The sequence below is a fragment of the Corythoichthys intestinalis genome, chromosome 17, assembly GCF_030265065.1.
Source record: "Corythoichthys intestinalis isolate RoL2023-P3 chromosome 17, ASM3026506v1, whole genome shotgun sequence".
Taxonomy (NCBI): domain Eukaryota; kingdom Metazoa; phylum Chordata; class Actinopteri; order Syngnathiformes; family Syngnathidae; genus Corythoichthys; species Corythoichthys intestinalis.
The window spans coordinates 7797964-8351293 of record NC_080411.1 but is presented as its reverse complement, the minus strand read 5'-3'; the positions used below and the strand labels follow the sequence as shown (position 1 = coordinate 8351293).

At 38.5% G+C, this 553330-nt stretch overlaps 13 protein-coding genes across 24 annotated transcripts; 4 read left to right on the top strand and 9 right to left on the bottom strand.

Annotated features, from left to right (window-relative positions):
- Nucleotides 1-53925: 53925 nt before the first annotated feature.
- gnaz (guanine nucleotide binding protein (G protein), alpha z polypeptide) lies at nt 53926-160356 on the top strand. The gene is made up of 3 exons (XM_057818249.1): nt 53926-54187; nt 115713-116948; nt 154178-160356. Exons 2-3 carry the CDS (start codon nt 116226-116228, stop codon nt 154520-154522), a joined length of 1068 nt encoding a protein of 355 aa, XP_057674232.1. The 5' UTR covers nt 53926-54187; nt 115713-116225; the 3' UTR covers nt 154523-160356.
- A 20195-nt stretch (nt 160357-180551) lies between these two features.
- slc5a1 (solute carrier family 5 member 1) lies at nt 180552-202023 on the top strand. 2 transcript variants are annotated; one of them, XM_057819358.1, is made up of 15 exons: nt 180552-180696; nt 183577-183648; nt 183761-183865; nt 183968-184027; nt 184118-184222; nt 186448-186553; nt 188918-188998; nt 189078-189286; nt 193815-193950; nt 194015-194122; nt 194190-194340; nt 194416-194584; nt 197267-197482; nt 197551-197650; nt 201058-202021. In XM_057819358.1, exons 1-15 carry the CDS (start codon nt 180559-180561, stop codon nt 201270-201272), a joined length of 1971 nt encoding a protein of 656 aa, XP_057675341.1. In that variant the 5' UTR covers nt 180552-180558; the 3' UTR covers nt 201273-202021. The 2 variants fall into 2 exon arrangements, with proteins under 2 accessions (XP_057675341.1, XP_057675340.1); XM_057819357.1 differs by having other exon boundaries at nt 194190-194584; nt 201058-202023.
- A 145-nt stretch (nt 202024-202168) lies between these two features.
- Nucleotides 202169-209132, bottom strand: dpm2 (dolichyl-phosphate mannosyltransferase subunit 2, regulatory). The gene is made up of 4 exons (XM_057819359.1): nt 209075-209132; nt 206694-206783; nt 206459-206561; nt 202169-204988 (listed from the first exon to the last, which is right to left on the bottom strand). Exons 1-4 carry the CDS (start codon nt 209075-209077, stop codon nt 204933-204935), a joined length of 252 nt encoding a protein of 83 aa, XP_057675342.1. The 5' UTR covers nt 209078-209132; the 3' UTR covers nt 202169-204932.
- Nucleotides 209133-209764: 632 nt separating this feature from the next.
- On the bottom strand, nt 209765-246673 carry LOC130905952 (early estrogen-induced gene 1 protein-like). The gene is made up of 12 exons (XM_057819772.1): nt 246527-246673; nt 245985-246251; nt 233354-233474; nt 231629-231658; nt 230130-230246; nt 230013-230059; nt 229785-229945; nt 228539-228640; nt 224252-224456; nt 223825-223946; nt 218051-218120; nt 209765-217987 (listed from the first exon to the last, which is right to left on the bottom strand). Exons 2-12 carry the CDS (start codon nt 246128-246130, stop codon nt 217942-217944), a joined length of 1167 nt encoding a protein of 388 aa, XP_057675755.1. The 5' UTR covers nt 246131-246251; nt 246527-246673; the 3' UTR covers nt 209765-217941.
- Nucleotides 246674-248533: 1860 nt separating this feature from the next.
- naif1 (nuclear apoptosis inducing factor 1) lies at nt 248534-261291 on the bottom strand. The gene is made up of 3 exons (XM_057818144.1): nt 260367-261291; nt 257696-257746; nt 248534-253377 (listed from the first exon to the last, which is right to left on the bottom strand). Exons 1-3 carry the CDS (start codon nt 260812-260814, stop codon nt 252827-252829), a joined length of 1050 nt encoding a protein of 349 aa, XP_057674127.1. The 5' UTR covers nt 260815-261291; the 3' UTR covers nt 248534-252826.
- A 2293-nt stretch (nt 261292-263584) lies between these two features.
- On the bottom strand, nt 263585-269025 carry pomk (protein O-mannose kinase). Of its 4 annotated transcripts, none has more exons than XM_057819201.1 (4): nt 268904-269018; nt 266694-266862; nt 265291-265566; nt 263585-265208 (listed from the first exon to the last, which is right to left on the bottom strand). In XM_057819201.1, the coding sequence occupies exons 3-4, from the start codon at nt 265558-265560 to the stop codon at nt 264417-264419; spliced, it is 1062 nt and encodes a 353-aa protein (XP_057675184.1). In that variant the 5' UTR covers nt 265561-265566; nt 266694-266862; nt 268904-269018; the 3' UTR covers nt 263585-264416. The 4 variants fall into 4 exon arrangements, with proteins under 4 accessions (XP_057675184.1, XP_057675185.1, XP_057675186.1 ...); XM_057819202.1 differs by having other exon boundaries at nt 265291-265561; XM_057819203.1 differs by lacking the exon at nt 266694-266862 and having other exon boundaries at nt 265291-265561; nt 268904-269004.
- Nucleotides 269026-269282: 257 nt separating this feature from the next.
- pam (peptidylglycine alpha-amidating monooxygenase) lies at nt 269283-317452 on the top strand. Of its 3 annotated transcripts, none has more exons than XM_057818535.1 (27): nt 269283-269358; nt 281225-281325; nt 281402-281513; nt 281708-281831; nt 282885-282942; nt 284826-284913; nt 286860-286951; nt 287068-287151; nt 288150-288198; nt 288597-288664; nt 291200-291280; nt 291443-291519; nt 294112-294215; nt 294390-294583; nt 296207-296266; nt 300311-300589; nt 302045-302174; nt 302905-303021; nt 303291-303363; nt 304145-304355; nt 305947-306150; nt 308580-308704; nt 310152-310248; nt 310357-310407; nt 310664-310900; nt 313039-313098; nt 315821-317452. In XM_057818535.1, the coding sequence occupies exons 3-27, from the start codon at nt 281422-281424 to the stop codon at nt 316000-316002; spliced, it is 2937 nt and encodes a 978-aa protein (XP_057674518.1). In that variant the 5' UTR covers nt 269283-269358; nt 281225-281325; nt 281402-281421; the 3' UTR covers nt 316003-317452. The 3 variants fall into 3 exon arrangements, with proteins under 3 accessions (XP_057674518.1, XP_057674520.1, XP_057674519.1); XM_057818536.1 differs by lacking the exon at nt 269283-269358 and adding an exon at nt 269981-270101; XM_057818537.1 differs by lacking the exon at nt 300311-300589 and having other exon boundaries at nt 269284-269358.
- A 3649-nt stretch (nt 317453-321101) lies between these two features.
- pdzph1 (PDZ and pleckstrin homology domains 1) lies at nt 321102-350871 on the top strand. Of its 4 annotated transcripts, XM_057818532.1 has the most exons (14): nt 321102-321240; nt 321545-321627; nt 323782-325590; nt 331832-331993; nt 332555-332716; nt 336703-336804; nt 336890-337000; nt 338293-338471; nt 338541-338698; nt 338780-338822; nt 340280-340466; nt 344870-345005; nt 347621-347724; nt 347923-350871. In XM_057818532.1, the coding sequence occupies exons 2-13, from the start codon at nt 321567-321569 to the stop codon at nt 347718-347720; spliced, it is 3210 nt and encodes a 1069-aa protein (XP_057674515.1). In that variant the 5' UTR covers nt 321102-321240; nt 321545-321566; the 3' UTR covers nt 347721-347724; nt 347923-350871. The 4 variants fall into 4 exon arrangements, with proteins under 4 accessions (XP_057674515.1, XP_057674514.1, XP_057674516.1 ...); XM_057818531.1 differs by having other exon boundaries at nt 347621-350871; XM_057818533.1 differs by having other exon boundaries at nt 321185-321240; nt 323786-325590; nt 347621-350871.
- A 1776-nt stretch (nt 350872-352647) lies between these two features.
- macir (macrophage immunometabolism regulator) lies at nt 352648-368212 on the bottom strand. The gene is made up of 2 exons (XM_057819535.1): nt 367982-368212; nt 352648-360171 (listed from the first exon to the last, which is right to left on the bottom strand). The coding sequence occupies exon 2, from the start codon at nt 360156-360158 to the stop codon at nt 359517-359519; it is 642 nt and encodes a 213-aa protein (XP_057675518.1). The 5' UTR covers nt 360159-360171; nt 367982-368212; the 3' UTR covers nt 352648-359516.
- A 10346-nt stretch (nt 368213-378558) lies between these two features.
- On the bottom strand, nt 378559-433839 carry nrg1 (neuregulin 1). Of its 3 annotated transcripts, XM_057818203.1 has the most exons (9): nt 431927-433839; nt 430973-431851; nt 405062-405200; nt 393668-393726; nt 384119-384221; nt 383705-383831; nt 383497-383618; nt 380887-381087; nt 380220-380366 (listed from the first exon to the last, which is right to left on the bottom strand). In XM_057818203.1, the coding sequence occupies exons 2-8, from the start codon at nt 431622-431624 to the stop codon at nt 380895-380897; spliced, it is 1395 nt and encodes a 464-aa protein (XP_057674186.1). In that variant the 5' UTR covers nt 431625-431851; nt 431927-433839; the 3' UTR covers nt 380220-380366; nt 380887-380894. The 3 variants fall into 3 exon arrangements, with proteins under 3 accessions (XP_057674185.1, XP_057674184.1, XP_057674186.1); XM_057818202.1 differs by lacking the exon at nt 380887-381087 and having other exon boundaries at nt 378559-380366; nt 384119-384218; XM_057818201.1 differs by lacking the exon at nt 380887-381087 and having other exon boundaries at nt 378560-380366.
- Nucleotides 433840-439905: 6066 nt separating this feature from the next.
- On the bottom strand, nt 439906-474505 carry slc38a9 (solute carrier family 38 member 9). Its single transcript, XM_057818204.1, has 15 exons — nt 474254-474505; nt 468679-468822; nt 465599-465728; nt 461599-461717; nt 461443-461506; nt 461269-461362; nt 459149-459319; nt 458002-458064; nt 452590-452799; nt 452362-452469; nt 448441-448547; nt 448085-448198; nt 443854-444002; nt 442866-442955; nt 439906-440765 (listed from the first exon to the last, which is right to left on the bottom strand). The coding sequence occupies exons 2-15, from the start codon at nt 468774-468776 to the stop codon at nt 440600-440602; spliced, it is 1683 nt and encodes a 560-aa protein (XP_057674187.1). The 5' UTR covers nt 468777-468822; nt 474254-474505; the 3' UTR covers nt 439906-440599.
- Nucleotides 474506-490602: 16097 nt separating this feature from the next.
- Nucleotides 490603-500839, bottom strand: purg (purine-rich element binding protein G). Its single transcript, XM_057818205.1, has one exon. The coding sequence runs from the start codon at nt 500534-500536 to the stop codon at nt 499514-499516; it is 1023 nt and encodes a 340-aa protein (XP_057674188.1). The 5' UTR covers nt 500537-500839; the 3' UTR covers nt 490603-499513.
- An 8761-nt stretch (nt 500840-509600) lies between these two features.
- On the bottom strand, nt 509601-547503 carry il6st (interleukin 6 cytokine family signal transduce). Its single transcript, XM_057818879.1, has 16 exons — nt 547336-547503; nt 546976-547054; nt 540806-541108; nt 537853-538000; nt 533145-533302; nt 529099-529253; nt 528819-528984; nt 528572-528654; nt 523598-523847; nt 522038-522208; nt 521725-521826; nt 519033-519176; nt 516892-517032; nt 516487-516583; nt 514343-514424; nt 509601-510936 (listed from the first exon to the last, which is right to left on the bottom strand). The coding sequence occupies exons 2-16, from the start codon at nt 547040-547042 to the stop codon at nt 510343-510345; spliced, it is 2661 nt and encodes an 886-aa protein (XP_057674862.1). The 5' UTR covers nt 547043-547054; nt 547336-547503; the 3' UTR covers nt 509601-510342.
- Nucleotides 547504-553330: the final 5827 nt, after the last annotated feature.

Sequence of the window (553330 nt, the reverse complement as noted above, 5' to 3'; positions counted from 1 at the left end):
ACCATCTATAAAATATGCCATATTTTTCTGGAAATTATTGTTGGAATGGAAAGATAAGACACAAGACGGATATATACATTCAACATACAGTACATAAGTACTGTATTTACTAATTATAACAATAAATCAATAAGATGGCATTAACATTAACATTCTGTTAAAGCGATCCATGGATAGAAAGACTTGTAGTTCTTAAAAGATAAATGTTAGTACAAGTTATAGAAAATTTATATTAAAACCCCTCTTAATGTTTTCGTTTTAATAAAATTTGTAAAATTTTCAATAAAAAAATAAAGTAGTAGCTCGCCATTGTTGATGTCAATAATTACACAATGCTCATTGTGCTTAAACCCATAAATTCAGTCGCACCAAAGCGCCAGCAGAGGGAGACAAAAACACAAGTTACAAGTGCACATGACACTGTGCTGTCATTTGAATCTTTTTGAACGGGGCATGTGCGTTAATTGCGTCAAATATTTTAATGTGATTAATTTAAAAAATTTAACGCGATAATTTTGACAGCCCTAATATATAGGAAAGTCAATGTCATGCAATGACACTTTTCGGCCACCAGGAGGGGCCTGGCCCCCCCATTAAAATCCGCTTATGGTCCGACCATGCACTTCGATGCCTCACACCACCTGTCTCAGCAATCGATTAGTTTTCCTCCAAACAAAAGTAGTTTTACAAACTAACATAAAATTGTCACTTTTTAAAACAGTGTTTAATATCCCTTGCCAACCCTCTTATTTAAGCTGGGTTTTTGGCCCAGGAAATGCAATGTCAGGTTCCTGCTGCAACTGTAAAATATCAAATGACTTTTAAAGCATTTGGCGGAATATTATCTGTTAAAATTGCCTGAAACACTTCTGAATTTACAGTATTCTGTTGCTCGTTTCAGCAGTCACATAATAAATACAAGGATTCCAGTTCTATTTGGCACAAAAACCTGACTTTAACAAGAGAAACGGATGTTTTTTTTCAGCCCAGTTCCAATCTTGCATTAGTGTTGAAACATTATTCTATGCAACACATAGGCAGAGTTTGACTTATGTGGCGGGGGGGACATGTTGATGACGCGAAAACGCAGTGTCAGATAGACAGTGTATCACAAAAGTGGGTACACCCCTCGCATTTCTGCAGATATTGAAAGTATATTTTTTCATGGGACAACACGGACAAAATGACATTTTGACACAATGAAAAGTAGGAAAAGTAGTCTGTGTGCAGCTTATGTAATAGAGTTAATTTATTTTCCTCTAAAAATAACTCAAAATATAGCAATTAATATCTAAACCCCTGGAAACAAAACACCCCTTAGAAACTACGTACATCCCTAAATGTCCAAATTGAGTACTGCTTGTCATTTTCCCTCCAAAATGTCATGTGACTCATCACAGGAGTGCTGTCAGCATTGCTGCAGAGATTGAAGAGGTGGGGGGTCAGCCTGTTAGTGCTCTGACCATACGCCACACTCTACATCAAATTGGTGTGCATGGCTGTCACCCCAGGAGGAAGCCTCTTCTGAAGACGGTACACAAAAAAAGCCCGAAAACAGTTTGCTGAAGACATGTCAACAAAGCACATGAATTACTGGAACCATGTCCAATGGTCTGATGAGACGGGCGGGCTTTCTTGTGTACCGTCTTCAGAAGAGGCTTCCTCCTGGGGTGACACCAATTTCATGTAGAGTGCAGCGTATGGTCCGAGCACTAACAGGCTGACCCCCCCACCTCTTCAAATCTCTGCTGCAATGCTGACAGCACTCCTGTAAAGAGTCACATGACATTTTGGAGGGAAAATGACAAGCAGTACTCAATTTGGACATTTAGGGATGTACGTAGTTTCTAAGGGGTGTACTCACTTTTGTGGCCAGGGATTTAGATATTAATGGCTATATTTTGAGTTATTTGAAGGGGAAAATAAATTAACTCTATTATATAAGCTGCACACAGACTACTTTTCATTGCTTCAAAGTGTCATTTTGTCAGTGTTGTCCTATGAAAAGATATACTTAAATATCTGCAGAAATGCGAGGGGTGTACTCACTTTTGTGATACACTGTATGCTCGGTTAGTAGTTTAGCCCATAGTAGCTTAGCTCGTAAATACAGGCATCCCAGCTGTGTGCGTACGGGCGCAATTTTTGCTTTCAAACGAATCCTCACCATGGTCAGTTTGAAAATGGCGGCAAGCAAAACAGGAGATGGTATTTTTGACTGAATAATCCAGGCAGGAATATTTATAAAGATAAATTGAAACTGAGCATTTTTTTGTTTCCCACTATTTTTACAGGAATTCTAAATCAGGCTGCTTAGGACAGATATGCTTTTGGCCAAGATTGGTGTCCATTGAGTATGGTACGCCCATTGGTGGTTCTGTTGTACAATTAGTGTCTTTAGTGGGGGAAACTGAAACTCCACTCACCATTTTGGCGGTGCTCTCCGGCGTTTCATGGTCCACATCTTCAATCTTTGGTTCTCGCTCAGTAGTTGTTGTCGCTTTTGGAAGATTAGGTTTTAAAAAGTTATGTCATTATCCATCTAACCTCTTCTGTCCTCAGGTAGTTTTGGTTAAGTAAAGCAAATGACTGTCTCTAAGGTGCTAGTGACATGATCTGTTCGAAAAATTATTTTGACCCATTATAAAAATATTTTTTGTTCATTTCATTCATTGTTGTTGTTTATTTTATTGCTTTATAACATTTATAGACAACATTTTACCAGCAAAGTCTTAATTTTAAATTCATATATACACTGTATTGGAAAGTCATTTACATGCAATTATATATTTTAGCCACCGGGGTGGGGGGGTGAAGCCCCTCCGCATCCTCCCTTTATCTCTGCGTATGATGCAACAGTGTTGTTTTTCCCAGTCCTTTAAATTTTCATCTTAGTCTTTTGGACCAAAACACTTATTAGACTTAGTCATATTTTAGTCATTTCCAAATGTGTTTGTCTTCGTCTAGTTTTACTTTTATCTCGTTTTAGTCGACAATTACTCAAAAGGTTTTTGTTTGTAAACTTGAAAAGTTTTGGGCCATGAATAAATAAATAAAAGGTTTCCAATAATTTCGAATGAACATTGACAGATGAGCACATAATTGTAGAGTGTACAAGGACAACACCATCTTTATGATGATAATACACACTCAGCAGGAAAACAGCACATTATTTTGAATTAATTAAGCTCACCTGGACGCTACGAACTGTAGGTTAAAAATTTTCCAAGAGTTAAAGATGACACTCACCATGCTAAATGCTAATGCAAACGCTAAGCTAACACTACAAGTTACATTTAGTGTGTGATCATCACTCAGCACAGACCTTTAAAGGCCAAAGCAACATGGCATATGTAGCCAAGATAAGAAAAACTTAGCAAGCAGCACCTGACTTGTGTTTCACAAAAGGAGCCTGGAGAGGAGGACACACGCATACTCACTGGCAGGGCAGCATGTCACATGAGTGACACGACCAAACACTGCAACGATGCGTGCTAACTAGACATACAATGAGAAAATGTCACACATTGTGAACTTATGACGGAACAATGGCGAATTGTCATTCTCGTCTCGTCAGACGAAAACTGACATATCTCGTTATTTTTTTAGGCTCCAAGAAACGTTTTTTAGCTCGTCACGTCATCATCATGAAAAAATTGTTCGTTGACGAAATATTTCCGTTATCGTCATCGTTGACAAAAACTAAACTGCTATGCAAATATCATTTGCTGTTTAACTTGCTGTATTAACAGATCTTTAAACGGTTTGTGGATTATTTTATTCTGTTATGTGAGCATTGTTTGGGTCAGTTTTATGTTGGTAAATGCAAATGCCTTTGAATCGAATAGTTTGTTCTTGCTATACAAGTTTTAATTGATCCTTTTTGGGTTTATAGCATAATTACCCTAGATTGCAAAACGCTGATGTCACTACAAATCGTAGATATTAGCTTGTAACATGACATGCATGGACCTGTAACATGCGTTATCAGATTTATGCCAATTCGCCATTGTTTCTTTTTAGGCAAGGCAAATTTATTTATATAGCACAATTCAACACGAGGCAATTCAAAGTGCTTTACATCACATGAAGATCATAAAAATCACATTTAAATCAATACAACGTAAAAACCAAGACCAAAGATCGCACTTAATCACAGAATAAAAATAAATAAATACAAATAAAACAAAAATAAAAAATAAAACAAAAACTACTACTCCTAATAATAATTGAAATCAGCAATGGAGATAAGCACAAGAGGAATAGAAAGCAGGTAGATTGAAATATATAGACAGTTATGGATATGCAGTGCTAAACAAAAGCGTTTTTAGCCCTGATTTAAAAGAGCTAACAGTTTGAGCATACTGCAGAGGTTCGGCTAATTTGTTCCAGAGGTGAGGAGCATAGGAACTAAATGCTGCCTCACCCTGCTTGGTTCTTGTTCTTGGAACATGCAGAAGACCGGTTCCAGACGACCTTAGGGGTCTAGATGTCTCATAGGAATCTAACAAGTCAAGCATGTATTTTGGTCCAAGGTCATTAAGTGTTTTGTAGACGAGCAGTAGTATTTTATAGTCTATCCTTTGACTCACTGGAAGCCAGTGTAGCGATTTCAAAACCGGTGTAATGTGGTCCAGCTTCCTTGTATTTGTGAGGACTCTGGCTGCAGCATTCTGTACTAGCTGCAGCTTCCTGACTGATTTTTTATCAAGACCTGTAAATATACCGTTGCAATAGTCCAATCTGCTGAAAATGAATGCATGCATAAGTTTTTTCATGTCTTGTTGTGTCAGAAGCCCCTTAATTCTGGTTATATTTTTTAGGTGGTAATAAGCGGATTTAGTGCTGGACTTTAGATGGCTATCAAATTTTAGGTCTGAGTCAATAATTACGCCGAGGTTTCTGACTTGATTTGTAGCTGTAAGTGACATTGTGCTAAGTTGGCTGCTTATCTTTGACCGTTCCTTTTTTGGCCCAAAAATGATCACCTCTGTGTTCTCCACATTTAACTGGAGAAAATTCTGGCACATCCATTCATTGATTTGATGAATGCATTTACTCAGGGAGACTAAGGGACTATAATCATGTGGGGACACAGAAATGTACAGTTGTGTGTCATCTGCATAGGCATGATAGGAGATGTCATACTGTTCCATTATCTGAGCTAACGGAAGCATATACTGTAGATGTTAAATAAGAGTGGTCCAAGAATTGACCCTTGAGGGACTCCACACGTGAATTTGGTTCGTTCTGACTGATAGTTTCCGATTGACACAAAGAAATCCCTATCATGTAAATAGGATGTGAACCACTGAAGAATAGTGTCAGTAAGCCCTACACACTGTTCCAATCTGCTGAGTAGTATGTTGTGATCAACCGTGTCAAATGCGGCGCTGAGATCCAATAGTAGCAGAACAGATGATTTGCCTGCATCGGTATTCGAACGTATATCATTTAGGACTTTGATAAGCACGGTCTCGGTGCTGTGTTGTGGCCGAAATCCAGACTGAAATGAGTTAAAAAGATTGTTTTGCATCATAAAAGTCTGGATCTGTTCGAACACAACCCTTTCGATAATTTTCCCCACGAATGTCAGATTTGATATTGGCCTGTAATTACTAATGGTTGAGGCATCCAGATTAGGTTTTTTTAGGAGCGGTTTTATTACTGCAGTTTTCAAAGTCTGAGGAAACTCTCCTGTTTGGAGAGAAGTATTTATAATCTGAAGTATGTCCGGGGCTATGCAATGAAAAACAGTTTTGAAAAAGTTTGAAGGAAGGATGTCAAGGCAGCATGTTGTGGGCTTTAATTTTGACACAATTTCTGTTAAAGTGGCATAGTCCAAGAGGCTAAACTGTCTAAGATTGACGTGGGGGACATTTTGGGAGGCATTTAGTGTAACATTTGTTAATCTGGAGTTGCACACAGTCTGTCTAATCTTTAGTACTTTGTGTGTAAAGAATGCTGCGAAATTATTACAGGACACCTCAGATGCCAATTCCTGAGGTATTGATGCTTGTGGGTTTGTCGGTTTGTCCACAACAGAAAATAGTGTGCGGGTATTGTTGGTGTTTCTACTAATGATCTCTGAAAAATATGACTGTCTAGCATTTTTCAGTTCCTGGTTGTATTTGCGAAGACTCTCTTTGTAGATATCATAAAAGACTAGGAGTTTGTTTTTTCGCCATCTGCGTTCTGCTCGTCTACAAACTTGCTTTTGTTTTATAGCTAGTATGGCATTTCTCCAGGGTGACCTCTTCTTTCTTGACAAAGTTTTTGTCTTAATCGGGGCAATAGTGTCAATTACGGTCATCACACTATAACTGAAACTATTTACAAGTTCTTCCACTGGAGCTATTGTAGGGGTAAATGGTGAGGCATAGGCCTGTGTGAATAACGCACTAGTGTTATCACTTATGTAACGCTTCCTAATCACCTCTGTTTCCCTTTTCAGAGGATGGACAGGGGTGGTCATTTTAAACATAATGCAGTAGTGATCAGACAGAGCAACATCATTCACTGTGACCTCAGAGATGTTAAGACCTTTGGATATTATTAAGTCCAGTATGTGCCCTCTGTTATGTGTTGGAACTCTGACATGCTGAGATAAACCGAATGTATCCAAAATATTTAAAAGCTCTCTAGCACATCCTTCTTCAGGATTATCAACGTGAATGTTAAAGTCACCCACTAAAACAACACAATCAAAGTCCATGCAGACAGAAGACAGTATTTTGCAAGCAACTGGTTGTCAATAGCATTCACAGACCTAAACTGCATGCTTTTGGCTATCCCATTAAACCCAGCAGTAGTTGACACATTCCACCCATAGACCTACAGAGCGCAAACTTTCAAATATCTCAAGTACCACACAAGTACCCCATAGGCCTATGGGTACTTCACGAGCATGAACATATAAAAAGTTAACCCTCCACACACTTCAACTGTTCACATGATCAGTGCAATTCTCATTTTATAAGATTTCAGTAATAAAACTAAATGGGATTGTGGATTGGGCACATGTCTGTGACTCATTACCTTGCTTTACTTGTTGGCATCTGGTGTTGTACGCAGGAGATTACTACTAGTTTACCGTGATTAACACACATAGAGTTTAATTCTAGCGATAAGGAGGTAGGAACAGATACATTTATACCTCCTTCTAATCCTTTTCAATCATGTAAATGATCACGTATGTGGGAAATTTATTAGGTACTGTATGTTTAGTTAATACTATTTTTAAACACAGTACATTGTTGTTTCGTATTTTGCTTGTACGTTTTGTACAATTCCATCGATTCCTAAATTACTATTTTACTTTTCTATGTATTGTACATGTTTATTTTTTTGTTTGACATGTCTGATTGAAAATCTACTTTCATGGGAGCTTTCTAAACAAAAGTTCCCTATTAGGGATTAGCTGAGGCAAATTGAGACATCTCTCCTGTGGGTGGAGATTGCATTGGGGTTTAGAGGGAGGTCAGTGGGATTCCCTCTATAACCGAAGAGTGCAGGGATTACACAAGTCTGCAGAGCTGCTTTTCTTGCAGATTATGCTCAATCTGTCCTCAGAAACGGAGCCACGTCCATTTAGCAGACACTCAAATTGAAATGGAGAAACACTGACCAAATTAAGAAGTATGGCTTGATTAGTAGTGGTTAATTAGATTATCTGGGAAAAGAATTTTAAAGATGTGAAAATACACTACTGCATTGAGTTACTACTCAGTTTTTGTACTATAGCCATACATTTTTAATTTGACTCTTTAATGTGTTCACTTCAAGGGCGTAGGTTTGCATAAGGATGGTAGGGACATAACACTACCAACTTTTCAGGGTGCTGAAATTGTCCCCACCAACTTTTAAGCAACTTTATTTGCATTATAGAAAGAGTTCCGTTATATAGGTCATTTAGATGGTCTTCCCATATGCTTTAATATATAGAATAGACCCTAGCATTATTAAGTGAATTATTTTTATTATCGTCAGACTTACATTTATCTCTTTTCGCTTGCTGAATGTGCCGGTCCATTTTTTCCGCTCAAATGCACTTTTGATTGTGGTAGGGCATGCTCGGGTTGGGGGTCCTGGTGCCGGGATTGGCGATACGGCGGCGTAGGGTTGGTCGCCAACGGGCTTACACTCATAAGAGATTCCCACGATTACTGGGTTCTAGATCACAGAACTGATTTGTGTACACTCTACCCCTTTCAATCACTTGGCTTATAGGCTTATAGACACCCCCACCCCCATTCCCCTCTTTCACTGGCCAATAGGCCCCCACATGGTGTAAACCGGAAATACATCTCGCTGACGATAGCATCAGCATATTAGTGACTAGTCTAGTTGTTCAATGTATTTCTTGTTTTGTTGGTGTATGTGTTTCTTTTCTTTCTTCTTTTGTATTTCTTTTCTTCTGTACCCCCATAATCCCTTCCTGTTCGCTGTTTTGTCATAATAAAAAGGTATTTTGAATGATCACAATGGGAGTATGTCAGACTCTCAATGTGAAACATTAAAACTGTTCAGACTATCCGGGCACTTAGACTTCCATTCTCTGTGTCAAACAGCTGAACAGGACAGGTTTTACAAAAAAACAAAAAAAACCAAAACAAAACAAAAAAAACAAATGCACTTTTGATTGGCTGATGACTTGAAGCAAACCCTCCCGCCACGAAGACACACACACACAAACTCACACCTTGACAAATTTATGTCAACAACATGCCGCCTCCTTCAGAGAGGAGAGATATTCGACGTATTTTTCGGCCAGCAGCAGCCACTGTAAGGCTACGTTCACACTACAGGTCTTAATGCACGAATCTGATTTTTTTCGTGTTTTTCCGACTTGAGTCAGGCATTAACTGGACGGTCTGAACGTGACAAGTCGCATAGAACTGAACCATTTCAAATCCGATCTGGGTCACTTTCGTATGTGGTTCAAATCCGATCTGGCCCACATTTTTCCAGACTGTCGCGGCGGTCTGTACTGTCAAGTCTCTCAAATCGGAATTCATGCAGCAATTACGTCATCAAAAAGCGAGAGAGACGCCACGGTAGCGGTGCAGCTGTGCGTTATTAGCGCCTAGCTTGCCTTGAACACGGCTTTTTAGGAAGAGTCGGACTTGACAACAGTCATAAAAATAATAAAAATGGGTTGAGGATAAGCCTGAGAATGATCGGTTTTCTGTCTGCTCCATATAAGCAATATTTCAACATTGCTTACACGGCCGAGAGTAGGGGCAAACTGCGCGTATGTGTGTGTGACATGCACGGACAGTGCGTGCATGCAATCAATCCATATACTTTGAATATAAGCCTAAACTGGGATTATTTATGTCTGTTATTTGTGTCCTCTTTTTAAAAAGCAAAATATGATATCCCTCGAATGACGGATGACAGCCAGCATGTGTGGTCATTTGTTTTGATGCTTCTGCGCATGCGGGTTGTCTTGCTCAGCGCTTGTCCGACTGCGAATTAGTGCGCATGCGTAATACTTGAATGGTCTCAATGGACAAAGGCAGTCTGAACGGGCACGCCAAAAAAAAAAAAGATATGACAAAAAATCGGATTCGTGCATTAAGACCTGTAGTATGAACGTAGCCTTAGTCATGTAAAAAGACGTCAATGTTGTTGAAGTGGGGGAAACACCACTAATTTTGCTACTGAAAGTCCGACCTGCATCAGAGTTAGCATAACATTAAACTTGGTAACCTGCAAAACTACTGCAGTCAGGCCAGCCTCCACAAGGAACAGCGAAGTCAAGCAAGCTTTATTCGGATCATTGTTTGCATTATGTGCATTATGATTACCAATGTTGAGACCAAACCTACGCCCTAGGTTCACTTTATAACAGGGGTTCTTTTAACCTGGGGGAGCATACCGCAGGATGTGTGTAATTACCTCATTGTTAGAAATGAAATACATTAACAGTTGGAGACCAAAGAAATCAAATCAGTTCTCAAAAATAAAAAAATTAAAAATGGCATGAAAACTTGACTTTAACAAGAGAAACGGATGTCATTATCAGATTTAGAGATGCAGAATTGTTATACTGTAATTTTCGGACAATAAGCCGCTACTTTTTTCCTTCATTTTGAGTCCTTCAGTTTATAGTCCAGTGCAGCTTACCATATTGGCCCGAATATAAGACGGTGTTTTTCGCATTGAAATAAGACTGAAAAAGTGGGAGTCGTCTTATATTCGGGGTCTAGACATTATACCCATTCACCACGCTAGATGGCGCCAGATATCATTGAAGTGATGTTCTGCCATGACAGATCTCAGCTACTCTCGTTTAACCAGTTTGCATGATTTTATTGCAATGTTTTTCCTTATTCAGATTTGTTTCAAGACTACAGTTACAGTTAGACCTCACTCTGATGGTTAATGCAGTTATTGCAATTTTGTTTTATCACAATAGATTGGTTTATTTACATTTCAAAAACCAGAAGCCATTCATTTACGAATGTTATTGCACTTTAGTTTACATATTGAAATGTTCAGATATTAAGATTTGAATGAGGCAAAATAACATGCTTTTTCTCTCAAATATATTGTTATAATCATTTGTTTCAGATGTACTGTAATTATTTTCTGTATAAAAAGGAATTTTGTGTTCAAAAAGTCTTTTTTTCAAACTTGAGTCTTGAAAAAGAGCGGTTCGTCTTACATTTAGGGCCGTCTTATATTCGGGCTAATACCGTTTTTTTTAATATTTATGAGTGAATAGGTAACACTTCATTTGACAGCGGCGTCATAAGACTGCCATATGACCGCCATAATTATGAAATGACACTATCATGGGCATTAATGTGAATGCATAGGATGTGATTAAATGTCTTCCAACTCCATTTATGTCCAGCTCGAATCTTTTATATCCATTCAAAAGTGAGAGAATTTGCCAGATTACACAAAATGATATATGTCATAAGCATTTATTAATGCTCATGGCAGTGTCATGTCATAATTATGATGTTCTTATGACAGTCTTATGGCACCACTGTCAAATAAAGTGTTACAAAATACCATAACTAGCAATTAATGAAACAAATGGAACAGTAACTGAAGAAATAATTAGCTCAAAACATGAATTTTGATTGTTATTTACATTTGTAGGGCTGCAATGCATGCTAAGAGGCATGTTGGACGACAACAGTGTTGACAGCAGGTGGCAGCAGAGGTCGACTGTCTCCCTCAAGGGAGCAGTGATGGCCTAAAGAAGCTTCTTGAAGCAATGAAGCTTTGCCACCAATTGGTTCAAAGCTCCATGGGGGTTCACGTGGTCGTTTGACAGTCTTATGATGCCGCTGTAAAATAAAGCGTTACCGGTTTATATCTTTTGGTGTAAATATCCCATAATACAGTGAGGACGGCTGCGGCTTATAGTCCATTGCGGCTTTTCTATGAACAAATTTGTGTCAAATTTGGTGGGTGGCGGCTTATAGTCAGGCATGCCTTATAATATGAAAATTATGGTACTTCACTGACCATGGTCTCAATTAGTGCTGTAACGATTAATCGATTAACTCGAGTATTCGATTAGAAAAAAATATTCGAATTAAATTTTGTTGCCTCCAGTATTCGTTTAATTAAAGTGGCGTTGTAATGGTTTATTTTGAAAGTGTTTGCATTTAGTTTTATTGATTAGGGTGGATACACTGCCCTCTGGTCAGCCTCTTTTCACATGGCTGGCTCCCTGTTAAGACCAACGTACACTTTTCTTTTTTGCTTGAGCCAATGTTTTTTAATGCATTCATAATTTAGTTTATAGGTATATTTAGCCTTTTTTTGTGGGAATATATGTCAACCATTTGTTTAGAGCATTGTAAAAAAAAAAAAAAACGCAAAAAAGCATTTTATAGCATTTAAGCTGGTGGAGTTTTCTATGTAAGTTAGCCATTTGTTCTTTTGTTTTACATAGATCCTCATTTTTAAAAATAAATTTATACCGTTTGAGGTTCAGCTCAGGTATTTTAATTTTTCATGTTCCTTATCCAATTACTCGATTATTCGAACTAACTAGTCCATCGATTAATCAACTACTAAAGTATTCGATAGCTGTAGCCCTAGTCTCAATCTAAAATAATCATAAAATGTATACATTGTGCAGTATCCAGTCATTACAACTACACCTATTAGAGACCATATTGTATTTATTGACTCATATTAACTGAAAGTACATCATCCAAAAGGTTGGGAGCTATTACTTGACCTGATCTTTTTCTGTATTCTCTCCTTCCAATTATTGCAGGAGTTGCTGCCACTAAACCCTGCCAGAGGCAAGAAATCACTGTGTTCCCTGCAGCTGATGATGATCATGTGTCACTGTTCCACCATCTAAAGATGTTGATGGCTTGCAAGATTGTATGCCAGCCCAGAAAGTGAAAACAACTTGGCTCCGGCCTACAGTAACTTTATGTGAGCTGTCATCATTACCTGTTTATGGTGCATGCTTTTACTGCAGACAATCCTTTCTATATAGACCCTACCCACGCGATGTCACAACTCCTTCCTCCTGACTGGTGCCGCCCAATTGTCCGTCAACACATCATGTTTCCCTGTTACGGCTACGTACATTCCTCCAATTTACGACGTGTTTTTCTGCTCGTTAACATTAATAATCAAAACGGTGAAGGCGTGTGTGGCGGTCGGTTGCAATAACAGAGAAGATAGACGGAGAAGACGGAGAGACTTGAAGTTCTACCGGATTCCGAGAGACCCGGAGAGAAGAGAGAGAGATGGGCTGCTGCAATTCGACGAGAAAACTGGGCTCCAAACGATTACCACAGATTATGTAGTAGTCATTTTCTATCTGGTAAGATGCATTTAATATATATTTAGAGGGTTTTGGGCTGACAACCACAATTAAGATCATTGCTAGGCTAATCGCCGACAACATACACGTATGTATGTAGTGAGAGTGCTATCGCTAAACCATATAAACATTAAAAGTCCTAACTCCATTGACAAACGACATGAAATACATTAGACTTGACAGTGGATGTTAGCAATAACAAAAGATTTTGAATTGAAAATTTCGTAACTCACCTTTCCAAGCAAAAGATAGATTCCTGCCGAATTTTCGTGGACGAGGACCTGTTTCACCCAACCAGCAACGAAGTATTTATAAGCCTCCAAGCTCTTAAGTTTTTCAAACTTTCGTGAGAATAGGCTGATTTTGTGTGGACAAGATAGTTGTACAGTTCAGGGTAGCTAGCAGATGTCAGGCAAATACGGCGGAGACAGCGGGTCGAAAAACATCGATTTAGGCATCAAATATGGATCTGGCGAATGGATAAACTGAAGCTTTTCCACATAACGCCTTTTATGCAACGCATCAAGTGAGTTTACGGCATCCGAAAGCACCGGGTCTTCCATGAAATGCATTATAAATTGCTCGATCAATTGAGAACATTGATAATACAGACACAAAATGACGGACAAGTGGGCGGAACCATACAGCGAGCACGTGATTTTGTGACGTCGGTGGGTAGGGTCTATAGATATTTAGACCTAGTTGTGGCCTGATTCTACAGTACTTATAATGTATTGGACTTGGTCGAAAAGACAGAAAAGAACGGAATTGCACCTCTACTGGCTTTATCGGTTAAAGGGTTGAAAATCAACAGGAAAAATACGCCAATACATTAAAAAAAATGAATCAGTCAGTGCAGAACAGTGATTTGATTAACTGACATTCAAGACTGTCCAGAAGCGTGATTGTGAGCGTGAATGCTTGTTTGTCTAAGTGCCTTGGGCTGATATTGACTGCCAACCATTCCAGGGTGTAAAGCTGTAACAAGTTCTGGGTCACGTACAAACCTCACGAGGACAAGCGCAATAGAATTTAGATACTGTGCTTATGTCACGCTCAAGACTACTAAGTGGTACCAGGCTGTGTGTTTATGTCTGACCACAAGATGTCAGCCTTTACTTATCAGCAGAGACAGAAAACGGTACAACGATGCCTAAATTTCATACAACTATACATTTTAACATTACAGCATCACATTTTGTTCTACAGTCATTGCAACAGTTTTCACTACACTTAATTTTAGACTTTACACTACTCACGAAAATTAGAATGGCCTCCATAGTTTCAAATAAACTGTTAGGATTACCACAGGTTGACCCTAAAAAGTGTAATTTTCATAATTTACTATTGGAAAGGATGCCCTTACATCTGACAGTATTCCTTTTATAGAATTATTATGATGTTTTAATCGATGCAGGTAATTGGAAAAAAAGAAATTGGGAGCAAATAATTGATGCAAGCAAAGCACCACTCTGATTATTGTGCATAGTGCAAAACAAGACCTTCTTAGAATGGATCTATTTTGGTTTTTAACACATTCACTCCCAGCCATTTTCACCGGTGCAACCCTCTTCGCTCCGGCCGTTTTACTGGATTTATGACTGGTTTTGCAAGGCCCACAGAAAATTCTGTTATATTACTAAATAAACATGGAACCCACCAAAAGAAAGATTAGACTCTGTTCTTTCAGCAGGAAAAAAAAGTTAGTGCATATCTTTTTCCATTCTTTAGAAATCAGAATTACAAAAGCTTAGTTTGAGCAATTTTCCAATTTCTGATGAAAAAACAGAAATTGAGCTTTTCGTTTAAGCATACATTTCAAACATAACTTTGAGTTTAACACAGCTATTTTTTGCCTTAGTTACATCCAAAACATCTGAATAATATTTTTCTTTTACAAAATAAGATAAACAACAAGACAAATAGACAAACTGGTTCTGTCTGACAATGAATGACCTGAAAAGAATTACAATGGCATCTGACTGCCACTGTTACCATTTTTGTTATATATATATATAGGGGTTGTCAAACGATTAAAATTTTTAATCGAGTTAATTACAGCTTAAAATTTAATTAATCGTAAATAATCGCGATTAATCGCACTTCAAACTATCTATAAAATATGCCATATTTTTCTGTAAATTATTGTTGGAATGGAAAGATAAGACACAAGGCGGATATATACCATACATACAACCTACTGTACATAAGCACTGTATTTGTTTATTGTAACAATAAATCCACAAATGGCATTATTAACATTCTTTCTGTTAAAGTGATCCACGGATAGAAAGACTTGTAGTTCTTAAAAGACAAATGTTATAGTTACAAGTTATAGTAATTTTATATTAAAACCTCTCTTCATGTTTTCATTTTAATAAAATCTGTAAAATTTTCAATTAAAAGTAGAGTTAATATAATAATAATAAGAATAAAAATAACAAGAATAGTGACCAAAGTCTGAGTAAGTTTTACGTGTATTTTGCATAGCTATTTTGATATGGAATGCCAGTTCATTTTGCATTGTTGTTTAACTGTGAGAATAGGGCCTCATTACTATAGACTGAAGTGCTTTTCTTTTTGTGAACATTATTTTTTTTGAGAGATATGAATATTATTTTTGTTGTGCTTTCACTAAACGATGCTTATGTTTGTTGTGAAGGAGTTGCTGAAGCTTATGCCAATAAACAGCGCGGTGCAAAGAACGCCTGTGTCCACTCGCCTTGATAAAATATATATCTCTGTACATATCTTACCCAAAATACAACAAGAGACACATAATTGCCACTAAAAGAAAGAAAACTTACCAAAATATGTGTGGAGCACAAATAGCAATTTGCATTGCATTGTGCATACAGCATAAACATCTCACAACTACTAATTCTCCCACGTTTAGAAGAAATAACATTAGTATGGAACGGCGATGCCCCCAAGCGGCCGGTGGCATTCTCTTCACTCTTAATGTCCATAAACGGCCTCATTGTAATCTGTTTGAGGCAATGTGCGAGCTGTTCATTGAGTACATGCGTTAATTGCGTCAAATATTTTAACGTGATTAATTTAAAAAATAATTAACGCCCGTTAACGCGATAATTTTGACAGCCCTAATATATATATTATTGCGTTAACGGGCGTTAATTAATTTTTTAAATTAATCACGTTAAAATATTTGACGCAATTAACGCACATGTCCCGCTCAGAAAGTATTCTGCCTTTTGGTAAGTTTAACAGCAAGGCTTTTTGTGCTGCCCAACAGTGAACTCTTGTGGTCGCTTTGCGACGTGGTTTATTGTTTTCAGTCCAGTTGCACGACGTCTCGGGCTGATAATGTTGTGCTCACATGATCCTTGGACAAGATTTGTCCGTAAGTATGGTTGTTGTAAAGATTGTACATATTATGGTAGTAAGCGAAATGTTATATTTTTTGTATGAGACGCTTCTTGTTTATGTTTAGTGAACCTGTATAGCGTGCTAAGCTAACGTTGTTGCTAACGCAATGCTTGTGTACTTTTTTTTTGTAGTTTCACTATTGTCTAAAGAGGACAGTGGTTTGAGGCCATTTTATTAATAAATCAGATGAAAAAGGAATAAGTCTGATTGTTAAGGCGTCGTTCATTAGCTGTCTAGCTTTGGAAAACGTAGACGCTTCGGAGTGAGAACAGCATAGACAGATTTAAATGACAGTAGAGTGAAATGCCCACAACAGTCCTTATGTTGAATTTATATATCCATCTTGTGTCTTATCTTTCCATTCCAACATTTTACAGAATATATATATAATTTACAGAAAAATATGGCATATTTTATAGCTGGTTTGAATTGCGATTAATTGCGATTAATTACGATTAATTAATTTTTAAGCTGTAATTAACTCGATTAAAAATTTTAATCGTTTGACAGCCCTAATATATATATATATATATATATATATATATATATATATATATATATATATATATATATAAAACAACTTTAGTGAGGGGGAAGTGTAAATAAATTATAGGATTAAGACGTGCTATCAATGAAAAAATTAAAAGTGTTCGTTGGCTGTCACTGAGTAGCATTTGCGATCGCTACACAAAGCTAACTAAATTACCCCCAAGAACAGTAAGAGACGTAGGACAACCAGAGGATATATAAGAAAGACAGGGCTGATGGTAAAGGATAGCTTGTTGAAACAGGAGAATGTCATTGTCAGTCGCGTCGATAAAAAAGCAAAAGCTATGCTTAGGTCGGCTCGTTTTTTTTGTCTTTTTCAGCCTTCGACACTAAAGCCATCTCTTTAACTGAACATTTTTATGTTCTTCCACATCTTTGCCAGTCAATTTGGCACCAGGCACATCATTTTCGGAGAGAATTTGTAGGTTTAGGTCTGTAAACATCTTCTTCGTACACGATTTCCAGTCATTTCCTATTAGGGACAAACGGTGGCTTGTCCCTACTTAGCAACAGTAGCTAATGTCATGAATACTAATGAGCGGAAGTGACGTGTTGCTTGCGGTACGCCATTGCAATCATTTTCCGGGAGAAATTGAGCTTTATCTGACAGAATTGCAGGGGTGCCAATACTTTTGGCCAGCAATGTATATGACACACACACAAGTATACAATACCCAGAACATGCACGGTTATAGCGAGAAATGGTCACACTAGCTGTCATTCAGGCATTAACACTGACCAATTGAAACAAAGTTTCTTCCTAAACTGTCCAAATTAATCATTACTTCATCAAAAAAACAAAACAACAGACAATGTGGTTGGAGTTCAATGCATTCTAGGGAACGTGGTCATGTTCTGTCACACTTTAGCCAAAATTGGGACATTTCGAAATTGTCAATAACCGTTCCACAAAACTAGCCTAAAGGCAATACTGAGTCATTTTTCTGCAGATGTTTTTTTCTTTTTAAGATCAGCAAAATAAGTCTCAATTTTTGTTGAATCATATAGGCTCTGTAGATCACGAGTGAGGAATCTTATCTGCTGTCATGAGGGATTCATTTGCTAAGGGGCAAAATGAATCCAGTCAGCTTCCAAACACAGTAAATGAAATTGTTGGCTCAATGCTTTGGGGGCTTAAAGAACAGTTTTTGGAGTTTATTTGTTTCACAGATCGTAATCTTTCCAGAAATAAACAGTTTTAGAATGTAATTCGTCTCCTTGGACAGCAGAGAGAGAATGCATTTCCTGACTAGAAAGCCGAAAACATCATTTGACGCCACTTCTATTAGAATGTTATTCCATGGTTTAGCATGTGACCAATGTGTGCTCGAGAAGTCATGCACACCTCGAGGAGTTGCTTACATATCTTTGTAAAATTGTTTGTGATCATGTGCATGTGATGCGATTCCAGGTATTTCAACACACAAACTTAACTTCGATATTTTCCAAATTCAGGTCACAGGGACGCGATCTCAAAGAAGTCGGCCACTTATCTTTATAAGGGAAGAATGGACCTGGTTTCCCATATCAGTGGCTGTACGTCCTTGTTCTGACGGGGCCTCAAATGCGTCATTTCTCAGACTGATTTAAAGCACCTGATTACATTTGTGAAGTGATTAAATGGACAGGCTGAATACACTGTCACCATTGTTGTAGCTCCACTGAGCTCCAAACTTTCAGATCATGTGGCTTTGAGAAGAGGGAATCATTTCATACACTATTTTATGTGAATTAACCACTAGAGCTAGTGGTTAAATTAGAATAGCTTTGACATGTGTATCCACGATAAGGCCACATTTTGAGCATTTTCCCTTTCCTATCTTTCGATTAATATCAGCAAAGGTCTGATTGTACAATGTTTCAAAAAGATTGTCCTGTGGTGTGGGGTCCCAAGAGAGATTTCCCTCCCCCTAGTAAACTCAGAAAATAAACAGATCTTTGAGCTGGTTTCTTTCGGCTGCAGTGCAACTAGAGATGCACCAACTCCACCAAGTAAGAAGAAGGACACCAGGAGCTCAGATCTTACGATACGATACGCTACCTGAGGGAGTCTCTGCTAGGCCTTCTTCAGAAATAATGACGAGTTTGCCTGTACCAGGCTGGGAAGACTGAATCTGCAATAGGTAAAACACTTGGTGTAAAGAAATCAACTGTGGGAGCAGTTATTTGAAAATGGAAGACATACAAGACCACTGATAATCTCCCTCGATCTGGGGCTCCATGCAAAATCTCACCCCGTGGCGTCAAAATGATAACAAGAACGGTGAGCAAAAATCCCAGAACCACACAAGGGGACCTAGTGAATGAACTACAGAGAGCTGGGACCACAGTAACAAAGGCTACTATCAGTAACACAATGCGCCGCCAGGGACTCAAATCCTGCACTGCCATACATGTCCCCCTGCTGAAGCCATTACACGTCCAGGCCCGTCTGGGGTTCGCTAAAGAGCATGTGGATGATCCAGAAGAGGACTGGGAGAATGTGTTATGGTCAGATGAAACCAAAATAGAACTTTTTGGTAGAAACACTGGTTCTCGTGTTTGGAGGAGAAAGAATACAGAATTGCTTCCGAAGAACACCATACCCACTGTGAAGCATGGGGGTGGAAACATCATGCTTTGGGGCTGTTTTTCTGCAAAGGGACAAGGACGACTGATCTGTTTAAAGGAAAGAATGAACGGGGCCATGTATCGAGATATTTTGTGTGAAAATCTCCTTCCATCAGCAAGGGCATTGAAGATGAGACGTGGCTGGGTCTTTCAGCATGACAATGATCCTAAACACACAGCCAGGGCAACATAGGAGTGGCTTCGTAAGAAGCATTTCAAGGTCCTGGAGTGGCCTAGCCAGTCTCCAGATCTCAACCCCATAGAAAATCTGTGGAGGGAGTTGAAAGTCCGTGTTGCCCAACGACAGCCCCAAAACATCACTGCTCTAGAGGAGATCTGCAAGGAGGAATGGCTCAAAATACCAGCAACAGTGTGTGAAAAGCTTGTGAAAAGTTACAGAAAATGTTTGGCCTCCGTTATTGCCAACAAAGGGTACATAACAAAGTATTGAGATGAACTTTTAGTATTGGCCAAATTCCACCATGATTTGCCAATAAATTCTTTAAAAATCAAACAATGTGATTTTTTTTTTCCTTTCCACATTCTGTCTCTCATGGTTGAGGTTTACCCATGTTGACAATTACAAGCCTCTCTAATATTTTCAAGTGGGAGAACTTGCACTTAACTAAATACTTATTTGCCCCACTGTTTGTAGGTACCCATGAACCTGAAATCTGACAGCATCTCCACCCTGTCCCTGTTTATGATTGGATGAGTGTTCGGTTGACACATCTATAAATCACCAATCAGCTCCTTTAACACCAGACTGACAGTCCCTCCACCTTCACCCTGTAAGCTGTTTCGTCTCCTCAAGAGATGAGACCAAGCACTTTGAAGCACGCCGCTTGCTGGCTCCCACACTAGTAATGTGACTGCCAGTCTCTGTGCGGCATCAACAGTCGGACAGACCACCTCTGCTACAGTCTTATGTGTCGCCTGCACCTCAACATTGTTGTTCAATGTTGATTAGCTAAAGATCCACAACTCGTTCCCTTGACGCTGAACTTTGAATGCTCATTGACGACGTAGGGTCTATGCCGTGGCTACTCCGTCACCGCAACGCAGAAGCATAAATTAGGCTTCAGTCAGAAAGGCCACCAGCAGATGTTATGGGTCAGACCTAGTTTCAAGCCGAACTAAAGTCCAAGAAGAGCAGCCTTAAGGCTGATTGATGCTTCTGCGTTTCAATGACAGAATACCTACGCCGTTAACGCAGTCCCAATTTAACCTTACGCCTTTGTCTGACATGCACCTCCAAAAAATCCTGACTGCGTGTCACCTCAACACGTCGATACGTGAACGTCAAAGAACCGTGGTTGGTCCGCTCAGAACGTCGTTTCCGTTTCAGCACAACAACACCATCGTTTTCAAACAATCGCAAGTGTTCTGTAAGGTTGAGCATCGTTTGAATCTTACAGAACACTTGCGAAAGTTTTAACACTAGAAGTCTCGGGGGTTATTTGGCTATAAAGAAATACCAGAAAGGTGTCAAATGACTCCGATACAAAGCTGACTACTTGGCTTTGTCAAACAATGGACCACTCAAACCAGCAATCAAGCAGCCTAGGTGTGAAGGGGGGGTTTCACTCTGGATAGCTGCAATTAGCATGTTGAATATTTTCAAAGTTGTATCAGGCATACACCGGAAGGCAACAGAGACAGGTGGACTTCTTGGTGGGTCTTGCAAAGGAATTGGCTCACTGTCATGTGGGTGCAAAGAAGGCGCAGAAGGAAAAATTGCTGGGAAAAGGGTGAAGTGTCATAAGTCACTATATGAAAAATGTTTTGTTTTTTATTACACCATCCCTTGTACTGTGGGTAAACTGCAGCTTTTGGAATATGAAAAAAGGTTGTCCACCCGATTGCCTGCCTGAGCGGTTCACCGTCAGACAAAGCCAATGCAGCCCTGTCCTGCAAACACTCAAGATGCTAATTGGAGCAATCCAACCCTGTGGTTTTGGGAGTGTGAATGGGAATGACTAATTAGGACCTTAATGCTCACAAAAGATATGCTGATTAGGGTCAGATGACCCTTCTCTGGTTACAAAAGAAATTTGTATCAACTGATCCACCCTTGGTAGTTCTAGTGTTACCTTTGCTATGAATTTCTCACAGCGCTATTTTTAACTTCTACATAAATGTCAGTATTTGAACTTAGGGTTAGGGTTAGGGTAATTTAATATGATGAAGTTTCTTTCCACAGGAGTGCACTTTCACAAATATGTTTATATTTCAAAAGCTCATGGAGAAAACATTTACACATATTCTTTGGCCTATGTTTTAGAGTGTCTTATGCTGCAGGCATTTATTGTACTGCATTGTTTGTTTTAGGTGGTATTTCTACAAGTTACTTAGTTGCAGATGTCAGACAGAGAGTTCTGTCCCTTGAACTTAAGTCTACTACTTTTTAAGTTTTATTTCTTTCTTCTAAACTGATATACTGTTCATCCGTCTCTACAGTTTTTCTTTGGTTTTGCTATGTGTGCTTTGCTTCCCCTAGTGGTGACTTACTGGAAGCAGCAGGCAAAATATCATTACTTTAGTTGGAAAAGAATCCTTGAGGTGTACAGACGCGACACACCTCCTCTGTACTACACATGGTTGGGATCCCTTGATAAAACAAAATCTGTAAGTTTGCACGTTTTAACAGAAGGTCTGACATCATTTCGGTGTTTTTATTCTGTTATTTTGCTGTCATTTATGTGAAGCGAAGCAACATGTATTTTGTGCTAAGCTAAATTAGCCACTTCACATGATTTGCTCATAACGTAGCTAGCCTTCACGGGGCTGCTTTGTGGTGTTCGGCAGCTATTCTTTCTGGTCGGCGGTCCGGGCATCGAAACTTAGAATTGTAATTTAAAAAATTGAATGGTTCCGGGAGAAACTGATATGTAACGCATATGTTTGCACTACTCTAACACACCTATTGTAAAATAAATAGCACACCATTGGTTAATGAAAAGAAACAGAATAGATACACAACGCCATCTTATCACAGAAGCCCAATGTGTGCGTCGCGAGCAAGATTGACGCACCAACTCTCGCAATCAGTTCTCCCGGCCACTCCAAGGACAAAGAGCAGGGCGCTCTGTCCGAAAACAAGTAGCATCTCGCCTAGCCAGGATAACAAGTTGATAGCGGGCGCTTGGGACGTCGAGACCGGCGTCGGTCGCTGTGGCAACCACGTGCCAGCCACGAAGGATGACACACGAACCTAACATCCCAAAACCGGCCACAGAGGGATGATCCCATGACAACACCCAGCCACACCTTCGGTCCGGCCCACTCCACCGCAGCTTTAAAAAAGACTGGACATTGAGATAACAAACGGTCGCTGCTCGGAAACATTTCTATGTAGCCTTGTTTTGGATCCAGCAGGGTCCCTCCGTCCTCTGTTTTGCCTTGTTTTTTGACCACTGTCAACGGATAAATTGTCAACCTGTTTTCGGTGAGCCTTCTTAAGTTGGAACATGGAGTCAGTACAAAGGGTTAACACTAGGATTTTTCCAATCATGTTTTTTTGCTCCCGATTGCTTTTGTTTGCTCCCGATTCAATTCCAATCATTCCCGATAATTTTTCCCGATCATATACATTTTGTCAATGCATTAAGAAAAAAATGTATAAAATCGGACGAATATACAGTGCCTTGCAAAAGTATTCGGCCCCCTTGAACCTTGCAAACTTTCGCCACATTTCAGGCTTCAAACATAAAGATATAAAATTTTAATTTTTTTGTCAAGAATCAACAACATGTGGGACACAATCGTGAAGTGGAACAAAATTTATTGGATAATTTAAACTTTTTTAACAAATAAAAAACTGAAAAGTGGGGCGTGCAATATTATTTGGCCCCCTTGCGTTAATACTTTGTAGCGCCACCTTTTGCTCCAATTACAGCTGCAAGTCGCTTGGGGTATGTTTCTATCAGTTTTGCACATCGAGAGACTGACATTCTTGCCCATTCTTCCTTGCAAAACAGCTCGAGCTCAGTGAGGTTGGATGGAGAGTGTTTGTGAACAGCAGTCTTCAGCTCTTTCCACAGATTCTCGATTGGATTCAGGTCTGGACTTTGACTTGGCCATTCTAACACCTGGATACGTTTATTTTTGAACCATTCCATTGTAGATTTGGCGCGGTAATGCGTGAGTGGGTCATGCAGTGCAAGCATTAATTGCGTTAAATATTTTAACGTGATACATTTTTTAAAAAATTAATTACCGCCGTTATCGGGATAAATTTGATAACCCTACCTTAAGCCTAAACTAAAGACTCTGGATGAGTGTAACATATCATGTCTGTAACATTAAATACAATTACAAAACAATTTAATTAATATATATATATATATATATATATATATATATATATATATATATTTTAAAAAAGGCATGGCCGATATTTTTTTGCCGATTCCGATACTTTGAAAATGACGTGATCGGACCCGATCGAGGGGAACGCGAGGAATGGCATACCACACGCAGGCAGGGGCGGACTGGTAATCTGTGGGTTCTGGAGGATCACAGAACGGCCGGTGCCCTGGACGGCTGGCGGCCGCATTCATTATGCATCACTGTTTTTATCCCCCCTATCCTCTGATTATCTACAGTTCGCATCCAATCCGACAGGTGGCAGCAATGCGCCTGGCTTTTCACCGCCAATCTGATAGACTAGGAACGACGAAAGCACAGAGTAGCCTTCATTGGTTCCTTCCTTGTGGAAGGAAAATAGCGACGAGTGTTAATGCACAATATGGATGGTGGTGGCAAAAAAACTGAAAAGAGCAGGGTGGCGCGGAGAAGGTTAGAGAGAAAAAATTAAAGAAACTGGAGAGTGAAGCATTAAAATGTCATAAATCGACAAATATTTTCGCAAGCAGCAGTCTGGCTGCAACGGCCACGTCGGGTAACAACAGCTCAGCTCCCGGCGATGGTGAGAGGGAGCTGCAGCCGCTCTGACGAGAAAAGAAGAGGGAGGGGGCAACGATAAATTGTTGGAAGTTCCCCAGACAAGCGCAGGGCAAGTAAATTGGGATGAAGAGGGTTACTTGCTCTGTAAACTGGCAATTGTTATCCATCAGGTAGCTACATTTTAAATCAAATAAATGACAATTAAAGGGTTAGTGCCAGCTAGTCGATGTACCCGTTTGCAATCGTGTCAAGTTACAGTATGCTAGTCCTACTATCCCTCTCCTAAGAAAACATATTTTAGCCGTAAAAGAATGTATGCACACGCAGCATAGCAATATTAATTCAGAAGAAATATAACAAAATATTAATAAAATGAATGGTTTTACTTTAAAGTTTAGGTAGTTAAATTGATGTTATATACATTATTAATCATTTATATATCGTTTTGTTTTCTGGTTAATACTTTCCAATGAAGTTTATGTATACAGGATTTGTCTTGAAATGTGTATTGTATTTTCATTGAAATTTATTATTTGTATGGCAAGATTAATTATGGCAGGGGTCTCCAAACCGGTCCTCAAGGGCCGCTGTGGGGCCTGGTTTTTGTTTTAACCGATCGAGTACCGACAGTTTAACCAATGAAGTTTCTGCTAAAACAAGCAGCACCTGACTGCAATCAACTGATTACACTTGTAAGACACCAGATTGGTGCAGACGTTTTGTCTTGTTTTGTTGGAATGAAATCCTGCGCCCGCCGCAGCCCTATGTGGAATAGTTTGGAGACCACTGAATTATGGCATAAACAATGAAGTCATTTTATAGACAGAGATCTATAGAGATATATTATAATTAATTGGATACGTAAAACTTGCTTTGAAAAATAAATTCTTTCATTTGTTTATTCAGGTTGATCATAGAGCTAGTACAGAAAATGAATCCAACTCCAGTTCAGCCTTGCAGTACTTTGAGCGCCCGTAGTCAGACAGTCACAGTCTAGACACATTTTCTTCATTTTTCTCTCAAAGTGCACGAAATTGGTGCATTTTACAATAAAATGTAAAAAAAAAAAAAAAATTCTCCCGGGAGGGGCATGTTCCCGGACCCCCCCTATGGGGTCTGTGTTTCCCTTCGTATAGCGATTCTTATGGGCTGGGCTGAGTCAAAGTCCAGGGCTGCTTTTTAGTCCCAGTCCGCCCCTGCACGCAGGCTATTTTTAGACCGTGATGTCGCATCGTAAAGCGAAAGTAAAGCCGAAGTGGGACATTATAGACCCGCCCTCGCATAGACCCAACGTAAAAAGTGCTACTTTTCTTTGGTAATCTTTCAAAAACGAACATGCCGATCACGCATTGCTTTTTTGGAACTTGTAGAAACGACTCTCGACATTACGACACATGAAGGATGTTTTCTTCATACGTTTCCGGAAACCAAAAACTCGGGAGGAAAAAATGTGAAGACCTTCAGAGGACAAAGAGGTAAGCCATTTTTATATTTTTAACTTATTTTTTTTAGCGGAACGTTGTGCCGTACTGCTTCTGTCTGACAATGAATGACCTGAAAAGAATTACAATGGTATCTGACTGCCACTGTTACCGTTTCTGTTATATTTATATTAAAAAAACAACTTTAGTAAGGGGGAAGTGTAAATAAATTATAGGATTAAGATGTGTTATCAAGTAAAAAAATTAAAAGTGTTCGTTGGCTGTCACTGAGTAGCATTTGCGATCGCTACACAAAGCTAACTAAATTACCCCCAAGAACGGTAAGAGACGCAGGACAACCAGAGGATATATAAGAAAGACAGGGCTGATGGTAAAGGATAGCTTGTTGAAACAGGAGAATGTCATTGTCAGTCGCATCGATAAAAAAGCTAAAGCTATGCTTAGGTCAGCTCGTTTTTTTCGTCTTTTTCAGCCTTCGACACTAAAGCCATCTCTTTAACTGAACATTTTTATCTTCTTCCACATCTTTGCCAGTCAATTTGGCACCAGGCACATCATTTTTGGAGAGAAGTGGTAGGTTTAGCTCTGTAAACATCTCCTTCGTACACAATTTCCATTCATTTCCTATTAGGGACAAACCGTGGCTTGTCCCTACTTAGCAACAGTAGCTAATGTCATGAATATTAATGAGCGGATGTGACGTGTTGCTTGCGGTACGCCATTTTGGATCATCCCGGTTGACTCACGGAGCGGTGTCAGCGGAGCACTGTTTCTGTGCGGCTTGGCCGGGAGGCTGAATTCCTTCAATTATTCTTTAAAAATCATTATTCGTTTTAAAAAATATATATATATTAGAGGTGTGCAAAATTTCTGATTCTTAGATTATTCGCGATTCGGCCGTGGAAGATTCGAGAACGATTCACAAACATCCAAATTCCGATTATTGAAATATGTGAAGTAAAGCGGAAGTACACAACACTCAGCGCGCCTCGCGGTCTTCGGGACGGAACGGAGCGAGAGTAGCTAATCATCATGCTTCCCATTACCCGGCCCCTCGGGTAATGCCAATGCTCAACTCACGGCTCTAGTTTAACTCATGCAACGAGATAAAAAAACACAACAACATACCTGACTGCTGCCGAAAAGCTGCGACAAAGTACATCCATATAATGTTACGGTGGATATCATTTATATAGGACTAGATGCATTATAGATTTGGTAGTGTTAGCAGCACATCTACAAAAAGGTAGATGCGGGCGTTATAAACGGCCGCCATCTTAAAGCAGTACACTTCCCTGCAAGGCTGTTGTAGCGAACCTTCCAAGCAAACCTAATTAACTTTTTATCTAAAATACTCCTAAATCGGTAAAATATTGACTTGAATCTATCTTTAAAATAGTTTTGAAAACTTTCACATGTTGAAAGTAGACTAAAGGGAAATTATGGAATAACGGGAGCAATTTTAACAAATTTAACGGTTGATTCACAACATTAAATTAACTGAATGTAGTTTAAAGCTGCTGATACAGAATGGGGACTGGAGTTTTTTTTATTTAATGTTATTTTTGTATGTTTGTTTACTGCTATATGTTAACTTGATACTGAAATAGTAGTGTGGTTTAGCCTGAGAGTATTTTTGAACAATTTTGGAACTAATGTACAAAACATTAAAAAAAAATTTTTAAAAGAGAGAAAAAAAAGGAGGGGGGGTGCATCAATAATCGTTTTGTAATCGAATCGGAGCCTCTGAATCGTAATCGAATCGTTAGGTGCCCATAGATTCCCAGCTCTAATATATATTGTTTGATTATTTTTCTATCCAGACGGAGGAGGCACACTTTAAATATATTAAAGTGATATAGGCGTCTTTGAGTGAACTCCGAGTAAAATTCAAGTATCTCGATGCCGGGCCGAGTGTCCTATTTTTTGGAAATCAAAATATAGTCACCCTACCTTACATAGTTGCCTTGCTGTTCTTTATGAGCCAGCGTGGTGTGAAGAATGGTAGTGATGGCATCTTTCATAGAACAACTGGCTCAGAAAGCAACCTGCTCGGAGTGGAACGCGGGTGTCTGAAATGACGTGATATGATTCCGTAAGTGTTTAAGAGCACTTCATTTTGATGAAGTGGAGTGCCACTGGACGGTAGTCATTTAGGACGTTGATGGACTTCTTTTACTATACTACTATGAAATTGTTTATGTTCAAATATCGTTCCTCAGTTCTGACTTCACACAAACCAATAATTGGGCCTGATTTAAACAGATTCTCCCTTCTGATCAAAGTCAGCAAAGGCACAATTGTTACTCGTCTTCGTCTGGTATCCCACATCAGAGGCTATGCGCCCTTGTTCTGACAAAGGCCTCACTAGATGCTTCGTTTCTCAGGCTGATTTAAATCACCTGATTACATTTATGAAATGAATAAATGGGCAGGCAGACTACACTGTCACTATTGTTGCAGCTCTAACTGAGTTTCAAACCTTCAGCTCATGTGGCTTTGAGAAGAGGAAATTATTTCATGCTTATGGCTTCTGAGAATTACCTAATACAGCTACTGATGAAATTATAATTCAATAGCTATTCATTTATTCATTCACGGTAACTAAATTCTATTTAAAAGATTTGGCTAATAACGTCTCTTAGTTTTTACTTCACAAACCAATAATTTGGCCTCATGAAAGCCAATTATGTCTTCTAATGTAAGTCAACAATAGCCCGGTCGTTCGATTTCTCCCCCCAAAAATAATGCGAGACTAGTGTAGTAGTCGTGTGCTGGAGTGTTGAATGATTTTTCCACTTTGACCTATTTGGGAAGAGGTCATGCTGACAATCATAAATGTGAAATTCAATATTTACGAGAGAAAATCGGGAATCCATATTTCTTTCTCTTATCCAGGGTCGGGTTAGGGCCACCGACAGGAAAAAAAAAAGAACAGGACAAACCCCTGGTGACACCAACTCGCTCGCTTTTCACTGGTAAGAGCATCGTCATGACAGCCGCCATGTTTGCCTCTGGGCATTTGTGAAGCCCATTGGCACCGTTAGGCTTATTTTCGGGGGGCTTCAACCAATAATCATATAACCTGTCATGATTGAATTAAATATGATCATAAATCTTTCAGTTTCCCCTCAAGTCATACAGTAAGGTAGAGAGCCCTTCCAGTACGTTGATATCCAATCCATTCCACTCACTCATATAGAGCCGTGTTTTTCAACCAGTGTGCCGCGGCACACTAGTGTGCCGTGAGAGATCGTAAGGTGTGCTGTGAGAAATTATCCAATGTCGCGTTTTTTATTTAACGTTGTCGGACGGAGTTGCAGTAAGAAGTAAGAAGTAGAAACAAAGTTCTCGGTTGTGTGCAGATGAGCAAGGTATTGCTCGTGTCACCTTCAAGAACTTCTCAGATTTCTAACCATCAGCCACCTTACTGTCCGCGACAATGTATACCCCAGCACTACTGTAATTCATTTGATTAAACTCGTCAAGTGTTGATACATGTACACAAAAGTGTCCTTTCCATTGTATCCATATGTGAGAACAAGAGCTGGGAATCTTTGGGCACCTAACAATTCGATTACGATTCAGAGGCTCCAGTTCGATTATAAAATGATTATTGATGCACCCCCCCTCCTTTTTTTTTTTTTTTGTAATGTTTTGTACATTAGCTCCAAAATTGTTCAAAAATCCTCTCAGGCTAAACCAAACTACTATTTCAGTATCAAGTTAACATATAACAGTAAACAAATATACAAAAATAACAGTAGATAAAAAAACTCCAGTCCCCATTCTGTATCAGCAGCTTTAAACTACATTCAATTAATGTTGTAAATCAACTGTTACAGTTGTTAAAATTGCTCCCGTTATTCCATTATTTCTCTTCTGTCTACTTTTGTCAAAGTTTTAAAACGATTTCATCATTTAAAGATAGATTCAAGACAAGATTCTGCCGATTTAGGAGTATTTTAGATAAAAAGTTAATTAGGTTCGCAACAACAGAGCCTTCTAGAGAGGTCTACTGCTTTAAGATGGTGGCTGTTTACTTACGGCGGAAAGTCTGTCATTTCTCATCTCTGTTCAATAATACATGTTCTAACACCGACGTCGTCTGTCATTTTGCATCTAGTTCTACATATACATGATATCTACTGTAGCCGTATCTGTGTAGCAACTAGCAACTGGGCGTTGTTTGTAGCGACTGTCAGCCGCAGTCAGGTATGATTGTTTTTTTATCTAGCGGCATGAGTTGAACATATTTACTCTCGGTCCGTTCCTCATTGCGTCCCAAAGACCGCGCTGACTGTGTTTTACTTCCGCTTTACCTGGTATAATTCAATAATCGGAATTTGGATATTTGTGAATCGTTCTCGAATCTTCCACGGCCGAATCGCGAATAATCTAAGAATCGGAAATTTCGCACGCCTGTGTTTTATTCAGTGTTGTTAATAACGGCGTTAGAATACAACGGTGTTACTAACGGCGTTATTTTTTTCAGTAGTGAGTAATCTAATTAATTACTTTTCTCATCTTGGCAATGCCGTTACCGTTACTGAGGATGGAAAGGCGTGCATTACTATGCGTTGCTATATTGGTTGAATGACGCGATAAAAGTCTGAGGGAGACGGACTCACCGAGACGACAGAGCAGAGCAGGAGTGGGGAGGAGGCAAAAAAGTTGTGACGCCGAGCAAACGCGATGCTAAGTGGCTCCAATAATACCTGACTGTAGCCGATAGCCTGCAAACTACGCCGACATAATATGGTATATGGTAATATGGAAGATATGGTAGAAATGGTAGATATCACATATACAGTGAGGCAAATAAGTATTTAGTCAACCACTAATTGTGCAAGTTCTCCCACTTGAAAATATTAGAGAGGCCTGTAATTGTCAACATGGGTAAACCTCAACCATGAGAGATAGAATGTGGGAAAAAAATAAACAGAAAATCAAATTTTTAAAGAAATTATTTGCAAATCATGGTGGAAAATAAGTATTTGGTCAATACCAAAAGTTCCTCTCAATACTTTGTTATGTACTAGGGTTGTTCAGATCATGTTTTTTTGCTCCCGATCCGATCCCGATCGTTTTAGTTTGAGTATCTGCCGATCCCGATATTTCCCGATCCGATTTTTTTTTTTTTGCTCCTGATTCAATTCCAATCATTCCCGATAATTTTTCCCGACCATATACATTTTGGCAATGCATTAAGAAAAAAAATGAAAAAAACTCGGACAAATATATACATTCAACATACAGTACATAAGTACTGTATTTGTTTATTATGAAAATAAATCCTCAAGATGGCATTTGCATTATTAACATTCTTTCTGTGAGAGGGATCCATGGATAGAAAGACTTGTGACTTTGTATATTGTGACTAAATATTGCCATCTGGTGTATTTGTTGAGCTTTCAGTAAATGATACTGTAGCCATGCCCGACTTCATGATGGGAAGTGGAACCATGACTGTGCGTAGTCTTACCAATTGATATATCTTCTCTGCGTTGGGAAATAACACAAGGTGTTAAGAAAAAGATCATTTGCTGCCTTGCTTCCCCACATTGCTTCCCATGATATTTCTAATTGTAGGGAGAGGGATTGTAAGGCTTTAGCCAATTAAAAAGAGGCTCCAAAGGCTGCCAAAATTCACTCTACTCATTTAACGCTGCCTTTTATCTCTCGATATAGGTAAAACGGCGCCATTACAGATTGAGCGCGACAATGCGAGAGTGGGTCGTGCAGCGCATGCATTAATTGCGTTAAATATTTTAACGTGATATATTTTTTAGAAAATTAATTACCACCGTTATCGGGATAAATTTGATAACCCTACCTTAAGCCTAAACTAAAGACTCTGGATGAGTGTAACATATTATGTATGTAACGTTAAATACAATTAGAAAACAATTATTAAAAATATATATATTAAAAAAAGGCATGGCCGATAATTTTTTGCCGATTCCGATACTTTGAAAATGACTTGATCGGATCCCGATCGATCGGGACATCTCTATTATGTACCCTTTGTTGGCAATAACGGAGGGCAAACGTTTTCTGTAACTCTTCACAAGCTTTTCACACACTATTGCTGGTATTTTGGCCCATTCCTCATTGCAGATCCCCTCTAGAGCAGTGATGTTTTGGGGCTGTCGTTGGGCAACACGGACAGAACGGGGACTTGAGTATTTTATTTACTGTTTTGAACTGTTAACTTGATAGTGAAATAGTAGTTTATTTAGGCCTGAGAGAATTTTTCTACAATTTTTGGAACTAATGTACGAAACATTAAAAGCAGCTTGGGGGGGGGGGGGGGGGGGTCATCAATAATCAATTTATAAACGAATCGTAGCCTCTGAATCGTAATCGAATCGTTAGGTGCCAAAAACCCATTCCATCACACTAGGGGAATTTTCTCAAATTTGACTCCTATCTTGCAGCTAAATACTAGACAGTAACTGCTGTTAAATCATGGACACATGGCACCCGCGGGTTATTAAAAGTATTAAAAAAAGCATTAAATTTATTTTTCCATTATTAAAGGTATTAAAAGTATTAAATTAGCTGTTGTAAGTCTGGAATTTTTTCACTGTGGTCTTAATTTTCAAGAACATCTCAGTGCAACCTAAATTACATCCGTGACGAAGTTTTTTTTTTTTTTTTTAAATCCATAATGAAGATGACCCGTAGAATTTTTACGATGCACTGCACTACAAATCGAAATGCAAATCGTGCGTGCCAAACCACCACAACTGGCAAAACGGAGAATCCACCCACCTCTGCATCGGGAATGCGTCCGTTTGTCGGTGGAACGAAAATCCTGCAGGCAGAAGTATTGTGGATGCTGAACACCAAAACAGACCACCATTCACATACTTCAAATGAGTCCATTGGTGATCTGTTACGGATATTACGTCATTTTTGGTCGGCATCGGCTGTCACAATGTTGGTCATATTGCGTTTTGTTCCAGAGGGAGCGTTCCCGATGTCGTGTCTTTTGTAACGAATTTTCAGTTGGCAGAAAAAAAAAAACCAGCACATTTTCTTATGTTGAAATAGTCTACATATTTTTATGATCATTATAAATGCATTCACACAATGAAATAACGCTGGAAAGGTTTGTTAAACATAATGTTGGTCAAATCGTGTTTTTTTCCGGAGGGAGTCTTCCCGACTTCGTAACTGCAGTCAATTTAAGCTCATCAGGACTTTAAGATAGAGGTAAAATCGGGCCTAAAAAATCCAGCCCGACCTGAACTGGTCCGCGGATATTAAAGCCCGACCCGCGTTTTGTGTGATAACATTTGTGACGATGTCTGCATAAAAGCCTGTCGTTTGTAACGAATTCTCTGTTGGCAGAAAAAACCCCCCGCACATTTTCTCAATGTTTAAATAGACTACATATTTTTATGATCATTATAAATTTATTTACACAACGAAATAACGCTATAAAAGTTTGTTAAATATAAATAAACAGATGCGGTTTTGCAGACTGGCAGAGGGGAAGATTAAAAAGTGCATATAGGCACGCTCTGGCTCTGCAATGACCATACAGCACCTTCTTTTTTTATCCAAATTATTTATTTTATAACGAGTTTTCCTTAGCTTATCATTCATACATCGTTAATATATAGTTATTTCAAAAAGTTAGCGAGAAAGAACCCTGGCCCGGCCCGACGTAATAATTGACATTTTAATTTTGGTCATCTTTTCAGTTTAATTTAGCTGTTTCCAGCTTGCTATGTTTATAATTGCGACGTTTGTTCGCCACTTTTCCTCTTACTGCGAAGAGGGAGGAAGTTACATCGGCCGCCGCTATGATATTTAAGTCATCAGCCATCTGCTGTGACCCGGGAATTTGACGCCTGCTTTCAAGCACACTGCTTCCCATGTCAGTCGACACGGGAAATTGTTTTCACACACAATTGCTGCACGTTTAAGTCCCGCGATATTCCCGTTGTTTTGGAGTATGTGATAGGAGCTCAAGTTACATCCAGATACTTTAGGGGTCAGTTTATGGGTCATGCGAAGGCAGTGGACCTGCTTAAACATTTCGGTTCGCCTTTCGAATGAATGTGAATTTCGCCGTTTTAACTCAAGAGTTAGCCATGTTCACTGGGGTCTTGGCAGGTGCACTAGCGGCTAGCCTGTTACAGAAGATGGCTGGTCTGAGTCCTGTCCTCCTCCTCTTTTTGTCCATAATTATTGTGTGCGTGTGTGTGTTTAAAAAAATTCTGACAGACTTTATAACAATACCGTATTTTTCGGACTACAAGTCGCTCCTGAGTATAAGTCGATCCAGCCATAAAATGCCCAACGAAGAGAAAAAAATACATATACAAGTCGCACCGGAGTATAAGTCGAATTTTTGGGGGAAATTTACTTGATAAAATCCAACACATAGAACAGACATGTCATCTTGAAAGGCGATTTAATATAAAAATACGAACAACATGCTAAATAAATGTACAGTGTACAGTGCATGAACAACGAAATGTGAATATACTGTCCTACGCTACGGCTCGGTCCTGGCTATACAGCGAACTCCCAAAAGACAATGCTGGACGTCCGTATAATTTGCTGAATCAATTTGGTCCTCGATAGAAAACAGGTTCGCATCAACGTAAATAAATGATAATTAGGTACTATTAGTAATAAGTAACAGGTTAGCATGCATTCGCTATCATTAGTACATCGTTCAAACAACCACACAACTGGCTGTAAGTGTCCGATCGCGGGTGGAAAACACACAACAACAACAGAAAAGATGATACACGCAGGCGTTGCCTCTGTAGAGATGATTTAAAAGCATAAACAATGAAAGTAGGTTCGCAGCCGTCTATTCTCTCTCGCTAACTCGCCCACTCACTCACTCAGAGCTACGTAGCTGTCCGTCTTCTTCTGGCGTGTGAGCACTCTTCTTCACGTAAACAAGTGCGAGTGCGCCCTCACGTGAGCGTGAAAGCGCCACAAACTAAATGCATCCATTTCAAGATAAAAAAAAGTCAATAATACAATTGAACATACACTGCCAAAGGCAGAACGCGAACGTGGCCATAGCTATAAAGAGTTATTCGAGAACTATAGATCCTACCCACGTGCCGCCCAATTGTCCTTCAACACATCATGTTTCCCTGTTACGGCTACGTACATTCCTCCTATTTACGACGTGTTTTTCTGCTCGTTAACATTAATAATCAAAATGGTGAAGGCGTGTGTGGCGGTCGGTTGCAATAACAGAGAAGATAGACGGAGAAGACGGAGAGACTTGAAGTTCTACCGGATTCCGAGAGACCCGGAGAGAAGAGAGCGAGATGGGCTGCTGCAATTCGACGAGAAAACTGGGCTCCAAACGATCACCACAGATTATGTAGTAGTCATTTTATATCTGGTAAGATGCATTTAATATATATTTAGAGGGTTTTGGGCTGACAACCACAATTAAGATCATTGCTAGGCTAATCGCCAACAACATACACGTATGTATGTAGTGAGAGTGCTATCGCTAAACCATATAAACATTAAAAGCCTTAACTCCATTGACAAACGACATGAAATACATTAGACTTGACAGTGGATGTTAGCAATAACAAAAGATTTTGAATTGAAAATTTCGTAACTCACCTTTCCAAGCACAAGATAGATTCCTGCCGAATTTTTGTGGACGAGGACCTGTTTCACCCAACCAGCAACGAAGTACTTATAAGCCTCCAAGCTCTTAAAGTTTTTCAAACTTTCGTGAGAATAGGCTGATTTTGTGTGGACAAGATAGTTGTACAGTTCAGGGTAGCTAGCAGATATCAGGCAAATACGGCGGAGACAGCGGGTCGAAAAACATCGATTTAGGCATCAAATATGGATCTGGCGAATGGATAAACTGAAGCTTTTCCACATAACGCCTTTTATGCAACGCATCAAGTGAGTTTACGGCATCCGAAAGCACCGGGTCTTCCATGAAATGCATTATAAATTGCTCGATCAATTGGGACCATTGATAATACAGACAAAAATGACGGACAAGTGGGCGGAACCATACAGCGAGCACGTGATTTTGTGACGTCGGTGGGTAGGGTCTATAGCATAAGAACATGCTAACAACTTTACAAAACCATCAGTGTCACTGCAAAACACCAAAATAACATGTGAAATTATACTATAATTAGGGCTGCCAAACGATTAAAATTTTTAATCGAGTTAATTACAGCTTAAAAATTAATTAATCGTAATTAATCGCAATTCAAACCATCTATAAAATATGCCATATTTTTCTGTAAATTATATATATATTCTGTAAAATAAATTGTTGGAATGGAAAGATAAGACACAAGATGGATATATACAGTCAACATACGGTACATAAGGACTGTAGTGGGCATTTCACTCTACTGTCATTTAAATCGGTCTATGCTGTCCTCACTCCGAAGCGTCTACTTTTTCCAAAGCTAGACAGCTAGTGAACGACGCCTTAATAATCAGACTTCTTCCTTTTTCATCTGATTTATTAATAAAATGGCCTCAAACCATTGTCCTCTTTGGACCGTAGTGAAACAACAAAAAAAAAGTACACAGCATTGCATTAGCAACAACGTTAGCTTAGCACGCTATACAGGTTCACTAAACATAAACAAAAAGCATCTCATACAAAAAATATAACATTTCGCTTACTAACATAATATGTACATTCTTTACAACAACCATACTTACGGACAAATCTTGTCCAAGGATCATATAAGCACAACATTATCAGCCCGAGACGTCGTGCAGCCATAATGAAGAAAAGAAGAAAATAATAAACCATGTCGCAAAGTGACCACAAGAGTTCGCTGTTGGACAGCGCAAAAAGCCTTGCTGTAAAACTTACCAAAAGGCAGAATACTTTCTGAGCGGGTCATGTGCGTTAATTGCGTCAAATATTTTAACGTGATTAATTTAAAAAATTAATTACTGCGCGTTAACGCGATAATTTTGACAGCCCTTATTATAATCAGTGTTGTTAATAACGGCGTTACAATATAACGGCGTTACTAACGGCGTTATTTTTTTTCAGTAATGAGTAATCTAATTAATTACTTTTCTCATCTTGGCAACGCCGTTACCGTTACTGAGGCGGGAAAGGCGTGCGTTACTATGCGTTACTAAGTTGGTTGAATAAAAAAAAGTCTGAGAGAAACGGACTCACGGGGACGAGAGCAGAGCAGGAGTGGGGAAGACGCCGTTGCAACCGCGATGCTAGGTGGCTCCAATAATACCTGACTGCAGCCATAGCCGACAAACTACACCCACATGACACGGTAGATATCATATTATAGAATTAGATGCAAATGGCAGACACTGCTGCATTGCCAACATGTTTTAAGGACTACATGCGTTTGTAAACAGCCGCCATCTTAAAGCAGTAGACCTCTCAGGAAGGCCCTGATGTAGAGATCCTTCCTAGCGAACCTAAGTAATTTTTTTTAATCTAAAATGCTCCTAAATCGGCAAAATCTTAACTTAAATCTATCTTTAAATGATGAAACCATTTTAAAACTTACACATGTTTAAAGTAGACAGAAGGGAACTAATGCAATAACGGGAGAAATTTTAACAACTTTAACGATTGATTCACAACTTTAAATGACTTCCACACATAGCAAAGGTTACTAGCTAGTTATCGCAATACCCTTGTGTCTAGTTAAGTGGAGGGTAAAGAATTGGGCTAGGGCCAATTGTGCCCCAAACCCTTTAAGCTTCACATTGTGTGACCTGTGTTTTTTTGTTTTTTTTTTTGTTTTGTTTTTTTGAGGAAAAAAAAAATATCACTAGTTACTTTGCCAAGTAACTAATTACTCTTACATTCAGGTAACTGAGTTACTAACGCAATTACTTTTTGGGAGAAGTAATTTCTAACTGTAATTAATTACTTTTTTAAAGTAAAATTAACAACACTGCATGGCACTAAATGCGTTAGTAGACAGCCGCCATCTTAAAGCAGTAGACTTTTTAGGACGGCTCTGTTGTAGAGAACCTTCCTAGCGAACCTAAGTAACTTTTTATCTAAAATACTTCTAAATCGGCAAAATCTTGACTTGAATCTATCTTTAAATGATGAAACAGTTTTAAAACTTTCATATGTCGAAAATAGAGAGAAGGGAACAAATGCAATAATGGGAGCAATTTTAACAACTTTTAACAGTTGATTCAGGGTAAAGGGTAAATTAGGGTAAAGAATTGGGCTCGGGCCAATTGTACCAAAAACCTTCACAAAAAACTTCACATAGTGTGGCCAATGTTTTTTTTTTTTTTTTTTTTTTTTTTGAGGGGAAAAAAAAAAAAGTAATTATCACCAATTACTTTGCCAAGTAACTAATTACTCTTACATTCAGGTAATTGAGTTACTAACGCAATTACTTTTTGGGAGAAGTAATTTGTAACTATAATTAATTACTTTTTTTCAGTAAGATTAACAACACTGATTATAATGTGTTAATAATTCCACATATAAGTCGCTCCTGAGTATAAGTCGCACCCCCAGCCAAAATATGAAAAAAACCACGACTTATAGTCCGAAAAATATGGTACTTTAAATGTGTTTTAATTGTATCTTCAATATATGTGCATTGTTTTGTCAAACACACTTAGTAATTGAGGTTAAATTTAATGTTCAGTGCTTTATTTATTTAATATGATTCAGTATGATCTAAATAATGGGTGCAAGAAAAGTATTAATTTTCAGTTGAAATGGCATTAAAAAAGGTCTTAAAAGTCTTGAATTTAGATTTATTAATTCTGGGGGGACCCTGGGACAAAATGCTCACGAGATTGGGAGTAACTTTTTAGAGGGGTTAGCTGTGGGAACCCCCTTGGACCTATGCTGTTTCAGGGGCTCCACACCTCTTTTGAGGACCCCCCGCCCCCTACCCATGGCCTCCCGGGCTCTGTGGGATCCGAGCGTGCAGACACTGTTAGCACGCCTGATATGAGGGCCTGATCAAAGCTGGCTCATTCTGCCTGAACGATTTCCACAGGATTAAGGATTAGGGAGACAGGAAGCTGGGAGAGGCACACAGACAATCCCAGACCGACTAAAAAATGATGGTGATGGAGAGTGAAAATATTGGCAGAGATAAAGTGGGGTCATGAGACACTGGCGGAGAATATCTTGTGAAAAAAACCCAAGACTAAAGGCATCCGAGTCGAAGGATGCGCAACTGATCGCCAGCATAATGCCAATACAATGTTATAATATCATATTATTAATGGAACATTGTAATTAATTAGAAACGGGTGAGTGGATAGTCAAAATCCTGTTAAGGAGGCCTTACAGCTCATATGCTTTAAAGCCCTGCCATGGAGAGAGGACATTAAATAATGAAGTCTTGATATTAGTTGACATCTACCAGGCAAGAAGCGATCAAACTGAACTGGGTGGAGAGAAAGGGAATGTGATGTGAGCAGGAAAGGAGATAATTACTCCAGTCAACAAGATTAGCAGGGAAAATTCTTAGTTTATGGCCACCAAATAAGGAACCATTTGGAAAAGAACACGAGAGATAGTAATAACCAATAGCCTTTGATTACCAAAACCCAATCAAATTGTTTTTAAAAGCCACAGCCAAATCATTTTCCAACTGGTCAAATTTTTTCTCTATTTCGGAGTTAGTGTGTGATCAAGGAACAAATCTTGCGTCTCAAGGCACGACTGAATGCTTAAAGAGCATACGACAGGAGAAAAAAAGTCTTAAATAGAATTATTATGTGAATTAGAATCATATTTTGAGACGATTCGACTATATACAACAATTTAGCAAAGCGCAGATGACGAGAAATTAGTCTTTTAATCTACCGGTTAGCCACGTCTACCATTATAGGGCTCAAGCGTCCCCAACAGGTGGATGACGTCAGCGGGAGACTGGGCTCATCGGTTTAACTATACAGCCCACTGAGGGGGAATTATTCAGAACGAGGAAAACGCGACGAAGAGAGCCACAAAATGTCATTCTTTCAGTCTCTCTACTCCAATATTTTTACAGGATATTCTTTTTATCCAAGTATTTTTCCCCAATAGCTAAATAAATGTCTGGAGAAGGACCAGTCAGCCTGTCGAGGGGGAACTATTCACGACGAGGAAAACGCGATGAAGAGATCTGCAAAATGTAATTGTTTCTGTCTCTTTACTTCAATATTTTTACTTTTTATCCAAGTATTTTCCCCAACTGCTAAATAAATGGCATGGTCATGACAAATAACAGTCTTGTGCTAAATGGAATATGAAATCATAAAAATGCACTTATTCAGGACGACATGGCAAAATTATTCCATAATGGTCAAAACTGTCGACTTCACCTTTACTGTTGCACCTCCCGAACGATATTTTGTGACACCTAAATCGAACATATGTCATTTCCCTTCCCCGGCTTCGGAGAATGTAAACAAACCAAGAGGGGTGACAGCTAGCCGACATGCTAACACGAACCGAGTGATGTTTCAAAGTCTTCGACGCACAAAATCACACATAACTAGCCCGGATTATTTGACATGACGACTGGGTTGTCGATTGTCTTCGCGGATCGGCAAACCGCCCAGCGGAAAGCAATTTACAGCTCGTTCCCCGGAGGATGGCGGATGCAGTTGTTGTGCAGCTAATGTGCACGAGGAGAGCTTTTTACATGCCTATCAATGATCAAACGTAAGTACCGTAATTTCTGGACTATAAGACGCACCTGACTATAAGCCGCCAGCCACCAAATTTGACATGAAAACGGCATTTGTTCATAGATAAGCCACACTGGACTATAAGTCGCAGTTGTCCTCATTGTATTATGGGATATTTACACCAAAAGATATTAACTTGTAACACTTCATTTGACAATGGCACCATAAGACTGTCATGAGACCAAATGAACCACCATTAAGCTTTGAACCAATTGGCTGCAAAGCCTTCTTGTCACTAAAAGCTTCATTGGCCATCACTGCTTCCTTGGGGTAGACAGTCAACCTCTGCTGCCACCTGCCTTCAACACTGTTGTCATACAACATTCCTCCTAGCATGCATGGCAGCGCTACAGATGTAAATAACAGTCATGTTCTGTGCTAATAATTTCTTCAGTTACTGTTCCAGTTGTTTCATTAATTGCTAGTTATGGTATTTGGTAACATTTTCTTGGATAGTGGTGCCATAATACTGTCATAAGACAGTCATAATTATTACATGACACTGTCATAAGCATTAATGAATGCTTATAATAGATGTCGGTTAGTGTCATCCAGCAAATTATCTCACTTTTGAATGGACGTAAAAGATCTGAGCTGGACATAAATGGATTTAGTGACATAATATGCCACATGACACATATTGACATCTGTTATAAGCATTCAGTAATGCCCATGATAGTGTCATGTCATAATTATGACGTTCTTATGACAGTCTTATGATGGCGCTGTTAAATAAAGTCTTACCTATTAACCCAAATAAATCAACAAATAAGCCGCACTGGACTATAAGCCGCAGGACTCAAAATGAGGGAAAAAAGTAGCGGCTTATAGTCCGAAAATTAGGGTAGCCCTTTATTTAAAGAAAGTTTGTAGTGTTGACTTTGTAATCGCTGTATTCGTATTTGACATAATACAAAACAAGATGTTAACTCACTTCCTCGTAAGTCCAATGGTCCGACAGTAGTAGGGCTTGTTTTGGCCAATATCCACGGTGAATGGGAACCTTTTGAAACTCCAAAAAGGCGCACACGCCTCTCCCTCATACAGCAAGATTTTTCTGCAGCCGTTTGGCTGGCGTGATGCGAAAAATAAACGTATTAATCCGAAAAATCAGCTGAATCCTTAGTCCTCATACACAACAGTACGGCTTCATAGTAAAGAGGACCCCTTCACCCGTACACATCACAGCGCCCTCCTCCTCAATGCAAGACCGAAGCCGGAAGTCACTCATTTTCATGGCGCGGGATTCAAAAAACTAAATATAGCGATCGCTTCCACACACATCCAAGCGGTCCATATCATTAAGGACCATGAAATACCGCATGTTTTATGAAATAAACATGCTTTTTCGTGTCACATGCACTTTAAACAATGACTGAAATGTTATGGGCTTCCTCCCTTGTCCACCATCAACAACTCTTGGTGCCTAGGAAGGGCAAAGAGCATCACATAAGACTATACACACCCCAGCTTCCATCTCTTCAACCTGTTGCCCTCTGACAAGTGCTACACGGCTATACAAGCCAAAACAAACTGACTAATTCACTGGAAGATTCATCTGAAAAATCCACCTTTTGCCTCAAAACAGTGAAGTTTGGTGGTTTCTGAAACCAATTGAATAATTAAAAGTTAGGTTATTAGCAGTTGTTTATACAATATGGATAAGCGACAAGACTTTTGTCAGGGACTGTACGTAAAATTCGTAGCTGATTACAGCTACAGTGGGGCAAATAAGTATTTGGTCAACCGCTATCTGTGCAAGTTCTCCCACTTGAAAATATTAGAGAGGCCTGTAATTGTCAACATGGGTAAACCTCAACCATGAGAGACAGAATGCAGGAAAAAAATCCCAGAAAATTACATTTTTGGATTTTTAAAGAATTTATTTGCAAATCATGGTGGAAAATAAGTATTTGGTCAATACCAAAAGTTCATCCAATACTTTGTTATGTACTCTTTGTTGGCAATAACGGAGGCCAAACGTTTTCTGTAACTCTTAACAAGCTTTTCACACACTGCTGCTGCTATTTTGGACCATTGCTCCATGCAGATCTCCTCTAGAGCAGTGATGTTTTGTGGCTGTCGTTGGGCAACACGGACTTTCAACTCCCTCCACAGATTTTCTATGGGGTTAAGATCTGGAGACTGGCAAGGCCATTCCAGGACCTTGAAATGCTTCTTATGAGGCCACTCCTTTGTTGCCTTGGCTGTGTGTTTGGGATGATTGTCATGCTGACCCAGCCACGTCTCATCTTCAATGCCCTTGCTGATGGAAGGAGATTTTCACTCAAAATCTCTCGATACATGGCCCCATTCATTCTTTCCTTTACACAGATCAGTCATCTTGGTCCATTTGCAGAAAAACAGCCCCAAAGCATGATGTTTCCACCCCCATGCTTCACAGTGGGTATGGTGTTCTTCGGATGCAATTCAGTATTCTTTCTTCTCCAAACACGAGAACCTGTGTTTCTACCAAAAAATTCTATTTTGGTTTTATCTGACCATAACACATTCCCCCAGTCCTCTTCTGGATCATCCAAATGCTCTCTAGCGAACCGCAGACTGGCCTGGGCGTGTACTTTCTTCAGCAGGGGGACACGTCTGGCAGTGCAGGATTTGAGTTCCTGGCAGCGCTTTGTGTTACTGATATTAGCCTTTGTCACTGTGGTCCCAGCTCTCTGTAGGTCATTCACTAGGTCCGCCCGTGTGGTTCTGAATTTTTGCTCACCGTTCTTGTTATCATTTTGACACCACGGGCCTGCCTCTCGGCGCAAATTCATTCAAACTTGGCCTTCCATCCAAGACGGCCGTCCACCGCTCACTTTCGCCGAAAAGTCCGATCACAAATACTGTAATGCCCCGGATGGGGGAAGAAGGAGAGGAGTCAGTATTGGCTTACCCACTTCACAATAATAAAGAAAAACGATAACAAAATTACAGCAAGCTGCTGCGACATGCTATCTCGCCCGTTCTTTTTTTTCTTCTTTTCTTTAATTAACATGATAAACGGACAATCTCGCCCGTTCTCCCATTCTTCCTACCCGCTTCCCCCTACGTCACAGCTCCCTTAAGGGGGCCACGCTTAGTTACGGACATTACAATACACAATGAATAGGTTGCCGCTTAACCCTTCACCCTGGGCTGCCACGAGTTTGAATCGGTCTTAAAATAAAATAAAAAAAAACATCTCCATTGCAAGGGGTGGCGGCTTTTATTGTGGTGTGGCGCCGCACCACAATCTGTTATATGTAGGGGAAACCCTGCAGTAATACTGAAACACTACGCAGGTGGAGCATTCGAGTATACTTTTAAACTTTACTTTTTAGTCAACCACTAATTGTGCAAGTTCTCCCACTTGAAAATATTAGAGAGGCCTGTAATTGTCAACATGGGTAAACCTCAACCATGAGAGACAGAATGTGGAGAAAAAAAAAAAAACAGAAAATCACATTGTTTGATTTTTAAAGAATTTATTTGCAAATCATGGTGGAAAATAAGTATTTGGTCTATACCAAAAGTTCATCTCAATACTTTGTTATGTACCCTTTGTTGGCAATAACGGAGGCCAAACGTTTTCTGTAACTATTCACAAGCTTTTCACACACTGCTGCTGGTATTTTGGCCCATTCCTCCACGCAGATCTCCTCTAGAGCAGTGATGTTTTGGGGCTGTCGTTGGGCAACACGGACTTTCAACTCCCTCCTCACCCCGTGGCGTCAAAATGATAACAAGAACAGGGAGCAAAAATCCCAGAACCACACGGGGGGGCCTCGTGAATGACCTACAGAGAGCTGGGACCACAGTAACAAAGGCTACTATCAGTAACACAATACGCCGCCAGGGACTCAAATCCTGCACTGCCAGATGTGTCCCCCTGCTGAAGAAAGTACATGTCCAGGCCCGTCTGCGGTTCGCTAGAGAGCATTCGGATGATCCAGAGGAGGACTGGGAGAATGTGTTATGGTTAGATGAAACCAAAATAAAACTTTTTGGTAGAAACACAGGTTCTCTTGTTTGGAGGAAAAAGAATACTGAATTTCACCATACCCACTGTGAAGCATGGGGGTGGAAACATCATGCTTTGGGGCTGTTTTTCTGCAAAGGGACCAGGACAAATGATCTGTGTAAAGGAAAGAATGAATGGGTCCATGTATCGAGAGATTTTGAGTGAAAATCTCCTTCCATCAGCAAGGGCATTGAAGATGAGACATGGCTGGGCCTTTCAGCATGACAATAATCCCAAACACACAGCCAGGGCAACAAAGGAGTGGCTTAGTAAGAAGCATTTCAAGGCCCTGGAGTGGCCTAGCCAGTCTCCAGGTCTCAACCCCATAGAAAATCTGCGGAGGGAGTTGAAAGTCCGTGTTGCCCAACGACAGCCCCAAAACATCACTGGTCTAGAGGAGATTTGCATGGAGGACTGGGCCAAAATACCAGCAACAGTGTGTGAAAAGCTTGTGAAGAGTTACCGAAAACGTTTGGCCTCCGTTATTACCAACAAAGGGTACATAACAAAGTATTGAGATGAACTTTTAGTATTGACCAAATACTTATTTTCCACCAGGATTTGCAAATATATTCTTTAAAAATCGAACAATGGGATTTTCTGTTTTTTTTTTTTTCCACATTCTGTCTCTCATGGTTGAGGTTTAACCATGTTGACAATTAAAGGCCTCTCTAATATTTTCAAGTGGGAAAACTTGCACAATTAGTGGTTGACTAAATACTTATTTGCCCCACTGTATATATAATGTGCATAATATGTACAATTCTGGCCAGTTGGCTCCAACATGGATTTAAAGTGCGCCTGACAGTTTAGGGAGAGGCAAAGTTGTTCATCCTCACCAGATGTGCTCTTGCGTTGCTGATTAATTATGCTACAGCTCGCAACACTGGGCTTGGTGTCCAGGAAATTATATTACACCACACACCCTCAGCAAAGCCAACTCTGGGGTTTTCCCCTCTTCCTCCTCTCCCTTCTTCTGGACACAGAGAGTTTATGTCAGTGGCATTGTTTGACCTATTCTTAAGCCCCCCTAAATAATTTGGTTTAGTTGAATTAAAAAAAAAAAAAAAAATTGCTGACATATTCAAGATGAAATTGCCAGAATATTAGTTTGAATCAATAATCATATAATCTATTATTATTAACTTAACCCTTTAAGGTCTGGGCCTATTTTGTCTGATTTTGCATGCCTTTGAAGTTGCCTTTATATTTCAAAGAAAGAATTGTTTACGATGGCCTGGTTTGGTCCCTTTTTTTGTGACACCTTGAACTTCATGTCCAAACTGTTGTCTCCTTCACTGACCAATTATAAATCATCATTTTGGGCCCAAAAAGACCAAAAATTCCAAAATCGTTTTGTCAAAATTTTTAATATTGATGTCCAATTGACAACCAAACATGCGTAACGAACCATTTTGAAACTTTATAATATTTATTCAACATGTTAGGATGAACATTCAACCCAAAAAAATTAGAATAAATAGTCTTATATTTGACAATTCAACATAAACAACAGGTATAGCCATAGGCGTTTTTTGCCTTTATACATGCTCTAGTCAAAACAGGTTATATACAGCAGACCAAACAGTGAAGAACAGTGAAAAAATATATACCATCTAACACAAAAAGTGTTTGGAGGCCATCTCTTTATGAGTTTAGGTATTGCGGCCCATCACCTGATGAAAACTATGTACACACAATCAAGCTTCTTGAACACACATTTATATACACAAATTGAGAAGACTGATTGTGGGAAAAAAAAAAAACATAACATTGGGAAAAAAAGTATTTTCAAAAATATTTACAATAAACAAGTTTTTTTTTTTTTTTGCCACTCCGAAAAGCAGTTTCGTCCTGGAATTAGACACAGGGCTACATCCCACAGCCCACACTTCCATGGGGTGTCGGTCCTCTTTCCACCCTTTGCCCACTGCTGGCATTTCCTCCCGCCTTGAGTTGCTTTACTTCTCTCTTCTGCCCCGTCACAGATGGTGACTGGCACATGTTTTGTGCATTGCTGCTTTGGCTTAGTTGAGGCCTCGAATAGAATACCATAGCTGAATATGTGCTACATCCCTAATATTCATATAGAAAGAAGAACACCACAAATTATAAATTCCTGCCTGGGATACACACCGTGCACGTACGACTTTGATCTGATATGCACATTTTATTATTATATACACAAACACATACTTATATTGCATCAAAATTAACTTTGTCTTGCAATATCAAAAGAAACTTTCAAAAGAAATGTTTTCAGCATAAAAAAAAAAGTGAGTTGGCTTAACTCTGCTCGTCGATGGCGTCACCCACGTGTTCAAATCCGTCACTATCTTCACTCACGGACTCTTCCGAAGAAGACGATGATGACGAATTTGGACCATCCTCTTCCTCAAGTTGATCAAAAAGCACAATTGCTTGCGCAAAATTTAGTTTTCCGTTCATTCTCAAAGTCGCACAAAGTCGCTCGCTCGAATCAAACGGCCGTCGCTCGCCACCGCGCTGCTTCAGAACACTCCTCCCTCTCGTTCGGTGCAACCTCGCACGGCCGTTATATTTATAAAAAAAAAAACACATTTTGTGCTTCCACTGTGACTTCGAAAGGGTTCGTTTGATTTGCGTTTTTTTCATGGAGCTTCCGTTTTGAAAAAGGACAAGAAATGATGGAAATATAGACATAAACAAATGATCCATGCAGCGTTTTAATGTTTTTTTGAGAGGACAATAAAACTATAAAACTTAAATGACAATATCTCACGTTTTAGTTGGTCGATTGACTTCAAATAATAACGAGAGTAAACCGCAACTTCCGCACTTTAAAACGAGACCAACCCACGGCATGTGGGTGACGTAATTAAAACTTGAGGGCGCTTCAAAGACGACGTGCGCTGAGGACGCGCCGGCGCGTCCTTCGACTCTCAAGGGTATAACGCCCACATCACTGAAAATCCAGTCAGCGTTTTCCCTGTGACCAGTTCGCAGTTAGCACCGGCATTGTGTGTGTACCTCTGCCGCACACAGACTTGAGCAGAGCGTGAATTGATGGATGAAAATGGACATAATGTCTTTTCATGAAAGTGAGTACCATATTTTTCGGACTACAAGTCGCACCTGAGTATAAGTCGCATTTTGGGGGGAAGTTTACTTGATAAAATCCAACACATAGAACAGATATGTCATCTTGAAAGGCAATTTAATATAAAAATACAATAGAGAACAACATGCTGAATAAATGTACAGTGTACAGTGCATGCACAACAAAATGCGAATATACTGTCCTCACCAGGACGCTACTGCTCGGTCCTGGCTATCTAGTAAACTCCCAAATGACGATGCTGGACGTCCGTATAGTTTGCTGAATCAATTTGGTCCTCGGTACCAAACAGGTTCGCATCAACGTAAATAAAAGATTATTAGGTGCTCTTACAGCAATGACATAAATGGTTAGCATGCGTTCGCTAGCATTAGCACATCGTTCAAACAACCACACAACTGGCTCTAAGTGTCCGATCGCGGGTGGAAAACACACAACAACAACAGAAAAGATGATACACACAGGCGTTGCCTCTGTAGAAATATTTTAAAAGCATAAATAATGAACGTAGGTTCACTCGCCCACTCACTCACAGCTACGTAGCTGTCCGTCTTCTTCTGGCGTGTGAGCGCTCTTCTTAAAGTAAAACAAGTGCGAGTGTGCCCCCACGTGGGCATGAAAGCGCCACAAACTAAAAGCATGCATTTCATTATAAAAAAGTAAATAATACAATAGAACACACATTGCCAAAGGCAGAACGCGAACGTGGCCATAGCTAGTAAGAGTTATTCAGATAACTATAGCATATAGAACATGCTAACAAGTTTACCAAACCATCAGTGTCACTCCAAAACACCAAAATAACATGTGAAATGATATCATAATGTGTTAATGATTTCACACATAAGTCGCTCCTAAGTATAAGTCGCACCCCCAGCCAAAATGTGAAAAAAAAAAAAAAACGCGACTTATAGTCTGAAAAATACGGTATTCATCACTGCTGGTAATAACAGTTAGTTAGCACCAGCCCCTAGCTAACAACTGAGCGCCCCATGTAATTAATAAACCAAATGCTAGTGTTCGACAAATAAAAACCTGGCTTACACACTAAAGATAATCTCTGCGCACGTTTTACCTTTGTTTTGCAGTCAAAAGTTACAGCCCAGCTATAAAATAACGCTGCTAATTAGCTGCTGCTAGCTAGTTAGTCTGAAATGGATCGTGAAGGTCCTAATAGAGTTAAGTGTGCACTCTCTTTAATAGCTATCTTTGAGGTGACTTCCTTCTGGAGCATCAGCTGTGTTTCTCAGCTGAGCACATTCACGTATGATTATCATCAGTGGAAAGTCATAAGAATACACTAATAGTAATCACTCCACCACCTTTATTGACCTGTAGGAGTGCCAGGGTAGAGACCTCTACTGGAAGGTTAGTAGGAGAGTAATGATTAGAAATTAGAGAAAGCTAAGAAGATGAATTAAACACTGCTGGCCAAAAGTATTGGCACCCTTGCAATTCTATCAGATAATGTTCAATTTCTCACAGAAAATGATTGCAATTACAAATGCTTCGGTAGTAATATCTTTATTTATTTTGCTTGCAATGAAAAAACACAAAAGAGAATGAAAAGAAAAAACTAAATCATTATCATTTTAACCCTTTAACACCGAACGTGTCGGCAGCGACGCGTTTACGCATATCGTCTTTGAAGCTTGGTCACGCTGTAATTACGTCACCCACGTGCCGCTGGTTGGTCTCATTTGAAAGTGCGGAAGTTGATGTCCACACCAGTTTTTATTTGATGTCAATCGACCAAGAAAAACGTGAGATAATGTCATTTGAGTTTTATAGTTTTATTGCACTCATAAATATGCATTAAAACGCTGCATGGACCATGTATCTATCTCCATATTTCCATCATTTCTTGTCCTTTTTCAAAACCGAAAGCAGCACAAAAGACTACATATCCCAAGAGCTGTTCTGTTGTCAAGAAGGACGAACCAAATGTGAGCCGAGCGAGGCGCCAACTAAAGAAAGGGAGGCATGCGAAGCAAGCAACGGCCGGTTGGTTTGAGCGAGCGACTTTGAAACGTGCAGAATGAATCTAAAACTACATTTAGCGCAAGCTAATGCATTATTTCATCAACTCAAGGAAGAAGATGAGCCGTATTTGTCGTTGTTTTCTTTGGATGAGTCGGCGTCTCGGCGAGTAGAAGTGACAGCAGCGCGCAAACGGCGAAAGAGTAGACGTTGTGTGTGACGCAGCTCCGTGACCTGTTCAAGAAGCTTTATTCAGTGCGCAAAAAAAAAAAAAAAAAAAAACTTTTAACGGGTCGCATGCCTGAAAAATTTGAATTTAACTGAACTAATTGTCAATATTTTTTAAAATACTTTTTTTCAATGTTATATATATTTTTTCTTCACTATAATCTTTTCAATTTTTATGTAGATGTGTGTTCGAGTAGCTTGATTGTATGTACGTATATACTTTTGATAAGGTGATGGGTACAATACCTAACTTCACAAAGAGATATCCTCCAAACTCTTTTTGTGTTGGAAGATTTTTTATAATTTTTTTTCTCACTATTTTGCACTGACCATAGTATACTGTATGTAAAGGCCAAAAACGCCTATGACCATACTTGCTGTATGTGTTGAATTGTCAAACATAAAACTATTGAATCTTATTTTTTTCGATTGAATGTTTATCCTAATAAGTTGAATAAATATTATCAAGCTTCAAAACGGTTGGTCGAGCATGTTTGGTTGTCAATGGGACATCAACATTACAAAATTTGAAAAAAGATTTTGGGATTTTTTTTTTGTCTTTTTGGGTCCAAAATCTGGATTATAATTGGTCAGTGAAGAAAACAACAGTTTGGACATGAAGTTCAAGGTGTCCTGAAAAAAGGAACCCAACTCGGCCATTGTATACAATTTTTTCTTTGAAATATAAAGGCAACATCAAATGCATGCAAATTCGGCCAAAATAGGCTTAGGTGTTAAAGGGTTAAACAAAACTCCAAAAATGGGCCGGACAAAAGTATTGGCACCGTCAGCCTAATACTTGGTATCACAACCTTTAGACAAAATAATTGCGGACAACCGCTCCTGGTTTCCATCACTGAGTTTCTTAAAATGCTCTTCTGGAATTTTGGACCATTCTTCTTTGGCCAACTGCTCCAGGTCTATGAGATTTGAAAGGTGCCTTCTCCAAACTGCCATTTTTAGATCTCTCCACAGGTGTTCTATGGGTTTCAGGTCTGGAATCATTGCTGGCCACTTTGGAAGTCTCCATTGCTTTCTCTCAAACCATTTTCTAGTGCTTTTTTTTTTTTTTTTTTTTACCCTTCTCACCTTTTTAACCCTGACCCATGAAAAGGGCCCCTGGATATGTTCGCCTTAGGCCCAAAAATTGCCAAGTCCGCCACTGCTTGTACGCTAAGTTCACTTACATCTAGTGCAGTACTTCTCAAATAGTGGGGGGCGCAGAGCGATGCCAGGGGGGGCGCATTTGACCTCGGGGAACATGCTTTTTTTTGTTTTTTTGCCGTACTGGAATAAAGTGTACTTGCACATCCACTCAGTAGGTGGCAGTGGCGCTCTAATTTTCAGAGTGCGTGCAGTATTTTTGAACTAAGGAAGAGCACTCAGCACACACAGAAAACAGATATGAAGAGCAGTGTGCCACCGCCGTTTTCCGACCGGACTCACTCACGCAGCGAACTACTGTCTTGTCCGGTTGTCACGTCGCCGCCCGAGAAGTGCCATTTTCGGCTAGGGATCGTCACGACGAACGCCCTCACCTACAATTCTACCTCGGCCGCCAAGAATGCGCTTTTTTTTCGTGCCGTTTGCCTTTTAGCTTTGACTTTTAATACAGTGAGTGATGAGGAAAGACCACTGTTTACTGTGTCTAAAAATAATTATAGCGGACAGCCAGAAGCCAAATCAATTAAGACGCCACTTAAAGACATTAGACCCCTATCTCATTGATAAGCCGCTTGATTGTTTTTCAGTGAAAACGTGCCGAATATTGCCAACAATCGCCCTGCTTTGTCAGTGCTATATCAGTAAACCAGTGAGCATTGTTAGCATGCTCATTGCAAAATAACTCCACACCATTGCAAAGGAGGTAAATACTGTGAGCAGCAAAAATAAAAACTGTCCTGTCCAAGGACACTCTTTTTTTTCTTTTATTCAGTTTTGTTTTTTGGCATATTGTCCTCATGAGTGAATGTTTCTAATCAATTTAAATTTGTTATTATTTACTGATCTTATTACATTTTATTTTTCTGTATCAAATGGTCAAAAATGTACCTTGTGTGTATTTTTTTACGGTTTGGATGTGACTTTTTTTTAAATTCAGGCAAATTGATGCACGTTAGGGATGGGCGGATCGATACCAAAATATCGATATTTTGATCCAGCGCGTTGAGTTTTAGGTATCGATCCCCAAGCAATAGTATCGATATTTGGAATTAATATATTATATTTTCTATTTTTTGGGTATATTTTTGTGCACACTTTTTGTACTACTTTTCCCTCAGGCTCACACAAATTGGGAATTATTATTTTCCTGTTATTATTTTCCTGTCCAAACTCAAAAATACAAAATACATATTTTATCTTTTTCCACAAAAAAAAAAAAAAAAAAAAATCAGGTATAGGGACTTTAATAAAAGTGTTAAGTGAATGGTTTGTTAAATATTTAGAGATTTACACTATCCTGCTGCAGACTTCAAGATTCTCAAGGAAACTTACTGACCTAATGCTTTACTTGACCTTATTATTATTTCTTATTCATTTATTATTATTTCTTGTTAATTTATGTTTAATATCTATTTTGTTTAATATTTTATTTATTTTTCTGTGAAATATATTTTTCCATATTGTTTTGTTTCAAACAATTAAATGCTTGATTTCTTATGTTTTGTTGCTATTTATTTTTATTTTGATAAAGGTCTGTTTCAATTATTTCAAAATCTGTTTGAAAATTGTGTTCGTAGAATAAAATTCAAAAACGGCAAGTGAGTATTGTTTATTGGATTTGTTTTTAATGATCAACCACTAGAGGGCGGTAACATGCTACTATTAATTTGTTCATTAATTAGATCAAAAATATTTAACTTGGGTAGATCAAAATTTGATCAAATACAACGTGTAGCAGGGAAATGTTCTGTGCATATGAATTTAAGGGTCATGGTTAAAGAGTGAGACTGACTAATCAGATTTTTTTGATAATGGATTGGTTTGTGAGTTTGTAGGGAAACTGCTTTGCTAGTTATTAAAAGCAGCAGTTTTTTCATTGCAATGCATATTTGACACAAAGAGACTTATAATAGTTTTTGAGTGCTTGCTGTAGTTGTACATTAGATATCATCAGAATGGCTGAGAACTCTGCAGGGTTGTGTATATATATAATATATATATAAAATATGAACTTCCGGTATCGATATCGGATTGGGATCGCAATATTTGGCCTTGGTATTACTTGGTATCGGATCGAATCCAAAATCACTGGTATCGCCCATCCCTAATGCACGTCAAGTCTTCTCTGTTACAAAGAAAACAATGTTAATAAAGTTATACTTTTTTATAAGTTGATCTATGTTACTTTTTTTCTTTATTAGAAAAAAAAAAGGACACAATGTTATTTATAATAGTAATTTTATAGACAAATGATACTATTTACAGTGGCGGCAGAGAGTTTGGGGGGGGGGGGCGCGAAACATTTACGTCTTCCTTGGGGGGGCGTGACAGAAAATAATTGAGAAGCACTGATCTAGTGTAACTCCTGGGGACTAAGCCCCCCTTGTTCTTAAAACCTAGCGACGCCCCTGGTTTATGTAACTTCCAAATTGAAAATTTACAACACACATTTACAACATATGTGAATCTTTGGCAGAACAAAACATTCTTTGCTTCCAGGAGGTTAAACAAGATGTGGAGCAAGCCCATTAAAAAAAAAAAAAAAAAAAGGGGAGCGAACAACCCATTCACACCCAGTGAAACGCTGTCTCATTTGCTCGGGTTCCTGTCAGTTCCCGCTCTTAACCAATGACAATAAACGAAGCGGCCCCACTGTCACGGAGACAGCTGGCGTGGAAACTGCACAATTACACCATCGTCCAAACCTCTCTCTCACTCTCTTGCTAGCATTTTTTTTCTTTGTAATCAATGAAATAGCAAGCAATATAGGCTTAAATGTAAAGGGACACACAGAGTAGCACCTCCATTGAAACCAGGAGGGCTTAGACTCCTTAATGGATGATACATTTTTCATCACAAAGGCATGAAATAAAGATATCCTGGCTGCTCCATTTTCTCTCCTTTTTTCATTCTCTCTCTACAACTCATGATTTAATCCTGACCGTTTCCCCTTCTCTCTCTCTCTCTCTCTATCCCTGCTGCTGCTGACTCCTCCCTCCATTTCTGTACTGCACTCCCTCTCTCCGTCTCTGACACACAAACACACACAAACACACATATACACGCCCTCCACCCCCATCGCTGCAGTGTCTCAACTGCCTTGGAGCAAATGAGAGAGGATACAGAAAAGGCACAGAAAAGATAGAGACGGACAGTGTGTGTGTGAGACAGTAATTGGGAATATGAGGAAGACGTGAAATTGAAGAAGTGTGATTAAAAGGGTGGACTGTTCAGAGGCGTTCTCTGCGTGCCAGGGCTCATCTGCAGTATCCTTTGTAAATGGATGCTGCCTTGTGAACACGGTAAGGCTGACTAACTACTTTACAGATTGCCGCTTTTCATTTCATTCAGTTTTGGAACAAAATGCGGGACACCTGTGTGTGTTTTGGGTGTGTTTTCCCACACAAAACAGGCAAGGTGATGTTCAGAGATGGCACCAGGGTAGCCAGCTTGTCCGGCCCCCTCCTCCACCCTGCTAGCTGTGTTCCATTGGACAGTGTTATCATATCCTTGCTATTTGACTCATCCCCTGTGAGCATCCTCCATCCTTAAGGATGCTTTCGCTTCATGCTAGTGCTTAAATCTAGCGGTTAGCTTATCTAGGGCAAGGGTGTGTGTCTGTCTGTCTGGGCTTGGAAATATGGGGAGAGTAGAAGAAGCACATGATCAGGTGTTGGCTTCAGTTGATGGGGATGTGCAACCGTCAAATTTCCTCTTGAGTGTTGCTTTCCAGATTGTAGGAACATCGGGGGATCGGCGCCGTCTGCCGCTTTACGCCTGCGTTAAATCATCGTTAATCATAGTTGAGTTGTTTTATGGAATGTGACGGCAAGGCGGGAAACGCGAGACAAAATGAAGATGATTTTTTGACCTTCTCTGTGTTAACAGGCTTTAAGGTCGGAATACAAGTATGTATTTTTTTATGCTTGTATGCTTGTGATCCATGCACGAGGGAGGGAGGGCGGGAACCATTGCAGTGGAGGGGCCTGGGGTGGTGGCAGCGGCGGTGGTGGGTTAACAGTAAGGAGGCAGATGGGGCAAAGGGGCGGAGGTTGTGAGGCTGCAGAGAAAGAAGAAGGCAAAAGATTTCGGAAGATATGCATGTTAGAAAAACATTAAATCGGACAAAATGACTACTTCCTGTGAAACGGGATGCAAGCAGGCCTCAAACATCATGAAATTAAGGCAGAAACGATGGATAAATCTCTCAAAATGGATCAGAATAATTATATTGCTTGAAATAATATTGCGTGATTAGGGCTCGTCTGCAAATGATTCGATATTGATCAGTCGATGACCATAACGGAGATACAGTGGTATGAAAAAGTATCTGAACCTTTTGGAATTTCTCACATTTCTGCATAAATCACCATCAAATGTGATCTGATCTTTGTCAAAACCACACAGATGAAAAAAACTGTCTGCTTGAGCTAAAACCACCCGAACATTTATAGGTTTTCATTAGAGATGACCCGATCGATCGGGATGTCCGATCACGTCATTTTCAAAGTTTCGGAATCGGCAAAAAAAAAAAATCGGGCATGCCTTTTTTTAATATATATTTTTTTATTAAATCGTTTTCTAATTGTGTTTAACGTTACAAACATAATATGTTACACTCATCCAGAGTCTTAAGTTTAGGCTTAAAGTGCCTGTGACACGAAAAAGCATGTTTATTTCATAATACACGCGGTATTTTATGCTCCTGAATGATATGGACCGCTTGGATGTGTGTGGAAGCGATCGCTATATTTATTTAGTTTTTTGAATCCCGCGCCAGGAAAATGAGTGACTTCCGGCTTCGGTCTCGCATTGAGGAGGAGGGCGCTGTGACATGTACGGTAGAAGACGTCCTCTTCACGCTACAGTGTACTGTTGTGTATGAGGACGAAGGATTCAGCTGATTTTGCGGATTAATACGTTTATTTTTCGCATCACGCCAGCCAAACGGCTGCAGAAAAATCATTCTGTATGAGGGAGAGGCGTATGCGCCTTTTTGGAGTTTCAAAAGGTTCCCATTCACCGTGGATATTTACTGTGGGACCATTGGACTGACGAGGAAGTGAGTAAACATCTTGTTTTGTATTATGTCAAATATGAATACAGCGATTGCAAAGTAAACACTACAAACTTCCTTTAAATGAAGGACTACTTACGTTTGATCATTGATAGGCATGTAAAAAGCTCTCCTAATGCATTAGCAGCAGCACTGTTAGCTGCACAACAACTCCAGCCACCCTCCTCCGGGGAACGAACTGTAAATTGCTCTCTGCCGGGCGGTTTGCCGATCCGCTAAGACATTCGACAACCGGGTCGTCATATCAAATAATCCAGGATAGCTATGTGTGATTTTCCGCTTTGAAGACTTTGAAACATCACTCGGTTCGGGTTAGCATGTCGGCTAGCTGTCACGCCTTCTGGTTTGTTTACATTCTCCGAAGCCGGGGAAGGGAAATGACATATGTCCGATTTAGGTGTCATAAAATATCGTTCGGGAGGTGCGACAGTAAAGGTGAAGTCGACAGTTTTGACCATTATAGAGTAATTTTGCCATGTCGTCCTGAATAAATGCATTTTTATTATTTCATATTCCATTCAGCACAAGACTGTTATTTGTCATGACCATGCCATTTATTTAGCAATTGGGAAAAATACTTGGATAAAAAGAGTATCCTGTAAAAATATTGAAGTAAAGAGACAGAAACAATGACATTTTGCCGCTCTCTTCGTCTCGTTTTCCTCGTTGTGAATAGTTCCCCCTCAACGGGCTGACTGGTCCTTCTCAAGCCATTTATATAGCTATTGGGGAAAAATACTTGGGTAAAAAGAATATCCTGTAAAAATATTGGAGTAGAGAGACTGAAGCAATGACATTTTGCGGCTTTCTTCGTCGCGTTTTCCTCGTTCTGAATAATTTCCCCTCAATGGGCTGAATAGTAAAATCGATGAGCCAAGTCTACCCCTGACGTCATCCACCTGTTGGGGACGCTAAAGCCCTATAAAGGTAGGCGTGGCTAACCGGCAGATTAAAAGACTAATTTCTCGTCATCTGTGCTTTGCTAAATTGTTGTATATAGTCGAATCGTCTCAAAATATGATTCTAATTCACATAATAATGCCATTTAAGACTTTTTTTCTCGTGTCATATGCTCTTTAAGGTAGGGTTATCAAATTTTTTTTTTCTTAACACCTTATATTAACGCAGAGAAGATATGTCAATTGGTAGCACTACGCACAGTCATGGTGCCACTTCCCATCATGCATTTGGGCATGGCTACAGTATCATTTACTGAAAGCTCAACAAATACCCTATATGGCAATATTTAGTCACAATCTACAAAGTCACAAGTCTTTCTATCTGTGGATCCCTCTCACAGAAAGAATGTTAATAATGAAATGCCATCTTGAGGACTTATTGTCATAATAAACAAATACAGTACCTATGTACTGTATGTTGAATGTACTGTATATATTCGTCCGAGTTTTATTCATTTTTTTCTTAATGCATTGCCAAAATGTATATGATCGTGAAAAATTATTATAAAAATTGAATCGGGAGCAAAAAAAAACAATCGGATCAGGAAATATCGGGATCGGCAGATATTCAAATTAAAACGATCGGATCGGATCGGGAGCAAAAAAACATGATCGGAACAACCCTAGTTTTCATATTTTAATGAGGATAGTATGCAAACAATGACAGAAGGGGGAAAAATAAGTAAATGAACCATCACATTTACCGTATTAGCCCGAATATAAGATTGCCCTGATTATAAGACTCTCTTTTTCAAGACAAGTTTGAAAAAAGACTTTTTGAACACTAAACTGTTTTTTTATACAAAAAATAATTACAGTACATCTAAAAAATGATTATAACTAGGGCTGTCAAACGATTAAAATTTTTAATCGAGTTAATTACAGCTTAAAAATTAATCGTAATTAATCGCAATTCAAACCATCTATAAAATATGCCATATTTTTCTGCAAATTATTGTTGGAATGGAAAGATAAGACACAAGATGGATATATACATTCAACATACGGTACATAAGTACTGTATTTGTTTATTATAACAATAAATCAACAAGATGGCATTAACATTATTAACATTCTGTTAAAGCGATCCATGGATAGAAAGACTTGTAGTTATTAAAAGATAAATGTTAGTACAAGTTATAGAAATTTTACATTAAAAACACTCTTAATGTTTTCGTTTTAATAAAATTTGTAAAAAATTTCAATCAAAAAAGAAACTAGTAGCCCGCCATTGTTGATGTCAATCATTACACAATGCTCATGGGTGCTTAAGCCCATAAAATCAGTCGCACCCAAGCACCAGCAGAGGGCGACAAAACTCAAAAAACACAAGTAACAAGTTGGCATTGCACTGTGCTGTCATTTTAATCTGCTTGAGCGGGGAATATGTGTTAATTGCGTCAAATATTTTAACGTGATTAATTGAAAAAAATAATTACTGCCCGTTAACGCAATAATTTTGACAGCCCTGATTATAACAATATATTTGAGAGGAAAAAAAGCATATTATTTTGCCTCATTCAAATCTTAACATCTGAACATTTAAATATGTAAACTAAAGTGCAATCACATTTGTAAATGAATGGCTTCTGGTTTTTGACATTTACATAAACCAATCTATTGTGATAAAACAACAAAATTGCAATAACTGCATTAACCATCAAAGTGAAGTCTAACTGTAACTGTAGTATTGAAACAAATCTGAATAAGGAAAAACATTGCAATAAAATAATGCAAACTGGTTCAACTTGAGAGTAGCTGAGATCTGTCATGACAGAACATCGCTTCGATGATATCTGGCGCCATCTAGCGTCGTGAATGGGTATAACGTCTAGACCGCGAATAGAAGACGACCCCCACTTTTTCAGTCTTATTTCAATGCAAAAAACACCATCTTATATTCGGGCCAATACGATATATATGTATACAATTGGGGCTTGTCTGCAAAGGATTTGAATATTGGTCAGTCTCAGTTTAAGCAGTGTTGTTTTTGTCAACGATGACGATAACGAAGATACAGTGGTACGAAAAAGTATCGGAACCTTTTGGATTTTTTCACATTTCTGCATAAATCACCATCAAATGTGAGCTGATCTTTGTCAAAATCACACAGATGAAAAAAACTGTCTGCTTGAACTAAAAACACCCAAATATTTATAGGTTTTCATATTTTAATGAGGATAGTATGCAAACAATGACAGAAGGGGGAAAAATAAGTAAGTGAACCATCACATTTAACTCATTCACTCCCAGCCATTTTCACCAGTCCAACCCCTTCGCTCCTGGCCGCGTGGATTTTGACTGATTTTGCAAGGCCCACAGAAAATTCTGTTCTAACGCTATAAAAACATGGAACCCACCAAAAGAAAGATTAGACTCTCTTCTTTAAGCAGGGGAAAAAAAGTTATCTTTTTCCATTCTTTAGAAATCAGCATTAGAAAATAGCTTAGTTTGAGCAATTTTCCAATTTCTGATGAAAAAAACAGAGAAATTGAGCTTTTTGTAAAAGCATACATTTCAAACATTATTTGGACTTTAACACAGATATTTTTTTGCTTTTGTGACATCCCAAACATCTGAATAATGTTTTCCTTCAACAAAATAACATAAAAAAACAAGACAAATACAGCTTTTGATCGCAAAGTAACAATTTCTTACTTCTTTCTAAACTATTGAACTGAGAGATGACGCTGTTGTGGCTGCGACAGCCAGGGTAAACTTTTCCTTTATTCCCTGTCTCATCACGATGGATTTTTTGAGTCTTTCTTTTGTTGTGACCACGTGGCATGTTGTGTTCCTGGGGAGAGCTGGTTTGGCCGTGCGCGGGACAATGGAGGGTAGCGGGGGACATGAGCGGCCGAGCACAGCGGCGCGGGCTCTGATCGGCGAGCAGCAAGGACTCAACGGCATCGTCCGCTGCACTGGTGGTCCAAGTCGTTCTGCTCGGTCGTCCAGCGCCTGGCATCCCAGGCGTCCTCCTGGTTGTTCTGCTCGGTCGTCCGCCGCCTGGCATCCTGGACGTCCTTCTGGTCGTCGCACTTGGTCGTTCGTCGCCTGGCGTCCTGGTCGTCCATTCGGTCGTCTTCCGCCAGCGCCCCGGCCATGCGGCCCGGCCGTTCGTTCCGTTGAATCGGGTTGTGGGTCTTACCAAATGAGCAACTGCCCTTCAGTGGCCAGTTTTATTGCTTGAAAATGGATTTTCAGCATTGTGCTTTAGAGCTAAGTTGCATCAGAACCGAGAGATGTGTCTTGTGAAAAAAAACAAAACGTAAAAGACATATAAATACGTCTTTGGGACACTGAAACAATTAAGAATAGAATGTATTTATAGGTTTTTGGGAGCAAATGAGTTATTATTTTGTGACTTTTAGACTTTTAGAGATGGGCTGATCGATCGGGTCCGATCACATCATTTTCAAAGTATCGGAATCGGCAAAAAAATATCGGACATGCCTTTTTTTTAATATATATATATTTTTTAATTAAATCGTTTTCTAATTGTATTTAACGTTACGGACAAAATGTATTACACTCATCCAGGGTCTTTAGTTTTGGCTTAAAGTAGGGCTATCAAAGTTATCTCGTTAACGGCGGTAATTAATTTTTAAAAAATTAATCACGTTAAAATATTTAACGCAATTAACGCATGCGCTGCACGACCCACTCACGCATTGTCGTGTTCAATCTATAATAGCGCCGTTTTACCTATACAGTGGTACCTCGACATACGATCGCTTCGACACACAATCTTTTTGACATCCGACGTAAAATTTGACTCACCATTTGTTTCTACATCCGACGACATGCTCGAAATACGACGACATGACAGCACTGCAAACGAACGCACGGTGGATTTTCTTGTGTGAGAAATCAACACAGTTTTCAAAAAAAGTTGATACAGTTGGAGAAACAAGGAAAAAAGTGATGCTTACCTTTGAAATGAAGATGCAAGTTATAGAAAAATATGAGCTTGGGGTGCGCGTCCCTGAACTGGCTCAACAATACAGCTCCATGGTCCTCTTCCGACCACCGTTCGCCACTATTTATAAGTTAAGGTGACAATTATTATTGTGGTAACATTGCCAAGGAAATCGCCAGCTTCGTCACGTTTTTATCATTTATTTAAGAACTTATCCAACACAAAACGCCCATTGTCTTAAGCAGTTGACTGCTCTCAAGAAAACGAAAGTATTATCTCTACCGCACCGACCTATCTCACTGAGACGTCAGCTTCGCGGTGCGTTCAGGGACAGTAAAAAGTGTCCGCCATATTAGAATCCGATTCGTTACATTATTTACAGGAATAATTATTAATTATTCTTCTTTTTATTATATTATTCTGAATTATTTATTTATAACTTATTTGTTTTTCTATGTTTAATTGCCATTTGTAACAGTGCCAGCAGTATTTATTAAGAATTTAGTGTATGTTTTTAGGCTTTGGAACGAATTAATGGAATTATAATGTATTCCTATGGGAAAATCCTGCTCGACATACGACCATTTCGACTTACAAACAAGGTCCTGGAACGAATTAAATTCGTATGTAGAGGTACCACTGTATATAAAGCTTAAAGACAGCGTAAAATGAGTAGAGTGAATTTTAGCAGCCTTTGGAGCTTTTTTTTAATTGGCTCAAGCCTTACAATCCCTCTCTCAACAATTAGAAATATCGTGGGAAGCAATGTGGGGAAGAGAGGTAGTAGTTGATCTTTTTCTTAACACCCTATGTTATTTCCCAACGCAGAGAAGATATATCAATTGGTGCCACTACGCACAGTCATGGTTGCACTTCCCATCATGCATTTGGGCAGAACTGTTAAATGGCTACAGTATCATTTACTGAAAGCTCAACAAATACACTAGATGGCAATATTTAGTCACAATATACAAAGTCACATTTATCCTTTAAGAATTACAAGTCTTTCTATCCATGGATCCCTCTCACAGAAAGAATGTCAATAACGTAAATGCCATCTTGAGGATTTATTGTCATAATAAACAAATACAGTACTTATGTACTGTATGTTGAATGTATATATTCGTCCGAGTTTTATTCGTTTTTTTTCTTAATGCATTGCCAAAATGTATATGATCAGGAAAAATTATCGGGAATGATTGGAATTGAATCGGGAGCAAAAAAAAAAAAAAGCAATCGGATCGGGAAATATCGGGATGGGCAGATACTCAAACTAAAACGATCGGGATCAAAAAAACATGATCGGAACAACACTAGTTTTGATCCTTTCCCAGGTTTACACAAATTAACAATTCTTGATCGCAGGTCTTCAGACAGCCCTGTTGACCGAGCAATGATGCACATCAGACAATGCTTCTCATCAAGACAATTCTTACCAGGTGTGTGTTTTATAGTGGGCAGGGCAGCTTTAAACCACTTATCAGTGATTGGGCACACACCTTAGATTGTTTCGTAAAAATTGGTGTCTATTGCTCTTTACGTCTCCTTAGGCAGATGATTCACTTACTTATTTTTTCCCCCTTATGTCATTGGTTGCATACTATCCTCATGAAAATATGAAAGCCTAAAAATGTTTGGGTGGTTTTAGTTGAAGCAGACACTGTTTTTTTCATCTGTGTGATTTTGACAAAAAAACATCACATTTGATGGTGATTTCATGCAGAAATGTGAGAAATTCCAAAACGTTCTTATACTTTTTTATACCACTGTATTTCGGTAAAAAACACTTTTTTTCATGACAATGACGAGATGATAACGAGCTAAAACGTGTTTTGGAAGACTGAAACTTTGAGATGAATGCCAGTTTTCGTCTGATGAGACGAGAACGAGACAAAAATTCGCCATAGATTCTGTCCCAGGTTCACAATATGTGACATTTTATGTGTAGTTAGCCTGCATAGTAGCAGTGTCTGGTTGTGTCACTCATGTGACGTGCTGTGCCCACCCCAACTCACATGTGTCCTCTCCAGGTTTGCTTGTTTTGAAACATATGGTAAAATGGTTATTTTGTCTGTTCTGAGTGATCATCAAACACTAAACGTACCCCGGCACGTTAGCAAAGTATTCACGTTGGCTAACGGCCAGCATCCTCTTAAACTCTCAGATACCTTTTTTTTTAAATTTTCATTTTTTTAACATATAGTTGGTAGCGTCCAGGTGGGTATAATTAATTGAAAATAATTTACAGTCCCTGAAAAAATTCTTGTCGCTTATCCATTTTGTTGAAACAATTGCTAATAACCTGACTTTTAATTATTCAATTGGTTTCAGAAATGGCTCATATGAAAGCTAAGACCCTCCCAAATGATGTTGAATGTACAAAAATATATTTGTTTCACTGAAAAAAGATTTATCATTTAATGAAGACATAAAGGTCAAATTTTGGCAGGACAAAAGTTTTGTCGCCTCCAGAAAGTAGAGTGAAAATTGAACAAAAGATGTGCTTCAAATACAAAAATATGTTACATAACATAAGCGAATTAAGTAGTGGTGCTGTGAGATCCAGATGTAATATTTTGTATGACTTCCATTGGCTTCGGCAAGGATTCATACAATTTATTGATGAAGTCATCAGGAACATCAAAGAAAGCAGTCTTGCATGCCTCCCAGAGTTCATCAACATTATTGGGTTTCGTCTTCCATGCTTCCTCTTTCATCCTGTTCATGTCTGGTGACTAGGCTGGCCAGTCCTGGAGGATCTTGATCTTCTTTGCCTTGAGGAACTTTGAGGTAGAGATTGAAGTATGCGATGGAGCACCATCATGCTGCAGAATTTGTCCCTTTTTATGGTTAGGAATGTAAGAGGCAGCTAATATTTGTAGATATTTCAGACTATTTATTTTGCCCTCCACTCTGCAGATCTCTCGCACACCCCCATAATGGATGTAACCTCAGACCATGATTTTGGTAATGATGTAACCACCAAACTTCATTGTTTTCTGAGTGAATCTCGGATCCATGCGGGCTCCAGTAGGTCTCCTGCAATATTTGTGGCAACTGTGGTGTAATTCAATAGAAGATTCATCTGAAAAATCCACCTTTTGCCACTTTTCTAGCGTCCATCCTTTTGACAGGCTGTGGGCCTTGGCAAATGCCACACGGTTTTTTAATTGTCTGCACTCTGAGAGATAAACAGTCTGAAATATCAACGAATCGTTGCTGCTTCTTAGATTCCTAACCATAAAAAGGGACAAATTATGCCGCAGGATGGTGCTGCATCGCATACTTGAATCTCTACTTCAAAGTTCCTCAAGGCAAAGAAGATCAAGATCCTCCAGGACTGGCCAGGACTCACCAGACATGAACATCATTAAACATGTCTGGGGTAGAATGAAAGAGGAAGCATGGAAGACGAAACCCAAGAATGTTGATGAACTCTGGGAGGCATGCAAGACTGCTTTCTTTATTGTTCTTGATGACTTCATCAATAAATTGTATGAATCCTTGCCGAAGCCCATGGAGGTCATCCAAAAATATTAAATTTGAATCTCACAGCACCACTACTTAATTCACTTATGTTATGTAACATATTTTTGATTTGAAGTACATTTTTTGTTCAATTTTCACACTACTTTCTGTATGCGACAACGCTTTTGTCTTGCCAATATTTGACCTTTATGTCTTCATTAACTGATAAATCTTTTTTCAGTGAAACAAATATATTTTTGTACATTCAACATCATTTCGGAGGGTCTTAGCTTTCATATGAGCCATTTCTGAAACCAATCGAATAATTAAAAGTCAGGTTATTACCAATTGTTTCTACAAAATGGATAGGCGACGAGACTTTTGTCAGGGACTGTACTGTTTTCCTGCTAAGTGTGTATTCTCTCCAAATTGGCTTTGTCCTTGTAGATAGACAATGCAATATGTTCTCGTCTGTTAACATTCATTCGAAATAGTTGGAAACCTTTATTTGTTTATTCATTTATTTTTGGAGTAAAATTTTTAAATGCTACAAATGAAAACATTTTGGGTAAACATCGAATAAAACTACACGAAATTAGTCTTGAATTTTTGTAATCAAAAACAAGACCAAGACCAACGCATTTTGAGATGACTAAAATATGACGAAGACTAAGCATTATCGTCCAAAAGACTAAGACGAAAATTGAAATGGCTGCCAAAAACAACACTGAGTCTAAGACTGGGCTTCAATGGGAGGCTGTTTTTTGGGTTTTTTTTCCCTGTCAAATTTTGCTGCTCAAATCTGTTAACCAAAATGTATAATTCAGCATTTGATGAGGTGCATGATGACTTAAAAAAAACACTGGGAAATATTACCCTGTGCGCCTGGCTAAATTACCACCTTTTTGCCTCGCCTCGTCACTGCTAAGAACCCAATAGGAAGTGAAGTGCATTGTGACAAAAGCTCGTATAATCCTTGCAAGCTGCATGAACATTTGGGTGGCTTTTCCACATTAAACGGCTTACTTTGACAAGTATAATATCTGATGGGCAGTGTTGTTAATCTTACTTTAAAAAAGGCAATTAATTACAGTTACAAATTACTTCTCCCAAAAAGTAATTCTGTTAGTAGCTCAGTTACCTGAATGTAAGAGTAATTAGTTACTTGGCAAAGTAACTAGTGATAATTTTCATTAAAAAAACAAAAAAAAAAACAACAACAAAAAACAAACAGGTCACACAACGTGAAGTTTAAAGGTTTTTGGGGACAATTGGGCCTAGCCCAATTCTTTACCCTCTACTTAAATAGACACAGTGGTATTGCGATAACTAGATAGTAACCTTTGCTATGTGTGGAAGTCATTTAATGTTGTGAATCAACTGTTAAAGTTGTTAAAATTGCTCCCGTTATTGCATTAGTTCCCTTCTGTCTACTTTCAACATGTGTAAGTTTTAAAACTGTTTCATCTAGAGATGTCCCGATCGATCGGGTCCGATCACGTCATTTTCAAAGTATCGGAATCGGCAAAAAAATATCGGCCATGCCTTTTTTTAATATACTATATATTTTTTTTAATTAAATCGTTTTCTAATTGTATTTAACCTTACAGACATAATATGTTACACTCACCCAGAGTCTTTAGTTTAGGCTTAAGGTAGGGTTTTCAAATTTTTCCCGATAACGGCAGTAATTAATTTTTTAAAAAATGTATCACGTTAAAATATTTAACACAATTATTGCATGCGCTGCACGACCCAATCACGCATTGTCGCGCTCAATCTGTAATGGCGCCATTTTATCTATATAGAGAGATAAAAGGCAGTGTAAAATGAGTAGAGTGAAATTTGGCAGCCTTTGGAGCCTTTTTTTAATTGGCTAAGGCCTTACAATCCCTCTCTCTACGATTAGAAATATACGATTAGGAAGCAGTGTGGGGAAGCAAGGTAGCACTTCATCTTTTTCTTAACACCTTATGTTATTTCCCAACGTAGAGAAGATATATGAATTGGTAGCACTACGCACAGTCATGGTTCCACTTCCCATCATGCATTTGGCCATGGCTACAGTATCATTTACTGAAAGCTCAACAAATACACTAGATGGTAATATTTAGTCACAATATACAAAGTCACAAGTCTTTCTATCCGTGGATCCCTCTCACAGAATGTTAATAATGTAAATGCCATCTTGAGGATTTATTGTCATGATAAACAAATACAGTACTTATGTACTGTATGTTGAATGTATATATTCGTCCGAGTTTTATTCATATTTTTCTCAATGCATTGCCAAAATGTGTATGATTGGGAAAAATTATCGGGAATGATTGGAATTTAATCAGGAGCAAAAAAAAAGCAATCGGATCGGGAAATATCGGGATCGGTGGATACTCAAACTAAAACGATCGGATCGGGAGCAAAAAAACATGATCGGAACAACCCTAGTTTCATCATTTAAAGATAGATTTAAGTCAAGATTTTGCCGATTCAGGAGCATTTTAGATAAAAAAGTTACTTAGGTCCGCTATGAAGGTTGTCTACAACAGAGCCTCCCTGAGAGGTCTACTGCTTTAAGATGGCGGCTGTTTACTAACGCATGTAGTCCTTAAAACATGTTGCCAATGCAGCCGTGTCCGTCATTTGCATCTAGTCCTATAATATGTGATATCTACCGTATCATGTGGGCGTAGTTTGTAGGCTATCAGCTACAGTCAGGTATTATTGGAGCCACCTAGCATCGCGTTTGCAATGGCGTCTTCCCCATTCCTGCTCTGCTCTCTCATCTCCATGAGCCCGTCCCTCTCAGACTTTTCTTGCGTCATTCAACCAACATAGTGACGTATAGTAACGCACGCCTTTCCCGCCTCAGTAACGGTAACGGCGTTGCCAAGATGAGAAAAGTAATTAATTAGATTACTCACTACTGAAAAAAAAATAACGCCGTTAGCAACGCCGTTATTAACAACACTGCTGATAGGGTGGTGTAAGATTGATGGTCCAAAATGATGAGTAGTATCATAGCGTTGTGAAAAGTGAGAAGTGGAAGAAGTGGAAGTCATTCAACTCAAAGCAATTTTCCCAAATAGTGGCTTACCAGAAAAATAAAAAATCTAGCGATTCACATGAAAGCTTCTACTTATACCAGTTTTAAAATTGCTTCTCTTTATTCTGTCTGTCATTTTTCTTTTTTCATTTGGAATACAATGACCAGTGTTCCAAATGTCAACGTACACGCAAAAAGACTTATTTTTCTCTTATTCTGAACACAATCAAGACTATAAATCAACCTCACCTGAGTAATGTTTGAACAAATGATAAAACATGTCAAGTTGTAGGTTAAAAGAATGATTCTAAACTGTTTTGCCAAGTTGATTATGTAATACTTCTATTATACAAACATAAATGAAACATAAGGCATGCTTCCCAACTGTGCCAATGGCAAATGTTCGCTTTTGTTGAGACAGTACGTGCCAGTCAAATGAGTGGTATGCATATAAAACGAAAGCAACTGTGACAAAAACCTATGCCGAGTTGACCTCCTTCCACCTCTTTTGTTACTTGCTACATTCAAGTCCAGCGGATGACATAATAGTTGGGGACAGCACAGACAGGCTTGTTTCAAAAGGGACAACAAAAACTGTGGAGGTAAAAACCCATCAGTTCGCGACACCAGAACCAAGTCAGAACAAGTCATATGTACTAACAGTATGGGTGTGCCATCTTAGGAACCCATCGATTCAATTCGATTAGGATTCAGGGTGCTACGATTCAATTATTGAACGATGATCACGGTATTGACGATGATCACGGTTATCACGATTATCACGATTATCGATACAGCGTACATTACTAACTAATAAAGTAGCCAAACAAATACTGGCGCACGATAGTTATTGGTCCGATAATTATCAGTCCAACAATAGGAATAATGACGTCATCCCAATAAATCCTCTAACATAATTAATAGGACCGATAATACAGTATGAACTGTGCTCGCTGGCTGGGAAATCAGTTGACCATTTGCGGGGCATTGCTGCCACCTGCCGGTCAGAATAATTCGCTGCATCTATAATTTGGCCCACAAAGTCATTCACTTTACACCAGGGGTCTCCAACCCAGTCCTCCAGGCCCACTGTGGGTCCTGGTTTTTGTTCCAGCCGATCCAGCAGAGACAGTTGAACCAATGAGGCTTCTGCTAAAACAAGCCACACCTGACTGCAATCAACTGATTGCACTTGTAAAACACCAGATTGGGGAAAAAGTGTTGTCACCTTGTATGGTAGGAATGAAATCCTGCACCCACAGTGGGCCTTTGTGGAATAGGTTGGGGACCCCTGCTTTACACAATGCTGTGTCTAGCGTTAGCATTGACAATCGTGACTCATTGACTCAAATTATATTTATTTGAAAAAAATTAATATTGGAACTTTTTTTGAGTCAAGACTGTCCTTGTCTTTGTTTTGTTCATTATGATAATGTTCATGTCATTATGAAAATTCTGGTGAGATCAAAGACAAATCTATGTTGAATCCACCATTATTATTTTTCTAAACCTCCAGGGTGTTCAAAAACTCGGGTGAATATACATAAAAAAATGATATATTTATTATCGGTTATCGATATCAGCTTTGAGCAGCAGGAAGTTATCGATATCGGTATCAGTTTCAAAAAATGGATATCGTGCACCCCCACAAACAAATTTATTTAAAATATTCTAATGATTCAACAAGAACGATAGAAACATGCCCATACAACAAAAAGAGTAAAAGAGTAAAAATCAGGAAAGATTTTTTTTTTTGCCCAGCAGAAAAAATGCGGGTCTGAAGGGGTATTGGTACTGAATTAGGTATTAGTTACTGATAGATTGCAAATGACGCAAAAATATGTCGCCGCATTTTACAAGACTCCTCATTCTGTCACCAAATGTTTTATATCTATGACATTTACTGTATTTTTGGCTTAACTACTGTATTAGTCAATTGAGGTCATGTTGCTGCTGTAGAAACGGGCCTCCATTGTAAACTGAGGAGCACATGAACTGTGACAACTTAAAGCGTAGAATTGACAAACTATCTATATCAATGGTTCTTAACCTTGCTAATGGTACCTAAACCAGTGCTTAATTTGTAAATCATAAGGTGCCGGAACACAAAGTACATATGACAGCGCAGAGATGATGAGATGGGCACAGGTCCCTGAACATATGCAAAAAATGGTGCTGAAAACAACACGCAAATGCCCATTCCATGCTGTTGGACATACAAGCCTCAATTTCAGATAATATCCATGGTATAAATTTTATGACAATTTATAATTATTTAGGCTATACAGCACGGGCAATTGCCAACATAACCACAGCTGTCTCAACTTGTAAAACATAAATAAAACTACAATAAATAACACAAACCCATTTTTTTGCGAGTTTTACCCCCCCCCCGTCTTCAATGGCCCCAAAGTTCTCACCGCCTTACAAATTGTGCAGGCCAAACCTCAATTTCTGATAAGGGTACTGGCCTGTTGCTCTGGCTGTTGGTGTTCCACTTGGCTGACTGCTGGCGCTGTAGCTCCAGGTGGCGCTGAACCTGACCAGCTTCTGCCACAGTAGCAGCCTCCTGCCCCGGCTTGGCTGGCTGTCCGTGAACCTGGCTAGCTGCTGCAGCATTTAGGGTGCGTCCCCTCTTCCCATCCCTGAAGGCAGGTTGATGGAGTCGCGAGTGACCCGGAGGACCACTCTGGATCCCTGGGGGGTGACGATGGCCCCTTTGCTGGGCTGCGGGAGGAGGGATGGGCTGCGCTGGCTAAACCTCCCTCCCTCCCGGGCCATGCTGGGTGGGGGCTGTGGCCCTGGGGTGGCGCTCGCGTGGCATTTCCGCTCGTCTCTATGCCTGTCGAATGTTTGATGGGGCTGGCGCACGGCTGGATGTGATTGGGCGCGTTCGGGTGGGGGGCCTCGGTGCCGGGATTTGTGATGGGCAGAGTAGGGTCGGTTGCCAACGGCCTTACACTCACAAGAGATTCACACGATTACTGGTTTCTAGATCACAGAGCTGATTTGTGTACACTCCACCTCTCCCAATCCCTTATCTTATAGACCCACCCCTTCTTTCCCTGGTCAACAGGCCCCCCTCATGGCGTCAACCGGAAATACATCTAGCTGATGATAGCACCAACATATTCATAATGAAGGCGTTCAATGTATTTCTTGTTGTTGTGTTTCTTTTCTTTCTTTTTTTTTTTTTTTTTTTTAAACCTGTCCTGTTCAGCTGTTTGACACAGAGAATGGAAGTCTAAGTGCCCAGATTCTGAACAGTTTTAATGTTTCACATTGAGAGTCTGACATACTCCCATTGTGATCATTCAAAATACCTTTTTATTATGACAAAGCAGCGAACAGGAAGGTATTATGGGGGGACAGAAGAAAAGAAATGCAAGAGAAGAAGGAAAAAACACATACACAAACAACAACTAGAAATACATTGAACATCTAAACTAGTTACTAATATGCTGGTGCTATCGTCAGCGAGATGTATTTCCGATTTACACCATGTGGGGGCCTATTGGCCAGTGAAAGAGGAGAATGGGGGTGGGGGTGTCTATAAGCCTATAAGCTAAGTGATTGAAAGGGGTAGAGTGTACACAAATCAGTTCTGTGATCTAGAACCCAGTAATCGTGTGAATCTCTTATGAGTAAGCCCGTTGGCGACCAACCCTACGCCGCCGCATCGCCAATCCCGGCACCGGGACCCCCGACCCGAGAATGCCCTACCACATCCAGCAGCACGCAGGCCCCACCGGGCGCGCGACAGCCACGCAGACGGGCGGAGAAGCCGCGCGGGCGCCAACCCAGGGCCACAGCCCCCACCCAGCCAGCCCGGGGAGGGAGGGAGGGAGGGCGGGCGCGGGGGCGGGGGGCCATGCGCAGCCCATCCCTCCTCCCGCAGCCCAGCAAAGGAGCCATCATCCCCCCCCCCGGGACCCAGGGTGGTTCCCCGGGCCACCCGCGCACCCATCAACCGGCCTTCAGGGATGGCAGGAGGGGACGCACCACCAACCCCACGCCTACACCCACCCCCGCCCGCCCACCCGGGCCACGAGCCACAGCCACAGCCCCCCAACCGGCACGGCACGCCACGGGACCCCCAGCGGCCCACCAAGCCCCAGGCAAGGCAGGGTCCCCCGCCGGTGCAGGCGACACCCCGCTGATACACCGGCGCCCAGTCAGCGACCCGCGACGGAGCGCAGGGCGGATGCCCAGCCAGAGAAGAGAGGGGAAGGCGGAGGCAGGAGAACGCCCAGGAACTGCCACGGGGCGATGCAAGATCGGAGACCCGACCCCCCAACCTACTCCCGCGGCCGGCAGCCGAGGCAGAGGGGAGGCCACACCCCAGGAGCCACGCCATATAAAAAAGTGTGGGACCCACCTACCACCCTATTACTGTGGCTGCCAGGTTCCCGACTGGCAGCCATCACCCAGCACCGTGATGGGGGTGTGAGGGGAGGGTAGTGCAATGTATGCATTAAAATAGGAGAGCTTGGCTTGGGGCAGTGGGACCGCAGCATGGAGCTTCTGCCCAGCCGCCCGTCCCACCGCCCTTTGCCAGAGCTCTCCTGTGGAGTATGATGTGTGGTGCATTTAAAAAAGGTGCAGAGATGGTGGGGCCTGTGGTGAGGAGGCAGCCGTGAGGTACCCCCACCCCCAACAGGTCCCAACCATCCCACAACCTTGGTGTGTGGTGCATTAAAAATAGGGGGGAGCCGGGCCGGGACTGTAAAGCCCCGTCCCAACTCTCCCCGGAGAAATGTATGAGCATGTAAGTGCCAAGGTGAAAAATATTTACAGTGCCGAAGTGAGAAGTGCGTGAGTTAAGAGGCAGGCTCCCGCGGGCGTGGCCCCGTCCACCAGAACCACCGGCCGCAGGGCAGAAGAGGCGTCAGGGCCCCGATCAATCTCCGCCCCAGACCACCCACGGCGCCTCCGCGACCGCCCCCCCCCCCCACCCACCGAGCACCCACCCCGCACTCCGAGCAGGCGCCACACCAAGCGCCGGCGACCAGGGGACGTCCACCCCACCGGCAAGGGACAGCAAGCCTCACCCAAGGCCCCGCGGGCCCCAAGAGGCCCCGCCAACGACCCCGCCGGCCGGGGGGCAGCAGCGGCCGCCGCGGCCCAGGGAGGCGGACAGGGCCGGAAGCAGACCAAGGGGACGGAAGCGCGCCCCCCACAACCCACCCCCGGGCCAGGAGGGGCGCGCGGCATGACACCAGAGGGCACCTCCCCGGCACCCGGTACAGGGAGACGCGGCTCCGGCCGGGCGGACCTGGGAGGGAACCATGGCTGCCGCATGCACCCCCCGGCCCCCACCCCGGGGAAGGGCCGCGGCCCCGGACCGGCACCCGCGCGGCCCCCCCACCCGCCCACGACACCAGCGCGCGCCCGACGGGACCCCCGCACAGCCAGACGCAACCAGACAAGCCCCGGCCGAAAATCCCGGGGGCCAAGACCGGCGACGGGACGGCCCAGGGCAGGACGCCAACAAACTCCACCTGTAAAGCTGACAGAAGAAGAGGTTTATCAAACACCATTAGATGTATGCCAAGGACCGGTGAAGTGTATTATTTACGCATAGTTCCTTAATTGTTCCAAGTCTGATAAGTAATATATAGTAAAGTAATATTATAGTAATATATATTTCTTTTCTTTCTTTTCTGGTGTTTCTTTTCTTTTCCTCTGTTCCCCCATAACCCCTTCCTGTTCGCTGCTTTGTCTTAGGAAAAAAAAATTATGATAATAATTAGAGCTGAAACGAATACTCAAGCAACTCGAGTTTAAAAACTGATCCGAGTAATTTTATTCACCTCGAGTAATCGTTTAATTTTGACAGCTCTAAGCATCACGTTTTGCTCAGACTACTTCTAATGCGGGACAACGCGCTGATGTCACGTGCATAAAGGAAGAAGCAATAAAAAAAAAATATATATATATATATAATAATAATAATAATGTAATGTTTTATGTTGGAAGTGTATGGATTAGGGTGGATACACTGCTCTCTGGTCTGCCTCTTTTCACATGGCTGAATCCACCTGCTCCCTGTTAAGACCAACATAAGCTAAGTTTTTGTTTGAGCTAATGTTTTTTTCATTCATTTTTCATTCATAATTTTGTTTATGGGTATATTTAGCCGTTTTTTTATGTGGGGAATATGTTTCTGAACCATTTGTTAAGAGCATTGTAAAAAAAAAAACAAAAAAAAAACTGGCATTTTATAGCATTTAAGCTAGCTGACTTTTTCTTTGTAAGTAAGCCAATTGTTCTTTTGTTGTACATAGATCCTCATTTAAAAAAAAAAAAATCTATACCGTTTGAGGCTCAGCTTAGGTATTTTAATTTTACATGTTCCTTATCCGATTACTCGATTATTCGAACTAACTAGTCCATCGATTAATCGACTACTATAATATTCGATAGCTGCAGCCCTAGTTTAATCTCTGTAGGCCTCCATTTAGTGCGGAAAATTAATTCAAAACTAAAACCAGCATAGAAAATGCCCAATTTCACTTTTCACCCAAACAACCGGGCCATACTGCTAGTTAATTCCAAATAAAAAATGATATTACTTCAAAGCACTCAAAGCAATCTCAAGATCACCAATGACATAACCGATGCATTACTATCACAGTACATGTGCCGCAACTTTTTCAGCTATTCTCACACACATTAGTTCAAACAGGACAATGTTCCCATTCAGCTGGTTCAGCATTGGTGTTTATTTTGGGTTTTTTATCCTGGCCAGGTACTAGGACAACGCGTGTTTGGGAGCCAACTCTCTTGTGCAGGCTCTGACGTACAGAGATCTAATAAATAACGTAAGTGGGGAGAGGGGGCTGGGAGACTGAGAGTTGGTGTTCTCCTTTGGTGTTGCATAAAACAACATTAGTTCGGCCCACCTCTTTCTTTCCCCATTGACCTTCCACTCTTTCGTTATCTACTGTACGCTAGTCGACCCATACAGCGGTCGTGTGTTTCCCGGCTGAAGGCCAACAAGTGAACGGTTTTACTTGCAGCACTCAAAAACCGGGACGAACAGAGCAACTTTGTGTTTCATTGCACACACATAACAGTGGTCATATGACAACAAGGAGGCAGTGGAGAGGAAGAAGAGGGAGCGGGGAGGGGTTAGCTTGATCAGGGAGTGCTATGATGACCTTCAACCCGCGAGTGAGAGATGGTGCTGTGGAATGAAAGCAATCAGAGGCAGGGGTGGGTTAGGACCAATGTCCCCTCTAAGCTGCGCGCGTGCGCAATCACGCACTGCTTGCACATACTCAGCGCACAAGAAAATCTATGCAGCGCACAAAATTCAACAGAAACGTATTGTGGCGTCACGACTAGGGTTGTTCGATCATGTTTTTTTGCTCCCGATCCGATCCCGATCGTTTTAGTTTGAGTATCTGCCGATCCCGATATTTCCCGATCCGATTGCTTTTTTTTGCTCCCGATTCAATTCCAATCATTCCCGATAATTTTTCCCGATCATATACATTTTGGCAATGCATTAAGAAAAAATGAATAAAACTCGGACAAATATATACATTCAACATACAGTACATAAGTACTGTATTTGTTTATTATGACAATAAATCCTCAAGCTGGCAATTTACATTATTAACATTCTTTCTGTGAGAGGGATCCACGGATAGAAAGACTTGTGACTTTGTATATTGTGACTAAATATTGCCATCTAGTGTATTTGTTGAGCTTTCAGTAATGATTCTGAAGGCCACGCCCAAATGCATGATGGGAAGTGGAACCATGACTGTGCGTAGTGCTACCAATTAATATACGTTCTCTGCGTTGGGAAATACCATAAGGTGTTAAGAAAAAGATCAATTGCTACCATGCTTCCCCACATTGCTTCCAATGATATTTCTAATCGTAGGGAGAGGGATTGTAAGGCTTTAGCCAATTAAAATAAGGCTCCAAAGGCTGCCAAAATTCACTCTACTCATTTTACGCTGCCTTTTAGCTCTCTATATAGGCAAAACGGCGCCATTACAGATGGAGCGCGACAATGCGTGAGTGGGTCGTGCAGCGCATGCATTAATTGCGTTAAATATTTTAACGTGATACATTTATAAAAAAAAAAAACTACCACCGTTATTGGGATAAATTTGATTACCCTACCTTAAGCCTAAAGACTCTGGATAAGTATAACATATTATGTCTGTATTGTTAAATACAATTAGAAAACGATTTAATTAAAAAATATATATATATATTAAAAAAAGGCATGTCCGATATTTTTTTGCCGATTCCGATACTTTGAAAATGACGTGATCGGACCCGATCGATCGGCTCTCTAGTCACGACAACTACTGTTGGCGCCGCAGTGATGTGTCAGCGCGACACTCCTATGGGTGCGTTTGACAAGGCAACGCGATGCTCCTATTGGTGCGTTCGATACGGCAGTTGTGAAGTGCATGGCCTGGGTGGGTTCAGAGAAAAATAAAGCGTGAAAAACCCTAACCAGCCACTTAGACCAGCTCCTCCGGCGGGATCCCAAGGTGTTCCCAGGCCAACCTAGAGACATAGTCTCTCCAGCGTGGGGGCTGCCCGCCGGCGTCCAGGAGGCATCCAAACCAGATGCCCGAGCCACCTCAGCTGGCTCCTCTCAACGCAGAGGAGTACTGGCTCGACACCGAGTCCCTCCCGGATGACCGAGCTTCTCTCCCTATCTTTAAGGGAGACCCCGGACACCCTAATTTCGTCCGCTTGTATGTGGGATCTTGTTCTTTCGGTCACGACCACCAGCTCATGACCATAGGTGAGGGTAGGAAAGTACATCCACTGGTAAATCGAGAGCTTTGACTTTCGGCTCAGCACTACGGACCGGTGCAGAGTCCGCATTACTGCAGACGCTGCACCGATCCGCCTGTCGATCTCCCGCTCCCTCGTACCCTCACTCGTGAACAAGATACCCGAACTCCACTTGGGGCAGGATCTCATCCCTGACCTGGAGAGGGCATGCCACCCTTTTCCGACTGAGGACCATGGTCTCCTATTTGAGGAGCTGATCTTCATCCCAACCACTTCACACTCGGCTGCGAACCGCTCCAGTGTGAGTGTGAGGTCACGGCTTGATGAAGCCAACAGCACCACATCATCTGCAAAAATCAGAGATGCAATGCTGAGGTCACCAAACCGGACCCCCTCAAAGCTTCGGCTGCGCCTACAAATTCTGTCCCCTCTCTCTTGGATAATACAGTGCCTTGCAAAAGTATTCGGCCCCCTTTAACCTTGCAACCTTTCGCTACATTTCAGGCTTCAAACATAAAGATACAAAATTTTAATTTTTTGTCAAGAATCAACAACAAGCGGGACACAATCGTGAAGTGGAAAATTTATTGGATAATTTAAACTTTTTAAACAAATAAAAAACTGAAAAGTGGGGCGTGCAATATTATTCGGCCCCCTTGCTTTAATACTTTGTAGCGCCACCTTTTGCTCCAATTACAGCTGCAAGTCGCTAGGGGTATGTTTCTATCAGTTTTGCACATCGAGAGGCTGACATTCTTGCCCATTCTTCCTTGGAAAACAGCTCGAGCTCAGTGAGGTTGGATGGAGAGTGTTTGTGAACAGCCGTCTTCAGCTCTTTCCACAGATTCTCGATTGGATTCAGGTCTGGACTTTGACTTGGCCATTCTAACACCTGGATACGTTTATTTTTTAACCATTCCATTGTAGATTTGGCTTTGTTTTGGATCATTGTCCTGTTGGAAGATAAATCTCCGTCCCAGTCTCAGGTCTTGTGCAGATACCAACAAGTTTTCTTCCAGAATGTTCCTGTATTTGGCTGCATCCATCTTCCCGTCAATTTTAACCATCTTCCCTGTCCCTGCTGAAGAAAAGCAGGCCCAAACCATGATGCTGCCACCACCATGTTTGACAGTGGGGATGGTGTGTTCAGGGTGATGAGCAGTGTTGTTTTTACGCCAAACATATCGTTTTGCATTGTGGCCAAAAAGTTCAATTTTGGTTTCATCTGACCAGAGCACCTTCTTCCACATGTTTGGTGTGTCTCCCAGGTGGCTTGTGGCAAACTTTAAACGAGACTTTTTATGGATATCTTTGAGAAATGGCTTTCTTCTTGCCACTCTTCCATAAAGGCCAAATTTGTGCAGTGTACGACTGATTGTTGTCCTATGGACAGACTCTCCCACCTCAGCTGTAGATCTCTGCAGTTCATCCAGAGTGATCATGGGCCTCTTGGCTGCATCTCTGATCAGTTTTCTCCTTGTTTGAGAAGAAAGTTTGGAAGGACGGCCGGGTCTTGGTAGATTTGCAGTGGTCTGATGCTCCTTCCATTTCAATATGATGGCTTGCACAGTGCTCCTTGAGATGTTTAAAGCTTGGGAAATCTTTTTGTATCCAAATCCGGCTTTAAACTTCTCCACAACAGTATCTCGGACCTGCCTGGTGTGTTCCTTGGTTTTCATAATGCTCTCTGCACTTTAAACAGAACCCTGAGACTATCACAGAGCAGGTGCATTTATACGGAGACTTGATTACACACAGGTGGATTCTATTTATCATCATCGGTCATTTAGGACAACATTGGATCATTCAGAGATCCTCACTGAACTTCTGGAGTGAATTTGCTGCGCTGAAAGTAAAGGGGCCGAATAATATTGCACGCCCCACTTTTCAGTTTTTTATTTGTTAAAAAAGTTTAAATCATCCAATAAATGTTGTTCCACTTCACGATTGTGACCCACTTGTTGTTGATTCTTGACAAAAAAAATTAAATTTCATATCTTTATGTTTGAAGCCTGAAATGTGGCGAAAATTTGCAAGATTCAAGGGGGCTGAATACTTTTGCAAGGCACTGTCCATTCACTACATGGTGTAGGCTGGGCAAAGAAACTCTTAAGGATTTATATCTGGATTCAACTTTTGCTTCATTTCAATAGCTATTTGGAAAGTATTCATTGCTCAATGGCCAATTTTTTAGATAGAGAACACCCTGAAGGCGGTCTGGGAGTCGAGTTTGGGAATGAGTATATCTGAGGAGGTCTGGAGAGAAGTCTTACATAGGACACACAGATCTTCAATTTGTGCAAAACACAGTTTTACTCAGTGCAGGATTCTACATAGGGCCGATTATACTAAAGCTTGGCTGGCCAAATTATTTGACACAGTCTCATCCACTTGCGATCGATGTAAGCAGGCTCCAGCCGATTATGTTCACATGTTCTGGTCATGCACTTCATTAACTTCATATTGGTCTGACATCTTTTCGGTTCTATCCAAAGTCACTGAGCTAGATATTGTTGCAAATCCCTTGACTGCCTTGTTTGGTGTAGCTCCATCCGTACGTTCTCTATCACCTCTGAAAAGGGACCTCATTGCCTTTTCCACCTTTTTGGCCAGGAGGTTAATCCTCTTGCCATGGAAATCTTCAGTACCGCCTACGCAAGGCTATTGGATCAAAGAGATGCTGTACTTTCTCAAATTGGAGAAAATTAGACTGACACTCGGTGGATCTTCTGGGTCCTTTGAGAACATTTGGAACCCGTTTTTGTTATGTGTCAGGAGCACAGATTATCATCTTGATGTAGATTTTTGAAATATGCCTGAAAACCCTCATAATAGATGTGTATACTTTTGTTATGTAGCCTTTGTACTTTTCCCCTTCAATGGGGAAAGATAACAACAATACATGTTTTTGGAGATTTGTGCTGGGGGTCTTGGGGAATGGGGGTGTGTTTTTTTTTTTTTTTTTTTTTGGGGGGGGGGTTATTATTTATTTATTTATTTATTTTTTCCGGTTGGTTGTTCTGTTTGTTGTTTGTTATATAAAATAAAAATTACGGGGGATTTGATGAATTGATCATGGGCAAAAAAAAAAAAAAAAAAAAAAAAGAAATTCTGTCCATAAAAATTATGAACCGAATCTGTGACAAAGAGCAGCATTGGCACAGTCCAACCCTCACTGGTAACGAATTCGACTTACTGCCGACAATGCGGACCAAATTCTGACACCGGTCGTACAGGGACCGAACAGCCCTTACCAAGGGGCTCAGTACTCTGTACTCCCAGAGCACCCCCAACAGGACTCCCCAAGGCACACGGTCGAACGCCTTCTCTCGATCCACAAAACACATGTAGACAGGTTGGGTGAACTCCCATGCACCCTCGAGGAGCAAGTGTTACAGTATTAATTAATATCTATTATTAGAACTGATATAATCTAGTTAGTTAGACCAACAAAATTGTTTTCTCTACCATTTTGCAATGTAACTCAATAAGCAACAGGTGTCTAGCCAATGAGACAATACAGTTCACTTCACTTAGGCTAGATTTATACCGCAGATCTCAATGCACAATTCCCATTTTTGTCATATCTGTTGTTTTTGGCATGCCCGTTCAAACTGTCTTTGTCCATTAAGTCAGTTCAAGTACCACACTATCATGGGCATTACTGAATGCTTATAACTAGGGTTGTTCCGATCATGTTTTTTTGCTCCCGATCCGATCCCGATCGTTTTAGTTTGAGTATCTGCCGATCCCGATATTTCCCGAACCGATTGCTTTTTTTTGCTCCCGACTCAATTCCAATCATTCCCGATAATTTTTCCCGATCATATACATTTTGGCAATGCATTAAGAAAAAAATGAATAAAACTCGGACGAATATATACATTCAACATACAGTACATACAGTAAGTACTGTATTTGTTTATTGTGACAATAAATCCTCAAGATGGCATTTACATTATTAACATTCTTTCTGTGAGAGGGATCCACGGATAGAAAGACTTGTAATTCTTAAAGGATAAATGTGACTTTGTATATTGTGACTAAATATTGCCATCTTGTGTATTTGTTGAGCTTTCAGTAAATGATACTGCAGCCATTTAACTTCTGCCCAAATGCATGATGGGAAGTGCAACCATGACTGTGAATAGTGGCACCAATTGATATATCTTAACATAGGGTGTTAAAAAAATGATCAACTACTACCTTTCTTCCCCACATTGCCTTCCACGTTGTTTTTAATTGCTAAGAGGGGTATTGTAAGGCTTTAGCCACATAAAAAATGGCTCCAAAGGCTGTCAAAATTTTCTCTACTCTTTATACGCTGTCTTTTAGCGCTATCTATAGGTAAAACGGCGTCTTTGTAGATTGAACGCGACAATGCGTGAGTGGGTCATGCAGCGCATGCGTTTAATGCGTTATTTACTTAACGTGATTAATTTTAAAAAATCAATTACCGCCGTTAATGCAATAAATTTGACAGCCGTACTTTAAGCCAAAACTACTCTGGATGAGTGTAAGACATTATGTCTGTAATGTTAAATACAATTAGCAAACGATTCAATTAAAAAATGTTTAAAATAAGGCATGTCCGATATTTTTTTGCTGATTCCGATACTTTGTAAATGACGTGATCGGACCAGATCGATCGGGATGCCGATCGATCGGGACATCTCTACTTATAACATATGGCATTAAGTGTCATCCAGTAAAATGTCACTAACTCCATTTATGTTCAGCATGGATCATCCATGAAAAAGTGAGATAATTTGCAAGATAAAACTATATGACATCTGTTATAAGCATTCATTAATGATCATAACAGTGTCATGTCAAATATTGTCTAATGACAGTCTTATGGCACCACTGTCAAATAAAATGTTAACAAATACCATAACTAGCAATTAATGAAACAACTGGAACAGTAACTGAAGAAATAATTAGCACAGAATATGGAAATTGATTGTTATTTACATCTGTAGTGCTGCAATGCATGCTAGGAGGCATGTTGGATGACAACAGAGGTGGCAGCAGAGGTTGACTGTCTCCCCCAAGGGAGCAGTGATGGCCAAATAAGCTTCTTGAAGCAATGAGCTTTGAACCAATTGGCTGCAACGCTTCCTGGTGGTTCATTTGGTCTCATGACAGTCGTGTCGTTTTTGTGTCAAATTTAGTGTGTGGTGGCTTATAGTCAGGTGCGCCTTAATAGTCCGCAAATTACAGTACTCCTATTGTGGTTGTTCATTATGTTTTATTTATTAACTCACCCATGCCCCAACTGGACCTTTCCCAGGCCAAAACAGGACTTTTCCTAAGGTTACAGCAGGACTCTCACATATTAACAGTACACATCAAATGAACGAGATTTTCTTCTTTTTCGTTTTAAGTGGGCGGAATCAATTATATTAAAAGTAAACGAATGAAAATTGCTGCTATAATCGCATTCTTTTGATAAGCCACGGAACTTGCTATGATCCAAGGTCTTGAACAGGCTTGACACTAGTGTTTGGCCACAGCGTACACATCTGATGTTGCTCACAGTGGTACTCAGTGAACTTGTGTGTCTGCTCAGACATATGAAAAATTAGCGGGAACATTGGTTAGGATGGCACCATTATGGGCCAAATGATAATCAAGATTAGTGCTGCAACGATTAATTGATTAACTCAAGTATTCGATTAGAAAAAAAAGATTCGAATTAAATTTTGCTGCTTCGAGTATTCGTTTAATTAAAGTGGCGTTGTAATGGTTTGTCTTTGAAAGTGTTTGCATTTAGTTTTATTGATTTGGGTGGATACACTGCCCTCTAGTCTGCCTCATTTTACATAGCCAGTCCAGCTGCTCCCTGTTAAGACCAACATAAGCTAGGGTTTTGTTTGAGCTAATGTTTTTTTAATGCATTTGTAATATATTTAGCCAATTTTTGTGGAAATTTGTGTCCAAACCATTTGTTAAGAGCATTGTTTAAAAAAAAAAAAAAAGTTAGCATTTTATAGCATTTAAGCTAGCAGACCTTTACTATGTAAGTTAGCCAATTGTTCTTTTGTTGTACATAGATCCTTATTCATTTATTTTTCTATACTTTTTTTCTATAATTTTTTTATGTTTATCCGATTACTCGATTATTCGAACTAACTAGTTCATCGATTAATCGACTACTAGAATAATCGATAGCTGCAGCCCGAATCAAGATTATTTATAATCAATACTGAAATCACAATTATTTCTCGGTATCCTTTTTTAATGATCGGTTTTCAGTGCGATACTTTTCAATACAAAAAAATTACCTAACAATTTAAAAATCAACTTCAGGTCAACTGAATGAATATTGTATTATCTTGCTTAAATAGACAAGAATTAAAAATCCAGACTAGTGCTGCAACCATTAATCGATTAACTCGAGTATTCGATTAGAAAAAAAATATTCAAATTAAATTTTTTTGCCTCGAATATTTATTTAATGAAAGAGGCGTTGTAAAGGTTTATTTTGAAAGTGTTTGCATTTAGTTTTATTGATTAGGGTGGATACACTGCCCTCTGGTCTGCCTCTTTTCACATGGCTGAATCCAACTGCTCCCTGATAAGACCAACGTAAGTTAAGTTTTTGTTTGAGCTAATGTTTTTAAATGCATTCATAATTTAGTTTATAGATATATTTAGCCATTTTTTGTGGGAATATATGTCTGAACCATTTGTTTAGAGCAGCGGTCTCAAACCGACTCCACAAAGGGCCGCAGTGGGTCCTGGTTTTTGTTCCAACAGATCCAGCACAAACAGTTCAACCAATGAGGTTTCTACTAACATAAGCAGCACCTGATTGCAATCAACTGATTACACTTGTAAGAAACCAGATTGGTGAAAAGGTATTTGTCTCGTTTGGTTGGAATGAAATCCAGTACCCCCTGCGGCCCTTTGAGGACCGGTTTGAGACCACTGGTTTAGAGCATTGTAAAAACACGCAAAAAAGCATTTTATAGCATTTAAGCTAGTGGACTTTTTCTATGTAAGTTAGCCAATTGTTCTTCTGTTTTACAAAGATCCTCATTTTTCTTAAAATAAATTTATACCGTTTGAGGCTCAGCTCAGGTATTTAAATTTTTCTTGTTCCTTATCCGATTACTCGATTATTCGAACTAACTAGTCCATCGATTAATCGACTACTAAAATATTCGATAGCTGCAGCCCTAATCCAGACAATAAATGTTAATCCCTTTCAAGGCAAACCCAACCCTTTTCCACCAGACAGACAATTACTTGGAAAAATGTAAAAACAAACAATTTAACAAAGCATTACACATGTCCCAAAACGTTTACTCACTGTTAATCTCTCCATAATCTAGAGAATTTGCTATTCCATCAGATTTCATGTGGAAGGCAGTCTACCCCTTGGACAGGTCGCCAGTCAATCAAACAGACAGACAACTATTCACACTTGCACTCATACTGCCACTGAGTGGAAACTAAACCCACGCTGCACAGGAGTCAGGCGAATGAACTACTATCAGTGACTCACCACTCTTTATAGTACAACATCAAAACAATAAAACGCTCAGTATTAACTTTAATGACAAAGACATAATGCATAAATATACCGTAATTTCTGGACTATGAGGCGCACCTGACTATAAGCCGCCAGCCACCAAATTCGACATGAAAACGGCATTTGTTCATAGATAAGCCGCACTGGACTATAAGCCGCAGTTGTCCTAATTGTATCATGGGATATTTACACCAAAAGATATTAACTGGTAATACTTCATTTGACAATGGCATCATAAGACTGTCATGAGACCAAATGAACCACCATTAAGCTTTGAACCAATTGGCTGCAAAGCCTTATTGTCACTAAAAGCTTCATTTGGCCATCCCACCTTCCTTGGGGTAGACAGTCAACCACTGCTGCCACCTGCTCTCAACACTGTTGTCATCCAACATTCCTCCTAGCATGCATTGCGGCGCTACAGTTGTAAATAACAGTCATGTTCTGTGCTAATTATTTCTTCAGTTACTGTTCTAGTTGTTTCATTAATTGCTAGTTATGGTATTTGGTAACATTTTCTTGGAGAGTGGTGCCATAACACTGTCATAAGACAGTCATAATTATTACATGACGCTGTTATAAGCATTAAAGAATGCTTATAATAGATGTCGGTTAGTGTCATCCAGCAAATTATCTCACTTTTGAATGGACGTAAAAGATCTGAGCTGGACATAAATGGATTTAGTGACATAATATGCCACATGACACATATTGACATCTGTCATAAGCATTCATTAATGCCCATGATAGTGTCATGTCATAATTATGATGTTCTTATGACAGTCTTATGGTGCCGCTGCTAAATAAAGTGTTACCTATAACCCAAATAAATCAACAAATAAGCCACACTGGACTATAAGCCGCAGGATTCAAAATGAGGGAAAAAAGTAGCGGCTTATAGTCTGAAAATTAGGGTAAGCATGGATGCAACCAATGCATTTAATTGATTGTATGGTCAATTCAATTACAATATGTCATATCAAACTAACATGAAAATATGTTAACCACTGTTAAATGTAAATGTGAACTTCCATCATTTAGCCTATAAGTGTTACCAAAAAAAAAAAAAAAAAAAAAAAAACTGGAATTGATTATCAATTTGCTTGCATTTGTCTCTGCTTTAACAGAAGAGTGACAGAAGAATTTGAGTTAGGTTGTACCATTACAACAAAACTGTTGGATTCACGGGTGCCAAAATGGGGCAGAAAGTGGAAGAAAAGGCAAAATATTGGTTTGAATTATTTTATGAAGCTGTTAACTGAGGTGAAATCATAATTGACTGAATAGAATCTGAATATATGCCATATTGTAGCCTGCAGATGTGCTGGAGTGTCTTGTAATTTCGTACAATTAAAATTAAAGATGTCCCGATCGATCGGCATTCCGATCGGGTCTGATCAAGTCATTTTCAAAATATCGGAATCGGTCAAAAAATATCGGACATGCCTTTTTTTAATATATGTATATTTTTTAATTAAATCGTTTTCTAATTGTATTTCACGTTACAGACACAATGTCTTACACTCATCCAGAGTCTTTAGTTTTGGCTTAAAGTGGGACTGTCAAATTTATCGCGTTAACGGCGGTAATAACATTAAAATCTTGAACGCAATTAACGCATGCGCTGCACGACCCACTCACGCATTGTCGCGTTCAATCTATAAAGGCGCCGTTTTACCTATATATAGAGCTAAAAGCCAGTGTAAAATGAGTAGAGTGAATTTAGGCGGTCTTTGGAGCCTTTATTTAATTGGCTAAAGCCTTAAAATCCCCCTCTCAACAATTAAAAATGTCGTGGGAAGCAATGTGGGGAAGAAAGGTAGTAGTTGATCTTTTTCTTAACACCATATGTTATTTCTCAACGCAGAGAAGATATATGAATTGGTGTCACTACGTACAGTCATGGTTGCACTTCCCATCATGCATTTGGGCAGAACAGTCAAATGGCTACAGTATCATTTACTGAAAGCTCAACAAATACACTAGATGGCAATATTTAGTCACAATATACAAAGTCACATTTATCCTTTAAGAATTACAAGTCTTTCTATTCGTGGATCCCTCTCACAGAAAGAATGTTAATAATGTAAATGCCATCTTGAGGATTTATTGTCATAATAAACAAATACAGTACTTATGTACTGTATGCTGAATGTATATATTCGTCCGAGTTTTATTCATTTTTTTCTTAATGTATTGCCAAAATGTATATGATCGGGAAAAATTATCGGTAATGATTGGAATTGAATCGGGAGCAAAAAAAAGCAATCGGATCAGGAAATATTGGGATCGGCAGATACTCAAACTAAAACGATCGGGATCGGATCGGGAGCAAAAAAAAAAAAAAATATTGGAACAACCCTAATTAAAATACAGTGGTATGAAAAACTACCTGAACCTATTGGAATATCTCACACTTCTGCATATAATCACTATCAAATGTGATCTGATCTTTGTCAAAATCACATAGATGAAAAAACAGTGCCTGCTTCAACTAAAACCACCCAAACATTTATAGGTTTTCATATTTGAATGAGGATAGTATGCAAACCATGACAGAAGGGGGAAAATACGTAAGTTAACCATAGCATTTAACATGTTGTGCCTCCCCCTTTGGCAGCAATAACTTCAACCAGACGCTTCCTGTAGTTGCAAATCAGTCTGACACATCGATCAGGACTAATCTTATCCCATTCTTCTCAACCAAACTGCTGTAGTTCAGTCAGATTTCTGGGATGTCTGGCATGAATCACTGTCTTTAGGTCATGCCACAGCATCTTAATGGGGTTCAAGTCTGGACTTCGCCTTGGCTACTATTTTGTTTTTCTGAAACCATTCCAAAGTTGATTTACTTCTGTGTTTTGGATCATTGTCTTGTTGCTGCATCCATCCTATTTTTAGCTTCAACTGTCTGACAGATGGCCTGCAAAACATCCTGATAAACTTTTTAATTCATTCTTCCATTAATGATTGCAAGTCGTCCAGGTCCTGAGGCAGCAAAACAGCAGCAAATCATGATGCTTCCTCCACCACGCTTCACAGTGGGGATGATGTGTTGATGTTTCATTTTTCCTCCACACATGACGTTGTGTGTTACTCCCAAACAATCCAAATTTGGTTTCATCAGTACACAAAATATCATACCAAAACTTCTGTGGAGTGTCCAAGTGCCTTTTTTAACAAGCAACAATGTTTTTTTCTTCCCCCGTGGAGTCCTCCTATGAACACCATTGTTGGCCATTATTTTACATATAGTTGATGTGTGCACAGAGACTGTGCCGGTGATTTCTGTAAGTCTATAGCAGACACTCTAGGGTTCTTTTTGACCTCTCTGAGTATTCTCGTATACTCTTGGCGTCATCTTTGGTGGACAGCCACTCCTTGGGAGAGAAGCAACAGTGCTAAACTCTCTCCATTTGTAGGCAACTTCTCTGGCTGTCGATTAATGAACATCCAGACTTTTAGAAATGGTTTTGTATCCTTTCCCAGCTTTATACAAATCAACAATCCTTGATCGCAGGACTTCAGACAGCTCTTTTGAGCGAGCCATGATGAACATCAGACAATTCTTACCAGGTGTGTGTTTTATAGTGGGCAGGGCAGCTTTAAACCACTCATCAGTGATTAGGCACACATCTGACTTAATTTTTTTGGTAAAAATTGGTTTCAATTGGTCTTTAAGTCTCCTTAAGCAGAGGATTCACTTACTTATTTTTCCTCTTCTGTCATTGTTTGAATACTATTCTGATTTTTTTTTTCACCCGTGTGATTTTGACAAAGATCAGATCACATTTGATGGTGTTTTAATGCAGAAATGTAAGAAATTCCAAAAGGTTCAAATACTTTTTGATACCACTGTAAGGAAATCACAGGGTTTTCAGTTGACTACATTACTCTGCATATGTTGTCTTGAAGTTAGGAACAGACAGAGCCCAGCTGAATGAAAGAGGTGACAGCCTGCGCGCACATTTGTTGCTTGTGAAGCATCCAGAGGCGACGGCTGTACAGTATATAACCCCTTTTCGATTGTTTACTGTTTATGTTCAACTGTGGTCGAATACTTGGGGTGAGTTTACGCGATTGTTTTTGATGATGTCCAAACGCTAAGTGATACATGCTAGTCGTTTGTTATTGCTGTATCAGCAGCTACTTATTAATGCAAATGCTGTTATTTATATTTAATGTGCCTTGCAAAAGTATTCGGCCCCCTTGAACCTTGCAACCTTTCGCCACATTTCAGGCTTCAAACATAAAGATATACAATTTTAATTTTTTGTCATGAATCAACAACAAGTGGGACACAATCGTGAAGTGGAACAAAATTTATTGGATAATTTAAACTTTTTTAACAAATAAAAAACTGAAAGGTGGGGCGTGCAATATTATTCGGCCCCCTTGCGTTAATACTTTGTAGCGCCACCTTTTTCTCCAATTACAGCTGCAAGTCGCTTGGGGTATGTTTCTATCAGTTTTGCACAACGAGAGACTGACATTCTTGCCCATTCTTCCTTGCAAAACAGCTCGAGCTCAGTGAGGTTGGATGGAGAGTGTTTGTGAACAGCAGTCTTCAGCTCTTTCCACAGATTCTTGATTAGATTCAGGTCTGGACTTTGACTTGGCCATTCTAACACCTGGATACGTTTATTTTTGAACCATTCCATTGTAGATTTGGCTTTATGTTTTGGATCATTGTCCTGTTGGAAGATAAATCTCCGTCTCAGTCTCAGGTCTTGTGCAGATACCAACAGGTTTTCTTCCAGAATGTTCCTGTATTTGGCTGCATCCATCTTCCTGTCAATTTTAACCATCTTCCCTGTCCCTGCTGAAGAAAAGCAGGCCCAAACCATGATGCTGCCACCACCATGTTTGACAGTGGGGATGGTGTGTTCAGGGTGATGAGCTGTGTTGCTTTTACGCCAAACATATCGTTTTGCATTGTGGCCAAAAAGTTCAATTTTGGTTTCATCTGACCAGAGCACCTTCTTCCACATGTTTGGTGTGTCTTCCAAGTGGCTTGTGGCAAACTTTAAACGAGACTTTTTATGGATATCTTTGAGAAATGGCTTTCTTCTTGCCACTCTTCCATAAAGGCCAGATTTGTGCAGTGTACGACTGATTGTTGTCCTATGGACAGACTCTCCCACCTCAGCTGTAGATCTCTGCAGTTCATCCAGAGTGATCATGGGCCTCTTGGCTGCATCTCTGATCAGTTTTCTCCTTGTTTGAGAAGAAAGTTTGGAAGGACGGCCGGGTCTTGGTAGATTTGCAGTGGTCTGATGCTCCTTCCATTTCAATATGATGGCTTGCACAGTGCTCCTTGAGATGTTTGAAGCTTGGGAAATCTTTTTGTATCCAAATCCGGCTTTAAACTTCTCCACAACAGTATCTCGGACCTGCCTGGTGTGTTCCTTGGTTTTCATAATGCTCTCTGCACTTTAAACAGAACCCTGAGACTATCACAGAGCAGGTGCATTTATACGGAGACTTGATTACACACAGGTGGATTCTATTTATCATCATCGGTCATTTAGGACAACATTAGATCATTCAGAGATCCTCACTGAACTTCTGGAGTGAGTTTGCTGCACTGAAAGTAAAGGGGCCGAATAATATTACACGCCCCACTTTTCAGTTTTTCATTTGTTAAAAAAGTTTAAATTATCCAATAAATGTTGTTCCCCTTCACGATTGTGTCCCACTTGTTGTTGATTCTTGACAAAAAAATTCAATTTCATATCTTTATGTTTGAAGCCTGAAATGTGGCGAAAGGTTGCAAGACTCAAGGGGGCCGAATACTTTTGCAAGGCACTGTATATAATGCTGTTATTGAAGATGAGACTGATTTAATTCCATTTTATTTTGGTTACATTCTGCAAGTGTTGATGTCATGAGCAGCTGAATCAAGTGAGCAAACCACACGGATGTCTGACATCGTTATTCCGGAGCTTAGCTCACTGTCTAGCTAGCATTTAGCTCCAACGTCCTGGCGAGGACAGTACAATGATGTATAATACATGGTCTTAGATAGGTTTTGGATAGTTTTTTTTTTTTTTTTTTGGAGGTACTTAAAGGGTTAATTCCGATTTACGCGGATACCAGGTTACATCGCCAGCGCTGGACTCGTTTGTGAACCGGGGACTACCTGTACACTATACTGCATATGTATTTGAGTTCCATCCAAAAAGCAGACGTTTTAATGCACTTGCGGGTGACAACCTTGTGCCCTTCTTATCCTTGTACATCTGACTTAGCTTGTGCACAAACATGCCATTGTCAACACTGGCTAGCCTTGTGACTCAGTGTGACCCGTGTGATTGACGAAAGGGGGAACTGAGCCACTGAGCATCAACAACATTAAAACAAGGCATTATCACGGAACGAGAGCTCGCCCAGCCACCGCCATCTCGCCTCCGCCTTCAGAACTGCCCACTGTTTTAGGAGAGGAACAGAGAGAACAGTGCTTCATTGTTTCCCAGAATGAATGAGTTGCATCCTCACGTGTGTGCACACATATACAGGAATCAGTCTCTGAAGTCTGCCAAGCATAATGGACACAACATCATATACACACGCACGTAATTTCTTCCAAAATCAAGCGTTGTGTCAGTATTTCTAACTTTGCTAATTTGGACCTGGTATGCCAACACCCAACAACGTAATGCCTTTTTTACAATTGCAGTTCTGATCTTCCATTTAGCAGTAAGCGCAACACGTCTACGGCACAACAAACGACAACCATACATAAATATTGTTTAAATGAATATAAGGCTGCAGCTATCGATTATTGAAGTAACTGATTAATCTATCAATTAGTTATTACTGATTAGGAACATTTAATGCGTTGCAGAATCAGTTTTTTAGGAGATGTAAAACAAAGACTTGCTAAATTGCACTTTCAAAAGAACGTTATATACGAATACAAAATAGAAATCCCCGAGTGTTTTTTCCAATTATTCAGAATTGAATTTCATTTTACAAGAGCAATAAATACATTTAAAAATGAATTAAAATACCTGAGCGTAGCCTCAAACAATTAAAAAAAAAAATACTAATGGGGATTTAAGTACAACAAAAACAATTGGCTAACTTGCATAGCAAAGGTCCGCTAGCTTAAATGCTATGAAATGCTTTTTGTTTTTACAATGCGTACAAATCGTTTAAACTAGGGTTGTTCCGATCATGTTTTTTTGCTCCCGATCCAATCCCGATCATTTTAGTTTGAGTATCTGCCGATCACGATATTTCCCGATCCGATTGCTTTTTTTTTTTTTTTTGCTCCCGATTCAATTCAATCATTCCCGATAATTTTTCCCGATCATATACATTTTGGCAATGCGTTAAGACAAAAAAATGAATAAAACTCGGACGATTATATACATTCAACAATCAACATACAGTACATAAGTACTGTATTTGTTTATTATGACAATAAATCCTCAAGATGGCATTTGCATTATTAACATTCTTTCTGTGAGAGGGATCCACGGATAGAAAGACTTGTAATTCTTAAAGGAGAAATGTGACTTTGTATATCGTGACTACATATTGCCATCTAGTGTATTTGTTGAGCTTTCAGTAAATGATACTGTAGCCATTTAACTGTTTTGCCCAAATGCATGATGGGAAGTGCAACCATGACTGTGCGGAGTGGCACCAAGTGATATATCTTCTCTGCGTTGGGAAATAACTTAGTGGGTAAAGAAAAAGATCAACTACTACCTTCTTCCCCACTTTGCTTTCCCACGACATTTGTAATTGTTGATAGAGGGATTTTAAGGCTTTAGCCAATTAAAAAAGAGCTCCAAAGACTGCCAAAATTCACTCTACTCATTTTACGCTGCCTTTTAGCTCTATATATAGGTACATCGGCGCAATTATAGGGGCAGTTTACATGGCGACTCTGCGACACAAAGACGCAAAGACTGAGTTGCGGACACGCCTTGCGTGCATATGGTGCCGGCGAAGACGGAAGGCGAAAACGAAAAATTCTGAATTCTGCCTCCAAAGTGAAAGAATCCGATTGCGGGGGGTTGAGGGGGGCTTCCTCGGCATGCATATCAAAGGCTCCTGCCGCGCGAGACCGCGCTGTTAAGGTCAGCACTCGTACATGTCACATTGGGCGTGCGCAGCGCTGCTACTAAACAATAAAAACAGCAAATATGGCGGAATGTCAGCTTTAATTTACTGTTTTAATAATATTTTTAAATTAAATATGTTGAACGTTTCAATTTTTGTGCCTTTTTGAACAAAAGGAAAATGACATCGCTTCGAATGGGCGGGCATATTTTTTGCCGGGCTGAGTGGGGTCAAAGTGCATCATTCTCTGTCGCCCGGTAAATCTGCACTGCCCCCTAGGGCTTGGCATGAATACTACATCATTTTCATACTGAATTTCGACATTGTTCAAATGGAGACGCAAATGCAAATTTGAATTTGAATTTGTTCGTATTCTCAGAGAGTCACCATGTAAAATGCCCCATAGATTGAACGCGACAATGCGTGAGTGGGTCGTGCAGCGCATGCGTTAATTAATTAACATGATTAATTAAAAAAAATAAATAAATAAAAATTACCGCCGTTAACACAATAAATTTGATAGCCCTACTTTAAGCCAAAACTACTCTGGATGAGTGTAAGACATTTTGTCTGTAACGTTAAATACAATTAGAAAACGATTTAAATAAAAAATATATATATTAAAAAAAGGCATGTCCGATATTGTTTTGCCGATTCCGATACTTTGAACATGACGTGATCGGACCCGATCGATCGGGACATCTTTAGTTTAAACCCATATTCCCACAAAAAACAGCTAAATATACAGTACCTTTAAACTAAATTAAATGCATAAAAAAACTAGGGCTGTCAAAATTATCGCGTTAACGGGCGGTAATTAATTTTTTAAATGAATCATGTTAAAATATTTGACGCAATTAACGCACATGCCCCGCTCAGATTAAAATGACAGCAGTGTAATGTCCGCTTGTTACTTGTTTTTTGTTGTTTGGCGCCCTCTGCTGGCGCTTGGGTCCAAATGATTTTATGGGTTCGGGGATTGAACATGGTGTAATGACATCAACAATGGCGAGCTACTAGTTTTTTTTTTGATTGTAGTAACATTTATCTTTTAAGAACTAAATCTGTAGCGCTGCAATGCACGCAAGGAGGCATGTTGGATGACAACAGTGTTGACAGCAGGTGGCAGTAGAGGTTGACGGTCTCCCCAAGAGAACAGTGATGGCCAAATGAAGCTTCTTGAAGCAATGAGGTTTTGGAGCCATTTGGTTCAAAGCTTCATTCGGGTTCATTTAGTTTGATTACGGTCTTATGATGCCGCTGTCAAATAGAGTGTTACAGTTTGATATCTTTTGGTGTAAATATCCCATAATACAGTCAGGACAGCTGCGGCTTATTGTCCAGTGGGGCTTATCTATGAACAAATGTCGTTTTCATGTCAAATTTGGTGGGTGGCGGCTTACAGTCAGGTGCGCCTTATAGTGCGAAAATTACGGTAAATGTTCAGATATTAAGATTTGAATGAGGCAAAATAGCATGCTTTTACTCTCAAATATATTGTTATAATAATTAGTTTCGGATGTGCTGTAATTATTTTCTGTATAAAAATTAATTTGGTGTTCAAAAAGTCTTTTTTCAAACTTGAGTCTGGAAAAAGAAGGGGTCGTCTTATAATCAGGGCCGTCTTATATTCGGGCCAATACGATAATACAAAACACGATGTTTACTCACTTCCTCATAAGTCCAATTGTCCAACAGTTGTCCGACTTGTTTTGGCCAATCACGGGGTGAACGGGAACTTTTTAAAACCCAAAAAAGGCTCACACGCCTCTTTCTGGTGCAGCAACAAAACCCTGCAGCACATTTGGCTGGCGTGATGGGAAAAATACACAAATTATTCCGCAAAATCAGCTGAATCCGCAGCGCATCTGCATGCTATAAAGCAATGCTGTATTGTGAGATGCTGACCCGGGTGACGTCACATTCGCATTCGTCCTCAACCCGAGACTGGAGCCGGAAGTCACTCATTTTCATGACGTAGGATTTTAAAAAATCGAATAAACTAAAACGGTCGCTTCCACACACATATCCAACCGCGTGAAATATAAAATAAACATGCTTTTTGCAATCATAGGCACTTTTTAAAATCAAAAAGGCGCATTATTAGTCATGTGAGAGTAGTTTTGGAATTGGATCTCTTTAAATAGAAAATGCTTTACCATCAGTTAGTGCAGTAATGTTTATAAATAATAGCCTACTTCAATTGAAAAATAGTGTCACGTTCTCTGCAAAAGTCAAGGGCAACGCTACGCTAGAGTGTCACTCAATAGAGCTCAGATCTACACCAAGGATGAATAAATGCCATGGGAGTGTGATTTTTGTGTTTGTTTTTGAGATATAGCTACTATACTTCTTGGCTTTTAGAAAGAAAGGTATTTCCATCTTTGCCATATACAGATTCTAACCACAATCTAATGGAATCCTTGGAGTCATATTGTAGAAATCACAGCTATAATTCTTGTTTAATCCTTCTGATTTCGTCCTATTTACCGTAAATATCAAAATGAATGAAAAAGGTTCAAACGAGTGCAGATCTTTCAATAACAAACCACAATTAGGCCGAGGGATCGCTGTCTTTCTTGAAAAATTTAGGGCAGTATCAGTACAAAAACTTTTTTTGTGTGTGTGTGATGAATTCTAAGTAGCAATGGAAATCAATTTCCAAGAATTTCACTATCACAGTTTGTTTCCCCAAGGAATAAGACTTGCATTTTGAACAGAGAGCTAAAATCAACTGAAATTAGACCCTTAGACTAAATCAAAGCAATTTGATTTGCAATGATTGTCAAGCATGAATGATATTGTGTTGATTAAAGCTTTTAAACTAAATTAAGATCATAATCCGCTTAACAAATTCATACGCCTTTGCTTTTTCATAGCAGATTTTTGTAGTTAAACCTCGGACTGACTTAAAGGCTCTACCAAGCCACAACTGTTCTCTTTTACTAAAATATGTTATTAGAAACACATACTGTACCATAATTTTTCCACCACAAAGTAGATAAACGGCACTAGACTATAAGCCGCAGCTGTCCTCACTGTATTATGGGATATTAACATCAAAAGATATTAACCGGTAACACTTTATTTGACAGTATTTGACTGTTATAAGACCAAATGAACCACCATGAAGCTTTGAACCAAGTGGCTGCAAAGCTTCTTGAAGCTTCATTTGGGAGAAAGTGAACCCCTGCTACCACCTGCTATCAACACGGTTGTTGTCCAACATGCCTCTTAGCATGCATCGCAGCGCTACAGATGTAAATAACAATCAAAATTCATGTTCTGTGCTAATTAAATCTTCAGTTACTGTTCCAGTTGTTTCATTAATTGCTAGTTATGGTATTTGGTAAAACTTTATACGACAGTGGGGCCATAAGACTGTCATCATTATGACATGACACTGTCATGAGCGTTAATGAATGCTTATAAGAGATGTCATTTAGTGTTATCTGGCAAATTACGTCACTTTTGAATGAATGTAAAACATCTAAGCTGGACATAGTAAATGGAGTTAGTGACATAACTGACACTTAATGACATCTGTCATAAGCATTCAGTAATGCCCATGATAGTGTCATGTCATAGTAATGACGGTCATGTGACAGTCTTGTGACGCCGCTGTCAAATAAAGTGTTACCTATTAACCCAAATGAATCAACAAATAAGGCGCACTGGACTATAAGCCGCAGGATTCAAAATGAAGGAAAAAAGTAGTGGCTTATAGTCTGAAAAGAGAGATGTGGGATGAGTTCCCAACATCGTACCTGCATCCAATTCCAGCTTATTAGCAGTGTCTTTAAACCAATCCTAAGCGTCTTGCCAAGATATTGACTTGCTGCTATTTGACAGTTTGTATATCCCTTTGTTTTTAGTTGCATCATTGCCTTGTTTTTTTCGTTTGTCTGCCTCGCATCGCAGTTTTCACTCAGGTTTTTTTTAGTTTTATTGATCCCGACCTACTGTCACTGACCCATTTTGACCCATTGGCTATTGCCTACCATCTTTCTCGCATCCAATTGGCTAAGAGGGACCTCTATGTTTATAAGTGTATTCCTGCGTCCTCATAATTCGCCATGAGGTGTTCCAAGTTCCAACAGCTTTACGTGAGTGCAATAATTTTTTTGTATGTATGTATTTGTTAGACGTTTTTTTATGCTTTATAAAAGATTTATGTCTGAATTTTGGCACCCTTGGATTAGGGCATTAACATGGAAAACGTGTCACTACTTACGGAATTTTCAGTTTACGAAACTAATTCCAGACCAGAGGTTGCACTAGACATTTTCGTTGTCTGTCATTTTGACTGACAGGGTCATAAAAATCCGGTCGTAATCTATTTTTACCCGTCACTTAAATTTTTAAAATGATAATGATGACATATTCAATAGTATTTAGTTTTCATTCATTTTTAATTAATATTGTAACGCTAGCTTGGCGCGAAAAATTAGACACGGAAGTCGTGGTATTTTTCTCCCTCTGTTTACTCTGCTTACCGCCAACAACACCAACAAAACAACAACTCCACCCCCAAAGAAAAAGAGGCAACTATATAAACCCCAATCACCAACGTCACACAATGATCTTAATTGTGGTTGTCAGCCCAAAATCTTCTAAATATATATTAAATGCATCTTACCAGATATAAAATGACTACTACATAGTCTGTGGTGATTGTTTGGTGCCCAGATTTCTTGTCGAATTACAGCAATCCATCTCGCTCTCCACTTCGGGTCTCTCAGAATACGGTAGAACTTCAAGTCTCTCCGTCTATCTTCTCTGTTACTGCAACCAACCGCCACACACGCCTTCACCATTTTGATTATTAATGTTAACGAGCAGAAAAACACGCCGTAATAGGAGGCATGTACGTAGCGGTAATGTGTAAACACGACGAGCTGACACACAATATGGCGGCTCCAGTCAGGGGGGCGGAGTTGTGACGTCATGTGATTGGGGTCTATACACAGGCGGCAATCTAGTCCACCATTTGGATGACGCGCTGGCACACCGGGTGCACCAGTTTTTTCCGTCAGCGTTTTAAAAAACCGGTCAACGACGGAAAATATTCGGTTAACGCGACCCCTGTTCCAGACCCAATTAATTTCGTAAGTCGAGGTACCACTGTAGCCTACATATATTTTTTAAAATCCCAAGCCGGTGTGTTCTAAAGCAATGAATTTCAAGGTAAATTCACATAAATGGCACTGAAATAGTTAAGTTACATAAACAGTTGGGAGACCTGCAGAAAAATCACATTGTCTGACCTACAGTGCATCTGCTCTAATTGTGATGTAGAGTGGGACCAACACGCAGCTCTGACTCATCAAAACGAAGCAGGCTTTCTAGGTTGAGAGTACTTTGTTTTGTTCCTCGGAGGTACGCACAACAAAACATATATTTTGATCATTAGCTGCAAAATATAGCCCTTTTTTTTAAGGGCATTGCATGATGGCTACAACCTGACAAGGTCTTTGCTACAAACTGGGATGCCACTAATCAATCATTCTCCAGCTAGAACCATTAAATTGACTGTTTGCTTTTTGTCCTAGATCGCAGAAAGCATTTACTGCAGAGCAGCAGTTCTCTAAGGTGCAAACAGCTCATCACTCAATCTTGTTCCGAGTCTGCAAGTTTAGATTTTCTTTTAAAGCTTTCGCTATATGCGCAATTTGACACAAATGACAGAGATTTATTGTCAAGTCACATCAATGCCAGTTTTTCTCCTTGGTCCATTTGTTCTTGGCAAGTATTTTTGCAAGAAAAGGAGAAGGTTATAACATCACTGGTGTATTAAGAGACATCAGGCTTTTTAGGCTAGTGTTCAAATAGATTTTCAACCGATTTTGAAGGATACGGCGCTCCTAAAGGGACATTGACAGAAAAAAAAATAATTTAAGCAATCTGGTGCGCACCAGATTGCTTCTAGTGCTCACCAGAAACTATCTGGTAAACATTTGCATAATATACTGTAGCATTTAAGCTGGCTGACTTTTGGTATGCAAGTTAGCCAATTGTTGTAAACATTAGCATTATATAGCAGTCAAGCTAGCGGACTTTTGCTATGCAAGTTAGACAGTTGTTATAAACATTAGCGTTATATAGGATTTAAGCTAACGGACTTTTGCTAGGCAAGTTAGCCAATTGTTGTAAACACTAGCATTATATAACATTTAAGCCTGCGGATTTTGCTATGCAAGTTAGCTAGTTGTTGTAAACATTAGCATTATATAAGATTTAACCTAGCGGATTTGCTATACAAGTTAGCCTATTGTTGTAAACATTAGCATAATATAAGATGTAAGCTAGCGGATTTGCTATGCAAGTTAGCCAATTGTTGTAAATATTAGCATCATATAGCATTTTAGCTTGCGGACTTTTGCTATGCAAATTAGCCAATTGTTGTGAACATTAGCATTATATAGCATTTAAGCTAGCGGACTTTTGCGATGCAAGTTAGCTAATTGTTGTAAACAATAGCATTATATAGCATTTAAGCTAGCGGGTTTTTGCTAGGCAAGTTAGCTAATGTTTATAAACATTAGCATTATATAACATCTAAGGTTGTGGATTTTGCTAGGGAATTTAGCCAATTATTGTAAACATTACCATTATATAGCATTTGAGCTAACGGACTTTTGCTATTGAAGTTCGCCAATTGTTGTAAACATTAGCATTATATAACATTTAAGCTAGTGGACTTTTGCTATGCAAGTTAGCCAATTGTTGTACACATTAGCATTATATAACATTTACGCTAGTGGACTTTTGCTATGCAATTTAGCCAAATGTTGTAAACATTAGCATTATACAGCATTTAAGCTGGCGGACTTTTGCTATGCAAGTTAGCCAATTGTTTTAAACATTAGCATTATATAACATTGAAGATAGCTGATTTTGCTATATAAGTTGCCAATTGCAACAATGCAAAACTGGCTGAATTGCACACCAAAAGTCTGCTAGTTTAAATGCTATATAATGCTTATGTTTACCAGATAGTTTCTAGTGTACTACATCGTTTTCAAGCTGAATTGTGACATCGTTCGAATGGAGACAGAACCAAGATGGAGCCATGTAAATGCAAACATGAACTGTATCGTATTATCAAAGCGTCATCATGTAAACAGCTCCTAAAACTGGGAATGAAACTGATTTGTATCTGCGATACTACAGTGTTTTCTGATCTGGGCCTTCAGTATACAAGAATCTTTTGTAGTAAACTGAAGAAAAAAAAAATGTTTCTGACGTGTAATGCTAACTTCCTTTTTTTTTTTTTTTTTTAACAATGCTTTTAACTAATCATTGAAACTCATATTCCGACAAAAAACTGCTAAATATACCTCTATACTTAATTACGAATGCATAAACAATCATATTAGCTGAAACAAAAACTTACAACCTTCTGTTGGTCTTAACAGGGAGGAGCTGGATCCAGCTATGTAAAATTAATTATATCATATATGCTTCCACTAGAGGGCAGTGTATCCACTCAAATCAATAAAACTAACAGACAAACACGTCCAAAACAAACCCTTACAATGACACACTAATTAAACGAATCCTCAAAGCAGCAAAATTTGATTCGAAACTTTTTTTCTAACCGAATTACTAGAGTTAATCGATTAATCGCAATAAAATTGTCACACCACTATTTGGGATGAGCACCGTTATTATTAAAGCAGGAAAAAAAGAATTTTTAAGGATGGCGGAATACCGATACCAAGTATTGTAGAGTATTGTTCACTACCTGCCTTATCAAGGTATCAAATCTGCTTGTAAGATGCCAATAGCAGCAACTGATACTTGAGGGCAAAAAAAATAAAATTAAACAAAACTATGAATGAATGTTTAGTGTTGTTGTTACATCAGTTTTGGGACTATCGGCACAATGTAAAGACTTTTTCTAAACAAATATTGGAATAGAGGACTTAATTTATTTTACTCTGCAATGAAAGTGAATATTTCATTTTTAACTGACAATCTTTTGCTTGTGCCCTTAAAATTTTTTTGCCAAAGGCTCATGTGCCCTTAGTAATATAAATTAGTCTCCATCCCTGAAATAAGAGCAAATTTTGACTAAAAACATTTGTTATCAGCATTGTCGTGAGCCTAGTCTTCCAAGTTTCCATGCCTCAAAAACCCGAAAAACGTAAGCACGACGTGTACTTCTTCGTGCACACTTGCGTTGATCTAAAGTGTGTGTTAACTCTATTAAAATAAATGGCCAGCTGCCTCGATACAACACCTGCAATTAGATTAGATTAGGCCAAACCAGTGGTTCTTAACCTTGCTAAAGGTACCGAACCCCATGAGCTTCACATGTGTATTAACTGAACCATTTGGAATTTGAAAGCTCTTTTTTTTTTTTTTTTTTTTTCAAATTCAAAATCAATATATCTGAGCTAACAAGCTAAACTCAAGTGAATTTCCTTTCAAATTTCTTCTCATTTAGACAGCATGTTTTTAAACAGGCCAAAATGTACGATTTTATCTTTATGCCTGCAGCATTATCAGACCAGTAAACCAAGACTGACCCAATGTGCATATCATAGAATTTTTACTTTCAAATTTGGAGGAATATTCTGTGTTTTATATTGTCCAACATTACACCTGCTTGGTTGCATTAACCTTGACCGTGCAGTTTCTGTCATGTTTACATCTCAAATTATATCAAATTTAATGAAAAAGCCTGCTCAAAAGGATTACCAAATTGGTACACAAAGTCAATATGTTAAAAAAAAGAATAAACATGAATCTTCTCACAAATCCAATCACAACAACTAATAATTTTGCCCTTTGATTGACTTTTCACATTGGAAAATGAAATTAAACTCGACTCATTCACACTGTTTCTATTTTTGTTTTCATGTCAAAATTCTCATTCTATCGCACCTTTGCTTCGCATATTTTTTTCATGGCGTAAAATGTGGTGCAAATGTTGTTGTTTTCTATGTAAATGCAGTACACGTTACTCTTAGGCAGGGGTGAAAGTGGGCGGGAACGGTCAGGAACGCAGTTCCGTTATAAGATTCAGGGCCGGAACGCTGTTTCGATACACGGTGCTTTGATTCCGAAAATATGACGGCAACTGTCAAAACGCTATGTAAAAACAAAAAAATACAAAGCTGCCACACATGCATTTCATCTCCAAGAAGAAAAAATTCTACCCACATCAGATTTACTTACACAAGTGTTAACAACAAGCATAATAAAGTGCTTATGTAGGGTAATCCGTTTCCACCGATATTTATTATTTATTTTATTCCACGGACGGCATGGAGGTTTCCACAGCTGCTGCAGTTATCTAATTCTGACGATGACGAGTCACATTTGTTCATTTATGTTAGACTACTTATTCATTTCCTTATGATTAAAAAAGTCAATGTTTGCGTGATCTTCAAAATATATTCCATTTCACTCTGCATAATATAAGTCATTTTTACTTATTTTTCTGAATGTATGTTACTTATATCTTTATTATTAAAAAACACAACGAAAAGTAAATGTTTACATTATCTTTAATGTTAATATACATCATATGTTCTTACGTAGTTAAAATTTAGATTTGGCATTTAGTTTGTGAGGAAATGAGGGAAAATAAAAATTAGGAGATGGAGGTTGGGGTTATAGCTGTTTTTGGTAACTTTTATTTTGCAAATCATTGATAGAAATAATTTCAATGAAAATCAGTTTTTGTATGTGTTATAGAGATACCTGACCAAACCAGTTTTCTTTGCATTTCAGTAGTTTTGACCCCCCCCCCCCCAAAAAAAAATAAAAAAAATAAGAATAACATTTCTGGCTCCGTGGCGACCTTCATGTCGGGGAGTTCCGGCAAGAAATTCTAACCACTTTCACCCCTACTCTTAGGTCTGTTGTACTTCCGCATACCAAGTGAAAGTCAACCTTCCACTGAGCAAACCAGTTTCTCTTCCTATCAGAGAGAAGAGGCAGTTGAAAGAATTGGAATAAAGCCTGTAAATTAGGGACTAAGCAGTCCAAAAATAGGGCCTTGTATGTCTTAACCTTCACTGAACTCCTTACAGTGAATCACTAGGGTTCGATCGAACCCAGGTTAAGATCCACTGGTCTAAACTCTTTTACAAATGCTCAATACAGTTTGTTATAGACGAGTAAAAAACAGCATTTTTTTACCAGTACATTAAGATAGTAGCTTTGTTTGAAAGAGCAATAAAATGTAACAAAACAATAGTAAATTCCTACTGGCTAATGCAGATAATTTACTGTAATGTGTTTGCGCCATTTGATTGAAAATGCAAAGTTAAGATGGTATTTAATGGTTGTTCTCGTTTGTCAGCCACTGATTAGAGGCTTTGCTTTGCCCGCCAGCCAAGCATAAAGAACAGCAACATTCAATAGTAAGCCGTCAGAAGGAAATCAAGTTGATTTATAGGAATGAAAAATGCTGAAATGATGCTGTCCGTTTGTTGTTGACTGTGTACTCAGCTGCAGGTAACGGTGTGTTTAAACTGTCAACAGTGTCGGACACAGACGTTGAAAATCATATCCCTTTGAAGGAGGCACTAATGCCTGTGGATCTCTCGACCGTAGCAATGGCCACAAAGCCCTGAATGTCACCTTGACTTGTGCAGTCTGTTGTGGGGTGTGGTGTCTTTAGCAGAGAATTATTTGATATGAACAGTAAAGTATCACCAGTGCGCCCAAGCATTAGCATGCTAGGCATCAGAACAATCCAGGTTTCCGGCAGCCATTATGGACTTAACGGTAGTGACAAAATACACTGAAAAATCACATGACAGTTACATTGTCATCCCACGTGACATTACATTTAGTCCTCACCAATATGAGGGGAAAAAGGTTTTCAATGAACAAAGCAAAAAAAAACAGTGGGCTTGGATAGAAACAAGGAAGAAGGTGAATCTCTAAAATGAATCATATGACAACTGTCATACTTGCTTTGTCCTGTTACTTGCAGAGTTGTTTTCGTCAATTAAGACGATAACGAAAAATGTCATCATGACGATGATGTGTCAACGCGCTAAAAATTGTAATTAACAGTTACAAATTACTTCTCCCAAAAAGTAATTGCGTTAGTGACTCATTTACCTGAATTTAAGAGTAATTAGTTACTTGGCAAAGTAACTAGTGATAATTTTCATGTTTTTTTTTTTTCTCAAAAAAAAAATAAATAAATAAATAAAAAAAGGTCACACAATGTGAAGTTTAAAGGGTTTTTGGGACAATTGGCCTTAGCCCAATTCTTTACCCTCCACTTAACTAGACACAAGGGTCTTGCGATAACTAGATAGTAACCTTTGCTAAGTGTGGAAGTCATTTAAAGTTGCGAATCAACCGTTAAAGTTGTTAAAATTGCTCCCGCTATTGCATTAGTTCCCTTCTGTCTAGTGTTGTATCGGTCGCGAACGATTCGTTCTTTTTGAACGAATTGTTTGGGTGAACGAGACCGAACTAATCACCATCTGCACTGATTCGTTCTATGAAGTTGGTGGCGCTTGTTCGCTGCGTGGGAGGGCGTTGAGCAAGCGGCAGCGTCTTCTGACATCGCACACGACCAATCAGACGCCAGCCTCATCGCGGGCAGGGGAGGGAGCGGAAACAGAATCATGGCGTATGTCACTCATTTCCACGTGTGGCCAATAAGCAGCCAGCGTGCAGGCAGGGGGGAAAGACTGAGTTTTGTCACTTCCCGTTCAGTGATTCGGTCCTCCGGTTCCTGACCTAGCTTGCTGCTAACTTGACTTTCCAGTAATGACTATGCGGTGAACGAGTCATAAAATGAAAGGAAACGACTTTGTCACATATTTGTTAACGTGGAGCCTATCAAATGCTGCTCAAAAAGACAAAAACACCACACAAATCTAGCGAGCATGGTTTAGTGTTCTACTTTTCTCAACAGACTCGGGACTGTGCCTATGACGATATACTATCAAATTTACAGTAATTTAAAACACGCGTAGCTACGAGGCAAGCAAAACCTGAGCTGCGGTCGCGTGACGGCAGTGAAGCGGGCAGAGAACTGTCACTATATGGAGGCTTCATGGCAGCGATATGTACCTCATGTGCACAGAAAAAAAATAATATTTAGTATGATCACCATAATACTGATTTGCAATGAAACTGTATATACATGTCAATTTTTTCCGTTTTTTTTTTTTTTTTTTTTTCCGTGTCAGAGGGTGTCGGTTGGTTTGACAAATTATGTCAATCCGTCCATCATGTGCTACTCAAGCGCCCCAAAAACACAGCGCGTGGACACGGGAGATGTCGCAATATGTCTACATTTTTCTTAACAGACTAATGAGAGTAGAAAGGCGAAATCATAAAGCAAACAATTATTTCTCGTCAGCATTTGACGATCTGAGATGCGGGGACGACAGGGGAGCTGACCGGATTATTTTATTTATTAATACCAGTGCAAAAATTCAAAACGATCATCTTAATAATAAAAAACAAAAATACAACAGAGCGAGAGGTTAATATGATGTGTTGGCCGTTCCATAATTAGAAATTAAACTTTCGATTTATTTTTATTTTCGTGACAGCAGGCATGCCGCGTTGGCTGTTAGCAGCAGCATTGTATATGTGAGCAAGATCATGCTAAAGAAAGTCCGTGCGCCCCCGACCCCAAACCCCGACTTCCCCCTCAAAAGGAAAATGTTTAACCGTGTCCTAATTCGAAATGCAAGCACGAGCCATGACTTTGAGCCCATAGAACTAGGACAGACGACGCGGAAGTTCTCCCTCGCTTTTGCAGCAGCGGGAGGGAGACGAGGCTGTCAGTGTAAGCAGAATGATATCGCCTGTCACTCATTTCTGAAACTACGACGAGTGGTCAATGTGCAAGAGAGGGAGGGACCAAGCAATGTCACTTCCCGTTCAGTTATACTGCGAAGCGGTCTTTGGTGATTCGTTCGGCAACGTCACTTCCCGTTCACTAACCGAACGATTCATTTGGGTGGGGAGGGAGATGAGGGGGGCGAACGATTCGTTGAACGATTCGTTTGAACGAATCGTTTTACTGAACGAACCGGAATGGATTCGTTTACTCAAGTGAACGACAGATCCCGTCACTACTTCTGTCTACTTTCAACATGTGTAAGTTTTAAAACTGCTTCATCATTTAAAGATAGATTTAAGTCAAGATTTTGCCGATTTAGGACCATTTTAGATAAAAAAAAAAAAGTAGGTTCGCTAGGAAGGATCTCTACAACAGAGCCTTCCTGAGAGGTCTACTGCTTTAAGATCGCGGCTGTTTACTAACGCATGTAGTCCTTAAAACGTGTTGCAAATGCAGCCGTGTCTATCTTTAGCATCTAGTTCTATAATATGTGATATCTACTGTATCATGTAGGCGTAGTTTGTAGGCTACTTTCAGTTATGATTGGAGCCACCTAGCATCGCGTTTGCAACGGCGTCTTCCCCACTCCTGCTCTGCTCTCTCGTGAGTCCGTCTCTCTGACTTTTTTATTTAACCAACTTAGTAACGCATAGTAACGCACGCCTTTCCCGCCTCAGTAACGGTAACGGCGTTGCCAAGCTGAGAAAAGTAATTAATTAGATTACTCACTACTGAAAAAAATAACGCCATTATATTGTAACGCCGTTATTAACAACACTGCTTGGAAGACTAGAACATGACGAGACCAATGAGTCTGGCTAGACGAAAAAGAGACGAAAATGTGACGTGGTTTCTGTCAGTGCTTAATTTGTAAATCATAAGGTGCCGGAACGCAAAGTGCATATGACCGCACAGGGATGATGAGATGGGCACAGGTCCCAGAACATACGCAGAAAATGGTGCTGAAAACAACACGCAAACGCCCACTTGCCATGCTGTGGGACTTACAAGCCTCAATTTCATATAATATCCATGGTATAAATGTTATGACAACAATTTACAATTATTTAGGCTATAGTCTGCACAGCACGGGCAATTGCCCACATAACCACAGGTGGGACTTACAGAACATAGTCAGCAATTACTTTCTCAACAGGTCGAACTTGTAAAACATTAAAAAAAAATAATAATAATAAAATGAAAGATTACAATAAATAACACAAACCCATTCTTTTGTGAGTTTTGTTCTGTAAATGAATTTATGCATATTATTATTTTATTTTATACAGTAATGTCCGTAACTATGCACAGCCCCTTTAAGAGACGCTGGGACTGGAGAGCTGTGAGTTAGTAGGAAGCGAGGGGGACACGGGCGAGAAGCAAAAGTTAGCGGTCGAATGTGGTGGCAGTCCGCTGTTATTTTGTTTATTGTTTTCTTATTGTTGCCACAATAAAGTGGAGAAAGCCATCAACGACTCCTCTCCTTCTTTCCCCTCATTCGGGGCTATTACAATACATTTTTTAAAAATGTTTCTTTATTATTATTATTTTCTATACACGAGAGGTGCCGGATCTACCCAAATAAGTCCTGGAAAAGAGGGAGGCCAAAATCGAGAGGTGCTGGATCTTGTTCCGGCAGGATCCGGCACAAATTAACCCCTGGTTTTTGTCATACATTCGCCATGTGAAGTGGCGCGGGAAGTGGGGTGCTGAGGTGTTGGGGAAGAGAAGAAAAGTGTTTTGGGAGATTCATTTTTTGTTGGGGGGCGGGGGAATAAATAAATAAATATATAAAAACAGATATAAACAATAGTGTATTTAACATTGATAAAATTTTATTTAATATTTTAAATCAAAGGCAATATTTAAAAAAAAAAAAAAAATCACATTTTTTTTTTTGGGGGGGGGGGAATTATATGCAAAGCAAATGTCCGTCTAAGGTGCTCGAAAAATAATTTTGACCCATTATAAAAATATATTTTTTGTTCATTTCATTCATTTATGTTGCACTTTTATTGCTTTACAACTTTTATATATATAGGAAAGTGAATTACATGCAATGACACTTTTCGGCCACCAGGAGGGCCTGGCCCTGCCTTAACTCCTTATGCTTATGCCCTAAATGGGCTGAATTCTTTAAATCAGATGAAATCGTGACCCTGCCATCCTCTAGCTGGGGACGCTAGAGCGCTATAATGATAGGCAGGGGCCAAACGGCAAATTAAAAGACTAATTTCTCGTCATTTGCATTTTGCAAAATTGTTGTATTATAGTCAAATCATCTCAAAATATGATTGTAATTCACATAATAATGCTATTTTAAAAAATGTTATGCTTTGGCACTTTAAGTGAATTATTGTTTTACTCATGTCATCTGTTTATGACTTCACAATAGAATGAGGGAGCACATCAAAGATGCCAGTTCCGCGCATTTGCACGATTTTAATCTTATTGCAAGTGTTGAACTGAAGCTACTGACCATTTGGTTTAACAGAATTAAGGCGCAATGTCAATTGCTGCTGTATACTGTACATTAGTGGGAACATGCACTTCTTTGGTATGTTATTCTTCGGGTGGGCATACTTAAGTTATCGAAGTGGCATTTTGAAATTTTAATGAGAATCGGGATGTTGGTCCTGGTTCCAGTCGATTCTCAAGATTCGATACCCAGACCAAGTTATGTCACGTGTTTTTAGCCCTGTTCATCATTTTCCCATTTTAAAATTCCCCATTGTCCCCTTCAGGAAAAGCTAGTTGGCTGTGTTTATACCAAACAGGCTTTTGTGTCACCTTGTGGTGGCTGCAGAACACAGAAGGCAAGAGCGGTCGAGTGGCAAAAGTGCATTGATCACCTCACTAATGATTTGCTCATTCAACACATACATTAATCATTTCTCCCCAGCAGCTTCTGCAGTCTCATTTAAGAAGCCGACTTTCTCTCAATTGGCCTCAGGAAGTTTGAATAAAGTGAATAATAGCATGTTATTGGTGTTGTCATCTACCTTAGGCATGACAAATTCCCTCTGTTCTACATAGGATGATTTCAGGATTATGGTAGCTAGTAAAAGAAGGACAGCAATAGATGTCGATAAGCCTGTTGCAATATGCAATAGGTCATTTTATCGCACAAAGCCAAAAAAGTGCACCAGAGTGGCCAAAACATTGCCCTATTTCAATGAAACAAAGGAGGGTACACTGTCGTGTCCTGTCTTTTCAATGCCAAGCTTACATACCAGGCTGCACATGGGCTGTGAATGAACACCTAAAGTGCTGTCACCCAGTTGTAATTTTGGAAGACGACAGGAGACAACAAGTTGGCAGATCGTAAGTCCATCTAACTAACTAACGACATGTTTTATTGAAGTTGCTAAGTCTGTCGCGATAAGCAATGAGTCCATTTATTGCACGGTAAATAGAAATGAGGGCGGTAATTTTCCCGCCTGCGATTTATCGCCGCGTGCGTACGTGCGTACATACATTTGTACATGCGTGTTGATGGCATATGACACTCCAGTTCGTTTCACAGATGTTTACTGGTCATCAACACGCTGTAGAATTAACGTTCATACATAAAAATAGATAAAGAAAAAGATGATTTAATAAATTACAATAAGAAAAAACAATGCTGTTCCAATTAGTGCTGCCACAATTTATCGATCAACGAGTAATTGAATTAGAAAAAAGCTTCGAATCAAATTATGCTGCTTCGACGATTCGTTTAATTTGAGTTATGTTGTAATGGTTTGTTTTGAAAGTGTTGCATTTAGTTTTATTGATTTGGGTGGATACACTACCCTCTAGTGGCAACAAGGAATATGCCATAACTCGTCTAACATGGCTTGATCCAGCTGCTCCCTGTTAAGACCAACATGAGCAAAACTTTTGTTTGAGCTAATATGATCATTTATGCATTCGGAATTAAGCATAGAAGTATATTGCGCGTTTTGTTTTGTTTTTTTGTGGTAATATGTGTTTGGTCGATTTGCTAAGAGCTTTGTAAGAAAAAAAAAAAAACGTTAGCATTTTATAGCATTTAAGCTAGCGGACCTTTGCTATGCAAGTTAGCCAGTTGTTCTCTTGTTGTACTTAGATCCTCATTTATATATTTTTTAAATACCGTTTGAAGCTAACCTCAGGTATTTTGATTTGTTCTAAATTCATTTATTGCTCTTGTGAAATGAAAGCGTAATCCTGCCTAGTTTGATGTAACACTCAGGAATTTTATTTTGTGTTCGCATTTAATGCTTTTTTGAAAGTGCAATCGTAGGAAGCCAAAATAAATGTTGTTATAGAAATAAACACTTGTTCCTTTGTTTTACACCTCCTAAAATTTATTCTGCAATTCTATAAATGTTCGTAATCCAATTATTCGAACTAACTAAACTATAGATTAATTGATTACCTAAATAATCGATAGCTACAGCCCTAGTTCCAATACTGCGAATTTGATGGTCAATTCCGCTGATGAGATTGGCTATTTCAGGCAAAAGTCCCGTCAGTAACCCCTTTTAAAAACATCCTGTCAGGTGGAGTTTAGCGAGTAGCAAGAAGTGAGCTCGCGGCTATTAAACAGCTGCCTTTTGGCTGATTAAGACATGTGAGCACTCTTCTGTGTGCCTGATCTGTGCTCCCAGTGCAAGGGTTTCTTGTCAAACTAATCACAAACGCAATAGGGATAACTCTGCCATCGTGAGGATGTTGCGGAGCCATGTTTGACGGGGCCGTACAACCCTTGAGACAAAGGAAGTACATTTATCTAAAAGTCACACACTTCAGTCATCTGCATTTCATGCAAACACCTCGATTCAATATTACCTTTGAATTACATCATTTACAATACAGGTAATCCCCGGGTTACGAGTGAGTTCCATTCCTACGCTACGTAACCCGAATTTCCACGTAAACCGGGATTAACCCTTAAAAATTCAAGATAACTACCCAAAAGTATTGTATATTATTTAATGGCGGAGGATTCACTGCCCTCTGGTGGCAGCGTTGTGTCTGGCTGGACTGTAGGTTTTGGCCCACCTAAGGCTGTAAGTTGTTTCAGCTAATATTAGGGCTGCCAAATGATTAAAAATTTTAATCGGGTTAATTACAGCTTAAAAATTAATTAATCGTAATTAATTACAATTCAAACCATCTATAAAATATGCCATATTTTTCTGTAAATTATTGTTGGAATGGAAAGCTAAGACACAAGACGGATATATACATTCAACATACGGTACATAAATACTGTATTTGTTTATTATAACAATAAATCAACAAGATGGCATTAACATTAGTAACATTCTGTTAAAACGATCCATGGATAGAAAGACTTGTAGTTCTTAAAAGATAAATGTTAGTACAAGTTATAAGTAATTTTATATTAAAACCCCTCTTAATGTTTTTAATAAAATTTGCAACATTTTCAATCAAAAAATAAACTAGTAGCGCCATTGTTGATGTCAATAATTACACAATGCTCATTCATGTTGCTGAAACCCATAAAATCAGTCACACCCAAGTGCCAGCAGAGGGCGGCAAAACACCAAAAAACACAAGTAACAAGTGGAAATGACACTTTGCTGTCATTCTAATCTGTTTGAGCGGGGCATGTGCGTTAAATGCGTCAAACATTTTAACATGATTATTTCTAAAAATTAATTAACGCTCGTTAACGCGATAATTTTGACAGCCCTAGTAGGCCTGAATGATATTGGAAAAAACTATTGTTGCGATTTTTGGTGGGTTTGCGATACATTGCAATATTATATGGCGATATTAAAAAAAATGTATATATATTTTTTTAAAGACATTTTCACTAGATGACTTGAATAGCTGTTTGGAAAGACATTGGATGACTCACCATCACCACAGTGTACAGTGATTCCTCGTTTTTTGCGGTTAATGGGGACCAGAACCCGCCGCGATGAGTGAAAAACCGCGAAGTAGCGCACCCCCCCCCCCCATTAAAAAAATAAAATTTTTTTGTTTGTGTGTTTTTTGTGCTCAATGTATTTATTCAGATTTAGCATTGGAAAGAGATACATATAAGACATGTTTTTTTCTCACTTTTCCCCCCAAAGTTATTTAAAAAATGTATATAAATAAATGGTTTTCAAGCACTTCAAATGTCATAATTATGATCAGTTTTAAACATAACTGTCCAACCAAATCATATTTGAACAAGAATAAAGTACTGTAGTAGATAAATGCTTGGCTTTATTAAATGCCTCTGTTTATCTACCTTAGCTGTGACTGTTGGAGTGACATGTAGAAATTTCAAACTCCTCATGATCACTTCTGGCATTTATATGTCTCCAACGTCTTCACACACACACACACACACACACACACACATTCATTCCAGCGCAGCTTCCTTGCAGAAACTGTTTAACAAGTTAAACGATGATTGACAGATTGCTGCCTGGCTTCTTTGGCCAGATCAAAGCTATCGTTAACTTTAATAAGCAAGTGCCGCAGTGACAGAGGAACAAAGGGCTGGGAGAGGGAGGGTGTGAGGCTGTGCGCAGAGCAGAAAGCAAGGCATATGTGGATTAAAAAAAATAAAAACTATCACACGTGCTTGCGATGGGACTATCGCGCACATTGCGATGGCGATGTTTAAACGATATATCGCCCAGGCTTAAGCCCTAGCTAATATATATTTTATGTAGGCATTTGTAATTAAGTTTAAAGCTAGTTTGTGGAGTTATATGTGAGCGATTTGCTCTGAGAATTGTAAATACGTTAGCATTTAAGCTAGCAGACTTTTGTTAGGCAAGTTAAGCTGATTTATTTTATTAAATGTACATATTGATCAGACTAGATGGATGTTTGAACAACAATTGTTTTGTGTCAAGTGTTTAGTTGTTAAAATGTGTGTCATTTTGAACATAAGTGTACATATGTGTGTTACAGCTTTACACATTGTTAAAAGTGAAGGAAGTAAAAAGCTTCAAAAAGCACAATTGCTTTGTTTGTTGTCTGTAATAAAGCTTCACGTTTAGTGAGGACAGAACCCGGGGGTTACCTGTACAAGCGGATGCCACCGTGTCCAAGATGTGGTAAAATAATATCAGTAATGATGTATGCTAGCATTGTAACGTTAAATTGACACAAATCCAACTTTTAATGAGACTACAATGGACATCAGCATTTTCTTTTAAATTGGTTGCAGTGTTGGCACTGTCTTCCCTCGCAATTATCTAGTGTGGTGTAACATCAAAAGGTGCAGAAATGCAGTTGCAGCAAATAAAAAAAGACCTAATGCATAGCTCTAATGGCATCTCGAAATCTCCGCATTAACCGGCTTGGCAGACGGTGTCATTTAGTGAGGACAGTTCGGGGCTTGAAGCCATGAAACAATGCACCCTGTTTGTGTGGTGCTGCTTTGTTGTGGTTTTGTTCTGCTCTGTTTGTCCTGTCGCTCTTTTGAAGAATGGACCTCTCTTTCCAAGCGCAGAGATATAGCGTTCCCTCTCTCTTTTTTAATCTGATAGGTCAGCAAAAGTTGAAATTTGCCAGAAGAAGTACACTCAAATATGAGTTCACATTTGACAATATGTGCTTTTTCACCAGGGGCCATCCATGCACCAAAAAGCCAGAACTACAGTGGGGCAAATAAGTATTAAGTCAACCATTAATTGTGCAAGTTCTCCCACTTGGAAATATTAGAGACGCTTATAATTGTCAACATGGGTAAACCTCAACCATGAGAGACAGAATGTGGAAAAAAAAACAGAAAATCACATTGTTTGATTTTTAAAGAATATATTTGCAAATCATGGTGGAAAATAAGTATTTGGTCAATACCAAAATACTTTGTTATGTACCCTTTGTTGGCAATAACGGAGGCCATACGTTTTCTGTAACTCTTCACAAGCTTTTCACACACTGTTGCTGGTATTTAGGCCCATTCCTCCATGGAGATCTCCTCTAGAGCAGTGATGTTTTGGGGCTGTCGTTGGGCAACGCGGACTTTCAACTCCCTCCACAGATTTTCTATGTGGTTGAGATCTGGAGACTGGCTAGGCCACTCCAGGACCTTGAAATGCTTCTTACGAAGCCACCCCTTTGTTGCCCTGGCTGTGTGTTTGGGATCATTGTCATGCTGAACGTCTCATCTTCAATGCCCTTGCTGATGGAAGATTTTCCCTCAAAATCTCTCGATACATGGCCCCATTCATTCTTTTCTTTACGCAGATCAGTCGTGCTGGTCCCTTTGCAGAAAAACAGCCCCAAAGCATGATGTTTCCACCCCCATGCTTCACAGTGGGTAAGGTGTTCTTTGGATGCATTTCAGCATTCTTTCTCCTCCAAACACGAGAACCTGTGTTTCTACCAAGAGTTCTATTTTGGTTTCATCTGACCATAACACATTCTCCCAGTCCACTTCTGGATCATCCAAATGCTCTCTAGTGAACCGCAGACGGGCCTGGACGTGTACTTTCTTCAGCAGGGGGACACGTCTGGCAATGCGGGATTTGAGTCCTTGGCAGCGCATTGTGTTACTGATAGTAGCCTTTGTCACTGTGGTCCCAGCTCTCTGTAGGTCATTCACTAGGTTCCCCCAGTGTGGTTTTGGGATTTTTGCTCGCCGTTCTTGTTATCATTTTGACGCCACGGGGATGAGATCTTGCATGGAGACCCAGATCAAGGGACATTATCAGTGGTGTTGTATGTCTTCCATTTTCTAATAATGTCTCCCACAGTTGATTTCTTTACACCAAGCGTTTTACCTATTGCAGAGTCAGTCTTCCCAGCCTGGTGCAGGTCTACAATTTTGTCACTGGTGTCTTTCAACAGCTCTTTGGGCTTGGTTGATAGTGAATTTGGAGTGTGACAGACCGAGGTTGTGGACAGGTGTCTTTCATACTGATAATGAGTTAAAACAGGTGCCATTAATACAGGTAACAAGTGGAGCCTCGTTAGACCTCGTTAGAAGTTAGACGTCTTTGACAGCTAGAAATCTTGCTGGTTTGTAGGTGACCAAATACTTATTTTCCACTCTAATTGGGAAATAGATTCTTTAAAAATCAAACAATGTGATTTTCAGTTTTTTTCCCCCACATTCTGTCTCTCATGGTAGAGGTTTACCCATGTTGATAATTACAGGCCTCTCTAATATTTTCAAGTGGGAGAACTTGCACAATTGGTGGTTGACTAAATACTTATTTGCCCCACTGTATAGCAACAAAAGCATACATTAGGGTTCATTTAACTTCATTATACTTTTTAACAAATAAAATTATTTCTTCTGAACAACTCATACAAGTCCTGAAGAACAGAAAATAAAACCAGATTCCCATTAAAATCGAAGTACTTTTCCATAATTGCAGAGGAACCTGGCGGATAATATCGCAGATGTCTTCAAACAGAACGGCTTTCATTGTGGCATAAAAACACAGGAGACATCTGCTGGCTTAAGCCTGTTTCTTTCCCTTGAGAAAGTAAATACTAGAAAGTGAATATCTAGAGGCAGTGAGGTGTTGCTGTGCAAAAAGCTAAATATGCTGTTTTAACAGAACTTAACCACCACTTTGAGGACAACACTCAAGTACCATATTGGCCCGAATATAAGACGGTGCTTTTTGCATTGAAATATGACTGAAAAAGCGGGGGTCGTCTTTTGTTCGCGGTCTAGACATTATACCATTTACGACGCTAGATGGCACCAGATATCATTGAAGCGATGTTCCATAATGACAGATCTCAGCTACTCTCAAGTTTAACCAGTTTGCATTATTCTATTGCAATGTTTTTCCTTATTGAGATTTGTTTCAAGACTAAAGTTACAGTTAGACTTCATTTTGATGGTTAACGGAGTTATTGCAATTTTGTTGTTTTATCACAATAGATTAGTTTATTTACATTTCAAAAACCAGAAGCCATTCATTTACGAATGTGACTGCACTTTAGTTTACATATTTATTCAATGCCCTTGCTGATGGAAGGAGATTTTCACTCAAAATCTCTCGATACATGGCCCCATTCATTCTTTCCTTTACACAGATCAGTCGTCCTGGTCCCTTTGCAGAAAAACAGCCCCAAAGCATGATGTTTCCACCTCCATGCTTCACAGTGGGTATGGTGCAATTCAGTATTCTTTTTCCTCCAAACACGAGAACCTGTGTTTCTACCAAAATTTTTTATTGTGTTTTCATCTGACCATAACACATTCTCCCAGTCATCTTCTGGACCATCCAAATGCTCTCTAGCGAACCCCAGATGGGCCTGAACGTGTACTTTCTTCCGCAGGGGGACACGTCTGGCAGTGCAGGATTTGAGTCCCTGGCGGCGCATTGTGTTATGAGAGTAGCCTGTGTTACTGTGGTCCCAGCGCTCTGTAGGTCATTCACTAAGTCCCCCCGTGTGGTTCTGGGATTTTTGATCACCGTTTTTGTTATCATTTTGACGCCACGGGGTTTGGAGGGAGTTAAAAGTCAGTGTTGCCCAACGACAGCCCCAAAACATCACTGCTCTAGAGGAGATCTGCATGGAGGAATGGGCCAAAATACAAGCAACTGTGTGTGAAAAGCTTGTGAAGAGTAACAGAAAGCATCTGGCCTCCGTTATTGCCAACAAAGGGTACATAACAAAGTATTGAGATGAACTTTTGGTATTGACCAAATACTTATTTTCCACCATGATTTGCAAATAAATTCTTTAAAAATCAAACAATGTGATTTTCGTTTTTTTTTCCACATTGTGTCTCTCATGGTTGAGATTTAGCCATGTTGACAATTCCAGGCCTCTCTAATATTTTCAAGTAGGAGAACTTGCACAATTAGTGGTTGACAAAATATTTATTTGCCCCACTGTACGGTAAAAAACATGACACACATTGTGCACTTATAACGGAAACTATGGCGAATTGTCATCTCGTTCTCGTCTTATCAGATGACAACTAACATGCATCTTGTTACTGTATGTTTTCGTCTCCAAAGACACATTTTAGCTCCTCCTCCTCGTCACGTCAAAGACATTTTGTTGACGAAATATCTTCGTTATCGTTAACATTAACGAAAACAACACTGACTGGAACTGTATGCTTTCACACAGCGAAACAATCTTGTGATTAGATAGATTAGCTTGTGTAGTCTGTTAATTTATGTCTGTTCTGTTTTTTTGTTTACCAGATTCTTTGGAAGAGTTAGAGAAGTAAATCTCAATCTGGATTGGATGATTGCAGTGGCCTGACAAGGAGACGGAACACAGGAGCCATGTGGGAATGTAATGAGAGAATTTCCCCAATCGCACCTATCAAGCCTAAACACTTCCTTTACTGACACAAGTTGAACGTTGTCTGCCGTCCTCTAGAGTTTTTCCTTAAGGGTGCTATGATTTCTGCCTCCTTTAGTTTGAGCAGGCAGTCAAAACTCAGTGCCAAGTACTGTGTGGGCATCCCACAAGTCTGGGTTTTGCCCACACAGGACTCACAGACTGCCCTAGAGCAAAAAGAATGAAACACACCTGATTTACTCATTTCTGCGGAGGCTTTCCTGACTCTTGGTTGTTGTGACGTCACAACTGCCTTTTCTCTCAACGATCCTCAACCTCCTCCAAAGATTTCATCACCTCTTCTTTGTAATTTGTTCAACCCCCCAAGCGGCAGTACGAGTTCCTTTGCGCTCAGTACGTGGTGGAGGACCATGGGATGCCGTCAGAGCTCGGAGGAGAAGGAGGCGGCTCGGCGCTCGCGGCGAATCGACCGCCACTTGCGTTCGGAGAGTCAGCGGCAGAGGCGGGAAATCAAGTTATTGCTTCTGGGCACCAGCAACTCTGGCAAGAGTACTATCGTCAAGCAGATGAAGATCATCCACAGCGGCGGCTTTAACCTTGAGGCCTGTAAGGAGTACAAGCCCCTTATCCTTTACAACGCCATCGACTCACTCACACGCATCATCCGTGCCCTGACCACCCTTAAGATTGACTTTCACAATGCTGATCGCGCCTATGACGCCGTACAGCTCTTTGCCCTAACGGGGCCTGCAGAAAGCAAGGGAGAGATCACTCCAGAGTTGCTAGGGGTCATGAAACGCCTCTGGGCAGACTCCGGGGTCCAGGAGTGCTTTCAGAGATCCAATGAGTACCACTTAGAGGACAACACTGCTTACTACCTAAACGACCTGGACCGCATTTCTGCACCCGAGTACATCCCTACAGTGGAGGACATCCTGCGATCCCGTGACATGACCACAGGCATTGTAGAGAACAAGTTCACCTTCAAGGAGCTCACCTTCAAGATGGTAGATGTAGGTGGACAGCGGTCAGAGAGAAAGAAGTGGATCCATTGTTTCGAGGGAGTGACGGCAATCATTTTCTGTGTTGAACTGAGCGGCTATGACCTCAAACTCTACGAGGACAACCAGACGGTAAGAATGACATCAATTGTAAAGCTCTCCACGCACACAATCATTGAAAATAATTACAAATTATAGGACGGTCATTTTATCTACAAATCCAAATTTCTTAGCCAGATTAATGAAATCATATGTAACATGGAGACATAGATCTTTACGGAGCCCCTAAAGGGACATTGACAGAAATAAAATAAATGTAAGCAATCTGGTGCGCACCAGAAACTATCGAATAAACATTAGCATTATATGGCATTTAAGCTACTGGATTTTTGCTGTGCAAGTTTACCAATTGTTGTAAACATTAGCATTATATAGCTTTTAAGCTACCGGACTTTTGCTATGCAAGTTAGCCAATTAATGTAAACATTAGCAGCATTTAAGCTAGCAGACTTTTGCTATGTAAGTTAGCCAATTGTTTTAAACATTAACATTAAATAGCATATAAGCTAACTGAAAAGTCCGCCAACCTAAATACTATATAATGCTAATGTTTACCAGATAGTTTCTGGTGCGCACCAGATTGCTTAAATGTATTTTATTCCTGTCGATGTCCCTTTAGGGGCTCCGTAGATTATAATGCACATTTAATGGCGTACAACAAGCAACACGTTTCTTTTGCTCATTAATATTCATGACGTTAGCAATTGTGGCTAAGCGGGTCAACCTCCCGTTTTTCCCTAATAGTAAATGCATGGAAATAGTGTACGGACGAGATGTTTACCGAGCTAAACCTACCAATTCTGTCTGAAAATGATGTCCCTGGTGCTAAATTCACTGGTGGAAGAACACACAAATGTTCATTTAAAGAGATGGCTTGAGTGTCGAGGGTTGAAAAAGAAGGGAAAAAGAGCAGACCTGATCCAGAGTTAGCTTTTTTATCGATACCTTTTTCTTGTGTGCATTGCCTTACGCCACTGACAATGACATTCTCCTGTTTCAACAATCAATCCTTTACCACCATATGCCCTGTCTTTCTTATATATTATATCCTCTGGTTGTCCTACCTCTCTGACCGTTCTTGGGGGTAATTTACATTGCTATTTTTGTGTAGTGATCGCAAATGCTACTCAGTGACAGCCAACGAACACTATAATTTATTTACACTTGCCCCTTACTAAAGTTGTTTTTTTACAACAAAAAAAGGTAACGGCAGTGGCAGTCAGATACCATTTTAATTATTTTTAGGTCATTCATTGGAAGAGAGAAGCAGCACGGCAAAACACCACGCTAAAAAATAAGTAAAAATATCAAAATGGCTTACCTCTTTGTCCTCTGAGGGACCATGCCCCCCAACAAAATGTTTACTGCATATGAAATGTGAATGGCTTCACCTTGCTGGCGTTAAACTGGTCTTTTGGACGTCCGCGCAAGTTGAACCATTCTTCACATTTTTTCCTCCGAGTTTTTGGTTTCGGGAAACGTATAAAGAAAACATCCTTCCTATTTCGTAATGTCGCAGAAGTGTTTGTTCGGCATGTTCTTTTTGAAAGATTACCGGAGAAAACAAGCAGAAACAACATGGTTTGTATGCGAGGGCGTGTCTATAATGTCCCACTTCCGCATTACGATGGCGACGTCACAGTCTAAAAATAGTATTCGTGCGGTACGCTATTGTCATAAACATTAGTATTATATAGCATTTAAGCTGTTGTTGAAAACATTAGCATTATATAGCATTTAAGCTAGTGGACTTTTGCGATGTAAATTAGCCAATTGTTGTAAACATTAGCATTATATAGCATTTAAGCTAGTGGATGTTTTCTATGTAAGTTAGCTAATTGTTGTAAACATTAAGATTAAGTAGCATTTAAGATAGCAGACTTTTGCTATGTAATTTAGCAAACTGCTGTAAACATTAGCATTATATGGGATTGAAGCTAGCAGACATTTGCTATGCAAGTTAGAAAATTGTTTCATTGTTGCAATTGGCTAACTTACATAGCAAAACATCCTCTAGCTTCAATGCCATATAATTTAATTGACAAATTTATTTTTTGCTAATGTTTACAAGATTGTTGCTAGCATTATATAGCATTTAAGCTAGCGGACTTTTGCAATCCAAGTTAGCCAATTGTTGAAAACATTAGCATTATATAGCATTTACACGAGCGGACTTTTACGATGTAAATTAGCCAATTGTTGTAAACATTAGCATTATATATCATTTAAGGTAGCAGATGTTTGCTATGTAAATTAGCTAATTGTTGTAAACATTAGCATTAAATAGCATTTAAGCTACAGACTTTTGCTATGTAATTTAGCCAGTTGTTGCAAACATTAGCATTAAATGGCATTCAAGCTAGCGGACGTTTGGTATGCAAGTTAGAAAATTGTTGCATTGTTGTAATTGGCTAACTTACATAGCATACCTGTTAAGTTGTAGAAATTGCAAATAGGGAGATTTCTGTTTGCCAACCCTGATGACGCGCGGGCGCGCGACAATCGCTAAGACAAAATGCAACCATTTTTTTTCAAGTTCATTTTAGTCACAACACTTGTGTAAAAATTAACTACACTGTCAAAGAACCTCTTTTTGGTGGCATCAGAGATAGTCTTCAACTTGCTCCATGTATTGTCTGGCATTATGTGATACTGCTATGTTGCCTGTGTCATGCCAGTTCTCCTTGTTCCTGTAATCAACATCTAGGATATCCTCAGCTTTCCTGATCACATCCATTTGCACAAATTTGGACATCAGCTTCCCCAGCAGCCTCTTCATCTCATCAACCATCACTCCAATTAGGGTTTCGTGAGACTAAATCAGCAAGATTAAAAACATTAATTACATCATTTAGAAAATTAATCATATTTGTTTTTAAAAGTATCTTTGTCATGGCAGTTTTTTAATTGAATTGTAACCTAGAATTAAAACTTCATATTTTTTGTTTCAGCACAGTAATAATGATATAATGTAATAAAGTGTATAGTATACACTTTAGCTTTAGCATAATAGCGAATCTAAATGATTAAACTTCAAGTAAGTAACGATACGCTTTCTCACTTAAATTCATATATTGTGGGGGTAGGACCGCAGTGGTTTAATATTCCATGATGTTTGATCCACGAAAACACAGAGTAAAGCAGCGACTTCTTCCTCGTCATCGTTCTCCCATCATTAGCTCTAATGCTATTAGCATTAGGCTAGTAAGCTATCGCTGGCAGGTAAGACTTACGGCAATTACGTTGACGAACGTCGTTTTTCCCGAATACTGGAGGCTGACCAGGGTCAGCTCCATCTCTTCCTTCCAAAATAAAGACTTGAACCAGTCTAAAAGCCGGTTTATTAGTGCCAGCATCTTGGGAAGTCGGTGGTGCTCCGCCTCTTCCCTCCCTGTCAGATGTATGGGTTGGGCTTTTCCAGCTCTGAAGGGGAGGGAGGGCAGGGAAGTCGGAGACGGCCAGGCTATTCGTTGTTGGTCACTTTCCGAATCGGGCCGAATGGTATCGTTACAAAACGGTGACAAACAAAAACGTTTAAAAAAAAAAAAATTGACATTTTTGGAAAATCGGGAGATTTGGCTTTCTAATCGTGAGGCGTGAGCATTGGGATCAAAATCGGGAGTCTCCCGACCAAATCGTGAAACTTAACAGGTCTGACATAGCAAACATCTGCTAGCTTATATGCCATATAATACTAATGTTTACCAGATTGTTTCTGGCATTATGTAGCATTTAGACCAGCTTTTGCTATGCAAGTTAGTTAATTGTCATAAACAGTATTATATAGCATTCAAGCTAGCGGACTTTTGCAATGCAAGTTAGCCAATTGTTGAAAACATGAGCATTATATAGCATTTAGGCAAGCGGACTTTTGCTATGCAAGTTACTCAATTTTCGTAAACACAAGCATTATAGAGCATTTAAGCTAGCTGACATTTACTTTTTAAATTAGCCAATTGTTGCAAACATTAGCATTAGTGATGCACGATAATGCATTTTTCAGCCGATACCGATAACCGATAATTTCCTCCTTGTTCCAACCGATAACCGATAATGTCAAGCCGATAATTCTATTAAAAGATTTATGTAAAATTTTAAAGTATATACAAAATAAAATATTACTGTGCAAAAATATAATTTATTGCTCTTTTTTTCAACATAAAATATGAACAAGTATTCAATTCCAACATCTAAATAATGACAGATTGTCTGACATTGTGTAATGGTAAACTTTTGGCAACAATTACTTACAGAGTAAATACCTAAGATGCACAAAAATTCCTTTAAAAGTAAGCCATTCCTAACATACATAGCATTGATACAGTGCAAAACACACCTCCTTAAAACTGTTTTAAGTGTAAATCTATGTGAAATAAGTGAAATTATCTTCCAGCGCTTCAAGTGTATTTCTCTCAGATTTCTTAGAAAAAAAATAGCTAGCTGAAAATAATCTTAACAGCCTTATTTTAAGCAATACATTATTATACTTAATCCTTAAAAAAAAAAAAAAAAAAAAAAAACTTGGAAGAAAAGATTTTGTATAATTGTGGCTACAGAATATTATTATTATTTCATTACAACAGGAATGTGCATATTTAAATTGATAAGTGTTAATAAGTGCCAATAGGTTTTGATTATCTACTGTGACTGTAATTGAGCAGACAAATAAATTAATTTGAAAAGTGATTGCTAATGTTATATGCTTTGTTGCACACTGTGAAAATGATTAACTCAAGAGAGCGAGATGTCATGTACCCATTCTGCAGTGCTTTGTTCACTTTTGCGGCAGTCACGACATTTGCTTTACAGCAGCTAAACTGGTACACGGCAGTACGATTTGGATGGAGTTGGAGCTCACATCTCCGTGCGTGTTGTTTTGTGCCTGAGTTTTGCTAAGCCGAAAATAAAGGCAGCGTTACAAAGTCATCTGACCGCTCATCATTTTACATACTGAATGCATTATTGACTGGCTGACTTTTCTCCATGTTTAAATTATCATCTAACCACTGTGATTGGCATGTTTTTCATGAAGAATGGTGGTCGTATAAACTGCATTATTTCTTTTATCCAGGGCTTTGGCTCTCGGGTCATTTCGGTAAAAAAAAAAAATCGTGTCTCGTCTCGGCGGCTACGTTCGTACCGGATAATCTGCCCGCACTGGCCGGTTCGCTGCGGCATATTCGGGGCCTGGCTCTGCTCGCACGCCGTGGGGAACGCTCGAGAAACCGGGGTGTTCGCCGGAGGTCCTGAAGCCGGGGAACAGGGCTCTGCCCGCCACGCCAATGGCGCGGCGGCGGCCTGCCGGACCGGCCAGAGCGGCGGGCTCCGTCGGAAGACGGCTACTTGCAGACTATCGGTCTCCAGTCGTGCCGGTGTTTAGCCTTAAGATGAGAGTTTACTACCCGCTTTGGGCTGCTTTCCCAAACAACCCGACTCTGTAATGTCACAAGCCCCGTAGTTTAGCTTGTGTTTACAATAGCTTTAGCATTCCCGCTAGCAACAGTCTCGTATTCGTTCCAAAAATCTTTGTGATGCAGTTTTAAATGGATGCTGGGTTAGTGGTTTTGAATGAGGACGCTTTCTTTCGGCCTCGTGGAAATTCTGCGGTACATGTTTCGCAGATGGCGAGAGCGTCGTTTTTTTAGTAACAGCCGCCATAATATTCAACTATTTCTTGGCGTGTAACTCCGCCTCCTCAACCCCTCCTCCCTCAGGGGCTTCAGAGAGGGGAGGGGTTGAGGAGGCGGCGTGCTGAATTCTTCGGTTGCGCACATTTGGAGGCTAAATCAAGTATATAATTATCGGATTGCATTATCGGTTGAAGTTTTTTATTATCTGGATTATCTGTGTGACGTCATAATTGCCATTATCGGCCGATAATTATCGGCGACCGATATTATCGTGTATCTTTAATTAGCATTATATATCATTTAAGGTAGCGGACGTTTGCTATGTAAATTAGCTAATTGTTGTAAACATTAGCATTAAATAGCATTTAAGCTAGCAGACCTTTGCTATGTAATTTAGCCAATTGTTGTAAACATTAGCTTTATATGGCATTTAAGCTAGCGGACGTTTGCTATGAAAGTTAGCCAATTGTTGCACTGTTGCAATTGGCTAACTTTGTTGCAATCGGCTAAATTACATTGCAAACATCCGCTAGCTTGTTGCAATTGGCTAACTTACGTAGCAAACATCCGCTAGCTTAAATGCAATATAATTTAATTGACAAATTTATTTTTTGATATGTGTTAACATTAAAGGGTCCACTATACAGCGCCATCAAGCTTGTCCATTTTTCACCAACAAGATTACTTTATGTATGTTTATCGCAGGGATTACTCCAGCTCCATAAAATGATATCAAAGTTTGTAAGATTATAGAGGCCCTTTAAGAATGTGGTGTGCTGCTCGTGTTAGCTGGCAAGAGCAAGACTCCTTGTACAAACCTCTCTAGAAGGATAAAATTATGGAACCATATCTCCTTGACTTGATGCTATAATAGAGATAACCACCCAAGTTTAACTTTTTATCATGGTAAATGCATCCCTTGTGATGTAATGGAGCAAAAAGAAGAAAGCTATTTGAAATGTCAGACTGAAGAGAGATGTCTCATTCTCAAGGTTTTGGAATTTGAACGATTTCCTACCCATCGAATATCTTACCTTTTCAAGCTGTTTTAATATGCTGTGTCCCTAATGTTTATTTAACTGCCTATTGAAAGGCAGACAATGGTTTATCCCTAAAGGGTCAGCTTTTTTTTTTTTTTTTTTTAAATTATTATTCAACAACCAAGTTTTCTTTCATAAAAAGCACCAGTGTGGCTGCACCCAAATGTCGTTTAAGTAACACACCAACAAAGGGAAAGGTCTGTGTTTTCTTGTGGTAACTAAACACATCAGGCAAAGTTTAAACTTTGATGTGTTGGAACATCGAATCAGTTTTTTTCAGGTTAAAAATAGAGTGAGAAGAAAAATCCAGTATGGTGTTAATTGAGTTCACACAACCACGTGTGAAGCTTTACCTGTGAGACTTTGCGAATTAGAAAGCCTCCTGTACTGTAGCTCCTTGGGAGTTCATGTGCCAGAAAAAAACATGTATAGAACAACGAAACATTAGCTAACTATGGTTAACAATAGAGCTGCAGCTATCGAATATTTTGGTAATCGAGTATTCGCATGAAAATTCTATCGATTAATCGATTAATCGGATAAAAAATATATTTTTATAGGTAAAGAGCAATTACAAATATACATGTGAAAACAAGACATTTCATCTAATATTGAACCATTTCCAGTCAATCTATGTCTTTATTTTTGGTGTACATTGTTGAAAACAGCCAACAATTGCATCTCAGATGTGACTAGAAAAAAAATCACTGCTTTCACTCAAAAAACTTCTAGATCCTATAAAAATGCAATCTTATTTCTTACCTAAAAATGTCATTACACTTGACACACATCACTTAAAAGTTGAGTGTTTTTCCCAAGTGTTTCAATTGAATTTCCATTTGTGTCGAGCTATTTTTAAGTTCTAGTTAAGTTTTAAATTAGGTTAAGTTAAGTCTAAACTGTAAGTCCTGATAGGATTTTGAGTTTTTGCAATGTTCAAAATAAATGTATGATACCTGCTAAGCCTGAACGATATATCGTTTAAACATCACCATGTGTGCGTGCGCGATAGTCCCATCGCAAGCACGTGCGATAGTCTTTTTTTTTTTTTTTTTTTTAAATCCATATACGCCTTGCTTTCTACTCTGTGCACAGCCTCACACCCTCATCGTTTAACTTGTTAAACAGTTTCTGCAAGGAAGCCGCGCTGGAATAAATGTATGTGTGTGTGTGGAGACGGTGGAGACATATAAATGCCAGAAGTGATCATGAGGAGTTTGAAATTTCTACAGGTCACTCCAACTGTTACAGCTAAGGTAGATAAACAAAAGCTCTTAATAAAGCCAAGCATTTATCTACTACAGTACTTTATTCTTGTTAAAAAATGATTTGGTTGGACAGTTATGTTTAAAACTGATCATAATTTTGACATATGAAGTGCTTAAAAACCATTTTATATACATTTTTAAAATCACTTTGGCGGGAAAAGTGAGAAAAAACTTGTCTTATATGTATCTCTTTCCAGTGCTAAATCTGAATAAATACATTGAGCACAAAAAAAAAAAAATTGGGGGGGTGCGGTACTTCACGGTTTTTCACTTATCGCGGCGGGTTCTGTTCCCCATTAACCGCGAAAAACTAGGGATCATTGTACACTGGTGATGGTGAGTCATCCAAAGTCTTTCCAAACAGCTATTCAAGTCATCAACTCAAAATTTCTTTAAAAAAATATATATTACTTTTTTTTTTTTTAATATCGCAATATAATGTCGCAATATATCGCAAACCCCCCAAAAATCGCAACAATAGTTTTTTTCCAAAATCGTTCAGGCCTAATACCTGCTGTATTGGAGCAAATTAGGGACCAGTGCTACTTGGTGTTTTATCCAGCAATGACTACTGAGCTAAAATTGACAGTTAGCTTTATTATGTTTTTATTTTTACACCCTCATCACTCTACAGTGCCATATTTTTACAGAATAAATCAAGCCTGTATATAAGACACGTTAGCCACACATCGACAGTAGTCATAATTACCGTATTGGCCCAAATATAAGACGGCCCTGATTATAAAACTACCCCCTCTTTTTCCAAGACTCAAGTTTGGAAAAAGACTTTTTGAACACCAAATTAATTTTCATGCAGAAAATAATTACAGTACATCTGAAACAAATGATTATAAAAATATATGAGAGAAAAAGCATGTTATTTTGCCTCATTCAAATCTTAATATCTGCACATTTAAATATGTAAACTAAAGTGCAATCACATTCGTAAATGAATGGCTTCTGGTTTTTGACATTTACATAAACCAATCTATTGTGATAAAACAACAAAATTGCAATAACTGCATGAACCATCAAAGTGAAGTCTAACTGTAATTGTAGTCTTGAAACAAATCTGAATAAGAAAAAACATTGCAATAAAATAATGCAAACTGGTTAAACGAGAGTAGCTGAGATCTGTCATGACAGAACGTCGCTGCAATGATATCTGGCGCCATCTAGCGTTGTGAATGGGTATAATGTCTAGACCGCGAATATAAGACGACCCCCACTTTTTCAGTCTTATTTCAATGCAAAAAACACCGTCTTATATTTAGGCCAATACGGTAATAAAAACCTAGCCCTCCGCAGGGCTAACGTTACATGAGCAAGGGACAGTAATGTTAATGCAGTGCTTCTCAATTATTTTCTGTTACGCCCCCCCAAGGAAGACGTAAATGTTTCGCGCCCCCCCCCCAACTCTCTGCCGCCACTGTAAATAGTATCATTCGTCTATATTACTATTATAAGTACGCCTCAGCCTAACATTGTGTCCTTTTTTTTCTATTAAAGAAAAAAAGTAACATAGATCAACTTATAATAAAGTATAACTTTTTTAACATTGTGTTGCTTGTAACAGAAAAGACTTAACGCGCATCAATTTGCCTGAAGTTAAAAAAAAAAAAAAAGTCACATCCAAACTGTAAAAATACACTCAAGGTACATTTTTGACCATTTGATACTAAAAAATAAAATGTAATAAAATCAGTAAATAATAACAAATTCAAATTGATTAGAAACATTTACTCTTCAGGACAACGTGCCAAAAAATTTGACCGAAAAACAAAACTGAATAGAAGGGGGGGAAAAAGTCTTTGGACAGAAGGAAAGTTTTTATTTTCGCTGATTCACCACAGTGCTCACTGGTTTACTGATATAACACTGACAAAGCGGGACGATTGTGACAATTGGCAATATTCGGCACATTTTCGCTGAAAAACAATCAAGCGGCTTATCAATGAGATTGAGGTCGAATGTCTTTAAGTGGCGTCTTAACTGATTTGGCTTCTCCGCTATAATCATTTTTAGACTCAGTAAACAGTGGTCTTTCCTCATTTCCCACTATATTAAAAGTCAAAGGCAAACGGCCCGAAAAAAGCGCATTCTCGGCGGCCGAGGTAGAACCGTAGGTGAGGGCGGTGGTCGTGACGATCCCAAGCCGAAAACGGCACTTCTCGGCCGGACACGTGAGAACCGAAGAAGACAGTGGGTCGCTGCGTGAGTCCAGCTCTGCATGAGTCTCTTCCGTGTGCTCTTGCTTACTTCAAAAATACTGCACGCACTTTGAAAATGAGAGCGCCACTGCCACCCACGGAGTGGATGTGCAAGTACACTTTATTCTAGTACGGCAAAAAAAATAAATAAATAAATAAATAAAAGCATGTTCCCCGAGGTCACTCGCGCCCCCCCCTGGCATCGCTCTGCGCCCCCCCTGGGGGGGCGCGCCCCACCATTTGAGAAGTACTGTGTTAATGTTAATTATAATTATATTAATAATAGCGCTGAGAAGTCTACTGCTTTAAGATGGCGGCTATTTACTAACGCCGACGAGTCTGTCATTTCGCATATATGAGACGCATCATACACTACCTGCTACAATTGTAGCATCATGCGGGCATATTTTTTAGCAATGTTGGCGTAGTTTGAAGCGGCTTCCTCTTCACACATGACATCTGCGCGTTGTCCCGCATTAAAAGTAGTCCTGGCAAAATGTGATGCTGAGAGCTGGCAAAATCAAACGATTCCTCGAGACACATAAACCTACTCGGATCAGTTTTTACTCGAGTTACTCGAGTATTCGTTTCAGCTCTAGTTAACAAAACAATACTCAGTGGAAGAAAATTGAGCAATGACGGAAATGATTCAAGTGTATTGATATGACAATAGAGATGTGACCGAAAATTCGGCCGAAAATAGCTAAAATTGCTTTTTTTAGTGTTCAGTTACAAGGACAAAAGTTTGCCACCAAGGAGTGTGAAGAACCTTAGTCCTCTTGTTATGACGCCATCAAAACAGGGTGAGCTAACACGACTGGCTAATAGCCAACATGTCCGCAATTTGGAAGTATTTTGAGGTATCAAAGAAATATAAAAAATAATAAATTAGCACGACCACTTTTTTCCTGCAACTTCCACACCCCTTCTGCCAGTCACCGTTTAATGCGCCGGGAGCAACTTTGTTTGGCTTCGTCGCTGCTAGAACTCGGCCCGCTCACATGGCTCTCAATTGATTCCACTTGGTGCAGAAGAAAATGCCGAGTCTTATTTTAAGAAGTCGGAGGGACTGTAATAGCCCCGAAAATAGCTTTACTGGTTTCGGCAAAAACGGAATCATTTTTTGTTGTTGTGAACCAGAGGTTGCACTAGACATTTTCGTTGTCTGTCATTTTGACTGACAGGGTCATAAAAATCCGGTCATAATCTATTTTTACCCGTCACTTAAATTTTTAAAATGATAATGATGACATATTCAATAGTATTTAGTTTTCATTCATTTTTCATTAATATTGTAACGCTTGCTTGGCGGCAAAAAATTAGACACGGAAGTCGTGGTATTTTTCTCCTTCTTTTTTACTCTTCTTACTGCCAACAACACCAACAAAACAACAACTCCGCCCCCAAAGAAAAAGAGGCAACTATATAGACCCCAATTACCAACGTCACACAATGATCTTAATTGTGGTTGTCAGCCCAAAATCTTCTCTATATATATCAAATGCATCTTACCAGATATAAAATGACTACTACATAGTCTGTGGTGATCGTTTGGTGCCCAGATTTCTTGTCAAATTACAGCAGTCCATCTCGCGCTCTGCTTCGGGTCTCTCAGAATACGGTAGAACTTCAAGTCTCTCCGTCTATCTTCTCTGTTACTGCAACCAACCGCCACACACGCCTTCACCATTTTGATTATTAATGTTAACGAGCAGAAAAACACGCCGTAATAGGAGGCATGTACGTAGCGGTAATATGTAAACATGACGAGCTGACACACAATATGGCGGCTCCAGTCAGGGGGGCGGAGTTGTGACGTCATGTGATTGGGGTCTATACGCAGGCGACAATCTAGTCCACCAATTGGATGACACGCTGGCACACCGGGTGCACCAATAAGAAGCTCGCGTTCATGTGTCAATCACGGTGCCGCCGCCAGACCCCGGTGACGCTACAATATTCTGACAGAATAGCCAACGACGTCATGCATTAAGAGAGACAATAGCTAATTAATATGCTCACTCGCCACCCTGTGGTCTGGGGTGTGAATTGCAACCTGTCAAAATGATGGACGGACCAGTTTTTTCTGTCACCGTTTTAAAAAACCGGTCAACGACGGAAAATATTCGGGTAACGCGACCCCTGTTGTGAACTCCAGTTCCACACAAACGTACATCGAGATCTCATTTAGCTTAGCAATTGGAGGCGTGTGACCCATTTTTCGAGTGTCCTAAATTTGCCGTGAGTTGCAATTTCTCATGGGGTGCAAAATCTGACAGAACACCTGGAACGAACCCTCCCATGGGGGATCAGAATCAGCACCTTTTAAACTAAATGTCTCAGGCCTCCGGAGTTGTAGAAACAATGCCGAGGCATAGGGAATTAATCGGAAAATAATGAAATAATTTTTTTTTTTAATTTAAAAATGAATTATATGCAAGTGTGTTTTACAGCCTTTTGGTTTTGCGGCCAAATGCTTCCAATATTCAGGTTTCAGCCAAGAATTTTGCTCTCAGTACATCGCTACGTCCCACCAGTCGACCTCAATATTTGGTTTGTTCTAGTTTTAGTGTAACAAAACTGGATTAAGCCTAAGAAGGTAACAAAAACTGTTCATGTACATTCCATTTGACAATTTCAAACAGAATGGCAAATATTTAGCTGCACCAATTGTACTTTTTTTTTTTTAACTCTCTGCCAAGATAACAGAGGCATCTACAACTTATAGTAAGACGTCACGAGAATGAAGCTGCATGATGTTTTCCTCATCAGTTCAAATTGTATTTTTTTTTTTAATTGTTGCTCTCAGTTAACAGCTTTTATAACTTCATGCAGCTTCTCAATTTTAATATGAGGACTCCTACTGTTTAATGTGTGTCGGTAATGAGTTTCTGCCACCAGAACCAGATAGAATGATTTTTAGACTGCCTAGAAGGAGGGCTACAGACCCGACTTTTAATTTTTTGTCTTTGGGCTGATTAATTAATAGCGGACTTATTGTTGCCTATACGTTCCGGATTAGCCAGTAGAGGGCAAGATAGGAAAATCCTGAGTTTTGTACGGCGATATTGACTGGAGGTGCAACAATCGATTAATTGACAACTATTTTTAAGCCAATTAATTGTTTAGGACCATCTTCACGTTAAACTTGTTTAAATTCTTGAAATTATAACATGTATGACAGAAAACACTCAGGTGACTTGTAAGTTCCGCTCTGAGACCCCTGATTTGGCCAAATTTCAAAATTATCCGATATGCATGTGTGATACATCATTGGAAAGCTTAAAACCTCAATTTTCTAGGGAAGAAAAATTTTGAACAGGAGGGCATTAAAAAATTGTACTTTTTTTTTTTTTTTTAAACAGCAAAACCCTAACTAGGGGTGAGAGCACGCTAGAGCATATATAAAGACGCCATGATTTTAACGAGATATTATTGCGTACTTACCTCGTTTCGATCCAAAATCTCCATGTAGAATGTATCACCGAGTGTCAAGACACAGCTGTGAATGGCCACAGCTGGATTTTTGGGGGGATTTTATGGGTGAAACATGGTAATATAACAAGGGTCACGATGCAGAAATCGCTGACATCAAGTAGTAGTCGAGATTTTGATTTTCATATATTTACCCTTTTAAACTTTTTTTTTTCAATTTTTCTTTGTTTGGATTAATTATTTATCATCTAAAATATTGGGGAAAATGCGACAGTAACGAAAAAAATACAATTAAGCGATAGTTAAGAGGTAGATATCCGTGACCGATTTGCAGACACTATTTTTTAAAATTGTGACGTAATTTGTTTATAAGGTTAAAATATGCGAGTGAATATTTTTAAGTCGTTTTGCTTTTTTTGAATAAATATTAGACATTAATTAACGATTCTAAGCTAAATTGACATATAAATTTCAAATAATAAATATGATTACTTACCTTCTTTTTATGGCAAGGTTGAAACAAAGGCGGTTGCGCAACATCCGTAAACGGGGGATTCCAGGGTAAAACGGACAAATTAAAAAATAGTTTGGGGGCTTATTGCGCCATGAATCTGCTATGGCAGCATATACAGTAGACATATTGTTCCATCAAACACAACAATTGTTTTGGCTTAAAATACAGCAGTTTATTTTAAAGAGGGGTGCAAGAGCAGAAACTGCTTTTTCAGCCTTGTCTGTGTTTTCCGCCATTAATAACTTAACAGTTGTAAATATTAACAAAAATATAATGAAGAAATCTAATAAGTCAAAGTAGCACATGAAAAAAAATCTTTTACTTCGGAAAACAATAATTCACATTTTTGCCAATTTTCAGACATCTTACTAGCTACTACTAACTAGCTTCTTAATGAGGCAACGACTATCAAAATCATTAATAAATTAGTTGCCAACAAATTTGATGATCGATTTTTGCCGGCAGCTATGAGCAGTCCCGTTTGGGTCCTTGTTTGTGTGTAATCTGAGGCTGCGTGCCAGTGATTAGAGCGAGAGAGAGTTCACTACTACACTCAGGTTGGGTTGCAGAATAAATATTACGAAATGTCGAGAGTTTGTCTTTTTAGTTGTTAGATCCTCTGTGCCTCCGTCAGAGGTGAGTAAATGAAGCCAACTGCATTGTTTGCATTCTTTTCTGATGAGATGTTACTACTTATCACAGAGCGCTAAGCTAGTTAGCAATATGATAAGTTTCCCAAGCGTCCGTTTGTATTGTTTTTGGAGAAGCATTCACAGAGCGCTAAGCTAGTTAGCAATATGATAAGTTTCCCAAGCGTCCGTTTGTATTGTTTTTGGAGAAGCATATTGGCGCTTAAGTTATTGTTAGATAGTAAACTTAAAAGTAAATTTCTTTTCAAAAAACCAACCACACACATAACCCCATTCATAAAACACCTTAGATTCTCAACATAAACTGCTATTCAAACTGTAAATTGTCATACAAGAGTGTGCTTTGAAATTGGATTCTGTCTTCATTTTTACTTACACCATGATTAAAACAACTTGATGTTAAACTGTGAATAACATTGATCCGATTAATCGCTTAATTAATTGGCAGATTAATCGATTATGAAAATAATCGTTAGTTGCAGCCTAATATTGATTGAATATATAATATTGAAAATACTTCCTCTTGTTTAACTCAGCTCAATTATATATTTATTAGGGCTGTCAAAATTATCGCGTTAACGGGCGTTAATTTTTTAAATTAATCACGTTAAAATATTTGACGCAATTAACGCAGATGTCCCGCTCAGACAGATTTAAATGACAGTACAGTGAAACGCTCCCTTGTTGTTATGGAGTTTTGCCGCCCTCTGCTGGCGCTTTGGTGAATGACCATCTCGCATATTGCCTCAAACAGATTACAATGAGGCCGTTTATGGACATTAAAGTGCTTGTGACACGAAAAAGCATGTTTATTTCATAATACACGCGGTATTTTATGCTCCTGAATGATATGGACCGCTTGGATGTGTGTGGAAGCGATCGCTATATTTATTTAGTTTTTTGAATCCCGCGCCAGGAAAATGAGTGACTTCCGGCTTCGGTCTCGCATTGAGGAGGAGGGCGCTGTGACGTGTACGGTAGAAGACGTCCTCTTCACGCTACAGTGTACTGTTGTGTATGAGGACGAAGGATTCAGCTGATTTTGCGGATTAATACTTTTATTTTTTGCATCACGCCAGCCAAACGGCTGCAGAAAAATCATTCTGTATGCGGGAGAGGCGTATGCGCCTTTTTGGAGTTTCAAAAGGTTCCCATTTACCGTGGATATTTACTGTGGGACCATTGGACTTATAAGGAAGTGAGTAAACATCTTGTTTTGTATTATGTCAAATACGAATACAGTGATTACAAAGTAAACACTATAAAATTCCTTTAAATAAAGGACTACTTACGTTTGATCATTGATAGGCATGTAAAAAGCTATCCTCACGCTTATTAGCAGTTAGCTGTTAGCACGTTAGCTACACAACAATTCCAGCCACCCTCCTCCAGGGAACGAACTGTAAATTGCTCTCCGCCGGGCGGTTTGCCGATCCGCAAAGAAACTCGACAACCGGGTCGTCATGTCAAATAATCCAGGCTAGTTATGTGTGATTTTCCACTTCGAAGACTTTGAAACATCCCTCGGTTCGGGTTAGCATGTCGGCTAGCTGTCACTCCTTCTGGTCTGTTTACATTCTCCGAAGCCGGGGAAGGGAAATGACATATGTCCGATTTAGGTGTCATAAAATATCGTTCGGCAGGTGTGACAGTAAAGGTAAAGTCAACTGTTTTGACCATTATGGAGTAATTTTGCCATGTCGTCTTGAATAAATGGATTTTTATTATTTTATATTCCATTTAGCACAAGTTATTTGTCATGACCATGCCATTTATTTAGCAATTGGGGAAAGTACTTGGGTAAAAAGAATATCCTGTAAAAATATTGAAGTAAAGAGACAGAAACAATGACATTTTGCCGCTCTCTTCGTCGCGTTTTCCTCATTGTGAATAGTTCCCCCTCGACGGGCTGACTGGTCCTTCTCAAGCCATTTATATAGCTATTGGGGAAAAATACTTGGATAAAAAGAATATCCTGTAAAAATATTGAAGTAAAGAGACAGAAACAATGACATTTTGCCGCTCTTTTCGTCGCGTTTTCCTCATTGTGAATAGTTCCCCCTCGACGGGCTGACTGATCCTTCTCAAGCCATTTATATAGCTATTGGGGAAAATACTTGGATAAAAAGAATATCCTGTAAAAATATTGGGAGTAGAGAGACTGAAACAATGACATTTTGCAGCTCTCTTCGTCTCGTTTTCCTCGTTCTGAACAATTCTCCCTCAATGGGCTGAATAGTAAAACCGATGAGCCTAGTCTACCGCTGACGTCATCCACCTGTTGGGGACGCTAAAGCCCTATAATTGTAGGCGTGGCTAACCGGCAGATTAAAAGACTAATTTCTCGTCATCTGCGCTTTGCTAAATTGTTGTATATGGTCGAATCGTCTCAAAATATGATTCTAATTCACATAATAATGCCATTTAAGACTTTTTTTCTGGTGTCGTATGCTCTTTAAGAGTGAAGAGAATGCCACCGGCCGCTTGGGGGCAGCGCCGTTCCATACTCATGTTATTTCTTCTAAACGTGGGAGAATTAGTAGTTGTGAGACGTTTATGCTGTATTCACAATGCAATGCAGATTGCAATTTGTGCTCCACACATATTTCGGTAAGTTTTCTTTCTTTCAGTGGCAATTATGTGTCTCTTGTTGTATTTTTGGGTAAGATATGTGCAGATATATTTCTTATAAAGACGAGTGGATACAGGCGTTCTTTGGACCGCGCCGTTTATTGGCAACTCCTTCACAACAAACATACAGCCACTGTAAGTATCGTTTAGTGAAAGCACAACAAAAATAATCCTATCTCTCCAAAAAAAAATAACGTTCACAAAAAGAAAAGCACTTCAGTCTATAGTAATGAGGCCCTATTCTGACACACAGTTAAACAACAATGCAAAATAACCTGGCATTCCATATCAAAATAGCTATGCAAAATACACGTAAAACTTAGACTTTGGTCACTCTATTATTATTATTATATTAACTCTACTTTTGATTGAAAATTTTACAAATTTTATTACAACGAAAATATGAAGAGGGGTTTTAATATAAAATTACTATAAGTTGTAACTATAACATTTATCGTTTAAGAACTACAAGTCTTTCTATCCATGGATCACTTTAACAGAAAGAATGATAATGCCATTTGTGGATTTATTGTTACAATAAACAAATACAGTGCTTATGTACAGTATGTTGTATGTATATATCCATCGTGTGTCTTTCCATTCCAACCATAATTTACAGAAAAATATGGCATATTTTAGAGATGGTTTGAATTGCGATTAATTGCGATTAATTAAGATTAATTAATTTTTAAGCTTTAATTAACTCGATTAAAAATTTTTATTGTTTGACAGCCCTAATATTTATATTTTGAATCAAATGTTTTTATTTTTTTGATCTGTAAAAATGATGCAATCCATGAGTTGTTTATTTTTTTTTTTATATGAATTGCTCTCTTATTTTGTACATGGATCTTTAAAACACATTTTACATAAGGCAACAACATAAAGACTGTTGTTGACTGATACAAATGATTTAAGCTGCGTTTTGCCTGTTTGCCCTAATTTTTACTTAAAATTAGAGATGTCCCGATCGATCAGGATGTCCGATCACGTCATTTTCAAAGTATCGGAATCGGCCCCAAAAATATCGGACGTGCCTTTTTTTTTTTTTTTTTAATATATATATATATTTTTTAATTAAATCGTTTTCTAATTGTATTTAACGTTACAGACATAATATGTTACGCTCATCCAGAGTCTTTAGTTTAGGCTTAAGGTAGGGTTATCAAATTTATCCCATTAACGGCTGTAATTAATTTTTAAAAAAACTTATCAAGTTAAAATATTTACCGCAATTAACGCATGCGCTGCACAACCCACTCACACATTGTTGCGTTCAATCTGTAATGGCGCTGTTTTACCTATATATAGAGCTAAAAGGCCGCGTTAAATGAGTAGAGTGAATTTTGGCAGCCTTTGGGGCCTTTTTTTAAATTGGCTAAAGCCTTACAATCCCCCTCCCTACAATTAGAAATATCGTGGGAGGCAATGTGGGGAAGAAAGGTAGTAGTTAATCTTTTTCTTAACACCCTATGTTATTTCCCAACGCAGAGAAGATATACCAATTGGTACCACTACACACAGTCATGGTTGCACTTCCCATCATGCATTTGGGCAGTTAAATGGCTACAGTATCATTTACTGAAAGCTCAACAAATACACTAGATGGCAATATTTAGTCACAATATACAAAGTCACATTTATCCTTTAAGAATTACAAGTCTTTCTATCCGTGGATCCCTCTCACAGAAAGAATGTTAATAATGTAAATGCCATCTTGAGAATTTATTGTCATAATAAACAAATACAGTAGTTATGTACTGTATGTTGAATGTATATATTCGTCTGAGTTTTATTCATTTTTTTCTTAATGCATTGCCAAAATGTATATGATCGGAAAAAATAATCGGGAATTATTTGAATTGAATCGGGAGCAGAAAAAAAAAAAGCAATCGGATCGGGAAATATCGGGATCGGCAGATACTCAAACTAAAACGATTGGGATCGGATCGGGAGCAAAAAAACATGATCGGAACAACCTTACTTATAATATTTCGTTCCTTGAAATAAATCATTTTTTATCATCAAAACATTACTTCAGTTTCCATGCACCAGATCATGCAAGACTGAAAACACATCATAATTACTGTACAACATTTACCCGTCAACCCATTCCCAGTTGCATTTTCCCTGTCCCATCCTTGTCCTCGTAATGAATCGGTTTCCGTGGTTACTGTTGCCTAGCAACAAGCCAGTCAAATGCTCCTAATCCTGAAATGTTGACAGTGAGCTGTGACTAGGGAAAGGAGGATGAGAAGGAAAGGGGAGAGGAGCACAAGGGAGGGGGCAGTCCAACAAACAGCACCACTGGAGAGAATGCATAAAGATGGACAAGGTGTGTCCGTAATGTCCCAGGACTAAAATCACAAACGATATTATTTAAAAATCTTAACTACAAATTTGATCCTTTGAAATAATCCCTCAGGGTTCTAAAACCTTTTTGTACTGCATCTAGCAATGATCAGCGCACCGTTGACAAAACTGTTTAATGTGACCTGTATGACTGCAAACGTGCGCCAATTGGAAAATGCTAAACTTGGGAGTGGCATTGCTGTGAGAATGTAGAAAATGGAGGAAAAACTACAAATGCAGTGTTCCTAGCTCTTAGACATGAAATTACATGTGGGGAAGTGGTAAATAAAACAGAAAATTAAACAGATCAGGTTGGTTGAAATTACTACAAAGTTAATTGTAATTAACAATTATTTTTGATTGATTAATTGGCCAATTATTTAAACGATTAATCGATTAATCAGGTGAATGTCGCCTTTTTCTCTCATGTTGAATTCTGCGTCTTCTAGTCCAGTGTGGCTAATTTGTTGATTTATTTGGGTTAATAGGTAACACTTTATTTGACATTGGTGTCATAAGACCGTCATAATTATTACATGACACTACCATGTGCATTATTGAATGATTATGACAGAGGTCATTAAGTGTCATCCGGCAAAATATGTCACTAACTCCATTTACGTCTAGCTCAGAACTTTTACATCCATTCAAAAGTGAGATAATTTGGCGGATGACACAAAATGACATCTGTAATAAGCATTCATTAATCATGGAAGTGTCATGTCATAACTAAGATGGTCTTATGACAGCCTGTGGCACCACTGTCAAATAGTGTTATCAAATCCCATAACTAGCAATTAATGAAACAACAAGAACAGTAACTGAAGAAATAATTAACACAGGACATGAATTTTGTTATTAACATCTGTAGCGCTGCAATGCATGCTAGGAGGCATGTTGGTAAACAGCAGGTGGCAGAAGACGTTGACTGTCTCCTCCAAGGGAGCAGTGATGGCCAAATTAAATAATAAAGCAATGAAGCTTTGCAGCCAATTGGTTCTAAGCTTGGTGTTCCACTTAACGTAATTTTCGGACTATAAGCCGCTACTTTTTTCCCTCATTTTGAATCCTGCGGTTATAGTCTAGTGCGGCTTATTTTTTTAATTTATTTGAATTAATAGGTAACACTTTATTTGACAGCAGCGTCATAAGACTGCCTTAAGACCGTCATAGTTATGACATGACATTATCATGGGTATTAATGTATGCTTATGACAGATGCCATTAAGTGTCATCCGGCAAATTATGTCAATAACTCCATTTATATCCAACTCAGATCTTTTACATCAATTCAAAAGCATTCATTAATGCTCATGGCAGTGTCATGTCATAATTAAGATGGTATTATGACAGTCTTATGGCACCACTGTCAAATAAACTGTTACCAAATACAAAAACTAGCAGTTAATAAAACAATTGGAACAGTAACCGAAGAAATAATTCGCATAGAAAATGAATTTTGGTTGTCATTTTCATCTGTAGCGCTGCAATGCATGCTAGGACGCATGTTGGACGAGAGCAGGTGGCAGCAGAGGTTGACTGTCTCCTCCTAAGGAGCAGTGATGGCCAAATGAAGCTTTTTGAAGCAATGAAGCTTTGAAGCCAATTGGTTTTCAGCTTGGAGGTGGTTCATTTACCGTAATTTTCGGCCTATAAGCTGCTACTTTTTTCCCTCATTTTGAATCCTGCGGTTATAGTCTAGTGCGGCTTATTTTTTTTTTAATTTATTTGTGTTAATAGGTAACACTTTATTTGACAGAAGCGTCATAAGACTGCCATAAGACCGTCATAATTATGACATGACATTATCATGGGCATTAATGAATGCTTATGACTGATGTCATTAAGTGTCATTCGGCCATTTATGTCCAGCTCGTAACTTTTTTTCTGGCGGATGACACAAAATGGCATCTGCCATAAGCATTCATAAATGCTCATGGCAGTGTCATGTCATAATTAAGATGGTCTTATGACAGTCATATGGCACTACTGCCAAATAAAGTGTTACCAAATACAAAAAACGTTACCTAATAAAACAATTGGACCAGTTACTGAAGAAATAATTAGCACAGAACACGAATTTTGATTGTAATTTTCATCTGTAGCGCTGCAATGCATGCTTGGAGGCATGTTGGACAACAGCAAGTGGCAGCAGAGGTTGACTGTCTCCTCCAAGGGAGCAGTGATGGCCAAATGAAAATTTGCAGCCAATTGGTTCTAAGCTTCATGGTGGTACATTTTAGTCTTATGACATCTTATGATGCCGCTGACAAATAAAGTGTTATCTGTTAATATCTTTTGGTGTAAATATCCCATAATACAGTGAGGACAGCTGCGGCTTACAGTCCAGTGCGGCGCATATATAAACAAATCCTGTTTATGTGTCAAATTTGGCAGGTGGTGGCTTATAGTCCAAAAATTACGGTACCTTCACAGTTTAACTTGAATCATGTTGCAAGTAACAATGAAGACAAAATCCAATTTCAAACCACACTCTCTTGTATGTCAATTTACTGTTTGAATGGGAGTTTGTGTTGAGACTCTAAGCTGTTATATGAATGGGTTTATATGTATGGTTCCTCCAACAACACAAAAGACAATCTAACTCTCGACATTTCGTAATATTATTGATTCAGCAACTCAAAATGAGTGTGCACATAGCCTCACATTACGCACAAACATGGACCCAACTGGGACTGCTCATAGCTGCCGGCAAAAATCGATCATCAAATTCATTGGCAACTAATTTATTAATCGATTTCAATCGATTAGTTGTTGCAGCTTCATTAAGAAGCTAGCTTAGATCGTAAGATGTCTAAAAATCGGCAAAAATGTGAATTGTTCTTCAAAGTAAAAGATTTTTTTTCATGTGCTACTTTAACAAAAACATAATGAAGAAATCTGATATTTACAATTGAGAAGTTATGTATTAGGGCTGTAGCTATTGATTATTTTAGTAGTCGATTAATCGATGAACCAGTAGTTTGAATAATCAAGGATAAGGAACATAAAAAAATGAAAATACTTGAGCTGACCCTCAAATGTTATACAAAAAAAACTAATAAATGAGGATCTAAGTACAACGAAAGAACAATTAGCTAACATACAAAGCAGAAGTCTGCTAGCTTAAATGCTATAAAATGCTAACTTTTTTTCTTTACAATGCTCTTAACAAATGGTTCATATTCCCACAAAAAATGGCTAAATATACCCATAAACAAAATTACGAATTCATTAAAAAAACATTAGCTCAGACAAAAACTGAGCTTATGCTGGTCTTAGCAGGGAGCAGCTGGATTCAGGCAGGTGAAATGAGTTATGTCATATTTACTGCTGCCACTAGAGGATGAAATGAGTTATGTCATATTTACTGTAGCCACTAGAGGACAGTGTATTCAATAAATCCAAACACTTTCAAAACAAACCATTACAATGTCACTTTAATCAAACGAATACTCAAATTTAATCTTTTTTCTAATATAATTACTCGAGTTAATCGATTAATTGTTGCAGCACTATATATATAATGTTATAATTTCAAGAATTTACACAAGTTTAAGGTGATGAAGGTCCTAAACGATTATCAAAATAGTTAATTTGCTAATCGATTATTTGTCGATTAATTGTTGCACTTCTACAAACGTGTAATTTTTGCATTTTTAATAATAATTAGGGCTGTCAAACGATTAAAATTTTTAATTGAGTTAATCCCAGTTTAAAAATGAATTATTCGTAATTATTCGTAATTCAAACTATTTAGAAAATATGCCATATTTTTCTGTAAATTATTGTTGAAATGGAAAGATAAGACACAAGCCTCTTAATGTTTTAGTTTTAATAAAATTTGTTAAATTTTCAATAAAAAAAATAAACTAGTAGATCGCCATTGTTGATGTCAATAATTACACAATGCATATGGTGCTGAAACCCATAAAATCAGTCGCACCCAAGCGCCAGCAGAGGACGACAAAACACCAAAAAACAAGTAACAAGTGCACATGACACTGTGCTGTCATTTTAATCTGTTTGAGCGGGGCATGTGCGTTAAATGCGTCAAATATTTTAACGTGATTAATTGAAAAAAATTAATTGTCGCCCGTTAACGCGATAATTTTGTATCAATCTAACAAAACACGTCAGTTGTATCATGTCTCCCCTCATTATATGCAAATATGGCTTTCTCCTTTACAGTTTTTAAGATGATCATCATCACCGCATCTTCTTAGTATAGTATTATATTATATACTAGTAGTATTATTAGTATTACTGTTAGTATTATGAAGTCATTCACATAGATGCCTGTGCCTGTGATGAAAACACAAAACAGGTAAAGGTTTGCTGCCATGCCATAGTGAAGTAAACTGATTTTACTTGAGATATTTTTTTTCTTCTTCTCAGGGTTATACTTGTTTTGTTAGTCAGGTTGCTATTGAACTACACAGCATTACAGAACAGATATTGTTCTGGTGCATACTGAAAACCTCCCAAGAAATATTCTGATCTTACAACAAACGAGTTATATTTAGCACTCAGTGATTTGAGGTGGAATAGTGGATTATAACGCTACATGAAAATAAGAATGCACAAGCAGCTGTGCCATTTGTTTTTCATTCGCTACACAGCAGCAGAAGTGGAGCTGCCCACATTCACCAAGCCATTAGTAATTAACAACCAGGAAAAGGGGAGTGAACAAAGGACTATTTCTCAGCTACACAAACAAATCAGGTTTATTATACTATTATTATCCAAATCTGTGCGTTCAAGGCTTCCTATTGTCCCAAAATGGGGGCATTTTGCCCCTAAAGCTTCGCTGTATGAAATATATGTTTAAGCTCAATGATTTATTACCCCTGACTGCCTAATGTACACAAATACGTTAATATTCAGTGGTATATAAAAGTATCCAAACCTTTTGGAATTTCTCACATTTCTGCATAAAATCACCATCAAATGTGATCTGATCTTTGTCAAAAGCACACGGATGGAAAAACAGTTTCGAATTTAACTAAAACCACCCAAACATTCATAGGTTTTCATATTTTAATGACGATAGTATGCAAAGTAGGGATGTCCCGATCCAGGTTTTTGCACTTCCGATCCGATACCGATACCGGCTGATACCAATACCGGCCTATCTGAGCATGTGTTAAAGTTATTTAGCCTCCTTACTTTGTTGTCAGACTCATGTTGAAAAGGGTTTTAGTACTCTTGATAACAACTAGACAGCTTAATTAGGCGAGTTTGAATAACACACTACGGTTGGTAACAAGAAACTGACCTGTTTATTTAGTGACAAACACAAAACATAAATAACAAACAGAAATGGCATAGTCAGTCAGTAAAATGTGCAAATAATATTGTAAACTGTCTTAAAAAAGCAAAACACACAAACAACCTCAGTGGAAAATCCCACAAACCCCCCAAGCTATTCGATGATTTTAATGTTTCATGCATTAGTTACAATAATTGTATAAAAAGCCTCTCAGGTTTAAATAAACGACTATTTCAGTATCAAGTTAACATTTTAAAACAGTAAATAAAATACTCAAGTCCCCATTCTGTATCAGCAGCTTTAAACTATATTCAATTCATTTAATTTTGCGAATCAACTGTTAGTGTTGTTAAAATTGCTCCGTTATTCCATAATTTTCCTTCTGTCTACTTTCGACATGTGAACGTTTTAAAACTGTTTTGAAGACAGATTCAAGTCAAGATTTTGCCGATTTAGGAGTATTTTAGATAAAAAGTAAGTAAGTTCGCTTGGAAGGTTCACAAAAGCCTACTAGGGAAGTCTCCTGCTTTAAGATGGCGGCTGTTTACTAACGCATCTAGTTTTCCATACTTCAATGTCGCTAACGCCGTCGAGTCTGTCATTTTGCATCTAGTTCTATATACAGTGCCTTGCAAAAGTATTCGGCCCCCTTGAACCTATCAACCTTTCGCCACATTTCAGGCTTCAAACATAAAGATATAAAATTTTAATTTTTTGTCAAGAATCAACAACAAGTGGGACACAATCGTGAAGTGGAACAAAATTTATTGGATAATTTAAACTTTTTTAACAAATAAAAAACTGAAAAGTGGGGCGTGCAATATTATTCGGCCCCCTTGCGTTAATACTTTGTAGCGCCACCTTTTGCTCCAATTACAGCTGCAAGTCGCTTGGGGTATGTTTCTATCAGTTTTGCACATCGAGAGACTGACATTCTTGCCCATTCTTCCTTGCAAAACAGCTCGAGCTCAGTGAGGTTGGATGGAGAGTGTTTGTGAACAGCAGTCTTCAGCTCTTTCCACAGATTCTCGAATGGATTCAGGTCTGGACTTTGACTTGGCCATTCTAACACCTGGATACGTTTATTTTTGAACCATTCCATTGTAGATTTGGCTTTATGTTTTGGATCATTGTCCTGTTGGAAGATAAATCTCCGTCCCAGTCTCAGGTCTTGTGCAGATACCAACAGGTTTTCTTCCAGAATGTTCCTGTATTTGGCTGCATCTATCTTCCCGTCAATTTTAACCATCTTCCCTGTCCCTGCTGAATAAAAGCAGGCCCAAACCATGATGCTGCCACCACCATGTTTGACAGTGGGGATGGTGTGTTCAGGGTAATGAGCTGTGTTGCTTTTACACCAAACATATCGTTTTGCATTGTGGCCAAAAAGTTCAATTTTGGTTTCATCTGACCAGAGCACCTTCTTCCACATGTTTGGTGTGTCTCCCAGGTGGCTTGTGGCAAACTTTAAACAAGACTTTTTATGGATATCTTTGAGAAATGGCTTTCTTCTTGCCACTCTTCCATAAAGGCCAGATTTGTGCAATGTACGACTGATTGTTGTCCTATGGACAGACTCTCCCACTTCAGCTGTAGATCTCTGCAGTTCATCCAGAGTGATCATGGGCCTCTTGGCTGCATCTTTGATCAGTTTTCTCCTTGTTTGAGAAGAAAGTTTGGAAGGACGGCCGGGTCTTGGTAGATTTGCAGTGGTCTGATGCTCCTTCCATTTCAATATGATGGCTTGCACGGTGCTCCTTGAGATGTTTAAAGCTTGGGAAATCTTTTTGTATCCAAATCCGGCTTTAAACTTCTCCACAACAGTATCTTGGACCTGCCTGGTGTGTTCCTTGGTTTTCATAATGCTCTCTGCACTTTAAAGAACCCTGAGACTATCACAGAGCAGGTGCATTTATACGGAGGCTTGATTACACACAGGTGGATTCTGTTTATCATCATCGGTCATTTAGGACAACATTGGATCATTCAGAGATCCTCACTGAACTTCTGGAGTGAGTTTGCTGCACTGAAAGTAAAGGGGCCGAATAATATTGCACGCCCCACTTTTCAGTTTTTTATTTGTTAAAAAAGTTGAAATTATCCAATAAATGTTGTTCCACTTCACGATTGTGTCCCACTTGTTGTTGATTCTTGACAAAAAAATTAAATTTCATATCTTTATGTTTGAAGCCTGAAATGTGGCGAAAGGTTGCAAGATTCAAGGGGGCCGAATACTTTTGCAAGGCACTGTACATATGATATCTATTATCTGCAGTAAAACGATGTTGACGTAGTTTGTAGCGGCTGTCAGCAGCAGTCAGGTATTCTTGTGTTTTTTTACCCAGCGGCATGAGTTGAGCTAAAGCCGTGAGTCGAGCATTGGTATTACCCAGGTCCATGACAAGCATGATGTTTACTCTCGGGACGCAATGCGGTCCATTTCTCATTGCGTCCCGAAGACCGCGCTGTGTATTAGTTCCGCTTTACTTGACATATTTCAATAATCGGAATTTGGATGTTTGTGAATCGTTCTCAAATCTACCACGGCAGAATCGCTCAAGGATGTAAGGACGGCTGGGCATGTTGTACCGTGGTTCTAAGTGTTGGATGGTGCGTCTTTACTCACGAGAGATAATGGCTCGTCATCCAGAATGAATTCTTCGGCAATGACCCTTGTTATTCCCTGGGCTTTGGGACTGTCGAGTGCCAGTTTGTCACGCATAGCAAAAGTTTCTGCCAGTGTTAGTTGCGTAGAACCTTTCTTTTTTGTCTTCGGTTTTCTTAACATACTTTTTATATTGTTTGTGGTGGTATTTCGCTAAATGCTTGATTAGGTTGGTTGTATTAAAACTTCTTACAGCTTTACCACCACGCTTGACTTTATTGTGGCATATGTTGCGCTCTGCCTCTTCATCTTTGTCGTCCTTTAAAGTGAAATAATCCCACACAGCTGACATTTTTACCGATAAAGTCTGTCGGTAAATTGGGAGACGGTAATGTAGTGTGTTGAAGGTGTGCCGTAAAATGCGGACCGGATTTTAGGGAAACCGAAGCAAAAACTGGAATGGATTATGTAAATCAGTGCGCTAGAAAACCCGGACTGGATTTTCAAAAAAACTGGATCGGAGGTCTGGATCGGAATTTTTCCGTGTCGGCCGATCCGATACCGATGTACATTTTTTTGCCCATATCGGCGTCCGATCCGATCCAAATATCGGATCGGGACATCTCAAATGCAAACAATGACTGAAGGATGACAAATAAGTAAGTAAACCAACACATTTAATATTTTGTGGTCCTCCCTTTGGCAGCAAGAACTTCAACCAGACGCTTGCTGTAGCTGCAGGTCCGTCTGACACATCGGTCAACACTAATCTTGGCCCATTCTTCTCCACAAAACTGCTGTAGTTCAGTTAGATTCCTTGGATGTCTGGCATGAATCGCTGTCTTTAGGTCATGCCACAGCATCTCAATAGGGTTCAAGTCTGGACTTTGACTTCTTTTGTTCTTTTGAAAACATTCTGAAGTTGATTTACTTCTGTGTTTTGAATCATTGTCTTGTTACAGTGTCCATCCTCTTTTCTTGAACTGTCTAACAGACAGCCTCAGGTTTTCCTGCAAAACATCCTGATAAACTTTTGAATTTATTCTTCCATTAATGATTGCAAGTTGTCCAAGCCCTTAGGCAACAAACAGCCCCAAATCATGATGCTCCCTCCACCATGCTTCACGGTGGAGATGAAGTTTTGATGTTGGTGAGCTGTTCCATTTTTCCTCCACACATGACATTGGGTGTTACTCCCAAAAAATTAAACTTTGGTTTCATCAGTCCAACAATATTTTGCCAAAACTTTTGTGGAGTGTCCAAGTGCCTTTTGCAAACATTAAATGAGCAACAATGACATATCATCACAAATGTTATGAAAATATTTTTATAAAGAGTGAAAAGTTACCTAGTGTTGCTTTAACTGATAAGTTAAGACACTCATTAATGTCAATAGACGTCCAATAGGTGTTTTCAATATTCAATTATAATGCAAGAGTGATTTGCAGTTCACATGACATGAGAAAAACACAAGGCACCACTCTATTGTAACAACCCCCAATGGAGTAATATGTTATTTACCTTGCTGAAATCAATGGGGCAAGAGTTAGCTGAGGCCAACTAAAAGGAATTCAATTGTTCAATACTTGTGTCGACGCTTGTCGAGTTACTTAAGAGTTATTTACTATGGGCTATTTCATTTGTTTGTCAAACATTAAGATATGTCTTACTTAAAATATAAGTGTACTTGTGTGGGCACTTAGACCTACAGTGTAAAATACAGCCTAAAATACCATGCTTAAAACTCTTTAATGCCTGCAATATGAAGCAATTGTCAGAGAATCACAAAATTTGAAAAATAAGGTCTTAATGAAACCTTTTTTTCAAATTTGTAAAAAGAAAAGTCAAAATGAATTTGTGTAATAAGCGCTCTAATATTTACCACCCTTGCTAAATCCTGTTTAATTTTCTCATGGAACCTGCAGATGCGTGTGTTGACTTGCATCCATCTTTTTTTTTTCAAAAAGAAATGTCAAAATTCTGAATTAAGTGTCAAAATCATGAAATTTTAGGTTGTATCAAATGTGATACATTTGGCAATATAGGGTTAAACCTTACAAAATGGGGACAAGGAAGATTTCTTTTTTTGTTTTGCTATGCTCATAGAGAACTTAGCCAGATATTTGGACAGACGCGGCTTCCCTACTCCTCTTAACAAATTAATAAAGGCTCAGAAAACGCGCATACCGTAATTTTCTGACTACTTTTTTCCCCCTCATTTTGAATCATGTGGCTAATTGTCCAGTGCGGCTTATTTGTTGATTTATTTGGGTCAATAGGTACACTTTATTTGACAGCGGCGTCATTAGACAGCCATAAGACTGTCATAACTGTGACATGACATTATCATGGGTACTAATGAATGCTTATGACAGATGTAATTAAGTATCATCCGGCAAATTATGTCACTAACTCCATTTATGTCCATCTTAGAACTTTTACATCAATTCAAAAATTAGATAATTTGCCGGATAACACAAACTGACATCTGTCATAATCATTCATTAATGCTCATGGGAGTGTCATAAATGTCATAATTATGATTGTCCTATGATAGTTTTATAGCGCCACTGTTAAACGAAGTGTTACCAAATACCAGAGCTAGCAATTAATAAAACTGGAGGAGTAACTGAAGAAATAATAGAACATGAATTTTGATTGTTATTTACATCATTACCGCTGCAATGCATGCGAGGAGGCATGTTGGACGACAACAGTGTTGACAGCAGGTGGCAGCTGAGGTTGACTGTCTCCCCCGAGGGAGGAGTGATGGCCAAATGAAGCTTCTTGAAGCAATGAAGCTTTGCAGTCAATCTACTGCAAAGCTTCATGGTAGTTCATTTGGTCTTATGACCGTCTTATGATGCCGCTGTCAAATAAAGTGTTTCCGGTTAATATCTTTTGTAAATATCCCTTAATACAGTGAGGACAGTTGAGGGTTATAGTCCAGCGGGCTTATTTATGAACAACTGCCGTTTTTGTATTAAATTTGGTGGGTGGCGGCTTATAGTCAGGTGCGCCTTATAGTCCGAAAATTACGGTATACAATCACAACTATGCCTTAGCATTGCCGTATTTTTTGGAATATAAATCGCAGATTTTTTTTCCATAGTTTGACCAAAGGTGTGATTTATAATCTGGAGCGATTTATGTTTGAAATTCTATGCAAATTATTATACCATTTTACAGTGTCGCATAAGTAACCTATTCAATATGCTGCATTCTTACATCCTGCACACATTCCACTTTTCTACTTTCAAGAAATAAATTAACACAAATTAATGGATTTTTTTCTTTGTTGATATGGCAGTGAAATAGGTATTAAGTTTTTTTTTTTTAAACGGTCTTAATTAGGTCTTTAAAAGTCAAATTTAACTTGAGAAAACTTGTAGGAACGCTGTACTAGCACTGTACTAGTTAAAGGTAACATTTTTTGTGGCTTTGGAGCCAGATTTACTCAAAAAGAATTGATATCATTGTAAGAGGTTGCATTCATGCCTAATAAATGTTATGCGTTTATTAGTTTAAAATGGCGAACTGAACAGAGGACAGCGGAAAGACAAGAGGCTTCCAGGGTTCGTGTGGTTATCTCTTGTTTGAACACACTGCAAGGTGGATGGTAGCTTTCATACAGCATGTTCAACTATCTATATTGTGTCATGATGAAGGTCCAGTCTAGATCCAGGGTTCCCCCTACAAATAAAAGATGGTGGTGCACCGCCACACCAAATTAAAACCCGCCACGCCTTGCAGATGAGATGTTTTTTTTTTTTTTTTTTAAAGCCGTTTAAGGCCTAGAGTGAAGGGTGCAACCTATTCATTGTGTATTGTAATGTCCGTAACTAAGCACGGCCCCCTTTAGACAATCGGACTGGGGAGCTGTGACATAGGGGAAAGAGAGTAGGAAGAATTGGAGAACGGGCGAGATAGCGGCTGCATGTTGCGGCAGCCCGCTGTTATTTTGTTATTGTTTTTCTTTATTATTGTTGCTACAATAAAGTGGATAAGCCAATATCGACTTCCCACCCCCATCCGGGGCATTAGAGTATTTTGGATTGGACCTTTCGGCGAAGGTGAGCGGTGGAGGCCAACATGGACGAAACGGCAAGTTCGAATGAATTTGCGCCGAGAGGCGGGGCCCAAAATAGAGCCTTGTTCTATTTTCCAAGCACCGCCGCACTAACGTCAACAACGCATCCAATTGCAGAGGTGCAGGCGTACTTAAATCTGTGCTATCAGGCTGTTTCGGTGGACAGAGATACACAATCACGGGTGACGAAACCTTGATAAATGCGCTTTTTTTTCTTAAAGTTTTGCGAGCTCTGGGACATTCAAAAAATGACTCTCATAACTCTCCTTGCTAGCTAAGCTAAATGGTACCTCTATGTGCGTTTGTGTGAAAATGTAATTCACGGACAACAACAAAAACGGTAAAGCTGACTTTTAGGGATCCCTGTTTTTGTAGTTTTGTGTGAACTTTTTTTTTTTAGGGTTCATGTGAATTGGGAAGGTTAGGGTTAGGTGCATGTGATTGGTTGACAGTTAAGGACCACTGAAAGTAAGCTTTACCAAAAAAACTATTCACCTTCTCACCGAAACTAGTAAAACTCTTTACACGTCTATTAGAATTTCCCCATAGTTATTGGAATGGGTCTGTTAACAGAGGACTATTATTATTATTATTAGGGTTGTTCCGATCATGTTTTTTTTTGCTCCTGATCCGATCCCGATCGTTTTAGTTTGAGTATCTGCCGATCCCGATATTTCTCGATCCGATTGCTTTTTTTTTGCTCCCGATTCAATTCCAATCATTCCCGATAATTTTTCCCGATCATATACATTTTGGCAATGCATTAAGAAAAAAATGAATAAAACTCGGACGAATATATACATTCAACATACAGTACATAAGTACTGTATTTGTTTATTATGACAATAAATCCTCAAGATGGCATTTACATTATTAACATTCTTTCTGTGAGAGGGATCCATGGATAGAAAGACTTGTGACTTTGTATATTGTGACTAAATATTGCCATCTAGTGTATTTGTTGAGCTTTCAGTAAATGATACTGAAGGCGATGCCCAAATGCATGATGGGAAGTGGAACCATGACAAGTGGACCCATGACTGTGCGTATTGCTACCAATCTTCTCTGCGATGGGATATAACAGAAGGTGTTAAGAAAAAGATCAATTGCTACCTTGCTTCCCCACATTGCTTCCCATGATATTTCTAATCGTACGGAGAGTGATTGTAAGGCTTTAGCCAATTAAAATAAGGCTCCAAAGGCTGCCAAAATACACTCTACTCATTTTACGCTGCCTTATAGCTCTCTATATAGGCAAAACGGCGCCATTACAGATGGAGCGCGACAATGCGTGAGTGGGTCGTGCAGCGCATGCATTAATTGCGTTAAATATTTGAACGTGATACACTTTTTAAAAAATTAATTAACGTCGTTATTGGGATAAATTTGATAACCCTACCTTAAGCCTAAACTAAAGACTCTGGATAAGTGTAACATATTATGTCTGTAACGTTAAACACAATTAGAAAACGATTTAATTAAAAAATATACAGTATATATATTAAAAAACGGCATTGCCGATATTTTTTTGCCGATTCCGATACTTTGAAAATGACGTGATCGGACCCGATCAGTCGGCATCACCATCATCTCTAATTATTATGGTAATGTCGTACGTATTAGGGCCAAATAAAAGGAAAAAGAGGGACTATGAGATGTAAGTCGTACTATTGCTACAAGAAAAAAAGTCGTATTATTACGTATGGGTAATGTAGCTGTAATCAGCTACACATTTTATGTACATGTACTGTAGCTGAAAGCTACGACATTAGCCTGGCTAATGAAATATTTCAAATAGATCTTTATTATGGTTCTTCTAGGGAAAAATGTGAAAAGAAACTCTCATTTGTCGTAATATGACGCAATTTTGCCGTGGCACGACATGGTGAGGCTGTCCGAGCCCACCACCATAGCTTCAAAAAATCCTAGGGGGAAACCCTGAGATCCCTTGGGTAATGTACTGTATAGGTAAGAATAAAAGGGGAGCTTTTGTTCAAATTGCATAACAGTTAGGATAATGTAAGTGGAAGGGATTATATATGGCTAAACAGCAACCATGTTAAACTTTGGATGATCATGAGCGGAACATTTCCAGGTTTAATCAGTTGTTTTGGAAGACATCAGTCTAGGAGAGGGGAATGCTAAAAATATATATAAACCAGTGTCTGCATTTCATTCTTTATCATGAATGACATTTTCTATTTAATTAATTCTAAAGATGCAGCTTTATAAATATATAATCCTTTAAACCCAGCTGCTGTATAAGCTCATTTTTAGGTTACATGCAACTTTGGACTGTCATAATGGTCGCCTTTTAATCATTGTCTAAAAATACTGAACTCACAACACATCTTATGTTACACCTGTGGATTGAAATCCTCACTTTACTCCTTTCCCTCGGGTTCAGCCAACATCTTTTTTTTTCCAAGATGTGTGGATCTTGTGATTTGCACAGAACATTGTGTTATTTCTGTAACCTTTTTAACAACAGCCTTCCATCTGACAAGGTTGCAGTCACAAGCTACTGGCCCATCGCCACATGCCAGAAGCCACCATGGGAGGCTCAACGCCCTATTTTTTTTGTCTTTTCTACTATATGTCGAATATCACATGACAAAAAAAATGTATGAAAACACACATTATACGTAGATTCTTATCGCTTGTGCACCACGATCAAGATAATTTGCTAGCATGTGATTTCAAGTAAGGAGACTAACAATAGTTGTCTTTTAACCTTCAGCGTCTAAAAATTACTTTATAACTGCAGGTCATCAGATGCTTTTCGACAGTATATATCATATTTTTATTATATACAGTGGGGCAAATAAGTATTTAGTCAACCACTAATTGTGCAAGTTCACCCACTGGAAAATATAGAGAGGCCTGTAATTGTCAATATGGGTAAACCTCAACCATGAGAGACAGAATGTGTAAAAAAAAAAAAAAAAAAAAAAAAAAACAGAAAATCACATTGTTTGATTTTTAAAGAATTTATTTGCAAATCATGGTGGAAAATAAGTATTTGGTCAATACCAAAAGTTCATCTCAATACTTTTTTATGTACCCTTTGTTGGCAAAAACGGAGGCCAAACGTAACTCTTCACAAGCTTTTCACACACTGTTGCTGGTATTTTGGCCCAATTCCTCCATGCAGATCTCCTCTAGAGCAGTGATGTTTTGGGGCTGTCGTTAGGCAACACGGACTTTCAACTCCCTCCACAGATTTTCTATGGGGTTGAGATCTGGAGAATGTCTAGGCCACTCTAGGACCTTGAAATGCTTCTTAGGAAGCCACTCCTTTGTTGCCCTGGCTGTGTGTTTGGGATCATTGTCATGCTGAAAGACCCAGCTTAGTCTCATCTTCAATGCCCTTGCTGACGGAAAGAGATTTTCACTCAAAATCTCTCGATACATGGCCCCATTCATTCTTTCCTTTACACAGATTAGTCGTCCTAGTCCCTTTGCAGAAAAACAGCCCCAAAGTATGATGTTTCCACCCCCATGCTTCACAGTGGGTATGGTGTTCTTCGGATGCAATTCAGTATTCTTTCTCCTCCAAACACGAGAACCTGTGTTTCTAACAAAAAGTTCTATTTTGGTTTCATCTGATCATAAAACATTCTCCCAGTCCTCTTCTGGATCATCCAAATGCACTATAGCGAGCCACAGATGTGCCTGGACGTGTACTTTCTTCAACAAGGAGACATGTCTGGCAGTGCAGGATTTGAGTCCCTGGTGGCGCATTGTGTTACTGATAGTAGCCTTTGTTACTGTTGTCCCAGCTCTCTGTAGGTCATTCACTAGGTCCCCCCGTGTGGTTCTGGGATTTTTGCTCACCGTTCTTTTTATCATTTTGACGCCACGGTGTGAGATCTTGCATGGAGCCCCAGATTGAGGGAGATTATCAGTGGTCCTGTATGTCTTCCATTTTCTAATAACTGCTCCCACAGTTGATTTCTTTACACCAAGCGTTTTACCTATTGCAGATTCAGTCTTCCCAGCCTGGTGTAGGTCTACAATTTTGTCTCTGGTGTCCTTCGACAGCTCTTTGGTCTTGGCCATAGTGGAGTTTGGAGTGTGATATATACCGATAATGAGTTAAAACAGGTGCCATTGATACTAGGGCTGTCAAAATTATCGCGTTAACGGGCGGTAATTAATTTGTTTAATTAATCACGTTAAAATATTTGACGCAATTAACGCACATGCCTCGCTCAAACAGATTAAAATGACAGCACAGGGCAATTCCAACTTGTTACTTGTGTTTTATGGAGTTTTGTCGCCCTCTGCTGGCGCTTGGGTGCGACTGATTTTATGGGCTTAAGCACCCATGAGCATTGTGTAATTGACATCAACAATGGCGGGCTACTAGTTTATGTTTTGATTGAAAATTTTACAAATTTTATTAAAACGAAAACATGAAGAGGGGTTTTAATATAAAATTTCTATAACTTGTACTAACATTTATTTTTTAAGAACTACAAGTCTTTCTATCCATGGATCGCTTTAGCAGAATGTTAACGTCAATGCCATCTTGTTGATTTATTGTTATAATAAACAAATACAGTACTTATGTACCGTATGTTGAATGTATAAATCCATTTTGTGTCTTATCTTTCCATTCCAACAATAAATTACAGAAAAATATGGCATATTTTATAGATGGTTTGAATTGCGATTAATTACAATTAATTAATTTTTAAGCTGTAATTAACTCGATTAAAATTTTTAATCGTTTGACAGCCTTAATTAATGCAGGTAACGAGTGGAGCCTCGTTAGAAGAAGTTAGACTTCTTTGACAGCCAGAAATCTTGCTTGTTTGTAGGTGACCAAATACTTATTTATCCACTCTAATTTGGAAATAAATTCTTTAAAAATCAAAGAATGTGAGTTTTTTTTTTTCCCCCACATTCTGTCACTCATGGTTGAGGTTTACCCATGTTGACAATGACAGGCCTCTCTAAACTTTTCAAGTAGGAGAACTTGCACCATTGGTGGTTGACTAAATACTTATTTGCCCCACTGTATATTAGCTCAAACAAAAATAAACTTTATGTTTGTCTTAACAGGGAGCAGCTGGATAAGCCATGTTAGACGACATATGGCATATTCAGTGTTGCCACCAGAGGGCAGTATATCCACCCAAATCAATAAAACTAAATGCAACACTTTCAAAACAAACCATTACAACGTCATTCTAATTAAATGAATACTGGAAGCATCAAAATTTGATTTGAAACTTTTTTTCTAATCGAATTAATCGATTAATCGTTGCAGCTCTAGATTTTTCCATGTCTTGTTTGGAGAGAAGCTTCTTAATTCTGGCTACGTGTTTGAAGTGGTAATGCGCAAACTTATTGGAAAAACTATGGAGGGCTGTCAAAGTTCAAGTCCGAGTCAATAATTACACCAAGACGTCTGGCTTGATTTGTCACCGTCAATGACATAAAGCCAAGGTTCCATTCTATAAGTCAAGTAGATTTCTATGACCGTGACCTAACATGGTTTCCGTTGTCTGAGTTGGGTAGAACCAAGTCTGAATATGCGTGGTTGCGTGTGAAATGTGTCTAATTCTCTCATTCATTTTCCTTTAATCTACGCAGAGCCGAATGGCTGAGAGCTTGCGCCTCTTCGACTCGATCTGCAACAACAACTGGTTCACCAACACCTCGCTCATCCTCTTCCTCAACAAGAAGGACCTGTTGGCTGAGAAGATCAAACGCATTCCTCTGACAGTGTGCTTCCCCGACTACAAGGGCCAAAACACCTACGAGGAAGCGGCCGTGTACGTGCAGCGGCAGTTCGAGGACCTCAACCGCAACAAGGAAACCAAGGAGATTTACTCGCACTTCACCTGTGCTACCGACACCAGCAACATCCAGTTTGTGTTCGACGCTGTCACGGACGTGATCATCCAGAACAATCTCAAGTACATTGGGTTGTGCTAGGACAAGATGTGCGATTGGTGTGTAATCTAATGGATAAAATGCAAAAATGACATCAATTGCGTATGAAATAAACTGGGACGGTGAGGATTTAAATGCTTTAGTTGGTCAAAGATGGGTATTTACAGTGGTATGAAAAAGTATCTGTACCTTCTGGAATTTGTCACATTTCTGCATAAAATCGCCATCAATTGTGAGCTGATCTTTGTCAAAATCACACAGATGAAAAAAGTGTCTGGTTTAACTAAAACCACCTACACATTTATAGATTTTCATATTTTAATGTGGATAGTAGGCAAACAGTGACAGAAGGGGGGAAAAATAAGTAAGTGAACCATCACATTTAGTGTTTTGTTGCAGCAATAACTTCAACCAGACGCTTCCTGTAGCTGCAGCTCAATCTGCCAGATCGATCGGGAATAATCTTGGCCCATTCTTCTCTACAAAACTGCTATAGTTCAGTCAGATTTCCAAGATGTCTGGCATGAATCGCTGTCTTTAGGTCATGCCACAGCATCTCAATGGGGTTCAAGTCTGGACTTTGACTTGGCCACTCCAGAACGTGTATTTTGTTACTCTGAAACCATTCTGAAGTTGATTTACTTCTGTGTTGGATCATTGTCTTGTTGCAGCATTCATCCTCTTTTTAGATTCAACTGTCTGACAGACGGGCTCAGGTTTTCCTGCAAAACATCCTGATAAACTTTTGAAATCATTCTTCCATTAATGATTGCAAGTTGTCCAGGCCCTGAGGCAGGAAAACAGCCCCAAATCATGATGCTCCCTCCACCATGCTTCAGGTGGGGATGAGGTGTTGATGTTGGTGAGCTGTTCCATTTTTCCTCAACACATGACATTGTGTGTTACTCCCAAACAATTCACCTTTGGTTTCATCAGTCCACAAAATATTTTGCCAAATCTTCTTTGGAGTGTCCAAGTGCCTTTTTGCGAACATTCAATGAGCAACAATGTTGTTTTTTTTAGATAGCAGTGGCTTCTTCCGTGGAGCCCTCCCATGAACACCATTCTTGGACATAGATTTACATACAGTCGATGTGTGCACCTAGATCTTGGACTGTGCCAGTGATTCCTGTAAGTCTTTAGCAGACACTCTAGGGTTCTTTTGAACCACTCTGAGTATTCTGCGCTGAACTCTTGGGGTCATCTTTGGTGGACGGCCACTCCTTGGTAGAGACGCAACAGTGCCAAACTCTCTCCATTAGTACACAACTTCTCTGACTGTCAATTGATGAACATCCAGACTTTTAGAGATGGTTTTGTATTCTTTTACAGCTTTATACATATCAACAGTCTTCGATCGCAGGTCTTCAGACAGCTCTTTCGACCGAGCCATAATGCACATCAGGCAATGCTTCTCATCAAGACAATTCTCAATATGTGTGTTTTTTATAGTGGGCAGGGCAGCTTTAAACTAGGGTTGGGAATTTCTGGCATGAAGCCGATTCAATATGTATCTAGATACACAGGTTACAATTCGATTAAAAAAAAAAAAAAAAAAAAAAAAAAAAGATACATTTTTAAGGCCGATACAATTCGGCACAGTTTAAGAACGATACAGTTTGATACAGTGTGAAAAACATTTGTTGTGTTTGTTCTTACAGTATTTTAAACATTAAAAAAAAGACCACATTTCTAATAGCAAAATTAAACAACAGAATTTCATACCAATGTTTGTTTTTTTTTTTAATGAAAAAAATAAAAATAAATAAGGCTTACTAAATCACTATCATTTTGTTGGATGGAATTGATTATAAAATAAAACTCCAGTGACAGACAACAATAAAGTGCAGTAATTCAATTACTGCATTTCCTGGGGTTTTGAACACAAGAGGTAAGTAATTTAAGTGCAAATTTTCGTAAACATTTTACAAACTAAATAGTTATATGCAGCAGCTCTAGAAAAAAAAAAAAAGAATTAAACCTGCTCGTGTTATCATCATTAAAAAAAAAAAAAAAATTATGCTTTGCCACTGGTATGATTGGGGGAATAAAAACATGACATTTTATACAGACAGGTCAATAATAATGACTTTAACCTTATACACAGCAAAGTCATTCACCTATGCCTGTGCTTCCACATTTTTTTATTCCTCATCACTGTCCATATCTTCCTTGAAGGGTAGATTTTTCTTGAAGAAGATCAACTGATCCACATGTTCATGTTTAAATAGACTGTGTTTCGTGGAAACAATATCTCCAGCTGGTCGTGCTGCCCTTTCCACCATTGTAGTGGGTTATTTTTCAGGCTTAAAAACTCACGATCTCTGTACCACTTCACACGAGCTCTGTCCCATACAGATCTGGCTGCCTTCTTCACTCCAAAGTCCGACTTTTGTTTTCCTGGTGCGTTGAAGATCAATCGCTGTATGTCGCTGGCGTTGGTGCTCAAACTGTCCACTGTTTTAGCATGTTGCTTCGTTGCCACTACTAGTTTAGCTTTGGGCTGTGAAGAAAACGCTACAGAGCGTGCATTACAGTGGTTTCGTTAACTCTCCCGTTGTTATGACACTCCCGTGACGATCGGGTAACGACGACGACTACTAGCTGTTCTGCCGAAATGCATGATGGGAAGTTGAGGCAACCACGACTGTGAGTGGTGTTTGTCCATATTATATCAAGTGTGTGTTCACACTCTCAGTGCGCTGTGCGGAGTATCACGCAGCACAGCATGTGAAGTAAAACTAAATTATTATCATATTTAGCAATGCATTGTAGTAAGGGTGTAATAGTACATGTATTTGTATTGAACCGTTTCGGTACATGGTGCTCGGTTCGGAACGGAGGCGTACCGAACGAGTTTCTGACGTAATGTATTAGGCATAAAAACACCGAGAGGAGTCGGATAGCTCTTTATGGATACTTTTATTGACCAAAACAAAAAACGTGGGGGACGCAGCCACTCAACTCAGCGCTACCCGCGCACATTTCCAACTCACCGATCTCGCTCCATCTCTCTCGCTCGCTCGCCCACTTTCTTCCTCTTTGCTCAATCTGACAACGCCGGTCACATTGAAATAACAGCGGCCCCCTTGGGGGTGCCAGTTACAACCGCTTGTATCGGAGCGCCCGCCATTTTAAACATTATCCGCATGTAAAATTTTTTTAACCCGTCATTACCCGTCGACGGTATGTTTTGCCCGTCGATGCATTTACGTCATCGATGACGTCGACAATGTCGACTAGTCAGGACAGCTCTAATGATATTAGACATGTGCTGGTTACCGGTTTCACGGTTTACCGTGGTGTGAAAACGTTGCGGTTTCAAAACCACTAAAATTTTCCGTCATACCTTAGTAAGGTATTCGCTATTTTTCATGTGCCAAAATGCAGCCGAAGTGGCTTGGCGCGGCAGCGCTCACCCCTTCCCGTTTGTTGCCGTGTGTCAGTGAAGCTATTCTGCTAAACAGCCAGCAAACCCAAAAACAAACACAAGGCATACTTTTCTTCAATTTATTGAGCTCTCAAATCGTGGTGAAATATACAAAATGAATACATTTAAAACGTTGTATTTTTCCACGTGTGAGTAGGTTCAACAGGATAGCAGGAGCAGTGTAGCACCATGAAAAAGTTCGCTAAAAACAAAACACACATTTTCCTATCCAATTCAATATACAAACGAACTAAAACTTACAAAGACGAATGTTAGCCTAGGCTTAGCTGGGAGAGCAGCTTCGTCGAGGTTTTAAGTCTCACAGCCGCTGAGTGAGAAACAAGCTTGAATGAAGGGGGACTAAAAAAAACAAAAGATCGCTAATTGCGAAAAGAGGTCTCACTCCTAATGTTTTTTTGTTTTTTTTAGATGAAACCTTTCCTCAACAATATTTACATTTTAACTAACTTATATAACTAACTTATACATTTTTAACTAACTTATTAACTTATGAATTCTTTATGCTTTTTCACACAAAGGCATGACATCATGTAGACTAGAGTTGACACAGTGGCTGAAAATGGCGAAACTTCACTTGAGCTCCTCCCCCTCAAAAGTCATCCAGTATATATATCTTTAAAATTTTATTTAGAAGTGTTTTTACTTTTTTAAAAACAATTATTTATATATTTTTTGTTTATTTATTTCCACATTATATTCATGTTCCAATTTGCAAATATGTTCTGGGGAAAAAAATCCTGTTCAGTGGAAAGTTCAGTTTTTTGTTTTGTTTTGTTTTTTAAACCCATACATCTCAAAATTTTGGAGCTATAATTGCAATACCGTGATACCGTGAAACCGCGGTATTTTTGCTCACGGTTATCGTACCGTCAAAATCTCATACCGGCACATGCCTAAATGCTATCCTGATTAAAATATGAAAATTTATAAATGTTTTGGTGGTTTTAGTTAAAGCAGACGCTGTTTTTACATCTGTGTGATTTTGACAAAGATCAGATCACATTTGACGGTGATTTTATGCAGAAATGCGAGAAATTCGTAAAGGTTCAGAAATTTTTTAAAATCATTGTATACCCGATGTGTTTGCACTGAATACGAGTATGCAGACAAATTTTAAACCACAAACGCGCATACTGTACCTTTACGTTCGCTCACACAACATTACGTTTCAAGCACTTGACGTGGCAACACTGGACATGTGAGACAGTTTTCCCTGCCTGCCAAACACAAAACTAAGTACTTGCCGTGAGGCTTTTTAATGATTTTTTTTCTTTTGTTTTGTTTGCCTGGGGACATTTCATGCTGCTTTACAGGAAACTTTTGGGGCAAAATTAAATGTTTTCTTTGGAGATTATTTCAATTCTGACAATGGTAAACAATGAGAGTGTTTCTTGGTGGTGGGGGATGTTAGAAGGCCTGATGTCAAAAGGTTTTTACCTAAAAGAGGAAACTGCCACAGTTGAACTAAAAATATTTTCTACGCACTATTTCTGTTCTTCACCTAACTCTATCAAGGCTTTTCTGTTCCTCTTATATTTTGCATTTTGTGGATGGAAAAAAAATATATGTATTGCAAACCTGCCCTTTATAGCAGGCCACTGACTTCTAAAACCCGGAGTGTTATGTTCAATAGCGTCAAAAGTGTTCAAGATGATAATTCTACTTTCCAGCAAAGATGACAAACAGTGCCAAGATTAGTTTGTAAATAAAACACACAGCATCGATGACTATTATTTTTGTTTTGTTTGTACGGGGAAGAAAATATCTTAAAAACATGCATGATTTTGTTACTTTGGGATACTAATCTATTTTCCTTGGATTTCTTTCCCCCTCTTTTCTTTGGTTTAATAATATATTCCCAAAAACATATATTGAAGTCAAACACTGTGTAAGATTGTACAGCTATCAAGAGAGGAATTTATCGAAGAGTTCTATCAATATAATTACAGTGATGATGACGTAATGATGGTTTGAAAAAAAAGTAATAAAAAAAGAAGAAAAAAAATGATATTGATTGATAAGTCACTAGTGAAAATGAAAGGCGGAAAGGACAATGAAAAATGTGAAAAAAAGATGACGCAAACTTTAATCTTCCTTGCATTCTCTGAGTGGCAATTGTCCAACAGTTGGTATGATGTGTAAATATACTGTATGGTACACGCTTTGTCAAAACAAATAATAGTGGTTGAGTTGGGAGACTGCAAGAGAGACAGAGAGAACGCAAAAGAAAGAGATGGAGAAGGAGAAAAGGGGGAAATTCCATTTTTTGCTCCTCCTCTGACTCTTTCTTTTCACTTATGATGTGCAAACAACTTAGCTAAGGGCTTCACGTTTGACTTTACCGGATGTCCACTTTAAGAAAAAAAGTAAATTAACATTAAAATGAAAAAGGACAACTATGAATAAAACAACTTATGCAAATTTTCATGGTGTTGTAAATGTGTTTTTTGACCGTGGCTTTCTCAGAATGATTTGTCTTGTCCATTAGGAACTAGGAACCATAGACATTAAGGGTGTATCGGTACCAGGGGTCGCGTTAACCGAATATTTTCCGTCGTTGACCGTTTTTTTACAACGGTGACGGAAAAAACTGAAGTCCATCTGTCATTTTGACAGGTTGCAATTCACACCCCAGACCACAGGGTGGCGAGTGAGCATATTAATTAGCTATTGTCTCTCTTGATGCATGACGTCGTTGGCCTTACTCGGAAAAATGTCAAGGCAACTGAGTGTCCGAAGTTTCTTCAAAAAGCCCCAAAACGACGGTGTTGATAAAAGAGGTGAAAAAAGAGGGACTGATGCAGTGAAGGATGACAACGAATCAAGTGAATCGCCGGTTCACTCCTCACTGTGGCGAGCAGTTGAAAACGCCGCCAATTACCAAGGAGGGCAGAATTGGTAACACGGTGAAAGCGGCATAAAGCCAAAAAAGCGGACCAGACTAGCCAGAGCATGAAATTATTTCAAGGAAAATATGGAGGGTGCCACCACTGTGTGTACTCTTTTTGCTAAGCTGAGCTCGCATACCACGGTAGCACGTCGGCTATGAACGAACACTTGACGCGCTGTCACCCAGGTGTATTTCGCAAGACAACAGGAAACAACAAGCTAGCGGATTGTAAGTCCATACAACTTTCTAACGATTTTTTTAAAAAATTGGAAGTTGCCTTTATGTGCGTCGTATCAACGTACATTTTTATTTAATAATGATAATAAATTAAAATATATATATATAGATATATATAATGGAATTATATAATATTTTATTATAATTAAATGTATTAGGATCATGAAAGGTCCCACTTGGGGGGGAAAATACATATATATATATATATATATATATATATACATATACATATACAGTGGGGAGAACAAGTATTTGATACGCTGCCAATGGGTTTTCCCATTGACTGTGTATCAAATACTTGTTCTCCCCACTGTATATCCTGTATATACATAATATAATAAAAATTTATATGGAAACACAGTACTGGCCTGCTTACTTGAATCCATGACTGCACTAATGTTAGTTACTTTATATTATAAAGTATTAATGTATTATTGTGTATATACTAGGGCTGTCAAACAATTAAAATTTTTAATCGAGTTAATTACAGCTTAAAAATTAATTAATCGTAATTAATCGCAATTCAAACCATCTATAAAATATGCCATATTTTTCTGTAAATTATATATATATTCTGTAAAATAAATTTTTGGAATGGAAAGGTAAGACACAAGATGGATATATCCATTCAACATACGGTACATAAGGACTGTAGTGGGCATTTCACTCTACTGTTATTTAAATCTGTCTATGCTGTCCTCACTCCGAAGCGTCTGCTTTTTCCAAAGCTAGACAGCTAGTGAACGACGCCTTAATAATCAGACTTCTCCCTTTTTCATCTGATTTATTAATAAAATAGCCTCAAACCATTGTCCTCTTTAGACCGTCGTAAAACTACAACAAAAAAAAGTACACAAGCATTGCATTAGCAACAACGTTAGCTTAGCACGCTATACAGGTTCACTAAACATAAACAAAAAGCGTCTCATACAAAAAATAGATCATTTCGCTTACTGACATAATATGTACATTCTTTACAACAACCATACTTGCTGACAAATCTTGTCCAAGGATCATATAAGCACAACATTACAACGTAGGCGTCAGCCCAAGACGTCGTGCAGCCATATTGAACTGGCAAGAAAAAAAATAAACCATGTCGCAAAGCGACCACAAGAGTTCGCTGTTAGACAGCACAAAAAGCCTGCTGTAAAACTTACCAAAAGGCAGAATACTGTCTGAGCGGGACATGTGCGTTAATTGCGTTAAATATTTTAACGTGATTAATTTAAAAAAATAATTACCGCGCGTTAACGCGATAATTTTGACAGCCCTAGTATATACATATAGTGACTGGATCAAGATATAGTCATTTTAAAAAATTAAGTGACGGGTAAAAATAGATTATGACCGGATGTTTATGACCCTGTCAGTCAAAGTGACGGACAACGAAAAAGTCTAGCGCAACCTCTGATCGGTACATGTATTTGTATTGAACCGTTTCGGTACGGGGTGCTCGGTTCGGAATGGAGGCATTTCCTTACTTTTCGAGGCTGTGAGTCGATCAGGTTACAGTTTCCTTGTATAGATTATATTTACTCAGTCTTCTCTACTATGAGGACCAACACGGTAGGACAGTATGACCCAGAAACGTCAACGGCGCGACGACGTGGCCACCGCGAGAATACAGTGAAACGCGGGCGTTAAAGTCAATCAGCCAATGCCAGTGTTGTCACAGATTACTTGAAAAAGTAATTTAATTACTGATTACTGATTACGCCTCAAAAAAGTAATCTAGTTATTTTACTGATTACTTCATTATCAAAGTAACTAAGTTACTTTAAAAGTAATCTATCAGTTACTTTTTACCCATTTTTTTCCATTTGCCACCTCAACATAAGAATGACAACAGAAAAATTACATCACATGTAATTGACTTTCCGATGATTGAATTTAAAGGGGAATATCAGAATTTCGCGCTAGCTTAGCCACTCCGGAGCCCTGAAACTAACAAATATCTGACAAACTGCTTGGAATTTGTTGAAATCAACTCCACCGACCAATTAAACCCCGCTAACTCTAAAATTAAGCCTACTGTCAAAACTTCTGAATTTCGGGTTATGGTTAACAGCATATCAGTGCCAGTGTAAAGCAATGCAAACTGGCTGCACAAAATTGCAAATGTGGTGGCGGGCGCAGATGCGCGTGCACAACCCTGAGGTACGCCATGCACAACCCGTAAGTACTCCTCTCAACACACACGCGGTCAATTTGGCGACAAAACGTGGCGGCAACTAAGCACTTTACACTCAATCGGACTTACAAAACATCCCCTCACGATGTAAATGTGCAACACGCATATGATGTAAACAAAGCTTGCCAACTTGGAGCGATGACTGCCCGTCGTTGCTCGGGCAAAGCTACGAAACGGCCGCGGAAGTAGGGGGTCCAACCTTTTGCTGATACGCTCCAGAAGGAAGGAAAAATACTCACCTTCATTCATGGATATCCACAGATCAACATTCCCTCGCAACGTCTCAACACTCGGCGCGAATGTCCACCCACGTCAGTCCCACAACACATGACGCGAGACCAAAACAGGAAATAGCTAAGAGGTTGTCATGGAAACACATACCGGGAACCTTTTATTTTAGCATTTTCTATTCAAAATGCTCTTCGTACATGACTACAATATTCTTCAGTCTACATACGGCATGAGGCAATGAAAAAATAGTAACGCAGAGACACTAAGGAAACTAACTTTAATCAGATTACTGGTGTAGAAAAATGAACGCGTTAGATTACTCGTTACTGAAAAAAGTAATCAGATTACAGTAACGCGTTACTAACTAACGCGTTACTGACCGCGCTGGCCAATGCACAGCAGTCGCAGTGCGGCCGCGTGTTAGACGCGTCCCAGAAGCGGCTCAACGCGACGCATGCGAAAAGAACGGCAGAGTTTATTATTTGACGCGAGACGCGGCCCTCCTGCGTCAATACTAGTAGCTAGATAGTTGTGGGGATGTCCTTTTTTTTCTCTGCCTGTACAGCTTTGGGCGCGAGGGGGGCGTCCCGTTTTTCTTATTTCTGAAAGGTGGCAACCCTATGGCCGCTAGCCTCATTCGCTAACATAGTAGCATTGTACTTCGTCAATATACGTAAAATAAACGCTAATTGCACGGTTTCCTTGCTTTTAACCAAGAATCGAGACTGTTTTACGTCCATATCTATGAAGAATTCAGGGATTTAAGTATTTATGGACAATAATTTTTACCAGAACAGCTACTTTTACGCCAGGCAGCCGCTAGCCTCATTCGCTAACATAGTAACACTGTACTTCGTCAATATACGTAATTTAAACACAAACTGTACGGTTTCTTTTCTTTTAACCAAGAATCGAGACTGTTTTACATCCATATCTATGAAGAATTCGGGGATTTAAGCATTTATTTACAAAAATTTTCACCAGAAGAGCTCCTTTTACGCCAGACAGCCGCTAGCCTCATTCACTAACATAGTAGCACTGCATTGTACTTCTACAATATACGTAAAATAAACGCTAATTGCACGGTTTCTTTGCTTTTAACCACGAATCGAGACTGTTTTACGCCCATATCTATGAAGAATTCGGGGATTTAAGCATTTATTCACAAGAATTTTCACCAGAAGAGCGCCAGACAGCCGCTAGCCTCATTCGCTAACATAGTAGCACTGCATTGTACTTCGACAATATACGTAAAATAAATGCTAACTGTACGGTATTTTTGCTTGTAACCAAGACTCGAGACTGTTTTACGTCAATATCTATGAAAATTTTCGGGGATTTAAGTATTTATTGACAAGAATTTTTACCAGAAAACCTCCTTTTACGCCAGGCGGCCGCTAGCCTCATTCGCTAACATAGTAGCATTGTACTTTGTCAATATATGTAAAATAAATGCTAACTGCACGGTTTCTTTGCTTTTAACCAAGAATCGAGACTGTTTTAGTCCATATCTATGAAGAATTCGGGGATTAAAGCATTTATTCACAAGAATTTTCGCCAGAAAAGCTCCTTTAACGCCAGACGGCACTAGCCTCATTCGCTAACATAGTAGCATTGTACTTCGACAACATACGTAAAATAAATGCTTACTGCACGGTTTCTTTGCTCTTAACCAAGAATCGAGACTGTTTTACGTCCATATCTATGAAGAATTCGGGGATTTAAGCATTTATTCACATGAATTTTCAACAGAAAACCTCCTTTTACGCCAGACATCCGCTAGCCTCATTTGCTAACATAGTAGCATTGTACTTCGACAATATACGTAAAATAAACGCTAACTGCATGGTTTCTTTGCTTTTAACCAAGAATTGAGACTGTTCTACGTCCATATCTATGAATAATTTGGGGATTTAAGCATTTATTCACCTTTAATTACCATAATGCAAACAATAATCCAAATGAAGGAAGGCTAGCTTGACTTCATTGTTCCTTGTGAAGGCTGGAGTGACCGCAGTAGTTTTGCAAGTTAGCAATTTCACACAGTTTAATGTTATGCTAACTCAAATGCAGGTCGGACTTTCAGCAGCAAAATTAGTTGTGTGTTCCCCACCTCTACAACATTGACATCTTTTTACATTACTTACAGTGGCTGCTGCTCGTCGAATAATAAAACTTCTAATATTCCCCTTCCTCGGAAGAGCGGGCATGTTGTCGACATGAATCTCTCGGGGCTGTGTGAGTGTGTGTATCTGTTGTTAACTGAGCGCCCCAAACACAAAACAGAATTAGACATTCTTTTACAAACTGTTTTCCACAACGCTGGGATATTAAGCGCTTTGATAAAAATAAATAAATCCACAGATGATTGGGCAGTTCCGCTCAACAAGTCTTGTGCATGTCATGTGCAGACTGTCAGTGTAAATCAAAAGAAAAAAAGCTACAGAATAGAAAACAGCAGCGGAGCGAAATCGAATGGCTTCATTGAAAATGATCAGAAACAAAAACAACCATTGGGACAGAGTTTGTTTTCCAGATGGCGTTTTTGTCACAAGGACATGTTGATGCACGGCCGCAGGGAAATTTAACTGGTCAAATGATAAGAATCTGTTCATGTGGAGTCACTTTTCTTAAGAAGGCTGCAGACTAGGGTTGTTCCGATCATGTTTTTTTGCTCCCGATCTGATCCCGATCGTTTTAGTTTGAGTATCTGCCGATCCCGATATTTCCCGATCCAATTTTTTGCTCCCGATTCAATTCCAATCATTCCCAATAATTTTTCCCGATCATATATATTTTAGCAATGCATTAAGAAAAAAATGAATAAAACTCGGACGAATGTATACATTCAACATACAGTACATAAGTACTGTATTTGTTTATTATGAGAATAAATCCTCAAGATGGCATTTACATTATTAACATTCTTTCTGTGAGAGGGCTCCACGGATAGAAAGACTTGTAATTCTTAAAGGATAAATGTGACTTTGTATATTGTGACTAAATATTGCCATCTAGTGTATTTGTTGAGCTTTCAGTAAATTGCATTGGGAAATAACATAGGGTGTTAAGAAAAAGATCAATTACTACCTTTCTTCCCCACATTGCTTCCCACGATATTTCTAATCGTAGGGAGAGGGATTGTAAGGCTTTAGCCAATTTTTAAAAAAAAGACTCAAAAGGCTGCCAAAATTCACTCTACTCATTTTACACTGCCTTTTAGCTCTATATATAGGTAAAACAGCGCCATTACAGATTGAACGCGACAATGCGTGAGTGGGTCGTGCAGAGCATGCGTTAATTGCGTTAAATATTTTAACGTGATAAATTATTAATTAAATAATAATTAAAAAATATATATATATTAAAAAAAGGCATGGCTGATATTTTTTTGCCGATTCCGATACTTTGAAAATGACGTGATCGGGACATCTCTACTGCAGACTTTTCGTCAATCTTGACAATATTGCTCACTTTTTTTGCCCACTGTAAAGATTAATTTGATACAGCGCTACAAAAATCATATGATATGGGCCCTCTTGAGGGGACAGGCAGGGAAAATTGGACTTATTTGCGGCTTACGCGACCCAGATTCTCAGTTTCAATATAGAGACATTTAATAATACGTAAGGAGAGACTAAAGCTCCATTTGTACTCTTACAAATAATTCATTGATATCCATTCTTGGAAATTCAAGAAATTCCTTGCCAAAACCCTAGTCAACATTTCCAACCTCTTGGAATCCCTTTGGGGCTTTCTAAATAGTAAAAATATGTATCTATGCCAGCAACCTCTTTTGACTTTTTAATGATGCTGCTGAGCACTGATATGAGCAATACAATATTATTTGTATCCAAAGCAAGCCTTGTTAAGCCAGGTCTCGCGTATCTCATAATTTCGCTCGTCCTTATCTTACCTCTCTGCTTCACCCAGCTGACGCATTCTCATTTTGCCCTTTGCGCCCCCTCAGTAGCTTCCATATCTCTACCCACCTCCTCCTTGGGTAGACTGCCTGGTGAGTAAAAAATAAATAAATAAATAAATAATCAGCCTAAATGTGCTTATAAAAGACCTATGACAGCATTGAACTGATCCTCTAGGTTACTTTGTTTACAACCTCCATCCTCTTGATCCATTTGCCATGAGACTAATGTCCACAATGACCCATCCTAAATGAAGTAGGCTTAACTTCTGCCCTTTTGTACAACTTCTCTCCCAGAACATCACTGCTGCTCTGTTCTCCGTCTAAATATAATCAACAAGCCTCACATCTGTTCATGAACCATCTGTTAGAATTCACTTCTCCTTGGAGGTAAAACAAAATACTTTAGCACATAGAAAATCAATGAATCTTGTCGCAAATTTGCCACATTCAATGCACGTTGTAATATTTTGTCAGAGAGTCTGATGGTCGAGTCCTTCCCAATCCACATTTGTAATATTCTAATTCAAATCTTTGAATCACCAATTTTGTGATAACCCTAAGTGGAGCTGTCCCGACTAGTCGACGTCATCGATGACATAAATGCGTCGACGGGCAAAACATACCGTCGACGGGTAATGACGGGTTAAAAAAAAAAAATTACATGCGGATAAAGTTTAGAATGGCACCCTCAATGTTACTGGCACCCTCAAGGGGGCTGCTGTTATTTCAATGTGAGCGGCGTTGTCAGATTGAGCAAAGAGGACGAAAGTGAGGAAGCGAGATCGGCGAGTTGGAAAAGTGCGCGGGTAGCGCCGAGTTGAGTGGCTGCATCCCCCACGTTTTTGTTTTGGTCAATAAAAGTATCCATAAAGAGCCATCCGACGCCTCTGGGTGTTTTTATGCACGCCGCCGCCTTCCTGAGGAGGAAATCGGACGAACCCGGACGAACCGACGACAACGAGGCACGTGAATCGCCGGTTCACTCCTTACTACGGCGAGGAGTTGAAAACACCGCCAATTACCAAAAAGGGCAGAATTGGTAACACGTGAAAGCGGCATAAAGCCAAAAAAGCGGACCAGAATAGCCAGAGTCTGGAATTATTTCAAGGAAAATATGGAGGGTGCCACTTTGTGTACTCTTTGCTAAGCTGAGCTTGCATACCACAGTAGCACGTCGGCTATGAAGGAACACTTGAAGCGCCGTCACCCAAGTGTAATTTTCGAACACGACAAGAAACAACAAGCTAGCGGATTGTAAGTCCACACAATTTTCTAACTATTTTTTTTAATGAAAGTTGCCTTTATGTGCTTCGTATCAATGTGCATTTTTATTTAATCCAATAATTAATATGTAATAATTATACAATTTTTTAAAAAATTATTATTAAATTTATTAGGATCATGAAAGCTCCCACTTGGGGAAAATATATACATATATCCTGTATATACATAATATAATAAAAGGCCTGCTTACTGGAATCCATGACTGCACTAATGTTAGTTACTTAATATTATACAGCATTAATGTGTATATACATATAGTAGTATACTATAAACTGAATACTATATATTTAATTTTTGTTACTGTGAGTATGTGTGCCTTTCATTCAAAACAATTTTGGTAATATTTCAGTGTGCCCTCTACTTTATTTTCAGGTTAAAACACAAACAAAAGTTGAACAGTTTTTTCCATCCCCCCAAAACGCGGAATGCACACCAGAAAAAGCCTCTGAACTCACACAAAGTATTATGAAAATGGTTGTCTGGGACATTGCAATTCATTTACCATTTAGAACAATATAGACAATGACATACCACAAAAAGAGTAAGAATTGTTTTGACTCTTGTTAAAGAGGTGAAGTCACAGTGGTTCCGTTTACATTTTTTTTGCACTAGTTAATGCTAGCAGCATTTGACCTTATTGTTTGTGATTTATTATTGGTATTTATGTTATTTATTTATACGTTAATGAAGAATTTAGGTGTACCAAAATTTTTTTTGTGAATTAATAAGCTTCAACAAAAATTTCATTATTAAAGTAGTAAAAAAAAAAATATTTGATTAGTCAACTAATCGTAAGAATAGTCGGCTGATTAATCAGGAGGAAATTAGTTGTTTGGGACAGCTCTAACCCTAGCCCGATTTGGGTCATGTGGGAGCAAAAAATTCAATTTGTGTCACTTCAAAGATACGAATAGAAGTAATATATCCACTACACGAAGAAGATTCAGTGATACCTCGCTACTTCACGCTTCAAACTTAACGCCCTCAGTCCATCGCGGATATATACAGATGGCCAAATAAGTATTTAGTCAATCACCAATTGTGAAGTTCTCCTACTTGAAAAGATTAGAGAGGCCTGTAATTGTCAAAATGAGTAAACCTCAACCATGAGAGACAGAATGTAAGAAAAAAAAAACAGAAAATCATATTGTTTGATTTTTAAAGAATTTATTTCCAAATTAGAGTGGAAAATAAGTATTTGGTCACCTACAAACAAGCAAGATTTCTGGCTGTCAAAGAGGTCTAACTTCTTCTAACGAGGCACCACTCGTTACCTGTATTAACGGCACCTGTTTTAACTCATTATCGGTATAAAAGACACCTGTCCACAACGTCAATCAGTCACACTCCAAACTCCACTATGGCCAAGACCAAAGAGCTGTCGAAGGACATCAGAGACAAAATTGTAGACCTGCACCAGGCTGGGAAGACTGAATCTGCAATAAGTAAAACGCTTGGTGTATAGAAATCAACTGTGTAATCAATTATTAGAAAATGGAAGACATACAAGACCACTGATAATCTCCCTCAATCTGGGGCTCCATGCAAGATCTCACCCCGTGGCATCAAAATGATAACAAGAACGGTGAGCAAAAATCCGAGAACCACACGGGGGGACCTAGTGAATGACCTACAGAGAGCTGGGACCACAGTAACAAAGGCTACTATCCCTAACACAGTGCGCCGCCAGGGACTCAAATCCTGCACTGCCAGACGTGTCCCCCTGCTGAAGCCAATACACGTCCAGGCCCGTCTGCGGTTCGCTAAAGAGCATTTGGATGATCCAGAAGAGGACTGAGATAATGTGTTATGGTCAGATGAAACCAAATTAGAACTTTTTGGTAGAAACACAGGTTCTCGTGTTTGGAGGAGAAAGAATACTGAATTGCATCTGAAGAACACCATACCCACTGTGAAGCATAGGGTGGAAACATCATGCTTTGGGGCTGTTTTTCTGCAAAGGGAAAGGACGACTGATCTTTGTAAAGTAAAGAATGAATGGGGACATGTATCGAGAGATTTTGTGAGAAAATCTCCTTCCATCAGCAAGGGCATTGAAGATGAGACGTGGCTGGGTCTTTCAGCATGACAATGATCCCAAACCCACAGCCAGGGAAACAAAGGAATGGCTTCGTAAGAAGCATTTCAAGGTCCTGAAGTGGCCTAGCCAGTCTCCAGATCTCAACCCCATAGAAAATCTGTGGAGGGAGTTGAAAGTCCGTGTTGCCCAACGACAGCCCCAAAGCATCACTGCTCTAGAGGAGATCTGGATGGAGGAATGGGCCAAAATACCAGCAACAGTGTGTGAAAAGCTTGTGAAGAGTTACAGAAAACGTTTGGCCCCCGTTATTGCCAACAAAGGGTACATGACAAAGTATTGAGATTAGGGCTGCAGCTATCGAATATTTTAGTAATCGAGTAATCGACTGAAAATTCTATCGATTAATCGAGTAATCGGCTAAAACAAATATATTTTTAGGTGAAGAGCAATTATAAATATACATGAGAAAACAAGACATTTCATCTAATCTTGAACCATTTTCAGTCAATCAATGTCTTTATTTTCGATGTATATTGTAGCTAGAATAAAAAAAAAAAAAGACTAATTCACTGCTTTCACTCAAAAAACTTTTAGATCTTATTTAAAAAAAAAATATATATATATATATATATTACCTAAAAATGCCGTTACGCTTGATAACACACATCACTTAAAAGTTAGGATTTTTTCCCACGTGTTTCAATTGAATTTCTCTTTGTGTCAAGCCATTTTTAAGTTCTAGTTAAGTTTTAAGTTAGTCTAAACTGTAAGTCCTGATAGGATTTTGAGTTTTTGCAGTGTTCAAAATAAATGTATGATACAGGCTGTACTGGAGCACATTAGGGACCAGTGCTACTTGGTGTTTTATCCAGCAATGACTACAGAGCTAAAATTGATAGTTAGCATGATTAAGTTTTTATTTGACACCCTCATCACTCCACAACGCTATGTTATGTTAAAGCCTGTATGTAAGACACGTTAGCCACGCAACGACAGTGGTCATAATTAATTGAAACCTAGTCCTCCGCAGGGCTAACTTTACGTGAGCTAGTAGTGACAGTAACGTTAATCTTATTTATTAGCGCTTAGCGCTCTTTATTAGCGCTTAGCGCTGTACTGCTTTAAGATGGCGGCTGTTTAATAACGCTGCCCAGACGCGGGCGAGTCTGTCATTGCGCATCTAGTTCAACATACATGTGATCTTTAGGAGACGCATCAGACGCTAGCTGTTACCAACGTAGCATCGTGCGGGCTAGTATTTGGCAACGTCGGCGTCGTTTGTGGCGGCTGTCAGCTGCAGTAAGTTTTTTTTTTTCCCTTCTTCCTCTCCGCACGTGACAGCGCGTTGTCCCGCATTAAAAGTAGTCCGAGCAAAACGTGATGCTTAGAGCTGTCAAAATAAACGATTACTCGAGGTGAATAAAATTACTCGGATCAGTTTTGAAACTCGAGTTACTCGAGTTGCTCGAGTACTCGTTTCAGCTCTAATTGAGATTAACTTTTGGTATGGACCAAATACTTATTTTCCACCGTGATTTTCAAATAAATTCTTTAAAAATCAAACAATGTGATTTTCTGGGGGGGTTTTTCACATTCTGTCTCTCATGGTTGAGGTTTACCCATGTTGACAATTACAGGCCTCTCTAATATTTTCAAGTGGGAGAACTTGCACAATTAGTGGTTGACTAAATACATATAAGTATTTTTGCCCCACTGTGTATTTATTTTTTTAATTAATAAATAAATACAGTATTTTATGAAGCTGTCCCAATCTGATCATGTAGTCTCACTCTCCGTCCTGCTGCTTTTCTTGGTCAGGCAGTGCACTGGAGTTGCTTGTTTAAGTTAATGATGACAGACAAGTGTTAAGGTTTGATCTTGCCTGTGACGGCCCTGGCCGTTGTTGTTAATTGTTGTTTTAAGGCTGAGTTATGCTTCTGGAGCAGACCTACGGCATCAAGGCAGACCTGATTTACAACCCTCCACCATAGCCTGTGACCTGGGAATTTAACGCCTGCTTTCACACATACCACTTCCCATTATACCAAGATGTGACTCGGTAAATATCCACGTCATCGCCGTGTCAGTCAATCCGGGAAATTGCTGTCACACCTAAGGGTTACCTGTTTAAATCCAGGGATTTTCACGGTGTTTAGGTATGTGTGAAAGGGTCTTAAGTGTAATCAGCTATGACTACTATTCATGTTTGGAAAGCTCCTCCCAACACTATTTGATTGACAGACCATTTGGTAAAAGCAAAGGCGAAAGCAAAAACAATGACAACCGAAATAGAAAAGTCAGAGAAAAAAATTGCCATTGTTTGTCCCGTTAGTGTTTTTCAATGGAAAAAAAGTAAAAGTCTATAACAAAAATTGTCATTGTTGTTTTCCGTTTGTCATTTTCAATGACAAAAAGTAAAAGTCAATGACAAAATATATTTTTAAAATGTTTCGTATTTATTCATTTATTTTTTCTTTATATTTAATTATTCATTTATTTTTCCTGTCATTCCATAGTAGGCCACTGCAGCTTTCTAAATCTCTCTCTGATAAATATTTCAGAGCAGAAATTGAAAGTCTACAGCCACGCTTTCTTAAATACGAGTGACCAGAATACCAATCCATCGTCCAGACGTCATGGCTGAATTTTGAGTTGTTCTTCATTTTGTGTGCAACTACTCTGAGAGTAAATACTAATTCACATACCTATGGAAGACAGCTACACACCCTCCATAATCCTAGAACCGCCAGTTAAATAAATAAATGTTGCTAGATGTGTCTCTGTTTTAATGTTCTTACCTTTCTTGGGAAGTCTAAAACACAACACCTTCGCTAAATTAAGCTAACAAGCATTCGTTGTTATTTTGGCTTCCGGGCTGACACTTTGCCCCCCACCTGGGGTCGCTAAAAACAAACAACCTAGAGGAATTTATCCATCTACTAATTATTCAAAATTACATTGAAGTGTGATTCTCTTAGTGTCTGTCGCCATCTACTGGTTGGGTTTAGTAACAATAGGACCGTCCTGTGAATATGTGACTCAAACAGCTTTGCGGCGATCTATGTATGGCGGACCAGGAGTGCAAAAATTCAATAAATAAATACACAATTAAATAAATAATTAAAAGTGTCATTAAAATGCTTCTATTTCAATATTTATTTATTTATTTCAATTTTTATTTATTTTATTTCAATTTACATTCATTTATTTTAATTTTATTTCAATTTATATTTATTTATTTCATTCTTGCACTCTTGATCCTCCGTGAATGAAATAAAGAAAAAGTGAAATAAATAAATGTTGAAATAAATAAATAAATTATGAAATAAATAGATAAAAATTGAAATAAATAAATAAAAGTTTAAATAAATAAAAATCGAAATAAATAAAGTTTAAATAAATGAATAAAAAATAAAATAAATAAATAAAAATCGAAATACATTTTGAAATAAATAAATATAAATTGAAATAAATATAAATGGAAATAAATCAATAAAAATTGAAATGAATAAAAATTGAAATAAATTAAATATTAATTGAAATAAATAAAAAGTAAAATAAATGAATACAAACTGAAATAATTAAATAAAAATTGAAATAAATATTGAAATAAATAAATAAATATTGAAAATAAATATTGAAATAGAAGCATTTTAATGACACTTTTAATTATTTATTTAATTGTGTATTTATTTATTGAATTTTTGCACATTGTAACCTACTATTAAAAAATAAATAATGGCTACTTGAAACGTGTAAGTATCACTTTTGCAAGTTAACCTGCCTTACAAATTAATCTGTCTGCACCCAGTTCTGTTTAAAATGTAACGTCTAATGTGATTATATGTTTTGTCCGCTAGGTTGTAGCATGCACCCTCACAACTCACTTTATGTGAACAGTTACGGTAGTTTGAGGGGAGAGGTTTACACTTAAGCAGATATTGTCCAGTTTTAAGGTTTGTGTTGTTGGTTACTTGAATAATGCAGGTAAGCCAATGCAAGAAAAGATGTTTAAAATCTGTTTGTGTACAGGGTTCCCCTCATATCTGGCACATACAGTGAGGAAAATAAGTATTTGAACACCCTGCGATTTTACAAGTTCTCCCACTTAGAAATGATGGGTGAGTTTGAAATTTTCATGATAGGTGCTTGTCCAATGTGAGGGACAATCTAAAGAGAAAAAAAAATCCAGAAATTACAGCGTACGATTTTTAAAAACAATTTATTTGTATTATACTGATGCAAATAAGTATTTGAACACTGTCTATTAGCTAGAACTGTGAGCCTCAAAGACTTGTTAGTCAATTTTAAAAGTCCAACGAATAAGTGGAGCAGAGGTGGACTCTCTGAGTTTGACTTTTTGACCTGTTTGAGGCAGTTAGCTGCAAAAACACCTGTCCACCCCATACAATCAGGAAGACTCCAATCGTAACATGACTGCCAATCTCCCTCGGACTGGTGCTCCATGCAAGATCTACCTCATAGGGTCTCAATTATCCTAAGAATCAGCCAAGAACTACATAGGAAGAGCTGGTCAATGACCTGAAAGGAGCTGGAACCACCAAGGTTACTGTTGGTAATACACAGAGGTGGGTAGAGTAGCCAAAAATTTTACTTAAGTAAGATTAGCGTTACTTCAAAATAATATTACTCTAGTAAAAGTAAAAGTAGTTGTCCAAAATATTTACTTAAGTACAAGTACACAAGTATTTGGTGAAAAGAATGAGTCACATTGTGAGTAACTGCTTATATGTTTTTTTTTAGGGCTGTCAAACGATTAAAATTTTTGATCGAGTTATTTACAGCTTAAAAATTAATTAATCGAAATTAATCGCAATTCAAACCATCTATAAAATATGCCATATTTTTCTGTAAATTATTGTTGGAATGGAAAGATAAGACACAAGACGGATATATACATTCAACATACGGTACATGAGTACTGTATTTGTTTATTATAACAATAAATCAACAAGATGGCATTAACATTATTAACATTCTGTTAAAGTGATCCATGGATAGAAAGACTTGTAGTTCTCAAGATAAATGTTAGTACAAGTTATAGAAATTTTATATTAAAACCTGTCTTAATGTTTTCGTTTTAATAAAATTTGTAAAATTTTCAATCAAAAAATAAACTAGTAGACTGCCATTGTTGATGCCAATATGCTCAAGGGTGCTGAAGCCCATAAAATCAGTCGCACCCAAGCGCCAGAAGAGGGCGACAAAACTCCCAAAAACACAAGTAACAAGTTGGCATTGCACTGTGCTGTCATTTTAATCTGTTTGAGCGGTGCATGTGCGTTAATTGCGTCAAATATTTTAACGTGATTAATTTAAAAAATTAATTACCGCCCGATAATTTTGACAGCCCTAGTTTTTTGTTTTTTTTTAGCAATGGTGTTTTTTTTTCTGAGCACAAAGTTGTCTATATTCTATATAAACTTGTTATAATGACGCTGTACAATAACCCATTGCAATACCACATTAAGCCAAAGAAATACAAATAAAAAATAAAAAAAAAGAATTCCGACAAGAGAGAAAAATTTGGGGAAAAAATGAAGCATTATTCGTTAAAATTTGCGATTTCGAGTCATGTTAAGGGCAGCGCTTTATACCAAATACTTCATTTTTTACGGTGCTTTAAAGACACCACATGATTGAACAGGCTGGCGTGAAGATGGAACGCCAAGCTTGCATCTGATTGGTATAATGGAGTCATGTGATTATTGTTGCGACGTCTCATTGGTGAAATCAGTAGAGCTACCCCGGTAATACACCGGGCACGTCTCTACTCTTGGGATAGTTGGCAAAAAAAAAAAAAAAAAAAAATCTAATATGTAGAGTGAGAGGAAAAATGTAACGACTTTTGTGTAGCCTAAAGTAGCGGAGTAAGAATAGCGTTTTTTCTCCACATATCTGCTCAAGTAAAAGTAAAAAGTATAGTTTCGTAAAACTACTCTTAGAGGTACAGTTTTTACAAAAATAACTAAAGTAAATGTAACGGAGTACATGTAGCATGTACAAAGTTTGCGTCTTCGACTTCCGTTTTCGCCGTCACCATGTAAAGGCAAGGCCATCCCGCAACACATCGCTGCGTCTTTGTTCCGCAGCGTCACCATGTAAACGGCACATCAGAGTAACATTGGTGTTTTTACATTCTGTATTTGGTTAAGATTAGGGCTGTCAAAATTATCGCGTTAACGGGTGGTAATTAATTGTTTTAATTAATCACGTTAAAATATTTGACGTAGTTAACGCACATGCCCCGCTCAAATTAAAATGACAGAAGTGTAATGTCCGCTTGTTACTTGTTTTTTGTTATTTGGCGCCCTCTGCTGGCGCTTGGGTCCAAATGATTTTATGGGTTTGGGGCGTGAGCTTGGTGTAATGACATCAACAATGGCGAGCTACTAGTTTATTTTTTGATTGCACATTTTACAAATTTTAATAAAACGAAAACATTAAGAGGGGTTTTAATATAAATTTTCTATAACTTGTACTAATATTTATCTTTTAAGAACTACATGTTTTTCTATCCATGGATCGCTTTAAGAGAATGTTAATCATGTTAATGCCATCTTGTGGATTTATTGTTATAATAAACAAATACAGTACTTATGTACCGTATGTTGAATGTATATATCCATCTTATCTTTTCATTCCAACAATAATTTACAGAAGAATATGGCATATTTTATACATGGTTTGAATTGCGATTAATTACGATTAATTAATTTTTAAGCTGTAATTAACTCGATTAAAAAATTTTAATCGTTTGACAGCCCTAGCCTAAATGCTTAAGTTATTAACTGCAATTGTATTTTTTTTTTTTTCTAGAAAAACAGATTTATTCTGTGTAACCACAGGTTAATTTGTGCCGGATCCTGCAGGGACAAGATCCAGCACCTCTTGATTTTGGCCTCCCTGTGTTCCGGTACTTATTTGGGCTGATCCGGCACCTCTCGTGTATAGATAATAATATATAAACATTTTTTAAAACTGTATAAAATAAAATAACATTCAAAAATCCAGAATTCCAGATGAAAAGCTGGACCAACAAATCACGCCACTGCCATAAAAAAAAAAATTTTTTAATAAAAAACTGGAAATTTGCGGCATCTGGGGAGGAAGCAGCCAGGATCAAATGGTATTTCAACATGCCAAAAAGACAGTTGCATTCAGTGTGTTTTTTGAAAAAGAAGGAGTATGGTTCAAAACGAGTCAGAAAAGCAACAACCGGCGATGAGGGCAGATGCAGCGATCATGCTAACGGGCAGGACCGTGTGCAGCAGGAGGCTAGCGCCAGGCTCACGGACGGCCAGCCAAACCGGGGCAGGAGGCTGCTACTGTGGCAGCAGCTGGTCAGGTTCAGCGCCACCCAGAGTAGAAGTCGGCTACAGCGCCAGCAGTCAGCCAGGTGGACTACCAACAGTCGGAGCAACAGGCCAGTACCCTTATGGGAAATTTGGGTTTGTGCTGTACAATTTGTAAGGCGGTGGGAACTTTGGGCCAGAGAAGATAGGGGGATGAAACTTGCAAAAGAATGGGTTTGTGTTATTTATTGTAACCTCAGATTTTTTAGACCTGTTGAGAAAACTAATTGCTGACTGTGTACTGCAGGGGTCCCCATACTACGGCCCGCCTCCACATTTGGTCCGGCCCCCTGAACAATTTTTTTTTTTTTCTCAATAGTGTTATTTATTTCCTGGCTTTTTTCTGTGAAGAAACCAGAGAGGGTTATTTGGTTATTATCTATTTAATTAATAGTGTTATTATTATATTATATTATACTATATTATATTATATATTGTATTATTTTAGGGCTGTCAAATGATTAAAATTTTTAATCGAGTTAATTACAGCTTAAAAATAATTAATCGTAATTAATCGCAATTCAAACCATCTATAAAATATGCCATATTTTTCCGTAAATTATTGTACGAATGGAAAAATAAGACACAAGATAGATATATACATTCAACATACGGTACATAAGTACTGTATTTGTTTATTATAACAATAAATCAACAAGATGGCATTAACATTGTTAACATTCTGTTAAAGCGATACATGGATAAAAAGACTTGTAGTTCTTAAAAGATAAATGTTAGTACAGGTTATAGAAATTTTATATTAAAACCCCTCTTAATGTTTTCGTTTTAATAAAATTTGTAAGATTTTCAATCAAAAAAAAAAAACTAGTAGCCTGCCATTGTTGATGTCAATAATTAGACAATGCTCATGGGTGCTGAAGCCCATAAAATCAGTCACACCCAAGCGCCAGCAGAGGGCGACAAAACTCCAAAAAACACAAGTAAGAAGTTGGCATTGCACTGTGCTGTCATTTTAATCAGTTTGAGCGAGGCATGTGCGTTAATTGCGTCAAATATTGTAATGTGATTAAAAAAAAAAAAAAAATTACCGCCCGTTAACGCGATAATTTTGACAGCCCTAATTATTATTATTAATTTTTATTTTATTTACTTTTGTTCCGTGAAGAATACAGAAAGGGTTATTGATTGTGGCTTTCTGAAAAACAATAGATTTTTACATTTAGGCACTCCTGCAATCGTCACACTTTTTCTTATACAAACTGACCCGGCCCCTCATCAGAGAAGAGAAAAGTTATGTGGCCCTCACTGGAAAAAGTTTGGGGACCCCTGGTGTACTGTAAGTCCCACCTGCGCTTATGTGGGCAATTGCCCGTGCTGTGCAGAGTTTAGCCTAAATAATTGTAAATTGTTGTCATGACATTTATACCATGGATATTATCTGAAATTGAGGCTTGTAAGTCCCACAGCATGACAAGTGGGCTTATGCATGTTGTTTTCAGCATCAGCATCTGCGTATGTTCCCGACCTCTGCCCGTCTCATCATCCCTGCGCTGCCATATTTACTTTACGTTCCAGGACCTTACGATTTACAAATTAAGCACAGGATACGACGTCTTGCTGTGTGCACATTTCTGATCTGTTCAGCTAAATATGCAAACCAAAGATTGACTTACGTTAAGGGGATGACAATGTTGGACAATTTAATATGTTTTAAAAGTGAAAGTTTCACTAAAATCGGGAAGTTTTGAGGTTAGGTTAGGATGGATTCGGTCTATAAATAATAAGCATCACCAGTGGGTATGATATATTTTACTCTTCGTTTACAAAGTAGCAAACCTCCCATCCTTGTTTGTGGACGACTGAGCCTTTTCAAGCCTCTTTTATACCCAGTCATGACCCACGCCTGTTTCTAGTTAACCTGTTAACTTGTGGAATGTACCAAACAGTTGGACGCTGAAATTTTATTAATCATTGTATTCTTGTTTTATTTACGTTTTGCACAATGCCTCAACTTCATTGTAAGTATACAATGAATTAGTGCTCATTTATGTAAGGCATGATTTTAATTGTGCAGCAATGTAAATTTGTAAAAATAGTAGCCAAGTGCATGTTTGAAATATACTTAATAACTGATTTGCTCGTGTTTGTCCACCAGCATTTATCTTTAGGTGTTTTCTCTTACAGGAACTCTCAGCATGTATTTCCTTGTGTGTTGATGATTAACAACATGTTTGTTTTCCGTAAACATGCCGACACATAATCAATACCTCTACTTATAACTAAAGAAAATGATTTTAATAGGTTAAGGGTTATTCAAAACTAAAAAAAAGGGAAAAAAAGATTGTTTTGGTCCAACTACGTTCCCCTTCCGCTAGCCCCTTCAAATGTTCTCACGGTTGACCCCGCCCCTTTCGGCACAGACTAAAGGTGAATAGGTGATCGCAGGTGTTTCATTCATCGACTTTCATGCGTGCTGGACACTTCAACGATGCCTCGAGACTATTTTGGATTTTCCTATGTGAAAAGAGATGCCATGAATAACACGAGCAGTATAGCAATCAACAATCCAGCGGATATATCTGTCATTGTGATTTATTTTTTGGTGGTATTGGCTGTCGGACTATGGGTGAGTTAGTCAACTATAGGGAACCTTTTGCTATATGTTGGAGTATTTCAAGGTATATTCTGTTTGCATTTAGTTAGACCTGAGACCTCAACTCACAATCTTCCCAAACTGAGATTTAAATCTCCAATGATGACACATTTATGTACTTATGCACAGGTTTTGGTTTTAATTTTTTTTTTAAATCAGTTTTTAATGCTGTGAAGAGAGTAGATGCGGTGTGACAACAAGATGCTGTATACGCAAGTTCCTGAAAGTTTTGTTACTCTTCTATCAATGTACAAAAACCCACATAGGGCGCGAAAACAACTTTAAATAATTAAATGAAGTTAATTTTGAATTTCGTTTCAACAAAATTATTTATGTTAATGTTAATCCCATCTTGTTGATTTTTTGTTATAATAAACAAATACAATACTTATGTACAGTATGTTGAATGTATATATCCGTCCATCTTGTGTCTTATCTTTCCATTCCAACAATAATTTACAGAAAAATATGGCATATTTTATAGATGGTTTGAATTGCGATTAATTACGATTAATTAATTTTCAAGCTGTAATTAACTCGATTAAAAATTTTAATCGTTTGACTGCCCTACTTTTTTTTTTTACTTGTACTTGAGTGCATTTTTTGGATGACTACTTTTACTTTAGTAATATTATTTTGTAGTACCGTAACGTACTCTACCCACCTCTGCGTTAGCATAGCATTAGGATAATGCTAACGCCGAGCATCCTTTTAAACTCTAAGACATTTTTACATACAGTTTAGTGTTTAGGTGGGTATAATTCATTGGAAATATTGTACTGTTTTCCTTAGTGTGTACATTCATCACCAAGTTGGCGTTGTCCTTGTAGATGCTACAATATGTGCTCGTCTGTCAATGTTCATTCGAAATGGTTGGAAACCTTTATTTATTTTTGGAGTAAAACTTTTTAATTTTACACACGAAAACATTTTGAGTAAAAACAAGACGAAATTAGTCTGAGTTCGACAAAAATGAGACAAAGACAAACAAATTTTGAAATGAATAATATATAACTCTGACTAAAGGGTATTATACAGTGGGGAGAACAAGTATTTGATACACTGCCGATTTAGCTGGTTTTCCCACTTGCAGTCCATGTAGAGGTCTGTAATTTGTATCATAAGTTCTCTTCAACTGTGAGGGACGGAATCTAATACAAAAATCCAGAAAATCACATTGTATAATTTTTAAATAATAAATTTGTATTTAACTGCATGAAATAAATATTTGATACATTACCAACTAGTAAATATTTTAAGTATATTTAAGTATTAATATTTTAAGAACCCCTCCTGTTCTCCACTCATTACCAGAAGTAACTGTACCTGTTTGAACTTGTTACCTGTATAAAAGACACCTGTTCACATGCTCAAACAAACAAACTCCAACCTCTCCACAATGGCCAAGACCAAAGAGCTCTGTAAGGACATCAGGGATAAAATAATAGACCTGCACAAGGCTGGGATGGGCTACAGGAAAATAAACAAACAGCTTGGTGAGAAGGTAACAACTGTTGGAGCGATTATTAGAAAATGGAAGAAGTTCAAGTTGACGGTCAATCTGCCTCGTTCGGAGGCTCCATGCAAGATCTCACCTCGTGGGGCATCACTGATCATGAGGAAGGTGAGGGATCAGCCCAGAACTACACGGCAGGACCTGGTCAATGACCTGAAGAGAGCTGGAACCACAGTCCCGAAGAAAACCATCGGAAACACATTACACCGTCATGGATTAAAATCCTACAGCGCACGCAAGGTCCCGCTGTTGAAGCCAGTGCATGTCCAGACACGTCTGAAGTTTGCCACTGACCATCTGGATGATCCAGGGGAGCAATGGGAGAAGGTCATGTGGTCGGATGAGACCAAAATGGAACTTTTTGGTCTAAACTCGGCTCGTCGTGTTTGGAGGAAAAAGAAGGATGAGTACAACCTCAAGAGCACCATCCCAACCGTGAAAACATTTTTTTGGGGCTGCTTCTCTGCCATGGGTACAGGACGACTGCACCGTATTGAGGGGAGGATGGATGGGGCTATGTAACGCCAGATCTTGGCTGACAACCTCCTTCCTTCAGTGAAGATGGGTCGTGGCTGGGTCTTCCAGCATGACACAGCCAAGGCAACTAAAAAGTGGCTCCGTAAGAAGCATCTTGAGGTCCTGGAGTGGCCTAGCCAGTCAGCAGATCTGAACCCGGTAGAAAATCTACGGAGGGAGCTGAAAGTCCGTGTTACCCGGCAGTAGCCCCGAAACCTGAAGGCTCTGGAGAAGATCTGCATGGAGGAGTGGGCCAAAATCCCTGCTGCAGTGTGTGCAAACCTTGTCAAGGACTACAGGAAACGTTTGGTATCTGTAATAGGAAACAAAGGTTTCTGTACGAAATATTAAGTTCGATTTTTGTGATGTATCAAATACTTATTTCATGCAATTAAATGCAAATTTATTATTTAAAAATCATACGGGATTTTCTGTTTTTTTGTATTCGATTCCGTCCCTCATAGTTGAAGAGAACTTATGATACAAATTACAGACCTCTACATGCTTTGCAAGTGGGAAAACCAGCAAAATCGGCAGTGTATGAAATACTTGTTCTCCCCACTGTAATTGTAAGACAAAGACAAAAAATTAAATGGGCTGCCAAAAACAAGACTACTGGTTCAGTGCTCATTTTGGGTCCCTTTGTAATAGTCAGATATTTAGTTATTTCCAATATTTTGATTTTCAGGACCGTTACAAGGAGTGATCATGTGATCATTTTATTACCAGAACAATAGGAAATGAACTATTACATAGCGTATATGCACATTTGACAAAGTTGACTTGGTACTTGATGCTCAAATCCTTTGCCTTATATGCAGGCTATGGTTCGCACCAACCGCGCCACTGTCGGTGGCTTCTTCCTCGCAGGCAGAAGTATGGTTTGGTGGCCGGTAAGACACTTAATTTTACATTTCTTGCAATGACATTGACAATATTATTTGCAACAGGAATGTGAAATGCTTTCTAATAAATAAAAAAAAGTAATAATCATGCCTTTCAAAGATTGGAGCATCTCTTTTCGCCAGTAACATTGGAAGTGGGCACTTTGTGGGAATTGCCGGGACTGCTGCTGCTACTGGAATAGCCACTGGTGGATTTGAATGGAATGTGAGTAAATAAATATTCTAAAAACTTATGTATGTAAAAATGACATGTCAATTTCAAGATTTTACTGGACAGTATTAAACATGTGGTTTATGTAATCTTCAGGCCCTGATTGTTGTGGTCCTCCTGGGTTGGCTATTTGTTCCTATCTACATTAAAGCTGGGGTAAACAGGTCAACTTGCTCTTCAGGAAAATGAGACAACATATGTGGAGAGTATGCCATATAAAATAAAACAACATTTGGATGTGTTTAGGTGGTCACCATGCCTGAGTACCTTAAGAAGAGGTTTGGAGGTCAACGCATTCGTATCTACCTCTCCGTGCTGTCCCTCTTCCTGTATATTTTCACCAAGATCTCAGTAAGTAAGCTAGTGCATAGTTTTCCAATTTCAATCATTAATATCATCAAACCAATTATCAGAAAAGATAACTCACATAAACATAAAATGCTACAAAGCTCCTCGACATCGACAGAAAGTAAATTTAAGCATTCTGATCCACACCAGATTGTTTCTCATGCTCACCAGAATATATCTGGTAAACATTAGCATAATATAGCATTTAAACTAGTGGACTTTTGCTATGCAAATTAGCCAAATGTTGTAAACATTAGCATTATATAGTAGGGTGACCAAACGTCTTTTACCCGGACAAGTCCACTTTTCACTTCCTCTCCGTGGTGTCTGGCCGGGTTTTATAAATTCATGAAAACGTCCGGTTTTTATGATTTTTCACAGGACCAATTTAAAAAGAATCCCTCTGGCCGCTGGGGGGTCAGCGCCTGCCTGCGTTGACGTGGCTCTTACTAGTAGGGGGAGAAGGAGTAGTTCTTCTTGCTTTATTTTTTTTTTTTTTTGGCAGTCTACCCCTTGTATCATGGGGCATTACTGCCATCTACTGGGTTGACGGTTTGGCAAGAGATCAGGCAGTTACAGACTACAATAAGGAATAGTTCTAAAAGACGTTTATGCTGTTGTAATCGTCATGTTTCTCCATTATATTGATGCCAATGTACTTGGATTTCATTGACGCCTATGTAAGTCGATGCCATTGACAGCCATGGATGTCCAAAATTTTTCCCATTCATTTTCAATGGGGAAGAACAAAGTTTCCCCAAATCAACAGAAAATGACCAGCTATCAATAGGATGTGTCCCCCAAACTTCCCCACTTCCATTGACACTTATAGAGGGTGCTGCCATTGACGGCCATGGACGTCCAAATTTTCCATTCATTTCCAATGGCATTTGCTCTGTTTAATGCCATTGACTGGCATGTTTGTCCATTCTATTGATGCCAATGTACTTGGAGGCCATTGACAGCCATGGACGTCCAATTTTTTTCCCCATTCATTTTCAATGGCAAAAAAAAAAAAACAATGTCCCCAAATCAACAGGAAATGACAAGATATCAATAGGAAGTGTCCCCCAAACTTCCCCGATTCCATTGAAGCTTATGGAGGGTGCTGCCATTGACGGCCATGGATGTCCAAAATTTCCATTAATTTCTAATGGCATTTATTTTGTTTAATGCCATTGACGGGCATGTTTGTCCATTCTATTGATAGACCTGGGCAGGGATAAGATATGTATCTCAACACATGAAAGACCCAGGTGTAATTTCTCCAGAAATTGCATTTTCTAGTTTATAAAAATGTTTAGTTGGCACATAGCCTACTGTGTGTGTGTATTGACTGGACTACATTTGCATGGGTCTGCATTATATAGATATTTTTTTTATCATTATTTATTTCGTTTTTTGTTTTTGTGTGTGTTTTTATTGTTTGATTTTTTTTTTTTTTTTGGGGGGGGGGGAATAAAGCCTGTTGAGTAAAGAAAATATTCCCATATAGTATATAATATATACTATATGGCAATATATACTGGACTGTCTCAGAAAATTAGAATACACAATATTCTAATTTTTTGATACAGTCCTGTGTATATATACACAGGACTGTCTCAAAAAATTAGAATATTGTGTATTCTAATTTTCTGAGACAGTCCAGTATGTTTTTATAAAACTGAATTTTTTTTTTTTATCCAGACGAAGGAGGCACACTTAAATATATTAAAGTGATATAGGCATCTTTGAGTAAACTTCAAGTAAAATTCAAGTACCTCGAGGCTGGGTCGAGTGTCTTCTTTTTTGGAAATCAAAATATGGTCACCCTATTATCTAGCATTTAAGCTAGCGGACTTTTGCTATGCAAGTTAGACAGTTGTTGTAAACATTTGCATTATATAGCATTTAAGCTAGCGGACTTTTGCTGTGCAAGTTAGCCATTTGCTACAATGCAACAATTGACTGACTCGCATTGTAAAAGTCTGCTAGCTCAAATGCTATATAATGCTAATGTTTGACAGATAGCTTTTGGTGCGCACGAGAAACAATCTGATGCGCATGACAAGCAATCTGGTGCACACCAGATTGTTTAAATGTATTTTATTTATGTCGATGTCCCTTTAGGGGCTCCGTAAAATGCTCATGGTACGGACTAATAAAAATAATCTGTGGTATAGCTGCTGCAGTATCTGTTTAATATGATCTGCTGTGACATACAGTATTATCTTTTTTCAACTTAGGCAGACTTGTTCTCCGGCGCCATTTTTATCAACCTGGCCCTCGGCCTGAACATCTACCTGGCTGTTGTGGCCTTGCTTGTGGTAACGGCCTTGTACACCGTTACAGGTCAGTCCCCATTGAGATGAATTCATTTTCAGTCATAAAATAGGCATCACGACTACTCCCGGGTAAAGTCTTCCCACAAACCTTTACAATCAACTTGTCATTGGTATGTTGCTGTTGCATCATGGCAATAAAAAGTGATAAGTGCACACTACTTCTGTAACAACAACTACTGAACAGGGGAAGTGGTCACGGTCCTAATTGGACCTACAGTCCCTAACAAAAGTCTCGTCGCCTATCCATTTTGTAGAAACAATTGCTACTGACCTGACTTTTAATTATTCAATTGGTTTCAGAAATGGCTCATATGAAAGCTAAGACCCTCCCAAATGATGTTGAATGTACAAAAATATATTTGTTTCACTGAAAAAAGATTTATCATTTAATGAAGACACAAAGGTCAAATTTTGGCAAGACAAAAGTTTTGTCGCCTACAGAAAGTAGTGTGAAAATTGAACAAAAAATGTACTTCAAATACAAAAATATGTTACATAGGATAAATGAATTAAGTAGTGCTGTAAGATCCAAATTTAATATTTTGTATGACTTCCATGGGCTTCGGCAAGGATTCATACAATTTATTGATGAAGTCATCAGGAGCATCAAAGAAAGCAGTCTTGCATGCCTCCCAGAGTTCATCAACATTCTTGGGTTTCGTCTTCCATTCTTCCTCTTTCGTCCTACCCCAGACATGCTCAATAATAATCATGTCTGGTGACTGGGCCGGCCAGTCCTGGAGGATCTTGATCTTCTTTGCCTTGAGGAACTTTGAGGTAGAGATTAAGTGTGCGATGGAGCACCATCCTGCTGCAGAATTTGTCCCTTTTCATGGTTAGGAATTTAAGAGGCAGCTAAGATTTGACAATTAAAAAAACGTGTGGCATTTACCAAGGCCCATTGCCTGTCACAAGGACGGACGCTGGAAAAGTGGCAAAAGGTGGATTTTTTAGATGAATCTTCCATTGAATTACACCACAGTCCCCACAAATATTGCAGGAGACCTACTGGAGCCCGCATGGATCCGAAATTCACTCAGAAAACAGTGAAGTCTGGTGGTTACATCATTACCAAAATCATGGTCTGGGGTTACATCCAGTATGGGGGGTGTGTGAGAGATCTGCAGGGTGGAAGGAAACATAAATAGTCTGAAATATCAACAAATCTTAGCTGCCTCTTACATTCCTAACAATAAAAAGTCTGCAGCAAGATGGTGCTCCATCGCATACCTCAATCTCTACCTCAAAGATCCTCAAGGCAAAGAAGATCAAGATCCTCCAGGACTGGCCAGGCCAGTCACCAGACATGAACATCATTGACCATGTCTGAGGTAGGATGAAAGAGGAAGCATGGATGACGAAAACCCAAAAAATGTTGATGAACTCTGGGAGGCATGCAAGACTGCTTTCTTTGATATTCCTGATGACTTCATCAATAAATTGTATGAATCCTTGCCAAAGCCCTGGGAAGTCATACAAAATATTAAATTTGGATCTCACAGCACCACTACTTAGTTCGCTAATCTTATGTAACATATTTTTGTATTTGAAGTACATTTTTTGTTCGATTTTCATACTACTTTCTGTAGGCGACTAAACTTCTGTCTTGGCAAAATTGGACCTTTATGTCTTCATTAAATGATCAATCTTTTTTCAATGAAACAAATATATTTTTGTACATTCCACATCATTTGCGAGGGTCTTAGCTTTCATATGAGCCATTTCTGAAACCAATCCAATAATTAAAAGTCAGGTTATTAGCAATTGTTTCTACAGAATGGATAAGCGACAAGACTTTTGTCAGGGACTGTAGTGAAGGTGGATTCCAATACTATTTTAACTACGTCCCTAGCAGCTATTCACACGGTTTGCTCAAAATGAAAAGTTTTCCCTCCATTTTTCTTCAACTTGAAATCTAGGTTCTCATCTATCTCAGTAGTTGTGAGTGTGGAAACATGGCAGATCCTGGCCAATGGAGGCTTACTAAGTTGAAGCCAGATGCTTACTAGGAATGCCAGTTAATTCAACTTGCGCAAGAATAAATAACAACTCGAGTTTCTTTCATGGACATTTGGTCAACTACACTGGCAGGGCTCCCACTCAACAATTTCTTGATTCGGGTTAAGTAATTCTGAACCAACGTTGCGCACGTTGTAGCTTATATTTAGTCAATGACATGTATCCACAACGGTTAACATCTGATCACTTATTTTTTGACATTTTAGGGGAAGCTGGGCTTCCATTGCAGTCTTAAGTATTCACCTCTGCCACTCATTAATGCTGTAAACAGGGTGGCGTTCAACTTTAGGTGTAGTTTAAAATATATATCACTGGGTCAAACGGTATAAAGCAGTTTTATCACGTCCTTCAGGTGGCTTGGCGGCAGTGATATACACAGACACCTTACAAACCATCATTATGATCGTCGGATCATTCATTCTCATGGGCTTTGGTAAAACTTTTTTTCTTATATTCATCAATTTTGTTTATTTGTGCTTGAAACGACCGATATGTAAGAATTTGCTTTGCAGCCTTCAATGAAGTTGGCGGCTATGAAAACTTCCAAGAACGCTACATGAACGCCATTCCCTCCATTACGGGGAACATCAGCAAGAGTTGCTATGAGCCTCGGCAGGACTCCTTCCACATTTTTAGGGACGCCATTACAGGAGACCTGCCATGGCCTGGCTTAGTGTTTGGGCTTACTATTCAAGCCTTGTGGTATTGGTGCACTGATCAGGTCAGTAAAATAGAAAGTGGCGCGACTAACGAATACAAACTAACCCTAACCCTTTATCCAGAGGTGGGTAGTAAGGTGTTCCATTTCCTTTGTTACTTGAGTAAGTTATTGAGAAAAATGTTACTTTAAGAGTAGCTCTACCACACCATATTTTTTTACTTGAGTAGACTTTTGAAGACCTAGGCCTTAGTTTGTAATATGTACAGTCATGTGAAAAAATTAGGACACCCCATTAAATATCAAGTTCTTTATTAAGAAACAGATCAATGTCTGATCTTGTTTTTATGTCTAGAAAAGAAAGTGATTTAATTCCGGGAAAACAAAAAAAATTAACATTGTTTTACTCATTAAACCAAATATATCAACAAAAATGCATATTCAAACTGAGGAAAAAGTTAGGTGAAAGTGCATGCCTTTACAGTCAGAAAGAGACTACACAAAATAACATTTATGGGAGGTGTGAAAGGAGGAAACCTTTGCTCTCCCAGAAGAACATGAACACCAGACTGAAGTTTTTCAGAGTGAATGTAGACAAAGACCAGGACTTCTGGAATAATGTTCTTTGGACAGATTAACCTAAAATTGAATTATTTGGACACCAGAAAAGAGGACATGTTTGGCGTAAACCCAATACAGCATACCAGGAAAAGAACCTCATACCAACTGTGAAGCATAGTGTCATGGTTTTGGGGATGCTTTGCTTCAGCATGGGCTGGCCGGCTCACCATGTGGGATTATCTGTGAAAAATTTTAAGCTGAAGCGAAACTGGACCCTGCAACATGAAAATGACCATACCAGTAAGTCCACCAAGGGCTGGCTGAAAAGAAATGGAGAGTCCTGTCATGGCTGAGTCAAAGCCCAGATCTTAATCCCATTAAGATGCTGTGGGGTGACTTGAAACAGGCTGTGCATGCGAGAAATCCCTCAAACATCCCACTGTTGAAAGTATTCTGTATTAATGAGTGGAGCAAACTTTCTTCAGACCAATGTCAAATACTGATAGATGGCTACAAAAAGCGTCTCACTGAAGTTATTTCAGCCAAAGGGGGTAATAGGTTAGCTAAAAGGTGGTAGGGTGTCCTAACTTTTTCCTCAGTTAGAATATGCATTTTTGTTGATATATTTGGTTTCATGATTAAAACAATGTTAATTTTTGTTGTTTACCTGCAATTAAATCACCTTCTTTTCTAATGATAAAGAAAAACAAGATTAGACATCTATATGTTAACATTTCTTAATAAAGAACTCAATACTTAATGGGGTATCCTATTTTTTTCACATGACTGTGTATGTTACTGTCTGGTACTAAAGCAATGCATCTCAAATATTTTCTGTTACGTCCCCCCATAGACTTCATTACCTATTGACATGACACGGGAAACAGGCAAAAAAAAAACAAAAAAAACCAGGCACCTACCTTAGCCATATATGATTCTCCATGAGCAGCAGCATCAAAAACTTCAAAGTCGTTCCCTTATAAAATCCCGATAATTTATCATATAAGAATAACACAACTTAAAATGGCTATAAAATTCTCAGATTTTACACTAGATGCACAAAAATCACCAAATGCAGAGATAATCACCTATATTTTCAGGATAAATAGCAATAATTAACAAATAATACAAGTTTTTTACCAAAATTGCTTTTTTTTTTCAACAGCTAATAAATCACTCAATTTAACATTAGAAACTTAATACTTGAGGAAAACATGCAGAATCAATTATAAATAACAGCAAACAAACTGTGCAGTTAGCATTTATTTTACATATATATCGAAGTACAATGCTACTCTGTTAGCGAATGAGGCTAGCAGCCGCCTGACGTAAACAGAGCTTTTTTGGCGAAGATTCTTGTGAATAAATGCATAAATCCCTGAATTCTTTATAGATATGAACGTAAAAGAGTCTCGATTCTTGGTTAAAAGCAAAAAAAATAAATAAAAATAAAACGTGCTGGTAGCATTTATTTTGCGTAAATATTGCGAACTATGAGGCTAATCAGAAAATTAGCTGCCTAAATGTGTAAACAAAGAACAAAATTCCTGCGAATAAATGCTTCAATCACTGAATTCTTTGTAGATATGGACATAAAACGGTCTCAATTCTTGATTAAAAGAGCAAAAAAAACATCTATTTTACGTTTACTGTATATGTTGAATGTCCAATGCCGTAGCGGTTCCCATTCTCCCATTGATTTTTTTCACAATGTTTCAAAATGCATGCATGATACGTAAAATATAAAATTTACCTCAAAAATCCAAGCTTGAATCTAGCTTTGACATGAGCGTGTGCAGTCTTCGCCTGACTATACTAAATGAAGCTCGGCCCCCTCATACAGTGCCTTGCAAAAGTATTCCGCCCCCTTGAATCTTGCAACCTTTCGCCACATTTCAGGCTTCAAACATAAAGTTAGTAAATTTAAATTTTTTTGTCAAGAATCAACAACAAGTGGGACACAATTGTGAAGTGGAACAACATTTATTGGATAACTTAAACTTTTTTAACAAATAAAAAACTGAAAAGTGGGGTGTGCAATATTATACCCTTTACTTTCAGTGCAGCAAACTCACTCCAGAAGTTCAGTGAGGATCTCTGAATGATCCAATGCTGTCCTAAATGACCGATGATGATAAATAGAATCCACCTGTGTGTAATCAAGTCTCCGTATAAATGCACCTGCTCTGTGATAGTCTCAGGGTTCTGTTTAAAGTGCAGAGAGCATTATGAAAACCAAGGAACACACCAGGCAGGTCCGATATACTGTTGTGGAGAAGTTTAAAGCCGGATTTGGATACAAAAAGATTTCCTAAGCTTTAAACATCTCAAGGAGCACTGTGCAAGCCATCATATTGAAATGGAAGAAGCATCAGACCACTGCAAATCTACCAAGACCCGGCCATCCTTCCAAACTTTCTTCCCCATCAAGGAGAAAACTGATCAGAGATGCAGCCAAGAGGCCCATGATCACTCTGGATGAACTGCAGAGATCCACAGCTGAGGTGGAAGAGTCTGTCCATAGGACAACAATCAGTCGTACACTGCACAAATCTGGCCTTTATGGAAGAGTGGCAAGAAGAAAGCCATTTCTCAAAGATATCCATAAAAAGTCTCGTTTAAAGTTTGCCACAAGCCACCTGGGAGACACACCAAACATGTGGAAGAAGGTGCTCTGGTCAGACGAAACCAAAATTGAACTTTTTGGCCACAATGCAAAACGATATGTTTGGCGTAAAAGCAACACAGCTCATCACCCTGAACACACCATCCCCACTGTCAAACATGGTGGTGGCAGCATCATGGTTTGGGCCTGCTTTTCTTCAGCAGGGACAGGGAAGATGGTTAAAATTGACGGGAAGATGGATGCAGCCATATACAGGAACATTCTGGAAGAAAACCTGTTGGTATCTGCACAAGAAATGAGACTGGGACGGAGATTTATCTTCCAACAGGACAATGATCCAAAACATAAAGCCAAATCTACAATGGAATGGTTCAAAAATAAACGTATCCAGGTGTTGGAATGGCCAAGTCAAAGTCCAGACCTGAATCCAATCGAGAATCTGTGGAAAGAGCTGAAGACTGCTGTTCACAAACACTCTCCATCCAACCTCACTGAGCTCGAGCTGTTTTGCAAGGAAGAACGGGCAAGAATGTCAGTCTCTCGATGTGCAAAACTGATAGAAACATACCCCAAGCGACTTGCAGCTGTAATTGGAGCAAAAGGTGGCGCTACAAAGTATTAACGCAAGGGGGCCGATTAATATTGCACGCCCCACTTTTCAATTTTTTATTTGTTAAAAAAGTTTAAATTATCCAATAAATTTTGTTCCACTTCACGATTGTGTCCCACTTGTTGTTGATTCTTGACAAAAAATTGAAATTTATAAATATCTTTATGTTAGAAGCCTGAAATGTGGCAAAAGGTTGCAAGGCACTGTATAAGGCGTGACGAAAGAATGACGAAGTGTCACGTCAATAGGTAATGAAGTCTATGGTCCCCACAGGAAAACGTACATGTTTCGCGTAAATATTTTTTGCCACAAAACCAGACGTTACAAACACTTTGTCATATTTCCTCGTTTTAGCTCTTCATATCTCCAGTGCTCTTTGCTTTGTGCTCGTTTGGTTCAAAAATACTGCGCACACTCTGAAAATGAGAGTGCCACTGAGTGCATGTTCAATTACACTTTATTTTAGTACGGCAAAAAAAGTATATTCCCGGAGGTTGCATGCAGCATCCCCCCACAATTTGAGAAATAATGGGCTAGAATGAAAAGTATCACCAAAATGCAAAGCATCAGCATTTCAAAATATAAAAAAGGTAATTTTTCAAGTAATTAAATAGTACAGTACTGCAAGTCATGCTTCAAATCATGAACCACGTTGCAGTTTTTCTCATGTAGTGCGTCGGTATACGTTGCTAAACCACTTGTGAGTTTGGAATTTTTTGTGAATGGGAGGCCTGAGAAGTAGAGTTGTGAACACAGTTGTATTTTCTCCTTCACTGTCCTAACAATATGTATAGGTGATCGTGCAGCGTTGCCTGTCAGGAAAGAATTTATCCCACGTTAAAGGTGGCTGCATTTTATGCGGCTACCTAAAGCTGGTGCCCATGTTCATCATTGTTTTCCCTGGAATGATCAGCAGGATCCTGTACACTGGTATGTGAGCCTGATATTTCAAAACGACTTGGGCTAAAATGGCTAAAGCTGCTGTTCATTGCAGACGTTGTGGCGTGCGTCGACCCGAATGAATGTATAAAACACTGTGGGACCAGCGTGGGCTGCACAAACATTGCTTATCCCAAACTAGTGGTGAATCTGATGCCCGACGGTTAGTTGAGAAGGATCATGACTCGATGTTATCTTCCCTCTTTTTATTAATTCTGTTGCATTCTCAGGTCTACGTGGCCTCATGCTGTCGGTCATGCTAGCCTCGCTTATGAGTTCCCTAACCTCCATCTTCAACAGCGCCAGCACTCTGTTCACCATGGACATCTACACCAAGATTCGTCCTTCCGCTTCTGAGAAGGAGCTCATGATCATTGGCAGGTTAAAAAAATTGTTTGACGTGAACCAATTGTTTTGGCTCAGCTTCAACTGCCACTGTGCTTGCATTTATTGCAGGGCATTTATCTTGGTACTTATTGGTGTAAGCATAGCGTGGATTCCAGTGGTCCAGTCGGCTCAGAGCGGTCAGCTTTTTGACTACATCCAGGCCATCACTGGCTATCTCACGCCACCTGTCGCTGCCGTTTTCATACTGGGCATCTTCTGCAAGCGAGTCAATGAGTCTGTGAGTTCCGGTTGTGTGGTAGTGCATGTCATTTTACCAGAAGTTTAGAAAAACAGTGAGCTGAACTCTGCTCCATTTATCTTCCTGTGCAAAGGTCTTGTCTTTTGTTACAGCTTCTTGTCTAATGTGTGTAATGAGACGGCTTTGAATATTTTTGTTCTCTCAATGAGCTGGAACAGCGGGTCTAAAAACTTTTCCATGTAGTACATATTACCAAAATATTTAGCACTCCAAGTACTGGCAAAATGTCCAACATTAAGATAACGTAGCACAGAAGTCTCCAACAAGGAAGAGGTTTTATTTCAGAAATTTTATTGTCAGCTGTTGTAACATTAAGCAGATTAAAAATTAACATGGAGCTTGAATACAGGGCGGCTATTACAGTGCATATAAAAGTTAATTGTCCTTAATCAGTCTTTAATCAAAGTTCTTAAAGATTAAATGTAACTATATTGTATTTAGAGTAAATACTAGGGATGTCCCGATCCGATCACATTCTCGTACAGCGCCACAGCCTCTCATCCTCCCTCCTGCTAAGCAGTGTGCCTGTTAGGTTTTGTGTTGGTTCCCTCCTAGTGTGTACCTGTGATTGCCCATTGATTTCACCTGTTGTACCTGCTCCGAGTGTATACTCCAACCTGCATCCTCCTGTGTCATCCAGCTGTTCCTCGTTGTCTCGTTACCCCTTCTCTGCGTGTGTGTATATAAGCTCCCATTTTCTTTTCACTCCTTGCTGCGTCATTGTCAATGTCGATTCCAAGTCTTGTCCAAGCCCTTGTGTACCAGTCCCTCCAATTAAGTAAGTTTTGGGTTGAACATTGCCTTTTTGATCCCCAGTCCTTTTGGTTGTACTTTGTGCTTTTGTTAGTTACTATTACAATGTTTTTTGAGCTCTCTGCCACCTGCCTTGCATTTTTGTTTCCCTGCATTTGGGTCCCCACCAACTGCCTGCCCGCGTTTTCCTGACAGTGCCCAACTGTCCAGCTTGCATTGGTACTTAAAGTTAACGATGATTGACAGGTTTGTAGCTTTTATGTAACCCAGTGCTTCTCAATTATTTTCTGTTATGCCACCCTCAGGAAGACGTAAATGTTTCGCGCCCCCTCAAACTCTCTGCCGCCACTGTAAATAGTATCATTTGTCTATAAAATTACTATTAGGCCAAATATCGTGTCCTTTTTTCTATTAAAGAAAAAAAGTAACATAGATCAACTTACAATAAAGTGCGCCTTTATTAACATTTTGTTTGTAACAGAAAAGACTTAAAGCGCATTAATTTGCCTAAATTAAAAAAAAAAAAAAAAAGAAAAACATCACATCTAAAATGTAAAAGTACTCCGACACACATTTTTATACATTTTTGACCATTTAATCCTGAAAAATAAAATGTAATCAATAAATGATAATAAATTCAAATTAATAGCAACATTAATTCATGAGGACAATATGTCCAAAAAATTGACAAAAAAAAAACAACAAAACTGAATGGAAAAAAAACGACTGTCATTGGACGGAGGGTCAGTTTTTATTTTTGCTGCTCACAGTATCAGCTCCTTTGTAATGTTTGTAATGGCGTGGGGTTATTTTTGCACTGCGCATGCAAACAGTGTTCACTGGTTTACTGATGTAACACTGACAAAGCATGCCATTTTTGGCAATATTTGGCACGTTTTCGCTGAAAATCAAGTGCCTTATCAATGAGATTTGGGTCTAATGTCTTTTAAGTAGGGCTGCCAAAATTATCGCGTTAACGGGCAGTAATTAATTTTTTAAATTAATCACGTTAAAATATTTGACGCAATTTACGCACATGCCCCGCTCAGACAGATTTAAGTGAGAGTACAGTGAACTGCCCACTTGTTAATTGTGTTTTATGGAGTTTTGCTGCCCTCGGCTGGCGCTTGGGTGCGACTGATATTATAGGCTTCAGCACCCATGAGCATTCTGTAAGTAATTATTGACATCAACAATGGCGGGCTACTAGTTAATTTTTTTATTGAAAATTTTACAAATTTTATTAAAACGAAAACATTGAGGGGTTTTAATATAAAATATCTATAACTTGTACTAACATTTCTCTTTTAAGAACTACAAGTCTTTCTATCCATGGATCGCTTTAACAGAATGTTAATAATGTTAATGTCATCTGGTTGATTTATTGTTATAATAAACAAATACAGTCCTTATGTACCGCATGTTGAATGTATATATCCAACAATAATTTACAGAATATGGCATATTTTATAGATGGTTTGAATTGCGATTAATTGCAATTTTAAGCTGTAATTAACTTGATTAAAAATTTTAATTGTTTGACAGCCCTAGTAAAAATTCATTTCAATTGTCTCCTTAGGCAGAGGGTTCACTTATTTTTGTTCCCCCTTCTGTCATGTTTTGCAAGCTGTCCTCATTAAAATACGAAAACCTATAAATGTTTGGATGGTTTTAGTTAAAGCAGACATTGCATTTTCATCTGTGTGATTTTGACAAAGATCAGATCACATTTGATGATGAATTTATGTTGAAATGTAAGAAATTCCATAAGGTGCCGATACTTTTCCATACCACTAGACATGGAAGCCAAACAAATTGGGGATAATATTCATGATTCGTGTATTCTTCCTGTGGTTTCGTGACTTTCCTCTAGGTACTGTAGGTTAAAGAACTTCTTTTATTCAACAGGGTGCCTTTTACGGTCTCACCATCGGGCTCGTAATCGGCCTAACCAGGATGATCGCAGAGTTTGTTTACGGCACAGGTAGCTGTGTGGAGCCCAGTGACTGTCCCACCATCATATGTGGAGTTCACTATCTCTACTTCGCCATCATCCTCTTTGTGCTCTCCTGCATCATTATTCTCGGCGTGTCCCTTGTGACCAAACCCATTCCAGACAAACACGTATGCAGTATTATAATTAATGCTAAATATGAGCACCACAATCATTCAACGTTCTGTTTTGTTTTCAGTTGTATCGACTGTGTTGGAGCCTGAGGAACTCTACTGAAGAGAGAGTCGATCTGGAGAAAGAAGACTGGGTGGAAAATGTCAACAACATGGAAATAGAGGGTAATTCTCAAACGATCTAAAAAAAATTCTGCATTTGACGATACAGGAAGACCCCGGGTTACGAACGAGTTCCCTTCCTATGCTGGCGAATTTCCGCGTTAATTGGAATTTACCCTTTAAGTACCCCTAAATACCACCTAAACCTCAAAATAACTATCCCAATTGTACATCAATATTTAAGGGAACCACGGATAGAACGACTTGTAGTAGTTAAAAGATAAAATTTTTCGTATGAGTTAAAATAATTTGATATTTAAATTAGGGCTGTCAAAATGATCGCGTTAACGCGCGGTAATTAATTTTTTAAATTAACGCACATGTCCCGCTCAGACAGTATTCTGCCTTTTGGTAAATTTTACAGCAAGGCCTTTTGTGCTAACAGTGAACTCTTGTGGTCGCTCTGCGACATGGTTTATTTTTTCTTGCCAGTTCAATATGGCTGCACGACGTCTCGGGCTGACGCCTACGTTGTAATGTTGTGCTTATATGATCCTTGGACAAGATTTGTTCGTAAGTATGGTTGTTGTAAAGAATGTACATATTATGTTAGTAAGCGAAATGTTATATTTTTTGTATGAGACACTTTTTGTTTATGTTTTGTGAACCTGTATAGCGTGCTAAGCTAACATTATTGCTAATGCAATGCTTGTGTACTTTTTTTTTTGTAGTTTTACGACGGTCTAAAGAGGACAATGGTTTGAGGCCATTTTATTAATAAATCAGATGAAAAAGAAAGAAGTCTGATTATTATGTCGTCGTTCACTAGCTGTCTAGCTTTGGAAAAAGTGAGGACAGCATAGACAGATTTAAATGACAGTAGAGTGAAATGCCCACTACAGTCCTTATGTACCGTATGTTGAATGTATATATCCATCTTGTGTCTTATCTTTCCATTCCAACAATTTATTTTACAGAATATATACAATTTACAGAAAAATATGGCATATTTTATAAATTGTTTGAATTGCGATTAATTAATTTTTAAGCTGTAATTAACTCGATTAAAATTTTTAATCGTTTGACAGCCCTAATTTAAATCCCTCGATGTTTTCGGTTTTATACAATTTGTAAAATTAGTAGGTCACCATTTTTGTTGACGTTGCAGTGCGGTGGCGTCACGGGACTACGCTGCCGGGCTTCTAGATTATGACTAGTGACATAAACATGTCATCTGTTCAGCCCTTTGAATTTGAACCCGAGAGGAACATTAATGAGCAGGACAGCACTGTTGATTAGGGCTGCAGCTATCAAATATTTTAGTAATCGACTGAAAATTCTATCGATTAAACGAGTAATCGGATAAAACAAATATATTTTTAGGTAAAGAGCAATTATAAATATGAGAAAACAAGACATTTCATCTAATCTTGAACCATTTTCAGTCAATCAATGTCTTTATTTTCGATATATATTGTTGAAAACAGCCAACAATTGCATCTCAGCTGTAACTAGAAAAAAAAAAAAAAAAAAAAAGACTAATTCACTGCTTTCACTCAAAAAACCTTTAGATCTTATTAAAAAAATAAATATATATATATAAGGGCTGTCAAACGATTAAAAATTTTAATCACGTTAATTACAGTTTAAAAATTAATCGTAATTAATCGCAATTAATCGCAATTCAAACCATCTATGAAATATGATGCCATATTTTTCTGTAAATTATTGTTGGAATGGAAAGATAAGACACATGATGGATATATACATTCAAAATACAGTACATAAGGACTATTTGTTTATTATAACAATAAATCATCAAGATGGCATTAACATGATGAACATTCTGTTAAAGCAATCCATGGATAGAAAGACTTGCAGTTCTTAAAAGATAAATGTTAGTACAAGTTATAGAAATTCTATATTAAAACTCCTCTTAATGTTTTCGTTTTAATAAAATTTGTAAAATTTTAAATCAAAAAATAAACTAGTAGCCCACCACTGTTGATGTCAATAATTACTTACACAATGCTCATGGGTGCTGAAGCCTATAAAATCATCCGCACCCAAGCGCCAGCAGAGGGCGGCAAAACTCCATAAAACACAATTAACAAGTGGGCATTTCACTTTACTGTCATTTAAATCTGAGCGGGACATGTGCGTTAATTGCGTCAAATATTTTAACGTGATTAATTTTAAAAATTAATTACCGCCCGTTAACGCGATAATTTTGACAGCCCTAATATATATACATATATATATATTCATACATAACTAAAAATGCCGTTACGCTTGATAACACACATCACTTAAAAGTTAGGAAGTTTTTCTCCACGTGTTTCAATTGAATTTCTATTTGTGTCGAGCCATTTTTAAGTTCTAGTTAAGTTTTAAGTTAGTCTAAACTGTAAGTCCTGATAGGATTTCAAGTTTTTGCAGTGTTCAAAATAAATGTATGATAAAGGCTGTATTGGAGCACATTAGGAACCAGTGCTACTTGGTGTTTCATCCAGTAATGACTACTGACCTAAAATTGATAGTTAGCATTATTGAGTTTTTATTTTACACCCTCATCACTCCACAACGCTATTGTATGTTAAAGCCTGTATGTAAGACACGTTAGCCACGCATCGACAGTGGTCATCATTAATTGAAACCTAGCCCTCCGCAGGGCTAACCTTACGTCAGCTAGTGACAGTAACGTTAATCTTATTTATTTTATTTATCTTTATTAGTACTTAGCGCTCTACTGCTTTAAGATGGCGGCTGTTTACTAACGCTGCCCAGACGCCGCCAAGTCTGTCATTTTGCATCTAGTTCAACATACATGTGATCTCTATGAGACTCATCAGACGCTACCTGCTATCAACGTAGATTCGTGCGGGCTAGTATTTAGCAACGTCGGCGTCGTTTGTAGCGGCTGTCGGCTGATGCAAGTTTTTTTTTTCTTTTTTGCTTCTTCCTCTACGCACGTGACATCAGCGCGTTGTCCCGCATTAAAAGTAGTCCGAGCAAAACGTGATGCTTAGGGCTGTCAAAATAAACGATTACTCGAGGTGAATAAAATTACTCGGATCAGTTTTTAAACTCGAGTTACTTGAGTTGCTCGAGTATTCGTTTCAGCTCTACTGTCGAAATTTCACAAAACTAGCAGCAAAAGTAAAATGAACAGGAAAGACTGGATGAAACAAGGTGAAAGTAGGACAAAACCGGTGTTCGGCCAAAATGTGCTACACCGGCGAAACGTCTTTCAAGAGTCAAATTTGACACCCAAAGTGCTACCGTGTGCTTTCAGCTTGTTTTGTTTACGTGCACAAAACCCTAAACCCCAGCAGATTTCTGTAGTAGAAGTATAAGCAGTTCCCAAATGTACATACATGCTTGAAAAAAATAAAAGAAAACCATTTACAAACATCCAATCTTACAACCGATCAATACTTTTGATTTTTTTTTATTGTTATATTTTTTAGAACCAGAGGAGGAACCAGGTTTTTGCAAGAAGACACTGGAGTGTTTCTGTGGCCTGGAGCAAAAAAAAGCTCCAAAGCTGAGCAAAGAGGAGGAGGCGGAGCTGCAGAAGAAGCTCACGGACACAACCGAAGTGCCGCTCTGGAGGAATGTTGTCAATATCAATGCTATCCTCCTCCTTTGTGTAGCAGTCTTCTTTCATGGGTTTTACGGCTAAATGCAGGATTTACTGCATATACAGTATGTTTGTGAGTATACATACTGTGTACATCAATGTCTGTACAGTTTATGGACTGTATATGTTTATACTGTATGCACATATGTATGCATATACTGTATATACATACACAAGTACATACACAAATTTAATATTCCATATATAGGGCATAATACAGTATATTGTACAAATAGATCCACCACTGCTTCAAATGTGCATTTAGTAATATTTAAAATGTATTTAATTTTCAAATAATTTTGGAAAAGTATCAAATAAACATCAGACACCATAAAGAGAGATCATTTAAAAGGTTATTCTATTTATTTAAAAAAAAAAAAACATGACTGATGTAATAAACGTGATATTTAAATGAAATTACAGTTCCAGCACCATATGTAGCTCTGGTGCTGATTTGGTTCACTTTCATCTTTTCATCAAAATTCATTTTTATCAGAAAGTTTGATTAAATAAATTAAAATGTATGAACATATCCTACACTGTCTTTTATGGATTCAGTGTCAATTTATCATTTGACACGAGGGAAAAAATCGTGCACGAGCCGATATCTTTGTATATTTGTGCTACCTCAGTTCTCCACCTTGTATTATGGAGGCTCAAAGTCAGCATTAATTTCCGCGTTAATGTATTTTCAAAAATCATAATTTGTATTTAGAGCTTGCAAAAACAATCCTACAGATTTCACGCATGACATTTCAGCATTTCACCATAAAGGTTTATCCTGAGATGTCACAGATGATGTACAGTGGTATGAAAAAGTGTCTGAACCTTTTGGAATTTTTCACATTTCCGCATAAAATCACCATCAAATGTGAGCTGATCTTTTTCAAAATCATACAGATAAAAAAAACTGTCGGCTTTAACTAAAACCACCCAAACATTTATAGGTTTTCATATTTTAATGAGGATAGTATGCAAACAATGACTGAAGGGGGACAAATAAGTAAGTGAACCATCACATTTAATATTTTGTGGCCCACCCTTTGGCAGCAATAACTTCAACCAGACACTTTTTGTAGCTGCAGATCAGTCTGGCACATTGATCAGGAATAATCTTGGCCCATTCATCTCTATAAAACTGCTGTAGTTCAGTCAGATTCCTGGGAAGTCTGGCATTAATCACTGTCTTTAGGTCATGCCACAACATTTCAATGGGGTTCAAGTCTGGACTTTGACTTGGCCACTCCAGAACGTGTATTTTTTTCTTTTGAAACCATTCTAAAGTTGATTTACTTCTGTGTTTTGGATCATTGTCTTGTTACAGCATACATCCTCTTTTTAGCTTTAACTGTTCGAGAGACTGCCTCAGGTTTTCCTGCAAAAAACCCTGATAAACTTTTGAATTCATTCTTCCATTAATGATTGCAAGTTGTCCAAGCCCTGAAGTAGCAAAACAGCCCCAAATCATGATGCTCCCTCCACCATGCTTCATGCTGGGGACGAGGTGTTGATGTTGCTGAGCTGTTCCATTTTTACTCCACTCATGACGTTGTGTGTTACTCCTAAATAATTCAACTTTGGTTTCATCAGTCCACAAAATATTTTGCCAAAACTTCTGTGGAGTCTCCAAGTGCCTTTTTGCGAACATTAAATGAGCAGCAATGGGTTTTTTTTAGACAACATTGGCTTCCTCCGTAACATCCTCCCATGAACACCATTCTTGGCCATAGTTTTACATATAGTTGATGTGTGCACTGAGATATTGCACTGTGCCAGTGATTTCCGTAAGTCTTTAGCAGACACTCTGGGGTTCTTTTTTACGTCTCTGAGAACTCTGCGCTGAACTCTTGGCCTCGTCTTTGGTGGACGGCCACTCCTTGGGAGAGAAGCAACAGTGCCAAACTCTCTCCTTTTGTAGACAACTTCTCTGACTGTCAATTGATGACCATCCAGACTTTTAGAGATGGTTTTGTATCCTTTCCCAGCTTTATACAAATCAATAATCCTTGATCTCATGATGCACATCAGACAATGTTTCTCATCAAGACAATTCTTACCAGGTGTGTGTTTTATAGTGGGCAGGGCAGCTTTAAACCACTTATCAGTGATTGGGCACACACCTGACTTAAATTATTTAGTAAAGATTGGTTTCAATTGCTCTTTAAGTCTCCTTAGGCAGAGGGTTCACTTACTTATTTTTCCCACTTCTGACATTGAATATGCTATCCTCACTAAAATATGAAAACCTATAAATGTTTGGGTGATTTTAGTTAAAGCAGACAGTTTTTACATCTGTGTGAGTTTGACAAAGATCAGATCACATTTGGTGGTGATTTTATGCAGAAATGTGAGAAGATCCAAAAGGTTCAGATACTTTTTCATACCACTGTGTATGTGTATTGTGAATTTCTTTTTCTTGACTCCATTGTCCTGTTCCAATGCATTATCTCAACATTTGTGGCTGAATGTGATTAATGAGTGAACCCAAAATAATCTAATTTTCATAACATCTTTTAGGTTCCCTGATTTCTCGGTTACCATAATTTTCGGACTATAAGCCGCTACTTTTTTCCTTTATTTTGAATCCTGCGGCTTATAGTCCAGTGCGGCTTATTTGTTAATTTATTTTGGTCAATAGGCAACACATGCCTCTAAGTATGCATCGCAGCGTTACAGATGTAAATAACAATCATAACTCATGTTCTGTGCTAATTATTTATTCAGTTACAGTTCTAGTAGTTTCATTAATTCCTTGTTATGGTATTTTGTAACACTTTATTTGACAATCGCGTCATAAGACTATCATAAGACGGTCATATTTATGACATGACACTATCATGGGCATTACTGAATGCTTATGACAGATGTCATTAAGTGTCATCCGGCAAATTATGTTACTAAATCCAATTTATGTCCAGTTTGGATCTTTTACATCCATTCAAAAGTGAGATAATTTGCCTGATAACACTAAATGGCATCTGTTATAAGCATTCATTAAAGCTCATGACATGTCATGTCATGTCATAGTTATGATTGTATAATAACAGTCTTGTGGCGCCACTGTCAAATAAAGGGTTACCAAATACCATGACTAGCAATTAATGAAACAACTGGAACAGTAACCAAATGAATAATTAGCACAGAACATGAATTTTGGATTTATTTACATCTGTAGCGCTGCAATTCATGCTAGGAGGCATGTTGGACAACAACAGTGTTGACAGCAGGTGGCAGAAGAGGTTGACTGTCTCCCCCAAGGGAGCAGTGATGGCCAAATGAAGCTTCTTGAAGCAATAAAGCTTTGCAGCCAATTGGTTTAAAGCTTCATGTTGGTCCATTTGGTCTTATGACAGTCATATGATGCTGCTGTCAAATAAAGCGTTACCGGTTAATATCTTTTGGCGTGACTGTCCCATAATACAGTGAGGACAGGTGCGGTTTATAGTCCAGTGCGGCTTATCTATGAACAAATGCCGTTTTCGTGTCGCATTTGGTGGGTGGCGGCTTATAGTCAGGTGCGCCTTATAGTGCGAAAATTACTGTAATTACTACGTTGCACACAACCAATTATCAGTCCCCACACAGTACAGTAGTTTTTACGTACGTCATACTGTAATAATCCAATGAGCACTCTCATCCAGACTTTACACTGAACGGTCACGTATCAGTGTCACCGACGACGACAAAAGTCCCATTTTGAGATTAGTTAACCTTTTTGGGATTCTTATTCTTCCAAAGGACTACAGCAGTGAAGGCTCCTGTGGAGAGAGATGAAGCTTTCATTTAAAAATGAAACAAGATAATCAAATCTATTCAGTGTGTTTTCATGTGAAAAAGGAACTGAAGCATTTTGTGATATCCACGAATTAGTTTAGACATTTGATCAGGGGTGACAGTGGGCCAGAACGGTCAGGAACGCAGTTCCAGTATAAGATTCAGGGCAGGAACGCAGTTCCGGTATAAGATTTAGGGCCGGAATGCTGTTCCGGTACACGGTGCATTTCATCTCCAAGAAGAAAACAATCTACCAACATCAGATTTACATGCACAAGTGTTAATAACAAGCATAATAAAGTGCTTGTGTAGCGTAATCCGTTTCCACCGATATTTATTATTTATTTTATTCCACGGACGGCATGGAGGTTTCCCTAGCTGCTGCAGTTATCAGAGTTTGACGATGATGAGTCACGTCAATGTGCGAATGCACACAGAAAGGCAAAATGCCTGGACTCATTTATCCGTTCATTTGGCTGATATCCTGACATGTGATCAGCAGAGATAGTTAGCTAGCTAGCGTATGTTTTCTGGAACCGCAACAACAACAAAAAAAGTTATTTGAATTGATGCGACAAAAAAAGGGCGATGCAACAGAAAATGGATCAAATCTTTAAGAGCATGGAAAGAGTTGAGGAGGCTTATTTATTATATTTAGCTTTATTTGCTCTGATGAGGAGGTTCAGAACATCTTAGCCGTCAATGTGCACTTTGGACTTATATTTGTTTATTTATGTTAGGCTACTTATTCATTCATTCATTTAAGTTTTCTTCTTCCCACTCCTTTTCAGGCATGTAGTTGATGTTGCTATGTTACTTAGTTTTGCTTATCTTTTTGTTATATGTTTATATGAGCTGTATATACTTGTTTTGACAAAGAAAATCATGGCCTGAAATAAACAAATGAATGAATGAAATGAATTTATGATTTAAAAAAGTCAATGTTTGCGCGATCTTCAAAATATATTCCATTTCACTCTGCATAATATAAGTCAATTGTATTTTTCTGAATGTATGTTACTTATATCTTTATTATTTAAAAAAAAAAAAAGCAAAAGTAAATGTTGACATTAACTTCCATTTTAATATAAATCATGTGTTCTTAGGTAGTTAAAATTTTGATTTGGCATTTAGTATATGAGGAAATGGGGGAAAATAAAAATTAGGAGATGGAGGTTGGGGTTATTGCTGTTTTTGTTAATTTTTATTTTGCAAATCATTGAAAAAATACAATTTTGAATGAAAATCAGTTTTTGTATGTGTTATAGAAATAACTATGCCAAAACAATTTTCTTTGCATTACAGTAGTTTTAGGAGGTCCCCCCCAAAAAAAGAAAATTAAAAAAAAAATAAATAAATAAACAAAATTTCTGGCTCTGTGGCAACCTCCACGTCGGGGAGTTCCTGCAAGAAATTCTAGCCACTTTCACCCCTGCATTTGATGCAAGACTTACCTACGCAAAGGAGCAGTACTACTGCAGCAATGCCAGGAAGAATTACTGAGTATTCTCGTGGAAGAAAATACTTGTGTAATACATGATCACTGTCCATGAAAGGCTAGAAATTGGCAAGAAAATACAAACATAGTAAGTGTAAAGACAAGGCTTGTAAATACCAGTTCTGCTTAATTTGCAATAAATCAAACTACATGCATCTTTCACAAAAGTAGACTTAAGAATACAACCCTACCAGAACAATGACCCAAATAGAATAGTACGTAAACAGCAAAAGACTGAAGACAATAAGGCTCATGCCTGCTGCTTGATCCACTCCAGTAGCCTGCAAACATTGGAGCACAATAAAAAGCAGGTATTAAGACAAAAAGAAAAGGTCAACTGGTGTACATTCACCTAACAAAATGTGTTTGAAGGAGTGATTTGTTTTCTGTCTCTACTAGGGCTGTCAAAATTATCGCATTAACGGGCGTTAATTAATCTTTTAAATTAATCACGTTAAAATATTTGACGCAATTAACGCATTCACTGAATTACCCGCTCGCACATTGCCTCAAACAGATTACAATGAGGCCGTTTATGGACATTAAGAGTGAAGAGAACGCCACCGGCCACTTGGGGGCAGCGCCGTTCCATACTCATGTTATTTCTTCTAAACGTGGGAGAATTAGTAGTTGTGAGATGTTTATGCTGTATGCACAATGCAATGCAAATTGCTATTTGTGCTCCACACATACTGTATTTTCTTTCTTTTAGTGGCAATTATGTCTTTCGTTGTATTTTGGGTAAGATATGTACAGAGATATATATTTTATAAAGGCGAGTGGACACAGGCGTTCTTTGGACCGCGCCGTTTATTGGCATAAGCTTCAGCAACTCCTTCACAACAAACATAAGCATCGTTTAGTGAAAGCACAACAAAAATAATATTCATATCTCTCAAAAAAAATAATGTTCACAAAAAGAAAAGCACTTCAGTCTGTAGTAATGAGGCCCTATTCTCACACAGTTAAACAACAATGCAAAATGAACTGGCATTCCATATCAAAATAGCTATGCAAAATACACGTAAAACGGACTCAGACTTTGGTCACTCTATTCTTATTATTGTTATTTTTATTCTTATTATTATTATATTAACTCTACTTTTGATTGAAAATTTTACAAATTTTATTAAAACGAAAACATGAAGAGGGTTTTTAATTCAGGGTGTCAAACGATTAAAATTTTTAATCGAGTTAACTACAGCTTAAAAATTAATTAATCATAATTAATCGCAATTCAAACCGTCTATAAAATATGCCATATTTTTCTGTAAATTATTGTTGGAATGGAAAGATAAGACACAAGATGGATATATACATTCGACATACGGTACATAAGTACTGTATTTGTTTATTATAACAATAAATCAACAAGATGCCATTACCATTATGAACATTCTGTTAAAGCAATCCATGGATAGAAAGACTTGTAGTTCTCAAAAGATAAATGTTAGTACAAGTTATAGAAATTTTATAATAAAACCTCTCTTAATGTTTTCGTTTTAATAAAATTTGTAAAATTTTCAATCAAAAAATAAACTAGTAGCCCACCATTGTTGATGTCAATAATTACTTACACAATGCTCATGGGTGCTGAAGCCTATAAAATCACTCGCACCCAAGCGCTAGCATAGGGGGATAAAACTCCGAAAAACACAACAAGTACACATTTCACTTTGCTGTCATTTTAATCTGTTTGAGCGGGGCATTTGTGCGTTAATTGCGTCAAATATTTTAACGTGATTAATTTTAAAAAATAATTACCGCCCGTTAACGCGATAATTTTGACAGCCCTATTTTTAATATACAATTACAATAACTTGTAACTATAACATTCATCTTTTAAGAACTACAAGTCTTTCTATCCGTGGATCACTTTAACAGAAAGAATGTTAATAATGCCATTTGTGGATTTATTGTTACAATAAACAAATACAGTACTTATGTACAGTATGTTATCTGCCTTGTGTCTTATCTTTCCATTCCAACAATAATTTACAGAAAAATATGGCATATTTTAGCGATGGTTTGAATTGCGATTAATTAATTTTTAAGCTGTGATTAACTCGATTAAAATTTTTAATCGTTTGACAGCCCTAGTATCTACTGTTCAAGTATCCTTTGACTGCCAGATGACCATTTCAAGGTTCAGTCTGCCTTCAACCAGATATCAGTTGAAATAAGATCCAATAAACTGTGACTCTGAATAATGCTCTCCAGTACTAGCTAAAAACTACTTAGCTTTCCAAGTACCACAGTCCTCCACCAGCAATGAAAATCAGTAACAGTAGTATGCCTATGTCGGACTCAAAAAGAAGACAGGTTGTATTTACAAAAATAAGGTTTTAAAAAGTTTTAATCATTCAATTGGTTTCAGAAATGGCTCATATGAAAGCTAAGACCCTGCCAAATGATGTTGAATGTACAAAAATATATTTGTTTAACTGAAAAAAGATTTATCATTTAATGAAGACAAAAAAAGAAAAAAGTCAATGTTTGATCATGTGAGAGTTAGTGTATCATTCCCCCGCACAATGTATACCCCCGTTAAATGTAATTTTTATTCTCTTACCATATTCAAATCAAGTACTTGCTGACCAGTTGCTGACGCTTCCTAGTTGTCTTCTTCTTCGTAAAACCGGACGTACTTACCTTCTGCCGCCCCCTCCTGGTTAAAACGCAAAACGTCTACAACCTACTGTTGGCAGACGCTGCTAATTTGCAGTACTGTAAATGAAAATAAATATAGGCTTCTATGAAGTATGGAGTTAGATTTGTGTCTAAATGATTTGTACTTGTATTTACACATTCGTATTCGTATCTAACTCCATAGGCTTCATATTATATATAAACATTCATGGATTTGGAATCTCTGAAGGCACACTAATTCTCTAAGATCTCTACAGATTAACTATTTGTTTTTTCCCATGTCGTTTTTAAATGTTTCAGTAGATTTTGCTCAACTTGCTCTTCTTTTACTATGATCTGAATGGCAGTTTTTGACAACATCGTTTGACCCATAAAACGCCCAATTCATTTCTTGGTCCAATTAGAATCAATATTTTGACAGTCCTTTTCGTCTGATGTCATAAATTTCACAGCACCAGACCAAGACAACAATAAATCAAGAGCACCTCACCATTGTGAAGTGTCAGATCATGTGATGATCTCGCAGGAAAGCTGGCATAAAAAAAACAGTTGTCATAACCTTGCGTCACTCTAATCCAAAAGCTGAATAGCCATATGCAATTTATTGAAGTTTGATTTCCCAAGCAAACAATGTTTGTGTACATGTGTTTTAAAAAAAGACAAGATAATTCAATTGAATTTTATTCAGATACAAATATTTTTGGTCAGAGAGGAAAACAAAGCAACATACCGTATTCTGTAACCAAGGTTCTTATTTAATTTTCATTTTAACCCCTCAAAAAGAAAATCATTAGTGAAAATGTACATGTAATATTAGAGGAGACACACAGTCAAATATGTACAGAAGAAAAAATACTCGTTAAAAGAAATTCCTCCGACAATGAGCCATCTCCCTCATATATATATATCGATACTTTTATTTCACTTTAGATCTCATTTTACAGGGTCTTTCAGCTCAAATACATTAACCAGCCTGCTGGTCTGAATTTATTTAGGGTTAAAAGTGACCTTATGTTCAAAGATATGACTTATATTTGGGTTAAACAGCAGTTCTGAGGGGTTAAAGAAAGAGTCGTGATGTCCACTCTCTCACCATCTCAATATACAGAGGCAAAAAATCTGAATACTGACTATTATTGACCGATTATAATAGTACAATTAAATTGTAGCTAAAAGTACAAAAATTTATTTGAGGTGTTTTTCTCGCTTCAATTTCTTCACCATATATTGAACAGCAAGGGTGTAGGTTTGGCCTTAACATTGGTAGGGACAACATAACAGAATAAAACGCATGTACACTTTTTGCTGGGGACGGGACATTAATAAAACCAAACAGATAATTGAATGGGGGTCGAGGTTGCAAGTCCCTTGCTGTGCTATCCAAGAATGGGTCCACTTCTGGGGACACTGGAGAACCATGAGAATCAAACAAAAGTATTGCAATATAAAAGTGATTTTGGGAAAAAAATGAATAAAAAAAAAATCAGATATCCTAGGACCGATCTACATCTGAGGCATACTTCCAGCAGGGGCGAGAACTAAAAGTGGTATTTGCCATGTGGCAAAATGGATTTTGCCATGTGGCATTTTTTTTGCCATGTGGCATTTTTTTGCCTTGTGGCAAAATGGATTTTGCCATGTGGCATTTTTTTTGCCATGTGGCAAAATGGATTTTGCCATGTGGCATTTTTTTGCCATTTGGCAAAATTGATTTTGCCATGCGGCATTTTTTGCCATGTGGCATTTTTTTTGCCACGTGGCAAAATGGATTTTACCATGTGGCATTTTTTGCCATGCGGCAAAATGGATTTTGCCATGTGGCATTTTTTTGCCATGTGCCAAAATGGATTTTGCCAAGTTGAATTTTTTTTTTTTTTGCCAATGTGGCATTTTTTTGCTATGTGCCAAAATGGATTTTGCCAAGTGGCATTTTTTTGCCATGTGGCAAAATGGATTTTGCTATGTGGAATTTTTTGCCATGTGGAAAAATTGATCTTACCATGTGGCATTTTTTGCCATGTGGAAAAATTGATTTTGCCATGTGGTATTTTTATTTTTTTGCCATGTGGCATTTTTTTTGCCGTATGGCGAAATTGATATTGCCATGTGGCAAAATGGATTTTGCCATGTGGCATTTTTTTGCCGTATGGCAAAATTGATATTGCCATGTGGCAAAATGGATTTTGCCATGTGGCAAAATGGATTTTGCCATTTTTTTGCCATGTGGCAAAATGGATTTTGCCATGTGGCATTTTTTTGCCATGTGGAAAAGTTGATTTTGCCATGTGGCATTTTTTTTGCCATGTGGCAAAATGGATTTTGCCACATGGCAAATACCACTTTTGGTGCTCGCTGTCTCTCTATACTGAACTATTCCAAGACAGTGGTTCTTAACCTGGGTTGTGGGTTATTTAGACCAGGTTTTGGTCTGGTTTGCTCCCAATTTACAGGCTTAATCCATTTCTTTTAACTGTTAGTCCTCGATCAGATTGGAGCAGAAACTGGTTTGCTCAGTGGAAGGTCGACTCGCACTTGGCATACGGGAATAGAACAGACCAATGGACAGCGTGATCTCAAATTTTGACCTGTTCATAAAACATGCTTTTTAAATAAGAATTTTGCTAAATAATTAGCTTGCTGGCTTAGCTATATCGGTTTTGAATTTGAAAAAAATTGCTTTATTATCTAATTCCCAAGGGTTTGGTGAATCCACATGTGAAACACTTGGGGTTCGGTACCTTTTGCAAGGCTATGAACCACTGCCCCAAGATTTGAACCAAAGCACTCTCATGAAATTCTGATGTGTGATTTCAATTCACAGATTTTTTTCCCCATGTCAGTCCATGTTGTTGTCAGTGTTCTCCTGAAGTGGACCCATTCTTGGATAGCTCCCCGCTGTTTTTAAATAAAAGGACTTGCACTCTGAAGCCACCACTCTGCATTACCGTAATGCACATAATGCAAACAATGATCTAAATGAAGGACGGCTGGCTTGAATTTGCTGTTCCTTGTTTAGGCTGGCCTGACCGCTGTAGTTTTGTAGGTTAGCAAGTTCACACAGTTTATTGCTATGCCAACTCTAATTCAGGTCGGACTTCAGTAGCAAAATTTGTGATGTTTCCCCCACCTCCACAACATTGACGTCTTTTTACAAGACTTACAGTGGTTGCTGCAGGCCGAAAAAACTAATATCCCTCCTCTTCAAAGGAGGCGGAATGTTGTCGACATGAATCTGTTGGGGCTCTGTGAGTGTGCCTTGTGGGGCATGCGGTCAAGTTATCAGCCAATCAAACGTGCGTTTGAGGGGAAAAAATAGACCGACACATTATGCAAGTGAAAAGGGATAAATGTAAATCTGAACATAATGAAAATAATTCAACAGGTAGGGTCTATTCTATCCTTACAACATATAGGAAGACAATCTAAATGACCTATACCACTGAACTCATGATATAATGCAAATAAGGTTGCTTAAAAGTTGGTGGGGACAATTTGAGCATCCTGAAAAGCTGGTAGTGTTATGTTCCTTCCTTCTCTATGCAAACCTACGCCCTTGTTGAACATGAATCATTTCAGGCTCTCTTGAATTTGTATAGTATTTTCCGGTTATCATCTGGAGCAAGGCAAAGAGTCCCACGGACAGAGTTGAATAAGCATGGCCTGCATGCATGTGATTTATTACACAGCCGCACAAATGTGTCCAGTGGCGTAACGGTCCATTGTTTACACTGACAGTCTCCGTACATTGAAAGCTTTGTAGTGTCAGCTTTGGGACGCCTCTCACTGCAGCTTCGTACACAATGTGACAAGAGCAGAGTTCACACAAACAGTTCAACATAGTATGGATTTTCTCATTATATAACAAACTAGTAAAGCCCCCACAGTAGTTGCATGAATCAGTCAGAGCAAAGTGACGAAAGCACAACAAAAATTCAAGTTAGTCTGTTCCGTCGAAAAATAGGAGTGGTTTAAAAAAACAAAAATGATGCACAACGTTGATGCTTTATTCCTATGAGCCCTTTTTGAGTGGTCTATGCTAGCCTTGATACCTTTTTATTTGCCACAATTAACAACATTCAACAAGTTACGAAAGGCAAACAATGCAATGGAATTGATGTTTAGCATTAACAAAGAGCAACTAAGCATTTTCAGCTTTGGACCATTTCTATATTTGTCAGTCAATAGAAAAAATGTGACCCGTGTCCGCTCCTCATTTGAATTCTCACTTTAGAGTGCAGCGCTAATATTCCCTCATTGATTGAACATTTCTTTCAAACATGCAGTACAATAGGAAAAAAAAAAAGTGTAAATGTTTTCGCATACTGAAACACCATTTAAAACCTGTCCAAAAATGAATAAAAAGAAATAAAACCTCCAGATAAACATAAATCAACAGTATCAGTATCAATCAATCAGTAACATTTACCAGTTTCACGTTGCAACAATAATCACATGACTTCATTATACCAATCAGATGTAACAATACAGTCACATGACCACACACAAGCTTGAAGTCGGAAGTCCTACACTGAAAAAAATAACTGGTGGATTTACTTGATAAAATCATTGTAACAATTTGCGAAGACTTCTATAAAGTACATTTTACCAGTAAAATTTACTTAATAAAAGTAAGTGCAAATTATTATTAAATTTTATCAAGTAAAGTCACCAGTTGTTTTTTTCTGTGTATAATCACTCCAGCCTGTCCAATCACACGGTGTCTTTAAATCGTCAGAAAATATAACTTTTTAATTGATTAAATGAATTTAAATGTAATAATTAAATTGATTAGGGATTTTTAACGTACAGCAGAATATAGAGTAATAAAACTTGACCAAACATAAAAGGTTTCACCTAGGGCTGTCAAAATTATCGCGTTAACGGGCGTTAATTAATTTTTTAAATTAATCACGTTAAAATATTTGACGCAATTAACGCAGATGCCCCGCTCAGACAGATTTAAATGACAGTACAGTGAAACGTTCACTTGTTGTGTTTTATGGAGTTTTGCCGCCCTCTGCTGGCGCTTTGGTGCGACTGATTTTATAGGCCCATGAGCATTGTGTAAGTCAGTGCTTCTCAATTATTTTCTGTTACGCCCCCCCTAGGAAGACGTAAATGTTTCGCGCCCCCCAAGCTCTGCCGTCACTGTAAATAGTATCATTTGTCTATAATATTACTATTATAAGTACGCCTCTGCCTCACATTGTATCCTTTTTTTTTCTATTAGGGAAAATAACAGATCAACTTATAAAGTATAACTTTATTAACATTGTTTTGTTTGTAACAGAAAAGACAACGCGCATCAATTTGCCTGAATTAAAAAAAAAAAAAAAGTCACATCCAAACTGTAAAAATACACTCAAGGTACATTTTTGACCATTTGATACTGAAAAATAAAATCAGTAAATAATAACAAATTTAAATTGATTAGAAACATTAACTCATGAGGACAATATGCCCAAAAAATTGACCGAAAAAACAAAACTGAATAGAAGAAAAAAAAGAAAAAAAAAGTGTAATTGGACAGAAGAACAGTTTTTACCATTTATTTTCGCTGCTCCCAGTGTCACTTCTAGTTTGCAATGATGTGGGCTTATATTGCACCGAGCATGCTAACAGTGCTCACTGGTTTACTGATATAACACTGACAAAGCGGGACGATTGTTGGCAATATTCGGCACGTTTTCGCTGAAAAACAACCAAGCGGCTTATCAATGAGATTGGGGTCTAATGTCTTGGCGTGGCGTCTTACTTGATTTGGCTTCCGGCTGTCCGCTATAATCATTTTTAGACACAGTAAACAGTGGTCTTTCCTCGTCTACCACTGTATTAAATGTCAAAGCCAAAAGGCAAACGGCCCGAAAAAAGCGCATTCTCGGCGGCCGAGGGAGAACCGTAGGTGAGGGCGGTCGTGCCGAAAATGGCACTTCTCGGGTGGTCACGTGAGAACCGGAGAAGACAGTGGGTCGCTGCGTGAGTCCGGCCGGAAAACGGCTTTCGAAAACGGCGCAGAGCTCTCCAGCTCTTCATGAGTCTCTTCCGTGTGCTCTTGCTTACTTCAAAAATACTGTGCGCCCCTGGGGGGGCGCGCCCCACTATTTGAGAAGTACTGGTGTAAGTAATTATTGACATCAACAATGGCGGGCTACTAGTTTATTTTTTGATTGAAATTTTTACAAATTTTATCAAAACGAAAACATTAAGAGGGGTTTTAATATAAAATTTCTATAACTTGTACTAACATTTTTCTTTTAAGAACTACAAGTCTTTCTATCCATGGATCGCTTTAACAGAATGTTAATAATGTTAATGCCATCTTGTTGATTTATTGTTATAATAAACAAATACAGTCCTTATGTACCGAATGTTGAATGTATATATCCATCTTGTGTCTTATCTTTCCATTCCAACAATAATTTACAGAAAAATATGGCGTATTTTATAGATGGTTTGAATTGCGATTGATTATGATTAATTAATTTTTAAGCTGTAATTAACTCGATTAAAAATTGTAATCGTTTGACAGCCCTAGTTTCACCACATAAGGACCACAAATCTATAACCTGAGAAGGAGTGGCGATTACTGTTAAAGTACAATGCTGGAGATAAAAAAAAAAAAAAAAAAAGATAAAAACAATTTTTTTAACTTTTAAAGTTTGTCAATATCAATTGTGAGTCTGTGAAGTCATTTGTCATCAATCATTTAGTGCTTTTGTTTTTGGTTTTCATTTAAAGAAAATACATTTTATATTACCAATTTAACTCACAATTTTTCCCATGACTCTGTATGAAGGGCATTTAAGACATTATAAGTCCAAAAGTCCAACTGGATGATCAGGTGGACTACAAGAAGGCATGTAGATTAAAAAAAAAAAAAATTGCGATTAGTTTATATGTATTCAGATACAGTACAGTGTTACATATGGCCTGCCATATGAGTTTTTGAAAAAAACATTTGTCATTTAAAATGAAATGTGCACATTTTTTACGAGGTTTCAAGTAATCCTCTTAATTGTGTGCAAAAGTGTGTCCGCATGGATCGCATACTAAAATAAAGAACAGAAAAAAATCAAGCTCATCTGTTTTTTTTCTTAGACTAAATAAGATATGATCAGAATGAAAATTACTGATTCACTCGAAGTCATAGAAACATAACATATGATCATAAAGTTCACTATAGCCTTTAAATCTATATATCTGATACGACTTGATTGGCACAAACAGTGTTAAATGTAATAGAATACACTTAATGCTACGGATGTTTTGCAACATTCAACAGGGCTCACCAGGCTGACATGCTCATTCACTGCCATTAACAGCAATGGATGTCAAATCCTTTTGAACTGTGATGCCTGGTACTCAATGATCATGTTTCAGTCACATTGACGTTTGATAGACATCCACTCCATTTTGACGGGGGGCGGGGGGCAGTAAATTATAACTGATACCCCTCCCATGCAATGGAAGCCAGTGATTTAATTCATGAAATAAGATTCACGCCGTTACAGCTTTTCTAAGGTTGCTGATTTGTTTCCTTAGTTTCACGGTTGCAAATAGTAATATGCAAAGTTATTGCGTGTTCAATGTAAAAACAGTTCATTTAACTGATCTGGCATTTTAACATGTCTTTAAAGCAACACTAGGTAATTTTTCAACCTTTATAAAATACTGTCATATATTTGTGACGATACGTTGACTGACAATTAGTTGAATGACTCCTCTTATATATCTTAAGGGGGTCTGCATCACTTTCACAGGCACTAATTAACTTTGAGGAGGGTGCCACACAAAAAAAACCTACAAATGGGCTGACTCCTTTACGGCATAGGTCACTTCCCCCTTTCCCTATTCATTATAAAGAAGGAAGTCGATGAGAAAGCCTTTGCGCGAATTCTGCCAAGATGGCAGAGCAAGAAAAGAGACAAAAAGTTTAGTCCGAGGAGGAGAAAAAAAAGGCTACCAGGATAAAAGGATAATCAAAAGTAAACATTGGCCTAGCTTCCAAAAGCTGGTGAGACCCCCCTCTCCCCAACCGAACTCGTTAGCGCTAACGAGTCAAGTGGGTGGAAGGGTTAGCCGCACTGAGCAACACGTTTGCTAACCGTCATATACTATTGTTTAGTCACGACTGGATTCATTACCTTATTACCATTCATCCTTCACACAGCCACTAGAAAAAGAAAAAATGTCATTTGATCCAACAGCAGGTGACCGGGAGATCATGATTTTACGACACTGTGCGCTAGTCCTCATGGGAAACGCAGTCTTCCTTAAGGCAAAACACTACCGCTTCTGTCCACCGGCGTCGCTAAAATCGACCAAAACTGAAAAGTTACCTAGTGGTGCTTTAAGCTACACTAGTTTTGACATTTTATTTAAACTGCTTGTCTGTGTTACGAACGTGTTAACCACTACGTCAATACGTGAATATTGTGACATATTTATTATTAATGCAGATATTATCTTGTCTAAGTTTGCATCCATTGTTTGCTTGCCGGATGCCCGTCTTCATGCAGTCCACCCATTAAAAAAAACAAAACAACAACAACCTGTATGGAACCTACCCTGGCTGGGTATTGGAACATTGAACCCACAGTGTCTACACCAGAAGCAGCACCAGCATTACCTGTACCTCTACATCACCAGTACCTATGTAATAGTAGTCTTACATTAAATTGGTGTGTACTGAAAGAAAATTCGCACATACTTGTACACTCATTCACATACATTCAGATGCCTAAGAATCCTAAGGCAGTTCATTCTGCAGCAGACGGGATGATGCATGGTTCAATGTGTCTCAATGACCACAGCTTCAAAAACACCAGGGGTTACTCTGTAAGGACAAACAGTTGGTGAGAAAGAGAAAATTAGGTAGAATAAAAATACTACCGTGTACCTGTTGGCGAGCTGTGCCCCACTAAGGGTAGTGGTCCCATCTTTGCTGACAAACAACTGCAAATTGCTGTCTGAAGGAAAGAGAAAAAGAAATTTTAGAGGTTTTTGTTTTTTTAGGATTGCCCTGTATTCGTACAATCTCTAGCCATCTGAAACTGATTAATTCAATTTAAGAAATTAATATACACTGCTGGCCAAAAGTATTGGCACCCCTGCAATTCTGTCAGATAATGCTCAATTTCTCCCAGAAAATGATTGCAATTACAAATGCTTTGGTAGTAATATCTTCATTTATTTTGCTTGCAATGAAAAAACACAAAAGAGAATGAAAAAAAAAATGAAATAATTATCATTTTACACAAAACTCAAAAAATGGGCCTGACAAAAGTATTGGCACCCTTTGAAAAATCATGTGATGCTTCTCTAATTTGTGTAATTAATAACACCTGTTACTTACCTTTGCCACATAACAGGTGGTGGCAATAACTAAATTACACTTGCAGCCAGTTAAAATGGATTAAAGTTGACTACTCCTTGTGTGTGCCACATTGAGCATTGAGAAAAGAAAGAAGACCAAAGAACAATCTCAGGACTTGAAAAGCAAAATTGTGAGGAAGCATGGGCAATCTCAAGGCAACAAGTCCATCTCCAAAGACCTGAATGTTCCTGTGTCTACCGTGCGCAGTATCATCATTAAGTGTAAAGCCCATGGCACTGTGGCTATCCTCCCTAGATGTGGATGGAAAAGAAAAAATGACGGGAGATTTCAACGAAAGACTGTGCAAATGGTGGATAAGGAACCTCAACTAATATCCAAAAGTTCAAGCGCTCCTGCAGCCCGGGGGTACAACAGTGTCAACCTGCACTATCCGTCAGCGTCTGAATGAAAACGGAGTCTATGGTAGGATACCCAGGGAGACCCCACTTCTGATCCAGAGACATAAAAAAGCCAGATTGGAATTTGCCAAAACTAACCTGAGAAAGCCAAAAACGTTTTGGAAGAATGTTCTCTGGTCTGATGAGACAAAAGTAGACTTTTTTGGAAAATGAATCAACATAGAGTTTACAGGGGGGGGGGGAACTTAAGTCCCCACAGGTCAAACATGGTGGATGTTCCCCGATATTTTGGGGTTGCTTTGCTACCTATGGCACTGGACTGCTTGACCGTGTGCATGGCATTATGAAGTTTGAAGAGTACCAACAAATTTTGCATCATAATGTAGGGCCCAGTGGGAGAAAGCTGGGTCATGGGTCTTCCAGTAGGACAATGACCCAAAACACACTTCAAAAAGCACTAGAAAATGGTTTGAGAGAAAGCACTGGATACTTCTAAAGTGGCCAGCAATGAGTCCAGACCCAAAGAACACCTGTGAAGAGATCTGAAAATGGCAGTTTGGAGAAGGCACCCTTCAAACCTTAGAGACCTGTAGCAGTTAGCCAAAGAAGAATGGTCTAAAATTCCAACAGAGCATTGTAAGAAACTCATTGATGGATTACGGAAGTGGTTGTTTGCAGTTATTTTGTCTAAAGGTTGTGCTACCAAGTATGAGGCTGAGGGTGCCAACACTTTTGTCCGGCCCATTTTTGGAGTTTTGTGTAAAATGATGATTATTTCTTTTTTTTTTTTTTCATTCTCTTTTGTGTTTTTTCATTGCAAGCCAAATAAATGAAGATATTACTACCAAAGCATTTGTAATTGCAATCATTTTCAGAGAGACATTGAACATTATCTGACAGAATTGCAGGGGTGCCAATACTTTTGGCCAGCAGCGTAAATAAAAAATTATACAGTGCCTTGCAAAAGTATTCGGCCCCCTTGAATCTTGCAACCTTTCACCACATTTCAGGCTTCAAACATAAAGATATGAAATTGAATTTTTTTGTCAAGAATCAACAACAAGTGGGACACAATCGTGAAATGGAACAACATTTATTGGATAATTTAAACTTTTTTAACAAATAAAAAACTGAAAAGTGGGGCGTGCAATATTATTCGGCCCCTTTACTTTCAGTGCAGCAAACTCACTCCAGAAGTTCAGTGAGGATCTCTGAATGATCCAATGTTGTCCTAAATGACCGATGATGATAAACAGAATCCAAATGTGTGTAATCAAGTCTCCGTATAAATGCACCTGCTCTGTGATAGTCTCAGGGTTCTGTTTAAAGTGCAGAGAGCATTATGAAAACCAAGGAACACACCAGGCAGGTCCGAGATACTGTTATGGAGAAGTTTAAAGCCGGATTTGGATACAAAAAGATTTTCCAAGCTTTAAACATCTCAAGGAGCACTGTGCAAGCCATCATATTGAAATGGAAGGAGCATCAGACCACTGCAAATCTACCAAGACCTGGCCGTCCTTCCAAACTTTCTTCTCAAACAAGGAGAAAACTGATCAGAGATGCAGCCAAGAGGCCCATGATCACTCTAGATGAACTGCAGAGATCTACAGCTGAGGTGGGAGAGTCTGTCCATAGGACAACAATCAGTCGGACACTGCACAAATCTGGCCTTTATGGAAGAGTGGCAAGAAGAAAGCCATTTCTCAAAGATATCCATAAAAAGTCTCGTTTAAAGTTTGCCACAAGCCACCTGGGAGACACACCAAACATGTGGAAGAAGGTGCTCTGGTCAGACGAAACCAAAATTGAACTTTTTGGCCACAATGCAAAACGATATGTTTGGCGTAAAAGCAACACAGCTCATCACCCTGAACACACCATCCCCACTGTCAAACATGGTGGTGGCAGCATCATGGTTTGGCCCTGCTTTTCTTCAGCAGGGACAGGGAAGATGGTTAAAATTGACGGGGAGATGGATGCAGCCAAATACAGGAACATTCTGGAAGAAAACCTGTTGGTATCTGCACAAGACCTGAGACTGGGACGGAGATTTATCTTCCAACAGCACAATGATCCAAAACAAAAAGCCAAATCTACAATGGAATGGTTCAAAAATAAACGTATCTAGGTGTTAGAATGGCCAAGTCAAAGTCCAGACCTGAATCCAATCGAGAATCTGTGGAAAGAGCTGAAGACTGCTGTTCACAAACACTCTCCATCCAACCTCACTGAGCTCGAGCTGTTTTGCAAGGAAGAATGGGCAAGAATGTCAGTCTCTCGATGTGCAAAACTGATAGAAACATACCCGAAGCGACTTGCAGCTGTAATTGGAGCAAAAGGTGGCGCTACAAAGTATTAACGCAAGGGGGCCAAATAATATTGCACGCCCCACTTTTCAGTTTTTTATTTGTTAAAAAAGTTGAAATTATCCAATAAATTTTGTTCCACTTCACGATTGTGTCCCACTTGTTGTTGATTCTTGACAAAAAATTAAAATTTTATATCTTTATGTTTGAAGCCTGAAATGTGGCGAAAGGTTGCAAGGTTCAAGGGGGCCGAATACTTTTGCAAGGCACTGTAAAGGATACACATTATACAAGGAACGAACAAAACTATCAATATTATGTAGCCTTAATTTAAAGTGCCTGTGACACAAGAAAGGCTGTTTAGTTCATATTACAAGCGGTATTTTACGCTCCTGAATGAAATGGACCACTTCGATGTGTGCTGAAGCGATCGATATATATGTATGTATATATATATATATATATATATATATATATATATTAGGGCTGTCAAACGATTAAAATTTTTAATCGAGTTAATTACAGCTTTAAAATTAATTAATCGCAATTAATCGCAATTAATCGCAATTCAAACCCTCTATAAAATATGCCATATTTTTCTATAAATTATATATATATTCTGTAAAATAAATTGTTGGAATGGAAAGATAAGACACAAGAGGGATATATACTGTGGGGAGAACAAGTATTTGATACACTGCCAATGGGTTTTCCCATTCAACATACGGTACATAAGGACCATGTAGTGGGCATTTCACTCTACTGTCATTTAAATCTGTCTATGCTGTCCTCACTCCGAAGCGTCTACTTTTTCCAAAGCTAGACAGCTAGTGAACGACGCCTTAATAATCAGACTTCTTCCTTTTTCATCTGATTTATTAATAAAATAGCCTCAAACCCTCTTTAGTCCTCTTTAGACCGTCATAAAACTACAAAAATAAAAGTACACAAGCATTGCATTAGCAACAATGTTAGCTTAGCACGCTATACAGGTTCACTAAACATAAACAAAATGCGTCTCATACAAAAAATAGAACATTTCGCTTACTAACATAATATGTACATTCTTTACAACAATGATACTTACGGACAAATCTTGTCCAAGGATCATATAAGCGCAACATTACAACGTAGGCGTCAGCCCGAGACGTCGTGCAACCATATTGAACTGGCAAGAAAAAAATAAACCATGTCGCAAAGCGACCACAAGAGTTCGCTGTTAGACAGCAAAAAAAGCCTTGCTGTAAACTTACCAAAAGGCAGAATACTGTCTGAGCGGGACATGTGCGTTAATTGCGTCAAATATTTTAACGTGATTAATTAAAAAAATTAATTACTGCGCGTTAACGCGATAATTTTGACAGCCCTAATATACATATATACATATATATATATATATATATATATATATATATATATATATATATTTTTTTTTTTTTTTTTTTTTTTTAATCCCGCGCTACGAAAATGAGACACTTCCGGCCACGGTCTCGCATTGAGGAAGAAGGCGGATGTGATGTTAACGGGTGACATCATTTTCACTCTACAGCCACACTATTGTTGCAAAAGGATTGCAGATGCAGCCGATTTTGAGGCTTAATTCATTTATTTTGCGCATCACACCAGCCCAATGTGCTACCGGCTTTTGTTGCTACACCAGGGAGAGTAGTGTGAGCCTTTCTGGGTTTCCAAAACATCCTGTTCACTGCAAAGAATGAGCAAAACAAGTAAGGAACCATTGGACGGACGAAGGAGTGAGTAAGCTACGTGTTTTATATTATATCAAATACTGGGATAATGGCACACGTTTTATTAGGGAGGTGGCCGGCATTTTGTGGGTGACAATGCTCCCTGTCCACCGAGAAAGCTGGAGTGGCCGCCCCGCTCGGCCGACGACCGGCGGCTTGTCGCACACAATGGTCGCCGGCTTATGTAGACGGAAGCATGAATGCAATCATCTCTGCCGCCGTGTGTGACATGAGTCGGGGTAGTTTTGTGCAATTTTTTGTGTTCGAAAAGCGAGGAAGAGACTTGGAACAGCCACTCGGTTCGAGTTAGCATGTAGCCTAGCTCTACGTCTCCGAGTCCCTGCAGGGAAATGACAAGAACCGGACTAACTCCGGTGGCATAAAATAACCGTTCGGGAGATTTAAGAAGTCGGCAGTTTTGACCATTATGAGGTAATTTAGCCCTGTTGTACTGAATGAATGCATTTTTAATATTTCATATTCCATTTAGCACAAGACTGTTATTAGTCATGACCATACAATTTATTTAGCAATTAGGGAAACATACTTAGATACAAAGAATATCCTGTAAAAATATCGGAGTAGAGACAATGATGACATTTTGCAGTCTGCTCTCAGTCGCCTTTTCCTCGTTCTGAAACCTTTTCCGCTTTTGGGCTCAATTCTAAATCTGCTGAAATCGCTACTCCGCTGACCTCATCACCCATATGGTGGCGCCAGAGCGCTATAATGACAGGAGGAGCTAAACGGCAGATTTAAAGATTCATTTATCGTCATCTGCACTTTGCCAAATTGTTGTATATAGTTGAATGGTCTCAAAATATGATTTTAATTCCAATAATAATGCTATTTAAGATTGTTTTATGGTGTTACATGCAAACCTTCATTGTTGCTGCTGTCTGAAAAATTCTGACTTTGAACAATCTTTTCCACGATGTCATCAGCATCAAAGCGGGTATCGTCCACACAGCTATGTTGCCTCTCCAGGAGGCCATTCATCCTTCTGTGAAACACATACAGTTTTTTTATATATCTGAAGACAACAGAATTAACATAAAACCACCTGATCTATGTCAAAAAGTTCACAATGTGATTGCGGCTTTAGAACTGTAATTTATATCCCTGAACATGTTTATACTTGAGCTTCAATTTAAAACACACTGAATATATTCTCCACAGACTTGGAAAAATCTTGAGGAATTTCAAGAATGTAAGTTTACACATGGGAGTTACTGGGAGTCAAAGCCTCGATTGGTACCACTGCAGAATCCGGTGTGTTTATTAAAGGAAAAAAGTATGTGTGGTTACCTGGACGATCTACTGGACATGATGGCAGCTACGGAAGGTGGCGGAGGTCTCTCTGGTTTGGTAGGAGTTCCTTGCTGATGCAGCTGTGTCGGGGTGGAGGGATGTGGGTGAGCAAACCCGCATGAAGTGCCGCTGCTGGACGAAGTGTTTCGATGGTGACTGAGATCAGTCAGGCTGGAGGAGCGAGAGTGTCCTGTGCTGTAACCTACAGGTGGAGACGAGTTTTGACTGTTAACAAACGTGCAACTAGTTAGGTAACATTCATGATGCATTGACAAAACCATTACTTTTCAGGAAAGCAACAAAAAAATATGTTTGTTGTAGGGCTGTCCCAAACGACTAATTTTCTCCCGATTAGTCAGCCGACTATTTTTACGATTAGTTGACTAATCTAATGATTAAAAATTTTTTTTTTTTTTTTTTTTTACTAATTTAGCAATGAAATTTTTGTTGACGCTTATCTTTTCACAAAAACATTTTGGAACACTTCAATTATTTATTAAAGTACAAATAAGCACGTAAATAACAATAATAAATCACAAATAAACAATGAGCTCAAATCCTGAAAGAATTAACTAGTGCAAAAGCATGGAATGTAAACAGATTCAGAACACTGACTTCGCCTTTCCAACATGATTCAAAACAATTCTTAAAAAAACACCTAGCATTAATATTATAGTATAGTACTATATATAATAGTATTATAATAATGATTCATTGCCAATCAGGTTTTTCATAAATGGTGTCATTTTAAAGGTATTCTTAGTTTAGAATCTGAATTCTGAAGTATGTGGGAGTAACTCCAGAAATCGTTTATATGACGACATAGTCGATTCATCGATGACGTAAATCCTTCGACGAGCACAACATCCCGTCGACGGTTAATGAAGGGTTAAAAAATATATGCGTGGAAAGCTCAGAATGTCGGACGCTCTGTATGCAAGCGGGGAAAGCGGCACAAAGCCAAAAAAGGGCACAAAAGCTTGGCGCATGCTTATACATGCACTAACAAATGTTTACAAACGTCACAGAAACATAAAAACAGCAAACGTGATTACAGTTAGTAGCAAGTGTTAAGTGTAGTGTTGCACCGATACCATTTTTTGGGCCCGATACCGATACAGATACCTGGCTGTGCAGTATCGGCCGATACCGATACCACTCTGTTTGCAAAAAATATATATACATATTATATATATACATATATGAACGTATAAGGGATGCAACGATACAGTTAAGTCACGGTTCGGTACGATTTTCGATACAATTCAATACATTTAATGCTCTGAAACAGAAAATACAGCTGTTATTATTAATTTTTTTTTAAATGTTTTTTTTTTTTTATATTTGCTAACAAGCAAAAATAACAGTGCCATCATATAAACAAGCATTTAGAGCATAATATTTATGTGCTTACTTCTTACTGATCTGAAGAAATTTTGTATAAAAATGCTGCGAACAATCTTTACTGTTTGTAAAGTGGGGCACACTGTTGATTGCTGCAGCTGTCTTAGCAACTATATTTACCATATAAGCAAAACATCCGAGTCCATCTGTAACATGTACTGAATTAACAGTATTTGCAGCATTATCTATAGTCACTGGTATGGATTGATTTGGCCTGCTTAACTTCCATTCAGTCATGGCGGTTTCTAATTCATCAATGTAGTATAGACCCTACTCACCAACGTCACAGAATGACGTGTCGCTGTATCCGGCCGCCATATTGTCCGTCTTTGTTTATCCGTATTCTCAATGGTTTCAATTTGTCGAGCAATTTATAGTGCAATTAATGGAACCCCGGTACTTTCAGACGCTGTAAACTCATTGGATGCGTTGCATAATAGGCGTTATGTGAAAAAGCTTCAGTCTATCCATTCGCCAGATCCATATTTGATGCCTAAATTGATATTTTTCGACCCGCTGTCTTCGCCCTCTCTGCCTGACATCTGCTACCCTGATATCTACAACTATCTTTTCCACAGAAACTCGGCCTATTCTCACGAAACTTTGAAAAACATTAAGAGCAGCACTCTAAGCAACATTACCCTGTGTGATTTCTAAAATGGCGACAATCAAAAAAAAAAAAAAAAAAAAGTTGACTGTGATGGCCGACGCTTCAAGGATAGGTGGATATTGGACTATTTCTTCAATAAAACACGCAACAACTGTGTCTGCCTCATTTGCAAAGAGACAGTCGCTGTTTTCAAAGAGTTCGATGTGACATGATAATTATTACCGAACAAGACACGCTGACATGTACGACAACATTACAGGGAAGATACGCAGCGAGAAATTATAGCAACTTGAAGCTAGTTTAATTTCACAGCAGCAGTATTTCGCAAGAGCCCGAGTGTCGAAAGAGAACGCCACAAAGACGAGACTGTTGAAATTCTGAATGAAAAAAAATAATGAAGCAAATAAGACACACAGAAGGGCTTGCTAACATTTGTTTAAATATATTGTTGTACGTAAATCAGCCAAGGTAGCCCCCCTGCATTTTTACCACACCAAATCTGGCCCCCTTTGCAAAAGGTTTGGACACACCTGTTTAACTGATGATCCGTAGACGAGGCCAGTTTCTTTCACTTGGTACCAGCTAAATATTATTCAAAATGTAATGATGGTGGAAGAAATAAGCATCTTGAATTTGAAACTGTGTGTTGTCGGCGATTAGCCTCGCAATGATCTTAATTCTGGTTGTCAGCCCAAAACCCTCTAAATATCTATTAAATGCCTACCAGATATAAAATGACTACCACATAATCCGTGGTAATCGTTTGGAGCCCAGTTTTCTTGTCGAATTGCAGCAGTCCATCTCGCTGTCCTCTCCGGGTCTCTCGGAATACGGTAGAATTTCAAGTCTCAACGTCTATCTTCTCTGTTATTGCAACCAACCGCCACACACGCCTTCACTATTTTGATTATTAATGTTAACGAGCAGAAAAACACGCCATAATAGGAGGAATTTACGTAGCGGTAATGCGTCAACACGACGAGTAGACGGACAATATGGCGCGGAGGCGTGGTTGTGACGTCGTGTGAGTAGTAGTCTATATGGATTACTCGTCGCTTTGGCGTCACGCAGCTAATGGCATGGGATCCAATGTAGCACATCTAGGTTGCTATTTGATGATATCTAGTGTGTGCGCGCGAGAGTTGGCATGGGATCTAACATAGGACATCTAGGTTGCTAACTTGCTATTTGATGATATCTAGTGTGCGTGCTTGAGTGTTTTCTGGCCACAGAAGTCACTTCTGCTCATTACTGCATAACACCAGCATATGACAATCGACTTTCATAAACAGGACGAGTCTGAAGGGCGGCGCTCTTAATTTGCCACTCATTGTTCATCATGAAACCATGAGTTTGCTTAGTCTCCCACGGTCTTAACCTTTCTGATCCCATCGTCGCTACAACAGCAGGCACTAGCTCACGCATACTAATCGTTTGCAAATGCTATGTTAGATGAGGAGTGTAACATCGTGGATATGCGTTGTAGTGAACAACCTTAATATTGAAGATGAAGGTGTATATTTCGTTTGGTATTTTCGAGACAAAGACATAAAGATGTCATGCATCGGGATTTGGGAAGTTAGCTCATGTGGGGAGGACAGTTTATTTGCGTTCAAGTGATGCCAGTAGATGGTATCGGCGCCCTAAATGTTGGTACTCGTCGATACCGATACCACCAATTCGGGCCGGATCGGCGCCCCCTGCCGATACTAGTATCGGTATCGGTGCAACTTTAGTTAAGTGCATTCGAAAAGTAGATTCGAAATGTGTTTTTGCCAAGCGGAGAGTAGTTGGAGGCTCGGAGAAACAGTGCCGCTGCTGCATCAGGGTTATGGTGCACATGCGCGTGTTGGCCCAGAGTGTTCGACCCAAATACTCTCTTTTCAAGGGAAGAAAAAAGGGCTTTTTGGGGAAGCCTCAGTTAAAATGTTAGAGTCCTGTGTACTATTCAGGCATTGGTGGAGCATGCATGGAGTACAAAAGTATTTTAAATTATAACAAAAAAATTCCAAACAGTACCATTTAACTCTCATTCCCTTCAAAATTAACATTGACAGCAGACCAAGCAGCCCCGAGAACATCTCCCAAAACAGTTTGAAACTCCACTTGCTCAAAAATGACTTACAAACTTGCATTATCAAGAGGAGAGGAAACCAAAAGAAACACTGTTTTAAATCCCTCTGGTAAAGCGCGTTTGAAGAGGTTTTATCAGAGCATCACTAGTCTTTACAAAAGGAAGTAATGATCAGAGAATAAGGAAGTCGTCTGACCTGATATCTTGCTATGTTGGCTGGCAAAACTGGAGTTGCGGAAATGACCAGCGTGAAAGACATCATCTTGGTTGGTGACATTACTCCCCTCATCAGGCAGCCCTGCAGCCCAGATATATAGAGAAAAAAACAAGTCAGACAAACTATTGCAAGAATACGTAAAGATGGTGCAGCTAACTTGTAGCGACAAGTTTCATTTTTACTTTATATACGGAGGAAAACACAGTGCTCTTGCGCTCCTCTTTAAAAGAAACTGCTGTATTTTAAGCCAAAACAACTGTTGTGTTTGATAGAACAATATCTCTATATGCTGCAATAGCAGATTCATCACGCATTAAGCCCCCAAACTATTTTTAATTTGTCCGTCTTACCCTGAAAACCCCCGTTTACAGACGTCGCGCAACCGCTTTTGTTTCAACCCAGCTATAAAATGAAGGTAATTAATGATATTTATTTTTCAAAATGTCTGTCATTTTTAGTTTAAAATCATTAATTGATGTCTAGTATTTTGTTTAAAAAAAAAAAAAAAAAAAGAATTATTCAATCGCATATTTTAAACTTTTAAACGAATGACATCACAATGACAAAAAATGGTGTCTGTTAAAACGTCCCGGATATCTACTGTACCTCATAACTATCGCTTAATTATATATTTTTTTCTTACTGTCGCATTTTCCCCGAAATTTTAGATGATAATCGATCCAAACAAAGACAAATTGGGGGGAAAAAAATGTTAAAAACGGGAAATGTATGAAAAAGAAACTCTCGATCACTCCTTGACGTCTGCGATTTCTGCATCGCGACCCTTGTTATATTACCATGTTTCACCCATGAAATTCCCAAAAAATCCAGCTGTGGCCATTCACAGCTGTGTCTTGACACTCAGTGATACATGCTACATGGAGTTTTTGGATCGAAACAAGGTTAGTACGCGATAATAATTTGTTAAAGTCATGGCGTCTGTAATTCTGCTCTCGCGTGCTCTCGCCTCCAGATAGGGTTTTGCTGTTTAAAAAAAATAATAAATTTTTTTTTCTTAAATGCCCTTCTGTTCAAACTTTTTCTTCCCTTAGAAAATTGAGATTTTAAGCTTTACAATGATTTATCACACATGCATATCGGACAATTTTCAAAGTTGGCCAAATTGGGGGTCTCACAGCAGAGCTTCAAATCACCTGAGTGTTTTCTGACATACGTAAGATTTTAAGCAAAACTTAATCATTCAGAACATAAGCAAAGCGGTTACCTAAACTACGTACTGATGTCTGTCTAGGTTTAAAAGCACGTGGTCTCTCCATAATTGTGCTGAGTGGTTGTACTTTATCATCAGTGCTATCCCCCTTACAGTCCAGCTGCAAGGTGGGATCCTCATCTCCATCGGAGACAGATTTGGCTGTGCTGGGAGGCCTGTGAAAAAATCCCAAAGTAACCAGAGGGTATACTAGTATATTTTTGACAGGAAAAAAAGACATACATTTTAAAGCATGGATCACCGGAGAGAAGCGCCATCCCAATCGTCACCTATTAAAAAGCAAAAAAGACTTGTGTGACTTCAGAGAATCTGCTTAGCGCTCAAGAGTATCCGCTTCACCTTGAGAATTGAGTTGTCCTGGCGAGTATTTTTTGTGTCATAGCCCTCCAGGATGCAGCAGCGGACTTTGGAACTGCTACCTGCAAACTCTGCAATATTCAGATCAGCAAAACCTAGCTGGACATAGTAACACAACAGATACGAGGAAAGAAAATAACTTTTAAGGTGAAAAATTGAACATACAACAAGAATAAAATCATGTTTTAAATCTTCATTTTGTAGGGTGTTTCCATTTATTTTTCTGATTTTAAACTGTATACTGTATTTTATTAGTAATATGTTCGCAGACATCTGTCTCAATCTGAGTACTGCATAATATGGGTACAGTATATGCAATATTTACACAGTTATATTGTAGCATTTTTGCACTGTTACATCAATGTCTGTGCAAACTCTCATTTCGGCTATCACATATTCTAGACTATTCTGGCCATGTCGATACTAGAGGAGTTCCAAAAAAATCGATTATTACATGCATCGCGATTCGACATGTGACGTTTCGATTACGATTCATAAAGGTTCAAAAACGATGATTTCCCCTCATAACTTTATGACAGCCGCTCGTAGCGGAACGATATTCAAGACACGTTGGCCACCCGTACACCTTTAACGGACGCACGCACAACGTTATGATGGATGCTGCCTGTAAGTGAGTGAGAGATTTAATCCTTTTCAAAAGACTGGAAAATAAATTTGTGTATGAGACAGGCAGGCAGAAGCGCGCGTCTGCGCGCACGTTATTTTTTAGCGCGAGAGGGGAAGAGAGATAGTTCGTTGCACATGCCAAAATACATTTTGCCACATGGTAAAAAAAAAAAAAAATGCCACATACTGTACAAAAAAATGCCACATGGCAAAATCAATTTTGCCACACACCAAAAAAATGCCCCATACCAAAATCCATTTTGCCACATACCAAAAAAATACCACATGGCTAAAATAAACGCCATATGCCAAAATCTATTTTGCCACATGGCAAAAAAATGCCACATGCCAAAATACATTTTGCCACATGGTAAAAAAAAAAGCCACATACGGTACAAAAAAAAATGCCACATGGCAAAATCAATTTTGCCACACATCCCAAAAAAATTCCACATACCAAAATACATTTTGCCACATGGCAAAAAAAAATGCCACATGGCAAAATCAATTTTCCCACATACTAAAAAAATGCCATATGACTAAAAGAAATGTCACGTGCCAAAATACATTTTGCCACATACCAAAAAAAATGTCACATGGCAAAATCAATTTTGCCACATACCAAAAAAAATTCCACATGGCTAAAAAAATGCCATATGCCAAAATCTATTTTGCCACATGGCAAAAAAATGCCACATGCCAAAATCCATTTTGCCACATACCAAAAAAAAAAAAAAAAAATGTGTGTGTGTTTTTTTCCCATTCTGCACAGGTGTAATGAAAATTGAGCAATCAATAAATTTTCTGGTTCTTACTTCTGTACTTTTGTACTATATGTGAGGAAATTCACTTACCTTTGAATAGGCTTTTCCTCCTTTAAGCTCCTGCAAAGATAAATCCAAATGAATAAACAGATTACAGCTGAAACGATTACTCGAATAATTCGAGTAAAACTCGATTTTAAAAATTGATCGAGGAATTTTCAAAGTCTCAATGCACAATCCTCATCACTTTAGGATCCGTATTCATAGACGAGTATTTAAAGGGATCCTCTATTTTTAAGACAAGTAATTCTTAAAAGATAAAAGTTAGTATGAGTTATAATAATTTGATATTAAAACCCCTCTTAATGTGTGTGTTTTAATAAAGTTTGTAAAATTATTTTAAGTGATAGGTCGCTATTCTTGTTACGTCGCAGTGCGTGATGTCACCGGTCCCGTTGCCGAAATTCCAGCATGTCACTCGTTAGCTTTCCCAACATGTCGTCAGTTCTACCCTTCCTATTTGAACCAGATCTGAAAAGTGAAGAGCAGGACAGCACTGTCGGTCGTTCACAAGACGAGCTTCAGGGAAAAATGTGTGCAGCAAATACCTGGTAAGACAAAAGTTGGGCAAAACTGGTGATGCGAGAGAGTCCTGTTGGGAAGTCCGGTTGGGAGCGAGAGTGTATGCTGTCCGGTTTTATTAGCAGATATTCAAGGTAAGCATATTGCGTTTTTAAACTTATCCCAATATAATTATGTAGATTGTTAGCATCCAGAGCTGTCGTGTGCTTTACAAACAGTACAGGCCAAAGAGCACACCTTGTGTAATCCATGTCTTGTACATTGTAACGCGTGGTAGCTAGGATACGTATATAAAAGTACCAAAAAGGGGAGAAGCTTCCACTTATGCACATTTATTCACAAAAAATAATATTTCCACCTTGACTACTCTTCACTCGGGAGCTCAGCAGTAAGCAAACACGCGTTCCCTGACGAACTCCAACACTGTTGTAAGGTCCACGTCAGAGTCACTGTCGTCACTGTAGCGTGCCATAGTGCTTTAATTATTTAGTATGATTTGGGGAAAACTCCCACGAGGAATACTCAACATTAAAGATAGCAATAGTAATCAAAATCCGCGTTTTTTACTCACTCGAAGATCCAGGAATTAGACCGATCCCATGGCAATGTCACAGCCGCGATCAGGCCGTCGATTCCACAAAATAGACTGATCTGAAAAGCCGCTGTGGGACCGACGAATGAAAAAAACGGACAGATCCGAAACCAATACTGCAGACGCGGTGGGACCGTCGGATCCAGAAAATAGACGGATCCCTTACTTGACTGAGGATCCAGGAAAAATGTTCGGGCGCCAGTTGTAACGCGTGGTGAGTAGGATACGTGCATACAGGGACCAAAAAGGGGGGAGAAGCTTCCCCTTATGCACATTTATTCACTAAAAATAATAATTCCACCTTGACCACTCACTTCACTCCCCTTGTTTCCATTTGACTGGAAATTGCATCCAAAAGCAGCACATCGTGGTAATTTTACTTCGCGAGTTTAGGCAGCAATAAGCAAGTGTTGAACACGCTACACATTTGGAAAGATCCCAATGACGTCATCACTGCGAGCCTGCAAACCATGGCATCAAAATATGGACTAAATATTATAAAATATTGCCATTGATTTAAGATTTTATGTGTTTCTAACAACATATTTTAGTACAAGAGAACAATTGTGGTTTATTAGAGACTACATGTATTTAAGTTAGAGGATCACTTTAAGAGATGTCTTCTAGGAGTTATAGTATACCTTGCGTACAGAGACCCTACAGATGCAGGGTTCCAACATGCCAGTGACTGGATTCGCACTCATTTTACACACAAAGGAGAACTTCTTCCCCCATCGAACACAGTTCTGTTGCACCTCCTCCCTGTAGGAATGCATGTAGAGACAGAAAGATCAATTGCGTAATACTTTTACAAAAACATTTACTGCATTTAAAGTAAAATCAGGATTATATCATTAAGATGGAAGCTACAGAAGGTATATAGTATGGCTCTTTAATTTTTCTCTCCACTACAGTCGCAGCCAAATAACAAGGAGAACTCACTCTCATCTTTTTTGGAATTTGGGAGTTAGCGGTGCAAAACCAGGCCTCTTGGGGATGTGTGCCTCCCTCCTCAGGCTGAAAACTGACTTTCCAAAACTTAACTAATAAATGAATAGCAGAGGAAGAGCTCACCCAATGCTCAAAACCACAGTATGGTTACCACTAATCTAATGCTAAGGAGGTCAGGTTTGCAAATGACAAAACATGCACGTATGTATAAATACATAGGTCATCAGCATGCTGCCTTTTCACAGCTTTGTGGTGAACTGCGATGTTATCTCTCCCTGTATAGCTCATGTTGGATGAGATATGACATATTTGACAGTGGCATCATAGGACTGTCAAAAGACCAAATGAACCCCATGAAGCGTTCAACCAATTGGCTGCAAAACTTCATTGCTTCAAGAAGCTTCATTTGGTGGACACAGTCAACCCCTGCTGCCACCTGCTGTCATCACTGTTGTCCTCCAACATGCCTCTGAGCATGCATTGCAGCGCTACAGATGTAAATTATAATCAAAATTCATGTTCTGTGCTAATTATTTCTTCAGTTACTGTTGTAGTTGTTTCATTAATTGCTAATTATGGTATTTGGTAACACTATTTTGACAATGGCACCATAAGACTGTCATAAGACTATCATAACTATGACATGACATTAAGGGTGGGCCATCTTAGGCACCCCACGATTCGATTCGATTAGGAAATTGTTGGAAACCTTTATTTTGGGACTAACTAATTTGAATGATACAGACTAATACATTTTAAGTAGGGTTGTTCCGATCATGTTTTTTTGCTCCCGATCCGATCCCGATCGTTTTAGTTTGAGTATCTGCCGATCCCGATATTTCCCGATCCGATTGCTTTTTTTTGCTCCCGATTCAATTCCAATCATTCTTGATAATTTTTCCCGATCATATACATTTTGGCAATGCATTAAGAAAAAAATGAATAAAACTCGGACGAATATATACATTCAACATACAGTACATAAGTACTGTATTTGTTTATTATGACAATATATCCTCAAGATGGCATTTACATTATTAACATTCTTTCTGTGAGAGGGATCCACGGATAGAAAGATTTGTGACTTTGTATATTGTGACTAAATATTGCCATCTAGTGTATTTGTTGAGCTTTCAGTAAATGATACTGTGGCCATCCCAAATGCATGATGGGAAGTGGAACCATGACTGTGCGTCGTGCTACCAATTGATATATCTTCTCTGCGTTAAGAAAATAATTTAGGGTGTTAAGACAGAGATCAATTGCCACCTTGCTTCCCCACATTGCTTCCCACGATATTTCTATTCATAGGGAGAGGGATTGCAAAGCTTTAGCCAATTGAAAAAAGGCTCCAAAGGCAGCCAAAATTCACTCTACTCATATTGCGCTGCCTTTTATCTCTCTATATAGGTAAAACGGCGTCATTACAGATTGAGCGCGATAATGAGTGAGAGGATCGTGCAGCGTCTGACACATTTTATAATTAAATAATTGCTGCCGTCATTGAGTTGTTTTTTGATAACCCTACCTTAAGCCTAAACTAAAGACTCTGGATGAGTGTAACATATTATGTCTGTAACGTTGAATACAATTAGAAAACGATTTAATTAAAAAATATATATATATTAAAAAAAACGATGTCCGATATTTTTTTGCCGATTCCGATACTTTGAACATGACGTGATCGGACATCTCTAATTTTAAGTAACTGTCGACGATAGCTAGACGAAAGTTGTATGATATTTCGTCAACTAAAACTAGACAAAGACAAAAACATTTTGAAATGAGTAAAATAAGACTAAGACTAATAAGTATTATCGTCCAAAAGACTGAGACTAAATTTAAAAGGGCTGCCAAAAACAACACTGGTATAGGGTATCTAATGCAAGGGCGTAGGTTACTTTGGTAGGGATATAACAGCATAAACTGCCAGTAGACTTTTTGCTGGGGATGACACATTAATCACACCAAACAGATTGGGTAAATGGGGGTCAGGGCTACATTTCTTACGAATGCGAACCTAATTATTTGATAGGCTAAACGATCCATGCAAAATAGATCTGTATCGACTTAAACTAAGTTTCACATGTATTGGTGCACGTGATACACTGTTCTATTCAAACCTTTGTTTTCAAAAACTATATTAAAGAAACGGTTGAAAACTTCCAGAATAAATGTCCGGATTTAATTAGCAAATTCATATTTGAATATTTGAACATAAATCAGATTACTTTAATACACAATAAATACAAACTTGATAATAATCTCTTAACTATCCAGGAATGCAAAAAATAAACATTTACCTTAACACCACTCAACATTGTTGGGAAATTAATATAACATACATATATTGTATAAAATAAATATAATTAAAAAAACCTCATAGTCAGGGAATAACAACAATATATAAAAACTTCCTTCAGGTAAAACACTACTGCTTTTGTCCAGCACAGCCAAACTCAACAAAAATGAAAGCTCCTTTGGGCTACTTTAAAACCACATAAATAAAATAAAAATTCGGGAGAAAGGGATAAACTTCGGTTCACTATATTTCTCGCAGTTTAATTAACGTTAACAGTAGAAAAAACATACCGGTAGACACTTCTCTCTAAGCAGCTTCCTACTCAAGTTTTGCAGTTTAGCAAATTCACTAGAGCTGAAACGAATACTCGAGCAACTCGAGTAACTCGAGTTTAAAAAGTGATCCGAGTAATTTTATTCACCTCTAGTAATCGTTTCATTTTGCCAGCTCTAAGCATCACGTTTTGCCTGGACTACTTTTATTGCTGGACAACGCGCTGACGTCACGTGCGTAGCGGAAGAAGCAATAAAAAAAAAATAACTTACCGCAGCCGACAGCCGCTACAAACTACGCCGACGTTGCTAAAAACTACGCCCGCATGATGCTAGTTTGGTAGCAGGTAGTGTCCGATATATCTCATAGATATCGCATGCATTTAAGACTAGATGCGAAAAGACAGACTCGGCCGTGTCCTGGCAGCGTTAGTAAATAGCTGCCATCTTTAAGCAGTAGACTTCTCATCGCTAATAAATATAACTTTACTGTCACTCGCTAACGTAACATTAGCCCTTCGGAGGGTTGGGTTTCAATTGATTATGACCACTGTCGATGCGTGGCTAACGTGTCTTACATACAGGATTCATATTTAATCTGTAAAAACACAGCGCTGTAGAGTGATGAGAGTGTAAAATTAAAACACAATAAAGCCAACTGTCAGTTTTAGCTCAGTAGTCATTACTGAATAAATGTGCTCCAAACAGCATTTATTTTGAACACTGCAAAAACTCAAAATCCTACCAGTACTTAGAGTTTAGACTTACTTAAAACTTAACTGAAACTTAAAAATAGCTTGACACAAATGGAAATTAAATTGAAACACGTGGAAAAAACATGTAGCTTTCAAGTGATGTGTGTTATCAAGCGTAATTACATTTTTAAGTAAGTTATATGTTTTTTTTAATAAGATCTAGAAGTTTTTTGAGTGAAAGCAGTGAATTTTTTTTCTAGTCACATCTTAGCTGCAATTGTTGGCTGTTTTCAACAATGTACATCGAAAATAAAGACATTGATTGGCTGAAAATGGTTCAATATTGGATTAAATGTCTTTTTTTCTCATGTATATTTATTATTGCTCTTTACCTAAAAAAAATGTTTTACCCGATTACTTGATTAATCGATAGAATTTTCAGTCGATTACTCGATTACTAAAATATTCGATAGCTGCAGCGCTAAAATTCACACAGTTTAATATTACGCTAACGCTGATACAGGTCGGACTTTTAGTAGCAAAATTTGTGGTGTGTTCCCCATCTCCACAACATTGACGTCTTTTTACATTACTTAACAGTGGCTGCAGCTGCTGCAGGCCAGAAAAAAAAAATTCTAATATCCCTCCTCTTCGAAGGGGGCGGAGAAGGTGGCATGGTCCTGTGAGTGCATGTGTGTTTTGTCAAGTCATTAGCCAATCAAACTTTCATTTCAGGGGAAAAAAATGGACTGGCACATTCAGCAGTGAAAAGGGGTAAATCTCAGTCTAAACATAATGAAAATAATTCACTTAATAATGGTAGGGTTAATAATGCAAATAAGGTTGCTTAAAAGTTGGTTGGGACAATTTGAGCATTTAAAAAAAAAATTGAGTGGGATGTTCTTTGAACCAAAAATGAAGACGCTACGTATAATAAAATGGTCGTAATTGATTGAGCGAGTAGCATTATTGAATAATAGACAATCTAGCAAAATGATAGAGGTTATCTCCCAACAGATTGGCTTTGTCAACAAATAGGTTGCAAATGTGTGGTTAGTCTACACAAAGCAAACACTGTGTAAAATCAGGTGATATTTTGCGGAACGCCCTAACCTCCAAACATCAACATCAACTTTGCCCTTAGCTCCCTCAAAGATCTTTAAATTTCATCAATATTTTCCTTTATTATTGTAGGGTATTATTATTTTGAGAGTGAAAATTTCATGTACAAAAAAATGCAGCTAGAACAGAGGTTATGGATAAAGTAGGGGGAAAAAAGGTATTTTTTGACTGTGACTCAACATGAGCAATGTACTCTAAATGGTGAACTACCTGTTTCCATTTAATTCGAATTCTAATAATACTCTAAGCTACAAGGAACCATTATATTATTATACTGCTAAAAGCAATACCTAAATTCTGGTAGATTATCCAAGATAAAAATCTTGAAATGTGTCTGCTGAAATATGAATATTATGTCAAAACTTATAATAGATTAGCTTCATGCTAATTTGTGTGAAGTCTCGTATGTCTTGTGTTCTTTCAAAGTATTCACCATTGCTCAAGAGAAACAAAAACATTAATTTAAACTCTTTTTAACAGTTTTTTGGCTTCCTCTGTAAAAATCACACTCAGGTGGACTTTCCCTGTTTTCTGTTTAGTGGGTGCTCAAAGTTAAAGAGACAGGGAATGGTCGGACAGGTTCTGCCACTTTTTTTTTTTCCTTTTACCAGCCATCGTTTCACAATCACACCATTGTACAGCAGGTAGCTACAAGCAAATCTCTATATTACGTAACTGGTGTAACACAGCCACAAAGACCGGTAACTACTACTTCATTTGATGTAACTACAAAGGATTAAACAATCAGTAACAAATGCATTGAAACAAAAACCGAGGGCAACACACAAATATAAACAAATAACATACCAAAGAGCTACCGAGCAACTAAACAGCAAAAAATAAAAAATAAGTGGTATTAAAAAAGATACAGTGGTACCTTTACATACGAAGATAATTAGTTCCAGGACCTTGTTTGTACAGTTGTGGTCAAAAGTTTACATACACTTGTGAAGAACATAATGTCATGGCTCTCTTGAGTTTCCAGTTATTTCTACAACTCTGATTTTTCTCTGATAGAGTGATTGGAACCGATACTTCTTTGTCATAAAAAACATTCATGAAGTTTGGTTCTTTTATGACTTTATTATGGGTGAACAGAAAAAAGTGATCAAATCTGGTGGGTCAAAAATATACATACATCAGCGCTAATATTTGGTAACATGTCCCTTGGCCATTTTCACTTCAATTAGTCGCTTTTGGTAGCCATCCACAAGCTTCTGGCAAGCTTCTGGTTGAATCTTTGACCACTCCTCTTGACAGAATTGGTGCAGTTGAGTTAAATTTGATGGCTTTCTGACATGGACTTGTTTCTTCAGCATTGTCCACAAGTTCTCAATGGGGTTTAAGTCAGGACTTTGGGAAGGCCATTTGAAAACCTTAATTCTAGCCTGATTTAGCCATTCCATTACCACTTTTGATGTGTGTTTGGGGTCATTGTCCTGTTGGAACACCCAACTGCGCCCAAGACCCAATCTTCGGGCTGATGACGTGAGGTTATCTTGAAGAATTTGAAGGTAATCCTCCTTCTTCATTATCCCATTTACTCTCTGTAAAGCACCAGTTCCATTGGCAGCAAAACAGCCCCACAGCATAATACTACCACCACCGTGCTTGACGGTAGGCACGGTGTACTTGGGGTTAAAGGCCTCACCTTTTCTCCTCCAAACATATTGCTGGGCATTGTGGCCAAACAGCTCGATTTTTGTTTCGTCTGACCACAGAACTTTCCTCCAGAAGGTCTTATCTTTCTCCATGTGATCAGCAGCAAACTTCAGTCGAGCCTTAAGGTGCCGCTTTTGGAGCAAGGGCTTCCTTCTTGCACGGCAGCCTCTCAGTCCATGGAGATGGAAAACACGCTTGACTGTGGACACTGACACCTGTGTTCCAGCAGCTTCTAATTCTTGGCAGATCTGCTTTTCGGTTATTCTCGGTTGAATCTTCACCCTCCTGACCAATTTTCTCTCAGCAGCAGGCGATAGCTTGCGTTTTCTTCCTGATCGTGGCAGTGACAAAACAGTACCATGCACTTTATACTTACAAACAATTGTTTGCACTGTTGCTCTTGGGACCTGCAGCTGCTTTGAAATGGCTTCAAGGGACTTTCCTGACTTGTTCAAGTCAATTATTCACTTTTTCAGATCCATGTATGTATATATTTGACCCAGCAGATTTGATCACTTTTTCTGTTATCCCATAATAAAGTCATAAAAGAACAAAACTTCATGAATGTTTTTTGTGACAAAAAAGTATCTGTTCCAATCACTCTATCGGAGAAAAATCAGAGTTGTAGAAATAACTGGAAACTCAAGAGAGCCATGACATTATGTTCTTCACAAGTGTATGTAAACTTTTGACCACAACTGTAAGTCGAAATGGTCGTATGTCGAGCAAGATTTTCCCATAAGAATATATTATAATTCCATTAATTTGTTCTGCAGCCCGAAAACCTACACTAAATCCTTAATAAATTCTGTAATTTTCGGACTATGAGCCGCAACTTTTTCCCCCTTTTGAATCCTGCCGCATATAGTCCAGTGCGGCTTATTTGTTGATTTATTTAGATTAATAGTCAACACTTTATTTGACATGAAAATTAATGCTTAAGACAGATGTCACTAAGTGTCATCCGGCAAATTATGTCACTGACTCCATTTATGTCACCGCAGTTTGTTATTTTTCCCACAAGACGGACACACGGCGGATTTTCTTGTGGGAGAAATCAACATGGGTTCCAAGAAGGTTCGTGCAGGTGGTGAAAAAAAGTAAAAAGGTGAATCTTACCATTGAAATGAAGATGGAAATGATAGAAAAATATGAGCGTGGTGTGCTCGTCCCTGAACTGGCTTGACGGCCGTATACACTCAAAAAAATGGGGTGTTGAACTGACATAAAAAAATTATGGAAGGAATTTGCACCTGATAATATTGCTTTCCTTCAGCATTTAGCAATTGTGTCCTTTTAACATAAAGCACACATGTCTCGCCAACATTAGGCACTTATGTTGCGCGAACATAACGCACTCTTGTTGAGCCAACATAAGGCACTCATGTTCACCCCAAAATACATGTTGAACCTACATTAAAGAAATACATAATTTGCACCTGATTAAATTGCTTTCCTTCAGTATTAAGCAATTGTGTTCTTTTAACATAAAGCACACATGTTGAACCAACATAAGGAACAACTAGGGCTGTCAAATTTATCGCGTTAACGGGCAGTAATTAAATTTTTTAATTAATCATGTTAAAATATTTAACGCATCCACGGAGCGACCCACTCATGCATTGCCGCAGACAGACTACAATGGCGCCGTTTTACGCATATATAGAGTTAAGAGGCTGTGACAAGTGAGTGAAGTGGATGCAGGCATTCATTTGGACCATGCCCTTACTTATCTAAAGCTTTGAAATGTCTTCCACAACAATACTAACTATTGAGGTGAGCAACGTGGGGAAGACTAACAGGAACTGATCTTTTTCTTAACACCCCACATTGTACTCAACACAGAGACAATATAGTATTTGCAGCCGCTAAACACAGTCATGGTTACCCACTTCCCATCATGCAGAACAGTTTTGTCACTACATTATCTTTTACTGAAAGTTCAATAAATACACTACATGGCAATATTTAGTCACAATATATAAACTCACATTTATCCTTGAAGAATCTATCCATGGATCCCTTTCACAGAAAGAATGTTAATAATATTAATGCCATCTTGTGGCTTTGTTGTTATAATAAACAAATACAGTACTTATGTACAGTATGTTGAATGTATATATCCGTCTTGTCTTATCTTTCCATTCCAACAATAATTTACAGAAAAATATGGCATATTTTAGAGATGGTTTGAATTGCGATTAATTACGATGAATTAATTTCTAAGCTGGGATTAACTTGATTATAAATTTTAATCGTTTGACAGCCCTAATTTTAACGTAAATGGCCATCAATGGCATCAACGGAATCCAGTACATCGGCATCAACAGTAGCGACATTCATGATAGTCAATGGCATGGACGTACATAGCTTTTAGTGGTATTGACTTACTTATGCGCCAGTTCAATGTCAATGGACTGTAATGGTAAGTGGTCAAAAATCACAACTACTTATGTTTTCCTGTCATTGAAAATGAAGGGAAAATGTTTGCCATTAAAAATGAATGGAATTCCGGTCATTTTGATATTTAAACGGTGCCGGTCGGTCAAACGGTTTGGAGTCTCCAGTGCGCCGAAAAAATGTGGATAATAAGATTATGAAAGAAAGAAAGAAAAATAAAGTTGAGGAATTTTACTAGCTGGGCCTGTGCCTTGCAAAGCCCCATCTAATAAAAAAAAAAAAAAAAAAAAAAAAACACTTTTCGCAAACAAAATAATAATTAAATGGTGACGGTTATTGGGCCTGCCGGCTCTACCAATGAGGTGCCACTTATTTTTTCCAGGGAGTTGGCAACCCTACTTTTAAATCTCGCGACAAATGACGAGACTATTGCAATTGGTTGAAAAGGCACGTTAACATTATGTTGCATCAACATGATCTAATCTAGCTACTCATTCACTGTTCATGTTTATGTAGAGACTGCATGATTCAATCATGCTAACCTTGGAAACATGATGGTTTTTTACTGAAAATGCACACTGTCTTTTAGTAAACTTTACAACCTGCCTGATTCATTTTTTTGAGTTTAGAATGTCTACGATCTCGATGTTCCTCCTCTGACCTCTGTTCGCCAGTCTTTCTAAGTTAATGTGACAATTATTATTGTGGTAACATCGCCAAAAAATCCTCAGCTTTGTCAGTTTTTAATCATTTACTTCAGAACTTGTGCAACACAACATACCTACTGTCCTCCGCAGCTGACCAAAGTGAAAATGTCCTCTCTCACTTTATGAAGTCAGCCATGTGGTGCGTTCAGGTACACGACGCAAAACACATCCACCACATTAGAACCCGATTCTTTACATTATTACAAGTGATATCGTTATTATTACTATTATTGTATTAGTATTCCGATTTTTATTCATAATTTATTTGTTTTGCCCTGCGTATTTGCTATTTGAAATACTGTAATTTCCCGAATATAACGCGCACTTTTTTCCCCCCACAAAATCAACTTGTAAAATCATGGTGCGCATTATAAACGGGTACATGGATGGAGACAGAAATATATATATATTATTTATATATTAGGGCTGTCAAAATTATCGCGTTAACGGGCGGTAATTAATTTTTTAAATTAATCACGTTAAAATATTTGACGCAATTAACGTACATGCCCCGCTCAGATTAAAATGACAGCAGTGTAATGTCCGCTTGTTACTTGTTTTTTGTTGTTTGGCGCCCTCTGCTGGCACTTGGGTCCAAATGATTTTAATCGAGTAATCGACTGAAAATTCTATCGATTAATCGAGAAATCGGATAAAACAAATATATTTTTGGGTGAAGAGCAATTATAAATATACATGAGAAAACAAGACATTTCATCTAATCTTGAACCATTTTCAGTCAATCAATGTCTTTATTTTCGATGTATATTGTTGAAAACAGCCAACAGTTCCATCTCAGATGTAACTAAAATAAAAATAAAAAAAGACTAATTCACTGCTTTCACTCAAAAAAACCTTTAGATCTTATTTAAAAAAAAATATATATATATATATATATATATATATATATATATATATACACCTAAAAATGCCGTTACGCTTGATAACACACATCACTTAAAAGTTAGGATTTTTTTCCCACGTGTTTCCATTACATTTCTATTTGTGACAAGCCATTTTTAAGTTCTAGTTAAGTTTTAAGTTAGTCTAAACTGTAAGTCCTGATAGGATGTTGAGTTTTTGCAGTGTTCAAAATAAATGTATGATACAGGCTGTATTGGAGCACATTGGGGACCAGTGCTACTTGGTGTTTTTATCCAGCAATGACTACTGAGCTAAAATTGATAGTTAGCATTATTGAGTTTTTATTTTACACCCTCATCACTCCACATCGCTATGTTATGTTAAAGCCTGTATGTAAGACACGTTAGCCAAGCATCAACAGTGGTCATAATTAATAGAAACCTAGCCCTCCGCAGGGCTAACGTTACGTTGATCTTATTTATTAGCGCTTAGCGCTCTTTATTAGCGCTTAGCGCTCTACTGCTTTAAGATGGCGGCTGTTTACTAACGCTGCCCAGACGCGGCCGAGTCTGTCATTTCACATCTAGTTCAACATACATGTGATCTCTATGAGACTCATCAGACACTACCTGCTACCAACTAGCATCGTGCGGGCTAGTATTTAGCAATGTCGGCGTTGTTTGTAGCGGTTGTCGGCTGCAGTAAGGTTTTTTTCTCTTCTTCTTCTTCCTCTACGTACGTGACATCAGCGCGTCCCGTATTAAAATTAGTCCGAGCAAAACGTGATGCATAGAGCTGTCAAAATAAACGATTACTCGAGGTGAATAAAACCACTCGGATCAGTTTTTAAACTCGAGTTACTCAAGTTGCTTGAGTATTCGTTTCAGCTCTAGAAGTAGCTAATATTTTTTGTTTTATTTTGTTGTTTTTAAGGTGAGGAAGTTTTTAAACTCGAGTTACTCAAGTTGCTCGAGTATTCGTTTCAGCTCTAGAAGTAGCTAATATTTTTTGTTTTATTTTGTTGTTTTTAAGGTGAGGAAGACTGTGACTGAGCAAGTCTGACATCTTAAATGCTGAAGCTGATAGTGGAAGTGCTCAAACCAAGCAACAAAGGTCATATACGAAGAAAAGACCCACCAATTTTATCATTGCCCCACTCCAAGCTCAACTGCTGACACCTACTTTTTTTTTTTTTTAAGATTTAAAACTTTAAAGAAATTAAGGGCGCCATTCATCATGATCTCTCCAAGCGATATCAGTGGTTGTGGTTTGTTTCCTCTATATGTGCAGGTGCACAATTTGCAGTAGATTTATATTTTACAGCAATGTAGCACAGAAAAGGTGTCACTGTTTAATAAATGACTTAAACACTATTTTTTCTATTTTGAAATCTTTTTTTCCTGTTTCAACAGTTGTATCGTAGAATGTAATGTCATGTATCCAATTTCTGAACAATATATCGATAATCGCTGTATCGTGGTATCGTGAGATAATCGTTATCGTGAGCCTTGTATCGCGAATCGTATCGTATCGTGAGGTGCCCTGAGGTTCCCACTCCTAGTAAATATGTCAGCATTTATTTTTTATTTTTTTAAAAATAAAACAACACCAAATTATTTAAGGGGGCTTAAGAATATTTTAGGTGGGCTTAAGCTGAAGCCCCCCTAAAATAGGCCTAACTACGCCACTGGTCTACTCCATGTCATTTGCAGTATTCTTGGAGAAACTTTGGAAATGAGTATATTTGCTTTTATTTAACTTCTCTCTGTCTTTTGTTTATTGTGTAACAGTTCTTGTTGTCATGGGGAACACGGTAGTTCCACTGAAAAGTCTCCCAGTTTGTGCTTGGCAGTTGCCACCCAATGGACACCGTACAGTATTTTCAAGAGGAGTACTAATACAATACAAAACAGAGATCAGTTTTAACTTTTCATCTCAATGTTAGAACATGCAAGTTGAAAGTTCTCTAAATTAGATGGAATTAGATTTCATGAAGCCAAAGATGTGCAATTGTTGGAAACTCCCATTGCAGTTTTGCCCAGAGCTGATACAAACATGCTGCAACAGAATGGCTCAAAGCCCAGGGTGGAGTCAAGGCAACTTTACTAGGATGAAATATCTATGTGTACTAAAGGTTAACTGCAGCACAAGCAAAAACAGCTGCAGAAAATGGGAGAAATGAAAATACCAACGCTATAGAGGTGCGTAAAACACACACCTGATAAGGCCAAAGTCAACTTTGGTATTACTTGGTGCGTTTGGGTCACAATAAATTGTCTGTAAAGGTGTTTTAATACCTGGATGACAGAACGGCGAAGTCTCCACCATCAATCAACCGGATCTTACAGAATAGCACTCCGTTGACAAAAGGCACCGCCGTAAGCTCCTCTAATGTAAAATGCACTTGAAACTTAAACTTCTTCTTTTTCATCAAAAAAGACATCGTTCGCAGGTACTGGAGTGCACTCCTGCCATCAAAAAAAAACCGGGAAAGGAGAGATAAACGTTTCACAGCGGAGGCTGGAACGTCTTTGCCTTCGGGTTATTCATCTCGGTAGTCCGACCTGGAAATCAAAATACACTTGTAATATAATATAAACATAGACAGGCGTATTAAATCGCAGCTACAATGCACCGTGATAGCTTTGCTATGCCCAAAACAACCACAACAAAACGTTTATTTGAGGCGCAACAAGTGACTTCACTGTTGTCAGCTGTTTTACGTTTAGTTTTACAGAAGAGGCGTAAAAACGATGGTTTCGGACTGTCTCGAAAACAGCTGCCACGCAAACACAAACTCGCTGGAACAAAAAAAAAAAAAAAGTCGATTAAACCTCACCGTTCCGGTGGGCTGCTGCTTCTCAGGTGGTACTGGCAGGTGGGCACCGCTAAATATCTGCCGGCTGCATGTGATAGTTTCTCGGTACCAATGTCACAACGCCTGCTGCCCTCCACCGAGGAATCCAACATTTACCGGCGGCCAGGGAGGCTCGTGAATGTAGCACAGGGATTTTAGGGACTGTCCATAAAGTCAAAGTACAGCTACGCACGCGTAAGTAGTTCGAGGAAATGCTACGAAAATTTGAGAGATCAGGGGTATAAAATTTTAATCTACGGTGATCCCTCGTTTTTCGCGGTTAATATTTGTGTGTGTGTGTTCAATGTACGTATTCAGATTTAGTTTTGGAAAGCTAGATATAAGACATGTTTTCTCACTTTTCCCCCCCAAAGTATAATTATAAAAAACTGCATGCAATGTATATGATGGCGGAAAACACTCAGGTGACTTGAAATTCCGCTCTGAGATGCCCAATTTGGCCAAATTTCAAAATTGTCCCATATGCATTTGTGATACATCATTGGAAAGCTTAAAATCTCAATTTTGGGTGAAGAAAAGTTTTGAAGAGGAGGGCATTTAAAAAAAAAAAAAAAAAGTTTAACCCCTAAACCTTAACTCGAGGTGAGAGTATGACCGAGCATAATTAAAGACACCATGATTTTAACGAGATATTATTGCGTACTTACTTTGTTTCGATCCAAAAACTCCATGTAGCATGTGTCAAGACACAGCTGTGAATGGCCACTGCCGGATTTTTGGGGGATTTTATGGGTGAAACACGGTAATATAACAAGGGTCGCATTGCACAAATCGCAGTTACCCTTTTAAACGTTTTTTAAAATATTAATATTCAATATTCAGGTGGCCAAAAATATCAGTCGACCTAAGCATTTTAAATTACATCAGATGATAACGGCATCGGTTTATTGTTATCGGCCTTGAGTCAGTATGCATGATACCTGATTCGTCAATATAGAAGTATGCCGTCTCTTGTTCACAAGCTGACCACATGTATTCAATCAAATTGTACATATTGGACTTTAAATATCCCCAAACTAAGATGCTTGGGATTTGTTATGTGAGAAGAGCATTTGCATTCCTGGTGCAAATATTCAATGAATAAATGATTAAAAAATAATGAATTATAAATTCATTTCGTATAACTACTGCGTTGCCAGAAAGAAATGCTCACTAAGAAAGGCAGAAAAGAAATAAAATACCAAAATCTGTGCAGAAGCCGGGCAAAATGCATCTAAGGAATTGTCATTGCTGTATTTGTAATGATTTGGTCGCCCTCTAGTGGCTTTTTTGGCTAACTACTATAATTGTGATTTAATTGTGAATGATTCCTTTTCCTTAATTATGGACATTTGCGCTAATTTCAAATTATATTATTTTTATGAGACATTTATTTTCTATAACTTCAGTTGAAGTTGTTCTCTTATTTTTCATAGAATGTTTATTTTATTTGGGAAAGCTTGAAGTCGTTAAATAAATCATTATTAAAGCATCCACTGGGGGATCTAATACAATTAGCAATTACAGTGCACGACTGCATATATCGGTAAGAGTTTGATATGGAAGTTTTGGAGTGGAAAATATCGGGATATTGGTTCAAAAGTCATTATCGGACAACTCTAAAATAATAAGTTATTCTGACATTGTGCAACCCTTAAAATGTAGCGTAGGAGTCACTTTCGTACCGCCCTAAAAAAAAAAAAAAAAAGAATTCTGGAGCTGAGACAGAAACTGCACTGATGTTTTGTATATGTACATACAAGGGGAGGGATATCAAAATATCACAAAAGCACGATACCATGGTATTAGGTGCCTCGATATCATCGTGGTCATGACTTGGCATACAATAACGCACTTGCTCATAATTGTTCCAACCTCTGTTGGAGAAAAGCAATCCTTCACAGTCACAGAAACAGCTTATGGGTGTGTGTGGGGGGTCAGGGAAAAAAATGACAGTGCATCTAAAATTCGGTTCAACAAATCCTTTTTAAAAACAGGACAAAACTATTACAAAAGGTATTTTTAATATCACAGTATTGTGATATTGGAACAACCTTAGTGTGTATATATCAGGGGTCGCATCAACCGAATATTTTCCGTCGTTGATCAATTTTTTAAAACGGTGACGGAAAAAACTGAAGTCCATCTGTCATTTTGACAGGTTGCAATTCACACCCAAGACCACAGGGTGGCGAGTGAGCATATTAGTTAGCTATTGTCTCTCTTGATGCATGACGTCGTTGGCCTTACTCAGAAAAATGTCAAGGCAACTGAGTGTCCGAAGTTTCTTCAAAAAGCCCCAAAACGACAATGGTGTTGATAAAAGAGGTGAAAAAAGGACTGCACAAGCGGGCACGCAATTGAAGTCCATGCGCACCAGGAGGAAGGTGTGAGACTGCGTTCAGGCCACAGCAGGTGAACTGTTAATTTCATTGTTCCATATGTAGCCTACCTACTGGGGCCACAGTCAGCTGTTTTTGTCACTGCGGAGAAAAAGTTACATATTCATCTGCTTGATTTGAGATGGCACGGTGTTGATTCTCTGTTAAGCTTGTTCGGACAGAATATTAATTTAAAATGAATGAAAACTAAATACTATTGAATATGTTGAAGCGGTATTCAATGTTAAGAGTCTTGTTAACCCGAATTGCTGTGTACAGCCGCTGTAGCTCTGCTGCGCTCGGCCAAATGGACACACAAGTACGAAAGGTGAATTATGCTAAACAAAGGGTCACCACAATGTCATTATTATCATCATTTTAAAAATTTAAGTGACGGGTAAAAATAGATTATGACCGGATTTTTATGACCCTGTCATTCAAAATGACAGACAACGAAAAAGTCTAGCGCAACCTCTGGTATATATGTGTGTAAATATTGTACACATTGTATAATACTGAAAAACACAACCAGTCCGGGGTTCACTCCACCTCTCTCCAACACACGTGGAATACACGTTGCAGAAGAGCGCTAGATGATCGGAGAACGAAAAGGCTAGTGGTGTAGAAATTAGTGGATTTAATAGTCATTCTCTTTCTAAAAAGCAATAGGTGATTCATTTTCAGTGATTTATGACATGTAACTCACTTAGTATAAAATTCTAAGATATTTTCAGATTTGATTTCGCCTAGTTTACTTAAAAATTGCAAAACAAAACAAAAGTAAGAAACTTACCATTTACTTCATACATTCTAATTAGCAGCGATGAATTGCCGTAATTTTCGGACTATAAGGCGCACTTGACTATAAGCCGCCACCCACCAAATTTGACACGAAAACGCCATTTGTTCATAGATAAGCCGCACTGGACTACAAGTCGCAGCTGTCCTCACTGTATTATGGGATATTTACACCAAAGATATTAACCCGTGTTCTGCCAAAATGTCCTACATCGGCGAAACATGCTACATGAGGCGAATTTGACCCTCAAAGTACTACCGTGCCATCTCAACTTGTTTTGTTTAGATGCATACAGGCAGAACGTACTAAAAAAATGCCTTAAGAAAATACTTATAGTTATATCTAATAGGGACGGTTTAAATACACTACGTGACTAATGTGGTCAACTGCTTTAAAGCCACCGCTAAAAAACACAATGGTTAAAAGTATGAGAGGGTAATACATTCAAAAACTATTTTTAAGGCAATGAAAAGGTAATAAAAACCTCAATAAAAACAAAAATATTGAGTACTCGCCAGTTGAAACCGATATGCGCATGCGTGCGGATGCTTTGTGTAGACGTTTCGCCGCATAGGAAGGATTTGCCTAACACCGGTAACACCTTATTTGACAGCGGCATCATAAGACTGTCATAACACCAAATGAACCACAATGAAACATTGCTTAAGAAGCTTCATTTGGCCATTAATGCGCCCTTGGGGGAGACATTTCACCTCTGCTGCCACCTGCTGTCAACACGGTTGTCATCCAACATGCCTCCTAGCATGCATTGCTGCGCTACAGATGTAAATAACAATAAAAAATTCATGTTCTATGCGAATTATTTCTTCAGTTACTGTTCCAGTTGTTTAATTCAGTGCAAGTTATGGTATTTGGTAACACTCTATTTGACAGCGGCATCATAAAACTGTCATAAGACCATCATAATTATGAACTGACACTGCCATGAGGATTAATGAATGCTTATGACACATGTCATTTTGTGACATCTGGTAAATTGTCTCACATTTGAATGGATGTAAAAGATCCAAGCTGGACATATATGGAGTTAGTGACATAATTTGCCGGATGGTACTTAAGTCATTCACTCCCAGCCATTTTCACCGGAGCAAGGCCCTTCGCTCCCGGCCATTTTACTGGATTTTTACTGATTTTGCAAGGCCCACAGAAAATTCTGATCTATTGCTATATAAACATGGAACCCACCAAAAGAAAGATTAGACTCTCTTCTTTCAGCAGAAAAAAAGTTCATCTTTTCCCATTCTTTAGAAATCAGCATTAGAAAATAGCTTAGTTTGAGCAATTTTCTAACTTCTGATGAAAAGACTGAGAAATTGAGCTTTATGTTAAAGCATACATTTCAAACATAACTTTGACTTATACACAGCTATTTTTTGCTTTAGTTACATCCCAAACATCTGAATAATGTTTTCCTTTTACAAAATAAGATAAACAACAGGACAAATTGAGCTTTTGATAGCAAAGTAACAATTTATTTACACATAACTAACTGAAAGATGACGCTGTTCTGGCCGCGACAGCCGGTTAAACTTTTCCCTCATCGCCGTCTGTCTCATAAAGATGAATTTTTTTGAGTATCTGCGGGCTCTGCTCGCGAGCAGCACGGACTCAAAGGCATCGTCTGCCGCACTAGTGGTCCCGGTCGTTCTGCTCGGCCGTCCAGCGCCTGGCATCCCGGGCGTCCTACCAGTTCTGCTCGGTCGTCCACTGCCTGGCATCCATTCGGTCGTCTTCCGCCGGCGCCCGGCCGTGCGGCTTGGCCGTTCGTTGCCTTTGAATCGGGTTGCGGGTCTTACCAATTGCGCTACTGCCCCCCAGTTTATTGCTTTAAAATGGATTTTCAGCTTTGTACTTTGGAGCTAAATTGAATCAGAACCCATAGATGTCTTTTTTGAAAAAAAAAAAAAAAAACGTATAAATTAGGGCTGTCAAAATTATCGCGTTAACGAGCGTTAAATTTTTTAATTAATCACGTTAAAATATTTGACGCAATTAACGCAGATGCCCCGCTCAGACAGATTTAAATGACGGTACAGTGAAATGCTCACTTGCTAATTGTGTTTTATGGAGTTTTGCCGCTCTCTGCTGGCGCTTGGGTGCGACTGATTTTATAGGTTTCAGCACCCATGAGCATTGTGTAAGTAATTATTGACATCAACAATGGCGGGCTACTAGTTTATTTTTTGATTGAAAATTTTACAAATTTTATTAAAACAAAAACATTAAGAGGGGTTTTAATATAAAATTTCTATAACTTGTACTAACATTTTTCTTTTAAGAAATAATAATGTTAATGCCATTTTGTTGATTGTTATAAAAAAAACAAATACAGTCCTTATGTACCGTATGTTGAATGTATATATCCATCTTGTGTCTTATCTTTCCATTCCAACAATAATTTACAGAAAAATATGGCATATTTTATAGATGGTTTGAAGTGCGATTAATTAATTTTTAAGCTGTAATTAACTTGTGGAATAACACGTTGGTGCTCAACCATGCAAATGCTTCCATGTTGCGGATAACTACTTTTGTTTAGGAATAATTCATTTAAAAATTTTAATCATTTGCCAGCCCTAGTATAAATATGTCTTTGGGACACTGAAACAATAAAAAATAGAACGTATTTATACGTTTTTGGGAGCAAATGAGTTAATGATGAATTCATTAATGCCCATGATAGTGTCATAATTATGATGGTCTTATGACGTTGCTGTCAAATAAAGTGTTACATACAGTACTAACCCAAATAAATCAACAAATAAGCAGCACTGCACTATAAGCCCCAAGATTCAAAACGAGGGAAAAAAATAGCGGCTTATAGTCCAAAAATGACGGTAATATGAACTAATATCTTGATATCTAAACAACTCTCTTGTTCCATGATTGCTTAGGGATGACTTGTGGTATTCTGCATAAAAACGTCAGCCCAAAGTTAAGGTCAACTACTATTAATGCAAAGCTCAAAAAATGTAGACGAGTTTTCTAAGGCAACTTATGAAATGTTTTTCAAGGATTTATTAAAGTCCCTGCACTGATTCCTCAGGAGAATATGCAGTGGAGGCAATTAAGTTCAAGAGTCTAATGTGTCTCCTCCGTGTGCTGGGGAGCAGGTGGTGGTGTTGTTGTCCTGCTCTGTTCCTCAATTAACGCCCCATCGGTTGTCACTCCCGCTGTTGCGTTGTTTAATTTTGTCACCTCAGTCCCACTCTGCAGGAATTTGCGCAAGTCTTTCAAAGCCGGCCTGAGCATCTGCACCAGTGCAAGCAGTGCAGCCTGAGTACCTTCCAAGGCCTGGGCTTGTCGCTCCTGCGCGAACGCCTGAGCCTCCTGTGAGTGACGCATCAACTGCAGCAACTGATTCTGACCCTCAAGGTGCTGGGCAATCTGTCGGATGTGGACATTTGTGAGTCTTTGCTCCTGTAGAAGTCGAGCAGAGTTGAGGGCGATGCGGCTCTTCAGCTCCTGAGGTTTAGCGTGGCCTTGAGGCGGAGGCGGGGAGGAAGCCGAAGAGGATGCCAACACCTCCACTGGAGCCTCAACGGTTGCCACCACAGCAGGGGCTGAATCGGTTACAGTTGTGCAGTACTCTACTACACCGCCGTCCTCTAAAGCATGATAAGCAGTTTCAGCTGGAAAAAAGAACAGAAAAGCTACTTCGAAGCAAAATAAATGATAGCCATGTTTAAAGTGCCTAGCATTTTTATTTCATATTTCACGCGCTGTTTTATGCTCCTGAATGAAGTGGACCGCTTGTATTAGTGTGGAAGCGATCAATATATTTATTAGAGATGTCCCGATCGATCGGGATGATAGATCGGGTCCGATCACGTCATTTTCAAAGTATCGGAATCGGCAAAAAAAATATCGGACATCCCTTTTATATATATATATATATATATATATATATATAATTAAATCGTTTTCTAATTGTATTTAACGTTACAAACAAATTGTCCTACACTCATCCAGAGTCTTTAATTTTGGCTTAAAGTGGGGCTGTCAAATTTATCGCGTCAATGGCAGTAATAACATTATAATATTTAACACAACCAGCACATGCGCTGCACTACCCACTCACGCATTGACGCGCTCAATCTATAATGGCACCGTATTACGTATACAAAGAACTAAAAGGCAACGTAAACTGAGTAGAGAGAATTTTGGCAAACTTTGAAGCCTTTTTTAAATTGGCTAAAGCCTTACAATCCCTCTCTCTATGATCAGAAATATTGTGGGAAGCAATGTAGGGAAGAAAGGTAGTAGTTGATCTTTTTCTTAACACTCTATTTTATTTCCCAACGCTGAGAAGATATATCAATTGGTACCATTACGCACAGTCATGGTTGCACTTCCCATCATGCATTTGGGCAGAAGTTAAATGGCTGAATTATCATTTACTGAAAGCTCATAAAAATCCACTAGATGGCAATATTTAGTCACAATATACAAAGTCACATTTGTCCTTTAAGAATTACAAGTCTTTCTATCCGTGGATCCCTCTCACAGAAAGAATGTTAATAATGTAAATGACATCTTGAGGATTTATTGTCATAATAAACAAATACAGTGCTTATGTACTGTATGTTGAATGTATATATTCGTCCGAGTTTTATTCTTTTTTTTTTTTTTTTAAATGTTAAAATATTTAACGCAATTAATGCATGCGCTGCATGACCCACTCACGCATTGTCGCATTCAAACTGTAATGGCGCCGTTTTTTACCTATATAGAGAGCTAAAAGGCAGCGTAACATGAGTAGAGTGAATTTTGGCAGATTTTGGAGCCTTTTTTTAATTGGCTAAAGCCTTACAATCCCTCTCTGTACGATTAGAAATATCGTGGGAAGCAATGTGGGGAAGAAAGGTAGTAATTGATCTTTTTCTTAACACTCTATGTTATTTCCCAACGCAGAGAAGATATATCAATTGGTAGCATTAAGCACAGTCATGGTTTCACTTCCCATCATACACTTGGGCATGGCTACAGTATCATTTACTGAAAGCTCAACAAATACACTACATGGCATTATTTAGTCACAATATACAAAGTCACATTTGTCCTTTAAGAATTACAAGTCTTTTTATCCGTGGATCCCTCTCACAGAAAGAATATTAATAATGTAAATGACTTTTATTATTGTCACAATAAACGAATACAGTACTTTTGTACTGTATGTTGAATGTATATATTCGTCTGAGTTTTATTCATTTTTTTCCAAAAGCATTGCCAAAATGTATATGATTGGGAAAAATTATCAGGAATGATTGGAATTGAATCGGGAGCAAAAAAAAAAATCAATCGGATCGGGAAATATCAGGATTGGCAGATACTCAAATTAAAACGATCGGGATCGGATCGGGAGCAAAAAAACATGATCGGAACAACCCTAATATTTATTTAATTTTTTTAATCCCGCGCCATGAAAATAAGTGACTTCCTGGATTGACGAAGAATGCGAATGTGACATCAGCGGGTTTATCATCTTCAGCATACAGCCAATACTACAGTATGCAGAACGACTGCGGATTCAGCTGATTTGACAGATTATTTCGTTTATTTTTCGCATCACGCCGGCCCAATGTCCTGCAGGCTTTCGTTGCTGCACCAGGGAGAGGCGAGTAAGCCTTTTTGGGTTTCAAAACGTTCCCATTCACTAGAGCTGGGAATCTTTGGGCACCTAACGATTCGATTACGATTCAGAGGTTCCGATTCGATTATAAAACGATTATTGATGCACCCCCTCCTTTTAAAAAAAAAAATTTTTTTTTTTTTTATTTTATGTTTTGTACATTAGTTCCAAAATTGTTCAAAAATCCTCTCAGGCTAAACCAAACTACTATTTCAGTATCAAGTTAACATGAAACAGTAAACAAATATACAAAAATAACAGGAAATAAAAAACTCCAGTCCCCATTCTGTATCAGCAGCTTTAAACTACATTCAATTAATTTGATGTTGTGAATCAACTGTTACAGTTGTTAAAATTGCTCCAGTTATTCCATAATTTCCCTTCTGTCTACTTTTGTCAAAGTTTTAACACTATTTCATCATTTAAAGATAGAGTTAAGACAAGATTCTGCCGATTTAAGAGTATTTTAGATAAAAGTTAATTAGGTTCACTACAACCTAACAGCACAACTACAACAGCCTTCTAGAGAGGTCTACTGCTTTAAGATGGCGGCTGTTTACTTACGCCGGAAAGTCTGTCATTTCGTATCTCTGTTCAACAATACATGTTCTAACACCGACGCCGTCTGTCATTTTGCATCTAGTTCTACATATATATGATATCTACTGTAGCCCTATGTTTGTAGCAACTAACAACTGGGCGTTGTTTGTAGCGGCTGTCAGCCGCAGTCAGGTATGATTGTTTTTTTATCTAGTGGCATGAGTTGAACATGATATTTACTCTCGGTCCGTTCCTCATTGCGTCCCAAAGACCGCGCTGACTGTGTTTTACTTCCGCTTTACCTGGTATAATTCAATAATCGGTATTTGGATATTTGTGAAGCGTTCTCGAATCTTCCACGGACGAATCGCGAATAATCTAAGAATCGGAAATTTCGCACGCCTCTACCATTCACCGTGCGGAGAATGGCCAAAACAAGTCCGACAACTGTGGGACCATTGGACCGACGAGGAAATGAGTAAACTACGTGTTTTGTATTATGTCAAATACTGGGATCATCGCACATGTTTTAATAAGGAGGTGGCTTGCAGTTTGTGGGTGACAATACTCCCTGTCCACCGAGAAGGCCACACGGCCAACGGCTGCCCCTCTCTCCCTGTCCCGCGGTCAATTTTAGGACACACTGCAACGATTAATCGATTAACTCGGGTAATTCGATAAGAAAAAAAGATTTGAATCAAATTTTGCTGCTTCGAGTATTCGTTTAATTTAAGTGGGGTTGTAATTGTTTGTTTTGAAAGTGTTTGCATTTGGTTTTATTGATTTGGGTGGATACACTGCCCTCTCGTGGCAACAGTGAATATGACATAACTCATTTCACAGGGCTAAATCCAGCTGCATCCTGTTAAGACCAACATAAGCTAAGTTTTTGTTTGAGCTAATTTTTTATGCATTCGTAATTTAGTTAATAAGTATATTTAGGTGTTTCTTTGGGGGGGGGGGATGTGTTAGCATTGTACAAAACAAAAAATAAAACATTTTATAGCGTTTAAGCTAGGGGACTTATGCTATTTAAGTTAGCCAATTGTTCTTTTCTGTACTTAGATCCTCATTTATTGATTTTTTTCATACTGTTTGAGGTTCAGATCAGGCATTTAAATTTTTTATATACTTTATCCGAGTACTCAATCATTCCAACAAACCAGTTCATCGAGTAATTGACTTAAAACAATAATAATAATAATAAAAACAATAACTAAAATAATCGATAGCTGCAGCCCTAATACATTGCATTAATAAATAATCGCCTATATAGCCTATTCATTTCAGGCTAGTTTTTTGATCGAGGATTGACAATTAAGAAACACCCTATTTAGTAAAAGTTAACATTGGCAGTAAAGATAGGACCACTTGGTCCCATAGAAAGCCATTGACCATTAGCTTGTTAGTCTGTTGTTTTCTACAAAATATTGATCAATCTTAATAGCTTGGGAACAAACTTGTCCAATGTGCTAATACTTTAAGACTATGTGTTTTGTGGTGCTCAAAACCACACTGTTTGAGACCAAAACCTGACAGACACTGGAGCTCATCAGGACCAGGCAGACAAAACCAGGACTTTTCAGAGTTAAGGTAGACTCTAGAACAAGAACCTAACCAAAATAATGTATCCCACAGAAAAGGCAATCCCGATGTAAAATTATCATTTTATGTGTCAAATTTTATGGGTAAAATGGCCCTTTTGGCCGTCTGGGGTCAATTTCAGGACACATATGAAACGATATACTGTACACATGCAGAGGTAAAGACAAACTCACCATTCAGTGTCTTTGCTTCATCACACACTGTTGCAGAACCTGCTGGAAGAGCTAAAATACAAAGAGACAGAGAGTAAACAAATCAAGCCAACAATGTCATGAAAGCTGTGGATCGTTAAAAAAAATACTAAAAATGTAAAGCAATCAATAATTACTAGGAAAACATGATAGTACAATGCTGTGTTGCTGCAAGGTTCCTAAGCATTTTGGGAGTCCAAACAACAATTTTGCTAAGTACTTCTGAAATCATCTCTTGGACATTAACACTCGTCAGCCTATAAAGACACTCAGATAGCCATTTACCGTACGAGAGAACACTCTCCATCAGTGTTGGCATTGGTCAACGTATACCACATACACACCATCGAACGTGACCAACTTAAGATTCCACCCGCATGTTATTTACATTTTCAGCAATTTCCACTGCTTTCTTGGTCAGTCTTTATTATTTCACTTCATTCATTTGCACATCCCAGTCAAAATTAATTAGACAGCAAGCGGTTACGTACAAAGTTACTCATTACTTGAGTATTCTTTTCACCAAATACTTTTTTTTAATTGTACTTGAGTACATTTTTTGTACGACTACTTTTACTTGAGTAACATTTAGGGCTGTCAAAATTATCGCGTTAACGGGCGGTAATTAATTTTTTAAATTAATCACGTTAAAATATTTGACGCAATTAACGCACATGCCCCGCTCAGATTAAAATGACAGCAGTATAATGTACGCTTGTTACTTGTTTTTTGTTGTTTGGCGCCCTCTGCTGGCGCTTGGGTCCAAATGATTTTATGGGTTTGGGGAGTGAGCATGGTGTAATGACATCAACAATGGCGAGCTAGTAGTTTATTTTTTGATTGAAAATTTTACAAATTTTAATAGAATGAAAACATTAAAAGGGGTTTTAATATAAAATTTCTATAACTTGTACTAACATTTATCTTTTAAGAACTACAAGTTTTTCTATCCATGAATCGCTTTAAGAGAATGTTAATAATGTTAATGCCATCTTGTTGATTTGTTATAATAAACAAATACAGTACTTATGTACCGTATGTTGAATGTATATATCCGTCTTCTGTCTTATCTTTTCATTCCAACAATAATTTACAGAAAAATATGGCATATTTTATAGATGGTTTGAATTGCGATTCATTACGATTAATTAATTTTTAAGCTGTAATCAACTTAGTGCTGCAAGGATTAATCGATTAACTCGAGTATTCGATTAGAAAAAAATATTCAAATTAAATTTACCTGCTTCGAGTATTCGATTAATTAAAGTGGCGTTGTAATGGTTTGTTTTGAAAGTGTTTGCATTTAGTTTTATTTATTTGGGTGGATACACTGCCCTCTAGTCTGCCTCATTTCACGTGACTGAATCCAGCTGATCCTTGTTAAGACCAGCATGAGCTAAGTTTTTGTTTGAGCCAATGTTTTTTTTTTTTTTTAATGCATTCGTAAAGTAGTCTATAGGTGAATTTAGCCGTTTGTTTTGGGAATATCTGTTAAGAGCCTTTAAAAAAAAAAAAGTTAGCGTTTTATAGCATTGAAGCTAGCGGCCTTTTCCTATGTAAGTTAGCCAAATGTTCTCTTGCTGTACATAGATCTTAATTTTTTTGTTTTTTTTTATACCGTTTGAGGCTTAGCTCAGGTATCTTAATTTTTTATGTTTCTTATTTGATTACTCGATTATTCGAACTAACTAGTTCATCGATTAATTAACTACTAAAATAAACGATAGCTGCAGCCCTAGATGTGTTTATGCGCAGTGACATTTTTAGGTAAAAAGTAAGATTTTTTTTGTAAGATGTAGAAGTTTTTTGAGTGAAAGTGTTGTTGTACATCAAAAATAGACATTGATTGTCTGAAAATGGTTCAATAATAGGTGAAATGTCTTGTATTCTCATGTATATTTATAATTGGTCTTTACCTTAAAAAAATGTTTTATCCGATTACTCGATTATTCGATTAAATTTTCAGTCGAATACTCGATTACTAAAATATGCGATAGCTGCAGCCCTAAATCAACTTTATTAAAATTTTTAATCGTTTGACAGCCCTAGTAACATTATTTTGAAGTAACTCTACTCTTACTTGAGTAAAATTTTTGGATACTCTCCCAAACTCTGGCAGTGACCACTGTCCCCGAAAGGGTTAAGGCTTGAAGTAACATGAATCTTGACCGCCCTCTACTGGATGAACGCTAGCAAGTCTCACCGTCAGATGACATTCCATTTCATTCACTTCATTTAACTGAAAATACCATTACTGTAAATGTGATATTTATTGCTGTTTACTTCACGGTTTGCTTTTTGAACTGCTATTAAAGTTACAGATTTGCAACAGAGATCCGGCTAGTCATTAAAAACTTTGACCAGTGGGGAATAGAAATATATTTTGTAACATTTAAAAAATGTTCAAAGCATTTTCAAATACACGCCCAAGTAAAGCATTAAAATGAACTTTTGATATATTTCTTTGTAAAACCAATATTTTACCACATTATTTTCGACGTGCTGTATAATAAAGTCTACGTCACGTGACAAAAGTTTGTTGAGCGCATCTCTGATCCATACATTTTGACAGTTGTATGAAGAACCCACCAAATACCTAGTTTTAATAGAGTGCAGGATATGAATTTGTGTAAGTAAACGTATTTCAACTTACTCTCCGCGAGTGTGACGGTGGTAGTGGCGTTCGCCGTGACGGGCAAAGTGATCTCAGCATCAGAGTCTCCTGCAGGTAAACTGATGATGGTGGCTTCCCCCAGGAGGTTACAGATCCTTTGCTGCATGGCTGTGAGAAGGACGGGAACGGTGGTGCAGTCAGCGGACGTCCCCTCTATCGCGGCCCGCGCCTGGGCCACTTTCCTTCGGACCTCTGTCTTCATATCGGACCACTTCTTCTTAACCTCGGGCAACTCTCTAGGGCAGGTTGTGACAGCGTTCACCTTTTTTAGGATCTCCAACCATGCGTTGTTCTTTGCCATGTGGGTGACTCCAGCATTGAAGTGGTTAACGAGCGTGTGCTTTTGTTTCTCTATTTCTTCCACAATAATTTCAACCTCTCGCTCCGAGAAATTCATTTTTCTCTTTTTCGCCACCGATACCATCATTGCGCCAAGTCCAATTTTGGAGAAGTAGTCTTACGTACTGTACGCAAAAATAGTACTCAATTGATATGCGCAACGTAATGGCTTCCAGAATCGGCTTCTTCTTCCTACTAACGAGCGTACGTTAGCTAGGTTAGGAATCCCGCCCCTTCATGTTGTCATTGGTTAGGCTGCTTGTAATCGTTTGGATTGGCTCACTCTCATTGGCTACGTAAAATGTCATTTATTTTACGAGCCTAACAAACTATGCAGTTCAAAGCTAAAAGAAAAAAACATAAACATATATTTTATAGTCCAACGCAAGCAGTCCATATTACGTATTCTTTCTGAGTCAGTGCCCCCACACTAACAAAAAATACAGTATAGCCCACATAGTTGAACATAAATGAGTTATTAAAAGATGCGTTTGGGTTAGAATCTGATTGGTACGTTTATGTATTTATTTTATTTTTTACCAAGGTACCGCAATTCTTCCAACCCAGCAAAACTGCGAAAATACGTCCCGTTAAAAAAAAAAGAAAAATCTAATTGTTTAGCTCATTCAATTAAAAAAATCTCATAAACCAAAATTTCCACATTAATAATAGGATGCATTTGACATTAATCACTTCGTCTAGACTCAAGTGCTAATTCTTACCATTACAACTTGAACAACACCAATCTATTATGTCTCACATTTTCAACAGTTCAACATTCCCATTGAGGTATTCAACAACTCCAAAAAATGACACGTTATTTGTATTTGAACTTAAAAATGTTAAACCAATCCATAACCAATTCAAGGAGTACCCTGCCTACTGCCCATACTAGAGATAGGCTCCGGCACCCTGCAACCCTCGTGAGGATAAGTGGCATGGAAGATAAATAAATAAAAGCTCATTCATTTTGGGAAAAGGTTTCAAATTTCCAACAATTTCACATTTTGTAACCTGCCCAGCAGGCCCATTCAAAATTTCTGTGGGAAGTTCGTAGTACCGTAATTTCTGCACTATAAGGCGCACTTGCCCATAAGCCGCCACCCACCAAATTTGACACGATAACGACATTTGTTCATGGATAAACCGCACTGGACTATAAGCCGCAGCTGTCCTCACTGTATTATGGGATATTTACACCAAAATATATTAACCGGTAACACTTTATTTGACAGCGGCATCATACGACTGTCATAAGACCAAATGAACCACCATGAAGCTTTGAACCAATTGCCTGCAAGGCTTCAAGAAGCTTCATTTAGCCATCACTTCTCCCATGGCGGATACAGTCAACCTCTACTGCCACCTGCTGCCAGCACTGTTGTCGTCCAACATGCCTCCTAGCCTGCATTGCAGCGCTACAGATGTAAATATCAATCAAAATACATTGTTACGTTCGGTGCTAATTGTTTCTTCAGTTACTGTTCCGGTTGTTTCATTCATTGCTAGTAATGGTATTTGGTAACACTTTATTTGACAGTGGCGCCATAAGACCATCACAATTATGACATGACACTGTCATGTGCATTAATCAATGCTTGTGACAGATATCATTTTGTGTCATCCAGCAAATTATCTCACTTTTGAATGAATGTAAAAGATACGAGCTGGACATATATGAAGTCAACCTCTGCTGCCACCCGCTGTCAACACTGTTGTTGTCCATCATGCTTCCTAGCATGCATCGCAGCACTACAGATGTAAATAACTATCAAAATTCATGTTCTGTGCTAATTATTTCTTCAGTTGTTGTTCAAGTTGTTTTACTAATTGCTAGTTATGATATTTGGTAACAGTTTCTTTGACAGCGGCACCATAAGACTTTCATTAAACAATCATAATTATGACATGACACTGTCATGAGCATTAATGAATGCTTATAACAGACATGAGTAGCATTCAGTAATGCCCATGATAGTGTCCTGTCATAATGATGAAGGTATTATGATGCTGCTGTCAAATAAAGTGTTACCTATTAACTAGGGTTGTGCATCGTTTGAAATTGAACGATTCCAGTTCCAATTACGATTCCACATTTTGATTCCTGTTCCGAACGATTCTCGATTACGATTCTTTTAAGAGGCAGGGTAAAAAAAAAAGGCAATGTAAAAAAAAAAATTGCATGGTTTATATTAGGGATGTCAAAATTATCGCGTTAACGGGCGGGAATTAATTTAATTAATCACGTTAAAATATTTGACACAATTAACGCACATGCCCCGCTCAAAAAGATTAAAATGACAGCACAGTGCAATGTCCACTTGTTACTTGTGTTTTTTTGGAGCTTTGTCACCCTCTGCTGGTGTTTGGGTGCAACTGATTTTATAGGCTTTGGCACCCATGAGCATTGTGTAATTATTGACATCAACAATGGCGGCCTACTAGTTTATTTTTTGATTGAAAATTTTACAAATTTTATTAATACGAAAACATTAAGAGGGATTTTAATATAAAATTTCTATAACTTGTACTAACATTTATCTTTTAAGAACTACAAGTCTTTCTATCCATGGATCGCTTTAACAAAATGTTAATAATGTTAATGCCATCGGGTTGATTTATTGTTATAATAAACAAATACAGTACTTATGTACCATATGTTGAATGTATATATCCATTTTGTGTCTTATCTTTCCATTCCAACAATAATTTACAGAAAAATATGGCATATTTTACAGATGGTTTGAATTGCGATTAGTTACGATTAATTAATTTTTAAGCTGAAATTATCTCGATTAAAAATTTTAATCGTTTGTCAGCCCTAGCTTATATTAATGTCTTAACTTCTCGATGACTTTTTTAAATTATATGAACTTCCACATGGCTAATTTTAACCTGTATATAAATATTAGTCTTTGAACTTAAAAATTCAAACGATTCCGGGAGCATCAGAGTGATAAAACCGGTTCCCATCGATGCTCGATGCCCATCCCTACTATTAACCCAAATAAATCAATAAATAAGCTGCACTGAACTATAAGCCGCAGGATGAAGGAAAAAAGTAGCGGCTTATAGTCCGAAAATTACGGTATATATATTTTGGATTTGTTTGTATATTTTTACACTAATTGACTATAAATCTGACTAAATAATTACAACAAGGATTTGGATACGACAAACAAGCATGTTAAACACTATACGCATTGCTAATTGTAAATAAAAAAGTAAACAAGCAAATACCTTTATGATACGATCAACAGAATACATTTTGCATTTTAGAGTTGGCATAATAAGATAAGGATAATTAAATAAGGTGCATTTATTGTAGTCCACATCTTAGAAAATTTGTTCCATAGCCATAATGTCATCGAATAACTTTCACTGCATTTATTCAACACAGATTAGAAAACACATCCTTTCAAATTTAATTACATGTTTGACATAACAATTTCATGCTCGGTGGTTTCTGGCCGCCCAGAAATTTCAATGGTTCACACCTTTTTGAAGAGTGAATATGCTGTTCTTACCTTCCTATATGAATTGCAAAACTGGTTGCCATTTTACCTTGAGGCGCTGATGTCTGCTGCTGCTGAATGTTACTAAAATGTAACAATTAATTTAACTCAGTTGCATTTAAAACTAAGCAATCAGTGAAGTAACAAACTTACTTTTAAAATAATCAATACTTTTTCAAGTAACTTTGGCAACACTGCTGTACTTTTCAAATGAGCGAGTGTTGTCTCGTGCCATATTGCTGTAAAGCGCCTTGTAAATCATCAAAACATCCAAGGCTGAAGGGCGGAGTTTTGGGTCTTCTGCTTTACACTCCTTATGAATCTGAAAGAGATGGAAGTGAATCAAATCTCCTCCAGCTACTTTTCCTATCAGGAACTGAACTACATCTGGGATCTTCCAGATATCCGTCTTTTCATCATATTCATGCATTAGTTCATTTGAAAAAGGCTTCCCTTTATTATTGAACGGCCACAGCTGCTCAGGTGCAACAAAGTCCCCACTGAGCTCCCTGGGACCACATTTTACCAATAAGCCCCTGGATATATCCACCTCAGGTAGTGCATCTAGGTCATTCACCACCAAGTGAAAGTCATTTGTGAGCAAAAACTGGGAAAGTGTTTTCTCCAATGTGTTGGAATCGCACATAACCCTCCGTCCAGCTGGACTATTGTGGAGGTAATGGAGGACAGAGACGTAGTCTATCGCCAACATCAGCCTTGTCTGCCAAGTGTCTTTATGTTTTTGCTGCTCCCGTGCCAGTGCTGCATTCAAATTTAATAGTGACCCCAGTGGATGATACTCAGTGACCATGGTATGGTTTTCAAGGCAAAATCCCACCAACTGTACCACCAGAGGGCCTTGCAGTGCCTTTAACATGGACAATCCGTGGAGAAAATCCTCAGCGTAATCCATAGTAGACAATTGGGACACAGCCACTTTTTGGCCCTTCCATTCTGCCAAGTAAACCTAATAAGCAAAAAGGCTGTTTAAAAGATTGTATGATTCCTCTAGCAGAGATGTGAGACCATAAAAAAGCAAACTACTCTACCTTCTTTACTCCACCGTGGCCGATTAGCCTCAGCTTGCGAACATCTGATTTGATCAGGGAACAATTAAGCCAGGGAGTGCAGTTCCTCATTGTTGGCATTTTAAAATATTGAGTCACACAGCTATCGTGGGTAGGGACTGCTTGTCCGTCTGACTGATACACAGAATCCAAATAAAGATAGATCAAGATGTTGCTCAGGAGTAAAGCTGCAAGGCAGATCGCCACCAATGAAGTCCTCTGGTAGATTGAAAGGCTGCCTTGATGACCCATACTGTACTGCAACCAACAAGGAAACAAATCAATGCAACATAAAAGAGCCAACGAAAACTTAAGTAAACCTGATAAATGGGGTCCTTCATTTGATGGGTAGGCCTGCTATAGACCCTACTCACCAACGTCACAGAATGACGTGTCGCTGTATCCGGCCGCCATATCGTCCATCATTGTTAATCCGTATTCTCAAAGGTTTCAATTTAAACCCCGGCGCTTTCAGACGCTGTAATCTCAATGAATGCGTTGCATAAAAGGCGTTATGTGGAAAAGCTTCAGTCTATCCATTCGCCAGATCCATATTTGATGCCTAAATCGATATTTTTCGACCCGCTGTCTTCGCCTGACATCTGCTACCCTGATATCTACAACTATCTTGTCCACACAAAATCAGCCTATTCTCACGAAACTTTGAAAAACTTTAAGGGCAGCACTCTAAGCAACATTACCCCGTGTGACCCTTTACTTCCAATTTTCTAAAATGGCGACAATCCAAAAAAAAAAAAACAAGTTGACTGCAACGGCCGACGCTTCAAGGATAGGTGGATAATGGACTATTTCTTCAATCAAACACGCAACAACTGTTTCTGCCTCATTTGCAAAGAGAAAGTCGCTGTTTTCAAAGAGTTCAATGTGACGCGATAATGATATTACCGAACAAGACACGCTGACATGTACGACAACATTACAGGGAAGATACGCAGCGAGAAATTATACCAACTTGAAGCTAGTTTAATTTCACAGCAGCAGTATTTCGCAAGAGCCCGAGTGTCGAAAGAGAACGCCACAAAGACGAGATTGTTGAAATTATGGATTAAAAAAATTATAAAGCAAATGTGACGCAGATAAGGGCTTGCTAAAATTTGTTTAAATATATTGTTCTATGTAAATCAGCCAAGGTAGCCCCCCGCATTTTTACCACACCAAATCTGGCCCCCTTTGCAAAAGGTTTGGACACACCTGTTTAACTTATTTCACTTGGTACCAGCTAAATATTATTCAAAAAATAATGATGGTGGAAGAAATAAGCATCTTGAATTTGAAACTGAATGTTGTCGGCGATTAGCCTCGCAGTGATCTTAATTGTGGTTGTCAGCCCCAAACCCTCTAAATATATATTAAATGCATCTTACCAGATATAAAATGACTACTACATAATCTGTGGTAATCGTTTGGAGCCCAGTTTTCTCGTCGAATTGCAGCAGTCCATCTCGCTCTCCTCTCCGGGTCTCTCGGAATACGGTAGAACTTCAAGTCTCTCCGTCTATCTTCTCTGTTACTGCAACCAACCGCCACACACGCCTGCAACCAACCGCCACACACGCCTTCACCATTTTGATTATTAATGTTAACGAGCAGAAAAACATGCCATAATAGGAGGAATTTACGTAGCGGTAATGCGTCAACACGACGAGTTGACGGACAATATGGCGCGGAGGCGTGGTTGTGACGTCATGTGAGTAGGGTCTATTGCTTTCATGATGATGTCATAAGAACTCTATACAATACATACAGTGGGGCAAATAAGTATTTAGTCAACCACTAATTGTGTAAGTTCTCCCACTTGAATATATTAGAGAGGCCTGTAATTCTCAACATGGGTAAACCTCAAACATGAGAGACAGAATGTGGAAAAAAAACATAATCCCATTGTTTGATTTTTAAATTTATTTGCAAATCATGGTGGAAAATAAGAATTTGATCAATACCAAAAGTTCATCTCAATACTTTGTTACGTACCCTTTGTTGGTTACATTACCACAACAATAATAGTCCTTCGGTTAACGGACTCATTTCAAGGAGTAGGGAGAAATTCTAATCGCCGTGTAAAGAGTTTTACTAGTTTCGGCATACCAATTATATTGCTGTCTATTGCCAGCCATAGCTAGACAAAACAAAAAGAGCAGAAGTCCTTGTACTGTAGCTAACACAGAGGGACATCGAGGTAAAATTTAACTTTGCAAGGAGAGAAATAAGAGTCATTTTTCGAGTGTCCCAGAGCTCGCGAAACTTAGAAAGAAAGCACATTTATAAAGGTTTCGTCAGCTGTGATTGCGCATACCCATCTGCCGAAACAGCCTGATAGCACAGATATAAGTACACCTGCCTCTCTGCTATTGATGCATTATGTTATGCTGTTATGCACTGTTGACGCTAGCGCGGCGGCACTCTGAAAATAGATGCCCTGCCTCTCGGCACAAATTCATTCAAACATGCCGTTCCGTCCAAGACGACCGTCCACCGCTCAATTTCGCCGAAAAGTCCAATCATAAAAACTGTAATCCCGGATGGAGGGAAGAAGGAGAGGAGTTGGTATTGAGTTACCCATTTTATTGTGACAACAATAATAAAGAAAAACAATAATAAAATAACAGAGGGCTGCCGCGAGATGCGACCACTATCGCTTGCTCTCTCGCCCGTTACCCCATTCTCCTACTCGCTTCTCTTTACGTCACAGCTCCCGAGTCCGATCGTCTCTTCAGGGGGCCGCGAATAGTTACGGACACTACAATACACACTGATTAGGTTGCCGCTGAACCCTTAATAACTAGGCTGCCACCAAATTGAAACATCCATAAAAACTTTTTTTTTTTTAAAAGACATCTCTTTTGCAAGGCGTGGTGGCTTTTATTTTGATTGCACCACAATCTTTTGTATGTAGGGGAAACCCTTTATTGGAGGTATTGCCTCCTCGGCAGCCACCCTCCGCAAACATGTTTTACATGTCAGTCCAAACCGCGGCTGTCTGTAACTTTTCTGTAGCCAAAGTATTCCCATATCAGCAATTTGGTTTTCTTAAATAGGGTAAAAATGTTAAGGAGTTTCACCTCCTCCAGCCATCATGTAACACAGCTGATTTATTGACACTGAGCAACAACCGGTGGGGGAGAGTTGAGACTTGCAGCTGCAAGCCAGGGATTTCTCCATGCATTTTTGGGACATAAAAAATAGCTAATACCTTAGGGACGGTATGATGCAAAATTTTGGCGGTTGTGAAACCTTGACGTTTTCATACCACGGTATACCTTTAAACCGGTAATCGGCACATGTCTAGTATGTACAACAAAATACGTACATATCAAGTGTCCCCCTTATTACTACATTGTACTATTCACGTTCTAAAGAAGTGCAAAATTTCCAAGTTCTAGAATTCTCCTTTTACTTAACAAAAAAGACGAAAACAGTAATTCACAAACACGTTCACATATACAATACAGCAACAGAACTTAAGTTCTGTATCCTACGAAAGAACCCAAAGATCTGACTTTAGCCTGCCTTCTTGAAAAACACGAAAGCATCATTTTAAATGTGTAAACTACACACAATGTGTAAACCTACTTACCTAAAACCCAACTGAGTCACATTAACCTTTTCACAAGTTGAAAAGGTTTAGGACACGTTCATCATAACGCCATAACTGCAACGTAGGTAAAGATTTCTCGCATTTGACTAGCTACATAAAACCGGAACAAACATCAACTTCCTGTAAAATCTTCACAGTAAAATAATACGGTTTGAGCGTTGTGGTTGGTTTTTATGAATGAAATCTAGACAACTATTTGTCACAGCAAAATCGACTAAATTCGTTTGAAATAATGTCCTATTTCTTTGATCGAATAAGTAAGGGCCAAAAGTTACATACAGTCCTGATGAATTTGAAGCCGTTTTGATATGCTTTATTTTGGAAAAAATTGAAATCGGGGCGGATCTGTGTCGGTAACTGACAAGATAATTCCATTAGCATGACTGAAGTTACCGTCATAATACATTCGATACAAGCACATATACAGCGTGCAGGTAATCACCTTTTCGTGTTTATTCAATACAAGTAAAACAGTATATTTACTGGCTAACCTGTGGTATACAGCCTGCAAAGGATGTATTATTTTATCAAATTAATTAGCTGCTATGGCATTTTTACCTATCAAAAGCTATTTTTCTAAATGCGTTTACTTGTTAACATCTGCACGTCATAATGACGTGATACAGTACACGATAGAGCCTGTCGGTTTATACGATAACTCAAGAGATGTTGAGTGTTTATTAGTGGCTATATTTCACTAGTTTAAAATGGCTATTTTGTAGCTTTGAGTAGCTTCCTGTTTATTTGAGGCGTGACATCAAACAAGGTCTTTAGAAATTGCGCTCGGAATTAATACCTCGCCAATGTCGAATATGTCAAATTTAAAGCAAACAAAGCGCTTTCAACCTAATCCTAACTTCATCCAATTTAGCTTGTTTATTTTGTAACGGTTCCAGTTTCAGCTAGTTTAGCTTGCTTGGGCTTTGCATTGTGTTTCTTTTGAGATGCAGGCGTGATACTTGAACGTTGTGTTACAGGTAGGATTGTGGCTGTCATTGTATTTAGTCGGAGACTACGTGCTGTATTCCATGATCAGACTCAGCCCTGTTTCCATAGTTTCATCTCCTCCCTTTGGATGTGATGTCAGGACGTCACTGTGCGGTTCAGTCGCCTCCTCCCCCTGTTACTTCCACCTGACTGTTGTTATGGATGAGTCACACAGTAGTGAGTCACACTGGTGTGTATATTACCGATTATTGCTGTAATCGCAATCATTTAGTTTTGATAACTGTCGCATATAGTCAGGGCTGTCAACAGATTTGCAGGGGCCCGGGGACAAGAGACCATTATAGGGCCCCCCCACCCCTGCCATCGACTTGTCACGACAACATACGCAATACTTTAACTAGGGTTGTTCCGATCATGTTTTTTTGCTCCCAATCCGATCGTTTTAGTTTGAGTATCTGCCGATCCCAGTATTTCCCGATCCGATTGCTTTTTTTTGCTCCCGATTCAATTCCAATCATTCCCGATCATTTTTCCCGATCATATACATTTTGGCAATACATTAAGAAAAAAATTAATAAAACTCTGACGAATACCATACTTTTCGCACTATAAGGCGCACCTGACTATAAGCCGCCACCCATCGGATTTGGCACGAAAACCGCATTTGTTCATAGATAAACTGCACTGGACTATAAGCCGCAGCTGTCCACACTATATTATGGGAAATTTACACCAAAAGATATTAACCGGTAACACTTTATTTGACATCATACGACTGTCATAAGACCAAATGAACCACCATGAAGCTTTGCTTGCCTGGCTCTGCCAGACTATTCTCCCTGTATTTTTCAAACACTGAGAGAAATAGTCTGGGAACCATCCCATTAACGGCCTTTCGAGCAGCTCCAAAATCAATCGACAAATCAGATTCGTTTATTTGCGTGACGTGTTCTTCACGAGCAACGTCACTCTTGCGCGTCGAAAGTCGTCTCTTCAACAACACAGATGGTGAACGGGAGAGCCGAGAATATGTTCCGAATCAGTTTTAAATTACCTAAAACACATCGACACGAGTCATTGACAACAGTCTGTCTCGCGCTAGCCATGTCGAATAAACTCCGCTCTCTCTTCGTATGTTTACTTCCACGCGCAAGTCCCTCGTCCTGCCCTCGCCATTTTACTAACGTCACGTCTGCCCGTCGCTGATTGGTCCACTCCGCTGTCTGTTTGCTGTGGCTTGCTCCGCCCTGGAAATTGTATCCGCGTGAATGGTGGCCAGACTCAATAGCTGGAACAGCGGTGAGTCTAGTGTACCAGGCAAAAGCTTTGCAGCCAATTGGTTCAAAGCTTCATTACTTCAAGAAGCTTCATTTATCCATCACTGCTCCGTTGAGGGAGACAGTCAACCTTTGCTGCCACCTGCTGTCAACACTGTTTTCATCCAACATGCCTCTTAGCATGCATTGCGGCGCTACAGATGTAAATAAAATAAAAAATCATGTTCTGTGCTAATTATTTCTTCAGTTACTGTTCTAGTTGTCTCATTAATTGCTAGTTATGGAAATTGGTAACACTTTATTTGAAAGTGGGGTCATAAGACTGTCATTAAATAATCATAATTAACACATGACATTGTCATGAGCATTAATTAATGCTTATAACAGATGTCATCTTGTGCCATCCGGCAAATTGTCTCACTTTTTAATGGATGTAAACGATCCGAGCTGGACGTAAATGGAGATAATGATATAATTTTCTGGATGACACTTCATTCAGTAATGCCTATGATCATGTCATGTCATAATTATGACGATCTTATGAGTGTTGTGAAGCTGCTTTCAAAGTGTTATCTATTAACCCAAATAAATCAACAAATAAGCCGCGCTGGACCACGGGATTCAAAATGAGAGAAAAAAGTAGCGGCTTTAGTCCGGAAATTACGGTATATACATTCAACATACAGTACATAAGTACTGTATTTGTTTATTATGACAATAAATCCTCAAGACGGCATTTACATTATTAACATTCTTTCTGTGAGAGGGATCCACGGATAGAAAGACTTTAATTCTTAAGGGATAAATGTGACTTTGTATATTGTGACTAAATACTGCCATCTAGTGTATTTGTTGAGCTTTCAGTAAATGATACTGCTGCCATTTAACGTCTGACCAAATGCATGATGGGAAGTGCAACCATAACCGTGCGTCGTGGTACCAATTGATATATCTTCTCTGCGTTGGGAAATAACATAGGGTCTTAAGAAAAAGATCAACTACTACCTTTCTTCCCCACATTGCTTGCCATGATATTTCTAATGGTTGAGAGAGGGATTGTAAGGCTTTAACCAATTAAAAAAAGGCTTTAAAGGCAAAATTCTCTCTACTCAGTTTACGTAGCCTTTTAATTCTATGAATACGTAAGATTGGGCCATTATAGATTCAACGTGAAAATGCGTGAGTGGGTAGTGCAGCGCATGCGTTCATTGCGTTAGATATTTAAATGTTATTACCGCCGTTAACGCGATAAATTTGATAGCCCTACTTTAAGCCAAAACTACAGACTCTGGATGAGTGTAAGCGATTTTGTCTGTAACGTTACATACAATTAGAAAACGATTTAATTAAAAAAAAAATATATATATATATATATATATATATATATATATATATATATATATATATATATATATTAAAAAGAGGCATGTCCGATATTTTTTTTGCTGATTCCGATACTTTGAAAATGACTAACCCTAACCCTCAAACCCTTTGCAAGCAATGACGGTGTACATTTTCAAATTATTAAATATTTAAATTTAACAGACCGTAATGTAATGTGACACAATATAAACAAACAGTTTCCATCTTTTGTCCCATGTAGGCAACAATACAATTCAACTGAGAGTGCTATGCCCGCCTGCTAAGCAACAAAACATTATAACTAAACATCCTGTGCCAGCCCCCTCCTTATCCCTGGTGTTATCAAGCCCTGAAACAGTGATGCGCCTAGATTTTTTTTACAGCAAAGTCATTTATGTATGAAATCCAGTTTTTGTGCAAGCTTACGCTCACTAGAGAGCATGGTGTTACCGGCATCCCCAAGGAGCCGCTGTTCCCTACAATATGGCCAATATTTACCAATTTGGCACAGACAAAGAGGTGGGCGAGCGTAAGGAAGTGAGATAGGAGTTGTTGACAGTTGTTGCGCATTATATTTACTCAGTCTTCTCTACTATAATGAGGACCAACACGGTAGGACAGTATAACCCAGAAACGTCAACAGCGCGACAACGTGGCTGCCGCGAGAATGCAGTGAAACGCGGGCGTTAAAGTCAATCAGCCAATGCACACCAGTCGCAGTCCGGCCGCGTTTTAGACGCGTCCCAGAAGCGGCTCAACACGATGCACGCGAAAAGAACGGCAGAGTTTATTATTTGACGCGAGACGCGACCCTCCTGCGTCAATACTACTACCGGTAGGTAGGATTGGGCGGACCGGAAATCATTCCTGTAAAAATACGGTGGATCCGGTCGATTTTCAAACTAATATGCAATCGTAACCCACTTTTTGAGTCCATCAGATCTCTTGAGTGATAGAGTGTGTAATAAACAAGTAGCACATTTATATTTTGCATTTTGTTTTCTTACTGTACTGAAAATGAACCGAACCATGACCTCAAAACCGAGGTACATACCGAACCGAGATTTTTGTGTACCGTTACACCTCTAATTTTAATAGCTTGGAACAAACCTATTGACCTTCACAGCTGTTAGTGTTTGTGAAATGTCCTTTGAAGAAAATTACAGAGACTGTGAGTGTGCACTTCATTTCTGTCTATACACATGCAGAGTTTATAAACTCATGCATTTGTATACTCGTGGCTTTGAAAAATAACTCGTTGGACAATCTTTTTGACCCTCGGGCCATGAAGGGTTTAAAACTTTAGCCGAGAACAGTAGAGAAACTCACATTCAGTTTCAGTGGACCAGTGTTGTTGATCTCCCTTTTTGCAAGTGAGTCAAAAAGTCAGTTGTACGTTGAGTTTTGGCAATTCTCAGGATAGATCTGAAAAGTTGGTCAGTTAATTTGGAACTGTGACACGCTTTGTTTATGTTCATGGCACGGAATGTCTGTTCTTTTTAGATACATTCCAATCGCACCCTTTGTGTTGCTGTTTCAAGAGTTTTGTGAAGAGATGGTTTCAAAAACACAACTAACAGCTGAATTCTCTGTGCAGATCGTTAAGTGATTTGCATGATTTCTGTTTACAGAATCCATCATCACAAAATTGGTCTGAATGTGGTAAAATCCTGGTTTTGAAATGCTTTGGGTTTTTTTTCTCTAAATATAATTAAGCCATTTATCCGTCCAAGTCAGGCAGACTACGGCAGGAAGCGGGCAGTTGCTTGCATAATAAGGTGAAAATGAGATGTTAAATACTGTAGTTCCCATTTCAGAGCCACTTGTTTGCAGAGAAGGTTGACGTGCAAAGGTGATTGCAATCAATTGGTAAACAGAATTTAGAACAACCTTCAAACAGGGTGCACACTCATTTCTGCCACTATTATGCATGGAAAAAGTAAGGGGAAAATATTAATTCCACAATAGGTCCCCTTTTTGAATATGTTTTTTAAATTTTTTTATGTAATTTGTAGAAGCTTGTCTGGCCAGATTAAAAAGACCCTCTGAGCCTTATGTTGGCCTTTGGCTGTAGTTAGGTGTCTGGGTTAGATGATGCAATGTGTTTGCTAGTACTGTGTTGTGCTTTATACACATTATCCCAAACCAGAACTCACCATGAGAAGATTATGAAATTCAAAACTAAGACAAGCCAAGACTGAGATGAGACCAAGACCATAAAAGTCTATAAGTATACTGTATCCTGTATATAATTAGATCTACATATTTTTAACTTTTACAATTCAAAATATGATCGATGTCTGCCATCTTTTAGTGCAAAGTAGTAGTTACATGAGGCACCGTATTTGTCGCTCTCTCTTGTGTAAAAGCAATGTTGCACCAGTACCATTTTTTGGCTCCAATACCGATACCTGCTGTGCCGTATCGTCTGATACCTATACCATACCCATACAACTTTGTTTGAAATGTATATATTGAACCCAGTAGAACTTTTTATTGCATACCTGGTATGGGTGGCGATTGTTAAATAAACCTTTTGCTCTCAAAGGTCAAAATAGTGCTAAATTCGTGATATTAAAACATGGATAATACTAGCCCAACAGTAAGAAAGTAAAAATACAATGAATGAATAATGAATAAACTTTTTTAAACCCTGAGTTTTGGCTCTCAAATGCCAAACGGTGCAACTTTAATGACATTATAAGTAATAATAATTGACCACAGTATCCTGTCTATTAGCCTCCCTCTCTGGACACCAGCAGTAACACACACTTAGCCGCTTAGCTTAGCTTACTTTGCTTACATCTACAGCACATTTGAATAGGCTCATTACAAATTGGGTATTAAAAGTTGAGTTCCATATTGAACCAATACGGAATATATTTAAATAGTTACATGTCCATGCATTTTAGGAGTTTTTGGGGATGTCCCTTTTTTTCCGTCTCTTGTACGGCTTTGGGCACGAAAGGGGGTGTCACTTTACTGCAGCATTTCTTTCAGCAAAAGGCAGTAAAAGTAAAGTAGACAAAGTCAGCTGACCAAGGTTTGTTGCTCTGGTCCAGCAACCCTGCTCTTGGTAGCAGTTTCTGCTGTTCGTTCACGTTTCGTCTTTAAATATTTCAAAGTATTGAAACTGGCCGATTTAACTCCACCTCTCGAAACTTTCAGGCGTCGAGTCTTGCATGCAGCCATCGTACTCGACGGAGATTGTTATTATGTTTTCCTCTCGTAGTTTGTTTTTCCTACATATGAAAAAGCTGCCCTGGCATTGGTTAAGAGCGGCTCTTGGCCTGGTCTTATTGGTCTGGAGCAGGCCAATAGCGATAGCTGCTTGGCATTCAAAGTGATCACGTGTCATCACACAACACAGAGACAGAGTGTAGTGAGCGTCAGGAGAAAAAAGGCTGCAGTCAAGTGTTATAACTACAGGCGTGCAAAATTTCCGATTCATAGATTATTCGCGATTTGGCCGTGGAAGATTCAAGAACGATTCATAAACATTCGAATTCCGATTATTGAATTATACCGGGTAAAGCGGAAATAAAACACAGTCAGCGCTGTCTTTGGGACGCCGCGGTTTTCGGGACGCAATGAGGAACGGACCAAGAGTAAATACCTTGTTCAACTCATGCCGCTAGATAAAAACAAAAAACAAAAAAACAATCATACCTGGCGGCAGCTGACAGCCGCTACAAACAGCGACCGGTTGCTAGTTGCTACAAACATACGGCAACATATGGCTATGGTAGATATCACATATTGTAGAACTAGATGTGAAATGACAGTAACGACAGTGTTGGAACATATACAAAGAACTAGATGCAAAATGACAGACTTGCCGCCATCTTAAAGCAGTATACTTCTCGAGAAGGCTCTGTTGTAGCGAACCTAATTACTTTTTATCTAAAATATCCCTAAATTGGCAAAATCTTGACTTGAATCGATCTTCAAATGATGAGGACTTGAGTATTTTATTTACTGTTTTTAACTGTTAACTTGATACTAAAATAGTTTGGTTTAGCCTGAGAGGATTTTTGAACAATTTTGGAACTAGTGTACAAAACATTAAAAGTGTGGTGGGGTGCATCAATAATCGATTTGTAATCGAATCGGAGCCTCTGAATCGTAATTGTAATCGAATGGTTAGATGTTCTAAGATTCCCAGCTCTAGTTATAACAATTGACCGGTAAATGGTATCTGCGCCCTCTTTGTTGGAGCTTGCCGATACCACCATTTATGGCCGGATCGGCCCCCCTGCCAATACTGGTATCAGTGCATCTTTCGTTAAAAGTCAGCAATGTTGCCTGTTGCAACTTTGCTGCCTAAAGGGTTAAGACCGGTCAGTTAGGTGGTGAAAGTTACAAGACAAGTTATCAAATTTTAGATTGGTTTCTTCCTTTTATAGCTAACATTCAAAGATTAACATGTGACTCATGGAACAATGAACACAAAATACAGAATATATGAATGCTTACTTTTAATCTTGTCATGTCCACTAGCCCCCTTTCTACCAACAAGCCCAACTCGTGAAGTTCCTGTTAGTGAAAGGTTCCTGTGGGCTATGTGGTTGACTTCTTCACTGCACTTCAAATATGATTGATGACCTACACTATGTATGAGAGTGTTAATGTGTAGCACATTACTGTCACTTGATGGCTCATAAACAGCAAACGGTAAATAGTGTGTTCATCTTTTCCTAGTTGCTAAAGTGAACATGCAAACTGTGCAAAGACAGTCTTTGAGTCAGGGAGTTACTGTTAAGGAAAACATTGAGAACCATTAAAAAAAGGTTCTTCATCTTTGGAGAACATCTGCACACATGTTATTGATGAGGCTGGTATGCACTTTATTTCTTTTTGAAGAGCTGCATGGTTGATATTTTAAATTCTCTACAATAAATATTAACATCATAACCAACTATGATAATGTGTTTTTCTAAATGAATGCACAAAATATGTATTCACTGTTCGGTATTGTTTAAAAGGCAACTGAGCAGCAGATGATATGCCGGAAAGTAAAAAGAAGCTGCGTTGAGCCTATTTAAAAATGTACAATCGCCCTGGAAATGGATACAGTTAGTTTTTGTGCATATCTAAATGCAGTCTGCCCTGTCTTGCACATCACTCATACACGGCAGTGTCTACTCTAGGCTTGTTTCCCAACAGTTGAAGTGCAGTCATTAAATTATTTACACTGCTAGTTAATAGCTTAAAGGGGAAGTTCAGAATTTTTGACATAAGGCTTATTAATCTTCCAGTTACTTGGGTTTAATGAATCGGTGGAGTTGATTTTAACAAATTACGTGCAGTTTGTTAGTTATTTGTTAGTTTCAGTGGCTAAGCTAGCGTGAGTCAATGGTGCCTGCTTAGCACACCAATAAAAAAAACAACATATACACACATGAGAATCACCGATGACCCGTGCAATCAATTTTGTTGGCTATGTTTTCAGGATAAAGTTATTAACACTTACCATTGCATGTCAATAACTGTGGTATGAACAGCAACATTTGTAATCCAGCAGGTCTGCAGGGGACAGGCTGTTTAGGCAAGCAGGGCAGAGTGATATAACATCGTTTTTTTTCACCGCAGATTTTTATTTTTTTGTGGGAATGAAAGGAACTTCCCAGCGTACTGAGCACGAGTGGCTGAAGCACTCCTCTCTATTGTGGTCACATTACGCACCTAAAAAAAAAAGTCACGCAGAATGAAATTAATTACGCAGTTTGGTGTGACGTCATTTTGGTCGCATGGGTATTTCGAACAATGATCTGCATTTTGAATTTATTTGACTATGATAAATCTGTTAATATTGTTTTTTATCGGCATGCTAAGCAGGCACCATTGACTCGCACTAGCTTAGCCACTCCGGAACCCTGAAACTAATAAATAACTGACAAACTGCACGGAGTTTGTTGAAATGAACACAACCGACTAATTTAGCCCCCGCTAACTGGAAGATTAAATCTAACGTCAAAAATTCTGAACTTCTGATTTAAGTAGAAACGGAACTAAGCTCAGTACATTACAGAAGTATACTGAGTCATTTGTGTGAAGTCGATCTGTAGTTACTGTAAATGTAGCAGGATTGAGCAGGTTAACTATACCTACCAGATTTATAAATATTTGACCAATCTATTACTGTAGTTTATGTGCACGTACTAATAGGTGTTCGCACACCTCTGTTATTTATAGACAAACCCATTTGAGTTACATAAATAATTTTAGAAAATACAAAATGGGGAAAAAAATTAAGCTTATGAATTACCCAATGGCTGTGGCTTTTGCCCTTCTAATTTTTGTTCAACTGAATAATTCATAATAATAAAAATTGAACTTTTTAATGATTATTTTCAAGTTTCAAGGAGAGTAAACAAGTTGAGACTAGACAGGTGCCGATTACCGGTTTCAAGGTATACTGTGGTATGAAAACGTAATTGTTTCAAAACCGCAAAAATTTTCCGTCATACCGTCCCTACTGTATTAGCTATTTTTTCATGTCCCAAAAATACAGGGAGAATTCCCTCACTTGCAGCTGCAAAGCTCAACCCTCCCCCACTTGTTGTTGCTCAGTGTCAGTGGGTCAGCTGTGCTACACGATGGCTGGAGGAGGTGAAACTCCTGAATTTTTTCCCCCATGAAAGAAATGAATGAAATCGCTAGAATGGGAATAATTCGGCTACATAAAAGTCACAGACGGCCACGGCTTAGAGGTGGAGGGCCAATTGACATGTAAAACATGTTTGCGGAGGATGGCTGCCGAGGAGGCAATACCTCCAATATGATTTCGCATTTATACAAAATTCAAGGTTAGTAAACACTGTCATGAACGTTTCGCACCAGCTACGAGAGTTAACATCAGTGTATTTCGTGTGTCTAGCTGTGATAAAATGTGTTTTTTTTCTCTCTGGCAACTGTGTTGAGAAAGAGTGTGTGTGTGTGTGTGTGTGTGTGTGTGTGTGTGTGTGTGTGTGCGTGTGTGTGTGTGTGTGTGCGTGTGTGTGTGTGTGTGTGTAGGTGTGTGTGTGTGTGTGTGTGTGTGTATTGTAAACATTATACGAGTCATACACATGTGTTTTTTATGGAAAATGATTCAACTTCTTTTGTTCTGACGGTAGTAATGTTGAGCTGTGGCTGTGGGTTTAAACCAGTGCTTCTCAATTATTTTCTGTTACGCCCCCTCTAGGAAGATGTAAACGTTCTTCGTCCCCCCCCCCCACCCCCCCCCAACTCTCTGCTGCCACTGTAAATATACTGTAGTATCATCTGTCTATATAATTCTTATTATAAGTACACTCTGCCTAACATTGTGTCCTTTTTAATATTAAAGAAGAAAAAAAGGTTAAAAAACACATCCATACTGTAAAAATAGACTCAAGATACATTTTTTGACCATTTGACACTGAAAAAAAAATCAAATCAATTAATAATCATGAATTCAAACTGACTAGCAACATTAACTTAAGAGGACTGTATGCCAAACTATTAGACTGAAAAAACAAAAAATAATAGAACAAAAACAACAGCGTTATTGGACGGAGAGACAGTTTTTATTTTTGCTGCGGGCAGTATCAGCTCCTTTGCTTGGGTGTTTGGTTATTTTGCATTGAGCAAATTGGTATGCCTCCTTATGTGATGTTGACAGTGCTCGCTGGTTTACTGAAGTAACACTGACAAAGCGGGGCGATTGTTGGCAATATTTGGCAGGTTTTCGCTGGGAAAAAATGAATTCCTGCTGTCCGCTGCGAACATTTTTAGACAAAGTAAACAGACTGGTCTTTCCTCGTCTCTCACTGCACTAAAAGTCAAAGCCAAATGCTGCATACGCTTCATCATATTTCTTTGTCTTAGCTTTTCATATCTCCAGTGCTCTTTGCTGTGTGCTCTTGTTTGGTTAAAAAATGCTGCGTTTCTGCTGAAAATGGGAGCGCCACTGCCACCCACTCAGTGGATGTGCAATTACAGTTTATTGTACTACGGCGAAAAAGTATGTTCCCCAAGGTCACATGCACCACCCCCAGCACCCTGGGGGGGCCCGCCCCACTATTTGAGAAGTACTGGTTTAAATTCACTTAAAGGACTGCATGTATTTTTTGAATATTTCAGTTATTTTTTGTTATTTTTTAAATTTTAACATATTACATATGTTTCAATTTGCTCATATGTTTTGATAAATGTTTTTTTGTTTGTTGTTTTTAACTCCGATATCTCAGAGTAACCGATTTTACAGCTGTAATTGCAATCATGTGATATTTTAGCTTAAGGTTATCATACCGTCAGAATCTCATACCGGCACATGCCGGTACAGGTAAAAAGTATTTTGGCCCACTCAAACTGCTCCAGTCGCCCATCTTTCTGGCATTGGTCAGCACAACACTCTATAATTTCTTGAGATATCATTGTATGCCGCACACATTTAAGATAACTTGAGCCAGATGCAACAAATGAGTCCCAGAACATAAATAACCTCCTTTAATGTTTCAAAGTAGGGGACCGTGTACATCTCTGTGATCACTGTGGATTTAACAGAGGTGTAACAAGACATTTGAGCACCTGTGTAGACCATGAAAGTGCCTTGTAAATGTATAAATAAAAATGCATACGTAGGCAGTAGGGATGGGTTTGGTCCCGCTTGATGTCAAGTTCATCGACCAACCCGCGTAACTACGAAATGGAAAACATGTAGACTAATCGTATGCATCGTCTTTCGTAGTTGGTGGAGCACCAACCAACAGCTAATCATGCCTACAGAGTGAGGGCCTGCTTCTTCCGGTTTACTTCCCTCATCTTCTGGCTTCAAGCAAAACTAGCAAGGTAGTCGTGACGGAATCTCCTGGAGTTTCACATTTTCCAAAGGTCATGCTTGACAGGTGCGCTTTCAATTTTACAGGTGCTAAGACCACAACCACAATGGCCCGTCATGGCTTATGTATGATGCTGCTTGCATTCATTTGTAGAAGTTCTGGCCAGGAAGCCTTGAATCCTCTTTTCAGGTCCAAACGGTAGGAAAACAGCCTGTTTTTTGTTTGTTGAAATGGCCTTTGTTTTAATAGGCCTGTTAAATTTAATATTTTGAAATAGGGAGAAACATGCTATGAAACTTCATCCAGTTAAAATGTGAATGCACTCAAAGCTGTCAGTCTGTTCTTGATGTCCATTTCTATTGTATAACTAATTGGAAAATGTTTCATATCAGGATTCAAGAAAGTGTTGGATCAGATTCCAGTGATTGTTTGTCAAGTGCAACTAGGCCACAGATCTCACCAAACTCCCCCAACTTCTCCATGGATCTTCGGATGCCTGGTGTGATCCCTTCTGATGTAAGGCTGCTGTATTGGAAAAACCCAAATGTATAGTACAAACAATAACCTTAAAGGGTACCACGGATAGAAAGACATGCAATTCTTAAAAGATAAATGTTGGTATGAGTTATAATTAGGGCTGTCAAACGATTAAAATTTTAATCGAGTTAATCACAGCTTTAAAATTAATTAATCGTAATTAATCGCATTTCAAACCATCTCTAAAATATGCCATATTTTTCTGTAAGTTATTGTTGGAATCGAAAGATAAGACACAAACGGACATAAACATTCAACATACTGTACAGAAATACTGTATTTGTTTATTATAACAATAAATCCACAAGATGGCATTAACATTATTAACATTCTTTCTGTTAAAGGGATCGACGGATAGAAAGACTTGTAGTTCTTAAAAGATAAATTTGAGTACAAGTTGTAGTAATTTTATATTAAGAAAAAGAACGTCTGCTCCCCCCAAATGCATGATTGGAAGTTGGGCAACCATGACTGTCAGTAGTGGCTGCAAATGGTATACAATGTGTTCTGTGTTGTGTTCAATTAAGCGTGTTAAGAAAAAGATTGTCTCTTGCTCCGCCCATATGCATGTCAGGAAGTTGGGCAACCATGACTGTTAGTGGTGGCTGCCAAAGCTTAAGCCAATAAAAGGCGCGGTCCAATGAACGCCTGTGTCCACTCGCATTTCTCTGCCTTTTCGCTCTCAATGTGCGAAACGCCGTCATTGTAAACTGTTTGAGACAACGCATGAACGGGTCATTCGGGCATGCGTTAATTGCGTAAAATATTTTAACATGATTAATTTAAAAAATTAATTACCGCCCATGAACACGATAAATTTGACAGCCCTAGTTATAATAGTTTGATATTAAAACTAGAGATGTCCCGCCGATATGGGCAAAAAAAATGCGCATCGGTATCGGATCGGAAAACGGAAAAATTCCGATCCAGACTTCCGATCCAGTTTTTTTTTTAAAAAATCCGGTCCGGGTCTGATGATGTTTGTAATAACTGCATATCTAAAATCTTTTTTTTTTATCTTTCATGCTTTAGTCTGACACATACCTGTGCATGGCATTTCCTGTGCCAACTAGACATACCTTATATGTAGGTGAGTATTATAGTTATCAATTTTTTCCCTTCCCAATATAACATTTTGCAATGTTTTGCATCTATGAGCTTATTTATGTTATGTTAAAAATGTACAGCGATCCCTCGCTACTTCGCGTTTCAAACTTGGCGCCCTTAGTCCATCGTGGATTTTTTTTCAATTGAAATAAATAAATAAATGCACTATTTTATAGAGCTGTTTCGATCCGATCACGTAGTCTCCCACTCTCGCTCCTGCCGCTTTTCGTGGCAGTGCACTGGAGTTGCTTATTAAAGTTAACGATGATTGACAGACGTTAATCTTGCCAGAGACGCTTGGAAGCCGAAACTTCATAGCGCCGCATGCGTCAATTATCATTTAACTTGTTAACTCATTCACTCCCAGCCATTTTCACCAGAGCAAGGCCCTTCGCTCCTGGGCGTTTTTCTGGATCTTGACTGATTTTGCAAGGCCCACAGAAAATTCTGTTCTATTGCTATATAAACAATGGAACCCACCATAAGAAAGATTAGACTCTGTTCTTTCAGCAGAAAAAAAAGTTAAGTTCATATCTTTTTCCGTTCTTTAGAAATCAGCATTAGAAAATAGCTTAGTTTGAGCAATGTTCCAATGTCTGATAAAAAAAAACGGAGAAAATGAGCCTTTTGTAAACGCATACATTTCAAACATAACTTTGAATTTAACCCACAGCTATTTATTGCATTAGTTACATCCCAAACATCTGAATAATGTTTTCCTTTTACACAATATCTTAATGAACAAGAAAAATAGAGCTTTTGATAGCAAAGTAACAATTTGTTTACACATGACTACTGAGAGATGACGCCTGTTGTCGCCGAGATGACGCCGTTGTCGCCGCGTCTGCCGTGTAAACCTTTCCCTCATCGTTGTCTGTCTAAAGATGGATTATTTTTGAATCTTTGCGGGGTCTGCTCGGCGAGCTCGCTGCACGGTGGTCTCAGTCGATTTGCTCCGTCGTCCAGCGCCTGGCATTCCAGGCGTCCTCTCGGTTGTTTTGTTCGGTCGTCCGCCGCCTGGCATACTGTGGTAGCGCTCCGACCGTGCTGCCCGGCCTTTCATTGCTGTTGAATCGGGTTGCGAGTCTTTACAAAATGCGCTACTGCCCTCCACTGCCCAGTTTTATTGCTTTAAAATGGGTTTGGAGCCTTGTTTTTTGTTTCTCAGAGGGATCGCAAGCTATAGATTCTTCTTGTAAAAAAAAAAAAAAAAAAAACCCGCAAAAGACGTATAAATACGTTTTTGGGACAATGAAGCATTTAAAAATAGAACATATTTATACTTTTCTGGGAGCAAATGAGTTATACAGTTGCTGTGGCAACTCATTGTGTGTAAGTGAGCAGCTTGAGCGGATTTGAGTGGACAAATGAAGCATTTGATAAAGACAAGTATTTTTCTACTTTATTCTTGTTCAGAAAGTAATTTGGTGGGACAGTAACATGTTTAAAACTTATCATAATTTTTACATTTGAAGTGCTTAAAAAACACTTATTAATATATATGCAGTATATATATATATATATATATAAGTATTTGTTTTTATTATACTCTGGGGAAAATTAGTGAAAAAACATGTCTTTTTTGTATCTCTTTCCAATGCTAAATCTGAATAAATACATTGAACCCACAAAAAAAAATGGGTGGGCGCACTTCGTGGTTTTTCACTTATCGCAGTGGGTTCTGGTCCCCATTAACTGCGAAGAAAAATGAGGGATCACTGTATATGTACAAATTAACACAACAATACATGGTTGATGTGAAAATCATTTAATAACGATGTGGTCTAATTTTAGTGCCAGGCTATTTGAATGTAATTATTTCCTCAGATTAAATAGATTTTTTTTCTTAATACTTTTGCCTTTCAGTGGACTTTATACCTCGGGCTAGTATGAACACAGTCCATCACATGCTGCTGTTTGGTTGCAGAACCCCTGTCTCCACTGATGACTACTGGTAAACTCGAATTTATTTATTCATTTTTTAAGTGTTTATTGTATATTTGTTATTTTTATGCTTTAAAGCTTTTTTTTGGTCATTATTAAGAATTCCAGAGCATTTTACTTCAACTACTTCAGGGTGGTTTAGGACCAAGAACATTATTAGAATATGAAAAAACGCAAGTAGCTTGAAATTTAAAATATATAGGCAGTTATAAATATGCTGTGGTAAATAATCTGGTGTTTTGCCCTGATTTAAAGAAGCTAAGAGTTTTAGCACACTTCAGACCTTCAGGTAACTTGTTCCAGAGGTGAGGAGCATAGTAACTAAATGCTGCCTCACCCTGCTTGGTTCTTGTTCTTGGAACATACAGCAGACCGGCTCCAGACGACCTTAGGGGTCTAGATTAGTGGTTCTTAACCTTGCTGAAGGTACCGAACCCCACAAGGTTCACAGGTGCATTCACCGAACCCTTCGGAATTTTTGCAAATTCAAAACCTATTAAGCTAACATCTAAGTGAATTCCTGTTCAAATTTCTTCCGGATTTGGAATTTACTACAAATGATTTTGCCTTTTTCTGTTGATTTTCACGTTGGTAAATTAAATTAAACACATTTCATTTCACTCTTCCTTTTTTTTTGTTTTCATGTCTACATTCTCATTTTATTGTCGCATCCTTGCATATTATTGCATACTATTTTCATGGCGAAAAGAACACTTTTTTGTTTTGTTTTAATTATCTACGCCGTTCATGCTGTCTGTTGGTCTGTTATACTTCCTCATACCAAGTGCCAGTCAACCTTCCACTGAGCAAACCGATTTCTCCTCCCATTAGCGGGCTAGCATTTGAAAAAAATTGAATAAAGACCATAAATTGAGGGCAAACCAGTCCAAAACCTGGTCTAAAACGCCACATTGCCTAGTTTTACTCAGCGTACAAAATAGGGCTCTGCATTTCTTAACCTTCATCGAACCCCTGGGGCTTACTCACCAAACCCCTGGGGTTCGATCGAGCCCCAGTTAAGAACCAATGGTCTAGATGCTTCATAGGGGTAAAAAAAATCAAGAATGTATTTTGGTCCAAAGCCATTAAGTGTTTTGTAGACAAGCAGTAGTATTTCATAATCTATAGACTCACTGGTAGCCAGTGTAACGATTCCATAACCAGTGTATTATGGTCCAGTTTCCTTGTATTTGTAAGGACTCTGGCAGCAGCATTCTGTACTAGCTGCAGTTTCCTGACTGATTTTTTAATTAAGACCTGTTAATATACCGTTGCAATAGTCCATTCGACTGAAAATGAGAGCATGGATACATTTTTCCATGTTTTGTTTAGACAGAAGCCCCTTAATTCTGGCTATTTTTTAGGTGGTAATGGGCAGATTTAGTGACAAACTTGAGATGGCTGTCAAATTTTAAGTCTGAGTCAATAATTACGCCAAGATTTCTGACTTGATTTGTAGCTGTAAGTGGCATTGTGCCAAGGTGCTGATCTTTGACCTTTCCTTTTTAGGCCCAAAAATGATCACCTCTGTCTTCCCCACAGAGGAGATCATAAATGATAGTCGTAAAAATATATTAGTTGTACGAAAATGTGTCCTTCAATTGCCAGAACTTGCAAACTAGCTTTTTTGTCTTTTTTTCGTCTTTTTTTTCTTCTTCTAAAAACATTCCATAACTATGCTCTGTACTGTTTTTTTTTTTTTCATTTAGTAATTCATTTGGACTGTAACAAAAACAAAAGAGCATATTTTCAATAATATTCAGCTATTTTAGAATACTGTATATATTTGCTTTTGCCACTTTGGAAATATTTCAAGGATTATTCAATGTTTTTTCCATCTATCATAAAATCATTTCACATACCATAAGTGTGGCAGACTGTTGTTCGAGACTTCTATTGGTTTTGTGCACTCTGCATCTTTAAATAACTGACAGACTGTGACATCTTTAACTCCAGGGACTGTGGCAGTGGACGGGGTACTTGTGAGGATAAATCATCCATTTTGTATGCTTGGGGACGAAATGCACCGCATAAGAAACTACCAAAAGGTACATTTTTAAAGGCATGTTGCTAGGTTACCACTTGACACTGAATTTGATAGCGCTTTAGCTGGTGTTGTCTTCATATTTTCCTGTATTTTGATTTTGTCTCTTTTCCTCATTAGATGTCGGTTTTAAAGTTGGACAGAATTCAGGAGTGTCTTACTTTGTGCTACAGATTCATTATGGAGATGCTAGTGCTTTCCAGGGTAAGTCCTTGAACATGAATGACAAAATCATTTGTGATGACTTTCAGTTAGTTGGAATTGTATTCTGCTCCCATTGTTTGAGCAATGCTTTAAAGCTAGTGTACTTTTAAGTATTGTTAAATCACATGAGCCACATATTTTTTTTCAAAGACATAATAATGTAACACGTTAAGCAACACTAGGTAACTTTTCAACCTTTATAAAATATTTTCATAACATTTGTTATGATATGTTGACTGACAACTAGTTGAATGACACCTCTTTTATATCTTAAGGAGGTCTGTATCGCTGTCACTGGCACTAATTAACTTTAAGGAGGGTGGCAGGAACCCTGCTACACAAAAAAACTACAATTGTGCTGACTGCTTTTCGGCATACATCACTTCCGTCTTTCCCCATTCATTGTAAAGACAAGTCAATGCGAATGCTTTCGCACAAATTCTACAAAGAAGGCAGAACAACAAAAGAGACAAAAAGATTTGTCTGAGGAGGAAAAAAGGGAGGCTACCAGGATGTACAGAATAAACATTCGGGTGTGGGTGGGGGTCTCACACCAAGTTGTTAACCATCATATGCTATTTTTTAACCACAACTGGATTCATTACCTTATCACTATTCATCCTTCACACCGCTGCTGGAAACAGAAATGTCATTTAATCCATCTGCAGGCGACTGGGAGATTGATTTTTGATTGATTGATGATTTTACAACACTGTGCGCGTGCCCGCTGGTCCTCATGGGAAACGCAGTCTTCCCTGAGTCAAAACACTACCGCTTTTGTCCACCGACGTCGCTAAAATCAACCAAAACTGAGAAGTAGCCAAGTGTTGCTTTAAGGATTGTAAAATTGTATTCTTGTTTTTACAACATATATCTTTCCACACTAAGAAAAAACATTTTTATTAATGCTATCTTGATATATTTTTCTCACTCGAATATTTTTAAGACATTGTTGTGTTGTAATTACTTAAAACAATTGTTTTCCTCTTGTTTTACAGATCATCACAAAGATTGCTCAGGGGTCACTCTTGAAATGACATCCACCCCGTGCGTATTTGATTTTTTCCCAAAAAGAGTATCATGAACTCTATTGTTAAGATTCAATAATAACAGTTTGCTGAAGACTGCTCAGACTGCTGTTTCCTTAGAATCTCAATACACTGTAATTCCCATTGGAACTGTCAATTCGTATGTCCTGTTGAGTGAAAACAGTTGGTATTGATCTCACGAAATATAAGAAGAAAAAGATCAGCAATTTAGCTTTTATTTCTACATATATGCTTCTGAATCCATACAACATTTCAAGAAACGCTGCTTTAAGCTTTTTTGTACTTAAAGTATACCAGATTGGTGCATTAGAAATTCAAGCAATTAAATAAAATACTTGTTTTACCACAACAGCCAAACTTACGCGACTGCTTTAACCAATATATTTTAATTTGCAGGCAGCCATTTACTGCTGGTATATACTTGCTAGGTTCTGTGGGCACTGTTATACACCCAGGAAATATAGGTAGGCAATTTTTTTTTTTACACTATACTGTATATACATTAAAGATGCACGATAATATTGGTTACTGATAATTATCGGCCGATAATGGCAATTATGACGTCACACCGATAATCCAGATGACAAAAAAAATTAAACCGGTAATGCAATACGATAATTACAGTGCCTTGCAAAAGTATTCGGCCCCCTTGAATCTTGCAACCTTTCGCCACATTTCAGGCTTCAAACATAAAGATATGAAATTTAATTTTTTTGTCAAGAATCAACAACAAGTGGGACACAATCGTGAAGTGGAACAACATTTATTGGATAATTTAAACTTTTTTAACAAATAAAAAACTGAAAAGTGGGGCGTGCAATATTATTCGGCCCCTTTACTTTCAGTGCAACAAACTCACTCCAGAAGTTCAGTGAGGATCTCTGAATGATCCAATGATGTCCTAAATGACGGATGATGATAAATAGAATCCACCGGTGTGTAATCAAGTCTCCATATAAATGCACCTGCTCTGTGATAGTCTCAGGGTTCTGTTTAAAGTGCAGAGAGCATTATGAAAACCAAGGAACACACCAGGCAGGTCCGAGATACTGTTGTGGAGAAGTTTAAAGCCGGATTTGGATACAAAAAGATTTACCAAGCTTTAAACATCTCAAGGAGCACTGTGCAAGCCATCATATTGAAATGGAAGGAGCATCAGACCACTGCAAATCTACCAAGACCCGGCCGTCCTTCCAAACTTTCTTCTCAAACAAGGAGAAAACTGATCAGAGATGCAGCCAAGAGGCCCATGATCACTCTGGATGAACTGCAGAGATCTACAGCTGAGGTGGGAGAGTCTATCCATAGGACAACAATCAGTCGTACACTGCACAAATCTGGCCTTTATGGAAGAGTGGCAAGAAGAAAGCCATTTCTCAAAGATATCCATAAAAAGTCTCGTTTGAAGTTTGCCACAAGCCACCTGGGAGACACACCAAACATGTGGAAGAAGGTGCTCTGGTCAGATGAAACCAAAATTGAACTTTTTGGCCACAATGCAAAACGATATGTTTGGCGTAAAAGCAACACAGCTCATCACCCTGAACACACTATCCCCACTGTCAAACATGGTGGTGGCAGCATCATGGTTTGGGCCTGCTTTTCTTCAGCAGGGACAGGGAAGATGGTTAAAATTGACGGGAAGATGGATGCAGCCAAATACAGGAACATTCTGGAAGAAAACCTGTTGGTATCTGCGCAAGACCTGAGACTGGGACGGAGATTTATCTTCCAACAGGACAATGATCCAAAACATAAAGCCAAATCTATTAAAATAAATAAATATTTTAAATAAAAGATAAAGTATTAACGCAAGGGGGCCGAATAATATTGCACGCCCCACTTTTCAGTTTTTTATTTGTTAAAAAAGTTTAAATTATCCAATAAATTTTGTTCCACTTCACGATTGTGTCGCACTTGTTGTTGATTCTTGACAAAAAATTAAAATTTTATATCTTTATGTTTGAAGCCTGAAATGTGGCGAAAGGTTGCATGGTTCAAGGGGGCCGAATACTTTTGCAACGCACTGTTAGTACTGTATTTGTTTATTATGACAATAAATCCTCAAGATGGCATTTACATTATTAACATTCTTTCTGTGAGACGGATCCACGGATAGAAAGACTTGTGACTTTGTATATTGTGACTAAATATTGCCATCTAGTGTATTTGTTGAGCTTTCATTAAATGATACTGTAGCCATGGCCAAATGCATGATGGGAAGTGGAACCATGACTGTGCATAGTGCTATCAATTGACATATCTTCTCTGCATTGGGAAATAACTTAAGGTGTTAAGATAAATATAAGTGCTACCTTGCTTCCTCACATTGCTTCCCATGATATTTCTAATCATAGAGAGTAGGATTGTAAGGCTTTAGCCAATTAAAAAAAGGCTCCAAAGGCTAACAAATTTCACTCTACTCATTTTACGCTGCCTTTTATCTCTCTACATAGGCAAAACGGCGTTATTACAGATTGAGCACGACGATGCGTGAGTGGGTCGTGCAGCACATGCATTAAATGCGTTAAATATTTTAACGTGATACGTTTTTTAAAAAATTAATTACTGCCGTTATTGGGATAAATTTGGTAACCCTACCTTAAGCCTAAACTAAAGACTCTGGGTGAGTGTAACATATTAAGTCTGTAACGTTAAATACAATTACAAAACGATTTAATTAAAATATATATATATCGATCGGGACATCTCTAGTTCCATGATTTCCACCATGATTTGCAAATAAATTCTTTGAAAATCAAAGAATGTGATTTTCTGTTTTTTTTTTTCTCCACATTCTATCTCTCACGGTTGAGGTTTACCCATGTTGACAATTACAGGCCTCTCTAATATTTTCAAATGGGAGAACTTGCACAATTAGTCGTTGACCAAATACTTATTTGCCCCACTGTATGTATATTTAGACAAATGAGAAAAGTTAATATGAGCTCAGTATTCTGTTGGACTTGTTGTCACTCATTGTCTGTCTATCTTTTTAGTTACAAATGCAGACGTCGCCTGTGACTACACCTCACATACAATCCACCCATTTGCCTTTAGGACCCACACACATCGTTTGGGTAAGTAATGCCAAAATATTTTAGAATTATTTGTATTTTTGAAGCAACAAGAGAGGGGGCAGAGTCAGGGCAATGACTTATGACCTGTCAAAATTATTTTCTTTTACTTTAAGTTAAATTGTCCACTAACACCTTACCATTTATTAAACATTTTTCCAATAGGAAAAGTGGTCAGTGGCTACAGGATCCGAAATGGAGAGTGGACCCTCATTGGGAGACAGTCTCCTCAACTACCACAGGTTTGAAAAAACAATATGAAAATGCAATACGTTTCTATTTGTTGCTTCACAGTATGTTTGCATGTACAGTTCTGTGTGAAGTCTTGTCAAGATAAGATTTTTTTTTGCAGTTTCCCACTTTAAAATAATCAAAAAAATGAAAGAACAGAGATAATCCAAGCAGAAATAAAATGTGGGTTTCAATTGATTTCATAATAAATTTGAATTCAGAATAAATTAGCATCTAACTCAGGGGTGGGCAAACTATTCCACAAAGGGCCGCAGTGGGTGCGGGTTTTTGTTGCAACCCATTAAGAGGACACCTTTTCACCAATCTGAAGTGCAATCAGTCGATTGCTGGCAGGTGCTTCTCATTTCTGCTGAAACCTCATTGGATAAACTATTTAAAGTCTCTGTGCTGGGTCAGTTGGAACAAAGACCAGGACCCACTGCGGCCCTCGAGGACCGGTTTGCCCACCCCTGATCTAACTGCTTGATTAAATGATGCAATAATTGGTTGAATTTTATTTAAAAATATTCTATAGTTGCAACTTAAGCAATTCTAGAATCAATAATGAAATGATTTAAAAGTTTATGAGGGACATTTTTACACTGACCATGAAGCCCAAACTCTAATAATGATTTTATGTGACATAGAGGAGTTCCAAAAAATCGATTATTACATGCATCGCGATTCGACACATGACGATTCGATTACGATTCATAAAGGTTCAAAAACGATTATTTTCCCTCATAAATTTATGACAGTAGCAGACCGAAATTCAAGACACGTCTGCCGCCCGGGCACCGTTAATGGGCGCACGCACGTTATGATGGATGCTGCTGGTTACTTAGGCTACGTTCATACTACAGGTCTTAATGCACGAATACGATTTTTTCGTGTTTTTCCGACTCGAGTGAGGCATTAACTTGACGGTCTGAACGTGACAAGTCGCATAGAACGGGACCATTTCAAATCCGATCTGGGTCACTTTCGTGTGTGGTCTAAATCCGATCTGGGCTACATTTTTCCAGACTGTCGCGGCGGTCTGTACTGTCCAGTCCCGCAAATCGGATTTAATGCAGCAATTACGTCATCAAATAGCGAGAGAGTCGTTACCGTAGCGATGCACCTGTGCGTTATTAGCGCCTAGCTTGCAGTGAACACGGCTTTTGAGGAAGAGCTGAGCTTGACAACAGTCATAAAAAATAAAAATGGGTTGAGGATAAGCCTGAGAATGCTCAGTTTTCTCTGTTCCAAGTGAGCAATGTTTCAACATTGCCTCCACGGCCGAGAGTCGGGACAAACTGCCCGTATGTGTGTGTGAGACGTGCACGGACAGTGCGTCCATGCTATCGATCCATATAAACTTTGAATATTTGCCTAAACGGGGATTATTTATGTCTGTTATTTGTGTCCACCTTTTGAAAAGCAAAATATGATATCCCTGGAATGACGGATGACGTCTGTCATTTGTTTTGATGGTTCTGCGCATGCGGGTCTTCTTGCTTAGCGGGTGTCGGACTGCGAATTAGTGCGCATGCGTAATACTTGAACGGTCTCAATGGATAAAGGCAGTCTGAACGGGCACGCCAAAAAAACGGATATGACAAAAAATCGGATTCGTGCATTAAGACCTGTAGTATGAACGTAGCCTTAGAGAGAGATTTACTCCTTTTTAAAAGACTGGATAATAAATTTGTGTATGAAACATGCAGGAACAGAAGCGCAACCCTGCGCAAGTTATTTTTTAGAGCAAGAGGGGAAGAGAGATAGTTTGTTGCTGCTTGTCTTTCAGATGTGCAATAGTAGTTTTAAGGCATTTCAATTAAAAAATGTCCTGAGTGTGTTGCTAAGACCCGTGTCTATCTATAAGAGGTGAGTACATGAACCCTCCTGTACTTTTTAGCCTTTATTGTAGTTTTTTTTTTTTAGATGTTAATAGTTGGCGCCGAGTGCTAAGCTAATTGGCTAATTTTCTCACATTTATTTCATATGCAAAACGTGTAAAACCATGATTAATTACAGCGGTAACACTACAAACATGTGAAATAGTACAGAAATCTGTGAAAACAAAGTATATTGGTTAAAAGAAGTCTTATTTCTAAAGACACTTTATTTCCAGAAAATGTGGAATTCATTCCAGCTGTGTAAATTTTATTGTATTGTTGAGATTAACATGTACTCCCTTTAAAATGGGTAATGTTTTTGCACTTTGTTGTAAAAAAAATAAATAAAAAAGCAGCTTAAGGGCAGCTTTTTGTTGCATGGGCATGTTTCCATCGTTCCTGTCGAATCATTAGGATATTTTAAATAAATAATCGACATAAATTTGTTTGGCTACCGTATTAATTAGTAATATACGATGGATCGACAATCGCAATAATCGTGATAATAGCAATAACCACGGTCATCGTCACAACCGTGATCATCGTTCAGTGATCGATTCGTAGCACCCTGAATCGTAATCGAATCGAATCGTGGGGTGCCTAAGATGGCACAGTCCTAATGTGACATGAGGCTGGCCAATGAGGAAATGGGCCTCATGAAAAAGGCGATAGATTACGCGTCATGTGACCTCTACAGTATGACTGTAAGCCGTCCTTCCCTAGGCGTTCTATCCTGCAAACCATGACGTGGATGTGCAGTATGGTGATACGCTTGCAGCCAGATGTATGTTTACTGGTGAAGGCAGAACCACAGAAACATATATTGGGTAAGTTACTGTACATTTTAAATCGCAATCCACTGATTGCTAACGGAGGTGACGAGACAAAACTATCGTTTTTGCATTTCAAATGTTTAAAAAATATAATAAAATAGAATAAATCATCACAAACAGTGTCTTTAGAGTACATGCTTTTTTCTTACTATCTTTCTTTTATTGCAGGGGTTCTTCTAATGATGAAATGTGTAATTTTTACATGATGTACTACATGGACAGCAAACATGCCATCCCTTTTATGACCTGCATGAAGCATGGCTCAACCAGATTGTTTCAACATATTCCAGCTGAAGCCAATATTCCCATTGCTGTCAGTCCAGAAAACATGAACTCAATGATGCATATGGGGCATTCAACAGGTACATTTTTTGATTGTTATAATGTGCAAATATTTAGTAAACTGTACAGCTTTAATGGTAAATGGTGTTATACTTATATAGCGCTTTTCCGCCTTTCAAGGCGCTCAAAGCGCTTTACACTATCTCGCCATCCACCTACTGGTGAAGCAGCACCAGGAGCAACGTGGGGTTCAGTATCTTGCTCAAAAGTATTAGATGGGGATGCCATCACAAACTGTATGGTGCTGAATCTAGGTTATGTCTTCAATTCGAAAGATGATATTTTCAGGTCCACATCATAGACTTCACTACCAGTTGACGGGACACCGGGCTCGGGGCCGATCCGTAAGGGTCCCATTTTCAACAAGTTAAAATTCAAATATTTTCAAAACCAAAGCCACTAACGACCTAAAACCAAAACAAACACCTCCCTTTGGCATATATGAGTCTCAATGAGCAGAGACATAAAAAAATATATATAAAGTCGTTCCCTAATAAAATTCAGGTTTTTATTTATTTTTTATTTTTTTATTTTTACAAAATCCAACATGGCGGCCGTCACAAAGCAAAGTGCTTTTTAAGTAGAAAATACATGCAAAAAAATGCTTGATTCATGGAATTTCTATAGATGGGAACGTAAAACAGTCTAGATTCTTGGTTAAAAGCAAAAAAACTGGCAGTTATTGTTCATTTTACGTGACTATTTCAAGCCAAAGTTACAGTATTGTTTAATCCAACATGGCGGCCGTCATGAAATAAAGAGTTTTTATGTTGAAAATTCTTGCAAATAATTGGTTAAATCTCGGAATTTCTATAGATATGAACATAAAACAGTCTAGATTATTGGTTAAAAGCAATAAAATGGGCAGTTATCATTCATTTTATGTAAATATTTCAAGCTAAAGTTAGGCTTTTTAACTTTTATCATTTCATTTCATTGTATTCCCAACGTTTCAAAGTGCGACGAGAGGCGTGTTGGGTTGTGAGAGACAGCCTATCAAAGCAACTCCGAATGATGTTGCTTTCAGGAAGTGTGGGTACTTTGATGGAATAGGACTCCACATTCTGTCTACTTTATTTTCTTGATACCTGTAGATAAAGTAATTCTAAGGAAGGGGGAGGACTTTTCTAAGGTATTCTAGACAAGTCTTGGTTTTGATGAATAAAAATTGGAAAATATGCCAGTTTGTTGTCTAGAATGACCTACAAAAGTTAAACATTCAGTTTCAACTTTTTTCCAATCATTACTTTTTTTAATACATTACATTGTGCCTTGATTTAGCACCATATGTTGTTGTAGTTTCGAAAGGTACATCAACTAATACATGAGCAAAGGCTGGAAATACACCAGTGCTGTTCATGTGAGTCATTTTTTGGGGGGCAAACATTTCATATGAACTTTTTACATGCCATAAATAGGTGATGTAGTACAATTTTGAGAGGGGCTTGGGGGTCAATGTCTTTATTTTAGAAAAAAAGACTGTGACAAAAATATAAATCCAACAAGCACCATGAATGCAAAAACCTTTTTAAGGCATTGCATTCACCCATCTTTTCCATAAATTTCTTGACCGTAATAAAATCGAATTAGCTACAATTACACTTACAACTAGATTACAATTAAACAACTCTTACTTCTCTAAGGTCTCCAGGATAGCACATCAGACGCAGATACAACTGGTGAAGAGCAAGCTTTCGATCAGGGTAAGCAAACAACCCAAAATCCCTTCTACATAAAAACAATGAAATACAAATGTTCAAACTGATGAACATCAATGTTTTTGCAAATAATCTTAGTTAGAATTTGATGTCTGCAATACATTGTAGAAAATAATGCATTCGGTTAATTAGAGTGACGTTGTAATTGTTTCTTTCAAAGTGTTTGTATTTACTTTTATTGATTTGGGTGGATGTACTGCCCTCTAGTGGCAAAGGTGAATGTGTCCAGGTGCTCCCTGCTAAGACCAACATAAGGTTGTAAGTTTTTGTTGACGCTAATATAATTGTTGATGCATTCGTAATTTAGTTTAGAGATATATTTGGCAGGTTTTTTGTGGGGATATGTGTTTGAACGATTTGTTAAGAGCATTCAAAATAAAACGTTAGCATTTTATATAGGGCTGTCAAATTTAACGCGTTAACGGGCGGTAATTAATTTTTTCAATTAATCACGTTAAAATGTTTAACGCATTTAACGCGTGCGCGGAATGACCGCTCATGCATTGCCTCAAACATTACAATGACGCACTTGAGAGCTAAGAGGCAGAGAAATGTGTCTTGTTTTGTGCTTTTTCATAACAAATGTATACCACACGCGACATGCTGGCACTTTGTTTCTTTATTAGCACATTCAGCTTCAACATTAACACACCTTACGGCTCTCGGCAGGCCGTAACTCTAACTCACTCCTGCATCATGTGAGTAAACAACATGTTGGCGCCGCGTGCACTTTAAAGTGCCTCGGATAATTCTATATCAGAATATTACAAAAGGCGAGTGGACACAGGCGTTCATTGGACCGCGCCGTTTATTGGCATAAGCTTCGGCAACTCCTTCACAACAAACATAAGTACCATTTAGTGAAAGCACAACAAAAGTAATATCTCTCAAAAAATATATGTTCACAAAAAGAAAAACGCTTCAATCTGTATTAATGAGGCCCCTATTCTCACACAGTTAAACAACAGTGCAAAGTGAACTGGCATTCCCAGTCAAAATAGCTATGCAACATACACATAAAACTTACTCAAGACTTTGGTCAAACTTTATTCAAACATTTCGTTTAGTTCAACAAATACATTGGATGGCAGTATTTATTCGCAATATACAAACTATCAGAGGTCAAGTACGTTGTGAAGCCACCACTCAAATGACGTGAATTACAATGGCTGGACCAATAAACAGGAAACTACAGCGTCAGTCGAGGGACAAAACGCACTGTTTGGCTTGATTCCTAATCTAATTTAAAACTCGCCATTGACACCTTGTGGTGTATTGAGTGTATCTAGTTTATTTTTTGATAGAAAATTTTACAAATTTTATCAAAACGAAAACATTGAGGGGTTTTATTATAAAATTAGTATAACTTGTACTAACATTTATCGTTTAAGAACTACAAGTCTTACGTTGTGGATCCCTTTAACAGAAAGACTGTTCATAATGTTAATGCCATCTTGTGGATTTATTGTTATAATAAACAAATACAGTACTTATGTACAGTATGTTGAATGTATATATCCGTCTTATGTCTTATCATTCCATTCCAACAATAATTTACGGAAAAATATGGCATATTTTAGAGATGGTTTGAATTGCGATTCATTACGATGAATTAATTTTTAAGCTGTGATGAACTCGATTAAAAATTTTAATCGTTTGAGAGCCCTAATTTTATAGCATTTAAGCTAGCGGACTTTTGCTGTTAAGAAGTGCTAACTTAGCAAGTTGTTTCTCCTAAAATTTATCCTGCAATGCATTAAATGTTCCTAATCCGATTACTCGATCATTCAAACTAAATTATTGATGGATTAACCTATTACTTAATGAATCGATAGCTGCAGCCCTAAATGAAACATTCAGCACGAAATGATTGGTGTTCAAACGTCCATCTAGTCTGATTAATATCTAAATTTAGTAGATTAATTTCCCTCACAAAAGTCCGCTATCTTAAATACTATGAATGCTAACGTATTTGACAATTCTCATAGCAAATCGCTCACACGTAGCTCCACAAACTGTAGCGCTAAACTTAATTATAAAGGCATACACAAACATATATTAGCTGAAGCAACTTACAGCCTTATGAGCTGAAGCAACTTACAGCCTTATGTGGGCCAAACCAGAGCGCAGCAATCCTTTATCCCAGACATGTCCAAAGTCCGGCCCGGGGGCCAAATGCGGCCCGTAGTCGAATTTCATCCGGCCCCCAGCCCAGTCATAAAATCAATAACGTCTGGCCAGCACACAGACTTAATAAATTGGTCAGCAGTACTGCAACCAGCATATGAAGTAGCTTACACACAAAATGCTGCTCCTCATTTACCCACTAAAAGGCAGCAGCACTTTAGCCCTCTATCGCCATATGTATCACATTTAATACACCTAAATTTTCATGATTTTGAGACTAATTTAGAATTTTGACATTTCTTTTTGGAAAAAAAAAAAGATGGATGCAAGTCAACACATGCATCTGCAGGTTCCATGAGAAAAAAAACATGATTTAGCATGGGTTATAGATATTAGAGTACTTATTACACATATTCATTTTGACTTTTCTTTTCACGAATTGGAAAAAAAGGTTTCATTAGGACCTTATTTTTTAAATTTTGGGATTCTCTGATAATTGCTTCACGTTGCAGGTATTTAAGGGGTAAGCAACATTACTCCGTGTGACCCATTACTTCCATTTTATAAAATGGCGACAATCAACAAAAAAAAGAAAGCTGACTGTGACGGCTGACGTTTCAAGGATAGGTGGAAATTGGACTATTTCTTCACTAAAATACGCAAGAACTGTGTCTGCCTCATTTGCAGAGACAGTCGCTGTTTTTAAAGATTTCAATGTGAGGCGATATTACCAAACAAGACACGCTGACATGTACGAGAAGATTATAGGGAAGATACGCAGCGAGAAATTGAAGCTATTTGAAGCTAGTTTAATTTCACAGCAGTAGTATTTCGCAAGAGCCCGAGAGTCGAAAGAGAATGCCGCAAAGGCTAGTTGCGAGATTGTTGAAATTATTCATTAAAAAAATTAATGAAGCAGATGTAACACACTGAATGGCTTGCTAAATTTTGCTTAAATACATTGTTCTACGTAAAGGACGTCAGCCAAGGTTGGCCCCCCACATTTTTAACTCGCCAAATCTGGCCCCCTTTGCAAAAAGTTTGGACACCCCTGCTTTATCCATTTGAGACGTCTGCGTGTTCCTGTATGGAAGCAATATTGAACGACAGTCCAGCCAGACCCACTGCTGCCACCAGAGGGCAGTGTATCCTCCACCATTAAACAAATACAATACTTTTGGACTTTTTGCATAGTTATTTATTTTGTTTTATTTTTTATTTTTAAATGCTGAAATTTGAAGGGGTGAAAAATTGTAGTTTATGCCCCTTTTTTGTCAAATTCGCTTGTTTCAGCTAGGATTGAGCTTTTTTTTTTTTTTTTTCATTTGAAAACTGTTTCTTGTTTAAGCCCCGTAAATCTTTTCTAATTTCCTAAATTCCTACCAATGTACCGTAAATTTAAAAAAATGTATAAAATCCTGCCATGAAGTCTGAATATCGTAATCTACCTGTGATTAAGTACTTTTAATTTTGCCAACAAAACATCGGCTTTCTGTTATTAGCTGGCAAGTTCAGTGTGTACCCAGCCTCTTGCCCACAGTTAGCTGGGATAGGCTGTATCACCCCTGCAAATCTTGTGAAGATAATAACGTATGGTAAATGAGTTATTCAGTCAAAATAGGGTTTTGATTCTCAATTCCACTCATTGAAATTATTCAGTTTGAATAATAAATACTAATTGTGCGAAATCCTTTCCCTAACTTCAGTGAAACTATGAAAGCTTTAGTTCCAAAAGCAGCTGACTGACAACTCTAGCATTATACTCCGTTACATAATTAGCGAAAAGCAGCTGACTGACAACTCTAGCATTATACTCCGTTACATAATTAGCGAAAAAGCTTCCGCTTTTCTTATCCTTTTATATTTCCTTCCTTTCTTTTTCCTCTTTCTCTGTTTGTGCAGGTGATCTCTATTCTCTAATGTCCAAGCTTCTAGGTCATAACAAGGATGTAGTACACATTCAAAAGTACAACAGCCCCATTAAGACACAGAGGGCCCAACCTGAGTTAGTGGCTCAGATTCATAGCTTAATACAAAAGAAAAATCTGGGCCCTCCTAGTGCTTCACTAGCCTTCCAAACCAGCAGACACCCTGTTCTGATGAGGGACAGAGTCCACAAATTCCATCAGCTTGAGACTGTGCCTAAAATGACAAAAAGCAAGCTACTGTCTCAAAGACAAGGTGGGTGTATGGGTGAAGGAAGTTAAATCATCAGCCATCCCTTCTGTGGTATTCCAATCATTTTGCCCTTTAAGTGATGTGTATTCTTTCAATACTCAACCTCCTTCATACACTGTCTAGCGGTTTTATTTTGCTTTTATTTTATTTTATTTTATTTTACTTTTTGGGTACATTTTATTGTATGTTATTTATTTATGTATGAAGTTAATTAATTGTGCAATGCACTGAAAGGGAGTTGCTATTTTTAATTTCATTGTGTGGACCTCCTAAAGGGACATCGACAGAAATAAAATACATTTAAGCAATCTGGTGCACACTAGATTGCTAATGCTAATGTTTAGAGAAATAGAAATAAAATTAAACAATCTGGTGCACACTAGATTGCTTAAATTAGTTTTATTTCTGTAAACATTAGCATTATATAGCATTTAAGCTAGCGGAATTTTGCTATGTAAGTTAGCCAGTTGTTGTAAACATTAGCATTTTAAGCTACCAGACTTTTGATACCATCTCATAGCAAAAGTCCACCAACTTAAATACTATATAATGCCGAGACAGAGATAAAATAAACGTAAGCAATCTGGTGTGCACCAGATAACCATTTACAATAATGCAACAAAAAGTCCGCTAGCTTAAATGCTATATAATACTACCAGATTAGATTTCTGGTCCGCACGAGAAACAATCTAGTGCGTGCCAGATTGCTTAAATTTATTTTATTTCTGTTGATGTCCCTTTAGGGGCTCCGTATCATTGTATAATGACAAATTATTCTATTCTATTGTATTCTATTCAAGTTGACCATCTCATATTTGCGTCATCAAACATCAAAATTCTTATCTCAGCAATTCATTATCTTTCTCATTTCCTCTGCTATTTCCTTCCAATTTCATTTTTCACTCCCCTGCCTGTATCATCAATAGAATGTAATGGTTATGTGTGTTCATGGCGGCTGTGGCACGGTTGGTAGCTCGAGTTGTCCTGGGACCGAAGGGTCAGCGGTTGAATTCCCGACTATGACTGCCCATTGTCGAAGTGCCCTTGGGCAAGGCACTGAACCCTTAATGGGTTGGCAGCACCTTGCATGGCAGCAACACAGTGTGTAAATGTGTGCGTGAAAGGGTAAATGTAAAGTACTCTGGGCATTGTAACAATGTAGATAAATGCGCTATATTAGTACTCTCCATTTGCCATGTACCTTAGCTCATATTTTTGGCTGGTATTCTAGGATTTTAAACATTTTCTTTTTTTTTTTTTTTTTTTAAATATGATTACGATATCTTAGAAGCATGTTTTTAAGGTACCCATGATAGGCAAGGTGACAAACGTTATGAAGTTTGAATTCTGATCAATTTATAGCACGCGAGTGACTTTAAGTCAATTGTGCCACACGTATTTTTCATTTTAACTAACGTCTGTAATTTTCTCTCCAATGATTGGTAACTATTTGTTTAGATATCCATCTGGAGCAAGACACAATATGGCCACAGAATTCTCTCCAGCTGGGTCAGGTGTCAGGACTTGCCATTGACTCAGATTCTAATCTGGTCATTTTCCACCGAGGTGACCACCGCTGGGGCTCAGAGTAAGTTAATGTGAATTGATAATTTTTAAAAAATGCTGTATATATCTTTTACATAACTATTAGGATGTTTAGTATTATGAATGAAACTTAAAATCCTGCTTTGATACTGACATTGCGTGATATATTCTGCTGAGAAATTCAGTTTACAAGTGCTTTTAGATTTAGGAGTAGCAGAAAATTTATCCCAAAATCGCCTTTGGTGGATTTTAAATTTTCTCCTTTTCATCAAACAATATGACAGAAAAAGGAAACATAGCATGATACATGTATTAAGTTTGTCGGAATTAATCACTACAGGGTTTCCCCTAGGATTTTTTTTAAGTCAGACAGCCCCACATGTTGTGGCGTGACAAAATTGCTTCAAATAATGACTAATGAGAATTTTTAAAAACATTTTTTCCCAAGAAAAACCATAACAAAGATCTATTTGAAGTATAATGAAATATTTCAAAACATAACGGTCTACATTTATGATAGAGTATTAGGGCCAAATAAAAGATAAATAAATAAATGAAAGGATTACAAGATTAAAGTCGTACTATTTCTACAAGACGAAAAAAAGTATTAAAACAAAAAAAAAAAAACTCATTTGCAAGGCTTTTATTTTGGTGTTTGCGGTGCGCCACAATCTTTCATTTGTAGGGGAAACCCTGAAGTAGATGTGCAATACCTCTCAGTTTTCTTGACGTATGGAGGTCTTTGTGACTGACATTTCCCCCCAAATTTTCAGTTCTTTTGACAGCCAAGCTACATATAAGCAGAGATTCCTTGGTCCAATTCAACAGTCTACTATATTGGTTGTTAACCCAGACAATGGCAATATCCTTAAGGCTTCTGGAAGAAATATGTAAGTAACCTTACGTGCCCAAAACATTTTATAATTCACCTTGCTGCTTTTGTCACCAGTTATGTCATCTAAAAAAAAAATCACAAGGAAACCAATTTAATTGTCAGTCTGTTCCATAAATATTGAAACATTGAGACAATTCTCTTTTCAGTATTGGTTCCTGTATGATTTGGTGGCTGAGACAAACTTTAAGCATGACTTTTCCTTATCTGGACGATGTTAAGACTTTCGAAAGGTCAAGTTCTTTTTTTTTTTTCCAAATCTTCCAGGTTTTATTTACCTCATGGAATAACAACTGACAAAGACAATAACTACTGGGTAACTGATGTGGCTCTTCATCAGGTATTTATTTTTTTAAACTTGTACCTACATTTTTTTATTGACCACCAGTAAATGCTACTTTTTAGATGCTAATATACTTTTTTTAGCAGTGTTATTTTAGGCAACAATTATGATAATGAACATATTTTGTTGTAGAACAATTTTTTTCATGACGATGAAGAGCTAAAAATGTTTAACACAAGAAGTACCAGAGAATTCTGGTACTCCTTATTGTCCGATTATTTATTTACATTTATTTATGGAGTTTTGCACTTTTCACACATTTTTTTTAACTCACTTCTCCTACACTACACACAAAAACAGAAAAAAATGGCCCAAATGTGTACATTGTTTTGAAATATAGCGTTTTAGAACTGCAATTTGAGTGTAAAGCAGGAATTATGTCTATAATTTAGAAGGACTGAATCAGGGGCATGGAGCATGAATTTTGATCATTGTGTCTGAAGTTAGTGGAAGAAAATGTGTGAAAACTTTGAGGAAAAACAGTAACAGGCTGAATTTGTGTCGTGTTAAGGGGAGAATATTAGGAGTACTTGTCTTGGGAAAGGCCGAGTCGGCCTCTGCTGGTTTTTCTAGTGTTAAAAGCTTTACATCTTTTACTTTACAAGCGTTTTCTGTCCAACTCTTTCATATATGTTATGTAAATTGTGTTTTGTATGAAATGTATACTTTAGTCTGATGATGAAATGTCAGCATCATATTTTTCAGTATTTTTTCAACTATACTAACTATTTTAAAATGTATGAATTCAATTTAAATTTCTCCCACTCTATACTCTCAGGTTTTAAAAGTAAGCAGTGACGGTGACGACAGAATCCTATTGTCTCTGGGAGAGGCTTTCACACCAGGAAGTGACTTTAACCATTTTTGTCAGCCCACTGACGTGGCAGTCGACTATGAAACTGAGAATATTTTCGTGTCTGATGGCTACTGTAATGCCAGGATACTGAAATTCTCCGCTGATGGCAGATATCTTTCTCAGTGGGGAGCTGGTAAGAACATCGTCACAGTATCAATACCCAAACAGCAAAAGTTGACGTGAAGGAGCTTAAAATTTAAAATGTTGTTCCATTCAGATCGTAGGTGTTAAATTTGAGGCCCCGGGGTAAAAAATTTTTTGTGTGGCCTGTAAAAGTCAGTCATGTGCCTGACTTTATATTTCTTGCTGAAATTAAATTTCTGTAGTCTTCTAATTTCTCTAGTCTAGAGGACTACAGAAATCACTGAATATTATTTTCCCCTTAAAAAATATGTAATTATATATTAGGGCTGTCAAATGATTAAAATTTTTAATCAAGTTAATCACAGCTTAAAAATTAATTAATCGTAATTAATCGCAATTCAAACCATCTCTAAAATATGCCAGATTTTTCTGTAAATTATTGTTGGAATGGAAAGATAAGACACAAGACAGACATAAACATTCAACATACTGTTCATAAGTACTGTATTTGTTTATTATAACAATAAATCCACAAGATGGCATTAACATTATTAATATTTTTATGTGTATTTTGCATAGCAATTTGATTGGGAATGCCAGTTCTCTTTGCATTGAGTGCTTTTCTTTTTGTGAACGTTAGTTGTTTGAGGGTTAGGGATATTATTTTTGTTGTGCTTTCACTAAATGATACTGTAGTGACTTAACTGTTCGACCCAAATGCATGATGGGAAGTTGGGCAACCATGACTGCCAGTGGTGGCTGCAAATGGTACACAGTTTGTTCTGTGTTGTGTTCGATTAGGCATGTTAAGAAAAAGAACGTTTCCTGCTCCACCCAAATGCATGATGGATAGTTGGGCAACCATGACTCTCAATGGTGGCTGCAAATGGTATACAGTGTGTTCTGCATTGTGTTCATTTAGGCATGTTAAGAAAAAGATGGCTCCTGCGCCACCCAAATGCATGATGGGAAGTTGGGCAACCATGACTGTCAGTGGCTGCAAATGGTATACAATATGGTATACAATATGTTCTGCGTTGTGTTCAATTAAGCGTGTTAAGAAAAACATCGTCTCTTTCCCCGCCCAAATGTATGATGGGAAATTGGGCAACCATGACTGTTAATAGTGGCTGCCAAAGCTATAGCCAATAAAAGGCACGGTCCAATGAACACCTGTGTCCACTCGCATTTCTCTGCCTTTCGCTCTCAATGTGCTAAAACGGCGTCATTGTAAACTGTTTGAGGCAAAGTATGAATGAGTCATTCCGTCCACGCGTTAATTGTGTCAAATAATTTAACGTGATTAATTTAAAAAATTTATTACCGCCCGTTAACGCTATAAATTTGACAGCCCTAATATATATATATTGAGGGATCAGAAGTATTTGCACCTGTTGTGATTTTGCAAGTTGACCCACTTTGAAATTAGTTAGGGTTTTGATATTTCAATCATAGATGCATTTCCACTCATAGAGACGTAATCTAAAAAAATCCGGAACTCACATTGTATGATTTTTCAATAATTTATTTGTAATTTATTGGGGTTTGACTGCATGTAAAGCGCCTTTTCGATTGTGAATTGCAGATAGACGAAAGAAACTGACAAAAGAAACTGATGTGATAACAATTCTGTTATCTAGGCTCATCTGACCGGAGAAGGCGTATACCATTCCGGATCCCACACAGCCTTGCATTTGTGCCTGGGAGAAATGAAGTATGTGTGGCTGACAGGGAGAATGGACGCATCCAGTGCTTCATAGCTCAAACTGGGGAGTTTGTTAAGGAAATCAAGAAAGAGGAGTTTGGAGAAAGTGTCTATGCCATCACCTTCAGTCCAACTGGAGGTGAGTTTGTGGAACTGGCCTGAGAACAGTGTTGTTTTTGGCAGCCCTCTTAATTTTTGTCCTACTCTTTTGGTCCTAAGTACTTCATAGTCTTAGTCATATTTTAGTCATTTCAAAATGTTCTCGTCTAGGTTTAGTCGACGAAATCTCATACAAATTTCGTCCAGTTTTAGTAGACAGTTTTTTAAAAACAAGGGTGTAGGTTTGCATAGGGACAGTAGGGATATAACACTACCAACTTTTCAGGATGCTCAAATTGTCCCCACCAAATTTTGTAAGGATAGAATTAACCTACCATTATCACGTGAATTACAGTACTTTCATTATGTTCAGATTTACATTGGCCCCTTTTCATTTGCTGAATGTGCCAGTCCAATTTTTCCCCACGAAAGCACGTTTGATTGGCTGATGACTTGACCCCCCACCCCCCCCCCAACCCCCAAACACACACACACGCGCATTCACAGCACTGACAGAAATACAACAAGTCGACAACATGCCGCCTCCTCCGCCCCCTTCAGAGAGGAGGAATAGTAGTTGTTTTTTTTCGGCCAGCAACAGCCACAGCAGGTTTTTTAAAAAGGTGGAGGTGGGGAACACACGACTAATTTAGCATAACATTAAACTATGTAAATTTGCTAAACGGCAAAACTCGAATAGGAAGGTTTATTTAGAGAGAAGTGTCCTCCGGTATGTGTTTTCTACTGTTACGTTAATTAAACTGTGAGAAATCTAGTGAACCGAAGTGTACCCTCTTCTCCCTATTTTCCTTTTTACTTTATTTATGTGGTCTTAAAGAAACCCAGAGGAGCTTTCTTTTTTTTGTTGAGGTATAAATCAATACAGATTTATTTTGCATTGATCATTTAGCCTATCAATTAATTAGGTTCATATTTGTGAGAAATGTAACTCTGACCCCTGTTCACCCAATCTGTTTGGTCTTATTAATGTCCCGTCCCAGCAAAAATCGTACATGCAAGTTATGCTATTATATCGTCCCTACCAATGCTGAGACCAAACCTACGCCCTTGCTCAAAAATGTTTTTGTCTGTAAAATTCAAAAGTTTTTGTCCAAAAATGAATAAAGGTTTCCAACAATTTTGAATTAACATAGACAGATGAGCACATATTGTAGCGTCTACAACGACAACTTTGTGATGACAATACACACTCAGCTGGAAAAGCAGTACATTATTTTTAATTGAACCTACATAGAAGCCAAGAACTGTATATAGAAAAAAACAGTTGTCCAACATCCTCTAACATGTAAAATCCTTTAGACTTACTGAACACAAAAGCCAAGTGGCTCTGCCTTAGAATGGCCAGTGTTTTAAAAGGATGCTCGCCGTTCTAAAGCTAATGGTAATGCAAATGCTACGCTAATGCTAGGAGTTATATTTAGTGTCTGATGATCACTCAGCACAGTCCTTTAAAGGTTAAAGCAAGATTGCATATTCTCTCTTGCCAAGAGAAAAGTTGTCAGCGTTTTAGAGGACGCTCGCCACGCTAAAGTTGACGCTAATGCAAACGTGTTAGATTTGATGCTAGGTTTATATACACCTAATATCCGGCTCGAAGGACCAAGAAAATGTTAGATTTGAAGCTAGGTTTATGAACACCTAGCTTGGCTAAAAAGAACACGCAGGAAGTCGATGTAGCTTTTGTGGAGGTTGGTAGCTGCTTTCCCTGCTGCTGTGACAGCAACCTTATTTTTTCAGGGGCAAACAATAGGATGCGAGGACTCAGGAAAGAGACTACATGGGGGCCACATGGCCCAGATCAAAGGAAAGGATAACTAGACAGAGGTTATCCTATCTGGTACCTAACTATACGGAAAGCATAAATGTTAACTGTATGTACAACAATTCCAACAAAACGCGAATGCTATGCTAACGCAGCGAGTTACATTTATTGTGGTATGATCACTCAACACAGACCTTTAGAGCAACATTGCATTTTTTCTCTTGCCAAGATAATAAAACAAATCTTCCCGTTTTTGGATGGAGTCCAGCTCAGCCTGAGATACATCCTAAACTCTGATGAGGCAGGAGAGGTGCAGCACATCTCAACACAACCTAAATACTGCTACGATTCAAGCTGACATACTCCACGAACAATATGAAATGTCACGCATTGTGAACATATGACAGAAACGATGTTGCGCTTTCGTCTCGTTGTTGTCTCGTCAGAGGAAAACTGACATTCATTTCCCAAGCCACATTTTTGGCTCGTCATCGTCACATAACCATAATGAAAAAGTTGTTCGTCAACAAAATATTTTTGGGGTTAGGGTTAGGTTAGGTTAACAACACTGCCTGAGAGCTTCGCTTTCTATGCCAATGGGTTTATAGACATTGTGGTAGTACTTTGTCCAAAAAAGTGCTACCTGGGTGTAATTTTAGCTTTATATTTAATGGGTTTGTTTGCAGGTGAAGATGGTGTCATCTTTGCAGTAAATGGGAAATCTGCATCTGGGACCTCCCCTCCTCCAATTGGCTTTGCAATAGATTATGCAACCAAGGACATTTTGGATACATTTAGCCCAAAGAAAAAGGTAAATGAAACTTAATATTCGAATGCATAGTGTATGAATTGTTGTATTTTGAACTACTAAAAATTATAATGGCGATGTCAAATTCACCTTGTTTTTATGAATTTAACATTGCGCCATCATTGTCCAAATTCACACTGATCATTAAAATTCACAATATCGCAACGTCATTAAATTGAAATCTCAAATAACAAAGGCTACGATTTGTGGGGAAATTCTAATTAGAAACATGAAAAGTTAAATAATAAAGACAAATATTTAGAGATGATTTAAATAACGTGTCAAGTGAGTCTAATCTAATACAACTCAAGTCAGCGAAATGCAAATCTAGCATTAAAATATTCATTTCGTTATTACATTTGGATGAAATTTAGTTACACTGTGTAGTTATTACTTTTTTGGGGGGGGGCTAACCTCTTCTGGGGAAAAAAAAACAGAACAGAAAAATTATTATTGCTAACTTTTAATGTTAACTAGGGCTGCAGCTTTCAATTATTTTAGTAGTCAATTAATCAAATTAGTTTGTTCGAATAATCGAGTAATCGACCTGAGCCAAGCCTCAAACGGTAATAAATAAATAAATAAATAAATGAGGATCTAAGTACAACAAAAGAACAATTGGTTAATTTGCATAGCAAAAGTCCGCTAGCTTAAATGCTATAAAATGCTCACTTTTTTTTTTTTTTTTTACCAATGCTCTTAACAAATACTTCAAACACATGTTCCCACAAAAAACAGCTTAATATAACTATTAACTAAATTCCGAATGCATTAAAAAACATTAACTCAAACAAAACTTGGCTTATGTTGGGCTTAACAGGGAGCAGTTGGATTCAGACATGTAAAAAAAGGTATGTCATATTCACTGTTGCCACTAGAGGGCAGTGTATCCACCCACATCAATAAAACTAAATGCAAACACTTTCAAAACAAACCATTACAATCCCACTTTAATTAAACGAATACTCAAAGAGGCAAAGTTTAATTCTTATCTTGTTTCTAATCAAATTACTCGAGTAAATCGATTAATCGTTGCAGCTCTACTGGTAATATTTAAGTTGTTTTTTTAACTACATTTTTGCGTCACAGTTTACGTCAATCAATGTGTTTAATGCGATGTGAGTAAAATACAACATAGGAATTGTATGAAAATGATCAAAAGGATTGTTAGGAACCTCCATTTTTTCCCAAAAGAGTTCACCTTCATTCGATATTTATTTGATCCAGCCTTTTTTAATTATTATTATGATTAAGAAAAGCATAATTAACCTCACACTGCCATCTATTGACTCAGATGTACAATGCAACTCAAAACATTGACTCAAAGTATACAGAATCTTGGACTGAACTAAACAAAAATCTTTGCAATAGCATTAACAACACTCCTGGTGTTGATGTAGCGTAAATGTACTGTGTTTTACTTTCAAACTATATGTACATACATTTTCAGGAGTTTGAAATGCCTCACGACATTGCTGTAACCCAAAATGGTAGCATCTTTGTGGGGGATGCAACTACCAATACAGTCTTCAAGTTTACTGCTGAGAGTAAGCTCCTCATCTTCTACTACTTTTCCCCTCTGTTTCTTAAGGTGTTAAATTCTTTACACAGTTTACATACTTAGCATTTTTTATAACTTTTGTTATCTATTTCAGAAGCACATCGTTCAGTAAAGAAAGCTGGCATTGAAGTTCAAGAACTTGAAGGTAAGTTTCCAAACGGAATTGAAATATCTAATTGTAGTTCTCTTCTTGAAAAAATTCCAGATTTTGTCACAGTTTTGTTATTTTCTGGTAGTAGAGCAACAAAAAGTACTGCATAATTTTGTAAATTCTAAAGAATGTGATCCTAAATAAAATAAGTGGTATACTCACATCCCTTTATTAGTGAGAGAAATACCCACAGCGGTTAGAATTACTTTAAAAATTATATTTTAAAAAATGTCAATTTCTCTCCGTGCAGAAATTGAGACAATTATCCATACCAAGGTGACACCTCAGCACAACATGTCAAGGACGTCAGCAGTTCAACAGAAGCCGTATTTGTCTCAACACCTGAAGCCACAAGAAAAAGAGAAGAAGATTTTAACCAAGCCAAACAAAGGGCAAGGTCTTCAACCAGTGGTTATCACTGTGCTTTTGCTCATCCCCCTTCTGCTGGTAACCTCTATTGGAGTCTTCATCTGCTGGAGAAAAAACAGTATGTATGACAGGAACTACAGTGCCTTGCAAAAGTATTCGGCCCCCTTGAACCTTGCAACCTTTCGCCACATTTCAGGCTTCAAACATAAAGATATAAAATTTTAATTTTTTGTCAAGAATCAACAACAAGTGTGACACAATCGTGAAGTGGAACAAAATTTATTGGATAATTTAAACTTTTTTAACAAATAAAAAACTGAAAACTGGGGCGTGCAGTATTATTCAGCCCCCTTGCGTTAATACTTTGTAGCGCCACCTTTTGCTCCAATTACAGCTGCAAGTCGCTTGGGGTATGTTTCTATCAGTTTTGCACATCGAGAGACTGACATTCTTGCCCATTCTTCCTTGCAAAACAGCTCGAGCTCAGTGAGGTTGGATGGAGAGTATTTGTGAACAGCAGTCTTCAGCTCTTTCCACAGATTCTCGATTGGATTCAGGTCTGGACTTTGACTTGGCCATTCTAACACCTGGATACCTTTATTTTTGAACCATTCCATTGTAGATTTGGCTTTATGTTTTGGATCATTGTCCTGTTGGAAGATACATCTCCGTCCCAGTCTCAGGTCTTGTGCAGATACCAACAGGTTTTCTTCCAGAATGTTCCTGTATTTGGCTGCATCCATCTTTCCGTCAATTTTAACCATCTTCCCTGTCCCTGCTGAAGAAAAGCAGGCCCAAACCATTATGCTGCCACCACCATGTTTGACAGTTGGGATGGTGTGTTCAGGGTGATGAGCTGTGTTGCTTTTACGCCAAACATATCGTTTTGCATTGTGGCCAAAAAGTTCAATTTTGGTTTCATCTGACCAGAGCATCTTCTTCCACATGTTTGGTGTGTCTCCCAGGTGGCTTGTGGAAAACTTTAAACGAGACTTTTTATGGATATCTTTGAGAAATGGCTTTCTTCTTGCCACTCTTCCATAAAGGCCAGATTTGTGCAGTGTACGGCTGATTGTTGTCCTATGGACAGACTCTCCCACCTCAACTGTAGATCTCTGCAGTTCATCCAGAGTGATCATGGGCCTCTTGGCTGCATCTCTGATCAGTTTTCTCCTTGTTTGAGAAGAAACTTTGGAAGGACGGCCGGGTCTTGGTAGATTTGCAGTGGTCTGATGCTCCTTCCATTTCAATATGATGGCTTGCACAGTGCTCCTTGAGATGTTTAAAGCTTGGGAAATCTTTTTGTATCCAAATCCGGCTTTAAACTTCTCCACAACAGTATCTTGGACCTGCCTGGTGTGTTCCTTGGTTTTCATAATGCTCTCTGCACTTTAAACAGAACCCTGAGACTATCACAGAGCAGGTGCATTTATACGGAGACTTGATTACACACAGGTAGATTCTATTTATCATCACCGGTCATTTAGGACAACATTGGATCATTCAGAGATCCTCACTGAACTTCTGGAGTGAGTTTGCTGCACTGAAAGTAAAGGAGCCGAATAATATTGCACGCCCCACTTTTCATTTTTTTATTCGTTAAAAAAGTTTAAATTATCCAATATATGTTGTTCCACTTCACGATTGTGTCCCACTTGTTGTTGATTCTTGAGAAAAAAATTAAATTTCATATCTTTATGTTTGAAGCCTGAAATGTGGCGAAAGGTTGCAAGATTCAAGGGGGCCGAATACTTTTGCAAGGCACTGTATATTAGGCCACTTCACATTGTTTTATTTGTTTATTTATTTAACAGGGACAGTGCACATTGATTAACATTTATTAGACACATCCAAAAGATGTAAATATGCCAGATTGTAGCTAAAATTAACAGTCATGTGAAAAAATTAGGACCAAGGACTGGCTGAAAAGGAAGACATGGAGAGTCCTGGAATGGCTGAGTCAAAGTTAATTAAAAAATTAATTGAAAAAAAATATTCACGATAGACTGAGGGCACATTATATGCTAAAATAGTTTGAGCAACCATATTTTATATGAGGTAATTTATACTGACTGTGTTGTCTGTCCCTTTAAAGAAAAATAGAAACCATAAAGATAGTAAAAACATAACCTGGATTTTTACTTGTATAGACAGTCACTCAAATTACACTTGTGCAGGATTCGTGCATCTGGCTCATGCGGTGGACACCTAAACTGTTTCTGAGCTTGTTTAACTCTAAGTTTTATCTGTCTCTAGACCAGTATGAGGTGAAGTCTGAGACCAGTGCTGTTGGAGGGATTTTGGGAAAAATCAGAGGTAGGTCAATTCTAATTGAATATTTTTTTTGCCCCGCAGCCCCTAACTCAATCCACTCCCAGAAAGAATTTTGGGGAAAAAAATGGGGATTAAAACATCTTATTGGATCACATTTGATTATTATGTAATCATCCTAGCACCGTAATTTTTCGGACTTTAAGCAGCTACTGTTTTCCGTCATTTTGAATCCTGCGGCTTATTTGTTGATTTATTTGGGTTAATAGGCAACACTATTTGACAGTGGCGTCATAACACTGCCAGAAAACTGACTGAAAATGATTGCTTATGACAGATGTCATTAAGTGTCATGCGGCAAATTATGTAACTAACTCCATTTATGTCCAGCTCGGATCTTTTACATCCTTTCAATATTGAGACAAATTGCCGGATGACACAAAATGACATCTGTCATAAACATTTATTAATGCTAATGGCAGTGTCATGTCATAGTTATGATGGTCTTATTACAGTCTTATGGAGCCACTGTCAATTAAAGAGTTACTAAGTACCATAACTAGCAATTAATGAAACAACTGGAACAGTAACAGAAAAAATAATTAGCACAGAACATGAATTTTGATTGTTGTTTACATCTGTAGCCCTGCAATGCATGTTTGGAGGCATGTGGGACGACAACAGCGTTGACAGCAGGTACCGGCAGAGGTTAACTGTCTCCCCCAAGGGAGCAATGATGGCCAAATGAAGCCTCTTGAAGCAATGATGGTGGTTCATTTGGTCTTATGACAGTCTTATGACGCCACTATCAAATAAAGTGTTACTAAATACCAGAACTAGCAATTAATGAAACAACTGGAGCAGTAACTGAAGAAATAATTTGCACGGAACATGAATTTTGATATTTACATCTGTAGTGCTGCAATGCATGCTAGGAGGCATGTTGGACGACAATAGTGTTGACAGCAAATGATAGCAGAAGTTGACTGTCTCCCCCAAAGGAGCAGTGATGCCAAAAGAAGCTTCTTGAAGCAATGAAGCTTTTCAGCCAATTGGTTCAAAGCTTCATGGTGGTTTATTTGGTCTTATGACAGTCTTATAATGCCACTGTCAAATAGTGTTATTAAATACCATACATAGCAATTAATAAAACAACTGGACAGTAACTGAAGAAATAATTCGCACAGAGCATGAATTTTGATTGTTATTTACATCTGTAGTGCTGCAATGCATGCTAGGAAGCATGTTGGACGACAACAGTGTTGACAGCAGGTGCCGGCAGAGGTTGACTGTCTCCCGCAAGGGAGTAGTGATGGCCAAATGAAGCTTCTTGAAGCAATGAAGCTTTTCAGCCAATTGGTTCAAAGCTTCGTGGAGTTTCATTTGGTCTTATGACAGTCTTATGATGCCACTGTCAAATAGTGTCACTAAATACCATAAATAGCAATTTATGAAACAACTGGAACAGTAACTAAAGAAATAATTAGCACAGAAGATGAATTTTGATTGTTATTTACATCTGTAGCGCTGCAGTGCATGCTCGGAGGCATGTTTGATGCAGTAGTGTTGACAACAGGTACCGGCAGAGGTTAACTGTCTCCCCCAAGGGAGCAATGATGGCCAAATGAAGCCTCTTGAAGCAATGATGGTGGTTCATTTGGTCTTATGACAGTCTTATGATGCCACTGTCAAATAAAGTGTTACTAAATACCAGAACTAGCAATTAATGAAACAACTGGAGCAGTAACTGAAGAAAATATTTGCACGGAAATATGAATTTTGATATTTTCATCTGTAGTGCTGCAATGCATGCTAGGAGGCATGTTGGACAACAATAGTGTTGACAGCAAATGGCAGCAGAAGTTGACTGTCTCCCCCAAAGGAGCAGTGATGCCAAAAGAAGCTTCTTGAAGCAATGAAGCTTTTCAGCCAATTGGTTCAAAGCTTCATGGTGGTTTATTTGGTCTTATGACAGTCTTATAATGCCACTGTTAAATAGTGTTATTAAATACCATAAATAGCAATTAATAAAACAACTGGACAGTAACTGAAGAAATAATTCGCACAGAGCATGAATTTTGATTGTTATTTACATCTGTAGTGCTGCAATGCATGCTAGGAAGCATGTTGGACGACAACAGTGTTGACAGCAGGTGCCGGCAGAGGTTGACTGTCTCCCGCAAGGGAGTAGTGATGGCCAAATGAAGCTTCTAGAAGCAATGAAGCTTTTCAGCCAATTGGTTCAAAGCTTCGTGGAGTTTCATTTGGTCTTATGACAGTCTTATGATGCCACTGTCAAATAGTGTCACTAAATACCATAAATAGCAATTTATGAAACAACTGGAACAGTGACTGAAGAAATAATTAGCACAGAACATGAATTTTGATTGTTATTTACATCTGTAGCGCTGCAGTGCATGCTCGGAGGCATGTTTGATGCAGTAGTGTTGACAGCAGGTGGCAGCAGAGGTTGACTGTCTCCCCCAAGGGAGCAGTGATGGCCAAATGAAGCTTCGTGAAGCTTCTTGATGGTGGTTCATTTGGTCTTATGACAGTCTTATGATGCCACTGTCAAATAAAGTGTTATCGGTTAATATGTGTTGTAAATATCCCATAATACAGTGACGACATCTGCGGCTTATAGTCCAGTGCGGCTTATATATGCACAAATGCAGTTTTCGTGTCAAATTTGGTGGGTGGCGTCAGGTGAGCCTAATAGTCTGAAAATTACGCAAACATTATTTTTTGGGGTCTTTTTCCTGATCAGGTAAAGCAGTCGGCAGTCTGAATCTTGGAAACTTCTTCGCCTCTCATAAGGGTTACAGCCGTCAGGGCTTTGACCAGCTGAGCACTGAAGGCAGCGACCAAGAAAGGAACGATGAGGAGAGCAGCGAGTCTGAAAATGAAGAGTACTCCGCTCGCCCCCCGCCGCCTCCGTCCTCCTCTTAAGAGTCCACCATAAACCTTCCGCTTACATTGCCAGGGTATATGTCAGTCATCATCGTGAAAATGTTGTGTTAGGCGACTTATTGTTTATATATTGAAGTATGGTCTGTACATAAATTTTGCTTTCTTTAATTAAATCCATATATTTAATCTTAATTTAATATGCCAATGTTTAGCCTTGGATTGTCAACATGAGCTAAAATTCAGCCAAATCGTTTCCTAGTGTTGTGACATTTGAACTCTCGAGCGCTTTTGTTGGTTTAAAGTGACCATTTTTTTCCCTGGAAGCTTTTCACGATGAATCATTTGATATTTTATGGCAGAATTGCAACCAGCATAAGCATTTCACAATGTAGGTATGATCAGTTTGGTTCAAATAAAACCACATACAGAGGCTTCTTGGTTATTTTTTTTATTAATCTTATTGGCTGCTATGATTTTGAGAGAAGTCAATCCATTTGAATTAAGAAAGGCTCGCAGAGATCATTAACTGCCAGCCTCCCAGTTCAAATGGATTTGATGTCTCTTGCTGTCAGGGGCAGCGAATGAGGTAATATACCAATTAACATCAGTTTAGGATATGGAGGTTAACGTGAATGCATGCTACTTTGTGCTGGTTGTCGTGCAAAAAAGCAAACTACTGTTAATGCCTGTATCTTGGCTATTTTTGCCCCGTTTTTTGTTGTGGTTGTTGTTGCTGATTCGAGTGATCTTAATTTAACCCTCAACAATTTGGGATATTAAGCCTAAGATGTTTTAATGAGATTTGGACCATGATACAATGGTATGAAAAAGTATCTCAACCTTTTGGAATTTTTCACATTTCTGCATAAAACACCATCAAATGGTATCTGATCTTTGTCAAAATAGCACAGATGAAAAAGCAGTGTCTGCTTTAACTAAAACCACCCAAACATATATAGGTTTTCATATTTTAATTATGATAGTAGGCAAACAATGACAAAAGGCGGAAAAAATAAGTAAGCGAACCATCACATTTAATATTTTGTGCCCCTACTTTGGCAGTAATAACTTCAACCAGACACTTCCTGTTGTTGCAGATCAGTCTGCCAGATTGATCAGGACTAATCTTGGCCCATTCTTCTCAACAAAACTGCTGTAATTCAGTCAAATTCCTGGGATGTCTGACATGAATTGATGTCTTTAGGTCATGCCACAGCATCTCAAAGGGGTTCAAGTCTGGACTTTGATTTGGCCACTCCAGAACGTGGATTTTGTTCTTCTGAAACCATTCTGAATTTGATTTACGTCTGTGTTTTGGATCATTGTCTTGTTGCAGCATTCGTCCTCTTTTTAGTTCCATCTGTCTGACAGACGGCCTCAGGTTTTCCTGCAAAACATCCCGATAAACTTTTGAATTCATTCTTCAATTATTGATTGCATGTTGTCCAGGCCCTGAGGTAGCGAAACAGCCCCAAATCATTAACCCTCCCTTCTTCTGAAACCATTCATAGGTTGATTTACTTGTCTGTTTTGATCATTGTCTTGTTGCAGTATCCATCCTCATTTTAGCATCAACTGTCTGACAGACGGCCTCAGGTTTTACTGTAAAACATCCTGATAAACTTTTGAAATAATTCTTCCATTAATGATTGCAAGTTGTCCAGGCCCTGAGGTAGCAAAACAGCCCAAATTCATAATAGCCCCTCCACCATGCTTCACGGTGGGGATGAGGTCTTGATGTTGGTGAGCTGTTCCATTTTTCCTCCACACATAACATTGTGTGTTACTCCCAAACAATTCAACTTTGGTTTCATCAGTCCACAAAATATTTTGCCAAAACTTCACTGGAGTCTCCAAGTGCCCTTTTGCGAACATTAAACGAGGCATTCTACCATGAACAGCATTCTTGGCTATAGTTTTACATATAGTTGATGTGTGCACAGAGATATTGGACTGTGCCAGTGATTTCTGTAAATCTTTAGCAGACACTGTAGGGTTCTTTTTTTTACCTCTCTGAGTATTCTGCGCTGAACTTTTGGCATCATCTTTGGTGGACGGCCACTCCTTGGGAGAGAAGCAACAGTGCTAAACTCTCTCCATTTGTTGACAACTTCTCTGACTGTCGATTGATGAACATCCAGACTTTTCGAGATGGTTTTCTATCCTTTCACAGTTTTATACAAATCAACAATCCTTGATCGCAGGTCTTCAGACAGCTTTTTTGACCAAGCCATGATGCACATCAGACAATGCTTCTCACCAAGACAATTCTTAACAGGTGTGTGTTTTATAGTGGGCAGGGCAGCTTTAAACCACTCATCAGGGATTGGGCACACACCTGACTTAAATTGTTAGGTAAAAATTGGTTTCAAATGCTGTTTGTCTCCTTAGGCAGAGGGTTCACTTACTTATTTCTCCCCCTTCTGTCATTGTTTGCATGCTATCCTCATTAAAACATGAAAACCTGTAAATGTTTGGGTGGTTTTAGTGACAGTTTTTTCATCTGTGTGATTTTGACAGAGGAGCAGATCACATTTGATGGTGATTTTATGCAGAAATGGGAGAAATTCCAAGAGGTTCAGATACTTTTTCATACCACTGTATGTGTTAGGATTCTGTGGTAAAAGCATTTGTAATTCAGCGTAGGATTGGTATGACACAAAAAGTGAATTCTTCCATGCATAAATATGTTCAGTCTATTGAAATTCCACTTGTTGTATTTCTATTCATTTTCAGTCCACTTTTTGACTCCGTCACATTGCTAGTGCAATTTTGTGCCTTTTCATATTTTGCCTTTTGTCATCATTTGCCATTACAAAATGCACCAAACTGCTGCTAACATAGCTTGTACTCTTTGACAATTTTTTTATTCCTTCACCCGCAGTAGAAAAGTTACATAATTATTAATACATTGTTTTGGGGGAATGTAAATGGTCCAGACTGCTGAACAAACAAAGGGTGGGCATTAAGACCAGTTATTCCACTTTTTTAATTTTCCATCCATCTTTCTTTGACCATAAAATATGTGTGTTTATCTGCTTCATTTGCCATTTGAATGAATAATGTATTAAAAGCATGCCATAGAAATACTGTAGAATGTTGCTATGTGAACTGATATTTATTGTGACACTGGTTTTGCTGCAAAGGTACTATTTTAGTAACAATGTTATTTGTGTAATAAAGTGTTTGCAAAGCAACCTGCAGGTATTTGGATGACTATTTTTTTCTCTGTACAAGCCTTTATCTGCTTATTTCATTTCCAGAGGTAGGGAGAGTAGCCAAAAATTTGACTCAAGTAAGAGTAGCGTTACTTCTAAATAATATTACAAAAGTAAAATTACCCATCCAAAATTTTATTTAAGTTCAAGAAAAAAATTGTTGAAAAGAATACTCATGTCATGAGTAACATTGTGAGTAACTGCTTACAATGTCAGTTTTTTTCTTAGCACAACTTTGTCTATATAATACAGTATAATAATAACAGTTCATAATCTACAGTCGCTGACAAAGGTCTTGTCGCTTATCCATTTTGTAAAAAGTTGCTAATAATGACTTTTAATTATTCAATTGGTTTCAGAAATGGCTCATATGAAAGCTAAGACCCTCCCAAATGATGTTGAATGTGCAAAAATATATTTGTTTCACTGAAAAAAGATGTATCATTTAATGAAGACATAAAGGTCCATTTTTGGCAAGACAAAAGTTTTGTCTCTACAGAAAGTAGTGTGAAAATTGAACAAAAAAATTTACTTCAAATTAGGGCTGTCTAAATTATCGCGTTAACGGGCGGTAATTTTTTAAATTAATCACGTTATAATATTTGACGCAATTAACGCACAAATACCCCGCTTAAACAGATTAAAATGACAGTACAGTGAAATGTGTACTTGTTGTGTTTTTCGGGGTTTTGTCGCCCTCTGCTGGCACTTGGGTGCAACGGATTTTATAGGCTTCAGCACCCATGAGCACTGTGTACGTAATTATTGACATCAACAATGGCGGGCTACTTGTTTATTTTTTGTTTGAAAATTTTACAAATTTTATTAAAACGAAAACGAGGGGTTTTAATATAAAATTTCTATAACTTGTACTAACATTTATCTTTTAAGAACTACAAGTCTTTCTATCCATGGATCGCTTTAACAGAATGTTAATGGTGATGCCATCTTGTTGATTTATTGTTATAATAAAGAAATAGAGTACTTATGTACCGTATGTTGAATGTATATATCCATCTTGTGTCTTATCTTTCCATTCCAACAATAATTTACAGAAAAATATGGCATATTTTATAGATGGTTTGAATTGCGATTAGTTAATTTTTAAGCTGTCATTAACTCGATTAAAATTTTTAATCGTTTGACATCCCTACTTCAAATACAAAAATATGTTACATAACATAAGCGAATTAAGTAGCGGTGCTGTGAGATTCAAATTTAATATTTTGTATGACTTCCTTGGGCTTGAAGGACTGCATCCATGCGGTTCGGCAAAGATTCACACAATTTATTGACGAAGTCATCAGGAACATCAAAGAAAGCAGTCTTGCATGCCTCCCAGAGTTCATCAACGTTCTTGGGTTTCGTCTTCCATGCTTCCTCTTTCATCCTGTTCATGTCTGGTGACTGGGCTGGCAAGTCCTGGAGGATCTTGATCTTCTTTGCCAGGAGGAACTTTGAGGTAGAGATTGAAGTATGCGATGGAGCACCATCCTGCTGCAGAATTTGTCCCTTTTTATGGTTAGGAATGTAAGAGGCAGGAAGATTTGTTGGTATTTCAGACTACTGTATTTATGTTGCCTTCCACCCTGCAGATCTCTCGCACACCCCCATAATAGATGTAACCCCAGACCATGATTTTGCCACCACCAAACTTCACTGTTTTGTGGTATAAGGTCGATTTTCCAGATGAATCTTCCCTTGAATTACACCACAGTCACCGCAAATATTGCAGAAGACCTTCTGGAGCACGCATGGATCCGAGATTCACTCAGAAAACATGATTGGCCTCCATAAAACACTGATAATTTCCTTTAAATCGTCTTGAGTCCGCATTGGTGAGCGGTAAACGAAGGGCATTGAATTAATGTGTTTGGCATTGGCAACGCTTGTCGCGAGAGCTGTGAAGATTAGATGTAATAAGCTGCTTTAAGTTTGAGAATAGCAACAATAAGAAGTGGAACAGTCTGCAAACACACAGACAATGTTGACAGAGAGCGGAGGAGCTGCATTTCCTCACATCATACATGATATTTTTATCAATATCTAGCATTTGAAGGTAAGCCAACTGATCTTTTTATTTTATTTTGTAAATTTTTTGTGAAGCATTATTTAATTATTTGTGTAAGTACGGTAATAGGACCAGAAACTTTCCTGGGATGCTCGACTAAAAGATGCAAATTGATGTTGATTTACATAGTGTCAAGATTATTTTGTTTCTGTTCACATGAAATGGCACTACACTTTGGTAAAAACAAACAAAAAGCGTACTTTATTGCCATTTGTTGTTAAAGCAGGCATATTCTGATTTGAAACAAGTCCTTATCTTTTACAATAACAGTGTCATTCAATCTATTTTATAGATTGAGACTACCAGATTTAAGAATGAGCAAGAGGGGAAGAAGGCGATATAGCAGGAGAAGGACAAGCTCCAGCAGCAGTAAACGTGAGTAATGTGGTTAATCCTATGTTTAGCCATCACGTTTTTCCACACCTGCAAACACTTTGTCAACATTTAAGTGCCTGAGCTATATGACTAGATTCAAGTAAGGTAGGGTATTCCGATTTTATGAGGCATTTAAACTAGGGTTGTTCTGATCATGTTTTTTTGCTCCCGATCCGATCCCGATCGTTTTAGTTTGAGTATCTGCCGATCCCGATATTTCCGATCCGATTGCTTTTTTTTTGCTCCTGATTCAATTCCAATCATTCCTGATCATTTTTCCCGATCATATACATTTTGGCAATGCATTAAGAAAAAAATGAATAAAACTCGGACGAATATATACATTCAACATACAGTACATAAGTACTGTATTTGTTTAATATGACAATAAATCCTCAAGATGGCATTTACATTATTAAAATTCTTTCTGTGAGAGGGATCCACGGATAGAAAGACTTGTGACTTTGTATATTGTGACTAAATATTGCCATCTAGTGTATTTGTTGAGCTTTCAGTAAATGATACTGTAGCCATGCCCAAATGCATGATGGGAAGTGGAACCACGACTGTGCGTAGTGCTATCAATTGATATATCTTCTCTGCGTTGGGAAGTAATACAAGGTGTTAAGAAAAAGATCATTTGCTACCTTGCTTCACCACATTGCTTCCCATGATATTTCTAATCGTAGGGAGAGGGATTGTAAGTCTTTAGCCAATTAAACAAAGGCTCCAAAGGCTGCCAAAATTCACTCTACTCATTTTGCACTGACTTTTATCATCTCTATATAGATAAAACGGCGCCATTACAGATTGAGCGCGACAATGCGTGGGTGGGTCATGCAGCGCATGCATTAATTGCGTTAAATATTTTAACCTGATACATTTTATTAAAAATTAATTACCGCCGTTATCGGGATAAATTTGATAACCCTACCTTAAGCCTAAACTAAAGACTCTGGATGAGTGTAACATATTATGTTTGTAACGTTAAATACAATTAGAAAACGATTTAATTAAAAAATATATATATATATTAAGAAAAGGCATGGCCGATATTTTTTTGCCGATTCCGATACTTTGAAAATGACGTGATCGGACCCGATCGATCGGGATGCCGATTGGGATGCCGATCGATCGGGACATCTCTAATTTAAACCCATTTGCTGATGGTGATAGCCAGTCAAGCAGCATGTCACATGAGTGACACGACCAAACACTGCTAAAATGCATTCTAACTACACATACAATAAGAAACCACCACACATTGAGAACATATGACGGAAAATATGGCGAATTTTCATCTCGTTCTTGTCTCATCAGACGATAACTGGCATCCATTTCGTTATGTTTCAGTCTCCCAAAACACGTTTGTAGCTTGTCATCGTGATGTCATCGTCATGAAAAAATTGTTGCCGAAATATTTTCGTTATCCTCATTGTTGAAGAAAACAACACTGCTTTTTTTGTCTCAGTGGTAGAGTAGTTGTCCCCCAACCCAGAGGTTGTGGGTTCAATTCTCCGCCCTGATGAACTCGTCTAAGTGTCCTTGAGCAAGACACTGAACCCCACGTTGCTTCTGGTGCTGCGTCACCAGTAGGTGGATGGCGAGATAGTGTAAAGCGCTTTGAGCGCCTTGAAAGGTGGAAAAGCGCTATATAAGTATAACACCATTTACCATGGCTACAGTATCATTTACTGAAAGCTCAACAAATACACTAGATGGCAATATTTAGTCACAATATACAAAGTCACTAGTCTTTCTATCCGTGGATCCCTCTCACAGAAAGAATGTTAATAATGTAAATGTCATCTTGAGGATTTATTGTCATAATAAACAAATACAGTACTTATGTACTGTATGTTGAATGTATATATTCGTCCGAGTTTTATTCATTTTTTTCTTAATGCATTGCCAAAATGTATATGATCGGGAAAATTATCGGGAATGATTGGAATAGAATCGGGAGCAAAAAAAAGCAATCGGATCAAGAAATATCGGGATCGGCAGATACTCAAACTAAAACAATCGGGATCTCGGGATCTGATCGGGAGCAAAAAAACATGATCGGAACAACCCTAGTTCCAATTCTTATTAAACCTTTCAAAATGAATGTTAAATTTTAAAAAAATAATGTGCATGTTGTTTTTCTTTCAGAAAGTGTTTCCAGCATACCATACATTTCGTACAAGCGTGAGAAGAATAACAGCGAGGGTTATAAACGTGATCTCCTTGAAAAGAGTGACAGAGAATGTCTTGAAAAGGAAAAAGTTCCATCTGGATCTGATGACGATGAAAAATGCGACAACGCACCACCAAGGGAGAAAAGACTGAAACAAGATGATCATATGAGTTTGTTTCAAAACCAACCTTCTTATACCACAACAGCAGAACAGACAGATGAAATGGTGAAGATAGTGACGTCTGTGTCTGTTGCTAACATAAAAGATTCCCCCCTGAAGATCACATTTCAGCATTCACATGAACCTCTATCTGAAAATCATCATTATTCATCTGTACCAGTAACAAATATCGTAAATATCAACGGTATTGACCAAGGAATTAATCTTGAAATTAAAGAAATCGCTCAACAAACCCGTTCTGGCGTCAACACCACTGTTGTTTTTATAAATGAAAAGAAAAATGACGCTGAGAGGTTTGGTAAGACCGACGAGAAACAGCGGTGCAGTCCACATAACGAGCGACACAAAAGCAGAAGTCCAAGCACATCAGATTATACCCTCAGCACGAGTGAAGACTCAACAAAAAAGAACTCCATATGTGCAACAAACAGTCAAAACTATAATCGACTGATGAACAGCAAGACTCGAAGAAAGAAGAGACTTTTTTGCAAAGGTTCCAGTAGTGATCAGTTCTGGGACGTTCCACCTCCTCAAGAGTTTGCTGACAGCACTTTAGAGGGCCTAGTTTCAGGCCTGGTTTCAGACCTGGCTTCCTGCAGCATCAGTTCCTTGGGCATTGCTGATACACAACCAAGAGGATTCGAACAAGTACCTATGAACTTCGAGAAAGAATCTGGGAACACGTGTTATGATAGAGTTGAGATCTCCCCTTCGTTTGATTATTTATCAGACAACTCGGCATCTATGACATCTTCCTCCTTCATCAACAGATCTAGTTTGACCAAAGATTTCATTATACGCCAGAAAAGAAAATCCAGGCACAACAGCATTGCCGCTGTCGAACACAGAGAATGCTTGTTTCCACAGAGACGGCGCCAGACATTTCCTCTCATGTCAACGACTCCAAAAATGATGCAAGAAGATCTTCTTTCTTACAGCGAGTCCTTTTCCTCAGGAACCATCTCCCCTACGGCCCAAATGAAAAGTTGGAGGATCCCAAATCTGCACACAAGACAATCCCTCTTCACGCCGTTCTGCATGACCAGCAGTGACGATAGTCCTGAAAATGTATCTGCAGTCAGTGGACTGCAAAGCAACTGTGATGATCCTATTGAGGTGACAGATAGTGGATTCGACCAAGAACTGGGAGAACTGGAATTCCACAATCCAAACGCATCTGTAGCACTAACCATTAAAGTGATTCCTCCATCCTGCAGTGGTTCAGAAGAATACATGGGACAAAGCCAACTAGCATTATCATGCGAGAAATGTGAAAATGAAAATACTTTAGTCAAGGCAACAAGTGGTTGTCTGACAGATCCCAGATATGACAATAGGTCAACAGAGAGACCCTGCAAATCCACTTTGCAGCATGTCGACGTCCCTACTCTATTAAGCATCAATGAAAGCATTACGCCTAAAGTATTTGATCAACATGCCAATCTTTCACTGCCTCTGAAAATTGAGAAGACAAGAAATCAAGTGGACGAAGGGGCATACTGTCTAAAAGATGGTGTTAAAACGTTGGCACCATGTTCTTTAAAACCAGAAATGAATGCCCAAGAACATATTGAGAAACTAGATCAACAGCTTATGACCAGATGTAAGTTACAGTAAAGCCATAGACTTCACTATCAGTTGACGGGACCAATCCGTAGCGGGCCTATTTTCAAAAACTAGGGCTGTCAAACGATTAAAAATTTTAATCGAGTTAATCACAGCTTAAAAATTAATTAATCGCAATTCAAACCATTTATAAAATGTGGCATATTTTTCTGTAAATTATTGTTGGAATGGAAAGATAAGAAACAAGACAGATATATACAGTGCCCTCCATAATTATTGGCACCCCTGAAAATGATGTGTTTTTTAGCTTCTAATAATTTTTTTTAAATTCAAATAATATGGGACCTTAATGGGAAAAAAGAGAAAAATCCAACCTTCAATACAAGTGCATTCATTCAGTGGGGAAAAAATCCCACATAAAGAAAAAAATATTTGACATCAAATAATATGTGTCACAATTATTAGCATCCCTGGTGTTAATACTTTGTTCAACCCCCTTTTGCCAACAAAACAAGGTCTGGGGAATGAGATGGCCATGGGAGGAGCTTGATTTTGTGTCTGGTGAACCATTTCTGTGAAGATATGGCCATATATTTAGGGTCATTGTCTTGCTGAAAAACCCAGTGACGACCCATCTTCAGCTTTCGGGCAGAGGGCAACAGATTTTGATTTAAAATGTCCTGGTATTTCAAAGCATGCATGATGCCATGCACCCTAACAAGGTTCCCAGGGCCTTTGGAAGCGAAACAGCCTCAAAGCATCACTGACCCACCTCCATACTTCACAGTGGGTATGAGGTGCTGTCTACACGCCAACAAGCTGTTTGGGAGGCATGCACGGAGAAAACCTTTCCTCACTCACAATCATAAACGCAAACGTCTGGAGTTCGCCAAGCGGTATTGGGGCTTCAACTGGGACCGTGTGCTTTGGTGAGATGAGACAAAGATTGAGTTTTTTGGAACCAAACACTCTAAGTGGGTCTGACGTGCCACGAAAGATGTGCATGCTGAAAAGCACCTCATACCCACTGTGAAGTATGGGGGTGGGTCAGTGATGCTGTGGGGCTGTTTCGCTTCCAAAGGCCCTGGGAACCTTGTTAGGGTGCATGGCATCATGAATGCTTTGAAATACCAGGACATTTTAAATGAAAATCTGTTGCCCTCTGCCCGAAAGCTGAAGATGGGTCGTCACTGGGTCTTTCAGCAAGACAATGACCCTAAACATATAGCCAAATCTACACAGAAATGGTTCACCAGACATAAAATCAAGCTCCTCCCATGGCCATCTCAGTCCCCAGACCTTGTTTTGTTGGCAAAAGGGGGTTGTACAAAGTATTAACACTAGGGGTGCTAATAATTGTGACACACATTATTTGATGTCAAATAATTCTTTCTTTATGTGGGATTTTTTCCCCACTGAATGAATGCACTTGTATTGAAGGTTGGATTTTTCTCTTTTTTTCCATTAAGGTCCCATATTATTTGAATTTTAAAAAATATATATTAGAAGCTAAAAAACACATCTTAACCAGGGGTGCTAATAATTATGGAGGGCACTGTATACATTCAACATACTATACATAAGTACTGTATTTGTTTATTATAACAATAAATAAACATGATGGCATTAACATTATTAACATTTTGTTAAAGAGATCCATGGATAGAAAGACTTGTAGTTCTTAAAAGATAAATGTTAGTACAACTTCCATAAATTTTATATTAAAACCCCTCTTAATGTTTTTTTTAAATAAAATTTGCAAAATTTTCAAACAAAAAATAAACTAGTAGCACGCCATTGTTGATGTCAATAATTACACAATGCTCATGGTGCTGAAACCCATAAAATCAGTCGCACCCAAGCGCCAGCAGAGGGCGACAAAACACCAAAAAAATACAAGTAAGAAATGGACATGACACTGTGCTGTCATTTTAATCTGTTTGAGCGGAGCATGTGCGTTAAATGCGTCAAATATTTTAACGTGATTAATTCCAAAAATGTATTACCGCCCGTTAACGCGATAATTTTGACAGCCCTATTAAAAACATAAAATTCAAATATTTTCAAAAGTAAAGCCGCTAGCGACCGAAAACCAAAACAAGCACCACCCTTGAGCATATATGAGTCTCCATGAGCAGCGACACAAGAAAAAAAATTCAGTCATAGTCCTAATAAAATCCCGATTAATTTTTTTTCTATACAAGTATGACAAAACTTAAAATGGCTATAACATTCTCAAATTTTACGCTAGATCCACACATATCACCAAATGCACAGATAATCACCTATAGTTTCAGGATCAATAGCAATATTTAACATATCATATAAGTTTTTGCCCATAATAGCAACTAATTTTTAAAAATTTAGTGCAAGTTTTTAACAGCTAATAAATCACTCAATTTTCACATAAGAAACTTAATGCTTGAAGAAAGCATGCAAAATCATCTTAATTTTACTCAACAAAAGCTAAATTTGCATTTTATATATACAATCACAACCTAATTCAGGTTGAATTCCGCTATTTTGTAGAGATACAAAATCCAACATGGCGGCCGTCACAAAGCAAAGAGCTTTTTAAGTTAAAAATTTCGATAAATAAATGCTTAAATCGCGAAATTTCTATCGATATGAACGTAAAACAGTCGAAATTCTTGGTCAAAAGAGAAAAAACGGGCAGTTATCGTTCATTTCAAGATTTGTTACGGTATTGTGTAATCCAACATGGCGGCCGTCATGAAACAAAGCTTTAAAGTTGAAAATTCTTGTAAATAAATGCTTAAATCGCGGAATTTCTACAGATATGCACATAAAACAGTCGAGAGTATTGGTTAAAAGCAAAAAACGGGCAGTTATAATTTATTTTACGTGAATATTTTGAGCAAAAGTTAGGGCATTGTGTAATCAAACATGGCGGCCGTCATGAAACAAAGAGCTTTTTAAGTTGCAAATTCTTGTAGTAAATGCTTAAATCACAGAATTCTACAGATACGAACGTAAAACAGTCTAGATTATTGATTACAAGCAAAAAACGGGCAGGTATCGTTCATGTTACGTAAATATTTCAAGCAAATGTTACGGTATTGTGTAATCCAACATGGCGGCCGTCACAAAACAAAGCGCTTTTTAAGTTGAAAATTCTTGTAAATAAACGCTTAAATCGCGAAATTTCTACAGATATGAACAGGGGCGGACTGGGACTAAAAAGCAGCCCTGGACTTTGACTCAGCCCAGCCCACAAGAATCGCTTTACGAAGGGAAACAGACCCCCTAGGGGTGTCTGGGGGCATACCGCCCAACCCCCCAACCCCGGGGAGAATTTTTTTTTATTTTTATTTTTTTACATTTTATTGTAAAATGCATCAATTTCTTGCACTTTAAGAGAAAATGAAGAAAATATGTCTAGACTGTCACTGTCTGGGTGGCACGGTGGCTTAGTGGTTAGCACATCTGCCTCACAGTTCTGAGATCAAGGGTTCAATCCCGGGCTTCGGCCTTCCTGTGTGGAGTTTGCATGTTCTCCCCGTGCCTGCGTGGGTTTCCTCCGGGAACTCTGGTTTCCTCCCACATCCCAAAAACATGCACGGTAGGCTGATTGAACACTCTAAATTGTCCGTAGGTATGAGTGTGTGCGTGAATGGTTGTATGTCTCCTTGTGCCCTGTGATTGGCTGGCAACCAGTTCAGGGTGTCCCCTGCCTACTGCCCGTAGTTGGCTGGGATAGGCTCCAGCACCTCCGTGACCCTCGTGAGGAAAAGCGGCATGGAAAATGAATGAATGAATGTCACTGTCTGACTTGGGGCGCTCAAAGTACTGCAAGGCTGAACTGGAGTTGGGTTCATTTTCTGTACTAGCTCTATGATAGACCTAAATAAACAAATGAAAGAATGTATTTTTCAAAGCAAGTTTTAAGTATTCGGGCAAATTCCACATTCTGAAACTGTCAATGATTATGATGATGATGACAATGACAATAAATTCATTCATTCATGTATCCGATTGATTATAATATATCTCTATATATCTCTGTCTATAAAACAATTTCATTGTTTATGCCATAATTCAGTGGTCTCCAAAGTATTCCACATAGGGCCGCAGCGGGCACAGGATTTCATTCCAACAAAACAAGACAACACCTATGCACCAATCTGGTGTCTTACAAGTGTAATCAGTTGATTGCAGTCAGGTGCTGCTTGTTTTAGCAGAAACTTCATTGGTTAAACTGTCGGTACTCGATCGGTTGAAAGAAAAACCAGGCCCCACAGTGGCCCTTGAGGACCGGTTTGGAGACCCCTGCCATAATTAATCTTGCCATACAAATAATAAATTTCAATGAAAATACAATAAACATTTCAAGACAAATCCTGTATACATAACCTTCATTGGAAAGTATTAACCAGAAAACAAAACGATATATAAATGATTAAAAATATATATCAATTTAACTACCTAAACTGTAAAGTAAAACCATTCATTTTATTAATATTTTGTTATATTTCTTCTGAATTAATATTGCTGCTGCGTGTGCATACGTTGTTTTACAGCTAAAATATTTTTTCTTAGGAGAGTGATAGTAGGACTAGAATATTGTAACTTGACACGATTGCCAACGGGTACATCGACTAGCTGGCACTAACCCTTTAATTGTCATTTATTTCATTTAAAATGTACCTACCTGGTGGATAACAATTGCCAGTATACCGAACAAGTGACCCTCTTCATCCATTTTTACTTGCTCTGCGCTTGTCTGGGGAACTTCCCTCTCGAACTTCCACCAGCTTATCATTACCCCCTCCCTCTTTTTTTCTCTCTCCCTGAACCGGCTGCGCGTCAGAGCGGCTGCCGCTCCCCCTCTCACGCCGGGAGTGGGCTGCTGTTACCCGACGTGGCCGTTGCAGCCAGACTGCTGCTTGCGAAAATATTTGTCAACTTATGACATTTTGATGCTTCGCTCTCCAGTTTCTTTAATTTTTTTCTTCCTAACCTTCTTCGCGCCACCCTTCTCTTTTCTTTTTTTTGCCACCACCATCCATATTGTGCATTAACGCTCGTCGCCATTTTGCTTCCACAAGGAACCAATGAAGGCAACTTTGTGCTTCTTTCGTTCTTCTATCAGACTGGCGATGAACAGCCAGGCGCATTGCTGCCACCTGTTGGATTGGATGCGAACTGTAGATAATCAGAGGCAAGGGGGGACAAAAACAGTGATGTATAATGAATGGCGGCCGCCGGCCGTCCAGGGCACCGGCCGTTCTGTGATCCTCCAGAACCCACAGATTACCAGTCCGCCCCTGGATATGAACGTAAAACAGTCTAGATTCTTTGTTCAAAGCAAAAAACGGGCAGTTATCATTCATGTATCGTAAATATTTCATGCAAAAGTTACGGTATTGTGTAATCCAAGATGGCGGCCGTCGCAAAACAAAGAGCTTTTAAAGTTGAAAATTCTTGTAGTAAATGCTTAAATCACAGAATTCTACAGATAGAACGTAAAACCAGTCTAGATTCTTGATTAAAAGCAAAAAGCAGCCAGGTATCGTTCATTTTATGTAAATATTTCAAGCAAAAGTTACGGTACTGTGTAATCCAACATGGCGGCCGTCACAAAACAAAGCGCTTTTTAAGTTGAAAATTCTTGTAAATAAATGGTTAAATCGCGGAATTTCTACAGATAAGAACGTAAAACAGTCTAGATTCTTTTTTAAAAGCAAAAAAAGGGCAGTTATCATTCATTTATCGTAAATATTTCATGCAAAAGTTACGGTATTGTGTAATCCAAGATGGCGGCCGTCGCAAAACAAAGAGCTTTTTAAGTTGAAAATTCTTGTAAATAAATGCTTAAATCGCGGAATTTCTATAGTTATGAAAATAAAACACTCTAGATTCTTGGTTAAAAGCAAAAAAAAAACAGGCAGCTATCCATCATTTTACGTAAATATTTCAAGCTAAAGTTAGGCTAATTTTTTCGATTCATTCCATTGTATTCACAACGTTTCTAAAGTGCATGCATGGTGCGAAAAATATAATAATTGCCTTGAATCCTCGACCGAATCACTCTTGAGACACTCGTCCCTGCTTGTATGCCGTAAAACATTCGTCCTATTTCCACTTAAATCCGGCGTTAGAACACAGCGTGTTTGAGTTTATCACAGTCCCCTACGGAAAAGGCGTGTCTTGTCAACTGATGGTGGAGTCTACGATAATTCATAGTGTAATGATTAATTCAAGGACTGAATAGTATTTGTTCACATATTACTTGTGATTGCTTTAATTCCATCCAGCTTCACTGGAAGCCAAGGACCATCTGAAACTTTTTAGCCTCAAAGATGGAGACAGCAGCACGAATGACTCCTGGGCCAGGAGGCGAAAACTCTTCAAGGACAGCAAACAACGGAGCTCTGCTGGAGGAAGCTCATTTACCAGTGACATCACAGAGGAGTCAGGTAGATTTTTTAAAAATAAATTGTGATTGTATATAGAAAATGAAAATTTTGCTTCTGTTGAGTAAACGTAAGATCATTCTGCATGCTTTCTGATGTGAAAATTGATGTTTGATGATTGAGAATTTAATAGCCATTTTAAGTTTTGTTATGCTTATAAAAAAATAATCAGGATGTTATTAGGGAATGAATTTTTTGATGCCGCTGCTCATGGAGACTCATATATCCCTAAGGGAGGTGCCTGTTTTGGTTTTAGGTCACTTACAGCTTTACTTTTGAAATGTAGCAGCCCCGCGCCCCGTTTCCCATCAACTGATAGTAAAGTCTAAGCCCCAGAATAAATCATTAGCCAACTCGCTTGTCCAAAACAGCAGGATTAGAAACAATATTACCCAGTCTAAAAAACTGCATGTTGTTAGATAATTACTCTGCAATCTTGTAACCTCAGAACAAAAACTGAGCAATAGGAGAGTCTATTGTATCAGAATCATTGTGTCAATGCGATACATTAATGTAAAACTGTATCACTTGGGTTTTATACTTTTTTGATGCGTTCTTTTTTAGTATCAGAAGACCCTCCCTCGATGGACCTGACCATTCGAGACAATGAAAACAGAGGATTTTATGCAGAAACTTTCCACTCTGTTGCATGGCTATATCAAGGAGAGAAAGAAGTACCCGGTTCCAGTCCATCCAGTCTCAAGGCAAGATCTCGAGTTGCTTCAAGTAAGCTGAATTTAGAACCTATTTGCAGTATACATAATTCATAATCATCTAGCCATCCTCTACACTGATTCTGCTTAATAGCATTGGTACTGTATAAGTAAATATGGTAACAAATCATGGAGGGATCAGAAATTTTCATCGTTTGGTGCGTGTCCACTGTGAGAAAGATCATCTAAAAAGAAAAATGCAGAAATCACAATGTATGATTTTTTAAACTGTTTGTGTGATACAGCTGCAAATAAAGATTTGAACACCTGAGAAAACAAATGTTAATATTTGGTACAGTAGCCTTTGTTTGCAATTACAGAAGTCAAACTTTCCTGTAGTTTTTCACCAGGTTTCCACTCACTGCTCTTGATCTTGACCAACCCATCAGTCAGGTTTCTGGGCTGTCGCTGAGAAACACGGCGTTTGAGCTCCCTCCAGAGGTTTTCTATTGGGTTTGGGTCTGGAGACTGGCTATGCCATGCTACAACCTTGTTATTCTTCTTACGGAGCCACTCCTTGGTTTTCCCGGCTGTGTACTTCGGGTCATTGTTATATTGGAAGACCCAGGCACTACCCATGTTTTCCGAAATTTCCAGGTTCGCGGTGAATCAGTAACAGGCACACTTTTGCTCAATAGACGATGTTTAATGATTAGAAAATGCAGAATAAATGAGATTTATTGATTACAATCCCACAAGAGTAAGCAGATATCAAAAACAAGCAAACAAATGGTAACGTGATGCTAGATTTCAGTTTGTCAATCTCAGAATCCCCGCGTTACGTTACAGCACAACTAGTTGTCCCTTAGAAATGAAAATCCCTTACCGTGACAAGTGAGTGGGAAGCCAGCAAACTCCAGTAAAGCGGCAAAGGGACAAAGCCAGGCGATCCGTACGTGACCCGCCGGCGGACCTCACGGGTCGCCCGGAAATGTCCGGTTTTGTAAGGACGCACCCCTTGGAGGCGGAGAGGTCAACTTCCGCCCCCGAGCGGCGCGGCCCCGTCCAATCAAAAACATTTAAGCTACTTTTGGTTCAGCCCCCTTGAAAAAGGGCTTTTCACATGGGACAAATGAGCTGTGCTGCAACAGATGCCAACAAATGGTAAATATTATGGGTGCAAAACAAGTTATCTCTATGGGACCCAGGCGTGTAGTAAAACAATACTATGGTGCAAATAAGTTATCTCGTGAGATTCTCAAGCACATCTCCTAACTATGGGAACACGGTGAAAAACAATAGAAGTTGTTACAATCTATGTCACAGAAGCAATCATACATCACAAAAGCATAATGTAATATTTTCCCGCATCAACCCATCTTCAATGCTCTGACTGAAGGAAGGAGGTTGTTCCCCAAAATCTCACAATACAGGGCCCCAGTCATCCTCTCTTTAATACAGCGCACTCGTCCTGTCCCATGTGCAGAAAAACACCCCCATAGCATGATTCTACTACCCGCATGCTTCACAGTAGGGATGGTGTTCTTGGGATAGTACTTATCATTCTTTTTCCTCCGAACACTATGAGTGGAATATGACCAAAAAGTTCTACTTTACTCTCATCTGATCACAAAACTTGCTCCCATGACTCCTCTGCATCATCCAAATGGTCATAGGCAAACATAAGATGGGCCTTGACATGTGCTGGTTTAAACAGGGGAATCTTCCGTGCCATGCATGATTTCAAACCATGACGTCTTAGTGTATTACTAAAAGTAACCTTGGAAACGGTGGTCCCAGCTCTTTTCAGGTCATTGACCAACTCCTGTTGTGTAGTTCTGGGCTCATTCCTTACCTTTCTTAGGATCATTGAGACCCCACGAGGTGATATCTTACACTCCGATTGAGATTGACCGTCATACAGTGCCTTGCAAAAGTATTCGGCCCCCTTGAATCTTGCAACCTTTCGCCACATTTCAGGCTTCAAACATAAAGATATGAAATTTAATTTTTTTCTCAAGAATCAACAACAAGTGGGAAACAATCGTGAAGTGGAACAACATTTATTGGATAATTTAAACTTTTTTAACAAATAAAAAACTGAAAAGTGGGGCCGGCAATATTATTCGGCCCCTTTACTTTCAGTGCAGCAAACTCACTCCAGAAGTTCAGTGAGGATCTCTGAATGATGCAATGTTGTCCTAAATGACCGATGATGATAAATAGAATCCACCTGTGTGTAATCAAGTCTCCGTATAAATGCACCTGCTCTGTGATAGTCTCAGGGTTCTGTTTAAAGTGCAGAGAGCATTATGAAAACCAAGGAACACACCAGGCAGGTCCGAGATACTGTTGTGGAGAAGTTTAAAGCCGGATTTGGATACAAAAAGATTTCCCAAGCTTTAAACATCTCAAGGAGCACTGTGCAAGCCATCATATTGAAATGGAAGGAGCATCAGACCACTGCAAATCTACCAAGACCCGGCCGTCCTTCCAAACTTTCTTCTCAAACAAGGAGAAAACTGATCAGAGATGCAGCCAAGAGGCCCATGATCACTCTGGATGAACTGCAGAGATCTACAGCTGAGGTGGGAGAGTCTGTCCATAGGACAACAATCAGTCGTACACTGCACAAATCTGGCCTTTATGGAAGAGTGGCAAGAAGAAAGCCATTTCTCAAAGATATCCATAAAAAGTCTCGTTTAAAGTTTGCCACAAGCCACCTGGGAGACACACCAAACATGTGGAAGAAGGTGCTCTGGTCAGATGAAACCAAAATGGAACTTTTTGGCCACAATGCAAAACGATATGTTTGGCGTAAAAGCAACACAGCTCATCACCCTGAACACACCATCCCCACTGTCAAACATGGTGGTGGCAGCATCGTGGTTTGGGCCTGCTTTTCTTCAGCAGGGACAGGGAAGATGGTTAAAATTGACGGGAAGATGGATGCAGCCAAATACAGGAACATTCTGGAAGAAAACCTGTTGGTATCTGCACAAGGCCTGAGACTGGGACGGAGATTTATCTTCCAACAGGACAATGATCCAAAACATAAAGCCAAATCTACAATGGAATGGTTCAAAAATAAACGTATCCAGGTGTTAGAATGGCCAAGTCAAAGTCCAGACCTGAATCCAATCGAGAATCTGTGGAAAGAGCTGAAGACTGCTGTTCACAAACACTCTCCATCCAACCTCACTGAGCTCGAGCTGTTTTGCAAGGAAGAATGGGCAAGAATGTCAGTCTCTCGATGTGCAAAACTGATAGAAACATACCCCAAGCGACTTGCAGCTGTAATTGGAGCAAAAGGTGGCGCTACAAAGTATTAACGCAAGGGGGCCAAATAATATTGCACGCCCCACTTTTCAGTTTTTTTTATTTGTTAAAAAAGTTTAAATTATCCAATAAATGTTGTTCCACTTCACGATTGTGTCCCACTTGTTGTTGATTCTTGACAAAAAATTAAAATTTTATATCTTTATGTTTGAAGCCTGAAATGTGGCGAAAGGTTGCAAGGTTCAAGGGGGCTGAATACTTTTGCAAGGCACTGTATTTAGCTTCTTAGATTGCTCCAACAGTGGACCTTTTTTCACCAAGCTGCTTGGCAATTGCTTCATAGCCCTTTCCAGCCTTGCGGAGATGAACAATTTTGTCACTGGTGTCTTTGGACACCAGTGACAGTTATAAGTTTGAGTCTTACTGATTGTATGTGGTGGACATGTGTCTTAATGCTGCTACCGACCTCAAACAACTGCATCTGATTCAAGATAATACATGGAGCAGAGGTGGACCTTTAATAGGCAGACTAACAGGTCTTTCAGGGTCAGAATTCTTGCTGATAGACAGTTGTTCAAATACTTATTTGCAGCTGTATCACACAAATTAATTTGTTAAAAAATCATGCATTGTGATTTCTGTTTTTTTTTTAGATAATCTCTCTCACGGTGGACATGCACCTACGATGACAATTTCAGAACTTGCAAAATAGCAGGGTGTTCAAATACTTATTTTCTCCAGTGTATGTACCACCGTTATGCAATCAATGTGCTTTTTCAGTTCGCGAGAGAACCGTCGAGATCAACAAAGGCTTAGGGGAGTATCCTTGGGGCTTTCGAATACAGTATTCGAAACCCATTGTGGTAACAGAAGTTGACACAAGTAAGAAAATCAAACATTCAAAGAGCCTGATCTCAGTGTCCTATACTTTAAAGAGAGATGCTAAATTGTGTTTGCATGGTTTCAGACGGCGCAGCAGAAGAAGCAGGTTTAATAGTTGGCGACTATGTCCTGGCTGTCAATGGAACTGATGTCACTAGTATTTCTCACTCTGAGGCAGCTGACTTAGCTCGACAAGGTACGTTAGTTTCATTCTGACATGATTTACTTTGCAACTGCACTGAGTTTATACGGATCTAAGGATTAATGAGAAACAATTTATTATTATTGGATCTTTAGCTCTCTTCTTTATAAGTACCGGAATTCATAGTTCGCAATATTTACGTAAAATGAATGCTAACTGCATGTTTTTTTTTTTTTGCTTTTAACCAAGAATCGAGACTGTTTTACATCCATATCTATATAGAATTCAGGGATTTAAGCATTTATTCACAAGAATTTTCAACGGAAAAAGCTCTATGTGATGAAAGATTAGCAGCACATTCGACATATTTACGTAAAATAAATGCTAACTGTCCAGTTCTTTGCTCTTTCAACAAAGAATCGAGACTGTTTTACGTCCATATTTATAAAGAATTCAGGGATTTAAGCATTTATTCACAAGAATTTTCAACGTAAAAAGCTCTTAGTGATGCTAAGGCGGAGCTATAGTGGTTAAAGACTAGCAGCACATTCGACATATTTACGTAAAGTAAATGCTAAATGCCCGTTTTTTTTTTTTTTTTGCTTTTAACCAAGAATCAAGACTGCTTTACGTCCATATCTATAAAGAATCCACGGATTTACGCATTTAGTCACAGGAATTTTCAACGTAAAAAGCTCTTTGTGATGCTAAGGCGGAGCTATAGTGGCTTAAAGACTAGCAGCACATTCGACATATTTACGTAAAATAAATGCTAACAGTCCAGTTCTTTGCTCTTTTAACAAAGAATCGAGACTGTTTTACGTCTATATCTGTAAAGAATTCAGGGATTTAAGCATTTATTCACAAGAATTTTCAACGGAAAAAGCTCTATGTGATGCTAAGGCGGTGTTACAGTGGCTTAAAGATTAGCAGCACATTCGACATATTTACGTAAAATAAATGCTAACAGCCCGGTTCTTTGCTCTTATAACAAAGAATCTAGACTGTTTTACATCCATATCTATAAAGAATTCACGGATTTACGCATTTAGTCCCAAGAATTTTCAACTTAAAAAGCTCTTTGTCCGGGTTTCCATTCTGTCAGATTTGACGGCAATAGGCGCCTCGTGTATATCATTATGAAGTCTATGGGTAGGGTCAATTCTATCAGTACAACATATGGGAAGCCAATCTAAATTACCTGTATAACTGAACTTCTTATATCATGCATTAAGGTTGCTTAAAGGTTGGTGGGGACAATTTAAGCATCCTAAAAAGTTGGTAGTGTTATGTCCCTACCGTCCCTATGCACCCCTACGCCCTTGCTTACAGTATTGTTATTGTAGGTCCTGAAGAGCTAACATTGACCGTTGGCTCAGACATTGGCCGTGGTCCCAATATCCCTAGACCAGCATGTCGCGGTTATCTTCACAAACGTACCCAGTCTGGTCTCATTAAAGGTTGGAGGAAGAGGTGGTTTGTACTCACACATGATGCCTGGCTTTACTATTACAGACACAAACGGGTGAGCTGTCAATCATTACTTCATTCCAGTAAACAAGGTTAATTGACTTTGGTTCTTGTCATATTACAGGATGAAGGCAAATGTCAGGCTTTAGCAGCTTTAAAAATGGAAGGGGCCGAGGTGGGAACAGACCTGTCCCTTGGAAAACCATTTGTGTTAAAATGCCATCCTCTCTCTGCGAATAGGGTGTACTACCTCTGTGCAACTTCCGGTCAGGAGATGAAAAGGTAGATAATGATGAATCATCAACAGCATTGCATTGTGTCGTATTGTGAACTATTAATAATCAACGTTGGTTACGGATTTAGGTGGTTGGAAGCGATGGAGAGAGCTATTCATCCTATCATACAGGTAAGAGTCTGAAATCTGCTCAATGGAAAAACCCTGTCAGAAATCTTTTATTTCAGTAAAAGGCGTTTTTAATTATAATATTATGATCTTTAATTTCCTCAAATTTGAAGTTCAAGTTTGAAATAATGATTACTTTGTCAATTGGAATTGGATTTTAAATATCTAGGTAGTTTTAGGAAGCTTCTGAAAAGCACAAATAGGATGAGCAAAGAGCTAACCGATTTGGTACTTGGTGCTAATATTGCCATCATTTTTTTTTTTTTTCCCCCCGACTATAAACCGCTACTTTTTTCCCCTCCTTTTGAATCCTGCGGTTTATAGTCCAGTGTGGCTCATTTGTTGATTTATTTGGGTTAATAGGTAACACTTATTTGACAGGTGCGTCATAAGACTGCTGTAAGACCGTCATAATTATGAAATGACATTATCATGTGTCACGAAGGGGATGAAGGACTTTATTGATGTTGACAGGCAAAGGAAACAATCAAGTCAAGCGGTAATGGACGGTTGACATGCTAGCGTATGCTGGAACGCTGATGACCTGACACTGAATGCTATTTGTTTGTGCCTTATATACTGTTCTCAGTTGTTCTTTGTGACATATTAAGGCGCGCACAGTTCTTATGATGGAAACCTTTGTGATGCATGAGTGTGATGCAATATGGTGGCACATGACAGAACAGACTTTGTGATGGAAGCCTGATGCAATATCAGGCAATATGCTAGCACATGAGCGCGCGTGCCATCATGGGCATCAATGAATGCCTATGATGGTTCTCATTTAGTGTCATTCAGAAAATTATGTCACTAACTCCATTTATGTCCAGCTCGGATCTTTTACATCCATTCAAAAGTGAGATCATTTGCCGGATGACACAAAATGACATCTGTCATAAGCATTCATTAATGCTCATGGCAGTGTCATGTCATAATTATGATGATGTTTTATGGTGCCACTGTCAGATAAAGTGTTCCCAAATACCAGAATCAGCAATTAATGAAACAACTAGACCAGTAACTGAAGAAATAATTAGCACAGAACATGAATTATGATTGTAATTTACATCTGTAGCGCTGCAATGCATGCAAGGAGGCATGTTGGATGAAAACAGTGTTGACAGCAGGTGGCAGCAGAGGTTGACTGTCTCCCCCAAGGGAGCAATGGTGGCTAAATTAAGCTTCTTGAAGCAATGCAGCCAAATGGTTCAAAGCTTCATGATAGCTCATTTGGTCTCATGACAGTCTTATGATGCTGCAGTAAAATAAAGAGTTACCAGTTAATATCTTTTTGTGTAAATATCCCATAATACAGCGAGCACAGCTGCGGTTTATATTCCAGTGCGGCTTATCAATGAACACATGCTGTTTTCATGTCAAATTTGGTGGGTGGCAGTTTATAGTCAGGTGCGCCTTATACTCCGAAAATTACAGTAATCTGTTCAACTCTGGTTTTTCAGCACCACGTGTGGGAGGATGTCACCAGACACAACTCCAGTCTCCCTCCACTGGCTGTAAAAAACCCAGAATGCCTTGGGTTGCTTCATAAAATGGAAAAGAGCAAGGACTCGTGGGTGCAATACTATTCCATTTTGAAGGATGGCTGCCTCTACTTATACAGTGGAATCCGTGCAACGCATGCATATGGTATAGAAAAAGAAAAGTGTATTTACAGTCATGATAAAAAATTAGGACACCCTACGGAAGCCAGTGTGTTTTCTAACATATTTGGTCATACGGATATTTAACATTAATTTTAACAATCTTGACAGATTCAAGTTATAAAACTAAACGAAACTGAAAAAAGATTTTTTTAAAAACTTTCTGTAAAATGTAATGTCAAATAAATGCAATTTCTGTTGAGGAATAAATTAGGACACCCCCACATTCAATCCCACTTAAAACGGCTAAATTCACACACAGGTGTGCACATAATTAGAACATCATTACCCAGTGTTTTGAAGGAGGCTTGCCTTTTTTAAACCTCACAGTTAGTTTGGTGTGCCCCTGACTGTTGAAGTGAGAGAAAACACCATGGTGAGATCAAAGGAGCTGTCTGAGGCCTTCAGAAAGAAGATTGTAGATGCTTATGAGTCTGGTAAGGGATTTCAAAAGATCTCAAAAGAAAAGAAAATCAGCCATTCCACTGTCCGGAAAAAAAGTCTAGAAGTGGAGGACATTCAAAACAACTGCCAACATGCCCAGGTCTGGCCGTCAGAGCAAGTTCACTCCAAGAGCAGAATGCAAGATGCTAAAAGGAGTCTTCGAAAACCCTAAAATGTCACCGAGGGACCTACAGCAGGCTCTTGCTACTGTTGGTGTGAAAGTGCATGCCTCTACAATCAGAAAGACACTTCACAAGTTTAACCTTCATGGGAGGTGTAGAAGGAGGAAACCTTTGCTCTCCAAGAAGAACATGAACGCCAGACTGAGGTTTGCCAGAGTGAATGTAGACAAAGACCAGGACTTCTGGAATAATGTTCCATAGACTTCATAACCTAGCTTTTTACGTTGAAATTCTTGTGAATAAATACTTAAATCCCTGTATTTTTTATAGATATGGACGTAAAACAGTCTCGATTCTTAGTTAAATACAAAAAAAAAAAAAACAAAAAGGTAGTAATTATGTTTAGGGATGTCCCGATCCAGGTTTTTGCACTTCCGATCCAATACCGATATTGTTTTGCACTTCCGATCCGATACCGATACTGGCCGATACCGACCTATCTGAGCATGTGTTAAAGTTTAAAGTTATTTAGCCTCTTTATTTAGTTGTCAGACTCATGTTGAAAAAGGTTTAGTACTCTTGATAACAACTAGACAGCTGAATTAGGTGAGTTTGAATAACACACATTGGTTGGTAACAAGAAACTGACCTGTTTATTCAGTGACAAACACAAAACATTATAAATAACAAACAGAAATGGCATAGTCAGTCAGTAAAACGTACAAATAATATTGTAAACTGTCTTAAAAAAGAAGAACACACCAACAACGTCAATGGAAAATCCCACAAATCTCCCAAGCTATTAGATGCTTTTAATGTTTCGTGCATTAGTTACAAAAATTGTATAAAAAGCCTCTCAGGTTTAAATAAACGACTATTTCAGTATCAAGTTAACATTTTAAAACAGTAAATAAAATACTCAAGTCCCCATTCTGTATCAGCAGCTTTAAACTACATTCAATTCATTTAATTTTGCGAATCAACTGTTAAAGTTGTTAAAATTGCTCCCGTTATTCCATAATTTCCCTTCTGTCTACTTTGGACATGTGAAAGTTTTAAAACTGTTTTGAGGATAGATTCAAGTCAAGATTTTGCCGATTTAGGAGTATTTTAGATAAAAAGTTAATTAGGTTAGCTTGGAATGTTCACAACAGCCTACTAGGGAAGTTTTCTGCTTTAAGATGGCGGCTGTTTACTAACGCATCTGGTTTTCAATACTTCAATGTTGCTAACGCAGTCGAGTCTGTCGTGTACAATCTGGTTTTATATACATATGATATCTATTATCTCCAGTAAAACGACGTTGACGTAGTTTGTAGCGGGTGTCAGCAGCAGTCAGGTATTCTTGTGTTTTTTATCCAGCGGCATGAGTTGAGCTAAAGCCGTGAGTTGAGCATTGGCATTACCCGGGTCTATGACAAGCGGTCCCGAAAGTACCGCATTGCACCGAAAGTACCGAAAGTAAATGAGAAACAGACCGCACTGCGTCCTGAAGACCGCGCTGTGTATTAGTTCCGCTTTACTTGACATATTTCAATAACCGGAATTTGGATGTTTGTGAATCGTTCTCGAATCTTCCACGGCCGAATCGCTAAGGATGTAATGACGGCTGGGCATGTTGTACCGTGGCTCTAATTGTTGGATGGTGCGTCTTTACTCACGTGAGATAATGGCTCGTCATCCAGAATGAATTCTTCGGCAATGACTCTTGTTATTCCCTGGGCTTTGGGACTGTCGAGTGCCAGTTTGTCACGCATAGCAAAAGTTTCTGCCAGTGTTAGTTGCGTAGGACCTTTCTTTTTGTCTTCGGGTTTCTTAACATACTCCTCATATTGTTTGTGGTGGTATTTCGCTAAATGCTTGATTAGGTTGGTTGTATAAAAACTTCTTACAGCTTTACCACTACGCTTGACTTTATTGTGGCATATGTTGCTCTCTGCCTCTTCGTCTTTGTCGTCCTTTAAGGTGAAATGATCCCACAAAGCTGACATTTTTACCGATAAAGTCTCTCGGTAAATTGGGAGACGGTAATGTAAATGTAGTGTGTTGAAGGTGTGCCGTAAAATGCGGACCGGATTTTAGGGAAAACGAAGCAAAAACTAGAATGGATTATGTAAATAGGTGCGCTGGAAAACCCGGACCGGACTTTAAAAAAAAACAAAAAACTGGATCGGAAGTGTGGATTGGAATTTTTCCCGTGTTCCGATCCGATACCGATGCGCATTTTTTTGCCCATATCGGCGTCTGATCCGATCCAAATATCAGATCGGGACATCTCTAATTATGTTACGTAAATATGGCAAATGTGCGGCTCGTCTTTAAGTTCATTGTGGCGCCGCCTTACCACATCTCCACAGCAAAGCGTGTTTTACGTTGAATTTCTTGTGAATAAATGCTTAAATCCCTTAATTCTTTATAGATATGGATGTAAAACAGTCTCGATTCTTGGTTAAAAGCAAAAAAAAAAAAAAAACTGACAGTTTGAATTTACTTATATCTGTTGAAGAATTATGCTAGTCTGTTAGCTCTTTGTTATAAGGGGATGCCACAATGGCTTTTTCCATTCAAATTTCTTGTGAATAAATGCTTAAATCACTGAATTCTTTATAGATATTGACGTAAAACTGTCTCGATTCTTTGTGAAAAGAGCAAAAAACCGGGCAGTTACGCATCTATCTTAAGTATACTGGATATGCTAACGCCAATGCCACAGCGCTTCCCATTCTCCCATTGATTTTTTTCACAACATTTCAATGCATGGTACGAAAAATATAATAATTACCTTGAATCCTAAAACAAATCACTCCTGGGACAATCCTTCCTGTTTGTATGCGGTATAGCAAGTTTGCCAGAGTGAATGTAGACAAAGACCAGGACTTCTAGAATAATTTCTTTGGACAGATGAATCTAAAATTGAAATATTTGGATACCAGAACAGAGGACATGTTTGGCGTAAACCCAATACAGCATTTCAGGAAAAGAACCTCATACCAACTGTGAAGCATGAAGGTGGAAGTGTCATGGTTTGGGTATGCTTTGCTTCAGCAACACCTGGCCAGCTCAACATCATAGAATCCACCATGAATTCTATCATGTATCAGAGGGTGCTTGAGGAACATGTGAGATCATCTGTGAAAAATTAAAGCTGAAGCGAAACTGGACCCTGCAACAGGACAATGACCCAAAACATACCAGTAAATCCACCAAATGGAGATTCCTGGAATGGCCGAGTCAAAGCCCAGATCATAATCCCACTGAGATGCAGTGGGGTGACTTGAAACGGGCTGTACATGGAAGAAAGCCCTCAAACATCTCACAGTTGAAAGTATTCTGCGTTGAGGAGCGGAGCAAACCTTCTTCAGACTGATGCCAAAGACTGGTAGATAGCTACAAAAAGCGTCTCACTGAAGTTATTTCAGCCAAAGGGGGTAACACTAACTATTAGGTGGTAAGGTGTCCTTTTTCCTCAGTTAGAATATACATTTTTGTCGATATATTTGGTTTAATGAGTAAAACAATGTTAATTTTTGTTGTTTACTTGCAATTTGATGCAAGAAAAACAAGATCAGACATTGATATGTGAACATTTCTTAGGAACTGCATATTTAATGGGGTGTACTAATTTATTCACATGACTGTGTGTGATCTGGTAGTATGTATTTTTATTTTGTGCACATCTAAATTACAAAGAGATATAAAGGTATTGTGTACTGACATGCTGAAGATCAGCTTGCGTGCTGTGGTTTATGGTATTCAATGAGCGAGGGCTATTTCTAAACTTCTCTTGTTATGAATTCATCATGTCACAATTTTTTGTTCTTAGGAGGGATCTACCTTCAGGGTTATATGGTGCGGGAGCAGCATTTTGGAAGCAAGAAATCCACCATTGAGCTGAAACCTCCATCTGATGAGTTTAAGACTTTCTACTTCTGTGCAGAGAATCCAAATGAGAATAAACGGTGAGGAACCTTGCATTCATATGAAAAAAAAAACCCCAAAAAAACCTTACTTTTTTCTTCTTTTTTATAATTCATGCAGCAGTCCAGGCATTTATACTTTTTAAAATCAATGCATTCTGTTTGTCTTCTCAGTTACTTACAATGAATAACAAGAACTATCATAATAAATTGCTTTGAAAAGAGCTTTGATCATAATTGACAATACTGGTCCTTCTCAAACAATTAGCATATTGTGATAAAGTTCATTATTTTCTGTAATGTACTGATAAACCTGATGTGATAAAATATGTACAACATGTTGTTTGATTTTTCCTCATACATTTATGTCTGATGAAACCGTTGCAGTGATCTTTGTGTGCGGCAAATGTTGCCACCGTGTACACCTTAGGAATGTACCCTTTAAAGAGACTTATAAGAAAAGCATTTTTAGTCACGACTCACACCAGCTGTGATACACATAACACTTTTTCCACACACATAGCCACAACAAAATGTTCCCACAACAAATAGATGCTAGAATGTCAGGGACAATGACAAAGCCATAACCTTACAACCGCAATGGAGCTGCTTGACTGGACGCTGAGTTATTGTAAACCCAATCTGACCCCACCCCTTTGGCTCTCGCCCACCGCTGCCCCGCCCGCCGGGTGTGGGCCCGACGCTCCAGCGCCATCCATTTTCAGGGCTAGTTGATTCGGCAGGTGAGTTGTTACACACTCCTTGGCGGGTTCCGACTTCCATGGCCACCGTCCTGCTGTCTATATCGACCAACACCTTTTCTGGGGTCCGGAGGGCTCCCGCCAGCCGGCAGCGAGGCGGACGGCTCCTCCGGCCCAGCGGGTTCGAGGGTGACGGCGGGCGAATGTGCGCGTGAGTGTGCGCAGTGGCGGCGGCAGCAGCTTCTCCCCGGCAGGCAAGGGAGGGCGGCGGGCTCCGTCGGAAGACGACTGAGTCGGACGGGGCGTCTCGGTCTCTCTCTGTGAGGAGGACGTGTGTGCACTTGAGCGCGCGTGCGGTCTGGCGGGCCGGGTGCTCCCGTGGGCCCGGCCGGCTGGGCAGTAGTATCCGGCGCCAAGCGCGCCCTGCTCTGGGGACAGGGGCAGGGGGGGAATTTGACTGGGGCGGTAAACCTGTCAAACGGTAACGCAGGTGTCCTAAGGCAATTTAATATGGCTTGGAGGCAATCAGCCTGTGGCACTGCTGAGGTGTTATGGAGGCCCAGGATGCTTCGGTAGCGGCCTTAAGCTCATCCAAAGTGTTGGGTCTGGTGTCTCTCAACTTCCTCTTCACAATATCCTACAGATTCTCTATTGGGTTCGGGTCAGGAGAGTTGGCAGGCCAATTGAGCACAGTCATACCATGGTCAGTAAACCATTTACCAGTGGTTTTGGCACTGTGAGCAGGTTCCAGGTTGTGCTGAAAAATGAAATTTTCATCTCCATAAAGCTTTTCAGCAGATGGAAGCATAAATTCATTCATTCATTCATTTTCCATGCCGCTTTTTCCTCACGAGGGTCGCGGAGGTTTCGGAGCCTATCTCAGCTAACTACGGGCAGTAGGCAGGGGACACCCTGAACTGGTTGCCAGCCAATCGCAGGGCACAAGGAGACATACAACCGTTCAAGCACACACTCATACCTACGGACAATTTAGAGCGTTCAATCAGCCTACCGCGCATGTTTTTGGGATGTGGGAGGAAAGCGGAGTTCCCGGAGGAAACCCACGCGGCACGGTGGCTGAGTGGTTAGCACGTCCGCCTCACAGTTCTGAGATCAAGGGTTCAATCCCGGGCTTCGGCCCTCCTGTGTGGAGTTTGCAGAGCATTGCAGCTGACATGACATCACTACTTGACACTGGACTTCAGGCATTCTGGCATTTCCTTCTCCCCAGTCTTCATCCAAACTCTGGCACCTTGATTTCCGAATGACATGCAAAATTTGCTGTCATCTGAAAAAAGTACTTTGGACCACTGAGCAACAGTCCAGTGCTGCTTCTCTGTAGCCCAGATCAGGTGCTTCTGCCGATGTTTCAGGTTCAAAAGTGGCTTGACCTGGGGAATGCGGCACCTATAGCCCATTTCCAGCACACGCCTGTGCACGGTGGCTCTGGATGTTTCAACTCCAGACTCAGTCCACTGTTTCTGCAGGTCCCCCAAGGTCTGGAATTGGCGCTTCTCCAGGGCATTGCGGTTTTGAGTAATGAACCAGGCAGGGAGTTTTTAAAAGCCTCAGGAATCTTTCGCAGGGGTTTTGAGTTAATTCATTGATTCAGATGATTAGGTTAGTAGCTTCTTTAGAGTACCTTTTCATGATATGCTAATTTTTTGAGATGGGATTTTTGGTTTTTCTTGACTTTTTTTTGCCAAAATCATCAATATTAAAACAATAAAAGGCTTGAACTACTTCAGTTGAGTGTAATGAATCTAAAATCTCTAAAAGTTTAATGTTTATCAGTACATTACAGAAAATAATGAACTTTATCACAATATGCTAATTTTTTGAGAAGGACCAGTATATTCTGGTGTTTAACGTAAAGTGTCTCAATGTTTGTATTACTGATGTAAAATGAAGTTTTAAAAGAAGCTTAAAAATGTCGTTTTTGTCATTCTTTAATAGATGGATTGTTGCTTTTAAAGCATCAATTAAAAAGTGGCTGCCTTTACGTCAAGCCCTTCAGGACTACATGTGTCAACCACCAGAGGCAACCAGAATGTAGAACAGTGAGTTTCAAGCAAGTACTGTACTACAATAGCAAGAAAATAAACTGCAACAATAAAGCTACAATTTTAAACTCTTAAATTTTTGTGGATTTGTATAATCAGGTTGGATTTTTTTTTTGTTTTTTTTTTTTTACTCCATATATTGTTATGTCCACACAATATGTATTTTTATTCATTTTCCGCACTGCTTAACCATAGACCTCGCTCTCAGTTGACAAGACTGCTCCTATATGCGCCAAGGCTTCCGGTAGAAGAGATGCAGAAATGTGAGAAACTCCAAAAAGTCAAGATACTTTTTCTTACCATTGAAGTTGAAAATAAATACTTCATACTTTTAACACATAGGTGCCAAATAATCAACAAGCGCAATAACCATATGTAAATAAATAGCTACAAAATAGACTGCTGCTATATAATAGTTTGGTACAGGCTCCCAGACTTTTGCATACAGTGGGGCAAATAAGTATTTAGTCAACCACCAATTGTGCAAGTTCTCCTACTTGAAAAGACTAGAGAGGCCTGTAATTGCCAACATGGGTAAACCTTTACCATGAGAGACAGAATGTGGGGGAAAAAAAACAACAGGAAATCACATTGTTTGGTTTTTAAAGAATTTATTTCCAAATTAGAGTGGAAAATAAGTATTTGGTCACCTAAAAACAAGCAAGATTTCTGGCTGTCAAAGAGGTCTAACGAGCCTCCACTCGTTACCTGTATTAATGGCACCTGTTTTAACTAATTATCGGTATAAAAGACACGTGTCCACAATCTCAGTCAGTCACACTCCAAACTCCACTATGGCAAAGAGCACTCGAAGGACACCAGAGACATAATTGTAGGCCTGCACCAGGCTGGGAAGACTGAATCTGCAATAAGTAAAACGCTTGGTGTAAAGAAATCAACTGTGGGAGCAATTATTAGAAAATGGAAGACATACAAGACCACTGATAAGGTCCCTCGATCTGGGGCTCCATGCAAGATCTCACCCCGTGGCGTCAAAAGGATAACAAGTACGTTGAGCAAAAATCCCAGGACCACACGGGGGGACCTAGTGAATGACCTACAGAGAGCTGGGACCACAGTAACAAAGGCTACTATCAGTAACACAATGTGCCGCCAGGGACTCAAATCCTGCACTGCCAGACGTCCCCCCCTGCTGAAGCCAGTACCCGTCCAGGCCCATCTGCGGTTCGCTAGAGAGCATTTGGATGATACAGAAGAGGACTGGGAGACAGAAGAGGACTGGGAGAATGTGTTATGGTCAGATGAAACCAAAATAACTTTTTGGTAAAAACACAGGCTCTCGTGTTTGGAGGAGAAAGAATACTGAATTGCATCCGAAGAACACCATACCCACTGTGAAGCATGGGGGTGGAAACATCATGCTTTGGGGCTGGTTTTCTGCAAAGGGACCAGGACGACTGATCTATGTAAAGGAAAGAATGAATGATCTCAACCCCATAGAAAATCTGTGGAGGGAGTTCAAAGTCCGTGTTGCCCAATGACAGCCCCAAAACATCACTGCTCTAGAGGAGATCTGCATGGAGGAATGGGCCAAAATACCAGCAACAGTGTGTGAAAAGCTTGTGAAGAGTTACAGAAAACGTTTGGCCTCCGTTATTGCCGACAAAGGGTACATAATAAAGATGCCAATCGATTGGGTCCGATCACGTCATTTTCAAATTATCGGAATCGGCAAAAAAATATCGGACATGCCTTTTTTAAATATATATATTTTTTAATTAAATTGTTTTCCAATTGTACTAAAGTTAAAGACAAAATGTCTTACACTCATCCAGTCTTTAGTTTTGGTTTAAAGTAGGGTTGTCAAATTTATCGCGTTAATGGCGGTAATTAATTTTTTTAATCACGTTAAAGTATTTAACGCAATCAACGAATGCGCTGCAAGACCCACTCACGCAATGTCGCGTTCAATCTATAATGGCGCCGTTTTACCTCTTTATAAAGCTAAAAGGCAGCGTAAAATGAGTAGAGTGAATTTTGGCAGCCTTTAGAGCCTTTTTTTAATTGGCTTAAGCCTTACAACCCCTCTCTCAACAATTAGAAATATCGTGGCAAGCAATGTGGGGAAGAAAGGTAGTAGTTGATCTTTTTCTAAACACCCTATGTTATTTCCCAACGCAGAGAAGATATATCAATTGGTGCCGCTTTGCATAGTCATGGTTGCACTTCCCATCATGCATTTGGGCAGAACAGTTAAATGGCTACAGTATCATTTACTGAAAGCTCAGCAAATACACTACATGGCAATATTTAGTCACAATTTACAAAGTCACATTTATCCTTTAAGAATTACAAGTCTTTCTATTCGTGCATCCCTCTCACAGAAAGAATGTTAATAATGTAAATGCCATCTTGAGGATTTATTGTCATAATAAACAAATACAGTACTTATGTACTGTATGTTGAGTGTATATATTCGTCCGAGTTTTATTCATTTTTTTCTTAATGCATTGCCAAAATGTATATGATTGGGAAAAATTATCGTGAATGATTGGAATTGAATCGGGAGCAAAAAAAAAAAAAGCAATCGGATCGGGAAATATCGGGATAGGCAGATACTCAAACTAAATTGATCAGATAGGGAGCAAAAAAACATGATCGGAACAACCCTAGTACATAACAAAGTATTGAGATGAACTTTTGGTGTTGACCAAATACTTATTTTTCACCATGATTTGCAAATAAATCCTTTAAAAATCAAACTGTGATTTTCTGTTTTTTTTCCCCACATTCTGTCTCTCATGGTTGAGGTTTACCCATGTTGACATTACAGGCCTCTCTAATATTTTCAAGTGGGAGAACTTGCACAATTAGTAGTTGACTAAATACTTATTTGCTCCAGTGTAATTGTGTGTCCTCTTTATTTCCTGGAATGTATCTTCATGCAACAGTTTTTTTGTTTTTTTTAAAAATACAAGTCAAAACAGTTGCCTATGAATGTTGCCGAGATTTGGCTGTCGTGATACTGTACTGTACTGTCTTCTCATCTTTTTATTCAGCATGTTTTATGTCATGACAGACAAATTATACAATAAAAATTTTCATGTGATATCACTTTTTTGGCCAGAAGGATTGTCTCTGTTTTTCTAATTATTCAAAGCGATTTTCGTGTGTTGGTGTGTGTTTTGGCCAGGGTTCATTAATAACTATAGGCTATTTGTTTGGAGAGTTGTGTGTGTGTGTGAACCAGGGGTCGCGTTAACCGGATATTTTCCGTCGTTGACCGGTTTTTTAAAACGGTGACGGAAAAAACTGAAGTCCGTCCGTCATTTTGACAGGTTGCAATTCACACCCCAGACCACAGGGTGGCGAGTTAGCATATTAATTAGCTATTGTCTCTCTTAATGCATGACGTCGTTGGCTCTTCTGTCAGAATATTGTAGCGTCACCGGGGTCTGGCGGCGGCACTGTGATTGACACATCAACGCGAGGTTCTTATTGGTGCACCCGGTGTGCCAGCGCGTCATCCAATTGGTGGACAAGATTGCCGCCTGTGTATAGACCCCCAATTACATGACGTCACAACTCCGCCCCCCTGACTGTAGCCGCCATATTGTGTGTCAGCTCGTCATGTTTACACATTACCGCTACGTACATGCCTCCTATTACGGCGTGTTTTTCTGCTCGTTAATATTAATAATCAAAATGGTGAAGGCGTGTGTTCTACCGTATTCTGAGAGACCCGAAGATGAGAGCGAGATGGACTGCTGTAATTCGACAAGAAATCTGGGCACCAAACGATCACCACAGACTATGTAGTAGTCATTTTATATCTGGTAAGATGCATTTAATATACCGTATTGGCCCGAATATAAGACGATGTTTTTTGCACTGAAATAAGATTGAAAAAGAGGAGGTCGTCTTATAACTGCGGTCTAAAAAAAAAAAAAAAAAAAAAAAAAAAAAAACTGCGGCCTAGACATATACCCATTCACGACGCTTGATGGCGCCAGTCATCAATGAATCGAATGCTGAACGCGACTCGGGCGGCCAAAGGGAACCCCTGACACGAAGAAGAAAGTGGTAAGAAGGAAAAGAGAAGAAAATACCGGTAATAGAAGAGATAACCGAAAATGGAGAAACTTCGCGACAATTTGGAGAAAAGTGGGTCGAAGATTGGCCAGGTTAACCGGTGTTTGGCCATTCCTTACTACGCGGCGAAACGTCCTACACAATGCTCAGGGCGCTTGCATATGCATTCACACGCATGCGCACATCGGTTGGAAGCGGCGAGTACTCACTATTTTTGTTTTTATTTAGTTATTTAGAACCTTTTCACAGCCTCAAAGATACTTTTTGCATGTATTACCCTCTCATACTTTTAACCATTGTGTTTTTTTTGTGTTAGCTTTGAAGCAGTTGACCACATTAGTCACGTAGCGTATTTAAATCGTCCTTATTTGACATAACTACATTTAAGTATTTTCTGCAGGCATTTCTTTAGTACGTTATTCCTGTATGCATCTAAACAAAACAAATTTAGAGCGCACGGTAGTAATTTAGGTGTCAAATTCGACTAATGTAGGACGTTTCGCCGATGTAGGACATTTTGGCAGAACACCGGCAGCTGAGGAGAAGTTATGACGCAAACTTCAAGTTGATGGTGATAAATGAGGCGGTGTCTTCAAACAACTGCAAAGCGGCTGTGAAATATGGTGTCACAGAGTGTAATGTACGGAGATGGAGAGCTCAAAAAGATCGCCTAAAAAATGCTCAGTCAGAGAAAAGCTTTCCGTGGTCGTTTCTGTATAAAAATTAATTTGGTGTTCAAAAAGTCTTTTTTCAAACTTAAGTCTTGAAAAAGAGGGGGTCGTCTTATAATCGGGGTCGTCTTATATTTGGGCCAATACGGTATATTTAGAAGATTTTGGGCTGACAACCACAATTGAGATCATTGTGTGACGTTGGTGATTGGGGTCTATATAGTTGCCTCTTTTTCTTTGGGAGTGGAGTTGTTTTGTTGGTGTTGTTGGCGGTAAGCAGAGTAAAAAGAGGGAGAAAAATACAACTTCCGTGTCTAATTTTTCGCCGCCAAGCAAGCGTTACAATATTAATTAAAAATGAATGAAAACTAAATACTATTGAATATGTCATCATTATCATTTTAAAAATTGAAGTGACGGGTAAAAATAGACAATGACCGGATTTTTATGACCCTGTCAGTCAAAATGACAGACAACGAAAATGTCTAGCGCAACCTCTGGTGTGAACAGACACCTCAGGTGAATAGTTGATTTGTAGGGTTTTACAACAAGTTAATAAATAAGTGATCTAATAAATAATTTAAATAAGTTTTCAGTTGTTACCGTTAGGTCAAAACACATGAGTACAAGCTTCCCTGCCATCTTAGATTGTAGTAAGCTTTAATAAGTACTGTAACAGTCATTGGTTAACATCAAGTGGACAGTACATGTGTGACAGTGGTAGAAACAAAGGTTTGTGTGTAAAGGTGAGCTTATATACAACGACATAACAGTTAGGTTTGTACACCCTTTGAATGTGTTAACAAATATCCATGACTTGTAAATAAAGGACTACTGTATGGTCTATTGCATATCATATCCCACACTGAGATATTTTATGTGACGAAATAATTGGCTGTTTGATTTGAAATTAACACAACAAAATACAGTGGTATGAAAAAGTATTTGAACATTTTGGAATGTCTCGCATTTCTGCATAAAATCACCATCAAATGGGATCTGATCATTGTCAAAATCACACAGATGAATAAACAGTGTCTGCTTGAACTAAAACCACCCAAACATTTATAGCTTTTCATATTTTTAATGAGGATAGTATGCAAACAATGACAGAAGGGGGAAAAATAAAGTCAGTGAACCATCACATTTAAAATTTTGTGGCCCGCCCCTTTGGCAGCATTAACAACCAGATGCTTCCTGTAGCTGCAGATCAGTCTGAACATCGATCAGGATTAATTTTGGCCCATTCTTCTCTACAAGACTGCTGTAGTTCAGTCAGATTCCTGGGATGCTTGGCATGAATCGCTGTCTTGAGGTCATGCCACAGCATCTCAATGGGTTTCAAGTCTGGACTTTGATTTGGCCACTCCAGAACATGTATTTTGTTCTTCTGAAACCATTCTGAAGTTGATTTACTTCTGTATTTGGATCATTGTCTTGTTGCAGCATCCATCCTCTTTTTAGCTTTAACTGTCTGACGGATGGCCTCAGGTTTTCCTGCAAAACATCCTAATAAACTTTTGAATTCATTCTTCCTTTGATATTTGCAAGTTGTCCAGGCCCCAAGAAAGCAAAACAGCCCCAAATCATGATGCTCCCTCCACCATGCTTCACGTATTACTCCCAAACAATTCAACTTTGGTTTCATCAGTCCACAAAATATTTTGCCAAAACCTCTGTGGAGTGCTCAAGTTCCTTTTTGCAAATATTAAGCAAGACAGAAGTGGCTTCCTCTGTGGAGTCCTCCAGTGAACATTATTCTTGGCCAATGTTTTACATATAGTTGATGTGTGCACAGAGATAATATAATGAATGGACTGTGCCAGTGTTTCCTGTAAGTCTTTAGCAGACACACTAGAGTTCTTTTCTTACCTTTCTGAGTGTTCTGTGCTGAACTCTTGGCGTCATCTTTGGTGGACAGCCACTCCTTGGGACAGAAGCAACACTGCCAAACTCTCCCCATTTTTAGACAAATTCTCTGACTCTCGATTTGTTGAACATCCAGACTTTGAGAGATGATTTTGTGTCCTTTCCCAGCTTTATACAAATCAACAATCCTCGATCGCAGGTCTTCTGACAGCTCTTTTGACCGAGCCATAAAACACATCAGACAATGCTTCTCATCAAGACAATTCTTACCAGGTGTGAGTTTTATAGTGGGCAGGGCAGCTTTAAACCACACATCAGTGATTGGGCACACACCTGACGTAAATTGTTTGGTAAACATTGGTTTCAATTGCTCTTTAAGTCTCCTTAGGCAGAGGGTTAACTTACTTATTTTCCCCCCTTATTTTATTGTTTGCTTGCTTTCCTCATTAAAATATGAAAACCTATAAATGTTTGGGTGGTTTTAGTTAAAGCATCGTTTTTTTCATTTGTGTTATTTTGACAAAGATCAGATCACATTTGATGGTGATTTTATGCAGAAATGTGAGAAATTCCAAAAGGTTCAATTACTTTTTCATACTACTGTATGCTGAAAACAAATGATCAAAAGGTGTACAAATATTTCTCTAGGACAGTACATGTCCCCATGGCTCACTAATATTAAATAAAGCAGCATAGTGTGTTGGTGCTAACAGACTGCAGTGTGATCAGGGATTGAAAACATATTTTCTGAAAGTTGTAAACACAGACACACTCAAAAACAAATTGTTTACCGTTTTGGGCCAAAGTTTTCTGTTTATTACTTGTATATTAGAATATCGTAGAATGTTTTCGGAACCATGTATCGACACACCGTGAGAAAATCATTATCGTTCTACAGTCCCTGACAAAAGTCTTGTCTCTTATCCATTTTGCAGAAACAATTGCTAATAACCTGACTTTTAATTAGGACCCGAGCACCAACATGGTGCGAAGGCCCTATTGTTCTGCAAAGGATTATTATTATTCTTTCTTCATGGCAAATGAAAATGGCCCATTTGGAGGTCTTAACATGCTCAAAAACTTACCAAAATTTGTACAAACATGCGAGTCGCGAAAATTTCAATAATTTGGCAATGTTGTGAAAAAATGTCAAAAAATGGCTCAGTGGCGCCCCCTGGAATTTTTAAAAAAAGGTTTTTTCAACGTAGAGCGATGAAATTTCGAGAGGGGATACCTTGGGCCAAAATGCTTCAAAAAGTCTCTTGCACCCATATTCCAAACCCAACAGAAAATCGGGTATTTAGGATTGAATATTGAAAGACATGCCATTTTTGTCGAAAACCAGGGTGCACGTTTGAGACCATTGCGCCGAGGCAGTTAGTTGGATCCTCCTAAAAATTGGTGAGACTCTTCATGAGACATATGAGATGTTAAGTTATCAAAATGGTGAGTTTTCATTCACGGGCCTGACCTGGGCAGAGTACCAAAGTCGGGCTTATTTGGGGATTAGGGTTAGGGTTTAGGGCTTCTTCAGGGCAAATGAAAATGGCCAATTTGAAGTTCTGAACATGCTTGAAAACTCACTAAAATTTGCACATATCAAAATGGTGAGTTTTTATTCACGGGCTGACCTGTGCGGGCCGTTTTTTTGTGTTAGGGTTAGGGTTTAGGGTTCACACTCCGCTACTTCTTTTGCACCTTCATCTTAGCATCTTTTGCACACCCCCATACTGGATGTAACCCCAGACCATGAGTTTGTTGCCACCAAACTTCACTGTTTTGTGGCAAAAGGTGGATTTTTCAAAAGAATCTTCCATTGAATTGCACGACAGTCGCCGCAAATATTGCAAGAGACCTACTAAAGCCCGTATGGATCCGAGATTCACTAAGAAAACAGTGAAGTTTGGTGGTGGCAAAATCATGGTCTGGGGTTACATCCAGTATGGGGGTGTGCGAAAGATCTGCAGGGTGGAAGGCAACATAAATAGTCTGAAATATCAACAAATCTTAGCTGCCTCTTACATTCCTAACCATAAAAAGGGACAAATTCTGCAGCAGGATGGTGCTCCATCACATACTTCAATCTCTACCTCAAAGTTCCTCAAGGCAAAGAATAGAGGTGTGCGAAATTTCCGATTCTTAAGTTATTCGCGATTCGGCCGTGGAAGATTCGAGAACGATTCACAAACATCCAAATTCCGATTATTGAATTATACCAGGTAAAGCGGAAGTAAAACACACTCAGCGCGCCGCGCGGTCTTCGGGACGCAATGAGGAACGGAGCGAGAGTAGCTAAACATCATGCTTGTCATTACCCAGCCCCTCGGGTAATGCCAATGCTCAACTCACGGCTCTAGCTCAACTCATGCCGCGAGATAAAAAAACAACATACCTGACTGCTGCCGACAGCTCCACATAACGGTACGGTAGATATCATACTTATATAGGACTAGATGCAAAATAGACTCAGTGGCGTTAGCAGCACATGTAGAGAAAGCTATTTCCGGGCGTTATTAAACGGCCGCCATCTTAAAGCAGTAGACTTCCCTGCAAGGCTGTTGTAGCGAACCTTCCAAGCGAACCTAATTAACTTTTTATCTAAAATACTCCTAAATCGGTAAAATATTGACTTGAATCTATCTTTAAGATAGTTTTAAAACTCCCACAATTCGAAAGTAGACAAAAGGGAAATTATGGAATAACGGGAGCAATTTTAACAACTTTAACGGTTGATTCACAACATTAAATTAATTGAATGTAGTTTAAAGCTGCGGATACAGAATGGGGATTTGAGTATATTATTTATTGTTTTTAACTGTTAACTTGATACTGAAATAGTCGTTTATTTAAGCCTGCCAGGCTTTTTTTTTTTTTTTTTTTTTTTTTTTTTTTAAAACAGTTTTTGGAACTAATGTACAAAACATTAAAAGCAGCTAATAGCGGGGGGAGGTGGGTGTCATCAATAATCGATTTATAATCGAATCGTAGCCTATGAAATCGTAATCAAATCGTTAGGTGCCCACAGATTCCCACCTCTAGCAAAGAAGATCAAGATCCCCCAGGACTGGCCAGCCCAGTCACCAGACATGAACAGGATGAAAGAGGAAGCATGGAAGACGAAACCCAAGGATGTTGATGAACTCGGGAGGCATGCAAGGCTGCTTTCTTTGATGTTCCTGATGACTTCATCAATAAATTGTATGAATCCTTGCCGAACCGCACGGATGCAGTCCTTCAAGCCCATGGAAGTCATACAAAATATTAAATTTGGATCTCACACCACCACTACTTAATTCGCTTATGTTATGTAACATATTTTTGTATTTGAGTACATTTTTTGTTCAATTTTCACACTACTTTCTGTAGGCGACAAAACTTTTGTCTTGCCAAAATTGGACTTTTATGTCTTCATTGAATGATCAATCTTTTTTCAGTGAAAACAATATATTTTTGTACATTTAACATCATTTGGGAGGGTCTTAACTTTCATATGAGCCATTTCTGAAACCAACTGAATAATTAAAAGTCAGGTTATTAGTAGAGATGTTGCCGATCGATCGGGTCCGATCACGTCATTTTCAAACTATCGGAATCGGCAAAAAAATATCGGACATGCCTTTTTTTAATATATATATTTTTTAATTAAATCGTTTTCTAATTGTATTTAACGTTACAGACATAATATGTTACACTCATCCAGAGTCTTTAGTTTAGGCTTAAGATAGGGTTATCAAATTTATCCCGTTAACAGCGGTAATTAATTTAAAAAAAAAATTATCGCGTTAAAATATTGAACGCAATTAACGCATGCGCTGCACGACCCACTCACGCTTTGTCGCTTTCAATCTGTAATGGCGCCATTTTACCTATATATAGAACTAAAAGGCAGCATAAAATGAGGAGAGTGAATTTTGACAGCCTTTGGAGCCTTTTTTTAATTGGCTAAAGCCTTACAATCCCTCTCCCTACAATTAGAAATATCGTGGGAAGCAATGCGGGGAAGAAAGGTAGTAATTGATGTTTTCTTAACACCCTATTTATTTCCAACGCAGAGAAGATATATCAATTGGTACCACTACGCACAGTCATGGTTGCACTTCCCATCATGCATTTCGGCAGAACAGTTAAATGGCTACAGTATCATTTACTGAAAGCTCAACAAAAACACTAGATGGCAATATTTAGTCACAATATACAAAGTCACATTTATTCTTTAAGAATTACAAGTCTTTCTATCCGTGGATCCCTCTCACAGAAAGAATGTTAATAATGTAAATGCCATCTTGAGGATTTGTTGTCATGATAAACAAATACAGTATTTATGTACTGTATGTTGAATGTATATATTCGTCCGAGTTTTATTAATTTTTTTTTCTTAATGCATTGCCAAAATGTATATGATTGGGAAAAATTATCGGGAATGATTGGAATTAAATCGGGAGCAAAAAAAACAAAAAAACAAAATCGCAATTGGATCGGGAAATATCGGGATCGGCAGATACTCAAAACTAAAACGATCGGATCAAGAGCAAAAAAACATGATCGGAACAACCCTAGTTATTAGCAATTGTTTCTACAAAACGGATAAGCGGCAAGACTTTTTTTAGGGACTGTTTTGCAACTCGTATTGAATCATATCGTGAGGTAAGTACTCAGATGTTCCCACCCATAGGCTGAATGAAAGTACTTTTCCCAAAGCGTATCATCAGGGAAGTGATTTTAATAACACAAATATTAAAAGATACTATTAAATAAACAATGAATCTCAAATAGAATACAAGTACGTGATCGTGTTAATTTGACAGTTGTATCCAGAGTCACACTCAAAGGAACATCACATCTTTTAAAGATCACATTAGGCAGTTAAACCAGCATGATTGTAATTTAAAGCCGATACAATGTGATATGTGCATGTTTCGGCTATAATAAATAAAGTCGGGAAATCGGTTATTGCTAAGATATCGTTCACATTTTGACCTCCACAATCTCAATACAGTGTGAGTACTAAAAAGGGTTCTCTTCAATGTTATGTGTTCAGTGCAGGGCTTAATCCCAGGTAATAACAGAGCTCGATTATCAGGCCGTCTTGTGAAAGAACCGCTTCTAATCTGAGTGCGCCAAAACCAAGCTGGAAATAGCACCCAAATCCCACCCACTGCTGTGAAAGACGCCCAAAATATGTCTTCTTCTGAGCTTTTAAGTTTTGTTTCTACTAAATACGCGCTCTCCACGCAGGGTGAGATGCTGCAGTTGGTATTGTAACACCTCCGTGTCTGATGAATCCTTGATAGCGATTTTGTCGAGGTTAAGGTAGTCCAAAGACTTGGACTGGGTCCTCTTGCCTTTAAGACGACACAAGGGGAGCGGCGCATGCACGCCCCTGCCGTGTTCCCCTGAAGACATTGACCTGAGGAAGGTGTCGCTCGAGCTGGGCATGCGCCGCCTTCTCCGACCGTTAGCAGCAGGAATGTCGTAAGGCTGGTAGTAGCGATTTTTGGCTTTAAAGATTCTCGAAGACCGGTGGATGCCCAGGTCTAAGGATTTGGAGGCACCGGTCTGAACGGGGCTGGGCACAGCCTCTGAGAGAGCGCTCTTCTCCGGGGAGTTTTCCGACCATTTGTGGGCCAATTTGAGCAACTCCTCGCCAGTTGTGAAGCCCACTAGATAGTTTGAGTCCATGTGGAGGATTTGGTATCCTGCTACAGTACCTCTGATGGGGGAGCAAGGCGTGCTGGCGCAACGAGGTCGTTCCGCCTCCGCTTTCAACGTAGCTTTGATCTCAGCTGCAGGTAGAATGGAAACGTGAGCCCTCGACACTCCACTGAGATCCACTTCCATCTTTACAGGCGTACTGGTGGACAAAATGGAGACAAATATGTTAACTAGGGCTGTCAAAATTATCGCATTAACGGGCGGTAATTAATTTTTTAAATTAATCACGTTAAAATATTTGATGCAATTAACGCATGCACTGAATGACCCGCTCGCACATTGCCTCAAACAGATTACAATGAAGCCGTTTATGGACATTAAGAGTCAAGAGAATGCCACCGGCCGCTTGGGGGCAGCGCCGTTCCATACTAGACATGTGCCGGTTACCGGTTTCACGGTTTACCGTGGTGCGAAAACGTCGCGGTTTCAAAACCACTGAAATTTTCCGTCATACCTTAGTACGGTATTCGCTATTTTTCATGTGCCAAAATGCAGCCGAAGTGGCTTCGTGCGGCAGCGCTCACCCTTCCCGTTTGTTGCCGTGAGTCCCAGTGACGCTATTCTGCTAAACAGCCAGCAAACCCCAAAAACAAACCCTCCAAACACAAGGCGTACTTTTCTTCAATTTATTGAGCTCTCAAATCATGGTGAAATATACAAATGAATACATTTAAAACGTTGTACAATTGTATTTTTCCACGTGTGATTAGGTTCAACAGGATAGTAGTAGCACCATTAAAAAGTTCGCCAAAAACAAAACACATTTTCCTTTCAAATTCAATATACAAACTAACTAAAACTTACAAAGACGAATGTTAGCCTAGGCTAAGCTGGGAGAGCAGCTTCGTTGAGATTTTATGTCTCACAGCCACTGAGTGAGAAACAAGCTTGAGTGGAAGAAGGGGGAAAGAAAAAGGATCGCGTCAAAGATCGCTAATTGAGAAAAGAGGTCTCACTCCTCACTTTTTTTTTTTTTTTTAGATGAAACCTTTCCTCAACAATATTTACATTTTAACTAATTCATAAAACTAACTTATACATTTTTAATCAACTTATTAACTTATGAATTCTTTGTTCTTTTTAACACAAAGGCATGGCATCATGTAGACTAGAGTTGACACAGTGGCTGAAAATGGCAAAACTTCACTTGAGCTTCCCCCCCTCAAAAAAAGTCATACAGTATATATTTTTAATTTTATTTAGAAGTGTTTTCACTTTTTTATAGCAATTATTTTGTTCTTACTCTAATATTGAGCAACTTGAGCTGTGGCTGTGGGTATAGTCTAGGTTCTATTTATTTTAATTTTATATAAAATATTTGTTATTTTTTGTTAATTTATATATTTTCACATTATATTCATGTTCCAATTTGCAAATATGTTTTGAAAAAAAATCCTGTTCAATGGAAAAAAAAAAAACATTAAATTTTTTTTCTTTTTTTAAAAACCCATACATCTCAAAATTTTGGACCTATAATTGCAATACCATGATACCGTGAAACCGCGGTATTTTTGCTCACGGTTATCGTACCGTCAAAATCTCATACTGGCACATGCCTATTCCATACTAATGTTATTTCTTCTAAACGTGGGAGAATTAGTCTTTGTGAGACGTTTATGCTGTATGCACAATGCAATGCAAATTGCTATTTGTGCTCCACACATATTTCGGTAAGTTTTCTTTCTTTTAGTGGCAATTATGTGTCTCTTGTTGTATTTTGGGTAAGATACGTACAGAGATATATATTTTATAAAGGCGAGTGGACACAGGCGTTCTTTGGACCGCGCCGTTTATTGGCATAAGCTTCGGCAACTCCTTCACAACAAACATAAATATTGTATAGTGAAAGCACAACAAAAATGATATTCCTATCTCTCAAAAAAAAAATAATGTTCACAAATAGAAAAGCACTTCAGTCTATAGTAATGAGGCCCTATTCTCACAAAGTTAAACAACAATGCAAAATGAACTGGCATTCCATATCAAAATAGCTATGCAAAATACACGTTAAACTTACTCAGACTTTGGTCACTCTATTCTAATTATTATTATTATATTAACTCTAATTTTGATTGAAAATTTTACAAATTTTATTAAAACTAAAACATGAAGAGGGGTTTTAATATAAAATTACTATAACTTGGAACTATAACATTTATCTTTTAATAACTACAAGTCTTTCTATCCGTGGATCACTTTAACAGAAAGAATGTTAATAATGCCATTTGTGGATTTATTTTTACAATAAACAGATACAGTACTTATGTACAGTATGTTGTATGCATATATCCGTCTTGTGTCTTATCTTTCCATTCCAACAATAATTTACAGAAACATATGGCATATTTTAGAGATGGTTTGAAATGCGATTAATTACGATTAATTAATTTTTAAGCTTTGATTAACTCGGTTAAAAATTTTAATCGTTTGACAGCCCTAATGTTAACTTGAAATATTCAGTAAATTACGCTAGAGGTACTGTATATTAACTTAAACTTAATATTGTTCTGTATAAGGCAGGTGATGTACTTTTCTGAAAAAGGTCTCAAGAAACATGAGGTTACTTTTCAGTTTTGGTCAATTTTAGCAATGCTGATGGACAAAAGTGGGAGTGTTTTTACCTTAACCCCTTCAGACCTAAGCATGCTGCTGAAAGACATGACTCATTCGCATCTCTAAACCAATTAATAAACTGAATTTATTTGCTATTTCCACTTCTGTCAGATGATTGGATATAACTTTACTCATTGAAATCAAATCATGAGGTTTGGCACGCCCTCTTTCCTATTTTTTGCCTCTTTGAAAACGGCAGACAAAACGCAACTTCAAAAAGCATAACGTTAAGTGCTTGTTTCTCATTAAAAACAAATTAACAATAAAAATAACCAATAAAAAGCATGAAATATCCCCTGCCAAATAATTGCACTGTGTTCTGGTGTTTGAACAGAGTAAAAATCAGCACAGATTATTATTTTTTTTTTTTGCCTTGCAGAAAAAATGCCGGTCCGGAGGGGTTAAGGAGAATGTATTTCCCATGTGGACCAGCACCCACCCGCACAGTGTCGTAAAATGATGATTATCCCAGTCGCCTGCAGATGGATTGAATGACATTTCTGTTGCTAATGTTTTTTCTTGACTATCCTGGTAAAAGAGTTGCCATTCAACTATATACTATACTGTACTAGAGCTGAAACGATTACTCGAGCAACTCGAGTAACTCGAGTTTAAAAACTGATCCGAGTAATTTTATTCACCTCGAGGAATCGTTTAATTTTGCCAGCTCTTAGCATCACGTTTTGCCCGGACTACTTTTAAGGCGGGACAACACGCTGACGTCACGTGCGTAGAGGAAGAAGCAATAAAAAAATACCTTACTGCAGCCGACAGCCGTTACAAACTGTGCCGACGTTGCTAAAAACTACGCCTGCATGTTGTTACGGTGGTAGCAGCCTAGCAGGTAGCGTCTGATGCGTGTCATAGATATCACATGTACATAGAACTAGATGCGAAATGACCGACTCTGCGGCGTTAATAAAACAGCCGCCATCTTAAAGCAGTACACTTCTCGGCGCTCATAAATAAGATTAATGTTACTTTCACTAGCTCACGTAACATCATCCCTGCGGAGGGCTAGGTTTCTATTCATTATGACCACTGTCGATGTGTGGCTAACTCTTACATACAGGCTTTATTTAATTTGTGAAAACAGCGCTGTAGAGTGATGAGGGTGTAAAATAAAAACATAATAATGCTAACTGTCAATTTTAGCTCAGTAGTCATTGCTGGATAAAACACCAAGTAGCACTGGTGCCTAATGTGATCCAATACAGAACAGCATTTATTTTGAACACTGCAAAAACTCAAAATCCTATCAAGACTTACAGTTTAGACTAACTTAAAACTTAACTAGAATTTATAGCTTGACACAAGTGGAAATTCAATTGAAACACGTAGGAAAAACACCTAACTTTTAAGTCATGTGTGTTATCAAGCGTAATGACATTTTTAGGTAAGAAATATATATATATATATATATTTTTTTTTTTTATAAGATCTAAAAGTTTTTGGAGTGAAAGCAGTGAATTAGTCTTTTTTTTGGTCACATTTGAGATGCAATTGTTGGCTGTTTTCAACAATGTACATTGAAAATAAAGACATTGATTGACTGAAAATGGTTCAATATTACATGAAATGTCTTGTTTTCTCATCTATATGTACAATTGCTCTTTACCTAAAAAAAAAAGAAATGTTTTATCCGATTACTCGATTAATCGATAGAATTTTCAGTCGATTACTCGATTACTAATATACTGTATTCGATAGCTGCAGCCCTATACTGTACTATACTATACTTTATAGGGGCGTAACGGTACACAAAAATCTCGGTTCGGTACGTACCTCGGTTTTGAGGTCACGGTTCGGTTTGCTTTCAGTACAGTAAGAAAACAAAATTCAAAATATAAATGTGCTAGTTGTTTATTACACACTTTTGTGCTTTCAACAATAGGAAGATTAGCCTATACAAAGCTAGAATTCTGCTCAAAAAGTAGCGGGTATTTAAAGATAATCCAACAACAATTTGCCTTTCAGACCCCGCGTATTGGTTAACTTTCTTTCTGAAAGAAAGAAGAAAAAAGCAATTTGCCTTTCAGACCCCGCATATTGGTCAGCTTTCTTTCTGAAAGAAAGAAGAAAAAAGAAGTTCTGTGCTAAAGAGAAAAGCAATCCCAATGACAAAGATGTTAACATGTATTTTACAAATGAAATGCCTCAATGAATCTTTTTTTTTTCTTATGAACGGTTTTCAAAAGCTTAATTGGTGGATTTTCTCAAGTTAAAGCGCCACACAGAAATTAATAAATCTAATTGTGTAAGAAGGATCTGTGTCTTATTATAATTATTTAATTACAGGTGTTTTAGCTCATTTCAATTTATTTTATTTCAATGGGCTATTATGTGTTTATTTTACAAATGTGATGTAGTATTCACTTATATTGTATATTTTATGTTGTATAACTTTAGTTCCTATGTGAATATTAGTTCCTACTTGTTTTGTTGTGGTAGGAGGGTTTTGTATTGGACACAGGGCCGTGTTGGTTATTATTAAGTGTATCAAATTATGTACCGTTTTATAGATTGAATGCGATATGGAATTTCCTAAATTGTGTATTTAGTTAACAGGCATTCAGTTGACTAGATATTCCCAAACACATTGTTGTGACACACCTTAAACAATGTAGCTTTGATTTAACTATCTACGCCACTGATGTATAGTGACCAGTGTTGTTAATAACGGCGTTACAATATAACGGCGTTACTAACGGCGTTATTTTTTTCAGTAGTGGGTAATCTAATTAATTACTTTTCTCATCTTGGCAACGCGGAAAGGCATGCGTTACTATGCGTTACTATATTGGTCGAAAAGTCTGAGGGAGACGGACTCACCGAGACGACAGAGCAGAGCAGGAGTGGGGAGGAGGCAATAAAGTTGTGACGCCGAGCAAACGCGATGCTAGGTAGCTCCAATAATACATGTTGTAGCCGATAGCCTCCAAACTACGCCCGCATGTTATGGTAGATATGGTAGACATGGTAGATATCACATGTACTGTATATAGATATACAGTGCTGCTCAAAAGTTTGTGAACCCCCTCAACATTTTGGAATTTTCTATTATTTCAACCTGATTTCCTAATCAATCAATTCAGTAGTTTTTTTTTGTTTTTTTAACAGTTGTGTTGTCGAGACTAAATTAAAAAGAGTTTTCATCAACTGATGTAGGTGCAAAATTGAACTGTTTGGTCACAACCAAAACCGCCATGTCTGGCGAAAAGTCAACACTGCATACCACCAAAAGAACCTTCTCCCAACAGTGAAGCATGGAGGTGGGAATGTCAAGATCTGGGCTTGCTTTTCATCCTCAGGACCTGGACAACTCCACATAGTCCAGGGAATCATGAATTCTGAGGAATATTGTCAAATCCTAGAACATAACCTGACGCCATCTGTTTTGAAGTTAAAGCTTGGCAGAAGGTGGATCATGCAACATGATAATGATCCAAAGCATTCCAGCAATACAACCAAGGAATGGCTGAAAAAGAAGAAGATTCGTGTTCTGGACTGGCCCAGTCAAAGTCCTGACCTAAATCCCATTGAAATGCTGTGGCGGGACCTGAAGCGAGCAGTTCATGCCAGACGCCCATCAAACCTCTCTCAACTGACTGCGTTCTGCAAGGAAGAATGGGCAAAAATCCCCCAAAGTAGATGTGAGAGGCTGATTAGTCACTACAGAAACCGTTTGGTTGAGGTAATCTCTGCAAAAGGAGGCGCAATATCCTATTAACTGAAGGGGTTCACATACTTTTGCACACATGATATCTGAGTTTTTCTTAAATCAACCACTTTTGTTAAATAAAGAATGACAATATAACTATTTCTTTTGTTTCAGTCCATTATTTGGAATGTCAGTATTGTGGATTTGGGTATAACTTAACATTTAATAAGGTTATTTTAGTTTTTTTTTACAAAAAATCTGACCATCGCTGTGGGGTTCACAAACTTTCGAGCAGCACTGTAACTAGATGCAAAACGACAGACATGGCACTAAATGCGTTAGTAGACAGCCGCCATCTTAAAGCAGTACACTTTTTAGGACGGCTCTGTTGTAGAGAACCTTCCTAGCGAACCTAAGTAACTTTTTATCTAAAATAATTCTAAATCGGCAAAATCTTGACTTGAATCTATCTTTAAATGATGAAACAGTTTTAAAACGTTCATATGTCGAAAGTAGAGAGAAGGGAACTAATGCAATAATGGGAGCAATTTTAACAACTTTTAACAGTTGATTCAGGGTAAAAGGTAAATTAGGGTAAAGAATTGGGCTCGGGCCAATTGTACCAAAAACCTTCACAAAAAACTTCACATAGTGTGGCCAATGTTTTTTATTTTTATTTTATTTTATTTGTTTATTTATTTTTTATTTATTTTTTTTTTGAGGAAGAAAAAAAAAAAGTAATTATCACCAATTACTTTGCCAAGTAACTAATTACTCTTACATTCAGGTAATTGAGTTACTAACGCAATTACTTTTTGGGAGAAGTAATTTGTAACAATAATTAATTACTTTTTTTCAGTAAGATTAACAACACTGATAGTGACCGCCAAAAAAATGCTCTTTCACAAGATTTGTGGTTCTTAAGCGTTTTATACCAATTACCACCTGAAAAAAATGATCCCCATCACGTACACCACACGAGACCAACATATAAAATTCAATTTCTACGATAAATTGTGATGGAATTATTTTATGTCCCTAGCTGAAACAGCACCTTACAACATTCAGGCTAATCTGAAGGAAATGTCAACATAAACAGAAAATATGATATGTAGAAGCAGTAGGGACCCGTCGAGCTCAAAGCATTGTTGCATTGTCGTGGCTACATTTCGAAAAGCAGGCTAGGCAAGAGGATGGCTGCGATCTGCAGAGGCACGCCATGGCGCGGCTGCGTCAGAAATTGGACAGGGGCGAAACAGTGACAATAAAAGACTGAACAGGTGGCACGATTTGACTAATAACCACCTTGTAAACGGTAAAGCAACAGCGCGCCATTAAATCCAAATGCAAAGCTATTCAAAGCTACCTTTACTACGTGATGTCAAAACAAATATTAGGCCTAAAATACACAGACCACTGGTTAACGACAGGTCGGTTCGCCCCCCGTTACCAATGGCTACAAAATATCAAAAACACAACAAACGTGATGCGTGCTTAGATTTGTAAATGGCATTATGTAATACAGTAAAGCATCAAATGAAAGCAAGAGTCGCATTCAGACGCGATAGAACTCTATTTAAATAGATTCATGTAAGGATCGTATCCGTCGTAATCCACAGTGCGATACGAGGATAAAACGAGACGTGATAATAATTCATGAAAATAAAGGAGAAACCTGTTTGGCAGTAGCAAGTTGAATGCAGCCTCAGCCTCTCCCTCCCTGGCCTTCGCTCCCGCAGTCACCCGCAACAAAAGAAGCACTTCCTGTTTGGATTCATCACAACAAAGCTCCAAACGTGATCAAGTGGATTCTGGGAGTCCTGCGTTTCCGCTAATATTGTGCGACAAGATTAGGGCTGTCCTTAACGATTATTTTGCATTAGTCTGCAGACTTTTTAAAAGGGTACCACTAGTGGCGGACTTGGCAATTTTGGGGCCTAAGGCGAACATATCCAACGGCCCTCTTCATGGGTCCGGGGTTAAAAAGGTGAGAAGGGTGTGGAGGAAATATGTTTTGGTACACTAGGGCTGTCCTGAACGACAAATTTTCTCCTGATTAGTCAGCCGACTAATTTTACGAGTAATCAACAAATCTAATTTTTTTTTTTTTTTTACTAATTTAGCAATGAAAAGAAAAGAGTGAATTTTGGAAGCCTTTGGAGCCTTTATTTAATTGGCTAAAGCCTTACAATCCCTCTCCCTACAATTAGAGCTATCGTGGGAAGCAATGTGGGGAAGCATGGTAGCAATTGATCTTTTTCTTAACACCTTATGTTATGGTAAATGGTAAATGGTGTTATACTTATATAGACCCTACCCACGTGACGTCACAACTCCGCTCTCCTGAATTAGGCTCGAGCGTATGACGTGGCACTCGCGAGGTTTCCGCCGCTATCGCCATTGTGGAAGCGAGAAACATAAACTGAGGCATTTCAACACAGGTCGCTCTTTAAAAATGGTTGGAAATTATTGTGCGGTAAAGAATTGCAACAACTGATCGAATAGAAAGGAGAATGTACAGCTCGACGGAACACCATTGAGTTTCTTCCGGATCCCTACATGGAGAAAAGGCGAGGGAAAGCTCATATCTGAACTTAACAAACGTCGAAGAATGGCATGGGTGGCCTCGATCAGAAGGAAGGGCATAACGTTTGATTCTCCAGTTACACACTGAGTTTGCTCTATGCACTTCCACTCCGGTAAGTTAATTTCGTTTGTTTACGCAAATTTCAGTAACTTTACGCCCTAAGTCGGCCTGTTGTTAGCTATTGCTACAGCTAAACAACTAGCATGCATACATGTGCATTGTCTTCATAAGACATAATTCATGTCGTTACTAAATGAAAAAGCTGTAATATTTTGACGTGAGAGAGTGGCAAAGAATTTGTACACAGGCTACATTTTATGCAGCAAAAGATTTGTACATCCGTGGTCACAGACTAATGTAAACACACATTGCCTACCTTTGCTAGAAAGATGGTGTTGCCGTTTGCTATGGTCATAAAGTGAAGATCCTGCACCCATCCGCAGCAAAACTGTTCGTAGCTTTGTAGCGATTTGTAGTTTCCGAATTGCTGATGAGTGTAGTAACATATACCAAACACTAAATACAGCATGATGTCCATTTCGCGTAGTGGTGGAAGCTTGTCGACATCTTTATTCCATTTGTGTTCGGCTTGCTCGTGAGGGTCAACATTGTTCACATCCTTAAAATTGCTCACATATCTGTCCTTCGCCGTGGTAACAAGTTTGTCTCTGTTTCGAACTGGCAAGTTTTCCCTACATTTTTCCATCTTTGGCACTCGTAGTTGAATTGTATTTGCCGTTAAGTTTAAATGTCCCGTGATGCAGACGTGCTTCCACAATGGCAAATCTCGCACGATCCCGTGCTGCTGTGACGTAAACGCTCGAGCCTAATGGTACCGACCAATTGTCCGTCAAAACATAGTGTTAACCTGTTACGGCTACGTACATTCCTCCTATTTACGGCGTGTTTTTCTGCTCCTTAACATTAATAATCAAAATGGTGAAGGCGTGTGTGGCTGTTGGTTGCACTAACAGAGAAGATGGAAGGAGAGACTTGAAGTTTTACCGTATTCCCAGGGATCCAAAGAGGAGAGCGAAATGGACGGCTGCAATTCGACGTGAAAACTGGGCACCAAAAAATCACCACAGACTATGTAGTAGTCATTTTATATGCATTTAAGATATACTTAGAGGGTTTTGGGCTGACAAATAACCACAATTAAGATCATTGCTAGGCTAATCGCCGACAACATACACGTATGTATGTAGTGAGACTGCTATCGCTAAACCATTTAAACATTAAAAGCCTTAACTCCATTGACAAACGACATGAAATACATTAGACTTGACAGTGGATGTTAGCAATAACAAAAGATTTTGAATTGAAAATTTCGTAACTCACCTTTCCAAGCACAAGATAGATTCCTGCCGAATTTTCGTGGACGAGGACCTGTTTCACCCAACCAGCAACGAAGTATTTATAAGCCTCCAAGCTCTTGAAGTTTTTCAAATTTTCGTGAGAATAGGCTGATTTTGTGTGGACAAGATCATTGTAAATATCAGCGTAGCAGATGTCAGGCAGACAGGGCGAAGACAGTGGGTCGAAAAACATCGATTTGGGCATCAAATATGGATCTGGCGACTGTATAGAACGAAGCTTTTCCACATAACGCCTTTTATGCAACACATCCAGTGAGTTTACGGCATCAGAAAGCACCGGGTCTTCCATGAAATGCATTTCAAATTCCTCGATCAATTGAAACCAATGCTAATACAGAGACAAAATGACGGACAAGTGGGTGGAACCATACAGCGAGCACGTGGTTTTGTGACGTCGGTGGGTAGGGTCTATAGCGCTTTTCCACCTTTCAAGGCGCTCAAAGCGCTTTACACTATCTCACTATTCACCTACTGGTGACGCAGCACCAGGAGCAACATGGGGTTCAGTATCTTGCTCAAGGATACTTAGGCAAGTTCATCAGGGCGAAGAATCGAACCCACAACCTCCGGGTTGGGGGACAACTACTCTACCACTGAGCCACGCCACCCCACTATTTCCCAACGCAGAGAAGATATATCAATTGGTAGCACTACGCACAGTCATAGTTCCACTTCCCATCATGCATTTGGGCATGGCTACAGTATCATTTACTGAAAGCGCAACAAATCCACTAGATGGCAATATTTAGTCACAATATACAAAGTCACAAGTCTTTCTATCCGTGGATCCCTCTCACAGAAAGAATGTTAATAATGTAAATGCCATCTTGAGGATTTATTGTCATAATAAACAAATACAGTACTTATGTACTGTATGTTGAATGTATATATTCGTCCGAGTTGTATTCATTTTTTTCTTAATGCATTGCCAAAATGTATATGATCGGGAAAAATTATCGGGAATGATTGGAATTGGATCGGGAGCAAAAAAAAGCAATCGGATCGGGAAATATCGGGATCGGTAGATACTCAAACTAAAACGATCGGGATCGGATCGGGAGCAAAAAAACATGATAGGAGCAATGTTCCCTCTAAGCTGCGTGCGTGCGCAATCGCGCACTGCTGGCACCTACTCTGCACACAAGAAATTCAATGGTGCGCACAAAAAAAAAAAAAAAATCAACAGAAACGTATGTTGTAACTTGGTGAATGACAGGTGTCCAGCAAATGATACGATAAGGTTCACTTCTGCTACGCAGCCAATCATAGCATTGACATTGCTTGTGTATTGCCCAGCCTACACGCGCGGTGTAGGTTAGCAAGCTGACAACAGTGCGTGAGTGCGGCGGAGTTGAGAGACGTAAAGGCCAACCCCTTCTCATGGCGAAACGTACGGGCAGCGACACATCCACTCACCTCGCCAAAGTAAAAAAGAAATGCAGTTCATATAAGAACGAGTGGCTGTCGGAGCATGTGCAAATAGACGAACAAGCGGTGAAACTGAAGCCAAAGTACCAAGTGAGTTTTCAGAGGGAAAAATGTGGACTGAATGGAAGTTGGACTACCTCAAGCGTCATATTCAGCAGAAAAGTCATTTGAAAGCTGTTGAAAATTAAAGACTCAAGATGCGACAGGGGATTGGTACATTATTGCGGGAGAATGCAAAAGACCGACAGAAGAGAAACGAGCGGTCCCACAAAACAAAATCTGACCCAGAGCAAGTTGAAGTTCTCATTGACAATATTTTACTTGCCATCGAAATGTATGCGTCAATGATGTCAGTTCAACAAATCCGCAGTCACATGGCAAAGTATGTGAGTATACCAAGAAAGCTGGCGAAGTAAAAACTATGCCTTTGAATTTGTAAACTCAATCAATGATATAGTGGAGAACGAGACTATGTGCAGTGTTAAAAATGCACCCTGGCATGCACTGATAGTAGATGAGAGCAGTGACATATCAGTACACCAAATGCAAGTCCTATATATTAAGACGTGAAAAATAAGGTACGATTTAAGTCAGATTGGTGTGTATTTCAGTGACATTTATTAAGATTTTTTAATTATGGATGTTAATCATTAAATGCTCTTACTAATAAATAATTTACGGGCAGTAGAAATGCTAATAGGCGTGATACTGGTGTGTGGCCGCTATGTACTGTATTTTTCGGACTATAAATCGCAGTTTTTTTCTTAGTTTGGCAGAGGGTGCGTCTTATTTTCTGGAGCGACTTATATGTGAACTTATTCACACATTATTATATCATTGTTGCTAGTTAGCATGTTCTTTATGCTATAGTTATCAGAATAACTCTAAATAGCTATGTTACATTGACATACCAGGCATGTTCTCAGTTCGTTGTTTATGAGTCATGTAATGTTATCATACCGTACACTTACTCAGCCTGTTGTTCTCTATTGTATTTTTATTCTAAATTGCATTTCAAAATGACATGTCTGTTCTTGGTGGTGGATTATACCAAATAAATTTCCCCCCAAAATGCAACTTATACGCCGGTGCGGCATATATGTTTTTACCTTTTCATTGCGTATTTTTTGGCTGGTGCGACTTGTAGTCCAAAAAATACGGTGCACATCTGATGTTGCTCACCGTGGGCCGCAGTGTGCTCAGGGAGATTGTGTTTGCTCAGACACATGAAAAATTAGAGGGAACATTGGATAGGAGCAACCCTAATAAAAATGCATTATTCAGTACGACATCGCAAAATTACTCCATAATGGTCAAAACTGTCGACTTCACCATTACTGTCACACAGTGGTGTTACCAGAATGCCAGGTGTGGGTGGGCATTAGTCTTACCTGGGGGGGCTACAATGCTCAAGTAGGTCGAAATCCAGCGTAGGGATACTGCACCTTAAGACATGTTTTGTTTTCTCCTTAAGATAAAGATAACTGTTGTTGTGATTTGGTCAAAACAAAAGCTGATTTTATTTTATTTGACTTACAACACATCCATAACTGAACAGTATGGACATGCAGGTGACAATGTTTTTTTTAGGTAACCTATTGTGGGTCCTCGGTTTTATTATTATTTATATAGTTATTCTTTGTTCTGCAGCCCCTTTGAGCTCAATTTGACCCCCTTAGGATGCTTCAAAATGCACCAAAATTGGCAGGCAGGCCAAGACAGGTGCAATCTTTGATACCGTGTAAAGACAAATTCCAAATACACTATGTAGCGCCCCCTAGCAGTCATTCTTTGTCCTGCCGACGCATTGAGCCCTACTTTGACCCCCCTCAGAATGCTTCAAAACTCACCAAACTCAACAGCCAGGTGAACACTGGGGAAAACTTTGATAAAATGTAAAAAAAAAAAAATCAAAGTATGCATAAATGTGTGTAGCGCCCCCTAGGAACAAAACCAACATTTCATTTCATTTTTTTTTTTAACAACGCAAAGGTTAAAACTTAGAACACATTAGTACGTTATGAATGTGATACCATACGCGATGCCCAGACTGCCATTAGTACTACATCCAGTTTTCTTTGGGGGAAAAGCGTGTCCATGGGTGGGCACTGCCCACCCCTGACACCCCCCCCCTCCGGTAACGCCCCTAAATTCTGTTTCATTTTTAGTCAAATATCTTTCATGTTCCCACTTCTGTTGTCATCTCTAAGACAACGATGCGCTGATTGGCTGAGAGACCCTACATGGATGCGTTGATTGGCTGAGAGACCCTGCATGCTGCTAGCTAGCTAGAGTGGACGGACCGCAGCAGTGTGAAACACGAGTCGCACCCAGCACTTTCCAATCTGTTTGTTTACATGCCACTTGTAGAAGACCAAATCTAACAAAATGGCATGCTCAAAGTTGACCAAGAGAAGAACAGTGGACAAAGAAAATCGCCGTTTCAATGAGAAATGGACTGACAAATATGCGTCCATTTTACCAACTGCAAGTACCAAACCTATGTGCTTAATATGGTAGGGTGTCCTAACTTTTTCCTCAGTTAGCATATGCGTTTTTGTTTATATATTTGGTTTAATGGGTAAAACAATGTTAATTTTTGTTGTTTACCTGCTATTAAATCACTTCCTTTTTCCAGAGATTAAGAAAAACAATATCGGACATTGATATGTGAACATTTCTTAATAAGGAATTGAATATTTAATGGGTTGTCCTAATTTTCACATGATTGTATATACAGTGGGGCAAATAAGTATTTAGTCAACCAATTGTGCAAGTTCTCCTACTTGAAAAGATTAGCGAGGCCTGTAATTTTCAGCATGGGTAAACCTCAACCATGAGAGACAGAATGTGGGGAAAAAAAACAGAAGTTCACATTGTTTGATTTTTAAAGAATTTATTTCCAAATCAGAGTGGAAAACAAGTATTTGCTCACCTACAAACAAGCAAGATTTCTGGCTGTCAAAGAGGTCTAACTTCTTCTAACGAGGTCTAACGAGGCTCCACTCGTTAACTGTATTAATGGCACCTGTTGAAGAACACCAGAGACAAAATTTTAGACACTTAAAACGCTTGGTGTAAAGAAATCAACTTTCGGAGCAATTATTAGAAAATGGAAGACATACAAGACCACTGATAATCTCCCTCGATCTGGGGCTCCATGCAACATCTCACCCCGTGGCGTCAAAATGATAACAAGAACGGTGAGCAAAAATCCCAGAACCACACGGGAGGACCTAGTGAATGACCTACAGAGAGCTGGGACCACAGTAACAAAGGCTACTATCAGTAACACATTGCGCCCCCAGGGATTCAAATCCCGCACTGCCAGACGTGTCCCCCTGCTGAAGAAAGTACACGTCCAGGCCCGTCTGCGGTTCGCTAGAGAGCATTTGGATGATCCAGAAGAGGACTGGGAGAATGTGTTATGGTCAGATGAAACCAAAATAGAACTTTTTGGTAGAAACACAGGTTGTCTTGTTTGGAGGAGAAAGAATAGAACATCCAAAGAACACCATACCCACTGTGAAGCATGGGGGTGGAAACATCATGCTTAGGGGCTATTTCTGCAAAGGGACAAGGACGACTGATCTGTGTAAAGGAAAGAATGAATGGGGCCATGTATCGAGAAATTTTGAGTGAAAATCTCCTTCCATCAGCAAGGGCATTGAAGATGAGACGTGGCTGGGTCTTTCAGCATGACAATGATCCCAAACACACAGCCAGGGCAACAAAGGAGTGGCTTCGCAAGAAGCATTTCAAGGTCCTGGAGTGGCATAGCCAGTCTCCAGATCTCAACCCCATAGAAAATCTGTGGAGGGAGTTGAAAGTCCGTGTTGCCCAACGACAGCCCCAAAACATCATTGCTCTAGAGGAGATCTGCATGGAGGAATGGGCCAAAATACCAGCGACAGTGTGTGAAAAGCTTTTGAAGAGTTACATAAAACGATTGGCCTCCGTTATTGCCAACAAACGGTACATAACAAAGTATTGAGAGGAACTTTTGGTATTGACCAACACTGTTGGGCACGTTACTTTAAAAAAGTAATTAGTTACATTACTCACTACTTCTTCCAAAAAGTAACTGAGTTAGTAACTGAATTCCTCTATAGTAAAAGTAACTAGTTACCAGGGAAAGTAACTATTTCCGTTACTTTAAAAAGAACTTGTTGTATGTCAATGAATTTGAAATTTTCTGAGCAGTATTCGAGTCAGTGAAATAGAGAAGAACAGAGAGGTAGTTAACTTGTTAGGTGCTTCAGCAGATTTGAATTGCTTACGACAGATGTTGACAAAAGCTTTGCCCCGGGACATAAATTACGCATTACATGCAGGTTCTTTAATTTCGACAAACTTGAAATAGTGTCTATATCTCCACCTCTTAAAGGACAATTTTTCTTCTGAATGCTCTGCCATCCCGACCCTGTGCATCTGTTTTGCGTGTGTGTGTTTGCCGCACGCGCTGTTCCGGTTTGCTTGTGAAATCACCGGCTCTGATTGGCTTACCACGACACATGACTCTAACCCTCAGCCAATCACAATCATTTCCATCGCATCTCTCGAGGGGCTGCATTTAGGTAGGCTCGTTTCCCGACAATTCACGTCACCTTCAAAGCATCTGCCGTCCTCAAGATGGAAGCGGAATTATTGCTGGCTGACAGTGGGAGATGGGAACTCGACGTGTGCATCGACACCGCCCTCACGATTCGATTCGATTACGATTCGGAAGGCCACGATTTGATTCGATTCGATTTGATTCGATTCAGAGGGTCACGATTCGATTCGGTTCGATTCGGCAATGCATTGCGATGCATTAAAGCCTCGGATGCATTAAAATTCTAAAGCAAAGCATATTTTTCGTGAATCATGAGCCAACACAAGCGGACAGACATTAAACAACTTTTTATTGGCTCTTATGTCACTCCTGGTTGAAGTCAAATGAAAATAGTATACTTTCATATATATCTTTAAAAAAAAAATCAGATCACAGCATTTAATTAGTGCTTTGAATGAGACCAGGGCTTTCTCTTTTTTTTTTTTCACACAGTAGCAGCCTTTCACACAGTGCAACATCTGAACTCCTGTGCAAAATCAGTAATAACAGTCACTGTATTTTAGTCACAACGACCCATCAATAAAAATATTCAAGTAAATATTAAAGAAAACGACAAAGAAAATATTCTAGTGCAGCAGCATCTTTATCGCAATATCAATCCAGGGATCACTTCAGTTGCAAACAAAACATCAACTAAATTGCAATGTAGAACAAAAGTAAAATGTAGGCCTAGCCTATCTTATATCTATAATATTTCTCGCTCCCTCTTTCTCCGTTTCAGCCATTGTTATGTTATGTCCTATCTCTCTGCTCTCTCGATTACAACTGCGCTCGTCTGTGATGTTACTCCGGTGAGGAAGCGGATTTGGGTTCCTCGTCCCCCCTGCATAGAGGTTAGATCTTGTGCCCGAACCCGACCCGACCCGAAATGTTAAGCATTCACGTTTCGGTGGGTCGGGTCGGGCCGCCGCGCCGGACTAATAAATTATTGAAAAAAAAAAAAAAATCCGCAGAGGGCTGTGACGCAGCCCTCTTTTTCTTCTTCTCCTCCCGTTATTTCGTTGTGTGAAAGCTTTTATAATTCTCATAAAAATATGTAGACTATTTAAATATTGAGTAAATTTGCATTTTTTTTCCCTGCCAACTGAGAATTCGTTACGAAAGACACTTTTATTTATGCACACAAAGGCAAATGTGATCCTTTTGAATCTTCTCTGTGTGTCTGTAAAACCGTGTTTTTTTTTTTTAATTAAACTTTCCCAGCGTTATTTCGTTGTGTAAATTGCTTTTATAAATCTCATAAAAATATGTAGACTATTTAAATATTGTGTAAACTTGCGTTTTTTGTCTGCCAACTGAGAATTTGTTAGGAAAGACACTTTTATTTATGCACATAAAGGCAAATGTGATCCTTTCGAATCTTCTCTGTGTGTCTGCAAAACCGTGTTTTTTTAATATTAAACTTTCCCAGTGTTATTTCGTTGTGTAAAGGCTTTTATAACTCTTATAAAAATATGTAGACTATTTAAACAGTAAGAAAACTTGAAGAAATTAAAATAAATTGCTGCTGCGGCTGCGTTTTTTTTCCCCACATCACTCGGCTCGGGCATGCAAATCTATAGTTAATTGATCTGGCCGGTCGGGCTTCAATACCAGCGGGCCGTGTCGGGTTGGGCTGGAATTTTTTAGGCCCGATTTAACCTCTGCGGGCTTGCTTTGAATGTAAAGTAGCTCTCTCTACAGGTAAACATGAGAATAACAATACAAATGGGGAAACCAAATCTATTGCATCACAGGAATTGCGCAGGGAAGATTTTTTAACGTACTTATATATTTTAAAATGCGCTGAATCGATTCAGCGTGTTGCCCGCATCGGGATGCATCGCCGCATCGATTATTGTTGACACCCTTAATGGGAACGAGGCTAGCATCAGGGGTAGCAAACAGAGAAACGTTACCAAACTTTGGAAAGCACTGTCATTCTAATTGAATGAGCAGGGACAAACAGCTTGGGGTCAGAAGTACGTGCGCTATTCTCTAACCTGAACGCACCCCAAGTCTTGGATGACAAATCAACTGAGCAGAGTCAACTCGACACGGCTGGTAGTTTCAATTTATTCAGAGTAAGTAACGCACCGCTTTTGACCGTCAGTAACGGTAACGGCATTGTAACGGCGGAAAAAGTAATTAGTTAGATTACCTCGTTACTGAAAAATAACGCCGTTACGTAACGTCGTTATTTATAACGGCGTTACTCCCAACACTGTTGACCAAATACTTATTTTCCACCATGATTTGCAAATAAATTCTTTAAAAATCAAACAATGTGATTTTCTGGTTTTTTTTTTCCACATTCTGTTTCTCATGGTTGAGGTTTACCCATGTTGACAATTACAGGTCTCTCTAATATTTTCAAGTGGGAGAACTTGCACAATTAGTGGTTGACTAAATACTTATTTGCCCCACTGTAAACTGAATTGGATTATAAGGCGCACTGTCGGCTTTTGAGAAAATTGAAAGCTTTTAGGTGGAAAATACGGCACTGATTCTAATAAGACTGAGACATTTACATATGGTGCAATTTTTTTTAATTCTCAAAAAGCATTGCTGAAGACATTGTCTTTACAAAGGAAATCAAGAGCCTTACATTTATTTAAGCTTTAAACAAACTAGATATTTACCTTCAAAGATGTAATCAGTAAAACTGGATATTCTTTATGTCGTCCTTTAGAATTTTATATTCAAGTATTGTTTTATTCCTTCATTGACATTGTTTTAAGAAAATGTGACAATGATGAGACCAAAGGTGTTTTCTTAACAGTTAACTGATTACATCTGTATTTTGCTTGCATGTGTTAGTGTACAGTACTCCATTGGCAGTTATAAACATTTATTACATATTATTTCGTCCAATACCATGTTATGATGCACATGGAATCATCCAAATAAATGTTGCAGTTCAGTATTACATTTCGATGAGACCAATAATGGAGCGGGCAGATCCGATATTTTCATGACATGAAACCACCTTGTAGTTCCAGGATGGGTGTTAGCATGCGTTTTGAACTTTCTTACCGAAATATTAGCGCTTCTTCACTTTAAACTGGTGAGTCACTGAAGGCGGCTTGCGTGATATTCTTACTGATGAATTGAAGATGGCGAATATACGGCCCTGTTTGCGATTGCAGTTCCCTTAAAATTCCCAACAGAAAGGCACCATTGATCATTTTACACACTACCATATACATTGCTATTTTACACACTGCTACATACCTGTGTATGGCACTTCATCTACAAGACATCAACAAGTTTGTACATTTTTTTTTTTAATTTATAAAACTCTATTCACTACGTCATTAAAATAAAAGTCTTGCTTTTTATCTTTAAAAGTCTTTTTGCTGCAAATAATTTATTAGAAAATAAAGGTTAAATAGTAACTGTTTTTTGTTGAAACTCCCTCTTCGGCATTCTTTAAACAGTTCTTGGGTCTTGTTAGATGGTGGCACCGGGTGACATGACTTGGAGGTCACCGTTTAGCGATGCCGCGGCAGTCCTACTGCTATCCTTCGCTCTTAACAGCAGTGCTTTAGCGTTCTCTATAGAAATAAATGGTGTGTGATCCACCTTCGGATCTTCTGGTTCACTGGCCGTCACGCCGTCAATGCTGTACTCTTTATTACGCGGCACGTAACCGTTTATAACAGCTGCTTCTCTGATGCTGTAGTTATTGATGATGTTGTTCGCATTTACTAGCTTCTCAGTGGATGCCGACATCATATGGCTAGCTGCAGTAGTGACCGGAACTTGGTAGTTATCATTCTCCATGGCACGGAGCGGGCTTGGTGGTAAGCTATGTGCTTCTTGGCCATGGTTGTAATGCGCGGAGGTCCTCTTGAGTTCATCCCGGCTTAAGGACTTGGGTGGCCGTTGCGCCTTCGACAACAGTAGGGGGCGCTTCTCCTCGGCGGAGGGGCTTAAAGCTACAGAGGGGACAGAGATGGCCTGGCTGGAAAGAGTGGCTGACGTCTCTGAGGGAGGAGAGCCCGGAGTTGCAGGAGGGCTGCACAAAACCGTCGACAGGTGAGGCAGGGCTTTCTCAGCTAATAGATGCCTAAAAAACACAAGAAAATATACATTTGTAAAACCAACTGTACTAAACACTGCTGGGACGGACTGTGTGGTCAAAGGAGGCACAGCCTCACCACAGATTGAGCAATATGGAACTAGAACAGTCTCATAATGAACACACATTTTCGATGTACATACATACACATCTGAGACGAAACACACATTTTTGATGCGCAAACAGATCTGACACAAACTAGAGCTGAAACGATTACTCGAATAAATCGAGAAACTCGATTTTAAAAATGATCCAGGCATTTTTTTCCACCTCGAGGAATCGTTTATGACTGATGACCAGTCAAGAGTGAGGGCTTTTGAGGACCCAAACGTAGGGAAACCTCTGTTTATGTGTCGGCATATGAAATATTTCAGAAAAATGTGCATCCGTTTTTCCAGGTTGTCATCTTTGCATTTGAATGTTCTTGTCGGCTTTCTCTGGAAAGTCTTTGAGTTATTGTTTGTCTAAACTGGTTCTCTGTAGCGCGAAGTTGAAATTAGTCAGTTACCTCATATTTTACGACACATCCCTGTTGGAGTCGGATATGTCTCTGCTCTTCTTTGAATTAGCACTTAGGTCTTTGATGCCACCGACGGCATTCAGCCGACCCCTACGGGCATGTGTGGCATGCTGGCTATTCTCCATCAGTGACATCATGGAGACAGAGTCAGTGTCAGACACAACACTGTTGCTCCAGTCATGACTCCAGCTGTGGAGACAGGGAGGCGGACGTTTATATGTAGACAGTTCTTTTTAAAATGACAGCAAATTTTTGTTCGTCAAATTGACGTTTGAATGGTGTTTGTTTTTTGTTTTTTTTTGCTTCAGTGTCTGCATGAATTTATGTATTTTTTTCAGCTCTACAAAATGGAACCGCTTCATCAATTAAACAATCTTTTTTTTTTTTTTTTTAACATTAAAATGTCCATCAAATTTAAAACGTGGACATAATCGTAAATGCCAATTTTAGTCACTGTCAAAAGGGTCATAGGGTTTAATTTAACTGATTATGGTATTGTTGGTATGGTTGTATGTCAGACGGGCTTCATCCATTTAAACTATAAACTATAGACTATGGCCAAGAATGGTGTTCATTGGAGGACTCCATGGAGGAAGCCAATGTTGTCTAAAAAAAAACCAAAAAAACATTGTTGCTCATTTAATGTTCACAAAAAGGCAGTTGGACATTCCACAGAAGTTTTGGCAAAATATTTTGTGGACTGATGAAACCAAACTTGAATTGTTTGGGAGTAACACACAATGTAATGTGTGGAGGAAAAAAAATGGAACAGCTCACAAACAGCAACACCTAATCCCCACCGTGACGCATGGTGGAGGGAGCATCGTGATTTGGGGCTGTTTTGCTACCTCAGGGCCTGGACAACTTGCGATCATTAACGGAAGAATGAATTCAAATGTTTATCAGGATGTTCTGCCACAAGACCATGATCCAAAACACAGAAGTAAATTAACTTCTGAATGGTTTCAGAAGAACAAAATACACATTCTGGAGTGGCCAAGTCAAAGTCCAGACTTGAACCCCATTGAGATGCTTTGGTATAACCTAAAGACAGCGATTCATGCCAGACATCCCAGGAATCTGACTGAACTACACCCGTTTTGTAGAGAAAAATGGGCCAAGATTAATCCTGATCGATGTGCCAGACTGACCTGCAGCTACAGGAAGCATCTGGTTGATTTTCTGCCAAAGGTGGGGCTACAAAATATCAAATGTGATGGTTCACTTACTTATTTTCCCCCTTCTGTCATTGTTTGCATACTATCCTCATTAAAGTATGAAAACCTATAAATGCTTGGGTGGTTTTAGTTAAAGCAGACACTGTTTTTTCATCTGTGTGATTTTGACAAAGATCAGATCACATTAGATGGTGATTTTATGCAGAAATTTCCAAAGGTTCAGATACCTTTTCATACCATTGTATTTTGTTGTGTTAATTTGAAATGAAACAGCCAATTATTTTGTCACATAAAATATCTCAGTGTGGGATATGATATGCAATAGACCATACAGTCGTGCTTTATTTACAAGTCATGGACATATGTCAACACCTTCGAAGGGTGTACAAACCTAACTGTACTGTCATTGTATATAAGCTCACCTTTACACACAAACCTTTGTGTCTTCCACTGTCACACGTGTATTGTCCACGTAATGTTAACCAATGATTGTTACAGTACTGATTAAAGCTTACAACAATCTAAAATAGCAGGAAAGTTTGTACTTATGTGTTTTGACCTAACTGTAAGAACCGAAAACTAGAGGATTATTTTAAAACCCTTCAAATCAACTACAACCCCTAGCAAAAAGTATGAGATACTGTGGCATGACCTAATGACAGCGATTAATGTCAGACATCCCAGGAATTTGACTGAACTACAGCTGTTTTGTAGAGAAGAATGAGCCAAGATTAGTCCTGATCAATTTGCCAGAATGATCTGCAGCTACAGGAAGCGTCCGGTTGAAGTTATTGCAGCCAAAGGGGGGGCACAAAATATTAAATGTGATGGTTCACTTACTTATTTTCCCCTTTCTGTCATTGTTTACATACTATCCTCATTAAAATATGAAAACCTATAAATTTGTGCGTGGTTTTACTTAGAGCAGACACTGTTTTCTCATCTGTGTGATTTGACAAAGCTCAGCTTACATTTGATGGTGATTTTACGTAGAAATGTGAGAAATTCCAAAAGGTTTAGATACTTTTTCACACCACTGTGTTATAATTTGAGACTATGTGAGAGCATCTGGCTTTGGCGGAAAGGGCTCAGATTTGAACTGTGTGTATTAACTATTTTGTGTAGTGTAATGCATACAGAACAAAAACAAATACAGCAATTTATAAATGATTAACGAAACCCTAAAAAGAAGCTAGCGTTCTGCAACACCAGCAAAAGAAATGTTTTCTTACAGTATCTTCTGAGGGAAAATAAGATTGAGTACGAAGCTATTACATTAGCTGTAAAGTAATCTACACAATTTAAAGAGAGTGGTTTTAGGGAAAGTGGTGGCCCTTCGACAGATAATAAAATACACAAAATTACGGTTTACAGCCTCCACAATAAGAACCAGGATAAAATATTTGAAGTCTTTCTTTACCTTTGGCTGGAGATGTTGGTGAGCGTGGTAGGCTGTTGGGTTGATAAGGCATAATTGCTTGTAGAGAATGTTGTTTCTGTCTCTTTCTCGTCTGCATGTTGGATTGCTGTCCCATTACATGGCTAATAAAACATCAGAAAACGAAAGATGAAGCGTATTAGTGCTAACTTTATACCATTATTTTAGACGTCATGCAATGCAAGCATACAATGGTCTGCTGCAAATCCTGAAGAGGCAAATTGGAAACCTGTCGTCGGCTGGCTGATTTGGCCAGTTTGTTTCTTTTAGACCTCAGGTTCTGCCTGAGACGGTCATGGAGCTTCTTCCTCTGCTTCCTGTTTCAGAAGACACACAAACTATTAGGTCACCAGGCATCATGGATCAAAATGTATACATTTGCCCTTAAATAAAGTTACAATGGTTTGACTATAGCAAACACTGCAAAAACACGCAACATAATACACTTGTAGCGTCCAAAAGTAAAGGGAAATTCATGTGTTTTTAATTAGAATACTAGGGTAGCTTTGATTGCAAAGTGGGGAATACACTAATAGGCGCTATAATTAAATCACTGTGCTGTTTATTTGTTCAAAATCATGCATAAAAGCGCGGCATACTGTACTTTGTTTTGCAGTAGGCAACCACACACATGATTCCCACGACTAGGAGTGCAATGCAGATTCCTGTTATTGTTAAAATACGTTTCTGATACAGCTCCTCAGCTTCTGAAAAAGACGACAGTCCATTTTTTAAACTTTATTTTTTTAAGAAACAAACACAGACAAACATAAATGCAACTGTAGCCAAACCGTAATATGATTTTTTCCCCCCGAACCACTGAATGGCAAACTAATTTTATGTGCTCATATACTATATTGAATGTTGACATTTAGTAAAATGAATATATTTATCAATTATTTTACATAAAGTACATCAGGTAGTCCCCGGGTTACAATGTTCTCAACTTAGGCGATTTCGACTTTACGACGCCGGAGTCTCGTCCGCCATTTTTTTTTTTTTTTTTGTCGCACAAAAAGTACCTACCATAATTTTCGGACTATAAGCCGTTACTTTTTTCCTTCATTTCAAATCCTGCAGCTTATTTGTTGATTTATTTTGGTTAATAGATAAAACTTTAGTTGATAGCGGCGTCATAAGACTGTCATAAGACCATCATAATTATGACACTAACATGGGCATTATAACACATGTCATTAAGTTTCATCCGGCAAATTATGTCACTAACTCCATTTATATCCAGCTTGGATCTTTTACATCTATTCAAAAGTGAGATAATTTGCCGAATACCACTAAATGACATCTGTTATAAGCATTCATTAATGCTCATGACAGTGTAGGCTCATTATTATTATTGTCTTATGACAGTCTCATGGCACCACTGTTAAATAAAGTGTTACCAAATACCATAAGTAGCAACTAGAAACTGCAATTTCGGGAGAAATTACTTCTGGTCTTTGCCATGTGGAGATACAGATCTTAGCCGCAGCCTAGGTTGGTTTGGGGACAATTCGGGGACAACGTCAGGTCACTTCCTGTCTATTTGGGGACATTTATGGGGCCTTGGATAATGATATTAGGTCATTTTTGAACATTTGGGAGGCGTGGCCTAGTCATATCAGGTCATTTGGGAGCATTTGGGGGCGTGGCCTAGTCATATCAGGTGATTTGGGAACATTTAGGGGGCGTGGCCTGATCATATCAGGTCATTTGGGAACATTTGGGGGGCGTGGCCTGATCATATCAGGTCATTTGGGGGCGTGTCCTATTGATATCTGGTTATTTCCTGTTGATATGGGGACATTGAAAATGAATGGGAAAAAATTTGGACGTTCATAGCCGCCAATGGCATCCAACTACATTGGCATCTATAGAATAATAACATGCCCATCAATGGCATTAAACAGAGGAAATGCCATTGAAAATGAATGGAAAATTTGGACGTCCATGTCAGTCAATGGCAGCACCCTCTATAAGCGTCAATGGAAGCGGGGAAGTTTGGGGGACACGTCCTGTTGATATCTGGTCATTTTCTGTTGATTTGGGGAAATTTTGTTATTTTCCCCATTGAAAATGAATGGGAAAAAATTTAATGAAACAACTGGAACAGTAACTAAAGAAATAATTCGCGCAGAACATAAATTTTGATTGTTATTTACATCTGTAGCGCAGCAATGCATGCTAGGAGGTATGTTGGACAACAACAGTGTTGACAGCAGGTGGCAGCAGACGTTGACTGTCTCCCCCAAGGGAGCAGTGATGGCCAAAATGAAGCTTCTTAAAACAATAAAGCTTTGCAGCCAATTGGTTCAAAGCTTCATGGTGGTTCATTTGGTTTAGTGACAGTCTTATGGCGACACTGTCAAATAATGTGTTACCAAATACTATAACCAGCAATTAATGAAACAACTGGAACAGTAACTAAAGAAATAATTAGCACAGAACATGAATTTTGATTGATATTTACATCTGTAGCGCAGCAATGCATGCTAGGAGGCATGCTGGACAACAAACAGTGTTAACAGCAGGTGGTAGCTGAGGCTGACTGTCTCCCCCAATGGAGCAGTGATGGCCAAATGAAGCTTCTTGAGGCAATGAACCTTTGCAGCCAATTGGTTCAAAGCTTAATGGTGGGTCAGACTCATTTGGTCTTATGACCAAGCCCGTCGATAGGCGGGACCAAACGGGTATGTTGTCCCCGGCCTCAGGACCATAGGGGCCCCTGAATGACCCTTAATTTATTTTACTTTACATTCACATATTTCTTATTTATCTAAATCACTGTCTGATTAAATATTATGTTCTACTCGATACATACTTAAAAACTTTAACATATTAAATATTTCAAATATATATTTTTTCCTTTTTTTGTACAACGCTCCACCCCCCCCCCCCTGTCTTAGGAGAGAATGGTTTGACCTACTGGTTTTACACTACTGATTTGCTGATTTATGGCGTTATATTGCTGCCTCTATTCTGATCGAGCGCTTTATTGCCAGTGACTGGAGGAAAGCGAGCCTTCAGTAAAATGAAAATGATAAAAAAAAAAATTAAAAACTACCAAAAACTACTTTGCTCCACCATATCACAGGGCAGGCTTATCAATCTAGCCATGATCTCCATTAAGTGTGAGCTTGCTCAAAAACTGGATTTCACTGATGTTACAAATGACTCAAAAAAATCTAGGCGCATTACTGTTTGAGGGCTTGATAACCCCAGTGATGTGGAGGGGGCAGGCACAGGATTGAATGAATGAATTTATTGTCATTGTCATCATCATCATAATCATTGACAGTTTCAGAGTGTGGGATATTTTGGCCAGAAAGGGGAAACACTGACACAGTCTAAGGAATAATTTGCCCGAAAAAAGACGATGACAGACAAAGGAAAACGGGAAAAGCAAATGCTTATCGATACCCGTCCCCCAACAGCCCGGGACGCACAGTCTAGCATGTTTGTGTTACAGTCCAGTTATTTTCAGTTTTTTTGTTTTGGTTTTTACTCACATATCATTCAAAAAAGTCATTGATTGCCATTGATTTCGCATATTGTCAATAGTTTGGATGTTTAATAGGATGTTTAGTTATACTGTTTTGTTGCTTAGCAGGCAGGCATAGCACTCTCAGTTGTATTGTATTGTAGCCTACATAGGACAATAGATGGAAATTGTTTATATTGTGTCACATCACATTACGGTCTGTTAAATGTAACTGTCCATCTCAAATAATTTGAAAATTTACACTGTCATTGCTTGCAAAGCGTTAAAAGTACTGCGTACATTGCCGTGACAAGCCGGTGGCAGGGGTAGGGTGGGGGGGCTATAATGGTCGCTTGCCCCCGAGCCCCTGCAAGTCTGTTGACAGCCCTGCTTATGACAGTCGTACGATGCTACTGTCAAATATTGTGTTACCGATTAATATATTTTGTTGTACATACCCCATAATACTTTGAAGACAGCTGCGGCTTATAGTCCAGTGTGGCTTATTTATGAACAAATGCCATTTTTGTGCATAATTTGGTGGGTGGCGGCTTATAGTCAGGTGCTCCTTATAGTGTGAAAATTACGGTAATTGTACCTCGCAGTAGCTTATTTTTCACTTCACTTTATTAACATGACTTGTTCTGTCCTCACTAAACGTGAAGTTGTTTAGCTTGACAGACAGCAAACAAAGCAATTATGCTTATTAAAGCTTTTTACTTCCTTCACTTTTGATAATTTGTAAAGCTGTACCACACATATGTACACGTCTGCTCAAAACAACACGCATTTTAACAATAAAACACTCGACACAAAACGATTGGTTTTCAAACGTCCATCTAGTCTGATCCATATGTCAATTTAGTAGATTAAATGAGCCTAATTTGCCACATAAAAATCCGCTATCTTAAATGCTACGAAAGCTAATGTCTTTACAATTCTCATAGTAAATACCTCCACAAACAGCTCTAAACTTAATTAGAAATGCATTCACAAACATATATCAGCTGAAGCAATTTACAGCTTTATGTGGGCCAATAGACATCTGAGTGCTCTTGCATTATTTAATGACAGTCCAGCCAGACTCACTGCTGCCACCAGAAGGCAGTGTATCCTCCACCATAAAACCAAATACAATGCTTTTGGACTTTTTGGATAGTTATTTTGACATTTTAAATGGTTAATTTTGACTTACACGGAAATTCGGGTTACATTGCCAGCGTAGGAATGGAACTCGCTCGTAACCCGGGGACTACCTGAACCTACGATCCAAAGACCATTTTAAGTATGATATATGAAGACAATTTCTGCTCAATCTCATGAATTTCTATTTATTGTTGGACTCTTTAAAAGTGCTAGTATAAATAAGTCACTTTTTTATGACATACTGCACAAACACTACTGGGAGAGAAAGATTAATATTTTCTACAGATCCATGCCAGCAAACACTGTGGAAGAGAAGCAGGTAATACAGCGGCAGCACTATAGAGAGGGGGGATATGAGGAACATGGAAATGGAAATGAGGTCGAAAAAAAAAACAGAAAAAAGCAGAAGTCAGCAAGAAAGTTGCGATTTGTCAGTAAATCATGCTTATTAAAAAAGAAAGAAAAAGTATAAAAGTGTAAAAGTTGAAGGGATGTGTACATACAGCAGACCTGTTAAGTTTCACGATTTGGTCGGGAGACTCCCGATTTTGACCCCAATGCTCACGCCTCACGATTAGAAAGCCAAATCTCCCAATTTTCCAAAAATGTCAATTTTTTTTTTTTTTTTACGTTTTTGTTTGTCACCGTTTTGTAACGATACCATTCGGCCCGATTCGGAAAGTGACCAACAACGAATAGCCTGGCCGTCTCCGACTTCCCTGCCCTCCCTCCCCTTCAGAGCTGGAAAAGCCCAACCCATACATCTGACAGGGAGGGAAGAGGCGAAGCACCACCGACTTCCCAAGATGCTGGCACTAATAAACCGGCTTTTAGACTGGTTCAAGTCTTTATTTTGGAAGGAAGAGATGGAGCTGACCCTGGTTGGCCTCCAGTATTCGGGAAAAACGACGTTCGTCAACGTAATTGCCGTAAGTCTTACCTGCCAGCGATAGCTAACTAGCCTAATGCTAATAGCAGTAGAGCTAATGATGGGAGAACGATGACGAGGAAGAAGTCGCTGCTTTACTCTGTGTTTTCGTGGATCAAACAACATGGAATATTAAACCACTGCGGTCCTACCCCCACAATATATGAATTTAAGTGAGAAAGCGTATCGTTACTTACTTGAAGTTTAATCATTTAGATTCGCTATTATGCTAAAGCTAAAGTGTATACTATACACTTTATTACATTATATCATTATTACTGCGCTGAAACAAAAAAAATAAAGTTTCAATTCTAGGTTACAATTCAATTAAAAAACTGCCGTGACAAAGATACTTTTAAAAACAAATATGATTAATTTTCTAAATGATGTAATTAATGTTTTTCTGTTGTTTTTATGTATGTTCTTGCTGATTTAGTCTCACGAAACCCTAATTGGAGTGATGGTTGATGAGATGAAGAGGCTGCTGTGGAAGCTGATGTCCAAATTTGTGCAAATGGATGTGATCAGGAAAGCTGAGGATATCCTAGATGTTGATTACAGGAACAAGGAGAACTGGCATGACACAGGCAACATAGCAGTATCACATGATGCCAGACAATACATGGAGCAAGTTGAAGACTATCTCTGATGCCACCAAAAAGAGGTTCTTTGACAGTGTAGTTAATTTTTACACAAGTGTTGTGACCAAAATGAACTTGAAAAAAATGGTTGCATTTTGTCTTAGCGATTGTCGCGCGCGCGCGCGTCATCAGGGTTGGCAAACAGAAATCTCCCTATTTGCAATTTCTACAACTTAACAGGTATGATACAGTGGGGAGAACAAGTATTTGATACACTGCCGATTTTGGTTTTCCCACTTGCAAGCCATGTAGAGGTCTGTAATTTGTATCATAAGTTCTCTTCAACAGTGAGGGACGGAATCTAATACAAAAATCCAGAAAATCACATTATATAATTTTTAAATAATAAATTTGTTTTTAACTGCATGAAATAAGTATTTGATACATTACCAACTAGTAAATATTTCGGCTCTCAGTTCTTTTTTAAGAACCCCTCCTGTTCTCCACTTATTACCGGAAGTAACTGCACCTGTTTGAACTTGTTACCTGTATAAAAGACACCTGTTCACATGCTCAAACAAACAAACTCCAACCTCTCCACAATGGCCAAGACCAAAGAGCTGTGTAAGGACATCAGGGATAAAATAATAGACCTGCACAAGGCTGGGATGGGCTACAGGAAAATAAGCAAACAGCTTGGTGAGAAGGTAACAACTGTTGGAGCGATTATTAGAAAATGGAGGAAGTTCAAGTTGACAGTCAATCTGCCTCGTTCTGGGGCTCCATGCAAGATGTCACCTCGTGGGGCATCACTGATCATGAGGAAGGTGAGGGATCAGCCCAGAACTACATGGTAGGACCTGGTCAATGACCTGAAGAGAGCTGAAACCACAGTCTCGAAGAAAACCATCGGAAACATATTACGCCGTCATGGATTAAAATCCTACAGCGCACGCAAGGTCCCGCTGCTGAAGCCAGTGCATTTCCAGACACGTCTGAAGTTTGCCACTGACCATCTGGATGATCCAGAGGAGACATGGGAGAAGGTCATGTGGTCAGATGAGACCAAAATTGAACTTTTTTGGTCTAAACTCCGCTCGTCGTGTTTGGAGGAAAAAGCAGGATGAGTACATCCCCAAGAACACCATCCCAACCGTGAAATATGGAGGAGGAAACATTATTTTTTGGGGGGCTGCTTCTCTGCCAAGGGTACAGGACGACTGCACCGTATTGAGGGGAGGATGGATGGGGCTATGTATCGCCAGATCTTGGTTGACAACCTCCTTCCTTCAGTGAGAGCCCTGAAGATGGGTCGTGGCTGGGTCTTCCAGCATGACAACGACCCAAAGCACACAGCCAAGGCAACTAAAGAGTGGCTCCGTATGAAGCATCTTAAGGTCCTGGAGTGGCCTAGCCAGTCACCAGATCTGAACCCGATAGAAAATCTATGGAGGGAGCTGAAAGTCTGTGTTGCCCGGCAGCAGTCCCGAAACCTGAAGGCTCTGGAGAAGATCTGCATGGAGGAGTGGGCCAAAATCCCTGCTGCAGTGTGTGCAAACTCTTTCAAGGACTACAGGAAATGTTTGGTATCTGTAATAGCAAACAAAGGTTTCTGTGCCAAATAATTTATTATTTAAAAATCATACAACGTGATTTTTTGTTTTTTGTATTAGATTCCGTCCCTCGCAGTTGAAGAGAACTTATGATACAAATTACAGGCATCTACATGCTTTGCAAGTGGGAAAACCAGCAAAATCGGCAGTGTATCAAATACTTGTTCTCCCCACTGTATATGCTGCCATAGCAGATTCATGGCGCATTAAGCCCCCGAACTATTTTTAATTTGCCCGTTTTACCCTGGAAACCCCAGTTTATAAACGTCGCGCAACCGTTTTTGTTTCAACCCAGCCATGAAAACAAGACAAGCAATTATGTTTAATATTCAAAATGTCTGTCATTTTTAGCTTAGAATCTTTTATTGATGTCTAATATTTTGTTTATAAAAAAAAAAAAAACGACTTTAAAAAATTATTCACTCGCATATTTTAAACTTTTAAACAAATTACGTCACAATGAAAAAAATGGCGTCTGTAAAAAAGTCACGGATATCTACCTCATAACTATCGCTAATTTTTGTTTTTTTGTTTGTTACTGTTGCATTTTACCCGATACGTTAGATGATAAATAATCGATCCAAACAAAGAAGAACTGAAAAAACACGTTTTAAAGGGTAAATATATGACAAAGAAAATCTCGACCACTCCTTGATGTCTGCGATTTCTGCATCGCGGCCCTAGTTATATTACAATGTTTCGCCCATAAAATCCCCACAAAAATCCAGCTGTGGCCATTCACAGTTGTGTCTTGACACCCAATGATACATGCGACATGGAGTTTTTGGATCGAAAAAAGGTAAGTACGCAATAGTATATCGTTAAAGTCGTCTGTAATTCTGCTCTCACGTGCGCTCACCTCCAGATAGGGTTTTGCGGTTTAAAAAAACTTTTTTTTTTTTTTTTTTTAAATGCCCTCCTGTCCAAAATGTTTCTTCCTCCAGAAAATTTCGATTTTAAGCTTTCTAATTATGTATCACACATGCATATTGGACAATTTTTAAATGTCGCCAAATTGGAGGTCTCACAGCGGAACTTCAAGTCACTTGAGTGTTTTCCGCCATAACTATATGCTCAGGAAAAAAAATACCATTGTTTAAGAAAAAAAAAAGTAAGCAGTTACTCACAATGTTACTCATTACTGGAGTATTCTTTTCACCAAATACATTTTCACTCGAACTCGAGTACATTTTTTGGATGACTACCTTTTAGAGATGTGATCGGACCCAATCGATCGGGATGCTGATCGATCCGGTCCGATCACGTCATTTGCAAAGTATCGGAATCGGCAAAAAAATATCGGACATGCCTTTTTTTAATATATATATCTTTTTAATTAAATCATTTTCTAATTGTATTTAACGTTACAGACATAATATGTTACACTCATCCAGAGTCCTTAGTTTAGGCTTAAGGTAGGGTTATCAAATTTATCCCGTTAACCGTGGTAATTAATTTTTTAAAAAATGTATCACGTTAAATTATTTAACGCAATTAACGCATGCGCTGCACGACCCACTCACGCATTGTTGCGTTCAATCTGTAATGGCGCCGTTTTACCTATATATAGAGCTAAAAGGCAGCGTAAAATGAGTTGAGTGAATTTTGGCAGCCTTTGTAGCCTTTTTTTAATGGGCTAAAGCCTTACAATCCCTCTTCCTACGATTAGAAATATCGTGGGAAGCAAGGTAGTAGTTGATCTTTGTCTTAACACCCTATATTATTTACCAACGCAGAGAATATATATCAATTGGTACCACTGCGCACAGTCATGGTTGCACTTCCCATCATGCATTTGGGCAGTTAAATGGCTACAGTATCATTTATTGAAAGCTCAACAAATACACTAGATGGCAATATTTAGTCACAATATACAAAGTCACATTTATCCTTTAAGATAATTTGAGGATTTATTGTCATAATAAACAAATACAGTACTTATGTACTGTATGTTGAATGTATATATTTGTCCAAGTTTTATTAATTTTTTTCTTAATGCATTGCCAAAATGTATATGATCGGGAAAAATTATCGGGAATGATTGGAATTGAATCGGGAGCAAAAAAAAAAAAAAAAAAAAAGCAATCGGATCGGGAAATATCGGGATCGGCAGACACTCAAACTAAAATGATCGGAATCGGATCGGGAGCAAAAAAACATGATCGGAACAACCCTACTACCTTGACTTTTACTTGAGTAATATTATTTTGAAGTAATGCTACTCTTACTTGAGTAAACGTTTTGGCTACTCTCCTCACTTTTAGTATCTACCATCCAAATTCATGAATATCACATGCAAAAAATCTACAAAACCTGGACATGCAAATACAATATGGAGTCACATCACACATACAGCTAATGAAACATGCACCAATACGAAATCAGAGACAGGTAGAAATAGACGTACTGTAAAAGCTGGCCGTTACATAGGTTTGGCAGCGATCACCAGTAAATTCATTTGGACACCTGATTAAGAGAAAAGAGAAACAGACAAGAAAAAAAACAGGGTGTTAGTTTATAAACGTGAAGAAGAACCCACAATAGTCATCACTGGTGTTGACAGGCAGAACTAGCTAGACAAATGTCCAGTTAGAATTCGTACATTTAATTTTTTTTTTCAGGGAGTTTCTACTTTAAGCAGATCACTGAAATGTGCATGTAAATAAACAGCTTCTCAGGCTGAGCCTTTTACGGCAATAATACAGTTGTCCCAAATAACAAATTCTGTAAAACCCATCCCAATGACTATATTGGCTTAGATGTAAAGCACTCACAATGACCAGAGGAGGAGCCTCAGCCCCCAGAGGTCACTTGAGTCCCATTGTTGTAAGACATTTGATCAGAAATCTTGTTACAAAAAACACTCTAGCATTCTACGTGCAAGTGTTAGCCTCCACATTGGTGTCAGAGGGGTGTACTGAATGACAAATTAGTAGCGGGTTGAGTGTTAAAACAAAAATAACAGATTTTCAGACACCGTAATGAAATGCGATGGAGTGGAAATTACAGTACATGCAAGTTTCAGTGCATTGCTGCTCAGTGCTCACAGAGGCTTCATAGGTCCTCCGTCAAAACCAGACCACAGAATTGGTTATTTGAAAGCCATATTTCCAAGTTTAACAATTGTTGTTCAAAAAGGAAAGATGAGTTTCTCAAGTTTTGAAAACATGAGGGTGAAACACCAGTAATGACATGTGGGACTGAATACAGGGGTCACATACGTTTTGGGTTTGAGACTTTCTTAAGCACAGCTTGTTCACATCGGTGCCCAGTGAATCCGGTCAAGCACCTGGTCGATGGGTAGAGAGGACAAGAGAATAACAGTACTGACATGTTACGCACAGGACAGACAAGATGGACCAAAATAAGTCACGAGACCAAACAAATACACTGATATGGGAGTAAAATCTTGGATTGATGGATGCCAGTCAAATTCTTCATGATCCACACGTAGCGATGAACGTATGAAGATCAGATGACTGAATGTCATAGCATAGACTTCATAATGAAGTCTATGGTTATAGTGCACTAGACAACTTATAGAAAGTCTGAAATACCCCAATAACATTATTCACCATGAGTCAGCTGTGCTACAAAGAAACTCACAACCTGGTTTGCAAAAGTAGCCCTGCACCAGGCCATTGCTGCTACTTCTGGTAAGCAAGTCAGTTACTGGTTCTGAGTAAAAAGAAGGGACAAGACATGGGCCCCAAAACAGTAATAACAAAAGCGCAAGCAGAAAACCCTCTGGATGTGTTGTACAGAGAGAATTGTGAGCTTGGGGTGGTCTGGGGCGGGGGTTGGTCGGGGCCCTGGTGCTTGCCTTGCCCTGCGGCCGGTGGTTCTGGTGGACGGGGCCACGCCTGCAGGATCCTGCCCCTTAATTCACACACTCTTCACTTTGCACTGTAAATATCTTTCACCCTGGCATCTAAATACTCATTTTTGCCTCCGGGGAGAATCGGAACGGGGCCATGCAGTCTTGGGCTGGCTTCCCCTTGATTGTAATGCATCACACACCGAGGTTGTGGGATGAATGGGACCTGTTGGGGGAGTGGGGGCTGACATCACGGTTGCCTCCTCACGGCAGGCCCCGGCATTCCTGCACCTCTTTTAATACACCGCATACATCATACTCAAGAGGGGAGCCCCAGCGAGGGGCGGTGGGACGGGTGGCTGGGTAGAACTTCCATACGGCGGTCCCACTGCCCTAAGCCGGGCTCTCCGGCTGTCTCGCTTATTTAATGCACACACTGCACTACCATCCCCACACAAATAAATGACGGTGCTGGGTAATGCCTGCCAGTCGGGGACCTGGCAGACACAGTAATATGGTGGCAGCTTTTTATCTTGTGGCTCCTGCTTGGGGGTATCGGAGCCCCGATATCGCACTGCCCCGCGGCGGCTTCTCAGTGTCTTCCTGCCTTGGCCTTCCCTTCTCTTTTCTGCCTGGGTATCCACCCTGCGCTCCGGTGCGAGTCGCTGGCTGGGTGCCGGTGGGTTGGCTGGGTATCACCTGCTCCGGTGATCCTGCCCTGGGCTTGGTGGGCTATTGTGTGTTCCACGATGTACCGTGCCGGTTGGGGGGCTGCGGCAGTGGGGGGTGGTGGCGCGTCCTGTTGTTCCATCCCTGAAGGCCAGTTGATGTGGATGGCTCGAATGACCACCCTGGATCCAGAGGATGACTGCAGGCTGCGGAAGGAAGGATGGGCTGCGCTGGTTCGCCCTCCACACCACCGATTGGCTGGGGAACGACCATGGCCCTGGGATGGCACCCACGCGGGATTTCCACTATTCTGCAGGACTATCACATGTCTGATTGGATTCGCGCATGACTAGGAGCAATTAGCAGCTCCTCCAGAACTCAGCAGCACGCCTCATCACTCAAACCCCCGCAACACACCACATCACCCCCATCCTCCGTCAACTTCACTGGTTTCCCGTCAAAAAAAGAATCAACTACAAGATCCTCATCATCACCTTCAAAATACTCCATGCCCTGGCCCCTCCCTACCTTTGCGATCTTCTCCGTCTAAACAATCCAACCTGTTCACTTCGCTCTACCACTATTCTTCCCCTCTCCGTCCCTCGTGTCCTCCTCTCCACCTTTGGTTCCAGAGCTTTTAGTCATTGCGCCCCCGAGCTCTGGAACTCCCTACCCCCTGATCTTTGCAGCATATCAACCCTATAACTTTTCAAATCTAGACTGAAAACACACCTGTTCACTCTTTCTTACCCACCATAACCCCTAGCTCTGTTATATTTTTACTCCTTTTTATTGTGCTCTTAATTTTTTGTGATTCCATGTCTCTTGTGAAGCGTCTTTGTGTGTTTTGAAAAGCGCTCTAGAAATAAAATGTATTATTATTATTATTATTAGTTAGACACATGCACACACATTAGCGATGAGCCAGCATAGAATAGGATGCAAACACACATACACTCACAAGGGATTCACACAAATACTGGGTTCTAGACCACATGGCTGACTTGTGTACACTCCGCCCCTCCCAATCACTGATCTATCTGCCCCCCCACCCCCTTCTCTCCTTGGTCATCAGGCCCCCCACATGGTGTCAACCGGAAATACAGTACAACTAGCTCACGATAGCACCAACATATTCATAGTTAGTGTAGGCGTTCAATGTATTTCTTGTTGTTTGTGCTTCTTCTGTCTCTCGCTCCTTCTTTTCTTCTGTTCCCCCATAACCCCTTCCTGTTCGCTGCTTTCTCCAAATAAACGCGGTACGTTGAATGATCACAATCACGGACACGCAGATTTCCATTCTCTGTGTCAACCAGCTAAACAGGACAGGTTAAAAAAAAAAAAAACGAAGCTGGCAGACTTTCGCATAGTTTTCAAGTTTTCCAATACAATGCAATAATGTGTACAGGTAAAAACTAGCACCTACCTTAGAAAAGATTACAATTGCTTGTTTTTGTTATTAGTAGTATTAGTAGTCTTACAAACAGCTACTGTGCCTAACTAAATACTCTAATTAAACCCCCAAAGCAAAAGTATCCGAGCCTCACCTCATATAATCATATTAAATAAACAATATTTACAATGTTTCAGTGGTGTAGAATCTTCTCGCTTGAACAGAGGCAAGGGTACTGTGAGGATTACATTTTTTAAGGGCCAAATGTATGAGGGGAAACTATAGATTGCTTACAAAAGGAATCATGGTGAATGTGGATGTGTTTTAGGTAATATAAATCACCTCACATTCAAGTAAATGCTTCAAATCTCATTGGATGGTGTTTCACAGTGCAGATGGACAGCAGGTCAAATCATTCTGTGAAACGACTGAAATGTATTTAAACGTGCTATGAAATACTACTCCAGCAAATGACATTAAGATTATAGCAGACCATATTTTTAACAGAAATCCATACAAAAAAGTGACAGAAAAGGCTTTGAAAAACTATAGTAGGATCTAATTTCATTACAATCTCAGTTTCCTTGGCCCTGCCCACCAAAAAAATCTCCAAACAGAAGATGACCAGAATGATTTTGCAGTCTGCTAACATTCTAGCCAAAAGCGTTCTATTCTCCTACTGCCGTGTGACCGTTCTGTGATTCTGTCAACATTACTAGCTAGCTTAGCGCTAAAAAGAAAACAGAAGATGACCAGAATGATTTTGCAGTCTGCTAACATTCTAGCCAAAAGCGTTCTATTCTCCTACTGCCGTGTGACCGTTCTGTGATTCTGTCAACATTACTCGCTGGCTTAGCGCTAAAAAGCTAGTCATGATCATCAATTCTGGTCGTGATGTCACAAAAGTGGGCCCTTTGCATTTTCTGGGTGGAATAACTATGAAAATGTTAAGAAACAGCCAGATTTAACTGCCAAATTCATTTTATTCATATAAAATTACATTAGTGCAGTCATTTTTATTTTTTGACATGCTCACCATTCAAAGGGAACTAAAACTCTGTACATTTTAACTAAGGCTATCAAAATTATCGCGTTAACGGGCGTTAATTAATTTTTTAAATTAATCACGTTAAAATATTTGACGCAATTAACGCACAAGGCCCGCTCAGATTAAAATGACAGCAGTGTAATGGTAATGTCCGCTTGTTACTTGTTACTTGTTTTTTTGTTGTTTGGCGCCCTCTGCTGGCGCTTGGTTCCAAATGATTTCATGGGTTTGGGGAGTGAGCATGGTGTAATGACATCAAAAATTGCACACTACTAGTTCGTTTTTTGATTGAAAATTTCACAAATTTTAATAAAACGAAAACATTAGGAGGGGTTTTAATACAAAATTTCTATAACTTGTACTAACATTTATCTTTTAAGAACTACAAGTTTTTCTATCCATGGATCGCTTTAAGAGAATATTAATAATGTTAATACCATCTTGTTGATTTACTGTTATAATAAACAAATACAGTATTTATGTACTGTATGTTGAATGTATATATCCGTCTTATCTTTTCATTCCAACAATAATTTACAGAAAAATATGGCATATTTTATAGATGGTTTGAATTGCGATTAATTACGATTAATTAATTTTTAAGCTGTAATTAACTCGATTAAAAATTTTAATTGTTTGACAACCCTAATTTTAACGCTTTTCACAGGATAAAGCCTCTTTCACAAACATATGCCGGTAAATTCCCGTGTTAGGTGACACGGGATTTACCCATGTCATTTCTATCACACATGTAGTGATATCCCGGCAATGACGCAGGTTGGAAACTTTCACAGGCTTGTCACGTGTTGCCCACTGGCGCTCTCTGTGCGCGGAAGGCTGCTGACACGATTTTATAACCCGGACATTACGTCATTTTTGGTCGGCATTGGCTGTCACAATGTTGGTCAAATCGTGTTTTTTTTTTTTTTTTTTTACAGAGCCGTTTGTGGGAGCGTTCCCGACGTCGTAACTGCAGCCAGTTCAAACTCTTCAAGGCCGTATTTAAGCCCAGGCGATCCAAGAGCAGGGTGCCGAATCGTAACCGTAAAAATGCTCGTGCTAAACCATCGTAACCTTTCATTTTCACCCTCGTTCTTGGTGAAGTGTAGCCAAACTTAGGAACGAGTGGTTCTTGGCGCCATGATAGTTTGATGCGTATGGACAACAAGACACGTCACGTCACGTGATGACGCAATACGCGTCTTTCGGAATCGTTAAAGGGATTATTAAGGGCTTTTTCATTGTGATGTCGAGGCCACAATACATTAGGAAATGGTTCGGAATTGGAATCGGATTTCGATTCCCATACCTAGTCGTGACCAGTGTTGTCAGTAACGCGTTAGTTAGTAACGCGTTAGTTAGTAACGCGTTACTGTAATCTGATTACTTTTTTCAGTAACGAGTAATCTAACGCGTTCATTTTTCTACACCAGTAATCTGATTAAATTTAGTTTCCTTAGTGTCTCTGCATTACTATTTTTTCATTGCTTCATAACGTATGTAGAATGAAGAATATTGTAGTCATGTACGAAGAGCATTTTGAATAGAAAATGCTGAAATAAAAGGTTCCCGGTACGGGTTTCCATGACAATCTCTTAGCTATTTCCTGTTTTGGTCTCGCGTCACATGTGTTGTGGGACTGAAGGCGTGGGCCAGGCGGGTGGACATTCGAGCCGAGTGTTGAGACGTTGCGAGGGAATGTTGATCTGTGGATATCCATGAATGAAGGTGAGTATTTTTCTTTCATTCTGGAGGGTATCAGCAAAAGGTTGGACCCACTACATGCACGGCCGTTTCGTGGCTTTGCCGTAGCAACGACGGGCAGTCATCGCGCCAAGTTGGCAAGTTTTGTTTACATCATATGCGTGTTGCACATTTATGCCGTGAGGTGTTCGTTTAGCATCTGTGGGATGTGTTATAAGTCCGATTGAGTGTAAAGTGCTTAGTTGCCGCCACGATTTTGTAGCCAAATTGACAGCGTATGTGTTGAGAGGAGTACTTCTGGGTTGCGCCCGCGCATCCGCGCCCGCCACCACCTTTGCAATTTTGTGCAGTCAGTTTGCATTGTTTTACATTGGCTGTTAACCATAACCCGAAATTCAGAAGTTTTGACTTTAGGCTTAATCTTAGAGTTAGCGGTGTTTAATTGATCGGTGGAGTTGATTTTAAAAAATTCCAAGCAGTTGTCAGATATTAGTTTCAGGGCTAAACTAGCGCTAAATTCTGATATTCCCCTTTAAATTCAATCATCGGAAAGTCAATTACATGTGATGACATTTTTTTGTTGTCATTCTTATGTTGAGGCGGCAAAGGGTGAAAAATGGGTAAAAAGTAACTGATAGATTACTTTTAAAGTAGTTACTTTGATAATGAAGTAATCAGTAAAGTAACTAGATTACTTTTTTTAGGCCAACACTGGTCGTGACAAAACCCAGAAAACAGTTTAATAAAACTGATGTTGCATAGTGCTATAACTAGCATAATGAAGGATTGATTCATCAACTTGATGACATGATGTTTTGGACCCAGATTTCACCCAAGAGAGCAGGAAAATAAAGACATTACAAGGGATAAAAACCAGTATTTGGTGATCTAATATGTTTGGGGCCATTTCAAAGCTTAGTCTTTCCATCCATTTCACCTATTTGTTCAAGGTCTGTTACTTAATGATTACAAAGTAACTTTTGGTAATGGTTTCTTACTTCCCTAGTAGTCTCCAGTTACTGTATGTAGCACATCTAGATGTAAAAGCTATGTCCGACTAGAAGATCAATTTTGAAAACGGCTCCCAATGCGATCCATTCAAAACCCATCATATACATAGTTTATCAGGGGTCACCGACCTGAAAAGTACAGCACTTCTTTGGCACTGATTAAGGCTCCTCTTTAGAGGTTGAGCGGTAAAATAGATGTATGGGTTTAAAATGGCAGGAAATTGAGAATTATGCTTTATTTTGTTTCTATAAATCTATGTACGTATTTAAGTTTTCAAATGATCACCTCTACAACCTTCCTAGGAAATCCCAATGTCCCAACACTTGCAATATGTACAATGGTTCCACAAGCCACCAGCTTGGTGACACCTACAGTATACAATAATCAGCAATCCATTACGTTTATCCAGAGTGCTTAAGCAGGGAAAGCCAGATATTCTACTCCCCCAGCTACTTCGTCCATTCATGCCCCAGGGACCTCGAGGTGTTCCCAGGTCAGCCAGGAGATGGTCTCTCCGGCGTGTCCTGGGTCCTCCTCTCAGTTGGACATACCCGGAACACTTCAGTAGGAAGGCGTTCAAGAAGCATCCCAACCAGATGCCCGAACCACCTCATCTGGTACCTCTAGATAAGAAGCAGCGGCTTACTGAGTTTTTCTCATATAACTGAGCTCCTCACCCTAGTTGACTGAGGACAATGGGCTCAAATTTGAAGGTGCTGATTTTCACCCCAGCTGCTTCACACTCAGCTACAAACCACACTGATGAGAGTTGAAGATCACATCTTGATGAAACCAACAGAACCTCATCCACGGGCGTAGGTTTGCAAAGGGACAGTAGGGACAAAACACTAGCAACTTTTCAGGATGCTCAAATTTTCCCCACCAACTTTTAAGCAACTTATTTGCGTTATATAATGACTTCAATTATATAGGCTATTTAGATTGTCTCCCCACGTTTTAATTGTTTTAACTGACCCCACCATTATTTTTTTTCAGCCGGCAGCAGCCACTGTATGAAATGTAAAAAGACTTCAATGTTGTGGAAGTGGGGAGCACACCACTAAGTTTGCTAATGAAAGTCCTACCCGCATCAGTGTTAGCGTAACATTAAACTACGTGAACCTGCTAACCTGCAAAAATACTAGGAAGCTGCTTAGAGAAAAGTGTCCTCCTCTATGCGAACTGTGAGAAATGTATGTGGTCTTAAAGCAGCCCACTAGAGCTTTCATGTTTTTGTTGAGTTTGGCTGTGCTTGTGGACAAAAGCAGTAGTGTTTTACCTGAAGGTCAGCTCCATTTTATTTATTTTTGTTATTCCCTGACATAGAAGTTTTATTTAGGGCTGTCAAACGATGAAAAATTTTAATCGAGTTAATCACAGCTTAGAAATTCATTAATGGTAATTAATCACAATTCAAACCATCTATAAAATATGCCATATTTTTCTGTAAATTATTGTTGGAATGGAAAGATAAGACAAGACGGATATATACATTCAACATACCGTACATAAGTACTGTATTTGTGTATTATAACAATAAAACAACAAGATGGCATTAACATTATTAACATTCTGTTAAAGCGATCTATGGATAGAAAGACTTGTAGTTCTTAAAAGATAAATGTTAGCACAAGTTGTAGAAATGTTATATTAAAACCCCTCTTAATGTTTTCGTTTTAATAACATTTGTAAAATTTTAAAACAAAAAATAAACTAGTAGCTCGCCATTGTTGATGTCAATACTTACACAGTGCTCATTGGTGCTGAAGCCTATAAAATCAGTCGCACCCAAGCGCCAGCAGAGGGCGGCAAAACTCCATAAAACACAATTAGCAAATGGACATGACACTGTTATTTTAATCTGTTTGAGCGGGGCATGTTCGTTAATTGCGTCAAATATTTTAACTTGATTAATTTAAAAAATTAATTACCACCCGTTAACACGATCATTTTGACAGCCCTAGTTTTATTATATTATTATATTTAAATTCTTTAATTAGACAATGTTGAGTGGTCTTAAGATTTTTTTTTTTTGCATTCCTGGATAGTTAAGAGCTGATTAACAAGCTTTTATTTATTGTGTATGTTAATATTAGTTTAGTGATGTTCAAATAATGCAATCTTAATTTGCTCATATCGTCCCTACCAATGTTGAGACCAAACTAAAGATGTCCGATCACGTCATTTTCAAAGTATCGGAATCAGCAAAAAAATATCGGCCATGCCTTTTTTTAATATATATATAATATTTTTTAATTAAATCGTTTTTTTTTAATTTAACGTTACAGCCAAAATGTCTTACACTCATCCAGAGTCATTAGTTTTGGCTTAAAGTAGGGCTATCAAATTTATCGCGTTAACAGCGGTAATTAATTTTTAAAAAAATAAATCACCTTAAAATATTTAACGCAATTAACGCATGCACTGCACGACCCACTCACGCATTGTCACGTTCAATCTATAATTGCGCCCATTTACCTACATATCGAGCGAAAAGGCTGTGTAAAATGAGTAGAGTGAATTTTGGCCGTCTTTGGAGCCCTTTTTTTAATTGGCTAAAGCCTTAAAATCCCTCTCTCAACAATTAAAAATATCGTGGGGAAGCAAAGTGGGGAAGAAAGGTAGTAGCTGATCTTTTTCTTTACACCCTATGTTTTTTCCCAATGCAGAGAAGATATATCAATTGGTTCCACTACGCACAGTCATGGTTGCACTTCCCATCATGCATTTGGACAGAACAGTTAAATGGCTACAGTATCATTTACTGAAAGCTCAACAAATACACTAGATGGCAATATTTAGTCACAATATACAAAGTCACATTTATCCTTTAAGAATTACAAGTCTTTCTATCCATGGATCCCTCTGACAGAGAGAATGTTAATAATGTAAATGCCATCTTGAGGATTTATTGTCATCATAAACAAATACAGTATTTATGTACTGTATGTTGAATGTATATATTCGTCCGAGTTTTATTCATTTTTTTCTTAATGCATTGCCAAAATGTATATGATCGGGAAAAATTATCGGGAATGATTGGAATTGAATCGGGAGCAAAAAAAAAAGCAATCGGATCGGGAAATATCGAGATCGGCAGATACTCAAACTAAAACGATCGGGATTAGATCGGGAGCAAAAACACAACCCTAGTATTCATAAATGTGTCCTCAGCTGATGTTGAAATAATGTTCCTATTGCTTGTTATTATTGATATATTATCTTTTCGCCACAAGATGGCAGGATGGGACTTAATTGTCTAAAGTGCTAATTATATTTTTGTATGACTTTGATTACTTTGATTTGTGGGATTGCCTGTGAAGACAGCAATGAGAGAGGATGAATCTATATGTCGATGGAAATTAAATACGCCGAGTTTTGGCTGAAAGACAACTTATTCTCCGTCAATTCTTCCTACGAATGCAACGTTGAGCTACAACCACCTCAACAGAGACATACCCGTAAGACTTCAGCAGGAAGGTGTTCAGGAAGCTTCCAAAACAGATGCCAGCTCATCTAGTACCTCTAGGTAAGAATGAGCAGCGACTTACTGAGTTTTTCTCAGATAACTGAGCTCCTCACTCTAGTTGACTGAGGACAAGGTGATGATTTTCGCCCCAGCTACTTTACACTCAGCTACAGTGAGAGTGAGAGTTGAACATCACATCTTGATGAAAGCAACAGAAACCAAATCATTGGTAAAAAGCAAGGAGGTCACAAAACCGGATCCCCCCAACGACTCAGATCATCAATGACACAAACAATCAGAGTCCAACTTTCAATGGAAAATAATAAGTCTCGCACAAGTCATACAGTAACCGGACAGCTCATATAAGGCAGTCCATACTCCTGAAACACATTTGACAGGATTGCAACAGCAGATAGCGATCTTGTATTGGCTTTCATTGGCTCAATTGCAAAAGTACGTAGCGTTAATTTAGTGGCTGGTAAGTGCCTATGTATAGTTTCCCTCCTTGCGTCCTTGGCTTTTTGAAGTGGAACCACTCTCAGTAATTGACATGAGAGTGAATGAATTGTTTCCAGAGTAGCTCGACATAGACAATACAGTACAACAAAAACAAAAAGTAGCACACTCATCAAACAAGCACACACACAAAAGCTTGAATCAAAGCCAGTATTGTAAGGTCTACGTTCTTACCTGCACAAAAACTTTGTACTGCCAGGCATCATTTCAAGGGTAAAGCACTCTCCCCCATTGACACAGTAGTTCTTCTGGCTATCACTACAGCGTGTGACGTGACTGGAAGTCTTGGCTGTAGTGCTGGTGCTGGTGGAAGCTGCAGAGGACACCCAGAATGTCTTGTTAGAGTCGAAAGTCTTCATAAATTTTTTAATTATCCATTAAAATATCAACTGACACGCAAATGAAATACTGCTAATTAGTGCTGCAACGGTTAATCGACTTACTCGAGTAATTCAATTAGAAAAAAGCGGTTTGCTGCTTCAAGTATTCATTTAATTAAAGTGGCATTTTAATGGCTTGTTTTGAAAGTGTTTGTATTTAGTTTTATTGATTTGGGTGGCTACACTGCCCTCTAGTGGCAACAGTGAATATGCCATAACTTGTCAACCATGGCTGAATCCAGCTGCTCCTTGTTAAGACCAACATAAGGTAAGGTTTTGTTAGAGCTAATGTTTTTTTAATTTTATTTATGCATTCATAATTTAGTTTATAGGTATATTTAGCTGTTTTTGTGGGAATATGTGTTTGAACGATTTGTTAAGAGCATTGGAAAAAAAGTTAGCATTTTATAGCATTTAAGCTAGCGGACTTTTGCTGTGCATGTTAGTCAATTTTTCTATAGTTGTACTTACCGTATTGGCCCGAATATAAGACGGCCCTGATTAAAAGACGACCCCGTTATTCAAGACTCAAGTTTGAAAAAAGACTTTTTGAAGACCAAATTAATTTTTAGACTGAAAATAATTACAGTACATCTGAAACAAATGAGTATAACAATATATTTGAGAGAAAAAGCATGTTATTTTGCCTCATTCAAATCTTAATATCTGAACATTTAAATATCAAAGTAAAGTGCAATCACATTCATAAATGAATGGCTTCTGGTTTTTGAAATGTAAATAAACAATATATTGTGATAAAACAACAAAATTGCAATAATTGCATTAACCATCAAAGTGAATTCTAACTGTAACTGTAGTCTTGAAACAAATCTGAATAAGGAAAAACATTCCAATAAAATAATGCAAACTAGCTAAACTTGAGAGTAGCTAAGATCTGTCATGACAGAACATCGCTTCAATGATATCTGGCGCCATCTAGCGTCGTGAATGGGTATAAGGTCTAGACCGCGAATATAAGACGACCCCCGCTTTTTCAGTCTTATTTCAATGCAAAAAACACTGTCTTATATTCGGGCCAATAAGGGATATCCTTATATATTCTTTTATATATATATATTTTTTTTTAAATACCGTTTGAGGTTAAGCTCAATTATGTTAATGTATTTTAATGAAAGTGCAATTCTGCATAGTTTGAAGAAACGCTTAGGATTTTTTTTGTATTTGCAGTTAGTGCTCTTTTGAAAGTGCAGTCTCAGCAACCCTTTGTTTTACATCTCCTAAAATTGATTCTGCAGCGCATTAGATGTTGCCAATCTGATTATTTGATTACTTGAACTAACTAGTTGATAGATTAATCGACTACTAAAATAATCGATGCTGCAGCTGGTTTATGGCATATGGCGAGGTAAATCCACACTGGCGCTATGAAGCTGGACGCTGTTCAAAACATTCCACTTCAAACCACACATATAGGCGCTTCCATGAGTTCACGCACAGCACAGAATGTCTCGGAGTCTCAGGTACGTCGTGCTGAATCCATTTTTGCAGATTCCGTGGGTTCCTCTGGTTTTATTTTGCAGTTATACCTTTGTCAACACACTGCTTACTTCAACCGCAACTCCTATTGTTCTTTCTAAACCGGAGGTTCAGAGCAGAAATTTTCCTAGATGTTTCGCTCAGGAAATTTGTCTAGGAAAGTCAGTTACATGCAATGACATTTTTCATTGCACCGCCTGCCATCCCTCAATTTCCGCATTTGTGTGTTAACTGAAAAAGAGCAACTGTGTGCTCTTAACAAGAGGAACGCAAATACTGTACTGTACTCCGGCTAAATTTAAAAAATGTTTTGGGGCACTTGGGTTTAAAACAATAAATTTGCAAGGAGTGATAATATTTTGGAACTTAGCCAAAGATGTGAAACAGAGCAAGGAATACTCTCTGCCAAAGTTAATGCTGTTTCTGTTAAATCATGTTAAAGACATAACATGATGCGCTGCACAAGAAGTCTTTGAGTATTTAACTTGTGTCATCTCACTTATTTGACAAGTCATCTCAAAGTTATACAAAAGTAGGCCTTTGCAAATTTTCAGAAGTCATTAAATAATGGTCACAATGGATTTTAACAGCAGGGCCGAGAACCAAAAGTGGTATTTGGTAAGTGGGTGAATGGCTTTTGACATGTGGCATTTTTTTGGGTGGGTATGTGGAAAAATTGATTTTTGTGTGTGGCATTTTTGGGGTTTGTGGCAAAATGGATTTTGGCATGTGGCATTTTTATTTGGAATGTGGCAAAATGGATTTTGGAATGTGCCAATTTTTTGGTATGATGGATTTTGGCATGTGGCATTTTTTGGGGTATGTGGCAAAATGGATTTTGATATGTGGCATTTTTTATATGTGGCAAAATGTATTTTGGTATGTGGGATTTTTATTTGGCATGTGGCAATTTTTCGGGGGTATGTGACTAAATGGATTTTGACATGTGGCATTTTTTTATATGTGGCAAAATTGATTTTGGTATGTGGCATGTTTTTGGTATGTGGCATTTTATTTGGTATGTGGCGAAATGGATTTTGGAATGTGGCATTTTTTTGGTATGATGGATTTTGGTATGTGGCATTTTTTGGTATGTGGCAATTTTGGGGGGGTATGTGGCAAAATGGATTTTGACATGTGGCATTCTTTTGATATGTTGCAAAATTGATTTTGGTATGTGGCATTTTTTTGGGTATGTGGCCAAATGTATTTTGGCATGTGGCATTTTTTTGATTTCTGGCAAAATGGATTTTGATATGTGGCATTTTTATTTAGTATGTGGCCAAATTGATTTTGACATGTGGCATTTTTTTTGGTATGTGGCAAAATGGATTTTGGCATGTGGCATTTTTAGTTGGTATATGCCATTTTATTTGGTATGTGGCGAAATGTATTTTGGAATGTGGCATTTTTTGGAATGATAGATTTTGGTATGAAGCATTTTTTGTATGTGGCAAAATGGATTTTGGTGTGTGGCATTTTTATTTGGCATGTGACATTTTTTGGGGTGTGTGGCAAAATTAATTTTGGCATGTGTCATTTTAGTTGGTACGTGGCAAAATGGATTTTGGCATGTCGCATTTTTTTGGTATGTGGCAAAATGGATTTTGGCATGTTGCATTTTTTTTGTATGTGGCAAAATGGATTTTGGCATGTGGCATTTTTTGATATGTGGTATAATGGATTTTGGTATGTGGTATTTTTATTCGTTATGTGGCATTTTATTTTGGTATGTGGCAAAATGGATTTTGATATAGGGCATTCTTATTTGGTATTTGGAAAAATGCATTTAGGTATGTGGCATTTTTATTTGGTATGTGACATTTTTTTGGGGCGTGTGGCAAAATGAATTTTGGCATGTGGCATTTTTTGATATGTGGTTTAATGGATTTTGGTATGTGGTATTTTTATTTAGTATGTGGCAAAATGGATTTTGGTATGAGGCATTCTTATTTGGTATGTGGAAAAATGGATTTAGGTATGTGGCATTTTTATTTGGTATGTGGAAAAATGAACTTTGGTATATGGCATTTTTATTTGGTATGTGGCAAAAAGGATTTTGGTATGTGGCATTTTTATTTCGTATGTGGCAAAATGGATTTTGCTATGAGGCATTTTTATTTGGTATGTGGCATTTTATTTTGGTATGCGGCAAAATGGATTTTTGTTTGTGGCTTTTTTAAAATTTTTTAAATTTTTTATTGATATGGCATTTTTGCAGGCCATGCACGTCCATGCCGTTGACGGCCATGCACGTCCAAATTTTCCATTCATTTTAAATGGCAGAAAAACATGTGTGGCTGCGATTTTTGACCATACACTTTACATTACAGCACACTGATATTCAACTGGCATTCAAGTAAGGCTATGGCATTGACGGCTATGCACGTGCAAATTTTCGACCATACATTTACCATTACAGCGTATTGACTGTTAGTTGAATGTCAATGCGCTGTAATGGTAAGTGTATGGTTAAAAATAACAGCCACACACATTTTTCTGCCATTTAAGATTATTGGAAAATTTGGAAGTGCATAGCCGCTAATGGCATGGATATGTATGGCCTGCAAATATGCCATATACCCCCTAAAAATGCCACATACCAAAAAAATGCCACATACCAAAATCCATTTGCCACATACCAAATAAAAATGCCGCATGCCAAAATCCATTTTGCCACATACCGAAAACTAACAAAATAATAATAATAAATAAATGAAAAAAAAAAAAAAAGGCTACATGCCAAAAGCCATTTTGCCACATTCCCTCAAAAAATGCCATATGCCAAAATCCATTTTGGCATATCACTAAAGGAAATAAATTTGCTTGTGAGTAAAATAAACAAAGAAGCTATGAAGTGTACACCTAAGTATTATGACATTACATGTTTCAAGTCCACATATCACTTTGTATTTATTTATTGATTGATTGATTGATTTGTTTGTTTTGAAATATTTTTAAGTGGCCCACCATCATTGAAATCAATGTCAAAAATAGTCACAAGAGGGCGTCCATATTCTTCTCCTTTGGCTGAGGCATGAGGATACTTTCTCACATAACCTTGGGGGAAAAAATGATGACTCATGCAAACCCCTTTGCTTTTCTCATTATATGAATGGTGCTCAAGTTCAAGATGACAATTATGGCAAACCAACACCAGTAATGTTATGACTCGGCATATTTGGCAGGAAGGACAGGACAACAAATCCTTATCTTGTTTTAATCTACTAATCTATAGATTACTGTATCATATTAACGTATCAAATTTGTATTATTATTAGAAATCTGTCAATATGTACCACTCAAGCATAAAACATGATTCTTTAGCTGTACGGAAATACTATATATTTTTTATACTGATCCAAATTTAATAGCTCTCACATTAAGATTCCACAGAATACTGTGTTGATAAATAACACATACGACACTGAAATTCATTTCAAAAGGTTTCCATTCCTACTTGTAGATTTCGCCATGCAAATGAAATAATGATAATCTTGTAGAAATTGCTCATAAGTGTTTGCTCCGGAGTCCTGACACATTTAAAATGACGTTATATTTTGGTGCACAAAATACAGTGACCCAAAAGAAAGCCATAGGTTTACTATAACTTCCGCTGTTGTATTCCCTGACCAACTTAAGTGAATTCTGGGAGAATATTGTCAGTGAAGCAAGTCATAATGGTTTATTCATAGCCTTCTGTGTTGCTCTTTAAAATTCACTGTAGTCCACAGCTTTGTACTATGGTTAATTCCTTGTCCTTCTGTATTTATTGCATATTTTCCTCACCTTCTTTATGTTTCTTATCATCTTAACTTTTTACTTATTTATGTAGCGTTTGAATGGAGAAAAAGAAAGGAATCACTGGTACAGCTACATTATGACAGGATACTCAGGTGAGTCATTTTCCCCCAGTATAAATGAAGCTGTATTTTTACTAAAGTTGGAAAAATATTCATTCGACTTATTGTTTTGTGTATTATCAATTACAGTCCATTATAAATTTAAGGTTAAGGGCTCTGTAACATTCATCATCATTCCCAATATTTTTTCCCGATCATATACATTTTGGCAATGCATTAAGAAAAAAATGAATATAACTCGGACAAATATATACATTCAACATACAGTAAATAAGTACTGTATTTGTTTATTATGACAAGAAATCCTCAAGATGGCATTTACATTATTAACATTCTTTCTGTGAGAGGGATCCACGGATAGACAGACTTGTAATTCTTAAAGGATAAATAGGACTTTGTATATTGTGACTAAATATTGCCATTTAGTGTATTTGTTGAGCTTTCAGTAAATGATACTGTAGCCATTTAACTGTTCTACCAAAATGCATGATGGGAAGTGTAACCATGACCGTGCGTAGTGGCACCAATTGATATATCTTCTCTGCGTTGGGATACAACATTGGGTGTTAAGAAAAAGATCAACAACTATCTTTCTTCCCCACATTACTTCCCACGATATTTCTAATTGTTGAGAGAGGGATTTTAAGGCTTTAGCCAATTAAAAAAGGGCTCCAAAGACTGCCAAAATTCACTCTACTCATTTTACGCTGCCTTTTAGGTCTATAAGTAGGTAAAACGGCGCCATTATAGATTGAACGCGACAATGCGTGAGTGGGTCGCGCAGCGCATGCGTTAAGTGCGTTAAATACTTTAACGTGATTAATTTTTTAAAAATTAATTACCGCTGTTAACGCGTTAAATTTGATAGCCCTACTTTAAGGCAAAACTAAAGACCCTGGAAGACATTTTGTCTGTAACGTTAAATACAATTAGAAAACAATTTATTTAAAATACATACATATATATATTTAAAAAAGGCATTTCCGATATTTTTTTGCCGATTCCGATACTTTGAAAATGACGTGATCGGACCCGATCAATCAGCATCCCGATCGATCAGGATATCTTTAGTTGTTATGGAATTTTGCTATTGTCCCAGTGTGTTTCATTCAAATTCACTCTGTAAAGTAGGGTTTAAGTCTAATAAGGAGAAAAAAAATCCCCCAAAAATGCTGTTATATTGTCCTGAACTATCTTTAATCATGTTTTGCTTTTAAATTAAAATATATTATTTAACCCTTTCAGACGAGCGCGTAGCTGCCACATGGTCAACACGAATATGCCGTAAAATAGTGCTTTGCTACACGGCAAAGACGTAAACAGTAAGAGTCAAGAGAGCGGCGTGCAGTTGTTGTGCAGCCAACATGGCAGGATGTGTCTGAGGAGAACTTTTTTACATGTCCGTCCATGATCAAATGTAAGTAAATAGTCTTTCATTTAAAGAAAGTTTGCAGTGTTTACTTTGTAATGGCTGTATTCGCAGCCATTTTTAACATAAAGTTGCAATTTCTGATGGGGTTGAAAATTTTACAGAACACCGGGCACACGAAGAGGGGGTGCAAACAAGCTGCCGTTCGTCGGCCGAGTGGCATTCCCGGTGGACAATCAGCCACAAAATGCAAGCTACCTCCGTGTTAAAACGTGCGCCATGATGCCAGTATTTAACATAATACAAATACAATATTGTTTTGGCATAACTCCGCGGTGAATTTTTGAAACCCAAAAAGGCTCACACGCCTCTCCCTGGTGCAGCAACAATTTTCTGCAGCCGTTTAGCTGGCGTGATGCAAAAAATAAACGAATTAATCCCAAAAAAATCAGCTCAATCCACAGTCCATCTGCATGCTATAAAGCAATGCTGTATTGTGAGATGCTGACCCGGGTGACGTCATATTCGCATTCGTCCTAAACCCGAGTCTGAAGTCACTCATTTTCATGGCGCGGGATTCAAAAATTGAATTTATAAAACAATCGCCTCAACACACATCCAAGCGGCAGGGCCGGCCCAGGCCATTTTGGGGCCCTAAGCAAAATAATGCAAAGGGGCCCATATTTTTTGGCCCACCATTTCGTCACAGTGTACTGTGAAACCGATACATGCAATCCAACCCATACGTCCATATTTTGTATATTAATCATATTTCGTTGCACTGCATACTTCAAACTTCTCACCCCAAAAGATTGTTAGTACTTACAGTAGATAGCGCCAAACCTTTTTCTAAAAGAGGAAAGAAAAAAGTTAAGGAAGAACTTATTTTTTTAAGCTTGTAATCAAGTATCAAAAGTCAAATAAAGCAAACTGTAGTAAACAAAATAGAATATAAATAAACACTTGCCAGATTGGGGGCCCCCTAGTGGTCAGGGGCCCTAAGCAGCTGCATAATCTGCGTATAGGCTGGGCCGGCCCTGCCAAGCGGTCCATTTCATTCAGGAGCATAAAACACCGCGTGAAATATGAAATCAACATTTTTTTTGGTGTCATACGCACTTTAAGTCCTTTTTCTTCTTTCTCTGACCCCTGTGACCTCAGACTTCACTCAATTGCATTTTCTCTCTGAATCCTGATGCAAATGTTTCCTCTCTTGGGGTATATGTATAACCAAAGCTGCACAATAAGCAACCAGACTCTGAGTGGGTACTGTATATTTTTTTTCTGTGCTGCACCACACCAGTGAGTATTTTATCAATTCAAAATCTCTTGATTTATTCTTACATATGTGTATTTTTTTATCATTTCTTTAGGATTCTGGTTCATCTGCCTGGTCAACTTGATCAATCACTCACATATGTTATATGAGGCCTTGTAAAAGTGTCTTTGAGCACAAAACAGACAGTTCATTAGCTAAGTAGGTATATGGAAATGTGGTAATCAATTTGAAGGGTCATTTTTATTAATCCCTAAGGGAAATTTGAGCATCGGATGCGGAATTAAGCAGCAAATAGAGAATGCCGTGTCATCCTAGTGCAGCCCTGTTTAGAATATGAAAGAGTGTGGCAGATCGAGGTAATGCAGAGAAATGTCTACTGTTGCAGTATTGGGGTGTGGCTCAGTCTCATCCACATTTGGGGGGCAGTGCACAGGGGCTCTAAAAGTATGGAGAGATGTTATAAACTAGAACCAAAGGTTTCTTTGTTTTTCAATCAGTTATGATTTAAAGGCATACGAGAGCACCTTGATTTACACCTTATTCACCTATGAATGAACATACAACTACAGTGGGACTGCAAAAGCTACCACATGGCGATTCAAGTACCGTACTTTTCACACTATAAGGCGCATCTGACAATGAGCCACCACCCACCAAATGTGACACCAAAACGGCATATGTTCATACAGTGTATCACAAAAGTGAGAATACCCCTCACATTTCTGCAGATATTTAAGTATATCTTTTCATGGGACAACACTGACACTTTGACACAATGAAAAGTAGTCCGTGTGCAGCTTATATAATAGAGTTAATTTACTTCCCCCTCAAAATAACTCAAAATATAGCCATTAATATCTAACCCCCTGGGAAAATGACATGCAGTACTCAATTTGGACATTTAGGGATATACATAGTTTCTAATGGGTGTACTCAATTTTGTTGCCAGGAGTTTAGGTGCTGCCTGCTGCGAACACTGTTGTCGTCCAACATGCCTCCTAGCATGCATTGCAGCGCTAAATAATCAAAATTCATGTTTTGTGCTAATTATTTATACAGTTACTGTTCCAGTTGTTGCATTATTTGCTAGTTAATGGTATTTGGCAACACATTGTTTGACAGTGGCACCATAAGACTGTTATTAGACAATCATAATTATGACATGACACTGTCATAAGCATTAATGAACACTTGTGACAGATGTCATTTTGTGTTATCTGGCAAATTATCTCACTTATGAATGGATGTAAAAGTGCTGATCTGGACATAAATTGAGTTAGTAACATAATTTGCCGGATGACACTTAATGACATCTGTCATAAGCATTCAGTAATAAGTGTCATGTCATAATTACGGCGGTCTTATGGCGCCACTGTCAAATAAAGTGTTACCAAATACCATAACTAGCAATCAATGAAACAACTAGAACAGTAACTGAAGAAATAATTAGCACAGAACATGAATTTTGATTGTTGTCCACATCTGTAGTGCTGCAATGCAAGCTAGGAGGCATGTGTTAACTGTTAACCCAAATAAATCAACAAATAAGCCACAGGATTCAAAATGAAGTAAAAAAGTAACGGCTTATACTCCGAAAATTACTGTACTCAAATGTGAGGGCTGCTTTTTTAAAAAAATTCAGCTGTTATTAGCGAGAGAAAAATAATTCTGATCAAGACATTTCATTTGATGTTGGCTTGGAGACCAAATCAACACCTCACAATAGTGCATTAACAACCGAAATCAGCAGACTGATGTCAGAGTCTGTTATATTTACTGCGAAACCAAGCGTCATTATGAGTCATAGTATATTGTAATTCTCCAACCTGAGGGGCTTGTGAGTAATGGCTGGTACAGACATTGTTTACGAATTACACGACCTCATCTTTGGGTTTGAAGCGAAAAATGACAATTTCAAAAGTTTAATTTAACAAACAATACTTCAAAGCTACTACAAACTGCAATTTTTGGAGGAATTACTATGGGGCTTTGCTGTGGTAGATACAGATCTAACAGGTCACTTCCTGTAAATTTGGGGACATTTTGGGGACACGTCCTATTGATATCAGGTCGCTTCCTGTTTGCATGGCTGTCAATGGCATGGACTTACATGGGTGCCAGTTGAATGTCAATGGGCTCTAATGATAAGTTTTTGGTCAATGAAATTGAATGAGAAATTTGGACGTACATGGCTGTCAATGGCATCCAGTTACATGGGCGCCAGTTGAAGGTCAATGGGCTGTCATGGTAAATGATCAAAAATCACAAGGACCTATGTTCTCCTTCCATTGAAAATGGATGGGAAATTTGGACATACTGGCTGTTAATGGTATCCCATTAGAACTGAACGGGATAGTTTTTGGCGAATTTGGGGGGAACCATACGTTTTTGGCAAATTCTATATACAAAGTTTATGCCCCCTACCGTCCTGTAATATTTGATGAGTAAATTATGTGATTTGGTCGAAAATTGTAGGACTAGTAGCGTTTCGAAAAAAATTTTTTTTTTTTAATCACCTTTACGGGCGAACAATTTTCGGGGGTCATTCGAACAATTTAGACATAAAAAATTCCGGGACGGTGAGGGGCATAAAAGTTGTATACAGAATTTGGAAAAAAACTTACGGTTCCCGAGAATTTTGCCAAAAACTGCCCCATTCATTTCTAATGGGATGCCATTGACAGTCCAAATTTCCTATTCATTTCCAATGCTATCTACTTTGCATTGACACCCATGTAAACAGATGTCTATGGGGATGATGCACGTCAATGCCATGGACAGCCATGTACGTCCTTTCTATTGATTCCAATATACATGGATTCCATTGATGCATATGTAAGTTGATGCCATTGACGGCCATGTATGTCCAAATTTCTCATTCATTTCCAATGGCATCTACATTGCATTGACCTGATAACAGGACATGTCCCACAAATGGCCCCAAATCAACAGGAAGTGACCTGATATCAACAGGACATGTCCCCAAATCAGCAGGAAGTGACCTGATATCAATAGGACATGTTCCCAAATCAACAGGAAGTGGCCAGATATCAACAATAGGTGTCTCCCAAATGTCCCCAAATCAACAGGAAGTGACCTGATATTATCCCTGGAATGTCCCCAAATCAACCATGGCGGGGCTAAGCTCTGTATCTCCCCACAGCAAAGCCCCATAGTTATTTCTCCAGAAACTCAGTTTCTAGTTTAACATCATATTCACAGTGCGCCACCATTTTTTCTTCATCTCCAAAACAGAACCATTATTACAATCCACTGGCTGTAGTTCATCATTTCAGTGTTTTCTGTGGTAATTTTGTATTGGGCTCTGGCCAACACCACCAACTTACATTCGCATGGAAAAAACACAAAACATGCAGTAGTTGTTTGTCACGTATGGATTTTTTCAATTTTATGTCACTTATTATTAGATTAGACTCTGAAATTGAGTAAAATTTGGCAAAAGACAATTGTTTTCACATTGTGAGAAAAAAAACAAAGTTGGTGAGTGGGAACAAAAAAATACTTTTCAACCAAACTTACAAAGGTTTCAATCTTTTTCAGTCATGGAGACTTCGCATCTGTGAAAACCAACAACTGCAAGTGACAACTTGCAAGAAAGCAGTATCACTGCTGTCAGTGTCAACCGAGGAGGGCTCAGTCGAGATCAGGTTTAGAATGGCGCAAATGACAGGAACAAACGATTGTACTTTTTCTCGTCCCACAACTGCAAATACTGTTACCTTCCTTCCTTCCTTCCTTCCTTCCTTCCAATAAAATAGGTTGGTCAGGATGCTGCTTATTGATATAGATTATGTGGTAAGGATAATTCTAGCATTACTCTAAAGTAGGGCTGCAGCTATCGATTATTTTAGTAGTCAATTTATCGATAAACTAGTGCAATTTTCGGACTATAAGCTGCAACTTTTTTCCTTTATTTTGAATCCTGTGGTTTATACTCCAGTGTTGCTTATTTGTTAATTTATTTGGGATAATAGGTAACGCATGCCGCCTAGCATGCATGGCAGCGCTACACATGTAAATAACAATCAAAATTCATGTTCTTTGCTAATTATTTATTCAGTTACTGTTTCAGTTGTTTCATTAATTGCTATTTATGCTATTTGGTAACACTTTATTTGACAGCAGTGTCATAAAACTGTGATAAGACCATCAGAATTATGACATGACACTATCACGGGCATTACTCAATGCTTATCACAGATGCAATTAAGTGTCATCTGGCAAATTATATTACTAAGTCCATTTGTGTCCAGCTCTTTTGCATCCATTCAAAAGTGAGATAATTTGCCAGATAACACTAAATGATGTCTGTTATAAGCATTCATTAATGCTAATGACAGTGTCATGTCATAATTATGATTGTTACCAAATACCATAACTAGCAATTAATGAAACAATTGGAACAGTGTTGACAGAAGGTGGCAGCAGCGGTTGACTGTACCCCCCCCCCCCACCCCCCCAAAGGGAGAAGTGATGGCCAAATGAAGCTTCTTGAAGCAATGATGCTTTGTAGCCAATTGGCTCAAAGCTTCATTGTGGTTCATTTGGTTCATTTATTAATGCTCATGGCAGTGTCACGTCATAATTATGATGGTCTTATGACAGTCTTATGGCGCCGCTGTCAAGTAATGTGTTACTAAATACCAGAACTAGCAATTAATGAAACAACTGGAACAGTAACTGAACTGAAATGCATGCTAGGGGGCATGTTGGATGACAACAGTGTTGACAGCAGGTGGCAGCAGAGGTTGACTGTCTCCCCCAAGGGAGTAGCAATGGCCAAATGAAGCTTCTTGAAGCAATGATGCTTTGCAGCCAATTGGTTCAAAGCTCAATAGTGGTTCATTGGGTTTTATGACAATCTTATGATGCTACTGTCAAATGGTAAATGGTGTTATACTTATATAGTGCTTTTCCAACTTTCAAATAAAGTGTTATTGGTTAATTGGCTGGCAACCAGTTCAGGGTGTCCCCTGCCTACTGCCCCGAGTTAGCTGGGATAGGCTCCAGCACCTCCGCGACCCTCGTGAGGAAAAAGCGGCATGGAAAATGAATGAATGAATGTTATTGGTTAATGTGTGTTGTAAATTTCCCATAATACAGTGATGACTGCTGTGGCTTATAGTCCAGTGCGGCTTATCCATGAACAAATGCAGTTTTCGTGTCACATTTGGTGGGTGGCGGCTTAAAGTCAGGTGCGCCTTATAGTGCGAAAATTACGGTAGTTAATTTGAATAATTAGGTAATCGGATTAGGAACATAAAAAACAATTTTTTTAAAAACCTGAGCTGAGCCTCAAATCGTATTAAAAATAAATAAATAAACGAGGATTTAAGTACAACAAAAAAACAACTGGCTAACAAAAGTCCACTAGCTTAAATGCTATAAAATGCCCATTTTTCTTTTTCTTTTTTAACATTGCTCTTCACAAAAAGTTCAAACACACATTCCCACAAATAATGACTAAATATAGTGAAAACTAAATTACAAATAAATTAAAAAACATTCGCTTAAACAAAAACTTAAATTAGGTTGGTCTTAACAGGGAGCGGCTGGATTCAACCATGTGAAATGAGTTATGTCATATTCACTGTTGCCACTAGAGGGCAGTGCATCCACCCATATTAATAAAACTAAATGCAAACACTTTCAAAACAAACCATTACAACGCCATTTTAATTAAACGAATACTCGAAGCAGCAAAATTTAATTTGAATCTTTTTTCTAATCGAATTACTCGAGTTAATCGATTAATCGATGCAGCACTACTCTAAAGATAAGTATAGTGCCATTCTTGAATAATTATTTTCTTCCCGGAGAATCCTGGTGAGAAAGAAAACATCGAGAGCCTGTTGACAAGTTTGCATAAAAGTACTTCACGATAATGTATGTTCTAATGAATGGTCTATAATAGAGGTGGTCAAATGAAAGAGTCATGATACAAATACATTACAGGACACTTTGTATTTCAAAAAGACATTACCACGATGATTAATACGATGAGGAACAATTTCATGACGTTAAAAATGATCTAATTGTTACCTACGCACCATAATGTGTGTTGAAATTACTGGTACATTAAAAGAAAAACCAAAAACTTTTAGGAGGCATGAAATTCCATTCATGTTGAGACTTCCTTTAGCTGTCATATTGTTGGTACGAGTAATCTTTCAATGCTGCGTCATCCACCTAGACGACTCTTAGTTTCTTCACGTGGTTATTTATATAAGAGGAGTGATCCAAGCCACTATTTATGTTAATATTATAGACAATAACGTTCACCTTCCTCGCTTCCTAAGAAATGCCCAAAACAAGTTCGTACTTGCAACAAAAGTGGTTGTGGTACACAATGAGAGGGGAAGAGAGCAGATTCCGAAGAGGTGACAAATGGACAGTTGTGAAATCCTTCTATACCTGACATGTTCCAAGAGGATGAATTTCTTTTAAAATCCCACGAAAAAGTGCCAAATGCTACAAAATAGTATCTCAACTCTCTGTGTAATTGGATTAAATACAACATTACTTATTCAGGTAGATAGAATGGTATTTATTGGCTGAGTTTATCCCCTGCAGTGACAGGAAATAATGAGGTAAAAATAACTGGTTCCTGTACATACATAAGTCACCTTTTACGCTATGAGCAGGGGCGGACTGGGACTAAAAAGCAGCCCTGGACTTTGACTCAGCCCAGCCCATAAGAATCGCTATACGAAGGGAAACACAGACCCCATAGGGGGGTCCGGGAACATGCCCCTCCCGGGAGAATTTTTTAAAATTTTTTTACATTTTATTGTAAAATGCACCAATTTCGTGCACTTTGAGAGAAAAATGAAGAAAATGTGTCTAGACTGTGACTGTCTGACTACGGGCGCTCAAAGTACTGCAAGGCTGAACTGGAGTTGGATTCATTTTCTGTACTAGCTCTATGATCAACCTGAATAAACAAATGAAAGAATTTATTTTTCAAAGCAAGTTTTACGTATCCAATTGATTATAATATATCTCTATAGATCTCTGTCTATAAAATGACTTAATTGTTTATGCCATAATTCAGTGGTCTCCAAACTATTCCACATAGGGCTGCGGCGGGCGCAGGATTTCATTCCAACAAAACAAGACAAAACCTCTGCACCAATCTGGTGTCTTACAAGTGTAATCAGTTGATTGCAGTCAGGTGCTGCTTGTTTTAGCAGAAACTTCATTGGTTAAACTGTCGGTACTCGATCGGTTAAAACAAAAACCAGGCCCCACAGCGGCCCTTGAGGACCGGTTTGGAGACCCCTGCCATAATTAATCTTGCCATACAAATAATAAATTTCAATGAAAATACAATACACATTTCAAGACAAATCCTGTATACATAAACTTCATTGGAAAGTATTAACCAGAAAACAAAACGATATATAAATGATTAATAATGTATATAACATCAATTTAACTACCTAAACTTTAAAGTAAAACCATTCATTTTATTAATATTTTGTTATATTTCTTCTGAATTAATATTGCTATGCTGCGTGTGCATACATTGTTTTACGGCTAAAATATTTTTTCTTAGGAGAGGGATAGTAGGACTAGCATACTGTAACTTGACACGATTGCAAACGGGTACATCGACTAGCTGGCACTAACCCTTTAATTGTCATTTATTTGATTTAAAATGTAGCTACCTGATGGATAACAATTGCCAGTTTACAGAGCAAGTAACCCTCTTCATCCCAATTTACTTGCCCTGCGCTTGTCTGGGGAACTTCCAACAGTTTATCGTTGCCCCCTCCCTCTTCTTTTCTCTCTCCCAGCACCGTCTGCACGTCAGAGCGGCTGCAGCTCCCTCTCACCATCGCCGGGAGCTGAGCTGTTGTTACCCGACGTGGCCGTTGCAGCCAGACTGCTGCTTGCGAAAATATTTGTCGATTTATGACATTTTAATGCTTCACTCTCCAGTTTCTTTAATTTTTTCTCTCTAACCTTCTCCGCGCCACCCTGCTCTTTTCAGTTTTTTTGCCACCACCATCCATATTGTGCATTAACACTCGTCGCTATTTTGCTTCCACAAGGAAGGAACCAATGAAGGCTACTCTGTGCTTTCGTCGTTCCTAGTCTATCAGATTGGCGGTGAAAAACCAGGCGCATTGCTGCCACCTGTCGGATTGGATGCGAACTGTAGATAATCAGAGGATAGGGGGGATAAAAACAGTGATGCATAATGAATGGCGGCCGCCGGCCGTCCAGGGCACCGGCCGTTCTGTGATCCTCCAGAACCCACAGATTACCAGTCCGCCCCTGGCTATGAGGCTAGCGACTTCATCAATATACGTAAAATAAACACTAACTGTACGGTTTCTTTGCTTTTAACCAAGAATCGAGACTGTTTTACATCCATATCTCTGAAGAATTCAGTGATTTAATCATTTATTCACAAGAATTTTTGCCAGAAAAGCTCCTTTTACGCCAGGCGGCCGCTAGCCTTATTCGCTAACATAGTAGCATGGTACTTTGTCTACATACAGTGGGGCAAATAAGTATTTAGTCAACCACCATTTGTGCAAGTTCTCCTACTTGAAAAGATTAGAGAGGCCTGTAATTGTCAACATGGGTAAACCTCAACCATGAGAGACAAAATGTGGGAAAAAAAAAAACAAAATCAAAATTACATTGTTTGATTTTTAAAGAATTTATTTCCAAATTACAGTGGAAAATAAGTATTTGGTCACCTACAAACAAGCAAGATTTCTGGCTGTCAAAGAGGTCTAACTTCTTCTAACGAGGCTCCAGTCATTACCTGTATTAACGGCACCTGTTTTAACTCATTATCGGTATAAAAGACACCTGTCCACAACATCAGTCAGTCACACTCCAAACTCCACTATGGCCAAGACTAAAGAGCTGTTGAAGGACACCAGAGACAAAATTGTAGACCTGTACCAGGCTGGGAACACTGAATATGAAATAGGTAAAACGCTTGGTGTAAAGAAATCAACTGTGGGAGCAATTATTAGAAAATGAAAGACATACAAGACCACTGATAATCTCCCTCGATCTGGGGCTCCATGTCAGATCTCACCCCGTGGCGTCAAAATGATAACAAGAACAGTGAGCAAAAATCCCAGAACCACACGGGAGGACCTAGTGAATGACCTACAGAGAGCTGGGACCACAGTAACAAAGGCTACTATCAGTAACACAATGCACCAGGGACTCAAATCCTGCACTGCCAGACGTGTCCCCCTGCTGAAGCCAATACACGTCCAGGCCCGTCTGCGGTTCGCTAGAGAGCATTTGGATGATCCAGAAGAGGACTGGGAGAATGTGTTATGGTCAGATGAAACCAAAATAGAACTTTTTGGTAGAAACACAGGTTCTCGTGTTTGGAGGAGAAAGGATACTGAATTGCATCCGAAGAACACCATACCCACTGTGAAGCATGGGGGTGGAAACATCATGCTTTGGGGCTGTTTTTCTCCAAAGGGACCAGGACGACTGATCTGTGTAAAGGAAAGAATGAATGGGGCCATGTATCGAGAGATTTTGAGTGAAAATCTCCTTCCATCAGCAAGGGCATTGAAGATGAGATGTGGCTGGGTCTTTCAGCATGACAATGATCCCAAACACACAGCCAGGGCAACAAAGGAGTGGCTTCGTAAGAAGCATTTCAAGGTCCTGGAGTGGCCTAGCCAGTCTCCGGATCTCAACCCCATAGAAAATCTGTGGAGGGAGTTGAAAGTCCGCGTTGCTCAACGACAGCCCGAAAACATCACTGCTCTAGAGGAGATCTGCATGGAGGAATGGGCCAAAATACCAGCAACAGTGTGTGAAAAGCTTTTGAAGAGTTACAGAAAACGTTTGGCCTCCGTTATTGCCAACAAAGGGTACATGACAAAGTATTGAGATGAACTTTTGGTATTGACCAAATACTTATTTTCCACCATGATTTGCAAATACATTCTTTAACAATCAAACAATGTGATTTTCTGTTTTTTTTTTCACATTCTGTCTCTCATGGTTGAGGTTCACCCATGTTGACAATTACAGGCCTCTCTAATATTTTCAAGAGGGAGAACTTGCACAATTAGTGGTTGACTAAATACTTATTTGCCCCACTGTACGTAAAATAAACGCTAACTGCACGGTTTCTTTGCTTTTAACCAAGAATCGAGGCTGTTTTACGTCGATATCTATGAAGAATACAGGGATTTAAGCATTTATTCACAAGAATTTTTGCAAGAAAAGCTCTGTTTACGCCAGGTGGCTGCTAGCCTCCTGATGTTAAATTGAGTGATTTATTAGCTGTTGAAAACTTGCAGTAGGGTTTAAAAAAAATAAGTTGCAGTTTTGGTCAAAAACATATGATATGTTAAATATTGCTATTGATCCTGAAAATGTATGTGATTATCTCTGCATTTGGTGATTTTTGTAAAATCTGAGACTTTATAGCCATTTTAAGTTGTGTTATACTTATATAAAAAATAATTTATCGGGATTTTATAAGGGAACAACTTTGAATTTTTTTATGCTGCTGCTCATGGAGACTCATATATGGCTAAGGTAGTCGCCTGTTTTGGTTTTAAAATATCTGAATTTGAAGGTTTTGAAAATAGGCCCCCTACGAATCTGCCCTGTTTCCCGTGTCATGCCAATAGATTATGAAGTCTATGTATAAAGTAGGGTTGTCAAACGATGAAAATTTTTAATCGAGTTAATTACAGCATAAAAATGAATTAATCGTAATTAATCACAATTAAAACCATCTATAAAATTTGCCATATTTTTCTGTAAATTATTGTTGGAATGGAAAGATAAGACACAAGATGGATATATATATTCAACATACGGTACATAGGTACTGTATTTGTTTTTTATAACAATAAATCAACAAGATGGCATTAACATTCTGTTAAAGTGATCCATGGATAGAAAGACTTGTAGTTCTTAAAAGATAAATGTTAGTACAAGTTATAGAAATTATTATTAAAACCCCTCTTAATGTTTTCGTTTTGATAAAATTTGTAAAATTTTCAATCAAAAAATAAACTAGTAGCCCGTCATTGTTGATGTCAATAATTACACAATGCTCATGGGTGCTGAAACCCATAAAATCAGTCGCACCCAAGCGCCAGCAGAGGGCGACAAAACTCCAAAAAACACAGGTAACAAGTGGACATTACACTATGTTGTCATTTTAATCTGTATGAGCGGGGCATGTGCGCTAATTGCGTCAAATATTTTAACATGATTAATTTAAAAAAATAATTACCGCCCGTTAACACGATCATTTTGACAGCCCTCGTATAAAGTCATCAATGGTTGAAATCTGTATTGACTATGTGCTTTACCTGAACATTGTGGGGAATTAGGAGGAAGGGGAAAAAAATGGCCGGCAGCAAAATGGAGCATGTGTATAAGGGAGCACTAATGAATATGACACAACAGATTCAGAGAAAAATGTGCATTGCGACTGACTGGCGACTAATTCAATGAGTAGTCCGCCCTTTGTCCAATGTCATCTGGGATAGGCTCCAACACCCTGTGTCAATGAATAGAATAAGCATTATTGAAAATGGGTACAAGGAGATTTACTTGCTTTAAAAAAACTGATGAATTATTTGTATCAGTGGGAATTATACTCCGACGTAAGAGAATGAGATAAGAAAGCACTTCTACTTTTACACAAGTCTTGGAATATCTACTTAAATAGAGAATCTGAGTACTTTTGTCAGCTCAGGTCCCCTAAGCTTAACCCAACCGAGCATGAACTGGTTTCTATTTAATGAAGCTGTAAGTGAAGGTGACTGCAGTAAAGGCCTGGCAAAGTATCTCTAGGGAGGAAACTTGTGTATGAAAATACAATCATGAAAAATTTAGGATTTCTATGGTTTATTTACAATCGGGGGGAGCGGATGGGTACACAGTCTAGCCATGCGGAAAGCAGCTGAGGCAAAAACTCAGCTGTGGAAGGTGTTCAGTGAGGTTTTGGAGAGTGTCTTCTAGAAGTCTTTTTTTTTTTAGAAATTCTGGTCTACTTAATGACATCTGGAAAGGGAGAAGCAACGCACAATGTACAGTAGGGGTGAGGACCTATGGGTACCTCACGATACAATACGATTTGCGATACAAAGCTCACGATAACGATTATCTCGCGATATGGCGATACAACTATTATTGATACATTGGTCAGGAACTCATTCTAGGATTTTCTCCAAAACCACTAAGTAGACGTCCAATCCAATTGAACTGGGAGGGTGGCGGTGAATGAACCCCTCCCACTTCAAACAGGCCCCTCCCACTCCTGCGGCCGTCAGTGGAAGCCAATGACAATGAGGTAATCTTGGGCCATTTCAGGTCTAGGGTTGTTCCGATCATGTTTTTTTGCTACCAATCCGATCCCGATCGTTTTAGTTAGAGTATCTGCCGATCCCGATATTTCCCGATCCGATTGCTTTTTTTTTTTGCTCCCGATTCAATTCCAATCATTCCCGATAATTTTTCCCGATCACATACATTTTGGCAATGCATTAAGAAAAAAAATGAATAAAACTCGCACGAATATATACATTCAACATACAGTACATAAGTACTGTATTTGTTTATCATGAAAATTAATCCTCAAGATGGCATTTACATTATTAACATTCTTTCTGTGAGAGGGATCCACGGATAGAAAGACTTGTAATTCTTAAAGGATAAATGTGACTTTGTATATTGTGACTAAATATTGCCATCTAGTGTATTTGTTGAGCTTTCAGTAAATGATACTGCAGCCATTCAACCCAAATGCATGATGGGAAGTGCAACCATGACTGTGCGTAAGGGCACCAATTGATATATCTTCTCTGCGTTGGGAAAGAACATAGGGTGTTAAAAAAATGATCAACTACTACCTTTCTTCCCCACATTGCCTCCCATTTTAATTTTAATTGCTGTGAGAGGGAATGTAAGGCTTTAGCCAAATAAAAAAAGGCTCCAAAGGCTGTCAAAATTCTCTCTACTCATTATACGCTGCGTTTAGCTCTATATATTGGTAAAACGGCGCCTTTAAGGATTGAATGCGACAATGTGTGAGTGGGTCATGCAGCTTAAGAAAAAAAAAATTACCGCCGTTAATGCAATAAATTTGATAGCCCTACTTTAAGCCACAACTACTCTGGATGAGTGTAAGACATTTTGTCTGTAACGTTATATACAATTAGAAAACGATTTAAATAAAAAATATACTGTATATATAGAAAATAAAGGCATGTCCGATATTTTTTTGCCGATTCCACTACTTTGAAAATGATGTGAGACATCTTTACTATACACATATTAATATGTCATGGGATGGGGCTAACGGTTAAGTGCACGCAGTCAGACGGCAAATACGTTTGAGTAAAAAACTTAATAATGCATGTCGGCATTTGTCCTCCTCCACTCCAGAGGGCGGTACAGGTAATGCGCCTAAACCAACAACTAACATTACAGGAAAAAAAAAAGATAAACTCACGCCTGCGATAGGAAATTTATAGCGAATGTACAGTCAAATGCAGTAATACTCACTTTGTTTTGGATATATTTTATTTTTTTAACCCCTTAAGACCCGCATTTTTTTGTGCTGGGCAAAAAAAAAAAAATCTGCGCTGATTTTTACTCTACTCAAACACCAGAACAAAGTGCAATTTTTTGTATATTATATGCTTTTATTAGGGTTTTTTTTTTTTTTTTTTGTTAATGTTAATGTGTTTTTCTTGACAAACAAGCACTTAATGTTATCCTTTTTGAAGTTGCGTTTGGTCAACCATTTTCAAAGACCCAAAAATAGCAAAGAGGGCGTGCCAAACCTCATGATTTGATTTCGATTGGTAAAGTTTCATCCAATCATCTTCCACAAGTGGAAATAGCAAATAAAGTCAATGTATTTATTGGTCTACAGACGCGAATGTGTCATGTCCTTCAGCAGCATGCTTAGGTCTGAAGGGGTTAAATCAGGAAATGTGAATTTTGCACTAACCCTGAGTGATTATTTATCTTATGTGTAAGTGTATGTTCACTAGTAATGGTTTACATTGGTTTGCAGTGGTTTATATTGTGTGCACTGTTACAACCATAATATATAGTATATTGACTACGCCTGAATCATTATGTTGCAGACGGCATTAGCGTGTTTTCTTGTGTTTTCCCCCCTGCGGTAAAGGGATGCCGGGGACATCAATTAGCCTTCAGCCAGCACTGACCTTGAAATGAAGCACTGGCAGTGAACAGGAAGTCTCCCTGTACCCACAGCCTGATGTTTCAGTTGGTGTCATGCATTATTGATTTTCACTTTTTCATATGACCGTAATATTGTATGCCGCCTCCCAGCACCAATGTGCAGAACACCGGCTCCATTCATTTCTGTGTGCCAGTCTTGGTGTTGGCAGCCCTTTTAATTTTCTTCTTAGTCTTTTGGACAATAATACTTATTAGTCTTAGTCATATGTCAGTCATCTCAAAACGTGTTTGTCTTCGTCTAGATTTTGTTGACGAAAACGCAAGACTAATTTTGTCTAGTTTTAGTCGACGTTTACTATGAATGTTTTCGTCCGTAAATCAAAACATGTTACTAGAAAAATAAATGAAGCTTCCCATCTATTTCGAATGAACATTGAAAGACGAGCACTTATTGTAGCGTCTACAAGGACAACGCCAACTTGGCAATATTACACACTCAGCAGTCAGTAGATTACTTCCAAGTAATTACATCAACCTGGATGCCACGAATGTATGTAAAAAAATGTAAAAATGTAAAAAAAAAAAAAAAGTCAGAGAGTTTAAGAGGACACTGGCCGTTAGCATTAGCGTAATGCTAACACAAATGCGAACGCAATCCTCACGCTACGAGTTACATTTAGTGTGTGATGATGACTCAGTACAGATCTTCAAAGGCTAAAGCAACATTGCATATTCTCTCTGGCCAAAATAAGAAAATAAATATTACCATGTGTGTCTGTGTGCAAGCCTGAAGACTGGAGAGCAGTACGTCACATAAGTGACACAACCAGAACATGTGACGAAAACTATTGCACATTTTTCTCTCGTTCTCAACTCGTCAGACGAAAACTGGCATTTATCTCGTTATGTTTTGGTCTCCCAAAACCATTGTTGTTTTTGGCATGCCTTAATTTTCGTTATGGTCTTCGTCTTTTGGATGATAATAAGTCATATATTAGTCATCTAAAACGCAAGACTACTTTCGTCTAGTTTTAGTCGACGTTTACTAAAAATCTGTTAGCATCAGGCTAACGTGACTGCTATGCTAACGCTACGAGTGACATTTAGTATATGATGATCACTCAGCTCAGATTTTTAAAGGTCAATATTGCATATTCTCTCTGGCCAAGATATGAAAACAGATCTTACCGTGTGTACAAGCCTGGAGACTGGTGAGGACGGGGGGGGGGGGGGGGTCAGTATGTCACACGAGTGACACAACCAAACACTGCTACGATGCAGGCTAACGACATGACATTATGAACATGTGACGGAAACTATTGCATATTTTTGTCTCATTCTCGCCTCGTCAGACGAAAACTGGCATTTATCTCATTATGTTTTAGTCTCCCAAAACCAGTGTTTTGTTTTTGGCAGCCCCTTTAATTTTCGTCTTAGTCTTTTGGACGATAATACGTATTAGTCTTAGTCATATATTAGTCATCTCAAAATGTGTTTGTCTTCGTCTAGTTTTTCATAGGTAAGCTTAAAAACGTTACGTTTTAGTCTCCCAAAACACATTTTTAGCTCATTATCGTCCCGTCAATGTCATGAAAAAAATTCATCCTTGACGAAATATTTTCCTTATAGTCACCGTTGACGAAAACAACACTGCCCAAAACACGTTTTTTTGCTCGTTATCGTCTTATCATTGTCATGAAAAAAATTGTTCGTTGATGACATATTTTCGCCAGAGGCGTAGCAAGAGTCCCCAGGGGTCCCGGGCAACAAGCAACATTCTGAGTCACGTGACACACATACATACTCGCACAGTATAAGGAACACAAAGGTGGGGGGGGGGCGCGAGTGCGCGCTGCGTGCACGTGCGGTCATCTTGGCCATCAAAGAGGCGAAAACTAAGCAATTTACACTGACTCATGTGGATGTACTTACATTCGTTCCTGGACGCACACATATTAACAGTTGGCCGTCCTCTGCAGTGCTTGTGACGTAGGACAATAACAGGACTGGTTGCTATGGGAACGTACGCATACCCAAAGAACCTTGCTAAACGGAGTATTAAAACTGCTAATAAAATCGTTTGGGTTATTTTGGATGCATATATGTTATATTTTTCTTACAGAGTATTCGACAAGGAATACGAGAGACCCATTAATTGACTTTTTGGGAAAAATTACCATTTCTTTAAGTAGTCACATGAACAATGAGGTGGCCTGTGAAAATCAACGTATAATAATTTGGCAAGGACTTTCCAGAGAGTACTTGGTGAGTCACTCTTTAAACCAGAAGACCCCAAACTTTTTCCTGTGAGGGACACATAACTTTTCCCTTCTCTGTTGTAACAGCAAAAGGGTGACCATTGCAGGAGTGCCTAAATGCAAAAATTATTGGTTTTCCAGAAAGCCACAATAAAGCCTTTCTGGATTCTTCACGGAACAAAAGTAAATAAAATAGAAAATATAATATAATATAATATAATAACTAGGGCTGTCAAAATTATTGCGTTAACGGGCGGTAATTAATTTTTTAAATTAATCACGTTTCAATTATTTGACGCAATTAATGCACATGCCCGCTCAGACAGATTTAAATGACAGCAGTGTAATGTCCGTTTGTTAATTGTGTTTTATGGAGTTTTGCTGCCCTCTGCTGGCGCTTGGGTGCGACTGATTTTATAGGCTTCAGCAACCATGAGCATTGTGTAAGTAATTATTGACATCAACAATGGCGGGCTACTAGTTTATTTTTTGTTTGAAAATTTTCCATTCCAACAATAATTTACAGAAAAAAAGGGCATATTTTATGGATGGTTTGAATTGTGATTAGTTGCGATTAATCACGATTAATTAACTTTTAATCTGTAATTAACTGGATTGAAAATTTTAAACGTTTGATACCCCTAATATATATTTAAAAAAGGCATGTCCGATATTTTTTTGCCGATTCCGATACTTTGAAAATGATGTGATCGGATCCGATCGATCGGGATGCCGATCGATTGGGACATCTTTAGCTGCGAGTGCTAAATCTGTTGGTCCTCTGGGGGCCCCTGCTGGCTGGGGGCCCTAGGCAATTGCCTGGTTTTCCCAATGGGACGTGACGTCTCTGATTTTCGCTTTAGTCAACAATACTGCTGTGTGCCAAAATCCAAGCGTAAAATTTGAAAGAATGATAGTCCCGCCAGTCAGTTTGACGAGTACACACCTAGAGGGTAGCAATATTTCCAAAGCTTAGTCATGCACCTTCGTGATGCTCCCTGCAAGTCGCAACGTGTCCGCCTGAAAAGCAAAGGCCTGATAGCCTACCCTTCCTGCAATAGTCGATAGAACAGATAATTCTTTCGGAAAAAAAAAACATCCCTTATGTTTTAAGTTGATAAAAATCACATGAAGAACCATCACCCCTTGCACTTTGCAAATTCCTGTGTCATGATGTGCGGGGCAGTTGTGGAACAAAGAAATAAAAGGGTAACTTTTGTAGAGATGTACTTACAGACAGTTGAGATGACGATGTCATTCATTTCCTGTGTCGTCAAAGGGACGGGGGGAAGTTCAGCAGTGGATTTAACAGCGACGGACGGTTGAGACGGGGTCCCTCGGGGAGGCACGTATGAACCTCGTGTAGACTTGTCCTCCATTAAAACCTCAGGATGCGGCGAGGTGACGGTGGACGGAGATGAACGAGGACTCGTCATAGTCGGTCCCAGTGTTGGGTCCACTGAAAAAATAATAGGGTCCTGCCCTATGCGTTTAGGACCTAAATGTGTAGGGGGTTCATACTCAAAGATCTTATCTGCAAAGACCCATTTGAGTCCAGCTGTGCACAGAGCTAAACTAAGCAGACAGGCCAGGATGGGCAGAATGCAGATTTTCTCAGAGTGCAAGCAATTGTTAATTTGTTCCATCTTTATGCACACACAGCAGGTGCCCGACAAAGCCATAACTCCTAAAGCTCCCGGATGCTCGGCACCGGCTTCGGCGTCATCTCCTCCCTCTGCAGTCACCTCTGCAACCTCCTCCCCGTTCTCTCCCGTCTCCTCTGGTTTCTCCTCTGGTTTCTCCTCTGGGACTTGTCCGGTATCAACATCGGAGCCGGAAGGGGAGGCCGATCCATGAGGGGAAAAATCCTCGATTCCCTCGGTCATCTTGGCTTAACTGCTGGATATCTCAACACTATTAACTCAGACAGCATCAGCCAGCAGTCACTTTGAGTATATTTTCCATGACGAGTTGAGCCGAGGAAAGTGAGGAAATGTTCTTGATTCTGACCTGGCTAACAGTCGGGGATGCACATCGACGGCCTTCCATGCACGAATGATAGGAGTTTCATACTCTCAAAGAAATGTGCCTACAAGTGGAATATTCAGATACACTGCGGATAAAAAGAGATATGATTTCTCTGAAGTGTCTGCGGAGAAGGACGTTTGAATGATGAAGACTCACTCACCTGAGCGCTTGGTCGGAAGAGATGGCGTTGTCGTGATGGGACGTCTGCAGTTGCGCTAGTTGAAGTGCATAAGACAGGACGGCCCGGCACTGCAGTGGCAGGCGGGACATACTGCCTTGTGCGTCTGTGAAGATCCAAGCAGCAGAATGGCTGAATCATGAGGGAGCGGCAGGTGTCCTTCCTCTCCAGAGCAACCACAGAAACAGATGAGTAAGTGAAAGAAGAGAGAAACAGAATGATAGAGAGAGGGTGGGTGGGTGGGAGGAAGGTTGGTTGGTTGCAGCAGCAGCAGCAGCAGCAGCACAAGGGCAGAGAAGATGGGTTACTCCCCTTTTTCTTTCAGCGCTCCTCAGGCCTCCTCCCTCTCTCCTTCTCTTCCTGTCTCGCTACTGCGTCCGTTGTGCTGCCTTCTCCCAATCCCGGCACAAAGCATCCAGCTAAGCAAGTTCCTTAATCCAATTAGAGCCCATGTCAGCGAATCACAGGCAGGCCGACTGCGAGAGCCACCTCCTCCAGCAGCACTCCCCATTGATTATGCTGAAACTAAAGGGTGTGTTTTTCGTCTAGGGGAAGGAGCCGAGCGAGCAGACATATGATCCATCCCAGGAGGATAGGCCCAGTGTGTTCTAGTCATCTCAAGTAACTGAGTAATAACACAGACAATCATGATAATGAATCAGAAGGATGTTCTTTGATCAAGGAGCGTGCGTTAATTTCCGTTACTTCATTCTAAAACTCGCAAACTAAAACCCGATTTCATTTTTGTGCTGACTAGGCATGTGCCGGTATGATATTCTGACGGTATAACATTAAGCCAAAATATCACAGTTTCACGGTATCACGGTATTGTAATTACAACTCTAAAATGTGTTACTTGTGTTATAGCCACAGCACAAAAATAATTGAATTATTTTCCATAAAAAGCCTCACTGGAACAGCACCAAACATAAGTTCCCGCATCATCACATCGTCAAGAGTCAAGAATCTACATTGGACAAGGTAGAACCTACATTGGACAAGGTCGATTCATGACTCTACTTTATTCCTTCTAAAACTGGCAACTTAAAACCTGATTTCATTTTTGTGCCGACTAGGCATGTGCCGATATGATATTCTGACGGTATGATAACCTAATAAGGATAAGCCAAAATATCACAGTTTCACGGTATTGCAATTACAACTCTAAAATGTGTTACTTGTGTTATAGCCACAGCACAAAAATAATTGAATTATTTTCCATCAAAAGCATGTGTGTATGACTCGTATCATGTTTACATTACAACCCCAAGCAAAAAGTATGGAATCACCAGTCAAACAAAAGTTCCAGCATCATCACCTTTTCAAGAGTCAAGAATCTACATTGGACAAGGTAAATTCTTCAAGGACTGAGGGAATTTTGATGTTTTCTTAAGGCAGTCATCTTTGTAAATCTCACTGGAACAGCACCAAACAAAAGTTCCAGCATCAACACATCGTCAAGAGTCAAGAATCTACATTGGACAAGGTAGAACCTACATTGGACAAGGTCGATTCATGACTCTACTTTATTCATTCTAAAACTGGCAACTTAAAACCAGCTTTCATTTTTGTGCCGATTAGGCATGTGCCGATATGATATTCTGACGGTATTATAACCTAATAAGGATAAGCCAAAATATCACAGTTTCACGGTATAACGGTATTGCAATTACAGCTCTAAAATGTGTTACTTGTGTTATAGCCACAGCACAAAAATAATTGAATTATTTCCCATCAAAAGCATGTGTGTATGACTCGTATCATGTTTACATTACAACCCCAAGCAAAAAGTATGTAATCACCAGTCAAACAAAAGTTCCAGCATCATCACCTTTTCAAGAGTCAAGAATCTACATCGGACAAGGTAGATTCTTCAAGGACTGAGGGAATTTTGATGTTTTCTTAAGGCAGTCATCTTTGTAAATCTCACTGGAACAGCACCAAACATAAGTCCGGTAGATTCTTGACTCTTGACAGGGTGATGATGCTGGAACTTTTGTTTGGTGCTGTTCCAGTGAGATTTACAAAGATGACTGCCTAAAGAAAACATTTTTTTAAAAATAAATTTATTGTCATCATCATCGGTATCATTGACAATCATTGACAATTACAAAATGTGATATGATTTGCCCGAAGGAACCGAAGAAGAAGACAAAGGCGGACGGGAAGAAGCATATGCTTATCAGTTTCCTGTCCCCCATACAACTAAAGACGCACATACAGACATGGTACATACATCAGATGGCCACAAGCTTGAGTTTCTCGTTTTCAGCGCGAATTAACTGGAGCTCTCTGGAGTGCTTCAGGAGCTCAGAGAGTGCGTCTGTACACGGTCAAGTTCAGCCACGGAATGACACTGAAATTCCCTCAGTTCTTGATGATATGGGGCTGCATGTCAGGTAAAGTTTACATTGAAATTTTAGACAGCTTTCCTATCCCTTCAATTGAAAATATGTTTGTTATTTTCCAAGATGACAATGCATCATGCCACAGAGCTAAAACTGTTAAAGCATTCCTTGGAGAAAGACTCATCCAGTCAATGTCATGGCCTGCATATAACCTAGATCTCAACCCTATTGAAAACCTGTGGTGGAAATTGGAAAAAAAAAAGGTCCACAGCGAGGCACCGACCTGCAAGGATGATCTAGCAACTGCAATCAGAGAGTTGGCACCAAATTGATGAAGAATACTCATCAAGTCCATGCCTTAGAGACTGCAAGCTGTCATAAAAGCCAGAGGTGGTGCTACTAAATCCTTGAGATGTGTTTGATTGTTATTTCTTTGTTTGTTTCTCATGATTCCATATTTTTTTTCCTCAGAATGGAGTGATTCCATATATATTTGCCTGCACTTGCTCTGTAAAAGTAACATTTACTGACCACCACAATGTTTTTTATTCATTTCTTTTAGTGTTGCTGAATGCTAACCATTTCTGTGTAGATTTGGCCATATGTTTAGGGTCATTGTTTTGCTGAAAGACCCACTGACGACCCATCTTCAGCTTTCGGGCAGAGGGCAACAGATTTTGATTTAAAATGTCTTGGTATTTCAAAGTATTCATGATGCCATTGACCCTAACAAGGTTCCCAGGGCCTTTGGAAGCGAAACAGCCCCACAGCATCACTGACCCACCCCCATACTTCACAGTGGGTATGAGGTGCTTTTCAGCATGCGCATCTTTCGTGGCACACCAGACCCACTTAGAGTGTTTGTTGCCAAAAAGCTCAATCTTAGTCTCACACAAAAATACACACGGTCACAGGCTTCAACTGGGACCGTGTGCTTTGGTCAGATGAGACCAAGATTGAGCTTTTTAGTGGGTCTGGCATGCCACGAAAGATGCGCATGCTGAAAAGGCTGTTTCGCTTCCAAAGTCCCTGGGAACCTTGTTAGGGTGCATGGCATCATGAATGTTTTGAAATACCAGGACATTTTAAATCATAATCTGTTGCCCTCTGCCTGAAAGCTGAAGATGGGTCGTCACTGGGTCTTTCGTCAAGACAATAACCCTAAACATATGGCCAAATCTACACAGAAATGGTTTACCAGACACAAAATCAAGCTCCTCCCATGGCCATCTCAGTCCCCAGACCTTGTTTTGTTGGCAAAATGGGGTTGTACAAAGTATTAACACCAGGGGTGCTAATAATTGCGACACACATTATTTGATGTCAAATAATTTTTTCTTTATGTGGGATTTTTTCCCCCACTGAATGAATGCACTTGTATTGAAGGTTGGATTTTTCTCTTTTTTTTCCATTAAGGTTCCATATTATTTGAATTAAAAAAAATATTAGAAGCTAAAAAACAGGGGTGGCAATAATTATGGAGGGCACTGTAGTTATTTTGGAGGATGTTTAAAATTTTTACAAACGAAAATATTTTTAGTAAAAGCCGACTAAAACTAGACGAAATTAGCTTTGAGTTTTCACCAACAAAAACTACACCAAGACAAACACATTTTGAGATGACTAAAATATGACTAAGTCTAATAAGTCCAATCGTTATCCTTCAAAAGACTAAGACGAAAATGAAAAGGGCTGCCAAAAACAACACTGCTTCACTGGAATGCACGTGATAAAGGTGTTGTCTTTCCCTTTAACACTTGAATGACAGCGACTTGCCCTACAAGGGCAAACGTAAAGAGCCTTTTACAGGGGTCCACCAGACCACCAATAAAACGATTAACTCCCTCCCAACCACAGCAGGTAATAGGTGACCAGAACAATCCAAGGATTTCTGGAGGATCGAGGGCTTTAAACAAGATGAAGAAAGGTCAGGTCACCTCCACACGAAACCCTGACCCCGCTGTGACCCTTTCCAATCCTCAGACGGAATTAATACCAGTAATGGTATCTGTGGGAGAGGACTTCCTGTCAGGCCCTTGAATTAGGGACCTGCATTGATTATGCTCTCAGCATTTTCACCCTAGTAAGCAATGCTTTGTTTCCAAAAAGAGGCCAATTGAGGTAAAGACAAGCTTTTCTTTCTATAATTCTTATAAATCATCTAATAGCTTTTTCAATTGTATCTAAGACACTCCACTTTTATCAAAGCTCAACTAAACACATAAATAAAACAAACAAACAAAAAATTCTTTATGTCGCCACTTTAAAATGCAAATGAGAGGACAGGTCAGGAAAATAATGTAATTACATGGGGCGTGTCACTTAGAGCGGCCCCACATTAAGCAAGTGGATCCCCCAGGCGCACGTCTACGGACGTAAAGGAGTGAATTAACACAATCACACAGGGAAGTCAGTCATCAGGTAGCCACAATTACGGTGAATCCACAGTGAGAATGGGAAACACGAGCCATGGCGACCATCCCTCCTTGAACCAAAATTTACAGTAAATGACAGTGAATGACAAGTATACTTGTCAATAACAGTTGGAATTATTTTCCCTTTTAATTGTCTAGTATGTTTTTTAGATTTATTTTCTTCCAATCCAATAGAATCTAAAATACATTGTTTAAAAATGCTGACTTTTTTGTACTAACATTGTATGAACATGACGCGCTATTATTTTGAAATGTTCACCGCAAGTACATTCGCTAAACCGCTAACAGTAAGCTTTACACGCTGCCAAAAAGAGCTCTTTTTGTCATTGCATGTGGTGTCAGTAATCCATTTTTTTCATTTGCAAATGCCGTTAACCAGCGATTTTTCATCATTGAAATGTCACCTTTTAACTGCAAGTTTGCGTTCTGGAGAAGACTGCCAATGTTTTATAGCAGGCTAAAGTAGGTTGTCTTTTTTCCCTGTTATTCTCAATGTAGCAATGCTAACGTTTACGGTGTTAAATATAGATGTGTTTCCTTATTTTGTTTGTCTGAACTTAAATTCTACGGCGTGTTGATGACCAATAAACATCTGTTAAAGGAACTGGAGTCTGATGTGCCATCAGTACGCACGTGCATGCGGCGATAAAACGCAGCCGTGAAAGTTACCGTCCTCATTTAAATTTACCGGGCGATAAACGCATATCGCGACAGGCTTAGCAACTTCAATAAAACATGTCGTTAATTCGTTACGATCTGCCAGCTTGTTGCCTCTTGTCATCTTCCAAAATTACAACTGGGTCACGGCGCTTTAGGTGTTCATTCACAGCCACGTGCAGCCTGGTATGCAAGCTTGGCATTGAAGAGACAGGACCCAACAGTGTGCCCTCCTTTGTTTCGTTGAAATAAATCAATATTTTGGCCACTCTGGTGCGCCTTTTAGGCTTTGTGCCGCTTTCCCCGATTGCATACCAAGCATCCGACATTAAAAAAAAAATCTCCCGACCCCCCCCAAGAAAAATTTGTCCTCAGATCTACACAATTTACAGAGATCACCCTATTTGACATGAAAACGGCAAATTTTTCCGAAAGGTGAGAATTTCATGCCTGTATACATCATTATTGTATTTTTATATATATAAATAAATTAGATGGCTTGTGCTGTCGGAGTCACAAAGCTTGACGGACTAGCAACAGTAACTAAGGGGGCGGAGCTTTTGGGAAAGGTTAATCCCTAACTGAGAGTCAAAATTTGAGTTCAACAGCATCTCCTATTGGTAGTAGGGTACATGTAGCATGATAACGGACAAAATAGAACAGACAAGAAGGCAAAAAAAAAAAAAAAAAAAAAAAAAGAAAATGCAACTAAAAGACAAAACATGCCAAATATGCATAAAAGATACACAAAAGACAACAAAGTACAGCAAAAGTTAAAGACACAAAAAGATATTGGATCAGGTTAAGCTGCACCATTTTATGAGGTTAAAGTAGGAAAACTGCAACAACAACAAAAGAATTTGAGAAGGGCACACTATAAATATACCTGTTTTGTATTTGGCAGAAAGCACTCCGGTGACTTGAAGTTCCACTCTGAGACCCCCAATTTGGCCAAATTTCATAATTGTCCTATATGCATGTGTGATACATCACCATTTGAAAGCTTTTCTGAGGGAAGAATATTTTTGAACACACATTTTTTGACACCATAAAAGTAGGTCAAATCATGTGAGTGATGAATAGACATTTTTGACACCTTTGAAATCATTTAAAAAGGTTTTGGACACACATCCTGGTACATAATCAGTAGCAAACACTTTAAGATGATCCCCCTTTGTCTATTCAAGTCTTTGATAATCAATATGCATGCACTAAGACATGTGGGGGGATTTATAATAATAAAAGAAATTGGTGTGTAAGTGAATGTAGATTTAATGTAGCCGTGTTTATTTTGTATATAAACATGGCTAAACCGTCAGTTAGCTGTCTAGTTAATAATAACTTTACTAAAAGTGAAATATAGTATTTGATGCAAGGATGCGATGATAAAATTAGAATGTAGACATGAAAACAAAAGGAACAGTGTGAAATTTAATGAGTTTAATTTCATTTACCGATGTGAAAATTACCACCAAAAGAAAAAAATATTTGTAGTATATTAGAAATCTGTAAGAAATTTGAACAGGAATTCACTTGTTAGCTTGCTTGGTTTTGAATGTGTAAAAAATGGCTTCATTTTTTTAATTCCGAAAGGTTCGGTGAATGTACCTGTGAAACTCGTGGGGTTCGGTACCGTTGGCAAGGTTAAGAACCACTGATCTAATGTATCTAATAAATCGGTACTATCATCCCATAATAAGCAATCCAAACGGCACCATGGTTGAAAAGATAATGGAGAGCAGGCTAGTCAGTTAACCTTCTGTATTCATAATTCTCATGCTTGCGTTCGACTGCAATGTATGTCTTTTTGTGGCTTTCCGGTAACTCGAGGTGAGAGCGTGAGAGAGCATAATTAAAGACGCCATGATTTTAATGATATATTATCGTGTACTTACCTTGTTTCAATCCAAAAACTCAGTGTAGCATGTATCACTAAGTGTCAAGACACAGCTGTGAATGGCCACAGCTGGACTTTGTGGGTATTTTATGGGTGAAAAACGGTAATATAACAAGGGTCGTGATGCAGAAGTCACAGACAACAAGGAGTGGTCGAGATTTTCAAATATTTACCCGTTTAGATGTCCCCCCCCCCCCAATTTTTCTTTGTTTGGATTATCATCTAAAATATCGGGGAAAATGCGACAGTAATAAAAAAAAAAAAACTACCATTAAGCGATAATTATGAGGTAGATATCTGTGACCTATTTACAGACACTGTTTTTTTCATTGTGACGTAATTTGTTTAAAAGTTTAAAAATGCGAATAATTTTTTAAAGTTTTTTTTTTTTTTGTAAACTAAATATTAGACATCGATTAATGATTATAAGTTCAACAAGATAAGCATTTTGAATGAGAAATATAATAACTTACCTTAATTTTATGGCTGGGTTGAAACAAAAGCGGTTGCGCGGTGTCTGTAAACAGGGGTCTCCAGGGTAAAAGAGACAAATTAAAGATAGTCCGGGGGCATATTGCCATGAAATTGCTATGGCATCATATAGACATATTGTTCCATCAAACACAACAGTTCTTTTGGCTTAAAATACAGTTTATTTTAAAGAGGGGTGCAAGAGCAGAAACTGCTTTTTCAGCCTTGTCTGTGTTTTCCACCATATATTTAAGAAATACACTAGGTGTCATGTCATTTGATTCTTGAAATACAACAGGAGACATCTCTGGATTTCAGATTTATTTTCCCTTTATCTGTACGCACTGAAAAAAAGGAGGGTGTCAATAAATACTAAACACAGAATGTATAGTACCAAAATAATTTGATGATGATTTTTAAAAAAATCAAAAATGCACCATTCTGTTAAAAAAAAAAAAAAATGCTTAAAACATGCTAACAAAGTTGTATAATCAGTAACCAGGATTTCTCATAACGAGAATGACCTGTTGATTATAAAAAACAACTGTAGAGCCATACAGGTAATACACATTGATTCCACAGAAAATTATATATTAAATGTTTAAATATGCTTCCCTTATAAACTATGGCCCCTGTTACCCACCCAGACTCCTCTTATGTTTATGACTACGATTCACAACTTAAACACAGTACATAATAATTGACTTGTCTAAGGAGGAAAAATCAAGTTACCTGAAACTGGCTGGAAGGTACCAGAAATAGTTGTGGCCTTGAATAACAATACACTTTACTGTCCTTCATTCCATTTAGAGAACATGTTTGAAGATTGCCAGGGAAGTTGTTCTTTTTACATGAAGAACTGAGCCATCAGGTTGGCCATACCCAACAAGATAAGAAAACTGTGAAACACTGCTGACGGCCAGCGGAGGGCACCCTGTCGTCTCAAGGAGATCATGTGGATCAAGGAGGGGAATACGAACACTAAAGCCAAGCCACAAGTTGCTCCAGAAAACCTGCAATTTGAAACAAAACCCCTAAGTCACAAACAGTGTTGTGAGTAACTCGTAATCTGATTACTTTCTTTCAGTAACGAGCAATCTAACGCGTTTATTTTTCCAAACCAGTAATCTAATTAAAAGTTAGTTTCCTTAGTGTCTGTGCGTTACTACATTGTTATTGCCTCATAATATATGTAGACTGAAGACTATTGCAGTCATGTACGGAGAGCATTTTGAATAGAAAATGCTAGAAAGATTCCCGCTACGTGTTCGTTTCCATGGTAACCGCTCAAAGATTTCCCTGTTTGTTGAGCCGAGTGCAGCCACCTGTTGAGATGTGCGAGGGAATGTTGATCTGTGTGTATTTTTCCTTCATTCTGAAGGGTTCCAGCCAGTGTTGTTTTCGTCAACGAAGACTATAACGAAAATATTTTGTCGACGGACAAATTGTTCATGACGATGACGAGACAATAACAAGCTAAAAACATGAGACTAAAACATGAGACGAAAATGCGCCACAGTTTCTGTCACATGTTCACAACGTGCGACATTTTTATGTGTAGTTAGCGTTAGCCCATATCGTTGCAGTGTCTCGTTGTGTCACTCATGTGACATGCTGCCCCCCCCCCCCCAACTCACCAGTGTCCTCTCCAGGCTTGCTTCTTTTGAAACACACACAGCAAGATTTGTTTTCGTATCTTGGCAAGAGAGAATATCCAATGTTGCTTTAACCTTTCAAGGTCTGTGCTGAGTCATCATCACACACTAAATGTTAGCATAGCATTTACGTTCGCTTGAGCATTAGGCTAATGCTAACGAAACTCTCGGACAACTTTTTTTTTTTTCATTCAATTCGTGGTGTTCAGGTGGGGATAATTAATTGAAAATAATGTTCTGTTTTTCTGCTGAGTGTGAATTATCACCAATCTGGCGTCTTTGTAGATGCTACAATATGAACTCATCCGTCAATGTTTACTCAAAATTGTTGGAAACCTTTATTTTGAAATTGTTGGAAACCTTTGAATTTTACAGACAAAAACATTTTGAGTAAACATCGACTAAAACGAAACGAAATTAGTCAAGAGTTTTAGTCAACAAAGCTAGACAGAACACAAAACTAGACAAAAAGTTTTGAAATGGCTAAAATATGACTAAGACTAATAAGTATTATCGTCCAAAAGACGGAGACTAAGACTAAATAAGCCGCTACATCCGCGGCCAATTCGAAGCTGTGCCGTTGCAACAGTGGGTAGTCAAATCATCGCTCCAAGTCAGCGAGCATTGTTGACATCATATTCATGTTGCAAATTTATGCCGTGAGGTGACGTGTTCGTTTAGCATCTTTGGGATGTGTTGTAAGTCCGACTGAGTGTAGAGTGCTTAGTTGCCGCCACGTTTTGTGGCCAAATTGACCGCGCATGTGTATGGACGGCGTTCTTCCGGGTTGTGCGCACGTATTCGCGCCTGCCCCCACCTTTGTCTTTATTGCACTGTTTATTAGACAATTCATTTGTGTGTTGTTGATTATTGTGGAGTAAATTTGCATTGTTTTACATTGGCACTGAGATGCTGTTAACCCTAAACCAAAGTTCAGAATTTTTTACGTTAGGCTTAATCTTTGAGTTAGCGGTGGCTTAATTTGTCGGTGGAGTTGATTTCAACAAATTCCGTGCAGTTTGTCAGTTATTTGTTAGTTTCAGGGATCCTGAATGGGTAAGCTAGCGCGAGTGAATGGTGGTTGAACTCCATCAACTAATTAAACCCCCACTAACTCGAAGATTAAGCCTTATGTGAAAAATTCTGATCTTCCTCTTTCAATTCAATTATCGGAAAGTCGATTACATGGAATGAAATTTTTCTGTTGTCATTCTTATGTTGAGGCAGCAAAGTGAGGAAAACTGGTAAAAAGTAACCGATAAATTACGTTTAAAGTAACTTAGTTACTTTGATAATAATCCGTAAAGAAATGAAATTACTTTTTTGAGGCGTAAGCAGTAATTAGTAATTAAATTACTTTTTCAGGTAATCTGTGACAACACTAGTCACGAAGAGCTGTTTTGGCTTTAATTTTAATTCCCGCACCAATTTCAAGGTCGAAATAAGACATTAACGTACCGAATAATGGATCCGATGTTGGGGTAAAACTTTGCCATAAGGACGCCGGCTGCAACAATCAAGACGTTCAGGGTGAGGACATGAAAGAAACTAAGGAGACAGAAAGAAATATATTAATAAGCCTTGTCTTGATTTACTCATTGGCTGCCACTGATGGAGCCGTCCAATGTATTTAAACTAGGAGGGATGGCAGCAAATAAACGTTCGTTCATTCATTCGCTGTCAACCCAAGTTCAAATATGTGGATGTGAACTTGTGACAAACAAATTTAAATTCACAACTGGAGTAGTGCTGCAGCTATCGATAATTTTAGTAGTCGGTTAATCGATGAACTAGTTAGTTCGAATAATCGAGTAATCGGATAAGGAACAGAAAAAAATAAAAAACCTAAACTAAGCCTCAAACGGCATTATAAAAACAACTAAATGAGGATCTAAGTACAACAAAACAACAATTGGCTTACTTATAGTACGTAGCAAAAGTCCGCTAGCTTAAATGCTATAAAACGCTAACTTTTTTTTTTTTTTTTACATTGCTCTTAACACATAAAGCACTAAAAAAGGCTTAATATATCTATAAATTAGGAATGCATTTTTTTTTTAAAATTACCTCAAAGAAAAACTTAGCTTATGTTGGTCTTAACGGAGCAGCTGCATTCAGCCATGTGAAATGAGTTGTGTCATATTCAATATTGCCACTAGAAGGCAGTGTATCCACCCAAATCAATAAAACTAAATGCAAACACTTTCAAAACTATTACAACACCACTTTAATTAAACAAACACTCGAAGCAGCAAAATTGAATTTGAATCTTTTTTCCTTATCAAATTACTGGAGTTAATCGATTAATCGTTGCAGCACTAAACCGAACGCTGAAAAGAAACGTCTATCATCAACGGGTATTGAAAGTGCTAATGGTAATAGTTAATAGTAAGACAATTGATATGTATCAACTTTGAAATTGGAACTGTAAGAATGCATACATTACCTGGGATAATGATTGCCAAACAACTGCCCCATCATCTGGACTCGCACCAGGTATCCCAGCAAGGGATAGACTGTGATCATTTGGAACAGCAGGAAGGTCCGAGCCACAAAAACCATCACATCACCACTGGAGAAATTGTCTAAGAAGTTCTGATGGGCAGAGAACAGCAAAATAAATTAATACTATGTGATTATAAAAAAACGACGATATGTCCAAATTTTTTAGTCTCGTTCAAATGACCATTCTAACTTGAACATATGACCGATTGTTTCTAAAAATGTCTTCACCTCTTTCATTTAATCGAAAACTCTGGTTGACCCTTCTTTGATTGGCTTCTTTATTCACAAATATTCACCAATGAGCTTGTATGGAATAAAATTTCCATTACACTTCAAATGGCAAGATGCTTTTTTTAGTTGTCTCCATTGATCGAAGGCATCTTCAATACATATCCTTCTTCTCATTTGGGCTCTGTCCTGGGGCCGCTCCTCTTTATCATCGACATCCTCCCCCTCGGTTCTATTCTCCGCAAATACAACATCAAATTTCATTGCTATGCGGATGACACTGAGCTCTAAATTTCCTTGAAACTAACCTCCTCCCTTCCTCCTTCCGCTCTCACCCTCTGCTTATAAGACATCAATTCATGGCTTTCCTCAATCTTCCTACAATCCAATAGCTCAAAAAGTCCTAGTTGGTACCTGTGCCGTGCTCACTAATTACGATAACTTCTCTATTTCCATCAATAATGTATCCATCTCTTCCTCAACTCAGGTTAAGAGCCTATTCTATGCTTCTGCGGTGACAGAGTAGCGACGTCGTAGACCCTACGTTGTCAACAAGCATTCGAAGTTCTGCGTCAGGGGAACGCGTTGCTCTGTAATTTACCCACAAGCCACTAAAAGGGTGTTGCGTTGTCTTTATGTGGTTTTGGGGGACTCGTCCAATTCCTTTGCTTAAACACTTGATGTGGATCTTGAGCTCATCAACTTTGAACAAAAAATGTTGAGGCGCAAAAGACGGTTGTGGAGGTGGTCTGTCTGACTGTTGATGACACACAAAGACTGGCACACATTACGAATTCTAACATCGGTGGAAACCAGCAAGCTGCGTTGTCCAGCGTCCAACAACCAGCCAGCAGGAAGCCATAACAGATTTCTGGCGGCTATGGAACTTCAAAACTGCGGTGGAAGCCTTGATGGTAAGCATGTTATCATAAAAGCATCGAGGCACTCTCAATCAATGATGATGTATTAAGTGTGTGAGCTGTCTGCTGTTGAAAATTAAACATCAAAACAACTCTTTGGACACTAAACCGGTGCTTTATTCTTCGTATACTTCAAATGTGCACCAACCAAAAATACGGCAAGAACTTATAAAAAGCTCAGGTGTAGTTTTGACAGTGACAGCAATGTCACCGACAGAGCAAAAGCAAGGTGGGTGAGCACTGCCGCTCCAAGCCATTTCTCGCTGCATTTTTGGGACATAAAAAAATAGCTAATACCGTACAATGGTATGACGGAAAATTAAGGACTTAATTAGGATTAAGGACTAAGGATTCAGCTGATTTTGCGGATTCTTACATTTATTTTTCGCATCACGCCAGCCAAACGGCTGCAGAGAAATCTTGCTGTATGAGGGAGAGGCGTGTGCGCCTTTTTGAGTTTTCAAAAGGTTCCCATTCACCGGTGAATATTGGCCAAAACAAGCCCTACTACTGTGGGACCATAGGACTTACGAGGAAGTGAGTAAACATCGTCATTTGTATTATGTCAAATACTGGGATCATTTTAATATGTAGGTGGCTTGCATTTTGTGGCTGACATGCTCCTTGTCCCTTCGGCCGACAACCGGTGGCTTGTCGCACATCCCCCCGCCGGGAGAGCACTATACTTGGCTTATAGCGATCTTCATGTGCCCGGTGTTCTGTCAAATTTTCCGACCGATCAAAAATTGCAACTTTGTGTTTAAAAATAGCCGCGAATACAGCGATTACAAAGTTAACACTACAAACTTTCTCTAAATAAAGGACTACTCACGTTTGATCATGGATAGGCATGTAAAAAGCTCTCCTCATACACTTTAGCTGCACGTTAGCTGCACAACAACTGCAGCCGCCATCCTCCACTGAGTATCTCGCTGTTTACGAATTTGCCGTGTAGTAAAGCATTATTTTGCCATTTTTGTGTTGACCATTTGACAGCTACACGCTGCTCCGACGTCGGCCGGTTTGTTCGGCGGTCATTGTCCAGCTGCTTCCCCGGCGAGGTCTCCTGTCAGTAGTAGCAGGGAAACGAGCTGTAAATTGCTCTCCGCCAGGCGGTTTGCCGATCGCCAAAGACAATTGACAACCCAGTCGTCATGTGAAATGAGCCGGGCTAGTTATGTGTGATTTTCCGCTTCGAAGACTTTGACATTAACTGCACGTTAGCTGCACAACAACTGCAGCCGCCCTCCTCCACTGAGTATCTCGCTGTACAGGTGGTCGTACTTGCGGACCTCTTCGATGATCCTCTCGTCGGCTTGGTCCATTTTTGAGTTTAGCGCAAGAATGTTTGTAAATAGCGGTGATTTCGCGCTGAACCAGAAACAACAGTCTGAGCGGACCAATCACAGTCCATTTGCGTCACGTCACCACACTTTGGCTTGACACGTAGTCAGGATTTTGTGGAGGTGCACGTCAGGCTACAGCGGAGGGTTGTAAATCGGGTCTGCCTTGACAGCGTAGGTCTGCCCCAGAAGCATAAACCAGCCTTAACTCGACAGCACGCTCTCCTTCTGCTCCCATATTAACAACATCACCAGATCAGCTTACTGCAATCTAGGCATGTACCGGTTACCGGTTTCAAGGTTTACAGGTGTATGAAAACATCACGGTTTCAAAACCACAAACATTTTAGTAGTACGGTGGTATTAGCTATTTTTTTATACCCCAAAAATGCAGCGAGAAATGGCTTGAAGCGGCAGTGCTCACCCACCTCGCTTTTGCTCTGTCGGTGACACTGCTGTCACTGACATAACTACACCTGAGTTTTTTCTCCCCCAAAAAAGTCGCTAGTATGGGAGTATTTCAGCTACCGAAAAGAAACAGACGGCCGCGGCTTAGAGGAGGAAGGACAGCCGATGTGCAGGCAACACCTCCAACATGATTTCACATTCACGTGACCAGACTTAAGCCCCTTTCACACATATATCCCGGTAAATTCTCGTGTAAAGTGATATGGAATTTACTCGCGTCATTGCTTTCACGCATGGAGAGAGATCCCAGGAATGACGCTGAAATGCGAATGACAGGGGAACAAGCTGTAAATTGCTCTCCGCCGGGCGGTTTGCCGATCGGCTAAGACAATCGACAACCCAGTCGTCATGTGAAATGATCCGGGCTAGTTAAGTGTAATTTTCCGCTTCGAAGACTTTGAAACATCACTCTGTTCGGGTTAGCATGTCGGCTAGCTGTCATACCTCTTGGTTTGTTTACATTCTCCGAAGCCGGGGAAGGGAAATGACAGTAGCCCGATTTAGGTGGCATAAAATATCGTTCGGGAGGTGCAACAGTAAAGGTAAAGTTGACAGTTTTGACCATTATGGAGTAATTTTGCCATGTCGTCTTGAATAAATGCATTTTTATTATTTCATATTCCATTTAGCACAAGACTGTTATTTGTCATGACCATGGCATTTATTTTGCTATTGGGGAAAAATACTTGGATAAAAAGAATATCCTGTAAAAATATTGGAGTAGAGAGACTGAAACAATGACATTGCGCGGCTCTCTTCGTCGCGTTTTCCTCGTTGCATACTAAATTAGATGAAATCGTGACTCCGCTGATGTCATCTACCTGTTGGGGACGCTAGAGCCCTATAATGGTAGGCGTGGCTAGACAGCGGATTAAAAGACTAATTTCTCGTCATCAGCGCTTTTCTAAATTGTTGTATATAGTCGAATAGTCTCAAAATATCATTCTAATTCACATAATAATCCTATTTAAGACTCTTTTTCTCCTGTCATACGCACTTTAATATCCATTGAAATATTGGGGCCATTTAATGAATAATTAGAGTGCTCTTTTAAATAACAAAAATAGGATATTAATCTGGAGGACAGGATTGAAGACAGTAAAATAACATGCACTTTTACTTATCAATTGTTTTTCATGAATTTGTTAGAAGACACAGGAGAAACGAAAGAATAAATTACGTATGGAATCTATAGAATTATGTTCAGCCTTACTGGTTCAATGCAGTCTTTACTGAGAGGAGGAGCTGGAAAAGCAGCAAAGATCAACACTCCCACGTAAAGGTATGTCAAGCCAACAAGGAGATAAGCCACAGACAGGTCTCGTACCTGGAAGTACCAAAACAGAGTCAAGTTGTGTATTCAGACATAAGTAGAGCAGTAGAGGTAAAGAAAGGTTGTAATCACTGAATAGAACTACTATTATTTGGGGGCACTTCTTCCTGTGTAAGGTGTGCAATTTACAACCCTGACAATCATCACTCCCGATGAACCACTCAGAACTACAATCAGCTCACAGGCTCACAGACATTTATATTTACGTTCTGTGAAGCTGAGAGACAAAGGCTTACATTGTTCTCTTGATGCTTGTTGTTCTTCATTAGTGTAATGATACAGTTGTGGATGAAGAAAGCCAGCGTGAGGACACCTGTCAGCTGAGGGAAGAGCAGTCGAAATTCTGGTGGAGCACAATAACACAGATGAGATGCATCTCCTACGCTTCCAGAAACATTATTATTGCAGTCAAAAGTAGAAATTGTGTGTTACAGTCTTGGAATCTGAATGTGGGGTGACTCTGGAGCTATAAAATTATCTCGTTGTCGATTTAAAAAAATATATTTATAAACACCTCTGTACCACGTCTATTTGAGCCAGAAAACCCCTGCTGCAGGTAGTTTATATTGTTTTATTTTTCACAACTTCCATGCTAAAGTGTGCATTCATTTTATTTTGCTTTCTTCTTAACCTTCATGCTAAAGGGGTGTTGACAGAATGTAATCCGCTTGCAAAAATATTGTGAAATGGAAAAGTACAGGAGAAAGAGCGGTTTTGCCCCCGGAGATGCACAGGATGTAAGTAAACGTAGCGTACAAGCTCAAAACTTCACAAACATATTATTATCTTAATTGATTTGGTTTCCTGCTGTCCGCTGCAAATATTTTTAGACACAGTAAACAGACTGATCTTTCCTCGTCTCCCACTGTATTAAAAGTCAAACACAAAAGCTATATACGCTTCGTCATATTTCCTCGTCTTAGCTCATCATATCTCCAGCGCTTTTTGCTTTGTGCTCGTTTGGTTAAAAAATACTGCGCACTCGGAAAATGAGAGCGCCACTGCCACCCACTGAGTGGATGTACACCTTATTCTAGTATGGCAAAAAATTATGTTCCCCGAGGTCACATGTGACAACCCCGGCATCGCTCTGCGCCGGGAGTCGGGCCCCACTATTGAGAAGTACTGAATTAAAGCGTCACTTAAAGAAATTAGACCTCAATCACATGGATGAGCCACTTGTTTTTTTTTTAAGCAAAATGTGCAGAATATTGCCAACAATCCTCCCGCTTTGTCAGTGTTACATCAGTAAACCAGCGAGCACTGTTTGCATCATATAAGGTGGCATACCAAGTTGCTCAGTGCAAAATAACCCCACACCATAGCAAAGGAGCTGATACTGCCTGCAGCAAAAATAAAAACTGTCCCTCTGTCCACTGAAATTGTCGTTTTTGTACTATTTTGTTTTTTTCGTTTAAATTTTTTGGCACAGTCTTCGTAAGTTAATGTTGCTAATCATTTTGAATGTATAAAAAAAAAATTTTCAGTATCAAATGGTCAAAAAATGTATCAAGTGTATTTTTACCTTTTTGATGTGACTTTTGTTTTTTTTTTATTCAGGCAAATTGATGTGCTTTAAGTCTTTTCTGACATGCTGACGGACATCTTCAACGCCTCCTTGCAACAACCATCCGTCCCCACCTCTTTAAAGACTGCCACAACCATCCCAGTCCCAAAGAGCTCCACAGTGACGGGCCTGAATGACTACCGGCCCATAGCCCTGACCCTGGTAGTCATGAAGTGCTTCGAGAGGCTGGTGATGACCCACATCCAGAACTCCATTGATATCACTATGGATCCTCACCGATACTGGTATAGGAAAAACCGCTCCACAGATGACGGCATCTCATCGGTGGTCCACACAGCCCTCACCTATTTGGAGAGCAGGAACTCATCCTGCTCTTTCTGGACTTTTCCTCAGCCTTCAACACCATCAGGCCACAGGCCCTGGTGCAGAATCTATCCACACTTGGACTGAGTCCCACTTTGGGGAACTGGGTCCTGGAATTCCTGACCAACAGACCACAGACTGTCAGGATCCACAACACCGTTTCCTCCTCCATCACCCTCAGCACTGGCTCACCACAGGGCTGTGTGTTGTTGAGCCCCCTCCTGTTCACTCTACTGACGTATAACTGCTCGGCGAGACACACGAGCTGTCATGTTGTCAAGTTTGCGGACGGCACAGCAGTAGTGGGAAGTATTACCAACAGCGATGAGTCCAAATACAGAGAGGAAGTGGAACACCTGGTGGAGTGGTGCAGAGCAAATAACCTCTGCATCAACGTGCAAAAGACCAAGAAGATGGTAATGGACTTCAGGAGGGACAGACGCCCTCCCTCTCTCCTGTACATCAGAGGACCGGCTGTGGAAGTGGTCTCCAGCTACAGGTACTTGGGTGTGCACATATCTGGAGACCTCACCCGGAGTACCAGCCCTTCCAATCTGGTCAGGAAGGCCCACCAGCGCCTGTACTTCCTCAGGAAGCTGTGGAGAGCTGGACTGAGGAGCTCTGTCCTCATGAGCTTCAACCACTGCAGGGTTTCCCGTACATATTAAATATTGTGGCGCGCCGCCACAACAAAATGAAAGCCGGCACGCCATGCAAATGGGGTTTTATATATATATATTTTTTTTTAAGGCCGTTTAAAACTAACGGCAGCTTAATGTGAAGGGTTCAGCGGCAACCTATTCATTATGTATTGTAATGTCTGTAACTATACGGGGCCACCTTAAAAAGTGACGATCGGACGGGTAGCTGTGACGTCGAGGGAAGCGAAGAGGAGATAGCCGTCACATGTCGCGGAAGCCCGCCGTTATTTTGTTATTCCTTTTCTTTATTATTGTTGCCACAATAGAGTGGCTAAGCCAATACAGACTCCTGTCCTTCTTCCTTCCATCCGGGGCATTACTGTATTTTGGATCAGACTTTTTGGCAAAAGTGAGCGGTGGACAGCCGTCTTGGACGGAACGGCAAGTTTGAATGAATTTGTGCCGAGCGGCGGGTCAGAGCGCCGCGCTAATGTGTCAAAAGCAGAAAATGCAGGGCTGTTACTGCGGACGAATATATGCAATCACGGCTGACGAACCCTTGATAAATGTGACAGAAAATAATTGAGAAGCACTGGGTTATATGACTAATGGTTTAAACCAGTGGTCTCAAACCGGTCCTCAAAGGGCCGTAGGGGGTACTGGATTTCATTCCAACCAAACGAGACAAATACCTTTTCACCAATCTGGTTTCTTACAAGTGTAATCAGTTGATTGCAATCAGGTGCTGCTTATGTTAGTAGAAACCTCATTGGTTGAACTGTTTGTGCTGGATCTGTTGGAACAAAAACCAGGACCCACTGCGGCCCTTTGTGGAGTCGGTTTGAGACCGCTGGTTTAAACTAATATTCTGGCTTCATAGTGAATATGTCAGCATTTTTAAAAAAAATAAAACAACACTAAATTATTTAGGGAGGCCTAACGACACCACTGGCTGTCACTAAGGCACGTCAGTTAGCCCGGCTGCTTCAGGTGGCGGACATATCTTGTTGGTCTCCACACCTCTTCCCAACAATGTTGAAACTTGCAAATTAAAATTGTTACATGAAAAAATACTGCCCTCTCCTGGGCGTGATTCGTTTAACAGGCTTAGATATTGTGAGTATTGTGTGCAAGCCCGTCTCACTAAGCTTGTGGGAAAAAAAAAAAAACTAATTTGACAAAGGGCCAAGTGGGTGCAAGTTATTAGTCTGTCTGCTTGTCTGCAAGTTTCAGCAGAGACTTCAATGGTTGAACTGTCTGTGCTGTATCGGTTGGAATAAAAACGTGCACATACTTGGCCCTTTGTGGAATTGGTTTGACACCACAGTTCTAAGTGTAATATGATGCATTGGCACTCCACGGGGAACCAAAGCAGAGGGATAAACAAGCCACATGTGGCTCCGGACCAGCAGGTTGCCAACCCCTGGTCTAAAGAATTAAAGAGCAGATCTTCATGTTTGTTTGATTTTTTTGAACTTTGAACTCATAAAATATTTCTCCACATCCTACTCCTCAGAACACTTGGAGAAAGTTCGAAAAGTTGGTTGAAAGGAAAACTTTAAACTACAAATATCAAAGTGCCATAAAAGGTAAGAAATGCAATGTGTAGAAAAGATTTGTATTACCTGGAACATAAAAATTGTTACTGTCAAACCAGTGGAACTCAAGATGAAAGCCAAGGCGGGCGGCTTTAATTGTGACTAGAACAATCAGGTAGATCACTGATATGGTGCCTGGAAAAGAAACAATCCTTCATTGACTGGACTGTATGTGACACAGCAGAATATAGCAAACAATCTGAAAAGAAACCTCTCTTAAAAGTGTTTCGAACTATAAAAAGTAGGCAGACTTACCCAAGAATGTGAACCTTGCAAAGAAGGAGGCTGATTTGAAGCAAAGCAGTGGCAGCAGGAGAATGATGAGAAAGAATGGTACGGTATTTGTTTTGCTCCACCAGTGTTCAAAGGAGTTGACATCAAACGTATCATTTCCATTGGCACTGATGTAAGGTGTGACAAAAGTTTGGTTCCCTCCAGAGTCAGTGTTTGGGAAAGGACAGATTACTGGAAGCAAAACAAGTAAAGTATTACAAACCTACAACCAAATACATACAGTGGGACATATAAGTATTTAGTCAACCACTAATTGTGCAAGTTCTCCCACTTGAAAATATTAGCGACGCCTGTAATTGTGAACATGGGTAAACCTCAACCATGAGAGACAGAATGTGAAAAAAAAAAAAAAAAAAAACAGAAAATCACATTGTTTGATTTTTAAAGAATTTATTTGTAAATCATGGTGGAAAATAAGTATTTGGTCAAGACCAAAAGTTCAACCCAATACTTTGTAATGTACCCTCTGTTGGCAATAACGGAGGCCAAACGTTTTCTGTAACTCTTCACAAGCTTTTCACACATTGTTGCTGGTATTTTGGCCCATTCCTCCATGCAGATCTCCTCTAGAGCAGTGATGTTTTGGGGCTGTCGTTGGGTAACACTGACTTTCAACTCCCTCCACAGATTTTCTATGGGGCTGAGATCTGGAGACTGGCTAGGCCACTCCAGGACCTTGAAATGCCTCTTACGAAGCCACTCCTTTGTTGCCCTGGCTGTGTGTTTGGGATCATTGTCATGCTGAAAGACCCAGCCATGTCTCATCTTCAATGCCCTTGCTGATGGAAGGAGATTTTCACTCAAAATCTCTCGATACATGGCCCCATTCATTCTTTCCTTTACACAGATCAGTCGTCCTGGTCCCTTTGCAGAAAAACAGCCCCAAAGCATGATGTTTCCACCCCCATGCTTCACAGTGGGTATGGTGTTCTTCGGATGCAATTCAATATTCTTTCTCCTCCAAACACGAGATCCTGTGTTTCTACCAAAAAGTTCTATTTTGGTTTCATCTGACCATAACACATTCTCCCAGTCGTCTTCTGGATCATCCAAATGCTCTCTAGCGAACGGCAGACGGGCCTGGACGTGTACTGGCTTCAGCAGGTGGACACCTCTGGCAGTGCAGGATTTGAGTCCCTGGCGGCCCATTGTGTTACTGATAGTAGCCTTTGTTACTGCGGTCTCAGCTCTCTGTAGGTCGTTCGCTAGGTCCCCCCGTGTGGTTCTGGGATTTTTGCTGACCATTCTTGTTATCATTTTGACGCCGCGGGGTGAGATCTTGCATGGAGTACCAGATCGAGGGAGATTATCAGTGGTCTTGTATGTCTTCCATTTTCTAATAATTGCTCCCACAGTTGATTTCTTTACACCAAGCGTTTTACCTATTGCAGATTCACTCTTCCCAGGCTGGTGCAGGTCTACAATTTTGTCTCTGGTGTCCTTCGACAGCTCTTTGGTCTTGGCCAGAGTGGAGTTTGGAGTATGACTGACTGAGGTAGTAGACAGGTGTCTTTTATACCGATAATGAGTTAAAACAGGTGCAATTAATACAGGTAACGAGTGGAGCCTCGTTAGAAGAAGTTACACCTCTTTGACAGCCAGAAATCTTGCTTGTTTGTAGGTGGCCAAATACTTATTTTCCACTCTAATTTGGAAATAAATTCTTTAAAAATCAAACAATGTGATTTTCTGTTTTTTTTTTCACATTCTGTCTGTCATGGTTGAGGTTTACCCATGTTGACAATTACAGGCCTATCTAATCTTTTCAAGTGGGAAAACTTACACAATTGGTGGTTGACTAAATACTTATTTGCCCCAATGTATATAGTGGTACCTCTACTTATAAACGTCTCTGCAAATGGAATTTTCAGGTAACGGCGCGCCTCAACGAGAAAATAGTACCTCGTTATGAAAGAAATTTCAGGATATCAATGAAGCAATTAATCAGGACAAGCATTTTTCTACGTTATTGCTGTTTAAAAATTATTCACATTATGATAGCGGCATGGTGAGACAGTAACATGTTTGGAACTTTTGTTCAAATTTTTAAAAAACACTTTTTTTCTGTTTTGGATCGGTACTCTTTTGGCAGATTTTCAAAATCAGGTGACTCAGGTACAAAATCATGCAATCGGGACATCCCTTTTTTTATGCATTTTTATGCTTTAAAAAAAAAAGATTTTTGCCTGAATTGGGGGTGGGGGATGGTGAGGTTGGAACAGATTAGGGAATTTACATGGAAAACGTGTCTCTACTTACGCAATTTTTCGTTTACGAGACTAATTCCAGAACCAAGTTCGTAGGTAGAGGTACCACTGTATATATAATAATGCCCTTATAAGTGTAACATTTATTGAAATAACTGCATTTTTATGGGGAGTCCAAAATCAACAATTAGTATTACTACCTATCACTTTAGAATGACATTTGAGAAATCAGTGTCAGACCTAGGCCTGTCGCGATAACAAATATTAGTGTGCGATAATTATTCTCATAAATTATTGCGATATGCGATATTATTGCGCCCCCCCCCAATTTTTTTAACCAATTTACAATAACAACAATAAAAAACAACAATATTGATACCGCACAGAACCACAGAATAAATAAAATGTGTTAAAAAAAATTTAAAAAAGAGAAAAAAAATTGCACTTAATAACTTAAGCATTTAGGCAAATGAAAACTTTTCCCCGTCATAGCTTCTGCAATGGTGTTCCATAGGGATGCAACGATACAGTTAAGTCACGGTTCGGTACGATTTTTGATACGGGGGTCACGATTTTCGATCCGATTCAATACATTTAATGCTCCGTAAAAAAATATAACAATTATATTTTTTTGTCTCGTTTTTTTTTTTTTTTTTGCTAGCGAGCAAAAATTAAATTGCCATCATATAAACATGCATTTTAGTGCATAATATTTACTGTATGTGCTTACTTCTTACTGATCTGAAAAATGTTTGTACAAAAGTGCTGAGAACAATCTTTACTGTTTGTAAAGTGAGGCAAGGCACACTGTTGATTGCTACAGCTTTCTTAGCAGCTAGGTTTACTACATGAGCAAGACATCCTATTTGTGGTCCGAATCCATCTGTGTCACGTACTGAATTAACAATATTTGCAACATTATCTGTAGTCACTAGTATGGAATGATTTGGCCTTCCTAACTTCCATTCAGTCATGATAGTTTAGAATTCATCTATGTCGTATATGGACTACGTAACCCATAATCACTCTGTGCTCACGTAGCCAATGGCATGGGACTAGTACATCTAGTGTGCCATTTCATGATATCTAGTGTGTGCGCGCATTAAAAAAGTTAACAAGCGCCGCTGAAGTCACGTCTGCTCATTACTACTCAACACCAGCATATGACACAGCGCTCTTAATTTCAATCAGCTGTTTATTGTCAAAGCGAGGTTGTTCGTAGCAGCCTAGTCGGTAACAATGTTTTGGCGGACTTCGTTGTAAATATCCGGCGTTGTGCCGAAAAACAGCCACCCGCGTGAAATGTCACTCCTGACGGGAGCGCCCACACGTCAACGACACCGGCGCGCTGTAGATGGTCCACAGTCACTCCGGAGCACTGATGCGGCCGGTATACATTGAACAACAGGATATAATGGGAACGATTGGCTCCGGCGCTAGTTTTTGCCGGACTTGGAACGAAGATGCATTTTGCGCAGTTGGTAACGAGGAATCCGAACTTTTAACAGCACGTCTGCTGCACGCGCACACGCACGTGCACGCGAGGCGATAAATCGCAGCGGAAAAATTACCGCCTTCATTTTTATATATCGCGCGATAAATGGAATTATTGCATATTGCGACAGGCTTAGTCATACCATCACCATACATAGAAGTTTTGTGATGAATATACATACTATGTTACAAAAAAAATGTAACATATACATTTAAAGTGTACACACAACTGTTGAAACGCCAGTTATTTGTTGTCAGAGGTGGGTAGAGTAGCCAAAACCTTTACTCATGTAAGAGTAGAGTTACCTTTAAATAATATTACTCAAGTAAAAGTAGTCATCCAAAAATGTACACAAGTAAAAATGTATCCAATGAAAACAATACTCAAGTAATGAGTAACATTGGAGTAACTACTTTTTTTGTTTTTAAACAATGGTATTTTTTTTTCTATCAGCACAAACTTATCTATATGAACTTTTGTTATAATGATACTGTACAATAACATTAAAAAAATATAATAACGTTAATAATCATTGAATTCCGGTGAGAGAAAAAAAAAAGAGAAAAGAAGCATTATTAGTCCAAAGAGTGCTCTCTAGTGGAGAAAATAGTTCCTAGTTTGAATAGTGAATAGTTCCTTCATAGTTACTATTATAAACTTAAAAGGATCATATCTCCAGTTTTCCGTGGTCAATCGGTGCCAAATAAAAAGTGGGAGGGAGTTTTAAGTCATGTTGAGGGCAGCGCTCTATGTCAAATACTTCATATTTTACGGTGCTTTAAAGAGGCTACGTGATTGAAAAGGCTGGCGTGATAATGAAGTCATGTGATTATTGTTGCGACGTCTCATTGGTGAAATTGGAAGCGCTACTCTTGGCTTCGCTGGCAAAAAAATAAATAAATTGAATATGTAGAATATAGAAGAAAATGCAACGACTCGAGTAGCCCAAAGTAGCGGAGTAAGAGTAGTGTTTTTTCTATACAAATCTACTACTTAAGTAAATGTAAGAAGTATGGCTTAGTAAAACTACTCGTAGAAGTAAAATTTTTTCAAAATGTTTCTCAAGTAAATGTAACGGAATGTATCTATTACCCACCTCTGTTTGTGGTATTGAAATATGGGCAAAATGAATCAATATAAAACCTTTCCATGTAACATATGCGTTTTTACAATATAAAATTGGACATTTTTATGACTCACTCCATTGTCCAGACATCCAGTACGATGACAGGAGATTGTTGTCACATGTACCAAAGAGACTGCACTTGCTATTAGCCTCTAGGCAGCCCCGATGAGCAGTTCTCTTCTTTACTTGTCATTAATCTTAGATTGACATCCAGTTCTTGGTAATGTCAACGTTGTGCCATATTTTAAGGTCTTAGTGATTAACTTTCTTCACTGTGTTCCATGTAATATTTAATGCCTTGAAAAATTCTTTGCTATCTTTCACCTGACTGATAGCTTTGACTAATAATGCTGTTTTTTTGTTTTTTTTACTACTTCTTTAACTTTTAGATTCTGATGAACATGTTTTACCATCATTTGCTCACCATCAAAACACCAACAGTACATAATGCTTTCCTACATTGGGGAATCCTTGAGGATTTTTTTCGTAGCTCTCTACTTAAATCTTTGTTCTGAGTCTGAGAAATAATTCTTTTTCTGGCTTACCTCTATTATCGGTGTCATTGGTTCCAAAGTCTGAATCTGACATGTTAACATGATGAGCATAGTCTGGAAATAAGGTCAAAGGAAAATCATAAATATAAACAATGTACACATTACAAGAACTAAATCATAATACATCTGCTTATTCATATTTTGACACTTTTTTGTCTTTGTAGACATGTGCCGATTACCGGTTTTAAGGTATACCATGGTATGAAAACGTCACGGGTTATAACTGCAAAACATTTTCCGTCATGCCGTGCCTATGGTATTAGCTATTTTTTTATGTCCCAAAATGTAGGGAGAAATCCTTCGCTTGCAGTTGCAAGCAAGGTTGTTGCTCAGTGTCAGTGAGTCAGCTGTGCAACACAATGGCTGGAAGAGGTGAAACTCCTGAACTTTTTCCCCCCCATCGAAGTAAACGAAATCGCTGGTATGGGAATACTTCGGCTACAGAAAAGTTACAGACGGCTGCAACTTAATGGAGGGCCAACCGACATGTTTACGGATGGTGGCTGCCAAGGAGGCAGTACCTCCAATAGGATTTCGCATTAATACAAAATTGAAGGTTAGTAAACACTATCACATGAATATTTCCCACCAGCTACGAGAGTTAACTCAAACGTGTTTAGTGTGTCTAGCGGTGGTAAAACGTGCTGTTTTTTTCTCTCTGGCAACTTTCTGTGTTGATAAAGACTGTGTGTATATATACATACACATGTGCTTTTTATGGAAAATAATTCAATTATTTTTGTCTTGATGATAATAATGTTGAGCTGTGGCTGTGGTTTTTCCGCTCACCTAAAGGATTGCATTTATTTGATTTAGAATCTTAGTTATTTTTTAAATTTATTTTAACTTTATACGTATGTTCCAATTTGCTAATATGTTTTGAAAAATAAAAATCCTGTTCAAAGAATTTGTTTTTAACCCAGTAACACAAGTAACACATTTTAGAGCGATAATTGCAATACCGTGACATTTTGGCTTAAGGTTATCATACCCTCAGAATCTCATACGGGCACATGCCTACTCTGTAGTCTTTTAGTTTTCTCTATTTATTAAATAAATGGAGAGGATTAGGCATGCTTGCGACAAAGTTCTAGCAGATTTCAAACATTTACGATGACACAAATTTAAAGAATCTTACTGTAGATAAACTGCCCCGTGTTGTAGAGGAAATTGGACATGAGCACCCAATACACCACCATGGCTCCAATCAGAGACACCATAGAGAAGACCAAGCTGGACCACTGACCAAACTTGCCAAAATAGTAACGACAAACATCAGGAAATTCCCAGTCAGACGTATCCACATAGGCTGCAAAAAAATTCAAAGATAAAACAATATTTTGCAGTGTCAACACTTGGGTGACGTATTTGCACCTCTTGTGATTTCGTAAATTCCCCCATTTAGAAAATAGGTAGAGGTATGAAATTTCAATCATATGCATCATGCATTTCCGCCTATAGAGACGTAATCTAAAAAAAACACAAAACTCTTCTCTAGATCTGTTCGGTTTTGGGACCGTCGTTGAGAAACACGAAGGTTCATCTCCATCTAAAGATTTTCTATTAGATTGAGGTCTGGACACTGGCTAGACCACTCCAGAACCTTGATATGCTTTTTACGCAGCCACTCCTTGGTCAGCTTGGCTGTGTGCTTTGGATCATTGTCATGTTGGAAGACCCAGCCAGCACTCATCTTCAAGTCTCTGACTGACGGAAGGAGGTGGTGGCTCAAATTCTGACGATAAATTTCACCATTCATCCTATGCTTTATACAGTATAGTTGTCCTGTCCCCTTTGACGAAAAGCAGCTCCAAAGCATGAGGTTTCCACCCCTATTCTTCACAGTGGGGATGGTGTTCTTGGGATTGTACTCATCCTTCCTTTTCTTTCACACACGGCAAGTAAAGTTTGCAACAAAAAGTTCTACTTTTATCTCGTCTGACCACATGACTTTCTCCCATGACCCCTCTGCATCATTCAGATGGTCCGTGGCAAACTTCAGATGGGCCTTCACATGTACTGGCTTCAACAGGGGAACCATCTGAGCAATGCATGATTTTAAACCATTGCACCGTCGTGTTTTACTGACTGTAGCCTTTGAAACTGTGGATCCAGCTCTCTTCAGGTCATTGACCATCTCCTGCCGTGTAGTTCTAGGCTGAGTCCTCACTTTTCTCATCATGAGTGATACCCCACAAGTGGAGATTTTAAATGGAGCCCCAGTCCGAAGTAGATTATCAGTCATGTTTTTATTTTCTAACAATAGCTGCAACTATTGATTTATTCTCACCAAGCTGCCTTCCAATTGTCCCATAGCATTTTCCAGCTTTGTGAAGCTCAACAATTTTTTCTCTGGTGTCTTTCAAAAGCTCCTCTCTGGTCTTGCCCATGGTAGCAGTTGGATTATGACTGACTGTGGGGTGCAAAGGTGACAATAATGAGCTTAAATGGGTGGTGGGTGGGTGGTTACTCATGTGGTAAAGGTGGACTTTTTAAGGTAGACTGACAACTCTTTGGGTGTCATAATTAATGCTTATTCTCAGGGGTACAAATACTTATGAACCCCAGTAAATTACAAATAAATTATTGAAAAATCATACAATGTGAGTTGCAGATTTTTTTTACATTACGTCTATGAGTGGAAGTGCATTTATGATTGAAATTTCAGACCTCTACCTATTTTCTAAGTGGGTGAACTTACTAAATCACAAGGAGTGCAAATACTTCTGCTCCTCACAGTATAAGGCAAACAAAATCTCTTTTTTAACCCAAGTATAGGTAGGCTTTGACTAATACACTTTCATAAGTGAAATTATTTTCCTTCTCGCTTATGTTTCAATACAGAAAAAATATTATGCACCCATCCATTAATTTCTTTACTGCTAATGGCGGACTACGGGACAATATTGCAAGTAGCTAGCAGCACTAGCGTTACTGCTAACACAAGAAGCTAGCAGTGCTATATGCTGCTAACGAACCCAACTTCCTCCAAAATATTATTGACTGCCGCATGCTAAAGAATATGGAACACGTGTACATAACTGAAACTGTTAAAGCTTTGCATGTTTTTCAAAAACCGTCCCATCCCTAAGATGAACAAGCTAAAAAAATTAAATCCTACAAAACTGTGTTGAAAATACCCCGAAAATGTTAATGAACCATGGATCATCAGATCGTGTAGTTTGCCTCTGCAGATTACTAAATTGAACATCTTGAGGAGGTATTTCAACTTGTGAAATGGAAAGTTACGAGACTTACGTATTGCTTTTGGTGATTTAAGGACGATGTAACAACAGTAGAGCATCAGTAAGCCTGTGAAAATAAGGATGAGAATCCCAAGAGTGAATCCAGCCTAAAGGGGAAAACAATAAATCAGTTATTTAATGGGTTAGAATATCACGTTTGAATACAAAAATAGGTCAAATTTATCACCTGTTTTATACCCCAAGGTATACTGAGTATGGATGTGCCCATCATTGTGTTCCATATTGCAAATCTGCAAGATGACCCCAAAAAAAAAAGACAGTCCAAGGTTAATGCAATCAGCTTGTACAGAAACATAAATTAAAAGATGTTGACAGGGCTTACATGGTAATAATGCTGGGGTTTTTAGCCATATGGTCTTTTCCTGACATCTTAAAAGCTGTTCCCAGCGGGCTGTATATGTAGATCTCCTCTGTTCGTGGAATAACATGGTTTGGCGGACTCTAAAGGATGTGGAGAGGGGTGGGGTCTAATCAATGCAAATGAATAGACTTGGATAAAACCTTTAAAAAAACAATAACCACTCCTTACTGTGAGAACAATTCTACTTGCATGAAAGGATGTTTGATTACGTTTTGGTTGCATTTTAGTGGAATATACAAGTGCAGTTTGAAAGCAGGCCATTATTTCAATATTACTCACCATCTACCGTATTGGCCCGAAAATAAGACGGCCCTGATTATAAGACGACCCCCCTTTTTCAAGACTCAAGACTCTTGGAACACCAAATTAATTTTTATACAGAAAATAATTACAGTACATCTGAAACAAATGATTATAACAATATATTTGAGAGAAAAAGCATGTTATTTTGCCTCATTCAAATCGTAATATCTGAACATTTAAATATGTAAACTAAAGTGCAATCACATTCGTAAATGAATGGCTTCTGGTTTTTGAAATGTAAATAAACCAATCTATTGTGATAAAACAACAAAATTGCAATAACTGCATTAACCATCAAAGTGAAGTCTAACTGTAACTGTAGTCTTGAAACAAATCTGAATAAGGAAAAACATTGCAATAAAATAATGCAAACTGGTTAAACTAGTAGCCGAGATCCGTCATGAAAGAACATCGCTTCAATGATATCTGGCGCCATCTCGCGTCGTGAATGGGGAGAGTAGCTGAGATCTGTCATAACAGAACATCGCTTCAATGATATCTGGCGTCATCTAGCGTCGTGAATGGGTATAATGTCTAGACCGCGAATATAAGACGACCCCCTTTTTTTCAATCTTATTTCAGAGCAAAAAACACCGTCTTAAATTCGGGCCAATACGGTATTTTCCAATCACAACACAAATCACCTATAAGATGGGAAGTGTTGCACACAGTATCATGAGGGTTCTCTAAACTGTCATTTTGGGACTATACACCCCGCTCACCAAATTTTACAATAAAACAGTATTTGTTTATAATATAGACCGCACCAGAATATAAATCGCAGGGATATCCACACCAAAAACCATGCATTTCATCAGCATGTAAATAATACATATATATGTGTATATAAGCCTCACTGGACTATAACAGGCAACAGGGTTCAAAGCAGAGGAGAAAAGTAATGCTAAGAACGCCAATTTCACAAGCCCAGGAACGCAACATCTACAGTAATGTGAAAAAGTTAAGACACCCCATTAAATATTCAGTTCTTTATCAAGAAATGTTCACGTATCAATGCATGACCTTCTTTTTCTTTATTTTTGGAAAAGAAAGTGATTTAATTGCAGGTAAACAACAAAAAATAACCTTGTTTTACCCATTAAACCAAATATATCAACAAAAATGCATATTCTAACTGAGGAAAAAGTTAGGACATCCTACTACATAATAGCTAGTGTTACCCCCTTTGGCTGTAATAACTTCAGTGAGACGCTTTTTGCAGCCATCTACCAGTCTTTCATAACGGTCTGAAGAAAGTTTGCACCACTGCTCAACGCAGAATACTTTCAGCTGTGAGATGTTTGAGAGGTTTCTTGCATGTACAGCCCGTTTCAAGTCACCCCACAGCATCTCAGTGGGATTAAGATTTGGGCCTTGACTCGACTATTCCAGGACTCTCCATTTCTTCCTTTTCAGCCAGTCCTTGGTGGATTTACTGGTATGTATTGGGTCATTGGCATCTTGCAGGGTCCAGTTTCGCTTCAGCTTTTTTTTTTTTTTCACGGATGAGCTCACATGTTCCTCGAGCACCCTCTGATAAACAATAGAATTCATGGTGGAGTCAATGCTAGTGAACTGGTCAGGTCCTGCTGAAGCAAAACATCCCCAAACAATGACACTTCCACCTCCATGCTTCACAGTTGGTATGAGATTTTTTTCCTGAAATGCTGTATTGGGTTTACGCCAAACCATAGGCTTCATAATGTATTGACGGGACATGGGGCCGATGAATAGGGGGCCTGCATTGTTGGTGAGGCCGCCAAAGCTGATCGAGTGAATTCACAGACAAAGAGCTTTTTTTTGTTGAAAATTCTTGTGAATAAATGCTTAAATTCCTGAATTCTTTATAGGCATGGATGTAAAATAGCCTTGATTCTTGGTTAAAAGCAACAACAACAAAAATACGTGCAGTTAGCATTTATTTTACTTAATATGTCAAAGTACAATGCTAGTCTGTTAGTGAATGTACCTAGCAGCCACCTTATATAAAAAGAGCTTTTACACTGAAAATTCTTGTGAATAAATGCTTAAATCCCCGAATTCTTTATGGATATGGACGTAAAACAGTCTCGATTCTTGGTTAAAAGCAAAAACACCTTGCAGTTAGCATTTATTTTACGTAAATATCGCTAACTATGATGCCAAAGCAGTCGCGGCTAATTTCTCCCATTGATTTTTTTCACGTTTCAAACTGCATGCATGGTACGAAAAATATAATAACCTTGAATCCTTGAACAAATCACTCCTGAGACAACTCCTGTTTGTATGCGGTACAGCTTTCGTACTTTTTCAACAGAAATCTGGCGTGTTAGATCGCTGCGTGCGTATTTGAAAATAGCTCCTCTTGATGTGGGCAGCCCCGTACTTGAACGCGAGGTGCAGTACATGACCGATCTGACCCGTCAATACCATGATGAAGTCTATGGCCAAAAACGTCCTCTGTTCTGGTGTCTAAATAATTCAATTTTAGATTCATCTGTCCAAAGAACATTATTCCAGAAGTCCTGGTCTTTGTCTACATTCACTCTGGCAAACTTCAGTCCGGCCATCATGTTCTTCTTGGAGAGCAAAGGTTTCCTCCTTGCACACCTCTGATGAAGGTTAAACTTGTCAAGTCTGTTTCTGATTGTAGAGGCATGCACTTTCACATCAACAGTAGCTGTGTAGATTTGGCCATATGTTTAGGGTCATTGTCTTGCTGAAAGACCCAGTGACGACCCATCTTCAGATTTCGGGCAGAGGGCAACAGATTTTGATTTAAAATGTCCTGGTATTTCAAAGCATTCATGATGCCATGCACCCTAACAAGGTTCCCAGGGCCTTTGGAAGCGAAACAGCCCCACAGCATCACTGACCCACCCCCATACTTCACAGTGGGTATGAGGTGCTTTTTAGCATGCGCATCTTTCGTGGCACACCAGACCCATTTAGAGTGTTTGTTGCCAAAAAGCTCAATCTTGGTGTCATCTGACCAAAGCACATGGTTCCAGTTGAAGCCTGGGACCGTGTGTATTTTTGTGTGAGAAAAATCTACACAGATCTAATCTGTGTAGATTTCTACACAGAAATAATTCACCAGACACAAAATCAAGCTCCTCCCATGGCCATGTCAGTCCCCAGACCTTGTTTTGTTGGCAAAAGGGGGTTGTACAAAGTATTAACACCAGGAGTGCTAATAATTGTGACACACATTATTTGATGTCAAATAATTTTTTCTTTATGTGGGATTTTTTCACCACTGAATGAATGCACTTGTATTGAAGGTTGGATTTTTCCCTTTTTTCCATTAAGGTCCCATATTATTTGAATAAAAAAAATTATTAGAAGCTAAAAAAACACATCTTTTTCAGGGGTGCCAATAATTATGGAGGGCACTGTAAAATGACATTTTACAGAATGTTATACAAAAAATCTTGTCTTCAGTTTTAATTGTTTAGTTCTAGTACTTGAATCTCTCAAGATTGTTAAAATTGACATTAGATCTCCATATGACCAAATATACTAGAAAACACAAAGACTTCCATTAGGTGTCCTAATTTTTTCACAATGCTGTATACAGTGATGTTGGATAAAAAAAAAAGACATTGATTATACTGGTGTATTATCTGGCCTCTACTTGAGAAATCAAGGATTGTAAATGCATGCTGATTAGACCTACCAGCAGCCTGTCAGAAGATCCAGTTAATTTGCTATAGTAATGCACCCTGCTGTTGAGAATGGCAGCTTCGGCTGACACGCGCTCCTGCGGTTCATCATCTACGATGTTTCTATGCTCCACGTAGAAAGGTCTTGAAGTAAAGGACAAACACAGAAATTAATTACAGTTCATTTTTGTTTGTTTGCTTGTTTGGTTTAGTCAAAAAATACTCAGTCAAGAGGGGAAACAAGGACATGGGGAAAATGCTAAACCTATTATAAAAATTCACTTGATCTAATCTTGCTATTTTAATTAATTGCTTTGGGTTGAGTGTTAAACCTGAAAAAAAGGTGCTGGTTTAACATTTAAAATCTGAATTTAACTGAGCACAACTAAAAATAATATTTTCTTTTCAAATGCCCACACTGTACTGACACGCGAATGTGACTAAGTGGGAGGAGATGTTTAGAAAGCCATTGTGAAATACCTAGCTGGATTAAAATTCCAGCAAGACTGCTAATGCAGTTTTGTTTGATGAGGTGGCACAAACACATTAGTAATCGCATGTCAAATAAGTTCCTGGAAGGCCAACTGGAAGAAAATGCCTATTTAGCAAACAGGATAAGAAATTTCAGACACGCACAGACACGAAAAGTAGAGTTGTCTCAGGTCAATTTTTTGCCTAAGCTTATTTGTTGACCTCACTGATGTATTTCTTCTCACAGCAGACAAACCTGAATAAACATTTCCCATAAGCTCGTCTGAATGGTTGTCAGGGCAACTTGTGATTTTTATTGATGACCTATACAGGTAATCAACAAGCAATCACATAGCTGCTGCTTATCAGGAGCAAAACCAATTATGTGCATCCTACAAAAGTCAATGCTGCACTGCTTACATACCTGCTTTGAGATAGCATTGCGAATAGTCTAATGGTTGAAAATGGCGTCTCGTCAGACTGCTTTGTATTTAAAATTATGCCACAGTGATGAATATTATAACTACATGAGTTCTCCCTGACTGTTTGCCGTATGCACTATCTGCTGACAGCAGCGTAGATAGTCTGTCTGCTATTGTTTGCGGAAAAGTAGTACTTCCTTAAAGTGACGCAATAATTGCACGTAAAAAGCTGATTTTGAAAAATATCTGAGCTCTTTCACATGAATGAACAGACATCTATTTGGTAAGGTTTGTTGTATGATCAGACATCAATGACTAAAAATACGGGAACAACCCATTAAATTGTGCCGCAGGGCTGAGAATGAAAAGTGGTCTTTGGTAAGCCAAAATGGCTTTTGGCATGTGGCATTTTTTTGGTAGGGGGCAAAATGGATTTCTGTTTGGGCATTTTTTTTTTGGTATGTGGCAAAATGGATTTTGGCATGTGACATTTTTTTGACCATGTGGCAAAATGGATTTTGACAAGTGGCATTTTTTTTAGTATGTGGCAAAATGGATTTTGGCATGTGGCATTTTTTTAGTATGTGGCAAATGGATTTCGGTATGTGGGATTTTTTGTTTGGTGTGTGGCATTTTTTTGGTATGTGGCAAAATGGATTTTGCTATGTGGGATTATTTTTAGTATGTGGCAAAATGGATTTTGGTACGTGGCATTTTTTTAGTATGTGGCAAAATGGATTTTGGTATGTGGCATTTTTTGGTATGCTGCATTTTTCTTTGGTGTGTGTGTAACATTTTTTTTTGGTATGTGGCAAAATGGATTTTGGTATGTGGGATTTTTTCTTTGGTGTGTGGCATTTTTTTGGTATGTGGCAAAATGGATTTTGGTATGTGGGATTTTTTTTTAGTATGTGGCAAAATGGATTTTGGTACGTGGCATTTTTTTTTTAGTATGTGGCAAAATGGATTTTGGTATGTGGCATTTTTTGGAATGCTGCATTTTTCTTTTGTGTGTGTGTGACTTTTTTTTTTAGGTATGTGGCAAAATGGATTTTGGTATGTGGCATTTTTTGGTATACGGCATTTTTCTTTGGTGTGTGGCAAAATGGATTTTGGTATGTGGCATTTTTTGGGGGGTATGTGGCAAAATGGATTTTGGTATGTGGCATTTTTTTTGGTATGTGGCAAAATGGATTTTGGTATGTGGCATTTTTTTAGTATGTGGCGAAAAGGATTTTTGTATGTGCCATATTTTGGGTATGTGGCAAAATGAATTTTGGTATGTGGCATTTTTTTTTAGCGTCTGGCAAAATGGATTTTGGTATGTGGCTTTTTCTGGTGAGTGGCATTTTTTCTTTGGTATGTGGCATTTTTTTTAGTGTGTTGCAAAATAAATTTTGGTATGTGGCATTTTTTTTTAGTTTGTGGCGAAATAGACTTTGGTATGTGGCATTTTTTAGTATGTGGCAAAATGGATTTTGTTATGTGGTATTTTTTTGTATGTGGCAAAATGGATTTTGGTATGCAGCATTTTTTGGTATATGACATTATTTCTTTTGTGTGTGGCATTTAATTGGTATGTGGCAAAAATTATTTTCGGTATGTTGCATTTTTTTAGTATGTGACAAAATGGATTTTGGTATAGGGCATTTTTTCTTTGGCATGTGGCATTTATTTGGGTGAGTGGCAAAGTGGCTTTTGATATAAAAGCATTTTTTTTATGTGGCAAAATGACTTTTGGTGTATCAAAAAATTTGGACGTGCATAGCCGTCAATGGCATGAACGTGCATGGCCTGCAAAAATGCCATATTAGAAAATACTATATACAAAAAAGCCATATACCAAAGTCATTTTGTCACACACAAAAAAGTATATATATATCAAAAGCCACTTTGCCACATACCCAAAAAAAATGCCACATACCAAAATCTATTTTGCCACATACTAAAAAAAAAAAAAAAAAAAAAGCCACATAGTTAAATCCATTTTGCTACAAGCCAAATAAAAATGCCACATACCAAAATCCATTTTGCCACTTACCAAAAGAATGCCACATGCCAAAAGTTACTTTGCCACATACCAAATGCCACTTTCACTCTGGCTGTCTCTCAAATTGTGTTAATATAAAATATGACAAATATAAATTGTAATGCTAGAAAAAAAGATGATGTCGATGTGTTGTTTTTCAGTGACGCAGTACCTTTTAGCTCTGGAATCCAGTGAGTCTGTGGAGCCTCTGTGCGAGAAGCTCTCTCCAGCCTGCTCTGAGCTCAGCAGAGGCCGATAATCGTTCTCCATGATGCCTGAGGCACTCGTTTAGCTCCTGACAATTTCCATCACCTGACTGGAATAAAGTTGTCATAAAGTCAACAATTCACTGCCAGGTTTTATGACATCAAATGATCATAGATGAACAATAAAACAATATCTGTGCAGTATTGTACAATCAGGAAAAGCAGTTTTCTGGAACACTATTTCATTGCTAAGGGGCAAGCAAACCTTGTTACAAACAACAATTTAGGTAGCACAAAATTACAAAATACATTGCAGTAGGATAGACAATGAGCTCAAATATCATACTCTCTATAATAGAAAATTGTAGAAACGGTTCAATACATCTTTTGTTAAAAAAATCAGAAAGGGAAACTGTTGTTTTAACAGTTAATTCCTTAGACAGTAATTTATAATTTGATGGCTAAAATAGTGATGTCCAATGGCATATTTTTGACGATGACTGACATAATTTTGACCATGTCAGTAAATTCGTTTTTTTTAAGAAACGAAAAAATTAAGTCTTTTCAGCCCACTTTGACTATGTGTGATTCGGCTATGCTCTTTCCCCTTTAAGAAAGCAGCCAGTGTGCCTACGTGTGAAGTCACATAGCTAACAGGAAATCAAATAAAAAGAAGCCAGGTACGCTAGCGCTACAAGTGAACGTGATGGGAGTCGGATAATAGTGAAACGGCTACTGCTAGCCAGGCCACAGGCATTTCAAGTATAGCATTAGTCAACGCTCATAGTGTGGTATTGTTGTTAAGAAAGAACTCGAAGTCAGATGCCTGGAAAAAATTTGGATTCGAGAAGGTCGACGTCACCATCAACACCTATGACAGCGGCTCTAACCTTGTCGAAGCGGCTGAATTTAATGAGTGGATTGAACGCTGATTGTTTGTGATTGTTGACTTTGTGAATTGTTAAATATGTGAGATTGAAATCTGGTAAATAAATCAAGGAGAAATGGTTAATTTGTATTTCATGCATTGATTCAGATTTTCAAAATTTTATAACAGTCCGCTTGGGTGAATTTATCATCATTTATCGTTATCGAGGTAAATCTGCTCAATTTACCGTGATAAGTACTTAAGGCCATATCGCCCAGCCCTAATGCAATGTCTTTCTGGATTAGTTTGTTACTTTCTAGCACTTAAAAAATTAAAGAATGTTTTTTTAAAAAATTAGAAACCCGATCCTTTTCACAGGATTCCAATCCTCTGAAAAAATGGCCCGATCGGCCCGATTTCCGATTACGTGATCGTACCGGGGACATCACTACATCCAAATCATGAAAACCTGAAAATCAGTGTCTCAGAAAATTTGAATATCACAGAAAACCAATATGAATTATGTTTTAAGCACCCCTGGCCAAGTAGAAAGGTGCTAACTAACTTTGAAAATATAACACTGGAGTTCTTGAAAAGTGGATTCCATTAATCCTCCAGCACTTCCAAATGAAATCCAAAATTTACTGTCATTTAAAACGAGGACTTGGGACCACTGGGCAACAGTCCATTTCTATTTCCCCTTAAACCAGATAAGATGCTTTTAAAGTTATCTCTTGTTCGGTGGTGGTTTGACATGAGGGTAGACATGTGCCAATTACCGGTTTCAAGGTATACCGTGGTATGAAAACGTTAAGGTTTCAAAACCGCAAAAAATTTCGAGTTTTCGAGTGACTTTTTCCCCAAAATCAACTTGTAAAATCATGGTGCGCATTATAAACGGGTACATGGATGGAGACAGAAATATATATATATATTACATATATAGATATACATAAACCGATTTTTTTTTGTATTGACACGGCCACGTTGTGTTGAAGAAACGTATGTGGCGACCCGTTGCCGACAATTACGGTACGTGACGTCACCATTTTGTTTCGGTAATACTTCACTGTAATCGGCCGAATGATTTCGTCTGTGTTAAATTCTGCTTTTTTCACTCTTCATAAAGCACAGAATTTAGTTTCTTGAACTCATTTGAGTCAACGTTTATTGCAGCTCCGCAACTCGGATCATAACAAACGTAAGCACACAGACTTTCTGTGCCCGTCAACTATATCTGTCCCTCGGGAAACTCAAACCCAAATAACAATAGTTCCTATTGTTATTGTCGTGTTGACAGCGATGAGCTCTCACGGATTTCCGACTTACGTTCTCACTTTCATTTTACCATATAAATCCATGGAAGAAACATTTATTCATCATGATGAAACGAGCAAGTTCTACAGCAGCCTTTAAAAGAAAAGTTACATCTGTTTTGTTTTCTCCTAGATTCTGGTAAGTTGGAGAAGTTGTCAAATCATATTATTACCGTAAATATTGTCAGTTTATGGTAATGTTTTGAACTACCAATATGCTATGCTTGTGCTGTGTTTCACCATTCAGTAAAATGACATTTCTGTATCTGTACACGAGCTCTGTTTTCTTGTATTCGTCTATTTATTGGTGCTAAAATTAGGGTGCTCGTTATAAATGGGTACAATCATTTTCCCTAGATTTTACAAGTAAATTTGGGGTGCGCATTATACACGGGTGCGCCTTATATTCGGGAAATTACGGTAATTGGATAAAACATTTATTTTAGGTAAAGAGCAAAAAACAAAACGTTTCATAATATTGAACCATTTTCTGTCAATCAATGTCTTCATTTTTGATGTACATTGTTGAAAACAGCCAACAGTTGCATCTCTGATGTAAGTAGAAAAAAAAATAATACACTGCTTTCACTCAAAAAACTTCTAGATCTCATAAAAAAAAAGAAATGTTATTTCTTAACTAAAAATGTCATTACGCTTGAGAACACACAGCACTTAAAAGTTAGGTGTTTTTCCCACGTGTTTCCATTGAATTTCCTTTTGTGTCGAGCTATTTTTAAGTTCTAGTTAGCTTTTAAATTAGTCTAAACTGTAAATCCTGAGGCGGCACGGTGGCTGAGTGGTTAGCACGTCTGCCTCACAGTTCTAAGATCAAGGGTTCAATCCCGGGCTTCGGCCTTCCTGTGTGGAGTTTGCATGTTCTCCCCGTGCCTGCGTGGGTTTCCTCCGGGAACTCCGGTTTCCTCCCACATCCCAAAAACATGCATGGTAGGCTGATTGAACACTCTAAATTGTCCGTAGGTATGAGTGTGTGCATGAATGGTTGTATGTCTCCTTGTGCCCTGCAATTGGCTGGCAACCAGTTCAGGGTGTCCCCTGCCGACTGCCCCGAGTTAGCTGGGATAGGCTCCAGCACCTCCGCGACCCTCGTGAGGAAAAGCGGCATGGAAAATGAATGAATGAATGAATGTAAATCCTGGTAGGATTTTGAGTTTTTGCAGTGTTCAAAATAAATGCTGTACTGTATTGGAGCACATTGGGGACCAGTGCTACTTAGTGTTTTATCCAGCAATGACTACTGAGCTAAAATTGACAGTTAGCTTTATTATGTTTTTATTTTACACCCTCATCACTCTACAGCGCTGTTTTTACAGATTAAATAAAGCCTGCAAAACACGTTAGCCACGCATCGACAGTAGTCATAATTAATAGAAACCGAGCCCTCCGCAGGGCTAACGTTACGTGAGCGAGTAACAGTAACGTTAAAATTAGCGCTGAGAAGTATACTGCTTAAAGATGGCGGCTGTTTACTAACGCTGCCAAGTCTCTCATTTCGTATCTAGTTCTATATAAAAGTGATATCTATGAGAAGCATGAGACGCTATCTGCTACCACCTTATCATCAGACGCTACCTGCTACAGCCATAGCATCATGTGGGCGTAGTTTTTAGCAATGATGGAATAGTTTGTAGCGGCTGTCGGCTGCAGTATTATTGCTTCTTCCTATACGCACGTGACGTCAGCACGTGGGCCCGCATTAAAAGTAGCCCGGGCAAAACGTGATGCTTAGAGCTGGCAAAATTAAACGATTCCTCGAGGCGATTAAAATTACTCGGATCGATTTTTAAACTCGAGTTACTTGAGTATTCGTTTCAGCTCTAAAACACTGTCATGAGTTTCCCACCAGCGAGTAAAGTTAATTGCAGCGTGTTTAGTGTGTCTAGCCGTGGTAAAACGTGGCGATTTTTTTTTCTCTCTGGCAACTATCTGTGTTGAGAAAGAGTGTGTATATGTAAACATAATACCAGTCATCTGTGCTTTTTATGGAAAATTAATTCAATTATTTTTGTTCTGATAGTAATGTTGAGGTGTGGCTATGGGTTTAGGCTAGCCTAAGGACTGCATTTATTTTAGATTTTTTTTTATTTCAATTTAACTTAACATTATACTTATGTTCCAATTTGCCAATATGTTTATATGTTTTGAAAAAAAATATATGTTCAATGGAAAAAAGTTTGTTTTGTTAAACCCAGATATCTCAAAGTAACACATTTTAGAGCTGTAATTGCAATGCTGTGATACCATGAAACAGTGATATTTTGGCTTTAGGATATCATACCGTCAGAATATTATACCAGCACATGCCTACATGAGGGATGCAACATTTGTAGCCAATGTCTCGTATGTGTGGTGGTTCTTCGTGCCGGTGTTCATCCCTGTTGCTCATGAACCTTTTGATACCATACTGTGTCTTCCACTAATTCTGTCAATATGCTTTATATATATATATTTATCCACATATACATTATTCTGTGGGGGGAAAAAACAACTCTTTGTGAATGGTGTCGAGAACTGTCTTGTAGACATCTGTCAAGTCAGCAGTCCTCTCTACGAGTCTTCTGACTCAGTTGAAAGGCTCATGGAATCAGTGTTTGGTTATATAGCTGATTAGGGTGTGGCGCAATGTTTTGTAGAATTGAATTTCTTTCCTAGTATTCAAATGTTTTGAGAGAATATTTTGAGGTCTTTATGATCTGTAACCCATAATGTGCATATATAAATTAGTGTCAAGCAAATCATTTTAATCATTTCAGACAAAAATTAGGAACAGTGTCATCTATAATCGATAAGGGCCATGTCTGCTTATAAAGCATAGGATTTGTAACACAAGCCCAGCCAGTGATTGAGGCAAACAACCAAATCACGTGACCATTTTTAAAAACAGCGTCCTTTTTGACTTGCTTACTTAAACTATAAACATAATACTCAAGATGACCGAAATGCCCGTCAAATTTCATAGGTATCAGAGTAGAAGGACCAAAACACAACAAACGCAGCAAAATAGGTAGCTGTTTTGCTGGCACAGGATCCTGAATATGCGGGATTTCTTAGCAGGGATGTTTACAGCAGGTAAATTTCATTTCAGATGCTAGAACGTGGTCAAATAAGTAAACTGTCATCACTTAGGAACGCATAGATAAACTGGAACTTACTCATTTACCTTTTAATTTCATTACATTCAATCAATCACAGCGTCCTGAAGAGAGAAAGCCTTGACTAATTGACCGTAGAATCAGTAAATATCCGGTGTTGAACATAAAAAAATATTTTTTTCCCTTTAGGCGCAGCCTCCAAATACATTGCATTTTTCATTGTCATTATTATTATACTGAAACTTACCTGTTTTTAAAGTACAAATCGTTCTTTTCTTGTCCGTTTCTGTGTATGTGTGTCACAAAATGCGGCACCGTGCAAAGAAAACCGTGTCAAAAAGTACCAATCCTGTTTGCTTCTTCCTTGTAAACAAGTGTTGTGGTTGTGTACTCTCCCAATACTTCCGTCCATCGATTCTAATCTAGAGCATTTGATTCTTCTTCTTTGATTTCTTCTTCTACGTCTCCCTCTTCTTCTTCGCTGGCAACATTACTGCCGTCCTGTGGAAGTCACATTACTATGTTGTTATAAATCGATTTTACTCATGATTCTTCTGTACCTTGTGCGGTTTAATGTCAAGAGATTTTACAAGCTACACATTCAGGTGGCAGACAACTACAGGGGTAAAAATATATACTCTCTTCTGAAACTATTAGAACACTAAGGCCAAGTCCTTTATTTGTGAGAATACAGTTTTACTGATTTATGAGCGAACAGTCCAAGGTGTGGATCATGTATTATTAATTCATCATCTTTATACTGTTGGTGTCTCTCTCAGTTAGATGGAATAATTTAGGTCAGGTGCTCATCGTGAAGAATGGTTAGCTAAGCTGCACAGTTACATGTACGCATCCCTTTATAATTAGTGCTATCAGAGGTAGGTAGAGTAGCCACATTTTTTACTTGAGTAGCATTACTTCAAAATAGTATTCCTCAAGTAAAGTAGTTATCCAAAAAATGTACTAGAGTACAAGTAAAAAAGTATTTAGTGAAAAGAATACTCAAATAATGAGTAACATTGTGAGTAACTGCTTACAATGTTTGACTTTTTTTTTTTTTTTTTTAAACAACGGTATTTTTTTCCTAGCCCCAAAGTTATCTATGGATAGGGTGACCAAACGTCCTCTTTTGCCCGCACAAGTCCTACTTTCACGTAGTATCCTCGTCGTCCGGGCAGGTTTTATAAATTCATAAAAATGTCCGGTTTTTATGATTTTTCACGGGAACAATTTGAAGAGAATCCCTCCGGCCGCTGGGTGGCAGCGCCTGCCTACGATGACATGGCTCCGTGTAATAGGGAAGGAAGGAGTAGTTCTTCTTGTTTTTGTTGGCAGTTTACCCCTATCATGAGGCATTACCGCCATCTACTGGGTTGACGATTTGGCCACAACGCCTGCCCAGTTGTTAAGTTTTTTACGATAAATACGTATATAATGGCAACTGTTGACTTCTGTCAGAGCTTTGACTGTAAAGTCCCGTTCGGTGTCGCATCGTTGCGCTGCCGATGATTGTAAACTTTTACAGCAAAGTTTGATTTTTGCCTCAGCTAGCTATCAGTAAGCTAAACTACGCTAGGCATTATGGGAAACGTAGTTCTTGATCTACTTTTGGAAACATGCTGGTTGAATAGTTTGACAGTTTATTTCGGTTATTGTTTGTATGCAATCTAGAACATTGAATGAAAATATCAATTGAATGTAGTATTGTATTGTATTGTATTGTATTGTAGTGTTAGTAATTTATAAAAATGTTTAGTTGGCACATAGCCTACTGTGTGACTGGACATTGACTGGACTACATTTCCATGGGTCTGCATTTTATATATATATATATATATATATATATATATATATATATATATACATACATACATACATACACACACAGTGGGGAGAACAAGCCCATAATGTAACCCATAATTATGGGTTACAGTTGTTCTCCCCACTGTATATATTTAGTCTTTTTTTTTTTTTTTTTTTCAAACTGCATTTTTCCATCCAGAGTGAGGGGGCACACTTTAAATATATTAAGTTGATATAGGCATCTTTGAGTGAACTTGGAGTAAAATTCAAGTATCTTGAGGCCGGGCTGAGTGTCCTCTTTTTCGGAAATCAAAATATGGTCACCCTATCTATGGAGGAAGTCGGCGTGATGTAACGATGACGTCACCTCGCTTAGCAACGTGTCGCCATTTTGTGAAGGGGGAACGCACAGCTAAACATTCCATAGACAAACGTCTGAAATTCATATATTTCAGGTGTGTTTTGCGTCTTTTTTCCTAAAAACGTCTTAAACGTGGCTTACTATTATCACGAGTCACTGCCGACAGATGCGAGGAGGCGATGCAATTTAAAATGAGCGTTTATTGGCGTACAAAGCTGCCGATACAAAGTTGCAGCTGATAGCTGGATAAACAAAGGAAAGGCCTGCAGTGGAGTTCGGAAACATCTACAACTACCTCATAAAGTCACCCAGTAAGTTGACCTTTATCATTTACGTGGAATATGTACTGTGTGGAACTGAGAAAATTGGTAGTATATACGAAGTGATTATTTCTGACGTTACCGGTAATTCGCATCCAAGCGTTATTTAGCCGTCAACACCTCACGGCAAAATAACCAATTCCCACCAGGCCAATAATATACCGATTGACTAATCAGAGCAGTTCACGGCAAAAGAAAAAAAACGCTTTGCAAGTTGCCGGTTAAGGCAAAAATAACCACTGCCTAGTGTATTGAATCCTAGCAGCTAATTGGGGCAAAAAAATAATTGATTAAACTCACCAGTAATAAAATGTCGGCTGCAAACGTAAATGTGCTTGGATTTAGGTTCCCACAGGCGAAAATAGTCCACGGAACCGTCTTCTTTTACTGTTCCTCGATTAATTGCGCTCAGCCATTTGTTTCTCCTTTTCTTCTCACGTGGAAGAATAAAAAACTTCAAATGCGGCTCCGAACTCTTCCTTGTGTGACAACCCGCAACACAGCAACTTTTAGCCATTCCGACGGAAAAAAGACGGCAAATAAGACGAAAGTTCAATGCGTTTGTATTATAAGTGACTCGTCTTTTACCTCATTGTCAATATGGCGACGCTTTGTTGTGGCTGGTGACGTCATTAAATGCCCGGATGTCCGACTGCCTCTATATGAACTGCTATTATTATACTTTGAGGAAGAATCAAATGTATTTATATTAGTGCAGCAACGATTAATCGATTAATTCGAGTATTCGATAAGAAAAAAAGATTCGAATTAAATTTTGCTGCTTCGAGTATTCGTTTTATAATTGTGGCATTGTAATGGTTTATTTTGAAAGTGTTTGCACTCAGTTGTATTGATGTGAGTGGATACACTGTCCTGTAGTCTGCCTCATTTCACATGGCTGAATCCAGCTGCTCCATGTTAAGACCAACATAAGCTAAGTTTTTGTTTGAGCTAATGTTTTTTTTTAAAGCATTCGTAATTTAGTTTATGGGTATATTCAGCCGTTTTTGTGGGGATATGTGTCCGAACCATTTGTTAAGAGTATTGTAAAAAAAAAATAATAATAATAATAAAATTTAAAGTTAGCGTTTTATAGCATTTAAGCTAGCGGACTTTTGCAATGTAAGTTAGCCAATTGTTCTTTTGTTGTACATAGATCCTTATTTAATTATTTTTTTAATACCGTTTGAGGCTCAGCTCAGGTATTTTTTCATGTTCCTTATCTGATTACTCGATTATTCGACAAACTAGTTCATCGATTAATCGACTACTAAAATAATCGATTGCTGCAGCCCTAATTTATAAAAACCCGAGAGGTCCTCAAAGTGCTTTACAACAAAGCTAAATATAGTTAATGATAAAGACTATAACCACATTATGCCAAAGAAATACATTTCTTAAAAAATGATTGAATTCCAGCAGGAGAAAAAATACAGAAATCAAGCATCATTTGTCCAGAGAACATAATTGCCCTCTGGTGGAGAAAAATATATTTCCTGTTATGAAACTAAAATGATCATATCTCCGGTTTTCCGTTGTCAATCGGTGCCAAATAAAAACTGCAGGAGAGGTTAAAATCCGCCCTTTCGAGTCATGTTGACGGCAGCGTTGCATGTTAAATTTTTTTTTTTTTTTTTTTTTTGTGGTTCTTTAAAGACACCGCTTGACTGAACAGGCCGGCATGATCATAAAACGGCAAGCTCGAGTCTGATTGGTAAAATGGAGTTATGTGATTATTATTGTGACGTCTTATTGCTGAAATTGGTAGCGCTACATTTGGCGTCTGGCAAAAAAAAAAAAGTAAAATCGAATATGTAGAATAAAGAGGAAAAATGGAACGACTAGTGTAGCTGAGTGAGAGTAGCATTTCTTCTACACAAATCTACTCAAATAAAAAGTATGGCTCTGTAAAACAAATTTTTCCAAAAATGTACTCAAGTAAATGTAGCGGAGTAAAAAGAACGTATTACTACCCACCTCTGAGTACTAGGGTACACATCCTGTTAGGCACAGGTCTTCGATTGCTACAGTGAGATTTGCCATTTTTATGTGTTATTATAGAATTTATTAATTGGGAGGGAAAACAAAAACAATTTTAAAAATGAGTGGTCAACCAAGACTGAACCAGGATTCAAGCCAACTTGAGGGCTGGAGAAACTGACAAATTAGTGCAAGGTCATCATTTTTTTTGCTTTTAAAAATGTATTTAAATTTGTTTTGTGTGCGGGGGTGTATGTATGTGTGCGCTTACTACACTCTTGGCTTCTTTTGTGGTGGAAAAATTAAAACGCTTGAAAATAATTGTTGAGTGAACAAAATATGAAATTGAAACAATGCAAACACTGGATAATTTTAGTTCAATTTTTCTTTTATCACAGACAGACGTTTCAGGTTGTTTTATTTACCTGATATGTTTCGGTGAGTACTTCTGCCTTCTTCAGAGTGTCACTGGTGTTGTTGTGACGCGTCTTTATCATCTGATGAATGAAGGCGTGGCTCACCTGTCAGATTTGACAGACGAGTCACGCCCTCTGCTGACCTTTCACTCTTCCAGGATGCCGGTCCTCGTCCCCGTTGATGGTCCTCGGGCCCCGCTTGCAGATTTCAATGACCTCCCTGATCCAGCGCTGATGTTTGTTTTCTTCAGTGCGGATGACTCTGGTCTTTGCCCAGTCCATAATGTGGTTTTCCCTTTTACAGTGGTCGGTGATGGCTGACTTGTGGTGTTCCTGTTGTGCTTATTCTTTTATTGCTCTTGTTTGTTGTGTTGCTGTCTCATTCTCACATTCCTTCTTGTTTTTTTTTCTTGTAATAAAGCTCCTCCCTGTCTCCCAGCAAACCGACAAGCGGGGCCCGAGCACCATCAACAGGGACGAGGGCGCTTTCATGCTGTACCTGGAAGGCGGAAGTACTCGCCGAAACATGCCAGGTAAATAAACAACCTAAAACCTTTGTGTTTGATAAAAGAAAAAATCACCCAATCTATAAGTATAGACAAATAAACTCAATACAACTAACTGGATAATTTTGGAAAACATTTAATCATCAACTTCCCAAAACAAAAAAAGAAAAAAAATTCAACACAAAAATAATACGCAGATTTTTTTCCCCCACAACTGTTTCTTGCAATTTTTCAGTACATTGTTTTCCCAACTCAAATAACAAAAGACAAAATTGATGCTTCGTGTACAATGTATCTTGCTACATAAAACTACATTTCAACACATAAACATTAAAATAATAGTAAGCATTTAAAAATGTTATAAGATTGTCTTTCTTGGGCTATGCAACTGTTAGTAGACTGTTATTTTGTCAGTTAACCTTACTGACAGACTCACTTCCCATGAACCTTTTCAAATCTTATAAATATTTGGATTTTGAAAATATCGTTAAGACATCAAATATTTTTCTTTCTAGTCTGATAAAGCCTCTTGGCATGCATTTTGCTCGGGTCCAAAGAAGCACCTTTATATAATGTAACATAGCACCATTTTTTCCCCCCCAAATACAGTTTTCTTTTACGCTAGGACCCAACCAACGGCATGCATACTCTAAAACTTTGCTGTCTTGGTTACCATTTCTAAACATAGCTTTGTTTCAAACAGTACAAGGCAAGTAATGATTATTGATAAAATACTTTACATAGAGCGGAACATGTTGGATTTCTTTTCTTAAGTCATATTCAAAAGGACTACAGGACACACCAATATACAGAACATTTACCTAAAATGTACACCTCCTGCCATTTTTTCCCTACATCAGTTCACTTTCAAACAAAAACAAACTTATAGTTCAAGTTTCCAGAACTGTGGTTAGGGCAAAACTAAACAGCAAACAATCACTTCTTCAGTATGCAAACATTCACATGACAACCACAAATACATCTACACTTTATCACCACTGCCCCACCTCTGTACCTTACTTTGTTGAACGTTTGATGCTTATCAACACACACTGAAAATAGGCAAAATATACAGTTGCATTGTAAAGGTACTTTAAGGCGTTGGGGTTGGAAAAATCTTTGTTCAAAGCCTAGATTTCCCTCTACAATGGTTTCATTAATGTACAAAAATTCAGTAACCATTACAACCACTGAAAATGGATCTTTTCTATATTTTTTTCTTTTTTTTTTACGGTAACACCAAATTTGTTTCGTTTACATTAATCGTTTTTTATAGCCTTATTTGTGTTGTGCTTTCACTACCAAGTATTGAATTTCATTTACCGTAATTTTCCAATTATAAGCCGCTACTTTTTCCCCTCATTTTGAATCTATGGACTGCTATAAGACCGTTGTAATTTTAACACCATCACGGGCATTAATGAATGCTTATGACAGATGTCATTGTCGTCTGGCGAATTATGTCACTACTATTATGTCACAATGCTTGGATCTTTTACTGTACATCTATTCAAAAATGAGATAATAAACCAGATGACACAAAATGACATTTGTCATAAGCATTAATTAATGCTCATGGCAGTGTCATTTCATAATTAAGATGGTCTTATGACAGTTTTACGGCACGACTGTCAAATAAAGTGTTATCAAATACCATAACTAGCAATTAATGAAACAAATGGAACAGTAACTGAAGAAATAATTAGCACAGAACATTAATTTCGATTGTTATTTACATCTGCAGTGCTGCAATGCATGCTAGGAGGCATGTTGGACAGCAACAGTGTTGACAGCAGGTGGCAGCAGAGCTTGACTGTCTCCCCCAAGGGAGCAGTGTTGGCCAAATTTAGCTTCTTGAAGTAATGAAGCTTTGCAGCCAATTGGGTCAAAGCTTCATGATCTTATGACAGTCTTATGATGCCGCTGTCAAATAATGTCTAGTGCGGCTTATCTATGAACAAATGCCGTTTTTGTGTCAAATTTGGTGGGTGGCGGCTTATAGTCAGGTGCGCCTTATAGTCTGAAAATTACAGCATATTGAGACTAGGGTTGCCAGATGGGAAAGACGGTCTCCAGCCCAATCATAGCGTAAAATGAGCCCACTTTAATAAAAACCAGCTCAAATTACAACCTCAAAGATGTTTTTCTTATACAACTTCACCTACGTTTTGATATTGTAACCAGAAAAATAATAAATTAACAGTGGGAGACAACACATTGTTGTGAAATTGTTGCTGTACGCCAATTAGCATCATGGGAGATTTTTTTTTTTTTTAGAAAAGGTTAGAACTATTGTATTATTTTCATTTCAATCAACACAATAACAAATAAATGACCGTATATTTATTCGGTATTAAATTTCAAAATACATGTCTTTCAGTAGAAATCACCGTTGAAGTACAACTGACCGCTAAAACTAGTGCTGCAACGATTAATCGATTAACTCAAGTAATTCGATTAGAAAAAAGCATCTAATTAAATTTTGCTGCTTCGAGTATTCGTTTAAAATGGTGTTCTTATTAGGGCTGCAGCTAACGATTATTTTAGTAGTCTGTTAATCGATGAACTAGTTAATTCGAACAATCGAGTAATCGGATAAGCAACATCAAAAATTAAAATACCTGAGCTGAGCTTCAAACGGTATAAAAAAAAAAATGAGAATCTAAGTACAGCAAAAGAACAGTTGGCTAACTTACATGGCAAAAGACCGCTAGCTTAAATGCTATAAAATACTAAAGTTTTTTTTGTTTTGTTTTTTTACAATGCTAACAACAAATGATTCAAACACATATCCCCACAAAAAATGGCTAAATATACCTATAAACTAAATTACGACTCCATTAAAAAACATTCGCTCAAACAAAAACTTAGCTTATATTGGTCTTAACAGGGAGCAGCTGGATTCACCCATGTGAAATAGAGTGATGTCATATTCACTGTTGCCACTAGTGTATCCACCCAAATCAATAAAACTAAATGCATACACTTTCAACACAAACCATTACGACGCCACTTGAATTAAACGAATACTCGAAGCAGCAAATTTTAATTGGAATCTTTTTTCTAATCAAATTATTCGAGTTAATCGAATAATTGTTGCAGCCCTAGTTGTAATGGTTTGTTTTGAAAGTGTTTGCATTGAGTTTTAGTTAGCTACAATTTTACCTGGGATAATGTCTTTTGAATGCATTCGTAATTTAGTTTATAGATATATTTGGCGTTGTATTTTTTGTGAGAATATGTGTTAGAACCATTTGTTAAGAGGATTGTTAAAAAAAAAAAAAAAGTTTGCATTTTATAGCATTTAAGCTAGCAGACTTTTGCTATGTGAGTTAGCCAATTGTTCTTTTGTTGTTCTTTAATCCTCATTTTTTTTCATACCATTTGAGGCTCAGCTCAGGTATTTTATTTTTTTATGTTCCTTATTCGATTACTCAATTATTCAAACTAACTAGTTCATCAATTGATCGATTACCAAAATAATCGATATCTGCAGCCCTAGTTAAAACGAATCAAAACGGTTCCTTCCAAAACAGCCAAATTTTGTCAAAAAGAGTCCAAATTTGAAAAATTCGCCCAATGGGTTTTATTTTCGCCCCAAGTCTTTGAAAATAGCCCTATCTGGCAACACTCATTATGAACCACTTTTAGTGTAAACACAACAAGCACAATAAGGAGAGAAGACCAAAGCATGTCTCCAATTGTGATGCGTCATGTCTAACAAAGTCATTATTTAAAGACATAAATTACATATGAATATGTATTTCTATCTACCTATTACCGTAGTTCTTTTTATGTGTTATTTATGGTTAGACGTCAAAGTCTCAAAAACGGTAGCTGAACACAACTTTAACAAACGCGCTTGATTGTAATACAATATAAGCTCGATGAGTTTAGGAAATCAAAAAATAAGTTGGTTGATGCCATACTTTAGAATCTAAAGACACCAAGTTGCTTTTGAATGTGTAACCTGAAACGAAGCACGCAGTATGTTTATTATGGTGTAGGACACCATTCATAACGTTCGTCTGAATTAATTCAACATTGTCGACTAATGTAAGTGAGTTTAGTGGGCATAAAGTAAAGAATTAACCCTGTGTTCTCCCACAAGAGCCAGGCAACAGCAGTATTTTTCCAAGTCAAGATGCAGGCTTTTCACATGTACTGAATACTTAGTGAGTATAGTATTTCAACCTTAGGCGGGTTCCCTAAATGAGTTAGAACAGTTCACAAACAGTTCTCATTGAAAGAATATAATTGCAATATTATTTGCGGCTTCCACTTAATTATTCTAAATTGAGTTAAATTTTGTTTCAACTCAATTATTTGTTGGATCAAAAGCTGTTTTAAAGAGCAGCTCATCAGATTTTCACAGTTCGGGATCCATGCTTGTTAAACATGAATTGAACTAATCCGAGTACATCAAGCAGTAGGACAAAAAAAAGTGCAACTTTTCTTTAAAGTGCTTTTTTATGAGCATATTTGGAATTCAAACCAGAGATTCCGAGGCAATTTTAATCAAATTTGTGCTCCAATCCCTACATAACCTATATAGAGTCTTAAGTTTGATTATTGGCTGAAGCTAAAGTTAAAACATGCCTCTTTCCAAATTCCCCAGTCTGTGAAATAATGATCACTAATTCATTCATGGGATCGGTAAATTGTCATTTTCTAATAATTGTGCTTAAAGCTATTCTTTCTATACTTTCCCTTGTATGAAAATAAACAATTCTCCGTAAATTTGTTCTTCACGCGAAAAGACGACAGCAGCACAAACACACCTGTGCTTACACCTAATGGGATAACCAATAATCCATCTTTACTGACCTTAATAAATATGTTTTCTTCTTAAATTTCTTACACCAAGAACACACTACTTCATCTCATCACTCAACTAACACGGTAAAAGCGTCACGAAAAAGAAGGCGACAGTCATACATGACAGAGGGTCTGACTTTCAAAGGTCTGTTTGGAACAAAAATCCATCGAATTGTTTCTGTTCAGGCATTTGATGATGCGATTCATAATTTTTTCCCTTTACTTTTGTCAACATTCTAACCTAGACTTCAACACAAGTGTCGTGTTGTTGTAACATATGTATATTAGTAAATTTGCACATATACAGTATGTGACGACAAAATTTGTATAGGAGATTGTGTTATAATCTCAATTTCTACATGTTAGTTAGAAATATCAATGAATGCATGCATCATTTTTGTCTCAATATACAGTGTGTTGTCCTCTAATACAAAGTTTCGTCCGTTAAATACAGGGAGTCCTCGGGTTACGATGTCCTCGATTTATAACGCACCAGCGTTTCTGCCGACCATCGTGAGGAAAAGCGGCATGGAAAATGAATGAATGAATGAATAGTGCTTTTCTGTGTTTGTGCGCTGGGAGTAGAGCTGCAACGATTAATCGAATAACTCGAGTAATTCGATGAGAAAAAAAGTTTTGAATTAAATTTTGTTGCTTTGAGGATTCAGTTAGAGTGGCGTTCTAATGATTTGTTTTGAAATGTTTGCAGTTTTCTTGATTTGGGCGGATACACTGCCCTCTAGCGGCAACAGTGCATATGACATAACCCATTTAACATGGCTGGATCCAGCTGCTCCCTGTTAAGATCAACATAAGGTAAGTTTTTGTTTGAGCTAATATGTTTTTAATGCATTTGTAATTTAGTTTATAGGTATGTTTAGCCGTTTTTTTTTGTTGTTGTTGTTGGAATATGTATTTGAACGATTTGTCAAGAACATTATAAAAACTTTTTTTTTTTTAATTAAAAAACAAACATTAGCATTTTATGGTATTTAAGGTGGCAGACTTCTGCCATGCATGATAGCCGATTGTTCTCTTGTTGTACTTAGATCTTCATTTATTTATTTTTTCATACCATTTGAGGTTAAGCTTTGGTATTTTTATTTATTTTTAAATGAAAGTGCAATTCTGCATAGTTAGAAGAAACACTCAGGGAATTTGATTTTGTATTCACATTTAATGCTCTTTTGAAAGCGCAATCTTAGCAAGCATTTGTTTGACAACTCCTAAAATTTATTCTGCAACGCATTAAATGTTCCTAATTCGATTATTTGAACTAATTAGTTGATAGATTAATCGACTACTAAAATAATCGATAGCTGCAGCCCGAGCTTTTTTGCCCTCCTTTCTTTACATCATGGCCCCAAAGAAGACAGCTAGGGCCTTGCAGTTGCCATGGAAACAAAGTTTAACATCCTAAATTTTTGTTTGAGCTAATATGATTGCTTATGGATTCGTAATTTAGTTTAGAGGTATATTTAGCACATATTTGTGTGAGTATGTGTTTGAAAAATTTGTTAAGAGGGTTGTTTGAAAACGAAAACAATTAAAAAAAAAAAAAAAAAAAAAAAGCATTTTATAGCATTTAAGCTAGCAGACTTTTGCTATGCAAGTTAGCCAATTGTTCTTTTGTTGTACGTTGATGCTCATTTGTTAATTATTTGATACCGTTTGAAGATAACTAATTCTTAGATTAATCGATTACTTAAATAAAAAATAAATAAAAATAATCGGTAGCTGAGTGTGCGTGTGTCTGTGTGGCGAGAGGAGGGGGTGGGGGTCAAGTCATCAGCCAATCAAACGTGCGTTTGAGGGGAAAAAATGGACCAGCACAATCAGTTAGTGAAAAGGGATAAATGTAAGTCTGAACATGATGAAAATAATTCACTTATTAATGGTAGGGTCTACTCTATCCTTACAACATATAGAAAGACAATCAAAATTACCCATATAACTTAGCTCATTGTATAATGCAAATAAAGTGGCTTAAAAGTTAGTGGGGAGAATTTAATTTAATGCCTACCGTCCTTATGCAAACCAACGCCCTTATTTTCAATGGTTGATTTGTGACCGAAAGCATGGAACGCGACTACTGTAAACCGTAGCCAAAGGCGACAAAAACGAAGCTGAAACAGTCTTCACGCACCTCTTTCGTTCTCTACATGCAAGCAGATTCGTTACAGTATTTTAGTTTTTTTTTAATACATAAATTTCAACTTTAACAGTGAAATCCAACTTACGCGGAAAATCAGGTTACGTTGCCGGCTTAGGAACGGAATTCATTCGAAACTCAAGGACTCACTGCATTTCATTTACTTATGTTTAAATATGAATACTTTTTGACACAGTAATCGTCATATCCATCTCAACATTGGGAATAGAGAGTGTGATGTTAAAAAAACTGGAGTTAAAATATTTCCTGTTTTTTTTTAAATACTTCTTGTTTAGACGGTCATTGTCAGTGGAAAACCACTTCGCCCTCTAGTGATTGACTGTTGACTCACACCCATCATTAAGGAAAGGCAGAGGAAAAACAACATACAAAACTACATTTTAAAAAATCCATGATGGAGGGTGATTACTGTAGTTGTTTACATATTCGCATGTGCATAACAAGTGCATAAAGTAGTAAGTCAGAATTAGGCCCTCTGTCATTGGTCATGACTCCTTTTTCAAGCAGCTCATATACAGTACGGCATACCAAGTGCTCAATGTACAGCAGCAACTGCTATTCAAGTTCTAATTAAAAGCAGCACTTTAGATTTTCAGGAACAAAAACACAAAAGACACCAACATTTAAATACAGGTTATACAGTAACTTATCGGTGTTGATAGACTGAACATATGGAAGGTGAAAAACCCCATGGTGGCAGGATATTGAGCCCTTTCTATGCTTTCAGTTGATATACCGTGGTATGAAAGAGTATCTGAACCTTTTGGAATTTCTCACATTTCTGCATAAAATCAGCATCAAATGTGATCTGATCTTTGTCAAAATCACACAGATGTAAAAAACAGTGTCTGCTTTAACTAAAACCACCTAAACATCTATAGGTTTTCATATTTTAATGAGGATAGCATGCAAACAATGACAGAAGGGGCGGGGGGGAATAAGTGAATCCTCTGCCTAAGGAGACTTAAAGAGCAATTGAAACCAATTTTTACCAAACAATTTAAGTCAGGCCCAAATGTGTCCAATCACTGTTGAGTGGATTAAAACTGCCCTGCCCACTATAAAAAACACACCAGGTAAGAACTGTCTTAATGAGAAGCATTGTCTGATGTGCATCATGGCTCGGTCAAAAGAGCGGTCTGAAGACCTGCGATTAAAGATTATCGATTTGTATAAAGCTGGGAAAGGATACAAAACCTAGGATGTTCATCAATCGACAGTCAGAGAAGCCGTCTACAAAAGGAGAGAGTTTGGCACTGTAGCTTCTTTCCCAAGGAGTGGCCGTCCACCAAAGATGCTGCCAAGAGTTCGGCGCAGGATACTCAGAGAGGTAAAAAAGAACCCTAGAGTGTCTGCCAAAGACTCACAGAAATCACTGGCACAGTCTAATATCCCTGCACATATCTACTTTTTACTATGTGTAAAACTATGGCCAAGAATGATTTTCATGGGAGGACTCCATGGAGGAAGCCACTGCTGTCTAAAAAAAATATTGTTGTCCGTTTAATGTTCGCAAAAAGGCACTTGGACACTCCACAGATGTTTTGGCACAATACTTTGTGGACTGATGAAACCAAAGTTGAATTGTTTGGGAGTAACACACAACATCAATTGTGGAGGAAAAATGCAACAGCTCACCAACATCAACACCTCATCCCCACCGTGAAGCATGGTGGAGGAAGCATCATGATTTGGGGCTGTTTTGCTGCCTCAGGGCCTGGACAACTTGTAATCATTAATGAAAGAATGAATTCAAAAGTTTTTGGGAGGAAAACCTGAGGACGTGTGTCAGACAGTTTAAGCTAAAAATAGGATGGATGCTGCAACAAGACAATGATCCAAAATACAGAAGTAAATTAACTTCACTATGGTTTCAGAAGAACAAATACACATTCTGGAGTGGCCAAGTCAAAGTCCAGACCTGAACCCCATTGAGATCCTGTGGCATGACCTAAAGACAGCGATTCATGCCAGACATCCCGTTATCTGACTGAATTACAACAGTTTTGTCGAGAGGAGTGGGCCAAGATTAGTCCTGATCGATGTGCTGGACTGATCTGCAGCTACAGGAAGAGTCTGGTTGAAGTTATTGCTGCCAAAGAAATAATTGAATTAAATTAATTCAGCCACAAAATATTAAATGTGATGGATCACTTACTTGTTTTCCCCCTTCTGTCATTGTTTGCATACTATCCTCATTAAAATATGAAAACCTATAAATGTTGGGGTGGTTTTAGTTAAAGCAGATACTGTTTTTTCATCTGTGTGATTTTGACAAAGATCAGATTACATTTGATGGTGATTATACGCAGAAATGTGAGAAATTCCAAAAGGTTGAGATACTTTGATACCACTGTAACCAGTGCACTGACGTGCTGATTTAATCTGATTATACCTAGACTTCTGTTCTTGTTCTTCTCATGTCCACACTATTGACCTGAGCTATCCTCCATGGGGCAACTTTAATATGGATATCAGAAATGAGTGAAAATCTTAGCACCGTGTATATACTGTATGTATTTTTAAACATTTCAAGTATTTTTTTTTATTTAATTCTATTTTCAAACATTCAACAAGTTGTAAAAATAAAACGAGGATATTCATTTTCTGAATTTTTTCATTTCTTTCCAGTAAATATTAGACTCAGAAGCGTGTGGGAGATAAAACATCATTCTCCTTTGTGTATTCATAATAATTTTAAAGGCATCATTGATTTTGAGTCAGCTATGAGTCACTACAACTGACCAGAAAAAAGAAAATATGAAATATATCAGATGAGCCTTCTCATAAATTCTAATATTTTCTATATTCTCCGCGCTTAGGCTCTCTAAACTTCTAAAAGCAGCATGTTATAGTTAAAAATCAGAAAAGGTGCAACTCTAAAACATATACGTACACAAAAACACATTGTTTTTGTTCATTTTGGTCTTCCACTGACAATTGAATTTCACGTGGCAAAAAGGCTTCACGAGACCACTTTGGTCAAGGAAAAATGTCCGCCATCTGTGAAACACACGCAATTTAAAGAATTATCGTAAAGTGTAATGTGTTCACTAATTCCAGTGCAGGGCCAGTTACGGCTAAATTTTAGGATTGTCTGTAATTTGAGTTTGATGCTTGCGTCAAGAAACAACTGTTTTGCTTGTTAAAGCGTTTTCAAATATATGTTCTTGTTGTTTCCATTGCAAATCAGGGAGAGAATATAGATATAGTACCTGTAATATATACAAAGGCATATTTGAAAATTCATGCTAATTGGACATTTCAACAAATGAACCTCAGATGGGCGACAAGTATTCAACGAATACTATAGAATGCCCTTCTGGCATGGCACACTACCCCATCCAAGTTCTGATTCGACTTGAGAGCAAGCTCAAAAAGCGGTTTTATATCCATAAACTAAAGAAAAATAAAAAACCAGCCCAAACAACTGATCATTTTCAGCCATTTCAAAGCAGCCTGTAGCTTTGGCTTATACAAAATGGGCTGCATCGTCTCTTATTTACAATAATTAAACCATCAAACCCCAAACATTTACTTCAACTATTACCATAATTTTCGGACTATAAGCCGCTACTTTTTTTTTCTCTTTTTAAATCCAGCGCTTTACAGTCTAGTGCGACTTATTTGCTGATTTATTGGGTTAATAGGTAACACAGTAGTGTCATAAGACTGTCATAAGAACAAATGAATCCCCATGAAGCTTCATCGCTTCATTTGGCCATCACTGCTCACTTGGGAGAGACAGTCGACCTCTGCTGCCACCTGCTATCAGCACTTGTCGTCCAACATGCCTCCTAGCATGCATTGCAGCGCTACAAATGTAAATAATAGGGCTGTCAAAATTATCGCGTTAACGGGCGGTAATTAATTTTTTTAATTAATCACGTTAAAATTAGGGCTGTCAAACGATTGAAATTTTTAATCGAGTTAATTACGGCTTAAAAATTAATTAATCGTAATTAATCACAATTAATCGAAATTCAAACCATCTATAAAATATGCCATATTTTTCTGTAAATTATTGTTGGAATGGAAAGATAAGACACAAGATGGATATATACATTCAACATACGGTACATAGGGACAGTATTTGTTTATTACAACAATAAATCAACAAGATGGCATTAACATTATTAACATTCTGTTAAAGCGATCCATTGATAGAAAGACTTGTAAATCTTAAAAGATAAATGTTAGTACATGGTATAGAAATTTTATATTAAAACCCCTCATAATGTTTTCGTTTTAATAAAATTTGTAAAAATTTCAATCAAAAAATAAACTAGTAGCCCGCTGTTGTTGATGTCAATAATTACTTACACAATGTTCATGGGTGCTGAAGCCTATAAAATCAGTCGCACCCAAGCACCAGCAGAGGGCGGCAAAACTCCATAAAACACAATTAAGATGTGGTCATTTCACTGCGCTATCATTTAAATCTGTCTGAGTGGGGCGTTAATTGCGTCCAATATTTTAACGTGATTGATAAAAAAAATTAATTACCGCCCGTTAACGCGATGATTTTGACAGCCCTAGTTAAAATATTTGACGCACTTAACGCACATGCCCCGCTCAAATAGATTAAAATGACAGCAGTGTCATGTCCACTTGTTACTTGTGTTTTTTGTCTCCCTCTGCTGGTCTTTGGTGCGACTGTTTATATGGGTTGACATCAACAATGGCGAGCTACTAGTTTATTTTCTGATTGAAAATTTTACAAATTTTATTATAACGAAAACATTAAGAGGGGTTTTAATATAAGATTTCTATAACTTGTACTAACATTTATCTTTTAAGAACTACAAGTCTTTCTATCCATGGATCGCTTTAACAGAATGTTAATGTTAATGCTATCTTCTTGATTTATTGTTATAATAAACAAATAGTCCTTATGTACTGTATTTTGAATGTATATATCCATTTTGTGTCTTATCTTTCCATTCCAACAATAATTTACAGAAAAATATGGCATATTTTATAGATGATTTGAATTGCGATTAATTACGATTAATTAATTTTTAAGCTGTGACTAACTCGATTAAAATTTTTAATCGTCTAACAGCCCTAGTTTTAATATAAAATTTATATAACTTGTACTAACATTTATCTTTTAAGAACTACAAGTCTTTTTATCCATGAATCGCTTTAAGAGAATGTTAATGTTAATGCCATCTTGTTGATTTATTGTTATAATAAACTAATACAGTACTTATGTACAGTATGTTGAATGTATATATCCGTCTTGTGTCTTAAAAATATGGCATATTTTATAGATGGTTTGAATTGCGATTACTTACGATTAAATAATTTTTAAGTTGTAATTAACTCGATTAAAAATTTTAATCGTTTGACAGCCCTAGTAAATAACAATTCAAATTCATGTTCTGTGCTAATTATTTCTTCAGTTACTGTTCCAGTTGTTTAATTGATTGCTAGTTATGGTATCTGGTAACATTTTATTTGACAGAGGTGCCATAAGACGCGTAATTATGATATGACATTATCATGGGCTTTAATGTGAATGCATATGACAGAAGTCATTAAGTGTCATCCGACAAATTATGTCACTAACTCCATTTATGTTCAGCTCGGATAGTTTACATCCATTGGAAAGTGGGATCATTTTCCGGATGCCACAAAATGATATCTATCATAAGCATTTATTAATGCTCCTGGCAGTGTAATGTCATAATTATGATGCCTTATGACAGTCTTACGGCACCACTGTCAAATAAAGTGTTACCAAATACCATAAGGTATAGTAACCATAGACTTCATAATTGTATTGAGCTACTGTGCAACGCCTTCGAGTAGGGGGCTGTCCTACAGTCCGCTTCAGTTATTTGCAGTCGGTCGCAGTTAGTCAACACATGCAGGGATCCAATGCTGGATTTAGGTTGAAAAAGTACGAAAGCTGTACCGCATACAAGCAGGAAGGATTTTCTTAGGAGTGATTTGTTCCAGGATTCAAGGATTTAATATTTATTATACTGGACTGTCTCAGAAAATTAGAATACACAATATTCCAATTTTCTGAGACAGTCCTGTATATTGTTCTATGTAAAGGACGTCAGCCAAGGTCGGCCCCCCACATTTTTACCACGCCAAATCTGGTCCCCTTTGCAAAAAGTTTGGACACCCCTGCTTTAAATGGTGGATTAATGTACAGGACTGTCTCAGAAAATTAGAATATTGTGTAGTCTAATTTTCTGAGACAGTCCAGTATATTAAATATATATATATATATATATATATATATATATTTATTTATTTATATTCATTTATATTTGTCGTACCATGCATGCATTTTGAAACGTTGTGAAAAAAATCAATGGGAGAAATTAGCCACTACAGCATTGGCATTATACTTTGCAATATTTATGTAAAACAACTGCTAACAGCAAGTTTTTTAGGCTTTTAACCAAGAATCGAAACTGTTTTACAACCATATCTATAAAGAATTCAGGGAATTAAGCATAAATTTACAAGAATTTTCAACGAAAAAAGCTCTTTGTTTACATACTGTATGGCGGCCACGAATTTCCTTACTGACTAGACTCATAGTTCGCAATATTTATGTAAAATAACTGCTAACTGCGCGTGTTTTTTGTTAGTGTTGTTGCTTTTAACCAAGAACCAAGACTGTTTTACATCCATATCTATACAGAATTCAAGGATTTAAGCATTTATTTACAAGAATTTTCAACGAAAAAAGCTCTTTGTTTACATATGGCGGTCGCTAATTTCCTTACTGACTAGCCTCATAGTTCGCAATATTTATGTAAAATAACTGCTAACTGCACTTTTTTTTTTCTTTTAACCAAGAATCGAGACTGTTTTACTTCCATATCCATATAGAATACAGGGATTTAAGCATTTGTTTACAAGAATTTTCAACGATAAAGTTCTTTGTTTACATATGGCGGCCACTAATTTCCTTACAGACTAGCCTCATTATTCGCAATATTTACGTAAAATAAATGCTACCTGCACTTTTTTTGTTGTTGCTTTTAACCAAGAATCGAGACTGTTTTACTTCCATATCTATAAAGAATTCAGGGATTTAAGCATTTATTCACAAGAATTTTCAACGAAAAAAGCTCTATGTTTACATATAGCAGCCGCTAATTTCCTTACTTACTAGCCTCGTAGTTTGCAATATTTTTGTAAAATAAATGCTAACTGCACTGGGTTTTTTTGCTTTTAACCATTAATTGAGACTGTTTTACGTCCATATCTATACAGAATTCAGGGATTTAAGCATTTATTTACAAGAATTTTCAACGGAAAAGCTCTTTGTTTACATATGGCGGCCGCTAATTTCCTTACTGACTAGCCTCATAGTTCGCAATATTTACGTAAAACAAATGCTGCCAGCACATTTGTTTTTTTGCTTTTAACCAAGAATCGAGACTGTTTTACTTCCATATCTATATAGAATTCAGGGATTTAAGCATTTATTTACAAGAATTTTCAACAGAAAAAGTTGTTTGTTTACATATGGCAGCCGCTAATTTCCTTACAGACTGGCCTCATTGTTCGCAATATTTACGTAAAACAAATGCTACCAGCACATTTGTTTTTTTGCTTTTAACCAAGAATCGAGACTGTTTTACTTCCATATCTATATAGAATTCAAGGATTTAAGCATTTATTTACAAGAATTTTCAACGGAAAAAGGTCTTTGTTTGCATATGGCGGCCGCTAATTTCCTTACAGACTAGCCGCATTGTTCGCAATATTTACGTGAAATAAATGCTTCCTGCACTTTTTTTTTTTTTTGCTTTTAACCAAGGATCAAGACTGTTTTACGTCCATATTTATAAAGAATTCAAGGATTTAAGCATTATTCAAAAGAATTTTCAACGAAAAAAGCTCTTTGTTTACATATGGAAGCCGTTAATTTCCTTACTGACTAGCCTCATAGTTCACAATATTTGCGTTAAATAAATTCTACCCGCACGTTTTTTGTTGTTGTTGCTTTTAACCAAGAATTGAGACTGTTTTACGTCCATATCTTAAAGAATTCAGGGATTTAAGCTTTTATTCACAAGAATTTTCAACGGAAAAAGCTCTTGGTCTGTGTTTGCACTCGGTCAGCTTTGACGGAGGTAGGCCCCCTGTGAAGTCTCATGAAGTCTATGCAGTAACTGAAGAAATAATTAGCACAGAACATGAAATTTAATTGTTATTTACATTTGTAGCACAGCAATGCATGCTAGGAGGCATGTTGGACAACAGCAGGTGGCAACAGAGGTTGAATGTCTCCCTCAAGGGAGCAGTAATGGCCAAATGAAGCTTCTTGAAGCAATGAAGCCAGCCAATTGGTTCAGAGCTTCATGGGGGTTCATTTGGTCTTATGACAGTCTTGTGATGCCGCTGTTGAATAAAGTGTTACCGGTTAATATATTTTGGTGTGAATATCCCATAATACAGTGAGGACAGCTGCGGCTTATAGTCGTTATAGTACGAAAATTATGGTAATGGGTATTTTACTTAACAAAGGGGGAAAAAGAATGATCAAAAAATTAACTCCTTGTTATTTTTCAAATATTCTTCCACTGATATGGGAGAATATCACTTTGAATCACCCTGCTTTACATATACTGTACTGTAAAAGTTACATAAATGACCTACAAATGGGGTAAAACACAAGTTACATCAAGTCTTTGTACTTCCGCGTTTGTAATTCGTTCAATTATATACATTTGAAGGGGATACATCTCAAAGTGTTCGTGTATAATTAAATGATAAATGGTAACATATTGCACTAGCTAGTAAGCCCTCGTATACTGTCTCCTGCTTCCATGCAGACGACAGACAAGTGGCAAAAGAAGGCTTGGGGCTCTGGTGGTGTACCACTGTAGTCGAGGAACATCAATATACACCTAGACCGAAGGTCTAGTCTGGAGGATTGCCAGCCCAAATGTGGCGAGGTAAGAAGTTAGTGTGAAAGTTGCTACATATTATGAACATCAGGTGGGTCTATTTGGCTAGGTTCAGGTCCTAATACACAATTCCGATTTTTTTTAGTCATATCAAATTTTTTTAGCGTACCTGTTCAGACGGCCTTTGTCCATTGAGCCCGTTCAAGTATGCATGTGCACTAATTCCCAGTCTGACACTCACTGGGCAAACTGACCCGCATGTGCAGAAGCATCAAAACAAATGACTACACATACTGGCTCTACGTCATTCTAGGGTGATCATATTTTGATTTCCAAAAAGCAGACACAAATAACAGAAGTAAATAATCCCAGTTTAGTCTGATATTCAAAGTTTATATGGATTGATAGGACTCAATGCACAATTAGCCCTGACTCTCGGCCATGTAAGCAATATTGGAAAATTGCTAACTTGGCGCACAGAAAGAAAACCGAGCATTCTCAAGTTTATCCTTTTTCTCCCTGATTTTATGATTTTTTTTTAAATGATTGTTGTCAGTCCAGCCTCTTCCCTAAAAGCTGAGTTCAAGTTAGGCGCTAACGCTAATCTCTATGGTACGCTCTCTAGCTCTTTGCTGATGTAATTGCTGAATGAATTCCAATTTGGGATACTTGACAGTTCAGACCGCAGCCACATTGTAGAAAAATGTGGCCCAGATCAGATTTTAACAACATACGTAGGTGACTTGGATCGGATTTGAAATGGCCCACTTTTATATGACATGTCGCATTCAGGCTGTCAAGTTAATGCCTAACTCAAGTCGGAAAAACTTGAAAAAAATCTGATTTGTGCATTAAGACCTGCGGTATTAACCTAGTCTCTTATTACCCCCCACCACCCCAAAGAAAAAAACATTACCTCACCTCTGCTCATTATAATGTCTGAAAAGGCCATAATTCACACCTTAGTAGCGCAGTTCTAAGCACATATACACAGTATACTGTGTATCTATAAAATTGATTGGATTTTGACTGTTTAGGTTGTGATTTAGATCCATTTCTATTACATTTTGATTCAAATAGTGTTTTTTTTTATTCTTTGATGTCGATTAAAGCAACACTAGGTAACTTCTCAAGCTTTTTAAAATATTTTCATAACATTTGTGATGATGTCGAGTAACAACTAGTTGAATGACACCTGTTTTATATCTTGAGGGGGTCTGTATCGCTTTCACTGGCACTAATTAACTTTGAGGAGGGTGGCAAAAACCCTGCCAAAACAAAAAAAAAAAACTACAAATGTCAGTCAGCACATTTGTAGTCTTTTTTACCCCCCAAACCAACCGACCGAACTCGTCAGCGCTGATGAGTTTTAGCCACTCGGTTGCTAAGTATCATGTGCTTTTGTTTAGCCACAACTGGATTCATTACCTTATTACTTTTCATCCTTCACACAGCCGTTGGAAACAGAAATTTTGTTTAATCCATCTGCAGGCGACCATCATGATTTTACGACACAATGCGGTTGTGAGCTGGTCCTAATGGGAAATGCAGCCTTCTTCAAAACACTACCACTTTTGTCCACCGGCGTCGCTAAATTGACGAAATTGAAAAGTTACCAAGTGTTGCTTTAAGTAAGGAATAGAAATGCTCAAATAGAGATCCAGATGACAGGTTTTAAAAAATGAACCTCATTAGTGGTAAACATGAAAAATGTGAAAAAAGAGCTTACTTTTGGTAATCTTGTGTTCCGGAATTAAAAAAGAATCCATATTGACCCTAAATTTAAGATTTTTGCAACTGGCCTACCAAACTAGGTGGGAAAATAGTATGAAGCATTGATTAATCGATAATTTGTACCAATATACCGTAATTTTCAGACTAAAAGTCATGACTTTTTCCCTTCATTTTTAAACCTGCAGCTTATTTGTTGATTTATTTGGTTTAATAGGTAACACTTTATTTGACAGCGGCGTCAAAGACATGACACTATCATGGGCATTAATGAATGCTTATGACAGATGCTCGGATCTTTTAAATCTATTGAAAAGTGAGATAATTTGCCAGATGACACAAAATGACATCTGTCATAAGCATTCATTATTGCTCATGGCAGTGTCATGTCATAATTATGATGAGCTTATGACATTTTTATAGCTCCACTGTCAAATAAAGTGTTATAGAATACCAGCGCTAGCGATTTGTGAAACAACTAGATGACAAACTGAAGAAATAATTTGTACAGAACATGAATTTTGATTGCTATTCATATCTGTAGCGGGAGAGAGACAGTCAACCTCTGCTGCCGCCTGCTGTCGTCCAACATGCCTCCTAGCAAGCGCTAAGGATGTAAATAACAATCAAAATTATTTCTTCAGTTACTGTTCCAGTTGTTTCATCAATTGCTAGTTATGGTATTTGGTAACACTTTATTTGACAGCGGTGCCATAAGACTGTCATAAGGCATCATAATTATGACATTACACTGCCAGGAGCATTAATAAATGCTTATGATAGATATGATTTTGTGTCATCCGGCAAATGATCCCACTTTTTAATGGATGTAAAAGATCCGAGCTGAACATAAATGGAGTAAGTGACATAATTTGTCGGATGACACTTAATGACATCTGTCAAATGCATTCACATTAATGCCTGTGATAGTGTCATGTCATAATTCTGACAGTCTTGTGGCACTACTGTCAAATAAAGTGTTACCAATTAATGAAACAACTGGAATAGTAACTGGAGAAATAATTAACACAGAACATTTTGATTGTTATTTACGTCTGTAGCGCTGCAATGCATGCTAAGAGGCATGTTGGATGACAACAGTGTTGACAGCAAGTGGCAGCAGAGATTGACTGTATCTTCCAAGGGAGCAGTGATGACCAAATGAACCACAACAAAGCTTCACTGCTTCAAGAAGCTTCACCAAATAAAGCCCAACGAAGCTTCACTGTTTCAAGAAGCTTCACCAAATGCAGGCCAATGAAGCTTCACTGCTTCAAGAAGCTTCATTTGGTCATCACTGCTCCCTTGGGAGGGAAAATAGTATTAAGCATTGATTAATCGATCATTTGTATGAACCACCAAATGAACCACCATGAAGCTTCACTGATTAAAGAAGCTTCATTTGGTCTTATGAGTCTTATGGCACCACTGTCAAATAAAGTGCTACCCATTAATGAAACAACTAGAATAGTAACTGAAGAAAAAATTAGCACAGAACATGAATTTTGATTGTTATTTACATCTGTAGCGCTGCAATGCATGCTAGGAGGCATGTTGGATGACAATAGTGTTAACAGCAGATGGCAGCAGAGATTTACTGTATCTCCCAAGAGAGCATTGATGACCAAATGGAGCTTTTTGAAGCAGTGAAGCTTCATGGTCTTTCATTTGAAGCTTCACTGCTTCCTTTGGAGGGAAAATAGTTTTAACCATTGAATGAACCACCATGAAGCTTCACTGCTTCAAGAAGCTTTATTTGGTCATCACTGCTCCCTTGGGAGGGAAAATAGTATTAAGCATTGATTAATCGATCATTTGTATAAACCACCATGAAGCTTCACTGATTCAAGAAGCTTCATTTGGTCTTATGACAGTTTTATGACGCCACTGTCAAATAAAGTGTTACCGACAGCTTCTTAAAGCAGTGAAGCTTCATGGTGGTTCATTTGGTCATCACTGCTCCCTTGGGAGGGAAAATAGTATTAAGCATTGATTAATCGATCATTTGTATGAACCACCAAATGAACCACCATGAAGCTTCACTGCTTCAAGAAGCTTCATTTGGGCTTATGACAGTTTTATGATGCCACTGTCAAATAAAGTGTTACCGGATAAAATCTTTTGGTGTAAATATCCCATAAGACAATGCGGACAGCCGCGGCTTATCGTCCGGTGTTGCTTATCTATGAAAAAATGGTTTCTTGTCAAATTTAGTGGGTCAGGTGCGTCTTATAGTCCGAAAATTACGGTATATAATTTCTCATTTAGTCACACGTTCCACCATTAAATAGATTCTTCTTACATTTGAGTATTTACAGGCGCTTTCAATTTTGAAATGGAAGGAGGGGGATTAGATTTGGTGAGCTTTTGACTTGGTAGCTCGATTTTAACCGGCGCTAAGACTCAATCTAATAACTTTTGGGTTGGAAGTCACATTCACACACCACAGTACAGCAGCACACGACAAAATCGGATGACAATGAGGTTCCGTCCTACTGCCAAGGTCGCTCAGTCCTCCTGCTCCTCGCTGTCCTGCCGAGCGTCTGTGCTCTTCTCTTTGTGACAAGTAAAAATTCGGCGCATCTCCTCCTCGTACCTGATGAAATTCTCCCCGAATCTGGCCCAGGCTTTTAAAGGGACGGTGATGGTGTTTCTGTACGGCTGGCGCACTTCGCTGATCTTTAAAAAGACGCCATAGCGGTTGGAACCGACGTCAAAATAAAAGCGCTTGTTGTCCACGCGAAAGGACGCGGCCTCTGGAAGCTCCGGGCTGTCGTCGTGGTTCCTGGACACGGCTCGGCCGCGCTCGTCGCAATCGTCGTCGCCGTAGTCCTCGATCAGCTGCGAGAGCGCGTCCCTGAACTCGATGAGCCCCTGCGCGGGCAGCACGATGGTCTGCTCGATCCCTTGGCCGTAATAGCCCATCGTTCCGTGGCCTTTGCTTACAGTCTGTCGTATGCGCAGAAATCTCCCTCTCTGGTTCTCCTTCAGGTCCAGAAAGTACTTTCTGTTGTCCCTCTCGATGAATTCGCTCTTGAGGACGCGGTGCGCATGGTCATCCGACGCCGCCGAGCCGGTGGGAGACGACGCCGGCTCCTGCGCTCTCCTGCGGCCCTGGTGCTCGTTGCCGCCGAGCTCGTCGAGCTGCGGCGGAGGCGCGAGGCCCCCCCGCAGTCCGATCCGGGCGTAATAGTCTATGAAGTCCCCTAGACAGTAGCGAAGCGCGGGGGCCATCGACATGGACAGAGTCAGCTTGCTTTTCCGGATGTTGTCGTGGCGGCCTCTGCCGATCCACACCTCGGCTATTTTCAAGAAGCGTCCCCGCACGCTCTGCTTCACGTCCAGGTAGAAGCGTTTCTTTTGGATGTCGACGCGCTTGGAGGCGAGCTCCTGGATGTCGCTGCCCTGCTGCTGCTGCTGCTGGGGTCCTCCAGTCTGCACATATTGCTGAGGATATGTGGCTCTCGGCAATTCTGACGCAATTTTACCCCTGACTCTCTCCATTCCTCTGCAACATCCATCGGCCAGCATGATTTAGATTCCACTTAGCTCAGGACAACGCGATTCCTCCATCCCTGAGTGGCTTTATTCCAACATCTGCCGAGGTGCTCGCATGGCGACAAGTGTGTCGGATGCCTCGGATGACCTGAAGATGGCAGCGAGTTGGAGGATCGCGTCGCTGTGTCCTAAATAAAGGTCAAGCGCGATTATTTAGCGACAGCACACCGGCGTTATCTTTTGCCGTCGCCTACATGAATTGCAGCAAGCTCATTGAGAGGGAGCCAGGGAAGCAGCCGACCTGAAATGGGAGGGAGGCGTGCAATCTACTACATGAACCCAATGAACCCATCCACCCCCTCCCGTCCTGAGAATACCTCTGCTAAAGATTTACACAGTCACTGTGGGAAAGCGCTCTCATCCGACATCATGTCCACGCCTGCTTTGATGCAAAAATAAAACACAAATAAAATTTAAAAAAAAGGTCGAGATACAAGAGTGTGACTGAAAATATATATGCATCTCGTGAATGCATATTTAGACTGTAAACTCTTAAAAAAAAAATTTTTTTTAAATCTGGAATGGAAATGCCCTAATTTGGGTTAATTTGAGTTACCGGATTTTTCGGACTATAAATCACATCGGAGTATAAAATCAGTGGCGCCTCCAGAATTTTTTCATAGGGGTGGCCAGATGGGGCCACTTAAAATCTTGGGGTGGCCAAAACTAAAAGCCATAATTTCAGGTTATCATTATATTATTGCAGTAAAAAGGTCAGGGGGAAACTATCAGAAAGACTTAAGGACACGGCTACTCAGGGCCAGCCCAGCCTATACGCAGACTATGCAGCTGCTTAGGGCCCCTGACCACTAGGGGGCCTCCAATCTGGCAATTGTTTAATTTATATTCTATTTAGTTTACTACAGTTTGCTTTATTTGACTTTTGTGAGTTTTGATACCTGATTACAAGCTTAAAAAAATAAAAGTTCTTCCTTAACTTCTTTCTTTCCTCTTTTAGAAAAAGGTTTGGCGCTATCTACTGTAAGTACTGACAATCATTTGGGGTGAAAAGTTTGAAGTATGCAGTGCAACAAAATCCGATTAATATACAAAATATGGACGTATGGGTTGGATTGCATGTATGGGTTTCACAGTACACTGTGACGAAATGGTGGGCCAAAAATATGGGCCCCTTTGCATTTTTTTGCTTAGGGCCCTCAAATGGCCTGCCGGCCCTGTTCAAGCAAAACACTACTGCATTTGATACAGCCAAACTCAACAAAAAATGAAAACTACTTTGGGCTGCTATAAGACCACATACAGTGTACCACAAAAGTGAGTACACCCCTTGCATTTCTGCAGATATTTAAGTATCTCTTTTCATGGGACAACACTGACAAAATGACACTTTGACACAATGAAAAGTAGTCTGTGTGCAGCTTCTTTAATAGAGTTAATTTATTTTCCCCTCAAAATAACTCAAAATATAACCATTGATATCCAAACCCCTGGCAACAAAAGTGAGTACACTCCTTAGAAACTACGTACATCCCTAAATGTCCAAATTGAGTACTGCTCGTCATTTTCCCTCCAAAATGTCATGTGACTCGTTACAGGAGTGCTGTCAGCATTGCTGCAGAGATTAAAGAGGTGGGGGGTCAGCCTGTTAGTGCTCAGACCATATGCCGCACTCTACATCAAATTGGTGTGCATGGCTGTCACCCATCACCCTCATCAGACCATAGGACATGGTTCCAGTAATCCATGTGCTTTGTTGTCATGTCTTCAGCAAACTGCGGGCTTTTTTGTGCACGGTCTTCAGAAGAGGCTGCCTCCTGGGGTGACAGCCATGCACACCAATTTGATGTAGAGTGCGGCGTATGGTCTGAACACTAACAGGCTGACCCCCAATCACATTACAAGAAGTATACAAATCACATGATAATCCTTTGTTAGCTATTGAAGACATTTCTTTTAATCAGATAGAGAAAATCCATACTCTTATTCAATCAAGAAAAACATTTAAATATACCAGGAGGTGTTTTACTATCACCTACATTATAATTTGCCTATCACCATGCCATGTTATTCAGATCAACGTTACCCCACACTCGTTCCAATAATAGTGTCAACCGTGTTGTGTATCTGAGCTGAGGGTGATGGTGCATCTACGACTCCGGTTTATCCATGCTAAGGCTAGTGGACCTGCCAATACCCCATTGAAAATGGCTAACTCTTGAGTTAAAACTACGAAATTCACATTAATTTGAAAGGCAAACCGTGCAGAAATACATTATTGCATCTAACACATTTTAATTGGAGAAATTGGCAACTTACTTTGAAATGTTAAGTAGGTCCACTGCCTTCGCATGACCCATAAACTGCGACCCAAAGTATCTGGATCCGACTTGGTCGCCGATCCAAAACCTCACATGCTGGTCCAACTGTTAGGACTTGGTTGTCTTGTTGAGGCTTTCGTCGAACATAACAACTAAGGCATCTGAGCAGTTCCTTACGTTAGCACACAGTACTGTGCGATTGCCTGCTGTTGTGATGTTGATGCTAATTATGCTAACAGCGCGCACGCACAAGGTGCCTTATGATTTGTAGTGCAGTGCATCGTAAAAATTCTACGCGTCATCTTCGTTATGGATTTAAAAAAAAAAAAAAAAAACTTCGTCACGGATATAATTTAGGTTGCACTGAGATGTTCTTCACAATTAAAACCACGGTGAAAAAATTCCAGACTTACGTCAGCTAATTTAATACTTTTAATACCTTTAATAATGGAAAACTAAATTCAATGTTTTTTTTTTAAATACTTTTAATAACCCGCGGGTACCCTGTGTTTCCAGCGGCTGTGTGAAGGATGAATACTAAAAAGGTAATGAGTCAAGTTGTGGCTAAACAATAGCATATGACGGTTAGCAACAGCAAAAAAAGCTGTCAGTCGACATTTCATCACAAATGTTCTGAAAATATTTTATAAATGTTGAATGAAAAGTTACCTAGTGTTGCTTTAAGCCAGTGGTGTCCAAACTATTCCACATAGGGCCGCAGTGGGTGCTGGATTTCGTTCCTACACAACAAGACAACATCTTTTCACCAATCTGGTGTCTCACAAGTGTAATCAGTTGATTGCAGTCAGGTGCTGCGTGTTTTAGCACAAACTTCATCGGTTAAACTGTCTGTGCTCGATTGGTAGGAACAAAAACCAGGACCCACAGCGGCCCTTGAGGACAGATTTGGACACCCCTGCTTTAAGCAGCTGTTAAAATCCGTTTAAAAAACAACAATATAAATCAAGACAAATACTTGTTGCCACATCGACCAGGAGGCGTCACTATTTGCAAAAAAAAAAAAAAATTGAAAACAAGTTTCCTTGAATGGATTTAAATTGGGGAAGGAATGAAAACGCAACACCTACATTATGTACAATATATGATTTATTTCATGAGTAGAGGACATCCTCAACTTTCAAGAGAGAATGAACTAATATACTTTTTACAAATTTAAACTGTACATTCAGGAAACATTTCCTTGTCTTTCCTGTAACATTTCCTGCCTAAATCATAGAAAGTGTTCCAAAATGCATTTTGAGTCACACCTTCAAGACACAACAATAATAACGCTTTTAATCACTTTTCAGGTGCAAAGTATGTTGAAAACAACCAGTACGGCGTGAACCTAAAGGACACAGAATGCCACTTGCAGCCATCTCACAGGTGAGATCAAGATACTGATTGGACATCACAATTACTGCACTATAAGGAATTAGTGACTAGGAATGTGTGTTAGTGTGAGCTTGTGAATTGATATACAAATACTTTCCTATTAGATAAAGACTAATGCGAGAAAAATAAAACATCTGAAAATCAAGCTGGCTATTATCAGAGATGCGTAGTGTAAAAGTCTTTGCCACGCTCAAGACATGCACCGTGTGAAGTTAACAGTAAAAGTGTATTTCTACTGAAATCGTCTGCAACACACTCAAATAGTTGCTGTTCCTTACAGGGCACATGTAGAGACAAACAACCATTCACACTCACTTTCACAGCATTACTAATGGGAACTTGAGCCCTATCTGCTAGCACGCAAGTCACTCAGTGACTTCCACAGTCATGGAAATGTCATTTGAGACAGAGTTGAAAGCAAGTTGAAGTAATCATTAAAAGTAGGAATATACACAATTCAAAAATAAAAGGCCACATATAATGAGCATAGTGTATAACAAAGTCAGTCACTGTAACACAGTTATCTTGAAAGGGAGAACCCCCTCATCTCCGGACCCTTTTCAAAGATTCCTATTTTTCACCAGATGGGTTTTTTTCCTTGCCCTTCTAGGGGTTCAGATCAGGGGATGTCAACATTTTTTGTCAACTGTTGGTGAAGACCTTTGAGTCATTATTGTAAATAAAGTGCCTGTGACACAAGGAAGCATGTTTATTTCATATTACACACGGTATTTTATGCTCCTGAGTGGAAAGGACCGCTTGGATGTGTGTGGAAGCGATCGATATATTCATTCAATTTTTTAAATCCTGCGCCATGAAAATAAATGACTACCGGCCAGAGTCTGGTTTGAGAAAGAAGGCGAATGAGACGTCAGCAAACTAAACATTTTCACAATACAGCCATTACTATTAGAGATGTTGATGCCGATCGGGTCCGATCACGTCATTTTCAAAGTATCGGAATAGGCAAAAAAATATCGGCCATGCCTTTTTTTAACACATATATATATATTTTTTAATTAAATCGTTTTCTAATCGTATTTAACGTTACAGACATAATGTGTTACACTCTTCCAGGGTCTTTAGTTTATGCTTAAGGTAGGGTTATCAAATTTATCGCGTTAACGGCTGGAATTAATATTTTTTACATTTATCACGTTACAATATTTAACGCAATTAACGCGTGCACTGCACGATCAATCTATATCAATCTGTTCGATCTATAATGGCGCCGTTTTACCCATACATTGTATAGAGCTAAAAGGCAGCGTAAAATGAGTAGAGTGAATTTTGGCAGCCTTTGGAGCCTTTTTTTAAATGGCTAAAGCCTTACAATCCCTCTCCCAACGGTTAGAATAATCGTGGGAAGCAATGTGGGGAAGAAAGGTAGTAGTTGATCTTTTTCTTAACACCATGCGTTATTTCTCAACGCAGAGAAGATATATCAATTGGTGTGACTACGCAGTCATGGTTGCACTTCCCATCATGCATTTGGGCAGAACAGTTAAATGGCTACAGTATCATTTACTGAAAGCTCAACAAATACACTAGATGGCAATATTTAGTCACAATATACAAAGTCACATTTATCCTTTAAGAATTACAAGTCTTTCTATCCAGGGTTCCTGCTCACAGAAAGAATGTTAATAATGTAAATGCGATCTTGAGGATTTATTGTCATAATAAACAAATACAGTACTTATGTACTGTATGTTGAATGTATATATTCGTCCGAGTTTTATTCATTTTTTTCCTAATGCATTGCCAAAATGTATATGATTGGGGGAAAATTATCGGGAATGATTGGAATTGAATCGGGAGCAAAAAAAAAAGCAAGCGGATCGGGAAATATCGGGATCGGCAGATACCCAAACTAAAACGATCGGATCGGGAGCAAAAAAACATGATCGGAACAACCCTAATTACTATAGTATGCAGAAGGACTAAGGATTCAACTGATTTTGCTGATTAATTTGTTTATTTTTTGCGTCACGCCAGCCCAATATGCTGCAGGCTTTTGTTGCTACACCAGGGAGAGTGGTGTGAGGCTTTTGGTATGTCCAAAAGATCCAGTTCACAGCAAAGAATGGGCAAACCAAGTCCGACAATCTGGAGACCATTGGACGGATGACGGAGTAAGCTACGTGTTTTATGTCATGTCAAATACTGGGATTATGGCAAAAGTTTTAATCGGGAGGTGGCATGCATTTTGTGGGTAACAATGCGCCCTGTCCACCGAGAAGGCCACTCGGCTGACAACCAGCGGCTTGTCGCACAACGTGGTTGCCGGCCGAAAAAGGAGTGCCTGCTTAAAGAGCGTGAAGGAGATAGTACCTTTTCTCGTAGGCACCGTCTGTTTGCATTATTCTAACACACTTAATGTAATCAATCAGGGAATAGTATCTTCTCTCGTATTTGCCAATCGACTGTTTGTATTACTCTAACACACTTAATATAATAAATTAGGGAATAGTATCGTTTCTCGTATTTACTATTTGACTGTTTGTATTACTCTAACACACCCAATATAAAATAAAGAGCATTTATGCCATAGTTTAAGGAAAACAAGCAGAATATAGGGCATAAGAGATACATGACGCCTTCTTATCACGGGAGCCCAACTTGTGCGTCATGCAACTGACTGGGCAAGATTGACGCTGACGAGGCTAGACATCTACAAGCCCACGTCTCCACGTCAGTTCTTCCGGACAGTCCAGAACAAATGGCGGGATGTTCTGTCCCAACACAAGGAACACCGGAGAACGCCCGATATCCAACTGTGATAAGTGATAAGACTCCAAGAGCCTCTCTGACGCTGAGGCGGGCAAAATGTCCCACTGCGGTTGCCCCAGTAACAATGACTCAGCAACTGGGATGCACGAACTAAACAGCCCAAAATGTGATAGAAGATTATCCTAAACACACCTTTCTTCCCGCCCACAGCATGCCCCGCAAGAGTCTTCAAAAGAAAATGTTTAACTAAGTATTGTCATTTTTTTCTCAGAAACCTTTTGTTGACTTGTGATATGGTGACCTGAATCCTCGCCTGGGTCCCTCTGCACTGTAATATCGCTGTCAACCTGAATAAATTGTCAACTTGCGCTTCGAAGGCTTTTTCCAGCTTTCAAAATGGAGTCAGTACAAGGGGTTAAGAATAAGGTGAACGCGCCGAGTTTGGCCTTTTAGCCGGGTTTTCGGGTTCGGGTTCCGCCGGCCCGGGTCGTTGGAGCTGCGCCAGCGCGGGTCTGGCGGTTCGGCTGGCGTGATTCAGGCAATCTGGCTAAAAGGTCAGATTCCTTCAAGCGCCCACCTCGGCTTGGGCTCAAGGAGCCCCCCACTCTCTTCTCCGGTTTTCGACTGTGTCGAGATTTCCACCCGCTTCGGTCCTCTTCGCGTGCCCACCTAAAGAGCGCTATACTTCGCCTTGGGCTTGGGCAGCCATGCGCTCCGACGTCAGCCAGTTTGTACACCAAGAATGCGCCATTTTCAGTGCTCATTCCACTCTGCGTCCCAGGCGACAAGCACTGCCTGCCTGCCAGGGCCGCAGCAGAACGACGAGCCGATCGGTGAAGACAATCAACCCTGCCACCGTGTACAACACCAGTCGGGGTAGTTTTGTGTGATTTTTTTTTGTTTTCGAAAGGCCAGGAAGAGACTTAGAAGAGCCGCTCGGTTCGGGTTAGCATGTCGCCTAGCTTTCACGCCTCCCTCCGAAGCCGGGGCAGGGAAATGGCAGAAGCCGGACTAACTCCGGTGACATAAAATACCGTTCGGGAGGTTTAAGAAGTTGGTAGTAACAATTATGCAGTAATTTAGCCCTGTCGTACTGAATAAATGCATTTTTAATATTTCATATTCCATTTAGCACAAGACTTATTTGTCATGACTATACAATTTATTTAACAATTAGGGAAAACTACTTCGATAAAATGAAAATATTGTGTAAAAATATTGGAGTAGCGAGATAAAAACAATGATGACATTTTGCTGCTCTCTGTCGCATTTTCTTCATTTTCCTCGTTCTGAATCTTCCTCCTCCATTGGGCTGAATTCTAAATCAGCTCAAATCGTTACTCTGCCGACATCATCAGGCGGCGCCAAAGAGCCATAATGACAGGAGCAGCTAAACAGCAGAGTGAAAGAATCATTTCTCGTCATCTGCACTTTGCCAAATTGTTGTATGTATTTGAATCATCTCAGAGTATGCTTTTAATTCACATAATAATGCTATTTTAGATTTTTTTTATGGTGTCACAGGCACTTCAAGGGCTATATGAATTAATGTGACTTAGACCACTGTTAGAAAAGCCAATAGTCAAAAGCCAATGTTGGAACTTGGCAAACTTAGCAAAATCTCTGACAAAAAAGGTCTACTATCTGCCCATTGTGTAAGGAGAAGCGTAACATTGTTATAATGTTTCTGCCTAAACTGATAAATAGGCTTGGGTGTCAAGATATCCCCTTCGTGCTAGTCTTTGGTTCAGTCTGCTGTTAAGTACAGGCGCGGGATGTTCAAACCATAAGCTGGTGCAGTGGCTTCCTTTGGGTGCATGACGATACTCGGCCTTATTTGACTGAAGTGTGTCAGCAGTTCCTGGATGACGAAGAATTTGATGCTCATAAATGGCTCGCTCATTCTCCAGATCTGAGTCCTAATAACCTCTGGGTGCACAATATGTTGTTGCATCCAACTTCATCTAGTTTCACTATAGTGTGTCCAGAAGAGAAGTTAGACTCGTCACATTTGGTAGATATGCCTTTTGTAACATCGACAGTTCATACTCTCCATTAAAATCAGGCTGACTGATGCAGTCCTCCAGCTTTAGATAAAAAGTCCACCATTAGACCATATGCCATCTCGACATGGCCATGTTTAGACATGTAGTGTACGTTGCAGTGAGGCGTACATCTTCAATACAATTCAGTCGTTTTGACTTGTCTTCCAGCAAAATTTGGATTTCATTGATCATTCTTACATGTTGATGTTCTGAATAGTCAAATAATATACAAGTTCACATAAAAAAATCGAAATGTAATATTTTGCTGAAACACAATATGGCGGAAAACACAGACAAGACTGAAAAAGCAGTTTCTGCTCTTGCACCCCTTTTTAGAATTTTGGCTGTATTTTAAGCCAAAAGAACTGTTGTGTTTGATAGAAATATATGTCTATATGCTGCCATAGCGGATTCAAGGCGCATTTAGCCCCCGAACTATTTTTAATTTTTCCGTTTTACCCTGGAAACCCCCGTTTACAGACGTCGCACAACCGCTTTTGTTTCAACCCAGCCTTAAAAAGAAGTAATTATATTTATTCTTTGAAATGTCTGTCATTTTTAGCTTAGAATCATTAATTGATGTCTAATATTTAAGTAAAAAAAAAAAAAAAACTTTTAAAAAAATTATTCACTCACATATTTCAAACTTTTAAACATTTTGTCACAATGGAAAAAAATGGTGTCTGTAAATAAGTCACGGATAGCTACCTCATAACTATCGCTTAATTGTATTCTTTTGTTACGGTTGCATTTTCCCCAATATTTTAGATGATAAATAAATGATCCAAACAAAAAAAAATTGAAAAAAAAATTTATAAGCGGTAAATATATGAAAAAGAAAATGATGTCTACGATTTCTGCATCGCGACCCTTGTTATATTACCATGATTCACCCATAAAATCCCCCCAAAATCCGGCTGTGGCCATTCACATCTGTCTTGACACTCGATGATACATGCTACATGGAGTTTTTGGATCGAAACAAGTTAAGTACGCGCTAATATCTCGTTAAAATCATGGCGCCTTTATCTGCTCGCCTCCAGTTAGGGTTTCGCTGTTTAAAGAAAATTGTTTTTTCAAAATACGCTCCTGTTCAAAATTTTTCTTCCCCCAGAAAATTGAGATTTTAAGCTTTCCAATGATGTATCACACATGCATATTGGACAATTTTGAAATTTGGCCAAATTGGGGGTCTCAGAGCAGAACTTCAAGTCACCTGAGTGTTTTCCGCCATAACTTTTGAAATTACGAAGGACATGAAATGTCCATGCAACATTAACACAGGCACATAATTTGTCACGTACTTCACTGTCCACTGTCAATGTTCCTACTGTGGCCTATAGCCACCAAGCTGTGGCATGTAGCTGGAGAAAAGCTGTCTGTCTGTGGTTGTTTCTCCCGAAAGACACATGTCAAGTGACGACAGCACCTCCTGAGGCTCCACCTCTGGCTCATTCGACTCAGTGAAGCTGCCACTGCCGTGGTCCCATGCAGTGTGTGTGAAGCAAGGAAGCTGTGAGAACGGTTGGGAAGCTCTGCTGCCCTCTTGCACTAAAAGGTCTGGGTTCTCCTCAGAGTCCAGAAGAGGTTGTGTCGACTCAGATCGCGAAAAAATTAGCTGCTGAGGTTGAACGCACGGGGTCTGCCCTTTGTAGCCGTTAGAGGCCACCACTGAGGAGTACTGAACAGTGCTGGCTGTAGTGTCAGCAGTGTCAGCCCCCTCGTCGCTGTCAGATACACTCTGACGGGGTGAAGACATGCAAGAGGAGCCTCCGATGCCACTGCTGTGCTCTTCAGACAGATACTTGTCCTTCTTGAGGGCTAGGCTAGCTTTGTCTTCCTCAGACACTGATTTCCCATCACTTACCTCCATATCAAGTACACTGATGCCAGACAAACAGTTCTCCTTTGGAGTCTCTGGCTGTGGAAGAACATGAAGAGGCTATTTTAATACAGCAGACAAGCAAGAAGCAGCTATGTCAGAGGTGGGCAAATCAGTACTCAAGAGCCGCAGTTACAACTAGGGCTGCAGCTATCGATATTTTAGTAATCGAGTATTAGACTGAAAATTCTCAGATTAAAAAAAAAAAAAAAATTTACGTAAAGAGCAATTCTAAATATACACGAGAAAACAACCCAGATAGCAGACCGACGTTGAAAAGACGTTGGATCAACATTCGATCGCTCAACATTCATTCGCTGTCGATCTTATATCGTTGAATCAACATCACTTTTGCACCCTCATTTAATGTTGTTTCAACGCTGAAATTCTTACAAAACCCAAACGTCATTTCAATTATTAATAATTAGGGCTGTCAAGACTACCGCGTTGACGGGCGGTAATTAATTTTTTAAATTAATCACATTAAGATATTTGACGCATTTAACGCACATGCCCCGCTCAAACAGATTAAAATGACAGCACAGTGTCATGTCCACTTGTTACTTGTGTTCTTTGGTGTTTTGTCGCCCTCTGCTGGCGCTTGGGTGCGACTGATTTTATGGGTTTCAGCACCATGAGCATTGTGCAATTATTGACATCAACAATGGCGAGCTATTGGTTTATTTTTTGATTGAAAATCTTACAAATTTTATTAAAACGAAAACATTAAGAGGAGTTTTAATATAAAATTTCTATAACTTGTACTAACATTTATCTTTTAAGAACTACAAGTCTTTCTATACATGGATCGCTTTAACAGAATGTTAATAATGTTAATGCCATCTTGTTGATTTATTGTTACAATAAACAAATACAGTACTTATGTACAGTATGTTGAATGTATATATCCGTCTTGTGTCTTATCTTTCCATTCCAACAATAATTTACAGAAAAATATGGCATATTTTATAGATGGTTTAAATTGCGATTAATTACGATTGATTAATTTTCAGCTGTGATTAACTCGATTAAAAATTGTAATCGTTTGACAGCCCTGCATTTCACATGTTATTTTGGTGTTTTAGAGTAAGACTGATGGTTTGGTAAACTTGTTAGCATGTTCTTTATGCTATAGTTATCTGAATAACTCTTAATAGCTATGTTACGTTAACATACCGGCCACGTTCGCATTTCGTTGTTCATGTATCATGTAACATTATCATGGTTACATGATACATGAACATGGTTTGAATTGCGATTAAATACGATAAATTAATTTCTAAGCTGTGATTAACTCGATTCAAAATTTTAATCGTTTGACAGCCCTATTAATAATACAACGCTGAATCAATGTTATGTTTTTGACCAAAACGCCCGCTCATCCATAATTTAATGACTTTTCAATCATACTTCCAGGTCAATCATAAATCAACTATTTCCCAACATTAGTTCATCAACTATAAAACAATGTTAACCCAACCATCGCTTGACATACCATAGAACAATGTTGTTTCAATTGTTGTTGTTAATTCAGTACATAACACAGAGGGACTACAAATGTTTTTCTCATGTGCCAAACGTACCAGCTAAGAGAGTAATAGGAATCAACAGTGTGCCTAGCCTCACTTTACAACCAGTGATTGTTCTCAGCACTTTTATACATACATTTATAAATACATAAATTTATAAATTTCTTCATATCAGTAATAAGTAAGCACATAAATATTATGCACTATAAGGCATGTTGATATGATGGCATTGTTATTTTTGCTTGTTAGCGAAATAAAAAAAACATTAAAAAAAAAACACTAGTATTTTTTGTTTCAGAGCATTAAATGTATTGAATCGAATCAAAAATCGTGTCTATCGAAAATCATAGCAAACAGTGACTTAACTTTATCGTTGCATCCCTACTACACACAGGTTTACTCACCGGCTGGTGAGTTAGCGTGTGCCCATTCCAGGCTTGTTTTGTTAAACACGTGTTAAACATTGCTTGGTAAGTTTTGTTTTCTTATCTTGGCTGTGCCATTTTGCTTTAGCCTTTAAAGGTCTGCGCTGAGTCATCGTCACACAACGAAGAAACTTGTAACATTAGCATAGCATTTGCGTTAGCATAGCGTTAGCATTAGCATTTAGCGCGTTGACTCTTGTGTCTTCTTCAACTCTTGGAAAACTTTTTACATACAGTTCGTGGCGTCCAGGTGAGTTTAATTAATTGCGAATAATGTACCGTTTTACTGCTGACAGTGTATTATCATCATAAAGATGTTTATGTCCTTGTAGACTCTACAATTATGTGCTCGTCTGTCAACGTTCATTCGAAATTGTTGCAAACTTTTATATATTTATTCATGGACTAAAACTTTTGAAGTTTATAGATGAAAGTATTTTGAGAATTGTCGACTAAAACTAGACGAAATTTGAGTTTTCGTTGACAAAAACTAGACGAAGACGAACACATTTTGTAATAACTAAAATTTTACTAAGACTAATAAATATTTTCGTCCAAAAGACTAAGACGAAAATTAGGGCTGCCAAAACAACACTGGTGTTGAGAATTATATTGTTTTTGTGTTGTTAGATCCAATGTGCCTCTGTCAGAGGTGAGAATATAAAGCCAATTGTTTGTATTCTTGGTTAATGAGACATTACTACTTAGCACGGAGCGCTAAGCTAATTAGCGATTATGCTAACTAGTGTCTTAAGTGTTCGTTTGTATCGTGTTTTGGAGAAGCATATTAGCACTTGAGTTATTGTTAGATAGTAAAGTTGTCTCATTTCTTTTTTTATGAAGAAATAACACAAATAACCACTTTATATAACAGCTTAGAGTCTCCTTTCAACACAAACTCAAACTAAATTGTCATATAAGGGTATGCTTTGAAATTGGATTTGGATTGTATTTAAGAACAACTGTTTGATAAAGAAAACTGATTCATTACAGTCTCCTTATTCGATTTTGTTGTTTAGTTTGCATACAGAAATTAGTCATTGACACAATTTATATCAGCGCTTTGCCCACAAGAAAAAACACTATTTTTTCGAATGAACATGACTTGTCTGATTTGTGTGCTAAGAAATTATTGTAATGTTTTAAACTCAAAGCCTTTATTAAAAACTTTTTATGTACTTAAAACATTTTATGTACATAAAACAGTACAGCTGTAGACTAACAGTTAAATCAGGAACCTGTTATAAAATATTATTTTTGAAGGAAATAGTCTTTGTCTTTGTTACTTACAACACGCCTAAAACAACTTCAAGTTAAATTCTGAAGGTAATTGAAAAAAAGTGACATTGATTAATCGTTTAATTAATCCACTGATTAATTTGTTATGAAAATAATCGTTAGTTGCAGCCCTACAAACAGCAGCAGCACAGTTTTTATAGGGGCAATAAACAACCTTAGGCTTATTGGAATTATTTGAATTACTGTCCTTACCTTTATATGATAATCAGGTGACCAGTTTCCAATGGTGCTCTTTCTGGGGTTTGGGATTCGGGGCCAAAAGTTTCTCTTGATCCTGTGCGAGATAGAAGAGCTGTATTAGCTGCATTCATAGAAGGGGCACAAAGCAGCACATGGTCGCAAGCCATAGAAAACATTTTTATTGGCAGCCCACCATCTGAAAACATTGGATTTGACATCAAATGAAAGGATCTGTATTTCAGTTTCTATTAGATATTGCTCTGATCTGTAACTAAGAACCCGCCTTTGTTTGAAACCATTCATATTCAATATAAGTACAATTTAAGGAATATGTGTAAAAGTTTTGTTTTGTCCAGATTTGTCACATTACATTGATAAAATGGAAGAACCCAATTTTAATGTTTTTAACAATTTTGTGGGTGCGGAATACTCATTATTGTTTTTTAATAATTCTGAAGTTTTTAGTAGATGTTATCACAAGATACACAGGTGTTGGACAAAATAATGAAAACACCTTAAAAAAAACAAAAAAAAACTGGTGTAGGTCCGCCTTTTGCGGCAATTGAAGCCTCGATTCTGAGGTATTGATTTATACAACTTATGAATTCTTTCCAAAGGAATTTTGAGCCATTCTTCAGTTAAAATACCCTCTAACTCTTTTAGAGACGATGGCGGTAGAAATCGACGTCCTAATTGAATCTCTAAAACTGACCATAAATGCTCAATAATGTTGAGGTCTGGGGATTGTACCGACCATACGAGGTGCTCAACTTCATTAGAATATTCCTCATGCCATTCTTTAAAAATTATGTTCAATAATTATGATGCCAAAATGTTAAGTCAGGGTTTCCCCTACAAATACAAGATTGTGGCGCACCGCCAAGCCTTGCAAAGGATTTTTTTTTTTTTAAACGATACCCTCTAATGTATAATTTGTATAATTTAACAATGCATCTAATATCCGGTCCGCCTCCACATTTGGTCCGGCCCCCTGAACTTTTTTTTTTCTCAATAGTGTTATTTATTTCCTGTCTTTTTTCTGTGAAGAACCCAGAGAGGGTTATTTGGTTACTATCTATTTAAATAATAGTGTTATAATTATTTATTATTATTTATTTTTATTTTTACTATCATATTACATTATATATATATATATATATATATATATATGTTTTTTTTAATTTTATTTACTTTTGTTCCGTGAAGAATCCAGAAAGGGTTATTTCTCGGGGTGTCAAACGATTAAATTTTTTACAGCTTAAAAATGGATTAATTGTAATTAATCGCAATTCAAACCATCTATGAAATATGCCATATTTTTCTGTAAATTATTGTTGGAATGGAAAGATGAAACACAAGATGGATATATACATTCAACATACGGTACATAAGTACTGTATTTGTTTATTATAACAATAAATCAACAAAATGGATTACCTTTATTAACATTCTGTTTAAGCGATCCATGGATAGAAAGACTTGTAGTTCTTAAAAGATAAATGTTATTGCAAGTTATAGAAATTTTATATTAAACCCCTCTTTAATAAAATTTGTAAAATTTTCAGTCAAAAAATAAACTAGTAGACCTCCATTGTTGATGTCAATAATTACTTACACAATGCTCATGGGTGCTGAAACCTATAAAATCAGTCGCACCCAAGTGCCAGCAGAGGGCGACAAAACTCCGAAAAACACAACAAGTACACATTTCCCTGTGCTATCATTTTAATGTTTGAGCGGGGCATGTGCGTTAATTGCGTCAAATATTTTAACGTGATTAATTTTAAAAAATTATTACCGCCCGTTAACGCGATAATTTTGACAGCCCTAGTTATTTCATTGTGGCTTTCTGAAAAACAATAAAATTCTACATTTAGGCACTCCTGCAATCGTCACACTTTTTCTGTTACAAACTGACCCCGGCCCCTCATCAGAGAAGGGAAGAATTATGTGGCCCTCACAGGAAAAAGTTTGGGGACCCCTGATCTAAATAAATATCTATAGCTCATTATTTAAGCACTATTGGCCAGAAATCATCTGAAATAGCACGCCAAATACAAATTGTTCCTTTACACGCTTTATTTTGAAAATCACATCGGTTCTCCTGCTGCAAGCGTGAGTCAGACTATACTAGCGTAGAATCTGTCTATACTTACACATCTCTTTTGTAGATGCACAGACTCATGGTTATGAGAAACACAAACAGAAAGCCGACACAAACTCCAACCACAGTCATCTCAATCTCCCCTGATGCTGTAGAAAAGATACAAGGTGTTAGTCAAGAAAATTTGACCTGAAAACCTCAATGAGTCACTGTCTATGAAAAAAAAACTAAAATGTATATTTAAAATTAGTATAATACCAAATGAAGGAGGAACATCTTATCCATTTTCTTCTGTATTGTATTCATACTTGTCCAATCAAATTGCTTAATCGAAGCTCACTCATGTATAATACTCATTCAATGTTATGAACATCGATAGATGTCAAATCCATTTAACTTCACATGCAAATTAAGGAGCCAGCTTTGGAATTTTTGTGCAGCAGGTGATCTCACTCACCATATTTCAGGGTGGTAAATGAGTGGCTTGTGCCATTATATGAGCCTCTACTTGTGGATACTCTAATCCAAGTGTCATACTTGGTGTTGGCTGTCAATGAAGTGAGCACATAGGAATTGACTGAAGCTGGTACAGTGATGGCTGAAAAGAAAGAGGAAAAAAAAGATTTGCAGGTAATTTTGAATACAAGAAATAGACACATTTGATCCCCTCCATAAGAAGTGTAAGACTGCAAACATTTGGGTGTGACATCATAAGATGAAAATGAGATGAGCAGCAGTTTTTATTAGGGTTGTTCCGATCATGCTCCCGAGCCGATCCCGATCATTTTAGTTTGAGTATCTGCCGATCCCGACATTTCCTGATCCGATTGCTTTTTTTTGCTCCAGATTCAATTCCAATAATTCCCGATAATTTTTCCCGATCATATACATTTTGGTAATGGATTAAGAAAAAAATGAATAAAACTCGGACGAATATATACATTCAACATACAGTACATAAGTACTGTATTTGTTTATTATGACAATAAATCCTCAAGATGGCATTTACATTATTAACATTCTTTCTGTGAGAGGGAGCCACGGATAGAAAGACTTGTGACTTTGTATATTGTGACTAAATATTGCCATCTAGTGTATTTGTTGAGCTTTCAGTAAATGATACTGTAGTCATGCCCAAATCCATAATGGGAAGTGGAACCATGACTGTGCGTAGTGCTACCAATTGATATATCTTCTCTGCGTTGGGAAATAACATAAGGTGTTAAGAAAAAGATCAATTGCTACCTTGCTTCCCCACATTGCTTCCCATGATATTTCTAATCGTAGGGAGAGGGATTGTAAGGCTTTAGCCAATTAAAAAAAGGCTCCAAAGGCTGCCAAAATTCACTCTACTCATTTTACGCTGCCTTTTAATCGCTATATAGGTAAAACGGCGCCATTACAGATTGAGTGCGACAATGCGTGGGTGGGTCGTGCAGCACATGCATTAATTGCGTTAAATATTTTAACGTGATACATTTTTTAAAAAATTAATTACCGCCGTTATTAGGATAAATTTGATAACCCTACCTTAACATTTTTATAAAAATTAATTACCGCCATTATTAGGATAAATTTGATAACCCTACCTTAAGCCTAAACTAAAGACTCTGGAAGAGTGAAACATATTATGTCTGTAACGTTAAATACAATTAGAAAACGATTTAATTAAAAAAAATATATATATATTTTAAAAAGGCATGGCCGATATTTTTTTGCCGATTCCGATACTTTAAAAATGACGTGATCAGACCCGATTGATCGGGACATCTCTAGTATCAACTTTAGCGTGTTGAGCATCCCGTTAGATGCTTCCTCAAAATAACGGATATCTCTGTAAACAACAGTGTGAGAGAACTTTATTCATGCTTAAAACACAACCATTATACATTATATTTTGTATGCTTTTATTATGCTTGCATGAGAACATTGTAGCGTAGAGAACCTGTTTGAGTGTGCCTTCCCATAGCCTTCACAATATGCCCAAATATGGACTGTTATGTTCTCGTTTTCCAATATGCCCTGAATGAATACAATGAGCAACTGTGTTTTATCAGACTAAGCTTATCTTCGTTCTAGCCGGGACCAGTGCTCAAGGTCTCAGCTCAAAGATGTTTTTGTATGGAAAAATACCCAGGTTTGTGAGATGATGAGTTTCGTTTTTTAGTAAGTTTGGTTTCACGGTGGGCTTCGGCACCGCCCTTTCAACAGTATAAATGTCCAGCCTCTATTGTACTTCTTCGTACTTTCTGGGTGATCACAGCTGCTGGCTGGGTCACATCATTTTGTACTCAAGAGCTCTTGCTGATAAAGCCTTCGAAGCAAAGCAATCCATGGTTGAATGTGATTCATTTCTCATTGAGCTATCGAGTTAATACTTGTCTTGGAGTTCAAACTTGAGCTTCCCTGACAAAAAGTTCAACGAAAAATGTGACTGACGACATTAGAGAATGTTATTCTCTTGTCTCATATTAATTATTTTGATGTCATATCCCCAAATTTTCAGTCCACAGCAAATATAATGCACCTTTTCAGTTCTTAAGGATACAATTAGGAAGAAATGTTCAAAACTGAAGCCATTACAGATCCTGTACATACCCTGTTCAGTCCCGCTTGAATAGAAAATTGTGTAGTTTGTAATGAAGCCTCGCCGTGTTTCAGGGGGAATTTCATTCCACATGAGCTCTGCTTTATTTCGTCCTGGTTTGCCATTCAGTCGGACAGAAGGGCCGGCCAAAGGAGCTGTAATAAAAAACAATAGACCAGAAAATATAACCAAAATAAATTTGTTTCTATATGCTTGAGTAAAATTAAGGCACACACAAAAATGTCAGGATACAATAACAGCAAAATATTGGACTGAAGCTACATTACAAAGGATTGAGTTAACGTTTGTTTTTGACCAAATACCTAATTTCTGCACTGTTACACACATAAATTGTTTAAAATTATGTATATTGTAAGTGTAGATTCCAAAACGCAAAAAGCCCTCAGCCCGACGCTCTCCTCTCTTCAGTCTTCCTCACTCACCGCTGGACAGCGGCGACGAAAAACTCTCACGCCGCTCTTTATGTGTTGGTTCTTTAATCCAACAAAAAGTAATCCACAGCAAAAAAACAGCAAATGAGAGTCAGAGGAAACGAAAAACAGGAACGATAGCGAGAACCAAAAGTGGTATTTGCCATGTGGCAAAATGGATTTTGCCATGTGGCATTTTTTTTGCAATGTGGCAAAATGAATTTTGGCATGTGGCATTTTTTTGCCATGTGGCTATTTTTTTTTTTTTTTGCCATGTGGCATTTTTTTTTTTTTTTTTGCCACATGGCAAACCGATGTCAAAGAGGCTACAAAAAGCGTAAAAAGCGTCTCACTGACGTTATTTCAGCCAAAGGGGCATAGAATATTTATAAAAATAAGTTGACAATGAGCGTTTTTTCCCATCTTTGTTGAGGGGAATTCTAAATCAGGTTGCTTAGGCAATACTTTTCGCCAAGACCGTCATCCATTGAATATGGTACGCCCACCGGTGTCGTGCCAATGCAGTTACCCCAGTCAACAATTATGTATGTGGAGATTTGTGTCTTTATTATTCAACCAAAAATAAAATATTATATAAAATAAAATAATTCAATTTAAAAAATTTGTTTGAATGCAAAAATAAATTTGAAACAAAAAAAAAAAATGCATGTGAAAGCTATTTTTCTTTGACTGATTAAATATATATATTTTTTATTGTTATTAAAGTCAAGTTTTTTTTTAATTGAAGCAACTTTTTCGATTGAAGTAATGTTGATTTGTTTTTGGGCCACATTTTGGCTAGGACATTTTTGTTTTTATTATTCAGTCAAAAAAAAAGTTGCTTCAAAAAATATATAGATTTTCAAAAAGAAAATCACTTCAATCAAAAAAAAAAAAAGAAAAAATCAATCATAGAAATATTTTTGGAATGCAAATCATTCAATCCCCCAAAAAGTTGCTTCAATCAATAAAAAATATTTTCGATCAAAGAAAAAAATCATTTAAAAAAATATTTTTTCCTTATTTTTTATTTTTTGAAAATTATATGCAAAGCAAATGACCATCGAAGGTGCTCAAAAAATAATTTTGACCCATTATAAAAAATTTATTTTTTGTTCATTTCATTCATTTTTGTTGCAGTTTTATTGCTTAACAACTTTTATATATATATATAGGAAAGTCAATTACATGCAATGACAAATTTCGGACACCAGGGGGGGCCTGCCCCCCTCTTAAAATCCGCTTATGCAAAGAGGGGTAACACTAGCCATTAGATGGTAGGGTGTCCTAACTTTTTCCTCAGTTAGAATGTGCATTTTTGTATATATATTTGGTTTAATGAATAAAACAATGTTAATTTTTGTTGTTTACCTGCAATTAAGTCACTTTTTTTTCCAGAGATAAAGAAAAACAAGATCAGACATTGATATTTGAACATTTCTTAATAAAGTACTGAATAATTAATGGGGTGTCCTAATGTTTTCACTAGGGCTTTAAATATTATCGCGTTAACGGGCGGTAATTAATTTTTTTGATTAATCACGTTAAAATATTTGACGCAATTAACGCACATGCCCAGCTCAGATTAAAATGACAGAAGTGTAATGGCCGCTTGTTACTTGTTTTTTGTTGTTTGGCGCCCTCTGCTGGCGCTTGGGTCCAAATGATTTTATGGGTTTGGGGAGTGAGCTTGGTGTAGTGACATCAACAATGGCGAGCTACTAGTTTATTTTTTTTATTGAAAATTTTACAAATTTTAATTAAACGAAAACATTTAGAGGGGTTTTAAAATAAAATTTCTATAATTTGTACTAACATTTATCTTTTAAGAACGACAAGTTTTTCTATCCATGGATCGCTTTAAGAGAATGTTAAAAATGTTAATGCCATCTTGTTGATATATTGTTATAATAAACAAATACAGTACTTATGTACCTTATGTTGACTGTATATATCCATCTTGTGTCTTGTCTTTTCATTCCAGCAATAATTTACAGAAAAATATGGCCTATTTTATAGATGGTTTGAATTGCGATTAATTACAATTAATTAATTTTTAAGCTGTAATTAACTCGATTAAAAATTTTTAATCGTTTGACAGCCCTAGTTTTCACATGACTGTACTTTCATCACGTGAATGACACCTTGCCACCCTATCTACACACTCTGAATTAAAAAGCAAACTTGATCTTTTTTTTACATGATCTGTAGTGATTCCACTTGGCATTTTCGTCAATAAACATTTAAAGACATGAAGAGCAAGCAGCCTTACCCCCTTCCTCAAGATAAGCTTGCACTCTTGTAGGTTTTCCAGTCCACCCAGAGTATAATGGATACACAGATATGTTGTAGCCAACAAACTTCTCCAAATGGCCTATGTGGTGGAAACAAAAAGATCAATCATGGATCACTGTTACAATGAATGAACATAAATTTTGTTTTTGAAAATTTTCTTACTATTTTAATTGCATAGATTGAGGGGTGATCCCTTTTATTGAATCAAATGACTCACAATTTTAAATGAGTGTTAAAATGCTACAATTTGGCATATTGCAAAAGGGAAAAATATATTTAAAGGGAGTTACCTTTTATTGTAGTTTGTCGGGTGTTTTTGTTTTCCCTCTGCCAGTCTATGCCATTAGCATTAACCCACTCCACCACATATACTGAAACAAGTGTATTGTTAGGAGGACGCCATCTTACTAAAAGTTGGCCTTCTTGTGGGTACGCCTCGAGCGCCTTCACAGGGTCGAGCTCTGAAAGACATAGTGTGAAATTTTAGGTATAACAAAAAACACAACACGAAAGCAGCTTGATTTGTGGGGTAAAATCCTATTACTATTAAATACTAGACCAGCACAAACACTATGGCACGCTGTTTGTGAAGCAACACGTGCTGAAAATTACGACAAAATTTTCTCACATTTAGCGCCACGTCAGTGTTTAAAATGTAGTGTAAAAATTGTAGAGTCACTTTTTTTTTTTTGCACATATACAAATTATATTTGGAAATTTAAATATTTATTTTGAAATAATAAGTATTAGACTTAAATGTTTAAATCCATAACTAATTTAAATCTTGAATCTAAATCTTAAATGTAAATCTAAATCTTAAATATAAATTTTAAATATAAGTCTTAAATATAAATCTTAAATCTATATGTTAAATCTAAATCTTAAATATATATCTTAAATCTAAATCTTAACTATATATCTTAAATATAAATCTTAAATCTAAATCTCAAATCGTAAATGTAAATATAAATGTGAAATCTAAATCCTAAATCTTAAAACGGGTGAAACTAAATATTTATGTAATATGTAAATTCACATGACTGATGACCGGAAGTAACAAAATAAAAGTTGGAGCAGCTCATATTTGCATATTAGCTAAATATTTAGTTTTACCCGTTTCAAGATTTAGGATTTAGATTTAAGATTTACATTTGAGATACAGTCTATATTTAAGATTTACATTTTGAATATAGGATTTAAATTTAAGATTTATATTTAGGATTTATATTTTAGATTTACATGTAATATTTGGATTTAATATTTATATGTAGGATTTAACATATATATTTTAGATATAAATGCAGATCTTACATATATATTTAAGGTATAAATTAAATATTTAGTTCTGGATTGAAACATTCAAGACTTGTACTTATTATTAGGGCTGTCAAAATTATCGCGTTAACGGGCGGTAATTAATCTTTTAAATTAATCACAATCTTCTGACATCAACAATGGCACTTTTGAAGCAATGAAGCTTTGCAATCAATTGGTTCAAAGATTCATGGTGATTCATTTGTTTTTATGACAGTCTCATGATGCCGCGGTCAAATAAAGTCTTATCGGTTTGTATCTTTAGGTTTAACTATCCCATATTACAGTGAGGACAGTTGCGGTTTATAGTCCAGTGCGGCGTATCTATAAACAAATGCTGTTTTCGTGTCAAATTTGGTGGGTGTCAGCTTATTGTCAGGTCAAATTTGTCATTGTAACGGAGTAAATTTAACAATTTTATACCCACCTCTGCATTTGAGTTGCTCAAATACAATACAGCAGTTCAATATTTGATTTTATTGCCTGTATTACACATATATGTAACAGAAATCTGTTGAAATCATCCAACCACTTACCACGTCCTTTCTCTGGAATGCGCAGTGACGCCACTGGAGACTCCCCCATAGAATTGATGGCAGTGACATTAACTACCGCAGGTGAGGTGTCAGGGAGGATTATCTGTTTTAAGGCAATGAAATTCTGGCTAGGGGAGCTGTCTGCCCTTGACCAGTTGGTGAGTATACTTTCCCATGGCGTATTTCCACTGTTTCGGGTTCGGATCTTTATGTTGAAGCTATTTATCTTTCCATTTGAAGACACAGGATTCTGTCAAGTAACAGATTGGACATAATTATAGGATGAAGTTTTTAAACATTTCATTTCACAGTTTACCACCAATTTCTTGCAAGTGTGTCCCCGGGTTACGAACGAGTTCCGTTCCTACGCTGGCGACATAACCCAAATTTCTGCGTAGGTCAGAATTAACATTTAAGTACCCTGAAATACCCCCTAAATCTCAAAATAACTATCCACTGTATTAAACATCATTGTACTGTCCTTGCCAAGATGTTGGCGCTAAGTCCTTGCTAGACAGCGAGCTAAGCTCCGAAATGACGACGTCAGACATCCGTGTGGTTTGCTGACTTTATTCAACAGCTCATGACATTAACAATTGCAGAATGAAACTAAAATAAAAATGAAATTAAATCAGTGTCAGCTTCAATAACAGCAATTCAAATTTGCGTTTATAACTAGCTGCTGAGACAGCAATAACAATCTAGCATAGACTCCACCATCAGTTGACATGACAGCTCCCACAGACATTGCGCCACGCCTTCCCGTAGGGGGCCGACCGAGGCAGAGCGTTGAGATGGCTTTCACTGTAATTAACCCAAACACACGGTGGGCTCTAACGCCGGATTTAGGTGGAAATAGGACGAAGGTTTTACTGCATCCAAGCAAGCAGAAGTGTCTCAAGAGTGATTTGGTGAGGATTCTAATTATTATATTAAATCGCACCATGCATGCACTTTAAAACGTGATTTTTTAAAAAATCAATAGATAAAACTAGTGTAACTTTGGCTTGTAATATTTACGTGAAATGATACCTGGCTGTTTTTTGCTTTTAACCAAGAATCTAGACTGTTTTACGTTCATATATATAGAAATTCCATGATTTAAGCATTTATTTACAAAAATTTTTAACTTAAAACCCTCGTTTGGTGACTGCCGCCATGTTGGATTACACAATACCCTAACTTTTGCTTAAAATATTTACGTAAAATGAATAATAAACTGCCTGTTTTGGTTTTTTTTGGGGGGGGGGGTTGTTGCTTTTAACCAAGAATCTATACTTTTTTACGTTCATATCCATACACATTCTGCAATTTAAGCATTTATTTTCAAGATTTTTCAACTTAAAAAGCTCTCAGTTTGGTGACGGCCGCCATGTTGGATTACACATTACCGTAACGCTTACTTGAAATATTCCCGTAAAATGAACGATAACTTTCCGTTTTTTTCTTTTAATCAAGAATCAGGACTGCTTTAAGTTCATTTCTATAGAAATTCCAAGATTTAACCATTTATTTACAAGAATTTTCAACTTAAAAAGCTCTGTTTTGTGACTGCTGCAATGTTGGATTTTTCATCCCTACACATGACATTTAAGTTGCTATTTCTCGCTGCTAAATATTGCTTTTGATCCTGAAATTATAGGTGATTATCTCTGCATTTGGTGATTTTTGTGCACCTAGCATAAAATCTAAGAATTTTATAGCCATTTTAAGTTTTGCTATACTTATATGAAAAATGATTAATCAAGAATTTATGATGGAACGACAATTTTTTTTTATGCCACTGCTCATGGAGACTAATATATGCCTGTTCTGGTTTTAGGTCGCTAGCGGCTTTGGATTTGAAAATATTTTAATTTTAAGTTTTTTAAAATAGGCCCTGAGTCCCTTCAACAGATAGTGAAGTCTATGAATCTACACAAACGATTAGCATGTATCTGTGAGTGTCCGCACATCATCAAAAACAATCACATAAACTGGCCGCAGGTATTCGACCATAATTTAAAACGCATAATAAACGGTACAAAAGGTGTTATATACTGGTGTTGCCTCTGTGGATGCTTCACAAACAACAAATGTGCACGCAGGCTTCCAGCTGTCATCTTTGCCCTCTTTTCATACTGCGCAACTCGCTTCTTCGTGTTTGCATGTGCGCAAATACGTTCTTCTTCGTGTGTAAATGCGCTGTTACTCGCGTGCGGAAGTACTACCAGCTCTACGCTCCCTGCGCCAAAATAAAAGCATGCATCACAAAAAAAAAGTCACCATTACTAGAAAAAAAAAAAAAAAACAGATTCCAGCTTCATAAAGTCGAAATCACGTAAATCGGGTACGTCGTAACCCGGGAACTACCTGTATTTTGTATATACAGATTTCAATATAGATATAACGCAAAATATTCTCGTCATAAAGCAAATCTGAGGCATACAATTTCTTTCATCCCTACATCCAACAATATTAACATCAGTGGGTACGTTTACATGGACACTTTTATTCAGATTAAAGCCTGCCAGAATAAAAATACTTCATGTGCACACCCAATTTGGAATATTTTAACCCGATCCAGAACGAGAGGGGTGGTTCATGCAGAACACTTTATTCCAAAATTTTGGAACAAACGGTCCCTACTTGTGACATCAGTCCACGCGTTTCTGTTATTCCCAGAAGCCAGTACAAGCAGAGCGAGTGGAATACATGGTCGGCGCAACTTGCGCAAGACTAAACTTGTCTGTATCTGTGACGAACACGTTGCTGGAGAAATTAAAAGATCTTAAAATTGTTGAAAGACTTGATTGCGGGACAACTGGAAAAACCATCTAATAACGCTAACGTTTAATGACCAGATGGGCGGAGCGATGTCAGGGAAGTGAGTATGAAGTCAGTATGGCTTCTCCTTTTTCCAGCAAATTTGGTCATGCTGCCTTTACATGCTGTGGGGAAAAAGAAACCTTACCACATTGGTAATTACGAGTGGTCCTATTCATGTGCTTTTGTTGTCATAGCAAAAATAAAAATAAAAATAGCAGACATTGATTTCATATTGGTTTTTTGCATGGGAAAAAAAACCTAGTCATTATTAGGGATGGGAATCGAAATCCGATTCCAATTCGGAACCGGTTCCGAGTGTCTCGAGGCCTCGACATCACAATGAAAAAGCCTTAACGATCCCTTTAACGATTCCTAAAGACGCGTATTGCGTCGTGACGTGTCTTGTTGTCCAGACGCATCAAACTAGCATGGCGCCAAGAGCCACTCGCTCCAAAGTTTGACTACACTTCACCAGGAAAGAGTGTGAAAATGAAAGGTTACGACAGGTAAGGACGAGCATTGCAGCCATAAACATAAAAATGACAGCACGTAGGTTCAAACGCTCAAAAGCGTGTCTTCACTTCATGAGGAAAAATTACAACAAAGCGACTTGCAGTCATTGCAAGGTGGAGATAACTGCATCGGGAGGGAATACGACTGCGCTGTCCTCACAGAGAGGCTAAGGCTCAGTTCTGGCTATACAGCTAGCTAAACTCCCAAATGACAATGTAGAAGAAATTGCTGACTTTATTCAACCATCACTTGAAGAGTGAAACTAAGAATAGAAATGAAACAAATCAATTTCGTCCCCAATAACAAACAGATTTGCATCAACGTAAATCAGCGATGATTAGCTGCTAATAACAGTATGGTTAGCATTCGTTCGCTAGCATTAGCACATCGTTCAAACCACTACACAACTGGATTTAAGTGTCCGATCGCGAGTGGAAACACAACAACAACAACACAAAAGATGATACATAAAGGCGTTGCCTCTGTAGATATTAACAAAGAACGTAGGCTCGTAGAAGTGTTTCCCTCTCTCACTTCGCTCGCTCAGTCGCTCGGATGCGGCATTTCTTCGGGTGCCCAAACTGCGGCCCGCGGCCCAAATACGGCCCGCCTCCACATTTGGTCCGGCCATTTTGAATTTTTTTTTTTGTCTCAATCGTGTTATTTATTTCCTGGCCTTTTTCCTTGAAGAATTCAGAGAGGGTTATTTGGTTATTATCTATTTAATTAATAGTGTTTTTATTATTAATTATTATTATTATATTATTATTTTTATTTTATTTACTTTCATTCCGTGAAGAATCCAGAAAGGGTTATTTGATTGTGGCTTTCTGAAAAACAATAATTTTTTACATTTATGCACTTCTGCAATCGTCACACTTTTTCTGTTACAAACTGACCCCGGCCCCTCATCAGAGAAGGGAAGGGCCCTCACAGGAAAGTTTGGGGACCCCTGCTTTAACACATATTGCCAAAGGCAGAACAACAACCTATCTGCCAATATATACCAATATTTTTTATTTCTATTAGATAAATGTTTCAGTAAAATGTTACACATTCTTGTGTATTTGCCACTTATTGCCACAGTTAACAGTGAGGCTTTGGGCCTCTTTTGATTTCGTTGTGAGTTTGTAAGGTTGTGAGTTCTGATTAAACAAACTCGATGCCAATCAAAACGTTTGTTCTTTTCCCCCAAATTAGAATCGATAAGAGAATCGAATCGTTAAGCAATATCGATAATGGAATCGTAATCGTAAAAATCCTATCAATTCCCATCCCTAGTCATTATACTAGTCATATCAACTCATCTACAACAACAAGAAAAGAAAGTTTTTGTTTGTGACTCAACATTTTAGCGAAGACTTGGTTTAAATAAAACTTTTATAAATGTGTACAGTACGTTATTATGATCGCGTACAAAAAAACGTGAAACTAGATGAAGGCAGCACCAATCTGAGTACGGTAAATTTGGTTTGGCTGACGTTCCGGCGTATGAACACAGCAGTCCTAATGTTTTTAGTGCCCATGAAAACAGTGCATCCGATCATAATTTTAATCCGACTACTAACCGAATTGAGGAAATTTTGTCCACGTAAACATATCCAGTGGCATACTTTTTGTCAACCACTGCAGCCGTAAAGTCATAGAACATACCTTACAAATAAACGTCACCTGTCGCTCATTTATGCGTTCACCTTCCGTAACGATCTTCCACAAACGCGGTTTACTTGTTGGTCCTATACAAACGGAGAGATAAAACAAAAGTTCTATAAGAAATCATATTTAAAACATGGTTAAAAGAAATATTCTTTTGCTATAAAATAATAAGATTTTTCCCCAAAAAAACATTTTAAATTTTAGTTGAATACACTTGTGCTAAACCATCTCCCATGACACTAACTGTATTCAGGTGTTTTCTGAGTAACATTGGCACTCCAGTTGCTCCAGTAGCCAGAGCCCTCCATAAAATGTTTACAACGAACTTGAGTGATATAAACTGTGTCAGGTTGTAGTTTTTGGAGTCTGAAGGACGTTATGTCTTCAGTAATCTCTTCAACATCAGGTTCCTAAATGAAATTTAAAAAAAAAAAAGAAAAAAGAAATCAACTCAAACCTGTAAACCTTTTGTTACATTGATCCCATGCAATGATTCTAGGCTCTGTCACGGAAGACATACTCACCATAGTCCAAATGTGAGATCCATTTTGGCAGTACCTGATCTCGTATTTCAATTTAACATATTCTTCAGCAATTGGATGAGTCCATCTTATGAGAAGGGAACTGGGAAGTGGAGTTTCAGAAATGGCTGTGACATCTAATGGAGGGTCTGTTTTAGCTGTAACAAAAGCAACAGTATTCATTAGAGGAGTTCCAAAAAAATCGATTATTACATGCATCGCGAGTCGACACGTGACGATTCGATTACGATTCATAAAGGTTCAAAAACGATTATTTTCCCTCATAACTTTATGGCAGCCGCTCGTAGCAGACCGAAATTCAAGACACGTCTGCCGCCCGGGCACCGTTGACGGGCGCACGCACGTTAAGATGGATGATGCTGGTTACTGAGAGAGAGATTTACTCCTTTTTAAAAGACTGGAAAATATATTTGTGTAGGCAGGGACAGATGCGCAACCCTGCGCAAGTTATTTTTCAGAGCAAGAGGGGAAGAGAGATAGTTCGTTGCTTCTTGTCTTTCGGATGTGCAGCAATAGTTTTAAGTAGGGTTGTTCCGATCATGTTTTTTTGCTCCCGATCCGATCCCGATCGTTTTAGTTTGAGTATCTGCCGATCCAGATATTTCCCGAGCCGATTGCTTTTTTTTGCTCCCGATTCAATTCAAATCATTCCCGATAATTTTCCCCGATCATTTACATTTTGGCAATGCATTAAGAAAAAAATGTATAAATCTTGGACGAATATATTCATTCAACATACAGTACATAAGTACTGTATTTGTTAATTATGACAATAAATCCTCAAGATGGCATTTACATTATTAACATTCTTTCTGTGAGTGGGATCCACGGATAGAAAGACTTGTAATTCTTAAAGGATAAATGTGACTTTTTATATTGTGACTAAATATTACCATCTAGTGTATTTGTTGAGCTTTCAGTAAATGATACTGTAGCCATTTAACTGTTCTGCCCAAATGCACGATGGGAAGTGAAACCATGACTGTGCCTAGTGGCACCAATTGATATATCTTCTCTGCGTTGGGACATAACATAGGGTGTAAAGAAAAAGATCAACTACTTCCTTTCTTCCCCACATTGCTTTCGCATGATATTTCTAATTGCTGAGTTAGGGATTTTAAGGCCTTAGCCCAGTGGTGTCCAAACTATTCCACATAGGGCCGCAGTGGGTGCTGGATTTCATTCCTACAAAACAAGATGACATCTTTTCACCAATCTGGTGTCTCACAAGTGTCATCAGTTGATTGCTGTCAGGTGCTGCTTGTTTTAGCACAAACTTCATTGGTTAAACTGTCTGTGCTCGATTAGTAAGAACAAAAACCAGGACCCACAGCGGCCCTTGCGGACAGGTTTGGACACCCATGCTTTAGCCAATTAAAAAAAGGCTCCAAAGACTGCCAAAATTCACTCTACTCATTTTACGCTGCCTTTTAGCTCTATGTATATGTAAATCGGTGCTATTATAGATTGCGACAATGCGTGAGTGGGTCGTGCAGCGCATGCGTTACTTGCGTTAAATATTTTAACGTGGTTAATCCAAAAAAAATTAATTACTGTCATTAACTGTTAAATGTGACAGCCCTACTTTAAGCCAAAACTAAAGACTCTGGGGTGTGTAAGACATTTTGTCTGTAACGTTAAATACAATTAGAAAACGATTTAATTAAAAAATAGATACTATATATTAAAAAAAAAACAATTTTTTAAAAATTGAAATATTCAATATTCCAATTCCGATACTTTGAAAATGACGTGATCGGACCCGATCGATCGGCATCCCGATCGATCGGGACATCTTTAGTTTTAAGCCATTTCAATTAAAAAATGTCCTAAGTGTGTCGCTAAGACCCGTGTACATCCATAAGAGGTGAGTAAACGAACGCTCCTGTACTATTTAGCCTTTATTGTTGTTGTTTTTGAGATGTTAAGAGTTAGCGCCGAGCGCTAAGCTATTTAGCTAATTCGCTAATGTGTATTTCATATGCAGAATGTGTAAAACCATGATTAAGTACAGCGGTAACACTACAAACATGTGAAACAGTACAGAAATCTGTGAAAACAAAGTACATTGGTTAAAAGAAGTCTTATTTCTAAAGACACTTTTTTTCCAGAAAATGTGGAATTCATTCCACCTGTGTAAATTTTATTGTATTGTTGAGAGAAATAAGTACTCCTTTTAAAATGGTTAATGTTTTTGCACTTTCTTGTAAAAAAAATGAATAAATTAAAAAGCAGCTTAAGGGCAGCTTTTTATTGTATGGGCATGTTTTCATCGTTCCTGTTGAAGCATTAGGATATTTTAAATAAATAGTGGGCAAAAATGTGTTTGTCTACTTTATTAATTAGTAATGTACGATGCATCGATAATCGTGATAATCGTGATCATCGTCAATACCGTGATCATCGTTCAAGAATCGAATCGTAGCAACTAGGCCTGTCGCGATAACAAATTTTAGTGTGCGATAATTTCCTAAATTATTGCGATATGCGACATTATTGCACCCCCCAATTTAAAAAACAAAACAAAAACAATAACACTGTGAGAATACAGTATATATTAATAGATCATGTACACCCATTTAAACGCAATAAATGTTTACTCTTGAATTCAAAAATACGTTTTAGGAAATCACAACTAAAAACAATAGACCATGCCTCTTTTAAGTAAAAGACAACAATATTAATACTGCACAGAAACACAGAAGAAATAAAATGTGTTTTTTAAGAAAAATAAAATTCCACTTAATAATCTAAGCATCTGGGGAAATGAAAACGTTTTCCCTCATAGCTTCTGCTATGGCGTTCCATGTGTAACACAGTGGTACTACATACGAAGTTAATTCGTTCCAGGAGCTTGTTTGTAAGTCGAAATGGTCGTATGTCGAGCAGGATTTTCCCATAAGAATACATTATAATTCCAATAATTAGTTCCACAGCCCAAAAACCCACACTACATCCTTAATAAATACTGCTGTTACTATTGCAAATAGCAATTACAAAAAGCAAAACAAATAAAATATGAATAAAAATCAGAGTAACAATAATATAATGATAGCAATAATAACAATATTACAGTGCAGTACCTGTAATAATGTAACGAATCGGCTTCTAATGTGGCGGACTTTTTTTGCTGTACCTGAACGCACCGCGGGGCTGACGGTGAGCAGGAGAGCACTATTTTACTTTCTGTTTCAATTTTGGCGTAAACAGCAGTGGACACTCGGCGAGTTGATGGAATAAATGATTTGAAACCTGACGAAGTTGGCGATTTCTTAGGCGATGGTACCACAATAAGAACTGTCACCTTAACTTATAAAGACTGGCGAACGGAGGGGGACCGCCGGCCGAGATCGGCATTCTACGACCCAGTTCATGGATGCACACACCATGCTTATATTTTGCTATCACATCACATCACATTTTCATTTCAATGGTAAGTTTCACCTTCTTTTTTTTTTCTCCACCTGCACTAAACTAAAAACAGAAATAAATGCATTTTGCGTACAACAAGGAAGCCGAACTTTTAACAGCACGTCAGCCGCACGCGTGCATGCAGGTGCACGCGAGGTGATAAATCGCAGCGGAAAAATTATCGCCTTCATTTATATTTACCGTGCGATATATGAAATTATTGCATATTCCGAAAGGCTTAGTAGCAACCTGAATCGTAATGGAATCGAATCGAATCGTGGGGTGCCTAAGATGGCACACTCCTACACCAGACTACAGCGCTAAAATGATTGGCATCGTGAAAGCAGCCCGAATATATCCCAGATCTTTGCCACAAGACAATGGTTTACAAACAACAGACAGTTCCTTTGCATTTTTTGCCTTAACCAACATCAACCAACATTAACAAATATGGGCCTTTCCAAATCATGACAAATAACTGAATTTAGCACAGGTGTATCAGCTGGTATTCATCTCCTGAGTCATAATATTCCCCCGCAAAAGATTTTTCAAAACAGTAATTATGATAAATAATGTAATAGCAGAGCCATGCTAAACATTGTTATTCAAGATCTTACCAAAACTGATAGCATCTTGTTTTAGATGTTCAGACTCTACAGATCCCAGTTCATTGTGAGCCACGACCCAGATCTCCATCTCCATATGATATGGGAAGAATTCCATTTCCACTATAGCACTATTCTTTAGTGTTTCTTTAGTGTAGAAATGGTTGTTGCTGAAAACACACACGGGTGGAAAGAAAGCTTTACACAGATTTACTTAAAAAAGTCATTTTCCAAGATTTTAAACCGTTTCATCTAGAGCTGAAACGAATACTCGAGCAACTCGAGTTTAAAAACTGATCCGAGTAATTTTATTCACCTCGAGTAATCGTTTATTTTGACAGCTCTAAGCATCACGTTTTGCTCGGACTACTTTTAATGCGGGACAACGCGCTGATTTCACGTGCGTAGAGGAAGAAGCAAAAAAAAAAAAACTTACTGCAGCCGACAGCCGCTACAAACGACGCCGACGTTGCTAAATACTAGCCCGCACTATGCTACGTTGGTAGCAGGTAGCGTCTGATGAGTCTCATAGAGATAACATGTATGTTGAACTAGATGCACAATGACAGACTAGGCCGTGTCTGGGCAGCGTTAGTAAAAAGCCGCCAACCTAAAGCAGTAGAGCGCTAAGCGCTGATAAGGAGCGCTAACCGCTAATAAATAAGATTAACGTTACTTTCACTAGCTCAAGTAACGTTCGCCCTGCGGAGGGCTAGGTTTCTATTAAATATGACTACTTTCGATGCGTGGCTAACGCGTCTTACATACAGGCTTTAACATAACATAGCATTGTGGAGTGATGAGGGCGTAAAATAAAAACTCGATAATGCTAACTATCAATTTTAGCTCAGTAGTCATTGCTGGATAAAACACCAAGTAGCACTGGTCCCTAACGTGTTCCAATACAGCCTGTATAATACATTTATTTTGAACACTGCAAAAACTCAAAATCCTATCAGGACTTACAGTTTAGACTAACTTAAAACTTAACTAGAGCTTAAAAATGGCTTAACACAAATAGAAATTCAATTGAAACACATGGGAAAAAATCCTAACTTTTAAGTGATGTGTGTTATGAAGCGTAACAGCATTTATATATATATATATATATATAAATATATATAAATATATATATATATATATAAAGAGAGAGAGAGAGAGAGAGAGAGAGAGAGAGAGAGAGAGAGAGAGAGAGACAGATTTTTTTTTTCAATTAGATCTAAAGGTTTTTGAGTGGAAGCAGTGAATTAGTCTTTTTTTTATTCTAGAAAATAAAGACATTGATTGACTGAAAATGGTTCAAGATTAGATGAAATGTCTTGTTTTCTCATGTATATTTAGAATTGCTCTTCACCTAAAAATATATTTGTTTTATCCGATTACTCGATTAATCGATAGAATTTCCAGTCGATTACTAAAATATTCAATAGCTGCAGCCCTAGTTTCATCTTGCATGATATAGATTGAAATGGCAGCGTGCCTGGTTGAAGTGTGTTATATGCAGTGTCGACCCTCAGCTGGACAGTTGCCTCAGGCAACATCTAGTGTAGGGGGCGCCAACACAGTTCCTGAATCTCTTCTGACATATCAACTACATTGGTATGAAAAAGTATCTGAACCTTTTGGAATTTCTCACATTTCTGCATAAAATCACCATCAAATGTGATCTGATCTTTGACAAAATCACACAGATGAAAAAACAGTGTCTTCTTTAACTCAACGTTCCAAACATTTATAGGTTTTCATGTTTTAATGAGGATAATATGCAAACAATGACAGAAGGAGGAAAATAAAGTAAGTGAACCATCACATTTAGTATTTTGTGGCCCCCTCTTTGGCAGCAATGACTTCAACCAGACGCTTCTTGTAGCTGCAGATCAGTCTGGCACATTGACCAGGACTAATCTTGGCCCATTCTTCACTACAAAACTGCTGTAGTTCAGTCAGATTCCTGGGATGTCTGGCATGAATCACTGTTTTTAGGTCATGCCACAGCATATCAAAGGGGTTGAAGTAAGGATGTTGACTTGGCCACTCCAGAATGTGTATTTTGTTCTTCTAAAACCATTCTGAAGTTGATTTACTTCTGTGTTTTGGTGTTGCTGTCTTGTTTCAGCATCCATCCTCTTTTTACCTTTAACTGTCTGACAGACAGCCTCAGGTTTTCCTGCAAAACATCCTGATGAACTTTTGAATTCATTCTTCCATTAATGATTGCAAGTTGTCCAGGGCCTGAGGCAGCAAAAGGGCCCTAAATCACAATGGTCCCTCCACAATCCTTCACAGTGGGAAAGCGGTGTTGATGTTGGTGAGCTGTTCCATTTTTCCTCCACACATGGCATTGTGTGTTACTCCCAAACAATTCAACTTTGGTTTCATCAGTCCACAAAATATTCTGCCAAAACTTCTCTGGAGTGTCTAAGTGCCTTTTTGCGAACATTATATGAGCAACAATATTTTTTTAGACAGCTGTGGCTTTCTCCGTGGAGTCCTCCCATGAACACCATTCTTGGCCATAGTTTTATATATAATTGATGAGATATTGGAATGTGCCCATAAATTCTGTAAGTCTTTAGCAGACACTCTAGGGTTCTCTTTTATCTGTCTGAGTATTCTGTGCTGAACTTTTGGTGTCATCTTTGGTTGACGGCCACTCCTTGGGAGAGAAGCAACAGTGCCAAGAGAATTCTTACCAGGTGAGTGTTTTATAGTGGGCAGGGCAGCTCTAAACCACTCATCAGTGATTGGGCACAAACCTGACTGAAATTGTTGAGTAAAAATTGGTTTCAATTGATCTTTAAGTCTCCTTGGACAAAGGGTTCACTTACTTATTTTTCCCCCTTCTGTCATTTTTTGAATGATATCTTCATTAAAATATGAAAACCTATAAATGTTTAGGTGGTTTTAGTTAGAGCAGACACTGTTTTTACATCTGTGTGATTTTGACAAAGATCAGATCACATTTGATAGTGATTTTATGCAGAAATGTGAGAAATTCCAAAAGGTTCAGATACTTTTCCATACCACTGTACATTTCAATGTTACATATATACAGTGGGGCAAATAAGTATTTAGTCAACCACTAACTGTGCAAGTTCTCCCACTTGAAAGTATTAGAGAGGCCTGTTGTTGTCAACATGGGTAAACCTCAACCATGAGAGACAGAATGTGGAAAAAAAAAAGAAAATCACTTTGTTTGATTTTTAAAGAATTTATTTGCAAATCATGGTTGAAAATAAATATTTGGTCAACACCAAAAGTTCATCTCAATACTTTGTTATGTACCCTTTGTTGGCAATAACGGAGGCCAAACGTTTTCTGTAACTCTTCACAAGTTTTGCACACACTGTTGCTGGTATTTTGGCCCATTCCTCCATGCAGATCTCCTCTAGAGCAGTGATGTTTTGGGGCTGTCGTTGGGCAACACGGACTTTCAACTCCCTCCATAGATTTTCTATGGGGTTGAGAGCTGGAGACTGGCTAGGCCACTCCAGGACCTTGAAATGCTTCTTACGAAGCCATTTCTTTGTTGCCCTGCATTGTCATACTGAAAGACCCAGCCACGTCTCATCTTCAATGCCCTTGCTGATGGAAGGAGATTTTCACTCGAAATCTCTCGATACATGGCCCCATTCATTCTCTCCTTTACACAGATCAGTCGTCCTGGTCCCTTTGCAGAAAAACAGCCCCAAAGCATGATGTTTCCACCCCCATGCTTCACAGTGGGTATGGTGTTCTTCGGATGCAATTCAGTATTCTTTCTCCTCCAAACATGAGAACCTGTGTTTCTACCAAAACGTTTTATTTTGGTTTCATCTGGCCATAACACATTTTCCCAGTCCTCTTCTGGATCATCCAAATGCTCTCTAGCGAACCGCAGACGGGCCTGGTCGTGTACTGGCTTCAGCAGGGGGACACGTCTGGCAGTGCAGGATTTGAGTCCCTGGCGGCACATTGTGTTACTGATTGTAGCCTTTGTTACTGTGGTCCCAGCTCTCTGTAGGTCATTCAATAGGTCCCGCCGTATAGTTCTGGGATTTTTGCTCACCGTTCTTGTTATCATTTTGACACCACGGGGTGAGATCTTGCATAGAACCCTAGATCGAGGGATCTTATCAGTGGTATTGTATGTCTTCCATTTTCTAATAATTGCTCCCACAGTTGATTTCTTTACACCAAGCGTTTTACCTATTGCAGATTCAGCCTTTCCCAGTCTGGTGCAAGTCTAAAATTTTGTCTCTGGTGTCCTTCGACAGCTCTTCGGTCTTGGCCATAGTGGAGTTTGGAGTGTGACTGACTGAGGTTGTGGACAGGTTTCTATTATACCGATAATGAGTTAAAACAGGTGCCATTAATACAGGTAACGAGTGGAGCCTCGTTAGACCTCGTTAGAAGAAGTTAGACCTCTTTGACAGCCAGAAATCTTGCTTGTTTGTAAGTGATCAAATACTTATTTTCCACTCTAATTTGGAAATAAATTCTTTAAAAATCAAACAATGGAATTTTCTGGGGGGTTTTTTCACATTCTGTCTCTCTTTGTTTACCCATGTTGACAATTACAGGCCTCTCTAATCTTTTCAAGTAGGAGAACTTGCACAATTGCTGGTTGACTAAATACTTTTTTGGCAAATAATAGGTCATTTTGTCTGTTGTGTTTAAAATGTAGACAACATATTTTCATTCATAAGCAATTCAAGGAAATGCAATGAAGTGTACTTACACGCTGATATTAACATGTATTTTATATGTTGTTGGCTTATCCTTGTGGTTATGTTTTGCTGCTTCCCACGAGCACTTGAGGTTTTTTGATAGATAATTCTTCTCCTGAATTGCTATACAGGTCAGATTTTTAGGTTTTTCTGGAGGATCTGAAATTCAGAAAGAAACACAGTCAGTTAAAGGTAAATGAAAATAGCATAGTTAGAGCAGTTTAATAAAGGAGCAGTTAACACATTCTGTAACTATTATACCAAGAAAACCGTTGTGTACAGTACAAAATGGGGCATTTTAAATAATCACTGAAAGTATGAAGAGTGGTGGAAATATATGACTGGTATTCAAGTAAGAAAGTGCAAGAAAGAAAAGGGCCTTAGATAGCTCTTTGGAGATCTTTTAAATCAACAAGCTTGGTTGAAGAGCTGCAAACACTTAAAATTTCAATATCAGCATATCTGTGGTTACCTGAGTATTCAAGTTTTTCAAATGTTTGTTATAGTTGTCCTCAGATAACTTGTAGTGTCTGGGGCAACTATAATTACATAAAAGTAGGATTTTTCCCCACATTTAAGGAACATTTTGACTTGTGTTTTGGAGAACCAAACACTGTTGATGCAGTCGATAACACATTTTTCAACCGATACCGATAATTTCCTCCTCATTCCAACCGATAACCGATAATGTCAAGCCGATAATTCTATTAAAAGATTAATGTAAAATTTGAAAGTATACACAAAAGAAAATATTACTGTGCAAAAATATAATTTATTGCTCTTTTTTTTCAACATAAAATATGAACAAGTAATCAATTCCAACATCTAAATAATGACAGATTGTCTGACATTGTGTAATGGTAAACATTTGGCAACAATTACTTACAGAGTAAATACCTAAGTTGCACAAAAATGCCTTTAAAAGTAAGCCATTCCTAACATATATAACATTACTAAACTGCAAAACACACCTCCTTAAAACTAGTCAGTTTTAAGTGTAAATCTATTGGAAATAAGTGAAATTATCTGCCAGCGCTTCAAGTGAATTTCTCTCAGATTTCTTGGAAGAAAAATAGCTAGCTGAAAATAATCTTAACGGCCTTATTTTAAGCAATAAATTATTATACTTAATCCTAAAAATAAAAAATAAAAAATAAAATAAAACTTGGAAGAAGGAAAGATTTTGAATAATATTTGTGGCTACAGAATATTATTGTTATTTGATTACAACAGGAATGTGAATATTTAAATTGATAAGTGTTAATAAGTGCCAATAAGTTTTGATTATCTACTGTGACTGTAATTGAGCAGACAAATAAGTCATGTATGAGATGTCATGTACCCATTCTGCAGCGCTTTGTTTACATTTGCAGCACTCATGACATTTGCTTTACAGCAGCTAAACTGAAACACGGCAGTACTATTTGGACAGAGTTGAAGCTCGCATCCCCGTGCGTGTTGTTTTGTGCCTGAGTTTTGTTAAGCCGAAAATAAAGACAGCGGTACAAAGTCATCTGACCGCTCGTCATTTTACACACGGAATGCATTATTGACTGGCTGACTTCGTTTTCTGCAAGTTTAAATTATCATCTAACCACTGTGCCGTCATGATAAGCTTGCTTACTGGACATCACTTGTTCAAATGTCCGTGGTGAAAATGATGTGATTGGCATGTTTTTCATGAAGAATGGTGGTCGTATAAACTACATTATTTCTTTATCCAGGGCTTTGGCTCTCGGGTCATTTCGGTAAAAAAATGTGTTTCGTCTCGGCGGTGGCAGCTATGTTCGTACCGGATAACCACGGCAAACCCGCCCTGGCCGGTTTGCCGTGGTGTATTCGGGGCCTGGCTCTGCTCCGGACGGCGGCGCATGCTTCGCGTCACGCACGCCATGGGGGAACTCTCAAGAAACCGGGGTGTTCGCCGGAGGTCCCGCCGCCGGGGAAACGGGCTCGGCCCGCCCCGTCATAGCGGCCTGCCGGACCGGCCAGAGCGGCGGGTTCCGCTGGAAGACGGCTACTTGCCAACTATCGGTCTCCAATGGTGCCGATGTTTAGCCTTAGATGCGAGTTTACCACCTGCCTTGGGCTGCATTCCCTAAAAACCCGACTCTGTATCGTCACTAGCCCCGTAGTTTAACTGAGTCTGTGTTTCCAATAGCTTTAGCATTCTCGCTAGCAGCATCCTCGTATTCGTTCCAAAAGTCTTTGTGATGCAGTTTTAAATGGCTGCTGGGTTAATGGTGTTGAATGAGGATGCTTTCTTTCCGCCTGGTGGAACTTCTGCGGTGCATGTTTCGCAGATGGCGAGAGCGTCGTTTTTTTTAGTAACAGCCGCCATAATATCCAACTGCTTCTTGTCATGTAACTCCGCCTCCTCAACCCCTCCTCCCTCAGGGGCTTCAGAGAGGGGAGGGGTTGAGGAGGCGGCGTGCTGAATTCTTCGGTTACGCACATTTGGAGGCTAAATGAAGTATATAATTATCGGATTGTATTATCGGTTGAAATTTTTTTATTATCTGGATTATCTGTGTGACGTCATATTGCCGGTGACCGATATTATTGTGTATCTTTAGTCTCAATATATTTTCTTTTAAGCAAGAACAATATATGACCAGCTACAGTAAATTTAGCTACATCAATGCTACTGTGAGTCAACTACTAGCATTATTCCATTCAAGCCATGTATTATTATAACAGGGTATCCATAGCAAAAAAAAAAGATTCTTCCATTTATTAATGTGTTTGTTTCTATAAAATAATCACTTGTCCCACCATAGTCGTTTGGGGAACTGCATTCAGAGGTCAATTCCTATATCAAAGTACAACGAAGGTCAATCTAGTGGACACAGTAACTAACATTGCAGCTTTGAGAGCTTAGCACAGGTCGTAAATATGGCACTGCTACTGCATGTACTAAATATGAATGTCATAAGAGCAAAAATGTTTTAACTTGTTACTTACAGAGTTTTGTTAGGAGGATCGCTTGAGTGAATTTGTTTTCACTATATGAAATATCAGAGTCTTTTCTCTTTCGTCGGCAGAATAACCATTCTGACTTTTCATTGTTTATAGGGATAGTGACACTGAGTGCTGATTCGTTGATTTTTGTGTACTGATTTTGGGGGATAATGTTTTGGGAAAAACTCCAGTACAGGTCTTCGGGTGTGGCTTCATTTGTGTCAATGATCACACATGTAGCTGTGAAGTTCGTCCCAATCTGAAGAAATGGAGACTGCGGCGTTACCATCAAATGCCTTTCAGCTCCTGAAATAAAATTAGAGTAAATTTGAGACATTAGCAACAATTGATTAGAGGAAAGTAATCTTTAGCTACAAAACACAACAATTTCAAAGACAGGCAATAAGTCTGTAAATACTTTTGTGTCAGTGTGGACTATACAAAGCAACAGAAAATTATTGGATATGGCCTCAATCTGTAATCCTCTGTTTTATAGCCACTAATCAGTATGATTTGGATTAGTTTATTACAGCCTGCGATGCATTGCATAATTGAGGTTAAACTATTATGTTGCGCAAATGTATAATCTTAACAAGTTCTAGCATAACGCATAAGAGAAAAAAATTAAAAATCAATGACTCAAAATTCCTTAACTCATGTTAATTCATGCAAAGTCATGCGTAAGTAAGAAACTTGTAACCCCTCAAACCAATAATTGCATATACGACTATCAGAGGTGGGTAGTAAAACATTACATGTACTCCGTTACATTTATTTGAGTAACTTTTTGTACTTCCAAGAGTACCATATTTTTCGGACTATAAGCGCACCGGAGTATAAGTCGCACCAGCCATAAAATGCCCAGTGAAGAGGAAAAAAACATATGGCGGAAAACACAGACAAGACTGAAAAAGCAGTTTCTGCTGTTGCACTCCTCTTTAAAAGAAACTGCTGTATTTTAAGCCAAAACAACTGTTGTGTTTGATAGAACAATTTCTCTATATGCTGCCATAGCAGATTCATGGCACAATAAGCCCCCAAAGTATTTTTAATTTGTTCGTTTTACCCCGAAAACCTCCGTTTACATACGTCGCGCAACCGCTTTTGTTTCAACCCAGCCATAAAACGAAGGTAATTAATTATATTTATTATTCAAAATGTCTGTCGTTTTTAGCTTAGAATCATTAATTGATGTCTTATATTTCGTTTTTAAAAAGAAAAAGAAAAAAAACTTTAAAAAATTATCCACTCACCTATTTTAAACTTTTAAACAAATTACGTCACAATGAAAAAATGGCATCTGTAAAAAAGTCACGGGTATCTACCTCATAATTATCGCTTAATTGCATTTTTTTTTTTTGGTACTGTCGCATTTTCTCCGATACGTTAGATGATAAATAATTCATCCGAACAAAGAAAAAAAAAAAAAAAAGAAGGTTATTTTTTTAATTAATCCCATTAAAATATTTGACACAATTAACGCACAAATGCCCCTCTCAAACAGATTAAAATGAGAGCACAGTGAAAGGTGTACTTGTTGTGTTTTTCGGAGTTTTGGCGCCCTCTGCTGGGGCTTGGGTGCGACTGATTTTTATAGGCTTCAGCCCCCATGAGCATTGTGTAAGTAATTATTGACATCAACAATGGCGGGCTACTAGTTTATTTTTTGATTGAAAATTTTACAAATTTTATTAAAACGAAATTATGAAGAGGGGTTTTGATATAAAATTTCTATAACTTGTCTTTTAAGAACTACAAGTCTTTCTATCCATGGATCGCTTGAACAGAATTTTAATATGGTAATGCCATCTTGTTGATTTATTGTTATAATAAAGAAGCACAGTACTTATGTACCATATGTTGAATGTATATATCCATCTTATGTCTTATCTTTCCATTCCAACAATAATTTACAGAAAAATATGGCATATTTTATAGATGGTTTGAATTGCGATTAATTACCATTACTTAATTTTTAAGCTGTAATTAACTGATTAAAAATTTTAATCGTTTGACACCCCCAGTAAATATATGAAAAAAAATCTCAACCACTCCTCGATGTCTGCGATTTCTGCATCGCAACCCTTGTTATATTACCATGTTTCACCCATAAAATCCCCCAAAAAATCCAGCTTTGGCCATTCACAGCTGTGTCTTAACACTCAGTGATACATGCTACATGGAGTTTTTGGATCGAAACAAGGTAAGTAAGTGATAATATCTCATTAAAGTCATGGCGTCTGTAATTCTCTCGCATGCTCTCACCTCCAGATAGGGTTTTGCTGTTTAAAAAACATTTAAAAAAACAACAACAAAAAACGCCCTTCTGTTCAAAATTTTTCTTCCCCCATAAAATTGAGATCTTAAGCTTTCCAATGATGTATCACACATGCATTTGGGACAATTTTGAAATTCAGCCAAATTGGAGGTCTCAGAGCAGAACTTCAACTCACCTGAGTGTTTTCCTTCATATATAAATCGCATTTTTGGGGGAAATTTACTTGATATAATCCAACACATAGAACAGATATGTCATATTGAAAGGCAAATAAAAATAAAAATATAATAGAGAACAACATGCTGAATAAGTGTACAGTATGATGTTATATGATGCATTATGTTAACGTAACATAGCTATTAAAGAGTTTTTCAGATAACTATAGCATAAAGAACATGCTAACAAGTTTACCAAACCATCAATGTCACTCAAAAACACACAAAAAACATGCGAAATGATATTATAATGTGTTAATAATTTCACACATAAGTCGCGCCTGAGTATAAGTCGCACCCCCAGCCAAACTATGAAAAAAAACTGCGACTTAAAGTCCGAAAAATACGTTACTTTTACTAAGCCATACTTTTTACTTTTATTTTTGGCTACTCTACCCACCTCTGACGACTATGCTCTGCCACAGTTTTACAAATCCTTTAGATTTTATTCTTTCTTTAGACTGTGGATGATGACACGGTTCAAAAATGTGAAACAGCCTTCATCAATGTCCAAGATGGATTTAAAAAAAAAGTGAAAAAACGTGAATCACCAGGAGAGGTATAGTAATTTCAAGAGTGTATCTACAGTATTATTTTTGCTTCTTTATAACTGTGTTCGCTGTTTATCAGCGTTTATGTGCTGTGCGCTAAAAGTTACTGCTGACGATGTAACCTATCACAAAGACAGCACAAAAATCACAGTATTTGTCGTTGATATGTAAAAGTGTGTAACATAATTTTGTGTGTACAATAAACGTTCACATTGATTACTTGGTTGCTTTTTTTGAGGCGATATTTCATCTCGCAGACTCACAATGAAGACATTATCTCTTGGCTCAGCTCAAACTGTGAGTCTGAGCAAAACTGATAAGCCTGCAGCCTTCTGTGGCATTTTGACATCCTGGCTGACAGTCTGTAAGTTACCTCTAGCACAAAGGAGCTTGGGTATAACAGACGTCAAATTTGTTCCAAAATGGTAGCGCATATGAATAGAGCTGTCCCAACTAATCGACGTAGTCAACGTCATCCATGACGTAGATGCATCGACAAGCACCTCATCCCATCAACGGTTAATAAAGGGTTAAAAATATACAGTACTGTGCAAAAGTTTTAGGCAGGACACCTGCCTAAAACTTTTGCACAGTACTGTATACTTTTATTATATTATGTATATACAGGATATACTGTATGTATATATTTTCCCCAAGTGGAAGCTTCCATGATCCTAATAAATTTAATAATTTAAAAAATATATATATATATACAGTACTGTGCAAAGGTTTTAGGCAGGTGTCCTGCCTAAAACTTTTGCACAGTACTGTATTTGGCGGAAAACACAGACAAGGCTGAAAAAGCAGTTTCTGCTCTTGCACCCCTCTTTAAAATAAACTGCTCTGCTCTTGCACCCCTCCTTAAAATAAACTGCTGTATTTTAAGCCAAAAGAACTGTTGTGCTTGATAGTACAATATGTCTATATGCTGCCATAGCAGATTCATGGCGCACTAAGCCTCCGAATTATTTTTAATTTGTCCGTTTTACCCTGAAAACCCTTGTTTACAGAGGTCGTGCAACCGCTATTGTTTCAACCTAGCCATAAAAAGAAGGTAAGTAATTATATTTATTATTCAAAATGTCTGTCATTTTTAGCTTAGAAATTAATTGATGTCTAAATTTTAGTAAAAAATAAATAAAATAAACGACTTTAAAAAATTATTCACTCGCATATTTTAAACTTTTAAACAAATGACACAAATCACAATGAAAAATTTGTCGTCTGTAAAAAAGTCACGGACATCTACCTCATAACTATCGCTTATTTTTATTTTTTTTGTTACTGTCGCATTTCCCCCGATATGTTAGATGATACATAATCGATCCAAACAAAAAAAAATTGTAAAATAACATTTAAAAGGGTAACTATATGAAAAAGAAAATCTCAACCACTCCTTGTTGACTGCGATTTCTGCATCGCGGCCCTTGTTATATCACCATGTTTCACCTATAAAATTTTAAAAATCCGACTGTGGCCATTCACAGCTGTGTCTTGACACTCGGTGATACATGCTACATGGAGATTTTGAATCGAAACAAAGTAAGTATGCGATAATATCTCGTTAAAATCGAGGCGTCTTTAATTCAAAATTTTAGTTCCCCCAGAAAATTGAGATTTTAAGCTTTCCAATGATGTATCACACATGCATTTCGGACAATTTTGACATGTTCGGACAATTTTTAAAGTTGGCTAAACTGGGGTTCTCAGAGCGGAACTTCAAGTCACCTGAGTGTTTTCCGTCATATATAAATATGCGTGGAAAGTTGAGAATGGCGGACGATCGGGATTCAAGTGGGGAAAGCGGCACAAAGCCAAAAAAGCGCACCACACTGACCAAAGCATTGACGTCTTTTAACGAAACAAAGGAGTACACTGTAAACCAAAGCTTGCATACCACGGCAGCACGTCGGGCGTAAATGAACACCTGAAGCGCCGTCACCCAGGTACAATTTTGGAAGGCGACAGGAGACAACAAGCTGGCGGATCGTAAGTCCATATAACGACATTTTTTTATTGAAGTTGCCTTTATGTGGGTCGTAGGACAGAGTATTAGTGTAACTGAATAAGCAGCTATTTACGTAGCACGTTGCCGCCTACCTTAAAATCAACAATATTGAAAGCACCTTGTGTTTTAGAATGGTTTTACAAATAAGGAAATCATTCATTATTTTGCTTCATCCACATCAAATTATAATCAATAGAATTTATACTAATGCTATGTCGTAGCTCTCAGCAAATGTACATGTATGTAAAGTGCGTAGCGCCTCACAGCTATACTACCCCTACATAATAACGCGACTTTTCAATATTACGACTTTAATCTTGTTATTTTTTTATTTATTTGACCCTAATACTCCATCGTAGCATCATATCAACGTGCATCATTAATTTCTTATACGTACTTCACACCAGTGATGCGTGACATTTATTTATCTTCTCTGCTGGTGCTCACTCTAAGTCTGAGACCAATATAGACATACCACAAAAAGAGAACTAATTGTTTTGAATCTGTTGGAAAGGTGAAGTCACAGTGTTCTTAATCTGTTCACATTCCATTCTTTTGCACTAGTTAATGCCATCAGCATTTGATTTACTATTATTATTTATGTGTTTATTTGTACTTTAGTAAAGAATGTTAGTGTTCCAAAATGTTTTTGTGAATTAATAATCGTCAACAAAAATTTATTAGACTAGTTGACTAATTTTTAAAGTCTGCAGACTAATTGGGAGAAAAATAATTGTTTGGGACAGCCCTACGTATGAGCTGTCATTTTATGTGTTTAAACATGATTATCGCTATTATCACAGTTCTAAGAAAGTTGTGATTTGAATATTTAGATTTCTTTTTGAGCAACCAATTTTCACATGATGGGTATGTATACAAAAGCATCACTCTTAAGGTAGTTGTGAAGGCAACAATAAGTCCAACCCAGTACTGGGCAGATGTACCGAATAAAGTGGCCGGTGAAACTAACCAATACAGAAAAATAATAAGTTATTGTTGGTCTGGTCCTCAATAACAGTCAAGTTTTTCATGAGAATTGCCAATGTCTGGCAAAAGGTCACATCGTGTTCACAGCATGGTGACATACACAGCACAATAATTTGAATTTAAACCGCACATACCTGAAGAGTAAGAAACAGAAGCCAAATATGCTAGTACCAACAGCTGGATCCTTCTCGTCGACATCATGGTTATAGAGGGCTGTCAAAGAAAAACTCAAATATTCATTTTGCCCATTTTTTTACGCCTTACAACCTCAGCAACACTTGCAAATATTAGTACAACTGATGACGTATTCGAAAACACTTCATAAACGCATGTTATGGGTTCTTAGTTTTGGTCTCAAATGTTCAAAAGTAACATAACGAGAATAAATACAGAGAAATTCCAACAAAAGTGTTAGTTTTGAAATCGCCTCACCCCATCATCCATCTAACGCCATTTTGTTTTCGCAGTCTGAGAAGGAAGATCTTATGACTTACCAATTTTGTTTCGGTTTTAGTCCATGTGTTATCCTATAATTAATGTCGTCTGAGTCGAGTTAGTCTCAAAACAAATTGTGTACGTGCCATCTTGAGGGTCAAATCTGCGCTACTTGGTTTGTCTGTGTGTTGGGACCACCCATTTCCCGTCAAGGAAGCTTGTGTCGTAATAGCTAGTCGCGCTGCGTCACCAGATCTCACAAAATCCGGATGCACAAACTCTACTCCATCACAGTATCTTTTGGTTATATAGATCTGTTTAAAACCCAGCAACCGCGCGTTCTAATTCGCCACTTACTCTGTCGGTCAATTACTCTTGACCAATCGTATGTTTCGAATTTAACGCCCCTTGCTTTCCATGGAGATTTTTCCAGTAAGTCCCCGCCTCTGTTCCCACAGAAAAGGAAATGGCTGCCAAACAAAACAAGAGTGTTATTTATCGGTTTTGGCATGACAGTACGTTCCCCCGCAATGAGTTTCCAACGTGTCGATTGTTATTTTCCAGTCAGTCCAGTCAAGACACAACACGTTAACGATGTCTTTAGAAGAGGCACTGTGTGCAAATTGAGTAGTAGGCAAGTGACATAGCCGTAACAACTCCATGTCAAACTCTTTGCTGTTGTACTTTCAATATCAAGCAAACAGCGCTAAACAGGAACTGCATTTTCAAATAAAAGTTAACCGGTACTCACCATTTACAACACTAATTCCGGAAGTAAAAATACAATGAATTTAGTAATTGACAAAGAGTATTAAATAGCGTTGTTCCGATCATATTTTTTTGCTCCCGATCCGATCCCGATCGTTTTAGTTTGAGTATCTGCCGATCCCGATATTTCCCGATCCAATTTCTTTTTTTTGCTCCCGATTCAATTCCAATCATTCCCGATAATTTTTCCCGATCATATACATTTTGGCAATGCATTAAGAAAAAAATGAATAAAACTCGGACGAATATATACATTCAACATACAGTACATAAGTACTGTATTTGTTTATTATGACAATAAATCCTCAAGATGGCATTTACATTATTAACATTCTTTCTGTGAGAGGGATCCACGGATAGAAAGACTTGTAATTCTTAAAGGATAAATGTGACTTTGTATATTGTGACTAAATATTGCCATCTAGTGTATTTGTTGAGCTTTCAGTAAATGATACTGTAGCCATCTATTTTGCCCAAATGCATGATGGGAAGTGTACCCATGACTGTGCGTAGTGGTACCAATTGATATACCTTCTCTGCGTTGGGAAGTAACATAGGGTGTTAAGAAAAAGATCAATTATAACCTTTCTTCCCACATTGCTTCCCACAATGTTTCTAATTGTAGGGAGAGGGATTGTAAGGCTTCAGCCAATTAAGAATAGGCTCCAATGGCTGCCAAAATTCACTCTTTTAGTTCTATACTGTATGTAGGTAAAACGGCGCCATTACAGATTGAGTGCGACAATGCGTGAGTGGGCCGTGCAGCGCATGCATTAATTGCATTGAATATTGTAACGTGATAAATTAAAAAAAAATAAAAAATAATTACCGCCGTAAACGGGATACATTTGATAACCCTACCTTAAGCCTAAACTAAAGACTCTGGATGATTGTAACATATTATGTCTGTAACGTTAAATACAATTAGAAAGCGATTTATTTAAAAAAAAAATATATAGATATATATATATTAAAAAAAGGCATGTGTAGCACCTATGCTGTTAGGCAGAGGGTGATGTGGGCTACTGGACTAGTTCTAGGTTCGGGAGTGGTAAGAAAAAAAAGAAGGAACCAGAGACAGATACTACTTGAACACAAAGCCGGCAATTTACTTAACAATTATAAAGACAATAGACAAACAAACAAATAAATCGTGCATCAATTCGGAAGATGTACTTGAAGAAACTATTTTTTGTTATACTGTTCCTTAATTTTAGTGTTAAGAATTATAACAAAAATTATATCTTCAACGCCTTCAAGTATTGCTAAATACAACACATATGAGAGGAGGAATTTCTGCTGGAGAATTGGAAAAACAACTTTTAAAGCAATTCATACGGGGATGCTGGGACAATGATTCTCTAGTATTAAATGCAAGGGGTAGGTTTGGTCTCAACATTGGTAGGGACGCTCTAACAGCATAACCTGCATGTACACTTTTGGCTGGGGACGGGACATTAATAAGACCAAACAGATTGGGTACATTTCTCAAATATAGCTGGTTCCTACGTAAAAATGAAAAAAAGTTACTAGAGTAACTAAAGTTAATAAAATTATTTTAATGGGAGAAAGTCATTTTTCAAAATTCTTGTTTCATATAAAGGAAATTTACAGTGGTTTTTGTTTTTTTTGGGGTAAAAAAATGTGCATTGGCTGCAAAGTGATTTTTTTTTTTTTTAATGATAAGAGATAGAAAATGCATGCATTTTAATTAGGAAATAAATGCACAAAATGCACAGTTGGATTCACGTTAACAGTAGAAAAAGTACAGGAAGACACATTTCTAAGCAGCTTTCTACTGGAGTTTTACAGGTTAGCAAGTTCACACAGTTTAATGTTATGCTAACTCTGATGCAGGTCGGACTTTCAGTTGCAAAATTAGTGGTGTGTTCCCCACCTTTACAACATTGACGTCTTTTTACATTACTTAAAGTGGTGCTGGCCGAAAAACAATTCTAATATACCTCCTCTCCAATTTTAAAAAAATTTAATACCGCCGTTAATGCGATAAATTTGAAAGTCCTACATTAAGCCAAAACTAAAGACTCTGGATGAGTGTAAGACATTTTGTCTTTAACGTGAAATACAATTAGAAAACGATTTAATTAAAAAATATATTTATATTAAAAAAAGGCATGTCCGATATTTTTTTGCCGATTCCGATACTTTGAAAATGACGTGATCGCCGATCGATTAGGAGATCTTTAATATAAGACACTTTTTTTTTCTTTTAGCTTCACAAATTGTCAAAAGCGAAGGAAGTAAAAAGCTTCAAAAAGCACAATTGCTTTGTTTGCTGTCTGTCAAGCTGAACAACTTCCCGTTTATTGAGGACAGAACGAGTCATGTTCTTAAAGTAACGTGAAAAATAAGATTCTGTTAGGTACAGTTAGGTACTGTTTATTCAACTAAAAAAAAAACTAATGGAGACAAAATGGCGGACGAGACTCCCGCGTCGTAATCGCGTCAGTCAAGTACGTCGTAACCTCGGGACAACCTGTATAAAGTAATTCTCACCAATGTTTTTATCCATAGGAATCAAAGAAACAAAAATGTATTTCAATGTATTTTGAGTTCACGTTATTTAAAAATAATATATCTCGATTTTTACCACTTTTTTCTCCTAAAATCACTTCAATCTTCTAATAGTACGTCTAAATCAGTTTTGTGTGCACATAGACCTGACATCACCAAAAATTGAAACCCGTGAAACCAAACAACTTCCAGTGCACGCTACGTAAAAATAAGAAACAAAACCATTTTAATCTTGTAATATTTCAATGTATGACTTAATTATCGTAATATTACCACTTTAATCTTGTAACATTACGACTTTTCTCTCAGAATATTACAGTGTATGACTTTTTTGCAGATATTTTCCTGCGGCACACTTGACCATCTTTCACTGCAAACTGGTTTGGAAACACTGTTATTAGGCACATAGAAACACGGACGTTATGTGAATGTGCCACCTCACCATTAATGACACTTCTTAAATGTTTACAGAGATTTTTATTTAGCCCATTACAGCAAAAAAAATAAAATAAAATAAAAACGTTTGGGCAGTTAGACAAATGGGCCAGATATTGTTTTTTTCCATCAACTAATGTGGGAAACAGGCATCCTTTGCTAAATGAACAACATTTACATTGGGAGGAAAATGCTATACAGTGGGGCAAATAAGTATTTAGTCAACCACTAATTGAACAAGTTCTCCCACTTGAAAATATTAGGCTTGTAATTGTCAACATGGGTAAACCTCAACCATGAGAGACAGAATGTGGGGAAAAAAACAGAAAATCACATTGTTTGATTTTTAAAGAATTTATTTGCAAATCATGGTGGAAAATAAGTATTTGGTCAATACCAAAAGTTCATCTCAATACTTTGTTATGTACCCTTTGTTGGCAATAACGGAGGCCAAATGTTTTCTGTAACTCTTCACAAGCTTTTCACACACTGTTGCTGGTATTTTGGCCCATTCCTCCATGCAGATCTCCTCTAGAGCAGTGATGTTTTGGGGATGTCGTTGGGCAACACGGATAGTCAACTCCCTTCACAGATTTTCTATGGGGTTGAGATCTGGACACTGGCTAGGCCACTCCAGGACCTTGAAAACCTTCTTACGAAGCCACTCCTTTGTTGCCCTGGCTGTGTGTTTGGGATCATTGTCATGCTGAAAGACCCAGCCACATCTCATCTTCAATGCCCGTGCTGATGGAAGGAGATTTTCACTCAAAATCTCTGGATACATGGCCCCATTCATTCTTTCCTTTACACAGATCATTCGTCCTGGTCCCTTTGCAGAAAAACAGCCCCAAAGCATGATGTTTCCACCCCCATGCTTCACAGTGGGTATGGTGCAATTCAGTGTTCTTTCTCCTCCAAACACGAGAACCTGTGTTTCTACCAAAAAGTTCTATTTTGGTTTCATCTGACCATAACACATTCTCCCAGTCGTCTTCTTGATCATCCAAATGCTCTCTAGCGAAACGCAGACGGGCATGGACGTGTACTGGCTTCAGCAGGGGGACACGTCTGGCAGTGCAGGATTTGAGTTCCTGGCGGCGCATTGTGTTACTGATAGTAGCCTTTGTTACTGTGGTCCCAGCTCTCTGTAGATCATTCACTAGGTCCCCCCACGTCGTTCTGGGATGTTTGCTCACTGTTCTTGTTATCATTTCGACGCCACGGGGTGATATCTTGCACGGAGCCCCAGATCGAGGGAGATTATCAGTGGTCTTGTACTGTATGTCTTCAATTTTCTAATAATTGCTCCCACAGTTGATTTCTTTACATCAAGCGTTTTACCTATTGCAGATTAAAGTTCTGAGTAAATTCCTGAGTAAAGCAAAACACAGTCTTGACCATAAATCACTCCACATACTTTACTGTTCTTTAATCCTGCCATATTTACACTACTGTGCAGAAGTCTGGGGTAATACTTATAAATGTACAATAAATTCACTATCCATTTTACAAAAAAGAGCCATAAGAATTGTAAATAATGCTGGTTATAGGGATCATACAAATATATTATTTTTAAATTCCGGAGCATTAAAATTCATGGACTTGGTTCATTTTCAAACAGCTCAGCTAATGTATAAGGCTTCACACTTCCTGGCAATATACAGAAATTATTTTTTAACAGAGAAGGACAATACAGTTTGAGGGGGGAGCGTCACTTACAGCATCAGAGGGTACGAACTACATTAAAAAGTTTTTGTGTTTCAGTTTGTGGAGTGAAGCTGTGGAATAAACTAGATGAAGGGCTCAAGCAATGTCCAAGAATGACCCAGTTTAGGAAGTGGTACAAGCACATGGTTTTCACTGGGTATAGGGAAGAGGAAGGGGTTAAATTATAGGGGGTTTTCACATATCTGTTATTGGCTAGGTCCTGTTTATTTTTGTTTATCTTGCATCTTATGTATATGGTTATTTAGTTTATTTCATTGTTAATATGAGGACTAGTTACATAGGGCGACAGATATAATTAAGGAATAGAAAGGGGGGGTAGGTTTTAATAAGCAAATGCTTCATCCTACTCCTTTTTGGACACAATGAATAAATTCTGATCTTGTTTATTATTATCATTATTATTATTGTCTTAACTATTGTTTCTGTTATCTCGAGAATATCATTGGTCCTGATTTTTAAATAAAAAAGAAAAGAAAAAAAAATTCATTTTGTTTTTCGTTTGTTTTGTTTGTCTATTTTTTTTTCTAATGTCCAAATAAAGCATTCATTCATTCATTCATTCAGATTCAGTCTTCCCAGCTAGCTGCA

Excerpts from the sequence above, each read along its gene's own strand:
- pomk (XM_057819200.1), bottom strand. The coding sequence starts at position 265,560 with ATGGGTCATCAAGGCAGCCTTTCAATCTACCAGAGGACTTCATTGGTG. Across the intron at positions 265,209-265,290 it reads GCCACGGTGGAGTAAAGAAG|GTTTACTTGGCAGAATGGAA; the intron begins GTAGAGTAGTTT and ends TTTGCTTATTAG.
- gnaz (XM_057818249.1), top strand. The coding sequence starts at position 116,226 with ATGGGATGCCGTCAGAGCTCGGAGGAGAAGGAGGCGGCTCGGCGCTCG. Across the intron at positions 116,949-154,177 it reads TCTACGAGGACAACCAGACG|AGCCGAATGGCTGAGAGCTT; the intron begins GTAAGAATGACA and ends TAATCTACGCAG.
- macir (XM_057819535.1), bottom strand. The coding sequence starts at position 360,158 with ATGGAAGTGGATCTCAGTGGAGTGTCGAGGGCTCACGTTTCCATTCTA.
- dpm2 (XM_057819359.1), bottom strand. Across the intron at positions 206,562-206,693 it reads CTATTTGGGTCATTGTTCTG|CCTTTCATGGACAGTGATCA; the intron begins GTAGGGTTGTAT and ends GCCAATTTCTAG. Across the intron at positions 204,989-206,458 it reads AGTACTGCTCCTTTGCGTAG|GAGCCTTCACTGCTGTAGTC; the intron begins GTAAGTCTTGCA and ends CTCTCTCCACAG.
- il6st (XM_057818879.1), bottom strand. The coding sequence starts at position 547,042 with ATGATGTCGACGAGAAGGATCCAGCTGTTGGTACTAGCATATTTGGCT. Across the intron at positions 528,985-529,098 it reads GATCTCACATTTGGACTATG|GAACCTGATGTTGAAGAGAT; the intron begins GTGAGTATGTCT and ends AATTTCATTTAG. Across the intron at positions 510,937-514,342 it reads CACCTGATTATCATATAAAG|CCAGAGACTCCAAAGGAGAA; the intron begins GTAAGGACAGTA and ends GTTCTTCCACAG.
- naif1 (XM_057818144.1), bottom strand. The coding sequence starts at position 260,814 with ATGATGGTATCGGTGGCGAAAAAGAGAAAAATGAATTTCTCGGAGCGA. Across the intron at positions 257,747-260,366 it reads CACCGTCACACTCGCGGAGA|CTCTTCCAGCAGGTTCTGCA; the intron begins GTAAGTTGAAAT and ends TTTGTATTTTAG. Across the intron at positions 253,378-257,695 it reads TGAAGCAAAGACACTGAATG|CTGAAACTGCTTATCATGCT; the intron begins GTGAGTTTGTCT and ends TCTTTTTTCCAG.
- pam (XM_057818535.1), top strand. The coding sequence starts at position 281,422 with ATGGCCCGTCATGGCTTATGTATGATGCTGCTTGCATTCATTTGTAGA. Across the intron at positions 294,584-296,206 it reads GCATATGGGGCATTCAACAG|GTCTCCAGGATAGCACATCA; the intron begins GTACATTTTTTG and ends TACTTCTCTAAG. Across the intron at positions 308,705-310,151 it reads CATTTAGCCCAAAGAAAAAG|GAGTTTGAAATGCCTCACGA; the intron begins GTAAATGAAACT and ends ATACATTTTCAG.
- slc5a1 (XM_057819357.1), top strand. The coding sequence starts at position 180,559 with ATGCCTCGAGACTATTTTGGATTTTCCTATGTGAAAAGAGATGCCATG. Across the intron at positions 184,028-184,117 it reads CTATCTACATTAAAGCTGGG|GTGGTCACCATGCCTGAGTA; the intron begins GTAAACAGGTCA and ends GGATGTGTTTAG. Across the intron at positions 186,554-188,917 it reads GGCCTTGTACACCGTTACAG|GTGGCTTGGCGGCAGTGATA; the intron begins GTCAGTCCCCAT and ends CACGTCCTTCAG.
- LOC130905952 (XM_057819772.1), bottom strand. The coding sequence starts at position 246,130 with ATGTCTTTTTTGATGAAAAAGAAGAAGTTTAAGTTTCAAGTGCATTTT. Across the intron at positions 230,247-231,628 it reads GAGGAAAAGCCTATTCAAAG|CTAGGTTTTGCTGATCTGAA; the intron begins GTAAGTGAATTT and ends TACTATGTCCAG. Across the intron at positions 229,946-230,012 it reads GGTGATCCATGCTTTAAAAT|GCCTCCCAGCACAGCCAAAT; the intron begins GTATGTCTTTTT and ends ATTTTTTCACAG.
- purg (XM_057818205.1), bottom strand. The coding sequence starts at position 500,536 with ATGCTGGCCGATGGATGTTGCAGAGGAATGGAGAGAGTCAGGGGTAAA.
- slc38a9 (XM_057818204.1), bottom strand. The coding sequence starts at position 468,776 with ATGGAGAACGATTATCGGCCTCTGCTGAGCTCAGAGCAGGCTGGAGAG. Across the intron at positions 444,003-448,084 it reads GTAAAGACTGCATTGAACCA|AACTTCTTAGACAATTTCTC; the intron begins GTAAGGCTGAAC and ends TCTGCCCATCAG. Across the intron at positions 442,956-443,853 it reads TTTGGCAATCATTATCCCAG|TTTCTTTCATGTCCTCACCC; the intron begins GTAATGTATGCA and ends CTGTCTCCTTAG.
- pdzph1 (XM_057818532.1), top strand. The coding sequence starts at position 321,567 with ATGAGCAAGAGGGGAAGAAGGCGATATAGCAGGAGAAGGACAAGCTCC. Across the intron at positions 321,628-323,781 it reads AAGCTCCAGCAGCAGTAAAC|AAAGTGTTTCCAGCATACCA; the intron begins GTGAGTAATGTG and ends TTTTTCTTTCAG. Across the intron at positions 325,591-331,831 it reads TCAACAGCTTATGACCAGAT|CTTCACTGGAAGCCAAGGAC; the intron begins GTAAGTTACAGT and ends AATTCCATCCAG.
- nrg1 (XM_057818201.1), bottom strand. The coding sequence starts at position 431,624 with ATGACCGAGGGAATCGAGGATTTTTCCCCTCATGGATCGGCCTCCCCT. Across the intron at positions 405,201-430,972 it reads CATCGTCATCTCAACTGTCT|CTTCCACCAGCACCAGCACT; the intron begins GTAAGTACATCT and ends TGTCCTCTGCAG. Across the intron at positions 383,619-383,704 it reads AGGATTTGCAGCAGACCATT|CCATGTAATGGGACAGCAAT; the intron begins GTATGCTTGCAT and ends ATGTTTTATTAG.